The sequence below is a fragment of the Buteo buteo genome, chromosome 2, assembly GCF_964188355.1.
Source record: "Buteo buteo chromosome 2, bButBut1.hap1.1, whole genome shotgun sequence".
In the NCBI taxonomy this organism is placed as follows: domain Eukaryota; kingdom Metazoa; phylum Chordata; class Aves; order Accipitriformes; family Accipitridae; genus Buteo; species Buteo buteo.
Window position 1 is genome coordinate 26,522,430 of NC_134172.1, and position 511,015 is coordinate 27,033,444.

Consider the following 511,015-nt stretch of genomic DNA (forward strand, 5'->3'; position numbering starts at 1 on the left):
ACCACTCATACCAAAATCCTTGGAAGACAAAAAGAAGAGAGCGAGGTGCAATTTTACTTTATGTTTGTGCTTTGTCAAGCCACCGAGTCTAAAGTCATTGTGATGCGTAGGAAAAAACCCCACCTGGAGTAAATTCTCAACATTGCCAAATGGAGTCCCAAGCGTGATAAAAACCAGCCAGCAACTTCTAAACAACCTTGTGGCAGGGAGGTCAGTGGCTTTAACAGAGTTGCTTTACAGCCAACTGAAAACATGCTTGGCTTATACCCTTGGGCTCTCCCCATTATACCCTACTACTGTTTCCAAGCAGTAATCAGTTTACTGTTCCCTCCAAGAAAACAAAAGGCAAAATGCTACAGATCTGAAATGTGATTTCATGTTTCAATGCCTCTAACACATCTGCATTAACTGTTGCTGTCAAGTAGATGCCAAATTAAACTCTGAACTTTAACAAATTTTACACTATCAAAGAAGAAAGCAAATTAATAAACAAAGAGAAACTCAGTTTGGCACCTATAACACAAATTATGTCAGGATAGCCCAAGTAATTTTTGTGGAGACATATCTTAAATTAAAACACAAACATAGTATTTTGACCTACCTTGCTAAAACCCCACATAAAATGTGTCCGTTCTGGATCTGGTAAACTGAACGAGAAAAGAGGAAGACAAGAACTGTTGCTACAGAACAAGTTATGCAGGTTACAAAAATGGTTACATTTTTAAAATTGTAGTAATTTCTTAGTAAAATTGGTATTTAATTCTTTAAAGTGACATGACATTTTCTCAGAGATCTTTTAACAAAACATTACCCTATGACACTGATCTCCCAAGTGTGTGCTGAGGCACTGATTTAAAAAAAAAAAACAACAAACCAAACAGAAATGACGTGCACTAAGATGTAATGGTCCAGTTAAAATTCCCAGATCCCTGCTGCATAGCCAGTGATCGCACATGTATTAAAACAAAAGCAGTATTTCCACAAGTGATGCACAACTGCTCTTGTACTTGATGGACAAGAATTGTTTGCTCAACTATGCTGCATTTCAGGCTAGGGAAGGGAGAAGTGAATACTTAGGGCATGCACCTACATAGTGTGGTGCAACTAAACAAAATACGCCTCAGTGTACCGCTGAAGATGATGGCTTTTTTTCTCCTTTGGGTGACTCTGTCTCAGTAGGGCCAAAGCTGGAAATTTCCGTCTTCAGCCTAATGGAGCTGGGTGAACTTTCACAGTAACAAGAGTATCTTTTTTAGGCTTCATATATGGTTCATGACCTTGTTTGGGTGAGGGCTCACTGGGCTTGGTTGTACCTGGATGGACTTGGAAATTTCCCATCACTATGAAACTTATGCAGTTATACAAAGAAAATCACATACTTTTGGGGAAAGAAGTTTTGTTAGTCGGATACCAATAGGTTTAAATATTCTTGAAACATTTATTCTTTTCATCACCTGTTAGGAAACTAAGAGCCCAACAGCATACTAGTCAGGAAGGAGACTCATTATAGCAGGTAACTTGCACAAACTTAGGGAATTTCATTACCATTACAGTGAGAATCTTACACTCAGGCTGTGTGACAGGTAACAACAAAGAAAAGCAAAATGGTAAAATGACTAAGGGCTCTGTCAATTTTGATTGTTATTACTGTATCATAGACATTAGCTGGAAGCAAGAGATCTGCCATTTAAAGCTGTCTATGAAGAAGTTCTCTTGTATTAACTAGTCTCATGGTTGCAAAGACTTGGATATGAGTTAGTTCAAACTATACCAGTTATACTAGCTAACCAGAAGATTGAAAAAAATGGCATGGGTTCTATTTAGGATTAAATATCTTCTAATCCCTGCTAAGAAATCACACTTACCAATCTAAGCTAAGAACACTGGTGAAGGTGGTATCATCATAAACAGACAGCATGTATATTTCATCCATTATTACATGCAATTCATATCTATGTATAGAAAAATACAGGCATATTAACATATTTAAAAGAAATTTATTTGCATATCTATCTATCTATCTCTATAATCTTAACTACTGCCATGGCAAAGTATCCATAAGCACGCCTATTTGCTATTATATTCCCCCTACAAATTTTACACAAAGAGGTCCCAAGGTTTTAAGGTCACAAGGCGTACTGTGAGCACTTGTGCATCACCAACTTCTATTTATACACATTCTGTATTTCTCAGCAGCAATAACATTCCATATATGTGAAACAAAACCCAACTGCATGCTCAATCCAATGGTTCTCTGGAATGTGCATGGTCCTACCCAACTCTTCTTTAAAGTTTAAAATGAACACAGCAATTTATTATAAACCCCTTTACCCTGCAAGATTTGTTCAGTGAAACTTGAAGCCAAATGCAGATGTTAGATTTAAAAAAAGACTTGTCATGCACTTACAATAACTCCCTGATACACCCTTGCTGAGAAAACCACAGTAAACAGAAAGCCATGTTATCATACTTGATACCAGCAAGCCATGCACATACTTAGAAACACTGAAAAAATTGCAGAATGGTTTTCAACACCCAAGTACCACAGTTACCCTCTTCTAAGAAAACCTCATTTAATCTGATTGCTGACTTCTATATTTTGTTTTAAAAGGAAGTTTGGTTTCAGAACAGTTTTTACATTAAAAATAAAATTATTGTTTCTAATCCTTATCCTCTAACATTATTTCAGTAACAACTTAAGTTGGTTGCATCCTGAAATCCAAGGGGCATGCTGAGAAGAGATACATTTGCCTTTCTAAAAACTTGGTAACTGGAAGTAGCATGCTGAATTCCACCAACCTCCACTGTTGTTTCCATGAAAAGAAAATCATGCCAAAAATGCAGGAATGATGTGTTATTCCATTTGAAATTTAAATAAAGCAGAAGTATTCTTTGGTAATTAATGAACAATTAATACCAACCTATTTTATTTAAAATTGTCAGAAACTAAGCATTGTTAACATTCAAAGTATGTACAGGATTTTGCAGTCATGCTTTGGCAGCAGCTCACTGAAATAAAGGAATACATCTTTTCCTAAAAAAATATAGATGCTTTTCAAAAGGAAGTGTTTTTTCTCCATCAGTACCCACAGGATTCAGGAGACTGTTAGAACTTAGAACATGAACTCTGAGCTGGGTAAGGACAAAGGAAGGCGAATGGGGATGAGACATTTCAGAAGTATCTTCCTTTGATGGAAAGTGAATTGCTTGTACATCTTGAGCTAAATAGGTATAAAAGATGCTACAAAGCTTCAGACTGTTGATTTACTCCTTGCCAATTCAATTTCTTTCCCTCAATATCAAATGTTAAGATTTTCTTATTTTGATAATGTTTCAAATGACAGTGCTGGCCATGTTTACTACTACTGCAAAGGACTGATAATCACAGGTTGTCATTTTTATGAGCCATGCATCAAAGCAGGTGAATAAAGAAAGATTGCTAGACAAACAAAAAGCTTTTTAACCACACATAAAAGAAAAAAAATCCCAACAGTACTTCATTCAGAAAGACATTGTTGGATCCCAGGTTAAGCAATTTATTCTAGTGTTCCCAGAAAGGCCAAGTAACAAGGATAGTTACACAAGAAACATGATCAGGACCCTGTCCACCATCTCCTCCGAACATGTACAGGCAAAGAACAGGCGATCACCAAAGGTGATTTTTCATCACTGCTATATTGCATTAACAGAAAAATAAATACCAAACAAATAGCACTAGGGCTCAAACCTGTGCGCAAACTCTAGACATTCTTTCAGTAACTGTGCTGGGTAAATGTCCCCTAACGGATTGTGGGGGTTGATCAGGATTAATGCTCTGACTCGAATGCCCTGAAAAAGAAAAACTGATAGTTGGAGACACCAACAACGTCAAAGCAATGACTAGCGAAGACGCCATGAGGAAGTTTGTGAACCTTCAGTGAAAAGCAGCTTTTGAAAATTATTTAATTACATAGTGTAATTGCTATACAGACTAAGGTTCCAGCTACTGACCTTCCATAATTTATCCCCTACCACCCCAAAAAACATACTAAATAGTTTATTTGAAACACCCACTGATATCAACAGGCAAGATAATGGTGTTGTAGGGATTAATTACGGATTAACATTCTACAGGCATACTTCCAACATAATTTCCCAGGACTGAACAAAGTTACTGTTGATAAACATGGGAAAGCTGAACAGAAATTGGACTTTGACCTCTAATAACCCGCTGAGTAATGCTTTTTCAGTGTTGCTTGTTTCTTTAAACAAGTAATAGAATCTGCAGAAAACTGAAAAGTTAATTATTCGGTGTTCTATGAGATGTGCAGAGGTCTTGGGCAAATAATTACTTTTTAATTATATTTATCAACAGTGCAGAATTTCTGTTACAGAATTTATCTCTCTACAGAAGCTAAATATTCTACTGTGTAATAAGAATAGTCCTGCATAATCAAAAATTAGATTACAAGTACAAATATAACCAGTCTTTTTTAACTTTACAGTTATTTTTCAGAAAAATCATCTATTTTCTGTTTACTAAAAAAATCCTTAACGTACATTAACATAAGCTATATGCAGCAAATGTATTTTGATTGTACACAATCAAACAGTGCAATGACTACAGCAGGAACTTTCAAGACTTGAAACACATCAACATGAGGAGTTGACTTATTACTTTGTGTTTGGGATAAACTTGAAATGAGATTATTATTTTTTGTTTCCATGTCTTTAAGTTTTAGAAAACCTCACCCACTGCAAATTCTCACTCCACCCGAGCCTCCTCCAAAGGAGATTACTTGCAAAGACCAGCTCCCAGGGAACTCCAGGAAATCAAGTTCAGTGATGAGGAAGCCCTGGTATTTGCTTTCTCTGCCAAGTGCAATTTGTTTGAACATTAATGGGTACCATGAGCAAGAACTTCACAAGAAATGAACTTCCAGTGTATTGCCTTTCATTCCAGCTACAGGAAGCAATTACCTGAAAACACGGTAAGATGCAAATACTAAGCACAAACAGCTGTTCCACAAGTAATCCTTGCACAATAGCATATTTAGTGTAGACATCTGATGTGTATTAAGCAGAAGATGCTGAATGAGGCTTTATTGTTCATAGGAACGGCTGCTGTGGGACAGCAGTTTCTCAGTTGCTGTTCTAGTCTAGTTCCTCCAGCTATTTATGATACTACATGTATCCAAAGCAGATGTTCGTAATATTATTTGTGAGAACAGTTTCAGCTCTAGAAGGCTGACAAACACATGCAGATCTCTAAAGAGTTAATCTGGTCTGTGATCCAGCACCTTGCCCAGCCAGTTCATGTCCTGACAGCCACAGTAACACAGCAGGGATGCTAGCTGCCTCCCTCTGCTAGGATCCAGCGAGAAGTGTCTGAGCGCTTGGGCTCACATGGGCTGGCAGAGGCACAGGCAGATGACACAGACATACAGATGGCGTCTAAACATAGGCACCATGCTGATCAAGCAATTAGTGAACTAGGACAACTTCAACATAGCTATAAAAAAAAAAAAGTTATGCACACATTTGTGTGTATCCAAAATACCCCCTTTTTTATATGTGACCTTACTTGTAACTGACCTTTCTAAGTGACCTCCCTTGTAACTATATGGTTTACCTACTGTTAAACCTTGTTTTCTACCCTTGAAGAGGACATGAGAAGTCTATCGCACTTCATGTTTTGAAGTCACTACCATCGTCACCACATCTTTGGCAAAGTGTTTTACTATTCAGCCTGTGCCGCCTCCTCCACTGGATCTTTTCATGGAAGAGCACGAACAGTTAAGTTTAAGTGCATTTATAATCTTCCATTAAGTAAGTGGCTTATGAATATCAAGACAGTAAAAATAGGAAACATTTTAGCCTGAAATACTGGTGAACACTATTTTGCAGACACTCACAACCCCAAACATTTCCACAGGGAAGAAAAGCAGTTCCAAAGACAGAGAGGAATGTGCAAAAAAACCCTGTATGTGACAAGCAATAATATCCTCATTTATGCAATCCTGATCAGAATAAAATCATTGAACATAATAACATTCTGTTATCACAGAATAACATCATTGAAGTATTTTGAACTAATGAAGTTTCCTCAACTCTGGAAAAATTACATTTGTAGTTTTTTGTTTGCTAGCAATTCCTTGTTAGCTGGAACACAGAAGAACCCTCTTCAAAATCACATTAGACATATTTCTTTAATTAACCGAGTGGGTCCTTACAGTAGCATATTCTCTCTTCTGAGGGTCAGAACAATAGCTTGTTTACAACACTTTGAATTCCACTAAAATCTACAGGGAAGAAACTTGATCTTGAAACACAAGTTAAGATATGTTCATAAAACAGAGTCAGGGAGTTTCTCTGCATTTTGTTACAGTGCCCAGATTATAAAATCAATTCAACTCTTGTTGCCAGAGTTGGACCCACCTCAGTCACAAGACTGAAAATCTGCAGAGGTGAAACTATACAAATGCTTCGGTGCTGAGAACATATGCTGCTTACAAAATAACTAGGAAAACGTGAAAATCAGAAATCAATGATGTTATTGATACCTGCTTTTTAGCGCTCTGTAATGCAGCTTCTAATTTTTCAACTGTTAACTGGAAAGGGTGACTTTCTTCGTCAGTCACCTACAGAAGATAAAAAATCAGCAAGAATAAAAAGATATAAAGTACATTAAAAAAAAAAAGACAGTGAAAAAACACTCCCACCTAGTCAAAATACAATTGCTACTGGCTTTTATAAAATAAAAAAGTTAAACAAAAGAAGTTTCTCATGGCACTAGTTCAAGGAGGGAAAACAGCAGTCTGACAATATTGTTATCTCCTCAGAATCTGAAACTAAGATCAGACTTTTCTATATAATTCAATTATTTTGTTTTTAAATGTTGCCCTTACTCAAGACTATGCTATCAGTGACTTACAGAAGAACTTGTATTCCTGAAAGATCACATTTTCTTTTCCTCTGACGGTATGATTTGGTCTTCTAAAAGATGCTACCCCCCTTTGACTTGCCTCACAGAAAACTGAGCTTTCAAAGGGGGAACCAATGTTCCACAGCTTCTGTGGTAGATACATCTTTCAGTGCTTAAGGGGAAAAATCTGCAATCCAAATTTACTTGTAGTAGGAGTGACAGGCTTAGAGCTGACAAATTATAATTCAGCATGTCAGTGCAGAACAGTGTCTGCACAGAATGAACGTAATCCTGCACATCAGATGACACCAGCCTCCTACCATGCTGCAGTCTGAGAAAAAGACAGGCTGTCTCTAAAAGTGCTAGACTGGTCCTGTCTCTTTACTTGGACTTATGTTTTCAGGTTTTTTTGATTGTTCCCTGTGAAATGTCTGTTGAAGTGTGTGAATAACAAAAGCTTTACCTCACTGGACAAGGGCACATGAACAGGCTGTACTCCACCATATAGCCATGTTTTCGAATTTATACCACCATAGTATGGAGCTGGAATAAGATATCCATCTAAAAACATTAGAAAATGAAAGGAACACTTCTCATGAGCAATTTCATTACAGTCTAATAGACTAAACTGACAATCTCAGAATTTGACATCTGATTTAATCTCACATTTAGGCCTTTACTATAGCCTAAAACAATACTTAAACAAAACTGAAAATTTAGCATAGATCAGTCAACCTGAATTCTCTCCCAATTTTCTTCCTTAGCATTCGCAATAGCAGATTTGAAACTCATAAATTTTCAGTAAAAGGGAATGGACCTGATCAATTAGTTGTTTTATTTACTTAAATAATAATGACAAATGACGATCTTGCTCTCAATATTTTTGCTAATGCTCTGTTACCATTGCTTTTTCATCAGGAAGTGCTGCAAACCTCAACTACTTCTTTCTGGTTGCCAGAGTGCTGTCTTGCAGCCAAGGAGCCTACAGCACTGTGGAACTTGCTTCCCTTCTCATTTTTTTCTGCTGTGAAGTAGCCCCAGGTTAGTGTTCTCCTGGAGATGCTCCAAAAGCTCTGCGTGACAGGGTTTCAGAGGGGACAGAGTGGGCTTCCTATGTTAGCCAAGGGGTAAAAAGGAGCCTGTAAGTGTTCAAGCGGGAGAGTTCCTGTTAAAACTGTGCAAAAACAACGAAATCTGAACATATTAAAATAGCCACAGATACAAGTCACCTTCAGTAAACATCATCATTTAAAGCTAAACAAAACTCACTGGTTTCACAGCACTTTTGCCACCGATTCGCTGAAGTCATTGCACCACATTACTCCACATCCCTCCACCCACCTCCCCAGGGCTCTTGGTGCCAGTAACAGGGTGTTACGGGGGCGGCACAGCCTCCTGCACTGGAGGTCACCTAAGTCATCCTGCTCACCTTCCTTCCATGGCAGGTCTTCGTGGATTTCCCCATTCTCAGCTGACTGCACGACTATGCTGCTTTCCTCATCCCAAACCAGAGAAGAAAACATTTTCCCTTGCTGAGCTCTCTTTTTCCTCCTACTGTCTACCTCTGCTGTGAGCAGGTTGTTTCCAGGGACTCTGCTCCTTCTGCTTTGCATTTCCTCCTCTGCTTCTTCCTCATCACCACCCTTGTTTGGCTGGGAATCCCTCTTTGGCTGCAGCTCTGTTCCCCTGTCCCAGATTCCTTCTACATGTTTTCCTTACCCAGTTACCCAAATTTTCTCTGGGTCCCAGATTGCAACCCAGTCCACCTCCCTCCCTGTGTGCCTATGCCCTCCAGCTTCCTTCATAAGGTTTCAAAACACACTGCATTCTCTTGATACCCTTCTCCTCTTCCTGTAACTCTTAAAAAACTATAGATTGCATTCCAGAAAGCGAGTGCACCTGCTGATACCTCAAATATTTTCCACTGTTCTAGAAATAGAGGCATTATTTCAAAGATGCTCTGCCAGTGACAAAGAAATACCATGGTTTTGCTTCATGCAGGCAGTTAGAGTAACAGCAGGCTGTGAGAAGTCACAATATGATTATATTCACAGCTAACAAATGTTCTTAAGTAAAATAATTAGGTTTTTACTCACCACCAGGGTCACATAATACAGTTGACAGAGTAGCAAAAACAGAGCAACAGCCATTCATAACAGTTATCTGAAAGAAGTAGTACAAACTTTGATTTAGCAATGAAATATTTAGCAGAAATACCAGCACTAGTTTAAATTACAAAAAATGGTGAAAAAGTCACACTACTACACCTATAACCCTAGTCCTTGAGTGTTACACCTTGCCCACTTTTTCAAATGGAAAATTAACACTAGTAAGGCTTTTGCAAATCTTGCACATAACCCTCCTGTAGTATCTTGCTGACATTTGTGTTCAGATTTATTTATCAGTTTAAGAAAAAAAAGATGCAAAGATAGAGCACTTGTCTTACATGTTCCGGATTCAGTGCTTTTGCAGCTCTGGCATAGTCAGTTAGAAATCTGGCAATTTCTTCTCTGAAGCTAAAATACAGAATTGAAGTCAAATATGCAATCACATATTTCTCAGGAAAAAAAAAGCACAAAATACACACAGAAGAATGAAGCTTACCAAAACCAGAACAAATGCATTAATTCACTCTGTTATGAAAGCCCTCAAGATTTTGATTAAATAATATAATTTCCTCAGATATCCAGTGTACTATATTTTGTGAGACAGAAGCACAGAGAAGACGTTACCTTGAATAACAGTGACTGTGACTCAACTATTATTGCTGTACACTGGAAAAATGAGAAAATAAAGCATCTTTGAGCCCGAGTGGGATCTGTCTTTGGAGAAAGGACAAGAATTTGGGTACCAGAAACAGTGAAACCTGAGTGAGTGACAATTCTTTAGATCAAGACAGGCTTTCAGCCCGAGTGAAGGCGATGGTGGAGTTCCTATCAATCTTCAGGGAGCCAGTATCTCACCCCTACTCTTCACAGCCCCCAGAGTTTCAGTTTATCCCTCATCAAGACTAGAAGAAATCATTCCAGGAACGATTCACCACAGCTCCGGAGGAAACGTCAATACACGCTCTCCTGCTTGCCAGCAAGCCCCCAGATCTTTGACCTTTGGCATTTCAGGTCTTTGTAGCACATTGAGGGTGGGGAGAAAACCAGAACAAATATCCCCAAAAGTAACTCCTGCACAGGCACCCAAAAGCCTGCCAGCATGCAGGTAACAGTAACACACCTATCCTTTGGGCTTATCAAAAGAATGAAACCACACCCAGCGTTGCATGAGCCACAACTAGCACTGACAAAAAGCAACGTGATAAATAGGAAAATAAACTTCGCACCTTCTAGTACCTCGCGTATCAGAATACTGGAAAAGATGAGGCTCCAGATAATTCATGTCAGGTCTTGTGAGCTGGTGACATGAAAGAGAGATACTGTAGAACACAGCATTCGTGGGAGTTTCTGTTCTGCTGTAGCAGAGTAAAACTTTATAATTTTAAAAAACCCACCGTTATTGACTACCATTATGGAAATGGAGAATATAAAAATTCACCAGTTACAAACTTTGCCCTTCTCTTTTTTAGTTTTAAGATATTAGAAAACAACTTTAAAACATCATCCAAATGAAGGAAGGAAATAAATAATGAAAGGATTATTTATTGGATTATTCTGTCATATATTAAAACAATTCCTGAATAACACATTGAGGAAAAGCATCCCAGCTGTACCTAAGAGATTATGCAGCTACTTCTGAGATATATCAAAGCTCAAACAACGCTTGCAGTATTTATGATATCAGCTTTTAATTCACGTGTCAACTTTGATTAGCTTCTCAACCGACAGAAGAGAAGTGACGGCAACCCCATCCATTACAGAAGAAAACCAGCTGTATTACCAGCAGTGGCTTTCTTGCTCTCAAAGCAGGTGCCTCCCCTGGGAACTGGCTCAGTCCTATATTCATTGTGACATCAATTTTGGTTTATTCCCAAGAAAAAAAAATTCTCTCCAAGAGCCAACACATCAGCTAACCAATCTGTACATGGAGTTGATGCCTGACCCTCCAACACAAGCATTGCAAACACACTAGCAGTTGCACTAGTGCAAATTCATTACCTCATGGAAGTAGGAAGGAGAAGCAAGAGGTAACTGGCAAGCTGCAGAAGCTGGCCTGGCAACTTGATCTTTATTTTGTTAACACAGAAGGTGGAACACCATGCTTTCCAGCAGATGAACTAGAATTAACAACTCTGGGGAAAATACCGCCTTTAAAGAACGTGCAATTTCCCCATAGTTGCGTTTCAGAGACTGGCTCGTACTGCGGTGCACAGCAGCCTAACATTTAGGTTGTAGCTTTCACGTTGCTCAAAGCCTGAATTCCATGTATGGAGCATTTTCAGTCAGAGTTTTGGCTTTGCCACCAGACAAGTGAGCATCTTGCCCGGCGACAGTTTTCCCCTCTGAAAATACACTTCTTCCTGAAAGCTAACATTCCAAAGCAGTATTTTCTGCCGAAAGGGGAACAGACTCTTGGCTCAGTTCTGTTTGCAGTACATGCCCAATCAAACGTGAGTGAAGTTCAGGCAAAACCAAAACTATCCTGGTTTTCAACCAGAGGCAAGTTTTCAAGGTAAGTATTGCGTGGCAAATTACTTCCAGGTGTGCAAATGAAGCGGTACATGTGAACACTGCCAGCCTGCGTCCTTGCGAGAGCCGCCAGTCTCGGCGCGGTCGGTGCCCCACCGGCCCGACGCGTGTTACTCTGCCTAGGCCCAACTGTTAATCGGGAGCTTCCCAAGCGCGAAGGGCGAACTGGCGGTCAAACCCCAGCTAGTCAGCAGGCAGCAGCACTTACTCTCTCCTCTAGCAAGTCAAAGCAAAGCGTGTTCTCGCTCGTCCCCAAATTCAGGATGCCCTGGAAGAGACGGCAGGTGTTCGGTGGCGCCGGAGGCGGACGGCACCCGCCGGCTTCTCTCCCGTTCCGCCTCCGCCCCGAGCTCCGCTGTCCGAGCCCACCGGGGCAAACCCCGGTGGCCGGCAGCTTTCCGGCACGGACCCGCGGGCCCGGCCGCTCCCCGCACCTGCGGATTGAGCTCCCGATCGAAAGGGTCGGCGACGTAGAGGGCGAAGCCCGCGTCCAGCAGCCCCGGGCCGCCGCCGGCGATGCGGGCGCCGCGGGCCGAGAGGGCCGGCACCGGGGGCGCCGGGGGGGCCGGGGGCGCCGCGGCAGCCCCGGCAGGCAGGCTCCCGCCGCCGCTCATCCCCCGCCGGCCGCGGGCTCCGCAGGGGTCCGGACGGGGCCCCGCGTGTGGCGGGCGGCGGGCGGGCTCTGCCCGGGGAAGGAGCGGCGGCACCGGGCCGGGCGGGGGGTCTTCCCGCGGCGCTGTGGCGGCTCCCCGCCGCCGTCCGCTCGGCGGGGCGGGCGGACTCTCCCTTGTGCCCGGCTCTTGGGACGCTCTGCAGGGCTGCGAAGGCGGGCGGGCAGCGCCGCCGGCCTCCCGCGCCGGCTGCCGGCAGAGAGAAGGGAGCTCCTAATGCCAGCCGCAGCGGGGTGCCCCGCTCCCTCTTTTAGCAAGAGCTCTGCTCCGGCCCCACGGTCTTCACCAGGACGTGGCTCGGTGAGCGCGATCCGCAGCACCGGGGCAGCTGGTGGGGAAGGACGCGGAGATCCGCGCACCCGGCCGCGGGGGCAAGGAGAGCAGGGGCCGGGGCGGGGAGGGGGGGTGGTGCTGGGGCGTGGGAAGCCGAGAGCGTTCTCGCCCCAGGATCCGTAGAACAGGGAAGTTTCAACACACTGACTTCAAGCGTTTCTTTCTAGATCCGTGTTTTAAACCCTGCTTTGTGATTAAGGACATTTCGGTCTTTTAAAAACAAAACCCCCACGTCTTTAAACACTAAGAAAATTAGCCGGTTTTTCACTCCGGGAAAAATGGGCATTAGAAAACAGGCTAAGAGTTAACTCTTGGCAAACACGGAAAGAGTTATGCACCAAAAAGCTCCCGTTGTAGCTTTAAACAAGGTCGTGCATGATGCTCTAGTTATACAATCATTTAAACAGTGCTTTGGCAACGTAACAAGCATTGTATTAAAGTAATAGGTATTATTAAAAAATAATTTTATTACCGTTTCCTGAAACTTGGCCATTATCAGGGAAATGGAGATTAGCATTGCATCTTTAACGAGTTCATTTGAAGGATCCAAATACCTTCCTAACAGAAAAATGGCACAAACCCATGAGGATGGCTTTAATCCTAGCGGTGCTTATGTGGGCATTACGTAACATGGCATGGACAGGATTTTGTGGGTGCTTTCAAATATTTTGCTTGTTATTCTACAAAGCTGCTGATCTCTGGAAGTAAGGGAAGTCACCCAACAGCTGCATGACCTTAATAATTTCTGATGTACCAAAATCTAGTGCCAGTGTCCACTTATCCACTGGGTCTCCACACGATATGTACTGTGTTACAGCTGGGCCTAAACTGGGCAATAATCATTACTGCAGAATCTTAAGAGCTGTTTTTGTGTAAACAATGAAGAAAGCGGTCATCTTTTTGCACCTCAGAGTCCCAAACCGACTTTTTCCCTGGGATGTCAGTCTTCACTAAATCATTTCAACTAATTCAAGCTCTTAAAGGAGCTTGGAGACAGAGCGTGTGACAACACTGCTAAGAGATGCAAAATCTACCCTGGTTATCTAACAGCAGTTGATATGACACTGCTGCTGTACGACATGACAGGAAGGCCGCGTACTTGGGAGTCTTACAAAAGCCCCACCGGTTGCTAGAGGATACGGAGGGAGAATTTTTCATGCTTCATTTCTGTTAGTCCAACTTACACTTGTGACCTGAACACCAGTAAACTGATTGAGCATTTCTTTACCAACCACTATCTGAGCATCTCAAAGTATTTTTTATCCTAGATCTCTCTGCTGCATCACTGGAACAGCACACTAAACCTTAGTCAACAGATTTTCATTTCAGTGTACCTATGACAGATTATTACTGTTTGCCCTATTTTAGAAATGGGAAAACTAAAGCAATTGAGCCTTAACGCAAGATTTGTACCATTCCAATCCTATTGTGCATATGCTACTCAAAGAGAGAAATAATCTGGTATACGACTTGCTAAAAACCTAAACCAGATTATAGAACTAATGTCTCAAAATTTGTATCTGAGGCAAAACTGGGCATTAGTTAATAAATGCTAAACTTTTCATGTATTACAACAGCTTGCACTGAGGTCAAACAGATTATAGTCATGACCAAGTTGCCTTCTCCCTTGTGCTTCCGATGCAAAATATTTCACTTAACCCATACTTAGCATCTGACGCCAAGGTCATGCTAACAGATGGCCCACTTTTAAGAGAGGGCATTTTAAGTGCAACGGAGACGCTACAAACCCCTGTAATGAAATGTATTGAAGGAGTGCCGATTTGAAAGACCTCTGCCAAACCACCTTCGCTCCCCTGGCCGAGGTTCTCAAGTGGCAGCTCTAAATGGGTTATTCCCAAAAGATGCCTGTGAGAGATTGAAGGGAATTCCGACCGGTCAATTGACATTGACAAACTGTAGTCCGGTCTCCCAACTTCATTCCATAGGGCTAATGCTGCAAATATCAGCCTAACTCATGCAAGAAATTCTGTTCTGCTTCTGGTCTCTTCCAAGTTCCTGCATTGCTTACGATTTTATGATTGCTATCTTAACTCCCTGGAAAATAGGCTTCACTCCCACTCTCCTGTATGCGCTTAGGAGGTATTAAATAAAAACCAGTCAGATCCTCGTGCAATAATATAGCATGTATGTATTTTACCATTTTCATAATAACTAGGAGTTATGAAATAAATTAGGCAACAAGTAAAATGATAAATCAGATTCATAATATTAAACAAGCCAACTATATATTGTTTCATATATATATATATGTATACATCCCCCCACCCCCCAGTTAATTTGAGTAAAATATCCTGTGAAAAAATTAAATTCATACAATGCTTTTGTTTTGAAATTATAAAACATTTGTTTGCTTTTGGGCTGGAGAAATTTACTTTGCTTCCTTAACAACAGAAGAGAGGGAGGGAGAAACTCCCTGTATAACATTTAATACAGATTGGTCCACACAAAATTTAGACTTGTTTGGGTGAACTAAAAGCCAAACTACTTTTCAAAGCTAGTGTAAATCATGAAATTTGTGTGTTTTAATCAGGCTGCTAACTGTTGTGCTTAAAATATTGTCAAGCAGAGTTCTAGCTGGTGACATCTATCATGAAACATAAGGCTAATGTAATCTAAGCCTCGGCAGACGTCGCTTATCTTTAATTTCAAATGGGTTAGGAAACCTTTTCCCTTTTTTCTCTTTGGAAACGGAACAAAGTTTGATTCCTTAAGAAGCAGAAGTTATACAATAAGTACCTTGTGAACTTTTTACTGTACAACAGAAATTCTGTTTCCCAAACAAACAATAAATATGATTTATGGCAGAATAGTGTTAACAGTAAAAGGACCTAAAACATTGGGTGGTATTCAATGTCCCCAATTCTTGGAAAAGCAAATCTGGCAGATTTTGATTATTAGGAATTACCAATTTCCCTCAACATTCAGAGCCTTTCAGTAGAGTTAATTGCACTGATTAAATCAGCATTTAGCAGAATTGACCCACTATCTCTTTTTTTTTCCAGAAACTTTTTCCAGTCATCAACAGACTTAATCCAGAATTGTGGATTACTTCAAAACAGGTACATTTTTCCCAAGGCAGTATTTAAAAAAATTATCGGCTACACAGCTGCAAGAAGACAGCTTCAATGTAAATAATTTTTGGAGTAAAAGCTGCCTGAACACTTTTTAAGAAAAATTATGGGATAGGAGTGGAAACTGAGTTCCTGTTAACAAAGTGAAATAATCCCTTGCATGTTAGAAACAGGGTAAGTGTTTACATCTATATTTAACACTTGTTTCTTCAGAAGTCCCTCGACTACGGGGAAAGGCTGGTTGGCAATTGAGAAAAGGTCAGTGACAGCTGACAATGTTGGTGACAACAGGAGTGAAAGGAAAAAGCTACCCCGGGTTATCAACCTTTTATACGGGCTGTAATATATACCCAGAAAAACTGACATCAGTAGCACTTACAGGAGGTAGGAATGACAGATGAGCTAGTTGGGAGGCACAGAATTTGTCCATCTTTAGGTTGCTGCTTCACACAGAGTTTACTTGGTTCTTGACTTGATGGAGGAGACTGGAAAAGACAGGTCAAAAGGCTCAAACATGACATTAGCTGCCTGTGGTATCTTCATGAGCCATTGCGGCTAAATCCCGGCTGCCCTATAGAACGTGAAACAAACTTTGTTATTGGTTCCTTTTCACTCTTGGTGTACTCCTTAATACCGGGCCTTGTGAAAGAGCCTCCACAGGCCAGCTGACGTTTCTTGCACAATGCTTGAATAGAAGGGATTATCCTCCATTTAGCTATAGGCTTTATGCTCCCTTTACATTGGACTTGGTGCCTGTATAACAGATCTTAGCTAGGCTTCATTTAGATAGTCTACTGTCTTATAAGATGAGATGTTAATATAATTCAGAATATAACCAAAGATCACCTAACAGCAACTAGTTATTAATAGTGACCTCCTTTCTTGGATCAAATGATGTTACCCACAGCATCAGTCCAAGTTGTGTATGTAGGGGGATGTATGAACTAACACACCTGGGCTAGTTCACTGGTGAAATTCCTTGCATGTAGAAAGGAAGAGTGCAGATTTGGAACCTAGGCTTCCTGGGTTTTAACAACATTTTCCGTGATAGTATAGTATCTAATTTTGGTTGGGGACTGATAGGAGCTCAAGATACAGCAAGCATACTTTCCCTTTTAACTTTACAATATAATACTTGGCACTGAAGTATAGTATTCTAATTAAATGATTCCAAGTGTGAAGATAATTCCATAGATTATTGTACTGTCTTTGTTACAATAATGATTGGCCTCTGACTGGTCCTTTCAGATTTAAGTATCAGTGCATTACGAGATTATCATTACTTGGAAGGTTAAATCATTTCAATTTTTAACGAATATGTCTAGATAATGGATGTACCATAAGTTAAAGAACAGATGCTACTACTAATTTGGGCTAATCTAGATGCTTTTGTAATAGTTGATTTCTTTACCAAACATAAAAGATGTAATAAACTACAATGTACTGTAAACAATTTTGGCAAGGAAAGAGCTAGAAGACCACCTTCCCATAGAAGTGCTAGTTGTAGAAAAGAACCTTTGACTGAAAAATCATTAAAGTCAGTAGGTAGAAGAATAAGTGAAAAGCTCCCAGAACTATCTGAGAAACTACAGGAACTAATCAATGAAATTAACTGGGCTGAAGTTTCAAATGCAAGTATTTGAATAGAAGATAATATAACATTTCCTTAGGTTAGAGATGAAAACTATTTGGAATTTGAAGCTCAAGGAAGAGAAAAAAATATTTTGAATGAGCTCAAAATGTCACTGGATGAATAATCATAGGAAAAAAGATGACAAGAAACTGATAAACAAATAAACTACATCCTGAAGGCTAGAAATGCCCAAAATGAACTACTGGACCTGGAAAAGGAAATAAAAAAAACCCCTAACCCATGAAGTTTCTGAGTTTTGACACATAAACAAAGCAGAGTAACTAGTTACAGCTTGCCAGCTGCTGCATTTCATTAATATCCATGGTTTTTGGCCCTCTTCCGATAAAAGATAAATTACTCAAAGAACCTTACATATACCACAGTGTAAATGTGACTTACCATGGAGCATCTGACAGGGAATAACTTGCTCCTTTGCAGCAAATTGCTTATCTGTTCAACCCCTATTCATATTCACCTCTACAGCCATTTAAAACAAGGTGAACAAGGAAAGAAATGACACTATTATATAAGAAAGATGAACTCAAGGTTAGAGGTAATCTAGGATATGGCTCTAATGCTAAATAAACATATATCCACTTTTAAAAAATAAGCATGATGTTAATGACATAGTGATATTGACAATAGTAGAGCTTTGCAGTAATGCAATAACGATTTTCAGTTTCAAAACCTACTGAAGCAAGACTTAAGCATAAGTAAAAAGCAATAGCTCAGCATAAATGAGAAAATCAGGGATCTTAACTGCTACAAGCTAAGACTTGTAGTGTATCAAGGCTTGTAGTGTATACAGGCTTCACCTGTACCAGACTGCAAGAACAAACATACAAATTATACATTCTTTGGGTTATTTGCTGGCACTGGGAATAGGAACTACAAATAGACAGCAGTGAACAGAATGATCATATATGGTCAATATGACGTGTTCTTCTAATTACTGACATAGCATGATATATTTCAATGAATGAAATAACAAATTGGAACAGGTAGTGGGACCATATAATCAAACATTTAGGAGGAACTTGAGGAAGGCTGCTACTACTAATGTACCTGAAGAAGTGATCAGAGGAAGCCTGGACATACTATCTGATCACAGAAAGGGTAATAATGCCCAATGGCTCAAAGCAATACAGGTGTGAAAAGGCATGTATGAAAGACCACCAAAAAAAAAAAAAAAAAAAAAAAAAAAAAGGCGAAACGTTTTCTAATTACCTCAGGAAGGTAAATAGTAGGGAAGGAAGATCGGTGAAAAACCAACCAAGCAGAACCTCCCAGTATTGATATAATGTTGTGAAAGGGTGGTATAGACTTGTGGGAAACATCTCTAGTTTTCTTCCCTTCCTGTCCCTTCCTTCCTTCCTTCCCCTTCTGTTAAAACCTGCTTATCTATGTATCGGCCAAGGAAGACAACTCTTTAATAATCTTCATGTAAGACAGTAGTTGTGAATAGCTTCAGGATGTACATTAGAAAGCTTCCAAACATCAGAGACGTTTTTGAACAGTCTCCAAGAAGAAAAGATGGTGACAAGAAGATATAGTTATTGTGAAATGCAACTTGATACTCTTCTGAATAATAAACAGTGGCAGAAAACAAGATACAATTATCTTGGTTTGTCTTAATTTTTTTTTTTTTGCTACAGTTATTCTGGAAGTATTAGTCTAGTTGCCTACCAATAAACATATGAAGTACCACCCTTCCCTAAGCCCTCCAAAGGCCATTAGAGAATGGCTTTACAGAATTTTTTAAAAACATTTCCACCATTAGATATTACAGTTTATTTAAACAGAATCTATTTGTTGTGAGGAGATAAACAGGGATAGGAAATCACTGTTAGGCTTTGGCAACTATATTGCTAAAAAAAGCAAAATTTAAAATTTTATGTGATAAACAACTGGACAGAACGTAACCAATGTTCTCTCAAAAATTTAATATCAATCTGAAGGAAGATGATTTTCTTCAAAATAAAACGTGACATAATTTTACAGCATGTAAGTTTAAAAGAAACTTATCTTCAACTGCCGCATTAATAAATCCATATGAATATAAATAATCTGATTTAATCACATTTGTCATTTCCAGTTACAGTTTAGCAATTACAAGCAAAACCAAGTTACTATGCTAAAGTGATTTTTTGTCCTGGTCTGAATGTTGAGCCAACTTGTCCTCTTCTCTTCTTGGGATTCTGAAAATTATCATACCTGGAAACAGAAAAAGATATTAGCAAATTCTTATGAAATGCCTTTGTTTGCATATGCCTCTTCAAATGCATGTTAACGTTAACACAAAACTACAGATGTTTAAGTATATTTTTACGGAAATGAAGAGGGCATGTCTCCTGAGATCTGGGGACTTGGAGGAATTTTCATCCACAAACCTAACTCAGAGACCTCTCTGCTCTGCTTCCCTTTTTTTAAAAATTTTTGGGGGGCAGCGGGGAAAAGGTGGGACAAGGAACAGAAGTGAACAGGGTGGTATGGACTCCTGGGAAGCATCTCTTATTCTCCTCCTTTCCTGTCCCTTCCTTCTCTCTCTCCCCTGCTGTAAGACCTGCTTATCTATGTATCAGCTGAGGAAGACAACTCCTTAACAACCTTCATGTCAGAAGAACCCCTTGATGAGATCACAGAACATCCTGATGCCAGTTTCCAGCTTTTTCACTCCAGTCATCTCCCAAGTCTAAGGAAACACATTCTGCTTTTCAGTATGTTTATAATTCTGCAGATTATTGCCATTTCCCAAACATGGCAGCTACAAAGACCACTACAGAGAGTCAAAACGCAGCAATTTGAAAATATGAGGGGCTGCTACTCAGAGGGAGCAGGAAGGACCTAGCTCTAAGTCTTAAAGAATCGGTGCCTCTTTGTACTGGTATAGCTTTTAACATAATACAAGGGTTTTCTGGTCTGTGATTAGAATTTCTAGGTCTTACTTTAATAAAAACAACAAAAGACAATGCACTGTAAAAAATTTTCCCTTTCCCAGTATGTAATTTAATATTTTTGAAAAACATTGCTGTCAGAAGCTATTCAACTCCGCTGCCATTCCCCACATTAAATAACTATTGTGTTTCTGATGAATAAGGAATGTGAAAAGGCCAAATCTTCACTGAATTCACAATTACTAAAAAATTTAATACTTACAGTTCAGTAAAATTCTTCCAGTCATCTTGGCTAATGGATGGTCTTATACCCTCAAGCGCAGTCATCAGATGGGACTGGGTAATAATTAAAGTGTTCTTGGCAAGCACTGACTGATTAAGGGTGCTGTCCTCCTTGAAAACAGAGCCATAAACAGACAACAAAAAATTACCACAGAAACATAGTTCCATGAATATCAGTAACTCTGGAACCTCCTCATTATATGTACAAATATATTATAAATACAGTCACAACTTCCCCCTGCCTCCATATTAATAACACAGAACTAACTATTTATTTATATGAATGTTAACATCTGGCTTATTTTCCTCAAACTAGGTATTGTTTATCTTTGCTATTTTTGTTACATTGTATTTAATATTATTGCAGAAATTATATATCCAAATACCCAGAAGTGTAGGAAACAACAGAAAAGTGTTAAGACTAAATAATCAAAAAAACTGCCATACTCCATTCTTGCTTCTGTAATTAGCTTTAATAGCATTGATTTCTGTCCTCAGGTGCTCTATTTGCTGCTCCTGGTTATTTTCCAGGGAGTCTTCTTGAGAAGCTGTTCTAAGCATTGAAGGTTGTGATGACGCTGTGTCTCTCTGAGTCACACTGGTAAAATCGTGAGTTACGGAGTTTGGTCCAGACAAACACAAAGAGCTCTAAATTGACCACAAGGAGAAATACATTAACTCATTATGGATCCAAAAGAGCAACTCCACCATTAAGATTTAGCCTACAATTCAGTACAAACTTGCCCCCACTGGCAAAAAGAGTACTTTCTCTTAAAAATATATCACATACATAACTTTTTGAATGAAAGATTTAGGTTAATTTGCCAAGGTGTTTGGGGAAAAGTACAGATTTGAAAATTAAGCAGTTTATGTTTGGAAAAATTCTAAATATTTTTGCAATGGCCTATCTCAAAAAGAATAAAGGTCTACTAAGTCCACTGTTTTATTTACATATGAAAATCAGTGGTTTGGAAATCTGAGCAAGCTTATGTAGTTAGCTTTGGAATGACTCATCCTTTAAATATTCATCACCTCCAGATTCTCTGTGCACTTGATAACATATGCAACTTGCAAGTTCAACAACTTCAAGATATCAAAATCCTCATAGCCTTGCTGAAGAACTTTCAGTCAGAGGAAAACCAAAGTCCCTAAAGATACATTACTTGAACACTATCATCCATAATGCCAGATGAAACATACAAAAGCACCTTAGCAGTCAGTAATTAGTTCTCCAATGTCAAAATAAGTTATTTTTGGCTTTAAGAATCAATGCAAGACAGTTTTGAAAACAAGAGTCTAACAACTTTGATAACTACTTTGATAACAGTTCTACAACAGATCTTGAAAATGAATGTCCCATGGATCACACGCAAACTCTGAAGTCATCTGTTCACCATAAGGAGCTCAGAGGCAGCATATTCTATTTTGCTTACCTGTCAGCCAAGGGAGAGGATCTGGCCAGCTGATCACTATGCAGGTGCTGGGTAGCCAACCAGCCCATCCCTATCTGCAAGCTAGCCAGAGAACATGCTGCTTTCTGTGCAATGTGATACCACCACAACAGGAATTCTGCTTACTAAGAGCAACAATGGAAGCTAAGGTTTACTTCGGTTATTTACACAATTCCTTGGTCAGATTATTCCATTAATGCACACTCTACTGGCAACTGAAAAATGTTTCTTGATTCTTAAGATTATGACTTAATTCTTGAAAGCTGGATGGTCATTGTTTAGTAATAAAACTAAGTTAAATAAAAAAAACCCACCAAAAAGTCGAAAACTGTTTTAGTAATAAACTTTGGAAGGCAACAAGCCTAGAGCAGACAGTAAGATCTAGTGTGAATGCAGTTTGCCTGATTGTAAAGTATTAAGCAGTATTTGGGGATTTTGATTTTAAAGTCCTGCAAAGTTGCAGAGAACTCCATATTGTATTTTGTCAGATAACATCCTTCCATCTTCTTCGCCACTGTGGACCACAAGGTACAGGATGAAGACAGTTTGAAGGACAAAGCAGACATAAGTGTATTTATAAAACCATACCATTTGCCTAGATCAGTTTTTCTGCTTCACAACTGAAAATTCAAAATATTGAGTAATTTACCAGTTCTGAAGGAGTTCCATTTCCCAGCTCTGATTCATAAGAGCTTCCAAAATAAAGACGATACATGTTGGATCTTGGATCTTCAGGAAGCAAGTCAGACATGTCTAAAGAAATAAGAGATTGCTCTAGCCCTGCTTCTCCATCTGTTGCTGAATCATCTGAGCCACTGCTGTGGTTTAGAAAAACCATGGAAGAGAGACTGAAGTCACTATCAGAACTAGAACCAAAATCCTGTGACAAAGAACAGAACATTAGCAGTGTTACCTCATAACTAATTGCAATCTGAAATACATTTAAAAATTTCATACACAGTGTAAATGAAAGTATCAATTTACATTTGATTTTAGTAATCTGTCTTTCTCTGGAGGTACATTTCCAAATGTTTTGCTAAGAAAAATCCAATGCCTTTAAGTAGAACCTCTGTCTTCATGCTAGAAAAATAATTTGAGGAGATAATCTTAAGGTTTTATTTGTTTGGTTTGAACTGTCTCACTCACTCACTAACAGCAAGTGTTGGGAAATGTCACATACATTTTCTGTTGTAGCACTGTATCACTTCTGTCTCAACCATTCCCTCCAAGCAATTTAGTATCTTGTGTAAAGTGCTCTAGGAGATTGTGGTGAGTCTACTTTTACAGTGCCTGACTGCTGTACTCATCTTTAGTCATAGTCAACACATTTTCAGTGCTGATGTGGAAATCACAGTTGTTGCTTTAGACTGGTGTCTGCAAACCTGTTTTGGTTGTACACCCCTATCAGTAAAAAATTTCTGAGCACACTCCACCAAATATATGCATATTTACTTATTTGTAGTTTATATTAATGTACTATTTGACTTCTAATCTTTTCTTCCTGTACCTCAATGGATTGTCTTGTGCACCATGTGGGGTGGGTGCACACCACTCTGGAGACCACTACCTTAGACAATGGCCTCCTCTAATGACAGATAACCATCAGGTACCCTTACAACTACTTACTTATTGATGCTACAAGTGAAGGGATTGTTAAGGAAGATATGCTGGAGATCCCTCCCAATACTGAGTTGCATCCCTTGGTAACAACTGGGGCAAAAAGAACCCAAGAGGTCTCCTTGCTTTTGCACCCCTGACCCCACTCTTCCCTTTGACCTCTGAGTGGTGGAAGCCATGCCCACCCCTTTCCAGCTAGCACCAGAAGACAGGCATGAAAAATGTGAGGAAAGGTGGCTGAAAAGAGGCTAAAAGAGCAAAGGACCTGTCAGTCACATGGGTATAAACCAAGGGTGGGATCCTGTACCTTGGAAGTGCAAGTATTAGCTGGTGCCTGGAAGATGAGCCAGGCCAGGCCACTTCAGATATCACCATTCTCTTTCCACTTCTCTCCTGACCTCAGATCACACTGAATCTGTTGGAACAACTCCACAAAACCCACCAATTCCTTGCTTCCTCCATCATCCAAAATATGCCACCTCAAAATTGAATTTGCTAGCTGCTCCTAAGAAACTCTGAGTGGGATCCCCCTATTGATCTGTCGGTCATTCCTCATAACAATGATAAACAGACTTGGCTTACATAAATCTATTTAACATTAAACACCTATCATAAAATGAAAAAAACTTGCATTTAAGAAGTATTTAAACTATTTGTTACATTATTCTTGCAGTTTTCTGCAAACATATTAAGATTTTAATCCTCTGTATATAAATATAGGAAAACTAAATCTTATTAAACATAATTTTGCTAAAAAAAACATGGATAAAATTAGTACTTTCAAACATATCAAGGTCAAAATAAAAAGAGGAGAGACTTCTTTTGTATCAGTTTTATCTACCTGTGTTAAACCTGAACCTAAATTAGTATGGATTGCCTCTAATTGGGCATTGTACAATAAAGCTTTTAGGTCAGCCCCTGTGAACCGTTCTGTTTTTGCTGCCAAATCCTGAAAGTCCACATCGTCTGCCAAGGACAGGGAATGACTGAGAGCATTTAAGATTTCATAGCGTGAATTCTGTAAAAAGGGAGAGAAAAAAAAAAAAAGTCAGTAAAGCAACTTGTTATTTTCCTTGTCCTGATTGCTAGATAGTGCTTTGGCCCTGTAACAAGCAACTTCCTATCTGAGGGAGGAAGAATCTTTTTTAAAGAAGATACTACCCTAGTAACATATAGGACATACTGTACAGTAATCAATCTTTAAAATATAGGCATACATTTTGTTACACTTTCTTGAAGAGCCTAAAAGAAACTGCACCAAATGCAGTATACAGAGAAATATATTTCTCTAAATATCCAGTTAATATCTGGGATATTTATATAGGAAATATATAAAAATATGAAGGTGAACTCTGCTACTCATATGTCCTTTTAAAAAGAAAAGTGTAACAAAAGTGAAAAACTTCTGTTTACCTGAACGATCATCTTCTAAACAAGAAATTAAAAAAACAAAAGAAAAGGGGGAGGGGGCAGGGAAAAGAAGTATATCTGTGTTCTTAAGGCACAGGACCATCTTCTTCATGTGTGTTTCAGAATTAAATGATGTGGTATTTGTTGTATGCGCCAACTAATCTGAAAGTAAACAGCACTAATTTTTTCTCATAAAATAGGGAATCAGAGACACACATTGTACAGCCTCAAAGGCCTGATCCAAAACCCACTAAAATCAATGGGAAGCATCCCTTTCCTAACCAGTGACACATCTGACTTAAAAAGAGCCTGAATATTCCAAATTAAATGTGGGTAAAGAAGAGTGGGATCAATTGAATTCAGAATAAAACTGCTCTGAAAACTTCAGATAATTCAAGAGTTGGGTTGGGAGTGGCTATGGTTCATCACTTCAAGCAAATAGCAGATCCACTGGACTCATAATTCAGAGAAAGATGCAGAACATGATAAACACTACCCCTGCATCCAATTTCTTTCTGCAGACTAATTTCTTTTTTTAATTTTTCTTTTTGTTAAATCAGCTATATCCACAGGAATTTTCATCCTGAAGACTGTGGTAAACAGCCTTCTCTTTCCCCAGTTTTATGCAAACACATTGACACTGAAATCAGTGAATTTATACTGTTGTATAACTGGAGCTGGGCAATCAAGTCCACTTTGTCCAGGTTTGAAATGCCACTGAATATAAAGAAAATGAGAATAAAGCCCGTTAGTTTTTTTTTACCCTTGCCTCTCATGTAAGATGTTTTGTTTCCTCACCTGATCAGGAGGTGGACAGTACAGGCACTTATCCAGTCGACCTGGCCTTAACAAAGCAGGATCAATCAAATCTGGGCGACTAGTAGCAGCCAGCACATAAACCCCTTAGGAAAATGCAGAAAAATATCATTAACATCTGCTAAACTTTTGCATAAAAAGAAGCACACAGATGAATTACTACCTTGTAAGCCTTCCACACCATCTAACTGAGTCAACAGTTGGTTAACCACTCGGTCAGTAACTCCTGTGTTGTCATGACCTCGGCGAGGAGCAATAGAATCAAACTCATCGAAGAAAATGATACAAGGCTTAGCTGCCTGAGCTCTAAAAGGAAAAAAAAGAGGCAATATTTAAATTCTGTTTAAGTTTGGGTCACAGGTAAAACTTCTTAGAAATATTAAAGGTAACTGCTTTTTGCTTCAGAGAACAGTTATCTTTAATGAGAGAACAGAAAATCCGTTTTCTGTAGAAATGAAGAGGTTCTGAAGAATTGGATTACAATGGAATCACTGCTCATTTTTATGACATACCTTGCACTCACTTTATAATTTCTGAAGTACTCAACTGTGTTAATATACATGAAAACTCTAAAATCCAGTCACAGCAGATGAGGTCTTGGCTTATGTACATCTAACACAAAGACCGCCTATGCTGTAAACTACACGAGAAGCAAAGGCTATGTAGGATATGTTTATATTAGTTAGCATTGAGGGTCAGTAAGGGTAGATTTGTAAAAACAAAACAACTGGCACCAAGGACCTCAATACCAAGTCTAGTATAATCCTCTGTACTGAGCATTCATTACTAGCTGGAGCACACTCGACTGTCTCCTGGAACCATCTGAAAGGAATTCAGCATGTGTTTTCCAAGACAGTTCTGTGATGTGAACCAATGCACTGTAAATGGAGAGAACTGGGAGTTCAGCTTCAAAAGCGCTCTCCTGATCCGAGCCAAAATGCTCATTTTTTAAAGAACGACAGTCAAGTTGAACTTGCCAAGATCTGAACATCTGGTTCGGCACATCTGATCATTTCGGATGCTTTTGTGATCTGATGCCATGTCTCTCCTAGGACAACAAAATTATTTCTTGGAGCTTCAATCAAAAAAATTCATTGATAACATCACAAATCTTTACAAAGCCAACCTGTTAAAGATATCTCGAACTGCTTGCTCACTTGCTCCAATGTATTTGCTGAGCAGCTCTGGTCCCTAAAAAAAAAACCAGAAAAGAACATTCATGATATATTTCTTAGTTTTAATGTGTAATTCAACATCAGCATAGATTTTATATACTAGAGCATTTTCTTGTAACCAAGAGAGTGGCATTTCTGAACAGAAGAGCTGAGGGGTCTAGATAAGCCAAAAGAAACTTTTAAGCATTCCAACTTACTTTAAAGTAATAATTTCCATTTTACTACAACAGAACATGTGTTACAGTATCATAAGGCAATGGCTTACACTGTGTTTTGAAAATAGGTCTAAAATGCATTGCTCAACTTCATTGTCCAGTGGAATGAAAATTCAGGATCTTTTTATAAAAAATGGGAAACTAAGAACATCTAATTAAATTTTATAATTCTGCCTAATGAATAATTATACAAAAAATCCCCCTCAGTAATAAAACTGTGAAGTTTCAGAAGTCAGATGGTGGGATATCCAGAGACATACCAAATTTTAAATATGAGTTTCTTTCTGTGGTATTTTGCTCTCACAAGCACATACTCACAGGTATTATGTTAAGCTATTTCATTCAGTTAATAAAATGAATCAATGAATCTTCAAAATCTTGCTACCTTGATGCTAATGAAATTCATTCCACTCTCTCGAGCAACTACTCCTGCTAACAGTGTTTTTCCTGTTCCAGGTGCTCCATATAGCAAGACTCCTGATCTCTGTCGTACGGGCAGGTTTGCAAATAATTCTGGATACTGGAAAAGAATTTCAACAAGACATATTCTAAAATACATAATTATTCTGCAGTGTACTGTAATATCACTGACTAGTGTTGATTTTTGCCTAAACAGAATGAGTCTAATTTCTTTTATCCACATTATTATCACAAGAGCTTATTTGGATTGTTGTTAGTTTACTTGAGGCTGAAGTGGTTTCCTAGGCTTCATAGGTACTTAAAAGACAAACAAGTGGTATCTTCTGCCAAGAGGGAACAGGACAGAATAGGGATGCACTAGAGCTTTATAATGTCCATAATGGTACTTCTAAATTCCTATTTTAATCACCAATTGATAAGATCAAATTACATAAGTATACCATAAAAGATTCTGTCCATTATATAGAAAACTGTTCAGTCATTTTCTGAAGACTGAAATAGATGGCTCATCTCAATGCTGGAAGTTTTAAGCAAGGCAGAAAGGCCAAAGTAAAATAAAGGGGAATTGATGGACTGGCATTTATCCAAAAGAGAATACTCTTCTAGCAGAAGCACTGCAGAAAACAGCTGGAAATGTTATTTTTACAGAGCCTAATCACAAACCTTGCAACAGAGACTGTAGCAAAGATGATATCAGCAATACTGCGATATTCGAGAGCAATACTTGATCTGTACAAAAGCACAAGCTATTGCCTTTTGTATTTGGAAGAGAGAAGAAGAAGGAGAAAGAGTTTTCCAGTAGCTGAAGACAGCTGAAGACTGGGAAGCTACAAAAGTAGCTTAAAATCATACCTGTCATCTTTCTGTTAAATACCGTGTCACACCTTAAAAATAATTCTTCCCCTACTAACATTATGTACAAGATTCAAGTAACTCATTTAAAAGAACTGGGTACCTTTGCAGGTAACATGATGGTATCCATGAGTATTTGCTTCACATCTTTTAAGCCACCAATCCTGTCCCAGCCAATGTCTTTAGGTTTATGAAGGTTGACATTTCTCAGAGCTAATGGAGTAAAATCTTTTAGAGCTTTCTGAAAATCCATAGTTGACAGATTCAATTCTGCTTAAAAAAAAAGAAAAAAAAATCCTGAAAAAAAAAAAAGAACACACAGCCTACCAGTAACAGATTCCTCACAATATATAACAATTAAATACATTTTAAACATAAAACATAAAAACTGGCTTTTTAGTTCTGTATTACTCCACAGGTTCTGGATAACAGAAGTATGAATATGAAATAAGAGATTTTGTTGTCAACATACCACCATTTTGAAATGCATTCTGGTTGGAAACACAGGCATGAATGGCACGATCAACCAGCATAGTAAAATCTCTAGCAACAAAACCTTCTGTTTCCTTTGCAATACATTGGAGGTCAAGATCAGAGAACTTCTTTATATCAGAATTCAGTTTCTTTTTTATTATGGAATACAGCATTTCACACCTTTGCTTCTGAAAAATAGAATTGTGCAGCAAGTGTATACTGAGTTTACTATTTATATGGATTTTAGAAATTCAGAAATAAATACATGAGAGTTACTAAAATTTCCTTAAATATTTACATGTCACCAAACCTTCAAATAACAAAATCTGAGAAGGCATGAACATAAACAAAAGTTAGTTCTTTGGTGAATTTCAATAAATTCACCAGTTTTATAACTTTAAATGTTTACCTCGCCACAGCTATCTTAAATCCAACAGTAATAATGAAACAATCCTCCACCCCCTGATTCTACTGTTATACACCCATTTTTTCTCTTTCACAGGAAAAGGAACATCTTTCATTTTGCTGATATGAGTAGAATATATTTGAGATGAAATATATTGCATTAGATAAAAATACATCACATAATTTGGTATCTTTTGAGATTCTGACTTTTCCAGTGATGTCTCATCCTTATTCATGTATTAGTATTAAAAATGATAAAAGCAGACTTGCAGGAAGTGGGAGAAAGCTACACTCTATCTAATGCAGAATCTCCGCCTCAGTGGCCTTCAATTGCTAGCCTGTGACAGAAGACAAGCAGACAGGAACAACTCGTGTTAAATACGAATGAGTTGCCAAGTCTGTGTCATGTCATTAATGCATGCACAGGTACAAAGTGTCTGTTTTCTCCTGCAATGAAGTTATACTGTTTATTCTTCCCTCTATCCTTCTTACTTTTCAAAATGGACTATATTCAAAAGTAGAGGGATATAATTAGTATAGAAAACCAGCTCAAAACCTTCCCATAGAATTAACATTCAGTTTTAATAACATTTTTAAAATACATGTTCTAGGGACATACTTATTCCTCTGAGCAGTGAAAAAACACACTTAGGTTTAATCTCATTTATCTAACTGTAGTGACTTACATGTTTTTTCAAAGCTGCTCCTCTAGAATCCCCTTACAGGTAACAAGGAGACATGCATATCTCACCTATGTTAGACAACCTGACTTGTTTTACGTTGAACTGAAATGTCCTCTGAATACACCCTTCTCTTGCCACTGAAGATGAGAGTGGGGCCAACTGGGAGTTTTCACTGGATTACTTATATCTGTCATTATAAAATTTTAAAAGAATAAAAGTTCTGAGGTATTTAAGTATCATGAAAGAACTTCTAAGATTTCTAGATTTTTTCTCATCTTTGGGTGTAACCCAATATTTTTGCTGTTCCAGTACTGTATTTGAGGCTGCAGGGAAGGCAAACAACATTTTCACCATTTTACCTGAATTTACCTGATCTGGAGATCGGATACATTTGAAGCACTGAAATATGTGAGTTCCTTGAGCTGAAACCAGGGAAGGATGTAGGGAATGTTCAGACTGACTTGTGGCAATTAATGCAATCAAACTCCCCATGGAAATAATTTCTTTTATCAGATCTTTCAAAACTAAACACAGAAGACATTGCTCCATGAATTGTAAAATAACAAAAGATTCTGCATTTCATAATAGACATTTCTACTGTACTGGAGAGCAGCAATAGGGCACACAAAATGTAACATCTTAATATATACTTGGTTTATTCCCATGTTTACAGGTTTTTTCTTAAATTAAAAAACATGTATAATTATTTTTTCTAGGACAGTACATTCCATTAATAAAATGCCATCAGAAGTGCTCTTTAAAAGCTAAATTTGTAACATCACTGATGATATCTACCACAGGATATTAAATGTGGATTTTTTTTTGTCCACTATGATCACTGTTCTAGAAATATAATTTCCTCCATGCAAACAAAAAAGGGAAAGCTATAAGAATTAAAATAGATGCTAAGCCTAGACAATAAGTGATCTAGGAAAAAATAATATATGAAAGTCAAAGAAATTATGGATGCAAGGTAGATCTTCAAGGAATAATCTTTAAAACTCTAAACCTCTGTTGTATGCATTATACCTGTAAATAAAGTAATAAAACCCACAAACAATTCTACAAGTAACGTAAGTGCATATTTTTAAAAAAGTAATGATAGTAAGATTTTCTGAACTTCAAAAGTAATTTAATAAAAAATTATGCTAACTCCCTCAAACTCAGCTAAGAAATGGAAGATTTTTTTTGCTATGGCTTTAATTTTACATGAACAGAGTTGAATACAGCTAAAAAATAAAGATATTAATCTTGATCATTTAAATTTAATTTTATTTTGCAACTTATCCCTGTCTAGATTCTAGGGAATAAAAAGGAACCATATGTAGGATATCAAACTACAATTGATAATCTTATTTTTAAAATCTGTGGATTATTACATTGTAAAATAAAACAGAAGTTCTACAAAGTATACCAAGTAGGGTGATAAAGAAGTTAGTACTCAGCTAAAAGAAGGTGGTTCTAAACATCAGTAAGTATCAAATTTAAATATCTCTGTAATTATAAATAATAATTATGGAAAACAGGATCAATTTTAATTGTATATCAATTGTAATACTGATCTTATAAATAATTATCAGTTAAAGATTCCTCTGTGATTTGTAAGCAATTGCAACATATTTGAGTGCATGAACAATATGAAAAGGAACTGAGTAGCCTCTACCACTAGCAGTGATACTGACAACAGGCACTACCAGCAGCAGCAGTGGTGTACATCATTGGCAATGACTATGCCAAGCTCCAGAGTGGATGATTTTGATTCAGCTGGTGGTCTACAAATGGTCTACATACCATATTTTGTGATTCCCTGCCATGTAATACCACATGGTCCAGAGGCAATAATGATACAGACAGAATTGTCCAGGTAGGATAGTACAATTCAGGTGCAAGAAATTCTAAGTTGCACTGTATTTTTATCCAGACACAGGTAGCACAGCATTACCATAAGCAAGTCTATTGCTTTGAACGGTTTCAGGACTGTTCTCATGTTCTGGTGTAGAAGGGACTCCAACAATGTGATCAAGATCATCCATCAAAAGAATGGATGGTTGTCTCCATGCTGCCTCTAGAAAAGCTTCTTCCACAATTTTCCTTATGTTTACTAATCTTTTTCCTAAAACAGAAATACAATTTTAATGACAAAACATATAAGGAAAAAAATCATCAGACTGACTACATCTTGCTCATGTAATGTAACAATGTTTTGATTCGTGTAGCTTAATTTTACTCGCATAAATCCAGGTACCAAGATCAAACCAGAGTCAACAGTCAGTAAGAAAAGAGTCCACATCTTCCATCAAAAAAGTACTAGAAGGATCCACCCATCCTAAAATGAGATTAATCATCTTTCACTAACTACTATAGAAGCCTACAGGTCTAATTTCTGGACAGTTAAAGACAGAGCAGTATCAGCAACATCCTAAATTAGCTACTAAAGAGTCCTGCAGTTGGTAGAATTTCTGAAAGTGAAGGACCTAGCTCTTTATCAATCTTTCCCTTTTTCTCTGGAGTAAGGAGCTTTGTAGGGACTTAAGCCAAGAGTATAGCCATGCAATATATGGACTCTGTAACAAAACAGCTGAGTATTCTATGCCCCTGTAACAACAAGACTATTTAGGAAAGCCAGTAAATGAAAGAGTAAAAAAAAGCCTTTTTTGTCCACTTCCACCTTTGGTGCAAAATACTTATTTCAAACTCACAAAATCTAAGGATTCATCTCATCATCATCTATAATCATGAGTGTTAGATGACTATTGCCAACATACACTAGGTTAGTAAATATGCCATCATAAATCAGGTTTCAGCTGGTTGTTCGATCCTTCTTTGGTGCCTGTGTAATCCTTTCACTCAGTAATACAGGTATCTTTTAACACTTATGATTTGTTAATATAACATTTGTTCCAGCTAGCACAGCTGAAAAAACACACAGTTCAACTTGCAACTTCTTCCTATTTTGTAACAATTAGAAATAAGCATGGCAAGCATGGTTTGAATTTGGTGGTGGTAAGTGGGACAGAAACTGACAAAAGTGTGAAATAAGCTTACGGCAGACGTATTTTCATCAGACTGTTAAAGATGCTCATTGCGGGGCATCAAATATCCTTGCAAAAGCAGTAATAATACTAGAAAAATTATTCAGACTAAATATGAGAACTTCATAATTGTGCTGCTTCATCATACAGCAAACATTTGAGATTAGAAAAAAAATTATCATACCTCTTAAAGCTTTACAATCAATTACTTCTACATGAGCATCCAGTCTATCGAATGCTTCTTTGCAGATGGCCTTTGCTAATGTTGACTTTCCACTTCCCTACAAAAAGAAATGTGAACTAATGTAAATTGACAGAACTAGTTCCTTCTGTTTCTGTGGAGTTTTTGTCACAGTATACAACAGTTAACAAGCTGGTAAAGCTGTATGCACACTAGTTTTATTCCTCACCAAAAGTATATATGTATTCTGTCTTTATATCTTTTGGTAGACACCAAAGCCCTAGAGTGAAACAAGTAGAAACAAATTCAGAGTGGATACATCCACTACAGACAGTGTTCTGATTCCACTGAGTTCAGTGTTAAGACATCTGTTAGTTTTAGTGGAATATGGTACTAAATGGATCACTGTAAGAGGCAACAGGAAAACAAGAGTATCAACTTCACTCTCACTTCATGTTAGAACACAGGAGAAAATACTATATTCATATCTTCATTCAAATATTTCAGAGACAAGAAGGATTTATTATACTATAAACACAAAGTAAATTAATTCCCTAAGGCAATGAATTGAAATTGCATTGGTAACAATCTTTAACACTTAAATTATATGTGTATTATATATATATACACATACATGAAATATGAATATATTTTGATGAAGTATGCATATAATGCATACACATATACATAATATAATGTTTTACTGAATTAACTCTAATCAGTTAACTGCTCTTTTTTCAGCTTGTTCTTTAATTCTTTGGAATTCACATGGTATCAAAGAAAATTAAGGAAAACAGCTTTGTAACTATAGAAAACAATATGGGAGGGTTTGCAAGTAGAGAGTAGTGAAGTGTGTACCTTTCCTCCTGTGAGAAGCACCCCTCCACCTCGTAGTCCCACAGAAATAGCAGCAAGCTTTTGAGATAAAGGACGCCCCAGAAGACTGTGGCTTATGTGTTCAAAGGAAGATGTTCCTACTTTGTCCACTCCTCTGCAGAGCAAATAAAACATTAAATGGCCTAGGGTAGCATCAGGACACAATACATAAGTAGTAATAGCTTGCAGTATGGTGAAGTTTCAGTGCTGACACATTGTGACATACTTCACATTTTCAAGAAAAAGCTAAAGACAGTTCAGTCTGAAGAGACAGCATCTTTATTCTGCAGTGGTGACACAGAGGATGCAGACAGACATTGCAGAACACCCCCACAATGTAAGGGTTATCTAGTCATTGTATACCATCCTAGCATGAGGTAGCTTTCAGAAGATAAGAGCTAACCATCTTTTGTGGCTTCATCTATTTGAGTGTCTGAGTAACAACCTACTAAGGAAGGTAACAAATTGGTAAAACATGGAGTATGCCTGGGTCAGAAAACTTCTCAGCCTTTTCAGAAATAAAGCAACATATAGTTCCTTTAAAGACATCCTTATCCTTCACCGGTCCTAAATCTTTGTGACTTTCGACACAACAGTGCTCCTTTCAGGTCCACAAACAGCAAGGCTATCAGTTTAGTATTTCAACTTTAAACAAAAATGTTGTTCCATGAGAAACAGAATAAAGAAACAAATCCTGGTTTCTAACATCCCTACCACACTACCTCCATATCAGTTCCCATTCCCTCTTCAATAATAATATCCTCAGTTGTCTTTCACAATGCTGATAGCATATTATCACAATGCTCCAAGTCTCTCATGTCCCCTCTGCCCCATCCCTACTTCAAGTTTGCTACGCAATACCACTGTCTTCCCTTCTACTAACGACCACAGCTTTACATATTACTAATTTATTTGCTGGGAAAGAACCAGCATGTCCTATGGCTAGTTCCAGACTACACCTCTGCCAGTGGCAGAGTAGCCAGAATAACCCAGCAGGTTGACCAAGTAGCTGTTGGGCTTACATTGCATATTTTACCAGTGGACACACCACTCTGCTTTTCTCTCCTCAGCTGACAATTCTGATGAAACTTGTAGGAACTAAGTTTCTTTGAGACCCACACTATTAAATGTAGTTAAACAAGTAAACAGGTTTAAGTTACTGTCAGGACTGACAGAGAGACTGCAACATATCGTAAGTTTTGCTTCATTTGGAAACCCCAGCTAAAACAACCCCAGTGTCCCTTATTGCTACACACAGGTCTGTTTCATATTACTTAGAAGCACACCAGGAGCCACTGAGCTATCAGTATTTCTTCTGAAACTTACACAGTTCTGAGACCTCCCATCCTACTGTCAGACATGGTGAACTTTCAGTACATGAGTATCTTCAGTCACATGAAGTTTTCTATTCACTGCAGTAAGACTATTCAGAGGACAAAATTAACCACCTACATATACTAGGATACAGTCTGAACCTGACACAAGCCGAAAGATGCAGAGGGTTTTTTTGATCTGGCTTAGTATTCAAAAAATCTGCATTTCCACCAATACTCCTTTTTTTTTAATTCCCATTCCCATTCCCTCCCATGTTTTCTACTATGAAAATGTCTCACCCTAAATCATTTAGTTTGTCGTAAGGAAGGGTCCTGTCTGTATCACACATAGGTGGCTGGCTGTCACCATCAGTTTTTCTAGTTAGAGGATGTAAAAGAACCTACAACAAAGGAAAGAGTTAGTATTTTACATTAAATATAACTACAGAAGAAGTGTATAGAGGTCACTAGCCATTTTTTGAATTGTGTAGAGAAAATGTTGCATGTGTGCTTTGCTGAAGCTTATTGTGCTTGAAAGAAAGATGCACTGGTAAAATGGCATAGATACAACTATTCCCAAAATACAATCCGGTGTTTACAGTGATGTAACAACCTATGATTATATGTTAAGGCCAAGGGCTGTTTATACCAGACTACGCAGCCCATCATCTCTTTCCCTACCTGTAATTACTTGTTCCTTCTCCTGTGCCCTCCACTGTTGTGCTGGCATGAGCACTTGTGAGGCAGGATAGTGAATCAGATCAGGAGTCTGACCTGGGTGAAAAGTAACCCGACAAAACACCTGGCTTTTTTCAGCTGCATTAATTTTTCAGCCTAGTTCACCGGTGTGCTAGTATGGAAAGCTGGGCAAGCAAACAGGGCTAAACAGAGAGGTTCACAGATAAGAACAGGCTGGTAGGAGAAGCTGACACTGCTATTAAGAAATGCACTTCACCCCTTCACCTTAGTACCAGTCACTAGCACAATTTGTAGAAGACTTGTTGTACTTCTCTACTACCAGTAGAAATAAAGCTCTTGTTTTACTTTTTTTTTTTAACAGGAATCCTAAATTTTGCAGAAAAATTCTATTCTAAACAGCCAAAAGAGGGCACCTTAATTCTCTGCTGAAATTTAACTGTACCAGTTTAAAAATGAAAAAATCTTATCCCACTCCTATAACCATAACCCTGGAGTCATGGGCACTGGTTCAACTAGAATTATTAATGGGAACAGTAATCCTAATATTAAATAGAAATAATTATTCTGCTGAGAAAGGAAAGACTGAAGAAACAGAAGGCACAGAAACTACATAAAAAAGAAGGCAGTGTGAGCTTGGTAGATTTGAATGGGGAATATGTCTCATCTTTGTCAGAACAAGCTACTGTTCCTGCCAGATACACTGTGAAGTGTTTTTACAGTGGTTTAGGTAATAAGGGAAAGAACAGCTAAGTATAAGAATAGTATGTTAAACTTGGACAATAGTGACTTTCCTCTGCTCTAATTGGTTTTTCTGAGAGTTTGACATAGACTATGAAATTCAGTGACAAGTGTGGCAAGCCTGGAATCTCACCAATGCCTCCAGCTATAAAATAACATATAAAGAATGCAGATACAATTTAATGAACAGACTGGCATTATTTATTTAAAAAGGGAAACCAAAATATGTTATATATAAAATGCAATACATTTTTAACCAAATATAACAATTTAAATTACTTGATACCTGATACTATGTGATATTTACTTGTATGTTAGTCTTTTGCAGCAAACTGCGACTCAGTATAAAAATATTCTCAGACTTATTTTCTTCAATGTGCGCAGGATGCACTACACTAAGGACAAACTCCTCCATTCCTGTAAAAACCCAAGGAACAACTATTAAAATTCCAAATACATTCAGTTTTTATTCCTCACAAGATGAAACAGATCACTGTATTTTGAATTAATACGATATAATCCCAAATTAAAGAATAAAAAAGGTTAATCATAATTGAAGCATAATTCATGCTTACAGTTTCATTGTAAAGAGATATCTATTATGTTAAATTGTGTATAAAGAGATTAAATGGCATATTGCCTAAGTAAATTCCATAATGGACAGTTAAGACAGCTACAGCGCAGGACAGTATTATCCTTACCTTCTTTAACAGACAGATGTATACAGTCTCTGCTTGTCATTATCCATGGGTGATCATCAGTAGTGGAATCCTGCAACCAAGAACTGAAAGCAGATTTAACATCATCTTCATGTGTATCTTTATGCTAACAGGAAAAAGAAAGAGGGAAATAAAACAAAACAAAGTGTTAGTAAGACTGTTTTCCTCCTATGCATGAGGCATTTGTTTCTCTTACAGTAGCAGAGAGATGAAGAAGATATAAACATTTTATTTATTTAGAAAATAGCATTTTGCCAGCAAACACCATTTCTATCAACTGCTCTATGGAAAGCACCTGCCTAGCCATTGCTAGGGCAACAGTTGAATCTTTGACCACCTCTAAAGATTTTATCTTTGGAACACCGATGTGAGGGCAAGGAAAAGCTTTTATTCTTGTTTTACTTATCCGCATTGCCAGATCCAAGAGCACTACTCAGCTCCTGGGTTTGAAAGAGCCCCCAGGGTATGCACCAATATTGACCTGTGACTTACTTTGGGTGCTCACTACACCCCTCTCTTCCCTGCATACCCTGCTTCCTACACAGAGAATCCTGGGCTCATCCAGGTCGGGGGCACCACCAACAAACTTCAACAGGCAGGCAAAGAGACCAAATGACTTACCCCAGATCACCTAGTTAAATGGAATAGGAAAAGAAATCGAGTTGAGATCACCTATCTCTTGGCTGAGTTCCTAATCAAAGAAGTGTAATTCCTGTCTAAAAAAAAAGGGGAATCAACCGAGATCATGTAAGCAGTATTCAGAAAGGAAAATGAAAGTTACTGTCATATTTCTTTCTGCATTGGTCAGTTTTTTTTTTCCCAAGAACTACAAAAAATTCAACTGAATTAGAAAGGAAAGGCAGAAATCCATATTTAAAACATACAAAAGCACACATAACTACTTGTTACGATTTTCGCAGATTACTGCCAGAATACTTCTTTTAACTCCAATATGAAAAAATAATGGAGTTCAACCATTCCTCTGTAGGTAAGAAACCAAATTAGAATATTGGGGATAAAGAATAAACCTGCATAAGCCCTGCTAGGATGGGAAGTGCTGTATTTAAAGCTTTGAAGGGCAGCTAACATGGGAAATAATCAGGCCCGTATCACACACAAACAAGCATACAGTATATTATGAAGAAATACATCATTCCAGAGCTACATCTGACAGACTGTGAGAACTGGTACTAAGCATGTTCTTACTGTCACTCAGAAGACTGGATATGTCTAACTTAGAGGAAAACAGAGGGATTCAATGATATAACTCTAGAAAATTAAATCTTTAGCATGAGGAAAAGAAAAATTAAAAGGAAGCATTAAAAGGAAGTAAACTAAACAGCACATAAAAAAACTATAATAATTTTACTGCAATTGTCTTTCTTAGGAAATCTAATGGGCACTGCAATGTTTGAAGAGTATAAGCATGTCTTCTCCTAGAAGACTTAAAATGGGTATTTCCTTTTTAACTCTATGATTCTTCTTTTTTGTGTTTGTTTTTATAGGCTTAAATGTATACACTTAAATTTGCCAGGTTTGAACTAGTATTAATGTAATGCAGAGGAGGGTCTGATGCAAAATTCTTATCGATTATTGTTGCTATTTTGACAGCAACTGTTTATGTTTGAAACCTAATTAAACAGAAAGTGTATCTTTTCCGTACCAATGCCATTTCTCCTTCATGTTAACATCCCTTCTAATAAGAAACACATCAGAAATTTTCACAATTTGAGAATAACAGAAGACCTTATGATTTAAAAGGTACTATACAGCATTCCTCTAATAACTTCAGGAAGCTAGGAGTCAAAATTCAGAAGTTCTATTTCTTCCACGCTCTGTGACCTCTACCAGTTCCTTTAAATAGAAAATTGCTACACATAGCATGTTAAACTATTCAAAATATTTACCAAGTGCAACACAAAATTTAATGGCTTGATGTTTACAGTATCATTGATCAAAATACAAAATAGTATTACTAGATAAGCCTTGTTTAGGTAGATCATAGCATCTTCTTAATTTAAACTTACGTAGTAAAAAGAAAAAGCAAGGAATTATTCAAAAAGAGAAATTCCTTTGGAATTATGTCATACAGGATGGACAACTTCCAAACTCTCATCTAACAAATGAAAACAAATAAACATACCCCCCCCCCAACTTGACCAGAGCAACATTATCAGTTTTCCAATATAGAAACAAATATGTGACCAAGAATATCAACTCACTAAGTTCTGTTTGGGTTGGAGTATAAGAGATACAGGAATTTTAGGAATAGATTCAACTGACTTAATTCGGACTGTCGAGTGTATTTCGATACGCAGTTTTTTTCTCAGACCATCTGGAATCTGAAATATTTAAAATAAAAGCAAAGAAAAGAGAAATATCAGAAAGTAAACAGTTATAACATTGCATATAAAATACAACATCAGTTTCTTCATTACTAATAGAACCTCAACATTTGATCATTGATCTGTTTATTGGCTGTAATCTGCAAGAGAATTAAGAAGGAAACCATAAAATTGATGGTGGTATCCAGATCTTGTTCTCTCATGCACACTTCTAATTGCCTTTTATCCTATTTGTGAAAGTGCTCACTACAGCTGACCATCTACTAATTTCTTTAAATAAAACCCAAAACTTTGAAAAAGAAGAATTAGGAGGAATTCTCAGAACATTGTAAAAATACTTTTAGTATAGGAGAAAAACAGCAACTCTACTTTCATTTTCTCATTAAAATTAATTTTACATGGGCAGGTAAACAGACCATTATACAGATCAGAACTAAGCACATCTGCAGCACAGAGAGAGAAAATCCAGTCTAATTGTAGCAGTCAGTTTGGCTTTTTTAAAAAGGAAACTACTTTTCAACTATTCTGTGTTATTTTAAACAAACTGAAAACATCTCAAAAATGTTTATTAAGTCTGAAAGACTTTATGGTTGCTGACATTTGGAAAATTGTTACATCTCTCAAACTATTTAGTGGTAAAGACCACTGCAGGCTCTTCCTCTTACTCTCAACAAAAAAATAACTGAATAGTGAGAAGTATATTATGTCAAAATAGTCAAATGGTGATTTGGAGTGCATTTTATCTAGTTTTGTTGATCCCACATGTGCTTCCAGGAAAGAAAGAACATAAGCAGGCTGTAGTTCTATCAGAACAAACTGAAATGTCAGTGTCTGCACACCAGGACTTGTGCCACCTTGCAAAATAGTATATAAAAACTTAAATAGTTTAAATTATATAAAAGCTAGTTATTTTTTTTTAAGATGTGTTTTAAAGAGTATATAAAAGGACTCACAAACATCATATAGTGCTAGGATACGTGATCCCATTACTTTACAGTTTGATGACACCTAGAGTCCAAAGCACACTTCAAAGTGCTAACTAATGAAAAGAATCTCATTATGCATTCATGAATACAATGGCTACCAACAGATTTTGAAGAAAGCATGCATTCCCTCCAGAAACACTGAAGAATTTTCTCCCTTTGGTGAAAAAATGCTAACGGTGCAGAAACCCAGAGTACGCTGTACATCTTGGAGGATGATGGTAAGTAATGTAGTCCAGAATGAGACAGCTTAGCAAAGAACAGCTCTAGTAAATATTATTTGATTCTAGTATACTTGAGAGCTTAACACAAAGTCTATATCCCAAAACTTCATGTTAACTAGCCAGTTCCACAATTATCCAATAGAAAATATCCAATAAAAAGCCCAAAAGATAGTGTGCTCAAACTGACCCAAACTCTTCCAACATGTAGGGGTTCCCCACTGTGACCATACTCTATGACACTCTTTAGGTCTTCAAATCCATTCCAAACGATTTGAACAACAGATCCCTCACTGGATGCTTGACTGCTATCAGGATTAGAATTATTTTTGTCTTGCGTACTAGTCAAATGCTTTTGCTTTTCAAATGGCAGATTTTGCTTTGCTTCTTGATGACGCTGTCTTGGGGAAAGCAGCTCATTAATTTTCCCAAAAGTTACTACAGGATTTGGATCCAAATCAATAAATTCTAAATTCCACGGAAAAACATGAATAGCATTGCATTTCAGAAATGCATAAGTGGCAGATGCATTCTGTACGCTGGGAGGCTGGGACTGACATACTCTAAAAATGGAATCCACGTGAATTAAGTTCATCAGCTTGTCTTTGAAGGTGCTCATTTCATCTTTATCACACAAAGTCTTTTGTTTCTGTTCAGATGTATGAGAGAAAATGCTCCCTATGAAATTCCACATATTTGGGAGAACATTTGAGCCAAAAGTCATGTTTGCATCAGCCTTACTCTGTTCAAGGACTCCTGGCTTTAAGTAAGGTTGTTTGGCAAAAGGATCCTTTACTGTTTCTTCTTGCTCCATGTTATTTTTCACAAAACTTTTAAGCAAGATATCACTTTCTGTGGAAGGTGTGCTGGTGATATTTTCCTCAAGTTCACGTGTTTTGGGACGTATCAGAAGCTCCGTGCACGGTTCTAATCTCCCATAGGAGGCTGCTGGCATAAGTGTACCTGAGTATGAACAAAGCATGTCAATGAATGCATCCACCCTTGCAAATCAGCTTACTTAAGGTGCCACAAGAGCCTTCACCATTGCTTACCGATTTTGATGTAAACGTGAGTGTGCTGTTCAACCCATACAGGAAAGATGGCTTTTGGAAATACTATTCGAATCTGGTCAAGAAGACGTTTTTCAAGAGAGGAAGCATGCAGTTCCTGGGGAAATGTGATATCATAAATTAAATACTGCATACATTTTTAACATTTGTTTGTCTCCTTCTAATACACCATTTGAAATATAAAATACAATTAAACCCCACCACATTTACTATTTCCTTAAGGGCTGAAAAGAATGGGGTATTGTGCAAAAAACTGCTTGTGTCAGAATCTCTGTCATCTGTAAGAAAAGGATGTGAACAGTGGAAAGGGTTTTATTACCAGAATTTCCCAATCATCTGCTGAGAGTGGTTCCACTTCTACTTGCTGACAGGAGGAGACGTGGGAACAGGGTTCAAGAAATACCTGGCAAAAGTAACACCATTTCAAAATACTTAAGTAACACCATTTCAAAATACTTAACTTCTTATTTTTAAACACATAAAAGCTCCATCTTTAATTCAACTAGAAAACTGACATCTCCTTCATGATACGTTGTCACTACTTCGAACATACATCTTCTTAATAACACTAGGTAATTCATAAGCAGAAAATGGATGGTCAACAGATTGGAAATGGATTGCATTGAGCATGCTTGGGGACTTCAACAAATCATGAATGGAAGTGAACGTGAAAAGCATCAAGAGTTTTATCAGCTGGTAACAATCAATTTTTAATGCATATTGATCACACAGTCATCTCTGCATTTTAAAATTCTTATTTTTAAATGTTCTGGACTTTAGAATGCTGAAAAACTGCATTGTGCACAAATTTAGATAAGGCAGAAACAGCTGAAAAAATGAGGAAAAAGTACAATACAAAAGCAAAACCAGCTCCTTTACATGAATGGTTTCACAGGAAGCAGCCCCACTTCCACAGAGCAGTTTTAAGGTCCTGTGTATCAGGAGGAATGATATAAGCTATTGTGGCTTAGGCTTTTCAGAAAGCATTAAACATATATTTCAAAAGTCAATTTTTACCGAAGGTTCCATTTGACAGAAAGTAACAATTTTCAAACAATATCATGTCATACATTTTTAAATAAACTTCATTAAACTTTTCTTGAGATAAAACTAGTTACCTGTCCTCTGAGAGAGATTTATTTCAGGTCAGCTTTTATAAAAGTACCAATCAATTTTAAATTCCTCTAGGTCTTCAGTTGGAAGCAAAAGTTGAGAGGAATAATTTTTCCCCAACATGGTAAATAGAAGAGCATATTATTATGAAACACAGCAAATGTGCAATTCTCGAATCCAAAACAATGGCAAAACTACCTAATTATTCATATATTCATTTGATTGTACAGATTATTATTTCCAGGCAACAGTTGGGTGAGATTCTCTTAGCTTTCCTCTGTCAATTGTTTTTCTGTTGAAGGCTATTAATTGCTAGAACTAAAAAGGGTAGCTACCTTCCCACTGAACCAGTAAATTGTAAAGTTCTGCAAATAGATACATCATTTCTAGAGAGAATACGCTAAAAAAGTAAACAAGGTAAGATAATACACTGCTTTGAGCCACATTCTTTGATGTCTTCTATTATGCTGAATAAAATGTTCCATATGAGAGAATAGGCCTATATGAATATACTACATAATAACATTGTGTAGAATAATACTTTTCTATTCTTGTTCGTTTAAATCTCTACCTATTAATATGAAAATACCCTTGGATGCTGAGATTTTAATAGACCAGTGTCGAAAAGCTCTGCCTGCCTCTTGGGCATCTCTTCAACTTCTGTCCAATGAAAGCATCGTTTACAAGAAGTTTAACACAGTGTCCAAGAGTAAGAGGCCAATTTAAATACATGTTCAAAGAGAGAGGACACACTGGGACATATGGTGAAGGAGGAAGAAAAGGGATGAAAATTTAATAAGATCAAATAAACAAGTCAAACAAGAAGAAATATGCAGTAAGTCAAGAACTACTTTAAAAACCCAGGAACTCCAGGCAAAATATTCTCATGAGATAATTCCCAAATTGTTTAATTGCTTAAAAGTGTATTTTCCTAAAATTAATGGCACTGCAGTTAGCGGCTCCAACTCTGCAAAGACCTACCCACAAGCCTATCCTAACATTATTTAGGGAATTGTTAATGATTTAATGAGCAAATCCTTCCATGTTTGAGACATTTCATGACGGTTAACTGTTCCTATGAGGAGATACAAATGAAGTAACTGTCTGAATACATGAAACAAGAAGGTCATAGCTAACTTGTAAATTCTCACCTTTTTAGGTATCTTGCAATATACTCTTTATTTAAATAAGAAAAAAAGACTGCATTTCAAACCTGTTCTCCATCTGTAATGCCAAGTTTTTCTGCCAACTGTCTGTTAATCTCTGCAATATTTTCACCCTGGTGACCTCGATGCCTGATTTCCATCCAGCTCAAAAATATAAGCTGATGACCACAGGATACTTTCACAGCTTGGCCCTATGAGTTTCAAAGAAATAAAATAAATTAACATCAAACAAGCTAAATAAGATGACTATTAGTCAAGCTAAACTGTATTTGATTAGAAAGATCAAAGGAATTAAAAATATTTTCTGGATTTTACATGCCCTATTTTAATTAATATTCCCTAACAATAACTTGCAGCATTTACAACATATTAGCAATGGGTGTTTCTATTAGCAATGACAGAATTTTTTTTTTAATTCTGGCAGACTGGCCAACTTCTTATTAACCAAGACCTTCTTTGGAATTCTTCTCCACGTTACTTATTTGCACAACTCTCAACATGGAAGCGTGTGTTGGTTTCAATTGTTAAACAGCTTTTAATTTTTATGGATTATTTTTAAGTGAGGAAAATAATTCCTCTTCCCTTCTTCTGTAATACAGTCTATCAAACAAATATCTTACAGAAATGTATAACTACACATTTCTATTTCCCAAATGAGGAAAAACCACAAGTATATGCTTAAACTTCACATGCATTGTAACATTTGCACGGACTCCAAGCTTTCATGAGCTAGGGAATATTGAAAATAAGTCCCAAATCACAGAAACTCAGACCAAAATGATTTTATCAATCTGTTTCAGAACCGCTTAGCTATTTTGACTGCAGACTGAAGAATCTTAATATGTTCAGTTTCCACATAAAGAGACTATATCCTACATTGTATCACTCAACTGTCATTTTCTGTATTTTTTTTTCAAAAATTACTATTTTTATGAAAATCAACTGACCAAGACGATGTACAGTGTGGATATACCACAGACTTACTCATTAGCATAGTGATGTTTTCTGTTCTGTTCTCAACTCTATCCTAATGATTTCAAATATTATTTGACTTTTTGGTAAACTCTGAAAACATTCCAGAGAATATCTACAATGGTTCCAAGATCCTTTTACCAACTGTAACATTTAATTTGCAGCCCTTACCCATATTCGCACAGATAAAGCTTCTCCCTGAGTGCCTTAATCTTCACACAACTTTGAGTTTTGTAGACTGTTTTGTCACCTACTTATCTAATACCTTCTGCAATTAAATTTAGCTTTTGATTCGAGTTTTTTTATGATTTACTCAGTGTAATCTAGTAACATAATTATTTATCCCCTTTTTACCATTTTTATTGAAGAGATTGCATTTAATATGCTATTTCTATCAAGATTTCGGAGATCATATATTTTCATTTTGTGGATCGCGTTAAGTAAAAGCAGGCGCCCACCATAACCAACTATGCACAGAATGACGCTACAAGACTTCAAAGCAATTGCACTCCTTTTTCCTCTCTCTTGCCAGCAGATTTGCAAAACATCCAGAAACCATTGCAGAAATGAAGTGAACATTTATACCGGATTTCTTGCAACCCCACCAGCCTGCTTCTACTACCCCAAAGAAAAAAAGAGCAGGTTTTTACAAGCCTAGATGATTTTGTTTTTGTGAAATGTCCTTCCTGGTCTTGGGAAATGAGCGAGTTACGTGCACTGGGCGAGGCCACTCTGGCCAAGAGGGGCTTTGCTACGACTGTGGCCACCACCTCCGCTCCTGAGCTTCGCTCCCATCTCTTCGTCTTCACCCGCTCATTCTTGCCGTTTTTCATCCTGTTGTTCTGCTAGCAGATCCTTAATTCTTTCGTTCATCCCATAAGGGACGCACGTGGGCTTTGCCCTTGTTTTCATGTGTGACGTGTTGTTTAAAAACCTAAGGTGCCCTTCCTGCTACTGATCCACATACTTAATAGGACTTTGCACGACAAGAGTCCCTTTCTATACGACGGGAATATATAGCGAAAGACTTATGTACACCAAGAACGACGATTCTGCTTGGGTTTACCACCTCACCTCCTACGCGGAAGGCTAATTTACCTACGCAGTGAACGCTGGTGAAAACAGCTATAAAATACAGGGTGCTGAGAGAGAGGCAGAAGCCAGCAGTGCCGGACCGCGCTGGGAGATCAATCCCAACCTCTCCGGCACCCGAGGACGAAGAACGGATGACAAAGCAGGGCCGCTCCTCCGGGGCCCGGCCGCCAGAGCGCAGCGTGGGCGCACGACGTCGTCGTGTCACCATAGCAACGGGATGCCGGGGGGGGGCAGACGGTGCTCCCCCATAATCCTCTCTGACTGAGGCGTCCCTCCGCCCAGGCCCCGAACGGAGCCCACCCGGTACCTGCTGCAGGCGGAGGTGAGAGGCCAGCTCGGGAGGCAAGTGCAGGAAGCAGTCCCGGGTCCCGCTCAAGACGACCGTCACCGCGGCAGCTCCAGCTCCGCCTCCGCCGGGGTTGCCGCTGCCCCACATGCCGGCCGATGGCCGGCCGGGCCCCCGCAGCCCGCCGCCGTTGCGCGCCCGCTCCGCCCTAGCAGGGAGCTGCCCACTCGGAGGCGAGCGAGCGGGCCAGGCCTTCCCCAAATCCCCCCTGCCGCCCCCGAAACGATGGTATAACCCACTGCCGGCCAATGCGGGCGCGGCATATACTCATTCCCTGCCTCCGATTGGCTTCCCTATCGAAGGCCTCGGCTCCTTCTGTCTGGCTTATCGATGCCGTCCATTTCCGCCTCAGTGGGAGCCAATGACAGTTCCGCCCGTTGTCTGATTGGCTGCTCCCTCGGCGAGCAGCTAGGGCTGCCTACGCGGGGCGCGGTGGGTGATGGGAAGATGGCGGCCAGCAGCAGCAGCAGCAGCAGCGGCGGGCTGGGCGATGCCTGCAAGCACCACGCGCAGCTGGGGGTCTGCGAGTCGCGCGCCAAGTACCGGGAGGGGCGGAGGCCGCGCGCCGTGAAGGTGGGGCCGGCCTGGGCCTTCGGCGGGCCGGGGCCGGGGCCGCCTCTGCCGGGAGGGCGGCCGGGCGCTGCTGGCGGGGCCGCGGCGCGGGTCTGCCGTCGTGGAGCGGGACCCGAGCGGGCCGGTCCCGGCCCCGGCTCCGGAGCGCCGCGTCCTCCGCGCTGGTGGGCGGCGCTGGAGCGGCCGCGGGGTTGTTGGCTGCGGCTCCTCGGGGGCAGGGAGCAAGGCTGGCGAGCTGCCTCCGTTCCTCCGGCTGCAGCTGCGTCGCCGCCTGGACTGCCGTCCGTGTTAGCGCTGTGTCCCCGTTCTGGGCGTTTCTCCGTTCCTCTTCTCTCCGTGCCGCCCAGGTGCGGCGGGGCGCGGGCGGAGGCAGCCGGCGCCGGGAGGCACGGCTGGAGCTGGGTCTGGTAAATCTAGTAACTCTCACGTTGCGTTTTGTCAATTCATGGCTTAGAAACGCGTGTAGCACAAGTAGGCTAGTTCTGCGCAAAATGTAAAACCATGCGGTTGGGCGCGCGACACGGCTGAACTCGGCAGGACTCGCGTGCCGGGGCCCGCTCTGGTACTTCTGCTCTGGTGCCCAGCAGCTCCTGGGGAGGTGAAGGGAAGGGCGCAGGTGGAGGGCCGTGCCTCCTGCACAGCAGGAACCTCTCATTACAGCAGCAAAAACGCTGGATTTGCTTTTTGTGGGGGCAGTTAACGTATAGCATGCTGTAATGGCATCTGCTAGGGCTGACCTGAGAAAGAGAGCAGGCAGGAGTAAGCTGCTATCACAGAAACAATTTATGTGACCTAATTGCAGAGGCTGTTTGTTACGATAGCAGCTTGAAAGCTGGTTTCCTGAGCGGTTCCCTCTTTGTCCTGCACTTGTTGTTTTTTGAGAAATATGTGTAACCCATGCAGTCTAAATGTGTTTGGTGTTTTGTTGTCTTGCTTTTTTTTAACAAAGTCGGAATGAATTTCCTTTGATCTTACGCTTTAGCTACCTATTGCATGCAGTGAGCTGTCACAGAACTTTCCTTGGAGTCTGTGTTACGTGACAGTCATTACACAAAAAGAGTGGTTGGTTTGTTTTATAACCTGCTGGGAGAAGACCTTGTTTCTCTCAGCATCTTACTTGTATCTGTCCGTCTTAAAAACATACACTCTTTGATCACTGTAGTGAGGAGACAGCTTTGCACACACATCATCTGCCCCAAGGAATTGTGGTACCTTTATTTTCCTCCCTGTGTTTCACCTGTGTGACCTCTCTGCCTGTGAACAAGACGGGTTTTTCGGTGGTTTTGTCTTTAGTTTGACAGTGCCTTATATTAACTGGTTACTAGTCAGTCTTGCGAGGAAATTGGCCAGAGACTTAAGAGATTTTACTCAGAAAATGGCAGCACTCTGACCTGGTGCAGAAGAGCCAACTCTAATTTGTGTTCTACTTTGAGTAAGAAGCTTGAGTTCAGTTCCTGCTCGGTGATGAAGATGTCCCAGATAATTGTGCACTTACTGCTCCTGCAAGAATCCAAAGTCAAAATAGAGCACAGATGGATTTTCAGCATCCTGAGAAGATCTGAGGAACAACAGCAAACAGACAAAATTCCTTACTTTTGCAGTAAAGCAAGAATATGAACATTTTAGTGTACTCTTTTTTTTTTCTCCCCAGGTTTATACTATCAACTTGGAATCTTGTTATTTACTAATACAAGGAGTTCCTGCGTTAGGCGTTATGAAGGAATTAATTGAACAATTTGCATTATATGGTGCCATTGAAGAATATCATGCTCTAGATGAATATCCAGCAGAGCAATTTACTGAAGTTTATCTCATAAAATTCCAAAAACTGCAATGTGCAAGGTATTAGACAGGGCAATATCTGCCTCTTGCAGTCTTAATATTTTAAACCTTCTTTATTTACAATCTGTTAAGTAACATCCTCAGTTTTGCCAATACAATTTAATTCCCTTCAGGGTGGCCAAGAAAAAAATGGATGAACGAAGTTTCTTTGGTAGTTTGCTGCATGTGTGCTACGCTCCAGAATTTGAAACAGTCCAAGAAACTCGGGAGAAGTTGCAGGATAGAAGAAAGTATATAGCAAAAGCAACAAATCAAAGAGGTTTGTAATTAAATTTACTACAGAATCTTAATATCTCATTTCAGTGGTGGGTGGGTTTTTGGTTAAGGAGCCCATTAAAGAAAATGCTTTATCTGTCTGTTTTAAAGATGCATTTCAAGTATGTTTGCAGCAGAACGGAGACATCTTTAAATATTTAGAGGGCTGTATCTTTTTCAAAGCAACTTTTCAGTTTTGGTTAGCACTAAAATAAAAAAATGCATAAACTTTAATAATGAGGTACCTCCTCTTCTTTTCAAAATGTTATCAGAAACTTCAAGCACTGGCAGGAAATTTTGGATCATCTTTTCACCCTTGTTCCTGCTTATTCAGGCATGCCCAGAGGGACAGTTTTGTCAGGAAGGTGACTATACCAGAACCTTCAACAACTGAAGGATGGGCAAGCTGAGAAATAAGCAAATTGCTGAGCACAGGCTTCTCCTTTCTTGTGCTTGTGTACTCTGATATCATTATTCATTGTATGAGGGTATTTTAAAGGAGTAAACCCACTGATTTTTAACATGAAAAAACACCTGTTTTTTCAATGTTGCAAGACAGCTTATCCTTGAAATCATAACTGGAAGTAAAAATTACTGATTTGCAACATCAGAAATATTTTCCTCGTGTTCTCAAAACTGCTGAAATACTTCCGCTCGGGCATTCCTCACAAATCTGCAGAGGGACTAGGCTGAAAAGCTTCAGTTGAGAGATGCCACTTAGGAAAAGAGAATCACAGAAAAGTGGCTGGGAATGAAATAACACCGGTATTACTTCTGTAATTGTATTAAATGTTTTTTCTTATGTGTTAGAACTAATAATGACATAATAGTGAAGCTACTTTTCTGTTGTTTTAAAGAGTGCTTTCTGTTAAAGAAAATAGAGGGACCTAAGAAGACAGTCTCAAAGAACTCTGAGCATGACTGTCCATGGAGTACATCAGGATCATGTGCAGCCAGTAACTGGGATCCATCCTGCTTTACAAGTTCTCACAGGGTATCCCACAACACAGGCTATGCATCTGGGAATCATAATCAGAGCCTGTTGGCATTTCCCCAGTATGATAACAGTTGTGCTGAAACTTCTGGGTACTTTGGTCAAAACACATCCCTAACTCTAAGTGTACATCCGGGAGGACATACTCCACCAACTTCCTTAATGCAAAGAACGGTTCTGATTGATAATGGAGTTGATAGGTTTATGCCTCGTACAACTCACCTGCAGGAACGTAAGAGGAAGAGGGAAGAAGGTAACAAGTTTTCCCTCATTGGAACAAGTGTGGACAGTACTGAAGTTATTATTGGTCCACAGCTACCAGAAGTACCTAAAGTGGATATGGATGATGATTCACTGAATACTTCAGCTACATTAATTCGAAATAAACTGAAAGAGGTATGGATTCTGAAAGTTCTGATATTTTCATTTTCAAACATATATATTATGTGCTTGTTATCCATAAAAATAGAGACCCTAAAATAACTTAATTCATCATTTATTCAGTATTATCAGTTTATTTGCCACTTAAAGCTAGCATTCTTACTATTTTTTTATTAAATATTTTTATTAACACAGAATATTGCAGGCCATTCTACTCCATGCCTCTTACACTACACTTCAGAAAGTATAAATGTCAGTGCATGGTCCTAAATAATTTTTAGTAAACTACACTTGTTTTCCGCGTGGCACTGTAACTTTGCAGGTAGTCCTGCTGACTCCAGTGTGGTACTTGTATCTGGTTTCTGATTGAAAGGGAGTAAAAAATAATAAAGTCAGAGTTCAATGTAATTTTGCTCCAACACTTGTTATGGCATTAAAAGATGTACAGAACCACATATTCTATGCCGAGAAGCATGCCTTAAGCTTTATAACCTTTTATGGAAGATATTAATCAGCAGGTCAAACACTCCTGATACAACTTTCCATTTAAATTAAGATATGAAAAAGCTCCCTTGACTATGACTAATTAGACTGATTTGGAAGAGCTTATCTCCAGTCAAACTGATAAATAAGCACCTCTTATATTAAATATATTTGTAAAATAGGTGTCAAAGCACATGTTTTTCCTTCCCCTTCTCTCTTGCTGGAATATCTGAGTTTAAAAAGCATACTAAACCTTACTTTGAAAACACCTCTGGTAGGGAGAGGGTTGCTAAGATATGTAACACTCTATCACTGAGTATCTGAAATCAGTTTCTGTGGTTAAAATACAAAAATGATACTGCTAACACTTTTATTTTCTAAATAAATTTTCTCTTGTGCTTAATGCTGCATTTGGGGTTATGGTTTTTTTCCCTTCTGCAGGAAAATTCAATACAAGTGTGATTATAGTAATACATCCCTCCCAATACTCAAATGTTGGAGACATGGCCTTACTCTAAAACTAGCATAAAAAAGGAGTGGTTACAGTTTACTAAGATTTTTTTTTTTTTTCCCCTCCTCAATTTAGGTAGCAGATTCTGTTTCAAGAACTTCTGTGCAAAAGCCAGAGAGTAGCTCAGCCAAACCACTTGTAAAGCAGAGAAGAAGAATATAGATACTGCTGGCAGCATCTTCCAACAGTCATTTTTTTTAAAGGATGTAGTTTAAAATACTTATTTTTTTTATGTTAAAAATAAAACTATTTTATACTGTATTTCCAAGCACTTCCCTGTTAAAAATTGTATCTATTTGTTTCCTGGAATGAACAAACCAGTATAATATTATTGTTGCAATCTTGTTCTGTGTACCTTGTACTACAACATATTTAATAACTCATTGAAGAACTGTATTTAGGTAGAGCAACAGAAGTAAATTCTATTTATTCAGTACCTTTTACAGTAAAGGAATACTGAAACTTAGTAATAGTTTCAAGTTGCTCCTACTTTTACTATACCATGAAGAATGGTGAAGGAAAAAACCTCTTACACCAGTATTCCACTGGGAGTTACAGTTTACGAGCTTCCTGGAAAGTCTTCTGTTCAAATGCCATACTGCTCTGTTTTTTTTAAAAAAAAAAAAAAGCAGTTAATTTTCAATTAACTGAAGGAGTTAAATTTAATTGGAGAAGGTGCTAAACTGAAATGTGTAAGCAGTGACAGTCCTTACACTTAGGCTACCTCTTGCTTTTTAGCTTAGAAAAGGTAAATTCCATAGCGTTAATGATGTCATCACTGAGAGACCAGTGAGAACACTCAGAAGTTGTAAGTGAAGGGGAAATTCAAATTGTAACTGCTCAGCAGTGGTAATGTGTGACCAAGGAATGATCTGGCATGGAGGGTGAGAAGGCCTAGCTGCAGAATGAGTTAGACTGGCTGGAACCAGGAACGGCAGAGACTGAGATCACTTAATGTAAAGGAGTGAAATTTCCCTTGATGATGAGAGAAATATCTGCAGCACTGTGTTGTAACAGTCCTGGATTGAGCGCTTGGGGGCCACCTTTGGGCAGCAGAACTGGAGCTGGGAGGATGAACCCAACACTGGGCTAAGGTGCCCCACGCTGACGCTCACAGGATTGGTGCTGGTGCAAGCATATACAAGGAATTGGCTTGTGGTGCGTGTTTGCAGACTCCTTGTAGAACCGCTTATGGTGGTAGGATTCTATCCAATAAGTTCATTACATTTTTAAAAAATATATTGAAGTACAAATGAGTGTTTAATTTGTGTCAAGGGGTACAATTAAAAGTTCCCCAACATAACCCCACTAGGCAATCTAGTAATTTATAGGTTTTCTTCATGTTAAGCTCATAGCTGAAATTTATTTATTGCTTTTAGGACTTGAAAGTACATGTCAATAGAGTTCTCTTTTAACAGTGAAACTAGAGACCTAGTAAAAAGGCAACAGTTGGGTAGGGTACAGAACAGAGTGCACAAATACTGTAAGCAAGAAACAAGCTGAGTTTGCAACCTCTTGCCATGATTAGCCTGAATTGTATATCTGGTTTATCACCAACACTGACAGAAAGCAAGTCATTTTTCTATGCTGATGAGTGAACATAAATCTGTACAGAAACTTTTTAAAACCTTTCCACTGGTGTAAAAAACAGAGTACTTACTTACCTGGTTTTTCCCAAACCCTTGAAAGTCTTTTGAGAACCTGTCAGGAGAAGTCTGGCATTTTGGAAACAGCTGCTTTCCAGCTGATGTGATGTAATACAGCCTGCAATCATGGCTACAAGACCCTTTCTTGTCCCCCAGCCTACCAGGTAGGTGAGCTGGCAGGAAGTGCAGGTTTCCAGCAAATGAAAACTTGCTGTGTTCTCAGCAGTCTTACACAAGTTTTCTGTTTCTAGGAATTGCTGCATGTATTTCAGCTTTCAGTATTTAAAAATGACACGCAGTTCAAATAGAATAGTGATTACTAGATCAGGAAAAAAAAATATTCTTTATTATAGAGCAGAAATGCTCTCCACAGTTGAACTTAACACTGAGGAAATAAGCATGTTCTAAATTACCATCTTAAAAAAAAATAATCTGAATTGAATTAGATGTATTGCTAATAAATAAAGCCCAGTTAGATGTAATTAAAAAACACCAGTGCCACACTCTGAAATGAAGAACACTCTCAAGGTATTTTTTTCAGAAAACTAGCAGTCTCTCCCAAAAGGGGCTGTAAGTGAGGTGATGGCAGTGTTGCCAGTGGCACTGAAGAAAGAAAAATAAAAGTTGTATTCTTGCAGAGCTTTCGGATAAACAATTCAACAAAACGGCCTCATTTTCTTAGTCTGAGAGGGTGCTCATTGAGGATGATTCATTATATTGCTGACCCAGGACAGACAAACATTGAGCAACGGTGTGGTCTCGTTCTCTGGTACCAGCATTTAACTATATAAGGAAACATTGGTGCTGTGAAAGGTAGATAGGAACTCGGCATATGCATATCTCACAACTGAAGCATTTATCAGTTGACTTCAGCAGGCCCCATGTAATGACAGTTAATACCATAATATGTACATCTCCTCACCAACAGTATAGCAAGTACTGCACATTTTTTTTTAAACTCAAGGTTGATATACCTTTATGTCTGGCAAACACGGTCCAAAGGCTTCTAACAGAAGATTTTCATCTCTGACTGCTTTTTCAAAGTCCATAAAAGAAAGCTTGCCATCATGATCATAGTCCTACAAAAGGAAGGGAACTCTTCAGCAAAGGATGATGACTTGTAGTAATTGTATTTTTGTTTAACAGGTGTTCTATTGACATGGATCCTATTCTTAGTTTGATTGTATGCAAAAATCCTTTTATTTGGGCCATCAGTCCCTGCTCAGACAAGATCTGTATCATTTGCCTCTACCTAAGGCATAAAAGGTGGAGCAAGCTCAACTATCTATCTCATACGGCTTTGCTAACAGAATTCCAGAAAAGGCAAAACTAACATGGGAAGAGGCTGAGCTGAGAATTGCATGGACAAATGTCAAGCGCAGTTGCACTGCGATAAATTAAAAGCAGGAGACTTCAAAGTAGGAGAAAATGTTAGAATATATTCTGTATATGTATTTATATCATGAGAGTACCTACATCCTATTCATGAGACTGGAAATACTTCACCCTACTGGTTTCTATAGTAGGCATACTTCTGCCCTGTCTTTTTCACGTACAGCACTTGGAAGCATACGGTGGAGCATGCTGATGCCAGCCCACTTCTCTCATACTGCAGAATCTCAGCATAGCAGAATATTCCTCTGGGGGTGGAAGAAGCATCCTTGTGTTTTTAGTATTTCTGCAATTTGAAAACCTCCTGCTTCTACAGACATGGCAGCTTACAACGCCAACAAATGCTACTGTGAGCATACGAAGTACTTCTTTAAACCATATAAAATAAAGGCTTTAAGTGAAAATTGCTGGGTGTATGTGACTAGTGTTCAAGGCACAGGGCCAAAGCAAAATTTTTGAAGAACAAACCATGGAACCATTGTAGCTGGTGGACATGCAGGGAACACAGGTTCTAATGGCCAGAAAAGCAGAGGAAAGGAGCTATGTAGACAGAGGTTCCTGAACAAGAAAACCTGCCACTGGATGCTTAAGAGAAACAGAAGTAGCTGGGTAGCCTCTGCCTTTTACATTCCTGAGAACAACGGAGAGCAGGGCACGAGCGTGTTCATTATGAATACTTTTCAAGTATGAAAACTATATGGGACTGGATGTATGCTTGGTCACAATGCCATGGTACCTACAGGCAATTGCTCAAAGAGTAATATTTTCTTCTTTGAGTGACGGACTCCACAAATGCATTTTTGGATATCTAACAGTTGTTTAGTTATTTGAGATGGGCAGCAATATCCTACTCAGACAACTGCTCAGCAGCCAAATGAGATCTGGACATTCTTCAAACATGTACCAGAGCTTTAGTAAGTTCTCGTGGAAAAGCTGAAACAGGATTATGTACATGGTTAGTTTATAATATGTTCTTATATATATGAAGATTCGTTATGTCTAGAGCATAGTGCTTGTGCTTGGACTAGCATAGCCCACTTATCAACTGCCCAGAACATGAAGGTGTTCATTTTGGATGCAACCTGCAGGAAAGCTGTACAGGTTAGGTGCTCTGAAGATGAACAAATTAATAAGTCATAGCTTGCTTTCTGTGTGAGGCTAGATTCAGCATTGTCAAGAACTAAGGGTAAGATGGGCTTTTCAGCTGAAGGTGTGCAAAAGAGGTGGGTTTGAAAAATAGAAAAGTCGGGGTTAAATAAAAGGAGCCGAGATTCAAGACCTGGTTTTAAGTGAGATTTTTTTGACCACCACCAGAGGAGGGGAGGTTGTATTTCTTGATTTGATGAAAATGTTGAAACACAGTCCCTGGCTGATCTGGATACCCTAGATTAATCACAGTAAGACAAGTTTTACCTTAATAACCTTGAGGTTACTATTCTAATAGAATATATAAATTGGATAAAGACATTTCATGATCAACTGATAAAACACGAATGTACTTAATAACAAAGCTACTGCAGATGCCCAACACTGGAATAAATGCAGCTTACGCTCTTGAATTTTCCACTTCCGACTGGGCTTTTGTTTTGACTGGGCATGCACATGTGTGTATGCACACAAACACATGCTAGTTCATACATAAAGTTTATAACTCATAATAAACTAACAGTTTCATGTGAGGATACTGGACTGGGACTCATTAGATCTGGATTATATTTCTGGCTTTATTAGGAGACTTGTTTATCTCATGTATATAATTAACTCCCTGGCTCAGAATCCCACTGTAAATCAGACACAGTACTTTGTTACCTCATAGGAATGTTCTAAGGTTCAGTTAATGAATGTTTGAAAGACACTGAAGTATCACAATGAGTAAATACTTGCCATTTTCTTCAGTGCTATGTCTACCAAGTCCTTAATTCCCTCATCAGGATCTTCTTCTGATGGTTGTTTGAGAAGGCTGTTTTTCAGCATTTGGAACATTTCCTCTCTCGAAATGTATCCATCACCATTCAGGTCGTAAACCTCAAAACAGTCTTTTTGAAAGATAAATCAATTTAAAGTTCACACAAACTATATCACTCACCATTAAAGCTGTTACCTATAAACAGAAAATGTGAATTGTATGTTGTACAGCATATCAATTGAGCCACATTTATCATGTATATTTATACATGAAATATATGTATCATATTTTGATACACATACTAGTCAATTATTGCCTATTTACCCTTCATAGTTAAAATCTATTTCTGCTCAAATAAACAATCTTCAGTTCACAGAAACCATACTAACTCACAGATCTTAACTTCTCTAGAATTGTCCATTTAGAATATAAACAAGGTTCTGGTTTAGAAGCCCAATTTCCCGTGGTGGGGACCCGCTGTCTATATCAGAAGGACTTTGCACCTACAAAACACATCCTCGTTATTTTGGAAGCTGGGTTCAAAAAGTAAAGGAGAGGGAAGAATGAGCTGTACTAGCGTGGAAAAGACAACTGAAGTATCCCTTAATACAAAGACAATATCCCTGTAACAGAGTACATTACAAGTATCTGCCTAATTCCTCTTACAATTGTTTCTACCTTCCTGGAATCAGAAATCTATGACCATAATAAACTTTACTATCCTTCACAAAACCCATTTAAACAAACAAACAAAACTCTTCAGTTTTGGAACACAAGAGGTGGTTTTTTTTCTTGACAAAGACTATGTCTACAGTGAAAAACTGTACTGGCATACACTTAGGACAGACAACACTGTGTATCACTACGCACTAGTATATTCTATAGTGCGTACAGCAGGGCTGCGTATTTTACTGCTTGTAGTTGTACTGACATACTGAATTACATCCTGGGCACACATCCTAGTGCTGTGACACCCCAGGCTGCTTTCCAGATGGATTTATATAGTGCATTAGGGATGGCTGATGCTGCAACCTAGAAACTATGGAAACAACATGCTGTCATTCTCCTTTTTCTATTACACTTTTTTCCTCCACATGCCCTATTTTATTTTTCTTCTGCTTCTTAAAATTCTAGAGTTTTTGCTATTTTTTCTCCCCTATCTTTCTCCATCATTACTGTGAAGGTTGTCATGACCATCTTACAAGCAGACTCACTTTTTCAATCTATGCTTCCAAGCTGAAGAACTGCTGGAATTGATGCAACGGCTGCTGTGCCCCCCATTGTGCCAGTAAATGAATGTTGGCACAGGTCTTGGCTGGCTTGAGACCGTGTTATTTAGCCAAAATCACCCTTCAGCTACATCTGCTTCTTTCTAATTTTGTGTGTGAATACAAAAACATACATTCTGTCAAAACTATATACTGCAGAACAAGCTTCAGTTCAAATGCTAGTTCTTGTATGCAATAAAATAAGGTGGCAGCTATGATAACGGCAGTTTACACAGAAAAACCTCTGTCTCAGAGAAGCCATTTCAGAGCTCAGTTTCATTGCATTGAACTATACAGAAGAAAACTCTTCAATTACCAAATACTTTATAAAAGTAACTACTAAATTATAACAAAAGCAACAGGTAATTTAATAGTAATGAATTCAATGAGTACTACTAAATACTAGCATACAGATGAATCTTACATTTAATCCTTTCTTCCAATGTCCCCCGAAGAAATACTGATAAGCCTTCCACCCATTCCACCACACTGATGCAGCTATCGTTGTCTCTATCAAAAGTGCGGAACACTGGGAAGTGTATTAGATACATTTTAAATTTATTTAAGAGGGAAAAACAAACAAAGGAATATGTTCTTAAATTCAATGAAAATGTAAACCCGTATTTTTTCTAAAGATGCTTCTCTGCTTTCACCAAGGTATGATTACCCTTCTTGAATCTTTCTAAGATGTAACAACGAAGGGGATTTCAGCCCTAAGTTTACTGATCTTCCACTCCAGAATCCTGCTGGGATAAGACGTTTTGTTCAATCTGTTGCTTTCCTGACTTAAGCAAGTACAGGAAGTATGCTTCCATGCAGATGTAAACCAAATAAACCAATATCCCTTACACTAAGGCATATTTGCATACAGAAGAAGATTTTAATTACTAGGATTTATCTCAGAAAATCTTGGAGAAAGTAATCCTAGAAACAATACATAAATATTTCAAATATACAAAGAAGAAAACCTTCTCCTGTCTTTCAGGTACCAAAATCTTTTTTCTTCTCCCTTCCCTGAAATAAACTTTCAATCTTGCAGCTTCACTACTCATACAGCCTGTAATACAGTACTTCAAATCCAAGATACACTTCAAAGCATTAAATAACATCTTTAATAATTCATATTTTAGAATGTTAATTAGTAAGTTGGCTACAGGAACACCTCTACATGCAGAGCCAAGCATTTTGGAATTGGAAAACAACAGGTTTGCTTTTGCAAAGTGAAATCAGCCCCCTTGTATGTAAGCATTAAATAATTTTTAAGATTGTGTCCGTGTAAGGTATCTTCCAAGGCACACTTGACCTGTTGCATAAAATGGCAACAAGTTTTTATTTTATGGCATTGAAATACCCCTCCTGCTAGAGAACAGGAGAAAGTTGAACCAAGGGGTGGCTGTTGGCAGCAGCCCGAGGCTGAAAAGAACGGCAGACTCACGCCTCCTCCACATCATCCTCAACACCTGTACATCAGAGATCGTTCATGTGACTGTCACAGCAACTGCAAATGTGGCCCTCATGTTATGAATCCGTGAAATCCCTGTATATTCAAGGGGTTATTTGGCCCATTACTCTCATCTCCCTGTATTGTCTGCCTAGTCCCTTCGGTGCTGTTCACACCGCCTCTGTTCCCGAAGTTACCCGTTCAAACAGAATGCCTTTCTGGGACCTTCAAGCCAGAGGCAAAGCTGTCCACCAGCAGCAGGGACTGCAGCTCCCGGTGGAACTACCGGAGAAAAGAGAAAAGTGACGCCATGCTGCCCTCTTCTGTCACGACACTACAGTGACTGGGATAGACACAGCCACAGGACGGCAGTACAGCTGCCTCTCTGGCGGGTCAGCCTCGTACAAGGGCACGAGCTGTCACGAACTAGTGGGAACACTATTCCGCATAAAGGAAAAATAAAAAACCCCATACCCCGTACTCAGCAGCTCCTGAGCGTAACCCTCCCTTTGCTGTCCTGACCGGGACGAGACGGCCCTATTTTGCCTAGGCGTGCTCATCGGGTCAACAACGTAAAACTAAAACCTTAAATCTTTTCAGACCCATCAGTCTCACCTCTGTCCATGATCATGTCGTCCGTCATGCCGAACGCGCTGTGCAGGGTGTCTCTGAACATGTTGCGGTCAAAGCCAGCTGCAGCAAAGCGGCTGCTGGACTCGGCCACCAGCGTGTCGAAGAGCCCGATCAGACATTCCACTTCGCCTTTATTAACTGCCCAGTCGAAACACAAGGGAACATGTACCTTAGGCCGCCAAAAATACAGGGCCCGCACCCCTCGGGGTTCCCCCTTGACCCGCGTCCCACGCCCCTCCGCCCGTACCGCCGGCGCTAAGGGGGCGGCGGGCAGTGCCCGCCTCGGGGGGGGCTGGTGAAGGGGGCCACGCAGTGAGCGCAGCGATAACGGTAACGGGCGGCGGCCGGCACCGGCCGCACGGCTCCCGCAGCCCCCCGTGTGCCGGGCCGGGGGACAGTCACTCACAGTGCTTGGCGGACCGGCCCAGCGAGTCCGCCAGCTGCTGCCGCTGCCTCTTCCTGCTCATGGCGGCGGCATCGCCGCTCCCCTGGCAACGCGGGCGGGCGGGCGGCGGGCAGGCCGCGCCGCGTCGTGACGCCGGCGGGGCACACGTACGTACACACGCAGGAAAACAAAGAGCGATTTTTATCCTACGTTTAAAAAAAGGGCAGCGGTAGCAACCAAAACAACTGAATTTCAAGCTGCTAAAGGCGCTTCTGGAAAGAAGAGCTAAAAATTAAACAGTACAGACAATTGTGTTTGTTCAGCTGCTGTCAGGAGACAAAGATCTAAAATACTTTTGTTCCCGCATGGCTCCATTTCTGCTTTGTCCCACTGCTGAAACTTGGAACACGCCTGTGGGTTGCCTGGTGCCACCGGAAACCCACGTCGCCTTCTGACGCGCTCGGTGCGTACAAAGCCAGAACGCTGAAGGGTTGCGACCAGACTTTACTCTTCCCTCAGGAAGAAGAGGATGCAAGAGGAGTCGCAATGCGTTGGTTAGGGGATTGAAAATGGAAATATTTCACTGTCAGTATTAAAGCAGCTTTGCTGTGAACTGACAGCACCCATAAGCCCCTTACACAGCTACACCACTTCCAAAGCGTGACAGCAGCATCTGAAGCCCACAGCTGCCCAGAACAAATAGTTATATTCAGACAATTAAAATGACATACCGGCTTATGTACTTGGAAGACTGGGGCTCATTTCCATTTTTATTTCTTTCTATTGCAGGTAGTTACGTAAGAATCAAATAAGGTATCACACAGGACAGACCATTTATGCTATGGTTCATTACAACTTCTTTCACCAAAACTGCAACACCACAATTTATAAAAAAACCAACCCCAACAAAACCAAACGCAAACCCCAAACCAAACCCCTACTGTTCACTGCATCTTGCCTTTATTTTAACCTCACTGACAAAACAGTGTCGAGAATCTGTAACATCAAGCCCAACAGTATAAAATATTTAACCAAAATATTCTTACTATGGTTTAGAGGGACATTACAGCAACTCAATGGTTGTATTTTCCCAAGAACTTAACTTAAAAAGTCAATTTCTCTGTAGAATGGCAATACAAAATCATCTTTCTCCCCCAGTTTTTAGTTATGGTTTGCAGACGAATAATCAAGGTCTTAAAGGTCTTAAAATTCGTGGCAATACAATATTTGAAACAGCTGTATGCAGTAGAGGAAAGCTCTAAGTTAGCACCTGTGCAATGAAAAAAGGGGTCGATCGAGAGTACAACCTATAGTCGACCACTCGGGGTGGACGGACAGTTTTTAAAGGCTAACAGGAGGCCCAACAATGGGTACATCAATGGAAGATGCAATGACAATTTCATGTAAAAACTAAAATTGAATGGTTGCTTGTGTTTTCTTCCATGCACATTTAATTTATAAAAGCTTTTTTCAATTTCTAAAGCAACTAATTTAATGTAAAACAGCTTTATGATTTAGGTCAACATTCTGTAGCCCTCGAGTACAAAAATATAAATACAAACTGTTTAAACAGCATCTTTAATGAGATTCTGGCAGTAGTTTTTTTTATCTAACAAGACACATCACGTAACAGGTCTGCCACTGAACTTGCTTAAGAGTAAAATCAGCTTCAATATGAAGCTGTTAAGGTATCAAAACCCTGCTTTTTACATGCTAAGTATCTTCAGCAAGTGTGCACTTAAACACAGCAATGAAGTTGACTGTAAGAATAACTAAATACATACATGAAACTCTGCATGTGGAACGTAATTCATAGAACTGGTTACAACAAACGATTACTTGCATTTTGTTAATTTAAAAATGGTACAAATCATGCAAAACAATTCTAAAGATAATGCAAAGAAAGCTACCAGTGTTTGCAAAAAGTGTTCAACTAAACCAAAAGTACATTAAATGAAAGATGCATATTTACTAGCAAAGATCTATCGCTATTTCAAAGAAGCAGAGGTAAAATCTTCAGGTTTTGAATGTCAGTTATACTGCAAAATGTCATTGCTCTTGCTTAATGCAGAAGCACATGCTTAGAAGCCCAGAACTGCTTATTCAGAAAAAGCCTGCTGACAATAGTTCTGGCTTCCCTAGAATCAGAGATGCTGCATGGATTAAAAATAGCAAAGATTTGCAAGAATCAAAGGCAAAGGCACCCTATTCAGTTAGCCAAAATGGTAGCATTCCCCTTCTCGTAAGCATGAAGACGGCAATGGGGCAGATGATAAACATTTCTACAAAGGCAGCATTTTAAATGTTATCATTAATTTCCCATTTTGTAAATGCCATTAGCAGACACCAGCTTGTAATAGTTTATGTATAATATTAACCTGCAGGATGAACTTGGGATTTTATTTGTCCTGATTTACAAATAAAGACTATTACTAATGCTTTAAAAGACTACTTTTACTATCTAAAAAGTTTAACTCTCATTTTCCAATATTTTACACCTCAGCTGGACTACCATCTCATATTGTTTCAAACATCTGACACTGCTTACTGGAATTTTATAAAAGTTGTACCTCGTGTATTAAGCAGCAGGCAATAACAATGGTCTTTCCCAGCACAGCTGCATCTGGCTGGCTACTGAAAGATTAGGAATATTTCTAAAACACAGGAAAACTCATGCAGTTTGGTAAAGTTTGCTGTCATTTCACAGTTTAAGTTTCCTTTAGTCATTGCACTTCTGTTGATAGTCTTGTTTTTTTAAAATATTATTCCGAATCTGAATTTGAACCAGCAATCTTCTTTTTCTTCTTTTTACCATGTTTCTTGTGCTTCTTTCTCTTTTTTGTTTTATCCTGAAGAATAACAAAAATTAAATGGAAGTTATTGTATAATAAAAGTGCCATCTATTAAATTCTGCTAAAGCAAAATGAGAGCACAGAAAGGGTATCTTTGTAAAAACATTTAAAAATAGATTTCTACAAAAGCCTAGTGAGAAATCACAAAATGAAAATTCATATTTTACCCAGTAATTTGCACTAGTATGAGCAGTCTTCAATTTACCTCCATCATGGTCTGGCTATTTCACACCTCTCATCACTGTCACTATTACATTTCCTAATCTTTTAAATGATTTTCAGTGCTTTATATATTTCTGAGAAAGTAATAAGGAAGTGCTTTGAAAAGCAGTGACATCTTATATATGTGGGAATAACTAGGATGTTTACAGATTTTAAAGTAAGTGCTTATATTTACTGTGCAAAATTAAATAGTTCAACTACACTTGGCTAGAATGTCTAGCACTTGCACCTCATTTAAAATAAAACAATTATGATCTCAGTTGTAAATATCAATACACTCAATTAACCCTACTGAATTCAGTCCTGAAGTTATCCTGATCACTGTAATACAGAAACTGAGAGACAAAATCTTGTCTTTTTGCAAGCAGGATTTCAACTGGAATTCTTGAATAGGTGTGACATTATGTAAACAAAACACTCTTGGTATAAAAGCTTTGTTTTATACATATTACTTACACGCACAATTCTTCTAAGAAAAAAATCACTATCAGTCACTAGAAATTTTATGGCAAACCACTTCTATGATTATGAAAAAACAAACAAGGTCCATGGAAAATGTGTATTCAGTATCACTGATACTCCTACGCTTGTATTTTTAGGTGACTGATATAAACCTTCCCTTCACCCTAACTCATCTAGATAACTAAGATGCCTAATTAGGAACACTGCTGCTGACAGGGGAGATAAAAAGATATACAGACATCTCAAGTGGGCATTCAGTTCTCAAAATCACTATACTCCTAACAAGGAGCCTCAGGTACATGTGATGAATCTGGGTTCTATATAAATCACTGCGGAACCTTCCTCTCACTTTTACCAACAGACACAAGTCAACAAAATTGAGGAAAGTAACAGGTTGCTGACAGCATTTTATTTGGTTGGGGGAAGAATTATATTAGTGTAGATGTTGCAGCTATTATGTCCTAAGGCCCTTTCATCGTCTCATATAGGGGGCTTACCAAGGAAGAATTAAACACAACACTAACAAAGGAACAGCACTGATATGTGTGGCACACTTCTACCCTACTTGATACTACACAGATATTAGTTCTAGTAGGTTGATACAGAGTAAAATACATGCTACAGTAAGTGTTAAACTTGCATAAATCTCAAATCATATATATCTATATAGGTAAAATAGTGACAAATTCTTCCTTATTGTGACTACAGCAGGTAAATGGAGAAACTGTTAATTTAAATTCATGTGACAGTAGTCTTTTGCTGTAAAACATCTGTATTACTGAAAAATGTGAAATTGAAAGTTAACCAAGTACAGAGTATTTATATCCTAAAACTACAGTACGAGTAAGAAGGATACTTGCTGTTTTCTCTTTTTCCTCATTGGTTTTCTTCTTTTTCGCTTGCACCTAAAAAACAATAAAAATTAAATCAAATGTAATGGGAAAGCAGCTTTGGAAATGCTGTTTTAAATAAAAGTTTGAGCTTTTGTTGCATACAAATGAATGATGGCACAACAGTGGCAGAACATACTGAACAATAACCCATGAAGAAACACTGGCTATCTGTGTTATATTCTAGAATATGCGTTATCCTATAAACATCCAATTTGGAAACACACTCTGCTTTTAATACACAGCAGAACAAGAAGCAGCAGAGATAAAATGGTAATATTACTAAGCTAACAAAGTGGCAAAAATTCTTAATGAAAAAACGCAACATACTGGAACCTTCCCAAATGTTGTAATCCCACAAGAATACAAATCCTCAAAGTGGATATACAAGAATACAGATCCTCAAAGTAGATATACACAAGGGTGAGAGTTAAGATTATTATGTCCAAAATTTTTTATTTCACTGGAAAAGGAAGCCAAAAAATTTTAGCCATCTTGAAATCTGCCAATCTATTCACAAACACTGGAGACAAATCTTGTGAAGGACACAACACCAATCACTTAGCCTCATTTCATTGAGCTCTAAAGTATCCATAAAAAGTTGAAAATTTTCAAAAAGATTAATTCAAAATGATTGTAGGTGATAGGAGCTGTACTAAACAATTCTTACTAAAGGTTTTTATTAAAGAGAAAAATATGACCAACTTTGAATATGCTGCACTCTTAAATTCAGCTGTACAGAGCACAACAGTTTCAACAATGTATGAGATCATAGAATCATAGAATCATTTAGGTTGGAAAAGATCTTCAAGATCATCGAGTCCAACCATCATCCATGCCCACTAAACCATATACTGGAGTGCCTCGTCTATGTGCTTTTTGAATACCTCCAGGGATGGTGACTCAACCACTTCCCTGGGCAGCCCATTCCAATGTCTGACAACCTTCTAAGTAAAGAAATTTTTCCTAGTATCCAACCTAAACCTCCCCTGGGGCAACCTGAGGCCATTTCTTCTCGTCCTATCTCCAGCCACCTGACAGAAGAGACCAGCATCCACCCCACTACAACCCCCTTTCAGGTAGTTGTAGAGTGACAACGTCTCCCCTCAGCCTCCTTTTCTCCAGACTAAACAGCCCCAGTTCCCTCAGCTGCTCCTCAGAGGACTTGTGCTCCAGGCCCCTCACCAACCTGGTTGCCCTTCTCTGGACACGCTCCAGCACCTCAATGTCTTTCCTGTAGTGAGGGGCCCAAAACTGAACACAGCACTCGAGGTGCAGCCTCACCAGTGCCGAGTACAGGGGGACAATCACCTCCCTGCTCCTGCTGGCCACACTATTTCTGATACAGGCCAGGATGCCGTTGGCCTTCTTGGCCACCTGGGCACACTGCTGGCTCATATTCAGCCAGCTGTCAACCAGCACCCCCAGGTCCTTTTCCGCCAGGCAGCTTTCCAGCCACTCTTCCCCAAGCCTGTAGCGCTGCATGGGGTTGCTGTGACCCAAGTGCAGGACCCGGCACTTGGCCTTGTTGAACTTCATACCATTGGCCTTGGCCCATCGATCCAGCCTGTCCAGATCTCTCTGTAGAGCCTTCCTACCCTCAAGCAGATCGACCCTGCCTCCCAACTTGGCGTTGTCTGCAAACTTGCTGAGGGTGCACTTGATCCCCTTGTCCAGATCATTGATGAAGATATTAAACAGAACTGGGCCCAATACTGAGCCCTGGGGAACACCTGCTGCCAACTGGATTTAACTCCATTCACCACAACTCTCTGGGCTCATCCATCCAGCCAGTTTTTTTACCCAGTGAAGAATACACTTGTTTAAGCTAGTTCGTTCATTCACTCATGTGAATCAGTAAGTGAAAAGCATTATAACATCTGAAATTGAGGTTTCACACTGACCTCCTCTGTCTGATCCGATTCTGATAAGGATTCTGATGATAAAGGTCCATCACCACGATCGGCTTTCTTTCTTTTCCTGTGGTGATTTTTACCTTCCTACACAAAGTAATACATTTGTGAGTAAAGTCAGGCCTTTCAAATTTTATAAAACCTCTGCTTAGAACTCAGATTGAAATATTATTTCTAAGTTGTGTAATATTTTTAAATATTGCTGACATTAAACTAATCACTCATCATCAACAAACTACCCTACCAGCTGTTAACATGCTTTTAGTGGAAATAATATTTTTCTGTATATTCCTTTCTCTTGTTACTAAGACATAGCAGCCTTCTAAAAGTGAGAGGAATACTACTACAGTATAGTCTCTTACATTAAATAACACATGAAGGAGTAAGCATTTGAAAATAAAATGTTTCACCACTTTTAAATACTACTGAGTAAATTAAGATGTCTCAGTATGTGCATACAAGCGTTGCAGCTTCAGATTCTTGCTTTGTTGATGAAATTAAAAGAAACAGCTTCCTCTATATTTGTGTTCAAACAGGACCAGCTGTCCCTGCCAGCTGCACTTCAGCACTTCATGTATAACCTCAATATATTTAAAAGACAGTCTTTTTTAAAAATTATTTTTAAAATTTTGATGCTGCATGAGATTGCTCTGATGAGCTACTTCCCCCCGTGTCCCCCCGCTTTGCTCTGGACCAGGCAAGGTGTTCCTAAGACTGAAGCTACTTTCTTCCATTCAATTTCTAAGGCCAGAAACTGAAAAAATTGTTGCTAATCATCTTTTTGCAAGGTGGGATCACACATCTCAGCTGTGCTATTCTGTCTATTACAAGTACCTCAATCCTTTCGCAAAAGTACATGAAAAGTACACATGATGCAGCCCATTTGAGAGACGGGGGAAGCTTCAGGTAGGGGAAGACCTCTAGTCCCCAAATGCCCTTTGCTTTCAGAAGATGTGTGAAAGTAGCATTACAGTAAGGGGCTATGATAGACACTTGGTTTTCAAAGAGAAGCTTCCAAGTTAAAAGGACCTGATGGGAAATGGAAACTCTGTGAAATGGAAGCAGGAACAAGGGAAAAAAAATCAACACATTTGCCTCTATGCAATGGAGAATTTATGTATCAAAGTCAATACTGTCAACTGGAATAGTAGAGGCCGATGCGATAACAATGGCAACTAGAGAGAAGGACTAGGGTGGACTCTGAAAGCATTGTTAAGTTTACACGTAGGGTAGAAATAACCAAAATTTAAGTCAACAAGATTATTTGCATTAAACATAATGGAAGGAAGAAACTCCTTAGATGTGTGTACAAAAAGCTGAGGTGGTAGGAAGGAAAGAGGGCTTTCATGCTCAGAGAAAAGACAGTCTAAGGTAGTTTTTCTTAAGCTAATACATTTTTCTCTGCAATTTATCACAGCTGTCATAAGTACAGTATCTATAATTATGGCTACATTTAGATAAATATATCCTCTGCTTGATGTTCCTTAATTTACAGCAACAAGCCAGTATCCTACCAGGCATGCTACTGAAATATCATCACACATAATGTGACTGCTCAGGATAAAACCCAAAATACTAGAATGCAGCTGATCTACTACAGCAGATTACTTTTTTCATTTACCTTCATAACAAGAATAGATCCAGCAGTTTCCACTAACAACAACTACTAAAACAGGAGGTGAACCCAACGAAAAGACTACCTCAAACCTGGGGTACTGAGTACCTTCTGACTGTGTGGGTTTGGACACAAAGTTCCCATAGGTGTAAACGGAGGCATTCAATATTTAAAAAAAAAAAAAAAAAAGGAAAGAAAAAGAAAAAAAAAGAAAGAAAAGAAAAAAAAGAGTGCTATTATGTATGTAAAATGCAATTCTGATGTAAGTATTTCAAGAGTAAAAATACCTTCTCTTTTTCATAATCTTCCTTTGACCTTTTCTTTTTTGTGCTGTCCTAAATACAAAGGAAAACATAAACCATGACAAAATTATTTCAGGAAAAAGGCAGAAATCCCAAAAGCAGTCTGACCCATTGTCTTTTTCTGTCTATTGAAGGTTGTTCTTCAAAGTTGTTCCTCCTACCTTGCAGTTAACAGGAAAAATATGAAAAAGCCCTAGTTTTGATGCAGTTGCTAATTCCCTGAACAAGCAGTGCGAAAAGATCTGTCTGGAATCAGGTAACAAGATTAAGTGCAGTACATGTAGAAAGCCTCTGGAAAGGCTACCAGCTATCGCTACTGTAACCACATATAACATATGTCTAACACATAATAGTTTGGAGTCTTTATTCTCTATCCATGCCCATCTCCGCTGATCAGGCAAGGGTTGAGCAGATATTTCCATGGAGTTTTCTGCCTTCCAATTTCAGCAGTAATGGTATCTCTGTGTCCCTTTATGGAGCAAGTTTTCAAACTCCCATTGCACAAATTCATATGTGTATGCAAACAGTGATTAATCACAATTTATACCACACCGAACTAGGTATTCCAGTGAAAGCCTGTGATAAAGTCTACACACAAAATCTTAACAACTCACTGTATTATTAATATTTCAGCAAGAAATACAGTTACTATCCACTGTAACACAGAAAAATGCTAACATAACAGAACAAATTGCTTCATAGATCTTCTCCACTTTTTTGTTCATTCAGTAAGCCTGTATATCTACATTGCTCTACTTTCAGAAAAGGAAAAAGACACCCTTAATTTAATAGGCATTTCGGAAGGGCTTAGTTCTCCTACAGGAAACTACTCAGTCCACAATTATTTAGAGAGGCAATATTCTGGCCACTGATATCCTGCGATACCTGTATATTCACAAACGGTGTTCAGTTAAATACCACATTCACAAGAATTTCACAGAACATTTTATTTTTTTAAGTGTTAATGTGGTATTAGAACTAAATGTTTGAGCAGCACAAAAGCTGCCTATGTCTGAATTCAGAAAAATAGCTGGAATAAAGCGTGTTCATTTTCTAAAGATCAAATTATTTCTGCCAGGCATTGTGGCCAGTGAAGGTAGATTCCCGACTGCATCTGGAATTTACAAGCACAGCTCAGCTACAATAGGAATGCATAGCTTTATATTTGAAAGATTAAAAAAATATTGATACATTAAAGTCAGAAACATTTATGTCTTTGTAATACAGATCAAGAAAACTTGCCAAGGGTAACACCTCTACATATTTACCTTGCTGTCTGACTCAGATTCAGAAGTTGAGCTCGCTGAAGACTTCCGTGAGGAGCGATACTTTTTTTTCCTTCTTTTCTTCCCTTGCTTTTTATCCTATCCACAAATATTGTAGGAAAAAAGAAAAACACAACTCTGAATTTATTCTTACTAGAATTAAAGACTTACATTAAATGTAAAGAACAGGAAACACCAACTTCCTGCATGTTATGTTCTCTTGAGGAATAAAGTACACTACAATTGATTCTTTTAGCGGAAGACCTTCATAACTCTTCTGCATTGAAAAAATGTAAACTGGTGAAAAATCCATGTTCTCTAGATTCTGTTTATTATTTAGATATGTGCTGTAGAATCTGATTATCTGTAACAAAGATTTTTGCTAAAAAGTAAAAAAGGTATGTTTGCATTTTTATGATTAGATGGGGGATTCTATTGAAAAAGCATACAGTTCAATGTTAAAACAGAAATGGATCCAGTTTACAAGCCATCCACCCAAAATTTATAGTGTTCATAAAGAAATTCTTGAACAGATATGTATCTAAAATTCACAACTTTATTATATGTATCAAATGCATAAAAATTAAATAGTTTTATGCACACCAAGGCCTCAAACAATATTCTAAAATATATTACCAAAATCTGTGTTAAATAAGCCTCACGAACAAAACATGTTAGATTCTAATAAGTTAGTTCTTACCTCATCTTCCGAATCAGATGAACTGCTGGAAGAATCAGAGCTTGATGAAGAAGAGGAAGATGAAGACAACTTGACCAAACACAACAAAAAGTGAAGCTTGTGAGATGCAGCATTTTGTCTGGCAAATAGTCAAAAGTCCATCCAAACACTCCCTTTAAAATTTCTTCATTTGCGAAGTATTATCAATGGAATTTTACTTCCAAGAAGCTGGTCTTACACAGATTTTCTTAAATAAAACTGTAAAAAGTAACTTCTAACATTTTTCATTTAATAATATCTATTTGATGATCTTTTCCTCCCTTTAAGCAGAAGTAAAATTCTCCTTCTACAGAATGTACGCCACCCCTCTCAGATAAAAATCAGTTCATTTAACAGATAAATTTGAAATTACAGCTATACTCTCTCTTTCTAAGAGAACTTAAATGACAAATAGGAACAAGCCCAAAGCAAAAAAGCTCAGAAAACTGAAAATTTTGCTCACCCTATTAGATTTCTTCTTTTCCTTTTTCTTTTTCTTAAAAATAGAATAAAACAAGTGTTACTTTGGCATCATGTTCTGTTGTTGTGCATTTAGGTTTATGTACTTTGATGCTGGCTTTTAAAATGTATTTATGACATTCTGTACATGGCAGTATCGATGATAAATCCAGTTCCAAACACAGACTGTATGAAATTGAAAATAACTTGCCTCTTTCTTTTTGGAGGAACTCTCGTTTCCACCCATTAATTTCTCCCTGTGTTTTTCCAGTTCTTTCCTCCAATTCTGAAAACAAAACCAAACAGAAACAGTGGCATGACAGTCATTTCCAAAGAGCTTTTTTTAAGAGACCTTTATTGAAATCCTGTCCTCTACCTGACATTACAGTTTTCACAAAACCCACAGAAAATAAACAACATATAATGTTAACAAAGGCTAGAATGCATTTGATTTTACAGAAGATTAATATTCATCAAAGTATCATGTTAGTTCACACCTTAATGTTCCAAGTTACTTGGATTTAAGAGATTGTAATTTATCTTGGGGGTCATCAATTATGGAATTTTTGCTTTTGTATCTTGGTGTTTCTTCCTAGAGCACTTTAGAAAGCCAGGGCACCCTACCAGAAAAATTGCTATTTTGTCTTAGTTTTAAAATCACTTGAAACAAAATTTCAAGACAAATTCTCCTGGGCCCTTCTTCAATGTATGGATGTCTCTAGTGTCTGTTCCGGGCCTTGTTGGTATCAACAATTAGATTAAATTATTATACACACCTTCATAGAAACGCTCTTATTTTTGTTAGACCAAGCACACTGCACGGATAAAACTCTCTTCTCGTTCCTCCTTTCAATCCCTCACAAGGTCTCTAGGTCTACCTAAAATGCCCCCTTCAAGAGCTCTGGAACACCCAGCCTGCCCTCATCAGACTGAAAGGCTGCTATCTTCAGTCTGTGCTATTTCTGCTTCCTGTGTCAGACACATCATGTGCTCCCTTCTTTTTTATTATTATTCTTATTATTATTTTGATCCTCCCTTTCCTCACAATGAAGCTGTACTGGTATTGTATTGGCAAAGCAATGATAATCCACATAGTGGGCTGAAGGGACAGAAGTATTGGGAATTACATAAGATTATACCTGTGCAATGCAGTATGATACATAGATCCTCAAGTCAGCAATACTGTGAATTAGCTGAACAGTGCTGCTGAGAGACATGACAGATTAGCCAGGATATACTGCTGTGTGTAATGTGTTTCCATGGTCCAAGGTAGCATCTACGCAATATTGCAGTGGGTTGTATACTTTGATATACTGGCTACCCAGAACTACCTGAGGGGTCTCTAACAAAAGCCTCTGCTTTATTAGGCAGGTGTTCTCTTTAAATTATTTTAAGACTGTGCTAGTGTTATGTTTTAAACAAAAAAGCGCAACATCTGTCAGTGAAATAGGAGAGATAGCACCTCATTCAGACACTTGTAATCTTTTCTACTGTTCAGAGATTTGTTCCTAGGAGCTTTAGGAAGAACTCACAGCGATTTCACAATTCCCTGCATCTCTTCCTACCCTTCTGCCATACTGAAAGGCTGTTATCTTCTATCCATGCCAGTTTCACTTATTTCACAATAAAGAAAAGATAAAAGAAGGAAAGGAATATGATAAAATACTAAACCAAGCTAAAACTCTGAGCGCAAAACAACTGATCCTCTTAGAATAACACCTCATGACCCTCCAAATACTGGTATAACTTCTTAGGCAAAAAGGTATAGCAAGAATACTATGGGCCCTATGCCCTTCCAGTAACAGAGGAGGAACTTACTTCAACCAGAAACTCACACACAATGATGAAGACTACTTGAAGCTTATCTCAAGATACCAGAACCCAAGAAGGAACTGTAACAGTTAAATTCATTGTATCCTAATTTCTTCCACCCTGTCCAGCAACTAAGCACCACGCAGCTGCTCTGTCACTCCCCCCCTCAGAGAGACAGGGGAGAGAAAATATAACAAAAGACATGTGGGTTGAGGTAAGGATAGGGAGACATCACTCAAGCAGTTACCATCACGGGCAAAACAGACTTGACTTGGGGAAAATTAACTTAATTTATTGCCAATCAAACCAAAGTAGGGTAATGAGAAACAAACTCAAATCTTAAAACACCTTCCCCCCCACCCCTCCCTTTCTCCCAGGCACAGCTTCATTCCTGAATTCTCTACCTCCTCCCCGCCAATGGCACAGAGGGATGGGAAGTGGGGGTTACAGTCAGTTCATCACATGTTGTCTCTGCCACTTCGTCCTCCTCCAGGGGAGGACTCCTCACTCTTCCCCTGCTCCAGCGTGGGATCCCTCCCACAGGACACAGTCCTCCACGAACTTCTCCAGCGTGGGTCCTTCCCACGGGCTGCAGTTCTTCACAAACTGCTCCAGCGTGGGTCCCTTCCACAGGGTGCAGTCCTTCAGGCACAGACTGCCCCAGCGTGGGTCCCCCACGGGGTCACAGGTCCTGCCAGAAAACCTGCTCCAGCGTGGGCTCCTCTCTCCACAGGGCCCTGGGTCCTGCCAGGAGCCTGCTCCAGCGCGGGCTTCCCATGGGGTCACAGCCTCCTTCAGGCATCCACCTGCTCCGGCGTGGGGTCCTCCCCGGGCTGCAGGTGGAGATCTGCTCCACCGTGGACCTCCCTGGGCTGCAGGGGGACAGCCTGCCTCACCAGGGTCTTCACCACGGGCTGCAGGGGAATCTCCGCTCCGGCGCCTGCAGCATCTCCTTCCCCTCCTTCTTCACTGACCTTGGGGTCTGCAGGGTTGGTTCTCTTACATGTTCTCACTCCCCTCTCCGGCTGCTGTTTCTGTGCTGCAGCAACTTTTTTTCCCTTCTTAAATCTGTTATCACAGAGGCACTATCACTGTTGCCAATGGGCTCAGCCTTGGCCAGCAGCTGGTCCATCTTGGAGCTGGCTGGCATTGGCTCCATCAGACACAGGGGAAGCTTCTAGCAGCTTCTCACAGAAGCCACCCCTGTCGCCCCCCCTGCTAGCAAAATCTTGCCACCCAAGCCCAATACAGTATACAACAGCAGTTACAAGTGAAACCTTCTTGTACCCTGCTGATCTCCAGTAGGTACTAAACACAAACATCAGAACAGCTGTATTTATAGTAGGGACCCAGCATGGAACGTAATCAGCCTAGGATGAGAGAGAAAGAAGTGTTTTATAGTCCTATCTATATACTGAAGGCCATCCTTTGTGCCTTCTCCCTTATTAATATTATGTGTACATTCCTTGCCAAAGATGTCTGTTTCCAGTAATACACCTCTTTCCATTATATTTGGATTGTGTGACCTTAAACAAGTGAAGATTAGCACAACAGACTTTGATTTATCATACCGGAAAAATGCATGATTTTCATTTATTAATATAAACTTATGGACTTGTATAACTATATTTACATTTATGAAAAGTTCAAGCTTTATTCAGCAGCAATTTTCAAAACTTTTTATATAGCATTTCTCTGAACTGAGAGTAGCTCTTCATTGGTTAAGTGGTAACTTCACCTTCCAATACAAATTAAACAAAACATTTACTCATTAAAAGCTGGAGTGAAGTGAAGTATGGGTACTTGGTGCTGCTAATGATAATGGAGGAAAAGCAGCATGTAAGATAAGAAGAATCAAGTATTAACACACTGTTAACATTACTAACCTCGTTCATCTTTTCTTCAAACTCAGCCAAAGCCCTGGATCCTTTCTTTTTCTTTTCTAGTTGCTCTTTCACTTCTTCCCTACATAAAAAGGATGATAGATCACAATTTTCATGATTAAAAATACCTTATTCAGTGTCTAACTTTTTGTAGGTTTTTTTGAAGTTCAGCTTTGGCTTAACTTCCAACAGAAAGAAGAATGAAAGCATCTTAGATGTTATGCATATGGTAACCTAACCCTAATAACTTTAATAACTTAAGTACAGTAGCTAAATCCCTCTGAAAGATCTAAAGCTAACTTTGCAATTAGGTAAATTGCTCTCTAATGTCTTATGTCTCTAATGTCTTATAAGAGAAGGCAAAATGGACTGAACATAAAGTGAATTGTTGATAATATCTCCAAGTGATTATTTTGTTGGGTAGGGTAAACTGTGTTCTAAGAATATACCAGCAAAATGTTTTTCTAGAGATTACTTTGTTTAAAAATTAAATACATCTGCAGGCTTTAGGTATGAGGATTTGTGAAAGAGGTAAAATGACCAACGTTTTGCTCTTCTGAGAAACCACTGCCAAAATATTTAAAGACAAAGGAGAAATATGCCTTTCAAAATGAAATACTGTTGTTTTTACAAGAGGAGACTGAATACATATTTAGAAACAAACACCTTGGCCAGAGACAAGGAATCTTTCAAAACGTATTACTGGGTATTCTGGGGAGGAAGTAGGTACCAGTGTCATCTTAGTAAGAGGGAACAAATCTTTTACTCAAAAGGTCAGAAGGGCAAAAGAGTATTGCCACTTACCATGTTGGTCTTGGCCTGTTCAAGTAGTCTTGTATTGTTGGTCCCGAATTTTGGGCAGGACCTCGTGCTCTGGCCATAGCTATGGGATTCATATAAGCCTTGAATATGAAACAACAAAGAGAAATATAAAATCCATCAGCTGTGCTATGATACCAAAATCTGTTTGTTTTGTTCTTCACAGAACCTTTTTCTCACTCACTGAAAAATAATTCTGACTTGTTTATAAAAACATAAAATATTTAACTAAAAAAAGTTGATTCAGTCTGGCAGAAAGACTCAGTAAGTGCTTGCAACTTGAGTTATACTGTGGCAGAAAGAACTCATCCACAGCGAGACCATATTCCTTACAATAATTCCCCTCTCTGAGCAATGATTTTGCAAAGTGAGTACAGCATGACAATTGCTGAAATATTCCTCCTTGGGATATGGAAAATGTAATTAAATTTCAGCTCTTACTCTCTGGGACAACTGATCTTATGCCTTTTAAGTTCTGCTCAAAATTGATGACAGTAGATTCAACAAATTCTGCATAAAGTTTCTTGCCGCAACACCAAAACAAGCAAGCGGTGGTGCTCTGCTACAATTATGCATGTATGAAAATTCAGTGACTTAGGGCTATTTTAAGGAAAAAATACATTAAAAAAATCCCAGAACAACGTTACGAGGTATTCCATCTTTCAAACCCATGCATCCTCTTCATATTCACTCTAAAAAAATTTAACAGGTTATACAAGATTAATTGAAAACTTAGAATCTATAATCCACCTCAGCAATTAATGGAAAAACTCTAATCTAGCAAACAATTCTTCATTTGCTTTTTTTAATGCCAATAATATTTTGCTCATGTGAAAAGGAGGTACCTATACCCCCTTATCTCATGGGCTTTTATCACTATGTCATCCCAACACTTCACAATTTACTTTTGCAAAACATAACACCTACTGTTCTTACTGTTCAGTTTGGAGATGAGGAAAAAAAAAAAAATCAACCAGTCAAAACAACGACCAGTTTTGGTTGCTCAATCTGTACAGTACAGAGTACAACATTTTGTAGATTCAAAGTAAAGATCTGACCATATGTATAGCTCTCACAGGTCCAACACTGCTTTTTATCAGGCCATAAAGTAAGCATTCAGAAACCACCATGCGCAGTAAGTGACCATTTGTGAAAGCTGTCAAAAGCAGCAGCTTCTGCCTTCTTTCCTGTTCCCCACAGCAACGCTGAGTTTCTGGACTGGACTGTGAGAAGGCTGGCAGCCTTCAGCTCTTGGGCCTACGTTTAGTCCTGGAAGAGGGACTCCAGGCTCTGACTGGAATGCGGCGCTGGGCTGGAGGGAAGCACTCCCCACACTGAGTTTGGCTAACAGTCCATCAGCTGGACCACACAGCCGCAATCTGAGGACTCTTTCAAGTGGGCCATTTTTTGACTCAATTTGACTCTGCAACTCTAAGGGTGACATATGCTGCCACTTCTCGGGGCTTTGTTTTTTTGCTTTAATTCACACAAAAAGGCTAGCTAACATGGGCAAGTAAATGCTGAGCTATGCCAATTTAAACTAGTTTAATCTCAGTTTGGCACCTTCTTTTGTAGCCAGGTGGATGCGTGCACTCAAGTAGTTGTAGCACTTAAAGATACATATTCACATCATTAACTCTAGCATTTTATTACATTACAAATCTACAAACAAGTAAAAGTTTTGCATTTGAATTCAGCTTCGAGTGGAAAATGAGCTCCTTTAGCAATGCAGGAAAGCAGTATTTGAACACTGCTTTCATCAAACAAAGGTAATTTCAATGTAGCAGATCCACTAGAGAAGACAACAGAATGTAATCCATGACTCGGCTTACTCCAGTGAGCAAAGCGAGTCAACGCTTTTTGGTTACCATTCAAGAATTTACATCTGAAACCTCTAGCTTCTTACATAATTATTATTCCTAAAACCAAGGTTTCTTTCTGCTCTTAAATAAAAATTAGGTGCTTTCTTACCTGAGCTAACCTGAAACGAACACCCCACCGCCCCCCAACGAAACTCCCTCTACCTGCAGAAGAGGCTACAACTGTCAAATACCGTTTTTCTACTTCCTCAAAACTGACCCCAGATAACTAGCTTAGGAAGCTTCCTCTGTTCAGTGGCTTTCTTTAACTTTCTGGCAGCAAGCACGCAATGACTGAATACCACTCTGTATTTCACAGTTAGGAAATTTATGTCTTAAAACATGTTCTTATAATTTCAAACAGGTTTATTTATGAAGAATTACTTTGCCAATAAACATTTCTTAGAAGTATTTACACTACTTTGCCAAACTGCATGTCACTAGCTAGAGAGCACAGAAATGCACTCTCAATAAAGGAAGTGCTTGTCTGCACATTCATTTTCTTCTTTTGGCAGTTTGCTCAAGCAGTTATTAAAAGGTATTTGTTGTATAGCTTTCATCCCTATGAAAAGCACTGGCACCTTCAGTCAGCTAGGGTTCTCTGGGCAAGCGATACAAACCGTTACTGCCTTGCAAGTATCCTTCAGATGTGAAAAAACCCCCAAATTATTTTCCACCTCCAAATAGTCAAAATGGTGGTGTATTTAAGAGGGGACATGGGAAAACTGTAACAGGGAGAAAGCTCTACGATCACAGAAGAGAAGCAAAGGGTCCTATATTATAACTTGTCTGTATTAGCAGCCATAATGGCGTAATGAACCTTATAAAGGAATATAAAGTTCTGCTTGCATTGGTAGTTGCATTCCAACTGTCCTATTGAAAGAAAATTAAGAATAAATAAACAGACACACAAATACACCCCAAAACATTGTAAGAGGTCAATAAATTTTAAGCATAGGCCGGGTCTTGCAGTGAACACTTCAACTCTTTCCCAGGAGACCCCATTATTTTGATGCCTCAATAAGCAATCAAAGATACTTAGCTACCTGTTTGTATACATCCATCATGTCTATTACATACTATTCCAAGGTAAGCAAAGACTTTTGCCTGAATGGATCCGAGTACAAACTCACAGCATATACTAGAAAGGGACAAAGAAGGGGGGGGGGGGGGAATAAAAGTCTTATAACCTGGTTTTAGTCATAAAACTCATTAATTGTAAATTTACAATGCCTAAATGAAACATGAGCCTAAGATGAACAGCTAACCAGAATGAAAAAGTTTAGAGAAAAACACGAGGAGGGATGAAGGTGGTAACAGTATGAAATTAGGCTCTGCAGTCAAGCGTGCAGAAGCAGATTTTTGGCCTTCTGACCGCTGGGTCCCGAGGTTAGCAGAGCGCCGCGTAAGGCAGGCTTTCGGATCGCTCAGGTACAGCCGAACGCCAACTTTAAGGAAATACGGCTCAGTGAGGATCAGAGCCACTTCGGCGAATGCTGCAACTCCCACGGGGAGCGTTTCATTTCTGCAACGACCAGGCCAGCATCTTAATCATCTCCACGTCGCAGATCACGAGGCGGGCATCAGTCACGACAGCTGCCGGCGCTGACAAGGCAACCGGAGCTTCTGCCAGGGACCCGCGGGCGCGCGCCTGCCCACGCGGAAGGACGCCCCACGCGGGACCTGCGGCGGCCCAGGCCCCGCTCCCCCGGGGCGCCCTCCCCGGCCGGGCGGGCGGGTCCGCAGGGCACGGCCCGCCTTTGTTGCCCGGCGGCACGGGGCCCCACCGGGCCCCCGGTCCCGTCGCCGCCTAACCAAGCCAGCCCTCGAGTGTCTGCCTGCCTGCCTGCCAGCCGGCCGGCCGCCGCGGCGGAGGCCCGGCGGCCCCCTTCCCCTCGCCGTGGGGCGGCGGCCCCCTTCTGCCCCGCCCCCGGCGGCCGGAGCAGGGGAGCGGGCCGGACGGGGCCGCCTAGGCCGCCGCAGCGCTGCGGCTGCCCGGGCTGAGGCAGCGTCCACCTCCTCGCAGCTTCCCCGCCGGGGCCCGCCCGAAGGTGCCGCCCCGGCCCCCCGCCGCTGCCTCCCCGCCCGCGTTACTCACCACCCGGTTGTCCCGCTTCCCCATGGCGCCGCCGAGACCCCGCGCCGCCGCCCGCCGTCGCCTCGGCCCGGCCGCGGGCCCCTTCCCCCGCGCCCGGGAAGCCGCGCCGCAGGCGCCCCGGCCCTGCTCGGCCCCGAGCAGCCGCCGAGCTGCGGGCAGCGGCGATGGCGGCGGCCACGCAGCGCCGCCTGCCGGCGCCGCGGCGCCACCGCGGCCGGAGCGGGCCCTGGCCGCCGGCGGGTGGCGGCCGTTGGCGCCCCGCCCCGCCTCGGCTCGGCTCGGCTCGGCTCCCGCTCCGGCGGCGGCGGGCCGAGCGGTCGGAAGAGGAAGGGCGGGAAGGGACGCTGGGAGCGGGGGAGCTCTAATGCAGGGCGTCGCTTGGGGCCGGGAGCCGGGCGGGCGTCGTCGTGACGACGGCGGCGGCGCGGCGGGCGGGCGGGCAGGCGGCCCTCAGCGGCAGCGCCCCGGCCTGCCGGCGGGAGGGTGACGCCGGGCCGGCCTTCGGGAGGGGGAGCTGGGGCGGCGGAGGGTAACGCTGAGGGGGGAAATAAACCGTCAAGGGGCAGTTGCGTCCTGGGGCGCAGGGCCCGGGGCGCCCATCTGGAACAGACATCCCCGGAGAGGGCCGAATGCCTTTGCGGTCGTCCCCCCGCTCTTGATCTGTCTGGGAAACTGCAGTGCTTCCTTTTCCTTTTTCCTTCGGTAGATGCGCAGACTAAGGTTTTATGAAATAGCGGCCTGTCCTGGCATAGAGTTCAATGAATTGGGGCTCTGTTTGGTAAAAAGTAAAGTGCATATTCATCACTTGCTAGCTATCTGCACTGCAAAAATAAAGAACATTGCAGTATTGACAAGGTTAATGTTGCGTTAGGTTAGTGGAAATGCCAAGAGAAGCCGGGTTGTTACCAGGATCTACTAACTTAGCATTTCAAATGTCCTTTTCTTGAAGTGTTACTATTAAAAATCACTGCATATTAGTTATAGCTTTGTTAAAATGAAGAAAAGTTATCACATGTTAATACGTTAATCATATGAAAGCACAAATGAGTTTTGTTTCTGAAATAGCATTGCTGCGTTCAGCGTATTTGGGAATAGCTGGAAAAACTGATAAGCCCACGGGAATTTGCGATACCAAGTCTACTGGGTTTGCGTAGCAAGGTTTTGGTAGTCAGGAGGCTACAGGGGTGGCTTCTGTAAGAAGCTGCTGGAAGCTTCCCCTGTGTCCAACAGAGCCCATACCAGCCGGCTCTGAGACGGACCCGCCGCTGGCCAAGGCCGAGCCAATCAGTGACAGTGGTGGCACCTCTGGGATAACAGATTTAAGAAGGGGAAAGAACTCTTGCGCAACAGCAGCCGGAGAGGGGAGTGAGAACATGTAAGAGAACCAACCCTGCAGACCCCAAGGTCAGTGAAGAAGGAGGGGGAGGAGATGCTGCAGGCGCCGGAGCGGAGATTCCCCTGCAGCCCGTGGTGAAGACCCTGGTGAGGCAGGCTGTCCCCCTGCAGCCCAGGGAGGTCCACGGTGGAGCAGATCTCCACCTGCAGCCCAGGGAGGACCCCACGCCGGAGCAGGTGGATGCCTGAAGGAGGCTGTGACCCCATGGGAAGCCCGCGCTGGAGCAGGCTCCTGGCAGGACCCAGGGCCCTGTGGAGAGAGGAGCCCACGCTGGAGCAGGTTTTCTGGCAGGACCTGTGACCCCGTGGGGGACCCACGCTGGGGACCCACGCTGGGACAGTCTGTGCCTGAAGGACTGCACCCTGTGGAAGGGACCCACGCTGGAGCAGTTTGTGAAGAACTGCAGCCCGTGGGAAGGACTCACGTTGGAGAAGTTCGTGGAGGACTGTGTCCCGTGGGAGGGACCCCACGCTGGAGCAGGGGAAGAGTGTGAGGAGTCCTCGCCCGGAGGAGGACGAAGTGGCAGAGACAACGTGTGATGAACTGACCGAAAACCCCATTTCCTGTCCCCCTGTGCTGCTGGGGTGGAGGAGGTAAAGAATTCAGGAGTGAAGCTGTGCATGGGAAGAAGGGAGGGGTGGGGAGAAGGTGTTTTTAGGATTTGGTTTTATTTCTCATTATCCTACTGTGGTTCGATTGGTGATAAATTAATTTTTTTCCCCAAGTTGAGTCTGTTTTGCCCATGATGGTGATTGGTGAGTGATCTCTCCCTGTCCTTATCTCAACCCATGAGCCCTTTGTTATATTTTCTCTCCCCTGTCCAGTTGAGGAGGGGGAGTGATAGAGTGGCTTTGATGAGCACCTGGTGTCCCGCCAGGGTCAACCCACCACACCAAGTTATTTAGTAAAACCAAGAGCAGGCTGTGAGGAGCTGGAAGAAAACTAACAAGGTTACTACACCGGAATTGCAAGTAAAATTTGCTGAATTGCAAATAAAATTTACTGTTGAAAATTGCAAGATAGTGCATACGGGAAGGGGTAACTAATTCCTTAGAAAATTGTTGGTATGTTCTGAAACAAGGATGGCTACTTTGGAAACACATCGGGCTGAAGTTCTCACTGAGCTGCCTGTGATGCTGGAGGAGTAGATTGAAGACAGAAGAAACAAACTGCATCAAAATATATACAAAATAAGATCAGGAGTATTACTAAATATATTGTGATACCCCTTTTGTGCAGCATGGTGATGTCCTCACCCTGAACACATTTTCAAGTTTGGGCCATTTTGGAGTACACACACGCAACCCAGTTTTAGGTGACTGACAGCACTGCACTGCACCCGTGCAGGCAGTCCCCAGCGCTGCTGCAGCCCGGGGCGGTACAGGGTGGCCGGTGGGTGGGAGCACTGCTGTCCGTCCGTCTCTGCGCTGACACGGTGGTGGGACTGCAGGTCTCCGTGGGCTTCAGCTCAGCTGCAGCAGCATAGGTAATACCGAAGCTCCATCAAGTCTGCCAGGACAGAATTGCTCTTCAGAAATGTTTTGACTGAATTTGAACCAGGAGAGTTTATTCATCCAATGCTTTGTGCCATGAGGCTTTGAGCTCGGTGCCTGCAAATATGAAGACTTGCCACTGCAGGAGGCCAGGGGTGTGGGGTCCCTCCCTCCCTCCCTGTGCAGGCAGTGGGGAGGAGGGAGTCCTCCGCTAGGCATGCTGGAGTATTTTAGACTCCCATTAGCTTTTCTTCCCTGGCTGTGAAGGAGGTTTGGGAGTCCAGCCAGACAATTCAGCCAGCTAAATCAGATTTCTAAAAATGGATGAAAATACGTTGAGAAATGACTTCTGTGTGACAGGAGACTGAAAGATGACCTTGTTTATCGAAGAGGGAAAAAAAAAAGCTACACAACGGATGGGTTTAAAATGAGGAATGATACAGATACTGTAAATCTTGCTTTCCATGTATCAGTAAATGGCAAGCAAATGATAGGCAAAGACAACACATTTAAATCTTTTAAAATGAACATTTGTTTCTGTGGTGCTAATAAGCATGTGACCTCTAGTGTCATTAGATAATTTTGAGTTGAAGAAGGTGAGAACATTTTTGTGAATAATGAGAAGAGTAACATTTGTGCTTATTTCGTCAAGGTCCTTAGTATTTTACTTAGTGGATTTATTTCTTTTTTTTTTTTTTAAATATAATTTTCTCTTCCATAATTGGGTTTTATGAACTTCATGCAGGCGGTAAGTCACCTTCTCACAGATGAGGGCTAGGAAGAAAAGTCCGGTATATATAACTGCCCACAGACTGTTGGATTTTCTTCTGTGGTATCTTGCCCTGAGCACTATCAGAGATAAAACACCAGATAGTATCCAGACATGCATGGTAGCTCTTATTTAATCTGTTAAATTTTTCCATAATTTTTCCCCCTTTTCACGATGGATTAGCTACGGCTAATATGGGTATCTGTGATGCTGACTGTTCTGCTCAGCCACAGGCCTCACTGCAGTTCATTTTGTGTCTGTCCCTGGCTGGACTGCTGCTCGTAATCTTATAATGTGCTTAAAGACTAATTTGGAATGTCACATAATGTAAAGGTAGCTGTTGTTTTTATTTAATGCTGCGTTGCACCTGCAGTGTATATAACTATGTTTTGTAAAGGACTTTCATGGTTCCTTATAGTTTCTAGGGGCAGCTCAAAGTTTTGGTTCTGAGTTACAAAATCCTTTGTGGCTGTGGGATCTGGTTAGCTTTGCAGTCATTTCTGTCTAGAGCTTTCATCCAGAAGCTGAAATCTGTTTGGATGCTTGAGCTAATAGTTTTTAGATTCCTGTGTCTGGTGGCTCATTGGAGGCCTTGTTAGTAGAAACTACTTTTATCCTGCTCTAAAGAGCACTTAATGATCTTTACAATAAGCTGAAGCTTTATTTGAGTTGTTTTAATGAGGATTTTTTGCTTGGTTAGGAGTGAAGACAGAAAATATGCATCTGGTTTTAGAGACTGATGTTGTGTCATTTTGTGTTTGACTGAAAACACGCACTTTTAGCATTTCTATATACCCAGAAATGTTACTAGTCATATTTATAGCCCATCAGGAAAAAACAGTTAATCAATAAGGTGTGCTCAGCTTTTTAAAAGATGGAAGATGAAAGCAGCAGAATCTTTAGGAATACACAAATACCACACATGTTAGTGTAAAAGTTGAATCAAGTAACATTTGGGAAAAATACTGTGCTTCATGAATGACTGAGAGCCATTGTAGCTGAATTAAGGCACAATTTGCCTAAACCAAACCAAAGAAGATTTCAGTAAAGACAAACTAGTGCTGAACCATATAGCGTTCTTAGCAATTGCAACAATGTTATGCCTTTGAAACAAAAAGTGATGGCTCAAATTTTTATTTTTTTAAATGGAATTCATCCTAGGTGAGCAATAAAGTAGTTCAGAAGTGAGAAATCAGGAAAAATGAGGTTAGATTTTTATAAAATTAAAGGTATATGGTAAGGTGCTGGAGAGGGTGAGCATGTGCTTACGTTTCTGTCTGGTTGTGTGTATGTTTGTTGATTTTCTAGAATACTCAGGGTGTTGAGAAGAACACTTGCAAACATAAAAACTAGAAAACAATGTTGCTAATTTTCTGTATTTAATATACAATACTTACTGCATTTGTATTCATTTTACATTTTTAGATAAAAGAAACATACAGCTAGAAAGGTGAAGTAAACCTCAAGAGAGCAGTTTTAAATACAAAACTAATTTTTTTTGCCTTTTAACCTTCCAATAGTTTGGGAACAACTAAAAAGAACTTGACACTGAAAATTTTTATTATATTGGTTTTCATACTAAACCCTCAGCACCCAACAATAAATACACGACTTTGCTTTTCTTGCACTGCCAGCAGCAAAACGTTCAGTTCCAAAGGACTGTAATTCTGATATAATACAATATTGATAACCTTCTGTGTGCCTTAATTTAATTTTGTTGTATTGACACATAGTTATTTTTGCAGTCAACCATCTTTACAAACTTGTAAAAGCTAAAGAATATGTTATATGTTAAGGTGCATGCTCTGATGAACTTCAATGCAGTCAACGTAAAGTAACCCCAGCTGAGGGTGTTCTTAAAGCAGAAAGCCCCATAGGGTGATATTTGGGACACAGAGCAGGCATGCAGTTAGATCAAAGGGCTTTTTTTGAAAGCTTGCAAAGGGAGCTCTAGAGTTTCCCAAGTGTCTGCATTATTTCCCAGCTATTCTGTACAGCAGAAACATACTTTTTTCCAATGCGTATATGGTAATCAGCAGCTGTGCAAGAAGAGGAGAGAGGCTGCAAGATTTCATGTACAGCAATGGTGCAATACTTTTATATACCACAGTTTGCATGTTGTAGCCCCTTGATGTCATTGATGACTAGAAGGTAAACCAGTATATTTCAGTAACAATTCAAGAAATCACTGTTACATATTCCTGTACCTCTGTAGGTGATTCTGTGTTTCACACATAGTTGATTTTAATGCTGAATGCGAAGAATGTAAAGGAACACTGAATAGTAACCATGCACACAGAATAAAAAAAAATGATGCACCTTTAAAAGAAACAGTAACACACGCACCTTTTCATGTTTGTACCCTGATTAAAAGAACATAATGAATTTCAAGTATGAAGTGATACAGTGAAATCATGTCCTGTGAATAGGTATCAATGGTAGTCTAGGTAGTACAGTTTGCACCATAGGTAACTTTCCACCTTGCAAAACAAAATCCTACTGCATATGTAGGTAAAGTGACTTGAAATGCTGAAACTCAATGTGCCAGCTGTTTTGCTGGTACAAGCTGATATAATGCTGTAGAAGTCAACAGGACTGTGCTGATTTTCACCAGCTGAGTATATGCCCTAAGGTGAATGAAAAAAAAAATATTCAAAACGGCTTTGCATGTTTTTTTTGAATTATCAAATCTTAGACACCTCCAGAGTAAATGATATTTTATTACAAAAAAGGGGGAAAAAAGAGAAAAAAATAAGCCAAACAGCATTAAAGGCTGTTTTAACTTTCTGAATGTTTTTCATGTTATTTTTTGTAAAATCATACTGAGCAGTAAAAGTACCGAAACAGATTTTGATTTGCTAATGGATGTTGGTCTGATGTAATATCAATTAATAAGGTTACTCTGGATGTGTCTCAGAAGCTGTCCTCACTGTTCGTAGTATTCTGTAAACCTGAAAACACAAGTTTTAATAATGCCTTTGAGAACATAACTTATCTTGCAGATCCTGAAACCAGTATCCCGTGAGAGTTACAAACAGACTTAACTTTATATATGTCTTCTGTTAACTTCAGTGGGATTTGTAATGTTTAAGGGAGGCACACATGGAGTGTCTGGAGCAGTAAGAACTGAATCTTATTTGTGATACATTTCTGTACCAGCATCATCCTTTTCTCCACATATCCCAATGCCACTAAATGCACTTCTGAACTTTTGTATAAAAAAGCAATGAATAGAAATTTTGAGAGAATGTTACTAGAGTTAAGATTTTTATCACATATTACCATTTATATAGTATTCATGCTGTTTTACTAAGCTTAAGTATCACTATATAGACCAGAACTGCCTGACACTGAAATTTGTAGACTTACAAGGTCAAATTCTTCATTTAATGTAACTGTAGTCAGTGAAGCTACCACAAGAGTAAATTATGCTAAATGATTTTAAATACTTTGAAACCCCAATCCTATTTCATGCAATTGTCCATGCAGAAAAAAAAAAAAAACTAACAAAAAAAAACCCCCAAAACCAAACCCTAAATTTTCTGCCTTTATGCTTTTGTTTAGCCAACAATCTTACTTAAAGCCCAGATGGGCAAATTTATCACTGCAAAAAACTTTCTTCAATTACAAGATGCCACACGAACTTGGCTCCTGGCTTAAGCATCTGGAATCGACAGATACCTGCTGACCCTGCTACAAACAAAATAAAGCCAAAGGCAGCCTATGTAATGTTTTCTAATTTTAATTTTTTCAGACAACATTCTCCCACTATGTGTAAAATTAGCTCTACAATAGCATTTCAAAGTAATCTGCTTATTCCTTTACATATTAAACAAAAATACCCTAAAGCATAAAAATACTACATCTGAACACACATACTACTCTAGTTGCAAAACTCAATGTACAGTATGAAGCTTATTTATGATTTTTTTTGACTGATCTAGCTTTCTGCCTCTCTATGAAACTAGCTTCACTTCAACAACTGAAGTGTATACTAAACGCAAATAAACAATAAAGCGGCAAGACTTGACACATTTTTTGGCAACTACCCTTTCACAGGACTAGTGTGTTTTCATAAGAAATAATATACTGAATTATAATAGCAATAATTTAGGTTAATGTCAAATAGCTTGCAGATAAATGTGTCCACATCTTCAATAAACTCTGACCCCATTTACTGGTATTCATGTTTGTGTACTTGGGCCTTCAGACTGAAGAGTATCAAGCTAGTGAGGAAATACAAATACACACTGTTACACTGAAAGGAGAAGACAGACATACAGAGAAAAGCACCCTGTGATGCTTTCAGGAGTTATAATATAAACATAATTTCCAAAGTATACAGTTCAACTTCTAAGACATCATTCTGAGGGTGTAATTTTTCTTTAACTAGAGCATTCGAAGACTTTATACTTTTAAAGCTGTTCAAAGTAATGCAGCTAAATATTACATTAAAAATAAAACCTATATGAGATTCAATGGCAGATATAGACCACTTAAATGAATTAGAATGAAACAGACCATAAATACATTAATCTGAATGCCTGAAAAGAATTTATAAAGAAATTAAAGATTGAAAGGAAATAATAAATGGGTGCCTGTGGGCTTGGTTTCGGTGCCAAAATCATACAGCTTTGTGTAGAAAACAGATTCTATCAGGAAAATAAATGGCATCTTTATATTTTCTCTGTCTTAAGTATTTTAAAATGTGTTTTTCGCTTTAACAGAAGTGACTGCCTTGCCTGTGAAAGGTGCCTGGCTAAGAGTCCTCGAGACTCTTTCAGGCCTTCCTTCAATTGGAACCGGCTGTCATTCCTTACCAAAAAGCACTGCCATAACGTAAACTTCTTTTGCTCACGTTGCTGTGACTCTAAGTGGGTTGTAGGAGGGGAGTTCAGTCTCCGGGAAAAGAGATTTTGAACACTGCAGAGAATGACAGCAAGGTTATTTAACAGTGCTGAATGCAAGGAAGGTGTCATGGATATTGAATTCTATTTGTTGGAATCTAAACAGAGACAAATGATTCACTTAATATTGACCACCAGAGAGTGATCAGAATTTTTAGACAGTGTTGGTCTGCTCTGGTTTTAAGCTGGTAAACCAGAGTAATGCTCTTCTATTCAATTTATTATACACAAAAGGAAGGAGAATGGTGGTGATGGAGGTGAAATAAAACAAATCAATACGAAGTTGGAAAACCACTGGGTTGCTAGACATCAAGAGAGAAAAAAGGAAAGGATGGATCAATCTCTGCAGTCCCTTCAGCCTCTAATCTCATGACACTGCAGTCCTTCTATCATGTTATGATAGGTAACTTCAGTTCAAAATGTGCATGGCAATCAATACTCTCAGACGAGCACATCCCCACTGAACTTATATAAGCCACCTTGTACAGCCCCGCATCGGCATCCACACACTTCTTGTCAGCACCCAATTTCGGATGTAATTCTTGTTGTAGTTGCAACCCATGGTTACAGCCACCTTTGTTAAAGGGACTCCAAGATAAAGTCCCTGCAAAAAATCATGATGGATTTTGAGTCTTCCTAGAAAACGATTGAGAAGCACTTCTTATTTAACTAGCACTCTGCAGACCCAGGCTACATTTTGAAGCCAGTTTGTTGTTTTTTTTTTTCCTATCATCAGTGAGGGATGATTGTTCAAGATACACCATCATCCACCTGGACTAAAACACTTTGTCTTTTCCCACAGCATGTCCAGAATTCAGAGTCATCCTTTTTGTGTAGTGAGAGAGGTTTCTCAGGGGAGTTCTTATTACACTGCTGTTTAAACTGCAATAGAAACAGTAAGCATAGTGTCCCCTCTAGATCCTGGAAAGACTTTTTCTCAGGAGGATGTACTGGGCGTTAAGGTCTGTCTGTGCCTAGTACTTGGGGCAGGACTCTACTCAAAACTGCCATAGCAGAAAGCAGTGAGCTTGATTGCCTACATGCACCCAAGTTATCTTGAGAGTTGGGGACCTTCATATAAGGAAGAACTGTTTCATAGTTGCTCTGCCTCATGCTGGGAAGAAACCTCTCCCTGGGAACAGTGATCTCAGGGAAGGGAAGGGAGGTAAGCAGTAGGAGGCTGGCATTGCTAGTCTTGTTTGTATCCATTAAAAACTTCTGAATAACAGAAGCATCATTGGCTGCTCTTGTAAACATGTACATCACAGACAGCTGTCCAGGGATCTTCTATACTTAGTAAATAATCTTCTGAATCAAAAAGTGTTTCGGCTGATCAAACACATTATATTCAATCTAACCTATTCTAGCTCATCTCTTTGCTTGAACCAAAGAGTGTAAAACTAGCACACACTTTGCCATATTCTACTGTAGTATTTCCCAGTTCCTAACAAGAAGCAAGGAAAAACTATAGTACAAACCATTGGCTGCCTGCAGACTGGGGGGCCTGCAGAATCACAAGGCAGTAATTTAGCTCACATCTTAAGTGGCCGTGGAAGTATCAGCAGGGTGACAGACAAGTGATAGGTAATTAAGTGTCACTGCAGTGAGAGGAAGCAGGGTGTTGAAAGACTGTTGAGGAGTAGACTCCCCAGGGCTTCTTTCACAGTGTCGCAGTAGGATGATCTGGGATAAGGAAAGGACAGCTTGAGTGACCGGATGATCTATCACTATATGTATTTAACAAATGCTAGGGAACTACTGTGTAGAATTAGACGTTTCCTATCCCTGGAACTGTGAAATTTGTCTCTGTGCCAAGCCTACTTGCTCACACTTAATGGAAGGACCAAAATTAGCTGCTCTGTGCCAACACTTACCCAGCCACCCACACACATGGGCTAAACACAACAAAATGCTACACAGGCCTTATACTCTGTATTTTTGGAGGAGGCATAACAATAGTTAATGGTAGCTCTCAGGTTGGCACAGCACCTCAGAAAGCTCCATTCCTGCTGTACAACCTACAAAAAGACTTTTTTTTTCAATGGCAGATAGTTCTGCAGTATTACTTACACTGGGTGTCAGCCAGACTTGCTAGGCTCTCAGACTTGCTCCTGTAAGATGGTGAACCACCTGGACTGATCCAGCAAAACTTGCATGAGGATAATCTTTTCAAAGTCCAAGTGCTCAAAACCATGCCATTTTGGGTTGCCAAAGGACTTTCAATTTGTGGCAGGAGTCAGCTTGCAATATGCAGTGATATTGCACACTAATGGACACTGTTAGTGACTGTCCTGCCTTAGGGCTGTACATTCTCCATGTCTGCAGCTGAACTACAGGCAGTGTCTGTGTGGCCAGCTTAATCTGCTCTCAAGCTGACTCATAAGATTTTTTTTTGTATCTACACAGAAAAACATCTAGCTTCTGCAAAATCTGATTTAAAAAATAGGGCTGTTGCTATGTTGAAAAACTGCACTGGAACTCATGATTTGAGTTGGCATAATAAGTGCCTGGAACTAAAATCCTATGCAAGAGCCTTGCTTTATCATCTTATGCTTATGAAAGTGAACGATAGGAGAAAACAAAACACGTGGTAAAAAAGTCTTCCCCCTACACTTACACATAACTTTTCCACATATTCAAATTCACTTGCCAAAATTGCCCCGAGCTCTCCTAATCTCTGCCCTTTTTTCCTCTCTTTGCAGCACTTCACAATTTTCTTCCCTCATCGAGCTACTCAAAATTGATCCTAACATTCAAGAACTGGGTTTTTTTTAACAAAAAAGGCTGAGGATTTGCATAACATGGCATACGTATGAAACATGGAATAAGAGGAAAGTCTGCATATTGTTGAATGTTAATTACAAACTTTTTAGGAGTAATTGCATGAAGAAAGCTGGTAGTCTGTGAAAATTCATTTTCCATTCAGTGGCAGAGACAATGCTCTTTGGCTGGGTTTAACATGAGCGTGTCAGTGGGAGCAACTATCCATATAAACACTAGAAAATGTGGGTTTTTTTTCTGGCTTGTGGATGGGTTTAAGGTGCAGAAAGCTAAATAGTATGGATGTAAATCTAGCTTGCTTGAAAATGGACAGCGAGCTTGAGAGCTTTACAGCATATCCATGTAGTCATCACTAAAGTAAATCACAAGTTAAACATTACCTGTTTTCCCTTCTCCTTTCAGTCAAATGGTATAGGTTGCTTTAGTGCAAATGAACATTAAAATGGTAGTTAGAATAAATTCATACCTGGATGCTTTTCTTTCATAAAACCCTATCAACTTTGCAAGGTCAGTGAAAAAGTATCAGTTTCAATGCATATTTAATACACATTGTTTGAATTTACATTTTTCACATTATAAATATGCTCCTTTTCACTTATCCGAACAATATTTTCCCAATAATTCCTTAAAATCTCCTTTTTAATCTTTACTGTCAGTTGTTTGTTTTATATAAAAAGAAGGCAATATCTTTTGTCTGATCTTTTTTGCGAACAAAAAGTTTACCAGTCACCCAGTATCAAAATAACCATAGCAGAATCTCTTCTTACTTTCTCTAGCCATGCAAAAGTCTCATTGACATTAGGCTGGATGAAGCCCACCAATATATTCTAACACATATAAAACATTTAATCTGAAAGAAAAAAATGCCATATGGTTAGGGAGTTTTTGTTTATCTTAGCTGTTTTGCACAATTTTTCAATGAAGGCTGGAAATTTGAATATTGCAGAAGCTCTCAAAAGACTTTATTTAAGTCAAAGCAGATTTTCCACTGTCTTTACTCACAGCAACCTTGGGCTTTTCTGTCCAGAAAGCAAAAAGCTCATCTAAGCATGGGGCTGGCTAATTTCAGCTTCCGCTGAACATATAAAGAACTGATGGTATCTCGTTGGCCTTGCAGAATAATTTTTTGAGAACAAGTTCCTATTTGATTCAGTTCTGTTTGGGTGCCTATCACTGTCTAAATTAAAAACATATACATAAATTTTCAGGAATATTTCTTAATGCAAAAATATATCAGTTTCAAAGTATTCAGTGTTACAGCTAAAAGAATGATTTTTAGCTGGGTTCTGCAAAAATTTAATGAGGCATTTTTTATATTATCCATGCACACGACTCCTAAGTGTTTTTTATGGTTCCTATATTGTGTATATATTGCATATCAGTATGTAGTATTTACTAAGCTTCAAACTAAAAGGAAAAAATAACACTTGGCAAAAGTGTATTTGTCAGTTCACGTGTCCACATCTTTCTTCTTTTAATGGCCTAGTTCATTTAAGCCAATGAGAAAGCTTCTTATTGTTTTACATAAATTACTGCGATTTGATGGTTACAGAGTCTGGTCCAGAAACTAGAGTTATTACAGTCATTATCTAACAATTTGCAAAACAAAGAGATACAATAAAATAAATACTTCACAGATAAAACTCTTATTTGAGTTGCACAGCCTTTTAGACTGTTAAAATTGTAGTTGTGTTTTTGCTCACCTGAACTGGACTTGCACAAAAAAACTGGATATGAAAGTGAAACTTGGAAGCTTAAACATATAAAATCCCATTTACTGTTCTAGAGAGTGCTTCTGAATTTTTTCTTCATGGAAAGTAATCTGTATACTCCAATACTTAGTGATCAAAAAGAAGTAAAAGTGATAGCTTATTAACAGTCAGTTACTGAAGATTTCAATATATAACATGTTACTATTCTCTGTGAAAGTAAAAATATATTTCTTAAATTTTCCCACACAACTGCAGTTTGGAAAAATGTTTTTTCTAATATACTAATTTCAAGAAAATCATTTACACGTTAAGAGAAGTGTGAAATCCTGTTAATATCAAAACCAGATTGTGATATTTAGAAGCAGTTTCATAGTTATAAAATAAATATGCTAGGTTCCTAAGCTTGTGATCAATTCAAACTTCAAGCATAACGCAACAAAATCACTCTAATAGCCTAGTATCTTCTAATTCATATTGTATATAAAAATCAACCTATTCCTGAAACTACTGTAAATGAAAAATACTAGCAAAGTGGTTCTATAAAACAGAGTTCTTAGAATAAACTTCCTTATTATTCAGCTGTGTCTTATACATGGAACATAATTAATTTATGTGGCCTTTTAAACCAAACTGTGTGGTTTATGATTCATATACATATTTGACAACTGATGTGTTTTCAGTTGTGAGTCAGGTAAGTGCTCCAAGTTTGTTGGCTAAAAGACCGAAACAGCTCGTTTTCTCTTTATTTTCCATATTAAAGTTGGCCTAATACCCAACAGCAGAGAGGATTATATGTAAAATAAAACATGCTTCTCAAAGACAGTGAGTGAACCTGTGAAAAGTAGCATGGCACAGTATTTTCTTCTTATTCATCAAAACAACCATCAAGTGTAAAAACCACGTAAGAGTTACGATGCTTACAATGTTACCCCACGCAGAAGATGCTCAAATGCTACAACTTACTGATTCCTTTCTTGTAAAAGGCTCTGTACACATAGCATGAAATTTCAATATTTTGGAAACATGATGTCCTCATTTTTTGGTGTGTTTTAGGACAGAAACAACAGAGGAAGATACTCCAACATTTACCACTGTGGACTAATAGGCTGAAAAAAACCTGGAGTGCGGGCACAGCCTACACAGAAATATGCACAAACCCTATTTTTATAATTTTACTCGGCACACAGAAGGCAACATAGATGTATGCAAAACTAAGGGTATGCAAGGAGGTACACGAGATTCTTTTTTTAATCATCAGTTCTGGGCTGCTGGACTAAAAGAAGCAATACTTGGTAATAGGGACATAGGGGACACTGACACTGTGTAGCTATTGGAAATTTGGAAGAATCTTGTTGGAAATAGCACCTGTGAGCATCACTGAAACTTGTTTCCATAAGGCAGCTGAAGGAGAAGAACTGGACACTATAGTGAGCATGGAGACAGGGTGAAGAGAGAAGGCTGCTCCAGATATGTTGCTATGGTTCAGCAATTAGCACTTCACTAACTGGCTTTGGTGATTTTTTTCCTTGGTTATTGGGTCTGTTTTTCCTGCAGAATTATGTAGTAGTGATAAAAAAAAGTTTGGTGGGAGATAGAAATTGCTCCTTCCGTTACTTAGAATACCCTGTTCTCTGCTGAGAAGAGCACAGTGCCTGGTTGTGGGTGGTCTAGGAGCTAACATCTATACTTATTTTTGATATTTTTTTGTTATTCAGTGGTTTTTAGCTGCTGTCGAACTGCTCCTGTAGAACACATACAGGCATAGTTATTGCTAAGAATTGCACTTTGAAGTCTTATTTAAAGGGTATATGAAGAGTTTTCATCACAGTTTGGAACGTGTGTCAAGGAGCACTTTCTTTTTCACATATACAATTCCTACATCCTACACATATGGCAGTAATGAGTAAAAGTACTCAAATACTAGAGCTGTACCAGTAAAATAAAAAGAGCAAGGGCATGGGCTCAAGCACAGTCCCACAGTTGTCTGTACTGTCTAATTATGAGCATGATTCCTGGCATGATTTTAGCCAGTGCCAGCACTTCGCCCAGCCAGAGAACAGGCTTTCTCAGTTTACTAGTGTAAGTGAAACCCCATGGTTTGGCAGGGAAGACTGGAATAAGAGGAAGCCTATGGCATGTCAGATGAAATTTCTTCCTAAAGAGATTTTGAAAAGAAGGTCATTTGAAAAGTTATTGGTCCTTTGAATCTAGATCCTTGCTACCACAAGGACCCCATTAGATAAATCATTTCCCTAACCCTGCCAAGACAGATTTTTTTTAGTTCCTGCCATTCCCACTGGAAGGATGTTCCAGAACGTGACCATTAATGCAGCCTTTCTCAAGCTGTTCTCCTGAATACCCCCATTTATAACCTGATCCTCTATTAGACTACTTAGAGCACCACATTGCAGAAGCTCTGCTTCTGATTCCACAAGCCAGCCCTTGCTTTTCTCTGCTGCTCTCTGAGCTCTTCTACTGATTGGGAAATACTGCTCCAGTAGTTAACTTCCTCGAGATTTCCATATTCTCATTCATTTTTGAGCCAACACTAATCTTTAGCTTAAAGTGTTATCTTCCCTCATTTTTGTTTTACCCCAATAATGTACCTACATTCAGCAATCATATTCTCTTCTAGCCTTTGCTTCGCTAAGCTTAATACAACAAGCTCTTCTAACATGGAACAGATGCACATCTCTATCTGAGAGTTTTAAGCCTGATTTGAAAATACCCTCTTCTCCCCTACATTTTCACCCTATGTTTGTTGGAGAGCTCTGGGAGAGTTCCCTGACAGCTGCTGGAAAGCCACACCAGCTGAATGCCCTGATAAATTATGTATGATAGCTCAGCACTAGGTAAAATGTGGAATGTTTTTAAAAGTGCTAGACTGCATAGAAAACTTTTATATTTGTTACTGTCACAAGATTCTCCTGAAATTTGTCTCTGTTGTTCTAATTTTTGTTTAAAAATGGTTAGCAAATATTTCACTCCGGCCCATCCTTTTCTATGAATGTTAAAACCTATTCACACTCAGGTACAACATCAGTGCTGTGGGCTTGCAGTTCCCGTTGGATGTAGAAACAGCGACAGTGACAGAGGCAAGGCCAAGATTAGAGGGTTAGCTGCCATGACCGCTCCCTGGCCTTCAGCTTGCTGCTCGCAGAGCTTCCAAATTCTTGTGTTTTGCATCTGTAGTATCTCTGAGTGCAGATGCCTCATGCACGCTCTTGCCAAGCCTAATTTGCAGCTTGCCTGTTCATGCTGGTAGGTTTTGCATAGGCATCATTCTGGGCATGGAGGAAAGCACAGGTCACTGCATGCATGCACGCAAGTGGTCCTTTTAAAACCTGGCTTATTTAAAACAGACCTAATTTAACCATACGTCTCATACTTATGTGTCTAACAGTAGTGAAAAGCTTTATCCAAGAGACAGGTAAGATCCACTCACTATCCTAGCAATGGACCATGTCCCAGGCAGCACAGATACCTGAAACAGAGTTAACAATGAAGCCTGCCACAACAGCCAGTCTATCACAGGACTGAGAAACCTGCCAGGGAGATGGCTACAAGTTACCATGCCACAGGTGGGAAGATTATATTGCTCAACTCACTGCTAAGGACCAGCGCTTCTGCCAAGCATGCTGTGAATAAGGATATAATGTTGGCTCACTAGCTAAACAAGATGAAATAGAGCTGAGGAAGATAGAGCTTAAGGGACTATCACAGGAGTAAGCAAAGCTAGCTGCCTCACTTATCATCAGTTATACTGCAATAGTGTATATTTATGGTTTTATGGTAAGGGCTAACTTGTTGGACCAATATTTTCCCCCAAGTCATATCCAGGTAAGTGCACTAAAGTCATGCTTGGGAACAGCTTTTATGGATTTAAAATATTTCTTTTTTCCCCAGTACAGTATTAAAAAAATAAAAGATTCTTTTTAAAATACTGAAAATATATTTTAGTTAAGGTAAAAATACTAAGTATAAAAATTTAATGTAATATTTAAAATAACTGTGCTATAAAGGCATGTGAATTGCTTAGTTATTTTGACATTCAATAATGGCACATTAACCCTAGTGGAAAAGCATGTGCCAGTATACCCACATGGTGGTTTAGGAGAGAAGCTCATGCATTTCTGCATAGAAAACAAGTTTGCGTAATAAATGATATCTGAGGCATTTTGAGACAGTAATGTTCATGCACTTGCGATCCATAGGGGGGTATTGCAGATAAGGCAGTGCCGTATACAGCATACAATTCAGCACAAATACATATCTGTGCTTATTACAGGTATAGGATTCTCTGCTTCTGAACTGGAAAATTTTTTTCTATTTTCCTTTTTGGCTGATAAGCAGAACAGGTTGAAGGTGAAAATCTGTATTGATTTTCATTGGCTCTGCTCATGTCTTTGGGCTGCATATCAGAAAATATGGAATGAGAGAAAGAAAATGTGTTTGCAGCTGTTTCCAGAGGGGAATGCTGGGTTAGATGATGGGCTAGAACGTGCCTGAATTTCAATGCAAACTGACCATTTGGAAACTGAAAGAGTCTTTAAGAACAGGACTCTAGAAGTTTGTTAAACACTTGTTTTTTGCAACACACACACAAACGTAGCTAGATAATAACTCGTTTGTGTATGAAAAAACCTAAAAGTTGAGAATTTATTATGATCACCATCATCACTGTTATTTTCATAGAGTAATGAAATGCTAAAATAATCCATCCAAGTTTTCAAGTGGGGAAGCACCTGCATTTATGCTCTGAATGAACAGTAGCTGGATGTATTAATGCATGTATCAGTTAACTGCAGGTTGAGAGATCTGATATTTCAATGCCATTCTTTAAATATCACTGTAAGAGATCTCATAATAATAAAAAAAGTACCAAATCATGCTTCAGCAGCTAGAGAGAGAGATTGCATCATGTTTTGGCAGTAACTTGATCATCCTACTCCACACTGGCAGCATTCAATATTAAAAGGATAAAATGGCAGCAAAACTGGTCAGCAGCTTCTCTTCATCTGGAGTTTTCCCAGGTAGATAAACAAAACCAAACCAAACCAAACATAAAGCTGCAATGGGAGCAGATCAAAGCCCTGGCCCTTGTGTTGCTCTGATGAAAGTAAACTAGATTGATTTTCTTGGATAAGCACATCACAATCCCAAAATAAAAGATAAGTGCATAAAACCTCCAAATAATGATCTTCGCTAGAAGAGCTATGTGGTTTGTGTGGGACAGTGGCCTTGTCAGCTACACGTCTTGTTCATTTATGGTTCATCTTCAGTCAGCATTATGATGCATTCACCTCACTGGAGTTTTGGCTGGATGACATGTGAGAGTCCAGATTCTCCTTGCATTTCTCCAGATCATGGAAATATGGGTGAGAAAGGGCAACATAGGCAGATATTCTCTTGCCTGGATTGAATGCTAAGCATTTCTGTAAGTATGAAAAGAAGCTGGTTTTAACTAAAATGTACAGTTAACAGTGCTAACATTGCATATATACATTAACACATGCCACATTCAATTTATGATCAGTATGAGACACAACAGTGTCTCAGTAAGTGCTGCACGATAAGATGACCATCCATATTAAAACAAGCAGTGGGGTCATAGTACATGAATATGGCATCCCCAAAGCTAATAGAAAATAACAAGTTAGAAAATTCAAGTATTCATAGTTTAGGATATCCCAGAATTCAGGTTTTCTTGAATTCACATGCACAGAACATCTGTCTCAAAGACTGCAGGGAGCAATTATTCAAGAACAACTTTTGTTGTTTTCTTTTAGTGTCAATGCAGTATTCTTTTGTGGTTATACAAACATGGACAGCATCATAAGGTATATGTTCATTCTTAGGCTCAGCATTTCTACAGGTGTTGGGTCTTTGGCTTTATAGCCTTTGTATGCTAACGTTTTGTGTTCAGTTTCTCCCTCTTCTTCCTAGTTGTACTTCGCTTGCCTTCCTTCCAGATCCTTATCTCAGCCTTTGTCCAGCCAGCACTGAAATCTCTTCCATGGCCTTGTGTTTTATACCTTGTTCTTCTCTTTTCCTTCATTCACCTGCAAATAGTATCCTTCCTACTATCCTTGTCTAACCACTTCCTACTCCTACTTTCTTTTCTTGTATCAGAATTTCTATCATTTAACTTCTGAAATTTAATTCAGTGACTTCCAGTCCTACTCGCCCCTTTCATCTGTGGCTCCCAGTTCTCATCTCTTTGCCTAACAGAAACAGCTTCCCTTCCTACCTCACCTTCTAGGCATAGGTATTTGCCTTCTTCCCCCCTCCCATCATCCCTCGTGCTCACTGAGCTCTCTGCCATATATTATTCCTTGTTCTTTCCAGAATCTAATTCTTGTCTATGTCTAGCTTCCTTTTCCAAGCTGCCTGCAAGCACAACAGATGCATTTCTCCCCTGCCATTTCAAGTGTCCAGATGTAGTTCAGCTTACCGCAGCTGGAAGCTGCAGTCATAAGGACAATGGAGGATGATCTGCTGTTCTGTATAGATAATGCAGGCCAGAGATAGCAGCTTCTGAAGGGACACAGCAAGTCTTCCAAGAGTTATACTGAGCCCCCACTACCGAGCCCATGTGAACCAAGATCTTTTAAAGGCTTCCAGAGAACAAACTAAGCTAGATTTCAACAAGCGTGGCAAAAGGCAAACTGAGGTAAGGCCACTCCCTGTATTCCATTCCAAGACTGAACTTCAGGGCTGGGGTTTATGACATATCTATAAAAATGATGGAAATAATTTGGTTGAATTCAGTGTTACCAGTTGTACCAGCACAATTTGTTTGCTTCTGTTCAATCCTGACATTTGTTAGAGGGAACAATTGGTGAATTCCAAATCTCAAGTTTTCAGCATTCAGTAGAAGGCATGAAGATTTAATCTGCCTCTACAGCCTATTTTCTGCTTTATACTGGGTCCACTATACCATGAAAAATGGTAGATCAGTTTTTGTACTCATGTCAGGCTTATACTATAACAATGGCTGAATCAGTGGCACAACAGTGGTCAGTAATGAGGATCTAAGCATAAGGTCTAAATACAGGTCAAACAGGTACTTCCCTGACACAGTTTCCTAGTCTCTAACTATTCTCAGCTCTGACACCTCTTGAGCTGGTGGTGTCCTTGTGCTGATGTTTCACAGATTTACATGAATTTGCCTATCTACTTTCGAGCTTTTCTTTAATAACCCCATTGAATGGAAACATAAATGTTTCTTGGCATGTGGCATGCACAGTGGGAACTATCGGTCATGCGGTTTGGAGAACAACAAATAGAAACTTACAAGAAGCAAGTCTTTGCCCAGATCATCAATATCTGGTACAAATTTTTCAATAGGTTGTGCGGGTCTGGAAGTGAAAGCATTTCTTGGAAGGGCAACGTCATTAGGCCAGTCCTCTTCTTCTGGGAGTCCAATTACACTGTGAAAGGAAAAACATAACATTGGGTCTGAATATTTATGCAGTCTCCCCTTTATATTGATTATACTGAGTGGCAGTTTATAAGTCTTTTCGTTTAAGTGAGATTAATTGTACAGTAGTGTACTGATCTCTGTGAATAGAGGCTGATGAGCATAGGTCCTCAGTGTGCTTGGTAGGAATCACTCTGTGGCCAGCACAATTTTCTGGCCTAGGTCTCAATTTTCTTTTTTCTTTTTTTTGTTTGTTTTGTTTGTTTGTTTGTTTTGTTGTTGTTGAAAAAGGGCTGAGTGCTTTGGAAGAAAGTTGCTCAGCTCTTGACTGGATGGTGCAACATATGTCACTCCAGGCTGATTAAAAGCAGTAAATTTCAAAGGGGAATTGCATGCAAGGATCTTTATTCACAAGAATAGAGAGTGAGAGAAGAGTGTGGGTCAAGATGAGGGTAAGGCAATAAAAGGGATGTTTCATAATGCTTCAAAGCTGTGTGCAGGAATTGTTGCCCAAATTTACACAATTTATTTGCTTCACAATACAGGTTTTAAAGTGTCAATTCAGAGGTGGCATAGGACTCGAATGTCTTTATGTTTTCACTTTCAGTTATATTTTAGCTTTTCTTTACCCTTTAATAGAATATTTTAATTTCTTTTTATATTTCTTTATGCTTTAAATTCTAGAAGATATTTATACTTATTAAATAATCATGGTAAGGTTTAAAACCCAAATAAATGAAATAGTAGGTAAACCTCCAGTGATGGATCATATCTCATACATTTCATGTTTTAGTCTGATGCTAATATTTGCGGGGTTGAAACGCGAGTTTCTGATGGAAATTCTGGAAAAGACCATACATTACTTGTCAGGTTTCAGGGAAAATAAATTTTTACAGATTGTAAAATCGAGATTTTTAGTGGAAACGCTGACAGGGTAAGACAAGAAGGAACATGAGAAAACGGTCATTGAATACTTGGGTCTGCACTAAGCCCAAGACCACTAGGGAGCAGCATTGACCTTTGTTCTTTTTGAGGTTGGTAGTAAGACCAGGTGAGGCCACGGGCCAAACACTTTGATGTAAATCATAGGTTACCTCAGTGGAATTACTCCGCATCTACCTACATGGGTTTTAGATTGTAATTTGGCTCACCTAAAATACCTCTGAAAATTAATATGTCTTCAAAACAATGGCATGGCTAGAAGGATAAAGCAATTAAAATCTCGGGACAATTTAATTTTACTACCTCTGAAGACATCACAGCTCTTGGGAAGTGGTAAGTTAAATCTGTATGAAAAATTGAATTTGATTTTTATCACCACAGGTACGGTGGGGGTATGGGGCAACTCCCTTGGCCACAGTGGTTAAAGCCATGTGATTAGCTGTTTAAGGATCTGGACCCGTATTAAATTTAATACGAATAGCACCTCAGGAAGATGGTTGAGTTAAATATTATAAATAACAATGAAGTTTAACCTGCCATTCAAATGTGTTTCATTAGTCCCATTTTGTTAATGTCTGCATGAGAGAGCATGAACAGGGCAGAATAAGCACAGGCACAGGCAAAGGCAAAGCTAACAAAAAGAAACAAGGAGGCAGCCTGTCAGACAGGTAGGGTGGACAAGACCAAGAGTGGAAAGGGGAGACATTTTTAGTTACACACTCACGTAGTGCTCAGAACTGCTAATAATGAATGTCTGAGTAGGTGCCCTCCCTCTGGTCTGGTACCACTACCAGTGACTAAGTTTGGGAGTATCTTGGATGAGTTTCACCTCCTGCCAAAGGTTCAGGCCTGGTCTTGAGAAACGTCAAGTACTTTCCACTCCCATTGATCACAATGGGAGACAAGTCTGCTCAAACCATTGCAGCTTTTAGCCTGAAATCTATGAGGGTATTCCACACGCTGATGGTGTCCTTGAAAAGCAGGAAATCGTTTTGGGCCACCTCCGAGGGATTTACCCTCAAACGCAGTGGAATTTTACCTGACGCAAATCAGAATGCACATGTAAAGCAAAGGTAGACCACAGCCCCATTATCTGAAAGAATGCATCACTCCAGATTGCACGAAAATCCCAAAACTACTTTCTGTCCAAATTAGTCTGCAGAATGAGTCACTACTGTAGAAGGAAACAATCCTCCTACAAGAAGAGCTATGCCTAACTGTAGGGGGTTCTCCAGCTGTGAAAATACAAAATAAACACGATTTAGCATAACTTCCCCAGAACCCAAGCAACTTTTGAACTATTTAAGGAGAACTGCACAAAAGAAGCAAAACCAAACTTTCTCTTGAAGTAGATGTGTAATAAGGCATTTCTTCTAAAATTAGCATGGCATTTTCTCTTCTTGATGAATTCTTTTCTGCACAGGTAATCTCAGCCCCTAGGGATGGAAATATCCCTGTTGGAGGCTGCCACTAGCAGCTATGCATTTAATCCCATCCCAGTTCATTTTGATTTTTCCCCTTAAATGTCATAAATGAATCAAAATCCTTAAAAAAAAATCACAGCTATGTCTTTTTAAATTATAAAATATGTTGTATGTATCAAAACTGTCTTCATTTAATAAAGCAGAATATTGTAGGACTAAAGGAGTAGCTTTGGCAGAAGAAGAAAAAGTAGACTTTAAGGACTGATTTTTCTGGATTGGGCAGGAAGAGCTATTCAGCGCATGACAAATTAACCACGCAAGTGAGTCACATACACTGGTATGGTATGCAGGAAAGGGAAGTCAACTGTGTGAAAGCAAGACCTGCAATTTAGGAACCTCACATTAAATAATGAAAATGCTTAGAAACAGATCTGTTATGATTTGAGAACTGGAAAAATGATTAAACAGAGAAATTCATTATTTGTTCTGTTTAAGCTCTTCTCAGAAATTTTACTATCTTCTCTTTGGGATATCTTTAAGAGAATAATATTTCAGCCTTTCCGCCCCACCCCCCTCTCTCTCTGCTATCTATTTCTTATTTCATCCAGATCTCTGGATCCCTGCAGCCTCTCCATACGAAAAGGGAAGACAGAGGTGCAGAGGCAAATGGGCATTCATTCTCTGGAGTGGGACCAGCCCTCTATGGCTTTAATTTCCTAACTACACAGTAAGTACATCAGATCTTAAATTTACATGGTTCTTATAAATTCAGAAATATTCCTTGCTCTGAAGAGCTTTTACAAGAAAAAGTTATATAATCCTACTTAATTATCATATCAGTAATATCAATAACTTAATTTTCTGGTTTTTAACTAAGAACATATTTTGGAAGAGAATTTTTCAACTTCAGAGAGTTTGGAGGCCCCCCCCCCCTTGATAAATCTAAAGAAGAAAAACACAAACTAGAATTGTAAAATGGTTTTAAAATAAAGCCAATTAGTTCATCTCTGACAAAGCACATGTTAAAATGCTGATATTCCTTCTGTTCTCACAGTTACCTTCCTGACCAAAATATGGATGGTTAATCATTTTAACAGGCTACACAGTTTATTTTAAAAGCTAAAATATTTTCTTATGTACACAAGTCTTTTCCGCAAAGAAGCTGTTGGTAATCGTCTTAGAGATTTCAGTTTAATAACAATTTTAAAGTAGTCTAATTTTGTTTTCTGAAATACACAAAGAAATTATTGAAAAGTAAAACATTTGTGTTTATGTGAAGAGAATCTCTTGGATCTAACTATTTAGGAATATGCATGAATGGTACATGCACAATATGTTTTAAGAGATTTAAAAAGCCTGAAACAGAAGTCTTTCAACTTCCCGATGATGGCTATTAGTTCTGCAGAACTATATTCCATGTTGCTTCCTCCTCCCACTCTGACATGGAATACACAGAAATATCATGTTGCATATGGTAGCAAAAGGAAATATGTTCTAGGAATACTTTGTTCTAGTCACATTATTGCATAAAAACATGGCAAAGAAACCTCACAGTGTTTCAATGTTAAACAGGTATTGACATAGTGAAACTAGTTATCACTTACTCAAAGATTTTTCCTAGCTGATCAACATCTGAGTTTCCACGGAAGAGTGGTCTGAAAGAACAAAGAAATATTTTTAGGACATGACTTGCTTTAATGAATATGAATTTATATTTGTCATTGACAGCTGCCAACATAGGGTGAAAACGTTATTTTTTTTGCAACATCACTTCTTCTGCCTCCAAGTTTTATCCAGTCTGTGAGTGTACCTTTCAAGTTTCTACAAAAACTGATAAAGGAATGGACAGATGAGACATATTTTTGAGCATGCTACTTTTGAAAATGTAATTGCATCCTTTAACATGAATGAAATAACTTTCTCTCAATTAATACCTTCTTCTGAATGATATCATTAACAAATATTTTTCACTACAAAGAACACACTTAAATAGCTGTTTATAAAGAAAAAAACAGAGTGAATGTCATGCAATTCATTAAAACATAATAAAATTAGACATTAATTGTTATGGATCTAAATTCAAAATTAAATTTCTTGTATATTGTATTTTGGAAATGTTCTCCTAGGTTTAAAGGGTCAAATAAATGACAATGAATTTGTGAAGGTCTGCAAAGAATGGGGTGTGAAACGGTACAGAATTTACCTTGAAGGAGAGGAATACTTCTGCTGCATAAATAGAGATATGTTCAGGAAACAAATTAATAGGCAGAATGTCCAAAGGCTTTCAGAATAAACAGCGTCTCAAAATACTTTCAGAGAGTGGTACATACTTTTTCTTTTCAAAGTGCAATTTAAAATATTTTCACTCATGGTTTATAAAATACTATCACCCCATAGTGCCTAAGTAAAATACAAAATTCAGATTTGTATGGCTGTATGGCCGTATTACCATCTTTGTGTTGAATTCAGTAAGGTGTGATCAACAGTGCAATTTTATGTGTAAACTCCCAAGACATTCCAACAGATTACTGACAGATGATTAAGAATCCAGCCGAGAATGAGGGCATCTGTGAAGATCAGGCCCCAGATGTTGCGTACCATTTTGGTTCAACAAATGGTAGATTGCTCCAAGAAATGCAATTCAGACACACTGCAAACTGAGATACTAACTTGGGTTGATTGATAGCCAGGCTGCCCCTCTCTTCTGGAGCACAGCTCTTGGAGTACAGTGCGTGCTCTAAACTTAGAGTTACAGTTTCCAAAACTGTTCAACTGAGACCTGGTGACTTGACAAACAATACATATTCCCATGTTTTCACTGGCAGCCTTTGGTTACGGAGAAACGTCAGTTCTCCTGCCTCGCCGCATACTCCTTTTCTTCTGTCTGATACAGGACCTTAACAGCAGTGATAGTCAAAAACATAATTTCACTGTTGCTTTTCATAGGACAAGACATCTCCCATCTACACTGGAAGAGCAACAAGTACTCAGCTATAGTCTTTCCCCTCTCATTGCCCATATGCAGGAGCAGGTGTAGGATCTGGATCTCCTTTTGCTAACCATGAGTTAATTCTGAAAAATGGTGCTTTACATCTTGACACTCACATAGACAAGAGAGCTCCATGTCTCTGCCTATCTGGTGGGTCCACACCAAATACAGTAAGTAGACCCAGAACACTGTGACATTTCTCAGGTAAACATAGTAGTCTCTGCAGAAATCTGTGCCACCAAGAAAAAGAGCAGAGCAATAACTGGAATACATGCTGGCCATCTTTGATGAACTAAACATGCATTTTGTCTCCTTCGTGTTTGCTGCCATTCAGGTCATGTTGTATCAACTTACACCGCAAACTGCTTTGCGCAGGGACATTGAGAGAACAATTTCTTCAAGTCTGATTTGAAACCATATGACATCAGATTGAAACTCATGGGGTAAAATGCGGTAGCCTGTTGCTTGTCCATAAAGGGCTTTATTTATTTTGATTCTAAATAGATCATAAATAATCCTACGCGCTGCTTCCTGGATATACATGATATTTACTAACTGCAGCCTCTTTGACAAGACCATTTCAACTCATACTTAGAGGTTTCTGTATTTTTTTAAGCTTTGAGGTATCCAGCAATACTGGCTTCTACAAAACCCCAAAGTTTAACTTCATTCAGACAGGAATATCTACTTCTGCTGTAAGTTTTGAGCCTGATTTTCAAAATGTTCAGTAGCTACAATCCTAGTATTGTTTGTGGCAGCAGACACACTCCATATCTTCCAAAGTCAGAAAATATGATAACCTTAGACATTTTTTTGAATGACTGCTTAGAATTATTAACATACAGTTACTTTAAGTATTTAGTTTTGGCTCCAGCATTAGAATATTGGGGCCCTTTAAACTAACAAAATCTACACAATCAAATAATTCTATCCATGCAAATGGAAAGCTGATTTAATGTTTTAAAATGTATGTTGAACCTTGCATTAATGTGAAAGCTTGGCAAAGTCAGCCTTGTTCGCAAATCACCTTAGGCAGTGTCATGCCAAAACAAGTATGATTCTTGGGATTTTTAAGGGAGGTTTTTCCCATCGTTGCTGCTGTCTCAGATTCACTAAGGGCTGAAATTCTTTTGAATATATAATTATACAACACAAGGTGACCTTCCAACATACTTTGATATTTCATCATAATGAAGTGTTATTAATTCATCTTTCAGCCTCCTATCCATCCCACCATCATGACTACAATAGAATGCCAACTTCAGGTTAGGCACCACTAATGTAATGAAATTTGCCTCATGAATTTTGGCTGGAGGTTCAATTGGAATATTGGATGTATGATTGGGGAAGTATATCCACTTAATCAGCAGCTGTACGAAGATCTCATCTCACATTTTGGCACTAGATACTCTTTAGTAATGACTTGCCAGCACTGCAATTCCAGCACACATAAAAACTTTCACCTCAAGCCAATTGTTTTTTGAATTCTATTCTTAAAGGTGGACATCAGCTATCCCAGTACCACTGAACTGGGAGCATACTCAGCAGCCACAGAAATGTAAAATTTCACCTTTGTTCTTGGTATCTTTCACTTGACTCGCTCACCCACTCACTCCCTGAGGTTTATTTATGCAAGCTCAAACCAGAAGTCCTTACTTGGGCATATGTTCTCCTCCTTGTGATGATAATCTGTGTAAGACTGGTTAAACTCTGGGAGTCTGATTTTGTAGAATTCCTTCTTTTTTTCCTCGGGAAAGGCATGGAGAAGATGTGAGTCTGTCCTCTGACTCCAAAGAACTCCTAAAATCTGTGTGTACATGTGTCTCAGGAAGAGGGATATTCTAGTGGAGGAAAGGGCTATCCAGTGCCTTTTGGTTCCTTGATCTTCTCAACCTTCCCTGACTTTGCTTGCTACAAAATTCGTGCTCTGAGGGCTCTGACGCCATTGCTGTTACAAAACACACACTTGAGTAGGGAAGGAGATGGGACGAAATAACTCACACTGCACCTAAGACCCTATTTGCTCAAGAAGTCTCAGATGTTGTTGTGTCCCCATAACTTCCTATTTTTGTTGGTTGTTGCTTCTTTGATTTTTTAGGGAGAGGAGAGGAGGGAAATGTTACTGGGAATCTGCAGGTGTCCATCTTGTTTGACCACTCCTCCTCCAGGCCTTGGAGCTAGACCATTATCCACTGCCTCTGGAATGGTGCCCACTGAATGGAGGAAAACCTGTTTCATGTCTACTGTATACCCTACAGAATACCCTTAGCCTACAGATATGAAGATGAGTTGGAGGCACCCTATTACTACCCTGTCCTGGTAAAATAAACGCCAACTGACTCAATAAGCACATACCTTAGTTGTTGACGTACAAAATGTGCAGCTGCACAATTAAATGGATATTAGCTATGAGTCTGCATTGTGACTATTTTCACAGATAACTCTATCTACCTTTTTATATGGCAGCCCAACACAAAGATGCCTGTAACTCCTGGGCTGCATGAGGAACACTGTTGCCAGCAGGTCGAAGTAGGTGATCCTTCCCCTCTGCTCAGCACTGGTGAGCTGGTGAGGCCACATCTGGAGTGCTGGGTCCAGTTCTGAGTTCCCCAGTAAAAGAGAGACAAGGACATACTGGAGACACATCAGCAAAGGGCTACGAAGGTGATTATGGGACTTGAGCATCTGACGTATGAGGAAAGGCTGAGACAGCTGGGACTATTTAGCCTAGAGAAGAGAAGGCTCAGGGGGGATCTTCTTAACATATATGAATACCCGAAGGGAGGGTGCAAAGAAGATGAAGCCAGGCTCCTTTCAGTGGTTTCCAGTAACAGGACAAGAGGCAATGGGCACAAAATGAAGCACAGGATGTTCCCTCTGAACATAAGGAAACACTTCTTTACTGTGAGGGTGACTGAGCGCTGGCACAGGTTGCCCAAAGAGGTTGTGGAGCCTCCCACCTTGGAGATATTCAAAAGCTATCTGGACATCGCCCTGGGCAACCAGTTCTAGGTGGCCCAGCTTGAGCAGCAGGGCTGGACCAGATGATCTCCAGAGGTCCCGTCCAACCTCAACCATTCTGTGATTCTGTGATAATACAGAAATAAAAATACAAATCACGATATAAGGTTGCAATGTAAAACCTCACAAATTCTGAAAAAGTTACCATCTGCTTATAGTTTAGAAGGACTTGCACCACTAATCTTCTGGCTGAAAGGCTCTCATGCTTATATGTACCTGAACAAATTAGATTTCACCATTCACCAACTTTAGGCTCTCTTCTCTTGTCCAAAGGAATATACTCAGCTCATGTTGTTGTCTCATGCTGAGTTTCACCTTCACTGAGTATTCTATCTATCTGAACTGGATACTGGTGTCTGAAAGGTCGAGTACTTTATTTTATAGACACCATGTTTCATGTCTGTGCTACTCAGTAAAAACTGAGATATAAACATTTCCTAAGCAAGTCTCCATGAAAAAATTTTCCCTGGTGCAACTCCATGGACATGCCAAAGCAATTCTAAAAGTATTGTATACAATGACAATGCAATGACACCCAAGAGATGAATGAGGTTTAACTGTAAACTGGCTATATTACTTCTAGACTTTACTTTCAGACTTTGGTCTACAAAGCAAAGAGGGTTTGTAACTTTCCATAAGAAAAGTTAGAATTTTCATAAAGATTGGAATTAAAGGTATTGATAAGCATTGCTCTAGTCTATACTGCAGTGCAGACACAAGAAAAAAAAAAGTCTAATAAAACCACATGCACTGAGGCACAGGAAAAGATTTCTGCAGGTTTTTGATAGTGGCTGACATTTTGAACTGATTAGTGACATTCTGATTGGAAACTATCTTTCAATTTCTGACATTGAGTTATTAAACTACAGGTAATATGGTAAAATTAATCAGGTAAAATGGATCAGAAAGTCAAGAAATTCTCTTTCTAACCAAAACTTATTACAGAGCTATCATAACAATTCTAGAGTTCTAATACAAGTGCCTCCAAGGCTAGACAAGCCTTGTATCTTTCCAGATATGCAAGAAATAACTTCCAAAATAACTATCTGGATTCTTTCTGCTAGTCCTTTTGCTCAGTGTGGTGACAACAGCAGTTGGGAATCCCATCCCCTTCCTTGTTATCACCATAAGGATAATCTCTTGATTACTGACTTGAATATATACAATATTCTCAGTGAAAAGTCCGTGTATTGGCAATCCACATGTACTCAGTGATGTCATACAAGAACCCCCTAAAATGAAAAGAGCATCATGGGTGGAAAAGGTACAACTTGCTTGTTGGACAAGTAGGGCTTAGACAGTCTGGTTGAAGAGATAGCAAGGAGAAGTGTTGGGAAGAAGAGCAGCGATTTCAGAACAGGTAGCCGCTGCTTTGAAGGCATTAGACAAGATGGAGGAGGTGTTGAAAGTCCATGATAATTTGACAGAGTGGAGAGAAAAATGTAAAGGGAAAGAATATAGCAGCAGATCATGGAATTGGTACAAGGAATTTTAGAAGTTGGTAAGGTTATAGTAGTTAAGTCTAGGAGTTTGTATGTCTTTATGTATAAGAACAAGAAGGTGATGGTGAAGAAACTAAAAAAAGCTAAAGCCAAGAAGCATTTGCCAAGGAATCCTGTATCGTGCCATGGGAAACCTGCCAAGCTACATAGTGTGTGACTCAAAGATATATTTAAATTATGGGTTTTTTTCTTTTCATATTACAAAATATGAATAGCTGGCAAATAATTTTGCCAGATTCTTAGTCACTTGTTATGAAGAAAATATTTTCATTTTTAGAATTAAAAACAAATAAGACCTAAATCTAGATTTATGAGATGACTAGAAGTAACATGATCTAGACTGTCCTGTAGAAACCTTTATTCAGAGGGATTCTTTCTGAGCTGATTCCTCACTCTTGTTCCCACCACTGTTTCTCTTTGACAGATCCCCTGGACAAGTCCGTACTGCAGGCATGAAAAGAGAAACTAAGGCAAGATAAAAGGAAAAAATATGTATCACTGTTTAAAGATGAAGGCCATTTGCTCTTCTGATAGGTAAAATGAATACGGTACAATATAAAACTTTACTCTGAAAACAGGCCACAGCTGACAACATTGCACGCTCTGGACAGTTACCCACTTCCAGTCACAAGTGACTTGCCTCAGCTGTTGTGCAATTCAGAGTTCTCATTTTAAATGTAACATTTTTTGTACTTCTCCCTCTCCTTTCCCTTTAATAATATCTTTGTGGGGGTGGGTGCCAGACACAGCATAGGAAGAAGTTACTTCATGTAGAGCTTATTATACTTGATCACAAATTGCTCAAAAATTTTAAGAAACTTCTCTTCTCCTACATCTAAGAAGAAAGATGACATAGATAAACTTTACGACTGAGAAAATACTCTTCAGCTAAAATCTGACAGAAAACAGATCAGCCATCCTGAGTTTCTCAATTTAATCTTAACAGCCCAATTTTTTAACTGAAAATCTATCATTCTTCAAGTAGGATAGTACCACAATCATGAATAACATCTCTAAGATAATTTGGGCTATATCAGTATTAAACTATTATTAGAATCAGGTCTAGTACATCAAAAGAATTGCAATAATTATTATTTTCTCTGCAGTTTCTCATGTCATCCGTTAGAGCAGATAAAGGAAAACATGTAGTTTCTGGAAAACTACTGTAAACTTCCAGTGCTGTAGTGTGTTGAATTTGTTCCCCATTGCTATTTAAAATGCAGTAAATGAATTCTAAAACTAAAGATAATGTTCTGACCCCTAAATGCACATACAGTCTATTTCCTAAGAAACATATGGGACTTCTGCCTGAACTGAGAAAGCAAGGTGCTTTCTGAGCTGTGTGTAGATAAAAGCCAACGGCAGAAAGACCCAACTAGTACAGCGAGCTTCCAGGACAGTTCATGTACAGGTCCAGAGCAACTAGAAATGTGGCTGGAAGCTGCAAGCCACTGGTGTGCACAAGGAGGTAAAAGGTAAAATAGAAAACAATATTAACAGTGAGAGAGAACACACTAAAAAAGATTAGCAATCACTTTGGGGGTTAAGTTTGCTCATCAGATGAATGTTTCCTGGTGTGGGTTTTCATCATGAAAAGTTTGCACTGCTTTGCTACAAATGATTATATTACAATTGTATTATGTGCTGGACTTTCTGAGGGTTTTTAACATAAAGGTTGGCAGCCTGGGAAGAGCCAGAGTTGTAAAGTGGACCAATCACAAGGTATTTGCAGATGGATATGCATGTTCCCTTTGCATGCATAACTGAAAGGGAAATGTTAGTAAAACGGAAACCAAACAGAGGCACTGTGTGTACAGCTTTTACGACCAAAGCAGGGCCAGCCTACTGTGTCGATTCAGCTGTTGATTAAAAATACAGCAAAAAGCAAGAGAAAGAGCATAAATGAGAGAAAATATAAGTATCTTCAAAGCTCCCTTAGGAACTGGCCAAGGGAAGATCTTTTTCTGGGTCCTTAACATTTGCTCGGCACCTTTCATGTAAGCATCGTATTTCAAGGTCCCAGGTGGCCTTGGACCAGAATGATGGGCCTCATCCCCCACCACTGACATAAAAGGGAGCTTTATCACAGACATCAACGACCCCAAGATCAAACCAAGTGAGATCTAGTTTCACAACTTCTTATAAGAAAAAAAGGTGCTTCAACAGAAGGATACACGTATATATATATATAAAACCCCCAAAGTAAGGTAAGTGCAGATATTATCTTTGACCAGAGTATGCTCTAACATGGGCAGTTCTCATCTGTTCCCAGGCAGAAGTGCTTCAGCATTCGTCATTTAACACTACTTTTTGAAATGGAAGAGCCTTGATAGGTTGAATGTCCTTCACTTACTCCCTCAGCACACACGTCACAGTTCTCTTATCTGTGGACATTTGCTTTTCCAGAAGATTTGTAGGTTTATTTCACCAGGGCTTTAAGAGTCGTTATCTTAGCTCAGGGAGCATGATATAACACTGGCATTTTGAAAACTGTTCCAACATATGAAGCAAGTTCTGGAAATACATAGACAACTGACCTTGGAAAAAGGGAAAGGAAAAAAAATGTATGGTCTCTGCTTGGAGTAGAAAAAGAAGCATTCCTCTTGTTTGTACTGACAGTTCTACCAGCAATATGATTTAACTATTTGTGTGTTAAACACCCACCTCATCATTGCACACAGTTAAATTACATCTATCTTGTCAGTCAGCAGTTTGAAGCTTTATTATGTAACTGAACTGCAGGCTTCTGCATTTTTATAGCATCCCGAAAGAACTACTGGTATGACAAATACAATATGGTCATGCTCTTCCCATGATCACTTATTTAGTTTTCTGTATTCTCTTCTCTCTCATGAATCTATTTTATATCCCCTTTCTAAACTTGCACTCTCTAAAACTGCCATGCTTCTTTGCTCTTCTTGTGCAACTCCGTTTTAGGGTTTGAAGGCAGTAATTGAACTATGGATAAGATAAAGGCTGTCCTATGTGGATGGACAGGAGCCAAGAGGGCTCCTTCCTCTCCAGTTCACTCACATAAGCAATGGTGCAAATCAGTGTGCAGGTTGCTGTGTGCAGGCAGTGTGTGTGCCTGTGCAGAGCTCAGGAAAATCCTCACCTCCAGGTGTTTGTGCCTGTGAACAAATTTGCCCATATTTTCCTTGTAGAGATCGAAATCCTCCTTCCAGAGCATGCCAGAGCTGTTTTTCACCACTCCTTTCATTTAACTCATAATTTAGTCCTCACTTAAAAATCTAGCAGACAGCACTCCAAAATGACATGTTTTAGTCAGAGTGTGAATGTGCTCCTTAATGCTGTAAAGAAGTGGATTTAAAACATCTATACCACAGCCAAAGACCTACCTTCAAGGTAAGCAATAGGAGTTTGAGTCTGTTCCTAGTCTTTATCAATTATGCAAAAGAAAGGAAAGCAATCTTCTACATGAAGTATCTACTCCTTTATCCTGTGTGAATTTTCACTGTGAAAATCTATTCAAATCACAATTTTCAGAGATACAGAATTAATTTTTTATAGTTTCACAACTTTTCTTGCAATGTCAAGATGACTCTGAGAAAGCTTATCAGTTGACATTTACCATATTTACCGCTATAAAAAATCCTTTTAAAATGGACTTTGCTCTGAGGGTCCCTCTAATGCTGGAACTAGTTTTAATCAAGGGGATATGTAATAGATTTTCAAGTCTGAGGCCCTCTAATTGAAATCCAATTCATGTTCCACAAAGTGAATATTTTCAATTAGATTGTTTTCCCAATAAAGCTTTAAACTAAAAGATTTTCTGCCATTAGGTTGATTTCTCTTGGAATAAACTCTTTTTAACCAAACGTGTAACAGTGTTGTCATTCTTGTATCAGCTGAAAGTCTATGCACATGTAATTATTGCCTGAAGGAAACTCTTACCTATCCCTGATTCTTCTATATCAACGGAGAAGCAAGTTAATGTAAAAGGAACACATATACTACACATAATGGTTCATTCAATCTGGCCAAAGATACATAGCAAATTACAATCCAAGTATGTGTTCCCAGGTTTTCTAGGGTTTTATTTCTTTCTCAATAATGCTAAGCAAGGAGCTTCACAGACTAAAGTATACCCTATAGATAAAAGAGCTTATACTCTAAATATGTAATATAAAATCATGAGAAAGGACAGTGTTACAAATGATGCTTTAGTTCCATCATTATGAGTTACGCGGAAGATGGTACATGTATTTGACTAATTTACAAGTCTAAGTTTTTTTTTTTTTTTTTTTTTTTTTTTTTTAATTCTACAGCTGGGAAGAGTAAGGCAGAAAAGCAAATATCCAACTATAAAAAGCATTGGAAAAAATTTGAAAGAAAAAATCTTTTCTGTCATCTGTGGTAGTACAGTGACAGAGTGATAATGAGGTAACAGAGGCTGCACATGGGCACTCTCTGAGCCTTCAGACAAGAGAGCTCCAATAGATGTCAAATTTCCACATTTGAAGGGAAACAGAATTCAAAATGTTCTACACAATCTAGAACATAAGATGCTCATCATGGAATAAAATCCAAGAAAAAGGGATTATTTGGATTTTTTTTTTTTTCCTCTGGGAAAACATTACAAGCTAAGAGAGAGAATCCTTGGATTTTCTCTCTAACTGGGCTTAGGCTGCTCCTATGTGGTACTGAGTACATGTTTTGATCTATGATCACTTTTGTTGCCCCCATATTAGGTGTTAATGGCACCTGTTGCACTAAGCCTTTCTAAATTTTCAGATAAACCTGAAACATAAGAAGAACTGCTGCCCCCCTGCAACTAATATGTCTCATCACCTTCAGCTGTAATAAAACACTCTTGGTCAGAAAAAAAAATCTCTGAAAGGGGATTACAACCCTTCAGACAAGAAAGGCAAGGAAAACATTTCAGTACTAAACAGTAAACTGTTATGTGAGCAGAGGTGAAATTTCAACTTCAAACTTCTTCTCCAGCTGCTGAGTCTGAGTGTCAAAAGACATGAAAGTGTATTAGAAGGATGGTGTGAAGAAAATACTTTAATTTTTAGCAGCTGTGCTGGCTTACAGTGAATTAATAAACACCTGCAGAAAAACTTGAGATAAGCATTTAAGGTAGAAGGTATGTATAGCAACCATGCAAGGAAAACTGATACAGTTTTCAAAGGACAGTTAAACTAAATACAACTTTGCTCTAAGCAATACTTTGTCCCATGGAATACACTCTGTTACTCAGGCTGGAGAAGCTGTAAGATTTACATTCACTGGCCCATGACAGTGCATAGTGATCTGAGTTCACCTATTGAGAGCTCTCCGGTTACTTATCCTGTTCAGCTATTAGTGATTTCACATGAAATCTTTTTTTCCCACTTGAATCTTTTTTGGGGCAACTTTTAGAATTATAGAATCATTTAGGCTTGGAAAAGATCTTCAAGATCATTGAGTCCAACCATCATCCATGCCCACTAAACCATGTTCTGGAGTACCTTGTCTACGTGCTTTTTGAATACCTCCAGGGATGGTGACTCAACCACTTCGCTGGGCAGCCTATTCCAATGTCTGACAACCCTCTCAGTAAAGAAAATTTTTTTATGCTGTTATCTCTGCTTTACCATTACTGAGCCATAGCTCTGCTTCTGTGTTGTCCGTGGCACAACTCTATTGGCTTTTGACATTATTTTAATGGAAATAACATACAACTCTGTCTTTACAGAATGAATGTTTCCTCAGTCTCTGAAATACTGAGCACCCGAAGCTCCTTGAGCCACCCCACATCTTGAACTTTTCAGTGCCCACATCACCAGGTTGTTCATCACCTTCATGTCCCAAGTTCCCCAAGATCCAGATGGAGTTGGCTGTCATTTCTGAAAAAAAATCTGATTTGCTCAGAATTAAAAAATACAGAATCCTCTTCTGGAGTAAGTGAATAATCGACTAAAAGCTTCCTTCCATGGAAAACCATTTTATGCCTTGCTTTTCATACAGTTGTGGCTGGAGTGTCTGCCAAAAATAGAGTCTTCCAAAAAGTCTGGGCCCTCTTTAAATTCTGCTCTCACTTTCCAGCAAAGTGCCCTCACCATCAAACTCTTAAAAGATCTAGAAAAGCAACACCTACTTCTCCTATTGCAATTACTTTCCAGAAAAGGAAAACTGATTCCAAGGCAGGAGAGAAGCAAGCAAGCCTGTTTCTGTGCCTCACAGGGTAGGACACTCAGCTAGGATACAGTTCTGACTTTGTACATACACTCTTTCATTGCTAATGGTCTGACTAGATCTAGTTGTAACTGAGTATCTTCATTCTTACAGCAGCAGAGTATGATTCATCACTGCCAAACAGACTTAATTTAACGGCTATGGATATGAACATTACTGAAAAATCTCTTGCTACATATACTTCTTTAGATGTTGAAGGCTTGCACTCTAATTATTTGGATTTTAAGAGCACTTAAAAATTATTCTGTTGTATAGAACAGTGTGTATACTGTACTGGCATAATAAAAAAACCTGTTTCATGGACATAATCTAATTAAAAATATCTGATAATTCACTATAGTTGGTCAAATTCTGGATGATATAGCTGACTGAGTCATTTATCTTCAGGTAACTGATTCAGACATGGTCAAAATCAATAGAAACTGAATCTTCATGCCAATTTACTCCGGCTCAGTAGAATAAATGAGTGGAAATGAAGTAATCCCTTGGATGAAATTCTTAATTGACAAATGTCTATATACCAAAAGCACTTATTACTGACAAACCTGGATACATTAGGAGAGAAGCTATGAATATGGAGAACATTTAAGTAAAAGAAGAAATACTGCATCAGAGATTGTCTTAGAGTTGCTTCTGGACGGTATGCATTCAGTGCATCTATAAAAGGAAAGCAGAGCACATTATGCATGAGTTTCTGGAAGAAGTCATATGGTTTGACCATGCATAGCCAGACTGCTGTTTCCTCAAAGACTGCAAAATGAAGCACGCTGCCAGCATAAGAGGGCAGCCAGGCATGTCACATGCTGACATCAAGAGCTCTTGACTTGTCAAATCCTGGCTCTGTCTCTAGCAGAGTCAGTGTACCATGGTGGCTGTGTCTCACACGGACTCATTTGTATAGGGCCAGCGTGTCGGCAGGTCAAGCAGTGAATGTGATGGCAGTGCCACAGGCGTTGTGCAAACAAAAATTAGAAGCAAGGCAACACGTGTATTCATATCACAAGGTGAACCATGGCTTCAAAGGAAGAAGGGGACAGGAACTCGTGTGAGCTGTAACCTGCCATGCCCCTTCTCTATTTTTTAGTACACAGCCAACAGCAGGACCCTGAGGACTGATGGCAAAGGCGGCTCCAGCTACATGAGGGTACCACGTGTGCGGCTCTGTGGCAGTCAGCATGCACATGCAGGACAGGCTGGGGCCCCCTCCCTTCCTCCCCAAATTCGGACTCTATCTAGGTCTTTGACATCTGCAACTGCAGCCAAAGCACAGACTCCCAGACCAGCTGGCAAATTCTCTGCAGTGGTCTGAACCCTGCAGTGTAGGTAAGCTTTTCCACAAAGGCAGGGGGGAGCTGCCTCTGGGCACTGCATTTCCCTTGGAGAAATGGTTTTCCAGAAATCTAAATATCAAACTTCCTTTTGCTTTCTCTCTGACATTTTGAGCTCTCCTCTCACAGCCAATTATATACTTGGTACAAAATAGTACAATGTTTCAGAATGCTGTTGTTTTGCTCTGCTGTCCTTAGCCTTTTTTAAACTCCTGCGGTTGTCTGTTCCTTTAGGTGCACTTTCCACTTCTCTCATGCAGATTCATCATTTTCTTTAGGTGTAAAGAACATGTAATAGCTTTGGTGAGCACATACATATGGAGAAGTGCTAGCGCGAAGCTGTTGAAAAGAAAACACAAATGTGGGACAGATTTGTCCTATATACTTCTGAACTATTACATACTGTTTTTACGACTGACCAATGGTAGCTAATTATTAGATTTCTTTTCTGGACAATCAAATACAGAAAACAGTAAATCTGCCCAGATCAAAATTTCTGACTAGACAATTTGGACACCCCCCCCCCCCACTTGGGAGCTCAGCAACATGCGCCACAGTTAAAATCTAGTCTTTCTCCCACCTCTCCAAGTGCACCAGTGTCCAGGAAAGGATCCTGTACACCCACTTGGAGTTTAAATACCTTTTTGTAGCCATTTTCTTACGAAAGAGAAAAGTAAATAAAAACAATGTTTGGTTCTATTACGAGTCAAACAAAAGTACACAGAGCTTCCCGCAGCCAAACTCTAGGCAAAAAGCAAAGCCTTTCTCAGCCAAGTTCCTGAAGAGGGAAGCTGTGTGAAAGAGCCAGGAGACCCTTTCAAAAGGAAAGTCTTTGGGCAGTGTACAGCTGGCTGTCCGTCTCTGGGCTGGAGAGGAAGGGGCACGGGTAACATTGCTCTGCTTCTCTCCTCTTCTCTGGCTGGTGGAGTGACCGCTGGAAGCCATCTGCAGCTGGGGATACCATCAAAGCAGCCCTGAGGCTTCTCTGGCTTATCCCAGGAATGAACTTGCCTTTGAGACGCTCCAGAAGACACAAAGGTGGTGCACCTTCACAACGACTGGCTGGCAGCTGTGCTGAGCACAGCTCAGCACAAGGGACCCAGGCATTTCTGCTGCCAGCTGCATTTCCAAATGTCCATTACAAATGCTACAATGTTAATATCAAGGACTTACAAATATCTGCATCATGACTGACATGTTGTGGTCTTTCTCCTAGCCACAAGGTCTTTTTTCCTCTGACCTCTGGCTAGGCTAATCCAGATCGTCACAGACTGGAATATCACCCCTGTAAGGAATGTATATTTTTTTAAGGATGACATGTTCAGGGGGATTTCAGATGAGTGCTGTGCCACCTGCATGTGAAGAAGCTACGGGAAGCTTTCCAGGAGGGGAGCTCTCTCATGAGCTCCTGCTGGGCTTGAGCTATGTGCAGCTGCCAGCTGCCAGCCCAGAGCCACCCGGCCCCAGTCCCTTGGCCACTGCCTGGCCTGACGTGACCCCATACCTGAACTTAATAGTCAAATTAAACTTGGTCAGCTAACACCGTTTCTGTGGGTCTTACCCCTGCCTCAAGGTTCCCTTCTGTTTTTTTGTCATGGGTAGTGACAGTTTTTGGTTTCTACGGTTTATCAACGGTTTCCCTTACCAACAGATCTATTCCTCTGACTGAAAGCCTGGCACAGCTGGAAGCTAGAAGGAAAACCACAAGTGAATGGCCTGGCACTCACTCACCACTCATCTCCAACCACAGACCAATACAGTTACTGGATTTGACTAACGGCTATCAATCAGCCCAACTGTAGACACTTAAAAGATATCAGCTAGAAAAGGCTTGAGGGAAAATGTGAGCCAAAACCCAAGGTATTTTACTTTTAATGGGGTGATGCTGTCTTGGAAACTCACATCCATTTTGTACTCGGTAATTAGTGGTATAATTCTGACTGCTTGCCCTTCTCTCTATTAATCTGCATTTGTCCTCTGCGCAAAGCCAATGAGAGTTCTGCCTCGGAGGTCAGATTAAATGGAAAACAATCCTGCTTATCCGAAAACTGGAATAACATGAACAAGTGCAGTCTTCTGCCTGCCTTTGTTAGTTAAGTTTGAAGCAAAATGTCATTGTTGTTCCATCAGATCACTAAGGTCACTAAGCTAAATTGTGGCTTGGGTCCATTCAACTTAAAAAATACTTGAAAAAAATCTTTGTAATAGGCTGTCCACTTATCTGGGGAGGAAGAAAAAATCCTATTTTATTAGGTCTGGTTTGGAAAAACCATCAGCCTCCCACACACCCATATGCACATGAATGGCAAAAGAATAAAGGAGGAAAAGTGCAAAGCACAGAATTTTGAATGCTGACAAGATCTTTCCAAGCAACAAACCTTCTCCCAGTACAGTTGGTCTGGACTGTGGTGAACTTTTATGGCACTTACAACTTAAATCATTCTTGTAACAAAACAAGATAATTTCCAAAAATGGCAAAAACAAACTCAGGCCAGAACTGTACAGTACCTTGGTTCAAAGGTTGCAAATCAAGCTGTGTAGCTTTTACAGTTCTAAGCTGCAATATCCACCTTTGCTTGTTAAAACAAAGACAAAACAGAAAAGGAAAAAAAAGTTGTTGTTTTAATTTTCCTGTTACCACAATATAACTGTGAGCAGAGACAAATGAATGATTACACTTTCAAGCTCTTGGTCCACTACATATGTTGGTTTAAGGTTCACTGGAAAACACCAGATAATATGATTGCAAAGTCTGTGTTTAAAATTGCTGCATGATAAAGAGAACAGTTCTCTCTTTAACCACATTTAAGATGTCTGCCAGTTTATACAGAAAACCCAACTTATAAGCAGCATTCATGGCTGTTGCTTTTTGCTTAGATGTCTGTACTGTCTTGGTTTTATTACACCTTCCCTCCCAATATCCACTTATATATCCTTTTTTTTTTTTTTCCCTTTCACAGATTCCTCTCCTGCTCCCTCTATTCCTCTCTTCTTTCCAACATAAAGAAGATTTGAAAATATATTACAGCTCTCTTTTCTCTCTGCTTTTGAAAGGCATTTCAGAAATGTGTTGAAAATAAGAGAACAGAGCACGAAAAGGGAAGGTTAAGCTAACAGCTGAAAAAAGGTAGAAACTTTACTGTATGGAGAAATACAGGATCTAGTAGGCAAAGTAAAATATTCTTACTGCTGCATAGCTACAGTGCCCTCTTAAAACAGTGAGGACTGAATGATCAGGTATGCTGAAGCACAGGAAAATAACTGACAAAGAATTAAAATGCATCTGAAATGAGATAAAGCTGTGTCATAGAAGTATGCCTCACAATTCCTTACATGGCAGTATTCATATTTTAGAGTCTCTTTATTATCATTAGAGTCTCTTTTCAGACTCTGCTCACAGTACTATTGTATGTGCAGAACGGTAAAACCAAACTGAAGTCTTCACTACTATCAGTCAGAGTTGCCTTTCTTTCTCTTGTGTTCAGCATGACCAGGATACCATCTGCAATATCCATACAGGTAGCAAGAAGTTAAAAACCCAGGTTGGTCACAATTCACAACAGTGTCCAAAACAACTCTTAATAAAGACCATTTTAAAAAGGCAAGGAATATAATCCTTCCCTACAGAAACCCTGGTGATTTTTCCATGATTTCCTACCCTACATAAATCATGCTAAGTTTATCCACTGATTTCAGTTTGAGACAGAGTTTCTTTTATGGCATGTTGTATGAATATGTGGTCTCTCTCTTCTGGTCCTGTCCAAACAAAAGTATCTTCAGTCACATCTTTGCCTGCACTGATGCACTTGGGCTATGGCAAGAATATGTACTGTACTTAGAAAAACAAGCTCCATATTAAGTTGCATAGTATTTTGCTGCTAATGTTCCAGTATATGATACTTTACTGTTGATTACAGGCTTTCAACGAATGTTTCTGCTCCCTCAGTGCTTTGGATAATTTAATAATATTAATGGAAAACGTTTTTAAGTGATGACATACCGTTAACTTAATTTGAAGTGAGGGTCACTTAGTACATATAAATCCTCCTGCCAGGTATGCATTTGCAAAGTTACAGATTCATTTTCTGTTCCTCAGGACCATTCAACAGCAAAGTAACTCATCACAAGGAGTGACTGACCCAGGATATGTCTGGAGTAAAGGACACAGTACTTCAAATTTCCAAGCAATTCTCTGCAACAGCAGAATTTCTGTGAATCGCTTTCCCCAAAGCCCACTGTCCTCTCTACTTCATTCTCCAGATGAAGAACATGCTTAAGCAGTTGAGAACCTGTGGTTCTGCTGTTAAACATACATTGCCAGATGTATACCTAATTTTTTCAAAGTGCAACCTTAAAAGACTACACCTGTGAGAGAGTAGCACCTATAGGAACAGCTAATTCAGACCAAATGGGTGCATGATGAAACTGATGCTAGTTAGAAGAACAGACTCAGTGATGAACTGGACTGGAGGTCTCTTCCACCATAAAAGCTGCCTGTCTCATTCAAAGCACCACAGAACCTGTTATGTGTTATCCAGGGTTTGTTATGAGTTATCACTTTGCTGCCTACTGGTAATAAATGGGAGTGTGTAACTCCTTCTCTGCGTTAAGGACATGCTCACATAGCTCACATACTCATGGACTGTTTTCCTTTGAAGCTACCTTTTTATTTGTGTGTTTGTGATATTTTAGCAGACAGATAACAACAATCATACTAGCAGAGCGGCTTAAATTCTTACAAATTTAGCTTGAACACCCTCTTTTGCTTGGGCTACATAGTCTCATAAAGACCAGAAGAGAGACACTGTGAATTCCAGCCTCAGCTCTTCAAGTGACAGTTCTTCATATCTCCCATATACACTGCGACCCTTATTTTGAATGAAAGTCTCACAGTCCTGGGAGTTACCTGTCAAGGTTTATTTCACAGATAAGACAACTGAAAGCTTGTTCAGGATCACTGAAAGAAGTGCAAGGAATGGAAGCTGGGACAACGCTATGCAATATACTCTCCTCCTTGCCAGTTTGCAACACTGTCTTTTACAGAGATCACTCCAACTAAGTTCTGTACTATGCACATTAACAGAGATAGCTCTGCTACTCTTTGTGCCACTCTGTCACACTGAATTCCAGAGGTTACAATCCCCTCTGAAGTCAGGGTTAATTTCAGCAATGATTTCAGTGAAGCCAACACTTTACTACAGGATCCAGCTAAAAAGAGTTATTCTTTTCACTCAGTGATAGAAGTGCCATCTTCAGGTTTTGGAGACAGCTTAAAAACAGTTGTTCCTGTTATACTTGGCTATTTTCTTCTGCAACCACTTGACCATATTTATCCCACAAGGCATTAATTGAAATTTAAGCTGCAGAGCAGACTGCTCTTCCCTTGCTCACAAGTAGAAGTGGAATCCAGAGGCAGGTGGGTGCCTCGTCTCCTTCCACAGACTTATCCTACCACCTGGTTCTTTAGTCAACACAGAAAAAGTACATGCAATGGATCTGATGGTTGCATTTCAAACTCTACTAATAACCTATGGCTTGTTTGGAAAGGGGAATAAAGATTTACTATAATTTAGTGTGTAAGATGCTTTACAATTACTCTATACTGTAAGACATTGTATCTAAGAATGAATATGTGTATATTGCTAGTCTTTTTAAATCTGTTAAATGTTTTATGATTAAAGGCAGCCTGTAGGTCCCAAACCCAGTGCTCACATCAAAGCCTGATCACCAGACAAGGCTCTAAGCTTTGATTTTATCACATCTGTATACATTACCTAGAGCAAAAAAGTCTTGGGCTCATGGCTTTTCTACACACAATGATGTAACTCCCCTAATAGGACAAATTTATACCATTGGAAGATAACTTATATGCCTATAGCTTGCTTCCCTCTGCCCATTGTTTGTGCCCACCAGGGAACTCGTCCCATCATAGGTATTTTAGTAGAGTCCCATGTCTCTGCTGCTGCTACAATTTTCAAGCATGGTTGGTAATGCAATAACTGTATCACATCTATTAGGACCTGTCAGAGGAAGCTGAAAAATGAGACAACTGTTAAAACCATGATTTAATATTTAAAAATGAATAAATAATAACCTCATGCTATTTGTGCCAATCTTGTGGCTTATGCAATTCTGGGACTGATGATCTTGGCAACAGCAGGCTGATTAAAACACCACGGAGCTGGTGCATGAACAGTCTCAGTAAGAAGCCCATGTGCATGGAATTAATTTTCCTCTTGGCTGGATGAAGCTTGGGGCACTGAGATAATACTGTTCTACTTTTGGTTTGGGGAGGTGGAAATGGTTTTTGGGAGAGGACCATCTTTCAAGTTTTGGGGTTGAATTGGTACCTGTAATGTTTGTGAAGATTGCACATGCAGCCACAACACTGGCCACTCTCAAATGTATGACTTCCTCAGCTGTACTGGGCTGTAAAGATAAGGTAGGCTACAAAAACTGATGGTCTCTTCTGATGATTTTTAGCTCTATATTTACTACAAAGGAAGACAAGCTCAGTTGCTTCTGCAGTATTATAGTTAAACTTGCCTAGCTGGAATTATTATATAGATATCTGACTCAGTCTCACATACACACCTACTAACACCTTAGTCAATGAAGGATTGCAATCATACAGGATTGTGGTTTAGAAGACTGGGCATATATAGATGCACTAAGAACTACGCATTGAAACATTTTGACATTTTTTTCTCAAGACTGCCTACTCAGAAGAGAGTCCAAGACTGGTGACCCCTGCTTTCTTTTATAGATCATTTCACCCAGATTCAGATTCCAGTCTTCTGCCCCTCTCACAAACATTCACCTTGATTAAGTATTACAAGCAAGAAGAGAGACAGTCCCTTCTTCCCTAAAACACTGGTCATGGCTTCCTGCTTTGGAGCTGCCAGCAGTCCTTGGGCCAGCTGGAAGAGTTTCATGTATCCAGACAGAAGTGGATGCTACTCCCATGTTTGCCTTTCTCTATAATGAGTTGTTCACTACGTAGGAGGTACAAGGCCCCTTCCTTCTGGCCAGGAAAATGCTCAGCCTCAAGAGTGAAACCTTTTTGCAAGTAATCCTTATTTTTACCTAAATATATATAAAAAAAATTCTCATCTTCTTGCTGTATCAAAGGATGCCCCCATGCTATTGGACCCCCATCAATCCTGCCAGTTTTATCTCTGAAGGATTTTGTCATATGGTAACAAGCCATAGCATACTTTACAATTTTCCTTACTGGTTATTATTATCAATGCACCATAGCTTTTAAATCACAAAGAAAACAGTCACTGTGACAAATATGTTTACACTTAAGTTATATAAGGACAGTCCATCGAAACGTGTTTAGAAGTCACTGCAACCTACTTAATTAGACAGGAAATTTAAAAACTGAAACTACCACATAAGGAAATTTTCAAGTAATGCTTTATTTGGGGGTGCTCTCATCAGCAGTGCACATGGACAGAAAAAGATGCACAAAGCAGAATAGTTTCTGCATACATAACACATATACCTGACTACTGAGCAATTTATTGCTGATCTGTGAGTGGAGCAGCATCCTTGGGAATCTGTGTGAGGGTTTTCAGGATACAACCTTTGTGCATTCACGTACGCAGAAGCCTACAAATCTGCACCATAATTAAAATGTCCATGTTTTAAATATAGCTATGACTTTATACAAACCTCAGATTGCAGGAGGACCAGAGTCCTCAGCTGAGAAGTGTCATTTGTTTAGCTGAATCAGCCAAGATGAGAGAGATGTTCAAATTTACTCTAGGTGTATCTAGACAGAGATATATTTATTTTATTTTTTGTGCCTATGATTCCTTTATACACTTTTGTGTATTTCAAAACTATTTCTTAAACAAATACTTTGTTTGCATTTGTCTTAAACTGTTTTGGATTAAGGGTGATATAAATTAAATGAATTGCCTTCCATTTAGACATAGCAAGCTGTAACATAGGGACTGGACCATTCATACAGAGCTCACCTCTCTCCTATAGTTGTCCAAACCTACAGCAACCTGACTGTGTTTGTAACAGCCTACAAAGCTATATTCTAGCAAACTCAAAATGTCAAATGTCTTCTTGGCATAAACAGCATTCTGATATGTTTTGTGATTCTGTGTAGTGTTTTATCTTTAAGCCCGTTCCAGTGAAGTCTCCATGATGTAAAAAAGCTCAGAGGAGTCTCAATACATTTCTTAAAACTGATAGAGCTTTAAAATCTTTCAAAGAGAAAGCAAAAAAGAGTGGGGAAAGAAGGCAAAAAGTTTGTACCCAGTAAGACACTAAAAAGAAAAGGTTGTCTTAATGTCAAACCAACATCTACTTCTAAGCTTTAGCCGCATTCTTGTACTCTTATCCTATCAGCACCAGTGGAAATGCAGATTGGTGATTACCCAAGGGCACTACCATTTTCCAGCAGAAATAGCTGTTGCATTTATTCAATCTTTTGGAAATAATCCATGGAGTTTGCAAAATTTTACAGTTTATTGCTATCAAGGTCACAGTAACATGGATTTTCTTTTGCAATCCATCAGGAGAATCAGAAAGACAACATATATCATACAGAGAGTATTGCAACATTAACCCAACACAACAGTCCATGGAGATAGCATTCAGTACTGTTCATTGTAGCTTTATGGCAATGAGCCTTGAGATTAGTCTTCTGAATCATGCTTGTATACTGAAGTATGCGAAAGTCATATTGTTTCCAATGCAACAACATAGTACATACAGACTTGGCAGATTCCTGACCTCTACAGTTTTTGACAGTTTCCCAAATTTAGGACTGAGAATGTCAGACTGACCCTGCATTTGGCAAGAATAATAGGAGTCCTGGTTTTATCAAACTCTGCTTCAAGTCAGATCTCATTTTCATTAAAAAAAAAGTAAATATATCTCTGATTTTGTAATATTAACATAATATTTGTATTTGTAAACAAGTAGAAAATTAAACTGTCCCTAAATCAATGTACTGTGTTGGATTTGGAGAGTCAGTGAGGCTCATATATCATAAAAGGTAAAATAAAATTAAATTGGTGGTGCTTGCATATGGCAATATTTCTTATCTGTCAGAAGACTGCAAATTAAATGACAAAAAAATGAGAGTTTCAAGCATGTAACAAAGTTCTGTGTTCAGTTGTTTGTCCTCTATCACTCTTATTGCAGATGAAGTTGTTGACTCTGCTATTTAAATGAGAAAAAATATCAATGGCTTAATGCTATTGTGAACCTGGCAGTAAATGGGATAAGACAAAATCTTCAAAACTTTGCCATGGAGGGTTTAATTGATACTCCTAAAATCCACATTCTTTTTTTTTTCTCATTTTCTGACCTCATTTCTGAGTCAGAGACAGAGAGGGTGGAGTATAATAATTCTACCCAGGCCGTTTGACCAGGCAAGAAGCCCAAGAAAAATGATTTTTCCATATACTAACATTAATAAGTAGTAGAATCCCAAAGTTATTTTGCAAGACTTCAACTAGTATTTTGAACTTCACATTGCATAAATTAAATAGTTGTTTCTCAAGGCCCTTGCAGCATGGCTTCTTCTTGTAAATTATACTGATTTTGCTTTTTAGGCTGCCCAGTGTGTCATTTTCTTTCATGTTTTCTTTATGTATATTCTTTGATTTCACAGTGGATGTTACAAAATGCTATACAGTTTCTACATGGAGATCACCCAGGTGATGACAATATTCACTTTTTTGCAGTAAGCTCAACCAAAATGCATGTGATTGGGTTAATATTGAGACAGTTTTACCTTGTTAAGGTTCTTGGGGCTTTGTTCCTCTCCACACCCTATATGGTACAACCTCCATATTAGTGTCCTTCCATGGGGAAAGATCAGTACACAAGTGTTCCTCTCGCATTCACAACTCATCTGCATCCAGCTGTAATATTTTGTAACAAGATAGTTCTGATAGCCAATTTAAACGAACCAGCCAAAAAAAAGAGTCTTTTACCTTTTTTTTGGACTACATTTAACATCTCTGTTACCCTACACTCAGGCTAAATAGTTTATTCTTAAAAAAAATCCTACCTCTGTTTCCTACCTCTAGAAATCAACTTTACAGTGACTTCTGAGATCTCAAATGTGCCAAGAGGGGACTACAAGCTAACACCTGATGCTCCAATGCATGAACTCCAGAGCAAGAAGACTCTGCTGATCACCATGCCCTGCCTTCCTCAGGGTAAATCCTTTCCAGAATCCAGCTTTACTCAAATGGATCAACAGCCTCTCTAGCCCACTTCTATCTGCATTTGGATTCAGGTGTAACAGGAATACAACAATGCTCATACAGGCTTTACCAATGCTCATACAGGCTTTACCAAGAGCTGAGGCAGACTCCCATCAGAAAAAGAAAGACTCCAAGACGGCAACAAGTATGAATTCACAATGGGTATTTACATTTTGCACTGCAAATAGAACATCCTATCAGGCCTTTCCAATATAAACATGATCCGGTGTATTGTACCAGACATTACTGCACATTTTTTCAAATTTCGGATGAAAAACATGAAGAAAATAAAACTGTATTTCTTACTTTCGGCGGAACATTTCTGCAAATATGCAGCCAACACTCCAAAGATCAACTGGTGTTGCATAGCTGGACTGAAGCAAAACTTCAGGAGCTCTATACCACAAAGTAACAACCTGTAAAACAAAAAGGAACATAAGAGACAGCTCAGCTACAGAATGACAACTTTGTAAGTGTTGTTTATACAGCTCCCATTTAGTTTAATCCAAATTGTAAAATCTCACAGGTTAGGGCAAACTGATTTGGCCAGTGCGTAGAAAAGGGTCCTGTATGGGAAATCTCAGTATGGATAGCTGCAGTGATGATGAGTCGAGAAATGAGACCACTTCTTGTCAAGAACAGTGCAGTTCAGGGTACAACAAAAATACAGTATCGGAGTGCAGCATTGGTGTAAACCAACAGTATCACAGCACACTACCAGAACAACTCTTTGAAGCTTTTGCAATTTACAGACCCCAAACACTTTCCAGTGGAGATTTGGACTCTCCATAGGGCAAACGTTAGTCTATTGAACAAGGCCTCCTTTTCTTGAACAACTTTTGTAGACCCTTAGATGTAGTCACCAGAGCCAAACTGGAAGCAAATAAGCTAGGGAATACTGTGGGTTTACCCATAGAACAAATTAGAACCTGCAACCCATGTCTGTCCTAAGCCCTTCATAGTTTATGTATTATTTTTTGTAAAAGAAAAGGTGTATGGACCTTGTAAAAGCTCAAGTGTATGGACCAAGCTGGGTAAACATGTATGACCTGTCTCAAAAGGTCTCTCTGAAGAAATTGAAGAAAATACACAATTTTTTTTTTAATCAGTTGGATACAGATTAAGTCAAACCCTCCTCAAAGCTGTCCCTTACCAAAGGCATTCAGTGCTGTCCACTGTAGTTTCCTCACACACAGAGGTACGTTAAACTGTCAGTTTTCAACTGAGCAACACAGCACAGGGATCCTTGGCAGATTCCTGACCTTTATAGTTGTGTGACTGTCTCTGCCCACGTGCTGCTGGTAGACCAGCACTAACTTCTCTCACAATTTATTTTCAAATGATACACTCTTTCCCAGGGACATATGCCACATAAAGCATCTGCTTTTAGGTTGTTCTTGTCCTGGTGGTCGTGTCACAACATGTTGTAGAGACCCAGTGGGAATTTTACTGGCACTGCTCCATTGATGTACTTTGATGAGTCCTCCACATTGGACCCACAACAGAGATGGGACAGTTTATATTTATCCTTTTGTTTCCCACAAGTAGACCAAATACAGATGAGGCTGACTGTATCTTCAGTATATTTACAGAAGAACACAAGGAGCTTCTTCAGAGTCCTGCGTGAGCTATTATGTTGCTAGAATATAATCTCAGAGACACAGGAGTACCCTGCTCCTGAATACAGTTATAATCCAGCCATAACAACACATGATCATCAGCTAAATACCAGCATTTTCTTAGTGTGTGCTATAATTTAAACATCTGACTGTTAATCTGGGGGCAGGAAGGGTCTCAACAATTATTGGTTTGTTTCTCCAGCAAACACAAAGGTGGGAGATGCAGCATTCAGGAGGAGCATGAAACAAAGCAAAAACACTGAAAAGAAACAAGTGCAAGGATAAGAATAAAAATAACTTTAAAAATTATATTAACTAGGATAGTGAGTTCTGAATTTCAAGACCAGTACAAAGCAATGTGTAAGAAGAGTGGTTTTTTTTAATGATAACAATATAATTGTCTTCTAAGCAAAAATAACAATGGAAGTAATCAGCTGAATTTGCTGGTCAAAGCCAGCTGAAACAAAAGCAAATACAACATTAATTACAATCATTACATGCCCTGACAGCCTTTGGAACTACTGAATGGCTATTGAAGGGAGGTTCACGGATATTTGCACAAGTGGTCATATTTGCTAACAGTCCTCTTAAACACTTTGATCTTTATTCATAAAATTTGTCTTTGAAACAGTTCAATAACACAGTGCAAAGTACTGCACTGGCAAGCTAGAATTCCAGATACCTGTCCACAGAAACAGGTTCCTGTGTGGAAGTTGGGCATTATTTAATTCCATTTGTCTTGTTCCTGATTTAGTACCATACCAGTGATGCTTTTCCAAAATATTTCCCTCTATGAAAACCAGAGGAGTTTATTCAGAGATTCACTCTAGGGAAATAAGACAAATGTAACTGAAGGTCAGGGATTTTTACTGGAGCTGCCCTATTTGAGTCAGAGAGAATTCCTCCTAAAACACATACATATTTTTCCTGATGCAGATATACCTCTCAAACTGAACTGAACTTTTATTCTCCCAGTACATCTGTGGGAAAGCTTATTGAAGAAACTGTGCTTTGAGAAATTAGATATAACAATTTCAACCCATTATTGTTTGTCAGTGGCTGGGTGCAGTGTCAGGAGCAAGAGCTGTGTGATCTCTGATCTGCGGGAATACCACCAAACCTCACGATTCCTGGTTTGAGATCCACGCTGCTCTTCTCACACAGAGTGAAAGGGTACTTTATTTTTCCCAATCCCACCAGCCCTGCCACATTAGGGTTCTGCACTCTCATAGGCAAAGGATTGGGGGATGCATGGTTGCAAGACAGTTTGAATAATTCTGACAAAGTATGCCCCAAACTGAAGTCCCTTTTCCAGGGAAATGCGGCACAGGGCAGCTGCTCCTTTCCTGAGAGAAGTGTCACAGTTCATAGTTGGTCCCTGGGTGCTTGCTCAGGGGGAACAGTGCTGTTTTCAGAAGGCTGCGGAAGCGTACAGCATGTTAGCTGCTTCTCCCACGTGACCACTTACTGGCACAGTTCCCCAAGCATTTGCACCCTGCTACGCTCCATGCATGCATACACAGGGGACTGGGAGATTTTACTCTGAGTAACTTGGAAACTTAGCCCTTAAAAAAAAAAATTATTTCCAAAGTCTTAGAGTTAAATTCCAGCAAATGCCTGATTGCTTTATAGTCAGAGAGGAAGTAATCTGTGTTGAGCTGTTTTGATATACTCTGTCATTACTGTGTAATTGTAGAAGTGACCAAGTAACATTTATGGTTTATAATATGCAAGTCTGTGTTTCAAAATGTGAACCTGAAAGGGATCAAAATGTACTAAATGTCAGTTTGCACACAAGTAATGCCACAGATGACTCCTCTAGTGGTCAGGGTCTTCTCCTGAAAAGCACAGGATGATGCAGATGATGCAGTGGTTTTGACACAGAGTTTCACACTCTCTTTCTCTTACCATAGAAACCAAGAAAATATTTGTGGACATTCCATTAACATTTGCAGATAAGTAGAAATGAAAATTATTCTGAACACAGGATATGGTGAGGCTGAACAACTAGATCATCACTTCCTCTTTAGCACAGCTCTGACTTAGAATGAAAAAAATGCTTTGCTTAGGTAAGCCATCCCACCAGTGAAACAGGCTCTCCCTGAGAGATAGAGCAGTTGATAAAGAGTTGCTTGATAAAGTCCCATTTTTAGGATGAAAAAAGCAAGCACATCCATCGGTACACTTCACTTAAATTCTGCCTCTCCTGAAAATCTGATGCACACGTAATGTGGCACATGGCGATTGCTCTGTAGGAAAAGGGGTTCATGCTCACATGCTGACAGAGATCCTAAATCCAGCACAAGACTCCTAAATGCTTTGGAGATTGTAGGCTTTAGTGACCATGTTGCATTTTAGTCCTCTCATCTAAAAAACTTTCCTCCTTTGCCTCCTCCTCACTTCTCCTCACCCTGCCTGGTCTCTTTAGCGCCTCTCTTACACCAGCCAGGTTCCCCCGAGCTGTCCCCCGATATCCTGCCTCCTCTCCCCTGCCTCTGCCTTTCTGCCACTTGCCAGTGGCCCCTGTGAGAGCATCACTGAACATACCTTACCCACTGCTGCTCATGTGCAAACGCCCGGCTGGACACAGCCTGCTGCCCCACCATGTCCCATGTGCTCTGACTTCCCACATGTTCCCCATCTGCTCCCTTGCACCCTCAAACTCCCCCAAATTTCACACCCTGTCCCTTCTTCTTCCAACAGCCTCCAAATGCTCCTGGGCCACATTAGGTCCTTTTCCCCCTTTAGCTTCTCAGCCCACTCTGCCTGCACTGAGGATACCCTATGACATTTTTGTTTCATAGATTAAGCCGCATACAAAAAGATTGAGAATAAATCATACACTGGAAGGAGTATGTACTTAAAGGAGTAACTATGCTCCTCTTCCAGTGCACATTTTATGTTTCCACTACCCAGATAAGATGGGATGATATCAGATAAAAATGATACCAGTAGCTGCAGATCACTGTTTCTAACAATTTAAATGCCAATAGATTTAGGCAGCACTTTAGGATGAAATGTGTATCTGAGAGGCATTAGAAAGGAGAAGAACATCTGCAAAAGTCTACCAAGGCTGTGTCTGACCCCCTAAAGAAGGAAATGTGCTCAGTGAGAAACAAGGGGAGATCTGCATTTAGAGTCATAAGAAGAAAGAGAACTTTATTTTGAAATAAAGCTTTCTGCCTTATTATACCTCACAGATGTTGCTATCTGGGACCATCTAGCCCCAGGAGTTTCAATCCTGCACTTCATGGTACGTGTTTATGATGAAAAATCAAATTGGTGGTAAGTATCTGCTCACTAGCAATGCAAACAGAAGATCTAGGCATTCTGTCAGTCTCATTTAATTTCCATCTTTCCCTTTCCAAATATAGTTGCTGTCTGAATAGCATACCGTTCAAAAAAGACAAAGACAAACAGAGGTTTAAGGATGGGGTTGAGTAACATAGACACAAAAGACTACATTTCGGTTTGCCACAGACTTTAAGTACAGACCAATGCCCAGTTGCACAGCTACAGGAACAAAGCAGGGATCAGACTGTAACACAGCAGCTATGTCTGTGCTAGGAAATTAAATGGGACAGGAAATGTTCCTTTGGCACCAAGACCAACAGGCACAGAGTGGCCTATGTCCATATTACTAAATTCTCAGCCTCCCAAAAAAGGTGACCGCATGCAAACTGCTTATTGGGAATAGTCTTTGGTCCATGCTTAACTGTGCCTAGGAACCGGCTGGGGAAAGGCTGGTTGGCATAACTCAAAACCATGCCAGGAACTATTCTAATAATTTAACAGTATAGACAATTGAGCTCCAGTACCCACGAATGTTTCCTGGCACTCTTTAATCTACTAGTCAGTGAGTCATGCTGTGGCCCTTGGTCTTCCTTTCACTCCACAGACGAGGCATTTTGCTATGCTTCCCTCATCTCCACTGATTCAGAGGGGGCTCCAGGAGGGCAATGGGGTGGGGGAGGCATGGCCCACTCCTCATCTCACCCAGCAACTGATCTTATTTTATTGTGTGTTGTACAGCTCAGATGAACACATGCTGCAACTGCTTACTATCTATGAGGAGAATCTAACTGACTGGCCCACATGTAGACATCTTCCTTTTAGACATCTAAAGCCGGATGAAATTAATTTTACTCTAATTAGTTCTGAGGGGACTTTGAAGAGGCCTATAAAATCTTTTAAAATATTAGCTTTCATAGAAATCATTCCACAAAAGCAATTAGCAGGATGCTTAAATTCATACAAAGTATGCTTGAATCCAAATAAAATTCTTCTTCCAAATCTTTTGCTTTTGTAATTGTGGTTTCTACTGTAGTCTTTTTGGTGCTGATTTTGTTAATTATATTTGCTGTTAGACACTGGATCATTTCATTGCTTAAAGCATTTCAAACTCATGAAAGATTATTTGTGATTTTTTTTTTTTAAAGTTCCTTAACATGGTTCTTAAACTCAGCTATTTTGTCCAGTTGTCCCTAGCAGGGCTTTCATATTATCTTATATTATCTTTCAGGCATCTTTCTGACTCTTTTTCATTTATTGTTGTCCTTTCTTTTTGAGTAAAAATGAGGGAATATAGCTATAGAATATATGGTCCAGTATGTAGAATATTGCTCTTTAATGTCACTTCATGGTCTCCCAACTTCACAAAAAATCTATTGCTTCAAACTGTTCAGGAGGATTCAAAGTGTAATCTTTCCAACTTCACTATGCAGCTGCTACTGCATGGTTTCTTCTTCAGGTCTGGGACTCTAAAAGGACTTGCAGAATTTTCTTCAAGCTTTGTAGAAAATTTCTTCTCAGCTGTATGACTAAGCCTGACACATTCACCACAGACTAGTTGGAGAGGACAGAATTACAGACGGCTAAAAATCTGGGCTTGCATATTGATTAGAAGACTGGCTTCAATCTCCACTGCAGGGAGACTCTCCCTAATACACCTCCCTCTTGCTTGCTAGAAACACCACACTGAATCTCCACAGAGTCTGAAAAGAAGAAATGTAATTTCTTAAATGAATACGCTTAAAAATGGCTCACTGGTCTGACAGTGTAACATTACTTAAAATGAAGTCAAAGTAATATTAAAAATTGCTTAGGAAAAGAAAGAATTTGCCTAATAATGTTTCACTGCCTGCAGTTTGGAATAGTGACTGACAACCAGGATTGAGCAGGGTAGAAGTGGCAATTCAGAGGGTAGGTGACACTAAGTTATGAGGTGATGGCATTTCTGCAGGATCATGGGCTCTGACACTTGTCCTGCATGCTGCTCTGAGCATCCCTGAGCAGCCCAAGGTGGCCCTGCTCTGCACTGCGCGGGCAGACTTTCATCCATCTCCAGCCCCCTTGTGCACTGAATCACCCCTAGCTGCTCCATTCCAGCAGTGTGGACATTCCTGACCTCCCTTTCCACTTCCATGCCCTGCAGGGACACCCCAAAGACCTGCAGGAGCAGAGCACACCTATGCCATATAGGAAAACTTTGTGTGTGTGTGAGTCCCAGGAGACAAGGGAAGGGGTAGTCTGAGGTACGCTGGAGGGGGGAGCAAGGAGAGAAGAGATGAGGAAGGGGAGAGGGATGATACCTCATTGCGCCCTGCAGCACCTTGCACAGCAACATCCAGTACAGGCAGAGAGCCCTTCCAAAACCCGCTTGTCCAGAAAGTGTAATAAGGCCAAGATAGGTGATGGTAGCATAGGCTTTTTAGCCTTTGTACAATGACTTGAACATATTTTTCATGCCTGGTTTGGAGGAGGAGTGTGTCTGCTTCACTTGCTGGGGACTGTCTGACTGTATTTTCCCATCACTCTCCTTAAATCATTCGCTGAGCATTCTGCATTTATAAAGCAAGCCTAGCACACTCTTTAATCTATCTCCAAAGACCTATTATTATTTCTAACTGTGATGGAGAAGGTAATAATCACTACATTATACAATGTGCTTTAGTTTCCAGGGATAATATCAGGCTGAATAATTATATTTGTTTAATCTCTTTTTTGAGTAGTAGTTCTTCCACTATTATGTAACTGTTTTCATTTCCATTGCAGAGATAGGTATGGCTGAAGAGAACCTTTCTTTCTTAGAGAAAGATGATTATATTTTGTCTGTTTACAGAAACATTAAAATAGTTTCCCTTTTAAAGTAAAAGTGTACCAAACTAGCCTGGTGGCTTTTAGAAAGCACTGTATTTCTTGACAAAAGGTCTAGTACATATATAAAAATGACATCCTTTCAAGTGCTATGGGTCTCATGAAGTGCACATGGTAACATCAATTTTATCTCTTTATTCATATTTGTCTCCATTTTAGGCACAAGCTTGATTAACTGCTTTGTGAAAAATGGAAGGATTGTTGTTATTATTTCATTAGTTAAATCATCAAGCAAAAAATTTTCTATTTATAGAAGACACAAATCCTGATCACATGTACCACCCACTATCAAGTTGTTATTTTAGAATGTGATCTCCTCTTTTTGATGCTAAAATGTTTGTACTTTGAGGAAAGCAAGATTTAGCATCTACTGTAACATAACTTGACAAATAAAGAAGCCATTCATTTCTTTTGTGGTTTATACACACAAAACTAATCAGAATTTTTCTTTTTTTTATTTCTAGGAAGAACCACGTAACCCACTGTGATGGTGCGGCTGAAGAATATTTCTAGGTACATCCGTTGTCAGTAGGAGGGAATGCATGTGTGTGTGTGTGCGCGCATGTGTGCACACGTTTGCATATCATGGGTGTGTATATAAACACTAGCGGAAGATACTTTACCTACATTCAGTGTTTTTACCTCAAAAGTCTCTGTGCACTAAGCAGCTGTGTGCAACAGCTACCAGAAATGAAAACTGGCTCTTAAGATGAGGTAATACTTTCAACCATTAGTGATAATTCAGAACTTACCTCAAAACTAATACAAGGAAATATATTTCCATTAAGCAGAATATTTCATAGAATTCTTTACTGGCACCATACAGAGAACATTTCTGAGAGACTACCTGAAACTTCACTTGAAGAGTGTTTTATGTTTATATGAAAAGAAAGAAGCAAAAATATCAGCAACACTGTCGTACCTGATCCAGAGCTCACGAAAGTCAAAGACTTGCCAGGGCTTGTTGTGTATTAAAATCAAAATCATGATGCCCTAATCTCTGAGCTGCAGAGCAGCCTCCTGTGGAATATGGGATAGCTCAGTTCTTCACAGAAGTAGTCACCTTTGCATGCAATGAGGCTTGTGCTGATATTGCAATGTATTTACATATAGAGACACTTAACAACACTGAGAGTGACAGGCTTTAAAAGAAAGTAGCCATTCTTCAGTCATGCTCCAAGACTCCACAATCAAACAAAATTTGTAGGCTGAAACAGCAAATTCTAATAATCTATCTCAGAGCTGAAAAAATCACAAAGGCAGAAAGAAATAAGCACCATTGGCTTCTTATGCTGATCCAGTCAAACATCTACTATAAGAAAGAAGAGATTTCCTTCCACAATACCAAAAGAAACAAAGCATTAAAAAGGTGGCAGCCTGCGACTCTGCCTTGGAATACAGGTCTTGTTCTGAATCTGGCTGCAGCAATTTGGCACGTTTCCACTTGCTCAGTCACCTGCTGGCATTAGCTAGCTGAGGAACAGTCATAATTTCTAGTACCAGATCTTGGGCCTTGTTCCAGTTGCTTTGCTCTACTCTATATCTTTAGGTAGCCACAAAAGCAACTCATCTAGCACCCTACATATTCCCACTGGGTGGCACCCAGCTCTTCTAGTCTCTCACATCACTTATGCCCAGTTCCTGGGAGAAGGAAAACATGCAGCTCTAACTTGCACCAAGGACCAAACCATGGTCGGCTCCATGCTGAAAGCCCCAGAAACTGCCCTTGTGACTGCCTGGTCTCTTCCTGAGTTCATCAGACTAGAGAATCTGAGCCTTACCACTTACAGTTTGGCTTTATAATGAAGACCAGCTTTCCATTGCTACTAGAAAACCAGAGTCTGGTTAATAGAAAAAAGTTTCCCCACTTCCTGGGGTGCTGTGTTAGACTTCGGTTCTGAACAGAGAAAAACTAAATAAAGCAAAACTACGAAGGCCACCACAGACCTCTCTTCCATGGAACTTGGGCCCACTTCTGTTTCAAACCATGCTTAACAGAAGGAGAGGATGCCCAAAGAAAATACTGCCCCAAAGAATGGATTAAATACTGCCAGTTCTCTAGGTGAGAGGCCTTACCCTGGACTCTACAGCTGCTTCTAGATGAGAAAGAAGATGGAATTTAAAAGTTTTTAATGAAATATGACCATCAAAATTGATTTGAACAAATGAGTCACTCTCAAGAAGAAATACTCTATACCATTTTGAGGCAAATGTAACCACTGGGTCAGAGTTTAACACAGAATCTGTTAGGATGCTGAATTGTTGTAGACTATTATGAATAAAATGAAGTTTTTCAGCTTAGGACTCTAAAAAAGGGGAAACTTGGTGCAAACAACTTCTACAAGATACTGTTTTCATTCAGTTGAGAACGAAACTTATGAACTAATGCTGTCCTTTGAGTTAATGGACAGAGCTGAACAGAAAGTAAGGATACAAATAGCAATCAGGGCATATAAGTAAAACAGGTGTATCTTGTTTATGTACAGCAGGGTGAGCAGAGGACATGTGTGCATGAGTGGGTTAGCTGCTGAGTAAGAGCTTACCTGATCTTTACCCAGAATGTGTAATGAAGGTAGAATAAGCTCAGTCCCAATTCATAAAAAAAAATTTCTCCAAATGTCTTTTACACTGAAAGTCTGATTTGGACAAGAGAAGCTTCTGGCACATCTAAAATTAAGATATTTGTCTGGATAACTTATAAAGCTGATACATATGAGAAACTTCATATCTCTACTACATTTTAGCTACAGTTGTTAAAAATTCTTGTAACTTTGGGCTTTCTTCACTTCTATGTCCTATCAACTCCCAGCAGAAGCACTCATCTACCAGCAGCACTAAGAGCTGTAACCTTTCCCCAGCAGCATGGCATGGTATGGTGGGAGCTCCCATAGCACCTGAAATAGCGTTTTGCAGCCACACAGCTCTCCTTCCCCAAAGCAGACTGGGAATATGATGCCCCTGTTGGAAGTGGAAACTTGTGCTCCTAGTGATACAGACTCTACCAAGGCTTGAGTAGGGACCTGGAGGCAAAGTACCAATTTCATTTATTGTCTGGTAAAGTGTATAAAAGGGCTGGTGGAGCAACATCTGTCAGTGATGCTCATGTGAAGCAATAGCTCGCAGTTAAAACTCCTGAGTTACAACAAAACCCAGAGGGAACCCAGGGTTGCAAACAAGGCAGCTTCTCTGCAGTAGAAGCTCCTCTTGGGATGTACCTGCCCTCACTACTTCACAAGGTGCAGACTTCAATCCTATCATCACCATGATGGCTGACATGAAGCAGGACATTCGTACACCTATGGCATAAAGAATCTGGGCAACTCTAAACACTGTAAATCTGTTCTGCATTTGAAATTGAATGCAGTAGATTTTGCTATGGCTTTAAATAAATGTGTGACTTGAAACTGAAGTAAGTAAAAATGTAAATGATACCATAGAGATGAAACTCCTATGAAATGCCTTTCAAGGGCTCCTTGAAATTACATTTGAGAAAAAAAACCCTCATGAAACATCTTTCTTTCTAAAAACAAATGAGAAAAGACGTTTGGAAATAGACAGGTTTCCAGAAAAAAAAAAAAAAAGATGAACTTTCTATATACAGATGCAATGTATAGATAGGTGTATGTGTTTATACATACTTAAATGTTTAAACACACCACAGATCGTTAGAAATGAGTTGAGTTTTGAAGTAAATATCAGCAGGACAAGAACCTGCTGTGGACATGTAATTTCATGTCCAAACCAAAGACTGGACAGAAAGGACAAAAGACTAAGGTGAGTCTTCAGGCTGTCTGAACCTCATATTTAAGTAGCTTTGTGAGATTAAGACCAATAAAATGCCAGGCACAATCCACTGACTTTTCAAGGCTATGAGCTTTGTAGGCATCTTTACTCATCAATTTCCTCTTCTTAGTCTGAAAGTGTCTGTGGGTCTTAAGTGTAGAGGGTCACACACATTAGAAAGGCCTGTACTGGAGAAACAAGCATTTGTGTTTCTGCTGAAGCTCTACTGCATGTGATGCATGTTTAGGCAGACCGATACCCTAGATACCTGGATGTTCCCAGCATAAGTCCATATGGAGTCCTACGTGGTGAAGCCTGTAACTAAGAGTAGTGGTGGCAGCAATATGTGTTTGCATCCACATTAACATCTTGTACAGATGTTATTATGTTATTCTCAAAGTGGAAACTCAGCCTGAAGGGGACTTAACTGGCACCTCCTACATCCAAGCAAATACTTTGACCACTAGGCTAGGGGGTTTTTGGGTGACAGCTCTTTCCTTGCCTTTGCTGAAGCCAAGTCACTATTCTGCCAGGAGTATATGAGTCATGGGGCAAGACTGTGTCTGAAAGTAGCTGAGTGCTTAAGAACAATCAGCTGGAAGGGGCGAGGAGCCGAGTTTCTGGATACTGCTCTCTGGAATGTGTATGCATTTTACATTAGACCATCACTGGATAAAAATAAAAGCAGGCATTAATTACATTAACCAGGCTGGATTCTACTGTAGATCTAGGCAGGTTGTATTCCATCTCTCTGACTCTAATGGATGGGACTCATAAAAACTCTAGAAGACAGTACTCTGTTTTATTCTGTGGAGAAAGAAGCAACATCTCCTCCCTTGCTACTTGATACACTACTCACTAGCCAAAACTTAGGATTCACAGTACAAAGTGAAGCCCAAGGTTTTTAAAGAACCCAAAAGAAAATTTTCTCCACTTATAAATGCTACAGGATTTTCTAAACTGATATTAAGTATCTGAAGAGTTAGCAGAAAACCAGAATGTTACAGTTGGTCCAATACTAGACCTTGCTAGGCTTCATTTCCCAATTTTAACTTTAAAGCTTGTATGATTAATTTACGTTATTTTTGAGAAGCCAGATTCCAAGGGAAATTAATTACAGATAGCATTGTATTAGTTGGATGAAAAAGATCTGAATTAGTCTAGATCACCGAAGACTCTATTCCAGAGTGGTTATAGACTTATAAAAATATAAAATGTTCTATTTGTGAAAATGATGTTGTAGAACAGACTTCCACAGATGACTCATATCTCTCAAAATTGATAGAAAGTATCTTATTTAAGCTAAAGAGATAATAGCTTAAGACAATACAAACAGGAATGTTCAAGGTAATGAGTGCTTTCATGTTACCAGTTCTCATGTCTGAGGGCACTGCATCAGGCTAAAGGACAATGAGATAAGAACAATATTGCTAGTTACTAACAAATGGCAGATAAAAGAGCTCTTCTGGATTCTGATTAAGTGACAGCATTCTACACATTCCTGTGAGTTGAGAAAGTTTGCCTGAGAACAGCAGCTATGTTACATGTGAAGTACCACTAAACAAGCATATCTCTATGTTTTCAAATTCCAGCATGAGTAATAGCTCTTTCCCTCATCTCTTCAACTTGAACAGAAGCTCCCTCTCTCATTCTGGACATGCAGGAATAACTTGCCGTGCTTCAGTTTCCATTAAGATGTATAAATGTATATGCTGAAAGTAAAGAGAAGTTCTGTAGGACTTCATGGCTGCGAGCCAATGTTTACAAACCCCTGGGTGGGAAACGCTGGGTGAAAGGCTCTCCATGGCACACTGTAGGAGTCTTTGCTGTTGCCGCCAATGACCTTCTGCCTCTGTTTTCAAAGTAGCTCCCTTGTTAACCCCTTGCACGCTGTGTGCATAGAGGCCTTAGAGAGGAAACCCTTTCTCTGATAGTCCAAATCCACCTTCAGGCATCTGTTTGACAGACTCCGATTTCAGCAGTGGTTAAGGGAGCGTACTCTGCATCTGCTGTTGGAGCTGTGGCACTGAGATGTATTTTTAATAGTCCAGAACTGGGTTTAGCTGTGTTCTGCATGTTACAAAGTGAATATTCTCAGCTTCAGGCAATGAACATCAGTTTACAGGCACAGGGGTTGTGAAACACTGAGCATACTGTGTCTCTGGGAGACAAGGAAACATCCAATTTACAGAGATATGTTTTAGTTTTCCCTGGCCAATCAGTAGCAGTGTTGTTTGCTGGTAGTGGCAATACCTTCTCCTGGGGTTTCCTCGGGAGAGGAATGATACTTAAAATTGAAGACAGGCTGAACTGCTGTTGGCGCAGTGGGGATACACCACAAGGGAGCACCTGGTGTGGAATGGAGATCTACTACTGCAAAAGGTTTTGCCCCTCTCCTGCCTGAGAATGAAAAATACAACATTCAGGAGGTCTCCTCCTGTGTCACATCCCTTTTTCTGCTCCCTGAATCACTCATGGCTCCTAACTGTTCAGGAGGAGTCCTTATAAAAATGATAAAAATGGACATACAAAAAAGGCGTTTTAAAACGTTTATGGCAATATATGTAATCCATCCTTGAAAAGGGAGAACAAATCAAATGGGAACTAATATTCAAGAACTAGTGCAAATGTTCTAATGGCCTCAGAGAGGGAGCCAAGAGCTCTTGTGATAACATCAACCTTACTACCAGCTAACCTTGGAATAATCAGTTTCATAGTCTATATGTTTTCCCATCATCATCATAATGCTTGTCCATGCCTTTTCCCCACAAAGATCTGTTCTCAGAAGCAATCATTCCATGCAAAAATCTCCCTACATATTTTCTGCAGGGGAATAAGAGTGCCTGCCATCTCCAGAAAACTTTCACAGCATTACCAACCACATAGGGACAGCAACATCCTACCCCCCTCCTTGAACTTTCAGAGGAAGTCCTGTAAATAACATCCTCATGCAGTCAGGAAATCCTTCAATGCGTGGCTCCATGGATGCTGAGGAGGAGAGAAGAGAGAAGCAGTGCTAGGAGCTAGAGCTTCTGCAGAGAAACCAAGCCCAAGCGCCAACAGCTCTGGGATTGACACAGATCAACAGTCCCTAAAGTCACTGCATGGTCTAAGGGTCTAAACCTAGAGATAGAGAAGGTACAGAACAAGCTGATAGGACCTCATATATTCTTCTGAGGCAAAAAATGTCATGCATGAAAAGGCTAATGTTATTCGGCTGTGTTAAAAAAGCTAACTGGGCATCTCATAAAAAGCTCCAACCTAACTCCAAATATGCAGGTAATTCCCACTGATTTCAGTGGAAGGTCTGGGTGGTTAGAGGAAGACATCTTCAGAAAGTCAAATCATTTATATTTAGATCTATCCTTGTTTTTGATTGTTAGTATTTTAAAAAGTAGTTTTAGAAACAAGAAATTAGAAATAACCTGCTTTCTAGAGAGTATACAATTCCATCTAATAAATACTATCTATTTTTTCTAGGAAAGTGGCAGTCTGTAATGAAAAGGAGTTTTTTATGATAGCAAATGAAGAACTCATTTAGTTTACGATATTTTTTTTTTTTGTTAATATCATGAAGTTATGTTACCGCTGTTTAAAATCGTTAACGATTGTGGGTTCAGAAACTAAGTGTTTTCAAGAGCTAACAGTATGCTTGTTTTTAGAAGGATACTCTTAGGCTGAATTTAGACCAAATTAGTCTTTGTAATATAAAGCTTTTACAAAACATGGGTCTAAATGACCCCTTCTTAAGTGTTTTTATTTACAAAGCATCTTTAAACACCAGATAAACTTTGTTTTGTTTTGGGACACTGCAAGAAAATCTGAAAATGAAACTTGTTTGAAACAAAGTAGGAACAAGACTAAAATAACCATTAGCATAATCCAGTAGAAGGAAAACAGAAGTGAACAGCACAACTAATGAAAAAAACAGAATAGATTTTTAAATCTTTTCAGTTACAGGTGTTATCAGCAACAATAAAAGAGGCCACTAGTGCTTCTTCTGAATAATTGAAGTGTTAGTCTGGCAACATGCTTTGAAATCAATTATGTGGAGACTCACAGTATTTCTTAAAACAATTCTGGGATGTAATCTTCAGGCTGAAAAATAATGTAGAGTACTGCAGGTGACCTCTCTTAACTACCCTGCTGTTCCTGTCTCTAGGACCTGGGATGAACAACAGTTGACCAGGAAATGCTGTACACAAGAATGCCATGTGTTGTAGCTCACATGTGAGGCACAAATGTAATTTTAATCAATTACATCTCAGGCAAGTACAGAGTAGATTACTTACCACTCCCATAATAAGTGATCTATAAATCAGCTTCTTTTTCAAAGTTTAAAAGACTTGCCTTGTCCTTGGTTGGAGAAGGAACCAGTGTACTTATGGGAAATGAAGCCTATCCTAATTAATCCGACTTCCAGTGAAATTTTACGTATTTTATGATGAATAGTAGCTCACAAGGTTGCAAATAAATGATTTTTCATTTTCATGAGAGAAAAAGACGAATCTGTAATTTGGAAAGGAATTTTGGTATCAGTATGTTTATGTTGCCAAGCATAGACCTGCTCTTGAACTTCGCCGACTTCAGCAGGACTTAAGGAGTCTCATGCCTGTCAGTGATCAGTAGCTAGCCATACTCATCTCTACCATCGATCTAACCCTTTTCTTCACCTACTGTTTTTACACCACTTCTTTGACAGCTTGTTCCCAACTGACATCCCTAACAGTGAATAAATTACATTTATAGATGCCATTAGGGACTGGAAATGTGTAGAGGGTCTTTAAAGTGAATAAGAATCAGTTTCCACATGTGGTAGGATACATAATGGTTGTATGGGTATGAAGAAGGGATTCATGCATAGGACACAGCACATATATTAGTAAAAACTGAGTGATTTTGCACCTTGGCTTTTACTGAGGTAAACAGAGTCCTTTGAGACTCTATCAGAACTCTGCACATTCCTTCTGGTAGGTGACAACCATAATACACTGAAGTTTCTAGCGTGGCCTATTACTGAAATTATCTGTATAAGACCCTGTTTTCAGCAGTTTTTAAGTTCATCAAAATTTCACTGATTACAATAACATTTTCCTTGCTGGATCTCTCTGGAATATACTCAACTTTATTGGAATATTTCAGTTGAAGCTGTTCAGGGGTTTCCGTGAGCAAGGCTAGGGAAAAATACATGGTTTGCCTGTCTTAAATTCTGGTGACCTTCTCTTTGAGAAGCTCTGGTGCCCTCATGTTTTGGAACAAGGGCTGTGGAACTTGGCTTTTATGTCAAGGAGGTGCCTCTTGCCGTCCTTGTAAAACTTGGCTCCAAATTTGGCCATGTCATAAATCTGAAAAACAGCACATGCTCAGTAAGGATTTATACTAGTGCATAATTATTGCACTTTCAGAAGGTTTTGTTTTTCAACGAGCATGCTTCAGGCCAGCTCCAGGGGGCTCAGCGGGACATCATGGCATCTCAAGTTTTGACTGAGTGCAGAAAGCCTGTTACTCTATAAATGGTCTATCCCATGTTTGAAGAGGAACCTGACAGTCTCAGCCACAGAGATGAAAATAGCTGGACACACTGGGGGAAGAGAGTATGAAAGCTGGATTAAGGGAAGAGATTGAGACATTCCCTTCCTGGGTTGAAGAACAATGGGGAGTGGGAGTATGTGTGGAGACTTGGGGTAACTGACACTGACTGAGAAAGAAGACTGAGCTATGGAGGGAAGAAGAAGGAAAAACGACCGGTAAGGCGTGTGAGACTGGGATCAGACAAAAACTTCTAAAGGAGACGGGGACTGCTGAGGAAGGCCTGAAGCTGAAAGCAGTGGAGACTGTGAAGTTGGTGAGGGGCATGTCTGGAGCCCGGTGGAAGGTCAGACTTCACAGAGGATTTGGGGTGGGAGCTAGATTTAGTGGACAGAGGAGACTGGGCTGGAGGAGAGGTAGGAATACAGGTTTGAGAGGAAGGAATAGCAGTAGTTGTGTGTTGGAAGGTGAATAGGCATCTGGGAAATCCACTGGCAACGCATCCTGCCTTCTTCTAGTTTAATCAGCTACTTATGACAGCCATCCACTACAGCTAGATATTCTACTAGCTCAGGTTGAAGAAATCTATGTGACTGATCCATAGGTTCAGCCCTGCTGATAACCAGCGTGCATATGAATATAATGCCAAGTGAAGAAATTCCATTTTTTTATATACTTTTCCTTTTCTTACAGAAGAAAACTGCACACGTACAAAGAAATAATGGAATAGATGACTTCCATATTTTGCAGCTAAAACCAATCACAAAAAAATCTGCCCTAAAACCAAAAACACAAACAAAGGAAAAAACAAAGTACTTGGGGCCAGAAAGAGCATGTGAGTTAGGAAGTGAAAACAAGCCTGTGGCAACAAGGGCCACTGGTCACTGGAAGATGGTCCAAGTACATCCAAAAATGCCATACAAATATATGACAATTTAGGCTCACAACAATAATTTCTTCCCCATCAGTTGAACTACAGACCTGCTGTAGCTGTAAGCCCTGTCACTGCCTAGTGCAGCTGGTTCTCTTCTCTATACAAATTGATAGTCTTCACACCAACTTTCACCTTCTTTGGAGACGCTGCTTAATATCTGCAAGGCTATTTTACCTGTAGAAGAAAATAACAGCAACCTGTTCTTGTTTCTTCTCTTGCTTGCTGCGTATTAGTAGTAACAAAATCACTTACTACATTGCGTATAGTAAATCAGGAGTATAAAACTTCCTTAAAAAGATGCCAATACCTTAACTGTTTATAAAGACAAAGAAAAAAGAAAAACAGTATTAAACTAGCATGTTTATGCAGCCTCCTGTTTCTATCCAAGTGTTAGTGCTATATTGTGGGCTTTTCCCTTACAGATAACTGTAAGGACTGATTTCATTGATTAGTTTAAAAAGGCAGCATTCACAGCTACTGAGGATCTCCTCCTTGCAGCTGTTGCTGTGATGGGTTGTACTTAATGGAATTTTCTCCCTCCCTCCCTCTGAAAACTTAGCACCTATAATTTAACATTTAAAACACAGCCTCTGTTTAAACATCTCACAACAACAAAAATGCATATGCATTGACATCATTTTATTTCTTGTAACAAAATCATTAGATTCATGCAGCAACAACTGAACTGCTCCATACACAGTATATAGTTAAAACTGCACAACTGAAGCCAAAATATGCACAGCTAAAAGGAATGTTACAGGGGGGCCTCTCTTAGTGAACAAAGCAGGCTCAGTTTGGCTCTTTTTCCCTAGCGCTACCACATCCGCACATCGTTAGTTGGAAAATTCCAGATATATGCTGTAATTTTTTGTGCTTTTTTTTCCCAGTACACTTGAGGCTTTAGTGTCCAGATGCCATTTTCCCCCCCTTATCTGTCCCTGCTAGGTTGGGTCTTTGCCAGTTGTGGTCAACAATTAATACAGCAAAAGAAAAATACAGTACACTCCCTGGCAACTGGCAGAGGCTCACAGGAAATACCAAATAAAAACTTTATTATGTATTGTTTAACTATTTTGTTTGCCTGTGGGCCACCCTGTTGTTGGTGTAATTTAGAAAAGCATGCTCCATCTGGATGATCTGTGCGCAGGCTCATTGTTCCCAGAATCTGTCACGCACAATCACTGCTTCAGCCTGTGGCCCTCTGCAGAAAGAAGCAAAGGCATGGCAGCCCTCCAGCCTGCATTCCTTTTCATTAGACAACTTGTGACCAAATGTTAGAATAGAAGAGTAACCTTTTAATATTCATGTAATTAATTTACTTTCCCCTTTAATTATAAACCTTCACGTGAAAAGAAGAAAATAAAAAGACTTCCCTTCATGATTCTCCTCCCTCCCCCATCCTTTTTATTTGCTTTTTGGGACACGGAAGGTGCTGGGAGTTTCATTATACGTAGGTACCAGTAACTCTGTCTATCGGGAAATTCTCATGGTCCTAATATATTTGTGGGCTTTTACTTTATGTATTAATTGCTCTGGTACATGGAATAGACTCTGAATTATAATAAAATGGGAGAAATTAAATTCTTTCCTTCTATATGCCCTTGCAGCATCTGCTTCCTTGTCTTAATCCGTGGGGTAATCCATTGAACACAAAGACATTCTTCTATATTTGAAAACACAATAGACATGTAATTGAAGTTCCCTTTCATACTAAGGTCAGCATATGACTCAAAATACTGTGTCAGCTGGGATTTTGGTTGTGCAGGCTTAGGTGCATAGGCAGTGCTTGTCAGTTCTGCTTTCCTGGAAAATGGTGCTGTTTTTTTCAGCTGAGGTTAGATCAATGCTGAACTGGGTAACATGATGCAAAAGTTTGCTCCCCATGACTCAAAAAGTGCATTTGATTGCCAGGGAAAGCATCTGATGCTGTAAGATCCCACCATATGAGTTAATTTCAGCACACTGAACTGGGGCCCTGATTTCTGTGTGGGTAGTTTACCTCTTCATTGCTGCAGACTGTTCAAAGGAATCCAATTGTAGTAGGTTGTAATTCAAATAGATAAAGCTAAGATAGAGATTGCCTGTCTTCAAGTCGCAGCATTTAAGTTCTTGTTGCCTGATTTTGATTGCAGTTTCAATAGGTGACGAGGACATTAGGGACTCACAGAAAACCACTTGGTGTATCAAAGGATGGGGGCCCAAAAGCAGTCAAGTATCCTACATAAGATGCAATGCCTCCTATGGCAACTGTGGAAATGTTACTGAACTTCACTCATTTTCTTTTATTAAAAAGGTATACTGCCATGTTAAATCTGCAAGTGATCAACGTAGATGTTAGTGGTTTTGATTAGTTCATGCATCAGCCCATCATAGGAATGCAAAGTAGCACAAGAGATTTTCTGTTGTGGCCACATGGGCACAAAGATAATGTAGCAAGTCAGGATATTTTAGATGGGGGCAAGACTTAAAAAGTTTCTGGAATGTCTTTTACTTATTTTTAAAATAGCACTTAATTGAGTTGGAACAATTCTGTCTGTGAAACACCTTTAGCAGGGAATAGAACAAGAACGATGTCATTTGTCATATTAATTGCAAATTCAGGGTATAATATTTCACATATTCACTAGGAAAGAATTTTAACTATGTGGCAAATTAAACTGCTTGCATATAAAAAAGTAGCATCTTCTGTCCAGAAGGCAAAGCAGAAACTGGAAATAAAAGTGAATTCAAACACTCCTTGGCCTAAAGCAACAAGAAATTAAAAAAAACCCAACCAAGCAAAACCCAACAAAAAAATCCTTGTCATTGTATTTAGTATGGCCTCATTTTCCCTGTCAATGCAATGACTGTTCCCATCTTTTTATGCGTCCTCACTTTGTTTTTGCTCTCTTTTCTCCTAGCTCCCTCTATGTCCTCTACACAGACTGCTAGGGATGTACCATCAAATATGCAATATTTGTGGGAAACAAAGATGTTAGGAGCTGTGCTAAGCAGAATCCAAAGAAAGAGGTAGGGTGGGCTATATTCTAGCCATAACACTACAATTTTAAAAAATATTGCAGTATACTTATGACAAGTCATTAAAGATGTAACAGAGGTCAAGATCCTCCTACAATTCCAGACTTCCTCCCCATTTTCACTTCCTGACCAAATAAGTTTGAATACTAATGTAAAAACTCAGTAATTTAATTTACATGAATTTAAGTTACATTCCTGAGAGGACAAAACACTCAGAATGAAGAACAACATGCATAACTACACACGGATGCTTACAAATATCAAAAGAGAGTAATACACTTGCACAAAGAAATCTTCCTTCCTCTGAAGAGTAGGAGATACTGTTAAAATCCTTGATTAAAATAATTATGTTGACTAATAGGAAGAATTAATATATTAACTAGGAATTTATCATACTGCAAAAATTTAATGCTTGGCCATAAATATATACTATGATAAAATGTCTTCAAAAAAGGCTATGAAAGAAAACTAGATCTTGATTCAAATTTGTACAGCTCTTAACACAATGATGTTCTGTTCCATGATGAGTGAGTCTCAAAAGGAATAATTTCTGCTGAGGGAGTTATGACAGCAAAGGCTTAACTGTAGACAAGTTCTTTCCTGATGTCAGTACATAAATCCGTAGTTTCTCTGAATAAGCTTAGCCTGACAGAACAGTCCTATAACTTCCCTCATTTTACAGCCCATCATCTTCAGTTCCACTGACCAAACCTGGAATCCTTTACAGTGTAAATACTGTCCCAATGCCATATGTATACATATACATGCCACGCAACGGGAGATTTCCTGAAGATTGTGCTGGAAGCATGCAGGAAGAGTTCTGGTGAGCTCCTCACTTGGACAAGGTGTTTATACAAACACATTAATTCTTGGAAACACCCAAAGCAATGTTCAGAGCAGGACATTTCAGTCCTGAAATGAATGTTCAATCAGGATTAAAGGGCTTCACTTCATTTTAGCATGCGCCACACCAGGAGTTATTGAGAGGTTTGTGCTCACACCTCTGAATGGGTTCCACAGCCTAAAGGACATGTAGGGAATCCTCAGAAGAAAATGTTAGATCCAACAGATATGATTGTCTGTTCAATGCCCATGCTGTCTTTTCAGACGTTTGGGTTTAATTGCAGCTGCTGTCTATTGAGTTATTCATGTTATTAATCTAATGTAAATCTAATGTGAACATCTTCTCAAAGTACAAGATGAAAGCTTCTCTGCCATGATGATTTGACTAGCAACACTGAAAAGGAAAATTAAGAACAAGATATCAACTGTATTAAAATCTTAACTCAAATTTCATAGAAAGAGCAAGTGAACAGAGAGCTTATTTCAATGCATTTTAAATACAAAATACATGGTTCCCTTCACCTTCAGCTGTTCTTCAGGATAAAGTATAAAATGCCTTCCATTTTTTCATACTACTTATCTGTGTACTGTAGCCTACTACCACTGCTTGTGATGCTACTGGAGGTATAGAGGAAAAAAAAAATCTCTTTGATTTTTAATATGACTTAAAAAGCTCCAGGTATTTTGCATGTTTGTTTTAGTTGTATGTGCCTATGATAGGGGAACATGTTCATAGTTCTCTTATTTTAAAAAAACTTTTTTTCATCCTGTGGTGTGAAAAATAATATGAAAAACTTACCAGTCGAGTACCCAGGAGGAAGAGTGACACAATACACGTAGTGATAGTGAATACTCAATATAAATAAGAATTAACATCCACTTATGAACATTTTTATTTCTAGTCAAATAGCTTCCTCAGTTTGGAATGAATCTAAGAGTTTTTGAAAGATTTATACATTTTACTTGCTAATAGTGTGAGGGTCAGATTACACTTGCGGTGTATCAACTGCAGGAAAAGTAGGTTCTGCATAAGCATAGCAGTTCCCCCCTCAGACATCCTGGTATGTGCACACTGTCCTGCACACTAATGATGTAGAGAAGAGTAAGTAATATCTCCCTAATCCCTTCCTGGTGAATCCACTATTCATAATAAAATTTCTTTAAAAAGGTGAGGGCTGGAGCTATCAGGCAGGTCTGGATGACAAACATCACTCAGAATAGAAGGGAAATGAGAACTTGTACACATAAAGTAAAAAAAAAGAAATAAAGTCTGGGGAAAAAAGTATCATCACTCGTAAATTCTAAGAACAGCTGTAGTTTTTGTCCTTGCTTTTCTGTGAGTTAGTGGTAATGTCCAAGACTACAGAAGGGGATAAATCTGTGCATACATTCAGAGTTAGCCACATATGACTCCCATTTTCAGAACCTGACGGTTCGATAGCGGAGCAGTGCAGTAGTCAATCTGTCAAATGTATCTATACATAGAATATGCACAGAGCCTTCTCACAGCACGGTGGGAACTCCACCCGCTTTAGGGCCTCAAGAATTCTCTGCAGGGTAAATATATAAGCTGATGTTGTAAACACAAAGTAGAGAGAGACAGAATTCAGGAAACTCAGGCTAAATTCAGAAGATGTTTACATTCACTATAAAAATCTGCAGACAGTGTTTACATTGTGAGAGGCTTTCTTCTTTTCTGGCTTAATACAGACTCTTTATCCAAACTTGTCAAAACTTAATGTACATATTTTCTAATTTTTTTATCTGAACTTAACCTGACGCAAACATATTTTTTTTCTTTGATTCAATTTTTTAATCTAATGTTGCTTTTTAAACAGTTGCATCTATTAGTGCCTACCTTGAATTTAATTTTATAACATGGAAATGTCACTATTTCAGTAGTTTTGCTGATAACTGCAGTTATGGATACATTTTCATTTTTATGCAGCAATGATCGTTGCATTAGTGGATCTCAACTGGCTCCTATAGTTTTTAAATGATGTACTCAAAGTATTACTCAACAATGTCTTTCAATGTTACTTCATATTCTTGAACTGTGGTAAGATTTTTCATTCACTCTTGCATTAAAATATGGCCAAGGCCTTGAGAATTTTAACATGCTATTTTGACACTGTTGTGTTAACACTAGGGAAAAAAATAGAGGTTGTATTCTACAAAGCACCTGTGAAAATTCTGTGGCAAAATCCCGTGAACTGGATAGGCACTTATATCGATACCAATTCCAAAGGTCATTGCTGTTGTCTGTATACTCCACTCCTCCAAAGCAGCTCGAATATTTGTTCAGAGAAAGTGTCTGTATTTTTCTAATAGAATATGAAAACCTGGAATCAGATCCTGGCCACAGTGAAGTTAAAGGGATGTTTTCCATTGACTGCATTGAAGCTAGGATTTCATACCATGGAGATTCAATAATAGTGTGCCAGTTCACTATCAGCAAAATTTGAAGCTAAAACCAAAATGGAGTAATTTTCTTACTCCACACTTTTTCTTCTTCGTTTGTATCAAAGGATCCTTGCTAGTCAAGTGACTACATCCAGAGATACCAAGCTTCATGTTTAAAACTTAGCTCATAGTATAAATTCTGTTTTACTACAAGCTCATGGTTTTTATATTTTCAGATATTGATGGTAATACAAATGACCCTGATTTCTGTTGAAAATTATTCACTTATCCCATATCTGACTTGACTTCATCTGGCTACAGCGTATATCACTGTCTGCTTTTAATGAAATTATGGTTCAAACCATGTTTAAAGCTCATAGACAACTTCCCACAAACCAGAGAAGTCCATAGTTGAATAACAATTTTTTTTCACTCTGTTCCATCTACATAATATTTTCTCTGGAAAATCTAGTTGCATTTTTTATAAACTGATTTTTATTTTTTTTTTCACAGACTGGTGAAAACTAGATTTCTGGAACTAGGTTATGCACAGACTTTGGTCCATTTAACAAGGTCAGACAGTTTATTCTTGACCAAATTCTTTCCCACTGTAAAAAGGTACTTTTAAATGCCACATTCCAAAACCAGTGCCAGTAAGTCACTGAAGCATATTTTCCCACAAGAACTGATACCGTGCACAGGCTCCTCCCTATTTAATTCTTCTGGTGTTTAAATTACATAAGGTGCAGGATGTCTTCAGTGTCACAAATCACTTAAATGTATCCATAGCTTAGTAGCACTGAATCTACACAGTGCCAGCTGTGTCTTTATTAATTTAAATAGTCCCATTCATTTCAAAGCAGTATTGTCTAAGCAGCATCAGACAGCGAAAGAGAAACAAAAAGACAATTAAGTACAAAATTTAAATATAAAATAAAAATAACCCAAATGCAAAATATTCACTGTTGATTTAAAGACAGACCCTCTTATTCACTTTATAAATTGACTGAGTTCAATGAAGCCATGCTGATTTGTACCAGCTGAAGTATGTGGCTATTATGACCTACTGCAACAGCTATAAGAAAATGTAAACCAGTGAAGCACTTTCAATTTTTAAGCTATGTTTCCAAGCTGGTTTTCATTTTATGGAGCTAAAATATAAATATGTAAACAAAATTAAGGAAAATACCATTACATTAAGAAGATACATATCTACCTCTGATCCTCTCCGTTTAGATGTTATACTGAGCATGATTTGAGACATGTTTTTTCTTAATGTAACATGGCAACCAAACTAACCCTGCATATTAAACTGCACACCAAGATTTTAAAATTTTCCAGAAATCATCTTCTGCATTTTAAGAATGACTTGATTGGTTCTGTCATTGCAAATGCAATATGAAGCAGAATATGTAAGGATCACGTGAAAAAAAGTATATCCAAATAAAGCAGGGTTAAAAAGCATCAGCTAAATCTTTTTCTGAGATGTATTGTCATTGAAATCACAGTACCAGTGATGGAAGCATATTCTTTGAAGTAATCAATAATATATTTGCAAGGTAGCCAAAATTGCACTGCCTGTAATGAACATAAGAAATATATGAATATAGTGAATAGTGAATATATGAATATAGTGAATATTAGAAGAAATTTACTCAAGTATTCACATAGAAGCTGTTTAGAAATACAGAATAGTCAGGAAAAGTATGTTTGATTATACTTGACTCCAACAGAACACCTGAAAAAGTACCCCCAAATTAAAAAATATTCAAAGGTTCTTCCATCTCTTTTTTCACTGGAATTTCAAAACCTTCAATGTGACTCTATGTGCTCTAACATGAAATCCATGCCATGCTCCTCTCTTGCACTTGAAGAACTCAGGCACACTATTCAACAGAAAGCACTTCAAAAAACCCAGAAACAACTGGGTTTCCCTAAATGGTCTTAAAATTTTGTGAAAAAACTACTTGTTTTCCATACTTTGTAATGAACCCTGTAAAAGAGCTAAAAATTTTGTTCGCCATCACCTAAGAAGTGCCAGGCTTTATGCCAGAGTTAACTAAATAGCTAGTTTGCCTGTTCCATGGAGGCATTCAGTAGAAGTGGTACTTGTACAAACTAGCACTTAGTTTGCATCTATCTCAATGTTATTGATATTCCAAGTGGATTAAAAAATATTGCTTAATTATTCTCTGAAAACTATTGCCATAAGTGGTATTATGAGACGTTCATACTACTCTAGAAAGCCTCAAGTGATTTATGGTACTCCCCAAAATATTATACACTGGCAGTTCCTGCTAGCTTTTATTTTCAAGCTCATACCTTACTTATAGGGGTAGTAAGATTCTCACAGAATTAGGCCTTGCATTTTCTTACACCCAAAACCTTTCTGCTATGTACATAACAATGTATACATAGACGAAAAACATTCCGTGTTTTTCAAAGACACAACAACCTCAGGCTATATTAGTTTACAGTGTCTTCTGCCTGAAAATGTAATCAAAACAGGGGACTTATATACTTAATTTTTTATAGGCTAGGTGAAGAGGGGCAAGAGGACATGAAGTGATGATGGAAGTCATGTATTTCTTTGTTCTGCTTCATAAATAAGGTGTAGAAAATCCTGTTTTTCTGAACAAAACCAACAGGAGGATATAATTTTCCCCTAGGACTTATTCCAAATACTCCACCCAGAAGCTCTCAGCTTTCTCAATATTTTGCTATATATGTTCTTATTGATGTCTGTGTGTGACTTGTGTGTGTGTGTATGTATTTGCGCACTGCTTCCCATTGCTTCTTTCACAGATATCTTCTCAAACACCACTGGCTCTTCTGCGCTTCCATTTAGATATCAGTCAAACCTGCTCACCCACATAGCTTAGATTCCTAACTGGCCTTGCATATGTCATGTATTTTGGGTGGTGGTTGTTACTATTTCAGCTATATGTTCCAGAAAAGTACTTAATTGCTTTTACAGATTTATCCAAAACATACCACTGCTTTTATGCTTCAATTAGACTTCATTTCACCGGGAGCTGTCTCAGCTCTGCCTATATCTTGATGGACCCCTTGATAGTGATATTCTTTAAGACTCACCAAGAGCCCAAATGGCAATGGTATCAGGATTGACTTGGGCTGGATTCACCTCAGCTGACTTCAGATCTGAATATCATGTAGATGTTCACATCTGAACTTGTCACCCTTGACAGTCAGTGGAAAGTAGATACTTCTGATTATCTGACCTATGTTAACTGTCTTCTTTAAGCTGAGGTAACTCATTCTTCACTTTACTGATTACACTGATTAGGAGATCTCCTTTGATTACTCCTAGGCTACTTAGTGGACTAGCTTAGAGTTAGATGTCTACACTTGGTCAGGTAAGTCCCACTTACAGTATTTCTATGTCAGGAGATATTCATACAGCCTTCCAAGTCTCCTTAGAGTTTTTCCTCCTTGTTCAATTCCCCTTCAACTATTTCTCTGAGATCCCCAAGAAATGGTTTTTGCTTTTAACAATAATAGGTTGTCTGGGACACAGGGATACACCTTGACAGTTTTTATCCTAATTGGGAATGTATCACTACTACCGTTTTTTCAACTTTCTTTTGGCAGCATGTGTATATATTTGATAGGTGCTTAGTGGGGATTGGCTGGACAATGCTGAGTTTACTATGGGTTCTACCTATTGGCTTCCTATTCACCACTGCATTTATTCAGGTCAGCATTGAACAGTAGTACTCTCTGAATTTCTTCAGTATTGATTTTTATTCCCTAATTCCTCCAAGCCCTCTGGGACAGTATCAACCCCTCCCTTTTAAAAGCTTTTGCACATGTTATAAGCCATCGAGCCTTTTTAATTTAAGAGAGATTATCACCAATTTAAGTTGTGAGCTCTTCCAAATTAGGACAATTTCTGCATCAAGCAAGTGGTCCAAATCTCCCTGATTCCTGTCAGAAGAATCATGTTCCCTGCAGATCCATGCAGTGTGCATGACATAAATGTAGATCATTAGCTCATATCTAGACATAATGAATGCTGAGGCACACTATAGCTTTAATGACCAGGTCATTTAGCTTAAGTACGTTAAGTACAGCAGATGAATCTGCAGAACAGGAGAAAGAAATACTGTGGGCTGCCTTTTCCACTGGCTAGACAGTGATGTCTTTGTCCCAGCCAAAGACCTTTTGCTCTTAATTGCCTCCAAAGTTTTTTTGATAGTGTACTTTCTCCCGTCCTTTGGACCTGCTTGACATTATCTACTGCTAACAGTCAAGGTGAAAAACAAGTACTACAGCATTAAGGGTAATATTTATTCATTGTAATAAACAATAATTCTTTTACATTAAAGATATTAATTTTGGATGTTAGTAGCTATAAAAAATATGGTGCTGTCATTTTCTTCTGAATCATAGCTAAGGGTAAAGCCCAAGAACTAGCGAGGACACATCTCTGTCTCTACATATTTCTTCAAAACTTATTTCTTCTTTCCTGCTGGTCAACAATGAACTAGCTGTTTACATGGCAGGTTTCCATGGTTACAATCTTGCATGGGGCCCACACAGTACAACTTATATCTTTGTTAAATCAAAAAAATATCTCCTGCTTCCTAAGCAGAAAGTCCCTACTCTTGTTATTCCTCTTTTAAATCTAAAACATGACCTCAGAACACAATCAGCATGAAGTTGCAGGTGGTTGCTTTCCCTCCTTTTTTGCATCAGAGTTTTCTCCTGTATCTGTGCTTACTAGATTCATTGCTCATGTCTTGTAATGCTAGTTGGTTTTGTTTTTTTTCTTTTTATCATCTGTTCTTTGTCACTCAGGCTCAGCAAATGATCAAAGCTCTGATCCTGTTTCAAATCAATCTGAACTTTAAAACAAAAATGTACTGAATCTTCAAATAGTATGCAGTCATGCCTTTTTTCTTCTTCTTTACTGGAAAGCTACTACAAGATGTCTATGTCATTACAATAGTTGCCCTGGAGAGCAGAACAACTTGCTAACTGCAAACCAATTGCCCACAAATCAGTTCTTCCATGCTGATCACAAGTTTAAAAGGTATTTTCATAGACTGTATCTGTAGAACAACTTTGCTTTGCATTCACTACAGAGATAGCAAAATCCAAAGCAATCAGTAGTTTATCCACTACTTTAGCTGTTCTGATTTGCACTTGAATTCTACAGACTTCATTTTCAAATTCAGTTTTCCCAGTTTTGCAATGGACAACTTCTGTGTGTATTTCAGAACAATTAGAAATTTTATTGTCAAATGTCCTGCTTAAGTTTTTTAACATGTCTCATTCAGTAACTAATTTATGACACTTCTGCACATTTCACAGAGCCAGTAATACATTTTAATAGACCAATTTCAACTACTGCTACTCATGTGTCTGACCTAAACAAAAACTCAAGCCACTGCTTGTACCTCCAAGGTCTGACTTTCAGTCTGAAGGAACTTCCTGAACTGTATTGGGAGGTTTTGGTATATACTAATATGTCCTGGCTGGTTTTGTATTTTTGAAAGGCATTCTGCAGTCGTCTTCCATGACACTTATATTTAACTGAATTACTTCTTAATCTTGGCATTGATGTCAATTTTTCTTGTTTTATAAACCAAATACAGTATTTTTTCTGTGTACCTACAAATGCAATTTATCAGATCAGAATCTCCTTTTCCATTGTCTTTTAAACATTGACTGTTCTCCTAGAGTTTCAGACAAGCAGATTCTGTGGTAGCTGTATCACCTTCTGATTCCTTTTAGTAAGAAAATATTCAATATCTGTGGCAAATCTTACAGATTCCCAGCATGCCTTTGGCTTCTTTGCTTTACCTTGATTGCAAAGCACAATCACTGCTTATGTGTCTTGTCAGGCTCTGTGGTATCTGCGTGTTGTAAGAATACAAGTGTCCTCAGCTGTCCCTCTCTTCTTGCTCCCTCTAGCTCTTAGTAGTATCCAAGCACACTAAGATTGATGGCTGTCCTTGACATATATATCATGGCCTTATAGCAGATCTGAACAGATGAGGCCGAGTATAAATTCTGAAGCACCATCAGAGCTGGGCTACCTAGAAAGGCTACCAGAAGTGCTCCTTTCTGCTCCTTTTCCTCACCATTCATATAGAATACAATGCTGAAGTCAGCTTCCCTGGGATTTTCAGTAGGCATTTCTATTATTTGAGCTGAGAAAATGCAAGTCTATAGGATGTACACTAAGTAAAAAAATTATAAACAGACAGTCTCCTGACAGGTTTGTTTTTACATCCAGGTGTTCACTTTTACTTCCACAGTAGCCTAAGTTTCTGCTTACTTTCACATGCTGATTTTTCAGCTCAAGTCCTCGTTGCAGGTTATTTCTGTTAGCTGGTTCCAAGTTTATCCAAGCTTTTCTGGCATCCCTTGTTTCATGGAAAGCCTTCTGATCAAGTTTTCAGCAGTCAGGTTGGTTGTCTCATTCCCTGATGTGACTTGCCAGGTTCATCCCATTTCCAGATGGGTAACGTTGCAAACAGACTTCCCACTCCATCTGGACTTTTTCAATTTGCTGTCCCAACAAAGATTCCATTTTTGCCTTCAGATCATCTTTCATCCCTATTTGGGAAACATCCAGGTTGTCTGTTCACTTCTTTAGTGGAGAGTATCTCTGTTTTATATCTCATTTTAATTCTCTGTGCTCTCATGCTAGCCCTTATTTTAAATGTAGCCTCCTTTGGTTTATAAGGCCAGCTCCACTATTTGCTCCATCTCATTTTAATAAAGCTAAGTAGCTCACCATTCATTTCTTTCTTTGGAAAATGATTTTGCTCTGACATTTATGCCAACCCATCTGGCCTGCTAAAAGCTGTTTCCATTCAGGGTGGAGCTCATGAAGTGCATCTCTTTGATAAAGTTGACTGTATAATGCACATGAAATCTCGAAGGGGCAAATACAGAGATATGGAACTGGAATAGATTGCCTCAGTCATCAAGATTTACCAACTGCATCACAGACATTCATCAAGTTCTCTCTCAAAATCAGTTAAATTTCTTGCCTGCACTGGTCCTACTGTAGGCTGCTTCAGAATTTCACTACTTGTTTTCTAGCTTCCTAAAGTTATTTAAGCCCAGTTTAAACTAACTAGTTCTCAGGCCACAATTGTTTTCTTTAACTTGTGTCCTCCCTCTCTGGCTCCTTCCTGATGTTTTTAGGTATCAGTTGTATCTACCCTCATGATTCATTTTGTAAAATTAAGTCAGGTTCTTCTTGCCTCGCAGAAAATAGTGTTCGCCCTTCCCTGATCGTTAGACAGAAATCTATCCTTCCCCATGCCTGTTCCTGTCCAAAATAATCTCTCAGTCACAGAGAAACTGAACAGCTCACAGTATTCTAGATCAGGTCTGATCAATTAATTTGTGTTGTGGCATCAGTATTTTCTTATTTCTAATAAAATATCCTACAGATAACAGTCTAAATTTCCATTTGCTCTTTTCATGCATCTAAACAGTGACTCATAGCCTGCCTGTGATCTCTGCAGCTTTTTAACAAGCTATTTGTAAGATCCCCAAAACTGAGGAATTCACCTTGTAGCTCAATAGTTCTCTTAGCATAATATATTTTCCTCTGGATTTATCCACTTAATTCTAGAAGATGAGAAGTCTACTAGTTTAATTCATTGGTGCCCTATAATGTACTGAAATCTAGATAATCTAGGACTACTATACTTCCACTCTATCAAATGAATTATCTTTTCACGTTTTGCAGGGACAAAAGTGTACAGCAATATGTAACTGATTTCTCTAATGCAGGGAGCCAACTACAAGGCCTTGGCCATCTGCTACCATTCAGCATAAAATAACAAAGAATATAATGGAGTTAAATTAAGAATGGGAAATTGAAGGCTGGACATCAAGGAAACTTTCTGAGAGTGATTATATAGAGGTTTTGGAACAGGCTCCCATGGGAAGCGATGGAATCCCTATTTCTTGGCACATTTGAAGTTAACATGGGCAAAACATTAGAAATGACATAACAGAGAACAATTCTGCCTGATTCACAGAAGGACTGGATGATTTCACATCTCTTCTGCTTTTGAGCTCCAGAATTCCATGCCAGCAACACTGAACAAGTACTAAATATTGTTATGCTAAGAGAAACTTCCTCAGGTGTACCTGTACAAGGGAATTTTCAGTTAGAAATACCTTCTACAGCAGGACTTTGGCCAGTGTGCAGAGAAAATTTATGGATACTTCCCTGCCACTGCAAAAAACGTGTCAGCCACTCATTCTTATTATATATTAAGCCCTAAGAGCATTTCCGTCAGCAGTGTACAGACGCCTGCCTTCACTCTGGAATAGCATGAGCTCCAAGGAGAGTATGCTATTTATTTTCTCTGCTCCTCTTCCTTTGGCTGTCTCACATTCAAGTACCAAACAGGCCTATGCCTGCTTACCCTGTGTGCTCTGATAAGAGCATAACCTGAGGCCGTATTTTAGTGTTTCAGGATGGTTTGAAATTATGTGGGAACAGTTTTGTAAATACATAGGGAGAGACCTTGTCAAACAATCAAATTGTTTTTACAATTCAACGCACTCAATTATCTCTGGGAGTAGATGTAAAAACAAACCCGCTTAAATCAACAGAAAAATAGTACAAAGAAGATGTAAATCACTGGGTGGGGGAAATGTACCACATATTTTTATATCTGAAAACAGAGGATAGAACTAGGGTCACAGGATAGCAGGATGCTCTTTTATAGTATAGAGAAAATACACAGTAGTAATTTTCTGCCTTTCTTTCCTCCTTTTACAACCTTCCCCCCGCCATTTTTTTAGCAGATTAAGCACTGCCTGTTCCTTATAAATTCAGTTCTTCTACATCCTAAAGTCCATTCACCACATATTTGTATGAAAACTGTCAGTACCGTACCATTACTAAAAATATCTACTGTAGCTTCTTAAGTGAAAGAGAAGAAAAATAAAGATAAAAGAAAAAAAGCACATTTCATTTTATCTTCACATCAACATGTGAAGGCCTATTTGCACTGAGTACATTTTTCTTGCACCAATGGAACTGTACTGCTGCAAACTAATACCAAATTTCACCCAGATGTGAAAAGGGAATGTCTCACAAAAGCAGAATTAAGACAAGCCTAAGTAAAACTATCAGGTGTCAGATTTAAAACAAAATAGATTTTCTTACAGTACAGAAGTTAACTGCAGCCCAAAGTATAAATGGTTCAAGAAGTAAGTAGATTAATTTACGGAAGATGGGTACTTCAGTTATTATTATAACCAACGATCGATCCAGATACAATCTCCAGCACTGGAAATTGCTAAATTTCTGATTGCTGAAAGCTGGTTCTTCTCTCCTTCCTAAGCATCCTCTGTTGGACATTATCCTTTGATAGTGCACACAGTCAACCTTTGGTCCAGGCCAGCAGAAATTTCCTTTGTTCTGATATGAACTTTGCTCGACATTGTACCTTTTTTCCCTTTTGCTACCAGCACAAGGTAAATTTATTCTGCTAGGTTGCGCTGGTGCAGCTGCAGGGCTGCAAAACATGCTCAGCTTAGTGTGGACAAACTCTGTCATCACATGATATATATTTTAATGTCTGCAGCTCTGAAAAGGAGTTTTCTGGCACAGAAAATATTCTCATGTGGAGCCAATTTGCTTGTTTACTGTGAAATAATTTACTTTCTTTGAAAGATTAAAAGATAGGCTTTTTATGGTTCATGATAAACCTGGGCCTGAATCAGAGCAGAGGGCTGCATTCCCTGCATTCCTGACAGGTCTCGAGGGTGAGTTGTGGCATCAGCTGCAGAGGAACAGCACAGAGCCCTGAACCCAGGCCTTGGCACTGAGGGGCTAGAAAATACTTCAAACATCAGTATAGATTTCCTTAGAAGTTTTGTTAATGTCAGATACAGTAAGAGCCTTAAATGAACCAGTAACCGGTTCATCTAACATCTTCAAAACAGTGTAAGGCAGCGTGAGTTGCAAGGTTTTGAAAAACATTTCCGCCTTTGAGTTAGTTTAGTTATTTGAGTCCTCAGCTGAAGACTTCAGATGTGGTTTCATAACTGACTCCAACAAATCTAAGACTGTAGTGTCTACGGAGTGGATGACCCCATCTTTCTGCTCACCCTCCCCTGTGTGCCAGTGCTTTCACCCATGTGGCCGTGCAGTGATTTGCATCCTCTAATCCACCTGAAAATGAATAACTACTATTTACGGGGCTCATTTTCAGTTGGACTACAAGGGTGCAACCAGTAATGCCGATGCAAGGGAAGTGATAGGAGTGTGTGGTCAAAAGCAGGACCATCCTTTCAGCAGCAGTAGAAATGTTACATCTACTTACACTGACTGTGAAATGGCACTCTTAGAATATTATCTCTAGGATGTGTTTCTGAAAAATAACAACCTTGCCATAAATCCTCTGTTTCTCTATGAGAGCAGCTAGTACTACTCTTCCAGACTTTAAAGTTTCTTAAGATGGGCAACAAAAATTAACAGCCAGCTTTGAAAATTATCTTATATGATCATAATGATCACAATGTTCATATGCAGATGAATAAAAGAAACTTCTATTCTAATTTCCAAAGTTCGTCCACAGGTATTTCCATATTGCCCTTTGATAATACTGTGACATTGAGGAATCTGTTTTTTCATTGTTATTTTCATATAAATCTGAGCCCTCTTAGAGAACATCTGATCTGAGTGAAGTCAATGTAAATATATATTAAAATGTTTTTAGTCAGCTGCAGACTTTACTGTCAATGTGCTCATAATGATTTTTGTTCTTAAGATGGCTCTGGAGATAAATGACTCATTTTATGTGATGGAAGTAACTTTCCTATAGGGTGTTTGGGAGGATGCAATAAAGATTCCTTCATCTATCTGAATGTTAAAATACCAGAGAAAATCACTCGTTTCTTCACAAAGCCAGATACATGGACTTTTTATGCAGAACCCTGTGTTAGTACGGAAGACAGATTTTCCTTAAATCAGCCAACCAGTTTAATCATACCGCATTCCTAAATAGCCACAACCTTTCAGCAGCAGCACTGACAAGCTCAACAACACATATTTTGATCCTCTGCATGTCTGTCTGTGACTCATTTTCATTTTCAGGGACATTTGGGTGGACTGGAGAAATGTACCATGAAGAAAGAAGTGGAGATCGGGGCTCAGATCTAAGGTGATGTGCTTCCTCACAACAGTGAAGGCTCAATGCATACCAAAACAATGTCACTTCCACCTGTCAGAGGGAGGAAGATTTATGCTCTTATCAGATTATGTATGAGATAAAATCTAGTGTCACTGTACTGATTCCATTAGGATACTCTTTAACACAGCCCAGATTTTGACTTTGATTCATCAGAAGCAGGTGATTGATTAATTTCCATAGGTCTACTCCTATGTTTGATGTTAACTGCAAGCTTTAAATAGATTGCTCAACCAGGCCATTTAGGGATACCCAGAGCATCTCAGGTTAAAGCTGTACTGCAACAGACTCCAGGTCTGCTGGAACTTACCCAACACAGGAATGGACACTGCAAGGTGTGTTATGTACAAATAAATATGTGGACTTTGGGAAGCATAGTATCAGGAAGAGGTGGCCATAAAAAAAAGGAAAAAAGAACCCTAAACCAAGGCAAAGCAAAAGAAAGTTCTTTGACTGTGCTCTCAACTATCATATTAGCTCAGATCAGAGTTTATATTCACAGTATTTCCTAACAGGTGGCATTTATTAGAAAATTACAACGCAACAGTGGGCAGAAAACGGGAAAGCACTCATTCCTCTTTGGAAGAAGGTTTTTCTGTTTTTTTGTTGTTGTTGTTTTTATTGCTGTAACTAATTTATATATTTATTTTTACACAGTAAGCCCAGTTAGTGAAAATTATTTTATGCTCCCTTGCTATTATACCAACAAAATGAAATCCAAGTTCCTGCATGATGTGACATGTAAACCATTTGTGCTGAAGTGACTGCCAGAAATGGATGGAAAGTTTTTATCCTGAAGAAACGCTCAAATAAAATGCTAGCATAATCTAAAATTATTCACTGACAGTAACTGCAGGATATTTTGTGTCTTCTCTTTTTAATTGTCAATTTAGCTGAGTCTAGTATTCAACAACTTAGAGCATCAGCAGAGAAAGTGATGTGTTTTCCCTTCTGACGTTCAATAAATCTGCAAACAAGTGGGTTTTTTTTAAAAAGAAGACATAAAACAATTTTGTTTGCATTTCAGGGGAAAAAACCCTATCAGTAGTGCTGCCATCTAAGGGAAAGCACACATGTTTTCAAAGAAAGTATTATGAGTGTGTTACAAACACTAACATTTTTCCAGTTTCACTGAGATCCTGATGCAGGTCAGGTTTTAAAAGCTGGACAGCCTCAGCTCCACCTAGATGCTGTGATCACAACTGCGTGCACTTATCTCACAGCATTCTCGTGTGCCATGATTCAGCTTCATTTCCTTTCTTTAAGGCAGTTAGAAGTCAACAAAAATAGATAAATGGCTCATTTCTTTTTCATAATATAACTTCAGATTTTCCAGACAGCCACTTGCTCCTTTGCTCAGAGAAAGTTAGAACTGGGTGTCCATTTTTCTGCACCAGGAAAAAAGGTGACAGTTCATTAGCTTTTGCTGTCAAATTCTAAAATTACACATTCACCTCAATCCACCTCTTCTGTCCTATGGAGCTTCTCTGCTATCACAAAGCCTATTCAAAATTTCCCCAAGGGCCAAGACCAACACTTGAAAAAGAGTCTAACTTTGTACGAAACCAAAAGCATGCCCTATTACCCACCATCTGAGACACCCCCGCCTGACCTTGTTCTTTCTAGTGCTGTTATTTCAGACATGTATCAGTTCTCAGTCTGACCACAGCTGGGAGTAGTGATCTCCACCCTGCCCCCCCAAGCCTGCGTAACATTAGTTTGAATCTTTTATTCATTCACTGACAGAAATATCAAGAGGTTTCTTTAAATGACAGCAATATGCCTGGGCGACTGATCTGCCAGAAGGATTCTGTGGAAATAACTGGCTATCAGAGAGAGGCTGCTTTGATGTTACCATTTTCAGCACCCAGAGTACTTGGGTTGGATCAGTTTTTACTGGATTACTTTCATGGCAAGCTCTTTTTGTCCCATCTGCAGAGTTTCTTTGTGAGCAATGAATGAGGATGCATCTTGGGAATGATCTGACACTTCAAAAGATGATTCTTGTAGTTTATCTTGCAGTAAGTTTCTCTTCTGAAGGAAATGCTGCAGAGCCCTTGTATTGATCACAACGATAGTGCATGCAGTGTGCTTTTTATCACTGGGCTGTCTGCACTATCACTTTTCAGTATAAGTCTGAAGCAAATCCTTGCAAGCTAGGACTTTTATTAATTGATATATGTGTAGATACATGCTGTCTTTTATAACGCAACATTTTTTTCTGCAAACACTTCAAAACAAAGCTGGTCCTGCTGAAGTCAATGAAAGTTTACTCACTGCCTGGTGAAGAACTGCAATTTAGACTTCTGGGAATGGTAAAGTCAAGAATATCTTTATGTTTGAAAAACAGAAGGTTGATTTTTTTTTTGAGTTTTGTTTCCTGTACTGAGTTTTAATGGAGGAAAAACAAAAAGAAGAATTCGCACAACAAAGCAGCTAGACGAAGGTAGAAGTTACATTCAGAAAAGGAAAACTGGCGGCCTGTGTCAGCTAATGCATGTTTAGTAAAAGTTTCTAACCAGCACTCAGTCTGCAGGAGCAATGAAGACTGACATTTAAAACCATACCACATTATCACATTGTAAGCAACACTCCCCTATAGGTTTCTACATACGTAGACAAAAGTTGATTTCAAAGGTGTTAAACACTAAGCATTTTAAAACCAATAAATTTTTAACTTAAAAAAGCCATGGTCATAGCTAGGTTTTTTTTTAATAAGAAAATGATACACTAAGTTCTAAGCATGAAAGCCATTATTCATGCCTATGACCATATACTTTATTTGTCATTGGTCACTGAATAACTCAATTATTTTAATACTCTTTAGCATAGCTGCAATGGCAATTGAATGCTTGTGTGAACACAGCACAAACTTGCATGTGGATAATCCCTTAATCTGAATGACTCTTGTTCACAGCAGTGCTAAGGGTAGTAGCTAATGGGTTTTGAAACATGACTTCTAGCACACAAGTATTAGATACTTGAACATATGTACATCTTCCACATAGCAATTCTGGCAATGTTCTCTTACAAGCAGGTCTTGGTACGTTTTTGCCTCAGTAGATGCACTCTATTTTTGGGTCTTTTGACCTTCATTCCTATGCAGGCTACACGATTATGGACAAACTCCTGCTCAGTTCCGTAGACATTTTTTCCTCATTTTATGCAGAACTTTAAAAAATGACCTGCTGGAAGCCTTACAACACTGCAATTTTAGCTTAAAGAACTTTCTGGATCAATAGAAATACTCATTGAAGAGGTTACTGACTGATAACTGGGAAATGAAAAATTACAGCAGTTTACGAACAACATTTCTCTCCTTTTCCTCAAAGCTCTGGTTTGAGTTACAACATGATCAATCCTCACCAACCTCAGCAGAGAGATTCTTTCAGCTTTGGATTAGGCTACATCCTAGAGGCAATGAAAAAACCCAGCCCCAAAACACAAGTTTACTTATGCTTTCTGTGACAAGGATATTTTCCTATGTTTAGCAAGATGATGATATAATTTTCTGTTGCCTCCTGCCTTCACTCACACTGAAACTGGAACACAGGACGTCATAATTACATCATATTAAGATGGGAAGACTTACAGTAACTAATAATAACAACAGATTGCTTCTCATCAACGTGAGCCAGGCTAATTTCTACAATATAATGTAAAATGCGAACTGGACTCCTTTCAGTTTCTTTTCTCAGCAGTTCTCTCTTTCCCGTCTTTAGCGTAAGTGATACTGCCGTGGCAGTTGTGATACTCAGAATAGAAAATGGAAACAAAAAAATTAATGAGCAGGCAACAAAACCAAATGACACCCAACATGCATGCAGCATGGTTACTCTTCAATACACTTCAGAGATGTTGTGCCAAGCTAACAGCAGCTGATTCTGGGGGCAGGGCCAGCAAGCATGGAAACGGGGTCAAAAAGCGAGGAGCTGGTAGGTGTCTATCAGCATTAACGCAGGAGAGGGCCAGACCTTCTGGAAGTGAGCTTGTGTCTGGACATCCAGGACAGCTCAAGGACAACCAGGAGAGCTGCTGAGAGAGGGGTAACAGTGGCAGGGGCCCTAGAGATACTGGAGGCGCTCTTTAACAGCTGCCTTGGGAAATAGCTGTGATTTTGGCTGCCAGGTCCACTTGAGCTGCCTCCAGCACAGCCCTATTTGGATCATTCAGTAACATATGGGAGCAAGCATTGAATCCATATTCACAGAGACAGAAAATCAGAGGCATGACAGTGTGGCATTTTCACAAGTATCTGTGTATTTTTTCAGGCAAGATACCTGGGGATCAGCAAGAGTTTTATCTTAAAACAGGTACTTCAGAAACTTTCACCCTACCTGTCTGGCTCATTGTGCAAAAGAAGTTGGTATCACAACAGAAGCTAGACTGATAGAGTTTCAGAAAAGTAGCACATACCTATCCTTCAGTAATCAGTCATGATTTCATTTAGAACCAGTAATCGATTACTTATACAAAGTAACCACAACAACTTCAATCCTGGCTGGAAAGCCATTGTTTTTGGAGACACAAGTGACTTCAATTGCAGAGATGGTTCTAGAAGCAGCGTTATAATATGGGATAAAAAGCCAGGAACATAGAGAGTAAAGAACACTGCTGCATTAAAAGAAAAATAAAAGCCTCCAGAAACTTACCACTGAGGTAAGAGCCATCTGAAAACTGTAGATTCGTGCAAGGCCAAAGTCAGCTAACTTTATCTGCCCGTTGCTGGTTACAAGGATATTTTGGGGTTTCAGGTCCCGATGCACCACACGATGTGAATGCAGAAAATCCAGTCCCCGAAACAGCTGAAGCATCATATCCTAAATATAAATAAGAAATCAATATGCAATTATCAAGACAAGGTGGCAAACAAGTAAATGCCCTGTCATAATCTGCAAAACTAATTTAACAAATATTGACTTAAATATGTGCACAGAAGATAAAACCAACTATTAATATAAAATGGACAGGATGTTGCCAGAACCAGCTGACTTGAACAGGTGTCCTTATCAAGTTAATGTATTGTTTCTAGTTGAATTATTTGAGGTTGATTGATAGAAAGACTGGTCAACATACTTAAAAGATACAGCAAAAGCACATCTGTAAATCCCAGGACAACTTCAAAAGTAAGAAAGATAGATACATAGCAGCTTTTTGCTCTTAACTTTAAAACACACACCACTTTGCCTCTCACAAGTTTATGCTTTGTCCTGCCTGAGTGAAGTGAAATTTCATCATTCACTTCAACAGGCATAAGGATCTGTTTCAATCAGAAAAGCTGTTTAAATGACAAATTCACCAGAATTTAATGTTTTAGAGGGATAAAGTTTACTTGGCAAAACCTGTTGTATAGAATTTCCTGAACAGGACAGAAACTACCTTTAGATCAAAGTTTAGCACTAAATCAGTGTAATAATCGTAAGTAACTGTTCTCATTTTCCTTTCTGTTTTGTTATATTGATGCAATCTTCTATGACATTTCCACAGCTGAAGAAACTTTTTCATCTGTACTCATGTTTTCACATTAATCTTAGTAATGCGAAAGGAATGAACCAACAGACTCAAAACTAAATAGTAGAAATCCCCTGAATTCCAACTTAGAAGGATACCGTCAACTTGAATATTATCTTTGCATAAATAGGTATTTACAAGAAGGTGCTGCAATAAGTAAGAAATAAAAGGGATAAAGAAAAAGTTCATTTTCTGTATGCACTTGACTTGAGTTCATGAAATTCCAGCTCTGTGTTTGCTGGTGACATACACCCTTTCCATAAGCCATGCAGCAGGGTGTCCACCAATCCTGCTACTAGCAACCAAAATGATCTTGGAGAGGTGCATAGCATTAAACATGAGAAAACATGAGACGGATAAATTGAAGTTGGTGGCTTTTGTTGTTCTCTATGGACTTGGGCATGTTTCAAGTAAATATTCAAGGCACACTATTAAAAGGAATGATATCTGAAAATGGATTTAAAAATAGCTCAACACATTCAACTTGATAATATTGCTTTACCTGGATGCATTTTTAAGTTACACTTCATAGACATTGCTATATAATTTAATACAAAATTATTATTCGCATGTAATGTTCCCTGATCATCTCTACAGAAACTATTATAAAATGTATAGATATTAAGGCTGGAAGCTCTAATCTGACCTCTGATAAAACATGGCCATTTCTATACATAGCCTATAACTCTGTCTGCCAAACAGTAGTAACAGTGGGCTGCTCATAAAGTAACCAGTTTTTATTTGAAGACTCTGATGACGGAGATATTACCACAGAACTATGGATGCTGTGAGAGCATTTAGTTATTATCACTTCTGAAGGATGGTGGTAAACTGAGAACGCCATTCCCTGTTAGCTGGTGCCTTTTATTCCCTTTGCTTCCCTAGGAAAAACTGAGATCTGATAATTTTGATAGCTAGTATAATAGGGTTTGCACCTTTAAAACAAACATACAGAGGGTATTGAATCCTCTTGAATTTATATAATTTCCCTTTGCAGTTCAGAAATATGTGGAAGAGCTAGGACTACAGCTCTGCAAGTTTCAGTCATCAGTAGAGTTAATACATGTCATATCTGCTCACTCTGTGCTATTATAACTTAAATCAAATCCCAACAGTCTTTGGATCAGTCTTGCAGACGTAAAGAATATGCCAAGGTCATTTAAAGCATGTGGTTATCTTATCTTAAGTAGGTACTTAATGGCTTCACTGAATTTGGGCCTAATTTTTTTTATTCCAGGTAGGCATAATATCAGATGAAATAAGGAAATAATTTAAAGAACTTAAGGATTAGTCAGTAGACCCTGGCGAGTCCCTTTTTGGTGACATTTCTGCATCCTACTCATTTGTCAAGTATGTAAACTCATTCCTGCAGTTACCAAACATATCAAGAATATTTTTTTCCCTACAACTGATGCTGGTTTTGTTTCAACTTTCTTCCTCAAGTTCAGCAAGTGCAATTCTGCTCTGCTAGTTGCAAGTTGCAAGCAATGTCTTCAATTTCTAAATTCAGAGTCTTCTTCCAGGCACAGGTAAAACAAGAAAATATTTGAAAATGGAAACTGGTATATCTTTTCCTCCCCCCACAGGACTCAAAAGATGAATATAATTTACTGAAGTTCTCTTTACACACAAAAAATGAGATGTGCCGCAGAAAAGTGTACCAAGAAAGTGTAAATTTAAAAGGTATTAGAAAGAAGAAGAAAAACTGGGGAAAAAAGTGCTGTATTTCCTCTTCCAGGAAATTCAGAGTTAGTCCATACAGGCTATTATCCAGTATTCATTTTGCACTGTTGATTATGCTCTTTTGCTATCCCTTATAACTTACTATTACATGTATGAACAGATTTCAGTTCAAAATTATCTTGGAAGAACAGTTCAAAGATTCATGTGTGTAAAGACGGGCACTTTGATGTAAAAAGACCATTTGATGTTTGTGATTCATTATTGTCCTGTTTTCAACTTCTCAGCCAGTTAGAAAAAGAGCAGAAACCAAAATCACATGACATAGGCTTATTATTATGCACTTTAAATACAGAATACCAAATTGTGCAGCTCATATTCAAATTAATACCAAATATAATTTGATATTTGTTCGCACAAATAGATTTTTGATATCAAAGCAAACAAAAGAGAGAGCTTTGAAATTACTTCTTTATCCATAATGAACGATTTATTTTGTGCTGTACATAAGCCTAGTCAAAAACCATTAGGCCTCACATTTGGAAAATGACTTCATCCTCTTAGCCAGTCACTTGCAAGAAACATCAGACTCAGTCTGGGCTGTGTCTTTTCTTTGATACTGTAACTAGTATCAGAAGATACTAACTTTGCTAGCAAATCGGATAAAGGCCATAAACGTGCACAATCCAGATCACTACCTAATTAAATCAGGATAATTCCACTCATCTGACGGAAATGCATCCATTTTTATTAGTGATGATTACCCAGTATTATCTCAATTTCCAAGATCTAGAAATAACTGCAACAGAGTCTTCATGTGCCTCAGGGATTAGTTTGTTCCATGTCTGCTTTTCCCTGAGAAATTTTCTGTAGTAGCTAGGCATACCATACTTTGGAATTACAGTTAAAATCATATTTCAGAAGTTAATTGAAAAACCATCAATTCTATTTGACAAACAAGAAGATTCATCCCTTCGCAGATTTGAGGAACAAGTTCTAATGAGTCATGATCAAACCTCTCCTGACGTCTATCAGATGTTCTTTGGATATTGTATGTTTACAAACATAGACACAGAACAGCGCCTGTTGTTTCAGATTAGAGATTTCTGCCATGCTTCTAACATCACAAAACCTACTATGGTTGTTGCCCAAGTTGAAGATATATACATTATTCCACTGTGATTACTTTCAGATAATCGTGGCTTTACAATGTTTTCCCTTTTCAGGCTACATTTTCCATGTGGTCTATGCACAAATCTAAAATATTTATCCATAACTCAGTTGAAAACTGAGCTATTTGGGGATGCAACGAACAAATACACTTTCCTTAGAGGCAAATATCTTAGTAGCTTTAGTTTTGTAAAAGCCTCATAATGGAAACAGTTAGGAGCAAAATTTGCTATGGAAGTGCTGCATCTTTTGCATGTTCCACCATATATGATATCAGTGATGGCATTACTTAGTCTGATATTTACTGAATTTATCAGCGCTGAATGTCAGGACCAAATAACAACGAACTTTTCAAGCAATACCATATTATGTCCTGAGTCTCAATAATACACAGAAATGTGTCCTGCATATTCTGCTTCAGGCATCAGCAAGGATGGGGATGGGCTTTGAGTTAGGCTGAGCAGCTGCTGTTGCTGCCTCTGCCAGAGGCCGACTTCACAGCTCACGTTTCCAACTCAGGGCAGCAGGAGCAGAAAGCCTTGATTTCCTACAGACTTTTGTCTCCTCCTTGTCCTATCTCCTCTTGACTCTATGCTTCACTGACCCCTCTTAACCCTCCTCCAGCTTCTGACCCATAAATCCCTTCCAAGCCGTTGGTTTTCAAAACACCACTCTGATCCTTTAAGAGTCACCCACCATCTTGACTTCCAGCTAAAATATCTGTCAATTGCCTGCAGTAACTTACTTGTTGTTTAACACCAGCCAGATTCTCGGGAGTACTCTGCCTGCCTAATCCAAACAAGGATGTCATGGCTGTCAACCAAATAATTCAAGTAGCTACTCAAAGAAAACAGAAAGTATGGAGTTGTTTTGGGTGTTGGTGCCCAGGTGCTGGAAGCCGGGGCTGCAGGGACCTCTGTCAGGGGAGACCAGGGGCTGCCCTGTGCCAGACATGGCCAGTTCCAGCCGGTTCCAGCTGGTTCCAACGGTCCCACCACAGCGCACAGCTGGGCCTGTCAGCCAAGATGGTGGCTCCTCTGTGAAAACGTATGTAAGAAAGGGCAGAAAAGGCTGGAGGGAAAGAAGAGGAGGAAACAAAAGGAGTGAGAAACGGCACAGGGAACACCAAGATGAGAGGAGGAGGAGTAAGAAGAGAAAGAGGAGGTACTCCATGGTGGAGCAGATATCCACACTATGGCCTGTGGAGGATCCCCATTGGAGCAGGTGGGTATTCCTGAGGGAACTGCAGCCTGTGGAGAGGACCTATGCTGGAGCAGGCAGAAAGTGTGAGGAGGAAGGAGCGGCAGAGAGGAGCTGCTATGGACTGACCACAACCCCTCACACCCCATGTCCCTGTGCTGCTCAGGGTGGGGGGAGTAAAGGAGTGATGTGGAGCCTGGAAAAAGGCAGGGGAAGGTGTTCTTTGAAGGTTTGCCTTTTTTCCCCACTACCTGAATTAGCAATTAAATACCTATCTTAATTGGCATTAAACTAAGTTCATTTTCCCCAAGCTGAGTCTGTTTTGTTCATGATGGTAATCGGTAAGCAATCTCCCTGTCTTATCTCAGCCCATGAGCTTTCTTGTTCCTTGTTCTTTATTTTCTGTAGCCATCCTGCTGAGGTGAGGAGAGTGAGTGAGCAGCTGGGTGGGAGTTTGGCTGTTGGGCTAGGCTAACCCACCACTGAGGTAAAGGTATAGATGCTAGATTTTGTCTTTGTAAAGGGGGACACAGCATGATGCAACCTAAAGGAAAACACTGAGAATAATATGTCTTCAGAGAACGCATGCACCCAGAAGTAACATACATGTATGAAAGGCTGCTCATTATGTGAAGCTGACATTTTTCCACCATTGACTTGTATGTGAAGAAAGAAAAACCTTTAACCAGATTGCCCTTGGTCATGGTGATAAGAGTTCCTAATATCAGAGAAAGTAAGTCTGTGGAAGCCCACAAATATACTCGGTTGTATCACCAGATAAAAGCACTACAGTACAGATCCTTGTCAACTACAACAGACCCTAAATTTGTACTAATGCACAGGCTTTTTATGGCTTTTTTTTTTTTTCTTTACCTGCCTATTTTCCTCTTCCTGCTCAATTTCTGTGCTAACAATTGGTAAAACACAACAATGCTTTGGAATCTCCTAACATTTCTCCTACTCCTCTGTGGAGTATCTCATGCACCTGCAGAACAACCTGCATCCTTCATCCAGAGCTCTATTTGTAACTCATTTTTCTCTTTTTGCTGAGCAAAATGGAATGTCCCTATTTTGGATGGCAGGTGTTGGGATACTTGTCCTGAACATTTCCTGTAGGAGTGTTTGCATAAGAGACAACCGCAAGTGTAAACAAAGGGAAAGAGTTTTAGACAGCAATGTGTAATGAATCAGTCAAGCTAGTCTGATGAAAAGGCTCACTGCCTCTCAGCAAACAGCGGGACCTTCTCTGAGCAGAAGAGGAGCAGGATGAGACTTCCTTCGTATCCTACAGGATTATACAGAACCCCCAACCATCAGATCGCTTTCATTTTAAAGGCTCTTTTTTGAACATGCTGGAATGAAAGTTTAAAGAGTTTTCACATTCTCTGGGGCCTATTTTTGAAGCAGAATATTACAGCACTTCTATGGTTATACTTTGTAACAAACAGTCAACATTAATTAATGCCAAAAAAACAATGGCATTCCTGAAGAATTACACAGTACAGATACATGAATAGCAAAAGACATGATTAATGTTGTTACACTGAATCCCAAAGGCATTAGTAATAATGTAGTGACTCCCTGTTAAATACAGCAATTTTCTTTTTTAAATCTTGTCCTCACACTGGGCTGGGTACCTATCACACCAGACTATCTAGAATGCCATGACTGTGATGGTTGGGGCAGAGAAGCAATTTGCCACAGCCTATGGAGCTGCAAGATACTCTTGTCCCTGCAGCTGGGTGGCTGCAGTGGCTGGGACAGAGGCAGATAGATCCCTGCCCTTGTGCCCTTTTCCTTCTCTAAGGAGAAAACTATTCTGATCTGTCTCCCTGCAGGGCATTCCAAAAGGGGAGGAGGAGGCTGTGCTCTTTGCCTTCACCTAACCACACTACAGCCTCTCAGGAGTCATCCATGATCCAACCCAATATACACCCAGAATATGGAGCTCTTCCTTTTCCTTATATTGGGTAACAGTTTATCTCAGAGTAGTCCTATTGCTTTCCATTAAAGTATTCACAGGGTAAGGGTCACCCCCAGAGGAGAAGACTGCTGTGATATTCCTGTCAATTAACTAGAGTACCAAGAGAACGTGAACTTCACAGCATGTTCAATTTAAACATGGTATCTGTTTTGATAAGAGAACAATAAATCCGAATGACCCATTCACTTAGTTGTATTAATCAACCTTACTGTACAAGATAAAATGTTCATTTTCAGTTCATAGAATAAAATGTTGTGCAGAGAGAAAAAATACAGCAAATTCATTTAGTGTATTATTAGCAGAAGGGAACTAATATCTGCTAAGCTCATGCAAGGAATTAGTCTAGTAATTGTTGGTGTTTTATATGTTGCTACCCTAAAAGTAAACAATTTGTTGAAAATTAACATATATCTATATATATTTAAATATGAAGTAAAATATTTCCATAATTATTTTTGAATTGTAAAATTATTTTAATCATATCAAAGATACTTTAATACACTCAGAGTAGATTAACAGATATTTTAAAATCTATTCTGATTTTAAACTACTTTGATAAGAAAGAAAGCACAGCTCAGACAAGTGATTGTGGATTATTCAGTTGTTAGGACGAAGAACCCTGCAGACATGCACACTGACAAAAGTATGCAGGTATGTATACATGAATTTTAGTGTTTTGAATAATCCTATTGAAGGCAATGCTATCCATACTAGTCCACTGCAAAAGTATAAACACTGAAATGAATATAGTTGGGTTGTTTTGGTGTGGGTTTTTTTTTGGGGGGGGTGGTGTCTGTTTTTTTAATGACTAGAACTGTTTGTGTAACAATTTAAAAGATACAATACCTGGAGGACTGGAGTCTCTAGAAACACTGTTTTGAAGACTATTTTGGTTGCTATTAGAAGTAATAAGGTAACCAAGATTAGAAAGACCTAAATAAATTACCGTGGAATACAATAGTCAGTCAATCAGTTAATAGTCAGTCTAGTAAAACTTGCAAACGTCACTATTATGCATTGACCTGCCTGTATATCATGAACATTGTATGTCAGTCTCAAGCAAAAGTACTGCAACTGTGCACAAGATTCAGGAAAAAAGCAACATTTGAACTGAATTATAAAAGTCCATGGTATTCTTTGAAAAAGTTTGAGGTTAGCAATGCTATTGCATTGCCTTAAGTTTATGATTGAATTTTATGTATGTATATAATAGCTTTCAATGTACTAAGGCACTGTTTTCCTTTTATTGTCATGCTCCTGTTTGTAGACTGAATTCAATTTATAGCCACCACAGGACATTTAATGTGTTCTAGTCCCTTTGCTTAAACTCACCAACTGTCCCTTCAGAAGGGAACCACTGAATTTGTACTGCCGCAGGAGATCCTGACCAAGCACAGTTTGGAGTGCTCCAAACACTTCCCAAACACCAGTGCTCACCAGCAGCAAAGGACACATAATTAAGACTAGATTAAGACAAATGGATGCACCCGATTGTGCTCAAGGAACTGTTCTGAGTAACCTTCTGTCTGCCCTCCTTAAAATAGAGACCTGGATTTTAGAGGTCTTTAAAAGTTTCAATATTAGTACATGTCTGTTTTACCAGTATCTTAATACTGCCAGATTTCCGTACTGATCTCAGTAGTTGTGAACCAAAGACCAAATCCAGTATGTGAAATGTGTACTTAACATCTGTGGGATACATACGTACATACACATGTATAGGCACACGTGGATGCATTTCATTTTGGGCAGATCAGTATTAGTTTAAGTGTCTATAAGTCTTTCCACATTATTTTCTCATTTTATACCTCAACACCTGTCAAGTCAGTGTGCAATATAGATCTTTCAAGTTTTACTTTATCAGCTGCTATTTTTCACATTTGATGAAAAGAATTTGCATGACTGGAAGGAAACCTATATAATTATTGTCCTACTTACTTATTTTCAGTAATGCAGTGTACCAAAAATTCCTATAAAAGTGGAATTACCAGACATGCAAATGAAATACATAACATTTTCTATGTGGCTACTGGTATTTTAAAGAGAAAATACATGCAAATTAAATGAGAACAGAGGGGAATTTTGTTTTAACAATTTGACAGAAATTGGCAAATGTGGCACTGTTACGAAGACCTGTCCTGGCTGTGAAATTTTTACAGCAGGTAAATGTAACTTTTTGATTAACAATCTTTTTCACCACTCAATCCTTTCCAGTCTTTGTGCCCAGTAGAAAAACCAATAGAAGGCTCTTAACAGAATTTACAGATCTGAGCCTAGATAAGCAAACAAACAGAATTTTCTCCTGTATCTCTGGATGCTATCGTAACAGTTTTGTACATCCCCAAATACTTTCTGGGAAACTTCCTTTCTTTTATTACAAGCTTTTCATAAAACTGTGTTGGAGACAGTAGTCTCTCACAGAGCATCCTGGATCGACTGTTGTTACCCCCTCTGTTCTTTTATTCCTCATACCATCTGAAAAAGAGATGAGGACTAAAACGAACCAAGAAATCCCCCAAACTCTTTACTGGCTCACCCAGTTGGTAAGCCCCATACAAATGACTTGAAATAGCATCTGTGATTTGTATGCATTAGCTCTGAAGCCCCTTCTGGCACATGTCTGGGGACTAACACCAGTCAAAATTTGGTATCTAAGCGTCACATCAGGTCTAGCTGGATAGCTGGGGCAAAGCTGCAGTTTGAATTCTGGAGTACACTTTTCATATAATTTCAGCTTCTTTAATGGTCATGTTTCTCAACAAGGCAAGTCATCCTTCTTTCGACTGATGCTGTGAGCCTCTTCCCTCTGGGGTAAAACTCAGACTTTCATTTGACTAAGTCAATCTGTTCTGGAGCACTGTGTATACTCCCCTGTCTCTGTCACCTCTCATTAGAGCTTAGTGCTTTCATTTTTTATAAGACATTCTTGATTGCTTCTAATAGTATATATTTCCTTCTCTCACTGTGGGACATCATGGCCATTTCCTCTTCATAGACTTTGCTTCTGCATTCCCAGGCTGTATTTTGGGACATCCTAAGCGTATCATCACTTGTTTGCAATCCTTGTGGAAGCTCTCCTGATGTAATCAGAGAAATTAGTCCACCCAGAAAACCCACAAAGCTGGATGTGACTCCCTTTAGCTACTTCAGTATGCTTCTGAGAGGAGTTCACAGAAATCACTGTCTCAGTCCCTGGCAGAATCAACAAACTACAGTAAATTATCAATCACTGATGAGCCAATTCTCGTCCAGCACCGCTCACACCAGATCTTACAAGGAATGGTACCAACAAACAAAACCCCTTCCCTAGATGAGGACACTGCTCAGTCAGCACTACACCTATTTACCAGCACCTTCGTGACACTGTTGGTCATAATAGCTCTTTTTAATTTACTCAGACCCCATAAAGGGTTAAAAATATAGCATATGTTGACAGCCGACACTCCGTGCTAACAGGAAAGACACGTTGCTGTGGGGCCCAGGTCTCGGCTTCTCCTTCCCTGCAGCTGTCTGTGGATAGCAGCTAATTGTATCCACTTGTTTAACCTCGGGGATAACGTCTGGAGGGGACCAAGTGCCACAAGCGTACTTTTTTTTTTTAACGGTCATTTCCTCTCTGGTGTAACTTGCATGACAGCATGTGACAAGCAGAAATTAATGGGGACACTGCTGTGCCAATACCTCTTGAATTGCTTTGACACTGGCTGCAGGCTGCCTGCTTGGCCACCCAGCCAAGACCTCACATGAAACGTGGCAAGGGGCCCACAGCTCTATTCACTAACAAGCCAGCTGGTCAGTGATTAGAAAGCTGAAACAATGCTGTGCACATACATCAAGAAAAATGCTTTACAAAGAGCTTCGGACTTAGGAGGTAAAGTCTCCTGGAAGAGTAAATCTGTAAATATGTCTTCTGGGGACTGCTAACTTAAGCTAACATAGAGATAATGTGGAAGGCCCTGGAAGATGACTGCCCTACATTGTCACCTGAGCACAAGAAGGGCTAACCTCAGAACAAAGACTAACATCTTAACATTATCAAAATCATGTGCAAACAGCTTAGACCACATGGATTCTGGTCCAGAGGAGCATGCAAATTATGTAAATACATAGAGATTTATGACAGACTACTTCTCCTAATGGTCTATCAACACTTTGGCAACATTACTGACATTTCTGCAAAACTTCTCATTGGATTTGTCTGCAGTGTGCCATCAAGAAGGCTGAGATTTGTTTATATGCTGATACATAACAACAAAGGATGAGACTTTAGAAGTATCCCAGGGGATCTGGATGACCAGATCTCCTACATCCAAGGCAGCTTTGAACATTTCAGCCAAGACTTTTTTGAAAACTGTCAAACCCTTGGCTAGACACAAAAGGCTCAAGAAGACTATTCTTTTAATTTCTCTCTCAGTTGTTTTTTTAAACAATATCCACTAAAAATGCATGGGTTCTTTATGAAACACCTGCATGGCAACAAGAAAATAAATTGTGCTTCTTTAAAACTGAGAAAAAAGCAGTCAATAGGATCCTACAGATTAGAAACCCAAACATCATTTAAAATCACTAGGACTTGGACACCTAATTCCTATGGCTCCTTCAAAGTTATAACTCAGTCCAGCAATTCTTGTTTAATAGAAAACTTGTTTAAACTCATTATAACACAGGCCTGCTCCATTTCTTGATATACAAGGAAATATATTTTGTGATATATACCGATACATAAGAGCTCAAGGCACTGTAAAAGAGGCTGGCAGGACAGCAGAGTCACTTCTGTGAATTAGAAATTGGGGTTACTGTAAAATTTGGACTTTGGGTCCAATTAATTTTGATTGCTTTCATCATAAAAATGTCTAGGAATTCAGCATAGTCACGAACGGTACTTTCATGCTGAGGAAGAAGATGGCCTCGTATTAGGTACAACCAAAGCCCGACGAAGTCACTGGGACTCTACCCATCAATTTTCAAAGACCTGAGCTGGTCTCACTGCTTTTTAATATTTCCATCCTCCTCCCACATTCATGGGAACCAGCAGAACCTTCAGCAAGGTGTAGCCAACCTTGTCTGAGACAAAAATGTCAGCATGACACCAGACATCAAAATACAGCTATTCTCTAGAGTTAGACACTCTTTTAATAAATAGTTAACAGTTTTTATTAAAGATGTGAACACAGAGGAAAGTAAGAAGACAATCCCTTCCTAACCTCTCCTGGGAATACATAGTAAATAAAGCTCAGTTATGTACTTTTAAAAAGCCACTTTTCAATACTTTTTTTTGCTTGTAATGTACTTGCATGGCAGAAGTATCGTGATGCTCATCAGTGCTGTACAATGGCTCAACACTGTGGTCAATTACTGCCTGAGCTCTAGTCACAGGAGTTCATTTAACTTTGCTGCCTCTCTTGCTCCATATTATAAATTCAGGGATAACGGTTAACTACTTCATGAGTGTTGCAAAGATTAACTGGTTAATGTTTGTTAAGTACTCCAAAGATCTAGAATTTGGTTTCAGTTATAAAGGCATAACAACCTTCATGAAAACCAAGGATATACACAAGAGGAAAGATTTCTTGGATATAAGTTATGGGTAGAAATGGGCTTCAAGGAAGAGCCAAGAGGGGACAGTGGCCTACTGGGACCAGCTTGACCAGGAGCCTGAATCCAAGAATTGGACATGTAGCTTTGCAATGCTGTTATAGCATTGTATGAACTGTCAAAATAGTCTTCAGGATGCAAATCTTACTGATGCCTTCCTACACCTAAATCAAAAGTAGGGAAAAAAAGAATTGTTTCTTGGAAGCACTCAGCAAATTGAGTTGTTCTCCATATTTACAGCAGCAGTTCATTTGCAATTCTATTACTTTGAATTAAAAAATCAATAGCTCTTGAACCAACAGCTTAACAAGGTGAACAGGCAAGCACTTTATCCTACAGACAAGGCATAGAGAAGAGATTTTGCAAGAAGAGTCAAGCAAGTGCACAAAATCTTTTTTTTTTCACCAAAAGGATGAGAAGTTTGTCAATAGCACCAAACTAGGGGAATGGCTGCCCATTCCCTTCCACTTACGTGGTCTATCACTTTCTCCTTTCTTTACTGATTTCCTACCTTTTCCTTTACTTCTTTCTTTCCTCCCTTCATGTGCCTGCCTTGTTGCCCTTTCCTGCCCCATCCCCAGTTCTAACCCTTCTCTCCATGCCTTCACTGCCCCCCATCCCACTCAGCCATTTCCTCTCCCACCACACTCACTCTCAGGCCCTGTGGTCCTACTCCATCTCTTTGGGTGCTTTGGGTTGACCTCCCACAGAGCGGGTCATTACCGAGCAAGGTAGGCCAGCGGAAGATGCCAGCTATTAGCAAGCCTCAGCAGCTCATCTCTGGATTTCAGGTATAACAAACTGTAACAGGTAGTGATGTGCCTGATGTTTGCTGTGGCTGCAGTGCTGGGATATCGTCCCACACATCTGCTGAGTCTCTCCAAATTGCCATGGGCTGTAGCCCCTCCAGTTCTGAGCAAAATGACACTGATTTACATTAGTGTAAACCTTGCCTTGTTTTGTTTTGAACACTTGACTGGTTCTTAAAAAAGGAGGCATCTTCAACTCGTAGTGACACAATGAGCGATGAGCCTACTTATTCTTAATGTTAGCACAATAGTAAAGAATCAGCTCTGCTTTGGGACTGAGAGTGAGCCTTGGGCATGGGGAGAAAGATGCAACACAAGAGTTAGTAATCTTGGGAGGGGAGAAGATTGCCTCCAGTGTTTCATGGGCACGATATTCTCTCTCCCCACCTCCCTGAATGCTAAACGAAACAAACTCTAGGAGATTTTTAATAAAAATCCAAAGATATGTTAGAAGCTAGCTCATAAAAAGAGCCAGGCAATGGAACAAACTGCTTCCAAGGAGAAGTATCTTTTGAAAGTGAAGTGTCACAAATGATGCATGTGACAAATGTAGCTTGTGACAAATGCATCATTGCTTCTCAAAAGGGTAACTTGTGTCAAGCAAAAAAGTATGCTATTGGTTATGTAAGCCAATTTGGAAGACAAAACTACATGTCTTCTTGTGTATCTTCACTGTAACCATTCATGGAAAACCTATGAGAATAAAAGTAGCTACCATCCAGACAAACACCCTGGAGCATATATGCCTGGGCTTTGCTGAGTCAGGCCCTAGGAAGATAAGTCTTTTGTTTTCCCTATCAACAAAAACCCCATTACAAATCATACAATACAATATCAAACTCTATGTTATTCCAAAATGACAGTCAATTAAGTAGAAACAAACTGTATCTTCAGAAGGGTAAATGAGAGAGGCTAGGGATCACTATCAAAGGACTTTTGTTTTCTTTTGTTTATTAAATAGCAACTGCATTATTTACTGCAGCTTTGCAAGCTAGTGAGCAGCTGGGTGTAACACATTTCCATGCTGTGTAACCTCTCCTTATGCTTCGTTAGATTCCTTATCAGGACCAGAAGAAAAGAAATCTCTCTGTTATGCTTTTCCTGTGGCAAAGGAAAAGACAAGATGATGACTTTCCAGCTCATTTCACTTGTACAACGTTCTCATCAATCACCATGGGGTAGGTCTTTGTTATTTTCACTGAAGGACTGTTCTTAAGTTTTCTGTCACAATAAAGCGTGACTCCACTAACTAGCAAATCAAGGTTACCTCCACCACATTTGCAAAAGAACAAAATGCAAACGGAAGGCTAAAGCTACTTCTGAAATATTTTCTAAGGCCCTGGTTTCACAGACATAAACGTAAGTTGAATTAAGTCTAAATTCTTTTCATTGAAACAAAGGTTAAAGTATGAAACAATCAGAGCAGTTGAGGTAAGGAAGCTAAACTAACCATTTCACCAAGAACCAGAAGTTTTCTGCTTGTTTTGCGACTTTCTGCTCCAGAAACCAAGCAAAGAAACTGTGGTTTATTTTTATTTTAAACTCTCTGTCAAGTATGCATCTCTTTGCAGTTTTGGTTCACTATAGCCCACGCAGCTTGGCCTCTATTCTCCTTTTCCTATGTCTTCAGTAAGCCCTATAGACATCAGCAGGAATTATATGAGCAAACAAAAAGCAAGAAAGGGATATATTCTAATCAAGGCAAAAACAATAAAAAGGGCTTTGTAAGATGGTCTCTCCTCCTTTAACTTCATGTTTTTATATGTCTTTTCCTTTTTGGTCTGTGTTGTTTCTCACTGAATGACAGTTATACACAACATACTATTGTAATAACAAGCATATGGCTCAGAGATCGCTGTTGACTTTCTCAAGTCTCAAATTAGACATTTTTATTTAAAATACATAAAAGACATCTGTATGCTCTTTCATTAAATGCATTTTACATTTGTAACATCCTACATATTCTTTTGGAACCATTTCCATTAAAATGCCGACTCTGGGTTTGGATAGCAAGTATTTCCTTTGTAACACTACGGGAGGAGTATGTTACTGTCAAAATTTCTCTCTAAAAAGTCCTTGCTAAAATATTTACTCTGCTTGTCAGAACAGGAATATCTGAAGTTAATTCCAAATGAAAGAATATTTTAGAATGAATCATAAACTAGATGTTAAAAAAAGGCAACACACTGCCATTCCAGTGCCTCTTCCCTGCTGTAAAACTAAACGAAAAATGACTCTGCGTTTGCATCCACAGAATATTGTAACATTTCGGAGCCTTCTGAGATTCCTTAATTGTAGTTATGCAAGAGAACTGTCACATCCTAAAACAAAGGACAAAAATTCAGCAGCTGAATTTACTGGCTTGGAAATGAAATGCTCTTAAGAGATGGCTAACATGTCTTCTTGATTATTTTTGGCATTTTAAAGTTGTAGTGCAATGCTTCCTATTGCATAGACCAAAGAAGTGGGACATTTTAGAAATATTTAGAATTTTTATGGCACTGTTTGTAAAGTCACATATTTAGCAACAGTGCAAACTGTTGAGCAGCAACCTTTGCAATTAAGCCACTAATTTCAATGGACCCTTTACGGTATAAGACACTGTTCAACATTAATAAAGATATAATGCACTGGCTTCTAATGAGTTGGTCACGATAGTGAAAAACAGCTTCTTCTTCTAAATGCATATTCTCAAGGGTCACAATTTTCAAAGGCAAATGGGATAAATTCTGTGGCCAGAATAGTTATTATATTAATGAAAAAATAAATAAACAAAGCAGTCCATCAAACCTGTGATCCTACGGAGCCCTTTTCCATTACTAAGTCAGTTTACTATGATGACCAACCATGACACACTTTTGTGAATAGTCAGGAGCCTGGTTCCAAAGGCACAGACATTGCTTACACCTAAGTTTTGAGGGAAGACTACTTCCTCGCTCTGACAAAGCATTTAAACACAAGCAAAATGCTTGTTTATGACTAATCCTAGACTACAGAAACAACGGTTTCTATTCTTCTTTGCTTTAACCTTGGAGTTCATTGGGTCAGTAGTACAGGATAGCAACTGATTCTCCTCTGTTAGCTCCTCTAATTCACAGTCTTTCAACATCACTTCTAAAGCCGGAGCAATCTGTTTACATAAAATTAAGTGCTTTGCTGGAGAAGAGCCTCTGCTCCCTTTGGGGTTTCAGGTATATATTCCAGCACGAGTTTAAATGTTTTATGTATACTGACATAAGTGGTAGTATTGTATAGCTGTAACGATAACAGAGAAGTAAGAAGAACCTAAAATAGTGATGTTTATGAGTCTTTGGATAAGGCTTCCAACCCCAAAATTAAAGACGGATTTGGTCTAGGAGCTTGAGCCTTTGTAATTTGCTCTTTCTTAATTGCAAACTGTTCATGCTTTGCATGAAAACTAATGAAAGACTGCTTGCTAACTGATGCTAATAGCATTGCACCACACTCACCCCTGGAGGAACCCTAAGAAGCCAACAGTTACACCACAGAAGGATTTGACCCATAGTTGTGCTCTGGAGTAGCAGCATTAGCAAATATTACAAAACCACGTCTGCTTTATTAAAACTACAAATAAATTAATCATTTTAATTACTAAATATTTTCCTTTGCTGTTGCACCAAGAGCAAACAACAAACAGTATTTCTGTTATTTCACTCATGTTTCCATTCTAAATTTCCTGTCTTCTGGCAGCTGCTTGTGAACTTACTAATAATGTGTGTCTTTGTTTGGACTTCTTAAAAAGAAGGATATTCTCAGAATGGAAGAAAGCTCACTTTATTTCACTTTGAAACCTGAGAAACCTGTAACATGAACCATACGCTGATTACAGAGCACTGATATATAAAGGAAGCAGTTGTATAAATGTGTGAAGTGGCTGTGGTGGGGAAACAGCAGAGCAGAGGAGAAGCACTATTTTAGACAAATAATGCTGTTGTAGGATCTGATTATAATGACTCATGTTTAACAAGGTATTGTGTAAAGGCCAGCCAAAAAGGAGGACCTATTATGGTAGGCACTATGCAGTCAAGGGATTTCACATAGCCTCTTCCATTAAAAGCTCACAAATAAAATGGACAAGACAGACCCCAGGTGGGAAAACAGTGTGACAGTTCCATGATATTACTTTTTTATGGGAGTATAGTCAGTTAGGAGGGGATAAGCAAAATGGAAAGAAAAGTGATGGAGAGAAAAGTTCTGGACTGAGGGAAAGAACAGAATAGTGCTATACAGTGTAACCACAGAGTGAAAGTGAGATGAAAAAATGAAGGTGGAAGGGAAGGATGGAAGGAAGAAAGGGCTGGAAAAAATGGGATTAGCACTGACAGAGAACATTGAGTTGAAATCACTGGAAGCTCTCTGAGTGTCAGAGGTTTTGGCTTTGGTTTCTCCAACAGCTGAGTGTAGCTGGCTGATGCCACTGGCTGGTTCTTCTCTGCAGTTTTGTCCCTGATGGCCAGAGGATGGGAAGCAGGGAGGAACCGTGTCTGTTCTGGTATCTGCAGGGGCAGGTGGGACGGGGAGTTGCCATGTGTCTCTGATGTGACACGCTGAGTAGGGGGAAGAGGTACAGCGTTGGCTGGGTCCCATTTTGTTCCTTCCCTATGACTGTAACAGCCCTCATCCTAGATCAGCTGAATCTGATGATGAGCTGAAACATAAGCCTATGGCATGGACTCTGGGAATCAGCAGATATACATATGTGTATATATATGTGTACGTGTACGTGTAGTATGCCTTCACGTGTATACATATAAAGACAATATACACCAAACCACTCCTTAGGCACAGGAGGAGAACTGGTGCTACCCCTTCTGTATCTTTCTTGTACTTTTGACTCTTCTTTAAGCATCTGAGTTGCCAGTTCTGGCCTCTTCTGGCCCACAGTTGTTTTGAGATCATGAACTTCATAGGCAGTAGAGTGACAATCATCGAGTTTCCCTTTCCCTTTCTCCCACTTGCTCAAATAACAACATTTTTTCTGCAAATACATTAGAAGACTTCCACAATAATTATATGTATATATGTATGTGTGTTTATATGTCTCTTTAAATAAATAAATAAATAAAAAAAATCTTAAAGCTAATTTTAAGTTCTATATATGAAAACATGCAATACAAAAAACTCTGCCCCTATCCATTTGTATGTTTGTATTTCTGTGGCACAAGCTAAATACATGTGTTACAGAGGAAAAGAAACAAACACAACATATCTTGATTAAAGCACTGTACCACTAAAGTAATGCGCTTCAAATTAATTTTTACTGTGGGATACAATAATCTGCCTATTCACTGGCATAAAAGCACTGCATACAGCTAATGCAAGAGTATTAAATTTCTCTTGGGGTGGAATAGAGAAAACAGTTTTATAAAAAATTAACTTACTTGATTACTATATTATCTTCTATCAGCTATAAGTTGTCAGTGGCCAACTTTTGAATTATTCTATGCTACATCTGTGTATTTGTTATGAATAAATATGGACACTTTGTGAATATTCCAGTGGAGAGAATCTGAGCTGCAATAACTTGGGTTGACTGAGATGGGAAAGGTATCTTTCCGCAATGCTTCTTGTCCCAGATCAGCTGAGTTCATTCCTTAGAATCTGGAGTTCAACAAGAAAAAATATGTTGGCCAAGTTTCCCAAATATCTACCTTGTCGCAATTTGTGTCATTCTGTCTCCTCTTCCCCATCTCTCTGTGCTTGTTTTGGGGTGAAGTATAGCTTTGTGGGTATGCAGAGGCATAGGGGCCTGATTTTCTTCCAGTGCAGAAACTACTATTAAGAAAGTGATTCCTGTCTTCCCCCATAAAAATCAAGAATGGCTCTTTGAAGGTCTCCTCTTTATCTCACATCTGTTGCAGTCCGACCTTCAAATTACTTGTCAAAAGTAACATATGGCTTGTAAGCAAAATTTAGAACATGGGTAAATCCAAACATTTCAGTCTATTGTTCTGCCACTGCTTTACGTGCACCATGAACTGCAACAGCTTTCTCTTAATTGCTTTAACTGTGGCATCTCATCTTTGATGAAGAGAAAGACTCTGAAAACATGAGTGACACTTCTGCTGGTCACTGAGGCAGGATTTACTTGCAGAGCAAGTTGCGACTATACACCACCACCACGAGACAAAGGAAAGCATCTCGAAAATACTCCCCACTCTGAAGAACTGCCACTGGCTCACTGCGGAACAGTACAGCACTGTCTCTGACATGCTGCCTGGCAGTCTAGCCCCACCTTTACACCTGCTTGAGCATTATTCCTACCATGTGCTCCCTTTCTTTCTTTCAGTGTCATCAAAGCATTTCACATAGCAATCGCTACCACATAGATGTTCCAATAGCAAAAACCCAGAGTCACTAATAACCTGAGAGCGTCTCAAGAGAATCCAGAGGAGTAGGATCCTTAAGCTTTTTTTTTTGCATTACATCAATGCCCAGCTCTGCAGAATTAACAGAAATGAAATGAAATGAGCTGACAGCAATATTTCACTTTCAGTGTTTGCAATACTGCAATTTTGCAATGACTTGATCATAAATTCTGTTCTACCAGAGGCTCAATCTCCATCCCTGCCCACAATTCAAAATCTCTTCAGTTTCTTAATTCCCTTTGAATTTCTGAATAAAGATGATTTCTGGCCCTCCAACTATTGGAAACAATAGGTTCCTTCTGACTTCAAAAAGGATGTGTCCCTTAGGGCCCTACTGGACTGTACTGCTGCCTTGAGAGTTTGGGCCATAAAAGAAAAGTAGGTTGACATGTCAATTTAGAGAATCCTTGACAGACATCTTTTCACAGTGACATTTCTAATTCAGTGTCATTGTTTTGAAAGACTAAAATTATTATTTCAAGCAGGTTTCTTTAATGCATTATGCTACAGTGTTGCTTGACTGCTTTCCAAACTGGAACAACTGATAAAATATGAAGCTCTCCAATGATTTTAAATCACACTAGTTAGGACAGAGTGATTTAAAACTGGAGTGCCTCACATTTTTATGAGCTTTCAGTTTGCAACCAATGGAGGTCTGGGCAGTCCTGAGCTACAGCACTGTGAAAAACCAACTACACCAACCAATACATTATCATCAGTTTGAAAATATTTGGAAAATGTAGGGATTTAGAGATATTTAATGCCACCATAACTTAAATCAGTGGCTGTACACTGACTGTAAAAAGGTTCAAGTTAAAGAAGTAATTGTACAGATACAACATTAAATTTTGTAGCATCCTGTGCTCAGCAGCCCCTTCATTCAAATCAGGACTCCTCCTAGCCCCTTGGTCAGACCATACATTACTACCTGCACCACTGCACCAAAGGACATGTGGCTGTGTCTCTATGTGCAGCACAGTATAGGAAAGAAATGACACCACCTGCAACATAGGGAACCACCACCCTTTGGAGAATATCCTCTTTTTAAGGTTTAGTTCCTTCAGAGCTGCCACTTGTGCAGGGCACCTGCTCTCCTGCTATCCTTCCATGCAGCGGTCCAACCCCTGGTAGTAGGATAACAGAGAAAAAATAAAAAATGTATCCCACAATAGTATGTCAGTTCAGTCCTTTTGTTTTTCATTTATTTATAGTGGCAACTCTTCTTTAATTCATAATACGGATTCAGAACAAGATTTATTGCAAACTACTCCACAAAGAACGAGATCCTTAGCAGCTGTAAATGGGCATCATTCCACTGAAGCTAATGGATTTACACCTCTTTTAGTATCAGCTGAGGTTCTGATCCATTATCTGTGGACTCTACATTCCTCACCAAGTTTTACTTCTTTCTTTACCACAAAAGTACTGACAGGAAGATGTTAGTAACAGCTCTTCTCTTAGTATCTTTCTTATTAATTTGAGTAGGCTCTTTTTTTAGTGACTTTTAACTTTGATGTTGTTAAATACAGCCACACTCTGAAGACTCTCAGTACTGGCGAATCTATTTTCCTGGAATATCTTGTGTTGTTTTCAGAATTGCATGATTGTGTGACATCTGATCTACATCCCATACGTGATCGACTGAGTAGGTGCAACTGTGGCAGATGGCTGATGACTCACCTCTCAACACTGAACACTGGTTTGCTTTCTGAGAAGCAACATCTTCATATTAATTTTCAAAGTCTTGCAAAGATGTGACCAGTCTGCCTGGTTTGGTGGCAGATAATGTAAGTTACAGGAAATGCACAGGGATGCAACAACAACATTTATTCTAGGACTGGAGGTAATATTTAAAATTCAATGTATGGGCTACTATCAGATAGCTCCACAAAAGGAAAATAGGTTCACTGCTGTACTTTCTAAATTTTAGGCATCTAAATAGCAAAATCTGGATCCCTGAATCAGATGGAGATCTAGGCTTCTTATGCAAAGGAGAAACAGAATAATATCCACAGAAGCCATTCACTTGGGTGAGGAATCAGGGAACACCAGAGAAAAGGATACTCCTTAAGCCCTCCTCTCTGTGACTTGGCTGCCCTGTTCCAGGCTGGGGGGAATACCATGAAGATTCACAGATAACAGACCTGGGCAGAAGGACATTCCCAGCTCTTCTAACACCCCGTGATAGATAACATATGCGCCTGCTATGCTGGAGACCTTTGTTCTGTTCCCTCCGCTGTTGACTGTCAGATTGAAACAGGCATGGCCCAGTTAGCACGTGTAGCTTGGGTAGGCTAAGTTCTGGTCAGTTGTAAGAAAACTATTGCTAGAAGCTGCAAGTATAATGACTTGCAAAGTTAACTTTGTTCATTACTAAAATTAAAGAACCTCGATAACAGTTTGTTATCCCCTCTCATTCTCACAGACTCCTTGGCCCAGCACAACAAGATGACTGGGGGGAACTCCAAAGAGCCATTCCTAAACCACTTACTTAATTTACAGCTCTATATACCACGCCATCACATGCATATATTCACTTAAAGCTAAATATTGTTATATACATTGCAATAGCTTAAATCAATAAACATCAACTTGTTTGCATGCACATAATTTACGTATTAAAAATGTAATTAGTGTTTTAACAACCATATCCATACCCAAGTCCTTTAGGATCAAAAAACCCATGCCTGTCTCACAAGCATCACACCAAAATGTGACCACCCAGCTTAAACATGCTTCAGTGCCAAAGACTAACATATCTAAATGCTTTAGTAGCCTGTTAACTAATTTTTTTTTTAAATCTTTCTGTGGCAGAGGCATGTCATTCCCATTTCCACTACTCTTATGTCAACTAACAAAAGTTCCTAATAAGCCAAGTCTCTCGGAGGCTCAACTGGTAACACCATTAACATTACCAAAGACCTGTGCATGACTAACAGCTGTGTCCTAAGGAAACTGAACTCATACCTTCCATTTCCACATAAACTGCCCTAAAGTTAAAGAGTATCCGAGGAAGAAAAGAAGGGAGGAGACAATGGGTAGAGAGGAAAGAAGGAAGATGTTGTCATCGCTGATTCTGACTCATCCCGTAATATTAATCAGGTCTGACAGAGGAAGCCAGCAAGGGTGAGCAGGACTATAATCCTTTACTTACAAAGACATATTAATTTGATTAAGGGCTTGAACATAGTTCCCTTTCAAAGGTGAATGCCATGTCCATGAGTATTTGGAGTGATGTTCTCCATCCCTCTAGCCCAAAGTATACTCCATTAAAAAATAATGGAAGTGCTTCAGCAGAAAAGATTTAAAATACCTCTGTCCAGAATAACCTAGAACTCAGTAGCCAGAGCTACAGCCACAGAAACAGACTACAGCTTTCATGCTCCTGGTGACAGGGAGGAGAAGTGAGCATGTCTGCCCTACATCCTGGGTAAGTATTCCCACTACCAGGCAATGCCTCAAAGGGAAACTGCCTCTATTCTATCATTTTATGGGCACCTGTGGGTATGTTTCTAAAATACCCTTTGGGGTGACTCCTGCTGCAGGGCCTTAGACATTTGAAAGACATCTGCTTTTATTATCTGCTAAACATAAAGGAAATTCTTAAAATGGTACCAGTGTCACTGATACTCCTTGCCAGTTGGTAACTAAAAACCCCAGCATGCCCCAAACTAGCAAAAACTGAGTCTCCCACCCCAAAATGGTATGTAATGATGGTAGTCAATTCACACAGAAAAGACCTTTTGGGGCTGATACTTCTCTCATAGTAATTTTATGTCATTCAAGTTCCACTAACAACTGTTGAGTTTACACCATGGTGCCAAAGAGGTATATTAGATCCTTCAAGTTATCCAGAGCTTACTCGGCTCATTTGGCACCTCTGTGTTGCTGACACATGCAGAACTTTAACAGACGGTCTTACAATACTGGCAGTTGTTTTGTACTGTGCTAGTGGTGAGGGGAAATACTCCATGCAAATTGTCTGCAATTCTGGAAAATAAATGAAGTACAAATCCATATTAACCTCAAAAGCCAAACTATAAAAAGTCAGATTAGTCATTTGACGATGTATGTGCTCTGGGTTAAATGCTCAGTTGCTGCAAAATGGCAGTATTTCCCTACAGCCAGGAGGGTCTTTTGCTTCAGTTTCTACCAGGAATATCCATAAAGACTGTATCATTAGAAAGGTAATGAAACATATTAGGAATAAGTCTTGAGACTCTTCCTCATGTGATCAGCCCTGACTATCAGCCAAAGTACCTCCATAAACTGGGTGTTTTCACATAAATAGTGAAGCAACAGGTTGCAAGTTAAGTGAATCTCTCTTTTTTCCCATGCCAAACAGCATCAAGAAATAACACATCAGCTACTGTGCAAATGTTGAAATCAACAACAACCAAGTAAACAGCAATTTTACATTTTTCCTCACCCATTTAAAAAGAGCTGATTGTACCACAAGCTGAATTCTACACTCACTAATTTCACTGGCTGCAGTGGAACTTGCACTGTACATAAAAGACCAGAATTGCTCCTCCTTGTTTCTGTGTGGCTAAATTTTTCTCTTTTATTGTGCCAAATTATCAGATATATCGACTGGATTGGACTAGTAAACCATGTATATTTCAATATATTTACTTAGATAATGTCAGTCACCTTGTACGTTATTTTCACAATGCTATTTACATTGAAATACAGTTCCCTTAGGTAGCTTCAAAGCCCTAGAAGGAAGTAGAACCCTAAAAATGTTATCATAAAAGAGTCTTTCAAATGCAAGAGGTACGTTCCAGTCTTCTGTTGGTACTGAATCAAAGCTGTATCCATTTTTTTAAAATGTTATTTTATCCATTAAGGTTGCTTAAAAAACATGGTTGCTGGAACTGACTGATGTTATGTATTTGTGACTTTGATACAAGTGAAAAGATCTTTATCGCTTCTATGTCTAATTTTATACTGAAAGATCAAACAACTCCTAAGTTTGAAGCTGTTAACAAAAAAAATATTAAACCAACTAAATTTCAGATGGGTTTCATGTTTTCTTTTCCTCCCTCAGGAATTTTGCCAGACTAAAATGACACAACATACTTCCAGAAAGTAGTGATACAAATGCAAGATAATCCATCTCTGAAAGCATAAATTATTTCTCCTCATGAAAAAAAGAAAAATCAAAAGAAATGTTAAACAGACACAGTCAAAATGTAGGAACATCAATCCCTCTGCTTCTCTTCCCAGGCGTAAACATTTTGTCAAACATTTCAAGCTATGATCCTCAATGTAGCACTTTGCTATGAAATTCCCAGGAGAGGAGTTGGTATATATATATATATGCTAGTATCAATAATGCAAGCACATCCTGTCCTGGGAAGAAGTCCTCCCTTAGAGATGCAGAATATGAGATAACATGATGGGAAAACTTCATGATCACTCTTCCAGTTACTGAGAACCTTCCCAGCTTCTAGAACAACTGGTCATGGCTACCCCCTTCCTTGAGCCCATCCTCTGCAGAGTTCACCACAGGTCCACAGTGAACATTTCCTGGCAAGAGGGACAAGAAGTGAAAGGAATATCTTGGGGAAACAAAAGGCAAAGGGAAGGGAATAGGAGTACAGGATTTATTTTATCCATTCTAACAATATCCAGCACTTTACCAGACACCTTCTAGGGAAGGTTAAAGTAGTCTTGGACTAAACAAAAATGGAATCATCTGCCTACAGCTGCAAGAAAAGGTCATTATTAATGATTTGGAATGCTACATTTGGTAAAACAGTACAGATTCAGGGGATTTATAAATCTAAAAGAGGAAAAAAAACCCAAAACCAAGTGCAACACTTCCACAAAGAGATTACATCTGTTAGTGAATACAGATCTTTGTGCTGCAATTCATGTCCCAAGCTGGGCATTACTCAATTTTGATATAACAAAATCCTATGGAATCAAAATGCAATTTGTCTTTGTGATTTATCTCTTTGCCCTTCCTATCCCTTATTTTCTGAAATAATATCCAAAATCTTTCTTCTTAAATACCTTTATAGTTTCAGTAGGCACTCCAGGCTCTGGAACTTTATCCAAGTAAGTAGTCAAATCTTGATCCACGTGTTCAAACACCAGTGTTAACTTGGTCTCTCTGTCTGTTCGTGACACGGTGCACACATCGAACAATCTGAGAGGAGGAAAAGAAAAGAGGAGGTAAAGTATACAGGAACCAGTACAGACATACAATGCTTGCAGCTCATACATTTCTATTTAAATTTCTTACAGTGTACAGAATGGAAAAAAGAGCTTTCCAAAGGTAGAGCAATCTTTGAGGTCTTGATTCATCAGATAGCTACTGATACATCAACAATATCATATTTCTCTTTCATGTGCGGATTCTGAAATAGGATTAAGTATTAAGAATTCACCAGCTGTTCAAAGTAAAATAATTACATGAAAAGAATTTTTTTTTTTTGACTAACTAGAGTTAGTACAGAAAATTACTTGATATTTACCTACATTCTATGTTGCAGTACTTACAGTCATATAAAAAAAAAAATGTGAGAAACATTTTTGAGAAAAAATATACAGGGTGCTTGCATGCACCTTCAGTTTCTTCCCACATAACTCCCATACTCTTGCAAGTTCCTGGACTCAAGGAATACCTTCAGAGTCAGGAAACAGTCTGGAAGAAAGCTTTGTGCACAAGATGCCACTACTAAGAAAGCTTTCTTCTCTCATCACTTTCTGACATTCCTTTACTGAAATTTCTTTATCATTTCACCTTTTTGCACAACATCAAATTCAAACTAATTTGCAAAGCTCTTCATAATGTCACATTCCTATCTGATGACTCTATTTTCTATTGTTTTCTCTTTTTAATTAGGATTTCTCTCATCTTCTCCACTTCATCTACCATACCAGCTTTAATCACTGTTTTATCTTTTTCACTAACGTCTGCCCATCCTACTATGCTTCACACCTACACTCATACCAGTGACTTTCACTATACTTCCTCTAGTCCCGCTTGTACAAAATCACAGTAGGAAACCATCTTACAGATGGAAGGACACTTGTTGCCCACTCACATACTTTACCAATGTCTTTATTCATTTAGTTTTAAATTGTACAGATCAGATTGCCTTTCTCTCTGAAGCGAGGCAGAAAATCAATCGCTACTTTTATTAGGTGACAGTAGATTTGAAAAATGTATGAATACAGTTACTGAGAAAAAAGTCTATACAGTTAAACTGAGGAACCTATCATAGATAACAAACCATAGTGTTGATACTACTGCTTATTTTGGTCATCATAGCAGTCACATTGTTTTACTATGTGTATCTTTCATCCTCTTACTTAGAATAACTGCTTCCTTACTTTGTGCAAAGTGCAGGATTTCTGATAACGTTATCAAGCAGTATTTTTGTTCTTTGTCCTAGGAGTAAAGGCTTAATATGCAGGATCTGTAGACAACAGATCATGCACAAAGCCTTGGGGGTCACTGCTTTTTGAAGAGGACATCTGACAAACACACTAGGAGTACACTTCGTAATGAGCTCTTACTTCTTACCTTAAATCTCAAAATATTTCACAAGAGAAGGGAAGATAAGAATTGGCACAACTGTCTGTGAAGACTGTAAGCCAGGTTTAAGAGACCAGTATGTTTCACTTGAGATGATACAGATTTAACATATTAAGGCTGTGGTCCCACTTTAACAGCATTTCCTAAATAATCTTTGGTCAGACACTTAAAAGTTGTTTATTAGCCACAGTGTTTTGAAAATGGATGAGTGCACATTCCTTTTAGCTTAAAGAAGATTTTCAGTGAGTAATAATTTGGGAACCAGAATTACAGAATATGGAGAGACTGTCACCCTACCTCTACTAGAAGACTAATCTGTACTTAATCTGTAATCATCATATGAACAAATATGAATTAAATTATTATGGTAACATAGTGACTGTAACAGCAAATGTCTCGACACATTTCTCATAAAGACAAATGCTGTTCTCTTTATGATTCCCTTAATGGGGTATACACAGAAGTTAGATGTCCTGTACACAGTGAATCAATTTTGTGAAAAGTCACAAACCTTTCTGAAAAGTGAAATTTGCTGGTATTTGGCTGGAGGTTAATAATCTGCAATATATTTATATAAATCAATGTGGAATGTAGCCGGACTGCCTATAACCCCAACACATGCAAATAGAGAGGAGCCAGACAGGTCTGAACATCTGAACATAAACACTGGAAAATATTTCCAACTGTATGATTCCTTTGTGTTGACCTACATTTACCTAAAAATGTTCTAAAACACCTTTTTTTGCCAGGTATCTAATACACTGGCAAAATTATCTTTTCAACTATAGCAGAATTATAATTCAAGAAAAAAAAAAGGAAAAAAGATTCAACTGTATAGAATATAGAAGCAACACATAATTTCCAACTCAGTGTGGACGGAAATGCAGATTCTCTGTTTAATTCTTCTGTATGTGGCTTATTTTGATCCTGGCATTTTCTGGCAGAGCAAAATAAGGAACTGAGAGGAGCGCAGTTCTAGTCACCTATTATTGAGTAATAATATTATCACTGAGTAATAATATTATCTTTCCTTTTTATACACCCTTTATGTGTAACTCTAAATGCTTTACTGTTAATAATAAAATCTCCAGATCCTGCACTGGGCTGGGTGAAAGCACATTGTGTTTACTCACAGAAAATACAGCTGCTGCTTTAGAAAGATAATAATTTAAAGCACAGCTTATATGAAGCCATGATATTACAAAAAGACAACATACGGCATTGCCCATGCTAATCGTTCTGGAAATAGATTGAGAAAAACACAGCCTCTTTATTTAGTAGTTTCCATCGGGATAAAACTACTTGTTATAAATTATATTTTTTTACATCCACTGTGACAAAATCATCCATAAAGGTGTCTTCTTTAGCTAGGAACATCTCTGCTGGCTACAGTGCACATCTCAAGTAATTTCCTCATGATTTTCTGTACGTGATGGGTTAGTTTTGCATGTGATTGCCTCTCTAGAATAGGCAACAGCAAAACACCTTTTATTTAAAGAGTTACTGTGTGGACACTGTCCTAAGTGAAGTAAATGTACCTCAATTAATACAGGATTTCCATACTGAATACTTTGTAAACACAAGCCCTGCCCTTCTATTGTACTTACAAAAGAAACGTTTGAATTATTTGATTACAGTAAGATCCGCTATGGGAAATCCTGCAAGTATTTAACAAGATGTTTGGCTGAGAGTCATACACTGCCTGACGTGTCGATCTGAACTGGAGCATTGTTCAATAGACAGTTAGGGAGTACCTGTGTTCTAATGCAGACATTTTTTCATGTTAACTGCACTAAAGTAAAAAAACCTTATCAGCTACAAATCTATGTCTCTGTTTTATTTTATGTGTCTAGTGCATCTTACTATAACCTAGCAGAATACCTGCCTTCCTACAAAAATACTTTCATTTTTTTGAACACAGAAAACTAGATGATGCGTCTTGAAGTCTCCATAGCTTCTTAAAACATGTAATCTGACAAATGCAACTTCATTTCATCTTCATTTAACAATATACAGTCTGAATGCTTAATGCTTATATAAGAAAACCCACAGTTATGCCAATTCCTTTGAAAACTATTGCATCTACTGACTGGTACTAATTTCGTAACTGCTTCTAGAAAGTCCTTAAATGTTACTGGACTTGCTTTTGAGATGCTCTGAAAACTGCTATAAAGTTACCCACTTTCAAGTGGAATAAATATTTTTTTCCCAAGAAAACTGAGATAATAGTGGTGGAGATCAAACCCATCAGCCCAAGCCACCTGCAAGAAATACCAAACAACAGATCTGACTGTAAGAACTGAAAAACTGTAGGACATCAGTTGTCTTGGCTATTGTCAAACAGATGAGTAAGTACATCTGGAAAATTAGCCAGATCACAGTCAATGGGAAGACCAAAGAAGTAGATACTTGCTGCCAATGCATCCAAAGGCTTATTGTTATTTTTATTGCAGTAGGACTAATCCAACATGAACACATATCCCTTTACTTTGCTGGTCACTCACAGCACTGAACAAAACCACAGTTCTTGCCCTCTAAAGTTTTTCAGTAACATGAATTTACTTTAATTTTCTTGGGAACAGTGTCTTCCTAGGAAGAGTTACTTCCTAGCTTATGCATGACAGAAAGAGAACTGGAGATATTGATTTATGAGTAGGAGAGATGTTTAAGAAGACTGTGGTGTGGCAAGTAGTGGCATAGTAAGATGCTACAGTTTTAAGGTTTCGTAAGCCTGGACAAAGACTCAGATGGAAAGAGTTTGGTGGTCTCGACCTAACTCCGAAAGGTATTTATCCACATGACAAAAAAACAGCACAGAATTTATGTATGATTGACAGTGTTTACACAAGCTCCACAGGATTGGGATACCAAGACTATTACAGGTCATGATTGAGGTTTATTGACAAATATATGGAGGGGAGCCTTAATAGCTTCTGCTTTCACTGCCTTTGGCTCAGGTTAATTCTGTGAGTCCATAATTTTCAAGGGCACAGAAAATTTCAGCCTCTCACACCTAATAGCAGAGAATGAGAGTCAGGCATCCTTTGAATCCAAATTTCAGCAGCCTTTGACTATTCTGTTCCCTGGAAACCACTCAGCAGCAAGCCCTTCATTCACCCCAACTTCTTAAACTATGTCCTCCTTGAAAAAAACAGTTCTCCCCATACTTTTAATATTAGCTACCTTCTCCTTACTTGCTTTTGAAGAGGAAAAAGACTCTGCTAACAGAATCCAGCCTCTACTTGGAATCACATGTACCCAAAGTATTGTAACAATGGGGTCGTATTTCAGATGAAGAAGACAATAGCTGGGCAAGTGGGGTGGAACATGTGCCTTACGAGAACCATGTCCCACGTAGCAAAACAGGAAATAGAGCTTCACACTCTGAAATGTATGACAGAGCTCTTTCCCTTTGTTCAGGACATGCTGCTTTGTCTCATCTTAATCAGCAATCACCTACTCCTCCATGCCTCTGAAAGCTATCTATTTCAGACGGAGATTTTCCTTGCTTGAAGCAGCTTTAGTGAAGTACTTTTAGATGAAGAAAGAGCACATGCGGATGATCAGGCCACCAAATTCAAAGTATCTCGTATTTTAAGTGCATTTTTTCTGGGATAATATTTGTAACACCACGTAGTAATGCGAGACCTAAGTTCGATTTTCAAAAGCATATGGGGTCTTCAGGAGCTTCCCAATGAGCTTGTCATGACAGCCGCAGCTGCAGCCATGTGCATCAATACTTAGGGTATGCCACCACAGGAGACTGCAACATAATGCAGACACTTAGACCGTGCTCAACTGACCCACCTCTGTACTGAAAATGTACGGCGTGACAGCACAGCACTGCCTGCAGCACGGTAAACTAACCACCATGAGCTCCATCCAGCAGCAGTCGGATGCCTAGAGTCAAACTCAATCAATTAAAATAAGCTTGGGTGTCTCTACACTGCTCATGACAACTTTACATCTCAAATCCTTATTCTCTACATTCCTACTGGGTTCTTGGAGTTTGTGAACATTTTCCTGCTTCGCTACCCTTCCAGGAAAGAGTAGCAGGATCTCTTCTTGTCTTCAGAAGAAACCTCTTTCAGGCAAATAGCAGAAAAGGGCAGAACATAACATCAGATAAAATAAATTATCTAGGACATGCAGATGTTATGCAGGTAGATGTTTTCAACTCTGCAGCCACTCATTCATTATCTGCTATGCACAGAGCAGAAAGAGCTACCACAAAGAAGCAATTGCGTGATGAAAGCAAGGCAGCAGAAAGTCCTATCCTGGAGACCTACTCCAGCAGAGCCCAGCCAATATTCTTGCTTATAGCCCACTCACCAGTGAGGTTTAAGAGAAGGAAGGGGATATTAGGATGACAAGGCAATCGTTCATCTGCAAGCTGAGCTTTGTGCTTTAATTTTTTCCAGTCTCTCTCCCTTTCTGACTTGGAAAAATTATTTTAAATGCTTAGCTGTATAAAAGACGTTTTTGTTCTTTAAGTGTGTGTGAGAAAGAGAGACAGAGAAAGTGACAGAGAAATAGATGCTCTTGAAAGCGAAGTAAATAGCACTGGCTAAAGTCCGATAGTGTGGGCTGACTGGGCAAGCTTTCAACACTCAGTACTGACTGCAGCCCTGACCTGCAACACCCCTGCTCTCCTGTGCTGGGCCCCAACTCGAGCAACGACGAGCCCTGGTGCCAGACTGAATGGGTTTGTGATGCAGACAAATGTCTGCTCTGATGAAACCACCAAAACTAATTTTCATTTTCAACAGAAGCCAAGATTTGTGCCCAAAAGATGAAAAGGCCAAGTACATTTAGTCGCTGTGCCACCCAAGTCACTAAAAGATGCGTTTGTTAAAAAAGTTTTACTTCAAGGAAAAATATGCCTGACAACATTCTCTGCACCCCTCTTTGTTTATAGCAGCATGCTGTCTTTTTTATCTCTCACACTGCCATTTCTTGTTCACCTTCTTTGTGAAGGGAGATTATTTTTAATAGGCAAGGACCAGAAATGGATCTGGTAAGGCTCAGCAATTTAAACAATATCCTGCCTTGCAGAACTTCACTTTCAGGACTCATCCTACAGTTCACCAGTTTTTTAAATACTTAACTCCTCACCAGTCCATTAACAGCTTCATCTCATTGCAATTGATTTTAAATCCAAACTGGCCACACACTGAGCAATTGCCATTACTGAGGGAAAATACCAGCCTGCTGGTGCCTACACTTACTCCTGTGCACTGCCATACTAAGCAGACTGTCAGATTCTCTCTGTGAGGGACAGGCCAAGTCACCCTCAAATCAGAAAAATAATGTGGCCTGTTATGAAGATAGTCGCTGACAGATTGTTTAGGATCAGCAATAGCTGTCTGACCTATTCATAGTACTCTCATGTGATCCTGGAGCAAGCAAATGTACACTGCCTTTCAGAGTCATGTACACTGCCATTATACAGTACTCAGAGCTTACAATAAGCTTCCATAAGCTTCCAGTTCAGTGTACAAATTAAAGACGCTCCCATTCATTGGCAGTGCATGTGCATCTTTTATTAAGTGTTTTTGATTTTCTGTAGAATACCTTCCTCAGGGATAGCTGCATTCCTTTTTACATTCCTTAAGTTTCTCAGCATGTAAATAAAACTTATGTTTGAATATTTATTTTGTTTAATTTAAATGAAAGGAGCACAGAAGTTACTCTGGACTCCCAGCTATACCTGGTGCAAGATGGGATACAACAAAATCCAGTCTTTATTCATGTGTAGCTCAAAGTCAAACTGATTGCTACAGACGTCACCTTTCAGTTTACATTTTGAAATCATGCTTGTGCCAAAGCTACAGGATCTAAACCTGAGTTGATCATCTCTTTCCTAGATTTAAATAAAACCAACAAATCATCTTAGGAAGATTTTACAACAGTATAAATTATCATGCATTCTTTAGTAGCTTAATAATCTAATCTATTTACACTTGAGACTTAATGGTGATGCCAATACATAAAAAATAACAAAGTATTCACAGCAAAAAACCAAATATCCTGTTTGATACTCTTCACCATCTCATATAGTTTTTTAAATCCTTGCAATGCCACAGCAGTTCCTGAGGTGTTTAATTCAGCATTTTTTAAGTGGTAAGTAATTCCAATGCAAATTTGATTGCAAGCTCTTACTTTTTAGAGAGGTATGGGGAAAGCTAAAAAACAAGCAGGTACTGTAGAAGATGACAGAAGAGGTCTACTGTTTTGATGCTTACCCTCAATTCAGGGACTGCTGCTCCTGAATGACCTCCAGGTTATTCTATACCACAATTCTATGGGGTGATGGTGGCTGTATGCAAAACTCAGGTTCTGTTTGAGTCTGAATTAACCTTCCAGCATACACTAAGCCCTCAGGAATACAGGCAACCACAGCTTGACTGATAGTACTTCTGAAGGGCAAATCCAGTTGCCAGAGCCATTGAACAAGTAAGGTAAGGAGGCTTGCTAAATGGTGCAAATACACCTGAGCCCTGATGATGTTGCTACCACTCCCTAGGAAGAAGGGCCAGTACTGGCAGCAGCTGAAAGGAGCCCAAAGCTGGTAGGGTGATGGTGATGAGGAGGGGAGAGAGAGTACTAGATGCAAAATATCTTGCTGTGGTTCTTTGACTGGCATTAACAACAGCTTTGACTAAGACCCTCAGAAAAAGTATTGTTGTAGTGACTTGAGAGACACCAACACTGTGTTTCTCAAAGAAGGATCAGGAGCTGACTTTTAGAAAGGGAAAACTTCCACAGTTCAACACCACTGTGAACTCCACTGCAAAAGCAAAAAAGCAGGAAAACAGAAGAAAAAAAAGCCTAAAGAAAAAAAAGGCTAAATTGGCTAAAGTTGACAATACGGATATGCACAAAGTAAATAAATAGCGTATATGTTAGTAAAGACAGCTGTTAATTTGAAAACCAGATTCATTCTTTTTAGTCTTTTGAATTGTGTTGTTCTAATGCATTCAATGAATTATGAAGGAAATCTGTAGGCTTTTTAATGTAACATGCTGTATATCCCTGTATTAAACAGAAAGCAATTAGTATACATAGGAGTAAAACACAGTAAAACATTGCATCGCTCACTGTCATGCCCCTTTGTTTATATTTGGGTTTATTATTATGTATCATTTCTTAAATACAATGTTCTTGGCTCTCTAGATGACATTACAGCAAAGAAAATCCTTGGTAAGAAAATGAAACAAGCACCACTGGGAGATCAGGTGCAAACTTCTTACAGAGTCTGTTTGTTTATTGCTATACAGCATGGTCAGTTGACATAACACAAGCTTTGAGCAGTATTTTATGAAATGTTTTTAGATCTGTCAGTAAAAAACTGCAATTTTGGAGTTAGGGTAGTAGTGTGCAGAAAAAACCTGTCATAGATCTTGATCTTGCACAATCCACTAGGCCTGAACAACCAAAGAACTTACGCTGCACTTAACTTTCAGCATGCAAATAACCTAAGTGACTTCTAAGGAAGTATACATCATCTAAAGCTTCATCTCCCTTATATGCCTGGTATCTTTCAGAAATGAAACCAGAGAAGAAAAAAAAAAGAAAAAAAAAAGAAGAGAGAATTCATTGTGCACATGGAATGAAAGACAAAAGGCCAAAAAAGTCATTCTTCTCTTCCTTATTCTCAGCCAGTCATTACCCAGAAAGAGCAATGTAAATCCCTGTATGCCGTTTAAACCTGTATCTGCTATGATAGTTGGTGTTTGTGGTTCCTGGTCTGGCTTCTCTTACCCATGCAGTGAGAACTCTACAACTTGGGGCCCTGCGTGTAAGCTCCCCTTTTGCACCTCACTGTCCTTATCTGTACCACTCTCCCTCCTTCCTAACTTTTAAATTACCTTTAGGACTCAAGTTAATTCTTGAATATGGCCATACATCTCTGAAAACGATGTTCATGATTTGTTCCAAGGAGTTCATCATAATACTTGTTTTTCCTTAAATTCTGAAATGAACAAAACTGTGAACCACTGCTTTCCCAGTCTTCACCTAGGGGGCTAGAAAACAGCAACTGATAGGAACAGTTCTTGTTATCTTACAAATAGAAACAGCAATTTAACACCAGATATTTAAACCACATGAAAACAACTTTTAAAAAATGTCTAAATCTGTTAAAACAATCTGTTTATGGATTCACTAGAACTGCTCAAAATTTCCTGAAAACGGACCAGATATATCCACCCACTTCCAACGCAAGCACGGTGGTTAGGCGGCGAACGCCGTTGCCGCATTCAGCAATAGACCAAGTGAAAATCCAAAAGGTGTCTTACATTTTGTGTGTTGATTTCCACACATGATTGTCCTGCATGAAGTTAAAACACATAAAAATTGAGATGCCGTTCACAGTGCTTTTTGGCTACACTTCATATGGGGAATGACTTTGATCAGGCTTTGATGCCAGAGGTATTCCCAAGAAGCCCATGTGCCATGATGCCAGGGGCACCATTAACTTCAGACAAAGGGAATTCCTCCATTCACTTCAGCAAAACCTGAAGGGAGCAGAGTGAACTCAACTGACCTCCCAGCGGCACTGTACCGTGTCCTGTTGCCACCACTTAATGTGCTATGAATCACATCCCATCTACCCAAAAGTAAATAGCACTCAGGTGATTTCCAAAAATCAAAAGACAAAGGCAATTGCTCACATGGGTAAGAAAAACAAACAGGATTGGGCCAGCTTTTGGGAGGCAGCCAGATTTATGCACCTAAACATTGCACTCCTCTTTATAAGTTGTTTTCTAAAAGAAAAACTGAGTGACAGAGAGTAAAATATAACTTCATAAGTGAAAGAAAACAGTGAGGGGATATTTATTCTAAAACCAAAGCATCAAAACTAAGGGAATACAAAGTTAAGGTAACACTTAAATTCAGCACATACAGAAGGCAGATTTAAGGCTTGCAAGAAAACTAACAAACAACTCCACTGAACGCAGCTGTCTTTGGCTACCCATCATCAGACAGTTCAAATGCCATCCATCTACACAACAGCCTAGGAGAGCTCGTGGAGTGCTGAGTTCTCCTCTCAGCTACTGTGGAAGAGATACAGCTCATGTAATGGAGCTGCTCAGGGGTTTGGTGGTTAGTCTGGATGGATCATGTAGGCCTCTGTATATTCAAAGGAAAAAAGTAGGTTGGTTGAATCACTCAGGGAGGGGGTGGGTACTGTCTGTCCCAGCTTGCTATGGAAGACGCCTAGATGACTAATTTAGACAAGATGCTTGAATTTAACTGAATTTAGGAGACATGACTCTTTCCTGGGAAGACTATAACTGAGCAATTTTACTTGGTGGGATTCCAGATTATGTTCAATTGATTTCTGAAGATATTTAAAAATATTTCTTCTCATGAGGAACTTAAAACAAAATGAGGGAGAAGTCAAAAGAAAAAAAAAAAGACACTGAAAATGCCTCTGCCCTATTCACTCAAGCCCCACAGACCAGGATCAATCCTAAAAAACTCTGCACACAAGAGCCTTTACCTAAGCCTCATGAAGTAAGTACATGCATTTAACTGGCTTTGGCTCAGGTCCAGAATTTCCTTTAATTTGACAGGGAGTTTCACCTGTGACAAACTTGCAGGATTGAGTTTAATATTCATGTTGTACAGAACAGAAACAAATGGGACTAATAAATCTTCAATAGAAATTTAAAAGATTTTTCTGGCTTAATAAATTTAGCCAGGGGGCAATTACTCTTAAACAGTTGATACATAAAAAGGGATCCTCATTTCCATTAGCATGCAAATTCCTTACACGTTCCATCAGAATTTAAGACATTACATCTTACAAGTTTTTATAAATATGGACTTCATGGCTGCTCTTTTTCCCATTCACAGTCATTCACACATGGCCATAAAAGCTCCTTGGCTGTTATGTAATTTCTTCTACTAAGCTTTCTTTTTTTTTTTATTTTAAATTATTCATAGCACATGTAAAGAAAACTACAAGTGTCTATTTCTGTAAGATTCTCAGGTGCTTTCATCCTCCAGTTCTTCAGGTAGGAGTCTAATACACATTTCCTCCTTTTCCAGCCAGTTTACACGGCACTGTGAGCCAGCCGTTCGAAGATTAATGCACATGGAGTGAAGTATTCTACAGGCTGTACAGCTCTTTAAGTATTTCCTTTAAGCTCTTGCACACATATGTAAAAGAAAACAAATTAAAGATTATTTGCAGAGTTTGGCAATGAAAATGAGGTGTTAGTAGCATTTTGAGCTGGCAATAAATTTTATTCGACTGTTTTATTACTTCGGGGCAAAGGCAACTATTTCTTTTGGGGCGTCTTCTAGCAGCATGAGATGGGGGTTTACATTTTAATGCATGGATAGTTTTGAAATGAATTCAGCATTTGGTAAATGATACTGCATGTCAGATGTATAGACACAACAAGACCATACTTTGGTTGTTTTGCAACAACATCTTTCACATTTCTGAAAAAAATGAGCAAACTATAATACATCTTGCAAAACAAAGTACATCTACCCAAGCTCTGCGAGCAAAGGAGAGCGTGCTCTGCAACGTCCAGGCAGCCAGTGTCAGCTCAGGGGGAGCCAAGGAAGATCTGAGGACAGCAGAGCGTAATGGCTGAGGCTCCGCAGCACTAACATGGCTACGCGGCTTCCAGCTGGCTCAAAGCACCGGCAGAGCGAGTAGGCATCTGCCTGGGAACGAGGCAGGGCTGGCTCACATCTGCTTGCAAATGCTGCATGGACTTACAAAGCAGTGGACGCAGATTACTTAAGATCACAGAGCAAGTCGGTGTCAAAACTGTCGAGCCTTAATTTGCCAGGAATTATCACTCCAGGTCGTCGGGCTCTTACACCATTCCCTAAGCTATCTGCTCTTTCTCACTTCAGAAAAATACTGGGTGAGATGGAAATTGTTCTAACCCTTTCTAAGCCACGTATGAACTGTTTTATTAATGTAATTATTTTTATTTCAAGAATAAGTCAAGAGACATCGAGGGCTGAAGGAGTTGCTCCTCATTATTTTCTCTAATCCACCCCCAAACGCTGCAATCATCCTATTTACCTCTGTTCGGAGAAACAGCACAGAAACTTATAGCAGCTGATGGTCTTGAGCCTTTGTACAGTTGACTGAACAGGCAACACTACACACCATACAGGGCCCACAGAAACAGCACAGTCTACAAAAGCCTTTTCTGGCTGTGATCAGCTTGCCTATTCCAGTGACACGCTACTATTATTTTCGTTTTCAGTTTCCATCTGTTGTCCATCTAACAGAAACAATTATCTTTCTCACTTCTTCTTTAGAGCTTCCATTTATCTTCTATTCAAACATGTAGTCAAGGAAAAGCCAAATTTTCACACTGTGAAATATATGTAATCATACTGGACATCATTATTTATGTACAATTTTTATATGAATTTTCATGCTTATTGAACCACAGGCTTTTAATTAAGGTATCACTGGACTACAGTGTCACTGGACTACCAATTATATCAATTGCTATATCGTGTAACTTCTGTGTGTGTGCAAACACTTACCAGTGGCACAGGCCTACAAAGAGAAATAGAATTTTTTTCACCCACGTGGCCAATATAAAATGGAATAGCAGGAGTCAAGAGTAATTAAATTGAATAGATACAGGGAACATATGATCTTAGATAGTAAAGATATGGCAGCATTAATTGCAAGGGGAAAATTAGACATCATAAAACTGCCAAGATACGTTAAGTGATTTAGGAACCAAGGTCCCAAATTACAAAATAACCCAGGTATGTAGGGTCGTCAGTACATTTGAGAATCACTTACTGTCCGAAGTGTCACTTCTTGATGATTTTCAATTAGTATCCCAATGCCTAAATCATAAGAAAATAGGATTGGAAGAAAAAAAAGAGACTAGTTGCCTGCATTAATAAGCACCCACAAAACAGACATTTATGAGGATGCACAGATATCACAGGCCACAAGATGCTTCCTATCACCCCACACAAAATGCAGAGGTAGAACAAGCTACGGCCCTGGAGCTTTTCCTCATGGCGCATTTTAGTTCGGGAGCCTCACCGTCACACCAGGTCCCTGCAGCAGTAGGATATTCGTGAAATAAAACTCCTAAGTTATTCCAGGAAGCTGACCTCTACCATTTTACACAGGATATTAAATAGACCCCAGCTGTCTCCACTTAGAAGTGACTTAGTTCATATGTTTTATAAAGGTCCATTCAGCCGCTTTCCAAGTTATCACATAATTGAAGTGACTTTCTGTGAAGAAAAAAGTCAAACTTTCTGGTGATTTCCCTTACCTACTTTTCATGCAGGTATGTCTTGGTTTTCAAACACCACAACTGGCATCTATATGTTCTGAAATAAGAATCTGTGTCTGGATTATGAAAATATTTGACTGTGAAATAACTGTCTCAAGTCCATTTTTTTGCTAAATCCAGGAAGACACAGTAGTCTTCATTTCCATGAATGCCTCTGTACGCAAGCCCCTATGGTATATGACTATTGATCTAAGCACAGTACAGTCCGCATTATTTCACTCCAGAAGGCAGACAAGTGACATGGATTTAGGTTTTCCAAAGCACAAGAACACTTTTTCAGGCTTGTGAAAATGACAGTGATCAATATATTAGAAATGCCAAGATAATCATGTCCATTCAGAAAATTTTAGTTAAATTATTTCAGAACTCAAGAGTCTTTTTAAGAAGAGCCTCCATTTAAAAGCTGACAAGATGATATTGCAATATTTTTGTATAAAGGATGTGGTCTGAGATGAATGAGTTCTGGAACTGAGTAAATAATGCAATTTAAAGATGGCAATTTCAGGCTTGAAAGAAGTAAGATCAAAGTGACCTTAAATTTTACAAGATTTGAAAAATTTAAAAAAGGGTCAATATTAAAAGGAGACACATAATCCCATCATCTAAATATTCCCTAAAACCTTTAAAAATATATATTTGTACTGCACACAGGAGGAAAAAAAAGCCATCTGTTTCAAAAATTAGTTCTGCTGCTTTTAAATATTGATATCCCCTGTTCAATTGCCTGCTGCAGCAGACTCTGCCCCAGTTAGGCTAAGCCATTAGATGTTTACTCTTTTGGATATTGCCTGGGCTCTTTGCCACTCACATCAGGCTTTATAATTTTCATTTACTCTTTCCAGAATACATTTAATAAAAATTACTCTTTTATTATACTTAGGAGTGAGATGGCATTTCAGTTCCAAGTTCCAATTTTCAATCTCAGGTAACTTTTTAAAAACAATTAGCTTTTGGAATGTTTTTTTTCCTGGCTTGCCCTCATTCCCTTTTAATTTTTTCTTTTAACTTTAAAAAAGAAAACTGTTCAGACATTTTTAAGGCACAGAATTTAAAGTAATTGCAGTCCTACATGTCTAATAATCCTCATCCATGTTACAAAATAATAATTCTGAATTTCCTGGTATAAATGCAGTCAAACCTTGAAATTTTCATGGTTTTTCTTTTCCACATATAGACACACCCCCATATGTAATATGCATATCCAAACAGCTTATTAGAGCAACTTATTTGCTTTACTACAATTATATTATCTTAGTGGTTCCATAATAAAAAAAAGCTGGTTTTGAGCTTTGTAAATCAAGCTATAAAAGAACTAGCTCCAACAGACACTCAACATAAAAAATGGAGCAGAATCTGTTAGCATTATTGATTGATTTTAATTTTTCAGGTTATTACTGAGCAATCTGGGCTGACATGTTTTGACATTATGGAAAAATAAAACTTTCAGTTGCAAAACAATTATTCCAAGAGATAAAGGTATAGTACCACTGCTTTCCAAGCAGTCAGGTCTTGCATAATTCAGAGTGGAATATAAGTTAGACACCGGAATTTTCCAGCTACTTGCAATTGTACTATCACGTAATTTTCTCAAAAGGAATTTGAGGCAATGAAACTATGCGTAGCATCAGAATTTTATCAATAATGAGGTAAGTAGCCCACTTAGTGGCAAATCCAGTATGAGACCAGTATGGCAGAGTGAAGGGAAATGAGAAAAATACACAAGAGAAACTACATCTGAGAAAGCTTTGAAAGGTGCCTTAAACCACTTGTAGGCTGCATGACTGGCCATCTCCAACACCCATCTTCAGCTACTCTTCCTCTTGTAAAAGATTAACCAGATTCAACCAAAACAGCTTCTGCTTGAGCTTAAAATTGGGTACAGGATAACCAGGCAATGCCCACCCATTCCAGCTACATCCTGCTCCCTTTAGTACTTTAACGCCAAGCACAAACCAGAAGCAGATTGTCTAAAGTCAGTATGTTTTGCAGAAACCCACACTCCGCTATTAGGAAAAGTACATCATTTTTTGCCAGATGAAAACCAGTGTCTTGTACAAACCCTTACTAACAATCCATATACTACAGACTTTGGTTAAAAAAAAAAAAAAAAAAAAAAATCCCCTATAATGCTAATTTCTTATTCGATTACCTCCTCTAATTTCTCATAGTTTAAGTGCTCTCTGATTCCAATGCCATCTTTTTGTTCCCCCACACCCAAAATAATTTCCCATTTGCTTTTGTAACTTCTCTTATGTGCTGTACAAACTCCCTACTAGTCTTTCCACTTTCCACCTTAAAACTTGAACCTTACTGACATTAATCTCCTCTGGCTGTAGCAGGCTACAGTTGGGTGACCACTCTGCATTAGCCACCTGTGCTATCTCTGCAGTCAACAAGAGAGAGGCAGGCATTTCCAGAGGGCAATTCATTCTGCTCCAGGGCAGATACAGAGGGTGTGTGGGATGAATTATTCTCAGAAAGCCCATCCTCTCTCTGCACTCACTATGGGGAGACTCTAAATGACTAGGATGGAGTACACTTTTAACATTCAGTTGGTTAAAGTTAGATGTCTGCTGACAATTATCTTACATTCCTGTTTTATTTTTTTATGCATGGCTATGCGTACCTTCTGTGCATCCATCATGATATACTGGAGCAGAGCCATAAGAGGAGAGAAAAAGTTTGGTGTCTCCCTTTGACATCCCTCATCCCTCTGGAGAGTTTGAGGAAGCAATACGTTTAAACTGTCCTGTTATATCTAGCACCCAGGAAGAAGCTATAGCTCCAAAGCAGCAGCCTGGATTTCCAGTGACTGGATGAAGCAACACACCAGGGAAAGGTGTATGACTCAAGTGACAAAATGGGCTGCTACAAATCTCTATTTAAGTACCTACCATGTTAAATTTAAGCATTTTCATATGCTTCCTCTTGACTGTTGAATTTTTTAATTACCTCCTGTTTCTTAATCTCTCTTTTCTAAAGCATATTGTTACTACATCAAGTTTGGGAACCATCCCTTTCCCCCAAAATAAGATTTAATTATTGTGGCCACTATGACTGTGCGTCTTGACTATAAGAATTTCTTAAACCAGCTATTGCAAGTTACTTCAGGCTATGCAGAGTGGTTGCTCTTCCTTGCACTCCAGGAACAGCTGCTTCACTGATGGTGTCTGTAAATTTTGTCTTTAAACCTTGTCTGATTTGTTCACTTTATTATGAACAGTGGTTGAAATTGTCCTTTATTACTCTTTTAGTAAACTTAGTTGACTTTCCAGCTTCTCCCAGAATTATAGGCTCAATATCCTTTCACTGATCTAGAGGATGGCAGAAGATTTAAATTTGCTTTTTATGACTTAAGCTTTGTTTCTGGAGAATGGTCTTGCCCACTCTCAACTCTAGGTTACTGGAAACCAAGCGGTCTTTGAAATGTATTTCCTTACAAACATCACAATATCCTATTGATTTGGGACATTCTAATATACTTAAAATGTCTTCTAAAGAGACTCCCTCATCAGTGTAATTCACCTATCTGGGTTTTATCTATAGCCACAAGTACCTTTCATTTTTAGTCATCTGGGTTACCTGACTATTCAGTGCAATTCCTAACTATTCTTGCTGTTGTATTGACATGGTCTTCTGTTCCAGTCTCATTTGTGTTTGTATTTTTTCACTACTGCATAAAGATTTGCTTTTGAAATAACTGACATCTCTAAAAGATGTTTTAATCTGACCAAATAAAATGAAAAAGTAATAAAACCTTGATTTCTTAAGAAGAGAGACAACATGAATAATAAGCAGCATAGAATTAAGTAATGCCAGGCAACTCTGTTTTTTTTTAATGATGTTACAAATGAAAAGGCAATGTGATGAATGGAATCCCATGCAATGAAGAGATACAGGTGCTCAGTTCTGCAGAAGTACTAACTTGTCTGGGCCCTTCCAAGAATGCCACATCTTTTAAGTTTAATGAGACATTTAATTCTGATTTTCAGACTATAGTCACTGATTCAAACCTGTCTGGATATGGGTATTATTGCTTTGATCAAATCTTGTTGCTCAGCATTTTATAAAAAGCAGAGATGAACACTGAGGCAACAAATTGATTAGAGATGTCTGCAAGGAAACCACAAACATCAGTGGGTAGGCCTATCTTCATTAACAATCTAGAAGGTTATCTAAGGATACACAACACACTAATTAGAAGTGCAGATGCTGCTCAATCTCTATGTCATAAAGATCACAAATACAAAGAAAGTATGCTGTTAGATAAAATTAGCAAAATGAGATTCACCTCATTACCTACTTCCTAGTAGAGAAAAATAATACAGGTCATTAACTTTCACTGTCCCAAAGGAACCTGGAAATAAATAATAAAGGTACTAGTGCTGTGCTAGTGAATAACAAGTTAGACATAAACTTTCAATGCTGTACAGCAATCAGAAAGTCTCTGTAGCTACAGAAGCATTTTCTCTTGAAGAAGGGAGACATACGTACCACTGAAATGACCATGTCTGTGATGCAACCTGGAGTTCGGGAGTAAGCACAGCATTGTACAAATTGCTTAGGTGACAACATAGAGATAGACTTCAAAAATTTCAGAGGGTACATACTAAGGTAGAGAGAAATTATTTGCAGTGCTAAAAGGGAATGTACTTAGGAGGAGTGAAACAGGTCAACAGAAGCTCTGAGACCCTACCAGTGAAAAACCTCCTAATGAAAGAACTATTTTTATACCCCAGTTTGGTGAACTCAGTAGTTGCAGCATCTAAAATCTGAACGGTAAGGTCTCAAATGTGCATGTTTGATGGGACACCTCTCCACAGCCTGCCTGTCCTAATGCATCTTTGTTCATCTTAACATTAGGAATTTATGATTTGAAGAACCAGAGCTGTTTGACTCAGTGTAGCTCTATGGACTTTAACTTCACCAGTGGAAACTCAAGCCTTAAATTTACAACTGTATTCTTGAATTAGGTGGAAGGCATGGATGCAATTCCCCCGTCACATAGATGAACAGTTAACTGTGCATATTGGTTTTCAGAACATAATACAAGCATAACCAGAAGATGTTCCTTCAACTGTAATCTTCCGGTTAAAACATTGTATATATGGTGATCCACTACTGCAAAGTCAGAGCACTTAAAGATCAGAACTGTCTTTTCTGGAGAATACCATCTGACTATAATTTATGGAAGGGCTGTCATTTATTATGAGACACATTTATATTCTAGACAGCCACAAGAGTTTTTCTAGGAAAATTATTTGATTACCACTGAGGGCAACTGAAAAGCAAAAATTATATACAATACATAATACTTTAAATATAAAGAATCTAATTTCAACTTTAATATGCAACATAAAAAAGTCACAATGTATTTATACAAGGAGGAAGGCGGTAGAAAGTCAAAGCTAGGAGAATCACAGAATGTAGGAATCTTACTAAGAATTACTAAAAGGGATACAATTTTAACATTGATACAATGTATCTATGAGAAATCCACCATATTTCTATTTATATGTTGGATTTTATTATAACTCTATTCAAAATGCTGTTGCTAGGGATGTTTAAGTTTGTTGTAAATAAAAGACTTTCATGTCCTGGATCTGTTTTTAATATCATGGGGTTTTTTTAAAATGTATGATTATGTATTTCTTTGCATTAAAGGTTTCCAATTTTTTGTAGAAACACTCACAAGGAGTCCAATTCCTTGTCATAATAAGTGAAAGTTAAACGTGACATTCAATGGCTTCACAGCCCTCCCTTTTTAAGGGGAAGGAGCAGAGTGGGCAAAGTCCTCTAAGGTTGTTTCACTTCGGCAGTAGCTGTGTATCCAAACGAGTCCTCCCCCAAACATCTAAGCACAGTCAGTACATTCCCAACTCCTACTGCCAAGTTAAAATGAAAACGGTCTTAGTTCAGAAATGATTGAGGTGGTTTGGTCTAATCAAATTAAACCAGCCAAATGTTCTTTTCAAAGGTAACTGTCTACTCTGCAGCTGTATGCAAAATACCACATCAAATGTGAAAAAAAAAAAAAAAAAAAAAAAGTGATAGAATTCTATCCTTACAGTAGAGCCCTGGCTCCACAGACGAAGAGAAACAAAAGCACCAGTGCAGCTAGGAATTACATTCACAGAAAGCTCCTAGAAATATGCTAACTTAAGAAACAGTGAACAAAGTACTGAAATTTCCAGTTTATAATTAATTGATTTCAGGGAGAAGGGAATTTTCTGACATTGTTAAACAGCAACAGACACCTTCAGTTATTTATCATAGGGACCACACTTCAAATAGACATTAAAAGACTAGCCAAAGCTTCACATAAAAGAGAGAAAAAAAAATCACACAGGCTTTTCCATTCTATTTCTCACTTCCTTTCTCTGTTTTTATCAAAATATGTAACATTCTGCACTGACTAATGTTGCAAAAGTCCAAACTCAAGAGGTTTCATTTAAACTCAGTATGATTCATCTGCACTAGAATTGAGTTTTCAATCATTAAACATGGGAAATTCCTGCAAAGATGAATTCATAGGCAAGTTATTTTTTTATTTTCTTTTACTAAGAAAGGATCAGTCACCTGTTAATGATAATCCAGAGTGATAAACACTTAGTGTTAGTATGAACGCTTTTAAAACATTATGGAACTTTTTGCTAAATTTGTAAACTGTTTGCTAAGTATGTCATGGGATATCTACCCCAGGGCAACTCTACCAATATCAGCAAATTGGCACATTCCAGAACACCTTGTATTTAGGGATCTGAAATCATCACCTGGTCCTAAAATTCTGTGGGATGCTTCTTAGGCTACAGACCCTTCTTCTACTAAAACCCTAAAAAGACATCTAAAGCATCATATGGAAGAGTTTTTTATTGCTCATATAAAACATCCTTTGTTCCACGTAACAAAAACACAACTGTATTGTTAGAATTTTAAGGCCTGATTTTAAAAGGATTATTTAGCAGAATATTTCCTTGTGAACATTTTCTAAGGATGGGACAAATTTTCAAAGGCTAAGGGTAAACAAATAAATAGGAAAATCAATACAAGAATTTGGATGCAATGAGGTATTTTGAAACAGTTTAGAAATCAACAGTCACATTTCCACTCTTTGATGATCATCTCATCAAATGCTTCCCAAATGGAGGTTTCCCAAATGGAAAATTTCAAAGTACACAATGGAAAAAAACCCACTCCTTGGAATATTCTGAAGTGGTTTGTTTATTAAATACAAATACTTTATAGTTTAAAGGTATACCTGTTAAATAATCATGTATGTGTAATTTAAAATATTTTTCAGGATATAAGAAAAATATATGAAGAACTGATATAGGAGGAGAAATGTCCTCTATTTTGAATGAAAAAACACAGTTTAGTTATATATGTGTATGGGCACAGTTATATTCTGGTAATTTGTTAGATCATTAAGAATCAACTTGTTCAGCAAAACTGGAAAACAACTGGATTTCATACAAAGAGTAAAAACCAAATGCTCTATATACTGCTGCAAAGTTTTGGAACGAACAGCAACTTCTATTTTATTTAGGGTTATGAAACTTTATAAAATAGTTTTAAAACTTCAGAACTAAATTAAGTCAACTAAGAATTGCTACAAAGACAAATAACCACTCTCGATGCCAAATTTGCATTACTGCTATATCAGGTTAGTTATATTATTTATTCTGCATGATTTATTTTAACTTTTAATAGAAAAATTCTCTAGAAATAAGGCTTCAGTTAATGTAATACATGAATAAGAATCAATATCTGATTCATACTCTTATGCATATTGTCCCTGAACTCTATTCAGAAAAGCATTTTAAAATTCAGTGTATACTTAATATCATAGCTATTTCTATTTGATAACGCACTTACATCTGTGCTAAACTTCAAACAATGACTTAAACCTCACTGAGGGTACCCAAGTCACTCACTCAGTGCTTTGCTAAGTCACAGCCTCCAGCCTACTCTCTTTCGAACACCTGGAAAGTGAGCACTTTTCCTTCTCCCTGCTCTGTTCCGCACTTCAGTTGGCTGTAGGTACCATGAAGCAAACTGGAAAGTCCCAATTAATCTACTTTGGCCCCTGTTTTCTGGGCTGGACGATCCACTCTCCTGTCCTTTTCAAGGCTCAGTTTTGAATCCTAGACACCACTCCATTAGCCGAAGGGATGCTGACACTTAGCCTGGCAGTCACAGACTGTCGCCAGCAATGGTTGTGGAGTTGGTTTTCTGTTCTGGGCAGGACCCAGCAAGACTAGATCTCTCCAAGAACAGCATAGACACAACCATCCACAGATTTAAAAAAGGAAGGGAGCACTGGACATCATCTAAAATGACTAAGATTTACTCACACAAAGACTGGAAACATGTTTTTTGTAAAAAGCTTAGATTCAGAATAAGATAAAATACTTTTTGAAGAAAGCTTGTACTCGCTCCAGCAACTGAATTTCCTAAGGCTCAGAAGGCTATTCCATATTCAACTCTTCCTTCCTGACATGCCCTTATCTTGTCCTGTTTCTGGCAGATCACGTATTCAAACTAAATCATCACATCCATTGCTAATAAACAATTCATACGGACAGGAGGAATATCACTTATTTTCCCTGTATGTGCTTATTCTGTGTATTGGAGGGTTGCAAGCATGATGATGGGCCAGCAGCATTCCTGTGCAGTCCCTTCACAATGTCCCCTGCCAACTTAATAAACTCCTCCAAACCCTACCTACTGCCAAACCCTGTTCAGTGTCAACCACGTCATTCCCCTTTACCCTCTTGCCATCAGAGAAGCCATATTTCCAGGGGCAGTTCCTCCCTCCCCGAGACCTTTGCAGTGTCCCTCCTTGCAGCGGCCAGTCAGTGCAAGGACCACCTCCCTTCCCCTCGGACCACCACCACTCTCCAGCCTGGAAATGCCTCTCTCCTGCCAAGGCACTTCCCATCTTCACATCTGCCTTGAAGGCTGTCCTGTTTGTGTTAGACTAAAACTGACTCTGAAGCTCATTCAGTTTTTCCTTCCCATTACTCATCCACCTCTTCTACCTCAGCTGAGACTCATCTGCCACATTAATCCCTTTAACCTTGGCAAGTTTCAAGTTCAGTTTCTTCTGTTTCACTCCATCCCTGCATCTTATTTTACTCTTTTTGCGTGCAAGACAATGCCTGTACCTAGCAATGCAGAGGTAACCATTTCTTTCTCTACAGGCGCCTGCCAGATGCCATATGAGCAGTGCTACACAAAAATAAATTGTATCACACAATACAGCACACTGCTGATCTGTAAGAATGATGTCACATGCTAGAAGTTTAACATTAGCTTGGCAGAAAGGGGAAGTAAGGAAGGAAGCAGAATTCACTGGAGACAAACACCCCCTAAAATAGAAATGTTTCACTTGACGGAATGGAACATCTCAATGATTTCAAGAAGATCATCCTTTAAACTTATTAACAGCACAGTAACAAAGCCAGTAGCCAATATCAGCGTCACCACAAACTGGAAAGAGAAACAAAATTAGCTACCGCATTTTGAAATTCTTTTCCCTCTGTATGTGTCCATATCATTTCAGTTTAACACACAGAACAAAGCAGATAACTACATGTTCAAATTGCCTTGCAAAAGGTTAGCTAGGTATTGATGAGCTGCTACAGATATGTTCTGAATGCTCTCTCTATCAGATTAGACAGGGAATTTTAAGACACTTATAAAATGACACCTTCTAAGTGTAACACAGTTTTAAGTACCAAGCCATTATACACTTCTGGGACCTTTGAGCAGAGTCAAGTGCCAGTCTTCATGTCAGGGCACATGGGGATGAGGGAGTCATGTGTGCCCCAGCCTCTTCCCCCCACGCTCAGGTTACCTTGACAAGGGAATCAGTCGATGGGCTCCATCAAGCACTCAAGTGCAAATCAAGAGATAACAGCATGGACCACTGGACTGCAAAAGCAGTGAAAAAGCAACGTGACAGTATTGCTGTACCACAGAGGGCAGTTCACAGTATCGTTTATATTTCAATGGATATAAAATAACATAAATCCTTGAACACGGCATAATTGTGCAAATACTCGTAATTACTAGGTTTCCCCCACACTGATCTGTATATCAAAAAGACTGAGGTATAGAGTTAAACTTCCAGCTAAGTGGATCATTCTGCTGAACATAAGTCAATTACCTGTGTTCTACAAGTTAACAGGAAGGACAGAAGTAAAATTTTTTAATTCCTTATTATACAGTAATGATGACCTTGAATGGCAAGATTTCTGACACTTATCTTTGCAATAATAACTCAGATTAGATTATATTCTAATAGATTATATTCAATATAATTTTGGTTATTTTAAAACTGAGGACTTACTACCCATGAAAACACTAAAAAAGTTGCATTTATCAAAAAGACTATGAGCCAGAAAGCAAAAATATACAACTCTGCAGGTTTGCTCTATTTGCTTAAGGTTTAACACCATTAAAACTGTTAAATATATATATATGTTAGAAAACAGGCACAGCAAGAATTACAGTATTCTGTATTGTGTATCACCTTCCCAGAGTGCAAATTCACAGTGGATGGATGATTAACATTAAGGGAAAATTATTCCTCTGATTACCAGCAGGAGAGAGATAAAGTGAACGCAATATATTGCTGAATTTAGCACTATAATCACAAGAAGAATTTTTACAGATATATTGCAGCAGGGAATACTCCCAGTTTTACACACAGGAATTTCCTGAATCTAATATGTCATTTATTCCTGGCAAAGTCTGTCCTTTGTCTACGTATATTTCATTTTTCCTAAACAGAACAGCACTAAGCTACATAAGTGCTGGACCAACTTTTGCCAGATTTAACTACTGTATATAGTAAAGCTTTAGTAAAGCATTACATCTTATTATCTGAAAGGTGACCTAGAGGAGCACCTTAATCATCCTACCAGTTACAAAGGACATTTCAAAGCCTACAACGTACCTCATTTTAGAACAATTCACAGTAAGCTGTACTCTTGAAGATTCTTTTTTTTACTTTGTTTTGTGAAGATAAACAGCATAGAGTAAGGTGTCCTGACAGAGGGGAACTCTATACAAAGGCAAATGTGAACAGGAGAGGACTTTAAGCACATAGCAATCAACCTTTTAACTGTATTTTTCCTGTGACTCTCTGTATACTATTTTTGACAGCCCTGCAAATTTTTAGACCAGTTTTCCAGGCCTTATTTCCATTATAGTCAATAGTCCAGACACTTCCACTACCATCACAGTCCTGATGAAAATTAGACTTCCTTTCACTTCTTATCTTGCACCTTGTTTTGCTTTGTTCTGCAGTGAAGTCTTACCTTCATTAGATAACTTCATTATCTATCATTGTAAAAGCAACTGTGCTGCGAAAAATGCATCTCTTCATTGTCCGAATAAGGAAACGATAGACTCGGAGAGAAGGAACATGAAACGAAGCTCTTGTGATTAGCAAGCAGTAGCACGGAAAAATACGATTGTTTAAAATTATTCTATGCTATTTAGACATTTCTACTTTATGGAGAAAATTCTCTTCCATCCCCAATGCCAAGCACTGGAAACCAGCTTTGGCTCTAAGCATTTCTCAGGATTTTAGAGGAAGGGAATCTGCGACTACTATGACAAACCTGGGCTGCAGTAGCAATGCTGGTCCTGCATCCTGGCTCCATGAGCAACAAAACCATGGAGCTCTACCTCTGCCTAGCAAGTACTGGGTCTTTTCCTTACCAAACAGTTCTTCACATTCAGTACCACTGAGAAGCCCTGGACTGCCAAGCTCCTTACTGTACTCTTTGGAGAAGCCCAGACCTACCATTTGAGTTCAGCATGACATTCAGCATAAGTTCACATGGCCTGTGATTTCTGCTGTTGCTGTCAGCTGATGCCAGAGTACGACAGCCGAGCACAGGGCATATATGGCTCATCTGTTTGAAGTCTGTCTAAATTTTGACTCACAGAATGACTGTCGGTTTGCATTGAGCGACTCATGGATCACACATGCCATTACTCAGAGGTAACAGATTCAACATTATATTTGCAGCTCTCACTTATTTCACTCAAGCTAGTTCCCTGTAATATTCAGAAAAAAGCTAGACACCCCCTCAAAATAAAAAAAATTTGATTTCAAATGTTTGTGTTGTTATCTCAGTGCTCTGAAAATGATGTACATTTTAATCCAGACATCATTTTTATTTAATAGCCTGGCCATGATACCAGTTTCCAGAATACATGCCCAAACAATGAACATTTTTGTGAGCATAATATGTCCAATAACTAAGTACAGCTAGGTCAGCTGCTTAAAATTGCAGATCTTCTTTTACAGTATTTCCTTTTCTGAGTATATTTACATAATACAAAAATAGACCTTTAATTTCAATAAATTACAAACTCTTCTACCGTATTTTTTAACAGAACTGGGGCATTTAAATATTTTCAGATAATCTTTCTTTTTAAGGATATGATTTCAGTCACTTCAAAGTGCTACTTACAGCTTCATCTGCTCTACAGATTAAAAACATGCACAACAGAGGCAAGTTTTTAAATAGCATTCCTCACATTTTAGAAGAGATAATATTTGAAATTGCTTCTTATACTCCCCTGCCTGTTTGTGGAAAAAGGTGTTCAGCCGAGGTCCTGAGCATCCTGAGACAGCACAGACCAAATCCTTGTATCTGAAATGCTGCTTATGGCAAAAGGTACAGGCTTCACAGCACTGCTATGAGGACCTGGAACACACTTGCAGAGATTTTTATATTGAAACTACATTCCCATATTGCTGGTTGAAATACTTACTGCTTGCAGAGAATGAATTTTCATTCAGACCTGTAAAAATATTTTCAGCTTCAACGTATTTATGCAACGCTATGTCGAGATTTTGCTGCACTTAAACCCAAGCAAAACAAGCCTGCAGCTGCATAGTCAGTTCATCAACTAGCTTTTTGGAAAACAAGAATTTTATTTTCATGATTGTGCTGAATTCAGGATTAGAAAGCTCTTAAAAAAAATCTTTTACTTCATATGGAAAGATCTCAATGCCAGAAAAATTCAGGAGTATTGTATTGAATTATTCCCAAACAAAGTTTACAATTTTCAAATATGTAAATGCCTAAGCCTGGACAACTAAATCCTCATTTACTCTCATACATTACTGGGCTGGATTTCAGAGATTTTGAGAACTCTCAGTTATCTCTCTACTGCCAAGGAAGAACGTTGTGTGCACTTCTCTGTAAACCGAGGCACTTGCTGTGGTGATCAAATACAACATGTTGTCCACACATAGATGCCCCCACTTTTGAAATTTATTGATGAAGCCTCTGGCATTACCAGGTGCAAGTCAAAATAATGGTTATTAACCAAATTGTGGATTTGCTTGATTAGCAATGGAAAAGTGTCAGCGGCAGCCTATATCCCATTGCCCACTGCAGTGAGACCGATGATGCGCACTCCATTATCAGTATTTCAGAATACACATGCTTCACCTATTCAGTTCAGACAGAAATGAGACTGTTGTATTACACTGCCATGAGATGAACAAAAATTAATTTATCTCTAGCTATTCACTTTAGTATTTTAAATATTATTCTCTGTCTCACCTTTCCTCTTGCACCTACTGTAAACCCCCTCATCTCAGACCCTAAACCAGGAGGATCACAGCTACAAGCCATTTTGAAGGTCACCTCTAACTTCAGAGTATCTATTTCTCTAGGACTGAACGAGTCTTGGTGTTAGTTAAGTATAAAATATTTTCCTTTTGCTATGCTGTATGTGCATACAATAATGCAAATAACAGGAAATATTATTGCTAATACAGCACCATCAGCAAGATGCTGACCAGTTTCAAATCACTGCATACCTGGCTATCTGCAAAGTGAAGCTTACTTCTTAAAGTTCATAATATTAATAAAAGATGCTGACAGGCTGCTGGAGGTTTCCAGCTATAGAAAAATGCAAGAGGTTACAGTAGGGCCAGCCTTACCATTGAGAGAATCTGTTAAAAAACACAGGTCATTTATCCAGGGTTTATGCTACTGACACAACAGAATGGACATCCTGGGGACGTTGCCACCATTTTGCAAGCTGGGCCTGACGTCTGTACTGTTGCACTCTGGTAGCACAATCATCAGCACATGGTGAAATTAGTACCAGTCAAACAGTATTCAACTGTAAGGCCGCCTACAAAGCTTGAAGTCTTAAGCTGTTAGTACTCTTTAACACGATAATCTACAACTCTCTGTAAAAGCATCTAAAAGGTGGAACGCACATTCCACTACCGCTCTCAGAATCTTTGCCATTTCAATAATGAATAGAGCTGCTAAAAATCAGCTGCAGCTGGCAGAACTAATACTTGAGACAAAAGCAGGGAGACGTTGGGTTTTTTACATTCTCTCTTATGCCTGAGGAAATAGTGTATATATGGCTCCTTGCCCATCCACTCAAACACTTAAGTCACACACCTATGCCTCTGGAGATGGGTGTTTGTGTGTGTGGGAGGCAATGCACAGGGATGAGGCGAGGTCTGGCAGGCAGCACCACGGCCTGCTGAAACCTCAAACCACACTTCATGTACACAGTTTAGTGCTCACTTCATCCACAAACCCAAACTAGCATCCAGTCCATTTATGTATCCAAGCTCTTGCTTGCCCCATTCATGTACTAAAACCAGGACCCCGCTGATCGGGATGCCTGCCCCACTTCCTCACCTGACCACGTTGGGGTGCTCGAACGTCTCCAGGTGCCTCAAAACTGCCACCTCTCGGATGGTGGACAGCGGCATCCCCTCCTCGCTGGTCTGCACCCGCACCCTCTTCAGTGCAACAAAGCGACCTCCGTTCTTCAAGTCTCGGGCTTTGAACACCTTCCCGTAGGCTCCTTCTCCAATCTCAGCCACACATTCATACTGCTGGTCTGCCACGTTTGTGTTGTCTTTATCCATGCTGGCGCCGGTCCTCTTCCTCCCGTGATCCACGTGCCTTGGGATGGCTCTCAGTCTCACTTGCTTTCTGAAAACTAGTACTTTGCTCACGTTGCAGATAGGCCACGCACTCGGTACCTCTGCCAGAGGGACAGTAGGAAGTTCTCGCCCTCCTGTTCTTGTTCCTCTTCTGTACCGGACACAATGTCCCTCCTCTTTCAGCCACTAGGAATTATCATACAGTCTTTGGGAGCATTGTCTGTGTAAAGCCAATTAGATCTAGAGGACAAACCAAGCAAGAAAAGTGAGTTCAGTTTACTTCATTACTTTGCATTGTTCAAAAACTGAGACAATTAAGCTAATACAGTAGGCAGCTAGATGCAAAGCAAAAACGTGGTGCAAAGGAAGACACGAACCACCAGGGTGACACATGTCTCAACGTCCCTGCATGGCTGATACAACACTCCAAAGTTATCATGGTCTGCACAGAAGGCTACAATACACAGCTACAGAGCAACCGCGTGCTGTGGGATTTTACTGAGCAATGGCCTGAATAGGATGACCCTGAGACAGGGGTGATGGGGACGGCAGAGCTAACTATGCATGTGTGAGAGGAAGTTATGTCCAGGAACTTATGCCAGGATTGCAGGACTCAAATGTTTCTTCAGTGCATATGGTGGAGTCTTGCAAATATTACGGTTACTTATTTGTAAATAATAGCCTTTGGAGGTTTCAGCCTTGATCTGCTCTCCCCTGTGCTGAGCCCTGCATGAACATAGAGACAAGTTCCTGCCTCAAAGCGCCTGTGGGGAGGAGAAATATGTACGTATTTAAATGATGGTAATAGTATGCTACCGAGCATTGTGTGCTGAGATAGATTCAGAAATGCTCACTTTAGCAAACTTATTAACATGTAAGGGTTTTAGCTGTGGATATTGCTACTGCTGGGTGTGTGGCCAGCAGTTCCTTGCAGAGCAGCATGAAGAAAGATGGTCTTCAGGAGCAGCATGCTCTGCTGTCTAGTGCATGAGGCTGGAGAGCAGAAGCGCTTCCTTCTGCATCCAGTTTCATCCATACTTTCTGCAGGATGGTGGGCAAATCCTCTCCTCTCACAAAGCTCCACATCAACCCTCCCTCTTCCCCCTGCCCCTTTTTAATATAATGATATCGCGACCTCTGGGGCTGTAACCCTCTCCTACACTGCATTTTTACCGTGCTAGGATTAAAGAGCCCCAGACAGTTCAGTCGGGGATCCCCTAACTGGAACCCACGCATAAAGCCGGAGGTATTTTGGACATATACGCTGATCTTACACCTTAGTTGCAGATGAAAATAAAAGCAATCTAAAGAAAACCTGTCCCCGCTGCTCATCGCTTTTCCCCGGCTGCAGCCAGAGGCACCTCCCTGCCCCACCGACGCCAGCTGCCACCACCACAGCTGCCGCCGCACCGCCCGTCCACCGGGCAACCCCGCGGACCCCGCACCTCCGCGCCCGCAGCATCTCCGGGCGGCACCGAGCGCGGACCGCCGCGCCTTGCCCCCGCCGACGCGGGGGGACACCTGTCCCGTAGCTCCCCGGCCGGGGCCGCCCGCGCCGCATAGCCCGCACCGCGCCGCGCCCCGCAGCCGGCCCCGCAGCCTGCCCCGCGCCGCGCCGCGCCGCGCCCCGCAGCCCGCACCGCGCCGCGTCCTGCAGCCGGTCCCGCAGCCGGCCCCGCACCGCGCCGCGTCCTGCAGCCGACCCCGCACCGCGCCGCGCCGCGTCCTGCAGCGCGTCCTGCAGCCCGCCCCGCGCCGCGCCGCTGCGGAGCGCGCCCCCGGGCGGCGGGCAGCGGCGACGCCCGTGTGCGTGGCCGCGGGGGCGGCGGGCCTGCCTCGGCGCGGCCGCTGCGCCGGGTGGAAAGTTACCGCTCGCCCTCCCCGGGCACGGCGGGATACTGGGGTGCCCACCGGCCCACCCCTGTACCCCCCCGCCCCCCCCCCAGCCTCGGCACCGAGGTCCCCTCCGCGGGCGCCCCACACGCGGCGGGGGGACACGCGGGGAACGGCGTCCCCTCGCTCCTTCTCCGGGGGAGGGGGGGCGGGCGGCTCGGCTGCTCGGCAGGACTGCGAGGAGACCCCCCCCCCGGCGGGTCCCCGGGAGGGCACCCCCATCCCCCGCGGCCCCCTCGGCGGCCGCCGGCACGGGGAGCGCCCCCGCGCCGACCCCGAGGGGTTGCGGCGGCACGGTGGGGCGAGCTGCCCACGGCCCCGGCCGCCGAGGGGACGCGTCCGCGGTGGCGTCCGCGGCGGGGTGCGCGGCGTGGGCTCCCGGGCCGGGCGGGGGACGGCGTGTGGGCCACGCCGCCGGGCCGGGTGCGCGGAGCACATGGGCGCCCCGCGTTACCTGGTGTGCTCCGCGGCCGCCTCCACCGCCACCAGATCCCCAAATAATCCTCAGCCCCGGGGGGGTGGGGGTGGTTGGGGAGGGAGGGGGTGAGTCCTCCCTAAAACAAACCTCCCATTGAGCGAGGCGGGGTGGAGAGCCGGCCCGGGGTCTGCCCCTTCACATGGCGATGTCTCCGGCAGGTCCCGGCAGCGGCCGCCCGGGCCACACAGGTAGCTGCTCCGCGGCTCGGCCGCCCTCGGCTCGCATCCTCCCGCCGCCGCCGCCGCCGCCGCCGCCGGGCTGCACCTTGGCGCAGAAGGCAGCTCGCACTCGAACCCCAGCCCGCTCCTCCCGCCCTCGCCCTGCCCGGGGAGAATGAGAACGCGAAATTAAAAATCGCGGCCGGCGGCCCCCGGGGAGCTGCAGCGCCGCGACCGCAGCCCCGCCGGCCGCAGCCTGCCGGTGCGGGGCTCGGGCACCGGCCCTCGGCGCTGCCGCCGCTCCGCCGCTGCCCCCGGCGCTGCGCTGCGCTGCCCCTCCTCGCTCGCTCCCTCGGCCTCTGTTCAGCCTGGGAGCAGCAGCAGCTTGCTGCCTGTTTTCTTTTTTTTTCTTCCCCTCTCCTCAACTTTTTTTTTTTTTTTTTTTTTTCCCCTTGCTTTCCCACGCTGGCTGAATGTGACTTGACCCCGTTTCAAAAAAGTTTGACATAGTGCTTCAACATTTCCGCATTCCTCCCCAACTACAAAGGCTGCAGCCGCCTCCTTCTGCTTTCTGTCTCTGCTCTCTGTCTTCACACTCAATGAAATCCTTCATGTGCCTCTGCCAAAGGCGGCCGCATACCGCAAGGGTCGCCGCGAGCGCCGCGGCCAGGCATGGCCCGGGGCGAGGCGCCCCGGGGGGTCCCGGCAGGGCCCGGCCCCGGCAGGGCCCGGCCCCGGCCCCGGCCCCGCCGCCGTGCTCGGCGCTGCACGGACGCGGGCTCAGCCGGCTGCGGCAGCACTGAGAAGCCTGACTCATTCCTAGGGCTCAGTGTGCAAGGCGCTGGGAAATAACCCGTTTTTTGGTTTGGGGTTTTTTTTCCCCTTCCTGGGAAATAACCGTAATTCCCCCCCCCCCCCCCGAAAAACGCGGATTCTTCCGTGCTCTTTTGCTCCTTTCCATCCACAGAGAGCACAGAGCCCCGGCAGGAAGCGCCCATGAATGCTTTCGGGAAGCATCAAGAAACTTCGTTGCTGAAGAACCCCCACCCTCCAGCAAAGTCTTTGCCCCGACAGGATTGCGGCTGGAGATGCAGGGGGCAGGGGGGCGAGGAGGGCAGGGTGTGCGAAGGAGCTGGGCACGTAGTGAGCCCGTTCTCTGATGCAGAGAACATTTTGTACAGAGCCGATTCCTACAAATATTGAAACTCGCCGCAGAAAAAAAAATCACAGAAGAGATGCTAATCTACACTGTCTCCATGGGGGAAAACACACATCTGGACTGCCTAATTCCCAGTTCTCCCAGCTGGTACCCTCCAGCACGTCCTTTTCAGGACCTCAAGGATGATTATAGTCCAGCTCCAGAACCAGTTCTTATGGTGGTTTAACTGGGAGGGAGTGGACCCAGATCCCCTCTTACAATGGGAAGCATAATTTAAGTGGGTTTGTAACTGAAAAAGTGTATGTCAAGGACTTGCCATCATACACCGATTTAGAATAAGTAAAAAATAGGTCTAATACTGTACAAATGAAAAAAAAAAAAATCAGAAAGCAGCATATAATATAGTTACTCTATCTGGACTCACAGTGCTACCAAGCCTATATGAAATCCTATAGCTTAAATAAAATTTGTTTTCCTGGCTTCAAAACTGACCCCAGCTATTCCACATGCCCTTCCCATTTTTGAGAGGTTTAGAAGCAGCACCTGGAGGGCTGGTGAGGGGAAACTGGCTGAAAGCAGAGGGGAGACCTCTGATTTTCCCCTGGAGAAAAGAGGGAGCTGGTACCACTCACGCCTTCCAAGGGAAAGGCCAGCAGCATGTGAGTGTTTGCAGAAGACCATGCATATTTTGCAAGAGCTTAATTTATGTTCATAATATATTTTAGTTTAAATCACATAAATTCCTCAACAACTTCTGCAGTCCATGATTTATCAGAAAAAGATGCTGAAATTAATGGCAAACTCCATAACCTTTAAATATGAAAGTGTCAAAGATTCAAATACACAGATCAAATTTTATATTTTTTTTAAAGATGTGAAAAATCACATCACATTGAAAGGTTCATATGCAGATACGCTACCTCCCTCTGTTTCTGTTTTGTAACATTTATGGTTTTCTTAAATGTATCTTCTTTCTTTCTTTTTCTCTTTCTCTTTTCTTTTCCCTTTCCTTCCTTTCTTTCTTTTCTTTCTTTCTATTTCTTTCTTTCTCTCTTTCTATTTCTCTCTTTCTCTTTCTTTCTCTCTTTTTCTTAACCTAATATTTAGTCAGCTGTAACAAGCTTGGTACAGAAAACCCTCCTCAGGTTCCAGAGACATTAGCTGTCTCGCTTTACATGCAAAAGGCTTCACTTTTGGGGGAAGAAGAAGTGAAGTCTTGGTTTCTGTCTCCCCCTGAAGATCTCTGGATCTTTACACTCCAGTCGGACTTTGTTCCCAAGGAGGGACTGCGAGGGGCATCGGGTCCTTTGGCCAGGTGCATGTGCAGCTTCATGTTCAGGATGAATGTGGAAGGGAGATTTCTGCAGTCCCCTGACATTTACCTCTGTGCTGAAACATGCTGATTTATCATTCTCCTAATAAACAGTGTTCAAACACAAACTCACCCTTTCATCCCATATTGTCCCAATATTTTTAGGGAGTGTATGTAATGGTTCTGTCCTTTAGAAGTGTTTTATCTGCCTTTCTGTGTGGTGATGCCAGTAGAGATTGCCATGGGAGATTATAATGCTTGTGCTATCAAACTGAATTAATTTAAAACATGAAAGTGCCACATAGTTAATGTGGCTTTATATGATCCTCAAATTTTTTTCAGGGACTTTTTACAAAAATGCTGTCACTATTTTTTTTCTTTTTCTCCACCTGAAGATCAGGTAAACAAACCACTTCATCTCCCAAAGTATAGAATTCAAAGAAGCTATACAAACCTTCAAAATTACCTAAACCAATTTTCTCAATTTTCTTTATATACAAGTTAAGTGATTTCAGGAAGAAATTTCCAAACATGATTAGATATAAACATCAGCTAAAATGGATGATATTACCAATAATTTGTTGTAGAGGCTGAAATTACTTACCTGAATTGTTGGAATTCTTTGAAAATATAAAACCTACTACATTTGTTTTAAAGTTCAAAGTCAAGAAGATGTTTCAAATAATATACATTTTAGAATAGTTATAAGTAATCAAAACATACACTGTAAATAAAGGTGGGGTTTTTCTTTTCATAACAGCCTTTAAAATGTTTAATCTTTTGTTTTCATGAAAACAACATTGTACTTTTAACATTTCTGATTTAGAACAGGTAAGTATACATTTATTTTTTATCAACAACGGAGCTTTCCCCATAGAGAAATTAATAAACCCCTTATTTCTTTTATAATTTAAAAAACCTTAATTTTTTGAAATTTACAGCTATTTTGAGAAATTAATGTTTTAAGAAGTTTATTAAATATTATTATGAAATTAATTCTGAATACCGTTTGTTGCTAATTCTAAACTTCCTTAATTCTAAAGTATTTTTTGTGCTAGAAAAAACAAAAATATGGGAATGTGTATTGAAAGAGGAAGAAAAGAAATTTCTTTCTACGTCACTGTTTTCCGATTTTCCATCAACTTTTTCTTTGTGAAAACATGTTTTTCAATATTTTTCAATTCCAGTATTTTTAATTCTAGTATTTTTTTAAAATCACAGTGAAAAAGAGAAACAACTTATACTGAAATGCATTTAAAAAGGAAAATTCTAATGTATTATTTGAATTGGTATTAAATTGCAATCAAACTCCATTAAATCTAAAAAGAAATTATGTTATATGTTGTGTATAAATAATTTTCATAAAATGAGGTCTGTAATGTTTTGCTGGAAACAATGAATAAGCCGGTGGTGTGGAAATGGATAACAGGCAATTACCAGAATGAGTATAAAGCAGTTGATTAAAATAAGCTGGTAGTGGTGGGCAATACCAAGAAGTGTGATGAATAGACTAAGACTTTCAGAAAGGATGAGACACAGTGTATTGTTTTGCTTTGTGTATTTTATCTGTGTTTCGGGAACAGCTGAGGTTCTGCTGGGGATTCACAGTTTGATCTTACAAGAAGTGTTCTACAAAACAGCATGAAACTTCCTTTTCAAAGTACAGATTTTCATAAAGCTTTTGGAAAATAATTTGCTTTGATTATGGTGTTATTGCTGGTTTTTTTTTTTGTTGACTTGCATGTGCAGTCTCAGTTAAAATGATTTTTAACTAAATTTTTCTGGGCTTTTATCCTCAAGAAAACACCTGAACTGATGAGAGACCAACTATTGTTGTAGTAGAGAGACATCAGTCAACTGTTGTGAATATGAATATTTAGAACCTGCAGTAGCCAGAATCTGTTTTAAAATGGTAGCATAAATTATAGCTTTTTAGAAGTTCCCTTTAGCAAGTCAAAAGAGGTTTTAAAACCCAAACAATTAGTATTTATACTGCATAGAAAATTATTCCTGAAAAGATATTTCAGATACCACATCTCATACCAAACTTGGGAAATAATTATTTTCACCTATCATTAGCTGTGTTATACATGTGTGAAAATGGACTATAAATATGTACTAAATATTTTAAAGCTACTTTTAATGAAGCATAGGCATAATGAGAAATGTGATATAACTGAACACTAAGAATTAATTACAGTGTGAAATATTAAAATATTTTCCATATGTACCTTCTTAGGTAGTTGAACAAGAACACACACAAAAAAATTAATTCATATTTACAGAAAAAAATTGATTAACATTCACATAATGTTTTAACTAATTCAAGTGAGAGAAAATAGTCTAATCCATGTAAAATGTATACAGTCACTGCATAATTGGCAGTGATTAGGGCATCTAAGCCAGTTACAGTATGATTGTTCAGTTTATTTCTCTTTCAATCAGAGCCTTTGTTCATAGCAGATAATTTTATGTTTTACAAATTGTATCTTTCCGTCATTACAGTAATAAACTATACTGTGGGGCTATTGTTTCTCAGTACAAAGAACCATAACATGTTAGGCATTTAAGCATACACATATTTCCTCATATTTGTTTGTGTATGCTTTAGTAATTACCAGTCACAGGAGTGGCCAAGAAACATGCCATGTGAAAAGCATGCCTACAACTAACACAAGCCTGTTTGCTCCAATAGCCTCTCAATAGTCTCTGAATATTCCAAGGAATGCACCTGAGTGAATCCACCAGCCATATTTTTATCCAGCTCTTAAGGCAAGAGCCAGTGAACTTCATTGGCTTTCTTCAGAAAGCTGACTTTGGGGATTATTACACAATGGAAGATCAAGGGCAAAATGTATACCTATTGTCAAAAACCCAGCTCAATATTTTTATTTGCATCGTACCCTCAAAGCTTTCGCTAGGAGCTGGGTCTCCTTTTGCACTCCACGCTGTGCAGCATCATACTGAAAGGCAGTCTTTGCACCAAATTGCTTGCAGTCAGAGCCAGGGAAATGGAAGGATAGAGGTGGAAAAAGATTTGCTGAAAATCACACTGCAGATCAGTAGGGAAAAAATAAAGCAAGAAGATGGAGTTCTGTGGAGCCCTGATCCTATAATCTAGCACAGGGGTAGATAAACTGTGGCATGCATGCTGCAGACAGTGTCCAAGGTGGTGGGGTCCTGGTGGCATGTTTTACTCCATGGGACTGGCAGCCGGGCTGTGCCACTGTGGAAGTTGCTAGGTAATCCAAATCCCTGACAGGAGTGACAATGGGGAAGCAAGCCAGCGGGGTCTGCTGAGACGGGCACTGCCAGCTCATCCCGGGACCCCATGGCATGCAGCACGAGGTGGGACTCCCAAGGAGCTGGTGCCATCTCCCATCTGTGGTCTCTTGCTGGCACTCTTCCTTTCAGCTCAGAGTGCTGAGCCGAGGGGTTTCTGTCTTGGCCTCAGGATTAAGATTTTTTTGGAATAGGGCTAACAGGGGCAGAAATATCGGCCACCCTGAAGTTGGCAATAGCCAACAATTGAGGGACACAGTAGAGAAGGGACCTTCTTCCAAGTGTTTTTTGTGATTTGCAGCCATTGCTCATTGGCATTATATTCTACGCTTCTTTATAGCAATATTTGGCATGGGTAAGATTCTTCTCTCTTCCTTTCTGCTCTCTTTATTTGTTTTAGTGGCTTTTACATCTGCTTCAGATAAGTGTATTTACATCTGTGCATATATATTCAGTGCATGGCCAAATCTTTTTTTCTTCACGCCTTTTGTAGAACACTTATTCTTAATCTCTGTTTTCCATTCAGTGTAGGAGAGAAGCGGAGACAGATCTTTAACTGTGAAAACTGATGCCCGTGGAAGCTTTCAAAGAAAACCCTGTTTGATTTGTACACCATAATCCCAAACTTTCTGTGTCATTCAGGTCTTAAAAAATGACTCACAATATGACTTATTTTAACATGCAGCTGTGATCAGGAAAGTTGGCCACAGAAAATAGGACTTTAGTCAGCTGATCTGGTCCCAAGTAAACATAGTCTTATCTGTTGGTAACAGTGACTAATACAAGATTTTATAAATTTTTTTTCTGTTAGTGTTTCACAGAAAGGGAACAGACTTTGAATGTAGATAATTCATGAACCAGGGTCTTAAGCATGTTCCAGTTGTGGGTTTCCTTCTGTCATGCAGAAAGAACCTTCCTTATCCCAAAGCCCACACGGCGTTTATCCAGTGGGTGGCCAGTAAGCCTTTTTTGTGCTGCACTTGGGAATTAAGTAAATTTGATCTGGAAATGCCAGTTCACCCAGAACTCCAGCATGCCATCTGTACAGTCACATTTCAGAGAGAAATGGCATATTTGTTCCTGCTTAATGAAAAATGCAGTAACGTTTGTCACAGCATGCTAGAAAAACTGGTGTGTAAGATAGGAACATGCCCAAAGTATGATATCACTGTAAGTTAATGAACATTTAGCCAATAAATCAAATAGAAATAGGACCACATACAATCTCTGGTGTCAGTCAGTAAAAATAAATGTAATGAAAATTAAGTTGAAATTATGTAGCATTTGACTGCAGAAAAAATGGTGTAAAACCGGTGGGAGCTGGTAAGAAACTGCTGCCCTAAAGCACCAAAGAAGCATCATGTCTTATCAGTCAAGTGATGGAGGGGATAAGGAATGGCTGCAGTTCAGCAGCTGCAATAGGGAGCTGTGTTTTATTATATAGAAATAACTGAGAGTTATGTTGTATCATTGATTGATTTATATGAGTCTATCACATCTGTGCTGTTTATTGATCTATATCAAGAAACAACTAGCTTAATTTACAGCACAGATCTATGTTAGGCATAAAAAGACACTTTCTAAAGCCAAGCATATAGTTAAGTACAATTATTCTAACATAGGGTCAGGCAACCATAAGAGGCAAATATCTTTTGAGAATGATCTAATCCTGCTGCAGACAACTGGGATGGACTAGGTCATTCTGAGATCATCTCCCATCTAGCTGTATGCGTTTCTGATTACTTACTGTTCCTGAGTACAAAGACAGTAATAGTATATAAGCACCAACAACAGCTGTCACAGAATGCATAAAATTTTGGATATAAGAAAGTCATTTCACATATTCTGGAAAAGCACTGGGAACATGGAAACCCTGTAGCTAACTGCTCTCTAACATATAGTAGCAAGTGTCTAATACTGATCATGCTGCCTACAGTGTCACATCAGTGCACCCACCTCTGTTTCTTCCCAGTTAGCTGGTAAATACATAGCAATGATTTGAAAAGGGGAAAACTTAGTCTGCCTTACACAATTCCATGGATTAATAAACTGGAATAAGAAGGAAGGCAAAACTTTAAGAGCAACCAAAATTAGTAGGAATGACAACAAATTATACCAGCCAGTATAATGTACCTGTATTTGGCATCCAGTGATGCCACTTATGTGTAAACTGTCATAAATGACAAGCACAATGCTGCTAATGTTGGTAAGTGATGTCAATATACTTACCTATCATATCATCTAGAATGCCCATCCAGTTTAAATTAGAAACTTTATTAGATAAAGATACATATTTATAAATTATGTATATTACACTGCCTACAAAACTGACTGTATTGTTCTTATCTCTATGAAGTTATATCTGTGTAATGTTGAAGGAATAGTTGCCTTGTCAAGTGGTATGGAGGTTGTTGTGGATTCTTCATCTCACACTAGTGCCATAGGGTAGGGACTGATGGCTTCTGGTAAACAATACTTTAATGTTGCCCATGACACAGGCTTAGAAATACAGTGCTGTTGAATCCAAATTGTCTCTGTTATTGATTTTATTATACTGCACATTTGTGTAGACCTCAATATTTCTATAGCAGGCACAAAATGCAATGTATGCTGAAGTCATGTAGATAACAATGGCTATAAAATGTTGCTGTCCACCGTGTTAAAGGAAAATTAGACTTTGCAAATAATGCACAGGTGTGTTTTCAGGATAAAAGCACTTCTGCCAGTATTCTGTAGAGTATAGTATGATCTCATTGCACATAGATTTACATGCATAACTTGTATTAAAATCAATCAATGTTACTTGCATAAATGCCCTTGCTTGTCCACAGGAATAATGTATCCCTTAAGGCTGCAATACAGTTTAATTTGTTTAGTAAATGCAATGTAATACTACAGTATGAAAAAGACTTGGGAAACTAATGTTGAGCATGCACTAACTCATTTCAGGAACATTCCAGATTCATAAATACACGAGCTGTTTATTATCTACACATACCAGAAAGCTTCTATCAAATATCATTATGCAATAGATTATGTACAATGGATGCCTGACAATATTTCCTACTTGTATGACCACTATTATTGGATGGTCAGTTCTGAGTATGCAGTCTGGCCTTAATCAAGAGATACTTTCCTTAAGCTGCTTTAGAAAATGAATTTTTTGGTTTCATGCCTGGTGCAAGCAATGTGCAGTACTTATTAAAAGCCAACACTGATGTCAGAATGTGACGTTTCTAATTTCTATACCAAGCAGAGGAGGTAAACATGGGATTTCAGGTACCAGATAATAGCAACAGCCAATAAAAAAAAAAAATAAAATAGGAACAGCTACACTGGGTCAGAACAAAGATCTCTATAGTGCAGTCTGACAGTGGTAAATAATGTATGCCTAGGAGAAGAGTTTAGGCATAGTACTATTGGTTCCTTGGTCTATTAATACTTTTTCAAGATAAAGGAAATTGTCTGGTGCCTAGAACTAGGGATTAAAACCCCAAAGCTCAAGTTCCTAACCTTGCCTCTGCTATTAGTACATTAAAGTGAGCACATAAGAAACAGTGTGTGCACCAGTCCAGCCATTGCTAAAATGATTTCCTTACCCCTCTTTCACAGGGTGAAGACAGTGAAGGGTCGTACACAAGGGAGCACTGTCATTATTTATGACAGTGAAGTAAAATCATTTATCTCTTCCTAGCTAAGAATATCCTGAACTTTAATGAGAAATTGCATCACCTTTCAAGCGTGGGTGTACATAGGCGCACATGCGTGTACACACACAGCTCAAATATTTTGCTCTGAACAAGATCTAACATCACTGACAAAACCTCACCAGGTATTAAAAAGAGATGACATTAAAAGTCAAAATAATTATCTGAGGGTTAAAACTATATAATTATGTATTTTGTGATAATGTAAATATATTGAAATCAGATTTAATAAATTGCAAAGTTATGAACAAAATTGTACCAAATACTTGGGCTCCTTCTAAGGTGAGAGACCTGGGAGTGCTGCAGTACTCCGTGTCAGGGCAAGACCAGGGTGTGTACAACTCCCTCTTCCTCCTCCTTTCCCTATTCTCTATGCCCCACTTTCTGCAGAAAGTAAACCCAGGTTTCTGGGCTGGACAGGACCTGCAGCACCTTCCTGCCAGGACAGAGAGACAGAACCCGGTGACTTAGTGGGGTTCCTCACTGCAGATCGGCTTAGATGTTCTTCTGAGTTTTCTAACACCTGACTAACAAACATAGCTATTTTATTATTTTTTTTGTTTCCTAAAAGCTTTGCCATGTCAAAATTTACTGCACATATTTTCTAAGTACTTAGGGAAAAAACGAACCAGAAGCAAGAACAGAAACCAATAAAGGAGATAGGTGTATACAGCCTGCTTCATCCAGCCTGTCCACTATTGGTGTAAGAGCAGCTCTTATTTAAATCTTTTAAAGTCTCTCTGCTTCACTGATTAAACTTCCCTGACCTGTTTTTATGTCACAACTGAAAACATCAACCAGATCTACCCTTTGGCACAGTTCAGAAGTGAACCTCTCCATACTAGTTCTATGACTGAATGTTTCAGTTTATTCTTATATATGGCTCGATTCCAGGAAAGACTAATGCATCAAAAAACTTGCAAGGAATTTGGATGTCCAGATTTATAATCACAGTCCTGAAAACTCCCACTCTCCTACTGCCTAAACTGAAGTACACCGAATTCAGTAATTCAGGTTTCTGCATTTGGGGATACAGCTATTTCCAGAAATGTCCAAGAGTAAGGTAGTACAAAAGTCATTAAGACAGTAATTTTAAAAATCTACGAAGAACAAGAGGCTTCTCATAAGTCTATCTGAAGGCAGAAGACTGGTTCCTTTCTAAGTATATGTTTACATATTGTTTCCCCAGTCCTTGAAAGCTCTTAACGGTTACGAGTAACAGCTTTGCTGTAACACCTGCCATTCAGAGAAAAAGAGATTGTTGCAGTTAAAAACTAAAGGTGTTCTTATATTTATTGTATAGTTAGAGTACTTCCTATACTTAAACCACGGTTTATCAGAGACTAATTATCCAAAGGATTTTATTGAAAGATAAGAATCATATTGCAATTTTCACTTTTTTATTGCATGAGCATGCAGTGGCTAAGATACACATCCACTGCACAGGACTGCCTTTTCTCTTGAAACCATGCCTAAAGGAAAAAAAATAAGTCACGCGGCACCACAGAAAATATTGCTTCTGTCAAGATTCCTTCTATCAGCTTCAGTCACTTTAGGAAAATGTGAATCCTTTTCTTCGCTGTTCTAAAAACAGTGTAAAAGGTTGGGATCACATGACAAATGTTTTTCTTACCATGCTTTGCATCACCAAAGAATGCATCCCCTGACCTCTTCTCTTGGCCATACTTCAGCTGAGAAAGCAGTAGAAGGTCAATGTTCCCCTCCAGTGTTGTTAATAAAAAAATTGAGACAGACCCCTGCACTAGGGGAAACTGGGGAATGCCTGAAAACTATTAGATTTGGGGTTTTAGGTAGAGATGCAGTGAGTTTTGAGGGCCAGGTAATGATCGTTCATACCTAACCTAAGTGTAGTCTATAAAGACGATATGAAGCCCTGCAAAACTGCTAAACTCAGTAAAGACACTGCATTAAATTTATGGATAGGAAAATGGAGACAAAAAGACTAGTGCAAGGCAGAGACAATGGAGGAAAAACTGAATTTCGCCACCTTGATCTGTGAGCAGGCTGTTCCTGCCACAGGAAAGGGAGCAGCAGGGCTAAAGGACGAGCTAGGACAGGACTCTACAGAGCTGAGCTGGATCCAGCTGCCACCGCAAGAGGGAAGGGGAGGGAGAGACAGAGGCACCGGAGACCTGCGGCACTTGGGGCCCAGCTTGCCCAGCATGGCTACCAGCAGTGCCATCCTTCCTGCCAGCAGTTGTCCCCGTCTTCTGGCACAGGAAAAGCAGACAGTGAGGCCACAGACATTTTGCTGCACCCTTCCTCCCCTCGCCCCCCGCTATTTTGCCATTTTGCCATTTTGCCATTTTGCTGTATACTAACTAGGCTTGTTGAATACAAGTATTTATTGATAAAGCCATTCCCTCCTCTCTTATTGTCTTAGTGATCTCTTGCTGCTGTCTTAACATTTCTTTAGCATATTTACATGCCTCCTGGGACGTGGAGTATGTTCTCATCGCCCAAACACAAATTGTCCCTAACTATCAGTAACTACAGTAAAATGACAAAAAGTAAAGTAAAAGTAAAGCCACTTTCTGAATGATGTATAAGATTCTTTCACTTGATACAGGGCCCAGCAATGATGCACTAGAGTAAAAGGAATCATTCTAGCACAGTTTGGGTTCAGCCTGCCACAAAATTGTGCTCAGGGGAGTCTCAGACTGCAAGGAGGAGCTGAACTCCCATTCACTGAAGGCAAAGAAAGTTCAAGGCTGTCGCACCACCAAAAGAGGCTCAGTACCTTTTAGGACTGAACCAACAGTTAATTAATAGGGCTATTTGCATTTATAGTTATGAAGTTTAAAATGTTTATCTTTTTTTAAGCAGAAACTACCATAATAAAGAAAGAAGGCAGAGAGCTGGCTGGAAATCTACAGACACTGGGATGCATCAAAAGCGACAGCTTTTTTGTATGGGATGTGACAGCTCTTCTAAAAAACTATTTAAGGTTTGAGGGAGAAAAGCATGCAAATGGGATGCCTGGTTTTCAAACGTCCATCCAGCAGCTTGCATGAACTTCCAGGGGAGCTGCTGGGAACTCAGAGGCTTTCAAGGACTCTAAAGATTTTAAAAAACAGGTCTATTATTTAGATGTCTAACTTGAGGCTCCTGCTTCCAAAGTCACGTTTTATATCTCCATAATGGGTTGGGGACTTATTCATGCACCAAAAGAAAGAGATCTGAGGGTAAAGATTACGGACTAATTTCACTTATTATCCATCAACGAAATTTTTGGTGCGCATCATCCAAAAGAACAAATAAAAAAAAGATGGAAATTTAAGAGTGCTGCAACAGACTCACTGTTCAGTAATGTTATATCAACTCTTAATGATTCAGCACAGAAAAAACATAGGAATGAAACCAGTAACTGTGGCTATTGCTTATCAGCTACACAACAAGAAATTTGACTCAGCAAAGTAAGCTGTCAGTGTCGCACACATCAGATTAAGCACGCAACTGGCTTTTGCTGCAGGGTAATAACCAATGTACAAACTTAAAATGAAACTACAAAGTCGTTATTCTGAATGCCCATTATGGTACTAAAAGATCAACAAAAATTACTGATGTGAAGTGCCTTTGTCTTTGCATGCACTGGACTTTGGGTATTTGGAAACTTATTTTTAAGTAGTTCAATCCTTTAGCAGAAAGGAAAACACATATTGTTCTTGAAAAAGATGGATTTTATGTGAGTTGTTGCTAAGTTTACCCATTGCAATGACTCTGTTAAATTATACTTTTAAAGTAAATGAACAAGATTACTGTGAATTCAGCATTTTACCTGGCAGCAAAAGAAGCCTAAAAAAGACTCCTGCAGTGTGTCTTTACCAGTTCAGGCATTTGGAATATAGAAGTTGAGGAAATTGCTATCCATCTTCCAGTTGGAAACAATGTCACTGGAGATGTGTATCACCGTATTTAAAAGCCTGTAACTGCAAAAGCTGAATCCATGGCTAAACACATGAGAAAAAAGTGGTTCTGGATAGCCAGGCTCCCACGAGGTAAACAGGTCTGTTGAAGTCCACTGAAGTAAAAGGCTAGACCTTTCTTGTTGCTTCAGAAACATATGGCAGTCCTAATTAATTGGAATAGGCTTTTGAAGTGCGTAAAAATAACTGAAATGGAAGAAAAATGTGCTTATCTTCCTCAAACCTCAGTTTCCCCTTTTGTGTTTTAAGGACCCTGGATTGAAAAAGCAATATAAATAAATATTATTATGAAATAAAGAAGCATTTTGATACGTAAAGGAGTAAGAATAGATCTCTAAGATATATTCTAGCACAGCAGAAACACAAGTTAACAAGAAATTTGCCATGGTTCCACAAATGTGCCAGCTCCACGCTCAGGAGCTGGTCATTCCCTGCCATGCTAGCAAAAACTATTTTCCTCAGGCAGAGGCACCTTCAAAATATTATTGCTATAGTTGCAGGTTATTTTCTGATAGGAGTTGTCTGCTTAGGTAGATATTCTGAAAGACATGCAATAGTCAGATACTATGGAGATGTCCACCTTCCTGAATTCTAGCTATCTAAAATTTAGGCAGCTACTCTAAACAAACTAGCTAGTTTCCCTCCATAGTTACTAGAGGCTAGGCACTTCCAGAGAATTATTCATACTACTGCTCTTCCCTATCTGTTTTAAGGCAAGATGACTCATGCTGTGAACATCTATCTCTTTCTAAACACCTATCTTTTAGATCACCAGATGTAGGTGAGATGGATGCCCTCTTTGGTGCAGGGAAATGTGCCTTTCTTTAAGGGAGCTGCACCTAACCAAAAACCACCATGAATGCTTTGTGCCCTTCAAGTCGGAGGGGTGGTGATGAAAAGCAACTAGTCCTTTTTTAGGGGATAGGTAAACTGTACGATTTAAAACAGGAATCCAACCTGAGCAGTTTAGCTTTGGAACCTTATCATCAGATGCTGGTCCCTAAGACCCTGATACCTGAGGTATCAGTAATAAGACTGTGCTTAGGAGCTTTAAGAGTAAGTTGGACCATTGGAAATTGTTAAAGATCAAAAAATTAAGGAGGCTTATCGTTATCCCAAGGCAAACAAAATGTTACTAAAGGCTTCAGTCTGAAAACCTTTCAGAGCTGACAATACACAGCTTGAAGAAATGATGCATGATCATAACTCTAAAAACCAAATAGATTTTTTTAAATGCCTAAAATTGGGTTATTCAGAGTAATCTCTGGGATCCCGTGCCTGACGCCTTCCACAGTGTTCTGTTCACTTGCCCTTTCAGGCATCTCTCAATTCTGGACTGTTTCTGATTTTAATTAAAGGGAAATAATGATACAAGGTATCTTCTTTCATGAACCCCAGAAGGGAGAATGAGACTTATAAAAGGTAAAGGAATACTTTAGACTCAAGGAAGTAGGGATTATGAATTACAGGAAATATACTATTATATTAAAGATTCTTTTAGAGCAGCATGGTTTGTTTCTTATCAAAGGCTTGCTTTTAGCTCCTAGTTCCACTTACTACCTTTTGAAATGGATGCCAAGACTCTCCATTCTTTTTGAGTTTGTTCGTTTTATCCAGGGGTGGGAGGTTAATGTTAGAAAACAGGAAAAAATACTTTGCCTCAAAGTGTGCCAAAAAAGATAGCTGAACACTAGCACTCTGGGCAAAAATCTGTACTAACTACATTTTAGGCAGATCCACTGACTGCAGTAAGAGTTGGAATGAGTACAACTCAAAAGTTGGCTCCATTTAATATAAGAAGGGAACCTCTTTTGATTTGTACCTATTTCCATAAAATGTGTGAATTACAATAACCTATGTCAATTAGGTTTAGCATAATTTGCTTTTTTCTTGATATTTTTGATTGGAACAGGCTTTATCTATCTAAATAGAGCCTTTAAACAACAGGGCCTCACAGTTCAAGCCTTTTGTTGGTGGTGTAGAGACCAGACTTTCATAAAAGTGATTCCTTCAGTCAGGCTTTTTTCACTGAAATTTACAGGGTAACGGTTGGTGATGGGAGACAGTCTTGCAAAATTTGATGATATTGCAAAGTATTGTAGTAATTTAAAACACACAGCTTAGAAAACAGAAAATTTTTGTATTAAACTATGAGGTCAGTTTCTCTGAGCATCTGCATTACTGTTGAAGTTGGTATCACATTCTGTATCAGCTTGGGAAAGAAGCTATTTTCCAGGTGAGTCTTGCTATGTAGTTGGGCCAGACACCTTCTCAGCCCCTTTTATCTAGAAATCCCCCTGCAATGCAGAAAAAAAAGAGATTTCTAGATGTTCTACATTTTCAGTTGGGTCAGAAATACCATCAGAGAATTGTTCTTGTGGCATTTTGAGAGCTGGTATCTAAGGAAACTGAGAAGCAGAGAAGCCAAAACTAAACAAAAAGCAAGAGAAGGCTGAATATATTTTTCAAGACAGTAAAAACCATAAACCAACATAAGTTGAGAAAAGCAATAATTAGCTTCCAGTTTCAATTAAGTTTAAATTATGTCTACAAACTGAAGTTGGTTCTTATCATATGTACAGAATCACAGAATGGTTGAGGTTGGAAGGTACCTTTGGCGGTCATCTGTTCCAACCCCCTGCTCGAGCAGGGTCACCTAGAGCTAGTTGCCCAGGATCATGTCCAGCTGGCTTCTGAATATCTTCAAGCATGGAAACTCCACAACCTCTCCAGGCAACCTGTAGCATTTGTTCATGAAAAGAAATGAATGAAAAGAAAGACTTTGCTCTTGGTTCCTGCCAGGACTTACAAAAATACATCTCACTTCTGTGAATCAAGGATTCAGGATGGATTTCCTCAGCTGCTTCTTTCCTTCTCCTTCTTCACGCTTGATTGATATTGATGACCTAATGGTCTTGAGACACAGGGAAAACTGATTTTAGTGGACTTCACATCTAGTCTAAAGATACTTGTTTCTTAAGAGGGAACACTGGCTCCCACCACACAAAGTATTACTGAGTCTGTGGCTCTGGAGCCACAAATACAGCTTCAGGGCATCGTGTGTGGCTCTGATGGAATCCAGAGCAGCTGAGGGAATTCCTCTCTGTGGTTGGGGACTGCAGGGGAACCATCCTTGTTACAAAAGTGATCTCTGTGACCCATATAAAACAGGACAGGGACAGCTGAGCAAACATGGCACCAGGGAGGACTTTTCCCCATTTCTTTAAGTGGCCAAAGTAAGAAAAAAGATGAAGGAGACAAAAAAACCCACACCGTAATAAGGGTTTGGAGGTGAGACTGGGGAAAATGAAGATTATGAGGAGAAATGTGTTTTATTCCCTGCCAACATCTACAAAAGAAGGTGGGAGTATGGTGAGTGGAGTGGTTGAGATCCATAATAAAAGGCTGAGCTTTGCACTATGGCATCTGTGTGTCTTCTCCAAATCTGATGATCAAAGGTCAATGCATGCTAGTCTTTGATGGTATTATGCATAACAGTGAAACTTGAGAAGGACAATTCTTATTATCCCCATTTCTATGCCCCTATGCAGATCCATTATGGAACAGTTATTAAAAAACCCAAACCAATATAACAAAAAAACCAAACCAACCCAGCCTTGAAGTTGGTGGCAAACAAATAATAACAATGTTTTGCTCTCTAGGCTCCCTCTTCTGGCTCTGGACTAGTAGTTTTCTAATGCATACTGTTCCTGGAATCATATTAATTTCTGTTAACTGAATGATAACTTCAGTGCACAAAGAAATAAAGAGGAAATATTGGGGAAACAGGAGAAAGTCCATTCTTTCCCAAGGGAAGAACTGAATCGGTATCCCAAGAAAAGTTTAGCATTTTTAAGGTGTGATGGCAAAAGCAATCTAAAAAGCACGGAAGTACTCTGCTAGTTATTAGTAAATGTACAATATGCTGTATGTTAGATATGAAGAATGTTTTAGTTGTAACGCATTAGATCCAGTAAATGAATAAATCAAGATCCCTCTACAGCTTCTGTGACTCATTTTTCAATAACAGTTGTACCGGGACTGAAATATTTCTGTAGCTTAAATACTGCTTTTTCCACAGTGGCTTCAGTAGACCATAACAAACTATCTTGAAGCCTAGATGATGTAATTCTGGTCTCTGAATTCAGAAATAAATGTATTTTCATTGACAGACATAATCACAACTGAAGACCTAGTCATATCAACAAGGGAATGGCACAGAGATGCAGCAGAGCACAGGTGCCTATTTGGCTCAGGGCATGAAAATACATTTTTTTCTCTGTCCATAAGAACCAGAAAACAGGCAGTTGCTTGAGGAAAAATGAAGTTTGGGGTGTGGCACCTCCCCCCGCCCCAAGTACTTGATATGTGTATGGAAAGAGAGCTAGAGACTTCAGTAATAATATACCATTTTGGTTTTCTGTTCGTTTTTTCCACTTAACACAGCAGCTAAATGATCAAGCTTGCAGTTTTTTTTCCCCCAAAAAGTTCTTTCCAGATTTGATAAATCTTAGAGGATTCCAAAAAGTGCCTTAGAAAGCATTTTAAAAGGCATCTTATACTGTGGGAAAATTTACAGTTAATCACTGGCCAGGTTTTTGGGAGTGCTGGGTGATTACCTCTCCCACAGGAGTTGGCAGGAGCTGTGGGTATGTCTGAAAATCGGGTCAGAATTCTTTTGAGACAGAACTGCCAGATCTCAGGTACCAGATTCATTCCTGTTTTTATCATACTAAAGCACAATAAATAGTTTATACTGAGGGATTAATTTGGCCAATGTTTGTTGGTTTGTTTTGGCCCCGTAGTCGTTGAATCCGTCTTTCTAACCTGCTGGAGAACTTTTGTCCTGATTGGAATTGCCAAGCAGTTACAAAGATATCCCACCACTTGGCTTCCAGGCTGCTGGGCTCCCACTGGGATAAACTGAAACCCATCCTGTCGTTTCAGTGGGGGGGGACAGGGAGCACAATGACTGCTATAAAAGACATTGATTTAAAAATAAAAGAAAAGAGGGGACTCCTCCTTGAAGAGAACCATGAAATATAGACTGAAAGGGATCCTTTTCACTGCAAATTCCCTCTGCATTGCCTGATTTGCTTGCTATTAACTATCTGAGAGCAAAGTGTTCTTGACTTAAATGAGTTTCATCCCCGAGCTTTAAACAGTACAAGTATCTGTCCTTTTACCTACCCCTTCAACCTGTATTTTCCACTGCTGCACGCAGCTATACGTGAATATGTCTATCATAACATATAACAGGGCTGTAATAATAAATTGTTTAATTCTGGATTACAGCAGCTCTGAAAAAAAGATATAGAATGCCTATGAAGAGGAAGTCTAACTTTACTCTCTAAGAATCTCTGCTATGTTGTTTTATAAACAGTTGAACTACAACACAGGGGCAGTATGTGTTCCCCTTATCTCTGGGATGCCTAATGCTTTTGACCATGTTAAAATATCATTAATTTTGTTTGAAAAATTTCCATGTCTCCATGGTTTTCAAATAGGCTTTGAAATTTGGCAGCGGTATAGTCTTAGAGTCAAGAAAATGCTTTTTGTGGGAACTATGTAGATCTGTTCAAAACTAGCCAAATTATAAGATGTCAAAATCCTGACCTTTTCTGTCTTTCAGATGGCACAGCTTGGTTTTGGCTCTGTACCAGAGTTTCCTGAGATCTGCTAATGCTGAATGTGCACTTGGCCAACCTCTTAGCCTTGCTGTCAGTACCCGGAACAAATACTCAAGACGAGACATGCTAAACAGATCCTTCTCCTTATCCTTCTGCCATCATTTTCACAGGGATCCAAGAGGCCATTCATTCTGGATCTTTTCTCACTGTGGTGAATGAATTCTCACTGTACTGTCATGCTGATAGCTTGTTAACCTAGGACTGCAGAACCTGCAAAAAGATTCTCAGTTCTTTGGATGGTCAATACCATCTTGAGGCTTTGCTGCTGACTCTCAACAAATCTGAGAAACGTATTGGCATACCTAGTGAAAGGGGCTGCTCCTACAGATAAAGCCTGCTGTTGTTTGTGTAAGGGACAGACCTCTTCTCAGTTAACAATCACCTTGCTAAAATGTGTCAGCGCTATGTTTTACTGCACTTTGTTGTTTAAATTGAGAATATCGTGATTACTTTTTTTTCTCTTAAAGTTGTGGTGCAGCCCACAGCATGCTGCTGTTGTTGGAGACACCTCCAGGATGATTCAGTACAACTGTGTTCAACAGCAGGTTTTATTCTGTAAGGTTGTATCTGAGCTACTCACCCAAACTGCACAATGTGTCCCAGAGCAATGCACAGAAATTTCCGTGAATATAGCATTATAGTAAATTCATTCGACAAATAAAGGATATCCACTGAGCAGGAGTAAGAATTTTTTTTTTTACTTGGTTCTGCTATTATTTTTTGTATCTTCACTTGGATGCAGGCAGAATGAGTGTGCAATGTAGTGTTTTCACATTTTTTTGGTGCAACTGTGGTATTACAGACTTGCAGACTTGTGGAATCACATGGAACACAAACCATTAGCAATACTTGCTTTGTTTACATCCAACTCTGCCACAAATTCTCTTCCTCAAACTTGGAGTTTCATGAGAGCTCTAAAGCCTTTAATGAATACAGATTCTACAGACAACTTTTATCTGGGAATGAGCTACTCCAGTCTGCAGCTTGGTCCCTAGTAAATCTCTGTTCATTTACATCTCTGGATGTTATCAGGGACATAGTCATTTATGGAGTGCCGTAAGTTAACACAGATCCTGCTATGAAAAGCTTAAAATGTGCAAGGAACAAAGGAGTACATTATTGTGCAGAACAATTGCAAAGTGGTTTGGTTATTACGGAGAAGGCTCTAAACGGATATCAACACTTTGTGACTTGTCTAGCCTTGAACCCCTCAGAGATTTGGAAGTGGCTGGGGCTGCCAGTGTGATCCACTTTCACTTGGTTCTTCTCAGCTGCTTTTCTGCATGACAAACTGTTTTTTCTGTGCCACAAACCATTTTTTCTGCATGAAGGTGTTGGCTTTTTTAGTATGGGCATCTTTAAAGTGAGGGGTTACATACGGATGCTTTGGCCTGTGCTCAACACTCAGTACTGTTTATATGAAAAAAAAAAAAGTCTTTCATGTGTTTTAACATGATTTAAAGGCTGGAAATGAAGAGGAGCTAGAAGAATGTAACAGGTGAATACTGATCTTGAGCAACACTCCTTGAATTACTCCCAATAGGCACAGTATCAAAACAAATGCAATTAAATTCATGGTAGAAAGTGTAAGCCTACAGATGTAGAACTGATGAAAAGGCAAAAAGATACCTGGACATTTTCCTATCCAGGAAATAAACCAAGTGGCCTATCTTTTTCTGAGTCACTTCAAGATGATGGAGTGTAAGAAGTTCTCTAGATAACTAGGTCTTAGGTGTAATTTTGACACCAGGTATACACGTTTTTCTTGCCCAGGGATGAGGCATGCTGAACAGAGAAAGTGAGAAAAGTCCTTTGATGGTGATGTTTAAGATTACGAAGAAAATAGCCTAAAGGGAGCTTGCACAGGGAATGAAGAGGATGTGAAAGGAAAACAAAGCACAGGAAACAGGGAGATGATAACTGATAAAAAGGGGTACTGGATTTGTGCATCATAGGCACAGGTGGAAGGTTTAGAAGTTGGAAAGAGGAGATGTGTTTTGCCATGGGAATGAGGACAACAGTTAGCACCTGGAAGAACAGCTCAGACTGGACAACTGAAAGGGACAAAAGGGAGAAAAATATATTATGATGATTTTAGAGCCTTTGAACATTAAAGCAGATGATAGCAAATTAAGCAGACACCACACTTTGATGATTGTTAGATCTTCCTCTCCCACCTCCATACTCTGTAATATCCATTCACAGAGATATTCCCTTTTCTTTGGTGTTGCTCTGAGAACTGAACTTTAAGCTGACTGTGTCCATGGCTCAGGTCACACTCACAGTGACTCCAGCTTGGGGAACCCTGAGAACTGCTGCTGCAACAATTCACACAGGTGGTCTGGCCTCAAGAGCAGGTTTAAAGGCAGAAAAGTATCAGATTTGCAAGCTATTGCTAAATCTAGTAGTTTAAGAATCTTCCCAACTAGGCATTGCTTGCAACTGTTGAAAACTATGATTGCAGGGAGGTGTAGTTTTGATTTCCTACACCCTGAGGTAGGAACTTTATGCAGTCTTATCACAGAGTTGGCTTGTATAGCTGCAAGTGTTAAGGAACAAATAACTCATGAACAATCCTTTTGTAAAATCCATCTGTAGCAGTCTTGCAACTACCTCCTGCAGTATTGAATTCCAGTCTGACTTCACACTGCTGAAGGAAATATTTCCTTTGTCAGAAATGCACTGCCTTTGCATTTTTCATTTTTTTTAAATGCTGCACAGCTGGGGACAGTAGATGGGCTGTGAGTTTCTGTGGAATCCCTGAGAATTCTCAATATTTCAGTCAGGTGCCTTTCAACTTTTTGTTTTCTTTAGGATTAAAATCATATTCATCTTTATAAGCTCTGCGTGTACCTGAGACCATTTATCCTCTATGTTATCCATCTTTTCACTCTGTACTAGAGGACTGTAAATGTAAGTTGATAGACGAAGGACACCTTACCAGAACTGAGCATATCTTTGCTAGTTTTTTGCTCTGTGTTTTGGGCAATGGGCAAGTTCTGTTACGACTTGTAACAATGAGGTAAGACAGTATTGCATATAATCCGCCTATGCACCCAAATGACCATTGCTAACATTAGTTGCTGACAAGAAATAGAAATACATTTTATTGTAATTCTATGTCCTCCTTTGCAAAGAATCAGAGTTTATCAGCAGACAAAAGAGGTTTTTAAAGTATGACTTCTCATATGTTTATCCCAAAATAGTTTTCATCTCTGGTATTCAATCACCTTCAGCCATGGTACAAGAATTCAATGAGAAATTGCAGCTGGAACTTCCACTCCCCATAACACGTATCCAATTTTATCTTGTTCTAATGAAGAAAATGGCTTGGAAAACCAAGATTATTTTATTTCTTTTTTTCAAGTATTATCAAACCCTTCTGAAAGCCAATTACATCTCCTCTTCCTCCAGTTGGTGTTTAACTTTGAATAGAATACCTTTTCAAAACAAAAATTTACTTCCTCTTTCACGACATGAGTTCTAAGTGTATCAGATAACACTATTGCCCATAGCAGCAACTGGCATATGCTACTATTATTTTTTATCACTTTGAAGAGCACCTGTTCCTTGTTACTTTATCATTTAACAAATTTTTAATCCAGACAAGCCATTTGCCCAATGATCCATGATTATTTGACTTCCTTATCAATTTCTTATCAAAACTTATTGAAATCCATGTAAATGACATCTCCTTCGTTGTTTTTATCTACAGATCTATAACCTACCTAAATCCTGTCAGGTTGTATTTATGTTTACTTGCACTTTGCATTTTCCATAGGACTGTGAGGAGGCTGGGTAGTCATGTTGTTCCAGAACCCTTCTTAGGTCATTTTTTTTAACATGCATACTAATAAAATAACAGTAATGCAGCAGTTTTTAAGAGTCTAGATATGACTTCTACTCTGAAGAATATATTGTTTATGCTGTTAAAATCTCAGCTTTTTCACAACTTAATTTCTTAAGACTTCCCATTCTTACCCACCCCAGTGACTAATATCACCTAAATTGTTTAGATTGCTCCAGAACATCTTCTAGGATGAAATGTACTCAGATTATTAGTCCATGTGCTTTTGCAATAGTACTATTCTAGAATTTTCTGCTCTGATATTCATATAAAATACTTGACCTGACTTCTCATTTTGATTAATTTATACCAGCTGACACATTCTAGGTCTGAAGTTAAGCTAGGATAACCCTGGAATGTGAGACTGCAAACTATGGTGCTGAAGGACAGATATTTCAGTGGGGGCTTCTCTAGGACAATACTAAGGGACACATGCTGTAGCTTTTGAATAAGAGGTAAGTAGATACCTTGACCATTAATCCTATGACATCTTGTAAAAATAAGGTTACAACAACCTGTTATTTTTAGCCAAGCTCTGATTGGGACAGCTGTCCTATATTCTGATTGTTCTCTGTTTCCATTAGTGCAAAACTGGGCTTTAATACATCTTAATTACAGATTTTAAGGACGGAAGGGGGCACAGGGATTTTGTTTGATCTCTGACATAGCACAAGTCATATCTTTTTACTCTCACTACCCGCATCACAGTCTATTCAATGTCACTCAGCCTGTGCTGAACGTAATACCTTGTGTTTGACTATACTGTACTTTTCACTAAAATTTCTACTCTTTATTTAGATACATCAAGAGATGGAGAATCAATTATTTCTTTTGCACAAGATTAACCTATGCTCTCATGGACAGTGTCATGGGGTCTTTAAACTAACTATCCTAAAGGCTGTCCTAAAGCTTTCTACCTGCATTTGTGAACTGAAGATTTTGTTCATCTATGCTACCCATCACTTCTTGGTTTTGATTTTTTTTTCTCCATTTCCTTTCAAGACTGTCTGACCAAGACCAACCAGCTAGATAAATCCAAACACTGCACAACAGATGATCCATTTTCAAAAAATCAGTAAAATGCCACTTACAGGAAAAACAGCACATGGCAATTCTGAAATTTTCATTTATGATTCAGTTTGTTCACCAGCAGGCTACTGAGTACATTGTACAAATCTGCAATGTTAGGGTAGGAAAAACTATGAAGAACATATTTTAAAATTTTTTATAAATTAACTGATGCTTAAAAAATGAAAAATATTTGCCAAAGTTTTGTGAATTTTGCTATTATTAGAGGAAGGCCAAAATGAAGGAAAAAGAAAAAAAAGAAAGAAAGAACTATCTAATTTCTAGATTCAAGCATCTACCATTGACTCAGTTACACAGATGCCATCAGCTGCATCTGTAATTTATTGCAGATAAATGTGGGAACAAATGAGAAGCTAGCTGCCTTCTTCCAAGAACTATGAACATAAAGATAACATTCACTTTGCTGCATAAATAGCAAGGAAATATTATTAAACTAGTCTGTAAAAGAACTTTAGCAAGGTCATTTTTATGGCACTCAGCAGTAACTTATTCCTTTGTGAATTTCCTAGCTATTGTCAATTGAACTAGATAAAGGATGAATTGGACTCATTAAATAAAATTGTTGAAAAAGTGGGGCTCATCTTATCAGATAACTTAACAATTTCATATCACAGTACCTTCCTTTCCTTTTTTCTTTTTCTCTTTCTTTCCTTCCTTTGTTTTTCTCTTTTTCAAAGTCTCTCCTTCTCTCTCTTTCTTCACCTCCCCCTCCTAATTTTGTATTAAACTAGAGGCCTGAAAACCGTAAAAATGCATCCATAAGTAACCAAAGAAAAAAAAAGAAGAAAGAAAAAGAAAAAAAGAATACAGGACCTACAAACAGAAGTGGGATCTACAGAAGATTTTATGAATACTCTAGGGAAATTTATTATCATTTTTTTAATAGATTAAAAATTTACTTGGAAATTCTCCATTGAATCAATTAAGTAAGTGCATGATTCTTAAAAATTGGCTTCTAAATTTTGTCTGGAAAAGTTGATGCAATGTGTGGTATGGTTACAGTAAAGCACAGCTAACATCTGAATTCCACAGTTACTCTCCCAGCTTTTTGGTGGGGAAGTTAATGAACAAATATCCTGGCCTATTTGATTTACTTTCAAACATCTGAGCATTTCAAGCACTTCCTGCTATTCACCCAAAGCTCCTTCTAATAGAATACGTGGGTTTTTTTTTTTTAAAGTTAATCATTATACACTCACAAAATCAACATATGTTTCTAAAAGCAATCTTATTCATACATTTTATAGATTCCTATGAAAGTGTGCATTGTGACTTGGAGCATGAGAAATGTCAGGCTTTATAGCCTTAAAACAAATTTAATGGAAAACTGCCTGTAAGAGGCACCTATGTTCCAAAATGTAGGTTTAAATATGGATATAATTATTTGTGACCAATCACAGAGACTTTGTGAGAATGAATGCAATTGTTAAAATGTTGTTTTAGGTTATTAAACAAGTACATAGGCATAGATTTCAAACACAGTATATTATATTCCATTTTACCTTTGAGGGGGATGCCACACACTAATCTGAAATAATACAGGAGCTTGGTAAAGATGTAAGTGACCTTCTGATTTAATGATTGCAATCCAGATGTCCACAGAACATTGCTCCTACCAAGCTCTCAGAAGAAAGAGAACTTTCATAGGATTTCCCTGTTGAAAATTTTGGCTGAAGTCAAAAGAATAATGCCTGTCATGCCAACAGTTTGGGAGATTAGCTCAGTTATTAGCAATCAACAATCTCATTTTTTGGCTTTCTTCAAATGAGTGACTGAACTGTATAATTCGAATGATGAGTCTCCTCTTTAATCATGATGTGTCTCCTCTTTAATCATGATGTTCTTGTAAGAAATAAATAATAATAAATTACCTAACTGGGGATTAAATGAAGGTCTTTTGGCTGCTATTCTTCTGCTGTTCTCTCAACCAAACCATTAAAGCATCTGCCTGACCTAATGTTTGTTTTGTTGATATCATTCACCAAGCCTGTAACTTCAGATGCAGTCTGCAAGAGACAGCCTGATGCCTCAGCATAGCCTGTTTGGGTAAATAAAAACAACCCCAACAACATAAATAAACCATTTTAAGAGAGTTTAGGCCTCCCCTCCTACCTCATTTATTAAGTGCAATTATTCTGTAATATAGCAATATCAGGCAGAGGTTCTCAAGGGTGTCCACAGTTGAATACTAATTTGGATGCAAGTAGGATGTGAATTAAGGGCAAATTTATTTTTCCTCATATTCTTGCCATTAGGACAGGAATAAGTTTAACTAGAACAACTCTTTGTACGCCCAGAATTAAATTAATGATTGAACACAATTAAATTAAGAGAATATATTGTCATATTTACTTTATTTACAGAGTTGATAAAGGGTATTCATGTGGAATGTGTAGCAGGTTCACTGATTAGCAATGTCTTCCTATCCATGATGTCTTAGCTACATGCTTGTACTACACAAAGGTCATCACAGAGTCATTTAGGCATAGCAGAGCTCTGTGTAGACAAACCCTGAGCAAACAAACAGAGAAGCCTTCTTCAAAAACCTCTTTTGAATGGGCCCTATCTGAAGATCTGGGCTAGAAGAAGGAAGGAACCAAAACTGCCAGTCAGCTACTGACTTCCACCTCCTTAAATAATGGCCACCATGCCACGTGTTTGTGGTGCCTGTAAAATTGGGAATTCCCCTGCACACCATAAGGCTGGAGTTGGTTTTATCATTATACTATGCCTTGGTACAAGCAAATTCAGCCATGGCTATTTCATATGACACTAGAGGTACAATTACCTGCTGATCAATCATATGTGGCAGAAGTGAAAAGAGCTCAGACTTCTTTAGCTCTCTCTGGAAAAGCTGTGTCTAACACAACCACTTACAACCCAAGCAATTTGAGAGGCAAATATCAGCATCTCATTTGTGCTGAACTCTATTATACTGGTATCAGAAGATCTCAAATACAGATGGGAATCAGACTTGCTATTTCTTTTGGACCCTGCAGCACAACTGGCCCTAGTTCCTATTTAGATCTTTTTTGTCCTACTCCTTTTCTGCTACTTTTTTCCTGCTGTCTCACAGGAGTCTGGATTAGTCAGCCAGGACAAATCTAATCTTGCGACACTTTGCTGTGATTAGTTTGGCAGGCTACAAACCATTCCCGAGCAGTGCAATCTTGGTTAATAAAACCCTCTCTGTTTTCCACAGACTAGCCAAAGGAAAGTAAGACCGAGCCAGCCTGTAGAGCCAGCAGAGGAAAGCTGGTGTCCAAGAACAGCTAAGGGGGTTTGTGTGCCATGTGCTATACCTGCAGTCTTCCAGCAACTAACTGTGGCACCACGGTTAGAAACAATTTTTATTTACCTACGGCTGTTCTTTTTGCTTGACCCGCATGTATGCCTTCACCTTAAAAACAAAGATGGAAGAATCTCACCTATCGTTTTTGATAACATGCTAATATATTTTATTGGGGCAAAAAGAGAATCTACTTGTACTAGTAAGACGTGTTCAACTGAGGTTATCCCTCACAGAAGAATTTATACAAATGCTGGGAGGAGGAGGAGGACAGCAACATGTGGAATAAATCAATGTCAAGTCAAAAAACTGTTTTTTAAACATCTCTGTATGCATGAGAGTATTTACTGGGCTATATAAAGCAGCCCTTTTCCTATGCTCTCTTCCCCTTAAGGGTTAAGTCATTTCCTCAGGGATTGTCAGGAAGATGCTTCCTTCCCTTTACAGCTGAACCCTCTATCAAGGGTAGCCTTGTTCTGGGAGAGCGTTGCTAAAAATTTACCCAGTTAGTATCTTACACCCCTTCCTGACCTACCTAGTCCTAGTTGTCTTTCACAGACCTCATGAGAACAGTCCCATAAGAAAACAATCTCCCCTTGCAGAAGGGTCAGCACTGGGCTTCTGCACAGCAGTAAACAGAAGAATCAGTATGGGATACAGTGTTACCTTTTACAGTATTCAACAATTTTCTGCTGAACAGGAACATAGAGGAAAGCTTAAGACACACGTTGGCTAGGCAGCCCTAACAGCAAGGAAGAGCCATTGGCCAAACAGTCAAATTCACTCTACTCGCCAGATACTTGCAAGACCTTCTGAATTTCAGAGACCCCAGACCCAACCATTAGGAATCCACTTCCTTCCCTTCAAAACTGAACTAAGTTCACAAGAAGAATTTCCTTCCCTTCTAGTGTGACTCCCTATCCTCTAAGGCAAAGCCTTTTTATAGCAGCAGCTGCAATTGCATACAGCTGGTTGGCTTCCTGCCCCTCCTAGGGGCTGCAGTTAACCCCTCCTCTGCTTCTCGGTGTGCATGGGCTGTACACAGCTCTTCATTATCCTCAGCACTACCCCGCTCTCCATGGCTGCCTGAGCCTTCACAAACGCTCACTGCACCACCACTTCGTTATCTCCCAGCTAAAGACTACAAGCGTATCCCCTTGTAATTTAACTTGCTTGATTAAACAGGTAACTTTTCCCATTGAATTTACTCCTTGCTTTTTAAAGACTGAACTGGGGAAAAAAGGCATTAATGATGGAGTCTTTGACTATGTAATGATGCTTTCCAGAAAGGCGCTGGCACCTGGCTGCAATGTGTTGATACCTCCCAGACTGTTTCTGTGAGGCTGGGACTCCAGAGGCACCCGGCAGGGTCAGTTCAGTTCAGTCGAATCACTGACATGCATATGCATGCTCATGTATACATCTGGAACATTATTCTTCAATGTATCATTCAAGGAACAGAGTATCTTCAAATGTGTTATTAGGGGTCATTAAAACCCAAGTGTGGAAAGACTGACATTTTCAAGGGAAACTGTTTATAAATTGGCTAGAGTATATATCTGAGAAATGTCTTCACTTGTAAAAAAACACTGTACCTCCCTATTTTTTCATGCTGATTCTGCTTAAATTTCCAAAACCACCAGTTCACTTTTGGGCAGAAAATACAGGGCATTTCAATCTGGTGATCAATTTATCTTCAAAGGCATAACCAACTGAAAAAAGAAGAGGAGTAGGCAAGGACTTTTTTTTTTTTAAACTATAAAGCTAACAGCCAACAACTGTCATATCCTCATACTCATACCTCTGATCCCGATACTGCAAACAGTCGCACATCTGATAACTCCTATGAACGTGAATAGTGTGAACTCCCCCACACAGTGCCCTTTGTGCATGTGCAATTCCAGGAAGCCTGAGCTAATTTGTCACCCTAATATCTCCAAAAATCTGGCCCTGAGTGTCTGCAAAATGGGTGAATATATTAAAACATATCACTAATATTTATAAAAAGTTATTGTTTGAAGACACAAGCTCTTAAAAGGACCTATTAAATTTCACAATTTCATAATAAAGCCAAAATTGAATTTGTTATTAGACACTGAAATCTATACTTTATTGTGCCTAAATGGAAAAAAAAAAGGCTAAAAATAACGCTTAATTATCAGCTGGTTATTTCCAGACACACAAAGTGCTGAGGTTTTGTCCTTGTTAAGAAGATTATCTTCGCTTTTTCCTCTGGAATGCATGTAAAACAGCTCTTGCCTTGCTGCAAGCTTTAGGAAAAAAGTTCACCACTAAATTACCTGTTGTCTGGGAACTTAGATTTTGCAATAAGCTGCTGAAATTGCATTTTAATAAGGAGTCTTGACCTGTGCTGTGTATTTCCCTTCAAGGCTCTACAAACCATTTTTCTTATGGAGGTCCTGACCTGAGAAGCTCAACCTGGATAACCACAGCCAGAGGGGGATAAAATGCAACACCTAGGAGATGTCAGTAAACAGTAAAACCATTCCAACTTAATCTGTGCTAAAATGCTTGGAATGTGAGAGCCACTGATGATGCCCCTTGTCTGTGTGTCTGACTGAACCCTTTCTTTTCTCGGAGGAAAGCAGAGCCTGGGAACTAGGCCAAATGCCTGCCACTTACCTTAAATTGATCAGCCACTTTAAGATTAAAAACACTGAAAACTGCAACACCACGAAAACAAGGCTTCCTTCACATTAAATGCAAAATGCAACATTGGGCTTGCTGTGATCTTTTTTCCATTTTACTCAATGTACACTTTTTTTCCATTTCTGCTCAAAGGTAGAAGCCAATAGTTACAGCACGTTGGCCAAGTATTCATTAAGGTTTATAAAAAAGAAATTTATGGTTATTTAGGAGCTGGCACAAAAGCACGTTGTTGCTGGAGAAGAAATATAGTTTTGAAACAGTCTGAAACATTGGATGTCTTATTTCAAGAAAAAGCTATATTCTATCTTTGCTTGTTGTATTTAGAGAAGCATTGAAGTATATGCTTGGGATAATCAGTAGGTAAATTTCTCAGTTGTTTTATGCACTGTAAATACATAGTCAACTCAAGAATTTACTTTGTTCTGCAAGAATTATTTCATTGTTGCAATAAAGATAAGTGTAGAGATAAAATAATGGAACAAAGTCATCATTCATTGAAGCAGGTGCATATACATGAAATGAGGTTTTTTTCTGTGTCTGTCTTTTCTGGAAGAACTGATTAAAAGTACAGTACCAAAGGTCTATTTGACAGAAAAAATTCAGGCTGGATCCACACTCAAATAGGGATATACCCAGCCCATGGCACTGTCAAAATCTTCCAGTAAAATTGGTACTTTGGCTTGTAGATTTAATATCACTTCCTCAACTTAAACAAGTCAATCAAAGAAGACACATTTAAATCAAAATTACTGTGTCTATATTTGGACTTTTTCTTCGTAAGGAGGTAACTGGAAGTACTTTCTCTCTAATACATGTTGGCAGAAGTGCCAATACGAAACCTGGTGTCCTGTAATTTCAGCTGTTCTCAGTGCTGCGTGGCTTAATTAAATTATTTGAACAGTTTCTCTCCGGTATTTCTTGACACAGTCATAAAAATCACCATCATGTAACATAACAGTTATTCACGTAACATCACAACACCATTGCTGTGTGTCTGCAGTCAGTCCTGTGGAAGTGACAGTGAGCTCGTGCTGGTTGAACTGTGATGTCCATGCAAGCTCCCCGGGGACCACCCTGAGTGTTCACTCTGGGGCCCAGGATGAAGGCGAGGGGGAGTGTGCTCCTGCTCTCCTGCCGTAGTGTGCCTGCCAGCAGCTGGATTTTCTCCCTTCTCTCTTAGGAAAGTAATTTGCTTGTTTTTAATCCTTTTCTTCTCATTTTAAGGTCAGATCAAGCAGAAAAGACACATGACTTTCTGGCCGTGCATGTCTTAGAAGCCGTAAGATACTGGCCCTCCAATGAGTTGGCTTAATTAGGGGGAGGTCAGCCAGCAAAAGAAGGCCAAAAGTAAAACAGAATAATATACTCCCTTGGAGGCAGATTAGATTGGTTAAAAGAAGAAAAGCTCATGTTAGATTTATAAAACCTAATGCTTAACAGTGTCTGATTTTAGATCTCCGGCAACATCTGGAGGCACCGAGCAGTATGGCCACAGTACAGGAAGAGAGTTCTGATCTAAGGCCTGGAGATCTGTACTCCTAACTGCATAGCTATTTGGGAGCCAGGAACAGCAGAGACATCTCTTCTCTGAACCTTGAGGAATTATGTTGGTGCCTTCTTGTTTCCCAGGATTAGGCCCCCTACATGAAAGAAGCAGAAAGCAACAGAAAGCAACAGAAAGCAACCATTGCTTCAAAGAATTTATGACAAACCTATAACGGAAGCATCAATTTCCATTTTGAAAATGCAGCCAGGAACTTTGGAGACCTTTTTTTGTCTTGCACCAAGATAACATATAAGCCCACTTGTGGATTTATAGGCTGCATAGAAAATCACTAGTGAGAAAGTGTCACCTGAAAGACATAAGGCAGTGAAGAATATGTACCTCAGCTCTGGTGTGCGGAGATCCCTCAGAAAAAGCATAAGGACATTGGGTTAATCAACGGCCTCACTAACCCATGGGCAAAAGTAAATGACTGTGGAAAATAATAGAACAATGGGTGAATATGGGAAGATACTGTTCATGGGAGTATTGCTTTTGGAAGTCTGTGCTTTGGGGAATTCCTGAGCCACATGATGTCTTTTCATCATAGACCTTCTGTAAATGGTTTTTGAAGCCATTTAGACTTTTGGTACTTAAAGTGTCCTTGGACAATGAGCTGTGTGATGAAATTGCGTGATTTATATTCCTCTTGTTTGTTTTAAATCTGCTGTCTGGGAATTTTGTCTGGTGATTCCTTATTCTTGAGATGGGTGTACATGAGCGAGTTACTGTTTCTAGTCACCCCCTCCTTTCACCACCCTCTGAATTTCTACTCTGTCCTCCATAAATTGTTCTTTTCTAGGTCTAAAAGTCCTAACCTGTGCAATCTCTCCATGTATAGAAATCTTTCTGTGCCTCTGATTATTAATATTGTATCCCTGTGCCTCTTCCAGTTCTTTCATAAATGTTTAGAAAAGGCTTCCCAGAACAGTAAACAATACTCAATTTTTTTGGCACAAAATGGTAATATAGTAGCACAATGTTGTTTTCCCACTTTATTCTTGCTTTCTTTCCCAACATGTATTTTCTTTATTTGAGCAATGTTAGGCATGGAACCGACGTCTTCAGGGAATTAACCAAAATGGGCCCAAGATTTCTCTTTTCAGTGTCATTTTTAGCACACAGTTACTTTATTGAGTGGTATCATGAGAGCCTTCTTTTTTCCTCTTTGTAGCACAATGCCCTAGAGACTCTGCAGGTAGTGAAGACCAACTATTTAATCATACCTTTATCCCCTGATTGCTAACTACTTTTTTATTCATGGAATGACCTTCCTCCAATGGCATTTATAATAATTTCTGTTGAAGAGCATTGCCAAAGACTTTTTGGAAATCCATTGCAGCTGTATAAACCACGAGTGCTTTTCTAAAATGGAGTCCTGCAAAAATCTTCCATGGCCTAAAGAGGTGATTTTCCTGCAAAAGGTGTGTTAAAGCCTCTTCTAATCTCTTCTAATAGCTTTTAATTAAATATTTTTATATTTTAATACCATTTTTCTGGTACAGAAGGAACAGTTCAATTGTCTACTAAAACCCCTTGAAAAACTGAAGTATATTCACCATCTTTAGTTCCTTTAATTTAGTTTGGTATTGGTTGAACTTAAGTGATGACATATAGCTAAATAGCACATCTCATAGTTCAGCAGCTTCAAATCTGAGTTCCTTTAGAACATCTGGTTCTGGTGATTTGTTCCTGTTTATTGGATAGATTTGTTTGAAACCTCTTCTGCTGACATGTCAATTTGATACAGTGCCTCAAAATTTTCACTTCTGAAGAAAGGCTGAGTAGATTCTCCCTAAGGCTCTTTGTGATGAATATCAATAGAATAACTCATTTAGCAATCTTTTTTAAAAAAAAAAAGAAAAGAAAAAGGGGTCACGTTTTATAACTAAATTTAAAAGAAGAGAAACAAAAGGAGAGGAAAAGGAGAACAAACATTGTTTCTATAGCTCTTAATATAGAGTAAAATAGCAAATGACCTGCAATTTCTGGATCATTTTCCATGGGCCAAAGTGAATGTCTGTGGGTTCTGGACTGGACTTTTTGGACCTAACCTTAGTCTTAAGCCAAGAGATCAGACTCTTGATCCCTGTCCCAGAAAGACCTAGAAATCTCTAGAGGGCAATTTAGACCTTAGATGAATGGAACTGCATCTAGAGGTAAGAACCAAGATTAAACAAGAGTAATTAAGCTTGTAGTTCAGTTGTTTCAGTTATGTGTCAAAAGTTGGATAGTTTGAATGTGGGCCCAATATCTTACATAAACGTCCATCCACCTGGCTCGTTCTATGAAGAGAGAGCTCTTTATCAGTGTCCTTGTACCTCATTGTGCACAGCCTTTCACTTCTCGGCTAAATGCCCTTTGGAAGTGATACAGCTCAGCCCTGTATATCCTAACCTGCAAGTGCCATTGCATTTCTTGTGTAGGAAATGAAGGGCCTGGACCGAAGTCTTTTCTATCCATCTCATGACTGGAAGGTGCTGAAGTTCTTACTGCCTCTAGAAGTCGGAGAGCTTTTTTTTTCACAATTGTTCAAGCATCCTGGGCAGGCTGAATGCACTACATCGTTAGACCATGGGATTCTTTTACCTTGAAAGATTTGTTTGATAGCCTAGCCTGAGATCAACAAGTATTTTTCTTGGGTCCTTTGTGATAGGATTTCCCTCTTCCATTCTGTCTCCCCTTTCTTTGTTCCATTGCATACATTACCATGCACATTTTATAAAGAGACAACGGCAAGAGGTAATAGATATATCTGTTTCAGCCTAGGCCATGTGAGAGATTGGTCATAAGAAGTAGTGAAAGACTTTTGTTGCCATAATACTGAATAGGTATTTTAGTCTTCAAGCAGAATGGAAGGGTAATGACTTCTGAGCTCTGAGGTTCATGACTTTCAAAATATCATGGCAAGAAGCTTTAGCTGAGATTTTGAAAAGAATTCATACTCTAAATTCTCATTCTAATTTTATAGCCAATGGATACTTTTAACATTTATAATAATATTTTTTCTATATCCAAGATAGTTCTTTATTTTGAGTGTGATTCAATTAATGAAGATATGGAACAAAAAAAATCTACCCACTTTTCTCATTTATTCTATTGAGGACTGTCGTGGTTTAACCCCAGCCAGCAACTAAACACCACGCAGCCGCTTACTCACTCCCCCCCATCCAGTGGGATGGGGGAGAAAATCAGAAAAGGAAGTAAAACTCGTGGGTTGAGATAAGAACGGTTTAATAGAACAGAAAAGGAGAAACTAATAATGATAATGATAACACTAATAAAATGACAACAGTAGTAATAAAAGGATTGAAATGTACAAATGATGCACAGGGCAATTGCTCACCACCCGCCGACCGACACCCAGCCAGTCCCCGAGCGGCAATTCCCTGCCCCCACTTCCCAGTTCCTAAACTACATGGGACGTCACATGGTATGGAATACACCGTTGGCCGGTTTGGGTCAGGTGCCCTGGCTGGGCATGAGAAGCTGAAAAATCCTTGACTATAGTCTAAACACTACTGAGCAACAACTGAAAACATCAGTGTTATCAACATTCTTCACATACTGAACTCAAAACATAGCACCGTACCAGCTACTAGGAAGACAGTTAACTCTATCCCAGCTGAAAATGTATGAGGCTTCATGGTGTTATTTGACTAAGACCTAGTTTGGTACTCTGCCTTTTATGTTACTTCAAATTACGCCCCCCCACCCCCCCTGCTTTTTTTCTCATCTAGTCACAGATTTCTCCCTTGTCTCTCTTTTTCTAAATGCTTACCATTAGATAACATACTAACCTTTTTCTCTTTAAAAGGTCAACAAATACATCTAAGAGGCATAGAAGAAAGATTCATAGTAACTCCTGAAGACTTGATATTTTTCTTATCAGTAAAGCCTACACTTTACTCATCTTTTCTCTCAGCAAACAAATGCTCAACCCCTGTGTCTAGTTGTGATGGATGTCTACCATAGACAGAGGCCAACAGGACACAGGTCATAATAAAACCTATGTGTTAAAAAATAAATATTTTCCGTTGCACTGTAAAAAAATACCTCCAAAAAACCAAAAGATTATGCCACCATTACCTTTTGAATCCTGAAATCTGGAACAAAATGATAATTTTCTACCTTGGACATGAAAGAGATTCTCCTATGTTACAAACATTTAATTTCAAAATTCCAGTAGCTGTCACCTTTGACATCTTCCCTGTGTGAGCTGTGGACAGGAAGGAAAGATGAATGTGGAAAAAGAATCTAGCAGGCTGCTGAGGCCTCTCTGCTTTTATCCCTGTTCCAAGTTAGTTTTAAGAAAAGGAGTGCCCTGTACTTACCTTGAGAAGAAGGTATAGATAGCTAAAAGCAAATTTGCTATATGCAGGAAACCATTATTTTTCATTAAACTCATCACTCTGGAGAAAGTGATGAATCTAATTTTCTTCCCATTTTGGGGAAAGAGGACAAGGAAACTAATGAAGGTAGGAAAGCTGCCTCAGCCCCCTTCAAAAACAAATGCCCCAAAACAGGGTAAAGCTGGTGCTGTCCTGTGTTTTTCACAAACACCGTTTTGCTGACGTATGTCTAGCCTGGTGTGATTATGTCATGTTTCACTGAATTAATCAGTTAGAATGACATGAATCATAATAAGAATTGACAGCCTACTCTGTTGTCTTTGTACAGGCTTCAAAATTCAGCAATAAGCACCACTCAGAAACAGTGGGTTGAAATCACACACAGATTTTGGACAGTCACAAACATGCACAATTGAACATACAGAATGAACTTTCAGAATGAATCTGAACAGTGAACCAATTCTTGCCACATTCACAACACTGAACAGAGTTCTAGACACTCATGATGTGAATGTCATTCCCTAGGTAGGGCAAAAACAAAGCAATACCAGAGAGAAATCAGAAAAATACTCTGCACTACTTTCTAACCATGCCTCTTCCAATGTAATATGAAGGTAGGTCACGGCAGATTCAAAAGTGGATATGAGCAAACATTTGGACACGGTACAAATTTTTGCATAACAGTGGGCAGTCTTTTGGATTGTGTGTATTTGTGAATCTCCAAAATAATCTTATTTATTTATTTATATACAAACCCTTAAAATCAACCCTTGACAGGTCTAGAATAAGAAATATTTTTACATTAAATACAACAAAAACTTTCACTGACTTCTTCCATTACAAAGACAGGACTGAAATGGATCAAGACTAGAAACAGTCCCACATCCAGGCCTCTTCATCATTGTGAAGGTATTTATTAAAGGATCATAAAAAGAATCATTCCTCAAAGCACTATCAGATAGATTAGTCTCATCAATACCAGATGTTGTCTAACCTGTTTTTTCCTTCAACAACAGGGATTCCACACTTCCCAGGACAATCCATACTAGCACTTCCATAAATTCAGAATTTTTTAACTTCCCTTAAGTTAGGTTTCTTTTCACTTCCCTTAAGTCAGAATTTTTTCCAGATCTCTGTCTGAAAAGTATTCTTTAATCCCCCTTTGTCATTTTTGTCTTTAGACATCCTTCTATAAAGCCATGAGGTATCAGTAATTCTCCACACTTAAACCTTCCTCAAAATGTAGCCCTAGCAGAGGTCTTCCCCACGCCAGCCTGCATGTTCTCAAGACAGACTTGTTAACAACCAGTGAGACAAAACTAACAGTTAACTGGAACAAAGTAAAGCTAAAGACTGCAGAATTAATGAGCTATGCTATTTAATTCTCCCTATTTTGGTGATTTAATGTTCACTTGCCTGTAATCTTCAGCATATACAAACACCTACTCCACACTGCTGACTGCTCTGGATAAGGACCTGATTTTCTTCTCAGTAAATCTCTCAGTTATTGTTGGCACCTTCCAGTGACAGGAGTAATGAAAAATACATATTTCATTTATATTGGGATGGGCTCCTTCTCCCTTCTCTGAAGTGCTGGGGAATGTGACTTGAAAATGCAGAGAAGAAGCCTAGATAGCTGTGCTGGAGGTGAAGCTGCCTGAACTGTGCTTTGGTGGTTTCTGACTGCACTCAGAGTGGTTGGATATTTTCTTTCAATTCTCCAATAGTTCCAAATTTTAGAGAAACAAACACACTTTTACCCTTGTCATGTTTAAAATAGAAACCCTGCAGTACGACAGTCACAGGGGGAAGTAGAAGCACAATGTCCATTGCTGCCTGGAACCTTTTGCAAAAGCCCGTGACGACCTACCTGCAATATAATACGATGACTCTGAGAGACCTACACTGTCAACAAGAAATACATAAAAGCAAGAAAGATGTCTCTGTTGAGTAGATTTACTATGTTTAATAAACCAAATAGGCAACTTCTTATGTTTTTAAATGTATTGATCCATGCAAGTAAGATTTGCTTGTAAGGCTTATTGCTAATCTGACATAGAAAACAACCATCAATAAGGCAGGAAGAACTGCATAGCAACAAAATGTTTTGTTAATAATATAATACTGGCAATAAATTACATGCATTGTTTTAGTACTTGATTAAACAAGTGGACAATTATAACCATTTTGATCTGGCAAATTTTCTTGGTCACCAGCATCCCTTCAAAGGAACTCTGGCTGATAAAGTGGCAATAAAGTGCTGCTAAGTGTTCAGGCCTATCAGATTGCACTTGATTCTTAAAAATAAAAAATAAAAAAATTTGCAGTTGAGGTTTGACATACAATAAAATGAAGTTACAAAGGAGACCCATTTTCTCTTTGCTAGCAGCAGCTGCAGATATTAAATCAGCTGCTCCAATAAGAGCACAGCTTACAGAGCACTTCAGAATGGCTCATTTTTCTCCACCCAACTGTTTGAATATAGAGTATTTGAACCAACTCATTAAAACCTTTGAGGTTTTTCCATGGTTAGAGAGGACAAGGAATGAGGTGAAATGCAGAGTAGATCTGGGACCATCAAGGTCCAGAAAAACAAACTGTTTTAAGAAAGTGTCCAATTAATAAAAAAATCATGCTTTTTGGGCCTTGGTCATCTTCCTTCATTCTTTTGGAAAACAAGTTTCTCCATCAACCTAAATTGAACTACAAGGTATTTTGTAAGTGATAAAGCACATTTCTTCCGGTTAATCTGGAAATGCAGATTAAAGTTGTCAGTGTCTCATTTTTATGGGGTTTGCATTTTCCATCCATTTGTGACAAAAATACAGATGGCTGGCTGGACAAAGATTAGCAATTTGATTTAATGCCAAAGCAGTAGCAATGCAATTAAAATACAACACACACTTGCAAATAAGGACACACAGTTTTTCAGTTTCTTTTGCTTAAGATCCATTCTGTGACCAGATCAACTTTTTTCTATGATGAGTGACCATGGAGTGGAAGACAGCATCACTGTGGGGATCAGTGAAGGACTGTGAAGACTTCCTGGTCCAGGTCACAGATGTGTGCGTAGAACAGTGCAACACTGATGGAAAGTCATTGCTATCTAATGAGCATACAGCAGCAAAGTGAAATATGTGCATCAGTCCAAGCATCTATGTCACAAAACCCGCAACTACCACACATTTGCTGGCAATCCTCTCTGTTTCAAAACCCAAAAACCAGGCATGGAAATTTAGCTGGGTTTACTCCTCAGAGATAGCCCAACCTTTCAGGCTTGAGGGATGCTAACAACATATTACGGAAAAGTTTACTGACTCGTGTAGTCAGTTTATGTATACACAGACATCAGTAGAACTGAGTGAATACTGCAAGGAGTATTTCTGCAGAGCCCTTTACATTCTGAATAACTCTTTATTCATACTGCTGTGCAGGCACTTTTGAGGGTTTTGTCTGTTTCTCTTCTGGGTAGGACAACTGGGGTCCAAATGGCTAACTGTCATAAGATAAAACTGCAAAACATGAGATGAGCCTCCTCCCACTGAGCAGCAGTAATGGATTTGAATTCTCATGCAGAGATTGATTAAATTTATCAAGACTAACTTCAGCCATTTCAGAGCTGTGCCTAGCTCTAGCCAGGCATCTAGAGTCCTTCCTTAGTCAATGCAAAAACATGGTTAACTCCAGAAAGTGGTTCATCCAACCTACCTTACACAACTATCTTAGGAGGCTTCTTTCTCTCTGCTCACTGTAGAGGAAGTGTTAAGGATGTGCTTAGACTATACATTTAACTTTTAGGTGGCTAAATGTAGATGTGATGAATCCTATTCACCCAGACAAATATACTCAAACAAACAAGAGCATTCCACTTACTATCCTTCTGATTTAAAAAGTTTGATGCAACCTAGACCTAAACCAGTAATCTGGGATCAAGTTGGTCAGACTGGTAGTTTGACAAACACATGAAGCATTAGACAGTCTATAAAGGACAATATCTCCTGTTCTGTGAGGAGTGACAGCAAGTTTGTCATTTAGTAATTCATGACCACATGCACACATAAAACGATGCCTTCTTTATCTAAATCAATAATTATGACAGACAATCCTACTCTCTGAGGGCTTTAATACATAGGATCAACAGGATATGATCCATTGTTGTCTTCTTAAAAAAGAAAATTCTTTTTAGAGCTGAGATTTTTTCTCTATCAATTTCTGCTATATTACTGTAGGAACAGTTCATGTTCAAGACCATCTAAGGAATCTGAAGGTGCACAAGTCCATGGGACCCGATGAGATGCATCTGCAGGTCCTGAGGGAACTGGAGGATGAAGTGGCTAGGCCACTATCCATCATATTTGAGAAGTTGTGGCAGTCCGGGGAGGTTCCCACAGTTTGGAAAAGCAGAAACATAAGCCCCATTTTTAAAAAGCGAAACAAGGAAGACTTGGAGAACTATAGGCCAGACTCACCTCTGTGCCTGTCAAGATCATGGAGCAGATCCTCCTGGAAACTATGCTAGGGCACATGGAAAATAAGGAGGTGATTGGTGACAGCCAACATGGCTTCACTAAAGGCAAATCATGCCTGACAAATTTGGTGGCCTTCTATGAGGGGTTACAGTGTTGGTGGACAAGGGAAGAGCAACGGATGTCATCTACCTGGACTTGTGCAAAGCATTTGACACTGTCCCACACAACACCCTTGTCTCTAAATTGGAGAGACATGGAACTGATGGATGGACCACTCGGTGGATAAGGAATTGGCTGGATGGTCACACTCAAAGAGTTGCGGTCAACCCCTCAATGTCTGAGTGGAGACCAGTGAGGAGTGGCATTCCTCAGGGGACAGTATTGGGACTGGTGTTGTTTAATATCTTTGTTGGCGACATGGACAGTGGGATTGAGTGCACCCTCAGCAAGTTTGCTGACAGCACCAATCTGTGTGGTGTGGTCGACACACTGGAGGGAAGGGATGCCATCCAGAGGGACCTTGACAGGCTTGAGAGGTGGGCCTGTGTGAACCTCATGAAGTTCAACAAGGCCAAGTGCAAAGTCATGCACATGGGTCGGGGCAATCCCAAGCACAAATACAGGCTGGGCAATGAGTGGATTGAGAGCAGCCCTGCAGAGAAGGACTTGAGGGTGTTGGTTTACGAGAAGCTCAACATGACCCAGCAATGTGCATTTGCAGCCCAGAAAGCCAACTGTATCCTGGGCTGCATCAAAAGCATGACCAGCAGGTTGAGGGATGTGATTCTCCTCATCTACTCTGCTCTCATGAGACCCCACCTGGAGTACTGTGTTAAGCTCTGGGTTCCCCAACATAAGAAGGACATGGGCCTGTTGGAGCGAGTCCAGAGGAGGGCCAAGAAGATGATCAGAGGGCTGGAGCACCTCTCCTATGGAGACAGGCTGAGACAGTTAATGTTGTTCAGCCTGGAGAAGAGAAGGCTCCAGGGACACCTCATAACAGCCTTCCAGTACCTAAAGGGGGCCTACAAGAAAGCTGGAGAGGAACTTTTTACAAGGGCATGTAGTGATAGGACAAGGGGTAATGGTTTTAAACCGAGAGAGGGCAGATTAGATGTAAGGAAGATGTTCTTTACTGTGAGGGTGGTGAGGCACAGGAACAGGTTGCCTGGAGAGGTTGTGGATGCCCCATCCCTGGAAGTGTTCAAGGCCAGGTTGGATGGGGCTTTGAGCAACCTGGTCTAGTGGAAGGTGTCCCTGCCCATGGCAGGGGGGTTGGAACTAGATGGTCTTTAAGGTCCCTTCCAACACAAACCATTTCAGAATTCTATGATTCTATCATTACTGTGTAATCCTCAGGTCCTATAAGAGGGGGAGATTACTGGGAGGTGTACTCCAGGAATCAAAAGGTCCAGCTACAGCTGTGCTGATACTTATACAAAGTATTTTTACCAACCTTTCCTTCTCTTTTTTGCACCAATATCAGGGACAGGTTTTGTAGCTTCATCATGAAATAACAAAATTTTTATTCAGCTGTGGAGGATATAGTGTCCCTCCTACATGAGGCTAGAAGATTTTCAATCCACAGACTGACTTTTCAGTGCCTAGCTCTAAAAAGCTTCTTTTTAACATATCAGTGGGGTAAATGTAGAAGTCACTTGAAACAAGCTTGTGCACCTCCCTGTTCAAATTGCTGGAGAGCAGCTCCAAGGAAAGAATGGAGTATCTTCACTCCTATTTCTTTCTCTAGAATAAATGAGTAAAAGGACAGGAATCTTTTCAGTTGTACACAACATAAACTTGTATCCCATATCTCCTAAGGAGGACTGTAGAGTTGTACAGTTCCAAGAGTGAATGAACCCTATATAACCTTTTAACAGAATTCTTTTTCAGCATACTACCACACTTTAAAGCTCTGATCTGTACTTCCTCCAGCCTTTTATTCTAAACCAAATACTCTAGCATTCTAGTTTTCATTTGGCTTCTTATTCTTCATTGCTAGATGCTCTTCTACCATGAACTGTATGTTACTTAACATAGACGTTACTTTACATTTTGAGATTTTTCTTCCATTTTTTTTTCCTTATTTCTCAGTTCTTGGCATTCTCAGCATGTCTTTCAGAAGTCTTGAAGTGTCTCTTATAAGTGTTAGGGGCCCTAATGAGAAGGGGGAATCCAAGTTGAAGATATTCCTTGAAGAAGACAGAATAGTCTTTGCAGCCATTTCATGCATGGTCTAATGGAAGTCATTAAAAAAGAGGGTTGGAGCTAATGAAGGCTGTGGATCTAGATCAGAGGAAAGGACTTTTTTGTGTTTCTTGGAAGGTGCAACCAATCCAAGTGGCAGGCACAGAACTGGGATTTCTCAGCATCAATCCAATACAAATCATTAGGAAACAGAATTTATTTCAGTTTCTTTTAAAGAGCCAGGAGATGTTGGACAAGCCAGCAGGAGTCTTACAGGAGAGCTGAAACTGAGTCCTGAGCTCACTTCCTTACTACTGGGCAAAAGAATGAGAAAACATGGTACATGCTGCAAGTTCAGCTTTCTTCTGTGGCTCTGGCAGCTGTATTAATGATGTACTGAAGAGACATGCACCTTACTCTGACTGCACAAGGTGGAGATTACCAGGTGGAAAAGAAAAAAGCTCTGGAAGGTCCTGTCTCCAAACAATGTATATTTAAAGTAACAATAAATCAGCATATATTGGATTTTATTTGATTACTTTCCATGCTTTCCCATAATACTAATCATATAAGGCCAAACCACTCCATTTCGTAATAGGCATAACCCCCTGTCAGCACTGGAATGGTATATATTACATGAATTACTAACAACTGTACACATCCTAGATCAACTTTATGTTGCACTAATTTAGTACCTTCACATTTCTGCTTGAATGAATCTGAGACCCCATAAAGCAATAGTAAAATGTAACAGAATTCTAGACAACTGCTTAAAATCTGACATTCAGTATACAGACAATCGATTTCATAGCAGTTTATTTGTACGCAGAAGGCAAGTCCAATTTGGTCCCTGAAAATGTCACCTCACCAATAAATGCTGTCTTGGCATCTTCAAAAGACTCTTCTTTCCTTAGAATAAATACAGATTCTCCATTTGTATGATGTCAGCATAATCATCCCAAATGAAAAAAAAGCAGACCTAAGCAAGGTACATAGAGTTGGGGGGGGGGAGCATGGGGAAGGGAAGGAAGAAGCAAATGAAAGATCAGATTTTTCAGGAGGAAATCTGAATTCTTTGAAGTCTGCATTTGGGATGAGGGGGCCATTGACAGACATGTGTAATTACAGACAGAAAACTGATAGATGTGTGATTATAGACAGATGGTTAGCTCAGCAGGAGTTTGACAGCTGGGCTCCAGCACTTCTTCTCATAAGTCTTTATGACCTGATCTTTCTTCAGCACATAAATATTCATGTACTTACATTTTTATGTATGATTTAGGTGTAAAACAAGTAATGGTTCTGCAAGGTGCTGAATGGCCTTGCCTTTAAAATTAACCATGAAAACTTATGCCAGATGGTTAAATTTAAGCAGTCCTGCTGACTTTGTTGGTTTTCATGAATCTTTCTATTGGATTCACTGGTCTGTGTCTCAACTGTCATGGGTAGGTTTTATTTAACCTGATTTTGGCTATATCTAAAGTGAGATATCCATTTTAAGAGAGACTTCAAAGCACCCTTTGTCTCCCTGGAGAGGAGTGACAACCTTCAGAAGGAAATTCCTTCTACCTCAGTATGATGTCTCAAGCATGTGGGAACAATCATGCCTGATAACTAGTTTGGATGAATTTTTAGTTTGGTTAATATTAAATAGAATGAACATTTGCCTAAATTGCATGCTCTGGGGCATTAAAAAAAAAAAAAAAAGGAAACTTCTTGTTTCCAATGAACTTCTCCGAAGCAAAAATAGCATGATGGCTATGTCCAGTAGAGGCTCTTAGAGCACTTCTGTGTTCTTCAGTTTGGGTGCATGATGTAATTGTGCACAAAACCTGTATTAGGACAAGGCATAGACAGGCACCAGCCTTTCCTTTCTAGGCAAAGGACACCAACATGTGGGTAGGAGGGAAGTGACAGTTTGCTCTGATCAGGATCGTAAACCAAATAATCTGTGGTGACAGATTCAAGAGCAAGCTAAAAAGATACCATGAGACTGAAGTCAGCTCTTCCCTTTCCTTTCCCTCAGCCTTTATTTCTTCTAAACACTCTCTTCATTCTTTCACTCTTCAGAACAATTTCCTCAGCACAGGCAGGGGGATAGACTTCTTTGATTCATTCTATAAGAACTGCAAAAGCTGAGGTACCCTAGACAGAGATATACCAGATAGAGACTTCTCTCATCGTTATTTTAGCTTTTTACAATGAGAGCGAACACTGTCACATTTTTCATCTCAGTAGCCTGAGTGCCTTGATGGCTGTAAATGAGTTAGTCTGTAGATGTAGCTATGAGGTCTTTGGGTCTTGTTACTACATCAGCTGTCTGATGTTTTAGCTTAAAAAAACTGCTTCTGAATTTCCCTTCTGTTTTACCAGTTCTAGGTTATTCTTCCCAAAAATGTTTTTTCTTATGGTAACTTTGTATTTGTTAAAGAAACATAAAGCAAAAGCATCAAACATTTCATGTCAAACTTCTGTAGCTGGTCTCCTAGTTTTGGACCTCTTCTCACATGCATTTAGTAATTAGTCCATTGTGTTCAGCTCCCAGTCAAGTCATGCAGTGTTACATCATGCTGTGGTTTCTATATGGAGCTCAATAGCAAATTTACCAGTGTGAATTTTGAAGCGATAGCCACTTTTGCAGAGCTGTCAAAACCACACATAGCCAACAAATATTTCCATACCTTCAATTAAAATGCATCTCAGTCTTCTCTGCACTCATTAAATGCTAGATCACCTTCTGCACTTGTCTTGCAGGCTCTGCTGAATGTAGTTATTATGTTTTTAGGACAAGACACGTTTTCCACACAGAACTAAGCCAGGGATATCTTACACCACTGGATCTGTGCAGTTTGAACATGGTCTTACTTTTGAAATGAAGAGGTGGCTAGCCAGACATGACTGGTATTATTTGCTCTTTTTTAATTATGACAAGTTATCTTTGTTGCCACTGGTTTTGGAGATCTGACATTAAACTAAATGTATCATATATTAAGGCCCAGAAGGAGTAATACAACTTCAATCTTCCTAATTGCTAGTTGTATACAAACTTTTTTAGTTCTAGCACACAGGTCTAGAGCAAAACCCATGTAATAAAACAAAAGCACTAGCATTATTTCAACTTTCCTGAGCAACTCGGCAATCATTCCAACTCCTGAGATACAGTCACACACTGATATTTTACACCTGGGAATCTGTTACTCTAGTGGAGACCGTGAAGTTATATTTTGCAAGAACCTGTAGTTGTAATTCACATTGTCTCCTGAAAGCATCCAAAAAGACTCTTGGACTGTTGTACACTACTTTCTCTGTTTAGGCTCATTGATGATGACCCTCTGAAACTGTACTATATGTTACCTGCCACAGAGCAGGCTCCAATGCAGTCAGTGGAAATCTTAACTCACCAGCCAGGTAAATGTGTGTCTTTTGGATTAAAGCAGGGGTGAAGAATCTGTGATCTAGTCTCCAGTGTTGTTTTATATGGCTCTAAATCATGTGATCCTTTTATTCCTTATTCCTGGGTAACATTACACTGTGTAGTACAGATATACAATTTGCCAAGTGTGTCTGAAAGCCCTCAGAAAGGACAGAGTTCCTCATCCGTGCATTAACCAAAAGCAGCTATCATCCTATCAAGCTAGATGTATTTCAGCAGGAGTGAAGCTAAAACACTGTGCAAAAGAACAGTGGTATTTAAAACTAGCAAAGACTGCAATTAAAAAAGAGTTCATAACTGTATGCAAAGACCTTATGTGAGAAAGCCGGTTGGAAAGAGAAGGTTCCTTGTGTGCAATTCCTACCTTTATATATGGAACTGCTTTTGTTGATTGTGTTTAACTGCACTTATTGTGGCATTCTAGCAAAGCAAATTATGACTGAGCCTGGCTGGTAGTTTGTCTGATGCAATGTAGTTCTAGATGTCAGGACTGCTGCTTTCTGAGAATGTAATGATCTCAGACCTCTGTTATACTGCTTGTGTTTGCTGAAGAAAAGTGCACTTTTGTCAGTTATTTAATAGGTATTTCTTTCAAAATCATAACAAAAGGCTATCAGAAAATAACTGCACCACATTCATAAACCTCTCTGAAGTGTCAACTTTTTTTTTTGTAAAGACAAGGCGGGTTTTGTTTTTCTCTATCCATTGGCAGTTTCAGGCTTCTTATCTGGTGTATTACATCAAAGCTGCAAGTACAACTTCTATGTCCATTTTCTGCTGCTTAATTCGAAGGCTGGTTCTGCTCTGGTCCTGATGTTCCTCAAAGCAGAGTCCTCCCTGAGCCTGACTGCCAATTCGAGGATGGCTGGGAACTTGTAGTGCAGGAGATCCAACTGACATCTGGCTCATTTTTCCCAAATCATTAGAAATTTTAGTAGAAAAAAAAAATCTGCTCATCCAAGGATAATTTAAGGACTTCTGTGTTGCCAGAAGACTTTCTGAAGGTATTGCTAGCTTCTGTGAAGTTATTTCCTAGGAACCCTTCAGGTAAACATAAAGAAACACATATGAAAGGCACTGATTGTCCACTTTCATTTCCTAACCATTTGCAAGCACAAACTACTGTAAAATTAGCATGGGATCATTTTATAATCACCCTACATACAGTGGACCTGCCTTATCCAATGCTTCTTGTCAATTTTTCTCCAGTGTAACCTTCTCCATGTAATGGTGCAGAACTTGTAAAAAGGTATGAAAGGAGATTTGATTTCAGCCTACTTGGGATAATATAAATTAGCCAGGTGCAGATCCAGTGCAAAATGGAATCAGTCCCATAAAATGGAAAAAGGGAGTTCACCTCTGTAAGAAGTATTAACCTCATGATACCTTTTGCCTTAACAGATCCTGTTATTTTTATTACAATCACCTAAAACCAACTTATCATTTTTGAGAAACCAGATACCTTAAACTACTTCAAGCTGAGCTGAAATCCATACCTTTAAGTACAGGAGACTGCTAAAAGGTCTAATACAGCCCAATTAATTTGTAACCAGCCAGTGCTGTGGGAAACATTTGTTCTACTGTCTTAAGTGTTAGCCTATGTTCATCTTTACATTAACATTCACTTTTTTATATCAAAGCTGTAAGTGTATTGCTAATTTTCTGTAGTCAATAATTTGCATATGTAAAAGATGGCTATATAAAATAAGATAATGAGGAAGTGATATTTTTGGCATGTTCCTCTATAGGAACTAAAGGGTTCAGTGTTATCCCCTTTGCAGATACACATGAATACGCTTGTTATATAGAAGTCCAATCCTATGAAAGAAGCTGTTGTGAGAAACTAGTCACCATAAGATGCTGTATCCACTGTAAAATGTAGAAGACAAACTTTAAGCTGACTCATTCAAATGCCTCTTCCGGATCAAGAGACAATAGTAATGGGTTATGTCTTTTTGTTTTGTTTTGTTTTGTTTTGTTTTGTTTTGTTTTTTAACATCTGTTTCACAGTATTACAGAACAATCTACTATCAGTTAATTCTGTTTGGTTGAGATGAATAAAGCTCCTGGGGACCATTTCAAAACTGTGAGATTATCTGCCGATAGTTCAGAGTCTGCATATATTAATGACACTGGATATTTGCTTAAGCAAATACCTCTCATGTACCTCCAGTATTTAGAATTATTTTAAGAAGATTTTTCTTATTTTAGCTTGCAAAGATGCATCATCCAACACTGATTTGCTTATTTGTCTAAGAACAGCCATTAGCACCAATTTGTAAACCTAATAAAAAATTTTCTGGGATCCCATGTAGTCTGAAATTTTCCTGATTTTCTTGGATTTAATTTCATCCCTTATTTTTTCTTCTATGTTCTCATTCAAAGTGTAATTTTTATCTCCTTTTAGACATGGACATTCTACTAAATTAAAATAAATAAACTGTAATCTTCTGCACTTTAGCAATATTTGTCTGTAGACTCCACAGATAATGTCTTAATATTCATTCATTTTCTTATCTGTGATCAACTCAGTTTTATTACGGGTGCATCTATATTTCAATAACTCACACATTTTTTCTTCTTGACAAAATCTGAAGAGTCCAATTCTGCTAACACAATTTCAATATTTGGGCTTTGAATGTATTGTTTGTACAGACTGAGATGTATTTTATAGAAAGATTTAAATTTTTCAGTTTATTCTTTTTTTTTCTACTACTTTACACTGTTGGTAGAAAAATAAATTACTCTGAATTTAAACCAAAGTTTTGAGTATTTGAACCAATACCCTAATGGCTTTCTCTTATCCTATGTGAACAGTATAAACAATGTATTAGAATGCCCCCTTGAGGAACATTGCCAATGACTATCTATTTCAGCCATCATCTTTTCAAGGGACAGATCTGAAAAATCTCCAATTTTAGTTCATTCTACAACTGACTGCAGTATTAGTCAGTTAGAACAAGACACAGCCTGTTCAGAACAGGGAAAATACAAGGAGGTAAGATTCAGATACCTAGGTCCCTATTTTAAAAGGAAAGCATGCTGTTTTTCTGCTTGGGGCAGGTAAGAAAAAATATCCTGTATGTATTTACAAGCTGAGATCAAATGTGTTCATTGCTTGTGCAAATTCCCAGCTTTACACCCCAGACTTCAGGCGCTCACCTCTCACAGATATTATTAAGATCAGGATTTCAGTGTTAGTGTGCAACTTAGATAAGAAACTCCCTCCTCTCCACACATATTTTTTGTTGGCTACATGGCTGGTGCTGGAGTCAACATGTTTGTCACTGTAATGGAATGGAAGGGTTGGGGCAAGTACAATGAGGGTTGCTACTTACACAGAGTAAAATGGGGATTGGGAAGGTTTGGTCAGATGGAGAGGGGATGACCAGATAACATGTTATTCTATTAATGGCACAGTTTTAGGAAGATATACAGCCCATTTGGAGTCACTGGAAGATGAAAAAAAAAAAAAGAAGAGAACAAGGGTAAAAACTAACCAGACAATTCACTAATTTTTCAAAGCAAGGCTGCGGAAGACAACAACCAAAACCCCACCTTGCCTCAGCCCAGTATCTCTTAGTTGACCAGGACACTATGTCCTCCCCAGGTGCAGTGACATTTAATCAGCAAGACCTTCAGCAGTGACCTTCAGCAAGAAGGACAGGATTTTCTTTGGAGGAGCACTTATGGGTCATAGAACTTTTTTTCTGAGAGATCTTCACATGTTGTAAATAGGGAATAAAGGAAGGGTAAAAGAGTGCTGAAACTGGAGGTTTTGTCTTTCCTTTATTGTGTCTGTAGGTGTTAGAGTCTCTCATTCCCTGTGAGGCAGGAGAATGGCATCTCAGACTGTAGCCTACATCCTCAGCAGTCGCCATCTGCTAGTAGAGATAACATCCCCCCCCAGCCCCCGCCACCCCGTCTGTGTTCTGATATTTGTCATGATTGATAATGATAAGAAGGGAGATGGTACTACAGACCAGAGACATAGAATAGATTCTGATCTGTGCTGATTTACAACAGCAGAGGACTTGGCCAAGTGCTCCTTACCTAGGGAGATGCCAGGAGATACCTGCCTCCCTGTTGAAAACAAAACAGTTTAATTCCCTGAATATTCTACTACTTCAGGATGACATAGCTGGTTGAGATAACCAAATTCTTAAAATGAATCAACCTAACCCAGCCGTCTCATTTAAGGATGATTTAAAGCTAATGAAATATGAAAATGGCATTTTTTAAAACTTAAACCAGAAAATAACAAGAAATTCTGAAGATTTGAATTGACTTAATAAATATACATAACATTTATTAGGAAACTGGTTGAATTTGCTGATCTGAAATCAGCTGAATGAGCACTGAGTTCAGAGTTCATCTCTGGCTTAAGTCTTAACTTGAGCTCTCATTCTCTGGAATTACAGTGGCCTGAACATGGCTGAGGGTGCTTAGACAAACTAATGTCACCCATTCAAGGAGCTTGGAGGAAATACACCTCACATCTCCCACTAGAAAGAGCTGAATAGTTAAAAACTATTAAATAACACTGTACTCTCTTCTAAACAGTCAGACAGAAATTTACCCTGGCCATCATAGATATTATCATTTGTTTGAGCATTGTAGCTTTTCCTTTGATCTGTTTTTAGAAGAGAAAATAGCAGAAGATTGAATTCTTCAGATACTTCTCAACATATGGGACTTTTACTGTTTAAATTCTGAAGAGAGTGAGAAAGAGATGGTCAATGTAACCTTGAAACACAGCATTTGAAAAAAAACCAAAACCAAACCAAACTTAAAAACAAAGCACCTGTGTTTTCTGGCTGGACAACAGTGTATCTGCCAAAATAGCTGTTTTAACAATTCTGGCTGTGGTGAGCTAGCTCCCCATAATTCACTTCATAATTGGGAAAAAATGTAGCATTTTCTGACTTCATCTCAGTGCAGTTTTGGACACAGTGTACTGCAGAGAATCCAACAATAACCACTTATTTTTCCTCTCCATGATTTAAGAAGAATCCAGTGACCAGGACTGCATATAGTGGCAATACATGTTCATTTGGGTTTTTTGGTTCAAAATCTAGACACAAATAGTAAACGTGCATTTGTGTATAAATTAAATTGTATCTATGAACTTGTATTCTTTCTCTTTCCCTGCTATTAAAAACAAATCAAAGAATCAGACCCAGAAGTTTCAGAGGCCAGAATCTGAAAACTAGATGTCGGACTCTGTGGGAGAAGAGAAAGGTGTCATCTCTCTGTTTTGTGGTTTGGAGTTACATTTAAATGTTATCACTCAGTGTTTTTTTCTCTCCAGTCCCTGTCTCAATGGTAAGTGACTCGAGTCCTATTACTTGTTTGCTACTAATTTTAAACCACAGGCCCAATCACACAACCGGGCTCAGAATTCCTCTGCATCACATATGAGTAAAATCTGTGAACTTCAGCTGGCAGATCTCCCTCTGCAGCCAAGTGGGTCATTGCAGAAAGAACTGTTTTTGGAAAGGAAGTGATCTTCCCACCAGAAATTGACTGCAATTCTGGGACAATAATTACTCCAAAGATGGCAGCAAACCCCTGATTCTGACCTTGGCTGTCCTGATGCAAATCCTGAATACGACCCCCTCAAGTTATTCTGAATGTATAGATCAAAGAATATAATTTGACTTTTTCTTCTACAGGGAAGCAGGGACCTGTTCTGAGAATGCTCTGGTGTTTTTCACGATGTGAGAGCTTTCTGCTAAGAAACTAGCAGATGGCAGTCAACCTGCCATTTCTGGCTTATTTTGCTTTACCTGATCCGATTTAAGACAGATTAGAGAAAGTGATGCAGATGGACATAGGTCTATGAAAGAAACACAGAGGATGCAGCAAATCCAAAGGGGGCAGGGATGGTGACCGTTCAACTCTACCTGGCTGCCTGTCTTCCAGGGTGACTGTCATTATCAGGGAACACAACTAAATTCTATTTTTAACTTTAGTAAAAAACCCAATTATCCTCCAGTTTATATTGAAAACCAATTGAATAACAACTCCTATCTGGGAGAGAATGTCTAAGATTTTGCAAGATCAACTTGTAGAGAATGGCCTAAGAATTACAAATCTAAACAAAAACTCAGTTGTCTATTGACATAAATCTTTCCAGACTCTTTCACTGTCCCTCTGTCTAGAATCATTTAGAACTGAGTGGGAAGGGGATATGGAGACAGGAATGAAAAGGAAGGGAAGTGAAATGGAAACAGAAAGGAGAAGATAAAAGTAGAGAGCAGCAGAAAGAGGTGGAGAAAATGACCGCAAAATTCTCCTAAAAAGATTTTTAAAATTGCATGTCGCTTCCAATTCTTCAAACATAACCCATGACAGAACAGCAATGTAAACTTTCTCATGATCCAGCCTTCAGTTTGTTCACATATTGCATAAAAGGGAACATTCATAAAGGGATTATAAAGACTAACAAATGATTAATGACTATTATATGTATGCTACAGACCTGAATGGTATGTGCTACACCTGGCTTTAGGTATAGCAGTAAAAGTGTTATATATGGTTAGAAGCCATACTATAAACCTTCCTTGATTTTGCAATTTATCTTTAATGTAATAAGGATGAGTTAAAAATTGTCGAAGATGAAAAGTCTTATTATCTCTATAACCAACTAATGGCAGTTGAAAAGTCATATTTCTGAGGCACTATATCAGGAACATGTGATCTAGCTGGTATTTAATGGAAACAGAGCTACAGAAAGATTTCTCAGCACTGTGGGTAAAACCAATAACATCACCTACAGCTGAAGTATTCTGACACTTTTTAAGACTACTGCTAGTGGTCTATAATTTTATTAAAATATGACTTCTGGAATGAAATCCATATCGTCTGCCTCAGTCTGTTTAGTTTATGTTGCAGCAGAAACATTTCAGATGTTTCCAAGGAATAGATCATCAGCAATACATTATCTTTCCATTATAAATTCTTAAAAGTGCTTTTGTGAACAGGTCTAAGTGCCTTATTTTGCAGCGTGTGAGGGACATGACTTTTTAGAGTCTAGAAAAAACTTATCAAATTAGACCAATCTGTAAGAATTTGAACAATCTGGGCTTTGCCTGTTTAAGTCTTGAAATAATCTGTCTCATGTGATCCTGCTACAATGCTTATGATAATCATCATCTGAATCTTCTGCCTGGATGTTAATTAGACCATGGCTGAAGACATTATCCAAAGACAAGCTTTCACTGCTGTAGCTAGGCACCAAGACAAGCAACCTTCTACTGTTCTGCCCATACAGTTCAGGGAACACTGTGGTTGAAGTGACAACAGAGGAGAAACGAGGCACATGGGTTGTGATAGTAGTTTTTGAAGGAAATGATAAGACTGGGAGTCAGGAATGTTAGAAGCATAATGACAAACTGGGACCAGTTGAGCAAGTATGGTGCTGACAGCTGGGACTCATACTAGGAATGATGGGGAAGGAAGATGGGATGAGGAATAGAATGAGGAGAGACAAGGTAGTTACTGGAACAAGTAACACCAGGCAGAATCAGGCAGAGTTTAGGCAAACAGGGATGTTGGTGTGTCACCACTTCCCTCCAGCATCTGGAGCTGAGCTGAACATCTTTCTGCTGTCTGTAAACATCAGCAGAGCTCAGTGGAAAAAGGCATGTATCATACCTTCTTGTGTCTGCTCCACATCGTGGATGGCAGTTTGCTCCTTTTATGAATTATTCTGTAGTTTCCAGTACCAGAAGTCAGTTCTCTGGTTGAAAAAGGTTCACTCCTATCTAAGGTGATAGTGATTTGTAGAAGACCAGTGTGATTTTTTTAAATAATTTGTGTTTACATCCAATTGCACAGCACCAAAAAGCCAGACAAATAGTACTTCTGTAAAAATACAAGGTAGCGGCTATTGTCAATGGTGACTATGAACACAAATGACCCTGAAGATTATCCACAGAAGTAGGAGGGACATGCTTAACTTCTCAATAGTTGATCTGTTAATGGCTGTTTAAAATACTGATATGTATGATCAGTTTTTGGTCACACACTTCATCCTCTATAACAGTGCTGACATTTGAAGCCAAAAATATGACAATGGATTATATCACAGTTTCTGTGGTTCAGCTCACTGTTTGACTGTGTGCTTCAAATTCAGTTTACCATCATATAGAACAGTGCTGCTTCAAAATGGCCTGGAAAAGGTGCAAACTCCCATGCAGCATACGTAGACTAAGAAATCTGTATCAGACTACCAAGCTCAAAGTGCCACTAAATCGCATGGTCTCTAAACATAATGCTGTATATATGCTGAGTTTCTATGGCTAAATGTTGTTCTAGGAGATTCTTGTGTTAACAGACATGTTGGCTGAATTCTTGTTTAAAAACAAATTTAAATGCTATATTTTTAAGAAACTGGCTAATATAGAAGAAACTCATGTAGTTCACTCTGTATTTGAAACCATGTAACCCTATCTGGAAAAGTCAGCTGCAACTCTTGACAGTTTTAGCTGAAAATCTGCTTCTGACTACATATCGAAAAACAAAGTTCTTGTGAATGAATGTAAATAACTAAAAAATAATCCCCAAACAATTCTAATGTGTGCAACTTTGCAGCAACCGCAAAAGACACATACTCACTTTCAGATCAATATTCACATGAGAATAAAATGGGAGCATTTTTATTTATTTTGCTATGACTAGAAGCATGATATCCACAGAACTTCGGGGAAATGGGTTTCACTATAGTCGTATAAGGATGATTCCTTAAATTCAACTGCTAACTGTTATGGCATGGGATTTTTAGAGACAGTTTTGTCAACTTCCCTTTGCATTGTCAAATCAAACAACAATTAACACTGTTGGAGAAAGCTGGCTACAGCTGTATTTCTCAGCTTCTTTCCTAAAGTGCAATGTAAGATGAAGATCCTTATTTATTTATTTATTTATTATCAGTGTAATTAATTTTTATGTTAAAAAATCAAGTATTAAAAACTAGCATTACATCTCATAGACAAATTATTGATTCTATGGCAGCAAATGAAAACTCTTTGGGGGTATGGACAAAGACAGAAAATGTACACATTTTCAAATACAATCATATGCAAAAATAATCAAATTTGCTGCTATAAATGTCAACAGTTGGCAACAAATAACATAGGGAGTAAGTCAGCTAGTAATATATGTGTCTCAAAGAAATTTTAATATAATAGAGCATTTAGTATAACTTCACTGTGATAGTGTAATGATTTTTAAAGTCATGTCATTTATAGAAGTCACCAGAATTAACTGGCATAAAATCCACAATATCCTTACACTGTGCCTATATTTGGAAGGAAGAAATGTTAATGGTGACTTCAATTATTTGTTATTTCAGAGAAATAGCTGCCTCTTGCTGCTTTTGAACATGTCTAAGACAAATCCAAGACTTTTAACAGAAATTGTTATGTGCCTAACTTATTTTCCAGGCAGGCTAGGAATACAGACACAGAGCCAACTCTGTATCTGGCCTAACTCCACTCACAAAATTTGGCCAAAGATAAATTTGTCACATTGATTTCAAGTAAAGTTCGGATCCTGTGTGGTGCTCAGGGCTCTTCCAGCATAAATTGTAATACAGGAAGTCTGCAAAACCACATTTGGAACTGCAGGCCTTGAATTACTATTCTTTCTATGACTTCCATATAAATGACTGAGCTTGCATTTTTCTAGGGTTATTACAGTTGGGTATTTCTCTATTTATCATAGCTATTTACTAAAACAAATCATCATTTTTTTTCATGGATACAACACAAACACTGGAGAAGGTGCCCTATTGTAAAGACTGCCTGGGTAGATTGAAGGAGGAAAAAAAATGTACAAATAAAGTTGCCATATAGCAACCAAATGCACCTTGACAATGTCAATTTTGAGAATGTTTTTCTAAAACTAAAAGCAAAGAGACTTTTAAACTGTCCCTCAGGTTTGCTATTTTCAATCTTTTAATTTCTTGCAGATATAGAAGTTGTTCTGAAAACAGGTCTTGCAGAGTTACAGTGCAGAAAATAAAGGTCCTGTGACCCAGCTGAGGAACAAAGCTTATGAAGATTGTGCATAGGAAACACAAGGGAGGAAAGCATGGAAAACAGATTTGAGAGAGGCAGATAAATGGAAAAAAGGCTGGCATCTTTGATGCACCAGACAGAGTGACAGGGTGACATAAAAAGAGGCAAAATAGTCCAAATACTGCGGACTTCATAGGCAAGGCCAACAAGATTGCTTGCAGTAGTTATTTCAGAGATTCAGACTGGAAGGGTGTTAAATATTTACAAGGAAGCTTTTAAATTGCCATGGTGAAAGAACATGGTCAGTCTGTTAAAGGAATCACTGTTTGGTGTCAGCATTGAACATAAGATACTCTCATTAGTGTATATTTTATACCAGATGGTATAAACTGTTCTCTCATTAGAGTAAGGAGACTGTGATCTCTGTACAATTACAAGTTCTTCAGTTTTCATTACGTCTGTTGCAAATCTGGTATCTCCCACACATAACTAAGATCTCAGCAATGTACACAATTGTGCAAAAGCATGTGCAAAAGCCCTTTATTTCTTGTTGCTTAAATGCTTCTGCTATGACAAGATGAGTCTTTCAACCCAGTCCACAGAAGGTACAAGCTGTGGTAACCCACCTCTGCAGAACTTCAGTTTAAGCTGTTGCATTTTATGTCTGCAGCTCCAATAATGTCCTATGTGAGGATCTGAATGCCTAACTGGTTTCTGTAGGAGTAAGCTGGAAGGCACAGGTGAGTTGGGTGGAGGCTTTTGTTGTTTGGCACTGACTGTGAGGAATGCAAGCGTAGGTTTTGGCAAATTCCCTGGCTCTGGGTGATTTCTGAACACCCCATTTGAGACAGTGGCTGGTGAGTTACCCAAGCTGCACGAGAACAACTTAGGTATCTGTTTCTCTTTACAGGTACAAGAAAGACAAAAAAGTGTGTGAATCCATGCAGCATGCCTTAGTACGGAGCAGAAGGGAGGTAGTTTACGTAGTTTGTTCAAGAGTCTTTGTGCCACGCTGCAGCTGGGATAAGCACTTCTCAGTGCACACCTTTAGCTCTAGATAATCCATCTTCTTGCAGCAGGTCAATGCTGCAATCATGGGATCCTCACTCTTTAAGCACAAGGCTTGTTTCTCTACTCCCCAAATACTGGCACATATTTGGGGTTGTTCTGTGGTAAAGGGGAAAGAGCACCTACATTTTGAACCCCAAATCTTCCTCCAGCTGTGGGCTGTAGGCAGAATGACTACCAGTAGGCTAAAAAAACAGTTAACTTCCCAACTTGGTGAACAGATATCACTACTGATTACATCTGTGTGGAAGCTCACTGTACCGATATAGAGACATCTAGCAGGAAAACATTATAGTGCCTATAATCTTCTTCTTTGCACATTTTTCCCCTCTAATATACCTAAACCTGTCTCTTCTTAACAGATATTGGTCTCCTTCCTACAAATATTGAGTAGGGGCATTGTATTTATACCATTATAAATCATTCCCACTTAAGAGTGATTTTCCTTTTTTGTTTTACTGACTTTATATAGATTTATATGTATTTTTCTGATCTTCCAATTTCTCCTCTAATCTGGTGATTTGTCTTCTATTACCATCTCTTTAGTGTTTATTTTTTTTTCCTTCTTTACTTTTTTCCTTAAGTATTTTTCTGCAATGAGGAAAGTAATTCTCAAGATCTGTTCTTCCCAAATTATCTCATGATTTAAAAGTACCCTACCATTTCTCCTTATTTGCTCTAATGTAACATGGTGGTTCCTATTGTATGTGACTGGATTTGGAGTTTGCATAATCCCTGCCTGTGCTAAATCAGTCCCCAGCTATGGATCTTCTGTACATCACTGAATTCCAACAAATTTCCTTTACCTTCTCATACCATTAAAATCTGCTTACAAACATCAATATTTTTTACTAAATACAGTCTATATAAATCCCAAACAAGTTCTTCAAGCCTAAATGCTCTCCTCTTAGGTCTGATTCTGTTTTAACACATACAGGCTTTGCATTTGTCATTTCATTGATATTAGTGGATTTTCTTCTGACTCACAGTGGTATAAAGCAAGGCTCAGCTCCTCTGATTCACAGAATGCGACAAAGACTGCTACACAATGTAACAAACTGCTCACAGTTTGTTATGCTTGCCTCATTTCCAACTATTAGGAATAAAATATTTCAGCTCTACTTGGCTCTTGTGTGATACATTTAAACTTGTCTCAGTTTGTTGGACTTCCTCCAGCTAACAAACACATTGTATTCAAAAGCAAAAACTAGTATCAGAAGTGAAAAGAACAGTTAAAGACATTTCTTTGGCCTGACTCAGATGAGTAATGAGGATACAGATTTCCCCCTAGACAGATTTGTTAGCATAATGTTAACCTTGTGAATTGTACTTCAGAAATAAATGCATGAACTACTTATATCAGCTGAACAAAACAGTGGGACTATTTAAGCAAGAAGGAGCATGGGTTTTTTAAGCCATGCATCCCTATAATAGTATCAATTTTGGTTAACTTTGTTCTCAACAACCTTCTCAGTTTATCACTGTTCCCCCTAGCCCACAGTTCCCTGTGAGCTCTAGCCCTTCTCAAGGTGTTCTCAAGAGTCCAGTCTTAGAAACTGTAAATATATGAACACTATTGAGCACTGATATTCATGCTACATCAGTTCACTTTCAGCAGCAGCTGATGCTCTAATCTTGCTCTTTTACAAATGGCCTGCTCAATATTTCAACCTGTTATTAGAAAAGCTCACACACACACACACACACACACACAAAAAAGTGTTTATACTGTTGTGGTTGGTGCCCATGCAGAGAATGACAGATAGCAGGTAAAACATGTTTGGAGTATTAACCATACTTTAAACAAAAAAAGAAAAAATACTTCAGCTCACTATCAATCACCGTATTTTACACTTTTACAGTTTTTGTCCTGAGGATCTTGAAATTGTATCAACAAGAAAAGCTGGATTATGTCACCAGAACACATCTCAGCATGTGGGTTTACTGCTGTGTTTCAAATGTGATAGTAACAAGCAATATAGGTATTTGCAATGTCAGAAAAAAAGGCAAGTATCACATTCATTTTCAAGAAGGGAAGGAGGGATGATTTAAAGGCCAGCTTCACCTCTGATCCCAGAAAGACTATAAAATGAATCCTCCTGGATGCCATTCCTGGGCACATGCAAGACAAGGGGGTGAATGGAAACAGCCAGCGTTTCTGTACCAAGGGCAAAGTAAGTCTGACTATTGCTTTTTATGATGAAATGACTGGCTTTGTGGACAGAGGGACAGTAGTGGATGATGTTTACTTTGACTTCAGCAAGGCTTTTGGCATGGCCTCCCATAGTCAAATCAGTGAGATATTGTTTGGTTAGGTGGACAAAAGATATTTGGAAAACTGGTTAGATTGCTGGGCTCAAAGCATTGTGATCAAAGTTCAACCAGTGGATGGTTACTAGTGACATTCTTCAGGGATTAATCTGATACTGAGGCCAATATTGTTTAATGTCTAATAAAGAACTGTGTGTTGGGATGCAATACGCCTGTAGAAGCTTCACAGATGACATCATCTTGAGGGGAGTGCGGTGCGATACAGTGAAAGGCAGGTCTGCTATTTAGAGCATCTGGAGAAATGGACTGACAGGAATCTCATGCCTAAGAGCAGAGTCCTGCACCTTCGATGGAGTCTGTCATGCAGCAGTACAGGCTGAGTGACAACTGGCTGGAAAGCAACTCTGCAGAAAGTATTGGAGCCCTGGGAATCCTAGTGGACAAGATGAGCATGAACACTTGGGTTGCTCTTATGGTGAGGAAAGCCAACTGCACACTGGGCTATGCAGGAGTGTAGCTGGCAGGTTAAGGGAAGTCATTCTCTTCTGTTCAGCACTTGTGAGACCAGATTTGTAGTACTGTCCTCAGCGTGGGGGGTCCCTAGTACACGAAGTCGTTGATGTACTACCATTAATCTGGCAGCGGGCAATGAAGATCGTTGGAGGCCGAAACACATGATTTCAAGGAAAGGCTGAGAGAACTGTTTTAGTTTCACATTAAGAATAGAAATCTAAGGGAGATTTTATTGTCATGTTCATCTACCTAATGGAAGGGTTTAGAGAAGATGGAGGACTAGTGACAGGACTAACAGGCAACAGGAACAAGTTGGAACATGGAAATTCTGATCAGATGGGGGGCTGGGAGTGTGTGTGTGTAAATCTTATGAGAGTGGCCAAATACTGGAAGAGGTGCCCAGAGAGGCTGTGGAATCTCCATTCTTCAAGATATTCAAAACTCAACTGGACAAGGTCTGAGCAACCTCATCTAAGTGCTTGAGGGCATCTACACAAATCTACAAGGTGAGATCCAGATGTCCTTCCCAACCTAAATTCTTCTGTGGTTCTGTGATTCTGTCCTCACAAATCCTGGCTCTGGTTTAGAGCTTTAGAAATGGACAGGCAAAAAAAAAAGACTATTCCTGAGGCTTTTAAAAAATAAACAAACAAAACTCCAGAAAAACACTAGCCAAAAGTTAACAGACCTGAAAAAAAAGTCTATTGGGAGAGCCAGGTTACCAATATTTGTCCTATAAAGACAGTTTGAAAAGACTGTTCTGGCTTTAATGAAAGCCAAATGTTGGAAGAAGTAATTAGAACGTTTACAGTGAAATGCAGTTTTAGATCTGCACCATACCTATGCCTGACAGATTTTGATTAATAATGGCAAGCTACAAAACAGGCTGTTCTTTCAGTAACATGCTGCAATATCCAAGATATCCATCAGTCATAGTGTGTCTGCTTCCCCATTTCCCCTCCTGACTTTACAGGCTGGTGAATCCCTAGAAGTAAAAGACCTATCCAAAGAGAACACTTTATTGTCCTAAGCAGTCTCTGGTTGAGCAGGGTGAATTTCAAAGTTTGATCAGGTTGTGTGTGGGGCTTTTTAAGATAAGTTTTGTGTATCTCCAAGGATGAGGATTTCACAGCCTCTCTGGGCAACCTGCTTCAGTGTTTCATAGCCCTTAACAATTCTGTCTTCAGAAATATGCTGCTTGGTTCTATTTCCATACAGTCTGTTCCTGATAATTTTAGCTCTGTCTACACTAACAATCAAACTAGGGGCAGGATCCCAAATTTTCCATACTGTTTAATTGTTACATTGGCATTGCTTTGGTTTGTGCTAGTCAGCAGTCCCCCAGCCAGTGCTTGGGAAATGCATTTGATATGCACTGTGACTCATTGTAATAGTGACTGTCTGCAGCAGACAGTTCAGATGTGTCCAACCTGCGCTGGATGAAGGAGAAATAAGATGCATGAACACATAGATAACTCCTTTTGCTTAAATGATGCACATTTAACCTTGTGGCTTAAATGTGCATCAGAACAAGAGAACAATTCCAAACCTGTTCTGTTTAGTAGTGTAGCTATGACTCACAAGTCCCCAGTGCTTCTTTTCTCTTATCATGAAGCACTAACATAGGCAGTTGTTGTGGAATTGCAAGACAAGAAGTTATTAAGTAGAAATAGTAAATATCTTCTGACACAGAAGACAAAAAATGTATTCTGACGTCATTACAACATCTGAGTTGGTGAGCAGGGTACAAGGCTAGCTATCCTAGTAGGATACATGGGAGTCATAAAGAGATGTCTGCCAGCTCAGTTCTATATTACAGTCTAATAGACATTATTTTCTCTTTACCCTTGTGTAATCTGGTTACAGTCTGCCCCACATATACCTGTCTCTTTTTGTTGCTTCCATTCTACTGATTCCTTGTTTTAATCTTGGTTCATATACACTGCTCATGTACAAATAAAATGGTGCATTGCTACTCTTGTAGAAGTGCTGGTATTACACCTGTAATGGAAAGCCACACCAAAATATGACCTCTGTGCATGTTGTCTAATCATTATATTAGTAGTGAATCATATACAGATGTAAGATGTCATAAAACTAGAATTTTTCTGTCGATGTGCTGCAGCCTTGACTTTGACTGTCCAGATGGAACTGCTTGAAGATACATGGAAAGAGAAGACACACAGGCTTTAAAAACTTTAAAAGAGGTAGAAATGATGAAGTGTACTATATTTGATGGTGAATCTCAAACCTTAGAAGTACTGCGTGCTGCTGTGTCTTCTAATTATATGAAAAGAGGGAAGGTTTAAGGAACTGTCAAAGTTCCAGTAAGAAAAAGTTTGAAAACTCCTGAAATATACTATTAATATAGCTGAAGTCCCCATGCCACAGTGGACCAGAAAGACAGCTTTCTATTTCATTGCCTAGTTACACATTTCCCAAGCTCTGAAATCTCAGCTGGGGATGTACATGGAATAATGTATTTGTCCCTTGTGATTTCACTGTGGTGCAGTACTAGCTTGTTCAGTGCTCTGTTTCACGCTCTTAGTAATGCACAGTACTGCAGCAAGTCACAATTTGTATAACTGAATAGAATGAAACTCATCACAGCACATACAGTCTAAGAATGTAAGATACGTCTGTGTTATGAGTCCATCCACATGCCATGCAACATATACTTCATGAATAGTCACATGAATAGTGACAATGAGGTTTGTGTAGAAGTCAGGGCAGAGGCAAAAAAAGGAAATATGTTGCTGCAGCCACATGTGAGCTGAAATAGGTATATGGTTTTCACTTCACTTTGAGCAAGCGTTACTCAGGACTGCTGCAGAGAAAGGATTCCAAGAACTCAAGCATCTACTGACAGAAGTGGGAAGTTTAGCTTGTCAACAGAGGATCTAGCTTGCTACTTCTGTTCCTCTGGCATGCACTAGTGGAAGGACTTTGGCAACATTGTGTATCAGTGTAGAACAGCCCAGTAGCTAACACTACACATTTACATCAACCTTTTCATGATGCTATTTCCTTACCCCTCCTGGCTACACCACTTTGGACCTCTTAGACGTATCTATGGAGAAAAAGATCATAACTTTGTCCCTGAATATCCTCTCCAAAAGGAAGAAAATTGTGCCAGAAATACAGGGTGAGTGCAAGTTGGTAGTGGTCAGGTTTCTACACAACCTATAACTGAGCTGAAAATCAGACCTATTTATGATAGTGCTGCTTCACTGACCTGGACAAAGGTAAGTTTTTGTGGCAAAACTTTTTGTTCCTCTATTTGAAAAAAAACTAATAGCAGAGAAAGGGAAAGAAAAAGTGACAGGAAAAGGAGAAAAGAAAGAAAAATAATTAAGGGAAGAATAAAAGGAAATGAAGATACAGCAATAAAAGGAGAAAGAAAAATAGCTTCAGAAAAATTGAGTCAGAAAATAGGGAAGGGGATACTGAGAAAAGGGAACAGAGGAGAAAGGAACAGAATGGAATGCAATATAGCACTTGTATAATTTAAAATTGCCTTTAAATCCAAAATCTATTTAAAACTTAGTTGTGCTGTCACTGTGTACATGCAATACCCACAGTCCTTGCATCCCAAATGCAAATCCAGTGATATAAATTAATGTTATCCCATTCCAGTTCTACAGGAGCAGAAAGGGCTTCATGAAGGCAGTTTAGGTAGTGAGAGAAAGGCAGACATAGTATTTTCTTCCACTGAAAGCATTAAGTTCACTAGAAGAAAAAAATGCAGCATCTGTAACATATACTAAGTACATGTAACTTACTAAGTGTGTCTGAAAGTGAACTGATACCATATAAAAATTAGTTGCTTATCATCCTTCTTTGAGAATAAACCCATTCTATCATTGTATGGTCCCAAGGGAACTAAAATCTTGTAGAAATTGACATCTACGCAAAAATCTTAAATAAGGCATAATGATTAAATAATTGCCAGACCTAGAAACATAATGGAGAGAAGTGCGTCTTTATGAAAACAATCTGAAATCTGAAAAAATTTTTGAACAACCTGAAGTAGTTTGTGAACAAACAAGAGTACAGAGGTAAGTAATAGGCCTTCCAAAAGCATTTTTTCCCCGATTACAGTTGTCAAAAAAGCATCCAGGACTTTATAAGAAAAGATCTATTTTCTTTTCTCTTCATGTTTTTATACTGCAATTTTTTAAATCTGCAATTGGGGAAGTAAAAAGTTTTGATGGAAACAGTCCAGAAGTTACTAGTACTGGGAAAGGGACAAATTCAATTAAAATAAAATCAAAGTTCCAGTATGACTATTAAAATAAAATCAAAGTTCCAGTATGACTGGACAGTTTCAAGTGTTTTGAATATCAATGTTTTGTCTTAGTATTATGATCTCAAATAAGTCTCTTCTGACCTTCACTTGCTCACACATGACAAAACCTAGCTGAAGTACTTGTATATCTGAAAGACACCTAGAAATATAACTATGACGGGAACCTAAGAACCAGAATAAAGCAGAATTCACTTTAGGGTCAACTTCTTTGGTTATGACAAACATAGTCCTCAAGTGAGAGTTAAAAAAGTGTGGGCCTTTTACGGCTGATCAGTGAAGATAATCTCCTAAATATGGCCTGCTCTGAATTACTCTATAAGGCACTACTGACTATAAGACAGTTTAACCTACCAATTTATTAAAATAGGCAAATGCTCCAAACAGAAATCTCTGTGCAACAAACTGACGACAGATGTGGTCAGGCTGCCTCCTGGCATTGCCTGTGTCCACGGCCAGGTCAGCTTTTCCTAAAGTCAGCACTAGGTGTGACTGCACAGCATCGCGGAAAGTTAGATCTTAAAAGATCATACAGGCTACCTGAGCAAATATCACTGAAAATATCTGCTACACACTTAGGAAAGTAGATGGTGATGGTACTTTAACATTTAGACTATAGCTTACATGGATTTGTTTCCATATATCAAGGCAATACCTGGGAGCCCAAGGGTGGACAAGACCCCCATATGCAGTTATACAGACACAGCACAAAATGGTGGACCCTGGCTGAGGAAACTTAAAATCTGAGGATGGTGTTTCTGTGAGTTATGTGTAAACTTTTTTATCTACTAGTTGCATGGTGCAGTGAATTCATTAGGTATTCAGGTAGATAACTGGGCAGTTGCTCTAGGTCAACCAGATATGAAGCAGCTCCGATCCTGAAACAATTACTATGGTGCTGAGATGCCATTAAATGAGGTCTGATTCAAAGCTAGAGACATGTGATTACAAGGCTTCTGGATCAGAGTTGGCTTTCCCTCAGGCAGTTTGGAGCACAGGGGAAGTGGCCATGCAGTTGTCTGTATGTCTTTATGCAGATATGTTCTGCAGATGTTTGTTTCAAGTTTCAAATGCTTTTTAAAATTTTCTTTGGGGAGCAGGTTAGGGTAACCTAAAAACCCCCCAGAGCTTGGAAAAATACTGGGTGGTTGGGAATCTTGTTAAGCGTGATAAAATTGTATGTTATTTCAAGTTGACTAAAAATCTATTAAGTCAAAGAAAAAAAATCTATAAAGAAAACATAGCCTTGAGACTGATTTCATGCTATCCAGCACCTACTACCTATTTGAAAATGGGTGTAAAGTTCATGGTGCACAGTTAGCACTGATCACTTACTATGTACAATTGTAGGTAACTTCATGCATTGTAGGGCAATACCTCTATAGTGAGTCTGCAAGGTAATGGCTTGATCTTGTGCCTTGTACTATCAATGGTACAGTTTTCAGTGCCTTCAGTCGTTTAGGATCCAGACACTAGAATGACATCTGGTAAAAGCCAGTCTGACTGTATGAACCTAGATTCCCAAAGCGATTCTTCAGCAGCCCCTTAGAAATCCCACTGCCTTAACACTATGCTGCAGCGTATTTTATCCTAACACTGTTTGGATGTATGCTTCATGTCATCCAGAAGCACGCATTCTTTTAATGTATACTGTTTTCAGGGCAATCACACTGACACAAAAGGAAAAGGAACCACTTAAAACACGGTTTTGACATTGAGCTAATCAGCACTGTCTGGGATTGATTATTCTTCATACAAAAACAAACTGAAAGGCACGAATTTTGTGAACATGACTTCTTAAGCTTTTTGCATGTAGAATTCCCTTTGACAAACACCACTTTGGTGGCACAAAGAGCTCATCTTGCCCCTTTGCACATTAACTGGTGAAATACACCAAAGACTGTGGAGCTCAATTAGAAATGAGTTATAACACCACCTTAAAATTAAGCTAATTTAAATTTGCCTTTATGTGAAAAGAATGGCCTTGCTTTCCACAAACATCAATTGTAAATTGTATCGAACGATCCAATACTTCCTACAGCCATAAATTATGTGGATGCTGTGTGCAAGCTGTGTAAATGAGTCTGTAAGACTCCAGTGCAAATGCTGAAAAGAAAAGAACTCTCCGTGTTTGTGGAAGATCTCATGCAGCAACAGTCTAAATCTGCCTTTCTCTCAAATGGAGAGTATCCAAAAGTTAAACCATCTGCTGGGGGCTATATTCAAGATTAAGCACTCAGCCTGTCAGCCAATAGGCATGACTGATTCTTAATTTTAGGACACAAAAATGTTAATGTGATATATATTTTTTGTTATGTTGTTTGTGAACATTTCCCTTTTTAACCTGAGCCCTCTTAGGACTAATGAGATCAGCATGGTTTGTTTTACTGAAATACTTGTTCTACCTGCAGACACCTGAGACTATTTTCCCTCTATATTGCATGTCTAGAAAGAAACTTTAAAAAAAAATGGAAAAAATGGTGGGAAAAAATTTTTGCACAGGAGATGGAACTGTCAAAGAACATGCAAATCTGAGTTAGCTTCTTTTCATGTGTAAACAGGTTCTTCTAATGCAGCCTGACTTACATTTACATACCTGGGCTATTATGTACCTCTCGAAGATTGCCACAGTAAACTTTTCAGTTTTAGGAATGTTAAAAAATTTCTGCTTCTTAACCAGCCATAGTTTTAACTTTTATTTGCTTGGGGAAAAAAAAAAATAATCTTATCCTTTTGTTCTAGGAACAAGTGATTCTGAAATAATAAAGGCTTTCTGTCTCTCCAGAGGTTCTTAGGTCCTTATTGCTTTTGGATGATGGTCACCTTCTGTTTAGATTTGCTGGATGCATTTATCCTGGCTGACAGGCCTTCTGATACCTGTAGAGTTGACTGTAGGGTTGTGTGTGCAGGCAAGCTGTATGGATTTTAACAAAACATGTTTACATGGTCGGTCCCTAACCAGGGACAGTGCTGTTTTCTTTCTTTTGTTTAAGTAATCACCACAATGACTCATTAGACTAAATGACTTTATACTGCTGATAACAAACCGACTGAAGGAGTATTGACCACAAATACCAACCCCTATATTTGTCATTCTCTCTTTGTGGAGCTTTCCAGAGGACACTCCATTTCCAGCTACATAAGTATCAGATCTGCACTGACGTGACTGAGTGGAGCTGTGACTGACTGATGTACAGGCCAATGATGACCTTGTCAAAGCCAGTGCTCAGACTTCTGCTCACCACGTATCTGTGTTTTTCTTGTCATAAGCGAGAACTAGATGAGAGGAGACGATTTAGAAGCTGATCAAAGCAGGACCCTGACTGAAATATATGCTTTGATGTCTCCTCTCAGGGAGCCTATGTCTCTTCCTTAATCGCTAGGAAGCCCGGGGAGATCAGCCAGGTACCTAAGCAACTGAAACTGGAGAATTTAAAATCCAGCCTCTCCATCATGAGTCAGGTGAATTACTGGGGCCTCCATCCTGCTGGCTGATTTTTTGTGGGTGAACTCCTGAAAAATTACTATTATTTGCTACTGTGTATGGTGATGTTGTGTGATTAAGTTTTATTTAAAAACCATTTTAAAGGTGTTTTGCACAGTTAGAGCTACCACTGCTTACCTGTTACTAATATAGCATTATAGTAATGTAGGCCTCCCTGTAGTCACAGTGACTGAAGAAGAAACTACTTCAGGCTGACTGATATGAGTAAGCAGTGATGGAGCATTTTGCGTGGGAGCAAAATGCAGCATGTGTGTGGGTTTTTTTTTTTCCTCAAAGGAATATATAAAATCAGGTATCCAAGATATCTATACAAAGGCTTGTTTCATGTTCATTATTCAAAACACAGTATTTGCTACAGACTATTTTTAATATGGTGCAAATTAACTTTCACCATTTGCTTACACCTATAACCAAGACCAATCATAAAGATAGTTTCTAAAGATATTTGATGCGAAAACCACTACAGATAGCTACTAAAAGAGCACATGCCCTCTATAGTTCTCAGTTTAGAGAGCTCAGTTACACCACATGTATACATATACAAATACATACAAGGAAATGCTACATTAAATAAAAAGTAGCAAAAAGGAGTTATTGAAAAGTCAGAACTCTTTGAGCAGTTTAATCCTGATTCAGTTCTAAAAGGTAACTAAAATTGTTGATGTGCATTGTGCAAAATGCAGAAATACTCAACAAATGTTTCTGTCCCCTAGCTGGAAAGACACAAGGTTACACATTTCTCATGCATTAATGATGGAGTAGTTTGCAGCCCATTAGTAACTATGGAGGACGTTAAACAACATCTACTAGAAATAAATATTTTTAAGTCAGCAAGCTAGATAACTAGCACCCAAAAGTCCCCTAAAGATTTGGTTAAGGAAATGTCTGGTATGCCAGAGCTGGTTTTTAATAAATCCTGGACTAGTGAGGAAAGTCTAGAAGAGTAGAAAAGACCTAACATCGATTCAACATTAAAAAGAAGGACATAAAGGAAGGCCTGAGTAATTATGCTGTTTGACATCAGGCCCAGACAAAATAATAGGAAACAGGGCATGCAATTGAGTTAATAGAGTGAATGGATGGGAATGAAATTCATCTTTTTCAGTAAAGCTCTGGTTTCTTTAGATTGAGGATTTTAAACTAAACTGTTGCCATTTTTAAACAAAATTCCAAGTTTGCTTGGCACAGGTAACTGAACAGGTAAAACAGTGTAATTTATAGGATGTTTAAGTCTTACCTTGGCACTCTGCTAGGCATTGCCACTGTTCAGTGCATCACACATTAAAACTGTTCATGAGCAAGTTTCACAACAGTTTTAAAAAGTAGTTGACAAATCAGAACGATTTTTCCCTGGAGACTCATTCTGCCCATATCATGCCTCATGCTATTCAGCAGTTTTGCAAATGATCTGGGAGTAAATATGAAACTACTTGTGCTAAAGCTAGCAGGCAAATAAATGTTTGCTGGACTAATGCAGAGGAATCAGATTAAGTAATAAGTTGATCGTATTCCAGCAAGACACATTTTAAAACAGCTAAATAGAGGACATACAGGGAAGAAGGCGGCATGATGACAACACCTTCTGACTGGGGAACAGCAAAGAAAATTTTATATGGAAAAGGTTACTTTAGCTGTCCTAATAAAAAGACAATACTTCTCCCTGTATCTTATCTTGCTCATATCCTTAACTAATTCAGGACTGCAAAGCTGCAATGCCTATACAAGCAGAAACACATAGAAGGTACAGGTCATGCTGGAGATAAAGTTTCACATGAACACCTAGTGTGATACATATGTCCTTGGATACATTTATTTGGAGTATTGAGCAGGACAAGAGAATGATGGCACCTCTGTGAACTGTGTTGGTGTGGCCGATATTATGATACTACACACAGTCCTGCGATGGAATTTGTCTCACTTAATCACACACACTCACAGCACAGACTTCTGCATGTGTTAATCTCTAGATGTCTTTCATAGTTAAAGGAAATGAGTTCATTTAAGGTGATGCTCTTTTCATTATAAAAGGCATCCTAAAATAGCTCGAAGATGGCTGGCTGTGGCACACTGTAGGTGCTTCTCCTTAGGTTAAATGAATCCCATCTGTGGTGTCAGATACTTTAAAAAACACTGAGAAACTGCAGAGCATGCAAAGTTATTCCAAGCTGCCTGAGAATCATGTACAAGAAGAATCCACATTTGTTTATGTTATTAGAAAACTGAAAAATGACTTCTTAGAATAAAGAAGAAACAGAATAACAAAAGTATAAATTGGTGGTAGCTAAATGGGGAGCAAACTACTAAGGGGAAATGGAGAACTCTCCTGTCTGAAGAACAATTGGGTATCTTCTTAGAATACACAGTTTAGCTGAAGACAAGATAGAGTACAGCGATGTATGAGTGAAAAGCGATGGCCTGTGTTGTACTGATTAGACTGCATGATATAATGATCTCTTGTGATCTTAACCTTGACAAGACAATGAGCTGCTCAGTTTACCTGGAGGAAAGATAAGGTTCTGATGTAGAAATGCTCTCAGTATAAGAATGGAGGCATGCTTATTGGCAAATAAAGCTAGTTAAGACAAGCTGCGAACCTGTGATTTAAAGTTTATTACGTGTTAGTTAATAGCATTTGGTCCTTTCCACAGAGTTAAATTTCACAGCTTTCTGTGGGTCTGCTTAATACTAAAGCTATGGCACAAACAGGGTTTTATTATGGGGTGGGGACCATACAGAAATAAAAATAATTATTATACAAGTCTTTTAGAATGCAGGTGGAAGACAAGTAATAATAAAAGGCAGATAACTCCCGTGTTGGCCTGTCTTAACTAAATAGTTATGACTAGCAACTCCTTGCCTATATCCTGGAAATGTTTGGTTAAAGATAAATGGTCTTTTGTGTTGTTAATGCATCAAATAATGTATTACCAAGGCACAGCTTTGTCAAGTGCGCCTAGATAGCTACAGCTCTACCTCTCAGGCTTGCCTTATGCTGCAGGACAGTATGTGTATGTCCATGCAGACCTCCATACTGGGCTGAAGTTTGCTCCTGTTAGTTCTCCAACCTTAAAATGGGGCAGCTCAATTGAGTTGGTTGCTTTACTAGTAAACAAATCTCCTAAGGATCAGCTCTTTCTAAGAAACTGCAGCAAGCTGTGTTCATATCCACAAAGCTCAATAAGGTAGTAAGATAATGTATGTTGGGTAGAAAAAATGATCAGAAAAGATTTGCAGAAGTATGTTTGGCTTTGTTAACTTCACCACATACACATGCAGGGCCCTGTAAAATATGCAACAGATTAGGAACTGCACACAGAAAGTAACATCAACATAGAGTGAGCCACTTAATTGCTTCCTAGAAATATGAACAGAACTCTGGTAATAGGGAACGAACATTTCAGCAGTGAGTAAAAAGACCAGAAGAAAACTTATCTGAATGTGATGCATACACTGATTTACCCTTAACCCACTGCTGCTTCTGATGCGTGTCTAGTCCAGAATTCACAGCACAACTCACAATTTATTTTTACTTCTTCTAAATTAACCAATGCCACTCTAAAATATGCAGTTGAATGTTGATGAAAGAGCTAGCAAGAAAATAAAAATCTCCAAAAGCAAGTTGCATTGTCCTCCAGCTTCTACAATTTTTTCCCAGCCCTCGGTCTTGTACTCTTGATTTTCTTATATGGAGTAAGTATCAACCATTGTTTTGCTAGCCTGAGTAAGCCACCCTCTATGCTTCATTCTGTCCCCCTTCAGACCATGTTAGTCCTTTTCTACAGCTATGCTATATAGAGTTTTTCTTGCATGTGAACGCCCATGGCTCTACCCAGCACTCCTGATGCTAAGAGGTTGCCAGATGACAGAGACCTGATCATGGATATGATAGAGCTCACTAGCCAGGGTGGATGCTGTACACTGTGTAGACACACTAAGAGAGAGAAGCTCTTCTTTGAAGAGCTGACAATAGACATATAGCTGAGATGGACAAAGGGTGTGACGAGAGATGGAAGGTCTTGCTTCACTAGGGTGAGGTAAGAAGCTGAGAGCTGATATTAAAAAATACTTAAGGGTCTCAAGTAGATTTGTAGTAAGAGTTTAAAAAATGCTGTAGCTGATTAGGCACTTAAATCTTGGTGATTGCACTAGAAGCTGGGTTCCTTAACTGTCAACTGCAAATCCACAACTTCAGGTTAGCAGCAACCCAGGAAGTCTCTGAGGTAGCAGAATAAGGCAGTGGATTCCTCACAGTTTCTGCGATTTTCACCAGTTGCCTTGTCCTACTAGTTTGGAGATGACAGAGCATTAACAGCCACACATTATAAACCAGAGAGAAGTGTAAGACCAAGTGAATTAACTCCTTAAAACATAAGCTCCTCCCTGTCAGGGAAACCTCCTCCTGAAAGCTGCCGTGCTGTGATGGTGCAAATAGGTGGCAAATAGCCACGTTCTAGGCTAGGTAGTTTATTTCCCAGGCACAAACATGACCTATTTCTCTAGAAAGAGATATTAATACCCCCTCTTATGATGGGGCCAGCATCTATCAACTCCATCAATCTTAGTTTTAAAAACCTTTACAAACCATCACTAGCTCGCCAGGATCACTCCTGAATTTTCAGGAAAAATTGCTGTGTGATCTGGCATTTCCAAATTCATATTCAGTTGGACATATATTTGAAGTACCTAAAGTAGTTTGAAAGGGAGGAGGGGAAGGAAACTCCATCTTATTAATACAGTGCTAACATTGTTAAAAAAAGTGAGCATGCCAATTGTTAATGCAACATTTACAAAAGTTTTTGCAGCTTTTACCCAAACTGTATCCCTGTCCAGCTAGTGAGAATGCTGTAACCTCCCACCCAAACATGCCCCTCTAACCCTTACTAATTCCTACATTTTTCTCATTCCTCTGCTGTAATGTTAGTTTGCTTACTAAAGTGTTGGTACCTAACTTGAGGTCCAGCTGCTACTGTTTGTGAGCCAATCCATAGGACTGTGCATATTTTTGAAACACTGAGGCTGCTGTTTCCATGTAAAAAGTAAAAGTGTTTCCCTGATAATGTGCAACCAGCTGGCTGACCAGTTTTTGCATATGCACAGTCAAGGTCTATTGTTCTTCATTTTGCAGTGTTCTGAGAGATTCACCACTGATTAGTGTCCCGAAAGAAAACTTACCATCTCTTAATTGATTCACTCAGAATTCCCAGGAACCCTTAAATTCTTCATGCTTATCTCATCAGATCTTAAAAGAAAACAAGAGTAGAAGATGTATTACTCTCTGACCTAAAGAGATTTATTAAAGATATTTTATGCAGGATTTAAATAGATGTTTATAAAGCAAGATAAACTTTGAAAACAGTAACTTTGTATGTTACTACAGATAACTATGGATAAATACATAAGGAAAAATAAATGTGATGAACTGTGGTATGAAATAGTTTAGCTTTTGTTTAAGCTGAGTTTTAATGTCTTAAAAAGACATTTATGTTGTGGTATGTTTCCTGGACTGAATATCTATGTTATATAAAGGCCACTGAAGTGCTCCCTTCCCCCTTCTGTTTATAGCCTTTTTAGTTTAGATCAATTGTCATCCATCTGAACATGAAAAAACAAACACTTCTGATATTTTTCCCTCAGTGTTTTCTCTATCTGCAGTAATCAATAAAAGAAATAAAAAAATATAAAAAGAAGAAATCAATGAAATTTTATCAAGCATGAAATGGCGTTTTAACAAAACAAGGGGTTTTGCTGAAGTAATGTTTCAGTAAGGAAGGAAATACCATTGACTTTATTACAGCTGCCTAATGTTTTCCACGAACTGCAGAAAATAATTCATTGTATCTTAGTGACCTACAATAACAGCTGACTGCTTGCACTTGATGGAAATGTGATTTGTGCCTACTAAAAATTAACTATTTAACTTCTCCATATTCTTCTCTCTGGTAACTCATTAGTTTCCTTTGCATCCTGTTTTGAACTGCTTCCTGAGATGTGAACGCCAGTAAACACAAACACCAATTGCTATGCAATGTTCTTCCATGGAAGAAGAAAAATACAGGCAGACTGCACATTTCTGTGAGCTGTAAAACCCATGCTGGGCTTTAAAAGACTGCACTTAGATGAGGCCCCTTCTTTTTAACAGTCATTTTATCTCAAAGGTTCAAACCATAATAAATATAAAGGAACATTTCTGACAGTTGCACATGTGTAGACACATGCATACACATGCACAATGAGCAGAAAGTTTCAGGGTGAGAATGTTAGAGAAGATGCAAAACTAGTAAAGGTTCAGGGCAGGACTGGATGAAGTGACATTGTAAAGGGAAAAGTAATAATTTGTCTAAGTAGTGTGGAGAAAAATGAGTGGGGATAAGGCAGGAAGAATGGGAACAAAATCTTTGTCTATTGAGACTTGTTAGAAGATTTACTCCCACCGTTGTTGCTGCCTCTGAGAAACAGGAGATGGATGCAAGCTGTCCTCCTGCAACTGACTTTGCTGGAAGTCTGACAGATTTCATATTTGCCATGTAATACCACCCCTTCATTACACAACTTACAGAATATGTTTTGTCCTTACTCACTAATAGCACCAAGATATTGTACACACATCTGTGATGATAATACTGTACATATACACAGTATCTATCCACATAGTGTAAAACTGTATATGTAGGTACATCACATATACAATATCTATGAACATATACATCTACCTTGCATGTATATACAACTGCTAATGGATAGCTGTGCTGTTTACTAGGAAAGGAGAATTTGGCCAGGGATCATGAGCAAATTTTACTTTAATAGAAGGTGACCTGAGATCCTTCATGTCCATTCGGAATAAACAAGAATGAACATTTCACCTTCAAATTTGACCAGTAGTGTATGCCCCCATAATTTGTATGAAAAAATAGATATGAAAAAGAGATATATCTACTTTGATTTTTACTATATATGGCACATAAAGAGGACTTTCTTCACACTTGAAAAGCAGCTGTATGTCTTTGAAGTGCGCTGCCTTTTTTTTTTTCTAGTCTTACTAGTTCAAATTAAGATAACTAGCATGAATCCAGCATTACTTCCACTGAAGTAATGCAGCTACACAGAGATAAAACTAGTGCAAGGAGACCCTGGAGTCTCCATTCTACCACTCCACACTGGTGGGATTTTGTTTTATTCTTTCAAATTTGTGAATGGAGGGACCACTTCACATTACCGAGGTGAAACAAGACTGTAAGCAAGAAAGTGTTAAGATATTACTGGAAGATCAGCCCTTTTAAACTGGTTGAACCACTGTATTGTTAAGATTCTACAGAAGTCTAGACCTCCATTTTATATGCTAGTCAGAAAATGTCATACTGAACACTACAGTGGGTCTCATCAGCAAAGAAATTGTTTTGCAACTCACTCATGGCATGATGGCAGGGTACCACTCACTGAAACATGAATATCAGTTCCTTAGAGGTTTATGTTTAAAATATTAAGTAGGCCTGCTTATGAGATGAGCTCCCTTAATATCAGAAGCCAGGAGAACATGCCTGTTATTTAATCCTACCCTTTCTCTATAACATCTATAACATCTCTATAACTTCTTCACTTCATTTCCCACCTGCTGCTTAACATACTGGACCCATATGTCACTTGCCTCTATGCATGTCAAGATGCAACTGGGCTCAAAGAGTAGTTGAAATATCGAAGTGAGAAGGAACCTGTGGTTGTCAAACCACAACAAGCTTATATAATGAAAAGTTTGACTCTTCTGTCACTGGGACGTCATTCAACAAAGTTCCCTGAGATTGTTCAGTGTTTTGTTGGGCTTTTTATTTATTTTATCCTTCCTGTCAAAGGGAAATGATTGGGTAATCAATTGGCACAGCCAACAAGCAGACTTAATGCCCCCACAAGTACCTTTATATTGAGTTCACTTTTACCTGGTGAAAAGAAGCTTCCATTTGTATAGACCTATATTCTTTCTTACCAGGAATTTAAATGAATGAAGAGAAAACACATAATGTGAACCTTGATAAACAGGTTTCAGAATGACGGCCATATACTTAAATATAGTGAAAAGATTGCCATTTTACTAGACCTTTTCCCTCTTCTACCAATGCTTGTACTGATTCATATGACTCTATTTTTTTTCTCCAGGTTAAACATCAGGAGAGGAACTCTTAGAATAAGGTCTTAGAAAGTCCTAATCAAATATTATCATACTGCAGAATTTTATATTCTAATGTTGTTATTAAAAAAATGCCTTACTGGAAAAACTCCACTGAGAAATCTGCACAAAGATTACTTACAATACCAGTAGATAATGGTGCTCCCAGTGGCACCAATGCCATCAGGAATGACAGCACTGAAGTAAATATAGTTACAAGACATAGCTGTGTCAGTGCTAAGGCAGAAAAGAATAATTACCATAATCTTTGGTTATATGTTTGCACAGTAGTATTTAAAGAATACAACATTAAGTCATGAGTATTTTTTCCCCCGAAGGACATCTTCCAGATGAGCATGTAGTAATATCTATCTTGTACACTTTTTCATTCCTGTGTGTGCATGCATTGTCCAAAAATGTACTGGATGTGTTGTCTTCTACTGTCAGCATAATTGTTCTTAAATACAGTTCAGAAGATGAGATGGTTAACTAACTGTGCAATTTCTCAGGTTACAGGCATTCTTAAATACAACCTGGGAAGCTGAGAAATTACCCTTCACTGAATTTACCCTTGTGCACACCAAATCAAGAGGTGTAAAATTAATCCCTGTAGTGTTGTAGACATTTAAAAGTATTTCAGTCAATGGTTGCAATTCAGTCTCAGCTTGGTGTTTCAGTATCTGATACATCAACATTTTCTTACTGTAGCTTCTTAACAGAAGTTGGGTATGTTTCTCTAGTGGAGTTAGATGCATGTAACTGCAGCTATGTCAATTACTCTACTGTGGGCATGTAGCAAAACACACCTCCAGTGTTCTGCTTAGCATGTCTTTAGTGAGCTGCCAGCTTTCCAGACAAATGTAGAAGTCTAGAGGGTACTGTAAGGAGAGAAACCACAGTGGAATGCTACCATGAAAGAGTTAAGATTGTAAGCCCTACAAAATATAAAGCATTAATAATTATACTACAAAAAGCTACTCAGTAAATAACATATGGTAATAAACTGTATTTTTGCATGCTACACTAATTGACCTTCTGTGGAAATACAGTCTTCTCTCATACTTGTTAAATATATCCAGACAATGAGACTGCTTGCTTGCCAGGTGGATTTTCCTTTTTTTTTTTTTTTAAATCTTGTAGAATAGTAGAGATAAATCCATGCCGAGATCACCACCTAATTGCTGAAGAGAGTGATGCAAGTCATGCACTGTGATGCCTGTCAATCCATGCACTCGGTCCTCCACAATGAATAAAGGCAAATGGGACATCTCTTTTTTTCACATGCTAAAAGGACTCAGTGTATGTATCTTGCTAGGAGCTGGTGCAGGCAAGCAGTTCCTGGAACGGTGAGACAGCTCATCTGTAAATTGCTTTTGCTTTAGTTCCACAGCTGCAAGAGCAGCAAGCGCTGGAGCCAGATGAGTCCAGAGAAGAGACTTCACTAAAGGCTGGCCAGAAAGCCAAGCCACAGGCAGAGACACTGGTACATAAAATGCATTCCAGTGGTTGGCATCTGGGCCCTGCAGCTGCCAAGCACACCCAGTGTGTGGCCATGGGTGTTGGCTTCAATACTAGAACACTTTGAGGAGGAGGCCAACAACCAGTAACCAGAGAAGACAGCGCCAAGTTACTACAGAAATTACATTCATGTGCCAATTTGCTTGCTATTTCAAAAGACAAAATTTTATCTCATAAGTATTGTTTTGAACATACCCACATGACAGTTAACAGAAATATGCTGATATTTGCTAGTGGGGGGAGGGGTAAACTACTTACATAAGTGAAACGATGCTCCTTGGGGCACTGGTTAACAAAACAAAACCATACCCATTATACTATTCCTTAATTAGTGCACAAGTTTCCTTAGAGACCACAGCTTTGTTGGGGGACACAAGTCTGGTGTATTTCTTTCCAAGAGACAGTGTGGGGAGAGTTATATAAAACAAAGATAGAGGTGAAATGAAAGATATGCAACAAGGCTGAGCAAGCTTCAGCTCCAAAGACAGGCTTTGTGCACTATTAATATGTGAGCACATCAGAGCATCATGTAAAAACAGAAAGGTTGTATTAAACCTTTAGAACATGATAGAACTGAAGACATGGTTTAGAGTATAGTATGTCTAATGGGATGCATGCTACACAGTCGCAAACTGTATCAGGCCGTATATCCATCTCTCTTCACTGGAGATTATGTCACAACAGATGATTAGATTTAATAATGTAATTATTTAATGACATTTAATAATGTATACGGGGTCAATGTATAAGCAGAATCTTTGCCTCCCTCCTGGGACAGTTACCTTTAAAAAATAAAAGCCCTTAGGTACTGAAAATACTTGAGCTGTGGTAGCAAAAACTTCACACAGGCTGATTTACCAATCAGATCACATGTTAATTAGCCAAAGGGATTATTGTTTTAAACACAGCGTTCATTTATCTTTGAGTGAGGCTTGAGCATGTTGCTCCTGCACAATTCTGCAGTCCCTGTCTCCCCAAGCCCCAAAGCAATGCTGGAGTGCAGTGCTACTCTGAAGGAGAGCTCTCTCAAAATGTGAGGGTAAGATCCCATCTCAATGCCTCTCTCAGACCTCCCACCAAATCTTCTCACTTCGCAGCATCTGCAAATTGAGTTAAGAATCTGAATGTCAATCAATGGTTTTCTCTGGCTCAGTAATCATTCACAATAATGATTTTGTTATTGAAACTTCAGCACCAGTTCTGCTGAAGATTTACAGGCCAGAATGGAATCCAGCTCTCTGGCCTTTAATTATCCGAGCTGTATAGTGCCAAAAAAACCTAAAAAAAAATAAATATCAAAAGCCACTGAATTGGGCACTATAACTTTACAAGCTCTTGGGACATATTAATTGAGAAAGACAACATGGCCAACTGAAGTAAAAAATCCTAAGTTTCTATCATATATGGACTTGAATAAATAAAAAAAACCCAAGAAACCTCAAATTGCACCAGAAACCTGTCAACAATCTACTCTCATAATCTTCTTCTGAGATCTTGGCTTTTAAATGCCTATCTCATTCAGACTATAAATTAGTGGTGAACTCTTCAGCAGTTAAAATGGCAAGATGTAATAATCATCCTAGTTAATAGGAATGTTTTCTTAACTCAGTTAAAGACTGCAAAGTGAGAAACAACTACCTTAATCCTCGTTTAACTCAATAATTATTTTGCCTCTGAACATAGCTGTTGCATATTAAGTGTTTGGGTTTAATCCCTTTGTTATAACCAAGAATTTACTCACCAAATTACCATGTTCATGTCAATATAAAAAATATTGTATGTGTATCACAGCAGAGCCTGTGAATTCAAATGGTAATGAGATCTTTTCTTTTCTTTTCTGTTTCTGTGTTACTGGACTAGATTGTGCTGTACTGGGGCTTCTTAACAGTTTGATGTCTGTGGAACAGATGGCTGAACAGAATGAGTTACTGATGCAGATGCAAAGTTAACACAGAAACATCTCTAGGCAGTGATAATAGAGATGGATGTCTCTGGGAGGGTAAGTTCACACATCGATGTGTCTTATCAGCACACTGTAGATCCTAAGTCCTTGACATTTCAGCTTGTTCTCAAGAAAGATGACTTCTCTTTGCTATTATGCTCATTTTGTTTCTTTTGATACTTGCCTTTTCATGACAACTGCAAGCTGAAGAAATTTAATGATAAAGATTAGTTGTATTTTCTTGTTCTGTAGAAAGCCTACTTGCAATACTTGTTACAAACAGCTTGACTAGGCAGGACTTTGAAACGCCATTTTGTTTCTCCTTTTAACAAGACTCCCATTCCTGCTCTGTCTTTGCCTTCTACTTGGCCTTTTGGGACAGTACGTCCATATACCAACACATAACTCCCAAATGATCCCTGTGGCCACGCTGATCATCATTGTGAAAATCTCCTATACACTGATGCCAACAGGAGCTTTATCAAGGATCTCAGTTGTTGTTTCTTACATTCCTCTGCTGTGCAGTCCACTCGTCAGTCTATCATGAGGTGGTAAGTCATGCAACATGGCATTCATAGCATTGAGCATGTATAAGGTATTTTTTGTAACTCTTCCTATGTTTTGTTTCATTGGAGAATCCGCATCCCATCATATGCATAAACTGGATCCATCTTGACTGCTTGAACTAAACCAGTTAGTTTGTGCTCTTTTCTCATTTCCCTGAGTTACAAGACTCAAATACAGAAACTATCACTGAAGAAGGTGGGAAGCTAGCACAAGGACAGGTCTTCTTCATTCCCTTCTTTCTCACTCCTTCTCATTATCGCCATTATTAATTCATAACTGTTACTGTATTCTTTGCTATTGCAACTTTTTCCTTCAGTGTCCCATCTGCTGCAAAGCTAGACCTCTCCCAATGCAGCCATAGCTGCACTGAAGCTGGTGCTACAGTTTGGCTCAGGAAGAAGTGATGGAGACCTAAGCTCCTCTCAGGGAACACAGCTGCTGAGTAGGAAAGAACACATTTTTCATTCTGAGCTTTTAAGCAACAGCCAGGAACAAGCAAGTGACTATGAAGAGGAAGTCAGAAGTTGTCTTGTGACAGGTTACATAAACTGAAGGTTTGTGGTTCCAATAGGCAAAGGGAAACCAGAAAAAGCTTTCTGTAGCAAAGAGTGCTCAAATTAAAGCAATATGGATTTGTCACAGCCAACACTCCCCTCACTGGAGGGTGAGTTGTGCTTCTAGCTGGGATCAACCCAAAGTGAGAAACTCCCCATGGTGCTGGGTCTCCTTGGTCCCCTTGGGTAAGGGTAAATCCCTCCAGTCACTCTCCTCCCATCTTTTTCACTCAGGATGCATTAACTCTTGCCACACTGCCACCAGGATCGGGCCCTGTCCAAAGCATCCCAGCTTGGGTGTTTTGTGGTTAAACAAAATCCAGGTCACTCATTGCAGCCCCATCAGTCTCTGGTCCTTCTGCTCAGCATCTGCCAAAACAGTGGCAGCGATGGAGAGGGCCTGCCACTGCCCTGGCACAGGTGACATCCTCAGACAGGCCCACTCTCGGTCCCCTCATGACACCGCTGGGGGTTACCCTCACATGGGTTTGCGATGCAGGAGCGCGGCGGTCAGGAAGGGGAAGGCCCTGTCCCACTCGGGATGGATTTTGCTTGTAGTTGCTCTTGCGCAGCTTCTGGAGCAATTTCCCCACAGCTGTGGCTCTTCGCCTGAGGTGGCCCCCCCGCCGCACGTGGATGGCGTTTTCCCTATCCCTTTCACGCAGCACGAGTGGTCTCTTGCTAACGTGACCGCAGCGCTTCTCTCTCACCCCGCTGGCGTCAGTGGAGGCAGCGGCGCCTTCCCCTTGGCCTCTGGCGGTTCGACGGGACACGCGTGACGGTGGCGGAGGAGGGCGGCCCACGCACAGCCCCGGCGGGCCGCGGATGGCGGCGCAGCGCGACGGGCGCGGAGCAACAGCGCCGCCTGCTGGCCGCCGCCCGCCCCGCCGCCGAGAGCCTGAGGCGCGGGCGGGCCGCAGCTCCCCCGCGGCTCCCGCCCTCCTGCCATTTTGTGTCCGGAGCTGACACAGGCCGAGACCGCTCCTTTCTTTTCCCTTTTTCTCTCCTGTGGCTAAAAATTAAGTACCCGTTGCCTTTTTTTTTTTTTTTTGGTGGAAACACGTGTCATTGCACGTACCAAAAGCCCCCAGGTTCATCTCTTGCACAGCACCCGTATGGGTGAAATGTGTGGCAGCTGGTGGTGGGGAATGGCCTCTTCCTCAGGGCCTTCCTCCCACAGCCTTCCCTGCACTGGGGGCTGCTCCTGGCCTGCCCAGCACTGGGGTCTCATCAGGGTTTCACTGTTGCTGCATTATTATGTGAATGATCTTGGTTGCTCCTGCCACACAAGACTGCATCATTACCTGCCTCATCGGCGCTGTAGATAAGCCCAGCTGTCATTTGTGATGAAATTCCTTCTGCCTTGTTTTCCTATTCCATAGATATTTTAGTTTATTTCAGCCCTGAGTCTTTCAAGTCTTGTACATGTTTGTGTGAGAAAAATACCCAACAACCCAGCAATAAATATAAGTGTATATTTGCTCTGTAGAAAGCCTTGTGCCACACCATTTCGGTTTGAAATAAAAGTGTGAAGCATGAGTGACAGAGATACTGCTCCTTCCACCAGTCAGAGGCAGGAGGAGGACTGGACAGCAGGAGTGTGTTAAATTTTAACAGGCAAATATTAAGTTATTCTTACATCTTTACTATGAGTGCATATGAATATTTTCCATTTTACGGATGGAAATATTGGCATAAAATTGCTTACCTTATGTCACATGAAGACTAAATGACAGACTTGAGATTTCAGTTCAGGCATTACCAGATAACGCGTGTGGTGCATGCAGCTGCCCACCTCAGATTTATGAAAAGAGGTGTTTTCCTATTGAGTAGATATTCATTATAAAGAAATATCAATTAAAAGGATCATATTTTTTACTCATATCATATACTTTGACAGAGTAAAAGAGTGGTAGTTACTGCCACTGTTCCTATCCTAAATCTTAGCAGCCGTGCTCCAGAAGTTTGTTTCCCCTAAGATCTCCTTAGTGGAAATTTTCCTTTCTGTTACTAGTTGTGAAGCCCCCTCTATGTCCTGTGCTTCTAGCTCTGATTTTAGACAGAGAAGGATCTTCAGCACTCTTAACTTCCACCCCCTAAACTGATTTTTGCAGGCCTTGCACTCCTCCAGGAGAGGAATCCTCGGTTCCTGTTCCTACACAGGAGTTCACAGTCCACAAATGCTGCTTGGGCGCAGGACAGACCCTAGCTGCTCCATCAGCACAGTGGAGGGAGCTGCTGAGATAGCATCACAGTGGTTTGTAGAAGTCACACAGCTTCTTGGTTGGGTGTCCCTGCCTCTCCTCCTTCCTGCAGACCTGGTTTTGGCTCCTGCACAACCAGGTTGTATCAGGTTGTCTCCTCCAGGTTTCTAGACTCAGCACTGACAGTGCAGGGCTGAGCTTTTAGCTTTGACTTGGCCCATCACAGCCCAGACCTGCAGCTTCTGGGGCTGTCACCTCTGTATAGGCTCTGCTGTTAGAACCTAAATTTGCATATGCCCATATATGAAGGGCAGTTTTTTCAAGCCTTGCAGCTTGATAAAATTAGGCTTGTGCAGACAAATTTCCCCTCACGTACACCTTTTTTCTCCGGTCAGAGTAAACCCTTTTTTAAACACCACTCCAAAGAATTCCTGAGCGTGCTGGAAAAAGCTGGTAGGGTTGTTTAATACGGGCAACACAACATATTTTTTTCTTGACCTCACACTTGGAAGCTACTGAGCCCTTTGGCTTTAATTAACACAAAATACGTCTGAGGCAGATATTTGGCATGGGAGAGCTTAGTTTTCAAAATACAAAGAATAATGAAGTTATGAGCCATGAAAAAAATGGTCTTACAAAGTAATAGAAAATAGGCAATACTTGTAAAAAGCAATTCTGTCAGCCTTTGTGTGTGATACATATCATCAAATACAGTTCCACACTGCAGTTGAGGATGTTATCAAATATATGTATTTATTAATGAGCTACTGCTGATAAAAATACAATTTTATAACAGACAGCCTGATATATACAAATAATAAAAATCTGTGTTTCTGTAAACTCACACAGGGATACAGTGCGGTGTCTAGCATGTAATACAATGTGCCAGATCCCAAGGGTTATTAGTAAATGTACACGCCTTTTGGGCAAAACAGTCTCAACTTGGGGAGTTTCACTTAATTTATTGCCACTTAACCTAAACATTTAATTACTGATTGGGGTATTGAGAAACCAAGAAGACAAACAACTAAGCAAATACTTAGGGAAACGCCTTTCTTCCCCTTTCAGCTTCAGTCCAACACCTCTCCTTCCCCCTGCCGAGCCACAACTCCCCTTGTTTTCACCTCTGCTCAGTCCTTCCCACCCCCCCTGCCAAGGCGACAGACCTGCAGTGGAGGAGGTCAGTCTCAGTGTGTAGTGGTTTATTTTTGCCACTCCTTGCTTCTGACCCTTTTCTTCTGCTTCTCCTTCCTTCTTGTTCCTTCTGCCCCCGCGTGGGTTGCCCACGGGCTGCAGTCCCTCAAGGGTATCCCAGCCCTGATGTGGGTCACCCCTTTCCAGAAGTGTGTCTCCAGCCATGCCCCAACAACGTCCCCTTCCCCATGTCTCCGACAGCATCTCCTCCACCATTTCTCCTGCCTGTCACAGCTCCCACTCTTTCTTAAACTTGTCGGATCGCCATGGGCTCCCCTGAATGGTGGAGGTTTGGCGGGCGACAGGGTGCTCACACTGGTGCTGGAGCCAGCTGGAACTGGCTGCGACTGGCCCAGGGCAGATCATGGCCTCCCGCCATGGGGCACCTTGCACCCTGCCGGGTGTGCCCAATGCACCCTATACAGCTCAGCTGAGCTTGAGCACATAGAAATACTTGCCGTTCTTAGGAGGTGTGACTCATTGAGATGAGATTCTGTCCTCCCACAAGATGTACGGCTCAGCTATCAATACAGGCCCGTATACAAATGCGTTACATTATTAAAGGATGTACGATATCAACAGAGAAAAAATGCTGCTTTGCAAATGAATGGCTGTTTACATTACCCGTGTGCCAAGATGATGCCAGGTACAATGGAGCATCAGCAAATGTTACGTGATACATGTTTTCTAACATACATTCCTTGTTCTTACATTACTTACACAAGAGTGTGAAATTCATGGTGAGACATTCTTCATTACAAGCAATGGCAAAAAAGCTAGCAAGATAGTAGTGTTCTTGAAAGAGATGGTATTTAAAGGTAACATTTTCAAAATATTCTCTTTTAGATTTTTTTTTTTTGAATGATTTCTCATGTTGTTATCAACCAAAGAACTCTGAGTAGTAGTGACCAGTCTACAGAACTAACTCCACCAACATTTGTTTGACTGTCCAAACAGCAGTTATGACAGTTGAGACACAATTCTGCATGGGACTGAAAGACTAAAATAGTGAGGAAGGAAATATAATGGACAGCCTGAGGTTGTCATTTGCAATTGTTGACCAAAAAAAAAACCCCAAACCAAAAACCAGTTAAAGGATAATTTTGCCTGAAAAAGCCTTGTAGCTGAGAAACTGCAATACCTATTGTTTTAATTACAGACTTTGTGTGTTGTATGCCAGGAGATAAGCAGTGGAAAACCCAAGGTAAAAAGACACTCTTTTTATGTCTGGGCCATTTTTCAATAGGCATGAGGGAACAGGCTGCACTGGTACCCTAAAGTTTTCATCGCTGCCACAGTCTACATACATAACCTTACCCTTCACTTTTACATGCTAAGGAAGCAGAAGATCTTGGACAGCCTGTTGCTTCCAGATATTTCCACTCTGTCAAAGGGAATTCAGTTTCTGTTCTGAAAGTGAACTAAAAAGCTGATCTGTTTTTCCTTTGTGAACAAGTCTGTTCAGGCCACTGCCTTTTGCTGGATAGAAAAGAGCCAGAGGCTGCCTGGAACGATGCAGGGTTCCACAGAGCTCTTTGAAAACCTCACTTAAGTGTCTAAAAAAAGTTTCCCTTTTCCTGGAATCTTCATTTAGTTGTTTTCTATTTTGGGGCCAGAACAACAAGGAGGCTAGGAAGAAAGCCTCTACACATGGTAAAGTTGGTTCCACTTCTATAGAATGCTTGGAAGCAGACTTCTTAGCACCTTAGAAGGATGTAGCTTAGCGGATTTAGGTTTAATGCAGTTCAGAAAACATTTACCAAAATCAAATTCTATTTGTCTTTCAGAGTTGCTTGTGCACACTCCTCACACAAAAAGCATATGCTTCTACTACGTCTTCTATTTCTCTGTCAGCATTTCTGTGATTTCTGTGGAGGTACTCCAAAATGCCAGAAAATGAGCCTGCTTTGGAAGCCTCTGCAGTGTCCCTCTATGCTTCTATACATTGAGACATGGGCCACTTTGAGATTTGTTTACTTTTCAGCTGCTCAAAACTGAAATCACAAAATATTTGTGTATTTGGTAAAATGTTTTGAACCTTCTCATACAATTTTGCTTCTGCAATTTGTTTTTCATTGGTTTGTGTTTTGAAAAACACAAAGTAGTCTTCAAAAAAGACAAATGCCCTTTTCAACTGTGATCGCAAATTACATAAAAAGCTGGAATAATGTTCAAGAACCTTGAACATTTCAGTCTCTGTGTTAGGGTTATCTACATTCAAAACACTATTTCCTGATACATACTTTGTCATATTTTTTCTACACTGCAAGTCTTTTTTGCTGAAAAAATGAACATGCCAAAGGATGTCAATAACATAAAGACCAGTCTCTATCTCTCCCTGATAACCAGCTGTATTTTATGTTTGAAACTTCCTTTTAAGCTTTTGATGCTGCAAATATTGTTCATTGACTAAATTTTCAGCTTGCCACTGAGATTCTCTGAAAGCCTGTGAAGCATTATCAGCAAGCTTTAGCAAGTATTTCAGTTCCTCAGCTATCAGGACCGCACTCTTAGCTTTGCACTCTACACGGTATCTTAGCTTACTTCTAAAGACTTGACCTATAGTATCTGATATGTATGAATTGTGTTGTGCTCTTTGTTTGGCTGCTTTGGCCCAGTATAATGCAGAGTCAAATTTCCTCTCTTTAATGTAGAAGAATATTGCTAAGGCTTGGTAAATGTAACCATTTTGCTCAAATCTAGTGGATGCTTGTTTTAACACATATTCCACGTTACCACACTTCTCTGCTGTATGAATGGCTTCAGTTAAGGGGGAAACCATGTATCTGACTCATTGCCATGTTCCTTGTGCTGTCTAGTATTCAGCGGGGTTTGTATAGCGTGAATAAGTTTGTCTTGCTTTAACAAAGTCTCATAAAATGAATCTTCTTTCAATAACTGCAATGTAATTTCACTTTTAGGCAAGTCATAGGTTGGTTTCAATTCTGTTAGGCAGTGAGATGGTATCAATGGGTGAATGGTATGAAGACCTTTGTATCTCATGTATTCATGTACCTGATCATATATTAGAATATTGGAACAAATTCCCATCTTTTCTATTAATTTATCTTTACTGCAGCCAATCTCTTGAGAATTAATTCCTAAGAATTCTTCTCATAGATATATTGAAACTGTAGATGTTCTTACATGTGAGTTTAACAGTGTTAGATAGATAGCAAACAAGTTGTGCTAGTTTAGAGGCAGTAGCCAAGTTATGCAAGGTACTTTTTACCACTTTTTCTATGTACTGTGGATCAAAGTTTTTCTTCATAATCATAAATAAATAGAAATTGTCAGGATTTGGATGCACTTTTAGAATATATTTTCATTTCTAATCAAAGGCCCTTTGCTCTTTTTCAGAAAGCATATGTTTTAAAGAAATACTGTTCAATAAATTGATTGTTGAACTTTCATCAGGATTCTGAGATCTCATACAGTTTAGAATGATCACTAAAGGAGTTATATACTGAATGCATTTGTCTGTTTGTGGTGGGTTGACCCTGGCTGGATGCCAGGTGCCCACCAAAGCCGTTCTATCACTCCCCCTCCTCAGCTGGACAGGGGAGAGAAAATATAACAAAGAGCTTGTGGGTCGAGATAAGGACAGGAGAGATCACTCACCAATTACCGTCACGGGCAAAACAGACTCAGCTTGGGGAAAATTAACTCAATCTATTACAAATCAACCAGAGTAGGGTAATGAGAAATGAAACCAAATCTCAGAACACCTTCCCTCCACCCCTCACTTCTTCACGGGCACAACTTCACTCCTGGATTTTCTACCCACCCACCCCCAGCAGCACAGGGGGGATGGGGATGGGGTTTATGGTCATTTCATCACACGTTATTTTCTGCCAATTCATCCTCCTCAGGGGGAGGACTCATCACACTCTTCCCCTGCTCCAGCGTGGGGTGCCTCCCACGGGAGACAGTCCTTCATGAACTTCTCCAACGTGGGTCCTTCCCACGGGCTGCAGTTCTTCACAAACTGCTCCAGCATGGGTCCTTTCCACGGTGTGCAGTCCTTCAGGAGCACACTGCTCAAGTGTGGGTCCCCCAGGGGGTCACAAGTCCTGACAGAAAACCTGCTCCGTGGGCTCCTCTCTCCACAGATCCGCAGGTCCTGCCAGGAGCCTGCTCCAGCGTGGGGTTCCCACAGGGTCACAGCCTCCTTCGGGAACCCACCTGCTCCGGCGTGGGGTCCTCCACAGGCTGCAGGTGGAGATCTGCTCCACCGTGGACCTCCCTGGGCTGCAGGGGGACAGCCTGCCTCACCAGGGTCTTCCCCACGGGCTGCAGGGGAATCTCTGCTCCGGCACCTGGAGCATCTCCTCCCCCTCCTTCTTCACTGACCTGGGTGTCCACAGGGTTGTTTCTCTTACGTGTTCTCACTCCTCTCTCCAGCTGCCGTTTCCTGTCCATCCCAACTTTTTTTCCCTTCTTAAAAATGTTATCACAGAGGCGTTACCACTATCACTGATTGGCTCGGCCTTGGCCGGCGGCGGGTTCGTCTTAGAGCCGGCTGGTATGGGCTCTGTCGGACACAGGGGAAGCTTCCAGCAGCTTCTTACAGAAGCCACCCCTGTAACCCCCCCTCCGCTACCAAAACCTTGCCACACAAAGCCAATACACTGTTATAGCTGCCTGAATTACTTTCTGCAGAAAATAGACATTTTCTTGCTCTTCAAAATCATCCATGAGAAGTAACACTGGTAAATAGCCTGTGTTGTTGTTTTCTCCACAGGTGAGTAAAGTTGTCAGCTGTGTTCCAAAATCACTTGGTTTGTTTTTCAGAACAGCACATCTGAATTGCTTCCAGATGTCCCAAAGGATATGCATAGCTAATGTTGTCCTACCACAGCTTGGGTGGTGATAAAGGTTGATAATTTTTACAGGTGATTGATTAGCACTGTTAAATGAAGACACAATTAGGTGTTCAAGCTTTTCATAACTGTCCCTTCTGATAAAATCTCAAGTATAATTTTCAGAAGAAAAATAGAAATTCCACCATGATACTTTACCACCTCGATAAAAAACTTCTTCCCGCTCTTTCAGAAAATTTGTAAATTTATCTGCATCCTTCTCTATTCTTGTGTTTTTGCATTCATTTTCACAAAGTATTTCCAATGCTGCCATGGAGTCTTCTTTAGAAGAACGGTAGAATGACCAACAGAGGGCAGAAGTCTTTCAGAAAACTGTGTCGCTGATTTTAATTTTATGATGGTACCATTTACCATTTGCAGGGTTAAATTAGAAACACATTTGTTTGAAAGTGCTTCCTCACTAAGGCCTCTAGCATGCAAAACATCTTTTGATCGCTGGTATGGACCTGCACCAATGCAAATTAGACCATGTATTCTAGTCCTTTTAATTCTTGTTAAAATGTCATAAAAGCCTCAGTAAGGAGATCAGCTGAATCTTCCGCTGTGGAAAGCAAAAGAAACACCATTAAAAACTTTCCACTCTGCTTTACATCTTTGTGTGAAAGAAATGAAGTAATTTTTCTGACACAAGCAGTTCTGTCTTGTGATGAAGTGGGATCTAGTGGTAGTTTATCATTGCCTTTGAAGTCTAATCCACCATTGCAGAAAATCCAGTTGGTGTCCTGATGTAGTTTCAGCTTTTCAGCTTGTTCAGAAACTAACCCACCTTGTTTACATGGTCATCTGGGAAGTAAAGTTTGGCATTTTGATTTTTTTTTTTAAGTCTTGAACACACCATTCATTTCTGATTCAAAATCAAAGTCAAGCACAGCAAACCATTTTATTTCCTGTAAAAAGTCTAAATGTGAAGTTTGACTTGGGTGGCATCTGGTCATACCAAAATGTAGTAGTCATAATAAGAGCTATCTAGTGGGTCCGTTACCTGTGAGTAGACTAACTAGCTTTAGTCCTTCATTTATTGATTTCTTTTGCTTTAACTTATATTCTTCCTTTGCTCTTTTACGAGAATCTGCTAAAGCTGTCAAGATGCCTTTAAAAGTTTCAAATTCTTTTGTATTTTGAATATTTTTGGAACTAGCTCCATACTGGATGAAGGCAGGTTTTTTCCAACTCTTACTCTTATATTCGTATGTGTTGGTACAGAAATATTTTGTATCACAGATGCAGTGTTTGGGAACTACATCTATATGAATGGCAAACATATGTGGTGGAGTTCCATTTTGTAATAATAATTCCACAAATCTAAGTTCTTTAACGCAAGCATTTGCAATGATGGCGTATTGCTCATTAAAGTACTTTCCAGTTAATTTATTCAAATGGTCAACGTATGCTTCTTTCTTTGAGACTTTTATTCCTTTAATTTCCCCACGTAGGTTGTCACGTACTCCAAAATGAATAGTGCCATTTGTGTGGGAGTTCATACAGGCTGCAGCAAATCTAGAGACTTCATTGCTAAATTTCATCATGATATCCTCTTCTAGTGCCTTCTCTGTGTTGGTAAGTAATTTGAATTCATGTGCTGGATCAATGAGATTGAATGGCCCTGTTTCAAGGACATTAAGAATATTATACCGTGTGTATAGTGTACCATCACTGAAATTATCAAAAGGACATGGCATACACATCTTTCCAGTTGGGTGCTGGCTGTTTGACAGTGGCTTCCCTGATACATTCTCTTTGTCAGCTGACTTCATTGCTTTTTTGTGTTCTATGGGCTCTGTCTTAGAATCCTGCAGTATACTGAAATCAAATGACCCATATTTCTTCTTGCACTCTTTCTTTGCAATTTCTCCATCTTATCCTTCTCTATCAAGACTCTATTCACTGTCTTCTTGTTCCACAGCCTGGCATGAACCTTAAGCTAGAATGTCATGGTGTTTCAGGAAATATATTATTTGAAGAGCAGGCCCATGAGGTATGCCCCTTTCCACAAAATCTGCTTTAGGCATCAGTTTCAAAGTAAAACCAGTCACATCTTGGTTAAACAGGATTTCTGCATATTTCTGGTTAATCTTAACAGCTTCAGTTGCCCATTGTTTGACTTCCTCTTTTGTCCATTGTTCAATATGTTGATAGGAATGTGATTTCTCATTTTTTTTCAGTGTTTGAATTTTCCATTCTTTAAGGAAAAAATCACAGAATTACTAAACGAGTGATTTATAATAGCCTATTAACTAAATGACACATATTTCCTTACTATTATCAACCATTAATTTCTTCATTAGTGTAATCTGCCACATGGAATACAACAGTTCAATTAGGGGACATTGTGGGAATGTGAAGTAAGATCATATATAAGGCATTAGCTACTTCTAAGACAGATTTATTACAGAATGATTTTACTTGAATCCTGTTTTTAAACCACTTCTGTAGCTGACATTACACAAAGATTGTGACTGATACCTATTTGTGGTTATTTGGACACCTATTTGTGGTTGTATGAGCTATCCAATTAAAAAAAATAAATCATAAAATCACAGAATCATAGACTATCCTGGGTTGGAGGGGACCCACAAAGATCATTGAGTCCAACTCCTGACTCCACACAGGACAACCAAAAAGTTAAACCACATATCTAAGAGCATTGTCCAAACACTTCTTGAACACCAACAGGCTTGGGGCCATGATCACTTCCCTGGGGTGCTTGACCACCCTGTCAGTGAAGAACTTTTTCCTAATATCCAATCTGAACTTCTCCTGACGCAGCTTTAAGCCATTCCCTTGTGTCCTATCACTGGACACCAGACAGAAGAGATCAGCACCTCCCTCTCTGCACCTCCCATGAGGAATTTGTAGACAGCAATGAGTTCACCTCTCAGTCTTCTCTTTTCTAAGCCAAACAAACCTAGTATCCTCAGACACTCTTCGTAAGTCATGCCCTCTAGTCCTTTCACCATCTGTGTTTCCCTCCTTTGGATACATTCTAATATTTTTATATCCTTATGTTTTGGAGCACCAAACTGCACACAGTACTTGAGGTGAGGCCACACCAATACTGGGTAAAATGGGACAATCATTTATTTTGACCAGTTTGCTATACTGTGCCTAATGCACTCCAGGATATGGTGGGCCCTTTTGGCCACCAGGGGCACATTGTTGACTCTTATTGCACTTATCATCAACCAAAACCCCCAGATCCTGTTCTGCAGGGCTACATTCCAGTCTCTTGTACTCCAATCTATACACACATCCAGGATTACACTGTCCCAGGTGCAGAATCCAGCATTTGTCCTCATTAAATTTCATATGGTTGGTGACTGCCCCACACTTTAATCTATCAAGAACTCTCTGTAAGGCTTTGCAATCAATGGCTCCTCCTAATTTAGTATCATTGGCAAACTTGCTTAGTGTGCACTCAACTCCTCTGCCCAGGTCATTGATAAAAACATTGAAGAGAACTGGCCCTAAAATTAAGCCCTGGAGAACACCACTAGCAACTGGCCACCAGCCAGGTGTTACTCCATTTACTACAATGCTTTGAGTCCAACTCTTTAGTCAATTGTTCACCCATCATGTTGTGTACGTGTCGCAGATGGCTGTCATTAAATTCCCAGTTTGGTGAAGAAGAAAAATCAACTGCACACAGAAATCCAACCTTTTTTTCACCCTTAGATGTGGTTAGGTACAGAATTTGCTTGAATAACACTGCGAAAATACACTGGGGTAGAAAGATACTGCTGTGATTACTTAGCTGTTGCTATTGAAATGAAAGGAAAATATTTTCTGTATTACCTTTTCGGTACTGTTTGAGTTCACTAAGGTTTCTCAAATTAAACAAAAGCAAGTAGTTCAGCAGCATTTAAGTGTCAGGAAGAAATACATCTTACATTCCGCTTGGTCTTAGTAAATGTGGACTTTTTGCAAAAACTTTAAAGAAAGAACCAAAATAAAATAAAATAAAATAAAATAATTTCCCTTAATCTGTCTAGTTTTACTTTATCCTCTCACTTTCTTTAGGAGAATTATATTCATTCATCTGAAATATTTACTTTATGGAATTGCACCCACCTACGGTTGTTGCATTAGTGGTAATGGTCTCCTCCATCCATCTTTTCTTATTCATAGCTGAGTGTTCCTGAGACAAAATGACTTCTTAGATTTTTTTTCAGTGAAATTTTGTTTTCTGAAAGAACACTCGGTTATCTAAGCTACCCTAGCAACATGCTTTCCTCAATCTATTATTTGATTTCCTAAACTGTAAACTTTAATGGGAAGCAATAGTAAAGATTTTTTATAGCTGCCCTACCTTTGGCCAAGCTGCCTCCTGATTTAACTAATGATCGTGAGGGCAGAGAAAAAAGTGGGGCTGCAGGCTACGGAAGCCTGCAGTTACTTTTTCTCTTAACAGACCCTCCCTTTTGCTCACAGAAAAAGAAAAAACGGTTTCTAGTTCTTTAAAATGCCACTATGGTAAGCACATATTGTCAAAAATTGAGGGTGCAGGGGGAAAGAAGCTCAATGTTTTTATTCCATGACTGAAGTAGCTATGGTATTCACCAGTAACTCCACCCAGGGTCTCTAAAAGCTGAGAAAAGAAACTGAACTACAGCACTTCTGCTCAGAGACAGTGTTCAACCCAGCAATGTGAAAGTATGGCTTTAATTCCCACCAAACTTGTACTTTCTAATAGAGATACAATTTACTCATAAAAGCAAACATGTTTATGTCCTTAAAGCAGTTACTCCATCTTTCAGTGTTTGGAACCCCCCTAAAGAGATAAAGCTCCAGAATGAGATACCTTTCATTTCTTAGACTTGATGCAGTGTTTCTGTGTTCCATGTTGTTGGCTAGTTAATGATTCTGGCCTACTGAAGTACGTTCAAGATGTCCTTTTCCAACATGAAACAACTCTATCATAGTATTTCTGCAGAACGATTTCTTTGAGGTCATATTCCTTGGGGTATTTCACTGTAATCTTGTAACAACCACTTTTCATTTGCAGATGTTTAACAGATTTGGAAGAGTTTATTTTAGTAGATAATAGATAATTATATATATAAAATTAATGTCTAAAAAAAATTATCAGACTAAACCATCAGGTCTTCATAAAATATTCCAGCCTAGGAGTAAATATGCATGTACTTATTTTAACTGTTCTGTTCTGCAGGTTTTTTCCTGTAGTCATTCAATACAGGTGTTTTGTTCAAGCACAAAACCCAACAGCCAAAATTCAGCTGAACTGCTCTTCTAAAGTATAGGAAAAAGACCCCTAAAATTAGTTCATAAGCTTCTAACAGAAGCCTGGGGTCAGAAATAGTAGGAAGGAAAGAGCTTTGATAGACATATGATCAGTTTTTCCCAGTGGCAAACACCCATCTCTAGGGGAGAGAAATGATAGTGCCTGCTAGAGAATATTTATTATTCCTTACCTTTTCCTTGCATGCTTCTAATTTACCGTTCCAACACAGTGTCTAAATGCTGTAGACTGGGCAAGTCAGAAGCTGGATTTTGCAGAGAAATAGATGCAAGGTGTTTGGGAGGTTCTACTGCTCTCATTCCCTTTTGCTTTCTCTTTTATGAACCAAGGTTGCTTCTGGTCTGCCTCTCCTAACTTCCTGTTTGGGAAGTCTTTGTTCTCTTAGGAAATTAATGCCAGAATTCTGTTCCAGGATGCCTTTATTAAAACACTTACACAGCACTGTCTTGAGCTGCTATCCAGAAACTTCAGAAACTAGGAAACACAGTCTGAGCAATACTTAGTTAATAAAATGCAATTAATTAGACATGTGGTCTTAAACCAGCAGAACTTTCCTGGAATGAAGGGGGGAAAAGGGAAATAATACAAGAGATGCTTTTGAGAAATGTGAATATTCTTCAATATAGGCACTTTTGAATAATCAGGCTTACCAACTTGCTCCTCATCTTGGTTGTTTGACTTCCCACACTGCAAATATGTTAGTTTATTCCTGGTCTCCTTCTTTGGAGCAAACAACTAGTTTGATTTGAAGTGTAGCTTGGGTATAGTTCTGTGGATAGTTTACTCCAGAAATGTTTTCCCTTAGGCAGTGTGCTCATATTGCACTGTACCAGCCTCTGGCGCCCAGTGAAAAAGCTTTATCTTGTAATACCCTGCTACTGACTGCTTCTACTTCCAGTGTTTCACTGTACTGACACCAATCTTGCAATACCCTACTCCAGTGACCATTGCCACTACCCTGTTTTTTCATCCTTTGCCCTTGACTGTCTTGAATGACCATGATAAGCAGCAAGCGTCTGAAGAAGATAATGACGCCCGTTAAAACACATTTGGGACGGTGACAGCAAGAGTTCTTGCAGTAGCAGTTGTGTGTCCAATCCCACAGATTAAGAGGTTGAAAATCCTTGTATAGGGCATAAGGACTCACACTGGAGCAGTTCATGAAGGACTGCAGCCTATGGGAAGGACTCAACCTGGGACAGGGGAAAAGTGTGAGAAAGAAAGAGCAGCAGAGAAGAACAGCTATGGACTCACCAAACTGTTACAAACTGACCAGAGTCCCCCGTTCCCCATCCCCCTGCACCACTTGGGGTGGCGGAGGAAGGAGGTGGAAGAGTTGGGAAAGAAAGAGTGAAGTTTAGCCTGGGAAAATGGAGTAGGGTAGGGGAAGTTGTTTTAGTTTTTTTCAGTGTTTCTCACCATCCGACTCTATTTTAATTGGCAATAAATTAAATTAATTTTTCCCAAGTCAGGTCTGTTTTGCCCATAATGGTAACTGGTAAGTTATCTCCCTTTTTCTTGACCCAGGAGCTTTAGCACCTTATTTTCTCCCCTGTCCTGCTGAGAAGGGGGAGTGAGAGGGTGCTGGGTGGGCATCTGGCAGTCAGACAAGGCCAACCCACCACAATCCTTTAGAATGATACCTGTTCTGAGGACAACTGGGTGAGGTCACCAGGGTACTGCAAGTTTTAGAAAGCAAACACCATCTCCAGCCACCACAAAGCCAGCTGTGGAAAAGCCAGCCTCTCTTCCAGCTGTTGATGCTGATTATAATACTATTGTTTCTATCCTTATATGCTTCCCTATGTACTTTAGCTATGTGTATTTCTTATGTCCTGGCATGCACCTGTCTGCTATTGCACAAATTCTTGTAAGAAAAATTATATCACTATTTGTTGAATCCCTAATTGCTGCACTTTTCAGGAATGCATCCTCAGCAGATAGAATGGTATGGCTGTGCATTAAACACTCCTGTATATTCTCATGTCAAGGCTAAGGGATACAAAGTAATGCTTGATGTGATGCAATAAAAATGTCACCTTTCCAGGCTATGGTGCAGGTCTGACATTATTTTAAGCACTCTTGTATGAAAAATTATAAGAAATAATAATACTGTCTTTGACTCAGCATGTGAGAACATCAAGTGCCATGAAGTACAGCAACTTATTTAGATGCTGCTGGCCCTGAGCACTGTGGATGTGAACCACTGCTGCACCCTTTTGCTTGGGGAAGAGCGGCTGCTTTCTCTGGCAGGTGCCTTTGTTTATAGAGGCATAGCCTGCTTCCCTGGAGATCATCAGTTTTCTCCCTGTAGCTGTGTGTGCTTGCTGAGGCAGCTGGTTACTTCTCATTTGTAGGAATCCAAGCAATGCCCAAATTGAGCTGCTGCCCCAGGTTACCTACCCCATGCTCGAGGCTGCTGGCTGAGAGGCTGTGCCAACAATATATCCTCATATCAACCAGATCATTGTTGGTATACCTGGATAGCTGTGTTTTCTCATCTATCATTACCACTAGTCAGGTTCAATCCTATCAGTCTTGTGAGACAGACTCCTCTTTAGCTGCTCTGGTCTCTGTGCTTTGACCAAGTTGTTCATCCATTGTTTTTGCAAGGTTTAGGGTTTGGGTTTTTTTTGGTGTTAGCTATTTCCATTAACCATGTCTGCTGTTTTGGTATGGTACGTCTTGCCTATTTGGCCATCAGCAGCATCCCTTTCCCACAAGTTTTTTCCCTTCAGATGCCATTGGCAGACATTTAAGCATGAAGTTTGTTGATGTGGTTCTCCAGCACAAAATCAACTCTTCTAGAATCAATTCATTATTTATTAAAATAAAAATTCTTATTGCACATCAGGTCTCACCCTGTAGTCTCATTATTCAGCAAAACTGAGTCAAAGATACTATCTTGTTTCTCAGTGACTGGTATGGAAACTCAGCACTGAAATCCTGTCCCCTGCTGCAACTCATAGGATTTGTTCTCTAAGATATATTAGAAGTTCCCGTAATGACACCATTCCTTCTGCATTTTCTTTGCCTATTGAAATTAGAGATCACTGTTCACATCCAGGGGGATCTGTAGATCAGACTGCCAGCCGTTCTCAAGTTTCCAGTTATAAGAGCTTCCAGAGTTATTTTGATTCCTGCGATTTCCTCTAATTTCTTTATATTTGTCAAATCATTATATGTACAATATCATTCTGCCATTTCAACCTTTATCTTTTGACACATATATTCAATGATTATTACCTCACTGTATTTCTGTTACCTTAATAATTCCTCCTATCACATTGTGCACCAACACTTGCAATAATCCAGCCAGCTCCTTGAGTTCTTATTAGTGAAAAAAACATTTGCATGATCTTTTACAAAACTTGTTTCTTCTTCCTTTTTTTCCCTTTTTTTCTAATTCAGCTCTGTTACCTAAGTTGCTACTCACCCATTTCTCATGTTGTTTCTTCTTGCTGACCTACTGATACCTACTGATATTTATCTGTTCCAGCATCTGCTCTATTTTTCAGGTGTGGAGGTCACACAGAGACCTCCAGAGCTTTTTATTTTCAGAGGCAAATCACTTCTGTGTCTACTCTGGCAATAGCCTCTCAACTTTTCTTTAAGAAGACTTACTAGTCGCGTAGGCCTGTATTTTCCTGATGCTGATGTGACTGGCCATCTCTCTCATAATTTCCTCTGTTTGCCCATCATCCTCCCTTAAGTTCTTTCTTGAAACCTCCTGCATGTTACTTTCTTCCCTTCTAGGGTTGTGCTTCCTGAGGCTTCTCTTTAAAGAAAGGAAATGAAATGACAAATACCAATCAGAAACACCCACAAATACATATACAGTGATCACTGCATTGTATTCTTCATGTTTTTCTGCCTGCTGCCACTGGCCCACAGGAAGGCACGTTCCCTGGCATTTACTTAAATTCTCAATTGCTGAATAGGGAAAATTGAGTGAAAGGCATATGATCCTTTTCCCTGGGGACAAGCCTTGCAAGCACTGTAATGCATATAGCAACCAGTCCAGACAGAGTGAGACCTGCTAGTCTTTTAGGAGCAGCAGGCAGGTCAGCATACATCATTTCCATGTAGTTCTTGGTTTATCAGCCAGCAGAACTGATGTTCAGAGTGGGACTCATACCAGCCTTGCTCGGTTGTGTGTTCTGATGAGCTCACAGCCTGAGGGAATCTCTGCAGGCATAAGCCTGTATCTACATAATCTTAGTGCTCATGTAAAGAGCAGCTGCACTCCTTTGATTATTGCAGGCCAGGTATCTGTTGAGCCTCTCTGTGGGTGTTAGTTTCATTTTCTTAAATTGCTGGCTGTTTCCTGATTATATGGTGTGGTGCTGTGTTTCCCTGAGCTGTGTTGTATGGGCTGATGTGACAACCATTCATTCCCTGCACCAACATTTAACAGATGGCTCTTAACCTGACATTCCCCAGCAACTTGTGATCTCAGTGGGGTTTGAAGCAGTATCATCCTTCCTCGAGCTCTGGCCTCTTTTCTTGCACTGTATGATTGTGTGGTGAGCTGGCCCAAGGAACTGAAGCACACTGTTATGTTTCAGCTTACTCTATGGACAGATCGGATCTGGTCAGCTTTCTGTGAGGTTGCTTGAGCTTCTTACTACCGCAGGTCAGACCATTCCAGTGGAAGGTGATGTAAAACCACATATTGTATGGACATGTGTATTTGCAGGCTACCAAAATCTACACAAACAACAGCTGAAATTATTAGGCATATTCTTTTGTGTTCTGCAATGTCAGTCAAAGTATGGGAAGGCTCTAACAGGTAATTGCAAAATGGCTCCGATTGCTCCTAACTTGCCTTGTTCTTTGCTGTTATTTTTTGTAAGGTAACTGGCTGCTTAAAAGGCTTGGACATTGTAATCTGAAACATTGCTGTTACCTGGTGAGCTGCTTCTCTGGGAAATACACAGCTCCCTTCTCACCCTCACAATTTCCCTCTTTGTTTATGCATTTTGTTATAAAATTATACCTTGCACTTATATTATACAAGGCACTTGGGGAGTCAGAGAATTGGAGGAAGCCGGGCTACCAGGTGTCTCTCGGGAATGAACTTGCAGACCTCTGAAGCAACGCAACCTATTTGATCTAGACTAGACTAGACTAGACTATTTTTTTCAGTTGGAAGGGACCTACAATGATCATCTAGTCCAATTACCTGGCCAGTTCAGGGCTGACCAAGTATAACCACGTTGTTAAGGGCATTGTCCAAATGCCTTTTAAACACTGACAGGCTTGGGACTTCGACCACCTCTCCAGGAAGCCTGTTCCAGTGTTTGACCACCCCCTCTGTAAAGAAATGTTTCCTAATGTCCACTCTAAACCTCCCCTGACATAGCTCTGAACCATTCCCGTGCTTCCTGTCACTGGATCCCAGGGAGAACAGATCAGAACCTCCCTCTCCACTTCCCCTCCTCAGGAAGCTGTAGAGAGCAACGAGGTTGCCCCTCAACATCCTTTTCTCCAAACTAGACAAGCCCAAAGTCCTTAGCTGCTCCTCATAGGACATTCCTTCCAGCCCTTTCACCAGCTTTGTTGCCCTCCTATATATACTAAGTAGGTCTTTCCTTTTTCTTGTCTTATTAGATATGGAGGAGTGATCACAGCCCCTTTTGTTAGAATAACTTTTTCTACATACTAGAAGACTTACTTCATCTTTCGTGGTATCTTTTCCCACCAAGATAAAACATTATTTTAGGCCTTTTCTAAACCTTTTTTTCTCATTTATGTTGCTTCTCAAAGGCTTTCCTGATTTGGCTGTATCTTTCAGACACACTTGAAAGGAATTTCAAATGGAATCCAGTTTTCTAACTGCCCTAGCTTGCTCCTTAGAATAGTGATCTGGAATATTTGAACGTAATTGGAATGTTCTGTAATTTTAGACACAACTTGTGGATGGGACTAAGCATGACAGGCTTAAAGGACTTGGAAAGTGCTTGAAAGCCAGGTTTTAAATTGAATATTATTTGATAAATATAAAAAATCAGCAAGGTGAAGTTAAAGAGGAAAGTGTAGCTGTAAGGAAAACATATGAATGACGTCCAACACAATTTTGGTTTTCTCCCAGGTAAGCTTTTGTTTTCACTTAGCAAAACAACCTTATTCACTTACTATTAAGATGGAAAAAAGCTATATAGAAGCTACTTTTTAGAACTACAGGAAATACAAGAGATGTACCTTGGTGAAAATCTCAGTGTTGACATTAGACAGTACCTTTCTAAGAAGAACATGTGTTCATTTTTGGTTGGGGTATGCTGTTGTATCGAGGTGCTCTAGTTCGGAAGCCCTGCCCTAATATTTCTACATTAAATTGTATCTGAGTTATGAGATCCACTGTGACCAGCAGCTTTGTACTTTGCCCTGGAACGCAGCACATAGCCTGAAGAGATACATACATATTATCTTTTTAGGTGGAGCAGGATTTCCAACACGCTGGTATTTGCATTGCATGTTTAACTGAACTGTGATGCAAATTTATACTTGAACAGACTCCTTAGATGTCTAATCTTTTATTTGTCTTCTATGTGCCTTGTCTATTGTTTATTTACCACATATTCTAATCAAGAAATGATCCTTTGCTTTTTTCCTCATTATTTTAACCACACAGCACAGCTGTCACTTTCTATCCAGAGGCTGCATCAGTTTCGTTGCTTACAATGTGATCCCTTTATATCTGTCTGTGAAGTGTTTGGGAACTTTTGCTGCAGTTCTGTGCCTCTCTAGAAAAGCCTTACGGCCTCCACAGAAAAGCAGTGAGGGAGCAGGGCTTCTACTGTGTAGGACCTGGGCTCATTTCATGCCCTCAGTAATTTCCCTTTATGAGGAACTACCTGTTGAGCAAAAATTTCTGTATAGACTGACATGGACTGTTAAATTGTCAGCCAGTGATAAAGATTGGATCTTGCACTTTGATGTTTTTAAGAGATGCTTATGAACAACATTCTGCAGTTTTCATGTGTGAGTAAAGAATATACTAAAAAATACAGCATGACTTACTTACTGTTCAAGGGCATTCTAATACAATGGTATTAAAAAAAAATCTTTGTTTGGCTGCAAAAATATTCTTGTCACAGCCATTTAGCTACCTAGAAAGTAGATGTTATAAATCAGGAAGCCTCTTAAAGGAGGCAGGATTGAGGAATCAGTCCCCTTCAAATGTACAAGTCATCTGGGACACACTTACTTCACATGTCTGCCAGAAAAAGTTAGTGTTTGCTAGTATTAACTCCTTTCCCTTTCTCCTTCTCTCTGTCCCAAGCATAGTTACCCAGAATGTCCTGCCATCTCCTGTGGGAAGCCATTGCCCTCTAGCTTCCAGAAAGATGTATGATAGAGATGCATTGATAGCAGTGTGGTGACAGATTTTCAAAGGAATTACGTGAACACTGAAGAAAGTTCATAGGAAATATGTGATTGTATTTTATCTGAGTAAGGCGAAAAGAAATAAAAAAGAATTAAGCTACGTAAAACAAAAAAGTTTTTTAACTTGAGATTATAAAACAATGAGCTCTTTCCTTTTCAAGGTTCAGCTTTCTACAGATAAAGCTTGGAGGTACATGCACAGTGCTGTGCTTGTATTTTGCCTTTGTATCTAGCTTAGCTGGCCATACATGTTTTAAGGGGGTGGTTAATGGAAGCATACATTTTCTTTATATTAACATGAACTCACTGTGTTATAACTGCTAGTGTCATTTTTTCTGAGAACTATCTACTAATCATGTCCTTCCCTGGGCTCACAGAATCACAGCATGGCTGAGATTGGAAAGCACCTCTGGAGATCATCTAGTCCAGCTCATGCTCAAAGCAGAGTGTTAGGAAAATCTCATTCCCTAACTATTATACCAATTAATCTTTATAGTACAAAATTGTATTAACTTTCTTAAAAAAAATAAAAAATATATAGTTTACATTGTATACTGAATAGCCATGCTTAAGCAAGCAAGCTAAAGACACCAGCTCATCATAAGGACGAGGACGGCCTAGCCCCTGAGATAAGGACTTTGCTTCTCAGAATCTTAAAAGCTGTCCATGAAGGATAAAAGATACCACTGGACAACCAAGATAACACCAGCATCCTAGCCCCTCTAACACATCTTTGAAACTGTCCCATTGCCTGTCATCATAGATAAGTAACTGTAGCAAGACCTACTCCAGGGTTGTCTGATCAACAGAGAAGCAGGTGGATGATGACACCATAGAAACATAGTTGCTCTGCAAAGTTTTACTATGATTAGTAAACAGTAATGTGTGTTTGTTAAGTAGTAATTAGTCAAATTGTGTTGCACCTGAACACTTGAAACGCTTGTAAAACTACATTGAGGTGCCCCAATTTCAATGGGACACCTCATGCCCATGAATAAAAGAATTACTCTTGTAATTCTATGCTTTGCATCCTAGACTCATTCCTTAGTTGGCATGGGCCAGTTGCAAATTATCTTAGCAAGGGTCAGCTACAGCAGGTTGCCCGGGACTGCGTCCAGTTAGGTTTACAGTATCTCCAAGGATGGCGACTCCACAGCCTTTCTGGGCAGCCAGTTCCAGTGTGTGACCACCTTGACAGTAGAAAAGATTTTTCTTATATTCATACAGAATTTACTGTGTTTCATTTTGTGCCCGTTGCCTCTTGTCCTGTCACTGGGCACCACTGAAAAGAGCCTGGCTCTGTCTTCTTTGCACCGTGCTTTGAGGTATTTATAAACATTGATAAGATCCCGCTGAGTCTTCTCTTCTTCAGGCTGAACAGTCCCAACTCTCATCGTCATTGTAGGCCTTTGCCAGATTCAGTCCAGTGTGTCCATGCCTTGAACTGGGTAGCCCAGCACTGGACCCAGCACTCCAGATGTGTCTCACCAGTGCTGAGTAGAAGGGAAGGGTCACCTCCCTTGACCTGCTGGCAACGCTTCTCCTAATGCCAACCAGGATACTGTTGGCCTTCTTGATCTTGCTGTAGTCCTAATAGTATTGTGGAATATTTCTCTGTTGCCCTGTAAGAAGGGGTTAATGTTTCAAAGCCATAACGAAGTGTAAGATAGAGCGTTCTCATATAAGCAGTGGTGAAAGCCCAAAGTGACATTCTTCAGTATTCTTATGAATTGCCTTTAAGCTATGTAGTAAGAAAAGACCGAGTCCTACACACCACCTTGTGATTTGGTACAAGTGCCTGGAGTTGCTCTGACTGCTGTTGCTGTTCCTACACTCTGCTTCCAGTTATGGCTTCTCTTCCCTACCTTGATCTCAAGTCCACAGCCTCACTTCATCAAAGCAAGCCATTCTTCACCCTCATCAGTGGGTAAAAACCTCCACAAAAGGGAATGAGAAGAAAACGTGACAGGACTTTTTCTAATTTTTTCCCTCATGTTGCAAGTTTTGAACATACTACATTCTCATTACCCCCATCTCACGTTTGAACAGCCCGATGTATACATCATCTAGTTTCATGGACAAACTCTCCATTGGTTTTGGTAAGATTTGGAATAGATCTTACAGCAATAAATAAAAGATTAGCAATCTCTTTTGAATGTGGTGGTACCAGTGAGAAAAGGCCAAGAATCCAATAGGAAAAGGTTTTCTTTTTCAGCCATTAAAATTCTCTGACGTTTCAGAGCTGTTTTCTCCCCACAGTTTATTGTTTGTATGCCTCTACCAAAAGCATTTTTCCACCAGAAGTAGCTAAGTGGACTGTGCAAATTTTGGAAGAATAGTAAAGAATGAGCAGTTTGAATAGGAATTTAAACCACTAGTGTGTTTTTGTTTAACAGCCAGTAATACACAAGACACAGTGAAACAAAAATAGATGAGAACACTATAATATAAGCAGAAGGCAACTTGCCTGTGTTTGCTCTCTGTCTCTTGCAATAACATATTTCTATTTGCAGAGCTAGTTCTCCTGTCATAGCTAGAAGAATTATTTAAGCCAGTCAATGAGCTTTTCTTCTTTCTACAGCAAAATAATTTTCCCTAGCAGTTGAGTTTTTGTCAGTAAATTTTGATTGTAAGTGAGGAGTAGGAACATGGCTGCCATGACCTCCATACACCTTCATATTTTTCAGAGAGGTTGTAGCTAGATGCAGAGAGGAAGCCCCAGGGGGGCTGAGGGGCACGGGGGGGCTGGGGGTGCCCTTCCTGTGCTGCTGTGGGACAAGGGAAGGGAGAAGGCGTCCAGGGGACATTTTGCTTGACCTTCCCCAAAGCAACAGGCAGATTTTTTTTCCTTATTTATAAACCTAATGATATATGTCCTTTCCAGTGAAAATGCTAGTCATCTCATGTTATTGACAGATGGCTTAATTTGAAATGGCTTGCTGATCTATTACCAAGACATAAGGAGCCTTATAATGCACTTAGGCATGGGCCAAATATGCCTACAGTGAGCTTAAAAGAATGAAGAACGGAACTGATATTGAACTGATTTATTTTTGTTTGTCATGAAAATACTTAGAACAATGTACACTCCTGGCAGTTTTAAATACAGAAGCTCCAGAGGTGCATTTTTTGCCCTGTGGCCCTGCAGTGACATCAAATGTGGTAAGATGGAATGGTGTCGAGCACTTCAGAAATCTGTATGCTCATTTCAGAAAAAATATCCACTCCAGCAAGATGAGCATGAAAATCAGACTTTGCACATCCCAAAGGGTTGTCCCAATTTGAAACACACAGATGAAGTCAGCTTTGAATGAATGTCGTGGTTTAACCCCAGCCAGCAACTAAGCACCACGCAGCTGCTCACTCACTACCCCCCCATCCAGTGGGATGGGGGAGAAAATTGGGAAAAGAAGTAAAACTCCTGGGTTGAGATAAGAACGGTTTAATAGAACAGAAAAGAAGAAACTAATAATGATAATGATAACACTAATAAAATGACAACAGTAAGTAATAAAAGGATTGGAATGTACAAATGATGTGCAGGGCAATTGCTCACCACCCGCCGACTGACACCCAGCCAGTCCCCGAGCGGCGATTCCCCGCCCCCACTTCCCAGCTCCTAAACTAGATGGGATGTCCCATGGTATGGAATACACCGTTGGCCACTTTGGGTCAGCTGCCCTGGCTGTGTCCTGTGCCAACCTCTTGTGCCCCTCCAGCTTTCTCGCTGGGTGGGCATGAGAAGCTGAAAAATCCTTGACTTGAGACTAAACACTACTTATCAACAACTGAAAACATCAGTGTTATCAACATTCTTCGCATACTGAACTCAAAACATAGCACTGTACCAGCTACTAGGAAGACAATTAACTTTATCCCAGCTGAAACCAGGACAATGAACCATGGAGGAATTTGTGGGGATGGCCCCTGAGCTTCTCGATCCTTCAGGACAACCTCAGTACTTCAGAGTTCTGCCCAAATGTTTCTACGTACAGCCTCTGCCTGATGCCTTCATGTAGAGGGTTGTTTCTTAGGGAGAAAATCTGGTGACTACATTTATCTTTGAGACCACTTCAGTACTTCTCTTGAACCTGGGCAGTACCAGCTGCCTCTGTGAAGTGCCAAGTCCTCTTGTCCTCACACAAAACAGTGAAGTTGTCCTTTTCCCTTTTTTTCAGCATCATGAGATCAGAATAGTCATTGAAAACAGTGTTATTTTTCGTCTTTGAAAGAAGGAGGTGGGAAGAATGTTTAGTAAACATGGATTAGGGAGGTATTTTAAATAAGTGCAAATTATTTTTCATAATACAGGGAGCTTTAAATGATCCCATCCAGCCTGTCTGAAAGGGTGGACACACTGTATGCTTTCTCATTACTTACCCTAATGATTTTCCACACATTTAGCTGTTACTGAAGTATCCTTTTTTTCCTGTATATTATTCTAATTCAATTCATAACTCCTTTTTTTCCCTGGCTGCAGCTAACTGACACCATCTAATATCTGACCCTGTGGAAATAATAATGAATTTTCCTGCAGGATTCAGACACCTGCTAACAGAACTTCTGGAAGAGGATTCCTCTATTTGTGAAGGGACTTGTAGCGCACTGTCTGTTTAAACAGAGTAAGATTGGTTTCATTTGCACCAGAGAATTATAATTTTAATATATAAATAGCCTGAACATTCGGCAGCTTGCAGAAATTACTTGAATATTACTTGCTCTTCTAGTCAATGAGAAACAGGCTTTTCAGCAGCAAATAGAAAACCAGATCAAATGCAAAGGAAACAGAATTTAATGAGAACACATTATTTTGAATAATATACATATGTACATTTTAAAATTGTAACTGCCTGACAGATCAGTTTCTATGTTTGTAAATTGAAAGAAAATGTTACATTAAATGAGTTAAAAGAATGACTTCATTTTAAACCCCAAATGTATTTTGCAATTTGACATATTGCATTTATTACTTTCCAAGCCAATATGGAGACCTTCTCTTGTAAAAGTCAACCCCAATGAAAAACTCCCATACACATTCTTTTGCCATTTTTTTAATAAAACAAATGTGGGAGGCATCTTGAGCTTGACTCCTCCCTGTGCCTCCCGCCCACTATTGTAATAAAACATATAGGTTTTATACTGCAATTTTTAAGCTGTCCCTTTGTCTTTTGTAGTCACAATAAATGAAAAAAGGAATGAAAAAACCCACCATATTTTTCAAGAAAATATTAATTAAAAAGAAGCAAAAAAAAAAAAAAAATTAAAAATGGGCAATTTGGAGCACCCAAAGGAAAGGGATTGTCAATCTGAAGAGAAATTGGTACTTCAAGAAATGCTGGCATAAGCCTTTGCCATTCTTGGAGTTGTTGGCATTTCCTTTCAAAATATACTAAAGAAAAAGAAGTCAAAGAAGTTTTGTATTTTCAGGTGCTTTGATTTCCTGTTCCCATGTCTTCATATACATCTAGGAAAGAACATACATATAGAGAGAGACTGATAGACAGATAACAGTTGACCACAATGCTGTCTTTCTTTTCTTTAAAAAACACTGTTGCAAACATATAAACAAACCAGCAGTTCTAAACACAAAAGTAAAATAGTTCTTCAGCCTGAATGACAGCTCCAGGGGCTTATTTGTAATGCACTGATATTTGACTGAATTTTTAGTATGCATAAGATCTCTAGTTTTGAAAAGATAAGACAGGTCTCAGCCATAAATAATATAATGGCTAATATAGCACCTCACATTGCTACTTTTTCAGTACAGATATTTCAAGTTGCTCACACATTATCAACAATAATGTACAGGAGCACCTGCAATAAGGTAGCAGTAATGGTAGGCTGAGTCAGTGTAGTCCGCAGTACAAACCCCATGCTGAAATGCCTGTCAAGGGTTTGCATCCTTATTGCTCTTCAGCAGTTTGCAGAGCAAAATTTGTTAAATGGTTAATGCTTGATCTGAGAGAAACAGTGTGTATGAGGGGAGAGGGAGATGATAGAAATTTATTCTCATTTGAAGTGAAAATGAAACCTAAGTTACAAACAGTTTCTGCTTGCAGAAGAGCTGTGAGCTGTCAGTGCTTATGTACAAAAGTTGGCTAAACTTCTTGCTCATTAGCTTTTGCAGCCATTTTCAGATTTCCTTCATATGTGGAAGAGCCTATAGTCCAGTTTGTCACAGGATTTATATTTAGTTTAAAAAATGTGCAAGGGTCATACACCGCCCCCCCCCCCGAAATGGCTTAAAAGAGTGTGTTTAATGAAATAGGTGAGTATGTGGCAGTCACATAACACCCTGTGACTGTGGAGCCCAGAGATGGAGCAGAACAGTTTCCTCAAAAGCTTATTTCACGTTTTCCCTTTGATTCTTTGGAGGAGCAGGGGAGGTAAATCTGCAAAAGACTGTTGTGAACAGTGACTAATATCACCATGTGAATGTAAAAGTACAAAGCCAGCTATCATGTCAGCTCATTTTTTGACTGCAATTAGGTTATGAGTCCATCAGTCCAAACCCAAGAGAGTTGAAGAGTTTAATTAGTTTCCAGCAGTATTCTTACTTTTTAAGAACTGGGGCACATCTAAAATTTAGTAATTATATAGAGCATCAGATGCATATGTGCATGTGCGGATGAATGGATAAAAAGGCTGATAAAAGCATAAGGAAAAGTGGAAAGAAGCAGCTATTCCCAGTGTGTTAGGCATTGGCTAGTCTGTGAATTTGCTGGTCCTGTCACTGGGATTTCTAATGGGATTTCTAATAGCAAGAGACAGAACGTCAGCTATTACTGTAGATGTTAGATTCAAAGAGAGGATTTGAAAGATTCTCAGACTGTAAATCTGAGAATGAAACACTGTTCTTATTTTTCTTTGCACATTAATTCTAATAAATATATGAAATTACAGCAGTTCCAGTCAGACCCACTGGGAAGAAGAGTAAAATGATCACTTTACCAACAAACCTGTTTGGCTCCCATAGCATCCGTTCTTTTGTTTTGCACAAAGAGAAATTCCCACCGTAAGGAGAGTGCAGACAAGTTCTGTATCATTTTTCCCATGAACATTGCTGATTACTGTACAGATGGCTGCATACCAAGTCCATGGGATCCATCCATAAGCAATCATCACTTTGCACTACAGGAGTTTGGAATTACTTTCCCAGCTCCATTCCCTGTTCTGTGGTGTTTTGTTTTTTCCTTATACTGAATGCTGAAGCATCCTGCTGCAAGTGCCAGTATCAACTTAGTTGTCCTTATTTATCTCCCACTCAGAGTGCTCCTTCGCAGCAGGTCAGGAGTTGGAAAATTCATGAAAGTGATCTTTCTAATCTAAGTAGTTTACCCATTGTCATGTTTAGCGGATTTTATTAGTGAAAATTTTGTTCCTATGTTTCTTTTTTAAAATCTTGATATATGAAAAGATCAGCAAAATGGGCTTATGCAAATGAATCCTTTACAACTATAGAATATGTTTTGCAAAGTTTGAGCTGAAATCTGAACTGTTACAAAGTTCAAGTTACCTATACTTTGAATTTATTCCTTTTTTAGAGGGGTCATGTATCAGTGAGAAAGTTGAGAAGGAAGATATGTAGGAGGAAGAATAAGAAAAGATGTACTTTATGACTGCTATTTTTTACATCTGGTTTAAAAATTCATCTTAATGTTCAAAGTGAGTAACTCCAAGCAGAACAAAAATGTCATTAGTAATTCATTATTGCTTTCTCAGTAATCAGCTTGCTTTTACAAGCATGGCTTGTTACGTCTGCATACATAATTTGGACACACAGTTGAAGATGTAACCTGCACAAAATTTTTAATAGTGTAAGTACTGAATGCTAATGCAGTCACATAAACATTGTGATTACTCATCCAAATGATTAGTATGTTGGTAAGAGTGCATATTTTCCCTTCGAACCGTAAAAGAAAAAGAACACATCATAAAAACATGAAAAATGTGATATAGTAGGCTTGTTACCAAATAAAGTCTTGTGTGCTGTTCTTAATTTTTAAGAAATACTGTTGATATTCAGAACAGATTTATGGCAGCTATACCACAATTACAAAAACTTTACAGTGTATTCACTCTTCTTATGCCAAGAAGTGCTATGAAGTAGGTGATTTGAACAAAACCAGGACTGCCAGACACTAACTGCATAAGCACAATGTGCCGTGGTCTTTCTGGTATTTAACTCAGCAAAAGTGTTTTTGTGGAGTTCCCGGCCAGGGTACTGCAGAACCAGAATTCTTTTGCTTTAAACCATTAGTTAAGATACAAATTAAGGCCTTGCTTACTCAGGTAACTAAGCATCATCCGTTAATATTTCAGTGACTTTTTTAACAAACACTGGTTATTGATCAGCTGACCAGTTTCAACATTGCAACCTGCCCCCCCCCCCCCCCCCCCCAAATCTACTTGGCACATGGTGGGCAGGTCTGGAAGCCGTGCTACCGATTAAACTGCTTTGATTGAAGATTTAACCTCCTTAGCGGGAAGTTCTGATGTCTCAGTGCCATGAAACTATAGCCATCCTCTTAAAACATTTGGGAATTTTCATTTGAAATTGTGTTTGAAGATCTTAGCTTTTATTTTTCACACTTAGACAAAACTGGCATGATGAGACAACAGACTGGAGTCTTGAGGAAAAGTGAGGGATTGGATAGGAAACGGTAGAGGAACTAATGTAGCTTATACGTGTTTTCCTTCCTTGCCCTTTTCACTAGAATCAAACACCAGCTACCAAAATGTAAATTGTTCTGGGTACAAAAGTATTTGTCTTCGAGCTACCACATGAGCACACATGGGCTTTAACTTACTGTTGATGGTCTTGTTGCGGCTGCTCAGGAATATGCTGAATAACTTCATAAACGGTACTAAGCATATCCTGGCCTGGGACAAAGTCAGAGCCAGGAACGGATTGGCTTGAAACCTAAAAGTAGCAAGAAGTATTCCTACTGTAAGTACAAAAGGGAAAAGTTTCAACAGAAATTAAACTGATATGGTAACTTCTCATTTTTTTTAACTTTTCCCTACCAATGGTTTGCATGTGTATTTAACAGTTCATCTCTATTAGTTTACATTTAATTTTCAGTAAGTTTTCATACATTTATAGTAAGGCAAGCAATAGTTTCAAATTCAATTAGGATCTTAGAAGAATTAGGATGCAGCTCTTGCATTTAATATAGCACGTATTTTCTATTAGTGTACCACAAGTCAAGGAATGAACATTTAATAAAGAGAGGAGGAGAAGAATAGATAGTAAAAGAAGAGAAAATATTCAGGGAAAGAGTTCAGCATAAAACTCCCACCAGCATGTCAAAGGGAGGGAACTGCAAGGAATTTCCATAAATGAAGTAACAATGAAATTGTTCAGTATGTCAAGTATACAAATCTGCTGTTATGTCAATACAACACCTACAGTCCCCATCCATAAGGAATTCTCAGTCTTTCTGCTTATACCCAACCTTCATTATCTGCACTTTCTTATTTTTCCTTTTTTCTGCTAACTAACTAACAGTGGATCAAATGCTGACTTTTTCTGCAATGCCATAAATCTGAGTAACTGAACAAAAACCGGTGGAGTCTACCCTGTTTCTTGAAATTTTACTGAAAATTAGAATAGATTTCATTGCTTGTACATCCACTCTGTTGTTCTTGTCACCTCTGTCTCCCTCCTGACCTACTAAGGCCCCAATTCTGCAAGAATGTGACTTTGTGATATGATCAGCCTAAGGGATGTCACAATGTGCTTAAGGCTGTGATGATTTAGGGCCTGATCTCCATATTTAATAAGCTTCCTAAAGTCACAAACCTTCACAGATACAGTTTGGCTCCTCTGTTTTATAAAAGCCTTTTATCTCTGCTGCTGTAAGTCTGTCCTCTCCACTAACCTTTATGATAGCACTCTAGCCCTAGAAATGTCTATTTCAATCATCTAACCCCAGCAGAGAAAAGGGTTTATTAATGTATGACTGGGTTTTGCTAATACATCATGTATTATGAGAACTAATCATAACAACAAAATAGGTGTGACTGTTGATGTGACCCTGTGTGATCATGTTTTAAGAGTTCGCCCTTACCTGACCATACTGATGCTCTCCAAAGGTACAAGATTGTATTGCCAGAAATTTTCCCTAGCAAAAGGAAAGTGCTGCTTCTACTTCCTCCTAGTTTCAGTCTGTTGTCCTTAAATTTTGTGGCCCTATTTCTCTTTTTTTCTTTGTCCTTTTACGCCACATCAGAATGATCTCCAACTGCTATACAGTAATGTCAGCAAAGCCACAATGCAGAGAAGTAACATATGTAGTAGGAATTTTTCTGCTAGCAAAATTCCTGTGCTTAACTCCTCCCCCACAATACATGAGGCTAACAAAATAATTCTTGGGAAATATAGCTGAGACTTAGTTTGCATATTTTTACAATGAAAACTTTAAATACCCCCTTGAGGCTTTTCTGCACTGCCAAAGTTGTATATTGCATGAGCAGGTCCAAGGTAGAAAATGGTGTCGCAATAGTTAATTTGCTTGTGTGACACAAGTGGTTCAGTGCTGCCCATCTACCCAACACTACTAATATTCTTTTAATATGGGGTAGCTGAACTGAGAATGTTCTCTTTAGAGCTTGGTGAGTTCCTTACTGCACCATGTTGATACAAGTACTGAACTAGTAACACAGTAAAGAAAGTGTAATTACTGCGTAAATAGTAGACATGAATATGTCATATAGACATCTGTAAAAAGCAACAGAAGCAAACTGACAGAAAGATTCTAGTACAGATATATAGTACACCTTAACAAATAGAAAAGAAACCATCAGTTTATGATGTAAAGTCACATACCCTAGAACCACTGGCAAGATCAGGAATAGCAACAAATTCATATATCCCAAAGTCATCCAAAGCACTTTCATGTCCTAAAGTTAGAACAAACATGAAAAAAGGTATTGAGATGTAATATGAACCTGGAAAATAATGACTGGCAAAGTAATTTGGCCTAATTTTTAAAACATCTAAAAATTGGTTGTTTGATCTGCTTTAAGCCACTTCCCTGCCAAGCAAGATCAGGAATAGCGACAAATTCATACATCCCAAAGTCATCCAAAGCACTTTCATGTCCTAAAGTTGGAACAAACAAACATGAAAAAAAGTATTGAGATGTAGTGTGAACCTGGAAAATAATGACGGGCAAAGTAATTTGGCCTAATTTTTAAAACATTTAAAAATTGGTTGTTTGATCTTCTTTAAACCACTTCCCTGCCAAGCTCCTAAGCCAGTGTGGAGCGAGGCAGGGCAGCTGCACAGCCAGCATGCACAGTGCCGTGGCTATCTCCAACAGCTTGGACCAAGCGAGGAGCCTCTTGCTAACCTCAGTAACAGTTTTGGTAGAGCCATTGGGACTTTCTTTGCTGGAAGACTAAACAGACTGATTTACTTCCACTTCCCATAGAAAAGAGGCCCAATCCATAAGCTCAGCACATCTACACTGTAGTGAGATGGTACCATCTGAATCTTTCATAATGCTGAGAATCAAAAAGGGAACACAATACTAATAGGTGCCACATTATTAAACCAGTTGACAAATTATATCTGGGACTTGAGATAGAACTTGTAGTTAGGGTGGGAGTCTCTTTCTCTACCCTCCCACTGTCCAGGAGATCCGACACTCTTTGTTGTCTCTTGCACATCACTCCACAGCAAGGCTGCAGCACTAAAGACAGCGCTGAGATTCTCTCCTCCGATACCACTTGTTGGGGTGAAGTATCCTCTGTGCTCAAGTGAATTTCTTACCTTCCTAAGCTTCATGTACTTCCCTATTGTCTCATATGTAGCGGTTTATTGCTTACTTTGATGCTTTGGTAGAAAGGGATGGGAATAAAAGTGCTACCCTTCCAAAGGATGGCTGGTCTCCAGCCTCTCCTGCCCAGGATCATGTAGGAAGGATTGTGGAGGGAAAACAAGCAGTGAAAAAACCACACTGGGTCCTGATGACACAGAGAAAGATAGTATAGAATATGGTAGAGGCTAAAATATATATACTGTAATGTCATGTTATTATCTCACGATTTTGGTATCAATTGGTGCCATGAACATTTTAAATTGTGATCCTCCCATGGCGTATCACATCTTACTACTATCCCATAGTAACACTAGTTTATTTCATATTGGCAAGAACAGTGGAATACAGGTGATTCTAATCCCAGAATACTGGGATTAACAGCTAGAATTCAAACCAACAGGGTACATACTGCTGTGAACTCCAGGCATGAGCTAAACCCACGCTGACCTGTGTTCATTTTGGTTCTATCTTAAGTAAGCTAACATTGAGGTGTGCAACCCAAGTTAAAAGCACACTTCCCTTCCTTTCCTTCTTTCTTTTTGTATGTGCAGATGCTGATTTTTTTGTAGGAATGGATTTTGACCTTATGCTTACATTTCTTTTAATTAGCATTACCTGAAAATGTCTGCGCCTTTCTGTAATCAGCTTCTGGCCTACAAAACATAAACATGTTTTTCAGTTTGATATCATAAGCCAAGGAAAGAAAATTAATATGATAAAATGCAATCCTCTTGATGGAAAGGACTTCCAGACCTAGGAATGATTTATTTTTGTACCTGCTCTGCAGCTTCTGTCGTATCACTGAAAAGAAGAAAAAAAGAAAAATCATTCTTTTTGTTCTGATGGTCCAAAAGAAGAGCTGGAGCATGCTTAACTTTTACATACCTTTATGTGGCTGATATCTTTTCCATATGAATAAAAAGGCCATAGCTAGGATCAAAAATAATGAAATTCCCGTTATTACTGCAAGAGATGACAAAGATTTTCCTTTCTGGGCCAGCTTTTCCAGTCCTGTGACAAAGAAGGTGAGTACTGTATTTAGTCTCTTGTTCTGTACAATGTGCTACAATGACACTGAAAAATGCATCTTTTGAAGTCATCTGAAGCTAGTCATCCTGCACAGAGATACAAAATAGATACAAAATTTGGGTTCATGTGAATGGATAATATTTTTTTCCCCCCACAAACCTCCTGAACTGGGAAAGGAATGATATGCAGTCCAGAACAGATTGGTACCTAGAGCTAAATGAAGGTCAGTAAATGTAATCCACAAATTACAGCATCACAAAAAGTAGATGAATATTCTAATTTTAGGCAGAGAGACACCAAACTACCATGAAATTAGGTGACAATTAGGTGAGCAGTTTGTGCTAGAAGGGAGGAAAATCCTAGCTATAGGAGCTGTAGAGTAGGAGGGGATAACTGAACTATTGTTATTTTTTCTAAAGATTTTCAGGTCACTGACAGTCTGGTTGTCTATCAAACCCCATCAGAAGCCAATAAATTATGTTTGTTTGTATTCACGTCTAAATATATCCAAAGTATTTCTTTCCTTTGCTCAGATCTTTTGGTGAGATACGCATTAGCAGCAGTTCTCCAGCAGGATTTACTGACACAACACAAATACAATATGTATATAATAACATACACAAAAGCACATGGAAAACATTTGCATAGAATTTGCAAAGAGAGGAATATTAAAGTTAAGAAAAGCAAGACATAGTTGCTTGTGCACCCTTGATTTCCTCCTCCTGCTTTGAATCATGCAGAATTCATGTAATTAAGGGTCATGTCACAATCCATACAGTAAATTAATGCTGCATATTTGTCAGTTCCAGCTTTATTAATACAATTCAAATGTGTATTATTTAGCTGGATGTGTTTCCAGTACTTCAATGAACTCCTGTACAGACAGCTAGCATTGCTTACATCTACACCTCCATGTAATTCACTGGCATTTTGCTGGCTGCGTGTGCAGTGGTTATCACAAAGATTATATATGTACATTTCAAACCAGATGCATCCCAAAGATACGGGAAAATAAGTCACTGCAATTTCACCAAATTTCTTTCATACTCTTGCAATGTACTGCTTTCCTCAGAAAAAACCCCAAATGCTGGAGAATCAGCTGAGTCCTTAAAAATGTTCTTTAAAATGAATAATTTCAAATTTAGACTCAATAAATCTTTTCTCCACAGGCATACCAGTGTAGAAAACAAAGATGTGCTCTTTGTGTGCATTTAACACACTTAAGTTGACTCGAGAACCGAGCAATGACTTATGTACATAACAAGATACCACTTCCTCTATTTTAAAATCTAACTAATCTTGGCTAAAACTGGGTAACAGCTTAGTGCAATCATTGATATAATTGTAAGTTATTGATTTAATTGTTTTCTTGATGATTTTTAGCACTAATTAGGCAGCTGTTTATAGCACCATATAGGTGAGTTTCAGTCCCTTAGGTGAGGAAGTTGTGTAAGGTCTTTTGAAACAACAGAGTCCCTGTCGCTGCTGAAAATGGGGTTTCCAGTATTTTGAGAGGCACAGTCCAGGCCCTGTATCTAGGATTATGGGGGCTGGGGGAAGGGATATGGAATAATATTCATAGTCTTTCCTCAGTGTGTTTAATCAGTTGCAACCAGAATTTAGCCTGAGCAGGATTTCTGAGGTTTAGCCTCGTGTGTGAATTCATACCTCTTAGATTCAATCAGTGCTGCATTGTACAGTGTAGGCCTGACATCTAGATTTAGTGATATCTGAATAAATACTCATCAAGAAGAAAAGGGCTATAGAGGGGGAAACTGATATTTTAAAATTTTTGAATACACAGGATAAAATGTTTCAAAAATATTTATTTAGGCAAAATATTTGTAATTAGGAAATGTATGATTTTAAGTGCAACTAAACATGAAGCTGTGGAGTTTTCCCTTCTTTTCGGCCTTTGAAAGGAAATGTCAGCTGAATTTCTTAACACTTACTGATGAATATTCAGATATATAACATAGCTTACATGAACTTCCTGGAGAAATATCATATTTATTTCTACTGACACATAGCTCTGGTTGCATTTTCTTTCGCCACTAACCACAATGTTTAGTCTTAAAGTGCAGTATTCTCATGGTAAAATTTCAACACATCTTCTTTCCAGCATACTGAAAGCCATGGATTTGTGATGAATCTGTAAGTCAGCCTGAATGATGGACATCTGCTCTCCTTGCTTACCTGACTAACAAATGCCTGAGCTCTTTGTCTGTACAAGTGAAATTGCTTTGTTAAGTTTTCTAAAAGGCAATCTATTCTATCTTGTTGAACATTAATAGCATACATTCCTTATCTGAAAATACTTGTATAGATTTGTATTAATAAGACATATCAGACTTCCTCAATATCTTGTTCTTTGCTGTATGTTTCTGGAGATTTTCTGAAAAATAGCTTTGTTGCTGTTCAGTGCAATCTGATACAGGAACTGAGGTTATAATGTATGGGAAATAAAGGTGTGTGTTCAGCAGAACCTAGCAGTCAATCCATAGATTCATAAGTATGACAGTGAAATCATTTTTATGAACAGATTGTAATAAAACCATTCATCATCACAGCTTGCATTATTATCATACACTGAACTAAGGTTCTTATAACAGCTAACCACACTGGAAAAATATTAAAGACCTTCATTGCTGTGAGTCTGTGCCTGGTTATTTTAGTCAGTGATGTACGTTTGAAACTCTCCCATGCACTGGTCGGCTGGTGGCCCCAGGGCTCACAGCTCCTGAAAACTGTGGGACAGTGAGCCTTGGAAAAAATCTGCCCTTGGGAGGAAAGACCCACCTTGGCATTCAGCAGATTTCCACATCATTCTCTTCATTCATCTTTATCATTTTTAAATGCAAAAAGTAAGAAACAGAGTAAGAGACATATAATTTTGCCATGTTACTTGGTCATGATGAGGTTTGCCTACTGAGGAAGCTTTTCTACACAAGGGGATAAAGTTCCAAATGGCCAAACATATTTTAGAGTCAAACTCCCACAAAACTTCAGCATCTTAGTGGGTCTTCTGCCAAGCCACGTCACACTGCGAGTAAAACCCAGATCCCACTGAATGGCCAAAATCCCTTTACTACATTGTTAGCAAGACCTCATTTCTGATACATCCTCTCTCTAAGAATGATTTCCTTCTTCTGGGGTTGGCACTCTGCTGAGACGGTACAGTTACAGCAATGAATTAATGTTCTTACCTACAGAAGTAACGACGAGAGTGAAGTGAGTTTCATCTCGTTTTCCAGTCACATTGTTGAAAGCACAGCACATGTAATCTATTGTCTTCTGGGCCACTTTATCAGATACAACTTCCAGATGGGGTCCATATTTGATTACATGAGTGGTATTGTCAGCCCTTTGAATCCATAAATAAGTATTTGGTGGATTTGAATCTGCTGAGCAGTCAAACAGTATAACTTCCCCCATGTCCACTGTAAACACTGCCCCTATATTCAGACCTTTATCTGATTTAACTCTAAGTCCATAAGGTCCATCTGCAGTGAAAAAAAAAGAAAACACAGTGGAAAAATTAAAATTAAATTATATAATTAAACTTTAAATAGAAGCATATCTCTAAACTTAGAATTTTTAAGTTAGACTAGTCTTTAGAACAGCTGGCATTGCATCCAATCATTTTAATTAAAAGGCTTTCAGTTCAACAACTTGACCTGTATTAGGTTTATCTCAGACTACACCCACTTAATACTGATCTAATCGCTGTTTAGGGAAAAAGCACAGGTCTATGCATTGTTCAGTACGATAAAAAGAACGAAAACTGAAAACAGTTGGGAAAACTGTGAAGTAACGCAGCAGGTCTTCTTCAGGGCCATATTTGACCCTTTCTACTTAAATGCCAAACTTATTGTCGTAAGTAATTTCTCTGCACATTTAAAAGTGAACAAATTAGCCTTGAAATATATAAACATTCACTGTAATACTTTGCAGTATAATAATTATTTGGGGAACTATCCTAGAGGCATAATATAGAGTGGGGCGTGCCTTAGATAACTTCAGAAAACGTTTTCCATAAATAAATGCTAAAATAAACTTTAACTTTCCTCCCACTTTAGTAGGCTTCTATTATTTCAACATTTATGTTTCTTTCAGGAATAAGCCCTTCTGCTGAAAGCAAGCTGTGTTTCTGAATATAATTAGAAGAGGCATATATTGTCCAATAGTCATAGGTTTATTATTCAGAAAATTGAGCAGCTAAGTATTTTTAGGGTAATCTTCGTGGGACAATGGGAAGGGAAACTAGATATTTAAATACGATATTTCCCATGCTATTTTTAATTGATCATTTCATATCATGGGGTTTTTGTATCTTTGCATGTTAAAATCTACTTTTTACAGGGATCTAAGTATAGAAATTAATGTAGAGAATATAATAATCAAAACGTGCCTTATTAAATGACTTTTTCCAGTCAAAAGAACTAATCATTTTAATGTTGCTAATTTCCTAAGGGCTTACATACATAATCAAAAATGCATAGACCTAAAGAAGCCAAAAGAAGAAAATATGCAGAACATCTTTTTGGTGGGAGCCCTGAAGTTCAGTAAAGCTGCTGACAAGTGCCTGACACAGAATGGCACAGCAAAAAGACAGATAAGTAATATTATGCCCATTGTAGACAGTGGAATAAGTAATATTTCCACCTTCCTGTGGTTGTCTGGAAGCATTAAGATAATGTAGCTGGGTTTGAATGTGAAATTCCCTGCTACATGAAGTGGCACACTGGCACCAGATCTTCCTCTAACAGGCACACTTCTATTTATTGCCTGTCTTTTTTTATGAGACTGATTTATTCTTCAGGAACACATAGGCAAATAGCACGCAGCACAAAACAGGGTTTTCTTCCCTATTTGTGAAGGCTTAGACAAGAGAATGTACACCATCACGCCATGACCTCAGTTCAGTCCATTTTTAAACAAATGTCCATATTTCACAATGTAAACTTGCCAACCTTTTTATTTTCTCTACTTATTTCTTAGCGGTAAGCTTTTTGCAGCCTCATTTCCAGGAAGGCCCAACATCATGCATAATATTTACTTGGGAAATGCAATACTGATTCACTTCGGCATGAATTAGCGTTGCTCCCAGCTACATCACAGGGGCCACTGAAAAATCAAGGCATTTTTTAAACTCTAGATGCTGGACTGCTTCTTCACAGGCTCTGCAGTTCCCGAGTCATTTGCTTTACTGTATCCAAGAGCCAGCTGACCCTGTAATGAGCATTTCTGGGAACTGCAGATCTATCACCACTGCTTTGGCTTGGCTGTCCTCACTCGGGCTGCACTTTTCTGTGGACAGGGAGCGTTCCCAGAACACCAGCCTCTTACAGGGGCTCGCCTCTTATAGGTATTTACTTCCCTTTTTTCAGATGGGAAAGGACTGGGATGTACTGAACTTTGACTTTTTCATAAATGAAAGTAAAACCCCTCACACACTATTTATAGGCAGGAATGCACTTTTTTACTTTTCAGAGCAATTCAGTGGTTCCTCCTATCCAATTCTTCTATCTTAGAAGAATTAGCTTTTATTTTCATTGATAATATAACATTTGATGTATGTAAACAGAGATTAATGGTAAGAATAGCTGACTGGTCTCTGTGCCCCCCTCACTAGACTGGGAGATTTGCCACAGTCTGCAAAAGAATCAGAACTGAGTTCTGCTTTTTTATCAGTATCATAACAGTGCAGCGTAGACAGATAACACTAACAACATAACTACACTTTTGTGTGAAACCTGCAAATTGAAAGAAACCATTATAAAAACAGACACACACTGGCTGGGGAACTATGTTTGAAAAAAACAAAGAAAGGTTTTCTTAAGACATAGTCAAATCTTGGCAAGGTCCGAAAAGTGGCATTCCCTGATGAAGTCAACACGAGCAGTGGGTAACCCTTTTGCTTCGTGTGGATCGGTCTTTTGCCTCTCCTGTGTACCGTGTACATCATCAAGATCCCTAAACACTGGGTAGCTGAGGGATATACACCGCTTCAAGGATGATTCTGAAATGCAGGTAATTAACCATTTCCTCTCTAGGACTAAATATATTCTAGGAAGTCTCAAGGAAGGAATCCCACTTAGTCTGTTAAATTCAACTCCGCCAGCACAGTATGACAGTTTTCTGCTGCAGCCTCCATGACAGCAGCTTCTTCCAGTCTTGAAAGAATTTGTTTCTGGGTCATGCTACTGCAAGAGCCATGTTCCGGGGTACATTATCATCGCAGCTAATGGAGAAGCAGAATAATATTAATGAGAAATTAAGAACAAAACACTTTTGATTCTCAGTAAAAAACCACAGTGACAGCCTTCATGGATCCCTCAGCTCTATTTCTCCTTTCCGGTATTGTTCTCAACAGAAACCTGCCTCTTGTCTCAGTAAAGCCAGTTAACTAAATGACTTGTAAAATAATAAATCATCCGTTCTGAGTAACAATTTACTGCTCTGTGGGAATATTTCCAATTTCTCCTATCACCATGAGACTATTACAGTTTCCAAGCAGATGGCAGGTATTTACTGTGAGTGACCTTTTTTTTATCACCTCCAGTAACTCCCCCGCAGCAATGACATATGGCACATAGAGATCCCGGGACCTGTTCTGGATTGTTATTGACAACTGGGAGCTGGGAGACAAACTACCTCTGCAGGCAGAGGTTGGACCAAATTATGTGACCTCGTATGGCTCAGAAAGTAAGACCCGAGCTCTCATCACTAACTTGGATATGGATAGTAGCGCAAGTATGGCAGTCTTTCAGCATTGCATTGTTTTCTCTTAGTATTTTTTCAAATTTTAAATTATGCACAAAGCAAACCCTCAGTTCTGATGAAATAAAAAGTACATTCTGAACATGCAAATACTTATAATAATATTTCCACATGTGGAGAAAAACTGAATCTCAAATTTGATCTTTTGAGCTGTATATCTCAATCACTCAAACAGCAAAAGCTTCCAGAAATGTGGACACTGAAGTAACTTTGAGATTTTAAAGTTCTGCTAAACAATGGGTAAAAAATAGGTTTTCAGCTTAGAACTTGGAAAGATTTTTCAAATTTGCTGAACAAATTTGTTGAATGAGGGAGAAGAGAGGAAGCCGTACCATAACTGAGACTGAAGGGGCACACACCTTCATTCAGCACAAGTGACCCAGACACCCTCCAGCGTGATAAGTGCTCTGGAGCCAATCCTGTGTGCAACAGGTCAGAAATGAGAATGCCGAACCCGCTGTGCCACAAACAAAAAGAGCAGTCTGAAAGGTAGCAAGAGTGGCAGATATTTTTCTAGCCTGACCTGATTTTATTGCATTGTAAGAAGGCTGTCAGGTTGTGCTGGATACAGTGTCCCCAAGTTTTGTATAGGTATTGTTTGAAGAGAGAGGTGTATAAGGCCCATTCATAGCTTATTAAAGTGAGAAAAGCAGTAGAGGCAATGCAATCGTATACATGCAGCTCTCATTCTTAGCACCTTAAGCACTTAAGTGAGCTGAGGTTGTGATTGTACAAAAGCAGGCATTTAAAAATGTGCTACCTTGAGGAAAGAATATGATGATTATGTGTTTGTTACAGTAATGACAAGTTAAAACTCCATCGGTGCTGGCTATTTCCTTGTAGAGCATATTGTCATGATTCCTCTGTTTAATGTGATGGAAGCTCAAGTCACATCTGCCCTGTTTAGGACTGTTTGCAGACGATCCTTCATCTTCATATCTGCATTGCTGTCAATTTTATAAGCTGCACCTAAGGGGTCTGCTCTCGCCTAACAATGTCCTTGTTAGTCTTTGCTAATTTAGGCAGTCTTTTTCTCTTCTCCTGCTGCAGTGTAGAGACACACACACTTTAGATGCAAGACACCCCCTTATCCAATTCTTCCAAGTTAATAATTAAAAATAAGTAAGTAGCAGAATGGATAATCAGAGATGAAAGGAGGAGGAAAATATGACACAGTAAGAGTTACAGGTTCTGAATATACTGGTAGTGCAATCATACCAGGTCTGGGGCATGGGCTGTCTACTGGCTGCCAGATTACAGAGCCTGGCAAAAGCAAGAGGGAGCACCAGCCCTTGGCTGGACAGGAATTCTGTTCCAGCCCTTGCACTGCGCCATCCGCACTGTGCCATTGAGTAGACTGGTGTCCTGGTTTCGGCTTGGATAGAGTTAATTTTCTTTCTGGTAGCTGGTATAGTGTTATGTTTTGGATTTAGTATGAAAATAATGTTGATAACACACTGATGTTTTCAGTTGTTGCCACATAGTGTTTATATTAAGTCAAGGATTTTTCAGCTTCTCATGCCCAGCCAGCGAGAAGGCTGGAGGGGCACAAGAAGTTGGGAGGGGACACAGCCAGGACAGCTGACCCAAACTGGCCAAAGGGGTATTCCATACCATGGGACGTAATGTCTGGTATATAAACTGGGGGGAGTTGGCTGGGGCGGGGGCGTGGATCGCTGCTCGGGAACTAACTGGGCATCGGCTGGCAAGTGGTGAGCAATTGCATTGTGCATCACTTTTGTTTTGTACATTCCAATCCTTTATTATTATTGTAATTTTAAAAAATTATTATTATTATTATTATTGTCATTATTATTTTCCTCCTTTCTCTCCTATTAAACTGTCTTTATCTCAGCCCACGAGTTTTACTCCCCCCCCCCCCCCCCCCCCCCCGATTCTCTTCCCCATCCCACTGCATGGGGGGAAGTGAGCAAGCAGCTGCCTGGTGCTTAGTTGCTGGATGGGGTTAAACCACAACAACTGGTTATATCTGGACAGGACTGGCGGCAAGTATATCCTGACCTGTCTGATTTCAGCTCTCATCTGAAAAGGGCACTTTGACCCCTGAGGACATGAGGATCAGAGCCTGGCAAGGTCACATACGTAGAATGTGCTACTTCCAAAACTTGGGAGGCACTAGGGGTTGACATTACAGGAGGGATAAGGAACAAAATGGGAGTGCCCTTCCTAAGATTTAAAGTATTGTTGTTGAGTGTTGACTAAACCAATCTTTTGTTCTCTCCAACTCATTTTGTTCATGAATTCAATCTATGCTCACAATTAAGTTTCCCTCTGCTATTGTTTCCAGTCAAAATATATGGCTAGCTTATAGTCTATTCTTCTGTCAAAGTTGGTCTTTAAGCAACTCTTCTCGTTCCCTCATGTTTCCCACTTGATGTGGAAAGCAAAGACTCCTTTCAGCTCTGCTTCTGCTAAACCAGACTGAGGTGTCTTCTCCATTCCTTTCTGTTCTGTTTCTTTTGAGTTCAAGATCATTACTCTGGGATGTGCAGGAACTGCACACAGTATTCTACATGTGGTCTCATCTTCTGTGTGCCTTTAGTATTCCCCTTATTTCCTTGATGGAAATACTTTGCCAACACACCCTAGAATTACATATGTCTTTCTCATGCCTGAATCACACTTCCAGTTTACAGACATCTTGTGATAGCTCAATCACCCAGACTCGCTGCTTCAGTTATTTCCCAACCAATCTCCATCTTGTCAGCAGTTCATGGTTTTTATTCTCTAAAAGTGCATGCCCATTTATTGTTTACCAGCAAATTTCATACCAGTTCTATTACTCTGTCAGTCATTCAGTCCTCTCAGTTTAATGTCACAGGTGAACTTCAGTGACATACTCCCAATCTTTATGCTGAAGTCATTAATGGAAGTATTAAACAGGACTGGACTCAAAATGATCTTGAGGAAAACAACTAACACCAGTCCTTCAGCCTGGTACTTTCTGTACTTAGCTTTTTGACACTGTTTGCTGTCTCCATTTTCAACAATATTTTAATGTATACCCATCTGAATATTTTTTTCCTTTGAGTCACATCTTCTCCAGATCTAAATACGTCTGTACTTTGGAATTCTTGAAGTTCCTATTGGAGTTCTGCAGTTCAGACTCATCTTCACAACTATGTAACACTGAGTAACTTCTTATTACACTGTTCTATGTTAGAGCTGTATACAAACAAGCTCATTTTGAATGCCAGCTCACATATAATGTTGACTTAACTGTTTTCTGCCTGTTTCCATAGTTAGAGGCACTCTTTCCAGCCAGATCATTTATACAAAGGTAATTATGAATATTTCATATACTCACAATATATGGTTGGTGCAATTATCTCACTTTCCAGTGCACTGACAGGGTTAGATACCAGACAGCTGTAGTTCCCAATGTCTTCTTTTACAACAGGAACAATTAGAACTGTTGCATTGTTTGATGAAAAGGTGTAATTAGGGCTGGCATGGAGAGGCTTCCCATTTTTCATCCACTGGTAAATTACCCTTGTACCTTTTTCCACAGTACATTTTAATGTAATATTCCCTACGTACTCCACTACCCCTGAAGATGGTTCACTATGTACAATTGGCTTTGTGACAGGAACTGTAAAATAAAAAGATAAGAAGAGTTATAAAAGTGATGAGCCAGTATATTACAGTCTTCACTGCCAAGATGATACAAATAGCAGTCAACATCCTCTCTGGAAAGAACTCAGATTTCAAATTTATTTATTAAATGTGGTTAAATGTTGAAAAAAGAAGGCCATATTCTCAGCTGGTGACTGTAAGAATTGTTCTAGTACTTAAATAAAACTTGACTGTTGATATTACTGGTAATACAACAAAGGCTGCAGCCAGGTATACCATGGCCTCCAGCTCCTGCCTCATAAGCAGATCCCTGAGGCCACAGAAACGAAAAGAGTGCAAAGCATGACATTGCCCACAGTGTGCAACTTCCTCAGCATGGCTGCCTGCAGCTTTGCTGGCAGTGGGCACTGCTGAAATACGCTGTTGATCCGGTCCTGAGGATGGCTGCAAACTGGGACAAGTATGGGAGTTAAATGGCAGCCTCAACTTTGTCACGTCAATATGTCATTCATTTAATTATTTCAAGCCCAACAGTTACAGGGCTTGTTCTGTATAATCCATAAATTACGGTAGCCTCTTATAATTCTTTTAGATAATTTTTTCTATTCGCCCCCCCCCCCCTTTTTTTTTATATCCCCACAACAAGGAGCAGAGTACAAAGAGGGAACTTCAGTATTTTAGGAATTCAGATCTGGGCTTCTTTTACAGACACAAGGTCACTGGCAAAAGTCAATAACTGCTCTTCGATAGTTACAGAAAGTAAAATTGTTCAGGGAGAATGACTATTTGAAAGTTAATGCATCCTCATGATTGACAGCACAGCAGAGCCTTATGAAACAGTAATTCTTAGAAGTTTGTCTAATTTAGTATTAATTATTGGTTTCTATACTCCTTCATTTTTTACTTATGATCCAGAAACTTTAGTCAATATATTAATTTTGTTTCAAGATGACATATTGTAGGATTCCCTGCAGCAGCAGTGGAAAACAACATAACTTGTTAGTATTTATTCAGGTATGGTTGGATTACATTGTACACTATTGTAACTGGATACTAAGAACTAGTACTTCAAAACTATTGCAATTTTATTTTCAAAATGAAGATACTATATTTTACTAACTTACCATCAACAGCTACTTGAATCTTTTGACTGGCAGCTATTGTCCCGTTTCCACGGACATTAACTTTTACAATATAATTGCCCTCATCACTGATACGCAATGGATTGATCATCAAAGATGCATTAGGTGGCATGAGGGTAAACTTGTGTTGATATTCCAAGTCTGGAACTACTGTTTGATTTACAGAGCCAAGCAAGTATTTTGGATTACTTTGAGGCCTCTCAAAAAGCCAAATTATCTGGATTTCAGAAGCTGTAGCATTGAAATTGTAGTCAACAGTAAGATGGAGTGGTTGCCCTGCAATACCATGGATAGTATGAGATGGCACTGTCAACTTTAAGGCGGAACAAATACCTGCATAAAAATGAAAGAACAAAAAAATAAACAAACCCAAACCATAAATGGAAACACTAGAAAACTCAAATGAGAAATTGTCACAGAGAAAAAACTCTCAGAGTTAAAGCTTACACCTTTTTTGGTGTAAGATTTCAGAAAGGGGCAAACTCTCATTGACCTCAGTGATGTTGCATCTAGCTATAGAGCTCCAGCTCTAAAATATATGAAAAGCCAAAGGAAGGATATTTGTTATTTCTGTGCAGAGGATCTTTTATTGTTGAAAGTCTGACATAAGGTCAAAGGTTTGCATTTACCTCAATGTTTAAAGTATTTTCCCTTTAAAATAATTCCAATTTCTAGAGCTTATATTGTCTAACAGTCTTGGATTGGAAACTCAGTTTTTTAAGATTTTTTTTTTCTGAGTTTAGCTAGGGAGAAATTTCTTACTGTTACTTTGCCAGTTATACTGAGAAACTGACTGAAAATCTAACAAGCAGTACTTCCATGAATTTGTCTGATTAAAATGATGGATAGTTGTTATTACTGTCTGCACTGTACATATAAGACTAAATTCAAGAAACATTACTAAGCTTGCAAAAGTAAAGTATTACAATTTTAGGAAAGAGCAGAAGTAAGGTTTGCTGTTGATATGCACGAAAGAAAGATTTTCAGCCACATGATTAATCCTGTTCTCTGAGAATCCTGCCTCCCTCAGAGGTGCAATGAAGGCCACTCCCGAGTTAATCATCAGCGTTGCTGTCTTCATTCTAATGAGTAATTTTTAATTGTGTCAGCTTTAGACAGATTTATAGAACATTATTAAAACTTTATTCTTAGGACTGAGTGATCAATTTCCACAACACTCACAAGTACAGCAATGGTGTGAAGTGTTTGCATTAATGAATTGATTTCACACCACCATTATTGTTTTCACACCACCATTATAATTGACCAGACTTTACAGATGAGGAATTTATGCACATAGAAAATTAACAGCAAAAATAGCCACTCATTTTGGATGATCAATTTGAAATATTAAGGACTGGATTTTTCAAAATACACACAAACAGATTTTAGTATGTTCAAGATGCAACTCCTAATGACTTCAGTTGCAGGTTTCAGCGCTCAGCTTTGAGTGTTCAGTATTGCTGAAAAACACACTGCCAAGTGCTAAGTCAAAACCCTGGGAAAAAAGCAACCTCTTATTAGTAATAATGTAAAAAAAATTATTTAAATAATCCATCTACCACTGCATAGGAGTGCACTGGAAACTGAGAGAGAGAGAACGCACCCACCACCCAGGGCAATGTGCAATGCTTTCACCATGCACCACCTATTCCTTTCCTCCTGCCGAACGCCTTCTTCTTGACATGCTTTCCAATACCTGTAACAAAAAAGTAACTCTCCTGCTGAAGTACATATACCCTTTACCTGGAAAGGGAGTCAGAGGAAGATATGTGTGAAAAATATGACTGTGCTATTAAAGATTAATATAATGCAGAGACAACTTTGTTTTTTGCATTTTCTACCTTCATAGCATTTGTCTTTATAACAAAAAGAAATTGTTAAAGGTTCATTTGTGTCTGATTTCCTAGGTTATATAGCAGGAAAAGATAAAAATGTCAATTCAGTAGCATAATATGGTATCTATATATGTCCTTTGGGTTAGAATCTTCCCATTTCACTGCACAGCTGTTTGCCACTTGAGCTAAAAGCAAAGAAAACTGTTGCTGGGGATCAGGGTAGGGACACGAAAAGGGGGTGGGGGTCACTGACGTAGCATGACAATATGTAATGCCAGTAATTGATGTCAGAGGTACTCTGGAAGGGCAGGAAAAGTAGCAGAGCAGAGATGCCATGGAAGAGGACTGGCTTGTGGAGAGCCAGCAATTTTGTCCATGCTGCTGAAGGTGCTGCACAAAACCACATCAGAGATACTAACTTTATTTCAGGAAAAACCCCTATTGCTAAGAAATCTCCGGTCATATTCTGTCCATTCTAGTCAGTTTTACAGTCAATACAAATCCAGCTACAAAGTCTACCTCCAAAAAAGTAATTTTGTTGCTGGCTTCACTTTTCATAAAGCTGAGCAATACTATACTCAACTACAGAATTCAGTTCCTGGCGTCTCTGTGGGTATGACAGGAAAACCAGAGGAAAACGTGGCAGAACACTATAGGGGTGATGTGTATAAAGACAGTGAAATCCCTTGACAGAAAGACTGGTGAACCTACCTTCTCAGGGGCTAAAGAAGAAGCGAGCGGAGGATTTCAGGTTGCATGGGCACTGATGTGGAAAGGACGGTTGGGGGTCAGCTGAGATGGGAGAAGAATGGGACAAAAAGGGAGGAGAGTGTAGAAAAAATATGGAGAGACTTAAGTGGAGGATGCCCAGGAGAGAGATGTTTACATGCTTAACTTTTTCTAGATCAAAAACCTGAAACAGCTGAAGCACACCAAACTGAAGCCTCCTCCCCTACCCCTCTTTAATAATATTTTTGGCCTGGTGTTCTTCCACTGTTTTCTAATGCTGCACAACTCTTAGGGACTTGCTAGACTCTGGTTAACGGGAGATTAGTTTTTTGGGTTTTGTAACATTTCTCAGAGGCGAACTCCCCCCTGCAAACCTTAAAATGCAAATCAGATTTAAACTGCTGTCGTCCATTTGAAAAAAGAGCGCAATTCCTCAGTAAAATCCTTCACAAAATATTTAATGTTGGAAATATATTTCACATAACCCACCAAGTACATTTCAATTTTTAAATCTCCTTGAATTAAGTCAAAACCATCTCTCAGACACTGGGAGATCTGTAAATGATCAATTAAAAGATCTGTCCATATCCTTCCCGATTCTTTACGCATGACATTGCTTGATTTTTGGGTTTATCTAGCTGTCAATAAGCAATTGTGCTGTAGGACAAGAAGCTAGGAACAGCTGCAGAGTAATCATAAAATATGTATAACAAATAATATTTCTCACAGATCCATTTGTGCAGAAAATTAGCAAAAACCAAGCAGGTCTAGTGAGCACAAGGAAAACTAGGGTGACCAGTACAGAAGGTATCACCATAACAGAGTAAGATAATTGTGGCTGGACAACTTAATTTCTTCTCAGTTAAAAGAGATGGGAAAAGAAACCGTAAATTAACTTGGTTCCACTTGATTCATGGGGAAAAGTGGCTCTATGTAACCACTTGGAAAGACATTTTGATCTGCAGTTAAGCAAATTCTTTTAGCAAAGACCAGCGGTGGTCAGGGAAGAAACTCCGTTTTCCCCTGGAGTCTGTTCGGGAGCGGCTTTGGGTGAGTGCAGGCTTTGCTGCTCTGCCGAGGTGATTTCACGGAGTGCCATCCGCATGCGGGAGCTCCCCCGTAGCTGGCAGGGCCAGAGGCAAAGCAGGCCGAGGCTCGGGGAAGCTGTTACGAGACAATGGCGCTCTGTTGGAAGGCTAAGTTTTACAGGAGCAAGGCTGAGAGACTTCTAGCTTTAACAGAGATCTAATCTTTTGCAGTCTGGAATAGTAAACTAATTTCATAAGTTTTGATTTTTAGTTAAAACTGAAGACTGTTAATGACTAATCCTTGAATTAATGTAAATAGTGAAATTAAGCCAATGTGCCAAACTCTTACTTCATCCTCATGGGGCACAAATTCCATATAATTTAAGCCTATCTCTATAGCTTTCTACATATAATACCCATTTTTCCAAGACAATGGAATTCCAAAAACTAGTTTTTGTGTAATAACCATAAGGCAAGTGGGTTGTACCAAAATGACCTCCATTTGGGGCTCAGTGATCTGTGCTTTGCTTCCATCTCACTTTGCTATCACCAGTATTAGCAAGCACAACAGAATTGTTGTTGACATAAAACAAAAGCTGCAGCTTTAGTTTAAATAAAAAACTATGACATAACTTTTGAGTTTAAGGCACAAACTGAAACCCACTTAGCGAGGTTTTGTTGTTCTCTGAATTTAACATGCACATCTCCCTGTCAAAGTGAGTTTGGATTCTCAACTGCTTTTCACCAGAACGTTTATTTAGCTCTTCTGCTCTCCAAAAACCCCGAACTTGGAGTAAAATGTCATTAGATCAGTGGCAATAGTTTTCACACTTTTTGGAAATACGTTCATTTATGAAAAAAAAGAGATATAATGGACCAGGAAATACGCAATTCCTATACCCGCAGTTATAGCAGCAGGGACTCAGGCATACTCTTCCCCACTTTGGGATTTTTGCTGAAGAACAAGTTCCACTGAGCTTTGTTATTTGACCTAATTCTTGCCTCTGCGGTCAGTATCTTCTGTGGGCTTTGTGTCATGCCCCCAATGCACCCGATTCTTGTCATGATATAAAGTACAAGCTGCGCATTTCCCATACTAGGAAACATGTATCTCTGAGTAAGAGTATATGATGAGACTTCCTGGTGAACAACTGTGTACAATAAAGCACTCTGCTTGCATACCAGTATCTCTTGTAGAATTTTAATAAAAAATGTCAAACAAAGTTGTAATGTAGTTAAAGTGAATATTCACTGTATTTTGTTATCAAACACTGTTTTCATTTTTAAAGAAGAAATCTGATGAACTTCATATAAAACTGCAATTGTTACGAAGCCAAACTCTTGGCAAAGTATTTAGCTTGAAATCAAGGAAACTAGCTGATGGTAGATGAAGCTCACAAAGATGATGAAAGAAAAATTGTCCTTACACATGAATGAGTAGAGGATGCACTACATTTGTAATAGTATATATTCCCTCTGTTGATATTTACAAAAACAATTAAATACAGAAAAAGTGAACTATAAGAGTTTGTAGAAGTTTATCTAACATTTGATCACATGATATTCCTGTTAAAGTGCCTAGAAAATCTATTTTTTATCAACTGCATGGATAATAAATGTATACTTAGAAAAACTGCACCCAGATACCAAACAAATGTACTATTAATGGGAACACATTCTTCAGTTGATTGAAAGCTTAATTTAGTTTTAATACCAAGTGCATTTAAATATTACATATAAATTTTCCCTGTTAACTGTAAGGCATCATAATGAATTGAAAAATAATGTATCAGCACTGTCTCAACATAATGCATTTTTAAGGAGATGTGTAACAGCTTCTGTATAAACTTTGGTTCAGAATCTGTCCTGCCTTACTTGGTAAAAAGAACGCACAATGTATGTATTACTTAATAAAATGTGACAATATATATAATCAATGCCCACGTTTTATTTACAGATTATGTATAGTGCTAATTTTTGTCAGTTGCTAAAAAGTTTCTAGCTCCACTCATAAAACAGGGTGACGCTATCTGATTAAAAGCTTTTAGGCTACCTTCTTAAAATAAAACATCTGACAGTACAATAAAAATATCTTTAAATTTAGAAGTATAAAACCAATTCACATTTCCACAATGACAATCAAATATAATTCATAACTGTTTCTTACCCACAAGTAGAAAATATATTTTGCACTGTAAGTCCCAAAAGAAGTTGGCTAAAGGACTCCATGAAAGCATCCTGTCCCACACAAATCCCACCTTCTTCTCAGTGCTAAGCCAGGGCTTGGACCTGCAGCTGCTGGTTTATTTGCTAGGGAAATCAGCAATGAGTTAACAGGCCCTATCCTGTCCCCTGCCTTATGTGATTTGAATATGTGTATACAAAGAACAAAGGGAGTGGAGCACCTGTTAGATGAGCACCCATCTTCATTGCCTCTGACTTTATCGTAACCCTTCCCCGGCAGTCACAGCAAATATGACATAGAATGTAATAAATGAGGCATAGAATACAAAGTACGTTCAATTAATAAAAATAAGGGAATGCACCCAATGTATGGGTTATATAGTTATTAACATCCTTTAGTTACCGTTTCATAAAAAAATACCGTGCTGCTAGATGGTTCTGCTTATTTAAAGTAGCATTCAGAAGAATTTTTTTCAGATCTTGTCCAGTGACAGCCTCTCCTTTCCTGTTATAAAAAATATTAAAAGCCTTCCTTAAATTTTTTTCGAGCACTTTCAAGCCCATAACTTTTCTGTATTTTTCCTTGATGTAAGAATAACTTGGCGATGATTATGTTCCCTTTTTCTAAGCAACATGTAATGTGAAGTGTCTATCAGGCATCTTCTAACAAAAAATCCTGTGGCTAGAGTGGACAGCTTACTACAGTTGTTGAGTTAGCTGCTGATTACTGTTTATTCTGCATTAACTTACATTGGTTTAATTAATATTAATATTAACGTATGATTTGGATTTTGTCCAAGGCTGTCACTCACTGTACAAATCTAATCAGCAGCAAACCAGGCAACCTCCCACGGTTGCATGTGCAGTAACAGTTTACAACAGCAAATATTTGCATCGACAGGGATGGTTTATCCATAGAAAAACACACTAAATTTTTGCTAAACAGCACTTACACAGACTATTATGGGTCAACAAATATTAGGCTAGACTGCATCCTGCCTTGTGCAGGAGGGACTGGTAGCAAGGAATTGCCTCCCCCTCACTGCAAGGGTCTTGCAAGGTGCTAAGCCCCCACCAGAAGGGCTGAACACTCAATTTTTACTTAAGGGAGGTGAAAATACCCAGATCCTTCTAGAATTCTTAGCAGCTCTGTACAATCAAATGTAAGAAACATGAGGGTTGTTTCAGGTTAACAAAAATGTAAGTACAGCACTCCCACCAGAAATAATGTCACCACCTGACATGGGCCAGTAGACGAAGAGGGTATTTTGCATATTCCCAAAGGCTTCCCGGGTCCACTGTCCTGCCCCTCCTGAATGCTGCTGTTTATAACCTGATTAATCCATTTAACTGTAGGCTAGATGTATCAAATTGCAACCTTTTCTAAAGCCTGAGTTAGAAATTATTATCTAATTGGTTTCAACATGTAGTAAGTCACACATTGCAATTTCTAACTGAAATGAATGGGAGCTTTCACACTGGGATAAAGTGTGTTGGTTTTAAATGCCCTATCTTGGCAAATAAAATAAAATAAAAAAAAAGGTATTAGCAAAACTATAATTTTCAAGTGTGTCCCCTTATTTCCAGCATTTGGATATGCTCTTGATGTCATTAATATGCTGCAATTTTTTACATTAACTTATACAAATAAAGTGGCTGCTAAAAAAAGTACATTATTTTTTCTATAGGATTCTAGCTTGTGCTGGTTGTTAAATGGTGTTTAGACTTCATCAAACCCCACTCACTTCTTTTTAATAAAAGCAGCTACATTAAAGCAACTTTATTTGCAGTGGTAACATTCTGAATACTTTCAGTATTTCTGAAAATTTTAGTTATTACTAACAAGTAACTTTGCTAGGTGCTAAACTTGTTAGAGGTTTTCCACAGAAACAACTATGGATTATATTCTCAACGGTAGCCAGAAGTAATGAATTCTTGCTAAAGAATGCACAGAGAGGACCACTATTCCTGACTTTCCTTCGTCACTATGTCGGTTCAAATGGAGAGCAGCATGCTTGCTTTTACATCACACCTTGCAACAAGTTATGGGCCAGCTGGGGAAGCTAAATAACAATGGGATTAGAAAACACATGCTGAGCTGATGTACATGCAGACGCCAGTAATTCCAAAAGGAAAGAACCTTTTCTGCAGGCATTACTATGCTGCATGTCATGTCCAGTTAAGCAAAGATTATAGGATAAGTTCCTCCTTTTTTTGTATTGATGTAAAATATTTTGAAAGTTATCAGCTTTTATTTTTTTAGTTGAGATCTAGACAACCCCAGTATAGAGACACGTGCCTGTTTTGGTGACACAAAACCGCATCTTCCATGAAGAGGTCCAAGGCCCTCGTGCATAACACCTGAAACAACCCGAGGCAAACAGAAAACTGTCGTTGTCTAAGTGTATTTCCCAGCTAGTTTGTCTCTTTAGACAGTGCCTCATTTTGTCTTCTCAGATAATTGCTTTCAAAGTCTAAAGAAGCAAACCCCAATGTTCAAATACTCTATGAGCATCTGCTAAATCTCAGAGGCACCCTTGGCCTGCTGGGCCACCAGTGCCGGTCGAGGCCTTCGCGGATACAAACGTAACGAAGAGGCCAGGGCAGAGCGCGGGTTTTGGCGACAGGAGCAGCAGTGCTCTCAAACAGCAGGGTGCCAAACCGCGAGCTCCTTCCACCCCACCGGAGGGCTGCCACAGCCCCACCGGAGCCGCCGTGCACGCCGGCCGGAGCCCATCCTCCTCCGCGGCCCAGTTCCGCTTCCCCGGGCGGAGGCTGGCGGCTGGCTCCCCGCTTGCCGGGAACGGCCACGGGCCCGCCCCGCGTCTCCTCACGACGCTCCCGCCCCGCTCCCCCTCACGACGACGACGCCGCCGCCGCCCCCGGCCCGGCCGCCTCAGCGCCAGGCAGAGAGGAGCCGCCTCAAGGCTGCCGGCGCCAGCCAGGCGCGCCGCGGCGGAAGGAGCCGCCCCCCCCGCTCCCCTGCCGGGTGCCCGCCCTCCCGGCCGTGCTGACGGGGGTTGTAGTTGGGCGCCGCCGCCCGAGGACTACCGGTCCCAGGGAGCAGCGGGCGGGCTCTGTCAGGTGGCGTCCAACATGGCTTCCCCGTGCCCGCCGGGGCCGGAGCCCGCGGCCGCGCGGAGGTGCTGAGCCCTTTCGGGGCGGCGGTGGCGGTGGCGGTACCGGTACCGGTGCCATCATGCAGAAGATCAAGTCGCTGATGACCCGCCAGGTGAGCGGCTGGGGTCGGAGGGCGGCGGGGTCCCGCCGCGGGGGGGGTGTCCCGGGCTCTCCCCGGGGACGCCGTGGCCGGGCACATAGCGCGGGGAGTGCCGGTGGCCGGCGCAGGCGTGTGCGGCCGTGCCCGGGCACCCTGATGGGCCTCCGGGGCGCGGGCATCGCCCTCAGCCCGGCTTGTGGGGAGAGGGAAGTCTTAGTGTGTCTTAGCTCTCGGTACGCATGCATCTAGCTGTTGTTTTGTTTTCCTCTTTAAATCAAGAAATGGAAGCATGCGTAGGTGCCAGCATGTAGCTTGTGCGATAACAGACAAATTGGTGTTGAAGATGACACGACTGGTCTGTGTCAGTTTCCTTTTTTCACGTACAGTTTTGGAGTGCTGGGCCGTGGTTACTGGGACGTGGCTTTGTCTGATAGCAAATGCTTTTGATCAAGACTGAGGCAAGGCTGTGGAGGTACCGGGGAGGTATTTGGGTGGGCACGTATTGAATGTGTGCTACAGTGCTTAATGTGTTTGTGTTAGCCCACTTCTTTGTACCAGTTGTGTCTAGGATTATGTAGATCTAGTCTATGTTTGGACCAGTGTTTCTAAGGTTGAGAGCCTTTTTAAAGGAGTGTATTAGAAGAGGATTCAAGTCATTCGCATATATGAAATACCTCAAAAATGAACCCTCTTTGACTGTGTGTCTACATCTGGGAGATTTGAGTCTCCCACCACATTAGATATTGTAGACAGTTATAGAAAATAGTGGGAAAAGCAGAAACTGAACTTTGGTTTTTTTTCTAAACTATGCCCTCAGAGTTGTCATGCTTATGTGGGAGACAGGGCTTAAAAATGGGCACCGGTGTGGAAGCTGAATTTCCAAATAATGTTCTGCTCCCCCTCAGTATAGGAGTAAACAATCAGTTTTCAGCTTGACTAAGAGGAGTTGTGGGAAGCCTGCCCAGTGTGGAAAGGTTGTGGTCTGAAAATGAAGCGACTTACACAATTTTCAGCCTTTGGGAAGGGTTAAGTTCCATTTAGCATTTGGTAAGTGAAACTTTTACTGCTTCTGAAGATAAGCTGCTAGTAGGACTGCAGATTTTTGAGAGGATGTGTGGAAGATTTCATGTGAAGTATGAGAAGCTGCAGCAGTTGCTTTGGTTGTTTATTACCTTGAATTGCTGATGCATAGAGCTGAGTCACCTTTGGTGGTGGTAACTGGAAGGGGAGGATGTTTTGAAATGATGTGCAAGGAAATCTGAGAATCAAAACCAAAATCAAGTGGTTTTGCATCCTAGGAAGATGAAACAATTGTAAAATGTAGTAGTTACCACAAAAGTGATGAATTTGTAAAACACTTTATCAGTTTCAAAGGATAAATACAAGATTTTCTCATCATAAACTCACATAGTAATTGCATAGGTCCTTTTGTTTCAAAGAAAGTGTAGGTACCCAGGGCCTGAAAGGGACTTGGAAGCAGCACTGTTAGCATCAACTGCAAGAGTAGGAGGGAAGTCTGAAACTTGTGGCTCCTGTGAACACCCTGAAGACTCAAGAGAACCAAATCTGAAAATTGAATGTTTAGATTCACCTCTGCCTAGGGAGCTGGTAGAAAATGTGCTAAGCAGCATGTTCTGTGGTATTGCTTCATAAAATTGTGAATGTGTTGGATATTCAGCAAAAACATACTCAGCTGATTAATTGATGCTTCCTGTACAAAGCTTCAGTCTACTGGAGCATATTCTATTTATATGGCTTTATGGGTCTTAAAGAGTAATAATTATATAAAGCAGCTAATGTGGATTTTGCATCTTTTTCAGTTTAGTTATGCATAAGGAAAATCAATCCTGATAGTGTTATATAGTAAACAGACAAATGTACTATCAAGCAAAAATAATATAATTTTGCACAGAATAGGTGGCACTTGACTTGAATTCAATTATTTGATTCCATTAAACCATTAAGTAAGTGGAACAAAGTATGTTACATTTTTTGGACACATGCTTTTTTAAATTTTAAATAACATCTGGAAGTTGAGAGGAGGACCCCTTTGTGAAGGGAATGTTAGTGAACTGTACTGAAAAGGTACTTATTGCATCACAAAGCTGGAAATGCTTAGATGTTTGAGGAGCATAATTTATACACCAATGGTCTTGCTTAAATGTTTATAGAATAAGGTCTTACCCTTTCAGCCTCATGTCAGTGTGATTTATTAAGGACTTCTAGGTATACATTCAACAGCAGGTAAGACTTGTGCAGTTTGATTGCAAGATACATAAAGCAGTCAATCTTAACTGACTATTAAAATTCTTTTAAAGGGTCTAAGAAGTCCTCAGGAGAGTGTTCATGACCTCAGTCCTATTGAAAGCTTTCGGATTCCTAGTAAGGTATGATACACAGTCCCTCTACTCTCACTCCCTTCATTTTTACTTTATCGTTTTATAGTTAGATGACACTTAGTTGTTTCTTTTCTTTTTTTTTTAACACCAGGTTTGCTGTTGTTCTTTCTGACAATTTTATTTCTTGCTGAAAATCTTTTAAATTTTTTTTATGAAAGAATTAAGTGATATGAGGCAAAACAGTTCACTGACTCAGAATGAACTTGCATTAAAATTTCTTTCTTGGAACTTTTGAGTTGTCACTGGATGCTGATCTTAATATTATATAGGCTTGCTGCTGGAATGAAGGAAAAAAAAAGAATGAAAAAGAAAAGTGCCTTTTTTTTTTTTTTACCCCTTTGGAAGGTAGATGCTATATGGGTAACCTGGATAGTTCTAGTCTTGATGTTTAAACTCTTCATGGTTTTGGTGCGGTAAGTACGTTTCATAGTTATATGATTTTAATCTTCAGCCGTATACAATTAACTTCACATTCTACTTTAAATGCTATAGCTTTATAATAATAATAATAATAATAGTTTTTTGGCTTTTTTTGGGGGTCTCACTACTTAAATGATGTCAGCTCACTGTTGTCTCACAAATCATGCTGAATAGTCTGGGTGTGAGGGAAAAATTGTCACAATATTTGACTGCTCCTTATACCCTGTTGATCTGAGTGGATGATTCACAAGGCTTGCTGTGGATGTTTATTATTTTCTCCTAATTTGGATTTTGCTTTTAACCAATGAGATATTTAAGTTACTGACTTGAATTTGGATGCCTTATTTTACAATAGTTTTAAAAAAACCCAAAACAACCCCCTCCTTGTGTTTCTTTGTGTAAGTGCTGCGTAATATGTTGCTTGTGCTGAGGCAGAACAGAAAATCAGCGTTGCTGTATATTTAAAAAAACAAGTAACAATTTCTGAATTGGTACATAATACTCTGTTAAACACTGGCCAATATATTGATTTCAAGGAGTGAAAGTATTCAGTTGCAGCAATGTTGAAAGCACTGTCTCATCTCCATGGCTTAGATTTCAAGATTGCAGATTCCTGCCACCCAGTGAGTATCCAGTTTCAAACTGTCTTTTTTGCCAGGTTGACTCTCCAGGTAGAAGTAGATGTAGGATATCTTGCCTGAATTTCCATTCTTTAATAGTTAGATGTTATATGTCTAGTAAGCCTACACCTTGTATCAATAACAATGGGAAAACAAATACCTGTCAATAATTTGTAATTTTTTTCATACATTTATGTCAAACATTTGTAATATGAAAACATTATCTGCAAATGTTTGGGATACAGAATATCCTTGTAGTTATGAATTCTGTGCCTGAAAAGACAACATTAGAACTTGTCACCTGATTATTTTTTTTTTTAAAGCTGATAAAATTAGAGTATTATTTTCTTCGGTGCCACAGATTAAGACTTTTATATTTTTCATTCTTCTAATGTGTTTTTTTTCCTTCCAAAATGTTTTAGGTGACCAGTTCTCAAAATTCTGAGTTGCTTACATTAACTTTTTCTGTCTCAACAAGCTGTATTGAATGAAAGTATATAAAGTTGCATGACTATGTGATTAAATGAAAACATTAGATCACAAGAATCTTGAGTAAAATTACTGTGTTTTGAACAGTTTAACTCCTGGCTATGGTCCCAGGCCATTTGTCACGGTAACTTTACTTCCAGCCCTTTTCTCTTGGAGGAAGGATTTATATCGTCATGCCTCCTTAACTGTGCTAAAACCTTTATTGTAGGATTTTACTTTTCAAATGATGAGACATCAGATGAGGCACTGTAATGTGTCTCCTGTCACTGTGAGCATAGATTCAGATATCCTTTCTTGAAAACAGGTGTTTTTTGGGGTGAGGAGAGGGAGATATTGTCTGTGTTTGTGGTATGAGTAACCGTCAAGGAGATTAGGTTTCAGTACTGCACAGAGGTTGAAAGTCATTGAGCTTTTGGATATTGGTATTCGTTTTGAACTGAAGCTATATTCAATGCCATGGCAACATACTGATGTCACAAATCAGAATTACGTTGTAATTATAGGATCAAGCAGCTTTGCTGGATATAAGCTAAAGCCCCTCAATAATTATTTTATAATACTGGACAAGTTTGATAAAGGGAATTCCCTTTTGAATGCAAAAGTAAAGACTAAAGAAAAAGTGGAGATTTTTAAAAGCAACAAGTAAAAGCGTAACTTCATAGTGTTGCAGACTGCTGTTTGAAAGCATGTGTTGCTCTCTGCTGCCACATTTAAATAACTGTTTTTGTTTATATCTTGAATAACAAAAGTCTCAAGCTCACCAGCCAAATACTGTTTTGATGATAGAATGGTTATGATGCTGCAATTTTCATCATCACACTTCCACATTTGAAGTGGTATCACCAGACTGATTTAGGGCAAGTGTTTCTGGAAGTTTCAAAAGCTGAGTTAAAGCTCTAGAAAGGTATACAGAATGAAAGGCTGCAGAGCCAGCATGAATTACTGGAAAGAGCACAAGCCACTGATAGATAATGCTAACTCCAGGGACAAAACCATGTTTTTGAAATGGGGGACTGTCACACTAGTTTGGAGGTCAAATGGGAAATACGAAGCACAGGAAGAAGAATATGTTGACGTTGCAGCAAAAGTCATTTGGGTCTTGATATCTGAAAGTTGTTGGTTTGCGGACTGGTGGCTTGCTGCAAGCATGTTAGTGATGACTGTGCTCCTCAATTTTTTATTTTTAAACAATGAAATTATTTGCTACCTGAATATTTTACTGAATACCTCCACGTGTATGCACTCACATTAACCAGTATTCCAGTAAGTTCTGCAACTATCTCAAAAAATTTCAATTTGCTTCTGTCATATGAAGGCAAATCATAGCAGACTTGCTTTCTGTTCTGTTCTAATACAGACTCATACTTCCAACTCGGTCACACAGAGAAGTAAGTGTATAATAGTTTAATTCTGTGATACAGTCTGTAGATATGGCGAATCCTGCAAGGCTGGTTTTCTAGAAGAGAAAGTTGTCTGCAGAGGGATTTCAAATCTTTATTGATTGAGATACCTTACTTCATCTGTGTGGCCTGATCGCCCTAGGGAACTGTAATTCTTTTTGAACCATTCTGTTATTGTCAGCTTTGTTGTTTCCCAAGTTGGTAACAGTTTTGTTTAGTAGATTCTGTCACAAAAGGGTGAGACAGGTATTTTGTACACTTGAATTCAAGTGTGTGGGGTTAATAATGAGTTCATGTTGAATTAGATTATATTTATCTTGATGATAATCAGCTCATACGCAATATACAAATATTAGTTGACTTCGTGGCTTATGGTGGTAAACCACACTGAAAGTCTATTTTTTAATGCTTTAGTCTGTGTGGGTTTCTATTTCCCCAACAGTAGCTGAGTGCTTTTCAGGAGTGCATTAAGCAGTGGTGTGACTAATACCTGTTCTATGGATCAGGCTTTGTTGTTCTCTCCACCAGGAGAATTGTTTTCATAGTGTAATGTTTGTTTTGGTACAGTGAGGGCATTTTAATAAGTACACTGTATACGTACTGAAGAAAGAAAGATCAAAAGAAGGTTCTGGGCATTTCATGTGAAAGATAAGGGAATACCACGAACTTCCCCGTGGGACTACCTTCCCTAGCTGTGGATTAGCTGGGGGGGAAAAAAGGGAAAAAAAATTTTGAGGTGAGTTTATAGATATGGATGTCTCGTAATGTATGTATAACTGTAATATATAAATATATCTTTTTATATAGATAAAAGATTGTGGGTGTATATATATTAAAAAATACTTCTGGCATTATTTATTTATTGGTGGTAGGATGTTGCAATGTATCTGCTGATTGAATCTTGAGCAGGGCCCTCATCCTGGTATTTAGGATTAGCTTTTAACATAGGTGTGATCCAAGTTCAGAATGGAGGGATATAAATTGACAGCATGTTCACTGGTGTGTTTTTGCCTCATGACAAAGAGGGAAGCTGTATCCAAATGAGTACAGTGCAGACTTGGCCCCTGGCACTCTCTGTGTAGACGTGCATAGGCTATTGCTGACCTTCAGAAGATCAGAAACTTTTTAGATTTCTTTTTTTTCTCCGAGTAGTATCAGTTAACTTTTTTCAGTATCTTTGCTTCCCAAGTCTTTTGGTTGATGGTGACTGGAATGCAGAAGGTGTTTGCTTCAACGGTCTACCAGTAATGCTTCATTCGACAGAGCAATATTGGTTTTGGTGTTAGAGACAGCGTAGAATACAAAGAGAGTGGGAGTGTGACGCACTTGGGAAATAGCTGGGTAAGTCATCTAAAACTTGCTGAACTGCATTTCAGATGAGTCTGCAATGAAATGACTCTTTTGAAATATATTTCAAGGAATTGCCACAGGCTCCGAGACCTGTAAACTTTTATTTCCGTAGAACAGGAAGGCAAAATGATGTGAGAAGTGTGTAGTGTGTGGATGCAAACACTGTGTTTTATTTAGCAATCACTTATTCAAGTACGCAAAGCTGTCAGACAGATAGAGTTGGGTGGTGTTTTGGTTTTTTGTTCTCTCCCCAGAAACTGTCTTTCACTGATCTATTTAGGTGGCATTATGAAAGAGAGACCTGCTGCTTAGGTTTGCAGTAATTGTAACCTGAAAGGAAGTATGTTTGACAGGATAAATTGTCTTTCCATGAAAGTATGAGCCAAAGTACTGGCAAAAAAAATTTGCACATTTGGCATCACAAGTGAAGCAAGTTTTATGTAGAAGGCAAAGTCTCTTGCTGAAGAAAACTTCGGAAAAATGAGTAGCCCATGAAACAGCATTTTAGATGGCTGTGTTGGCCCATTACTGCTTGGAGTTTTCCTGCTGCTGAATGTGTGTATTAACCTGGGCAGGTGGATTGAAATGACTACTACGGGGCCCAGCTTGCCAATATGCTGTTCTTCCTGATCTCCTCTGTAGCTAATTCATTCAGTTTAGCAATAGTGAAGTTCTCTGTGTGATTATCATCGTATGATTCCCTCCATCCCAATTTTTTATAGATTTTTCTATTCAGAATAGCACTCGGAATTGCTGAATTTACATAAAATTTACATAAAATTTCCTGACAAGTGTGCTTTAATGTTGACTTTTTCTTTTTAAAGGCAGATATTTAAGTGGCAATAGTTAGAAAAGTTTTGAGGTGGAAAAGTGCCTTGAGGAATTTAATAGAACTTCTCTCTCTACCTCTGCAAAGTGTGTGAGTACTAGCTCCACAGTGCTCAATCTGGCCTTCCCTGAGGCCCCTGAAACTATGGGCTTCATACGTATATAGTACGTATGTATCTCTAATTGAAGGGATGAGGAAAATCGAATATCAGCAAATAAACTTTAGCCAAGGACATTTGCTTCCTTCAGTGGTGAGTGAATAGATTGGCCTTGAGCATGTTAGTTATTTGAAACTAGTGGAGCATGATGTACTGGAAGTTGCAGTTCGTCATGGCATAAAGTCTGGTGGCAGGTAGTATAATTTATATGGGAGCTGAAGTTTATCCTGAAGAGTTGTTCTCACTAGACTGTTTTTCTAGAAAGAATGAACAAGATAAAGAAAACCCCTGTCCATTTAATAAGTATTTCCCTAGGTAGTGTTTTGGCAAGAAACACCAAGATGAACGATCTTTCTAAGACAGGATAAAATTGTTTCCTAGTAATTTTCCTAGCCATATCAACATCAGTTTTATTTTTGTGGTGAAAACTGTGGTCTTCTACAAAGACAAAAAGGCCATTGATGAGGTTTCATTGAAATGCTAATATTAAAAACAACCCTCCCAATTTATTATCACATGGCACTAAATCTGGAATATGTATCCATGATGGCTTTCTTAATACGTCGTTGGAGGATGTCAGTCACCATTGACATACGACATTGACGTATCATTTCACCAACATGACAAGATTATCAGTAGTCTAAAAACTCTAACGATCCTAAAGATTTTTTCTTGGGTTTAGTTTTTCTTCTTTCTTCTTTTAACAAACCATGCAGGAACTTGTAGTATCAGATGATAAATTACATTATTCCATTTGCAATGGTTTGGTGGACAAATTAAGCTGACCCTGTTGCCTGCCGTGGATAATTTTTAATTTTAGTTTCATATAGCTAATACTCAATGTACTTACTGTAAGATGTTAAGCTAATTTATAGAGGGATGTACACCATAAAGCTGCCATTTGTTAGGGAGTCCAGAGGGAAATAATTTTCTGTTTGTTTTAAAGGGCAGGAACGCACATGGTTAGATAACAGATTCGTTGCTTTATAAATTAAATTACTGCAAGAGCAGTATGCCATTGAATCTATCTGTGTGTCTTCTGCCAATGCGTGCGCCCTCACGTGATGGCAACTTCAAAACCATAGATTAAAAAATTGAAACAGACTCTGAAGAGACTGTTTTTCAAGAACCTTTTCATTCTGATCCCTCGTAACCTGCCCCCTCTCCTCTGTTTGTCGTGCCCTTAGTGAAGCTGAACCGTGAGGTGGAAGGGTGTCGCTGCCGGGTGAAGGGATGGCTCTGCCTGCCTGGAGCCCTGCCCGTCTCTCCGGTGCCGGTGTGGTGCCGCAGGCCCTTCCCTGCCGGCTGCCTGCAAACTTGTCGCCTTGGTACCACCTGCTGTCACCGCCACGGAGCTAACCAACCCACCCTTTGCCTTCGCCCCAGCAAGGCGCTGCTGTGGCTTGTGGCGTCGCGGATGTGTGCCCACTAAGAGCGGGACCGTGCTCAAAGCCCGGTTTTAAGAGTTTGTCTGAAGAGGAGCATCGTTCTGCTTTGTTTTCGTTACGTATTCTTGCCGTACTGTTGCTTCTGCGTGTTGTTTCCTGATTTCTCTCACGTCTGTTGGTGCGCTCCCTCGGTCCGTGCCTTCCCTGGCACGGCCTCCTGCCGGGCCCGTCTGCGGCTGGGAGGCAGGTCGCCGCCTTCACCCGCGGGGCGAGGCAGGTTTCTGCGTCTCGCTGCGCGGCTGACGGCAGCGACTGAATCAGGCGTTTTCAGCCGGTCCCTCTGCGGAGATCTGAGGCGCCGGCGGTCTCACGGGAGGGGAAGACGGTGGCTCCTCCACGGCTTCTCTGCAGGTCGCCATCTGCCCCATCTCGGCTCGAAGCCGCCTTCCAGCTGCGTCTTCGCCCGCGCTCCAGCGGGTGGCGCCCGAGCACCGCCCGGCGCCAGTGGGCCGGGGCCGGGGCCGGGGCCGGGGCCGGGGCCGGCCGGGGGCGCGGCGGCGAGCCGCCCTCCCTCTCCTTTGGCTTCGGTTGTGCCCGCTCGTGTCGCCGAGGGTTCCCGCCGCTCGGGGACACGAAATCCGGTTGAAATCCGGTTTTCTCTGTATCGGAGCCATTGCTTTTCGCCACCCGCCCCCCCCCCTTTTTTTTTTCTTTTTTTTCTGCGAGAGGTATGTTAGAGGAGCAGCAGCTCCTTCTGATGCTTTTCCAAACTCTTCACTTGTCACCCCTTGGCTACCTCTAATTCCGTAGAGAAACAGAACCTTGCTTTGTATTGAAAATGTCGCTTTGCTGCATAATGTGCACGCGTTGACCTTATTTCAATTGATGTACAAAATAAGCAAGTTAGTGGTTGTTTAGTCAATAAATCTAAAATCTGATGCCTCTAGCTGGTGAAATAAGCCCTTGAGCTCTTGGTGATGAAAATACCAGCATCTTGTCCCACTGTAACAACTCGGCATTGCTGGAAAGCTTGGGGTCTTTACGGGACACTCAGTCTTCTGGATCGCTTTACCAGGATTAAATTCCAATATCGAGCAATTTGATCCATTTTATATTGATTTTTGGTGAAAGAATATCCTGGCATTTCTCCCTTTTCAGTCTCTGAACTCCTTTGGGGGGAACAGCCTCCAGGAGAGGGCTAGTGTTAGTTGAAATGTCCAGTATAAGAGGGGTAGATGAGGCTCAGGCTCAGTCCTTGATTTGTTGCAACCAGTGGAAGCAGCTGGGTTGTTGAGAAGACCTTCCAGGGGAGATCGTGACAGCAGGGAGAGGTGGATGCTCACCTCTTGAATACTAGCTTTCAGAAAGCTGACAGCACATCTCTGCTTAGACCACCCTGCTAGTCGGAGAAAAATCTGAAATCTGTTAATTTTGTGCAAAGAAGGCAGATCTGTTCTGGTTTTGCCTGTAAAAAATTCAAGTATTTAAAGGCATAGCTTTATTACAGTGAATTCTGAGGGCTGAACTGAAAAGTTACACATTTGTAGTGACACTATCTACCTTAGGTTTACAAAGATGGTTCTTCTGGTTTAAAAAATTGGGGTTTTATTTGTTATGTTTTTGTGGGGTTTTTTTGCTTCTGGAGAAATAACCTGTCAATTTAGTTTATTATGAGAATTTCTAAACTTTAGGAGGAAAAACTGTGGACTCAAAATGCATTTGTGCCATAAATGTATTGATGAAGAAGTGTTTAAGCGATCTGCAACGCTGGAGTCTGCACTATGTTCTTTGAGAATTTTTGAATATCTTACTGTTTGTAATGGGAAGAACAAGTTGCAGCATACTGATCTTTCTATTCTTTGCCATAGCTTCTTATATTAATGTTGTAAATGGCTTTTGAAAAGTGTTTGTTATGGTAAAACTTTGTTCTTGTTAGGATGTGATATTAGATCATGGAAATCCTTTTTTGTTTTGTGAAGGAGGAGCTCAGAGAACTACGTGAAGAACCAACTGATCCTCAAGCTCAGCAAGAAATAATTAACAGCATTGAAGAAGTTTATTTTTCCAATGATTCCTTTGATATTGTGAAATATGAGTTAGAGGTAAGCTGTCTTCTTAAAAGAAAAGACAGTAATGTAACAAAAAATGAGGGTCAAAAGTATGCTTTTTTTCAATGAGCTATTTTTCGTTTTGTTTCTTATATCTTGCATTAATACAGAACTGTACCCTCCCGCCTCATCTTGCGGTTGTGGAGCTTCTAGCATATAGTATTGGTACAGAGTCTTTCTTTTAACATGGTAGAATTAGTATCAGTTGTGCTAACAGGTACTTCATAATTTAAACTACAGTGAAAAAGCCAAAATAGTTGGAGGAAAAAAAGAAATCCATTCTGTATTTTGGGTATTTTTTTAGCAAACTGACTGAGACATCATAATTTCAATGATTAGGGGGGTTGGGGGTGTACATATATGGCTTAAAATAGGGTAACTTTGAGGTAATTATGATATTATATGATGTAATTATGATAACACATTGTTTATTTTAACACTGATTTATTTCAGTATCCATCATTTGAAATAGTGGATTAATTCTGCAAATTAGATTGCAGAAGCAATAACAATGTTTCTTTAATGGAATTGATTGGTTAGTTAATATTATGTATGTATTTAACATCCTTTAATTTCTCACTGAATTTAATTTGTTGTTTACATGCAGAGGCTTCCTCCAGTACTTAGTCTTCAAGAACTGGAAGAGTACAGAGACAAATTAAAACAACAGCAAGCTGCTGTAAGTAAAGTTGTTTCCTCTACCCTCAGGCAATTCGTTGTATTGTCTATAAGTCTAGCCAGAAGTGTAACTGAAAAAGTTTTGATTTCTTAAACATTAGATATTAAACGTTTTTGTTTTAATATTATTTTGTGTGCTTTTATAGTGGAAAATCATATCAGTAAATCATATAATCATGTGAAATCATGGAAGTAAATCTTGGCAATAAATATTGTAACAAGGAGAAAATGTGCTAACTGTTTCTTTAGAAATGTGATTTTCTGAATGTTCAGCTTCTCTTGTGTATTGCAAGAAAAGTAATGTTCAACACAGTGCTGAATAGTGCAGTAGTATCTCTTTTTTTGAGGTATTTCTGGCAACGTAAAACAAAATGTTTTAAAAACTCTTTCCTTAGAGTTGCTATTTTCTCTCCTCTTTTTCATTGCCAATTTGTTAATCGTCAACAAGGGTTTCTAGTGAATACTGGTACAGAGTTATTACATAATGAAACAAATGAAATGTAAACAAGAGTAATAACTATAATTTACGGGGGAAATCAGAATTGCAGCTTCTGAAAGGTACTTGTTACCTTTCAGGCTTTTTTATTTTCTATTCATACATTAACTATTGATTCATTGCTCTTTTAAATATGAATAATATGGTACAGGAAATGAATGTATTAACTGTGGCATTTGGAGAGTACCTGCAAGTAAAATAACAGTAATAATCCTAATTCATGTCTTTGAATGAATGAAATGTATAGAAGGAGAATATTGGGTCATTAACAATACATAGAGAAAAAGTTCCTTCTGCCTAAGACTGCTTTTGCCAGAATAAACCTATGAAATTTTGTAAAGTATTAGTGAGAAGTTGAGCAAATGAATATTCCATGTTTCTCACCAAGAGGTATAAGGGAAGAAGTTGAAAGTGGGTGGAGATTTTTGGTTTTGTGGGTTTTTTTTGTTGTTGGTTTGGTTTGGTTTGGGGTTTTTTGTTCTTGTTTTGTTTTGGTTTGTTTTTTAAAGTAAGAGGACATCTGATGGTGACCTAGTTTTGCAAGGACATACACTCAAGACTGAGAGACAACTTCACTGAGATTTGCTGGATAATTCTAATACCTGTTGTCAGTGTCTTGGCCATTCTGCCTGCATGATGGGAACTGGCTGCAGCTAGGGGAGTAGTCTCAGTGCATGGCTGCTGCTGAAACATGAGAACTGGAAAGTGCAGGAAGCTAATGAATAATAGGGTTGAGAACTGAGCACAAGGTTTCCAGTGAATGTGGCCCAGATGTGTCTTTCTTTTAGAAAACAAACAAAAACTCTCAAAGCCAAAACTTTGGACAACAAACGTGTCCAATTCTTCCCCCAACACCCCTCCCCAGTCGGGATTGGGCCTTTCTTGTGTCTTCCTTAATCTAGTCCAACTGATTCTGCTATAGGAAGGAATTGTTGCTTGGATTTATTTTCTTCCTTGGGCATGTGCCAAGTTGCTAAAATTTCTTGTGTGCTGTATATCATGTCCTTGTGTCATATTTCCAGGTGATTGTGAGAGACTGTTGCATGTTTTCTTCTCCTGTCTCAATTATTGTCCATTTATCTTGTGATGTAACATTTAGATTGCTGTCTCTCTTAAAGGACGTTAGTGTCCTTCATGCAAGACTGTACTGCAGAATGTTGTACGTTGTTAGTTCAGTCCCGAAAATATTTTAATGCTGATTGTGAATAGATTATTAGATAGAGGACTCATGAAGTCTGTTGACAGATCACACAATACCTCTGCTTTTGAAAAAGAATAGGTGCTGCCTTTTTCACTTCAGTGCCTGTATCTATAGTTGGCATAGGAATTTACAATAGTGGTTCAGAGATAATTCCAGCTTCTAAATTTTGGTAACACAAAGCACTCAAATGACTGAATTACAGGTGGTAGAGCTCTGATCTTCCACTTTTCACTGACTGTTACTATCTGCTTTTGCACAGCTGATCTTGGTCATGCCTTTGGTTTTGGGGTCACTATAGACTCCGTATTTTCTGTAGGATTCCCATTACAGTTTTCCATTCCATTGGATGGATTTCAACTCACTCAAGACTTCTTTAATATGTGTATCATAGCTTTAATTCGTCTAATCATCTTGGTACAGACAATTTGAATTAGGAGGCTTTTTTGTTCTATGTCTGTTTGACTTAATTAGTTTACTGATATCCTCAGCTGTATCTTTTTTTTCTTGAGGAGATGAAATATTTTTTTCCTGATATGATTAGGAAAGAGAAAATTGTTTGGTTCTCTAAAAGAACATTGTTGTTTGTATGCATTGATAACTGCAGTCACATTCATTGCTAGCAATTGCAATTCTGGATACCAAAAGTTAAGAATCACACAATTGTATGGAAGATGCCAAAAGGGATGGGACAATTTGGAAATGAGTGGAAGTAACCTGGGATAGTATTGCTCATCCAAATGAAAGGAAAGCTTGGAAGCTCAGAATAGTAGTATCACTATGTTCAGGGAAAGAAGAAAAACCCATATGGCTGTGGCAGATGCTTGACAGTGTTGAGGTTGTTATTAGTCAAGGGTAACTGAGAACTTGCAAAACAAACAAAAGCAGTGCTGCCTTGGTTTAACCTCAGCCAACGACTAAGCACCACACAGCTGCTTGCTCACTCTGCACCCCTGCCCTGGCCCCCTCCCTGGTGGGATGGGGGAGAGAATTGGAAAAGTAAAAGTGAGAAAACTCATGGGTTGAGATAAAGACAGTTTGATAGGTAAAGCACAAGCCGCACACGCAATCAAAGCAAAACAAGGAATTCATTCACTACTTCCCATCGGCAGGCAGGTGTTCAGCCATCTCCAGGAAAGCAGGGCTCCATCACACGTAACGGAGACTTGGGAAGACAAATGCCATCACTCTGAATGTCCTCCCCTTCTTTCTTCTTCCTCCAGCTTTATATGCTGAGCATGACATCATATGGTCTGGAATACCCCTTGGGTCAGTTGGGGTCAGCTGTCCCGGCTGTGTCCCCTCCCAACTTCTTGTGCCCCCCCAGCCCACTCGCTGGTGGGGTGGGTGAGGAGCAGAAAAGGCCTTGGCTCTGTGTAAGCACTGCTCAGCAACAGCTAAAACATCTCTGTATTATCAACACTGTTTTCAGCACAAATCCAAAACATAGCCCCATGCTAGCTACTATGAAGAAAATTAACTCTATCCCAGCCAAAACCAGCACAAGTGTAAAAACTGAAAGTGAAATGCATCTTTTATTCCTGTGTACTGCTTGATGAATCCCCTTAACAGTGAAGAATCAAACTTTTAGACTTGTACTAGTAAAATGTGTAACTAGCAGTTATATCCCTGTCCTAAATCTTTTACAGGTACAGCGCTAGTGGGAAGAACAGGTTGGAAAAGGGAGGTAAAAATTTCACAGCATACAGACTGTGCAGTGAACAAAGCTTCTTTAGAGCCCCAAGGTCATGTAGGCTTGTGTAGCGTTTGGTGTGATAACATCCTTTCCTGCCCCCACTCTGCTCTGGAGTGGTTCTTTTGCTGTCCTGCAGAAGAAAGCTTTATTATTTATAGAACAACTAAGAGGTTTTAAAATTGTTTCGTGATTTTTGGCTATTTTTTAATATGGAAGGAGGAAAGCATAGCTAGTTGTATGCCCCTTGTCCAGATTGCCAGCTGATGATATCAGGGTACTTTGAAGACCATTTGTGTGCAGGTGCTTTTCCAGAGGATGGGAACTGACCTGGTGGAGCCACTGTAAGCTTGTTACAGGAATGCTGGTTGAAGATCCCAGCTTCGTGCTATGTTTGACTAAGCAGTCACATACATAAAAATCTCCTCATCTCTCTTCCCCAGTAGCGCATTGTGGGCTGGCTGACTGTCACAGCCAGTTTTATTTTATTCTCATTTCTGGGAGTATTGTTCCCCAAGAATATAGAGCAATAAAAATAATTTTGTTGTAATGTTTGAAACTATGTTTGTAGTCCCTGCTGAAAAATGAAACAAAACACACTAGTGTCAAGCTTACATTTATTAGACTGTTAGTGTTGGATTTTTTTTTAAAGCTTGTGTGTGCACAAGAGACTGATCAAGGAAGAAATCCCATTTTTAAATTCAGTAGAGACAGCAGTTCTCAGTAGCATTCCACCACTTTTCATTCAGAACAATGGAGAAAATTTTAAAATATGCATGTTCTGTGTGCTAAAGAAAGGGTATAATGCGCACAGGGTGAATATACATTTTGACATGGATTTTATTTAACACAATATCAGTCTGAAAGGTAGGTGTGCTTATGGCTTGCTTAGATCTCCACAGTAGATGGTTAACTTAAATTTGTACTCTAGCAGTAGCATAAGCAGAATGTAAACACTTGCAGTGTCCCATATTATTTCTGTTTTCTATTCTAGCGTGTTCCTTAACAAGCAGAGAGGTAAGGGATTAATTTAAAAATGCCCACTAATTCCTAGATGGAACTGTAAACATTTTTCTTTTCTTGCTCCTAAGGAAAGCTGATTGTCATTTTTAGGATTTTTTTACCTTGTTGTGGCATATTTATTAATAAATTGGAAAACTACAGAACTAAATGATACGGAATCACAAACTTCTTATAGAACTTCAGCATAGGGATGGCCTACTTAATTGAGATTGCTATGTATCCCATGTAATATTCTTCTTTTTAAGGTATCTAAGAAAGTTGCAGACTTGATTCTTGAAAAACAGCCTGCATATGTTCAGGTAAGACAACTAACAGTTACTTTTTAAGAGTAAATTACTCCATTTTGTGCTGTTATAATGCTGCACTTGTTTCATTGGGGATTAAACGTAGTAATTTGTTAGTAGAGATGCTAGTGCCTGGTTGGAACTAGCTGTCTATGTATGCTAAACCTATTATCTGTAAAGAATGAAAGGTGTATTGAGCTGTAGGCCCTTAGGATGATAAAGGCTTTGGCATATGACCATTTTAAGAAGGCTTTCTGAAAATATAAATTCATAGGTTTGACTAATACGTGTAATGGACTTGAACAGGAGTTTCTTTAGTGCCTGTGTTAGGAATAGTTTCAGATCTTTTTCCGTAAGAGAAAACAGCAATGACCTTTTGAAAGAGCACTTAACCAGAGACCTGCCACTAATCTCAGGCAGTTGTGACAAGAAAGCGTCTAAGAGACTGAGCTGGAAGTAGAACCTCAACATGTCAAAGATCTCTGAGAACAAAACAAAGCAAAACTACTTTAGCTGCTTGCAGTAGAATATTGGCACAGCTTTTCCTCATTGCTTCCAAAACATAATTGGAACAGCTGTCATAATGATTCTCTAAAGAGAAGGTGGTTTTTTTCTACCCATTTATTTTTAATAATGCCCCGATACATTTGGTCAGCTCTGCCTGATTTTATCTGACCTTTCCAGGAAATGACAGTGAGAATTCTGCAAAGTGAAAACTTGGGATTGTTATCAACGTAATCTGAGAGTTATCCCATGCTGGATAATTCTGTGTGTGTACAGCACCTTGCAAAAGCATTGTCATACCAGTGGTTAACATTCTTCCTCTTGGGTCCCTCTCTTCCTTGCCTCCTGCTTCTCAGCTGGTATACACTGTTGCTGCAGGCTAGGGCTTGAACCTCCTGGGTGTTAACCCACAGTAGGTATCATGGAGCTGGAATTACCTTCCCCTTTCATCCAGAGGGCACAACTTCCTCTTCTGCTCGCTTGTGCTCATGGCCTGCACATCTCGCCTTAGTGACCTTGTGAGTGTCCCATCTGTGCTCTGGCATTTTGCTGGGTAGAAGGAGGAGTGCTGCTGTTGGAAGAAGAATGGGCGGGGGGGTTGTGTGTGAGCATTGGTTGCATCATCTCCTGCAATAGCTGTAAGGGTAATATTATTTCAGTTTTAGTTAGAGGCGTCAGGTGGGAGGCTATTGCAGAAGGAGGCTGGGTAAGTGCTACAGTGGTTGAGTCCTCATAAGATAGTGTAGATGGGGGCAGAAAGGGTAATTGTACAGTATCAAATCCTTCTGGTATAGTTTTGCTGTTGTGCATGTTTGGAATTGATGTTGTTCATCGAGTGCTGCTTTTTCTGAATCCAGCAGCTTCACTTTGGAAACCACCTCTCAATGCATAATAGTACTGTGGAGAATGTGCTGCTTGCGTATTACTGTGTAATGTTAATATTCTTATCCCAGCAACATCTTAGTGAGGTGCACATGTTTTGTCCCTTTGGAACATCTGAAATAATGTCTTGGTATAAGTTAAAAATTCATCATGCCAGTAAGAATCTTTTAAAAATGTTTCTCAAATGTATATTTGCCTGATTAAGTCAATAATCCTTCAGTGTTACTTAAGGGCACAGGCTTGCACAGAGTTATTCTTGTCAGTAGACATACTTACCAGAGATTTCTGGTGGGCATCATAGGACTCACTTTCCCACTGACTCATGAAATGAATCTCCTGATGTGCTGTGGGTACTTTGGTAATGGCAGCTCCAGTTCAGTGTCCAGTGACGGTAACAGGTCATTAGAAGAAGCAAAAATGGAGTTGACTCTTTGTCTCCTGGACACTGTGCAAAGCAAAGTGTGGGGAAATCATGGTTTGCACCCCATTCCTAGTATGAAGTACTGGTCTAACAGGCACTACTATGGGCTGAGAGAGGCATGGCACAGACACAAGGCAAGGGATTTATAGTTTTCCCTTTTCCTTAGAAGGAAAGGCATGCTTTAGGAACAACCAATGGGTGGAAGATTGTCTTTGAGAAGAGAAAAAATGTGTTCAGCCCTAAATGCTAGACGGAAGACTCCCTCTCTGAGGACTGTTAGGCTGCGCTCTCTCCCCATGCCTCTCCATCCAACGTTCAAAGGAGAGATTTTACAGATTCTTTGCAAGAGGCAAGACTGGAATGGAGTTGCTCCTTATTTTATGTGTTTCCTCATGAAAAAGAGAACAATGGCCTTTTGAATAGCTCTGACATTTGCAAGATATGGTTTTAGTGAGAAGTAGGTACTGAGGAAAGTAATCTTTGAATTTGGTTTCTTAAGATATTACGCATATCAGCAACTAAGCTGTTATTTTTCCAAAAGCAACGTTGGTAATGTAAAGGAGGAACTGTTTTTGGTGAAAGGTGCAGCTCAGTGATTTGTTAGAATTACTTGTATCTTTGGAGACTGACCGGGAGCCAATCTTAAACTGAACTAAACTTTAAACTTTTTTTTGCTTGTCATATCTCTAGGATTACCTTAGTTTTCAAAGTGAAGATCTCCCTTTTCCCCATGGAAAGCACTTGATACATTTTGCAATTATGAGTACTATTTAAAAAAAAAAAATTGTGTTGTTTTTTTTTCCTGTAGTGTGGGGACAGCATTCACTTTTCTGCAGTGCTGTTCTTAACAGAAGAAATCCTAATAGGTATATTAAAAATTTTATTTTTTTAGAGGAGTTTTCAGATTGTGCTACATACTTCACAAAGTCAAAATCAAGCTAAATTCAGGTCACCTGTGCTGAAGAGTTTTCAGCTGAAATTCAACAGGATACAATTAACATTCATTATGAAGTGACATCTATTAAATTGTAGAACACAAGTGCTTCTAAATGAGAAAATGCTGTGTGAAACTTTTTTTTGTTTGTTTCTTTGTTTTGCTGCTCTCTGTCATATTAATGCAAATTAAACCCTGTGCTTCTGTCCCTGAAGGATTGATCATTCTGCTGTGGTGCATTAATGGTATAGAGATTCCTAGGCTAAATGTACAGTATATAAATATAGAGGGTCCCACTGCAATGAAAATGGATTTCAAGTATCTTTCTTCAAAATAAATGTGTATTTTAAAGGATAGTTCTATATTAATGTTACATTCAAGCGCTTAGCATATATAAAATGATGAAACAAATAATATATGAAGTAACTCTACAAAGTCATAATAACATCTCAGGAGAACGCTACTAATCACTAGTCTTCACCGGTGTGTAGCATGACTTGAACTTGTATATTTATTTAACCTGTTGTCTCTCTGTAGGAACTTGAACGTGTTACATCATTGCAGACTGGCCTTCAGTTAGCAGCTGTTATTTGCACAAATGGAAGAAGGTATCTTGCTTAAATAACGGCAGAGATTGAAAGGGGGGAAAGATATTTAGGAAGAAATCTGTAAACCCAGGAAGTTTGCTTGCTGATGATGTTTCCTATTTATGTGCTGAATGGAATTAGCAATAGTAGTTAAAGATACTGAAACAAATACCAGCAGCTTTCTCTCTTGCAGCTCTCACTTCAATTGGGAGTTCTCTTTAAAACAGGAACCTTTTGAGGTACACTATTGATCCACAGACAAGTTCTGGAGAAGGGAAAACCTACCTTCTTAGTAGTCTGTTGGTATCATCTTAATTTCTGGATTTCCCTAACAGTGCTGACAGTCTTATTTTCTAGCATGTATTTTGAGGGACATGTTAGAATTAGAAATAAGCTTTATTTTACGTATTATCAAAGATTATGTTCATTTTTAACTTTTGCAGACACCTGAATATAGCAAAGGAAGGCTTTACACAAACTAGTTTGGGGCTTCTTGCAAATCAAAGGAAACGACAGTTGCTTATTGGACTGCTAAAGTCTCTGAGAACAATAAAAACACTGGTATGTACAGTTGTTTTTGTTCAGTGGCAAAATATTTTTCTTCATTTCTGTGTAGTTATCACTGTTGGTTTTTTTTATTTTTTTTTAGCAAAGAACTGACGTGCGTTTGAGTGAGATGTTGGAGGTAAGTCCCAGCCAGACTATTATAATTTGAAGCTATTCTAAGTCTACTTTTGTCAGTCATCTTAGTTTTGTTCCTTCTTTCCTTCCTCTTGCAAACGGGCTATGGGTATGTGCATGTGATGAAATTATATTTTTATTCTTTTTTCAAATGTTGTGAGAAATACTTCATATCAAATTAGATAGCCCCTGTGCTGGGGAGGGAGTATTTTCTGTCAAAGACTTACTCCTGCCTTTAGAACTGGGCACCACGTTCTTGAGTTAGTTCAGTAAGAGTGCTGTGGAGTCTTCACTGCCCTCCCTACCCTCAACTTATACTTCTTCTCTGGCCTTAGCTTGATATTCGGAAGAAAAAAGAAGGTGAGATTTAGCTGACTGTTGATATGCTGGGTCTGGATAAAGTACTTCTACTGGTATATTACTGTACAGATTTATATATGGGGTCCCCACTTAGTAGTTTATTTGTAAGTGCAGTAGCTTCAGTCCTTATTCAGTGCATTGGTTTTTTAATAGTCCGTTGTAGAAAACATTGCAGCATGCAGGCCATGACTGATACGATATATATACTGCCTAATAATGCAGTAGATACTGCACAGAGCAAAAATAAGATCTTGTCTTAAGGTGATTAATTGTATGAAAGACAGCTTCAGGATTTTATTGACAACTATGTTTTAATCATGTAACAATTTTGACTTGCTAGTTTGCCAAATATTTACAGCTAATACTGGATGGAATGTCTTTATGATAATCCCTAGTTACTAAATTTGGAAAATGAGTTTTAATAATTGTAACTCTTAAGATTCTCTGAGTTTAATTCCATCTTGGGTAATACACCTTGTCTCAGCACACATTCTTTACCAAGCAAGAATGTATTAATTTACAGGCTGCATACACATTGCCTTCAGCTCAGTAAGCCCTATACAATGATGTTGTGGTTTAACCCCAGCCAGCAACTAGGCACGACACAGCTGCTCGCTCACTTCCCTCCGCGCCCCCCCCCGCCCCCCCCCGCAGCGGGATGGGGGAGAGAATTGGGGAAAAAAAAGTAGAACTTGTGGGTTGAAATAAAGACAGTTTAATGGGACAGAAAGAAGAAAATAATAAGAACAACAACAACAGAATTGGAATATACAAAACAATGCAATTGCTCACCACTTGCCGACTGATGCCCAGTTAGTTCCCGAGCAGCGGTCTGCCCCACCACCCCAGGCAACTCCCCCCGGTTTATATACTAGGCATGACATCCCATGGTATGGAATATCCCTTTGGCCAGTTTGGGTCAGCTGTCCCGGCTGTGTCCCCTCCCAACTTCTTGTGTCCCTCCAGCCTTCTTGCTGGCAGGACATGAGAAGCTGAAAAATCCTTCACTTGATATAAACACTACTTAGCAACAACTGAAACCATCAGTGTGTTATCAACATTCTTCTCATACTAAATCTAAACCATAGCACTATACCAATTCCTAGAAAGAAAATTAATTCTGTCCCAGCTGAAACCAGGACAAATGATTAGCTTTTAATTTCTGTGCTGTATTTTTTTTGCACAGGAAATCAGCTCTTCACTGTCTAGTGGTAGGAGTTGTCTTGAGACAGAGGTGTGGGTGTTGCGTTCACACACAGACCCTAATGTCTGATTATCATAATTTGCCAGTGATTTTTAAATGTTAAGGGCCAGAACTGCCCTTCCTGGCTAAGTACAGTTTTAGAGCTGCAGTCAATGTCTGCTCCCAATAAGGTATCCCAGTTTTTGGCCAATTTATTGTCTTTACTCCAAGAAGAAGTTAGTAGCTTGGAATATGTGTGAGAGCTATTAGTGGCCATTCACAGAGGAATATTTAGATAGGGTTCCCAATTAAAAAAGATCAGACATGAAGCTATAATAACTTACAGGGGTGAGCTGCATGTGGAATATATTAGTAATGTATGTTATGCAAGCAGGCTTTCTGATTTGAGCTCTGTTAAACTTAATGGAGCAAGTACCAGGTTTCCAATGGAGAAAGGTGCAAAGAGCTGTAAATGCAGCAATCATTATAGACCAATGTACTGTTCTGTTTTCATCTAACGGATAATGTATGTGTTTTTTTTGTTTTCTTAGTTAAACTTGATCTGCATTAGAATGCTGCTGTTAAAACCAACTTCATTTCAGAAACTCCTTTATGATAATAGCCGAATATAAATTGCCCTTGTGTTTTTACTCTTCAATCAATGACTTTGAAATTCCACTAATAGGTTTGCATTTGAGCTCTCTGAAGCACATAATGTAACGGATGTAATTAGGACAGAAAAGGGAAGCTCTTAGCTATTAAAGAGGGTTTTCCTTCCTCCAAGAGCCTTTCTGGCCACATATCTAATAGAATAAAAAAATAGTAGTTATACCCAAGGCACTGCCCATATTCTGTTGGCAAGATCCTGGGGTTTTACATTTTTGTGTGTATGTTTTTGTTTTTGTTTTGTCCTGGCATCTTCATATACTTCCTGATGGATCTGTCTACCTATTTGATATTCTTCCTATAAATTAGGACAATATTTCCATATTTTTTTCCTAGAGTATGTTCTTATTGTCCTGGGGCTTTGTATGAGCCAGTTTTCTTTAATTTAAATTTCTAATTAGCTATAGAATGTATCACATTAAATAGTGTTTATTTGGGCATAATGTTGGAGTGTCTCCCTTGTCTCTTTTTAGGTTTTGTAAACTATGGTAACAGCCTGCCAGTACCTGAACTTACCTCTTTCCTTGCTCATGAATAGATCATACTGTATTAACAGAGGTTTGAAAGTTAACTGGGAAGATATTAGTTGTTTTGTAATAAAAACTTTCTGACATGTTTTATATGAATTCATAAGGAAAAAAACCCAAGTCATTTGCATAAGGTAATGTAATACATAGTGTTTTCAGATGTTGCTAACGTTGTCTGTTTCTAATTCTAAACTGCTTGCACGTTAAGTTCTGCAATAGACCCTCACTCATTTCCTTTAACTTTACTGTACAGATGTAAGAGGCAAAATATTTTGTTCTTAATGTTTATATGTAAGCATGCAAGCAAAAACTGGGTGTTGCAGTGATTGCTTCAAAAGCCAACTTAGCTTTCCATTGTATTTTATCCTAAGGAAGAGGACTATCCAGGAGCTATTCAGCTGTGCTTGGAATGCCAGAAAGCTGCCAGCACTTTCAAACACTACAGTTGTATAAGGTAGGGTGACACTGTGCAGATTTCAGCTTCTGTATGATTTTACTTGTAAATGGTATAAACCAGTGATCATTAATTCTCATTCTCTAAAGCAGCTTTGATTGAAATTTAATTTTCTGCTTAGAAATTGAGGCATTTATAAAAGCATAAGCATGCTCAGTAGTTTCCCCTTCCCTATATAATCTATGTTTGAACTATGTCATTGTTTTGCAACTGTTGTAATATGTTGGCAGGTAAAGTTTCAACTAAGGTTGCATTATAACTGTGCTACAACCTGCAGCCTAGAGATACCTGAGCTAATTTTTTTAACAAGCAAGTTTATATTCTGGAATTAATTTACCTACAGCAAGACGGCTTGTGGAGGATAACCTACCCTGATTTCTTGGTAATGAAATTGGCAAGTGCAGAGCTGTCATGGAGAAATTGCTTTCAGAAGTGGAACTAATTCAAATACCTGCATTTCCTAGCTTAGAAACACTTGATGTTTCCATTGCTTTTTAGAAAGGGAAAAAAAAAAGAATTGGGTAAACATTAAGTTCAAAGTCATAATAGATATGACAATAAAGGAGTAAAATGAAGTGAATTTTGGTGTTTCATCCACTAAGATCATTAGATTTTCTGTTATTTTTAATTAGACTTTTAAATTTGTGGGTAAAATTCTGACATTGTTTGATCTCCTGTCAGAATGGTCTCTGACTTAGAAGGGTCAAAATCTATGAAAACACATGCTTTGCCTCCTGCTGTGCTCCAAATGTATGCTTTGTTGCAACTTCAGAGTAATTACCTATAATCCTCAATTTCAGTTTAGGATCTGCTTTTGAGGTATAGTTGTTTCAGGATCTGAAGATGCAGCAAAAAATGTGTGAAGTTAGAAGTTGTACCTGGAAATAAGCCCCTCTCTATTTTGAAGTCACATTTCAGGCCTGCTTTTTTGCTTTCTTTTTAGTTCCGTAAAACTTGTGTGTGTATATAAATTGACTGTACAGCCAACGTTTGCCTACATATATTAAAATTTTGAATCTCTTCCTTATGTAGTAGTAAATGAAAACTATATTTATTTGAATGAGGAAAAATGACTCTGACTTCCCTCAGTCCTGGACAATTCAGTTGTTTAGAAGCAAGATGACTCTGGAACAACTTTTGCTGTGTTTGACTCTACCTTTGCAGTCTTCCATACCTGTGTCCCATCTATACTGTTCCGTATGCTCTCCTTAGTATTTATTGCTCTTTCAGATGCTCTGTGGCTCCAAACATTAATCTTATCTCCTGCATTTTTTTTCGTCTGGAGAAATCGGCAACATTTATTCAGCTTGAAAAGGCAGCTTGATTTCTTAGAGTCTTACAGTGTTCATCTGGAAAACCTTGCTCTTTCAAGGTTTAGGTTAAATTACACAGTTTCTTTGACGTAAATTCTCTTTTGTGTAAATGATATGAAAGTTTCTGTTTAATGTTGAATCACTTCAAGCTTTTATTGCAGCTTCAAAGTTTATCTCCACTACACTATGTCCAGTATAGCAAAATTTGGAACTTAAACTAACAGTTCATGTTTTTGCCATTTGGAATATTTAACTGCAAAAGTCATACTGTTTTAAATCTGATAGCATACTGACAAGGTATGTGACAAATAGCTGTGAGGATTTACTTTGTTGTTGCACTCAAAAGGATATCCTTCCATCCAAGAAGACAGATTCTTGGAAGAAAGGATAATGACAGAAAAAATCAGCACAGCTTCTTTATTCCAAGAGAGTTTTTTGAGCTTGTTTGTTTGCATTGTGAGTGCAGAAGGACATTTTAGCTGCAAATCCCAGCTCTAGTGCGAACATTTCAGTCTCTGTGCACAGTTTTACTTGCTGAAGTCTGAGAGAATATGTATTGTATGGAATAATGTCTCACTAGCAGGGGATTGGGCTGAATGAATAAATAGATCTTTTGTATTTCTGTTAAGGACTGCAGAAAAAACAGCTAGTCAAGAAAACAGACACATGCTAGCACTTACAGCGTTCTTATATGAGTCATCACCTCTCTATCTTACCATGAAATTTTCACAGTATCCCTTTGATTGTCCACTGTCCACATGACAAAATCAGTGCCTTCCTTTTGTACAATCATTCTTCACATTTTTCTTGCTAGATGGTGGTAGGAATTAGGTGTAGCTCTTAAACAGCAGAGGATTTAAACCTTTCTATGAAGCATATAATTTTTTTTTTTTTGGCATATACATAATCTGAAGAGGCAAGCATATCAGCTTCTCTGCTAAGACTTCTTTGGTTTTAAGAGTGGCTGCTCATCCTTTGAAATAATAGGATGGATGTCTATTACTTTTGTTCACCATTGTCTTCTTCCTAGGGAATGCTTGCATTATGTGATTCATTTTTGTTTAAAAATAGAAATCAAAGTCTTTTGCCTTCTGCTTGTTGATCAGTTCTGATGTGAGTACACTCTCTTGAAAAACCTGAGGGAAAATGTAGTGTCAGATAATGGGATGACTGTCTATTGCATTTGGGTCAAAATGTTACTTCTGTTATATTGCAGTAATGTGCCTTCTAAAAATGCTCTAATTTAGATTTGTATGGATGGGGATGCAAAAAAAAAGACTCCTAATACATTTTTTATTAATGAAATGAATGCCTTGAATTAAATTCTCAATTATGGTAAATGGGCTTTCATAATAGTCATGTAGCCATTATGTCCAAGCACTACCTTAATAATTCTGGCTTAGAAAATATATACAGATTTAGCTGGACACTGCGTTTCTACATTTTCACCTCAATACTTGATCAAAGTTACTTTTCTTATGAAATTTTGTGATTGCACCTTCTTTTCCTGAATTAGTCAGCATAAATGTAGGCTGTATTCTTGCAAACACATCCATATATCATAGCTTGGTTGAATAAATAAACTGTGAATGTGTGTATTTAAAATTGGTGCTTGAGCCCTCACATGAAGGGGAAGACAGTGCTGTCACAGGAGTTGCACTAAATGGTAGGGGTAAGAAATGTGGCAGTTATACCTTGATTGCGTTTCCTGTGGAACAAGGTCTTTTTAATTTGTCCTCATCCTGCTCTTCCAGAAGAAAAGAAACGTACACTGTTCTGGAATGGCCCAGATCCTGGGGCATTTGCTGGGAATTGTGACATGAGGGCTCAGGTCCAGAGCTGCCCAAGCCTCCTGTGTCACCCGGTGATTGCAAGCTGAGGCTTGCCTGGCATTAAGAATAGTGGAAACAAGGAACTAGTTTTCATGTAGATCTATGCTGGTGTACAGATGAAATTAGTCGAATGTGATCGCCTGCAATAATCAAGAAATGGTTTCTGCAACCCAGGAAGTTTTTCAACCCTACGTTGCAAATTCTTCATGTGTGTGAGCAAGCTGCCTGGCTGAGGTGAAAAATCCATGTATATTTTTAATTTAATAAGAAAAGGTAAAGAAATGCTAGATTAGCAGCAGCACGTTCATGACATTGGTTTGAAAGGAATCATAGTCTTGTGTTTATATGTTACCTGCTACCATTAGGGGCTTTGTGAATTTTCATAGAACTTAAAGCAATACAGTTGCTTAATTTGTTCAGTCTGTGCAGGGACTACCTGTGCGTTGCATCATTTTTTGCTAATGTCAGCAGCTTCTATATTTTACACCAGTTAATTTCAACATGTAAGCCAACTATGTGTTTATACACAGGGGATGATGGTCTATGCTGTACCTAGTTCTAAAGATGGAAGGGAGTGATTCTGTGCACAGAGCAAGGTTTTTAGTCTTGTTCTAATGTCTTCTTGCTAGCTAAAAGAACTGGAGTAACAGGAAGTGCTCATAAACTCCAGCAGGAGATGTAGTAACATGAAATTGTTATGGAGGCTTTTCTGTTTGAAGGCTTGTTGCATGTGGAGGAACAACAAAGAAATACTGGCTGCTCTATTTAGTGTTTAATGCCAGCTCTTTCTGATGCAGTTTTTTGATTTAAACCTTTGTTTGGAGGGTGTTGTATACAGGTTAACTAACAGAACCAAAAAAAGAGGGGTGATGGGCATATCATTTAAGTGGAGAGAACTGGGTAGGGAAGCTAGAATCTATCTTTTGATAGTTAACATGATCTTTTCCCTTAGGAAAAGCTTCAGAGCATGGAAGGAAGTTGTCTAAAATCAGTTATGGTGATTATCCCATGAAAACTGCTTTCCATGCTTGAAGAGAATATCCTGCCTATTTCTTGGTTGCTTCAACCCTTCCAAACAAAAAGATAGTGGTCATATTTTGTGTCTTATTTTTCTGGCTGGTGTTCTGAAATTTTTAAAGCTGATTGTTGGAAAGGAGCAGTTGTGCCTTTCTTTGTCCTAAATAGTTTCTCTTATGGTAGCTATTTTTGTTAATCTTTCTATACCAAATATAGCTCAGCGAAGTGAAATGATGGTCTTAAAAAGATTTTCTGAGAGTTGTGTAAGCTTAAGTTCTTTTTTTCCTATAGTTTATGTAAGGGGTTCCTGAGCAACAAATAGAAGTTACTATACCATAGTTTGCAAAGACTTGACAGCCCTGACCTTTCTGGGTATGTTCTGCTGTAGACCACGGTGCCAAATCAAAACATTTGGAGCATGAGTTCCTTGGAGGTCGGGAATGTCCTTGAATGCTTGGCTAAATCCTAGCAGGATGGAGTCTTGTCTGGGCCCTCTTAACACTGTTGCATTATAAACCTAGGATAATGTGCTGCTGCAACAGATATTTTAATTTGAAGTGTTAGGAATACTGCAAATGCCTGCAGTAAGTGTCTTTCAGTAATAACAGTAGTGTGGTGATGCTAGTCTGACACAGTAACAGCAGGTTAATGATTTATGATAAATTACTACATTGTGGCTCAGTAGCAGGCAAATCTGTTTTTTGGAAATGAGAAACTTGGTGTGAAATGTTAATATGAACAGTAGTTTTATTTTAAATGTTTTTCTTTATTAATAGTGAGTTGAATTCAAAACTGCAAGACACCTTGGAACAAATAGAGGTAAGAATTAATACATTGATGTTTAGTAAATGTTAGTATTTAACCTCTAGGTACTAGAGCTTTCTAATACAATGTTATTAGCAATTACAGAACATCCACATTTCTTTCACATACTGTCTTTGGAATGCTATAGTCATTGCTATTCATGTAGACTTTTGTGCTGCAATCAACCTAAATGCTCTATAGTATGTTATCGAACTTACGAGCCCAGCTCACTAGTTGTGCCCACTTTAAGTGGTAAAGCAGTCAAATAAAATAGGCACGTAAGATTTGAAGTACTGGAGCAAAGGTATGCTCCCTGTATGAAGATGATGTATGGTGGTTTTCAGTCCTTGAACTGCTGTGAATTCTTAAGATGATTCCTAAATAGTTGTGAAAAGTAAATTAGCAGCATGCCAATAGGTTTGGATAAGCTACACAAAAGATCACAGTTTCAGTGGAAATTTTAAGAGGTCAGCAAACTGGAAACTGCTGGATAGGGCCAGTGCTAAGCCATAGGAAGTAAGACTTGAATAGCTGGGAAAGATGTGACTAAGGTCACTTTAAATTGATGGATAGTATTGCAAAAGCAAATGAATATAAAATGGTAAGTGTCTTGCTGGAAATTGGTGGCAAAAAAAAGTTCATGAACAATAGGAGTTCTTTTAACTCCTTTACTAGGTAATTTTGAGCTGGAATTTGGCAAGTTTTTGTAACAAGTCAAGTAATGTAGATATGTATAATGTATGTGTAGTGCATGTAATGCCTGTACATGTAATGCATAGCAGTAAGCTGAATTAGCTAGCCCAGCAGCTCTCTACGCATCTGTTTGTGTGCTCTTTAGTGCATGTATCATCGTACCTCGTTATGCAATTCCCTGTACAATTAGAACTTTGTTAAATTTCCTTCATTTATGCCTTTGTACTTTCACTTTCTTGCAAAGCTTTTTTTTTGTTCTTTTTCACTGATATGTGCTCTATTCAGTGCATGGCTGGTTCACTCTCGCAGAGGCTAGTCATTAAACTCCTCTCTGTTTGTTTGTTTTTTTAAGATCACTCAGTTTGCATTCCTATTGCTTTCATTTACTTTCCACTTATTACTTGTGAGGAAACATTGATGTTGCTTAAAATGAGACATGCATCTTTACTTCCTTCCAGTAACAGCTTTGCAGAGCTAATTCTGCTTATACTAAAATCTGGTAAAATGTGCCATGTTCGTTGGTGAAAGCAATTCACAGCTAGCTAAATTATCATATTCAAGATTTTTATTTATTACTTGTGAATTTATAGAAATATCTTACCTTACTCCTGTGAAAGTTATCTTATTTTCTACTGGAATTATATCTATGCATATGGGAGAAATGTAAGTCATCCTGCAGTTCACAGAGTGTTCCTGTGAAATACATGCTCTAATTAATATAGAATCATATTCTGCTAATTAGTATTTCAGTAATGAGTCTTCTCAGTAGTTGAGTGCCTCTGCTTATGTCCATTCCTTTTTTTTTTCTTTTTTTTTTTTTCTTGTAATTTAGGTTTTAACATTGATCTTACTTTTATACTGTGTTACACATAAAATGCAAGGTGGCTATAGTGGAAGGAACCATTGAAAAACGTGGCTGAAAAGATTAATGTACTTTGTGTTTAAGAGCTCTGTTCACGAGCAGCTTGATATCCCTGTTTCTCTCTTTGTACGGCTGTTCTGTGTGAAATAAGAGAAGAAAATAATTTTTTTTAAAATCAGTATATGGCTGAAATTCAAAATGCTGAGTAAACTTTTAAAGAAGTTCTGAATCTTTAGGTTACTTCTCCTTTTACCACTTTGCTTAGGAAAAAAAAAATGCAGTTTTTGATTGTATCCTAGTCTCCTTTCTTTGTGCTTAAAGAAAATATTAATCTGCTTAAAAATATCAACAAAATACATTCCCCCCCCCCCCCGCAACAGCAACAAAACCCACCCACCAAATCTCTGGGATTAAAATCTATAAATATTTTGTGGCTAATGAAGTATTTAATGAAAATTTTCCAGTGGAGTAAGTAAAAGTACATAGGGACTAAACAAACATCTCCTGTGGATTCTCTTTGCAAGAGCAAGACTACATTGCAAGATCCTTAAATAATAAAAAATGAAATGGCTTTAGTGACTAGCAAGGAGAGAAAATATCTGCTAGCTGTCTATATTATCATATGTTATTGATTCGTGTTTTCTTTTCTTGCATTGTTGATTGAAAATAACTACAGTTAAGCTGTGTATCTCTGAATATATTACAGTGTCTAAGTGACAATTGTGTTATTAAGCTACATAGTCAAATTCTTGGAAGCTTTATTAGTTAGTCATTAAGTATATGATCCTATTTTAGTTTTTTTTTCATTCAGTGCACGTAATAGATGAACTTCATTTACTGCAAAGCTGTTCAGTATGCTCAGACACAGCTCTGATGGCAGAACCAATAATTGTGTGTGTATGTGTGGGGGGTTTTTTTTTTTCCTCTCCTATGGTAATGATCGTTGTGCTCGTATAGTATTTCATAAATGACTTCACAATGAACTTTTCAGTCAGATAGTGTTAGTTCCATTTAATAGATGGGAGTCAGAGGGTTAAGAAGTATATAATTGAATTGGTTGAGCTGAAACACCTGTGGAGCATTTTCTTTTTTTTCCCCCAGATCTGGGTTTTTCTTAGGAGTCAGAGTAAAGTTAGAAATCCCAGCTCTCCCATATTGGGGTACTAGACCTTCTCAAAGTAAATATCACTTTGAATTTGATTTCAGCAAAGTAGTGTACTTTTTACTGTGCTTGTTCTTGGAAATGGTGGAACTGTTTGGCTGACAGAAACTTCAGACTGAAGTACTTTAGACTGCAAGAAGTAACATTTGAGCATCTCAGAATAGTCTGCTAATGTATAGTCTTGGCTATTTTACAAGCATAATTATCAGATAAATAAACATCTTTTCTTCACTTGCTGTTGTTTAATTAATGTATTACTTTGCCTGTTTTTATTTAGCGTTTAACATTTTTTTCCTTCATTTATATAGGAACAATTGGATGTAGCGCTCTCCAAAATATGTAAGAACTTTGATATCAGTCATTATACAAAAGTTCAGCAGGCTTACAGGCTGCTTGGAAAAACACAGGTTCGTACTCATCTTCTGAGTAAGTCACAAAGAACAGTAGTGTAACAGTGTGAAGCTTTGAGTACTGTGATGGAAGTTTATTTTCCTAATTGTCATGGTTTAACTCTAGCCAGCAACTAAGCAGTAAGCAGCTGCTTACTCGCTCCCCCTGGTTGGGATGGGGAAGACAATCGGCAGAGTAAAAGTGAGAAAACTCGTGGGTTGAGATAAAGGCAGTTTAATAGGTAAAGCAAAAGCTGCGCACACAAGCAAACCAAGTAATTCATTCATTACTTCCCATTGGCAGGCAGGTGTTCAGCCATCTCCAGGAAAGCAGGGCTCCATCATGTGTAACAGTTGCTTGGGAAGACAAACACCATCACTCTGAATGTTCTCCCCTTCCTTCTTCTTCACCCAGCTTTATATGCTGAACTTTGCCTCAGGCAGGAATAACTCAGTTTTCCCTAGCATGTTTTTTTATGTGCACTACAGGGACTTTATCCCCTTCTACAGTACATAAAAGTTTTGATTAGTCATAATAATAACAACAACAACAGTACTGCCTCTGATGATGTGATCCGTTTTCATACCATAGTGAGGCTAAACATGGTGGTGCCAGTGTAGCAATGTTTTGCTTAGAGAAGAGATTCCTCCAGAAAGCTTTAAGTGCTAAAGATCGTATCAAAGTGCCTGTCCCCTGATGAAGACAGGACAAGAACTCTATTCATTCTTTATTATGCTTGGTTTTTTTAATGTTGTTTCCCAGTATTCAGAAGTGTGGCAGCCATTAGAATGTGTTTTTTGAGTTTGTTTTTAAATTTTTGCTTGGTTTTTGTTTCTTTCTAATTAGAACCTTTCTAGCAAAGTGTGTGGGGTTTTTTTTCCATGTCTTGACTGAGGTAAGAGTGTAGCTCTGCAATAAGATAGAAACGGATTTCTCTTCCCATACTTTGACAATGTGCAGAATTGTTGGACTGCCTGAAGACTGCAACTTAAAATCAGGGGAGAAGCTCGATTAAACTTTTCCTTTGTTAGTGCATTGTGTGCAATTGTATGCAATTTATTTATTTAAGGGACGAAAGTAGATCTAATGCATTAACTGCTCTGAAGTCTAGTGCATGGTACGTTGAGAAAGGCAGACTTTTTGTTTGAAATATCTCCCATTTTGACCTCTTCTCATTAAACAAAATGGCAGGAACCTTCAGTGTCTTCAATACTTTTCATGTTTTCATTTGTCATTCTGTTTTCTTTGACTAATTCAAGTTAGGACTAGCTGCAGAAGATAGGTTATTTGTGATAGGATTGAAGCAGAATTGCTTGTTCATTTCTTATGGGGACGATTGAGTTCTCAGCTCTTGTCAGTAGCAAAGAATGTCAAATAGCAAGTAGCGAAACAACACTTTCAAATCTGCAAGATCTGATAACTTCATTCTGGCAAATCAAATAATTTTTTTATCAATTCTTATGTACCATATATACTGATCATTAGCATATCTTGAAACAATGAGAAAATTCAGTATCTGAAATGGACTAATGTACCAGTCTATTAACAAAGGATCAATAGGATAAGTAGGGAAACAGCCTGACCTCAAACTCAGGCGTGATTATCGTAAAACATATGTTATATAGTCATTAGTGTTTACTACATGTACTGAAGTTTGTTTTTCTGGAAAAAGTAAGCTTTGTTAAATGTAATTTTTTTTTTTACTGCAAAGAGGGTTTTTGTAAGAAATTTATCGATATGATGTGCATGCCTTTCTGTAACACTTAATCCTACTTTATATTCTTCAAGGAAGAACTGAGTTTGGCAAGCGGATGAATTGAGGACTTTGTAGTTGTTTTAGTTTCATTAATTGCAAAGGAAATATTTTTATCTTAGTTGGAGGTGTTTTCAGTGGGAAAAACAGCACTGATCTCAACTTGTTTCTCTTTGACACATTCATTCCTTTTCTTTTAGACAGCAATGGACCAGTTACATATGCACTTCACTCAAGCCATTCACAACACTGTGTTTCAAGTAGTCCTTGGATATGTGGAGCTGTGTGCAGGAAACACAGACACCAAGTTTCAGAAGTTACAGTATAAAGACCTCTGTACAGTATGTAATTCTTGCATATACTTACATTTTTTAATCTGAAGTTTTCCACTGTTGTAAGTGTACCTTATGTAAGTAGGGACTCGGTAATTAAAGTAAACCTGCAGCTACTATAGTTTCTTAATACAACTCATAGGCTAATTGAGAGATCAGTTATTTACAACTTAATGCTGATTTTGATTGCACTAAATCTTAGCACTTTGGAGTTAGTATACACACCATCTAAATAAATGTAAGGAAGTAGATCATAGGATACAAACAGGAGACAAACATTTCGAAATTCCCATGTCTTCAGTATAATATGCTAGTTACTGGAATCACAGCTTTGAACTTTATTTCGGTGCATTTAGGCAGTATTCACAATTTTTATAGTACTGCATTTCACTAAGGATTCTTGTAAAGATACTAACAATTGGAGTCTTCCCATTACTCCTAACTTTGTATCAGATGGATTGCACTTTTGGTATCAAGGCAAGGGACAGCTGTAATACTGAGATGCAAAAGCCTGATGATAGGCAGATCATGGATTGGTAATAACCATGGATTTTCCTCTAGTATAGATTTTAGGTGCAGTTTCTTGCATGTGTATATTTTGTTTTATCTTTTTTAAAATGTTGTTAGAATGAATTACTGTATTTTGAGTAGTATTTTTGGTTCAGTCTTTAATTCTTTCTCATGTGATTTTACTGTTACACCCTGAGAAATTTTCTTAAACTTCAGTGGTGGGAAGGGAGAGTGTGAGATATTTTAGGTGGTTCTAACATTGATTTGAAATTTGAAATTATGTTTCTATCTTGAACATTCTTCAGGACATTTGTTTCAGTCACAGGCTAAGCCCTCATCATCCTTCATCAACTCAAGGACCCACCCGATCAGTTGCAATTTAATAAATCAAAGTACAGTCACAAAGAGATTGAAATTCATGTTCTGATCCATTTTCTGCTCTTTCACTTCTCAGATCTCCTGGGATTGTGCAGCTTCAACTAGTAAACAACACATCTGCATTGAAAACCATTTCATTTTGAAGAGGTGCCCTTTTGACTTAAGAGGCTTATGTAATCTAAAAGGCTTCATATGAGTGAAAGTGGATTATAAAAAATTAATTTATTGGGAGTAATTGACATAAGTATTAATGAACAGAATGAGCAAGGTTCCAGATAGGTGGTATTTGCACTTCACTGAGATGAGTTTCAGTGGAAGAAAGCCAGCAAACCCTGATCTCTGTTCTCTGGACTGCAGCCCTTTCATATTTCTGCTTTAAGTCTTCAGAAGGTGGTTTTGTTTTCATTTCTTAGTTTCTAAAGCACTTTTCTTCTGAGTTTTTTTGCTTTATACTTCTGTATGCCCTTCAGTTTTTCTCATTCTTTGCTGATGTTTATAATACTAAGCCCATTTATTTACACTTAGAAACAGTACTACTGAGTGCCTCCTGACATCTTCTAAAATACAGATTGTGTGCTGCTGTTGATCCTTACCCTTTTGTCACAACCCAGGCTGGACAGACCAGGGAGTCCTGTTAAATTCTGAATTCCCTCAGTCTAAATCAAGGTGAAATGACACCAAACGATCAGTTAAAGATTTTATTCATGACAGAAGCAAACTAAACTGGGGAGGCATGATTGTAGGTGGCAGGGTTTCTCACAACAGGAACTGGCATAAGACAACTACTGTAAACTGTGTAACCCAGGGTAACCATATACATCAATTCAGGGAATAAATTAAAATAAAATTAAAATAAATAAATCCCTTCTGTTGAGTCACAAGGTTCAGAGCAGACCCCCTTGCTTTCTAGACTCCTCCTCAGAGAAGGGCCCAGGGGTGTCTGGATCCACTCTTAGTCCCAGACTTGGTCAATGGTTTTATGTCTTAAAAGGATAAGGTGTAGGGATTGTGGAAAAGGAAAAGGAAAGAGAGAAGAAGACAGAGAGAGAAAAAGGAAGAGAGAAAGATTTCACTGGTCCTGGGTCCAGCGTTGGTCCAGTCAGCCGAGGGGTCCAGTCCCGGTGGGCTTGCACACCCAGGGCTTTAGTTGGTGTCCTTTTATCATTCTTGCCCCTCCTTTGGGCGGGCACCCGAACTCGTCAGGTTAATGAACAGTTTGTGAGCTTTTGGGCTTGGGGTTTTTTGTGGAGTAACTTCTCCTTCCCTGCAGACTGTGGCCACTGTTTGATCTTTGTATCAGAACAGCTTATCAGAACAGGGAGCTGCGCACCCTCCAGCACGCCCTCCCCCTCCTGTTGCTGATGTCTGAGCTGATGGGCTTTTCACCTTGGCTCCTTGCTGTGCAGGGTTTGTCTTTAAGCAGAACTTGCCCCACCACAATGTTTGAGACATTAACTCTTTCAGTCTCTCACACCTTTACAGTGCAGGAGGATCTTTCAGATCACTGGAAATACTGCATTTCATAATACACAGAAAGAGAGTGGCTTTAACTGCATGGTTACAAAACTATTACCTCATTATTTCTATTTGGTTTTCCTTCTGCAAAACCCTCATGAGATGCTTCTGTAGTTATATGAGCCTGCAATATATGGAATATGGCAGACTGTATAAAGGATGCTACTCAAACTTTGGGGCTATAATGTACTATGAATACTGCTGTAATTTCTTTGAAATTTACTGATTTTTTTTTTTATTATTTTTTCATTACTGTCTTGGTAACAATTAGAGACAGACTGCAGATGGGAAATTTTGGTCTCTGTTACAAACCATGCTGTTCAGTGTCGGTTATTACCTGTTGCAGTGCATTTGTGAAATCAGAGCACTGAATAAGCTGGACTATCATAGCAATTCCATTTCTAACTTCCCATAGAAAAAATACCAACAGATTTTAATCTCTTGCATTCAGTTGTCAGGGAATAAATTGTTTAAGACTAAAATATGGGCCTTCTTTCTCTGTGTCTAGTTCCAGTGAGAACCCTCTTCCATCTGTCTACACCGTTAAGCCAGGATGCTCTTCACGTATAAGTGGTTATGGAGTAGTTAATCTAATTAAACAATGGAAATAATATAAAATTAAAGTTTTCCTTTTTGGGCAGACGTCCTGTTGTGTTTCTAAAAATCTTTCTAAATGAACTCATTTAGCTCATTTCCATTTTACATGGGTAGTGGGGAACTACATTGAGGTTTTTTTCTTTGTTTTAATTTTTGTTTGTTTGTTTCTTTCTGGAAGTCAGATACTGGATTTTATAATAATGTCAGGTTTTTTTAAACAATAATGTTTTCAGTAATTCTTAGGCATTTATGTAAGTTATGTGCCTGTGCACTTTGAGTCCCTGTTTCCTTGTTGAGCATTTCTTTTCCTAGTGATATGCCTAACTCTTACATCCTTTCTCCTTTTGAATACTATGGGAGCAGGGGAGAGTTTGGCTGCTTCATCTTCAAGTTTTGATTTTCTTTATTCTAGCATAAGTTCAAAGAAATTCAGTTGTCTATTTCCTTAGTCTAAATGGAATTATCTTGGTATTTAGTAAGTGAACCTTTCTTCCTGGCCACCTGGAAGCAAATATGTCTTCAAGTATAGTGATCTGCACAATCAAAGTTTAGCTTTTATAGCTACTAAAAGCCCTGAAATACAGTAAGAGTAACATTGCCTGATAAGTTGGCAGAGAAAGTTGCTGAAACAGCTGTTGAAATGGCAGGACAACTTACTGTTTAAATGATAAACATATTACCCTATTTTGTTCCATTGTTAGCAAAGGTCTATAGTATCTGAGATTAAAGTGTCTCAATAATGCAGTCACTAATGTATATCAACTCTCCAATTAAAGGGTGTTTTAGGAAAAAAAAGTGTTCTCAATTGTTCCTTTTTTTAATGTACCAAGAACTTGACTTTCTCTTTTTTTATTGGTGTGTCCAGGATGCCTAATTTGTATCCTTGAGGCAGCTCTGGTTTGATAGGGAGCAGAACCAGAGTAATAATTTGTTTAAAAAAACTCAAGCAAACTGAAAAGACATAATGATTAATATGAGGCCTCCAGATACTTTTGCTAGTGGCATCTATTAATGCTGAGGAACAGTTTTTGAGTCCTTAACCATTAGCAGAGTGTTAGAGAATATGGCTTGGGCAGTATGTGCTACTGCCAGGAACATTATTTAAGCTTAGGAAGCAAGAGAACATGATTAAATAGAAAATAAAGATGTGCAGGTTTGTTTGTTTTTGTGGTTTTTTTTTTTTTTTTACCTGAAAGCTGAAAAATAGGAGGGGTGTAAGTGATGCATCTGCATTTGTGAAGAAATCTGTCCAGTCTAATGTTTATTCACCATCAAACCTAATATTGAAGGTTATCGACATTTTGTTGCAGTTTGTTGCTCAGGAAGGTCACTTAGTGTTTAGAAAGCCACAGTTATATCAGTGGATGAGGGTGCAGTTCAGAGGGAATTGATTGCTTTGATTAAGGGTTTGCTTTCTATAGAATCCATGGTGGATTATTTTGGTGGTTATGTTGACATCACTGTTGCAGAAGCTGTTACTATTTTTGAAGAGTTTTGTTGTAACTGTAATGCCAGAGCTTCTATATCATCTTGGATATACATTTTTGGGTTAGCATTCAGTACCCAGATGGTAAAACTAACTAGCCTTGCAGAAGGCTTGTGGACACTGAAGTAGCAATGGGAAAGTATGAACTGTTTTCTGCAACAGTGTTAGTTTGAAGTGCTGATTTCCAGACTTCTCTGAGAACCTTTAAATAATAATGTAATTGAAATCCCATTTGTGCAGCTGGACTTTGCCCTTTTTTATAAGCTGTGAGACTGTGCTTCTTCACAGCAAGTGAGACGAGGGTGACTTACCATTGCCACTCAGATAAGCAATATATTATTTTAGTCTTTTCTTTACCCAGCAAGACCCCTTCTCAAATTTATTCCTTTACCTGACAATCTCATCTTAGATATTTCTACTGTGTATCTATCTCTCTGATAAAATTGATACTTTTCACCTAATGAATATCTTAAATCATAAGTGGCTCTTGGGAGCAGGATGGATTGGGGAGATAGGACAGGTGCCATCTAAGTTTGTTTATTTGTTTTTATACTGCTTCTTTATACAGCATTCAATCCAATGGGACATCAGCCAGGATGGCTTCTATGTACTACTGAAGTACAAGTGTCTGTAACATTGAATTGACACAGTGTCTGCATGTCACAGGGGTGGCTGCGTCCCTCTTTGGTGGTGTGATGTGCTGACCGTTAGACTGTATGGCTTTACTTCTGTATCTACCTTGCTGTTCCATAAATATAAGAGGTGGTTAATATATGGGCTAAGTGAAAAAAAAAACCAAAACAAAACAGGTGCTAACAAACAAACTTTACACTTTTAGACAGCATTTGATTCGTTGACTAAAATCAGGCATTCATCAGCTCTCAAATACTTTTAAAAAGGAAACTGATATACATCAAGCACCTCAGCTATATGTATGAATACGAAAGTTTTTGTATGGTTCGTTTTGCTTCTTCAAAAAATGAACATAATTGTTAAGTTTCACAATATTATTTTGGTTTTCTGTAGCATATTACATCAGACAGCTACATTCCGTGCCTTGCTGATCTCTGCAAAGCCCTCTGGGAAGTCATGCTCAGTTACTACCGAACGATGCAGTGGCATGAGAATCATGACCAAGATGAGGCGGTAGCTGTGTCTTCTGGTAAGAAACTGTTCTGGAAACAAAACTGCTGAAGTTAATTTGTGTGTTGGTACCTTTGTGGTCTTGACTCAGTGCCTTCAGCATTATTGCTTACAGTGTGCAGTAAGGCCTTAAATACTAACTGGATTTTTGTAGTCTTCAGTGTAAGGTTCATTTTTAATGAATATGTGTATGTGCCATTATTACAGATCTAAGCAATTTTATTTTAAACAGTGCTTATTGTTGAGTGGGAAGTCAGCTGTGGTAGATGACTTCAAAATCCTCCAACATAGCACCAATGTGGAATTTCAGATTTTTTTGATCAATGTTGAAATTTTCACTGCATTTTAAGCTTAGTAGATTGGGATACTGGATTATGTACTAGGAAAGGTGACTGAAACAATAGGGAATGAATCTGTTGTAAATCTGTTGTGATTTTCAGGAAATCCAATTTCCTGATATGTCATATCTACTAGTGAATCCATAATAAGATACAGTCACAATTTCCTTGATACCCTTACAGGAAAAGGCAAACATTTCATCTTGAAGTATAATTTTGATTTTCTTTTATTGTACCAGTTTGTGTTTTTAGGACAGAAGCACAAAACCTTTGTCCATTGTCCAAGTCCTCTTAAGTACATTTTGCTGGATGTATTCTAAATTAATATAAAATGTCTGAAGACAGACTTTATTTCCCCACTAACCCAAGATGCTTGTGTTTGGCAGAGGGCAGAGTGTGAAATTTACAGTACTAAGATTTATGCAAAACTCCTATTTATTTGAATCAGATAGGTTTGCTGTTTTCTTACTGAAAAGGAGGCTTCTGTAAAAGAACAAGGAGTGTAGGCTTGCTGCTAAAGTTATTCTTTCTTGCCTGATTTGCATAAAACTTGTATCCTTTATGTTAGATGATAATAAGAAGGGGAAAACTAATTGGAAATAGAAGTAAGGAACAGATCTTGGAGCACTGTGCTTCCTACAATGTATTTGAAATCCAACATTTCTTTCAGAAGTCAGATTTATTACAGATTTTAAGTCTTAAAAAAATGAAATTTATGCTAATTAACTTTGTCTTCCTACTTTAAATTTGAAAAATTAATGAAAATATTTTCTTTGGAGTGTCCTTCTTGTATTGTGTGAAATCTTAAAAAAAAATATTTAAAAAAAGTGGATTCATGTTATTTTAGGTGAGAGTTTTTATAAGTATACCAGAGTTAAAATTCAGAGTTGAAATATTTAATTTTGAGATGCACTATGAGAAGAAAGATTCTGAAGTTTTGAGTGAATTGCCCATTCTCAATAATATTTAGTTTTAAATTTAACATAACTTCAGATAATTACATTTACTTCTCATGTTTTCATTTTGTTCTGATCTTTGCGTGTGTAAAATAAAGCAGGTATCATAAAGAGTTGATTGCATAGAAACATTATTATGGTAGGCTTGCTCAGCTCCAGATGTAATTTTTAAAATAGTTCCCCTTAGTGTGGTTACTTGTGATATCCTGCAGAAAGAAAATCATTTGCACTGCAAAACCTTTTAAAGGAACCATTAAGCCTAATAAAGTCATATATTCAGTCACATGCATAATTTTAAATGCATTGTTTTTTAAATGCATGCCAGAGTGTTTTGGTATGTTTACTACTAATCCACTAACTCTTCTGTCACTCAGTTTTTAAGTTTCTGGAGACATTGTGGCTTAGCTGTAACGTACAACTAGAATATATTTGAGCTACTGAGTCACTTTTTCAAATACCTCAGCAATGATAAAGCACACAAAAGGGAATTTCACAAGTATAATTTAATTTCAGAGGGACTATAAATATCTACCAAGTGAAGTCATTGTGCATGCTGTAGTAATTATTAAACCTGTACATGGAAGTCTCATTCCATATTTATTGATTTAATAGCTGTGATATGTGCTAAAGCCAAAGAGTAAAATCCTGTAGAAAGGGTATGTAGAAGGCTATTTCAGAAGGAACCATAGAAGCAGTTCAGGAGATTAAGCTGAAATTATTCTCTCAATTAAACCCCATAGACTGGAGCAATAGAAGGAGCAGTCTTAACTGTTGTATGTGTATCTGGCTTTTATAATTTTGAGAACCGAAGGCTGTCCCACTATTTTTCTCTCGTTGTGCCAGTTAATGTCAGCAGTCTTACAAAGTACCATAAATGGGTCAAGGGACTGTTGATCTTAGGGCACAGACCCAGCAGTAGAAGTGAGAAGCTGGATTTAGAAGACATGAATTACATAGCTCTTTCTATTTTAATTGTGATGCTTATCCAAAAGAAGTCCTGCATGGATTATGGAAAGGAGGTTGCAGTTCATCTAGATGGTGTGTTGTGTATTTGTGATTATTAATGCCTGTTACAGATATTAAAATGTCCTTCGCATAACTTGGAAATAATTGCTGTTCTGTATTTCTGAGGAAAGAGGTATGTCTCCTTTATATCGTTAAATATTCTGCTTATTTGTGTTCTGGAAATTAGTCTAGTTTGAGACTGATGAGCAAAATGGAATAGAAAATACTTTCACAACAGGATTTTTTTTGGGGGGGAACGTTTTTAGGAGAGACTCTGAGATTGAGGCTTTTTTCTTTTTTTTTTTTTTTTCCATAGAATTGAGTTCAGAATTTTTAGTTGTTCTTTCAGTTATAGTGTGGACTAGTCTTTGGGGATTACTATTTTTAAGATCAATTAAAAAAATACCTAACTTGGAATAAACTAAATGGAAACAGATAATTATCTCTAGATATAAATGCAATCCTAAAAATTTTTAAAGCATAAAACATATTTTAGTACCTTTCATGAAATAGGAAATACTAATGAGATTTAGTTTGCTGAAGTGTTATGACAGAGTGGCAGTAAATCACAGTGAAATGTATGGTATTGATAGTTCTATGAATCATCAATAATAACACTTAACTAATTGCTCTAATATACTGTTGGAAAGATAGAATTAAGTGTTCATATGTAGGACTTGTTTAATCATACTGAAGATAAAATTAGTGAGCTAAAAGTATCAACTCCATAGCATAAAATGAGTTCTAAGTCACATTTAATGAACTGCTACTTATTCTGTGATTTTGGTGTTCGTATTGTAAACAGCAAATTGCCATGATACAGGTTTTCATCCCTGAAAATAAACTGCTTACTGGAATTTTTTGCATTGCACTGTTGGTCATGGTCAAAGCATTGTTTGTGTTTGTAGTATAGAATCAAAGAAAAAATGAGTTTTAAAGGGACCTCTGCAGGTCTTGTTGTCTTCCCTGCTCAAAGCAAAGTGGACTTCAAAGTTGCATTGGTTTGTGCGAGGTCCTGTCTGGTTCAGCTGGATTTTTCCATACCATAAAATTTACTGTGATGTTGATGTAATTCACATGTATTTTAATTTAACACTAATTTAACAGAAGAACTGAAACTAGGCAGTAAAATGATAATTATGGCATTTAAACTCCTGATTTCAGAAGTGTAATCCTAGTGGTAAAAGTTGGTAGCAACTGTAATAGCTGTAATAGATTCAATGAAAAGCAAGAAGAAAATGATGTAAGATGTAAATTTATCTTCAATCATTTTAATTTTCAAAACACTCCATTAATAATATTGCATAAATTCTGTGCAAGACCTGCTTGGTATTCAAAAAATGAAGCTAGAGGACAGTGATTTGATTGATTTCTTTTTTTTTTTTTTTTTTCCCCTCTGCCTAGTGAGGATTAAACAAAAACCTTTTGTTATGACTGAAGGCTGCCTTAGTGAATTTTGCAGAACTACTGAGAAATCTGAAAAATTACTGTATTTAAATCAGGCATCTAGAATAATAACTTCTGGATGCTTCTGATTCTTATTTTTATGTGAATTATGAATATTTATGTATTCTGCTACGTGTTCCAAATTTTTTAAAGCAGAAAGTGTAACTGCTTTTGGACCTTTCTCCAATCCTTGATGTTCAAGGAAATTATCCTAAATTCATATGTTTGAATGTATGAAATTAGCTGCAGTACAGTTCATTAAAAGACTGGAAGCAAGACCTCTTAGCATCACTGGCCGTAAACCAGGAGCACGAGGTGATTGCCGTAAAGAATATTGCATGGATTTTTATTGACAGTCATGTATATGACTGTCCAACCGTTCCTTCATAAATGGCAGTTCGTGAGGACAAGGACTGTGGTCTTAATCTTGAGAAAGGATCAAAGATACTGACTTGTTTAGACTTGGCTTCACTCTGCAGAAGTATAGAAGAGAGGAGGTTGCAGAAGCTTCTAAAGAGGGTAGTGTGACTGAGATAGCTGGTTTTATTTACACAGTCAGAGAAAGGATAAGTCCGCTTAGTGTTTCTCTAGTTGGGTTATTCTTTCTGTTTATATTTTGTTTACCCTTCCGTGATAAGTTACTTTTGAAAATGCCTTTGTCAGAATTGCTGCTTTCAGGAGAAAAGGAGCATGTTTAGGTACAGTTACTAAATTATAATTTACGTGTATACTGGCTAATATTTGTTTTATGATTTTTCTTTCATAAGGAAAATTTTCTTTGAGTGCCCTGCAACAGTAGATGTAGTATGGAATTACGTTTGAGTCTTGTTTTCACATCAGGCGACCTTTTATCTTCTCATTTTGAGTAATTGGGTAAATTCTCAGCCTGCAAAAGCAGTCTCAATGACCTTAAACAGGAAAGAGTTGAACACAGCTTTGCAGCCTTGGAAGAAATTAATATCTATCCCTACTATAAGGCCAAATTCCAGAATGTATTTCATTATGTTTTTAATTGTGAGGAGGATTTAATCAATTGAAAGTACCAGAGCTTTTACATTCTGGCTGCATATAGTATTGTACTCATTCTATATTCTTGAGGTTTAGCCTCATGGGCAGACTGATTTTAACTTAACTGGCTTGAAGATTCTTCTTGGTAGTATTCATATGTTCACTATCGTAATACCTAGCTTGCAGATGAAGCTCCCTCAGTGTTTGGTAAAGATCATAATTTAATAACATGTCCAGAGACACCAAACAGCTCCACTTCAAAGAAATTAAGCAAGGCCAGCATCCTTCTCAGTAATGGTATTCCCCACATTTGCTTAATTTAAATGGAGCTACAGGTGTTGAAGGTTTCATATCTTTGTTGTTTCTCTTGCTTTGTTGTCATATAATAGATAATATGTTTTATATATGCAATATTTAGAATTTGTTTTTATTTACATGGGAAATCCAAATAGTTCTTGTTCTGAGAAACATACTCTGAAAAAGTTCAAAGCAGAAAACACATGGTTGATGGGGAGAAGGAATATGCATATCATGCTCTTCTACTTACAGAGAGTCTGGCCTAGGACTCAGAGTATGAGACACTGGTAAGTGCTATTTAGGATTAGTGATTGTTACAGAAGGAAACTCTGCTCACTTGGCAGTGAGCACTGGATGATGTAAAGAAAATACGGTCAGAACATGGTCGGACTCTGCTGTGTTCTTTTGTATTTTGGTTTAATTGAATTGTCAGTATCTGATACCTGTCATAACCATTCTTGTTCAGTCATAGCCATTCTTCCTTCTCTTAAATATGCAATAGTCCAGACAATGCTGCAGAGATCTGTTCTGCACACATGTGTAAAGGTTGATTAAAATCTTGTATTGGCCTCCCATTCCTTACTGGGCTTATTAGTAAGGTGCCCACAGTATTTACGTGATATTCATCTAGACTGCATGGTCTGGATTCAGGGCAAGGCTTGACATGGAAAGAGCATTTTGTCGTTGACAAAAAATATCTTAGCATTGGCAAATGGAGGTTCTTTATGGTTCTGTACTCTTCTTCAGTAGATAGCAAATTAGACACAAAAAATTGCTACTGTCTCTGAGGAAAGTGAAATTAAGCCAGGAGGCTTTCTGGAAAAAAACTATGAAGCCTAGTAATGAAGAACTGCAAAGGTCAGTCAGGATTAGCTCTCGCTGTGGTCCTGGTAGCACATTACTACCTAAGGAACACTATTGTGACATGGATTCAGGATGCAGGTGGTGTTTTTGTCCTTGCTAGTTTTGAATGACCATATAAAATCCTGTCCCTGCAGTGAGATCTGCTCATGAATGAAAAGCTGCTGGAGCTGCACCTGAGCTGTCTGGCAGCATCACACAGTTTAACAGCTGAACATGCTTCACAGCCTCAGTGCTGTCTCCCTGGGTGGAAGCTGCATGTAATCCCACTGAGGCAGTTCAGTCCATGGCCTTGGATCACTTCCAAATTCCTTGCTGAGGCTAGAAATAATTCCACCGCTCCCCCCCCTCCCCATCAAATAATGTGTTCCACAAGTTAGGGTTGGCCAAGACAATACTGCCAGTTGTTGAGGAGCTGCTAAATGTTCTACTCTTTCCTTTACCTTCCTGTTTGCGTTATAGCAGTGATGTGTCTACCTGGTCATGAAGTCCAACAGGTTAAAAAGAAGGGGGTCCATCTTTCAAGAACGCAATCTAAGTCAAGGATGTTAGACAAATGCTAGTCTGTTAGACATGTCCTGTTGCTCTCCACGTAGGCCCAAATTATAGGTAGGAACTGTCTTTCCCATGATATCATAAGGAACTTTCATTTATTTATTTATGTATTTTTTCCAGTTCCCTCTCTTGGTTCCTGCACGATCTGGACTTTGTGCTGCCTGTTCCCGTGAAGCCTAGGCAGCAGGGATGGATGAGACTGCCTGATGTGTGTGCAAAATAATAGCTTGGAGCTGGGTGGAGGTTTTTGAGAGGAAGTGCTGGAATCAGGGAAAGAAATGTCTTTGAGTTGGGAGCCTGTGTGTAGAGGTAGAGAGACGAGACCAGCTGGGCCAGGAGCAAGGCAGTAAATAGTCTTCTCAAGTACTGAAAATTAGGTGGAAGTTGCAGAGAAGATGGAAAGGCAGGTCTGAGCTGCATGACAATGCTGGGGTACTGCAGGCAATCTTAATTCTTCTGTGTTTGCAGCCTCTTGAATGATGGGGTAGAAGGAGGGCTGTATGTTTTGTAATATTCCAGTGTAATATTTTATGTGAGTTTTTATCTTTCTTGTCGAATCACTAAATGGTTTGGGCTTTAAAGGACATGCATAGTTGCTTGTCAGGAACAGCAGATTTTTCTTACCATGGGGAAACTTTGTATGTATAGTCTGGCTAAGACAGAGCTTTCCTGTCATCAGTCACAGGCTGTGAAGCAAACTGCATGACACTGTGCCATCACAGTCTGCAAGCATAACCACAACTGTATATTTACAAACCAGATATAAAATAGTACCTTCTCTTTTTTAGAATGAAAATAAAACTTATTTCCTCCATGGGCAGAGGGAGGACCACATACAGGAGAAGTTTACCATGCATTATAGTGCTTTTTTGGAAAGTGATCCAGTGCTGCAGGAATGAAGGTTTTAGAATTAAATAATTTGGAAGAACGAAAGACACCTGCTTGTATGATTGACATTATTTTATGCTTAAGTGTAGATTAGAATGAGGGGGGGGGGAGGGGGAAGAAAAGAAAAGAGCATGCTATATTGTTTGCATAGTTCATGGAAAAAGTTTCAGTATTTTTCCTCAGAGTTGCAGACAGAATTTACCAGGGCAGAAATTTAAAAATATTACTTCTGAAATTTTTAAGTTCATAATTCTTGTCTACAAAGGTAGAATATCTTAGAGGATCTTGTTGTAGAGAGCATTGCTCACTTCAGCATTCAACTTTATCTTGTGTATTTGAAATATCAGTATCTGTTACTCTCATCTTTTTTTGATTTTTATTGAATGGGGTATCCTGCTTACATAAAAGCAATCAGAAGTTCTCCTGGTCTGCATTAGCATATAATATTTATATGTGCTTTATTAATTTCCTTTCAAAAGTTTAGAGCAGTGGAGCTCTCCTGGAGTTTGCATAATGGGTAATATGATAGTGGCTAAGGCAGAAGTTTCTTTATGGGTAGAAAACTAGGATGCATTTCAAGGCTTTTGGAAATACGTACAATACCTTTCACCTTGAATTTCAGATGGCAGCAATGTGATTGGAACTGAAGAGAACAGTTTTGACCGCAGCTATGTAAAAAAGAAATTGGAACATGGGCTTTCACGAATATGGCAGGTATGTTTTTTGATTTTTTTTTTTTTTTTCTTCCTAAATATTTATCTCCTTGCTGCTGCCCCCCCTCCGCTGGTATTAATTACAGTTATATTTATACTGATCTTCTTAAAGAAATCTCCACAGGGATTTTTTTTTTAAAGTGATTTGTTTTGAGCTAAAAATATTAAAAGCATGGAAATACAATTTCCCTGACTCAGTTACTGCTTGGTTGCTATGCTTACAAACTCAGTCAAGATACCAGAACATAGTAACCTGACTTGCAGCCTGATTGCACTTCTCCCAACCTGTTTGCTGCCCCACAATCTATTTTCTTCTCATGTGCTTCTCTCTGTTAGCACAGTCATACTGCTTTATGTTTCTGGTATAACCATAGCTATGGAGAACCTGAAGTCACTTGCCTGGTTTTAACAGTATTCCTGGTCTGACTGCTGGATCAGTTTGATGTGCAGTGAGACCCCAAATGTATGATGAAAAAGCTGTAAACCTTTTCCATGGCTGAACTGTAATCCAGAGCTCTCTTTTTGCAGTGGCAATAAAGCATCTAGGATTGACCTTGTGTTATAGAGTGTTAAAGAAACTGATTCTAATATTATTTTAGAAAGGCAATAAGAAAGCACTCATGTTACAGAAAATGGAGTTCTACTCTAAATATCAAAAAGAAGTTGTAAGTGCAAACAAACCAAAAAGATAATGAACCAGGCATCTGAGCCTTCACCTTTTTGTCTTCAGTGTATTAAGTATACAAAAACTTGTTTGTGTTTTGTAGGATGTTCAACTGAAAGTGAAAACATATCTTCTGGGAACAGATCTGTCTAACTTCAAATATGACGACTTCATATTTGTACTTGATGTTACCAGCAGGTACTCTGATGTGGTCATAAGACCATTTAATACATGTGCACAAACTTGAACTCTGATAAGACAGCACAGTTAATTAGGGCTGATATTTACATTCTGATGCCAACTTTGTTCATATCTACTGACAGTTTGAAGACCGCTTCTTCTTTATGTGGGCATTTATGAGGATGTATTTGGGAGAGGTAGCATAAATTGCTTTGCTGCTCAAGTGGCGCTTAAGTGCAATATGATTTCAGTATTGTCCACCTTTAAGATTTCAGATGTGCAGATCTGACAATTTTGATGTTTCTAAAAGCTTTTAAAGGGACTCTCAGTCAAGAGCAGTAAAATACTGTGATACTGCTAACCTGTACAGTATTATAGCCTTCTGTTTTGGTAATAAAATGACAAATTCAGGCTGTGAGCTGTACAGCTTGCCCTGCATAGCGGGTTCTCAAAAAGACATTTATTTTGCTTATGGCTCTTTGTCTCTATGTGTATGGGACATTATGATAGGATTTGGAGGGAAATGAGACATGGACTTTTGTAGAATGAGTGAAGTGTTTGCAACTTAAAATTGGTGCTCTGCTTTTATGGAGATAGATGTATCCTCATGGTAAAAATTGAGGCTTGTAATTCAGGTTGGAACAACAGTATTAATAAACCAATAAATATTTCTAAACCTAGTTTTATTGTTACAGACTGATGCAAGTTGGAGAAGAATTTTGTGGCAGTAAGTCTGAAGTTTTGCAAGAATCTATACGAAAACAAAGTGTTAACTATTTCAAAACATACCACAGGTGAGACTACTTTATGTGTAGTGGATGAATCTAATGGCATTTATTTTGTTGATTTTAACTTTAAATGCTTTCCAAAGGAATTCTACTGCATAATGTTCCTGCACTGAGGTTGACAGATAGTGGAATATATTTCATGATGAGAATAGGGCTCTGAATCCTGGAGAAGGGGAAAGGGTGGAGAAGACTTTGCTTCTGCTGTGGTTGTGGAAAACTCTAGTTCTGCAGCAAGCAAGCCAGATAAAGATGAAAAACTTTTTACATAGAATTTCAGCAGTTTTTCAGGCTGCCTCTTAAGCTGTCTCTAGAGATCCTGAGGATGAATGCCTCTGAAGTCCATACTTCCTAGCCAAATTGTTACTTCTTTTTCTGTGCCATTACATAAAAACAGCTGATCATGTGTGGCTATGAAATGTTTTATTTCAATATGCAATTTTTTCTTATATCAAATGAGATGTTTAGAACTGAGTCCATCCTTTTTAGTCACATTTTCATAGTTTTTTCATTGGCAGTATCTAATTATGTTTTGGTCAGCTCTACTATCATACCTGAGGCCAGTGCAGTCATATGCAGGCAGTCTCTGGCCTCAAATATGATATATGGCTATGACAGCTTCAAGACTTGTCTGTCTGTTTGTTTTAATTGTCTTGATTTCCCAAATGTTTTGGTTTGGATGATTGACAACTCTTTCATTCTAGTTATGTAGCATTTATCTTCTTTCTGGGTGTAAAAAGCTAGGAAGATATGAGAAGAAATACAGTGTTCCTTACTCTGAGAAACTCTTACTTTCCCAGTCTTGATCTGTTGTCCTGTTGTATGGGAGCTGTCACACAACTAATACTTCCAAACCCATTTGGTCTGAGACTTTCTGCCTAAAATGCATAAAGCATAAAAATTATTACAGGAGAACATGAAACAGTGTCTAAATTCAGAAGCTGAGAATGTGGTCTGGAATTTTTTCTAGCTTTGGTAGTTTGTAGCTAGGATTTCTTTCTGGACATTTGATTAAGACTTCAGTTCCAGTTGTCTGAAAAGCTTGAGCCTTAATCAGATGCACATTATGTCTTGTCAGGAGATGAGTTGATTAAGATGCCGCGCCCCCTATCTTTATTTCTTGAAAGCATTTTTGAACCCTGAACTGAATTTCGTGAACTGATTTGGAAACTGAGCTTGCAGCTCTAGGCTCAGAAGAGGTGCTTTGGTCTACGTAACCATCTTTTACTACACTGACTTACCACATAATAACTTACTTGTTTAAGTAAATATCGTATTGACCATTATGGTTTTGCTTGTGCTTAAAGGACCTATTTAACAGCTTAAGGAATCAGACACTAATTTTCTGAATTATCTTTGAGTACAATAAAGGTTAAGGAACACTGATGGAATATGTATAGAACTAATCATTTTTTGAAATAACTTCTGTTTTTTATTAAGGTAATGTTTCTTGTAATTCTCGTGAAAATAAAAGGAAATACTTATTGATATGACTCAAATTTTGTGAATCTTTTAATACTTTTTACATGTTTTATGCTGTGTGGGTATTGTAAAGATTAATCAGCTGATGTTTTCATCCTCAGAAAGAAAACTATAAAAAAACCTCTCTCTCAGTTATATCCCTCAGGTTGATTTATATAAAAGCTTTAAGCGTCTTGCCTTTTCAGATCAAGCTAATGTGGCTTTCACTCCCTTTGTGTACTTAATTGGGGGGGGGGGAAGCTAGTGCTTTTAAGGATTCATTAGTACATAAAAGCTACATAGAGCTGAAATGCTCAGACTCCAGGAGTTATCAGTTCTTTGATTGTGTAATTTGACATACATGCCCTCCTGGGTGGTGTGGTGTTTTGGAGAACTGCCAACATAGAGAAAGTATTCAAAGGAAATGGTCATGTCATTCAAAAAGAGTAGAAGAGCAATGTAATACTAGAGCATACATGAAGCCTTTTTTGGGTAAAAGTTGGTTATTTTGAAAAATTAGAGTGGACTTTTGGCAGAGAACATCGTTAAGGTGATTGGAATGCAATTTACTTTTTGTTCCAATACGTTTGTAAAAAGGTGTGTCTGATCGCTATAAAGCTTTTGAAGAGGAGGAATGCATCAGACCTTCCATGAGTGCCGCTTTCTAGACTTGTATGCTGGTGAAAATGAAGAGCATTTGTTCAACTACTTTGTCAGTGCCTTAATTTCAGCTTTGAAATGATACAAAAACTGGTGCTGTGTGGCTTTTAAATGTTTGCTTTTCTAGGACTCTTTCTCCTTAGTTCCTCTCAAAGAATTTTAATCCATAATGCTAACTTTCACAGCATCTCTATCTGTTATTTCTGTTGGCTTTACTGCGAGAAGATCTGCAAGCTATGGGTACTCAATGCCTTGAAAATACCATTTGAAGGCTATTTGCATTTAACTGGTGAATATAAACAGACACAGAAAACTGTAGTCATAATTCAAGACATTGCTCATCTTATTGAGGCAAGAAAATTTTAATTGTGGTGATTATAGTTTGTTATTGAAATAGTGGTGTTTCTAGAATATTTTACTGCCTAATTAGAAATGCAGTGCATAATTTACCAACTGCTACTTGTTAAATAAAACAATATAGCGTATATTAAGAAGAAAAGATACAGCAATGTGACCTCAATGAGCACTCATTGCTGTCTTTTCCTATATGTGTTCCTGCTTATGTGGCAGAAAGATTTTCTTTAATAAAGATATTTCTGCTTATGGCTGAACAGAGGCTTTTCTAATGATTTAAAACATAACAAAACAATGCAGAGATGTAATGCCTTGATTACGTTTCCCTAATACATTTTCTATATTAGTTCCAAGGTAAAGTTAAGCTATGAAGAAAAATATAGCTTAGGAGATTAATAGCCATTTAACTTTTTCTTTTTTGAAAAGTTGAGATGTCTGTAGAACGTTAGTTCTTTCCACTTCCCTTTGCTAACTGTTGGCTTCAGTGTGTTTGAAAGAAGCATCTATCTTGTGTGGGCTCACAGAAGCTGTTGTACTGCTAATAGAGTGTTTGTATATATTATATTGCTTTCTGCAGGTTACACAGAAAAAAAAAGGTCCAGTACTACTGCATAATCACGGATGTTCCTCTATACTTTCTAATGGTTTTGACAAAAAAATATGTTTGCAAATTTTGGAGATTTACATTCATTGAGAATTTCTCCAGAGGTATAAAACATACACTGTGTTAGTAGCCACAGCTTTTAGGTGGTCTGTCAGTTGAAAGGATGGGTTAAATATCTGTTTTCAAGTGTGACTTTTTATACAGTTTTTGAAGGTGTTTTTCACTGCATAAGTTGAATAATTGTCTACTTCCTGATTTACTCTTGCTGCCAATTAAGAGTATTCATTTGTTGTATTTCAGAACCCGTCTTGAAGAATTAAGAATGTTTTTGGAGAATGAGACCTGGGAACTGTGTCCTGTTAAATCAAGCTTTAACATTCTGCAGCTTCATGTATGTTCTGTGAATAACACATACAAATGTAGTAATGGTTTAATGGCTAAGAGTCCAGGTGTTCTGAGAAGTAGTAAGATCCATGAACTACTGTGCAAAGGTTTTTAATGGCTGCTAAAAACCCCTAAATTTCACTTCATGATATTGGAAACTTAAGATTCAAATGCTTTCAAAACAGTAGTATTCCTGTTTCAGGCAAGTAGAGATTTACAGAAGATGCTAAATTTGTAAGCATAATGTTAGCCTTTAATTTCATGTTTTAATGTGCTGTTAATGTATCAGTTTTCCATTTCTAAATTATTTATCTGAGAGTAAGATCCTAAAAGTTGAGTGCCTAAAAGTAGTCACGTGAGCGCTCACTAGCTTGTACCAATTCTGGCACTGTTTCTGGAGACATAGGTCACAGTGGGTCATTTGGAAAGGAAAAAAAAAAAAAAAAAGTGAATTCTTCTGTGGTGAAGTCCAACTGAAAGCAAGTACTTGGTGTGCTCACCTGCTGTCCTAAAGTGATTTTTGTGAAGTTTAGCATGTGGTGGGTGAATTTCACCTGTTTTGCCAAATGAAATGTGGATGCTTACGTTTAAAGCTATCACAAGTGCAAAAATGGAGGTAGCTGAGCAATCTCAAGCAAAAGACAATTTTGCAGCTTCTGTAGAGCTAACTGTAAAAGTAAGCAAGAGGCTACTGTGACAGTAAGAGCACAGAGGGAAGAGGAAGGAGGACCCTCAGTAGCATCCAGCAGGAAAAGAAATAGTATTTTTAGTAGAGAAATGGGATTATAAATCCATACATATTGCTCAAGGTACTGGAGCAGCAGAAAATGGCAGAAAGTAACTGATTCATGTAAACAAACAGAAATCTAACATTGCAATCCTTCTAGCTGCATACGCTTTGATCTTTAAACCTTTAGATAAATGATAATGTACATTTTGCCATTTATGAAGATCAATAGCTAGAGTTTAATAGATAAAATTGATAGGTCAACTGAGATAAGTCAAGGTTTTGTAGAAAAAAATGTCTAAAATCATACCTTATGTGCCCTACTTAGTCCATATAATTGCAGAAGTCTGTGCACTCAGCCGGTCATCAGAAACTTCATGTGCAATGGGTTTGAAAAGTAATAAATTTTGAAAAGAACATTTTAAAAATAAAATATTAAGAAAAAAATTTCATCTTTAGTGAATTACTAGGTAACTTGTGTAAAGAAAACTACATTTTTTTATAGAATTTAGGTCTTGTTTTATCTCATAATTTCTGTGAAATAAAAAAAACCACTTAGCTTTCACGTAGTTTTAGACAGTGAATACTTTCAGAATGCAGGAGATGTATTGCATGTCATAGCCAAAACCTGGTAAAATTAGAAAGGCAAGCAGTATAAGATTGCCAATTTCAAGGTTAACTTGAGCCAGCATGAAAAGCATGTTTAAATAGGCCGCAAGCTTTGGCTGAAAGTTTTTTGTATCAGGTTAATTGTCCACAAGTTTGTTGTTATGCTCTGTTTTTATGGAACTGGAGTCGTAATAATACTGAAACTGTCTTGTTGGTGATTAAAACTGTACTTTATTTCTATTAATAGGAATTTAAGTTCATGGAGCAGTCACGTTCCCCATCTGTGTCACCTAGTAAACAGCCTGCTTCAGCAATTTCAACAACAGTAACGTTATTTGAGCAGTACTGTAATGGAGGAAACCCATTTGAAATTCAGGCCGACAGCAAAGATGATGAGACAGAAGATGTGCTAGCTTCCAATGGGGTATGGAGTATTTCAGGAAAAAAAAAGGAAAAGCAAATCTTGCTCTCAGTAAATGATGATTTATTTTGTATATCAGTGGTGGCAAAATGTTTTAGTACAAGGATCAGTTAACCGCAGTACTGTGTAAAATCACAAGCCACTTCTTTAATTAGGTAGGTTGCTTTGGTTGCTTTGCTTTTAACCATGCCAGAGAGCCAGGCATCCTGTTTAAAGTTCAATTTGTTTTGCAGTGGATCAATATTTTTTTTTTTTTCTGCTGCATTCAAGTGTTTCTGAAGGCTAGCAATACATGTTTGACCTAAATTAGTATTTTTCCAGGGGTTTAAGTTAGCTTTCTTTGTGGAAGCAATTTTGTCATTTTAGGACTGGCTTTCTGGCTTCTCAGGAAAGAATCACTGTGGGTTGCTCCTTCCATTGTATTTGTTCACACCTACGTGATTTGTGATGGATTATCTGATGTTTGTTAGGCAGTTTTTAATTGTAATTCAAGTGCTCAGGACATCTGCTTTACGGTGGGATCTACTATAAAACTGAAAAATAACTTTGTGTATTTTTTTTTTCAGAATGCTGTCAAAATCTAGCAGTGTCAAATATGTTTTAATGTAAAAATTTGTACCATTCTCTTAAATACTACATTAGCATATTTTTGTTACAGCCTTTGCTCTTGTTTATCCCTTTGATGAATAATGTTTTCTTGGGCTTTTTTTTATGCTAAGGTTGGGTTTAGTTTTTTGTTTAAGGTTAGTTAATCCAGCCATCACACTAATGGCTTTCTCATTTTCAGCTTCCTCTTGTATTCCCTGTGGAACTTGAGTTGCAGAGCAGCTTGAGCAGCTTGATCTGTATCTGACGCACCTGAGTGTGATGCTGCAGTGCCTTGCCTTCTGTGGGCAATGCTGCAATCTCTTTCCAACTGTGTCAGTTGAAGAGAAAGTACAGTTGATTGGCATAAAATATTGTTGCATTGTGCTTAAAGGAAGCTGCTCAAAAGCCAGTTTCCTGGTGGTAGTTCTTCCTCCTGTCAAGTAATAGAGCAGAACATATGTCCTGCCTTTTTCGTATCAGCAAGCTGAGAAGAGTTGCATGGTTATCACTGTTAGACTTACACGTAGACTCCAAATGAGTGTGTTAAGCAAAGATGAATGCACTGCAGGGCATGCTGAAAACTGCAGAATTCCATGGTACTTTGTAGAAACCCATTCTGAAACAAAGCTTTTGGGGAATCTGGGCAACCATTTGGTAGATATTTGCTAAAATGATCCTTAGGGAAATAAGGATTAATGATGATACCAAGAGTACTCTTGAAGTTTTCAAAATGAAAGCTCCCTCTACTGAAAAGTTCATTTCAGACTTTTGTATATGTTTGTGAGTAGTTTTGCTTTTTAGAAGATTATTTTGAAGGACTAGAAAATTAACTTAACTTTGGGGGTTTGGTTCTTTGGTTGTTCTTTTTTTACCCCAAGACAGCTTTCTTCTGAAGGTTTGACTCTGTAACAAATGTATAGAGCCATCATGACATGCACTGTGAGTGCAGAAATACATCTCAAATATTGCAGGATATTTTTTGCAACCATTTGCATGTAGAATAATTAGGAAGGTGTGAAATTATTTTACAAAGATGATGTTAACTGGAGCTACTGAGACTGGATAACATCTTAATAACAAAAAAGAGTAATTGTTGGAACGTGATTTCCATCTCCTCTGATTCCTTGCAGGTTGCTGCTGGCAAATGAATGCAGACACTGTCCCCGTATTTTTGTGCAGTGACTTGTAAGCAGAATACTTAGACTTGTAGAAGGCTAGAATTGTCTTCATTTCTTGACTATGGATATGTTGAGGAATTTTTCTTTCTATCTTCACACTTCTGTGAGATATGAAAACTTTGCACACAAGTTAGAACAGAGCTGCTTCATTCTTTCCAGTTTTATCATTTTACCCTTCAGAATCTGTTTCTCCTAGCTCAAGTAAAATTTAAATGACATCACCTTCCTCTGGACTAAGCTTTTGTTTCTATAATCATGAAATCATTTGATGAAAAATTTAGGTAGCAAATGCTGATGAACCTGTTAGAGATACTGTTTTGTTGGCTCTTGCCAGCCTGAAGCATCACACTGCTGCCAAACAGACTGCTATCAGTAATACTCTCTTCCGTCTTCAGTTGTATTTTTTTTTCCCCCTGTTCTCCAATGAAGAACCTATTTGGAGGACTAATAGAGCTTAAAAGAAGAAAAAAAAAAAAGCTTTCGCTTTCTGTACAAATACAGTGTTTCAAGTACAAAGTCTGCATGCAGTGACAGTTACACAGGAATTGTCATATTATGCAAGACCGGTGGTGGTTCTCTTACAGCATCCTGCTTCTGGTAGTGGTTAGCACAGACACTGCAGACCTGTGAGAGGTTAATTGGTCCTGCAAGTCTTACTGGGACACTTTGTAACCTGCATAAGTTACAAAACATGAATGTGTGGGATGGTTTTCCTTTATTCCTTCCAGTAATCTCTTGAGAAAAAGGCAAGGAAGCCACCTTCACCCCAGAATGATGTTCTTTATCGTGATGGAGTAATATCCTTATCCAGGTAGTTATCTGTTATCTTTGTTGCCTTATTACCACAGGGAGTCAATGAATTTGACCATCTAATCATCCTGGCTAAAAACATCTCTTTATTCTGAATTTGTCTGTAGCCATTGGAAAAAGTCTTTCTGTATGTAAAGGTTACTGCTCATATATTGGTTGTTCACTGCTGTCTCTTTTTTGAAGGTGTGTGAGGATTAATCCCAGCCAGAGCTGAAGCTAGTTAAACCAGTAAGGATTAGTTCGTTGCTAAGGGATTGCCCCATTCTTTGCATGTAGGTGCTGCTATCACTGCAAGCACCGTGGTGGAGGTGGCGTTCTAGTAAATCACTGCCAGGATGCCCTATGCCTTCTCTGGTGGGGCTGAGAGCGGCTGCCTCAGCGGTTCAGCAGTGGCAGGCTGTGGTTCTGGTAAAATAAGCTAGAGGGAGTCATGATCCCGTCAATTACCAACAGGCTGATGTGTCACACGTGTAGCAAAGTCCATGTTGTGGTTTCTCCGTCTTTAATTTTGAACAGTGTCCCATTTGGTAGGCTTGCACATTGTCAGTGACTTTCAAGGCTGCCTGCACTGTCCTCTTTTTTTAAAGCTGTGTGCCAATTTAGTGTTCTTTATTAGTGAAAGCTTAATATATTTTAAATTTGTAAAATCTGATTTTGTGCCTGGTGAGGAGCTATAATGAACTTTGGCTTTCCTTTAACACCAGAGGGACAGAATGTTCTGTGTGGAAAAAGTGAAATATCAATGATGTGATTTATTATGCATTTTTCTTGTGAAATATAGGTTAGATTTACAGTCATTCATATTATAAAATAGTGGCTTTTTAACCTTAAATGTAGTAGTATGGAGAGAATTTAGGAACAGTGTATAGAACTATTTTTTTTTTCTTTCTTTTTTTAAACTAAAATACAAAGTTAAGTTTCCGTTTGCCTAATGTAACTTAAAATTGATTATGGAGGATGATACTTCTGATTCTTCTTCCCTCCTTGTGGAAATCAGTTGTTGTGAATATTTCCTTTGTTTGACATGTTTCTACCAATGCTGTATATAAACAGGTTTATTTCATATGATAACTTCAGTTTTAATGCATTGGAAAATGGGAACTAACTGCTTTTAATACTGAAAGATGTTGAAGAAGATGAAGAATCATACTGAGACTGTGGATGAGGGTGTTCAACAATGCTAAGGCGGCACTTACTTGATTTTCATCAGTGTATTTGGCTGTTAACTCAGTCACTGTAAGGATAAAATCCTTTCCAAAATATTTGTGAGCCAGGGAAGCATTATGCACATTTACACAGAGAATTGAGGCACAGGGTAAGTTAACTAACTTGTTGGTAGTTGTACAGGACATCTAACCTGGCTGGTATTACAACCAAGGTTTCTTGTGACCCAAGTAAGTATGCTTTCCAGGTAACCATCCTACCTTCCCTTTTCATATTTTTCATCTCCTCTCTCCTTTACTAGCTGTTCCAAAGCGCTGATGCATAGAAAGAACTCTTGGTTTAAAAAAAAAAAAAAAAAAAAAGTTACACCTATTTGGTTATCCTGTACATAGAAACAGAAATAACTTGCTTAGGTAATGTGCGATAACATTTCTACAAAGGTTTTAGGTTTCGGTTTCTTGACTGACCAGTTAAGGTGGAGGCACATTTTAGCACTTAAAATTGAAATTATTTCAGATGGAGGTTGCAAAATTTTGTTTCCAGAGAATGCAGACATGTTTCCAGATATTTCAAGAAATGGCATGACAAGGACATAAACAATTGATTTACTGGTCAAATGATCTGTAGGATGGTAAGAACTGTCAGAGCTTATTTTGAGAATTTTAAAGTCTTTTTAACTCCTTAGTTGGTGCAGTTCTGGGCAACTGAAAACAGGCCTCTGGATCCAGTTACCTCAGCTCTATATCTTGAGCTTCAATGAGATGCTTTTTTCTGTAGCTCCGTAAAATATCTTTGTTGCGATACAGTTAACTTACAGTTTTGTAACACTCTTCAATTTTGATGAATCTTATCATCATCCTGTGGGTTTGTTTGGGCCGATTGCCTAAACACTTGTGAACTGATTATTGCTATGAGATACCTGAATTCCTTTTAGCACTTTAAAATTTTACTGCAGACTGTGCATATTCAAAATGGATTTATAAGGTCTCTTCAGGTTGAGGTCACTATTTAATAGTTGTGAGTTACTTACTGTGTACTTTAAAATGCAGATATTTTTATGTCTTTAAATAACTTTTCCAGCTTATTAATAGTATTAGATTGAGGAGACTTAATAAAGTATTTTTCCATGATAAAAAAAAATTCTCAAAATTCTCTTAAACTGTAATGTTAAGACAGTTAAAATGTCAACCATCAGATTCCTATATCAATATGCATTGTACTTAACAATTTGTAGTCAATTTATCATTTTACTTTCACCGGATTTTAATTGAATTGGCATGTCATTTTTTATATATTAATACATAATAAGTGGTGGTAATTCTCCATGCTAATATTCCAGCCAAGTTAGTTAAACTATGACTCTTTGTCCTTAATCAAACCTGAACTCAGCTAATTTTTTAAATAAACTGCTGCTTTCGTTATATGTTTCCTTTGTCTGAAATGTTCATGAAGCAGAAATTTTGCTTGTGAGTGCTAATGATCAGAACATTTCTTTTTAGTCTGTGTCTCATACTATGTTTTTTTTTCCATCTGAGCTGTTTTTGCTTTGAATTTGTTTGTACTGTGGGCTTCTTGCTTTTATAATATACTGCTTTCATAGTACTAGGCTTTAAAAGCCTCCATAGCTTGGGGCTGGGGCTGGCAATTGCCACACATGACTGAAAAAATATATTTCCTAGTGAATTTTGGATGATTGAGAGACTGGCATTACTTTCGTGTGTCTTCCTTGGTTTCACCTCTGGAGAACGGTTGTATCCTTTAAAACTCTGCCATTTCTTAAGGATCCTGGAACCAGACCTTGTTTGTCATATGTCATTATTGACTCCTTTGATAAAATGGCTTTGGAGCAGTGTACATGTTAAGGAAAAGCTAAAAGGAAAAGTATTGTGTACTCTCTTCAAGTGCAAGTGCATTCTGCAGCCTGATGGATATGCTTAATGTTGTGATAGCTGCGTAGGTGTTCAGGAAAAAGGGTTATATCCCAAAGCATCAAGTATTTGTTTTCCTTTTAATCTTTTCTGGGTTAAGAAATTCACTTTGTGAAAAAATTTATTTCACTATTTATGAAGTGTTTAAAGCACCTATACTACAGAGCAACCTAGAACACTTGAAAAAGAGATTGACATTAAAGATTGCTTTTAATTGGAGTGAAAAAAGATTGCAAATTTGAGGTGTTTAAAAAAAAAAAATCCCAGTTGTACACTTCTAATATGTATGTGTAGCTTCATAATTACAAAAAGCATTTATTATCTGTATTTGTGAATAGTATTTCTCCACATAACTCATACTCTAGAAATAATACTTCTTGTCTACCATGTAAATCCTATATTGTATTATATGTGCTGTAGCCTCTGTTGCTCATTTTTTTCCAGACATCACTTGTTAGGCTCAAACCTTCCATCCTTGAATTGAAAATAATTCTCTTGTGATCTTTGAAATGCAATTCAGCAATTGAACAGTGAAACAGTTTCAAAAAATTAAAAATGCAGCTGAGTGTTTGGAGGCACTAGTTGTCTGTAACTACTTGAGCTTCTTATTTTTCAAAAGGTGCAATTAACATCAAATGTTCCTCAGTATAAGAAGTCTCAAGGCAGGTATACATGGTTAATTTATCTACACATGCACATTTTTCATAGAGTTATTCTGGAATAATTTGTGGCATTTGTGACAAATGAAGCAAATGGTGCATGAGGCTTTCTTCCATCAAAGAAGAATTGTTTCTCTCATAATGAGATAAATATTTCAAATATCTGGATCTTGGCCTTTAACTAGATAAAGGATGGCATATGTTTCAAAACAAAACAAACGCAAGAACCAGCACATGCAAATAAATAGAAGCATTTCCCAAACACCTAATCAAGTTTTCTGAGAAAGCAAGGGGAAAAAAACCAACCTTTAAATCTAGTCCCCATTGATTTATTCCACCAATACCATTGAGTTATTTCATTAGAGTGTTTCTTAGAATAATATAGTGTGCTGTGGTTTTGGGTTTTGTTGTAGTTTTTGTCTTCCTCTGTGAGGAAAGGTGTATCAATTTGGGTTGCAGAATCCTGTTCTTTACTTGCTCTGCAGTTTTTGTTTGTTCCATGTACAGTGCAAAGTTTATAGGTATAGAACATACAGATATATATGAAGTTACTGTTCTTGCTGTTGATGTAGATAGAACAGCATACAGTTGAAGAAAATAAGTGTAGAAAAATTAGTGAGAAAAAAAAATACATGGTAATAGTAGCCATGAGAAATACTTATATTTTTGTAGTAGCATTTGACTGCTTATTATTCTTGAAGTGCTTATGCTTAGTCAAAATCACATTGGTCTCTTAACAGGTTAAGTGGTTGACTCCGTAGTAGAAATTTCTTTTGTAGTGTACTAAAATCAATTTTACAAACAACTGCAAGTTGGTTTTTTGGTGGTGTTTTTTTAAATAATGTGTATGGTATAAATAAGTATTTTTTTGAAGCAGTAGTTTAGTCCTTCTTGCATTAATAATTAAAGATTGTGTGGTGCCAGGTTTCTTTGGTTTATTGCCACCATATGGATGAATTTTGAGGTTTTATTACTGTTTTTCCATATTGTAAAGCACATAATAAAAGCTGAGATACGTAGGTACTCAATACAGCAACAACAAAGCAAAAAAAATTATCAGTAGCTGGGAGGAATAGGATGATGCAAATATTTACTCTTAATCAACATCTGAGAATAGAAGTTTGTTTAGAAATTCACTTATAAATAGCTTTGTATAATTTGCCTGCTGCATTTTTAATGAACATTGTCAGCAGCCTTTCAACCAGCAAAGTTATTTGTATCCTGATCAAGGTAAAAGCCAAGAAGTGACCAAAATGCTATGTTAAATGAGTGACAATATTATAAGGAAAATAATGGCAGTAATTTTTTTTTTTCTTAACAGTATGAATCGGATGAACAAGAAAAAAGTGCATATCAAGAGTATGATAGCGACAGTGATGTTCCTGAAGAGTTGAAAAGAGATTATGTGGATGAGCAGACAGGAGATGCCCCTGTGAAAAGGTAGGTAAACTGTATGAGTCCTTGGTCTCATTTACCTGCTTTTCATCTCAGTACTCTAATTAGTTCATTTTCTGTTTAATTTATACTCTACAACAACGGAATAATAATCAAATAATCTTTATGCTACCTGCACAGTTAGAAAGGCTCACCAGTTAGATCTCTGGAATGGGGGGGAATGTTAAACTGCTCATCATTATTGCAGAAAGAAACTTTGGAAAGCAAGATTTTGAAGGAGGATGAAGGCTCTCTGAAGCAGGTAGTGGAGAACTGATTAGCAAGCATTAGATGTTAACTGAAGACTCTTCTACAATTGCTCTTGTGCATATGTATAGTTTCTGTTGTGTCAAAAGCAGTTGTTTGTAGACAAACGGCTTGAGGCTTCAGCTTCTGCTTTTGCAGAACTACAGTAAACTTTTACAGATTAAAAAAAAAAATGACATTCTACCATAGCTTGAAGGCAGTCACTTGGGATTTTAAATTCTCTTTTGCTTTAAGAATACACACACACACACACATGAATATGCATATTCTCTTTTGAAAAAAAAAATATATTATTTATATATATTCATATAAACAAAAGTGAACTCTGTAGCATTTAAAAGGATCTGAAACACAAATTTCTGTCTAGGACACTGTACTACTTAGATGTCCATTCAGACTTTGTGAAGCAGGCTAACATTTTTATGTAGAGGATTGCAGGAGAACTAGAAAGCCATCACTTGGGTCAAAGCAGAGGAATGTTTTTTTACAAAATAACTTTTCAGGATAAAATACTGTTGGCGTGATTTCATAAGATAAATCACATGGACTACTTCATTTCAAAGAAGTGATGGAGATATTGATAAAAATTACTTTTGGATTGGTGGAGATATTGATAAAAATTACTTGGAACAAACCACAGTCACTGTCCATAGCTTTGTGCTGTGAAATTGAAGCATTCTGAATTTTTGGAAGAATATCATTTTGAGGTATAGCAGCTGGCAGAAGGTTTCATTTATAGAATCATAGAATATCTTGAGTTGGAAGGGATCCATAAAGATCGTTGAGTGCAAATCCCTGCTTCTCGCAGGACTATGGTTTATGAAAAAATTAATGTCTTTTTAGTTTCATCTTCCTCAAAATTGTTTCCATTTCCAGACAGTCATTTTCAGCTGTAGCTTACTAGTTTGCCCCTGTTTTGTTGTGACTTGTGTTGTTTTCATTTTCTTTACTTCATGAACTATGAACTTGAGTCAGAGTGATTAAAATGATTGCTGAGGCCAGACAGAGGCCTGCAGAACTCAAGACTTGGACTACAATTCAGAAACTCCTTTCTCTAGCACAATTTTATGTAAATTAAGCCAGATGTCTCTAAACGTTAGAATCCTAACCCAGTTATGCTTTGGCATAAATAAAATACTGCGCTGGGAGATATACTGTCATGTGAAAGAAGTGGGGAGGAAGGAGTTCTTTTCTACTAAATTTTATTTGTATGTCCTTGAATATAATAGGCAGTCACATTTGGTGTATTTTGTTTTGTATTCTTTAAAGTGTTTCTCGAGAAACTCTGAGGAGCAGAAAGAGATCAGATTATAACCTCAACAAAGTGAATGCACCTATCCTAACAAACACTACGCTGAATGTAATAAGGCTTGTTGGTACGTAGAACAATTGTAGTTTTTTATATGTGTTTTTTATTTTAATGCAAATCTTTGGATTACAGCAAATATGGATTTTAAGGCTTTTAAAAACATACCTAGTTGGGGTCTATTGCCACTTTTTGAAAATGTTAATAGAATAGAAATAAAGCACTAAACCAAAATATTTTTTAATTAGATAGACGAATTTGGTTATATCTTGTAAGTTATTTTTACTTTGAAAATTAATCTGCGTGCATATAGTGATTTTAACCAATAATGGTGGATTATTTGTCTAAAATATTGAATGCATAAGAACAGTGAAGATAGAAAGGAAATAGATTAATGTTTTATGTTGCTAATGTGTCTTAGTGGATTAAATGCTTCATTTTCAAGTAGTATAGTTACAAAAGTAAGAACTTAAAGATTGGGGGGGGGTTGCCCTTTCATTACTCAAATTCTTACACCCAGAATAACTATTTTTACTACATAGTAGACAACTAGAAGAAAAGTACCTTCCCGTACTGCTAATTTCAGTAATTGGAATGCATCCTAGTAATCCCCAGGGAGTTTAGGGAATCTCTGTCCTTGGAGGTGATCAAGACATTACTGGACAAGCCCCTGAGCAGCCTCATCTCCTTAGACCTGCTCTGAGCAGGAGGTTGCACTAGATGACCCCTGGAGGTCCTTTCTAGCCAAAAGTTTTCTGTGAAAACAGCCCCCTTCAATTCTAGGTGTAATGTGATTGATTTTTTGTGATCATGACTTCCATTTGATTATCTAGATAATTGTATGATAGCACTTTTCTGCTACTGACTTTCATTTTGTTTACAGAGAAGGGGGAAGTAACTACCTAAAGTTATCAGGGTAGGCAGAAGAGAGGAATTTTGTGTGTATTATACTAATGAAGTTTGTCTTCAATGTTTATGTACTTCAACATGATTGTGGTACTTCAGAGTAAGCTGTTTTTAAAAGACTACTCTGACACCTGGTTAGTACCTTTTTGCTGTCTTAGAGGGTAGCATATAAATCAGAAATTAGTTTTCTAAACCTTTTTTTCAGGTTTTTTTTCCTCTTGGAGTATCTACAATATAGACCTGAAATAAGAACTGAGATTGTTCTGTCATAACTTTTCTGGTATTGATCTGTGAGTTAGGTTGGAGAGATTTATTTGCTACCTTCCAGTATAAAGTTTTGCCCTAAGAAATTTTAGGATTGAATCTAGAAATCACACATGGCACTTTATGCAAACCACCCGGTCTTCCCCCACCTCTGCCCCTGACCCCTTGTCCTAACACAGTGTGCGAGTAGGTGGAGCTGTAGTTCTAGTTTTCCAATTTCATATAAGGAGTCTTTAGATTTGTGCATTCTGGCCATAATCCTGAACTTAAACATTACTTTCAAAGCTCATATATATCCTTTTTTCCCCTTCTGGAATTATGCTTAATTTTCAATCTTTCTGCTATTGGGGCTGTTTTATATTGTTTCTGTAATGACTGATAATAGTGTTATTTGGAACATGGAATTGGAAAGGGACCTCCTGCAGCCCCTGCTACAGGAAGACATGTTATTTAGTACTGCCTATAAATATGCTTATTTCGAGCTCCATCTTAAAAATACTACTGTTTTTGTTCCCACCACTCTATCTAATAGGAATTCTATTCCAGATGTCTTATCAACCTAACGGTTAAAAAAATAAAATAAGAAATTGTCCACCTATTTTCTGCCCACTTGATCTTACGCCAAAATAAACTTTTAGGTTTAACAGATTGTCTTGTTCTTTGATGCATACTGCTCTGCTGTTTTAAAGAAAGCAATCCTATTTCTTCTCAGTCTTTGATTTGCTAAATGAAATGTGCCAAGCTTTTTAATATCCTCTGTATTTATCTGCCAGAAGCTTAAGTCCCCTACTTTCTTACCAGTTCTTTTTCTGCTCTTGTTACAAACTTATCAAAATCATGTGCGATACTTTGCATGAAATTTCACTCCGTTGTGTCACTGTTGTATCGCAGCATCCTGGTCACAAGTTGTCTCCCTTTTGCACCTCTTTGCATTTTTCACAGCTTCGTTGTACTGGCAGTTCATTCCATCTGTAATGAGCTTGTACAGCCAGCAGGTCCTTTGCTTTCCCGTTTTTTTCCCAAGGGATGAGCTGCTAGTTTATAGTAGAAAGATGCATGTTTTTAATTAATTGGTCCCCAAATGCACAGCTTTACTTTTTGTACTACTGAATTTCATCCAGTTTTTATTACAGCAGTCATCAAGGTCCTCCAGTTCCTCCTGTACATTATGTCAATCCTTTTCTGTTTTGATGGTGCCTCCTTATTTTTTTCCATTATCACACTCTTATTTTTGTGCCAGTGTCATTCATGAAAATACTAGAGACAATGTCAGTTGCTGGGAACTCCACTAGTAGCTTTTCCAGATACCTCCCTTTTCAACACACTCCATTCTGTCTTCTCTTTTATTAAACCCTTACTCATTTAAAAAACTCGAGCTTCACTTGTTTACTGTGCAATATTGTTAAATTAATACTTTTACTAAATCCCAGATAGATGAAATGTACTGTGTCCTTTGTCTAGAAAATCATGTAGGTTCACTAACAAGAATATGTATCTTAGTCTGGTGCAGTTCACTTCTGGTAGATCCATGATTTGTTTTATCTTAATTTTGCCTCTGTATTTCAGCTTCTGTCACTTCCGTACTTTCTTCAAAACTAGATCAATAGCTGCCTGGATGACTGTTTTCCCTCTTCTTGAATATGTTTTTATTTGCTGTTTTTCAGTCATAGCGGTACAACCCATGTCTCAACTGCTTATTGCACATACAGGTTATTACACTGATTACCTGAGTGGTGATTTCATGTCCATTTTTTATTATGCCCTGATTCCTTCGCTCCTGTAGCTTAACTGTTTTAAGGTCTTTTCCAGCTCATTCTCAGTGTGGCTGAAGGTGGCCAGTTCAGTGCTATTAGTCACCCTGTTCCTGTTCTCACTTTTCTCACCGTCAGTATCATTTTCCCCAATGAAAATCAAGGCAAACTATTCATTCTTGCTTTTGGGCTGTCTTGTTTGTCTACAATCTCTGTCCTGTCACGTCCCCATCCCTGTTGTCCGTCCCCCCCCGCCCCCCGTTTGGTTTGCTTTTGTTAGTCTTCTGTAATTGGAAAACTCCTGATTTTTACCATCTTTGAAAAATTTAGTTTTGGCAAGACTTTTGGTACTTCTAGCTTGTAACGCAACTTCCTGAGTATATAGGTCTGGTTTTGCCCTTTGTCCTTGTCCTAGTCATTCATTGCTTCTAGTTTCTTTGCAGTTTCTCATGTTTCTAATACGCAATGACCCCGCCTCACTTCTACCTTAATTTGTATCTTTTTTTGAGGAATACGTACCACTTGATATCATAAATGAAACAGATTTTTTTTTGCATCATGTTTCTCTTAGACATAAACTGCATATTACACCTCTGCCACAGAAGTTGAAAATGCCTTCATCTTTTGTCATGACTTTTGGCCTTAGCATACAAATATTTCATTCACTACTTCTAGGCAGCATCCCCAGGGGCATTAGACACAGTTCTTTAACTAGTGGTTAATGACTATAGAAACAAGAAACAAATAAGATAGCACTCTTTAGCCACACTATTGGATTTATTAGTTTTTCCTCCCTTCTTGTCTCCCCTCTTGTCTCTTGAATCCCGATTAAACATGAAGATGAGCATGTTGTTGCTTGGCAGATTTGACTGCAGGATGCTAGGTTGTAGGAGATCCAGGTATGATCCACTGCCCTGGATTTTCCCCCTGCAGACAGGAATGCTGTGGAACATGCCCATCTTTTAACAGAAGTCTCTGCTGATGCCATGGAAGGCTTGGTTTGTCTCGCACTGTTTCAGATTTTTGGCTAGGAAAATGCCACAGTACTTAACACTAATTTCAAGTAGTATAACTGAGATGATTATCTAGAATCCCTTCATTATCAATAGAAAACTGTAGGTAACTCCAGAAGATGGTAGAGTTTGTTGGCTGTCCTGGATGTCTTTGCCTGCATGTCATCTCGTAGATATCTTAGCACTTGTCTTGTGGAGCTGCTTGCCCTCTGCACAGGAGATCTAGGCAACCAGTATGGGCTAAGGGTCTAGTTTTTAGATGAAGTTGGACAAAGTGAATTGCATATGCAAGACCAGTGGTGTGGCACCTCAAAAAATGAGCAGGGGCCTAATGTAATACAGGGGACGCTATAGATGTGTCCTATCTACAGAAAGCCTGTAGTCTATTTTAAAGTTCTGCTCCTTGAAAATAAGGCTGTATTTTAAGAGACATTTGTTTTGGTGGCAGTAATGGGAGTACTTCAGTGCTTTTTGACCCTGCTATAATTTGTCACTGATATTCCTGCCTACTGTATGTTGCATCAGCATGACTTCTAGTAGATCTAGATCAGCTCCCTGATCTTAGTTAAAAACAAATAATAAAGGAATCTAGGTTTAATAAGGGAGTGAGATGAAGATGTAGATTTAAGTTGCCCAATCAAGTAACAGAAATTGTTGCCTCACTTTTTAGGAATGTTATGCAAGTACTAGTACTCACTGAATGAGTATAACGGTGCTCATAACCCATTTTGAACTATTTCTGTGTGCTGTATGCTTTCTATGGAGGATAGATGAATAAAACAAAGTGTAGCTTAATATTTATAAACTACATAAATGAGTTGCCTTGTATAACTGAAGTGGGACCTGCTATAACTTTGTTTAATTTGAATTTCAAGTGAACAGCTCAATTTATCTGGTTTTACTAAAGTTAATAAACTGGGTAATTATTTCCCTGTCTCCAGTATAAAGTAACCATTAGATTAATTTATAAGGTTAATTTTTTCCTGTCAAGCCATTGTGTGTTGGCTTAAAATGTATAGGAAAAATGAACATGTGTTAAATTTGTATGGAATATTTTGACCTAGGTCCTATACCTCAACAAGAATAATTGATGACTATGCCATTGTATACATTGATTGGGTGATTTCTTATTTTAATTAATATTGCTGGGGTTTTTTAATGCCTTTTTTTGGCCTTGTCATGGTTTAACCCCAGCAACTAAGCACCACGTAGCCGCTCACTCACTTCCCCCCCTGACCCAGTGGGATGGGGGAGAGGATCGGAGGAAAAGAAAAAGTAAAACTTGTGGGTTGAGATAAGAACAGTTTAATAGAACAAAAAAGAAGAAACTAATAATGATTATAATAACAGTAATAAAACAACAATAATATTAATAAAAGGATTGGAATATACAAGTGATGCACAATGCAATTGCTCACCACCCACTGACCGATGCCCGGTTAGTCCCTGAGTGGCGATTCCTCCCAGCCCCACTCTCTTCCAGTTTATATACTAGACATGACGTCACATGTTATGCAATATCCCTTTGGCCAGTTTGGGTCAGCTGTCCTGGCTGTCCCCCCTCCCAACTTCTTGTGCCCCTCCAGCCTTCTTGCTGGCTGGGCATGAGAAGCTGAAAAATCCTTGACTTAGTCTAAACACTACTTAGCAACAACTGAAAACATCAGTGTGTTATCAACATTCTTCTCATACTGAACCCAAAACATAGCACTATACCAACTCCTAGAAAGACAATTAACTCTATCCCAGCCGAAGCCAGGATGGGCCTCATTTTTGCTTTTGTTGTAAATGGTTTTGGGGAAGAAACTCTGAGATTTTGCTTGCTTTAAAACTCATTAACTTTTAAGAAAATAATAATGGTGATGACAGATCTCACAGCAGAAATCTTGTAGCTGAAGTAAGTGATCGGTCACACAGCATGGAACCTCATGGGACTTAAAAAAGCCTAAATCATACAATCTTTCAAAATTATATATTTACAATGGGCTTTCCACTTTTTCCTTCAAAGTGGTGATTTAGCTCCTAATGTATGACGTAGGAAGCTACATGTCTGGTATTGTGAGACTCCCTAGGAAATTATTTAACTAATGACCACAGATAAACTAAAACTCAAATATGTATTATTCAAGAGGTTGTGTATTTATTTACCTTTTTGGTTTTAGTGATCAGTTTTATATAGATTAGTCTGATAGAGAGTACTCTCTACTTACTGTCTTTAAGAACGAAAGAAGAGCTGGAAATAATACTTCAAAAGAAACCTAGCAAATGTTCAGCAGTTTTAGGTATTAATGGAAAGTCTCTAAAAAGTTAAGCTACTTTGAGTTGCTGAAACTCTAAGTGGTGTTTTCAAGTATTTCTGGAAGTTTCTAGCATGGTGTGGATTTGGGCTGTTAGTGCTGTTTGGAAATGTTCTCATATACCCCTTTTTCACCCAAAATAGGAACTTTAGTGCAACTAAGTAACAATGTATAGAAGTTAAAAGTTGGCATCCTCTTAGCGAGAGGAACTAGGAGGAAATGTTCTTGGAACACTTGTTGTGTCAAGATGCTGAGTGATGTAGTAATAGAGAAATGTTCTTGGCATCAGAAGATTTTTATAGGGACAGTACTTGGGCAGTGTAGGGTGTGTAGCCCTTTGGAAAAGTGTAAGATACTGCCCAAGAGATTACCTTGAATATTCATGCCAACTGCAGAGATACTTGGAAATCTAACTGTACAGAATGTGACACATCACCCTTATATCGTGTATGGATTGCAGGCGAGTTTAAAAATGTGTTTATCACAGAGTAAGTGGAAAAAATCAGCCTGTGGCAATACAGAATGTTCAGATAGCCCATACGAAGGTGATAGCTGCTTTGATTAGGGTACCATCCTTTCCCAAACATCTGAAAATTTCCATATTGGGCTGTGCTGGAATTGACTGCATTTGGTTTTCCCTTTTGGAATACAAATAGAATTTTTTATGTCTGCTTTTCAGTTTGTTCATAATGCTGTGGGTTGAAACATTAATAATTAAGCATAGAATTAACAATTGGGTTAAACTGCCAAATGTTAAGTATTGTAACCTGTGTCAAATCTCCAAAAATAACAAAATATATGCTTGCATGTGTTAGCAAACTGGGACACAGATGCATAGTATTCAAGCAGGGAGTCTATGTTAGATAGAAACCTGGAAAGTAGTGATGTCAGGTTATTGCTTGATTCTTACCATAGTGCTATATCATCTTACCATGTATGTAGTTGTATCATGTAATTGTCAGATTAATGTTGTCTTTACTGACCTACACAAGTAATTGCTTTAAAAAATTCAAATAACTCCCCCTGATACTGAAAGCTAATTTTGTTTCTTTGTTATTCAATTTCTCTGCTTAAAACCACATTTTCTGTATAGATTAGTAAATTACTTTGATGGACCAGCATTAACTTGAAAAACAGTGTTGACTACAGGAAAAAAAAATTCTTTTAGCACACTCATGTAATTTTTTCCAACCTGTCACATCAAAACTTGTCCGGAATATGGCAATTTGTTAAATGATCTGCTATATCCTACATGTTGGGTGGACTGTATTTACATTTTGGTTCAAAAATTGCTGTCTGTTACTATAATAACCCAAAGCTTATTATATATTCTTCATGTTTTTAAGACACTAATAGGGCAAGCAGTATGTCATTTTTGAGCTAGCCAGCAGGAAATGTAGGGTCTCTGCAAGAGGAGGGTTTTCATTTAAGTACGCTTGCTTGTGTGACCCTATGAAAAGAGCCATGCCCTATGCGAAAAATGAAATAACTAAAAACTATAGGCCCTGTGAACTAGACCTGTAGGGAAAAATTTCTTTCCAAGTCCAAATCCTGTGATCAGCTTGACTCAGCTGACATATAGATGAAGGTCCCCAGTTGTGGTATGTGGGTTTTTTTAATTCTTTAAATTTTTATTTTCCTAAGTCAAATGCACAACAACAGAGAATATGAAGGAAGAGAAGGAATTATTCTTCTCCCTGGATGTACCAGGGTCCTGGCATCCTCCTTTTCTGTCAATCTGTCCCTCTAGAAACTTTTCAGACAAACATCTTAAAACTATTTGCATTTCTTACCTCAGGATAAAAAGGAAGGAGAGCAGGAAATGCTATGTCAATGATGCAAAACACATTATTCCTAGAGTTGTTGTGTGAAATCCAATTTTGGGCCTATCATTTTTATACTGTGCTTTTCTATTGCTTGAAAAATATCCGTATGTGCATATATAAACGCACACTAATGCGTAAAATCTTCAGTGGCTCTATATGTCATTTGCCAGACACTACTTTAGGGGATTATTATTTTTTGGCTAAATGAAGCTGAAACTTGCAGAGGATCCAGAAGGTTGTATATTTTGAATTTGGTACCGGAAGGCCAAGAATGGTTCCAGGCATTTTGATATGTATTAGTATCCACATTTGGAGAAGTCTTGAGGCATTTGTGGTGTCTTAGTCATCTTATTTAACTTTGTTTTTAAATCTCCCAATCTCTAAAATATTACTAAGTTGTTCTTAATCAATATGCAAGGCTAAATAATCAACTTTGTAAAGCTGGTTTTGAGTTTGTCAAACTCAGCACTGTTTTTGTAGCACTTGTGCTGAGGAAACTGATCTTCTGTATTTAATTTTTAAGGGAAATACATGCAGATGATGAATATTCTGAAACCAATTGCGTTTGATGTGATCCACTTTATGTCCCAGCTCTTCGATTACTATCTGTATGCAGTCTATACATTTTTTGGCCGAAATGACACGGTAGGTGGAAACATTATTCATTTCCAGGTATCACTGTACACACACAACGAGAATACAGAGATTTCTTTAATTAAAATACTACCTAACATGTAATCACCAGAAAAATTAGTGGCAACAGAATGGATCCGAATGTAGGAATAAGAAAAGGCTGATTAGATCAGCAATAAAGGGAATAAGTGCTGGGAGCATCATTGTCACTGGAACATGAATCCTATTATGTTTTAAATAGATTCTGTACTCTCTTTTCCAGCAGTATTTTGAAAAGGAGGAAACACAACATGAAATACCTAAAAGTAGTGGCAGGAAGTGGGGAGCAAAGGAGCAGTCTGCAGAAGGAGGGTGGTGGTTTGGAGACTAGAGAGTATGAGGTGATTTAATTTTCCTATATGCTCCCCTAACTTAGATAAGAATAGCAAAAGGAAGAGGAAGAGGGGGCCATGAAAGTTAAGTAGTAACTCAGGCTCAAGAGGCTTGAAATAGGCTTTTTCATATCTACTATTCTTCTGTCAAACTAACTGCATTAATGAAAACAAGGCGGTTTTTGAGTGATCTTGTAGCTGAAATAAATGCTTGTTGGCAATGTCTGTACATAACATAGATCAACTTTAAACAGAATTGTCTTAAAGCATTTATGAATAGCTGTGCATAAAAACAATTTTCTCCTCTCGTGGCCCCTAAATTACTCCACAAGTAATAATATCGTGGGGTTCCAAATGCATCATCATCTGCTGGCAAATTGTAATGGATTTTCAGACTCAACATATGGTTCTAAATGGTTTTGAGCTGTTCTCTTTGGCAGGACAAATGTACTTGCAGTTTGTTTGTGTTTAGAAGATGGGTGGTTTTTTCATGGTGTTTTTTTTGTTTGTTTGTTTTTTGTTAAGATAATTATTTCCATTGGCTTAGTCAGCTGCTCTGGTATTCAAATTGTGTTGCATTTATTTTTATTTTTTTGCACCTCCCATTTTGTGTTTTTAAAGCCCATACAGAGTTCCTCACTCTCTACTTCTAACAGAGAACAGCACAGTGCTAGGCAGGTAAACATTATAGCAGATGGCTGGTAAAATTATGATGTTTCTGTAGTGTGCCTGATTTTTGTTTTGATAGATGATTTTTCCATGGGAAACATAATGCTTACAAAGGGTCTATGAATGTAATAAACCCTCTTGTAATGCTGCTTAAATGTCCTCACTCCCCATAGTGTTTATAAACCTTTAGAAAGTAGAGATGGGTGATGGTATGTGATTTAGACCAAGAGCATTCCTGTTTTATTTTTATTTACAAAATAGCATCAAATGGGATTCTTAAAAGTATGCTGGTAATATAACTTCCTTAAATGGTTGAAATTCTTTGTGAATATTGTGCTTCTGTTGTATGTGTGAGTTAGTACACATGTAAGGAGTGTGATTAATTGTACAGAGTTCATTGCCAGTTCAGTGAAAACCAAGGATTTAAGATATACATGTTGAATTCTATGTCTGATCATGATGCTAAGTCATTGCTCTTTCCAGACCTCTTTAGAATGGTGTAGTCAGTATTTGGCTTTCTTCACTGCCAAAAGTTGCACACCGTTGTAACCAGAATTGCTCTTTCAAAACCTTTTTAATTTGTGGGATGCAAGTTAAGGAGGCCTTTCCTCCTTATCTCAAGTTATGGAGCAACCTAACACGAAATTAAAAGGAATTGCCTATATTTAATATCTACTCGCTAAAGTTTAAGACATTCATGAACATGTCACAGAATAGTCTTCCTTAGCAGAATAAATTTAAGGTGAGTTTAAATTTTTTTTGACAAGACATTATAATAATTTGTAAACCAATGGCCATTGTTATGGAAAACAATTTTTTTAAATTTATTTTTTTTTTAACTTTAAGGGGTTATGTAGAATTGGTGATGAGTAAAATTATTCTGTAAATTGTCTAATGATCTGCTTACTAGCCTTAATAGGTCATCAATTTGTGGAATTTAAATATATACCATTTTGCATATAGAAATAGCAAAAACTTCCATGAAGCAAAGCAGTTGTACTGATGAGTCACATGTTCTGTTTGAAGTTGTGAGCTTCTGTCCTTGTGGAAAAATGCTGAGCAACAGTCTTTTGGGGGGTTGTTTGTTTGTTTGCCATGTCGTCCCCCGTTCCCCCCCCTTACATACACAGTTCTGATTTCAGGCTGTAACTGGTTGCCTGATAAATCTGAAGTTCTCAATATGTAATGTTTTATGGAAATTTAAGTTTGTTTTTACATTCCTTTTCATTCAGATATGTTTTAAATGTGAAATTGCCTGGTTTTAGAAAGAAATATATCATTATAGAATAAGTAAGTGAAAGTTACTGATAGCTATTGAAAGTTAGTAATTGAAGGGCAGGAAGAGAAAGAATTAGTGGTAGATTTTGTGATGTGTAGTTTTGATGGTGCAGATGCGAATTTATTAAAATGAAATTTAATGGCTGAAACTTGCAAATACATTTCTTAATATTTTTTTTTCCTTTAAGAAGGGTATTTTTTCTGTTTGTTCTTAACTTAACAGGGAGAATAGCCAGTCTTGAATTTGCAGTCCTTATGGCCATATCTTGAAAAACTACTATGTGATGTTAACAAGGAAAAAAAGATAATTTGGAGAATTAAGTGGGTGTTTCTTAAAGGAAAACAAGTTATTTTCTTTTTCACCCATATACCTGCAAAATCAAAGGCAGTTCAGAACTGATGTTTCTACAGTAAAAATGTGAAGAAAAATACAAATTATTTTTGTGAAAAAGCTTACTTCACCTGTGGAAAAACAAAGGCATGAACACTTCTTTTTATCAAATATGGACACTGGATTATGATTTATGGCTCCTAGATCAGGTTCTAGATTTCAGCAGAGTGTACTTCCTGTGATAATTCAGCTCACATGTAAATTTTCATTGAATATGTAGGAGAATTGGGGCAGATGGACATCTTCAGTTAGAAATGTTAGATTTAGTAAACGGAGACCCAAATTATACCGTTTTGTAAGTAAAAGGAGCGGAGGAGATGACATGAACTTGAACACTTCCTTCCCTGATTTAGTGCACTGAAAGGAAGACTAATAATACAGCATGCAACACTGCTCTAAATATTGTTCAGTAAATTGCCTTTTGGTGTGAATCACATACCAGAACTGTATTCAAATACTTACAGATTCTTGACATAAATGTGTGTTTCTTAGCTGTCCCATTTCCACCTCCTTTTTTGTGTTAGTTTGTTCTTTGTTTTTTGAATTGGAAGTAGAGGATAAGTAGCTACAATAATTATGCACGTCGAATCAGACCCTCAGCTGGTATAATTCATTGTATTTACCAGGAAATAAGTGTAGCTATATTGATTTATCCCAGCTGAACATCTGCCCCATAATACCTCTGAGCCGTGAGCATGAAGATGGCACATTTCTCAGGTAGATCTTTATAAGCGTTAAGTAATAATGACTGTTTTATAAAGATCAGTGGATATAATTTTACATATGCAGATTAGGTATTTAATAAGGAATTACAAGAAATTTTATAGCTTGAGAGAGAAGTCAAGACCATTTGGCTTGGGTGTGGTGTGCATGCATGTCACGGTGGGCGCATCATGGTGCACCATTCTGCGCTCATGGCCCAAATGAGAAAATCCAGGGTCCTGCACCCAAATACAGTATTATAACAATAAAGGATACTGGTTGCTTATTGGTATGAATGTTAAGCTGTCATCTTCATGAAAGGTACTCAGGTCATTCTTCACACTAGTGCAGTATTGAGTGCCGTGACCTCTGTTGATTTTCTCTTCATTTTGTATGGTTGTGATCATGTGCTAAAACTTTAATGTAAGTAAATTGTAGCTAGTGTTTACGAACTGAAATATTGCTGTATCACTGTAAAGTTTAAACCAATGAATTTTTCCTCCCCAACTTAAATAGAATGTATTTCTTCCAGTTTGAATCAACAGGACTGGGCCTCAGCAGCAGCAGATTACGTACCACACTGAACAGAATCCAGGAGAGTCTGATTGATCTGGTAAGTACCTCAATTTTGTTAATGCTCAGTGGAATAGAGGTCTGTGTAGGAAATTTAGGAATTGCATTTCATTGTGGCTTTCTCATTTTTAACTCTCTTCATATTCGGTGTCTGTAACGACAAAGGCTTAGTTTCATGGCGTATCATGATATAAATAAATATCATTATTGTATGAAATCACTTGTTTCTAATATGCACAAAACTAGTTCAATAGGTTTTTCTAGATTTAACAACAAAATTGTGTATTTAAATCTTATAATGTATTATGGTTCATGTAATAAAGAGAGACATTCCAGTATTATCCTTATTTAATGAGATGTTTTATAAAAAAGAAAACAAACCAACACAATAGATGACTCATTTTTCTTCAGTAAAAGAAAAGCAAAACACTAAACCATCCTGAAGATCATTCACCCTGCAAGATAATAGAAGTGGTATACTAAGTCCTTTGTTAAGTCATTTCTGAATTGTGGGGAATTTTCCCCGATGTATTTTATAGACTATATCCCATTGGTCACTTCATGAGTTATTTTCAAAATGTGAAAAGTAAATATGCTGCTTGTGTCACACTGGTAGTAGATTACTGTCCTTTACATCACATTACAAAGGGTAAACAGGAGACTTCAGATAGATTTTGTGGATTCAACTGAGCAGCAGAGTTTATAAAGAAATATTGTTAAGAACTATGCAAAAATGGAGATTTGAAGTTCTTTTTTTCCACCTAAATATAACCCCCTTGAAACATTATGAAGATGTTTCCTAAGAGTATCATAAATGGCTTGTGTAGTAGTTAATACCCCAGATGCTGCAGGGAGGATTTATTTTCTAAGTCTTGTACCTTAGAAAGAAGTAGAAGACAGATGCTCTACTCTGACTTTCACAAGCATTTGACACTCCATAGAATTGTATTTTTGCCTTTTTAATTCCTTGAAGTATTATATTGAATCCTAAACTGTTCTTTCAGTCGAGCTTCATAAAGGGGTTTGGGGCCATTTCTTATAGAGTCAGTAGAGGGAGCATAAGATAACTAATAACCCCAGGCCTCTATAAAATAGAAAAAGGCTGGCCATATTGATATTCATCTCAAAGGCAGTGTATTCAAAAAGAAAAAATAATGCTAGGAAGATCTTGCAAATGAATCAGTTAAAGATTATGGAAAAATGGCAAGTTATGGAATGAATTTTTTAAACTTACTCTGTAGTCACAGTTCCTGACAGTGCTTTACAGCCTTGAATTTTTTTCATGAGTCAAAATAATGTTTGAAAAATCATTTCTAGGAGTAAATTGGAAGAATAATAGCCCTTCTTTTTCTTCCTTGGTCATTTAATGGTGCTGTTACAGATAATGTTAGTGTCAATTGAAATTAATAGCTATGTTCTAGGTAAGATTTGAAAGGAGGAAGAAATCTTAGCTAACTGCTATTAACTTTAAGGCATTCCATGAGGTTTATTAATATCTTGTGAACTCAGGCTGGTCTTAAACTATAAATGGAAATTTTCTTACTTTTTGATTCATGAGGAAGAAAATGTCTTCTGGGTATTTTTATTGTTTGCTTATTTTTAAGAGTTTGTGAAAGTAGAGATTAATCTTTACTGTGTCATAAAATGGGTATTTCTCATGATTGTATGGACTGTTCTGGACTGCTGTCAAAATTCTCCTCTCTTATCTTCGATTATTGTAAATTGCTTTCTGAAAATATTCATGTTTGTGTTGTGGGGTTCAGTCTCATGGCCTGTTGGGAATTTTGTTTTTTTGCATTGTCTTCTATTCATGGTAACTTTATTAAGGGCTATAATTTCTGTTGCATTTCAGTTCCTTATGGCAGCATCTTTCAATATTTTATTTTCATAAAGATAGTCAGAATCTGATAGTTCTAAATCTGTGACTAAGGCTCTGCCAGAATTTCATGTAGATCAGAATAGTTCCTCTAAGCTGTCAGTGTCTGCGAAGGTTGAGCTCTATGATCTATGTCAAGATTCTTTAGTAGTTTAGACTGGATCATTCCTAGCTTTCTTCTTGGACTTTGTCCGTTCCTTTTTTGAGATACCAAGTGGATGAAGGCCTATTTACTCTATATTTCTTGTTAGAAGTTAGAGGAATAATTTGAGGATTTAAAGGCCATCTTCTCCTGCTTTTTGTAGACTTTTTGTAGTTTCTGTTTGTGATTGAATTAATGCTATCTAGTTTATACCAGATACCTTTTTAGGATACTACTTTTATTATTATTCAGCTGAATTTTAAGCTTCCTTTGTGAAGAAAAAAGCAAAGTGGAAGGGGGGATGTTCTACTTCTGGCAAGGTAAAGCTGAGCTGCACTTGAAGTTCTTTCTTGCATCTTTGTAGCATCTTCAGTGTGAAGAGCATGGAGGTCGATTGGAGGCATTCTCTGTAGCTCCTTATGGAGCTGCTCTATTAAGTTTATATTTCCCTATTATTACAGTGCAAGAAGTGTCTGCCCTTTGAATATGTACTGTACTTACAGTATACCAATCATAATTGAGAAAGAAGTACTGTCCTGGTTTTCATTTGGACCACTTAGAGACAAAGAGTTGGGTTTCTGACTCACGGCCACTGAGGAAAAAGGCTGCAGCAACTTGAAGTGTTTCCTCTCCTTTTCCCTGCATCCCTCCTCATGCATCGCATACCCCCTACTTCTGCTGGAGGGTCCTTGTCCCCTCTAGGCAGTGTTCAACTGTAGCTGAATCACATCTCCACTTTTTCACAATCTAATACTTCATAGCAAAGCCAGCTGTACTTTATAAACTGCAGCAAGTCCCCCTACAGTTTAGATTAATGTTTTAGACTGTGTACAGGAAATAGCTGAGATATGAACATGTGTTCAGTCATGTTAACTCCACCCCAGGGCAATAATGTGACACCTTATCTGTGATACGTATTATTCAATGTCCGTATGCTGCTCCTACACTGACACAATAGTAAAATTATAGTAAACAAAAGAACCTTACCACTTCAGTTGGAAGTAAAAGTGCCCCTCCTCCTCATATTTATGATACAAACCCATATTTGTAATTTGGATGGGTTTTTTTTGATTTGGATGTTCTGTATGATGACAATAATGAAGCGACATCTATGATGACAACGATGAAGGGACTTAACTCTTTACAAGATTGAGCAAGTATGTTCTTTAGGTGCTACTGCTTTAAATATGCTCCCTATTTAAAACTGTTATAAATACGCCAGTAATGAGGTTTTGTCCAGCTATGGCTCTTGTTAATCTCTGCACTGCTAATACTGATACTGGTTTAAGTATGGCCTGAAATTTCTTTTGATATATAAATGAAGTAGGTGTAGTTAAAAATAAATAAAAGGGGCCTACCAATTAGTGAAACTGTCTTTATTTGCTTTCTTATAGTAAGTTATGTGGAAGTGTGTTGGGAGCATACAGTGATTGAGTAACCAGTTTTCTGTGTCTAAGCTACTTGTCTTTGCCTTAAGGAAATACTTGTAGGCTAACTCGAAAGTATAAAAAAATACAAGCACTTTGTGTATTTGTTTTAAAGTTGATTAGGGTGCACTTTCATTTCTGAGAGGTAAGAGAACAATATGACTTTCAAAAATTTGTTTGGCTACTTTGTACTGAACTTCATATGTGTATGTGAACTTCATGTTCAGGACTCTCCACAGCTAGTATAAAGTAAATTCAGTAATAGATTTCAGCTGTGCAGGAGCTTCAGAGCTAATAATTTGGATCCTCCAGAAATAGCGCCCTACAAGCTGTGTTTGATTCATACCAGCAGGATGTAATAAAAGGAAAACACAGAGAGAGAAGAGTGAAAAGGGGCGGAAGAAGTGCTTTTGTTTCAGCCTCACTTAAAATGCTAAGGTGCAGTTTTGATTAGGCCAAAGACATTGAAACAAGTGCCTGTTTCTGAGCTGCCTATGACTCCTCACTGGCAGTTCCCCTGAGTGGGATATGTAGAGATACCTACACTCATTCGGTCCCTGTGTTTGTCATTTCTAACAGGAATGTGTTTTTGCAACAGTAACGATGTTCGTATTAGTCCACTGAGACCAGTAAGCCCCCAAATAGGTACAAAGCATTAATCAGATTGATGTGATCTATGATAATTGGTGATTCGGAAGGGAAATTTCTACTTCTGAATCCTTGCTTTATCTGTCTCTAAGCAGCTTCCTTATCTTCACAAAACGTAACTCATTCATGGTACTGCCATTACCTAGATGTTGTTTTCGAATGTCCTGTGTGTGTGCACATAGCTGCCTTGAGTGATACTGCTGCTTCCAAAAGTGAGATTTTGCGGGCAAATAACCATGGAATACTCATAAATATTTAATTGCAAACTGGCTTGCTCAAGTAAAACTGAGATTTAGAATGAAGTTTGTTAGAGTTATTGTGCCTTACAGCAGTACAAAATAGATCACTGCGATAAAGTATATAAGCATTGCAATGCAATGTGTAGAAGAGTAGATGGAAGGAATCACTGGTATAAAGAAGTATTGGTTAATGTATTTTTGATTCTGTCTTTACTTTAGCTTTTGGGCTCTTCCCCCATAAAGTATATATCTTTTGGCAGAGTAGGTTAGAGATTGATGGTGCAGAGATGTAAAATGTAGATTTTTCAGCTGTACAAATAAGAAGGAATAATGGGAGGAACAGTTTTTTTCTTTATGCCTGACTTTCCAACCCATTTTGGCTTTGACCCTTTGATGCTGTGGAATGGTACAGTTCAGTTATACTAGTCCCAGTTCTAGAAACAAGCGATTCAGTTTTACTTAAAATGTCACAGCACAGTCCTGCATTACTTAATGTGGATATGTACCCTGTTATGTCATGGTCTGGCATACCAGTGGCAAGCTCTGGCGAGTCTAGGCTGTGGAATTTGTTACTTGACATGGCAGTGCCTAGCACAGGATGCTGCTCCTAGACAACATAGCTAAGCTCCTCGCTGAAGTAGTAGCTGTGAGCAGTGATTCTTGGTGAGGTTTTGTTTGGCCAAAGATAAATTCTGCAACTTTTACAATCCTGTCTTGGTATCCTGTTCTTTCAAAGAAAAAAAAAGGCCTGAAAACAAAAAAAAGAAAATATGACAATTTGTGAGGTTTTTTCTTCCTTTCTTTGAAAAGATTTGTACAACATACGTAATGACAACGTTTAAGGTGTTGTTTGTCAAGGGAAGAGAACTCTGTGTATATCAAAGAAAGTTCTGACATGACAAGCACTTTGAAAATATGCTAGGACTTCTGCAGCTGTTTTGCTTCCTCACATTATTCATTTAGAGCTCTTCATACAACTTTTGTTTGTTTGTTTGACTATTACCCAAGTAGACCGGAATGATTTACTGAGTTTTCTAGCTTATTTCTTTGAACAAATTTTCTGGGTTTTGGCAATTGCTTTGTCTTTCTTTGGGCAGTCACTGAGCTATCTCATTTTAGTCACTTCAGATTCTTCTTGCTGGGCACCCAAAACTTGGGCTGATTCCTAGTCCCAGAGGAGTTCAGGTGACCACAGAGTTGCAGCTGAGCACCTGGGAACCAGCAGTAGCTCCTCCTGAAAATTTTTCTTTGGATAAGAAACATGCTGCAGTAAAAATGTGTGTGACTGGACCAGATTGGCTTCGTAAGGTAGTGGTTCAGGTTCCCAAGGGTGTGGCAGTGGGCGTGCTTTTTTGAGGAGGCTTGTTTGATATTTATTTTTTAAAGCATAGTTAATGACTCATTTTCTCAGTTGTCTGTCAGCACACAGTGATTCCTGATAGAGGCCTTGTTGCGTTAGGCTATACGAGATGGTAAATAAACTTGCTAACTTTGGATCATTTTTTATGCAAAAAGTCTGCTGTTTAACTTTGAACACTAAGAAATAAATGAAATACAAAGATCCCAGAAGTTTCTATGCAAATTTTATTGAAGTCTGTTACTGAATTCAGTGGGACTGACCCTACTGAGGTTTGGGACATGCTTGTTTTGTGACAAGGAGCATGGAGGATCCACACTCTGAAATTGGAAACTTCATGCCTACCACAAGGCAATGCTGATCAGCTCAGCCCTGGGGCTGGTGCGTAGTGTGTGCATCGTAAGCGTTGGCAAGCTTGGGGATCCCTTGCATGGCACTTCATAATGCTGTAAAGGTATCACTTGCCTGAAAAGGATTGTAAATAAATAGAAAATTAATAGCATGGTTTCTCAAGATGGTTTGCTGTTTGGTTTTTAATGATCTGCTGTCTTAAAGTGTGTTGAGTGGTGATCATTGTAGTAGCTTACATTGTTTACGTTTGATTTCGTTTCCTAAGGGCTGAGTCAAGATTACCTGCTTTGTAAGCTTTGTGCCCCTCAGTAAGAAAATACTAAGAAAATACTACTTTCAACTTAAAACATCACAGGAGCATTGAAAAGTACCATTTTTAAACCTTAACACATTTCCATCATAGTCAAAAAGCACTGTTACCCTCAAATGCAGTGTGCTTTTACAATTGGCTTTACCTGTCATTTTCAACATCAAGTTTCTTTCTTCTAATAAAAAAATCTTGTATATTGGAGTTAGTTGAGCTGTTTTCAGACAGCCTTTGAATACAATAAGGGGTTATGCTTTCTTTGATCAGTGTTTATTTTCTTGTACTCTATGCTCAGGATATTACAGAAACTATCAGTTACAGTTTTATAAAGAGAGATGATAGAGCTATCCTGTCTTAGGTAAACATCTATGGCCAGTCTGCTTTTCCTTCTCCCATCAGTGCACATCAAGTTCTTGGTAATAGTGTTGGTATGTCAGAGCTTCTGTAGGCTGTTTGACTGCCAGAACCTTTTCAGATAGTCTGATTTTTTCCATGCCTTTCAAACACCACTTACTCCTTCAAGATCAGGATTTTTTCAGTAGCATTTAGAGGTATTGCCATTTTCTCATAGCAGAATCAAACCTAAAATTGTTCCTATTGTGTATGTATATTAAATCAGAGCAATTCTACAGCTAAAGTCTTACGCAAAAAGTATTAGGACAGGAGAAGCTCAGTTTTGAAAGATTATTGGTTATTAGTGTAACCTGCAGAACTTTGTGTACTGGGAACAAGTTGTGGGGTTTACTGTTTTTTGTTTAAAGTTACTGTAAGTGGATGATTATAATTAACTGTGAACTATCTCCACCATAAATAGCAGATAAGTTATTTTAGTCATAAGTTCTGTTGGATAACTGAAATAAATACATGTTTCTGAGCTTATGATGAGATCAGGCCCCTTAAAAATGTCTGTCTTGCAAATTGCATGTCAAACCTTTGACTTAGATAATTAGCTTAGGTAGTTTATACTTCTGATTTAGGTAATTAGTTTATCATCTCTTCTTCCTACTAAGACGGAAGGCTTAACAGAGGTTTGCCGCTGGGTTCAGCCAAACTATTGAAATGAAAATGTTCTCTTGTTACAGAAGACATTTTTTGGAAGAAGAGATTGAAGGAGAGGCTTGTTCCTTACAAAGATAGATTTATTTATTTTATTCTTCCTATTCATTAAAGAATTTCTTCTTGGGAGTAAATAGGTAAATGCTAAAGTAAAATACCCAGCAATTAATCAAACAGTATCATGCTCACACTTATTTGATACCTGTTATTTGCTAATATATGCCTTTCTGTTGTGAAAATGCATTCCAGATGAAATTTAATTCAAAGATAAATATCGCATAAAGATACTTCCCAAAGCACACACTATAGCTCATACTACTGTTACTAGCAACCCTTAAACAGGTAAAGAAGTCATAAGCCTGCTTTACCTCTTCTGTATCCTGATATTTTCAGGCCTTTATAGCAAAGCAGCTTTTATAAATAATTGCTAGTTGTTGTATGTCAATCATATGTAGCCCAGAAAACTTTGTTCTTTTCCTGTGACAGTATGAGGGGGTTAGATTAAGACTAGAGAAAACTGAATAGATAAGACCCGCTGTAAGGTGTCTGCACAGAACGCTGGTTAACCTCTACTGTTGTACTTGCTACAGTTGATTTGGTTATTGTTCAGGTAAGTTTGGTGCTTTTTTAAAAATCACTGTTTGGCAAGGAAGGGGAAAAGTATCTTGTAGTTTGCATCAGTTCCACGTGTACCTTGAAATTATTTTATTGAATCTGTATTTTGCCCAGTTTGCTTACAAGGATGTTATATGGGCTGTAATATACCTTGGATATATCACAATTCTGCTCTATCAGCAAGGCCTGCTACTCTGACACAGAGAAAAGCTAAGCAAGTTTGTTCTGCTTTGGTATTGCTCTCTGCACACTTGATGCTAGGTGCTACAATCTGTTCTCAGTGTAACTTGACATTTCTTGAAATTAAAGTTGGGCTAGCTGCTATTCAATTTCCTGGCTTCTACTCTCCTCCTCTTCTTCTTCCTTCTCCTCCTCCTCTTGAGACTGGCGTCATTCACCCACTTTCATTTTTACAGGACTTTACCTGTTCTCCATTCTGCTCAAATGGACTCTCTGACAACAGAGATTGTCTTGCAGATTTTGTTAAATTACTGGAAGGGTTAGCTTTAACAAGTCCAGTCCATTGTGAAACATCTGATTTCTTTAAATAGTCTGTAGCCTTTTTTCCTGTTCCAGCCTGTATGTTTTGCCCCTTTGTTGCTGCTTTCAGTAATTTGATTGTTTCTGTTAATGAAGGCTGGAAGAAAAAACACATGCATCACTGAAGCCCTTTCAGAATGATCTTGTGCTTTTCTTGGGGATTGGCATACTGTCTGTTTCCTTGGGCTTCCTTTTGCTATCAACATGCTTTTGCAGTGCCTGCTTTTTAGAACAAGTTAGGAGAACAAAATGCTCATACTGTGTTTGCCCTGTATATTTGAACCAGAGTTTGACTCCCTGGTTGAACCCTAGCATATCTTTGACTTAGCCAGTTGTTACATGTACATTTTGTGTCTTCAAGTGCAACACAATTTTGGCATTTGAAAGGTTCACAAGATATTTACCTTCATGGGAAACAGTTGGGTAGAAATGTATCTCAATACTGAAGTGACAGGTGACTTTGAAGTGCGATAAATGTGAAATTAAGTCTTTATAATATTTGGGTTTTTACATAATTTGTAACTAGTCTTTGAAAGAAACAAAGATGCTTAAATCGTTACCACTGATAGTCTTCCCCCAACTCTGTGGCTCACTGTCTCTCCTAAGAATAAAGAATTGGTTCGTGGGCTGTGGGTTTGTTTTTTTATCATGTTTAAACATTTCAAAGTTTCTCATTTCTTTGGTTTGGTTTATTTGAGAATGACATGAAGTGAAAAAGAAAAAGATAAGGCAGATAAGGAGTGGATTTTGATAGTTAATGGTGTCTTTGGCTCAGTTAATATTTTTAGAAAATTGACCATTATATGCCTAGATGATTAGATGTTATTGCCTGTGTGCATTCTACTTGTAGATGTACTGGGTATGTATCTTCAGAACTGCGTGAAAGAGGTTACATGAGTTTTTTAGCAAATATCCAGGCCTTTTGGCTTTCTTATCCATTCTGATAGACTCAGCAGAATGCAAACTTCATGGTATTGTGAAATACCTGGCCAGTTTAATTGCATATTTATCTGGCTGAACATGAACATAGATCAGAGCAAAGAAAAAATTAATTTTTCAAATAACATAGTGGTGTGGCTAGCCTTTATAATTGTTCCCATGCTCAGTGCAACTGTATCTGATAGCATTTACCATAAGCTTCTTTTAGTAGTTTTATCTTCTGCTCATTGATCTATTTCTGTGAGATCTTTTAGCGCTACAAATGATGTGTTGATGGTATTGCTCAGTCAGCAGTCTTTGCTTTTAATGTCAGAATTTCTGTGGGGATCCTTCAAGGTTCCCTGCTTTATCCGCTTTCTGCTTCTGTAACCTATTACAAAATTTTTTTTAGAAGTCTGAAGATACTTTCCTCACCTTTGATAGTGAGAACTCCGCTTTCCCAGCCTGTGCTTTGTTCCATCTGCTGTAGACCATTTTTATGTTTGTGTTTGACATCTTTGGGAGACACAGAACTGAAAGAGCCTTTCTGATTTAGCAAATCCACCTCCCTGTTGCCTTGGGCTGTCACATCACAGGAGGCATCTGTCAACTAAAATCCAAGATAGTTAAAGTGGAACTTGTGATGTTCTTGTTCCTCCACACTTCAAACCATTTTAAACAGCTTGGACACTATTATCTTCCCAGTTGGCTTATATTCTTAATGTCACTTTTGGCTTTCATCCAAGCAGTAAACACATTCTGGTGCTGCATTGTCTATAGCAGCAAAGTTTTGATCTTTCTGCTCATTCTGTATCACTCAAATTCTTACACAAGTCCTTACACATTTTGACATAGTCAATTTTCACCTGTGCTGTCCTTTATTGCTGTAGTATAACCATAATGGGTCTGTCAGGTATTTTGCTACCAGAATAACTTCCCTCTTGTTTTTTCCCTTTTCACCCGATCATCTGTGCAGTACCTTTTCTCTTGGCTTTTCTAGATCTACAATACATATTCTTCCTTGTCTCAATCCTGATATTTAGAATGAGCGAGACCACCACTTGGTTCCATCAATGTTTCTAGTGCTCACTGCTCTCCTTTTCTTCGTAGGCAAAACTGTCTGAAGAACATGTGAATAGCAATTATTCTATTTCATGTCACTCCTCACAGTTGTTCTCTGCTGTGAAGCCTAGAAGAAACTCCTGGTGACTGTTGTGCTCAACTTGAGTCTATTTTTCTTCATCCTGCTTCTGATTCTTTAGTTACTTCACTGTAATTACCTCTCAATTTATTTCTATTTCCAATTGGAAAAAACCCCCACAAACTGCAAAGCTGCTTTATTTATTATCATGTTTTTGGCTTCATCTTTGGCCAGTTTTACAGCAATCTGAGAGTTACGCTAATCTGTTTTTGAGTCTAACCATAAATGTCATGTTTAAGCATTATTGTTGTCATATTGGTTGTGTGTTCATATGTTGCTCGTTGCTTTACAGCAGACATGTTGTGCAGCTGATTTTGCTTTTGAAGAAATTAACTTTTACAACTACTTTGTCACTGTGTTATTGACCAAATTTATTTCCATTCCATACAAACAGGCTGATTTGTTGTAGCACCTGTCTGGCCACAGAGTTTCTATCCCCAGGGTCATGGAAGGCTCTTACTTAAAAAATCAGTGCCATATCATGCCTATCTTCTTTATCTGTTCTGGGTTCTATATCACCTTTGCTTTGTAGCATTTCTCATATTTTTATAGCCTATGTAAAGCAGTAAGCATGGTATGAGTAATTAATCTAAAGCCAGAACTACATTTATGTTTTCATGTCCTGATATGGTTTTGGCAAATAGCTAATCTTCAGGGGTTGTCCATTTATATACCTACTTAGACCAATATGATAGCTCTGGGAATTTCTTCCTTCTGTGATTCCTCTTCTAGCTGTAACTGGTACAAATGTAGAGGTGGGGGTTTTCCTCTCTTTTTTTTTTTTCCCCTCTTCCTTTCCCCCCTCTTCCTTTCCCCTCTCTTTCTGTCTTTTTTTAAATTTTGCAACAGGGCACTGGTCTAACCTGTTTCTTATTACAGATTCTTTTCCTGTGCTGTGAACATTTCCTTGCTTTCTACGATCAAGATGTCTGCAGGATAGATATTTTCATGGAATGATGACTTGTTTAAAAACATCATTTGTATTTTCCTTAAGTTAGCTGCAGTTCACATAAGCAGTAAAGCCCATGCATAAGTAATATTCCTTTGGTTTGTCTCCTTATTTGGTTGCTGTCAGATTGAAGATACTATCTGCAAGAGTGAGAAGTCAGTCTCCCAGTAGGGAGTTGGCTAAAGCCTGCATGGGTGTTAAGGTGTAGTAAGAAGTTTTTTTCTGGCCCCCTTTTTTTTTTTCCTGAGATAGATATTGATCTATGTGATATGATTTTTTTCACCTGTTTGAACACCACACTGTTGAAGTAGAAAACTCTACAGTTGTCTTTTGATTCAGGCTTGATTTGAATTACACTTCAGAATGAAAAACATTCCTTCCTCTTACCTGTCATCTGAAACTGCTCAGCTGGAGCCATTCGTGCTGTTTTTGTGGTTTTTCAGTTGTTTAATTCTTTGTTTTAGGAGGTCTCTGCTGATCCCACAGGAACCCTCACAGCTGCTGAAGAGAGAAAGGAGAAGGTGCCAAGCCCACATCTCAGTCATCTCGTAGTTCTGACATCTGGCAATTCGCTGTACGGTTTGGCAGAGAGAGTGGTGGCCACAGAATCCTTGTAGGTTATTTACTGTACGCTGCATTTTGTAGTCACTGGAAGCTATGGATTGTTTAAGAGATTGTGTTTACAATCCAAAACCTTCTTGAGAGGTCAAAAATTCCTACCTAGCAATGTGATTTTAAATATAGAGGTAATTTATTAATTAAAGTTAGTAAGGCCTAACCATCTGGTCTAACCACCCGCAAGCACAAGCAATGAAATTTTACTGCAGCTGGTCCAGTAATTTGTGACAGTACAAGGAAAATCTAACAGGAAAAAAGTTTAAAATTAAAGAGGCTAATGGGAGTATTTAATCTGTATGGTTCATTTAAACCTTATATTAAGTACTCAGATGGTGATGGCTGAGACTCAAAACCACTTAGTTCATATTGGTTTGGCTTGGATTGCAATGTTCTTTGCAATGGGTGGAAGTATACCTGTGAAGAAGAGATTATTATGAGCAAGTAACACAAAACTTAGGAAGTGTTTTTTATTTGGTCAGAACAATAGTAAGAGTTAGGTAGAAATTACTCTTTTCCCCACACAAAATGACACTTAAAGATTAGAAGTTCATTTTTAAAATATATTTTCAAATGAGCCTTTTTTTTTTTGCATTCATTTATGCTTAGTTAGAAATGTATTTCTTCATTATGTTGTTATTAACAAATCCTACCCCTGAGAAAGAATTTGATCTCATATTCTGTCTTTGAAAGATTCACTAGTATATAAGTAATTAGGAATATTATTTTGGAATTTTGATATGGATTTATTAATATTAATGTTGGCTGCCCTGCAGTATGGAAATTATGGGACACATCCACTGACTTTACTAGACTTTGGATCAGACTTTTGCAGTGTATCCTGAGTAAAATAGAAATATGAATTGTTGATATTCAAGCCTTATTCTCTATTCAAGCATTTTCTTGTTTGCAATCATATTTTAAAATTGTCAGAATTGAGAATACTTGTTGATATGCTGGCATGAAACTGATATGGTTCTTCTCAGGACTAAATTTTCAAAGGTTACATATCGTTATTGCCAAATATGTCAACTGTAGAGTAAAAGTTGTACAGAGACATGCCAAATGTTGCGTTTAGTTCATAGTAAATTTTCTTTGCTTTCAAAGGGTATTTCTGGCTGAGCAGTTTGAGTTTCTTCAGCCTCATCTTGATGCAGTGATGCCAGCTGCCAAGAAACCTTTTCTTCAGCAGTTCTATTCTCAGGTCAGAATTGTAATTCACAGCTGATTTTTAAACAGAAGATTCGAAACTTGTACAATATGGTGCAAATGCTTGTACATCATAGTTATATATTGCTCTTATTAGCCAGAAGTTTAGTGAATTGATTTTTATTTATATTCTGTTTCAGACAGTGTCAACTGCCAGTGAACTACGTAAACCAGTTTATTGGATTGTTGCTGCTAAAGCCATTGATTATGAACAAATGCTGCTTCTCATGGCTAATGTGAAATGGGATGTGAAGGAAATCATGTCACAACACAATATATATGTAGATGCTCTTTTAAAGGTGAATACTTTCTGGGAAATGGTGTGCTACAGTTTATAAAAATGTTAAATTACAGTAATACTTCACTAAAACTGTTAAAGTAGCATGGTTAGAGCAGTACAGCATCCTGACAAATGGTAAGTTCTTATAAGGAGATCTGTCCAGAATTTTCATTATTCTTGCTGCTAGCAGGTTGTTTTCAGTGATGTTTTTTTTCACTACATGGTGGGTGAAAGTGACCACAGAAGTTTAATGAGTTTCATGTCTAAGTCTTGAATGGTGGATACATGTGTAGTAAACAGAGTACTACTGAGGAAAATCCAGTGGCCTGAGATAGTGGATTTTTTTTAACACAAGCTATTTGCTGTTCTGCATAATTTTAGCGGTTGTCTTTGAGATGTATGGTAGGGTCTATGGGTCAAACCAGAACTGATAATGATTGTGCACTTTCTAATTGAAGTTGCTATATTTAGAAGTTAACATTTGAAAAGGAAGGTAAAAGGGAAGTTATTCATACAACTTCTCAATTGCATTCAGTTGAAGTAGTTCTACAATTGCGGTGTGTTATGGCATATAGAACCAGTTCTTGGGAGAATCCTTCTCTCATCCTTTTATATATGCCTAAATGGTGTTTCTGAAATCTTTAGAAGGAAGTTCTGGCAGTGGTAGAATTACACTAGTTCTCACAAAGAAACTGAAATTTTTATTTTAAAGATATGTGCAGTATGTATCACAAAAAAAGTTATGCATCTGTCCTGAATAACAGTTTTGATTACACCTTTGTACTTTGTAGCTGTTCTCTGCTAAAAAGAAAATCAGCGCAAAGAAGGGAGAATCTGATAAAGGATATATCATTGCACTGAATTTGACTGAATCTTTGTGACTACCCTTCTTTATGCTGCCATGGCTTTTTGAAATCAGTTTGTACTTACAACATTTGGTCTCTGCAGTAGAACTTTTTTATTTTCTGAGTGTGCAACTGCTGATGAATTTACTTCAGGACAATCAGGGCTAATACCATTTAAAACCACTTCTGGCCTCTACATTATATAGGTAATAAGAGTTGCTACAGCAGCTTTTAGATTACTGCTAAGCAGTTAGTGTTTTGCTGTATACCCTGGGACTCCCAGAGTGTCAGATGCAAGGACAATATTTAATGTAATAACCAAGTACTTTAAGCCACGTGCACACATATGCAAAATTCTATATTCAGCCATAGTATGTATGGAAGCAGAAAAAATGGGGAAAGAAGATTGTTCAAGAAATTCATTAACACGGAGCATTAGGCATCTTCATCTTCAGAAGAGTGAGTTGTATGCATGACTCCTTCCTCTTGCCAAATTCCTCTTTCAGAAAATTTGTGTTAAACACCAATTATTTGGTCAGATACTAGGTTAAATTGGTTACTGAGATTCCCTTTTGATTTTCTTCACTTACTGAATTTTTGATGGGGGGAGGGAGGGGAAGAGAGGGGAAAAAAAAGGAGGAAAAAACCACCTAGATTAACAGCCTTGGAATGAAAGCACTTTGTTAGACAAGTAGGGTCTTAATAGGCTGCAGTACAAACTGCTTTTGCTGTTACACGGAGCAGTTCATTATCTATCTGCTTTATGTTTAAGTCACTTCATACTTTTTTTAAATGATAGAGGTGTTAGTCACTCCCAGCAGACTTCACAAAATCTTTGTAACAGTAATTACTTTCAGTTATGACTGGCTTGTCACTCATAGTAACAGCTCAAATCCATCCAGGCCATTGATGTTTTAGGTGGAAATAGGTGCCTTCCCTCAACCTGAATTGTTAGCTACTTTTGCAGTATGCTCCTAAACTGTTAATTTGAAGTCTTTTCAGTGGGTGCTCTCAGCTCTTTTTAAAGCACCAGGGAACTATCTAATGTGAAAGTTTGAAGAATGAAAAGTGGTTACAAGATTTCTGAGCTTCTCTCTGAATGCTGGTGGGGCAGGTATTCAGAGGGATAAAGAGATCATCACTGGATTTTCTTAAGTGGCTGTATATTGTCTTAAAAAAAGTTATGATGAGTTTAGGGAGTGAGGCAATGAAAATGCTATTTTAAGGATTAGCTACTTGGTTAATTTTCAAAGGTGTCAGTTTTGCAGAGAACTAGACCTCTGGGGAACAGAGCAGTATTTCCTTCTAAAAAAAAAAAATTACTAAGGTAAATGTAAATGATATACTAGAAAGTGGTATGGTTTCTACGTTATGCATTAAGCTTCTCTCTGCAGTCTGTGCCTATTAAAATTCTCTGCTTTGCTCTTATTTTTCAGTATTCCCTTTCACATGGATTTCTAATTCTTTGTTGTTGTTGCTGGGGATGTATAGAGTATGATCCCTTTATGCTAAAGGAATAATGATTTTTCATGTTTCATCAGGAATTTGAAGAATTTAACAGAAGGTTGAACGAGGTGTCTAAGAGAGTCCGTATTCCACTGCCTGTCTCCAACATCCTTTGGGAGCACTGCATACGCTTGGCCAATAGAACTCTTGTGGAAGGGTAAGTAGTTCATGAAAGTCTTGCTTTTGGGTAAATATGTCTGTAATAACAACTTCTTATGGAATTAAAAGTTCTAATTTTGTAGTGCTGTGGTAAGCTCTTGGGCTTTTGGGGAGTCTAAAAAATACCAAGGCTTAACATAGTCTTTAGCAGTTGTTTCATGGAGTCTGGTACAGCATTAAGCCTAAAGGGGATGGTCTTGTACCTAGATCCTGCTGAAGAATGAAATTGAGTGTTTTACTGAAGCATTCAAAACAACATAGCTCTCTTTCAAAGAAACTTTGTCTGAAAATTATCATTTCCTGACAAAGCAAAGAAGAAAGTTAATTGTCAACATCTCTGTGGTGATTCCATTTTTCTTTGCCAGGAAGATGGATTTGTCAACCCCAGCAGTTATCAGAGAGTAGCCATGGAGCAGGATTTTTCCAAATTCATGAGGAACAGAGAGGTGTCTTTGTTGTCTTGGTCAATAGAGGCTCAAGCACCTTAGTCAGGAGCTGCTACACCTTGCTCATCTCTCCCTCTTAATCAGTGTTCCAGTCTTTTCAGAGCCAATATTGTAGCCTGAGTATTGTAGTGCTTTCATCCACTGCATTTATTTTTGTGTTCTTGTCCCCTAGCTACATAAGTCTGGGCTCTCATCACAACTTCTTCTGCATCATAGAATATGTGCTGTCTTCCACTTCTTCTTCATATGTTTCCTTATTTCTTTCCTGGTTATCTTTACCCTATGCACTCCCTACTACCTGTTTTACTTCTTTTGATCCCACTCTCCTGCTGTCTGCTCTAATTTAGGACCTCAACAACATGCTTCTTCTCCAAGTGTTAGCTGTCTGTTGAGGATCATCAGCTTCCACTGCTTCCATCAAGCCATCATTTTTGAACTCATGCCTGTTTCTTTTCATGCAGTCATCCTTTTGCAGGCTCTTGAGAGATCACTTTCATCTTCAGGGAGACTAAATCCAGCCATGACCTCCCTCTGGCTTCTCGGTTCTTTCATATGACATATGACCTATACAACTATCTTTTCTTTTTGAATTTTTATTTTCCACTTATCATGCCTCAAATCAAATGAAGTGGAACAAAAGCATCTTTCTTCTCCTCCCCTTGTCCCCCTTTCCTTTCAAGTGGGTAACACCATCAGTCACCATCAACTTCCTCTGCCTCAACCCTTGTGCCTGTTTTGGACTTGTTTCTTTTTCTTACTTCACACTCTTACTCATCTTTTGTGACTTCAGTGTTCGCAAACCACTTAATTCTTAGCTCTGAAGATCACCACTCATATGTCTTGCTCCACGCTGCAGTTTTGGTTCACACTTGTGACTTACCATGAGACTTTCACCTAAGCATTTCACTGACTGGTCAGAGTGGACTGGGAATACCTTGCTGATATGATTTGTCCTGTGCCTTTTCTTAGAGTGTAAAGAATGCTTGTTATCATCTCCCAAATACCTGCCAGTAATTTCTCATTCTTGCTCAGTTCTTTTTTTCTCACATATCGTGTAGTTTCTTTTGACACTGGAGAAAGGGAAGGAAGGTATTCTGAACAGCTGACTCTCTGAATACCTTCATAACTTTTTTCATCTCTGAATTCCATGAAGGTATGGAATGAAAAGCCATGAAGGAGGTTTCTCCTCCAGTCAGCCAGTCAACTGAAATTGCTCTCATCAAGCTCTTCGCTGAGTGAAGAATCATCTCCAGTACAGTCAACCATATCCTTCTTTAAATTTTACCCTGCCCTATCTCCTAGCTCTATGTTGTCTCCTGTTTCCCATCTGGCTTCTTGAAGTGCTTCAGTATGTCCTATTGAGAATCACTGTCCAATCTTCTATGGAGCTGCAGAGGGCTTGTGCCTTGGTCCCCTCTCTTTTTGCCTCTGTTATTTCTGCATTCTGCAAATTCTTTCTGTGTATTAACTGTAAGGGTGCAATTTCTTCTCATTCTTAACCTTGCTGTGTATCCAGTTTCCAGCTGCATGTTTCTGCTGCCTCCTTTGCATCAGAGCTAATAATCTACAGACTGTATAATAATAAGGATCAATTTCATGTACCAATGGAAGACTGACCTTGCTCTAAATTTGATACAAGGGAAGAGTGGAAACAGTGGAATGGGATTGTCACTTGTGGCAGCAGCCTGTGGGTAGGCTGGGTTATTGTATTAAGACACTGTGCCCCAGACCAAAGCTTTTTTATTCCCTGTACACAGCTGAAATTGGTACTGTTAGGGGCATTGCAGTGTCATTGCCTTTGATTTTGACAAATGCAATTTCTTATCCTGCAAAGATCATTTTCCTCATTGGTTGCCTATCACCCCACTGTAATCCTTCCTGCTATTACCCTGCCCCAATGGAGAGAAAGGAAGAAAATTATAATGATAATAATAATAAAAGAATTGGAATATACAAAACAAGTGATGCATAAAGCAATTGCCCACCACTTGCCGGCTGACGCCCAGTTAGTGCCTGAGCAGCGCTCTTCTTCCCCCCCCCCCCAGGCTCAACTCCCCCCAGTTCCTACAGTAGATGTGACATCCCATGGTATGGAATATCCCTTTGGCCAGTTTGGGTCAGCTGTCCTGGCTGTGTCCCGTGCCAACTTCTTGTGCCCCTCCAACCTTCTTGCTGGCTGGGCACGAGAAGCTGAAAAATCCTTGGCTTAGTCTAAACACTACTTAGCAACAACTGAAAACATCAGTGTGTTATCAACATTCTTCTCATACTGACCCCAAAACACAGCACTATACCAGCTACTAGAAAGAAAATTAACTCTATCCCAGCCGAAACCAGGACATACTCTCACTAAAACATTAACCTCTCACAGAGATTAGTGAGTGCTGCCACTCTTTATTCTCTGGTTGTTGTGGGTGTTTTTGAACAAACAGCTTTGTGCCTTTCTCTGATGCTGCCGCTATTGGTTCAGCAAGCTCCTGGTGACCATTCCTAAAGCTGCCACATTACCTTTCAGACTTCAGTGGTCATGATCACTTGACTAAAGCCGCTGTCTAGTGTGCTGATTGGCATTGATTTAATTTCCTTTAACCTATTTCTAGTAAGTTGTTCAATGTAGGATTTTTAGTGGCTTTTGATGGGGGGGTGGGGGAGTGGTAGTGGGTTTTTTAAGTATCACTGGGTACTATGGGGTTCTGTTCTGAGTGGGGCTAAAGCATATTATACTAATGCAAATAAAACTCTGCATCAGACATCCTAAGAGGAGTTCTTGTCTGCTTTTAACTTAAACCCATAATTATTTTCCTCCCCAATGTTTGAAGGACTAAGTTAAACAACTTTGAGAAGTACAATTCATTTTTATTTCCTTCTCGGTTTCACTTTCCACTGTGTTCCTCTTTTCAGTTATGCCAATGTAAAGAAGTGCAGCAATGAAGGACGTGCCTTGATGCAACTGGACTTTCAACAATTCTTAATGAAACTAGAAAAGTTAACAGACATTAGGCCTATTCCAGATAAAGAATTTGTGGAGACCTACATTAAAGCATACTACCTAACAGAAAATGACATGGAACGCTGGATAAAAGAACATAGGGTAAGCGTTAAATTTGCATTCTTTTAGTATCTATCAGGAAAATTCACCATGATTATAGAATCATGCTAGCAACTATAAATGATCAATGCTTCTATGTGTTAAAAATGAATATATGCATATATGCATATATATGTATATATTCATTTATTATGGTCAAATCTGTATGGGAAGCAGTATAAATATAAATGTGTGTGTGCACATATATGTTCATTATATTAATTATCATATGAAGTTAATATGTGTTTGTACTGATTCAACATCTGATGACTGGGAAGGATTAATAAGCCAATCACATCTACCTACTGTATCAAAAACTGTAGGGAACTAGAGCAAAGTGAAGTTGAAAATGTATGTGTGCTGTTCAGAATAAGCCAAAGTGCACAAGTCGATCATCAAGAAGTATGGTTTGAAATCGCACCATGAAGTTTTACTTTGCCTTTAGCAGTAGATTGCTTAAACTAAGTTGTAAGGCATGATGGATAAGCGTAATTGCTTTTTCTTCTGTCATTTAATAGCACGAATCAGGATCAACATTGCTCTCTGAGATAAGTCTTCATTTGTGTTTTGAAAGCATTTAGCATGCTTTCATGATAGCATAACCTAACAGTTATAACAAGACTGTGTAAATAATAGTCACATGCGATTGGAGCTGCCCATTGTTGAAGTGAAAAGTCTTTTAAAATGGAGCTCTTTGAAATCTGTATTTTGGGATTACTTTAAATCCCACTAGAAATGGATGAAAGAAATATGTCTTTAATAATCATTTTCCTTGTTTTACCTGGAGCCACAAGAGAGATTGTGAGCTGTTGTTTGGTGACCTACATGGAAAAACTCTTGTTTAAACCTACGGGTGGAAGCTATATTTTGGATACTGTTAGGTACAAAGGTAGTACTGGCAAATGTGGTGTTTTCACAGGTGTTAAGAATTCTCGACTTAACATTTTTGTCATTTTTTCCTCCTTTATCATGTACTGAAATTAACATTGTTTGGAGACCTTGTAGACAGAAGTATTTAGAATCTTATTGGAAATGAGAAGTCAAAATAAAAAAGATCATCAGCTTTTGTCACAGTTTGTTTAGAAAAATGTTTTTGTGTTAAAAGCTTATCCCATTTGCATGTATATTTCCCACCATACCTCCCAAAGAATGGAAAATACATTAAATATTGATTTATATACATATGTATTCACAGAATGTCTGTCGGCTCAGTCCAACATTATTACAGTTGTAAGCATTTTCCATTATAATCTGCCATGTAGCAAGATACAGTTTTGTCCTCTGCCTTAGCTATGAAAACTATCCAGACCTGACTTAACTACCACTTTAAATCTCCCTTGTGTGCTGACTGCTTCTATCAGTTGAAAAGTCCACAGTGTGTATGTCCGCACTTTTAAATTTTCTGTCTTTGTCTGGTGTTTTATTCTGCCATAACATGATCTGCTTTTATTTGCCAGGAATATTCCACTAAGCAGTTGACCAATCTGGTGAATGTTTGTCTGGGCTCCCATATCAACAAAAAGGCAAGACAAAAGCTGCTAGCTGCTATTGATGACATAGACAGGCCTAAAAGATAACTGGAGAAAGCTACTTTCCTTGTGACTTGTACCTTTTTCGGTTCACATGAAGCATGCAGACAAATCTCTCATGGACTGACAACATTCTCTTAAAAAACGTCGTGCATGACCTTTCTTACCAGCATTGGAGACACTCTGAATGGCATAATGTTCTAAAATATGACTTTTCTAATCTGCAGAATTCTTTTCTGTTATATTTCTTTTTTTTTTTTTTTTTTTTTTGTTACTTGCCCTTGGTAAAGGGCCACTGTTTGTGTATCATTGGTGAGCTGTATATTTTGCAACTGTATACTGTAAGTAAAATCAAAATCTGAGAGAAACACATTGGCTTAATATATAGTTGATGCTCTTTTTTAATAAAAGGGCTACTTGAAAATATGACTTCTTTCCTCCCTGCTTTCACCCTCAGAAATTATGCTTTATTATGGACTAGTGTAAAATGAAAGGAAATGTACAGTATTTGATTGATGTATCTTGCATGTGGATTAAGAGTGCAGATCAACTAAATACTCTCATGTTAAAGCCTCTCATCTTCATATGTATTTTAAAATGTCTGTTTATTTCAGAATTAATCTAGTCATATCAAAATGATTGACTTCAGATTAATAGAAGGTAATAAATACTGTACACTAATATGATTTCTTTGTGAGACTTTATTTTCCTAATATGATTTCTTTGTGAGACTTTATTTTCCTAATTCAACAACACAAAATGTCATTTACAATAGAAATTAGTACTGTTCCTTTCATATTACCTCCCTTTTGTCCCTCTGCCAGTCTTCCTGGTTCCGAAGCCATAGTGCCAGGGAATAGGAATAATGTTTTTTGGCCGAAGTTTTGGATTGATAATAAGATAAACTGAATATTTCCCGCTCTGCTGTAGACACCCCGAGTGATCCTGAGCAAAGTGAAATTGCTTGGCTGCGTATTTGTCCTAGAAATCGATTTGTCAGAGCATCACTGATTCCACTGAAGTTTTCAGATTTGTCTTTTTTTTCAGTATGTAAAGTTTTAGATTTTTTTTTTAATTACATAATAAACTTTTTGCAGTGCTCTCAGACCTTTTAAAAGGGAATATGGTAGCTAACAGGTAAAATAATTTACATAAGGCACAGTCCACTAATGTATACAACATGGTAAATTCTCAGTTTCAGGTTCATACTTGCCATTGTACTTTTAATTCAAACTTGGGAGAGTCAGGACTTACTGAACAACAGCAGTACTTAGTGACAGAAAATTGCCCTGTAAAATCATTATAATTGCTCTTTTCTGTAGCTTAATTTCCTCTTCAGAAGTGGACTGAGCATCATTGTGTGAGTTCAGTTAAAGCCTGTATACAGTTTTAGAGGAATGATAGAATTTACATTTTAAATATTGACTGTGTAGTATTCAGCTCCCTTGTTTATCTGTATTTTAAACAAAATAAGATTTAAATTTAACACCGTTCTTTATTGACCATGCTGTCACGCTGAGTTCCATTTAAAACTTGTTTAGCCGCATGTCAATGTATATGTTGAAGCTGAATCACTTTTACCCTCATTAAAAAGATGGTTCAAAAAAAGAAAAGTGTAGTTCATGTGGAAAGTGTGGACTTTCACGTCAGTGTTATCTGCCCTGAAGTCAGATCCTCTCAGAAGACATAGAAACGTGTCAGAGACAATTAGTGTAAAATCTGTTTCAATTTTCTTCTCGTGGATGAAAAAAGAAATTTAAATACCTTTACCAGAGGTTTGGTGAGCTGAACACATGGTTAATTTCTCCTGCACTATTTAGGTTGCTGTAATTTGATTGCTTACCAAAAGGTAGGAGTGTAAGCACTGACTGGAGTGTAGGGGTCAAGGAAAGAGGTGAGCAATTGCATGAATCATAGTCAGGAGTAATTTTTGTAGTATATCTATAGTTTGACTTGTTATTTTTAAGTAAGCTCCCAAATAAAAGAATGTGTAAGATGTAGTGTTAAACCTGTGCAAAAACTGTTTGATCGTCATTCCTATATGCCTCAGAAACCTATATGCTCCTATATGCTTATATTTTCCAGAGGAACCTCCCCTCGCTGCCCAGGATTGATGCTACAGGGGAAGCTACATAGCTTAATGGCCTACATATGCTCTTAGATATATGATTTAACTTTCAGATTGCCCTGTGTGGAGCCAGGAGTTGGACTCGATGATCCTTGTGGGTCTCTTCCAACTCAGGATATTCTATATTACTTGGTCCTCAGTGACTAACAAAGCCAAGTTTTGGCTGAATGTTGAATTATTAACTTACTAAGGGTCTGTTTGGTAGTTTCCATGCTCTCATATGAGAATTCTTTACAAACTATTGATTTTTGAGCATCTCTCTACATCTTCATTCTCCTATGGAATAAGAAGCCTCTTACACTGCTTTTTCTGCAATAGAGAGTATGGCTTAAATATCCGTTATGTTTTAGAGGAGTGTTTTGGAATACTCTAATAATAGAAGATTATTTCCTTCAGTCTCCAAGGAGAATGACCAGCACTGCAGAGGTGGGGGATGTATCTGTCAGTCCTTCTTTAGCCTAATCAAGAATTTAAATTCTGTTCCCCAGACACTGAATACTTTCATATTTGCCAAACTCAGCTGGAGCATAAATGACCAATTTTCAAGTCTCTTGTTAGGCAAAGCCTATCCCTGCCCTGATCAGCATACAACTGGCTTTTCTACGGTCACCTTCTCTCACTTGTATCTAATGGTGATGCTGTTCTCCAAAGAAGCAGCTACTGGGACAAAAATAGGGGAAAGCCAACTGATCGGTTGCTGTCACACTGGTGTAAGATTCAAGTCCTTGCTTTGGTGTAGGTTTAATTATTCAAAGCAGAATGGCATTGATAGGAAAGACCATCTTGGATCAGCAGTGCTTCAGCTGATGGGATAGTGCACAGAGCAGTCCTGGGAGGTGTAAATGCAAGTGCCTGATCTGGGTAGGGACTTGAATGCTCCATGATTTCAGATGAGTAGCTAGGTTTCCAGAACTGACTGTTCTGGATTCCGGTGTTCCCACAGGGGAGAGTCTTCCCACGTGTAAATAAAACCTTGGCTTGCTTCTGATCTGCAATGGGAAAAACTAGGCCCTGGCCAGATCTGCTTAGCAAACACTAGGTGTGGGGTGTAGATTATAGCTTGTTGTCCTGGTTTCGGCTGGGATAGAGTTAATTTTCTTTCTAGGAGCTGGTATAGTGCTGTGTTTTGGGGTCAATATGAGAAGAATGTTGATAACACACTGATGTTTTCAGTTGTTGCTAAGTAGTGTTTAGACTAAGTCAAGGATTTTTCAGCTTCTCGTGCCCAGCCAGCAAGAAGGCTGGAGGGGCACAAGAAGTTGGGAGGGGACACAGCCAGAGCAGCTGACCCAAACTGGCCAAAGCGGTATTCCAGACCATGTGATGTCATGTCCAGTATATAAACTGGGGGGAGTTGAGCTGGGGGGAGGAGCAGATCGCTGCTCAGGAACTAACTGGGTGTAGGCTGGCAAGTGGTGAGCAATTGCATTGTGCATCACTTGTTTTGTATATTCCAATTCTTTTACTATTATTATTGTCATTTTAGTATTGTTATTACTATCATTGTTAGTTTCTTCCTTTCTATTCTATTAAACTGTCTTTATCTCAACCCACGAGCTTTACTTTTTTTCTTCCCTAAGGGGGGGAAGGAGCGACTGAGTGGCTGCGTGGTGCTTTTAGGGGATAAAAAGGGATGAGTGATCAATGGCTGCCTTAAAGCTGTCTGTGAAAGGTTTGCAGCCCCTTTTAATTTTCATAGATGTGAATGGCAAAGGCATGTGTCGTGATACCGAATGCAAAGCTGTGGATGTGGGTTTTCCTCTTGACTTGTCCTGGTGCCACAGAACACACAAAATTATAACGATCCCCTTCTCTTACTGTGAAAGTGATATATTTGGGGTCTTTCTCCTTTAAGACTTTGTTCATGGTTAGTGTTTATGAAATTTCTGTATTGCAATTGTATTGTTACTTGGGTAACTCAAACTTTGAATAAAGCCCATGTCTAAGAAAAACACAAACAAAATCCTCAGAAACACACACACAAGAAAACTCTCCACTCTGATTAAACTGATATATAGTGTTGTCTCTTACCAAAATCCTCAAAAGGCTAAATGTCAGCAGGCACCTGCTGTATTATAAATGATGCAAACAGAGGTGGACAAAAAAATGCTGATTTATTGTGTGTGGTTGATGGTATCTACACTGCTTGAAACAGCATAGCATAAAGACTAAACATTGCACCAGACACTAGGATTATGGTGCAAGTATGGAAATAACGCAATTTGCAAACAACAAAGTTTGGGTGCTTGCTGGCTATTTAAGGATGTTTTTGAGTATGTTGTTTTTGCAGAGCCAGAGCTGGTTTTCATCACAGTGGGGACTTGATTTTTAAGGATCTCCTGCTCTTCCATGAGATCCTGAAGTGTGATGTGGAGCAGCATCTTTAAATGGTACTAAAAACGTAACAAGTCTGTGTTGTTTGTTTTTTAAATAGGCATTAAAGCAATAACATGCCATATGATAAAGTATATGCCTGAGAAAGTAACGAGGAGATGAGTAACCTCTTTTTTTGTGTGGTGAATCCATTGCTCATTTTTAATTCGGTGGAGTATTCTGTCCAGTCCCAGAGAGTTTACATATAGCTTATAAGCTAAGCTAAAAATAGCTTAAATGGGTGTGATCTAAACTCGAATCTACTCGGCTGTCCTGTTAAAGAAAGTCCCCCCAGTACCCCTCAGCTCTGCTGGATCCATCTGAAACTTTGGATCTGGATACATATGTGAAAGAAAAACAACTTTCAGAGCAGAGATGTATAGATCAATGTGTTACATTTGTAGATTATCTTGCACAGTTTTCAATATTGTCAGATTTAAAACTGGCAAACAACTGTCTAAATGTATGTTGATCTTTGAAAAACAAAATGTAAGAGCAAGCTGAAGATCTAGGCAAAGAGATACTGAAGTGCCTCTTTTCACTAAGCACAAAATTAATGGATGATCAGATGTGCAAAATGACTGCAGGCATTTCTGAAGATGTTTTTTATAAGTAAAGCCAAGGTTCATACTTCTATGTATTTCCTGTCCTGTATCTCTAGTAATTTTTATTCATAAGAACAACTATTCCTAAATAAAAAGTCAACCCATTCGTTGTACTTCGGTAAAGACTAAAATAGAAGTGTCTCTTCAGCCTTAAAATAAAAAGGATCCTTGTACAGGGAAGAAATTATCCTGTGGCAGCTGTCTGAGAGCTGCAGGGATGTCACACAGAATATGCACCGTAAAACTGTTGCTTTTGAAATTAATCCATATATTATAGTGTAAATATATACATGCACACAGAGCTTTGTGTGCAATATAATTCAACCCTGGGGACCACAAAAAAGAATGGCAAAATTCAACAACAAGCAACACCTTGCTGGTGTCTCTGCCATCACTTACATTGACAGCTGACACAAGCCTGGGTAGGTAGTGCAGAGGTGTTTCCCTGTGTGAGCAACTGGTGTCCACTGAGGGCAGGGTCATAGCCTAGGTCTGAATTCAGAGCTTTGAGTACATCTGAGTTACAGTACTGCTCCCGCTGCTGCTGACTTTGTCGGCCACTGACGTGTGCTGTGCAGGAAGCGTCGGAGCCTGCTGACGAGGAGCTCCAACCCAGCCCAAAACACTGTGAGCATCAGGTTGGACACTGTTGGTGGAGCATGATGCTCCTGCCCTTAAGCAGAGATTGTGGATAGCGAAACTTGCTGTCCTGGCTGCCCCGGGGGACACCTGCTCCAAATGCACGAAACTTGTGGGTTGGAGGATGGGAAGAATCGGGCTGAAAGGTGGTGGTATGTCAGCGTGGTGAGCATGCAGCTCCGGGACAGCTTGCTGTTCTCTTGAAACCTGAAGCCTCAATAAACATGGGTGTTGTTATTGCCTGATGCAGTTATTAGCACAGTACTAAGCACCTGTGAGTTTTCAGGATCGTTTATTTCTTGAAGTGTAGAAAATGTCATTGATGTAAATGGGTTTGACCAGGGGCTGCTTCCTGGCCCTGAGCTGCCAACATCTGCCTCCTCCAGAGCAGTTAGCATATTAAAGCAGCCAAACGCTCCAACCAGCTGAACCTTCATGGGTGGTTTATAATGTGCTACATTTCAACTAGACAAAATTGTTGCCATGAATAGTAATGCCTCATAGCTGTAATGTCATTAGCCCTTCCTTCCCCCCTTGCACACACAGCCCAGTGTTGTGCTGGTGTCTTTGCTGTTTGACAGAGCACCTCTTTCTCAGAGTTTACTGAGCCTTTATGTTGAGGTCTGTTTATTTTTAGTGATATGTTTACTGCTGCTTTCTATTGCTCAAAATCTCTGCGGTAGGATGCAGGACTCTGGGTGATGCACATGTGGTTTTGCCTGTGTGCACTAAGAAAGTTCGTGCTGTTTGTGTCTGCCCTGGCCGGGGGGAAGGAGCTCCCCATGGGTGGCACATTCCGTAACGCTTTAGAGATGCTACGTACCACAACAACAAGGTCACGGACCTGTTCTGAGCTTTGATTTAGGTTCTGCCCTGTGTTGGTGCCTGCTGTAGGGAAGTTTGTTTTGTTTTCCTGTACTTAGTCCCCTAGCTATAAAAGGAATGATATTATCTGATGTTATCTACCATGTTTTATAAAGTGCTAGCAGGCTGTGGTTGTGTAGGCATGAGCTTTACTTTCTAGCGGGATTCAGTGACTTAACCCCAGGGAAGTTGAAACATCAAATCTTCATGGAGAAGAAAACATGCAAGGAAGTTGCCTTCCCTGTTTCTCAGGCATTTTAGGTGCTGTTTCCTTTCCATTAGGACAGAAGCCAGTAATCTCATGCATGTTATTTCTTCTGACGCTATGCTTCAAACTGCACTGGGCAGTGCCATTGCCTGTGCAGCAGGCGACCCTGCTATGGACGGGACTCTTCTAAGATGTACCTATGCATGACAATAATCTGCTACTGCCAGAAATAATAAGCAGACAGATTAGATAGGCAAGACTGTGAATAAAATTAGTGAGATTTATCTTTTTTAAAAATGGAAGTATGAAAGGATATTAAAAATACATACATACATGCATCCTGATGTCTGTCCTTCTATACACCATCAATAAAAGTCCATGCCCTCCATGTGAATCACGGAAACAGTTAGATACTAAGAAGATAAGTACCCTAGAAACACCATACAGATGCAGACTGAGACATGGTTTATTGGGAGAGATAAATTTCCAAAGACGCAAGCTGTAAGGAGGCTTGCAAATAAGACACTTGCAAAGGAGATCTCATCTTTATTGTGATGTTCAACATGATTTCTAGGTAAAGGAAAATGTATTTTGGGGAGCTAATCAAGGCATTTTTCATTTAGGGTTCAAGCCTTTATCCTCCCCTTCTGTACAGGAGGGCTTCATTGCATCAGTTCCTCTCCCTTCCCATTCATGTGTACCTGTAACCCATATTTTCCTCCCTACACATCCAGACACCCGGATTCACACAGGGACCCTTCTAGAGGAGGCTGACCTGGGGAAAGTCTACCCAGAGGAGTCCATGGTAGGGCTGCTGGCAAAACCGTTCTCGGGAGAGGAGCCAAGGCTGCCACAAAGGCACCAGGCTCCATGTGGGACATGTCAGGCTAGTCATAGGTATCTGCTGGCTTTATGAACCAAACGTTTGCTCTTCTGTCAGCAGAACCTCTTACCTCTTGGAAGAAAGCACAGGAAACTCCAGGGACCACCTTGATTTTATTTTCCTTGAAGGATAAGTTCTTTTTCTTAAGGTGCTGAGTTATGATCTAAATGCCAGACTCAACACACAAAGGAGGTAGACCAGGAGGGGTAGACCAGGAACAGTATTGACAAGATCTTGTTTGCTCAGAGAACCTAGAAAAAACCCCTCCTGAGCATTTGTTTTCTTTATGAATAACGTTGTAAAGCCCAAATCTGAGACCAATGGCTATCCATGTTTTTTAAAATCTGTCTATTCAATAATGGGAAGTGATGGGATAATATCTCTAGAGCTTTTTTACTTTGTAGGCACTAAATTGTTTGATTAGCCTCAGTTGCCTGGGTGAGTGTTCAGACTCTAAGCTGGTAGGATCTGTTTAAGATTCTGGGTGATTAATTCCCATGAACTTGTGTGCTCTTATGTCTTTAGGTTGAGACTCATTTCTGTATTAAATTTCAGTTTTCTGCATTTGAAAGGAGTGAATTGTATGAATAATTAAAACACATTTATTAACCTCTAATGAATGGTCAGTAAGGCTGGGAATTGGACTGACAGACATGCGTGCAGGAAGTTTTGAAGCCTGCTCTTTGTAAGAATGAGAAAAAAAATCTTGAAGTTAAGTAAAATTTTCTGGTGGTCAGTATGCGCCTGGATCACAACCTGAAAATTACAAGTACAATATTCTCTGGAGTTATCTGGTATTTTGTGATGAATCTTTCTTCTCTCACTATTTCATGAGGTCAGTGCAGGCTTTTAGGCTGAATTTTTCTACACTGTACCCTCGCATGCTTTCCTGAAAATGGGCTAGTGTTCATAGTTGCTCTGTTTACAAACATTAATTTTTTTAGGAAAAGTAAATTAAAAAAAATGCAGAAGACTGGCTTCTTTAAATATTTTATTAATATGTTTACCTTGCTTTACTTTTACAGTATGGAGTAGAATAGAGAATAAAGCATTAGCTGCTTTTACGTAAAGCTGACAGGTTAATTTTTGGCATTTTCTTTCTTTTGTATTCTACAGCGCACTGCATAAACAAAAAGACTATATTAATGGTCAGTGGCAGCTTGTAGGGGGGAGCCCTCTTCATTGACGTTACTTCCAACTTATAAGACAATTGCAACAGCACTTGGGTGCTCCCAGTCATGGACCACATCATCGCCCTGCTGGGCTTTCACTAAAAAGTAGGGAGTAAATGGTTTCTGTTGCCCCGGTAGGGCTTGAATCTAAGAATAACATAGGGGCGACTGACGTGGGAGTGCCAAGTTGCCCGGTGGAGCAGGCTCTCTCCCCATTTACCGCCCGAGTCCGAAGAGCCTAACCTCCAAGCCTGTGCTGCCTGGTGCGAGCACCTTCTGCCGAGACAGTCAGATCTAGCACCAGTATCGGTGAGGGTGGAGACGTCAGCCCCCAGAGTGGAAAGCAGAATCCAGCTCCGCGACTGCCAAGGTGATGAACCGTGCCACCGTGAGATCTTTTTGACCTTCTGCATCGGGCCACCCATTGTGGCTGTGGTAGGCTTCCAAGGAGAGGGCTGGACACGGCAGGGGCGGCTGGCCAGGGGGGATTGTAGGGCAAAAAACCAGGCTGGGTGACAAGGACCCAGGGGCTGGTGATGAGAGGAGACCTGGCTGCCAAGAGAAAGGCATTTTCTGGTTCGTTTTTCTTCCTTTCCCACACTGTTGAAGCAGCGAAGCAGACTGAGGGGACGGCACAGAGGGCTGCCGCTCTCTCCTGGAGTCACAGGCTCTCTGCCACAGTGCCCTGGGGGGACATCCTTCCTAATGAAATCACCAGCCAGTCTCTGCTGCCTGGCTTTTGTATTAGCAGAGTTTAAATTAGGCCAGCACCAGCCTCTCTTTGCTAGTGACAGATGAGGAGATGCAAGTATAATCAAAGGAGCAAATTAATCCAATCTGATTTATCTAAACTTGGTTCAAATGAGAAGCTCCAAGGAGGCAACAGGGACTCACTCTCCAGCATATGCTGGAACTTGGTCTCTGGCTACAGAAGTGTTTCTACACCAGCCTTGGAGCGAGGCTGACTGAGGGTATCAGCAGGGTCTAGGATGCAGACTGGCAGAGTAGCCAGGCCATGGGGCAAACAGGGCCACCATCTTGCAAGGACAGTATTTCCAATATGTTCCTGGGCTGGAGAGGGGCAAAGGATTGGGAAACAAGTGGCAAAAATCCCACTACAAAATAGAAAACTTTTTATATTGACTTAGTGATTTTGTGGTGATGAGGCTCAGGACTAGTGCAGGGAGGGACCAGAGAAAGGGAAAATGGTTTTCAGGTTTGATAGGATCTCCCACGATCTACCCCAATATATGGAGAGGAGGAGGCCAACTGAACAAAGCGGCCTCTCTCTCACCTGCCATGGAGAGGGAACAATAGCCCTTCTGGTTCCTCTCCTCCACTCTGTTAAATCAGCCTAATACCTAGTTTTTCATATTCATCTCGAATCAATATTTCGTATTCAAACCTATATAAATGGAAATTAAAAATATGTTGAGCAATTTCTTCTGGAGGGTACAGAAAACATTGTGTTTAGATAAGCAGCCATTCTTCACTGTGCACTATATACCTGCCTGGGTATCAGTGAAAAATCATTTGCAGAATGGGTGTATGTGTATTGTCTGTTGTTCAGAATGCCTATTTTTGTGAAAATTATGCTAGTCCAAATAATTAGGCCTAATGGAAAGGAAGTATATAGGTGCTACGAAGTGCTACAAAAAGGCTGAATTTGCTCTGGAAGAAGCCTTAAGATTTCATTACTCCCATTGCAGTCTCTAAGAGCAAGGTAACCTGGAAAGGAAAGAGACTACTTTGACAAATCACTTTTATTTTGCTTCCTACAATAACTCTTGGACAAAAGCAGATTGGTTTTTCGATGCGTTGTGTCAGATAATCTCTCTTCTGACTCAGCCACCCTGCCCCAACCTTAACTTGGCTGAATAGCAATTTGATTGTACGTATATACATCCCACTATCTTTGTAAATGTGTGCCTCAAGGTTTAATACAGCACCATAGTCTCTATTTTCCCTATGGAATGTAAAGGTCCCAAACGGTTCTGTGTGTACAGGGGGAGAGGTGGGATTGGGCAGGTGCCATTGCCCTTGCAACCAGCAGCAATCAGGCCACTGCCAGTGTTCCCTTATGATTTGATCTCATGCCCATAACTGGAGGAAGCGAGGAAGAAACCTGAGCAAGGTCTAACAGGTTTGGAAATGGGAAGTTTTTCTGAACGTTGGGGCATTCAGTCCAATACAGAAATGCACAATGCTGGCCGGGAGCTGAAGCCAGTCAGACAGCTTGGAAGATAAATTCCCATTGTAAGGGATAGGATGACCCACAAATGGGGAGGAGACCAGAGGAAACAGTGAGGGTCCCTGTTTCCTACAATCTTGCAAACAAGGTCATCGGGTTTTCTTAAAGAGCTTTCTTGTAATGTTAATCATCTGCTGTGATATGATATAGCTTCAGTGTCAGTCTGCTGTTTTGGGTCAGAAAGGAATATGACTGAAACTTTCACAGTTTCTCAAAGTTAACTTTGAAGGTATGAAGAAATAAATCCCACAATACAGAAGAGACCATGTTGACTGAGATAAGGAGAAGAGGACTGAAGTAGTGAAAGTCCAGAACTGTTTCTCCAAAACACCAACAAAGTACAGAAGGAGTGGAAAGGTGGCAGAGCTCATATTCAGCCAACGCAAAGGCAGTGATGAAAAAACTAACTTTGCAGGGAAGGATTTGGAGAAAAAAACCCTGGGTAAAACATTAACTTCCAATCTTCTGTCAAAATATGTCTCGAAATAGTAAATCTAGCAACTGAATTCCCATTACATACAAAAGACTCTGAAATGAGCCTTTGAGATAAAAACCACTAGTAAGGTAAGAAGGAAATGTTTTCCTCCATGGAAAGTCAAATGTACTTTTTATTCCACAGAGACATGCATGTATTCAGCGCCAGTGCTATATGTGAACTCTGTCAGAAGGATATTGTTTCTCCATCCTAATCCATTTGCAAATTGAATCAGTGAAGTACCAATTAACCTCAGGTCATTAATTTTAAATACACTATCAATTTTCTTTTTTCCTTGCTTTTTCTTTTCTTTGACTTGTGTAATGGCCTGTGGGGAGGAAAAAAAAAAAAAAAGTTGCTTGGGTCCTTAGCCTTCAATAAATCTTTTCTAAATGCACCAATACTAGGGCTCAGATTACCATTATCCTTGGCCTTTGAGCTGCTGAAGACATTTCTATGCCTTTAGTTCTAGTCTCCATCCTCCACTTTTTCTAGCTGGGATGTTTTACTGGGTGGGGGGAGTGGGTTGAATCAGTCTCAGCTCTTATCTTGGTTGAGAATGTGGGTCTATTTTGGTTTTTTGGGAGAGAGAGAAGGAGCAAGAGTTCAGGATCTAGAAAAACAAATTCCTGCTTTTGTTTCTTTAGTGTCATGATTTTATTTTAATTTAATTTTAAAGATGTTTTCCATATTTTTAGGTCTTACATTTCATTTTTTACTTTCAGAGGGTTCTTTTTATATTAATTGAAGGCTTAAAAGAATAGGATATTTGTTGGGTTTTATAATGTGCCGAGAGATCCTCTGTTGTGAGCTTCTCGGGTGCTTGGTAGTGTCTCTTGATCTACATTTATTATTTTATGTATTTATTATACAATATTTAGCTCCTCTTAAGGTTTTAATTTAATGGGGGTTACATGGAGAACGATCAGCTCAGTGACCATCTCTGAGTTAAATCTTTCAGGAATTAATAGTGCTGAGTGGAATAGGGATCCCTCATCAGCACCTCCTTGTTCTGCATATAATCAGATTTTCTGACCTAGTGGGGAATGCCTGGAAGATTTGGCCATGGCTAAGTTTGCCCTAGGGGGTCTTCATGAGGTTGACCTAACCATTCTGCCTAATTTAAGCAATACTTAACAGTACTTAATAGTGCTATAGCGATTGCTGAGTATTATGGGAAACTACACAATTCTTTGATTAGGAATGAACTCTATTTATTACCTTTAGGAGACTCATCCAGTGGCTTGCTAGCTGCTCAGCTCAGTTGCGTACATGACTTATACCATGGGGAGCTTCACTATGCAGCTCCTGAGGACAGGCAAAAGTAGACTCTAATGACCTAAGACCTGCCCTGTAATGGATTCTTCTGCTTGTGAAAGAATAATAGTGTCATGCCAGCTGATTTTACTCATTTTCTTATCAGCTATTTAAAAAGCCCAAGTGTTTAAATCTTAAAAATTAACCACACCAAAAATAAGAAGAAAACTAAAAAACCAAAGCCCCCTCAGAAGAGATAAAATCCACAGTTTACTTCTGAAATTTTTCCTGCATACAATTTAGTAGAATAAATTGTCATGCAAATTACATCTCATGTCACCGAACAATGTTATGGGAATCAAAACATATTATATGTAGATAGGTGGGGGTTAAAGTGGTTAAATGTTTGAACACAGAAAAAAAAAATGAACCAATGGTGCTTTCTCTTGAACCAGACAGGGCCAGTGACTTGTTGAAATATGTCAGGGAAACTGCAGAAGAGGTATCTGGACGTAAATTGACCAGATGTATCTCATCTGCCCCTCAGGTTACATTCAAAACGAACAGACCAGACACAGTATTTTCTAGCGAGAATTTGCAGCTCAATGAATTGCAATACCTGCTTCGTTTTGGTTCCTGGCTCCTAACAGTCCCCAGCTTCGGGCTGCCAGTTCAGACCACAAGCTGCAGGGAGGCCCCTGGCCGCAGCGTGCACGCTGAGCTCTCCTGTGCTGCCAGAGGACGGAGGGAGGCAGGTGTTAAGCAGAAGTCAGTCACCATGCCAGCCATCTAGCGAGCTGCCAGCCTTGTTTCTACTTATAAAGTGACTACACAAAGTGTGAGTTGGAGGTCCCGAGCTTCTTGAAGGTGCTAGACTTAGCATGCACAAGATTTCTAATATATACGTGTCTGCATGGGATCGCTGGCTAATCCTGTGTAAATCAAAATGACTCCCTGTGAGTTAAACTACATGTTGACCTTCAGTGACTCTTCCATGACTGTGAAAGAGGGCTGGCTCGGACCTGTCATCCTTACACACGCATTTGCTGAAACCATCAGTGAAAATTCTGCATGACCAAGAATGTGGAGTTGTTCCTAAATTGATTTATATTAGCTCAAAGAACATCTGGAATGGATCTGTCATTTGACTTAGGAGCTTGCAACGTTGTTTCTCAGAAACATATCTTCCTTAGAACCTGTAATGTGTTCCTACCTGGCACAAGAAGGATTTCTACTTGCAATATGTCATGGAATTACAGCTCGTATAATTCCAAACTTACATTAGGAGCTGTAGCATGTTGTCTCTGTCAAAAAATGTTAAAACAGTTCTGAATAAAATTAGTCTACCAATGCTTTGAAATAAACTGTATTTGAAAAAATAATAATTTGTGCATATCTCTGTACTTCCTGTTTCCAATGCAAACCCCTAACTTTTATGGTAGACATTTTGCATTTTTGTTAATATTAATTAATATTATTTAGTTTCCTATTGCTTGGTAACTGTTGACAGGCTTATGCTTGTCATATCTATAAAGAATGTAGGAGAATATATAACACAAGCATGAGTCAGTTGTACTGCTGTCTACTCAGTGCCATCCAGAGCATTTCTTCAAGCTGCTCTAGAGTTTACTTCTCTATTTTGCTTTATCCTATGCCCTTTTCTGGAATCTACTTGGATGCTCCTGCTCCTCTCCTCTTTCTCCTGTGCTCTCCACTGCTTTCTTCACCAGGAGAGAAAAACCTCCTGAAATTGCCCATTGCACTCAGGTCCTATGTGTGTAATGACTAATTCTTAACCCTGACTTTTATTCCAGTGTGTCAAAAGCTTCACTCGCCCTGTGACTGCTAATGAGCACCTTTGGCTTTTCCTGAGACATTTGCTACGCAATGCAATGAATCATTCTCTGCAATACAGTGGCATTTGAGAGCCTGAGAGAACACAAAATTGATCCGATCTAATAACAGAGTAACTATTCTCAAGAAATACCCTATAATTGATCTGGGTGGGAGATCAGCTGGGTAACCAGTTGGGTGGCCAGGAAGGAAGCACTTAGGACTTTATTCTGTCACTCCAATCCTTTTTATGGGCAAAAAGGAGAACACAACTTTTTATATGTGAAAACAAGAATTTGTTGTTTGTTTAATGAAAAGTTTTAGGTAATAATAATAAGACAGATTATTAGTCTAGTTACAATTCTTTATAGTCATATTCCATATATTTAATTCAAATTAATACTGGAAATCCTTGATAATAGATTTAAAAATGTTAGGAAAGAAAATCTCCTTCTTAGTATATTTGTTATGCTCACCCTTGCAATGCTTTTCCAGGTGAGAGGCCAACAGTTTCAGTGTATGCACCTGGGGAGGGGTTATGAGGAGTTGCCAGTGCCCTGCAGCATTCACTGGGGAAGAGATGGGTGTTTGGTCTCCCTCCTCTTTGCCAAGAGAAATGTAGTAGTAAGTTTTCTTACTCCACTGTCTTGGGATCCACCTGGGTTTATTTTGTTTGGGTTTTGTAGCACAATTTGTTTCTGTGCTCTATTCACTGGTTCCCAGTTACTCAGTTTTTCTATTCTCTTTGTTACTGCTAGAAATGTTTTTACCAGAGCAATGCAAGCTTGTGCTCCTGTAGGGACTGCTGACTTGATCAGCATGATTTGTTTAAAAATCTGTGACCTCCAGTATCATCCTGCATCTGCCATCTTCCACACCAATTTCATTCCAGGCAGTTCATAGGCACTTCGATCCGCACAGCATAGCTACTCATGAAACTATAAACTACAACCTACAACTCAACCAAAACAAGCTTAGGCAACAGGTACCAGATGTTAGACACTTGCTGTCACAGTTCAACAGATAAAACCAGCTCCATCCAAGGCTGTGCCTCAGCTTATGCAATTTCAGGCCAATACAAAGCCTATAAGTGATAATGGCAAAAATCACGTTTACTGGCCTATATTATCTGGACTCTGTTGTTCAGTCTTAGTGTAATACCTTGGCTTTCTTGGAAGCTATGTTGAAAGACTTAGACAGATCCAACTATGACCTTCAGGCAGACCACAATAAATAGGCTGACTAGTTTTTATAGATGTCAAGGTGTTTTTTAATTGTGCATGATATATTGAAGGATAATTAGTTGTCTGATGGGTAAGAATGGCATGCTCTGGAGTCTCTGTGCAACCGTCTCCATACTCACACATCAGACATGGCAAGCAGTCCCTTTTAGCAGAGAAAATCTATCAGTTCCAGTCACATGAATTCCAGATACTTGTGATTTTGCCGTTTACCTTCAAAATCTACCCTAAAAGTGGTGTTGCATTTTTGCTAGCTTTTAGATGAATGATGTGCTCCATACGTGTCACTATCCCCAATGCTTTCTGAGACAAATAATAATGCTTTTTTATTTAGGCCATTCTTCTCACAGCAACATCAAGTTTTAATAAAGAATGTTCAAGTGACTAGGGCTGGGTGAAGCAAGGAGTCTTGAAATAGCCCAGTTTTCACATCTTGGTTGATTCCTCAGCATTGTTGGGAATTCAGACAAGGAGAAAATCTGTTCATGTGAAAATTTGTTGCCAGTGCCACTGGAAATTGGGACATTGCCATGGCAAATACATTAGGTTTCCATTTTGCTCCTGGCAGCAGGGGCCATTCAGGTTTGGAGTAGGTTGGTATGAAGCAATTTTCTAGGAGTCATCTTCAGTATAGTGTGACCTCTGCACCTAGGTGGTATTTGCCTATTTTGTATGCAGATATTTTTCCTCTTTCAGGCATAGTTTGACAGTATCCATCCTCTTGTAATTTAATTCCAAGTCAGTCTGAAATTTGAGGGTCAATTTGTATGTGTATAGTAGATTGCATAATTCTGTGGGCTACTCTTGCATTTCTTTCAAAGATAATTATGTGTGTAAGCTGAGTGCTAGCTACCTAAACAGGTCCAATCCCATGAGTACACAATATGATTAATTCTTTGTGTCTGTTGTAGTTTGGATAATCCTTGCTGAGTGGTTGATCCAAAATACACTGAGTCAATGGAGAGATCCACATCAAATCTTAAATCCTTAAATCCTCAAAGTCTTTGCCTTTGACTGTAGGAGCCGGGTTCTGCTCGCTATTTCACTAAGGGGAGTAACATGGAGGGTTCATACAAAGGAAGAGCAGTAGGCCCAGATCAAGCTCTTGTGAACACTGCTGTCTTACAACTTATTCCTATTTCCCTCTCTGCCATCCCAACTGCTCCTGTGAAGCAGAAAGATTCATTTTCTGCATGTAAAGGGATGCTTAAACTTTTGGTTCCATTTCCCTGATAAGTTGTTTGGTTATTTTGTGTATGTTCACCAAGAATAAGTAAGTTGGGAGCAGACAGACCAAAGGATGTTTTATGGTTCTGCTAGCAATGAAACTCTTGTTGGGTTTCAGATTGGAACCTCCCATCAAGCCCCAGAAAGAGAAACCAACCCTGGGAACTCAGATATGGCAAAGGCATCAAACAAAAAACCCACAAGCAGCAGATCTGTGAGAATATAAAGACCTCAGAAACCTTCCTTATATTAAAGTCAACATAGCTTCATACTGCTTATTCCTCAATTAAAAATATGGTTCTTTGTAAGACAAAAATTCAAAAGTGTAAAGTAGTTCCAAACTGGTTTTTGTTGCTTTGTGCAAAAGTGCTCTGAGTACATACATTTGCATAAAATTTGAATGTTTCATATCATACTGCTTTCCTCATTATATTATTATAGGAGTATATAGGACTATATTTTCCCTCTCTTTCCATTTTATGAAAAAAATGGTCAATGTAAAAAGGAGTAGCTCTGATGTCCACCAGCAGAGAAGCAGCACTTGTGAAATTCATTTGCACTTAACCACAAAGCACTGAAGTGTATGCTTCAAATCTTTTGACTTTGTGCTGAAAGAAATGGGACCATTCAAGCAATTAACTTCAGGTGTTTGTTTAGGTACTTTGCTGAATCAGGGTATAGTTTAAGTGAGAAAATGTTACCTAATGGTCGATCTTCAGAACTCTTCACTGCAAAATATGTTGGCAATATAAAGCATTACTATATTAAACACAGGTAAATCAGTGAACTAGTGTGAGTCAAGAGGCAAAACTGAACAAGGGCTGAGGCAGCGGCCCAGATTTTAGGCACTGCCGGCCAGAGCGGCTTCCCTAATCCTGTATTGTGGTTTTTATCTGTATAATGCCACCTAGTGCACAGAGGACACCTCAGAGCCCCACAGGGCTAAACCAGGCAGGAGTGAAATGTCCTGGAAAAGGGCTGGACTCAGGTGGTAAACCCTGGGGCCAGGCTGTGCTCTCGGCTTCTTATTGCTGTGAACCTCTCCTGGTGTTACGCACCTAATCCCAGTTTTCCCATTCATGAAGGACAAGTGCAAGACTGTATTGCATGTTTAAAGGACTTAAATATAAATATGCATTATATACAAAAGCATACAGTCATCTATTAGATAGATGCAGAACAGATAGCATCTTCCCGGTCAGGTGAGAGCAAGTCCCCTTTCAATCTGCTTCAAACCAAGGACTCAAACATCCATGTGCTGCTTTGGTGCCTGGTTGTCAGACAGGATTCCTAATGCGGTAGTAGGAGGTGGTATACAGGGAAAGACCTGACTGAAGGCATCGTGGGTAAAGATTGGGTGTAGATGGATCCTATGAAGCCACAAATGAGAGCAAGTAGTGTCAGAGTCCTCTAACAGTAGCTTCCATTAAAGTGCTTACCGTGGGGAATGGGCTCACACGCTGTATTTTGATAACAATTTTCTAAGGTAATTTCCCTGTTTCAATTTAGCTAGGAGTTGGAGAGATAATTTCTGCAAAACATGGCCATTTTTCATCTCATCCTGCATATCCAGTGCATCCTTCCCCTTAGGTTGCTCATTGTCATTCACAGTCTGCCATTCACAGACACTGGAAGTTGAAGGTGTCTTAAAACTTTCCTCATGTATTTTATAAGTCAACAAGAAGAATGAGGCCCTGGGGCCTCGGCGTGTAATTATGGGTGAGATTAGCCATCCAAATGAAACACCTGCGTGTCCCTTCTGTAAACATGTGCTGCTTTTCTGTGACAACTTGGATCATAATTTCAGTAATGAACCTCCTGTCATCTAATTGGAGTTTGGTTTTCTATGTGGTGCATTCCATCTCTTTATTTTCAAGGAGATTTTGGAATGCTGATTTGTAGGTGTCTCTAATACCAGATTGAACTTTTTCACTCAGTTTTGCTCAAATAGCAGCTGTCAAATTACAGACCAAATAAAGAAACTAAAACTACATTTAACATAAAACCGAAGGTAAATGCCATCACTCTGAACAATCTAAATAATAGTAAAAAAATCTAGTTCTGAAGTACTAACTATAGACTCAGCACAAAAGTAAAATGAACTTGTCCAAAACAGTCAGACACAGTTAGCCCACAACTCATGTTCAGGAATTAGTGAAGGTAAGTCAATAAGAACCAGGTCCAAAGCTTGAAAAAGTCAACAGGACTTTTCCCTTTGGTTTGAAGGGCTTTGAGTCCGGAGTTCTTGTTTTTTTTCTGTCGCTTTTAAAATCAGCATCAGAAACCCTACTGACGTCAGTGACAGAAACTGGTGGCAGAGGTCCTATTTCAACATTAAACACAAAAATCTTGTCATTTCAATTGGAATAAAATATCTAGAGCTAGATGTAAGACCACGACCACAGCCTTTAACTTTTAGAGGTCCTTCTGCCCTGTGTAATTTGCAGCCCTGAAGTGTGGGGGAAGTTTGCTGTTCTAGCTACTGGGTTACTGTGGACGTAACTATTTGAAGAAATTTAAGCTCTTAAAGTCATTTACTGCCAAAAATGTATCAGGTAGTCATGATGTATTGTGGTGGGTCGACCCTGGCTGGACACCAGGTGCCCACCAAAGCTGCTTTATCACTTTGTTCCTCAGCTGGACAGGGGAGAGAAAATACAATGAAAGGCTCATGGGTCAAGATAAGGACAGGGAGAGATCACTTGCCAATTACTGTCATGGGCAAAAGAGACTCCACTTGGGGAAAATTAATTTAATTTATTACCAATCAAATCAGAGTAGGGTAATGAGAAATAAAACCAAATCTTAAAAACACCTTCTTCCCACCCCCAGCTTCACTCCTGAATTCTCTACCTTCTCCACACCAGCAGCGCAGGTAGACAGGGAATGGGGGTTTATGGTCAGTTCATCACACGTTGTCTCTGCTGCTCCTTCCTCCTCAGGGGCAGGAGTCCTCGCACTCTTCCCCTGCTCCAGCGTCAGGTCCCTCCCATGGGAGACAGTTCTCCATGAACTTCTCCAGCATGAGTCCTTCCCATGGGCTACAGTTCTCCATGAACTGCTCCAGCGTGGGTCCACCACAGGGTAACAAGTCCTGCCAGAAAACCTGCTCCAGCGTGGGCTCCTCTTTCCATGGGTCCACAGGTCCTGCCAGGAGCCTGCTCCAGCGTGGGCTTCCCATGGGGTCACAGCCTCCTTTGGGAACCCACCTGCTCCGGCGTGGGGTCCTCCCCGGGCTGCAGGTGGAGATCTGCTCCACCGTGGACCTCCCTGGGCTGCAGGGGGACAGCCTGCCTCACCAGGGTCTTCACCACGGGCTGCAGGGGAATCTCCGCTCCGGCACCTGGAGCATCTCCTCCCCCTCCTTCTTCACTGACCTGGGTGTCCACAGGGTTGTTTCTCTTACATGTTCTCACTCCCTTCTCTGGCTGCAGTTTCTGTGCCTGCCACAGCTTTTTCCCCCTTAAATCTGTTATCCCAGAGGTGCTACCACCGTTGCTGATGGGCTCAGCCTTGGCCAGCGGCGGGTTCATCTTGCAGACAGCTGGCATTGGCTCTGTCAGACACAAGGGAAGCTTCCAGCAGCTTCTCACAGAAGCCACCCTGTAGCCCCCCTGCTACCAAAACCTTGCCACACAAACTCAATACAATCTTCAGGACCAGATGGGTTTTCAGGTTCTGTACTTTGAACTTAGGTGCTTAAAGTGGAGCTTGAAGAACAATAGCATGTTTTATAATTGATGCTTTCTTTTCTTACTTGTAGTAAAAATGTTAATATATTCCTTACTTATTTCATATTTTATTATGCCTGAGGAAATGCTAATGTATTGTCACTTAAAGAATTACAAGATGTGTTTGCTTAGAACACTACATTGCTCAGAGTTTTGCAGATACTGAGATTCATATTGTAAATAGAAATGCTTCTGTCATTGTATCAAAACTATTAAATTTTAAACATACTGCAATAAAAATAATTGACAATTTTTATGAGTCATAACATTCATAGTTACTATAAATGTTAATGAAAAAATGAAATGAAGAAACTGCATAAGTGATAAGAGTCATAACTTATATCAGACTTAATTTGCGTATTCCCTATAAACTCAGTCTTTTATGGATCCACAGGTTTCGTCTGCTCTGTTCTGGCATGCTTTTTCAAGTGTTAGCAATATTGCAGCATTGCTGTTCCAAACACTACTGCTGTCATTGTGGGGCCATTCTCTGTGGACATAAATTATTTTGGCTCAGACCTGAAGCCATTAGCAACTGTTTAACAAAATTAGAAATCTAAGGGCTCATGCTATTGGAGCTGAAGCTTTCCTTGGGATGAAAGCTGCACGGAGATTTGGTTTCTGTTTGCAGACTTCTGTGTCTTTGAAGACTGTCTCATACTATGATAATGAAACATGAACCAGTGTGGGCTGGAAGAAACATCTTGACAATGCAGCCAAATTTTGAATCAAATGACTGTCAAAAGCTCTGTAAAAGCACTGGCAGACTCAGATCTTTCTCATCATGGAGCCGAGAAGGAGAAAGAAAACAAGTGAGGCTTCTGAGTGAACTAACCAAAGGTGTGTCTGCTGTTTTCTGTGACACTTCCAGAGAAACTTTGCAGTTGTTTTCCATGTCCAGGAGCTGCTAAAAGAAAAAATGTTCCCAGATCAAGAAAAAATGTCATGGCACCTGAAGTGAAATGGAAATAGAGGCATTGTTTTCCTGATGCAGAATGAAGGGTATTCATACAGACTCACATGGTACAATTCACACACACCCTATTTCTGAGAGGAGCGAGTACCGCATCCTCACATGGAGGAAGTTTCCCTATGTGAATGTGAAGTAACATTCACAGATTTAGTTTTTCTTTGAAAATTACTTAACATTAACTACCAAAACTCTGATATTGTATTACCTCTGTAAATACACAATTTTTTTTTTCATTTTGCTAATTTTTTTTCCTCAGTATTGCAAGGAGTCCCAAAATTTTGGTTAAATAAATGTGAAAAAGTATTCTTTTAAATGAGTTTGAATATGCTGCCTTTTGATTCTCCTGCATCTTCTAGAATGGAAGTCCTGATTAAGTTTTTCTGGGGCTCAACATCTCAAATATTTTCATCAGACATCTTTTCAGTGATCCCCTTTCCAACATAAGCATTTCCAGACTATCTGTCTTTCTCAGAAGGGAGAATTAATACTTGTTCTCTCGATTCCAGTGAGAAAGCTCAGGTATTTAGGGTATTTCTTGCAAAAAGCAAAGCCAGGCTCAACTTCAGGACAGCCAGGCTGCTCAGGTCAGGTCTACCTTCAGAAGAGGTCCCAAATGGGCAGCACCACATGGTGAAAGGGCTCAAGCGCCAGCAAAAGATGGTCACTCAGACAGGACTGTGCCAACCGCTGCCTAGTACCCAACCTTACTTTCCTGTAAGCCCTTTCAGAGGCTTTGTCTTTCTCTGCTGGTGTTATTTATGCTTTGAATCACTTTGTAAGCACCACTTTAACCACTTCCTTTAACACTGATGATACCTACATTTAGTGGCTAATGTGGGCATTTTAAGTCTCTCTCGAATACTTTGGCTCCTTCAGAGTTCTTGGTGATGTACTAATCCCTCTGAGGAATATACAGAAGAGTAGACCCAGTGGGAATACGTTTCTGATAGAAAATCATCTGCCCCTCAAAAGTATTCCTGGGAAACCCACAGACCAACAGATTTTTCCATCATTCCACATCCAACAGATTTGCATCATTTCTTTGATGTTCATACTTGCTGTTGCTTTCTCTGCAAAATCTATTTTAGCTAGTCCAATTTCCCTTTAAAATACCGCTTGTTAAAATTTATGTCTCTTTTCAGTAGGATTTGTATGCCTACTTGTTGATAGAGAAGTACAAGACTTCTGAGCATATGAGCTGTCAGAACATTAATCAACGTGCCACATTTTCCCACTGGAAGGCTCTACAGCAAGATTGGTTGCCTTTCCCAAAACATGTTTATAGCTTTGTCTCAGAATTTGTTGTCCTGATGCAGCAAAAAATGAATGTAATTGTCTTGTCTGTGTTGTGAAGAAAGTCTTACTTAAAAAAATCATAGTTATGCCCTTGACTCTAAAATGGAATTTCTGGTTGTATTAGGTTGTATTTAGTTGTATTTTGTGAACATACTTCAAACATTTATATTTAATCCACAAACCTTATCTCTTATACCCCTGAAAACCAGCTACTAGCTTTTTTTGTAATGATACTTCGGGGTATTCTCCTAACTGGTTTCAGTGTGGTTTGCATGGTTACTTACAGAGTCTATTACCCACCTAATAACTCTTTTCTTCCAAGAAAAGCCCAACCAAACTCTTCTGCTTCTTTTTCTCTCTCCAACCAATACCAAAGCCATTTTACAAGGGCAATCTTTTTTGGCATTGTTGTGGTTTAAGCCCAGCTGGTAACAAAGAACCATGAAGCCACTCGTTCATGTGGCCCCAGTGGGATGAGGAGGAGAAAATATAAAGAAAAGCTCATGGGTCGAGACAAGGACAGGGAGGGATCACTCACCACTTACAGTCACGGGCAAAAGATAGAGTCAACTTGGGGAAAAAACAAAATCAATTTAATTTACTACAAATCAAATCAAAACAAGGATAACGAGAAGTAAACCCCAGACCTTAGAACACCTTCCCCCCACGCCTCCCTCCTTCCCGGCTCAACTCCACTCACGGTTCTCTCTGCCTCCTCCCCCCAGTGGCACAGGGGGACAGGGATGGGGGTTGCGGTCAGTTCATCACACATTGCCTCTGACGCTCCTTCCTCCTCAGGGGGAGGACTCCTCACACTCTTCCCCTGCTCCAGTGTGGGGTCCCTCCCACAGGAGACAGTCCTCCACGAACTTCTCCGTCATGGGTCCTTTCCACAGGCCGATCTTCAGTCACAGACTGCTTCAGCGCGGGCTTTCCCACGGAGTCACGGCCATCTTGGGGGGCATCCCCCTGCTCCGGCGTGGGCTCCTCCCCGGGCTGCAGGTGGGCATCTGCTCCCCCGCTCCCCTCCATGGGCTGGGGGACACAGCCTGCCGTCTCACCAGGGGCTGCAGGGGCATCCCCTCCTCTGGTGCACCTCCTCCCCTCCTTCCTCACTGACCTTGGTGTCTGCAGAGGGGTTCCTCTCACATACTAATTCCCTCCCCCGCTGCAGGTTTCCCTTCTTAAATACGTTATCCCAGAGGCGCTACCACCGTCGCTTACGGGCGCGGCCTGGGCCAGAGGCGGGTCCGACTTGGAGCTTGGGGAAGCTTCTAGCAGCTTCTCACAGAAGCCACCCCTGCAGCCCCTCCCCCACTACCAAAAACCTGCCACACAACCCCAAAACAGGCATCCACCAGGGAGTCCACCAGTGGATTGGAAGCACCAGCTCAAGGAAAGTGTGGAGCACTTCTCTTTGCTACCTTGCCAGTCAAATGAAACTTTCATGCCAGACTTGTAACTTCAGAGGAAGGTCTAATATTTGCAATTTTGATATTTTAAGATGTTGTTCTCTCAACTTATGGGACTGTGTGCTGAAAAGTAAGGCCGGTAAGGGACAGTCTGGATTGAAAGTGAATTGCTCCCAGCTCAAAAATGGAATAATTTCTAGTTCAAATTCATATGTATGTTTTATTGTTATAAACTGATGAGAGCAGAATTGACTAGATATTATGGTCAACTGTTAAGTTATATCATGAGCTAAAGAATATTCAGGGTGTTCATGTTAAAGTAAGCTTATTAGTAGCATTAAGAGCTACCAATTATATGCAACTCTTACAAAACTGCCCTTGAGGTATTAGATTAAAAAGCCTGATACATAAGTATTTAGCTACTCTAAGTGAAAACATCCAAAGAGGGGAAGTGCCTTTTCCAAGAGGTTTGAATGCTTTTGAAACCTCAGGGCTACCTTATGATTAAATATTGGGGAAAAATACTTTTAGAAAACTTCTACGTAAATCACTGTGGTATGAAAGCTGGCAGGGATTGCTGGCTCTCAGGCGCTGTGTTAGCTCATGGCTCCCCACCTTACCCACCGCAGCGCTGGATTCACTTTGGTTTCGCACAGTGTTTCTAAGGGTTACTGCTATGTTTCTCTGACAGTAAAGCATCTCAGCAGTGAGCACCAACCTCATGTGAAAACTAGTGCATGTAGATATGTCCAAGAGAATACTTATCACAACATGCAGCCTACAATTGGGCTGCCGATGCAGTTTGTAACCATGCTAACCTGTATCGAAACACGTCAGCCCTGGTTTTTCTCGATGAAATCTGTTTATCTTTTCAGCAGAGTTCCCCAGGAAACTGCCTGCCTTGCCTCTTCTGTAAGCTGTGTCCTCACTGCAGACTTCAGTCAGTGTAGCTAAGTGAGTTGGGAGAGGATATGTGCAAAATGAGACCCACATAACTCTCCTGGACAATATCTTTGGTACCAACAGTTATATATACCATGGGCTGCATGGAGGGTCTGCAGTGAGCAGGCAACTTCTCTCTCTCTGTCCTTTGCTGCTCCCCGGTCCTCTGTAACATCAGATCTGGATCGCCTCTCTTCAATTTGAGCCCAAGAAGTTCACCATGGCCTATATCCTGCTCACAATGCCGGCTGTCCTCCCTATATTGACCAATTTCCAAATGACCATCTTTGTGCTTTGTCCTATTCTGTGCCTCATGTCTGGGGAAAAATGACTTGCCAGTAACACCCTCCTACTGACCATGCTGCTCTTCTGCAAATCACTCCTTACAATTCTTTCCTTTGCTTTGACATTTTTAAAACATAAGGAACTATGAAGTTCCTCATGTGCCAGGACTAGCATCTGTCATGGTGACCAGCACTGTCTCCCTGCTTTCCTGAACTCCCCGGCTGTCTGTACTTGTCTTTCTACAGTGCTGAGAACGATGACTTCTCATGACACCTACACAGCAGCATAACACAGAAACAATAACAGCATCTCTTATAAAATAATGGACCAGCCGTTAAAATAAAAGCATCTATTAAGGAAGCTGAGGGGGAAAAATGGAAGACCTTAGCTGTTTGGCTTGATTCAGTAGCAAGTGGACAGCACAGAGCAGAGGACAAATGTAACAGGAATATTTATGGAAGGATGACTGTATGATGCACAGATTAGAGGTATGTGCTTTGATGGGAGAACTGGCATACCCCAGATTTTTCTGGGGGAAGGCAGGTTCCTAGGAACATTGGGAGCCTTGTTGACTAAGTTCACTCTTCGTATACAGTCCTCTTGCTACTGCCTAGTCACCATTTCTGACTATATATCTCACAATTGAGCACCTTGTGCAAGCATTTTTGTAAATATACACTGCTACAAGCCCACCTCTGCACCACGAGCAGACTTGTGCCCTGTGGTCCCTTCACCACAGGGCAATCTGCAATCTGTATCATAAAATTGGAAATTGCACATAGAAAAGAAAAGAAGATGTATGAATGAAAAGGCACAAATCAGATGTCTCATCAGAGGAATTTGTGTTACCCAGAGGCCCAACGTGTCTGAGATGTCTGACTGGGACTGGCGGAGGGGACACGGGAATCTAAAGAAAATCCCTGCCTTTCTGGAGGGGCAGCAGGTGGACAGGGTATACCAGGGTGTCTAACAGCGCTAGATAGGACTTGTGCAATGAACAACAGACTTACTTTCTTTTTATAGACCTCAGTTTTGGGCTTTAAGCAAACAGGAGGTTTTACAGAAAATACAGGTCTTTCTGAGAAATTGCTTTAGCAATGGGGTTTTTAATCCACCAGTATCTGTAAATTATTGTTATTGATGACTGCTGTTTTCATGTGCCAATCATTAAAATGCAATTTCAGGGTGTTGTGATTTTTAGCTGAACAAAATGCATATGATACCAAACATAGCATCCTATGTTTGTACGCCCAGTTAAAAAGTAACATATGCTCACCATCACTTTTTGAATCCCTCTATATATTTTATTTTGTTCAGAAACTTTTTTTAAAAAGTACTATTTTTCTGTAGGATAATAATTTAAAACACTTCACTGAAGCTGCTGGATGTGACACATGACTTCCAGGACAAATAATGGGACCATTAAATGCCTCCTTGTTTAGCTATAGCTGTAAAAATGGGAAGCTTAACTTCATGCAGGTTTAAGCAGGGGCTCAGGCAGCTGACTGAACAGATTCCTCTAGGGACCTGACACTGAATATAAAGGTAATTTATATTTTGGTTTATTTTACTCTGTGTGTATTGGTGGGTGTACAGAAGTGGCAGAAGAAGCAGAGAAAGGGCAAGAAACTCAAGAAGACATCCAGAGCAGGTGCAATGATGGCAACCTGGAAGCAGATGAAAGACTGAGAGGGTGAGTGACTGTAACTTTTTGGGATAAGATGTGGCTGAAGGAGACAGAATTAGGAGGAAAGGATCTGCCTTGCTGTGTCTATTGAAAGAAGCATAGGCGCATAGCCAGTAATCTTGCTTTACTAAAATAAAGTTGTTTGAGAAACTAAAGATCTATGGACTATAATGAGATAGAGTAGAAATTCTTCTTAAACCACAGGACATAAACTGAGGCTGGTGCTTTCTAAAGGGAGTGAGGGAATGAATGCTCATCTCCACATAATTTAGGGGGGGGGGGGTGGAGAGCAAAGTTGATGTCCTCTAACTTTAGCCATATGAAGTCAGTGGCCATGAGTAACCTCTAGAAATATCTCTTCACTCTCTCTCTTCACTTGCTGTAAATGAAATTTAGGTGGTTAACTTAGACTACCTACAAAATAAAGTGAACAGGGAGCTAAAGTGAGGTGAAGATAAATTTCACATATGCTTCTTGCATATCTAGAAGGATGATGTAAATCAGTAAGATCCTCTGAGTGGAGGAGTTTTATTCACTCCAACAAGGACTGATGGATTACTGTTCTGTGTAAAGGACTATCATTTAGAATATTTTTTTTTCAAGTTTCACTGTTGTGTTTGAGATGTAAATATACATAAAGAAATCTATCAGACTAGACACTGCCTGCTCTGCATTGCCACACTTCATTTGGTTTATGAGGGGCAAACATTAGGAAAAAAAGAGTAATGATGGTAAATCTGAAGGCTCTCTTCAACATTTGTGGAAACATGCTTAGGAAAATGAATTTTAAAGAGCTGGTGGCCATCAGACTATATACACCACAAAATGACAGGGACAAAATTAGGCAATGACTTGCTGCTGTCTATATGCTGTGATGCTCTGACAGCTATGGTGAATTCAGCTACAAAAAAGTGAGTGTTGTGCTCACGTGGGAGCTGTGGGGTACTGACTGAGTGCGACGAAGGATAAGCCCAGACTGTCACTTTTTCTGCCATGAAAGACTTTCCTGGATCACGTATTGGTGAAAGCAGGGACTGGCTTTGGGGAATTTTCAAGCCAGCATTTTAATTTGAATATGCATTAAAATACTGATAAAATGCCCAGTCACATGGCAGCATGCAAGGCCATAATTACAGTGAGATGGTAACAGCCACTTTTGCACACAGAAGAGTGACCCACAACTGGTACATTTTATTTCCGACAAGCCACTACATTGCATTTCCCAGGTCTTAGAGTTACATGCTCAGCAACCTGTCGACCTGTGCCCTGGGACGTGCTGCTTAATGCAAACAGGTAGGTGGCCAGATAAATGTCAGAGCAGGGGGAGCTGCTGGCATGGAGGATGCAGCACCTGAGTGACCGGGTTGAGTCACACCTCGGTCCCAAACTCTTGCTGCCTTCGCAAATGGGACTGCTGCTGAGTCAGGCACAGCTCCTTGTGAATAAGGGCACAAAATTTAATTTCATAGCTGAGGTAGGCATGCGGGAAGGGCATCTTCTGTCAGCCTTGATAGGTAGGGAGTAGCATAGACAGCTTCTTAATTTCCTCTGTCCACATGTGTGCACAGGAATGAGCTCGCTGCATTGGAAAAGTCCAACCTAGAGTGGGTCTCCTGTTGAATGGTGGCCTTCAGGAGGAAAGAGTTATAAGCAAATAATTATCATCTTTAGGATGCTCCCAGTTTAAGTGATGGAACTCATGAGAGGAAGGCAGATCTAATGGAAAATTAGAAAATGCATTAGATGGCCCTGAGATAGAGGGAACAGTGAAAGATTTCTTCTAACAAATTAGAACCACCTAAGATTTCTTTTCCCCTACATTTTAAAATAAATTATTCCTTCCAAGCCTTTCAAAATGTGGTGAGAAAATGAAATTAGTAAATATTGCTTTTTACATCAAATTTCAACCTTTCAACCTATTTGTATAAGAAAAATATTTACTAGAGTAAGCAGTTCAGGAAGAAAGTTGCATGATTTATTTCTCCTTATTGTTACATAGTGTTTCTGCTCTGCAGATATCAGATAGATGAAGTAAAATTGTCACTCATTTCACTGAATAACTTGTGACAATAGGATGATGAAAAGAAATATTTCAGAGGATTAAGATCACTATAAAAAAGCTCCATATTTTTATCAGAGTTCCTCAAGATTTCCTAGAGGAGTCTTTGGACAGTTCCAGAGGCCTTTCCTCTGCCTGTTTATTAAATCTTTTTTTCTGTTAACTTTAGGGAACCTTTTGCGTGAACCATGAGGACTGCAGCCCACACCCAAGGGTCACACAAGCCTGCAACAGGTCAAATCCTAAAAGTCCTGCTACATATGTCCTCAATTTAATGTCACTGCTGAAGTCAGGGAGAACTTAGTCGCTCCTTGGGCTAAGTGAAGACTTCAGGACATGAAATATATCAGTTTCTTTCATTTGCCTCTAGGCAGGGAAAATTAATACATTTTACAGTACAACCACTGGATTTCGAAAAATAATAGTTAGGGTCTTGCTTCATTGAAACACTTTGGAAAGTGCTTAGCTAAACTTTAAACAGGAAAAAAATTTTCAGTGTTTAATGGCCACTACATTGTTTATCTGAACAAAACTATTTTATTTTAATTCCTTTTAAATGACCACCTTCTTTCAATGGCCAAATCAGTTTTCAAACCTGTGACTTCAGCTGTATTGAATGAAGAACTGAACAGGGTGGGTGTTCAAAGGAGGAATTCAGGTTATTGGAGTCTTTTTCATCAGCTACCTTTTCTTTAGGTAAATAAAATAAGTGTTATTTAGCTTAAAGATTGTAGCTCTATCATTTTTCTTTACAGTCTTGCTGCACCAAGGGAACAGCCTTCACAGGGTTTAACAGCTCGGGAAGCTGGAAGGTATCCACTTGTGCTGTTTGTGGCTAGAGCCATCAATCTTGATGAGAGCTGGCAAACATACCAGGCCTTTGTACCACTGTCTGAAATAATATTCTTCACTGATGAGTAACAGAGCCATTTGGGAAAATTTCTCAGAGACAAAATCGACAGCTTTTTCTCCTCGCCCCATTAATTAAAATGACCACATTCTGCCTGTTGATACGTTCTTTGGAGGCAGTGGAAAAATGAAGAGCTGATTTTTGCCTAAGGATGTATTAGATCCAAAAGCAATGTAGTTCTGCACTTGCAGAGTGTTTCAGTCCTAAGGGTCTGTCCACTTGGCTCACTGCAGAGTCAGAAAACCGAAACATTTTTCCTACACCTTGTCATCGAGTTTATCTATAAATGATCCAAAGACAGTAAACTTTCCCTGTTATCGGTAACTTTTGTGGAGCGTATCAAATTTACAAAGCTTCAGGGAAAACCATAACTTGTCCTTAAAATGCCCTTCTGTTTTCATTTTTCCTGTTGGTTACGGAATAGTTATTAAGGCTGTTTGTCCCGCTGTGGTGTGCTTCTCACATAGGCACCAGAAGGTATGCAGTCCTCCGGTGTAAGCTATAAAATAATAGGAACGAAACAGGCAATTGAATATGAAGCTGAAGTAAAAAGGAATTTTATCCCCTTTCACCGGAGTCCTCCCCACTTCGTCCCTTCATCCCACCCCTCTCTGGTGCTCCTGTACCCCTTTGCTTATAGGGAAATCTGTAGTCCAGACTACAACTGAGGGTGAAAATGGTCCTCTTATCTGAAAGCAGATCACAAGTCAGAAGAAAAGAGCAGGGGATGCTGCCACAGAAGCAGCCGGACCAGGGACCACACTGTTCATCTGAGCCCCATGGTGTCTGGTGTTTTAGTTAGAGTCACCACCTTGGGAATGAAATGGCAAAGCAAGAGTTTCAGTGAACCAGTTAGAGAACTCTCATTATCGTTATTTTTCCTAACACTAACTAACACTAATATTTGGTGCTGAACCTAGTGGATTTTTGAAGGCAAGGGTATTGCAAGGAGAGGGGGTAATTCTACTTCGCAGTGTCTGGCCAAATGAAACCTCCAGAAGTGTAAGCTTCTCTTTGCCTAGCCATCTGCTTTTATTCTGTCATTCTTGAGGGATTACTTGTTCATTCGTCTTAAAGGCAGGGGGAAAATTGTCAAGATTTTCTTAAGAATAACTGAGCTTTTGAAGTAATGTTAAATAGCCTCAGAAGATTTTTTACTGGTGCAGAGGTGCTGCTTCTCTTTGATAAAAAGAAAATCAGATGATTACAAAAGCAGATTTAAACCTGTTCTGCTGAAGACAGGCTAGTGTATGCATTGCGGCAGCATCCACACGTGGGTGTTCTTGCCATGTCTGCAACAGAAACTGCGCTGACAATTTGATCATCTCATCCATCTGGATTTCTACTCGCACTGCTGCATCAAATGCCCTCTGTGTCACTGGCTCCAAAAACCCTGTCAGGTTTATGAGGAGATACTTGTCCAAGGTGTATCCAAGAGATCTCTGGAGATTTCAGGAAAAACCTCTGGGATCCTGTGGGGAAGTTACACCTCACAGATGACCCTTATCTGCTGTCAGACGACAGATGGTATGTGTATCTTGTCTTAAATAAAGCTGCAAAGAGCTGCAACAGCAGGACAAGATTTGAAGTATTGAGTATTGTTTAGTGAATCCAGAGAGCCCATTACATTTATTACTTGAAACCTTAGATTTAAGCACCTTTGCTGAGGTGGCACAACAGGCTTCTAGACCTCACTAACTCCCTGGCAGGGACCTCCTTGCTCTGGACAGCTTCACAGCCCATAGGGTAAAAGATCAAATGGTTTCCTCCTCTTCTGTCAGCCCCAAATGGTTTCCTCCTCTTCTGTCAGCCCCATCTCCGAAGCGGGAGATACCAGGACCAAGGGAGAGGATGCCAGGCTCTGCCTCCCTGCTTGTCTCAGCAGCAGCTGCCAGACTGCCATAGACTGCGGGTGAGCTGGAGCCAAGGGCTGGAGGTTAACCACTTTTATGTGCTCATGTGGCAGAGTGCAGCTCCACCTCAGGAGTCACGGCCCTGAGTCTGAGCAAAGAGACCTTGCTTTTCCTGCCCCTTCCTATCCATCCCACCAAATTTTAGAGGTCCCATTTTTGCAATGAGGACTAGCTAGCCCTATACCCCCACGTATGGGTCAGCAAGGATGGGAACAACTGCTGTCATTCAAAGATGAACTGCCTTGTTCATAAATCACAACGAGCTGATCTGAGTTACCTTTGTGACCAGAAAGCAGTTTTGATGGGTTGTGCAGCATTGCACTCAAGCTGCTTTGCCATGTCCCCTGACGGGATGTGTTTCCAGCTCAGCAGCCAGCTCTGAACTATCTCCTGCCAGCTGTTTGCACTATATTGTTAGGTGGTGTACATCCCTCCAGCCATCCTCCAGCTAATGGTGCTCCCTGCTCTAACATAGGTTCGAATGAGTCGGGAAACTGCTCACTCTGCTTCATTTTAAGGAAGCTTTGCGTTCCTGTGAGATGTGACTTTCATCTCAGGTGCAGTGCTGCTATCCAAACCTCTTCCCCCCCCCCCCCCAACTGTACTCAACACATTGAGGTACGTCCGTAGAGCTTGGATCCTAATCTAACCATCTCCAGCATGTAGAATATGCACTTAGCATGTCCTTGGTTGGCTTGTTGGGAATAGGAGTCCAGGCGACGAAATTCATCTCCAAAGGCCCAGATGGGTACGGGCAAAGGGAAGGTGGCTTGGACACAACACTCCTTTTCATGTGTTTGAAGTGGATTTCTTTTCTATGAGCAATTTATCCCAGATTGTTTTACAATATGTCTGCTTCCTGGTCTGCTGACTCGCTGCTTTGAGGCTGTGCCAATGAAATAAAAGACTAATTTTTAAGTGAGTTTTTATTTCCTCACAAAAACTGCAATACAGGTTTTTTTCTCCCCTAATATAATTTGTATCACCGGTGCTTTCCCCTGATGGCAACCAGAAGCCTTACACAAGACGGCAAAGCAACCAAAGAGTTCAGCAACCAAACAGAAGTGCCGGTGCCTATTCCCACCTGCCCGGGAACAGCACAGAAATTGCTCAGGGGTACATTTGCCCCACATGGAGCAGAGAGCTGCTGCGAACATTGCCTGCTTGTTGAGCTGGGTGCTTAGGCAGCAGGACTTGGGGAACTGTGGATCTGCCTCATTTTCCCTAGTTTAAGACCTCATGGGCTTCTGGTGGAAATCCTGATTCTCACTCTAATTGCCCACGCAGTTCCTCTCCCTTGATAGCGTGGCTGGTGAATTACTCCACAGTTGTCTTCTTTACCTTACCCTAGCTGTCTCTATGGGTATCCTTCTCCAAAGTGAAATTCTTGCTGGTATTTGATGGGGGTTGTTTCCACTCCATTTGCAAAGCATTTGTCAACAATTACATTATATTATATATTATTTTATTATAATTTATAATAGCAATATATTAATAAACACTATATTGACTTAATATAGATATTATATTATATTGTATTATATTTATTATGGCTTCCTTGAGACACCCTTCAGAGCAGATGTACCCAACCCAGACTCTGTTGAGGATTTGACCTATGAAAACCATAACTCCTTTAAGGTAAATCCAAGCCTGGGAATTCTAATTGCAGTAATCCAAAGTCACTAATAACTTATGGAAAAAAACCCCTTCTGTTCTTTCCTTTGTAAGATCCACACAAATATTTTTTCTTTATTTACACAGGGAAATAATACAAGAGTTTTCCTTTGTTGTTTATTTTCATGGTAAGCACATTTTTGTGGTTGATATTGTATGTTTTGTAACCAGAGATAAACTACTGTTTATTGGCTTCCTTTACAAGGTTTCTGGATAAAAGTAGTTGCTACTGTTTATTTTCATTCAATGATAAGATTTTTCTTTTCCCATTGCAATCGTAGAGATTTGGAGCATATAACCAAAATAATTGTTATATTAGCCTTCTGGCATTGGAATAAGAGTTGTTAAATTGATTGAAAATATGTTGATAGAATATGATTTTTCTCTTGCCATATACTGAGCAAGGTATTGTGACTTCTGCTTCTAAAATTACTTATTGTGTTCTGTGTTATTTGTACATCTGGCAAAATGACTCAAGGAAAGGCACAGTTATACATAGCTTCAGTGTCCTTGAACCTCATTTGACAGAAAATTCATAGAATACTCTTTTATCCTCAGTATCACTTAAAACATTGACAATCATTCTGGGGCCTGAAGGGTACTGACCCTAAATCAGAGATGGCAAAAGTGCTTGCAGCTTAGCCTGAGACCTGAAATTGATAGTGGTTTGATTTAATTTGGGCCAGAAAAAAGATATATTGCTGTATCAGCTGTGGGGGCAGTAGCATCTGGCAGAAGGAGGGGTAGGCAACATGGAAATAATAATAATTGTTAAAGCCCTTCCAGCAATCTCCTCAGTTTCAGTGCTTGGAGGCTGAATTAATTTTGGTCCTATCAGCCTTCTGAATCTTCAGTGAATTTATAATATGGCTGTCACAGGAAGACATGTTTTAGTTGAATTTAATACTGAAACTCCTGAAAATGGAGACAGTAGCAAACCGCAGACAGCCAATTAATTAAGTGGATAATTAAGAAGGTCAATCTATCAGACAGAGTCTCAGCCTTTCAGTCCTGATAGATCCTGACTCTCTCAATCATCAGCTGCAGTGATGTAAAATTCCTGTGCATCAGTATTATAGAAACCAATAGTTTTTCATTTGTGAGTCCTATTTTGCAGTGATTGGCAGTCGTAATTGTTTGGAACCATAGATCTGAAGACATAGCCAAAGATTTGTAATTAGAACAATTGCTGAAGTTTCCATGTCATAATGAAATTCTGGAATCTGAGGCCTTTTGCAATAAACTGCAGAACATTTATGTTACAAATCAACCTAGGCAGTGTCCAGACTTCATGTTAGTGGAAAATGGAAAACGAGTTGTTTGTTGGGGTCTTCAGCTGGATGAAAAAGAAGAGGCTTTGAGAAATGGCAGGAAGCTCACATTTTATTTTCAGGGAGAAAAATGTGTTTCCCAGTCCTTACTGCTATATTTCTAACCGTAACTTCCAGATGATCATGTAACAGGTGTTCCCTTCCTCTTTGCTACATGGCTTTTCAGTGCTGAGAGCCTATGCAACCATATGACTAGGGTATAAAATATCTTCAAAAGCTGAGCTTAGTATTAAGCACCAAACAAAACACCTCAACAGAAGTAGACGTTTCAATTTACCCTGCATTTTTCTCCATGCTCATCTTCTGCCAGCCCATCTTCACTTTCATGGGTGGTATCAGCCCTTCTCTTGCAGCCATTCCCCTTGGTCCTACTGGTGTGAAGCATGTTCTTCTCTTCCCAACCATAACTGAAGAGAGATGTTGACCAGTTCATCCTTCAGGATGAATGAATTAAACGCAAGAAGTGGATCCATATTGCATTTTCTTTGGAACCAAAGCCAATGCCAGGGTCTTCCTTTTTCGCCTCCTTTCCCACATTGCAGTTTACCATCTCCACACTGGGCTGTCCTCAACCAAACCTATCAAACAGCTGAGACAGATGAAGGAAAAACCAGAATGTGTTTGGAGTGTGCAATTTATCTATTTATTTATTTTTAGAGAAAAGAATTAAAATGCTACAATTTAACCTGGGCATGTAGAAATGGCTATTGAGCAGGTAGAGAGAAGAGAGGAAACACTTAAGGTACTTTCATAAATTACCATTAGTCTGATTAGTAACAAATGCTGTTCTTCCTAGATAAGAAGTCTGGCCTAAGAGAAGGGTGGAATAGATTAACACACATCAGAATTAAATAGCCAATATACCTGGAACCCTAAGACAAAAATATGACATTGTTTAATTCATTAAAGACTATACTCCCCTGTCTGAGGCACTGTGAAAAAAAAATGACAGAGGAATTAATTAGGAAGTGAGAAATCTTAGAAAACAACAAAAACATACTTCCTTAAAGAAGAAGTGAAATTTGTTAATGAAGTGTTAACCTCTGCTGGCACTTTCATAAAACAAATCACGTCTGGTGGAAAAACACTGAGCTGCAGGGTGGGGTGGAGAGCAGCTGCGAGCAAGGCTCTCCTCCTTTCCGCTGCAGGGGCTAAGAGCTCCTTGAAGCCAAGGTGCAAGACTATTAAGAACAGCCCAAACCAAACCAAACCAAACCAAAACATAACAAAACAAACCCCACCTGAGATAGTTATTTTCAGTTGAAAAGAGCTTCATTACATCAAAATATAATTTTAGTCAACCCAAACCACTTTGCTCATTCAGAGGGTATTTGGCTGTGTAACAGCCTAACTTGCCTCCTGGTTATTTTGCCTGCTCCAGACAAGGCAGGTCCCTGACATCCATTACTACTTGGGTGTATGTAGAGAATTGCATACATGGGGCCTCAATGAATTTTATCCAAATATTAAGAGACACACACACATCTACATGTAAATATACACGTATTTGTAAGAAAACATACCTGATTTTTTGACTTGCATTGCTCCTGCACTTTGCAGACTGAATTACCAGTGCTCCTTCCTCAAAGTATGAAGTGCTGTACGCCCACGCATTAGCCCTCTGCTCACCTGCCCTGTGTAATTTCAGCATTGCTGTGTTGTGTGGTGAGTGAAAACAATCTCTGTTGGCAGACTCCTGAACTTGTCATGGAGCAGGGTCTCCTGTTGGCTTTGCCTTGCTGCACCCAGGTAACAGCACTCCTAGCCATTGTGTAGAATCTTTTGGCAATGAAAACACTTAAATAAGAAATAATCATAATAGACACTATGGTTGTGTCAATCATAGCTTAGACAGAACCTGAAGGATAGCTATGAGCAGTGAAGGGTGCTGTGATCCTCATGTTTGGGAGGAGTACAGCAAATTTCTTAATTTTCTCTTCTTACTGGCTGTCAGTAGCAAGACCAGAAACCAAGCAGTTAAGTCGAGAGGCAACATGAATAATGCTGCGAAAGAAGTTTTGATGCACAGAAGTGTTTTCTGGATTCTTTAGAAATATTTCTAACTCAAAATAAAAACAGATCAACACAAGCTTTGTCAACACCATTTTCATGCAGCCAAATTGTCTCTGGACAGCAGTGATGCTAGTGGGATTTGAAAGCTCTCCAGCCTAGCTTTTTGAATAAGAAACAGGCTCCATTTGGAGTCCACATATTTTTAAAGGTAAATAAATTCAAATGTGTTAACTCTTGTGTGGCTAGTTATAGTCAGATTGTGAGAAAAATTATGACCTTCCAAATCCCTCTATACCTGACTAGCTCAGTGAGATTTTCTTAGCTTCAGGCAGATTGCTTATGACTTCTGCATGGGCTATGCATCACGTAGTAAAGTGGTGTTAGTGCTCCTTTTATGAGTCCCTGCCAAGCCTAAGAAAGAAAGTAACCTCATAACATGCAGTACGCTGCCCCACGGCATACATTTTAGAGCTAGAAAAGTTGTTTGTAATAGAGTTTCTTTCTTGTTTTGTGGTGCTGTAATGAAAGGATGAACACCATCTCCAGAGAGAAGAAGGAAGGTGTGCTCTTGTCACTCTGAGATCTGCAGCACTAACCAGTGGCAGAGAAAACTCCTCATAGCTCGCAGGAATTTAACATCCATCCCCAGTTTTTTGTTGTTTTGGTTTTTTGTTTTGTTTTGTTTTGTTTTTTCATAGTCACTCTAATCTGTGTTGTTCGGGCTGTGAGGGAACTGTTTTGCCTTTCTCATTTTGCCCCACAGCTGTGTAAGACCAGAACCATCACCAGGGAAGAAGTAACAACAAAAAAACCCCTACCCAAACCTCCTCTGAAGGCTGTGAGGGCCTGAAACCAGAACCAAGTCAACAGGAAGGCACAGTTTGTCTACTATCAATGCCTTCTTTCAATGTCAGAAAAAACCTGAAGCTAACAAGAATATGCTATTGGCAAGGAGCCCAAGAAGTGAGGTGACCCTACTTATGTTCATGTCTCAGGAAATCCTGACACTTTCAAACCACATTTTGACAGTCAGTTGTAGCAGAGAATTAGGAAGACAATGACAGTTTTCTGAAAGATAGAGATGAAGAGAGGAAAAATTATGCTGTAAGAAGAGATATCCAAAGTGTGATTCTGGTATTTGCATTTTATGTTCTGTGCAAAAATGCAACTAGAACACCTATATTCTACCACCATAGTACACCATGACTTCTCTTTAATGCCAGTTTCTTCTTAGTACCAATTGTAACATTGTATTTTGCTCATTGTAGTTTCCATCTTGGAAGTTAGGGTTTAATATTTCAGCTGCTTCTGATTTGACCACACTGAAACTTGGCTTTACTATTTACTCAGATATGTTTCCCAAGGAAACCAATGAGCTCTGTTTTTTGAAGTGCAATAAAAATAGCAAACCTCTGTTGGTTTCAAATATGTTTTCCAAGGTGCTACATCCAACACAGCCTGGTTTTGAGAAAATAGAAATGTGCTGGAGGATTGCTCTTGGTCCTTGCCTATTCTGGATTGCTTACAGCTAACACACCAATGGTGGAGATGGATTCCAAACCCAAAGAAAGCTGATGGAGTTTAACCAGGACTTTTACTGCTGTAGCTCTTGCCAGCAAAGGACAAACCAGCACTTTTAATCAGAAATAGAATGTCCCCAGTTAAATCAGCCTAAGAAAGGCAAAAGGACGGAGGCTTTCCACCATGAAGCAGTGGGAAGTTTTCAAGGCTTTCATGACAGGGAAGAGTTTGGGCTTTGAGGAGAAATAAAGTGGCTGTTTAGGGGCAGTGGGCAAAGGCTGTAGTCACAATAGAGGTATGAATATACTGTGAATCCATCCTGCTATGGCAGATTATTTGGGGGGTTATTTTAAGCTTAGACTTGTAGAAGTACTCACTGCCTTGCTCCTACACCATTAAGGATCAGAGTCTTGCTTTGGAGATTATTACTCTGGCATAATGTTGATAACGTCTTTCATGCTGTGCCACGTGGCACTGTGAAAATGTGAAATACCTTTCAGGATGAATAAGAGTACAGGTATTTAACCTACCAGAGCCAGTGGAACAATTTTCTAAGCTTGACCCCATCCTCAAATGAATTTGGGAAATTCAAAATACCTGCAAAGAGCTAGGCTTTCTCTGTTGCTGTAACATGTAAAAGACTTCATGCCCATTCTATATGCCTCTGCCACACAGTCTGAACACAAACCACCCCTTACCTATGATCTTGAAATCCATATGAGCAAAAATATTTGGTGGGTTTTTTATTTTGGCAGTACAGGATTCATTCATGTTCAAGAGCCATTTGTAAATGGCTCACTGATGTCTCACAGTAGAGAAGAACCTCAGGGCAATATCTGAGAACAGTACAGAAAAGTACAAAATTCTGTGTGAAGCGGAGTGGTTTTCAATTTGGAAATGGAGCAATCATCTTTGGCTGTTGCATTTAAACTGCATCCACACATGCAACTATTTGGCATTTCAAATCAGAACTACTAGCAACATTATGGAAAAATATTGGTTGGGATGAAGTCTATTTTGATGGGCAATATTATGAATGGTTTGCTACCAGGAGAAATGAAAAGCAACCCTCCAAAAGTCAAGGAAGTGTTTGAGGCTTGGAGGGCAGTTTCCCCACTGAAAATGGGATATTGTTAACAAGCAATTATTTGTTATCCCAATATTATCAAAGACAACAGTCCATCTCTATCAGTTCTGAGTTTGTCTAACGTCCTTAAAATACCTCCCAAGACGGACACTCAGGACCCTCTGGGGCCATCTGTTCCCCAGATGAGGAAAAACTTTCTAAGATAGATAATGTGTAACTGCTATTTGAAGCCCATTAGTCTTGTCGTTTGTCCAAAGAATATGAAAAACAGTTTTTTCCCCTTTGGAGATACTGTTTGTGTGCAGAAGGCTTCATTAAATGACAGCAAGACATAATTGATGCCAAAAAAGCATTTATCTGTGAGGTGCATTTGCCAGCCCAAGGAACCTGACGGGTAGCAGCACTCCAGCCTCTCCTGAGCAGCTTTATAATTCACTGAGCAGAATAACAAATGCAACTGTATTCGGGAGGTGCCACTGAAAGGTTTTGTCCCTTGGCTGAATGAAAATATTCTTAGGATACATTTGGCCACCACTGTGTCCCACGCATGTCTAATTGCCTAATGTTATTTGTGTATACTGCTCACTGGTGATGCTTCATCTAATGTGAAACATTTCTTAATAATATTAATTGTTCTGGGCCAGGATGTATTTTTCTCTTCCAATGTCTTCCTATGCTAACTGACTTAATGCAGCTCAGCTGCATTGCTTCAGAAGCAGCTCTCTCTTGGCAGATTGACAAACACCTCTGCCAGAATGAATTCTGCTGAAGAGCTGGTATTTTTGAATGTTAGAGAACCAATCTGGGAAAGGGCTTTCGAGCTTTGTCTTTCTGAGGACTGCTGACATTCACACCCAGTGTAGGATGCCTTGCCTATGTCTACTTTGCCCTTGTGCCAACAGAGGTGTGCTCATCAGGTCATAGTGACATGAAGGAGATTTTTAACTTTCTTGCTGATTTTGTTACTGGTAGTATGCACAGCGATTTTCAGTGTTGTCTTGCTGCCCAGAAAGAGGCAGTTTTATAGCAGAAGCTGAGAAAATTAACATCAAAAGGTTGCTAGCAAAGCATGTAGCTAATACTATATGTATCAGTTACATTTGATATGCTTATGGGTGGGTTTTTTTTAACTTACATATAGATGGGCCTAATTAATGGAGAAGAGTTCGGCCCTCTCAACTACATGAGGCATCTAAAAAATATGTGCAGTTTAACCAGGCCTTTCTGCACACCAGCCCCACCTCAGCCTGGTAGCTGCCTTTTAGCAAACTAGTTGCTGGAGCGCCATATAAATTACAGGAGCTGAATCCCCTCCCTGCCCAGCACTGCTTGAAGTTTCATCACTTGCACCCCAGTTAGATGACTGGGACTATAGGTGTAGAGTTTATGTACATATTTTGTATTATACATGTATGTTTCAACATATGTGTGTGTGTAAGTCTCTACATCACAGCACACTAGAGGGTTCCCTAAGACAGGGCTTTCACAGAAACAACTGTTGAATATTTTTCCTTCTAATACTTCAGAATGTTTTAAATATTTTGAAAAATTCACTAACGAGAGGGAAGAAATTCATTAGCTCGTGGCTTAGCACCATTGCAAAGAAGGAGATTTTGGTACAAAATTCCCCTCAGAGAGCAGAAAGCCAGGTAGTTATTCAGGAGTAGGTGGTTTGGGGAGAGGAAGGGACAGCTTTTCCCCACTGACTTTCGTGGGAACCTTGGTCAGGACTTAGAGAAGGTTTTAGATGTGTCTAGAATAAAATTATCTGACAGGTTGGGAATTTTTACCAATGAAAACATGCCTGGAGGAAAAGTCTAAATTTTGAGTATAGGAGTTTAAATTTGTCAGTGGTAGTTTCAGTGGATTCAGTGAGGCTAGCACTTTGTTTGCAATTATTTTCTCAGGACCACACAGTAGGTCTGTGGCAGGGACATGGCACAAATGTAGGTCTGCTGAGTCCATGAAGTCCAGTGTCTTAACCACAGTTTTTTCCTTGATTTTAATAGACATTTCTGTGACATTTAATGGTATTGTGCTACTAGCTCATACCTGGGCTTGTCAAAAACTTGGAGAAATATTTGGTGGGGTAAGGGTTATCTCACTGTTTCACAACAGCACCAGTTGTTTGGTATGCATTTATATCTGATTACCTTAAGAGAAGAAGGCATTCCAATGGTTTTAAAATGACTCTGACTTTTCTTTAATTGCAAAAATAGAAGCCCCCCACAGAGTCAAAATTTCCTGAATGCTCAGTTCTACACCAAAGAAATTCCACATAAAACACTCATGCAACACGTAAAATAAACCAAGAAAGGGCAACTGACTGGCACCCAGCTCAGCGTGGGCCCTGCCAGGCACCACCTGATCCGAGGGCTAGAGCAGACCAGGCTGTCCAGGGTATGTGAAACCCCCTCTGGGGCTTCATCTTGCTGTATCTGCTGCAATAGGAAATGTCAGAGAAAGGCTTACCTTTTGCGTTTTTTCCTCCAACATTGCTCTCTGAGCAATTTCCCCAGTTCTTTGGGGAAATGACCTGAAAAGACAACAGCAGCCCCCACACATTTGCAGCCCCTGTGGGGGACGTGGGTGTTGCAGGGACAGTACCAAGCATCCCCTCTTTGATCCAACCGTAGCCCTTGAAGTTGATAAAATGGGAGCTGTAAAGGATGAAATCCTGGTTTCCATAGAACTCAAGCCGCTGGTGCTTTTGATTTCAGTAAGGTTGAGATTTCACTCACATCAGTCACTATTTCTTTGTGAGAACATTTTCCACAGGTGGTGAATTATTTACAGCAAGGTTCAGCTTATGTGCAGCACACAATGCAACAGAACAATTGGTTTACAATCAGAAATATACATCTCTTGGTGTAGAAAATCCTCAGGGTATTCTTATGGCATGGGCAATAAACAAGAGGAGTTAGAGACGTGTGCATGCCTGCAGGGCTATGATCTTATTGGCATCACAGAGATGTGGTGGGATGGCTCCTATGACTGGAGTGTTGGTATGGAAGGATACAGGCTCTTTAGGAAGGACAGGTAGGGGAGATGAGGAGGGAGTGTTGTCCTCTATGTCAATGGCCAGCTGGAGTGCATGGAGCTCCGCCTGGGGATGGATGAGGAGCTGACTGAGAGCCTATGGGTCAGGATTAAAGGGAGGGCAGGGCCAGGTGACATTATAGTGGGGGTCTGCTACAGGCCACCTGACCAGGAAGACTAACCGGATGAGGCCCTCTATAGACAGATAGGAGCAGCCTCACATTCACAAGCCCTGGTCCTCATGGGGGATGTCAACCACCCTGATATTTGTGGAGGGACAACACAGCAGGACATAAGCAATCCAGGCAATTCCTGGAATGCATTGATGACAACTTCCTTCTCCAAGTGATAGAGCAGTCAATGAGGAGAGGTGCTATGCTGGACATTGTTCTCCCCAACAAGAAGGGGCTGGTGGGGAATGTGAAGCTCAAGGGTAGCCTTAGCTGGAGTGACCATGAAATGGTGGAGTTTGAGATCCTTAGGGCAGTGTGGAGGGCGCACAGCAAGCTCGCTACCCTGGACTTCAGGAGAGCAGACTTTGGACTCTTCAGGGATCTGCCTGGTAGAGTACCATGGGACAAAGCCCTCAAGGGAAGAGGGACCCAAGAAAGCTGTTTAATATTCAAGGATCACCTCCTCCAAGCTCAGGAGCAACGAATGCATCCCAACAAAGAGGAAGTCAGGCAAAAATGCCAGGATGCCTGCGTGGATGAACAAGGTGCTCCTGGACAAATACTAATGCAAAAATGAAGCCTACAGAGGGTGGAAGCAAGGACTGGTAGCCTGGGAGGAATACAGAGATATTGTCCAAGCAGCCAGGGATCAGGTTAGGAAAGCTAAAGCCCTGATAGAATTAAATCTGGCCAGGGATGTCAAGGGCAACAAGAAAAGCTTCTACAGCTAGGTCAGTGATAAAATGAAGCCTAGGAAAAATGTGGGCCCTCTCCAGAAGGAAATGGGACACCTGGTTACCTGGGACATGGAGAAGGCTGAGGTATTCAATGACATTTTTGCCTCGGTCTTCACCAGCAAGTGCTCCAGCCACACTGCCCAAGATGCAAAAGGCAAAGGCAGGGACTGAGAGAGCCAAAAACCGCGCACTGTAGGAGAAGAGCAGGTTTGAGACCATCTAAGGAACCTGAAGGTGCACAAGTCCCTGGCACCTGATGAGATGCATCTGAGGGCCCTGAGGGAACTGGTGGATGAAGTGGCTAAGCCACTATTGATCTTGTCTGAGAAGTTGTGGCAGTCCCACTGACTGGAAAAGGGGAAACAGAACCCCCATTTTTAAGAAGAGAAACAAGGAAGATGCAAGGAACTACAGGCCAGTCAATCTCACCTCTTTGCCTGGCAAGATCATGGAGTGGATCCTCCTGGAAACTATGCTAAGGCACATAGAAAATAAGGAGGTGATTGGTGGCAGCCAACATGGTTTCACTGCCTGACAAATTTGGTGGCCTTCTACGACAGGGTTACGGTGTTGGTGGATAAGGCAAGAGCAACGGATGTCATCTACCTGGACTTGTGCAAGGTATTTGACACTGTCCTACACAACATCCTTGTCTCTAAATTGGAGAGACATGGATTTGATGGCTGGACCACTTGGTGGATAAAGAATTGATCAGATGGTCGTACTCAAAGAGTTGTGGTCAATTGCTCGGTGTCTGAGTGGAGACCAGTGACTAGTGGCATTTCTCAGGAGTTGGTACTGGGACTGGCACTGTTTAACATCTTTGTTGATGACATGGACAGTGGGATTGAGTGCACACTCAGTAAGTTTACTGATGACACCAAGCTGTGTTGTGCTGTCAAACCTCATGAAGTTCAACAAGGCCAAGTGCAAGGTCCTGCACATGGGTCGGGGGAATCCCAAATGCAAATACAGGCTGGGCAATGAGTGGATTGAGAGCAGCCCTGCAGAGAAGGACTTGAGGGTTTTGGTTCATGAGAAGCTCAACATGACCCGGTAATGTGCATTTGCAGCCCAGAAAGCCAACTGTATCCTGGGCTACATCAAAAGAAGCGTGACCAGCAGGTTGAGGGAGGTGATTCTCCCCCTGTGCTCCACCCTTGTGAGATCCCCTCGGGAGTACTGCATTCAGCTCTGGGTCCCCCAACATAAGAAAGACATGGACCTGCTTGAGTAGGTCCAGAGGAGGGCCATGAAGACGACCAGGGGGCTGGAACGCCTCCCCTATGAGGATAAGCTGAGAGAGTTGAGAGAGTTGAGGTTGTTTAGCCTGGAGAAGAGAAGGCTCTGGGGAGACCTTACAGTGGCCTTCCAGTACTTAAAGGGGGCCTACAGGAAAGTTGGGAAGGGACTCTTTAACAGTGAGTGTAGTGATAGGATGAGGGTTAACAGTTTTAAACTGAAAGAGGGTAGATTTAGATTAGATATTAGGAAAAATTCTTTACTGTGAAGGTAGTAAGACACAGGAAAGAGTTGCCCTGAGAAGCTGTGGATGCCTCATCCCTGGAAGTGTTCAAGGTCAGGCTGGATGGGGCTTTGAGCAACCTGGTCTAGTGGAAGTGGTCTCTGCCCATGGTAGGGGGGTTGGAACCAGATGATCTTTAAGGTCCCTTCCAACCCAAACCATTCCATGATTCTGTGAAAAACACATTACGCAGTAAATGCTAAAGTAGACAATTAATTTCCTGGCTTATATAAAAACAAAGGGATAATTCAATTAGAACTGTGTTTTCATTCATATCATATCAGCCATAAAGAATGAATTTGTGGCTTATAGACTGTCCCTCAGATTTGCCAACATGGGAAATCTTGCTACATTTTCAAGCCTTTTCAATTTTGTGAACCATGCATTTCAAGCACAATCAAATATAACTTGATTGCATAAAACTTTTCTGTCATGAACATACAGCAATATTTTATCTAGATGTAAATGTAAAAAAAAAAAAAAAAAAAAGGAAAGGTTTTTATATACACAGAGAATAATTTAAAATATATCCAGTGTTTATTATATATGTTTTGATTCCTCAAGTTCTATTGCTAATTTACAAAGATTGTATACACTAAGCATAAAATACATTTATTATGTTTCTATGTCCTGATTGCATTCATTCCTTTTGCTGAGGTGCATTATTGGTAACTGATACAATATTCTGCACTCAAGAGTGTTAGTACTTCTGTAATGTAATACAAATGGCTGAAAAGCAGAGACCTTTGTTCACAATATCCTGATATATAAGAAAAATTGATACCAAGTTACTTCTACATGGTCTGTAGCTAGAAAGGAGAAACATACTCTGGATCTTTTTTAGCATTTTCCTAAACATGAGAAGTCACGACAAACTGTTCGTTGTGTGTGGCAGTACCTGTGTAGGTGAGAGCACATCTGGAGTCACCTTCCACACCCTTACTAACTTTGACTTCCAAGGAGTCTCTCATCAAGAAGAAATTTTACAGCAAGGGAATAAAATGAAAAATCCTTGCACTCCCTCGTTTTAAAAATGAAGGCTGCAGTATGGATTGCATCTACTTTGTGTTGGCCATACTCATACTATAATTCTTGTGGAGGCTCTGAATCACTGCCAGTTCAAATCTACAGCATTTGCCAGAGAGGCACCTCCCTTTGGTTGCTGGAGAGCCAATTGTGAGCATGAAGCCTAAGTCCTTGGGAGTTAAATATTTGCTATATACCAAAGATAATAAAAAGGCTTGTAAAATAAAAAAGCCTGTAGTACAATACAATTCAGCTATTTCCTGTTCATTTGTTGTGGGCCTGAACTTGATAAATCTGCCCACACAATCTGCAGCAAGCAGAATATGAGCTCTGACCATTTGTAGAGCAACACTCATTATAGGTAGCTATTCTACGTAACTTTAATCTCTGTGGAAGCTAATACTGGTGATGGTGTCTCTGAACTACATATGGCCTCTTTCTTCATGTATTTCGCAGATGATTGTTTGAATTGCACAGAACTCCCTCCCAGGCCCTTCTCAGAAGGGATGTTAATTGTGATGGTATTTATCCATAAACGGTTTATTCATTAAAAATATGTACGTGTGCACACACACTCACAGTGGGAGAGGTTCATCCCCTGCAGCAGTTATTGGGAAGAGCCATACAACTTGCATACCAGTTGCCTCCCAGAAGCACGTATCCGTGCAAGATACTGGTGATCAGCATTGTGCCACCATCTGCACTGAGGTATGTTGGCCTTGCTTGTTCAAAACTAAAGAAATATCAGTCTATATGTAGCATAACACTGACGAATTGGGATCTTTCGTGTTAAATATGAAGGTGAGACTGTATTTCACCAATTGTTTTCAGTGTTTGCTAGGTATTTAGATAAACTCTAAAATCAGTGAGGGAAAAATCCTGCCCTTGGCTACATGGCTGAAGTCAGCGAGAATTGCGGCTATGTTACACAGGGTACACTGAAATAAGACGTTTTCCATGCTAAGGAGCTGTCTGGTCTTAGGTCAGTCTTCTCCACAACAGTGAGTCTTATGCTGGTGATATAAATGAGATTATCTGTTGGAGAGCAGATATACAGCTGGGAAAGAGATTATTTCTGCTTGCCTCCTGATCAGCCCCTTTCATCAGCTCAGCGTTGTTTTAGCAAGCTGAGAAATGCAGTGTAGCCAACATCCCTTGTCCCAGTCATTCCCATCATGAACCCATCTGCTGCTGGAGTGGGCAGATGGGTGACCCCAGTTGCCTGTGCTCCATATGGGGTCCCCAGAAAGCATCAAGATAGTTAAGAGAGGCTACATACCTTCTCTGCCACACAGTCTCTCCCACTCATGACTTACGCTTTGTGCATTTTGGGGGAACTATGGGTCACTCTCTACCTGAACACAGTTCTTACAATAGTTCATTGTATATATATTCATATATATAATTTTTCTAATATATATATTCATTCATGCTGCCTAGAACTTCCAGATGTTTGCTATTTTTGTGCTTTTTATCTAACATTTAACTTCTCAAAAGCTTTTTAGATGTTGGGGTTTTTTTAGATGACAGGATTATATTCTGTCAAAAAGAGAAAGATAATGTTATTCTGCTTCTAAAGATACTTAACCTGTATACTCAGACTTTTATCCCTAATTTAGTTTGAAATCTGCACCTGCCATTTCCATAATTCCAGTGGTGGGTTTTTTTTAAAAAACAATGTGGGCCAAGCACCTGAATTCTGTGAACTGATTTGGATTAAAATGCACACTTTCCAGTATGACTTGTGGTGAGTACCTCCTGGATCAACAGCAAGTCAATGTAAGGTGCAAACTGTAAAGGAGAAATGTTCCTCCTGAAAATGCATAAAATGCACAGATTGGAGAGTAAACACTTTTTGTGGTGGCAATAGCGTGGTGGAGAGAAATGCAGGGCAGGTGAGCGAAGGAGCTGTATGCAGTTGACCATATTTATGCAAACTAATATCACCAGCACTTGGGAATGGAGGGGTTGCATCTAGTCACACCGCTGCACATCAGACATTACACAAAGTAACCTCTTGTGGTCGTTTCTCAAAGTTGCACTTGCTTTCAGTGAGAGAAAAGGAACCAGATTCTTAAAATCAGTGCAGACATCTGATGTCCTTCAAAAATTAATTGAAGATAGTTGTTTTTTTTCCTTTTAAAGATAGGCTTGTGAGATCATGAAATTGGATTATGAAGAAAATCTCAAATAGCATATCATGAGAGTTAAGTGCCTTCCTGCCCCAGCAAAGCACAGTGCCCATCTCTGTTGCTATAAAGTCATAGAAAATAATTCTTGACAGGAGTTTGACAGGTCATCTAAATGGTCCCTCTGCCAAGGCAGATGTGTGAGGCCTAAATCATTCCTAACACCGTCTGTGCCGATTTGTGTTTCATGAGACTCACATACAACACCGTGGCTAGTCATCTTACCGCAATGCTTTCTTTTTCTGCAGCAGTATGACATGCTCAGTACTGATAACCTTCTCACTGCTTAATTTTACTGGTTAAAACAGCTGTCCTTTATTAGGCTGAAAGGAACATATTGATCTACACTTGAGCACCTGAGAAATACTTTCTTTTATTTTCTCGATGATGCTCTGAGTACTCAAAGAGGTGCTTAAATACAGATTTGCAATTCATCTGGAAGTACCTGCAAAATTCTGTGCTGCACAGAAACATCTGCAGGTCATGAAAAGGATACTTTGAACTTAAACCTTATAGGTTCCTTAATTACTACAGCTGCCACGGAACTACAGGTGTCAAAGCAGCATAAGTCTGGCACCATCCTAAATGTCAGGGCTGGCCAGGTACTTAAATTTCATTAGACAGTTGACTAAGGAGCTGATCATGTTCTTCCTCCCAAGATGGTATTTCCAGCTGGAGGTCTGACTTTCCCTCACTGCTGGCCAATGACATTTTCTGTGTAGGACTCATGCTTTCATCTTGCTAAGTCCCTCTGAAGCAGGTGTTCATGGAGCAAGTACAGTAGTACATTGCAATGACCCAGCTGACCCAGGAACTCAAAATTCCCAGTTTGCCACTACCATTAGCTGCAAAGTCTCTTTTTTTTGTTGTTGGTCATTTTTCCTATGAGGCTAGCACTGGGTCCACAATGCACGTGGTTGGGCTCAGGTCTTCTATGCTGCCAGAGGGCAGAGAGGACATGCTCACACACTGCAGAGTCTCATTGGCTTGGGGTCAGCTACCGTTTCAATGCAAATGACTTTTAGGTTACAAATGCTCCTATTTTTGAGCAGTAATCAAATAACTATGCATATTTAGCTTCATGAAGACACATCTGACTTTTAAAATTCCAAGCACTGGAAATGCAGATACTTTCCCATTGTTAGTGTTTAGGATTTGCAGCTTTGAAAAATGGCTCAGATTTTGTCTATTAAGGTTGGCAAAGGATGGAGGAGGATTTGGGAAAAGAGGACAGAAATTCACCACATTTGCATGGTTGGTTTTATCCCAAACCAAAGTTATTTTGCTACATTATAAACACATGAGCACTTTGTAACAGCTATACTGGCAGACATTTAATTAAGGTAGCGTTATTGCTAAGGATTTTAATACAGAGAAAATTGTCTGTTCTACCTTTGTTGCTGTTTTATTTCAGCTAAAACATATTTATTAAGTAAATAAAAAAAACTCCAAGTCTTACTTTTGGCATCCTATGCCACAACAAGTCTTTTAATTTGTGCTGCATTTCTGTACCTAGTAAAGAATAATAACCAGCATCTTCCTGGTTGATTTTGTTGCTCACAACCACACAAACACTTCTGCCAGAGCAAATGTTTCACTAAACTGGGTTTTCGTGTGTTGGGTGTGGTGTTTGAGAGGAAACAGATACTGCAGAGGTGATTAATGTAATGTTGGTTTCCTCTTAAAGTACATCTTGAACCCACTGATTCAAGTGTCAGCTCCTTTGCTACTTTTTGATACACTGATACATTAATTATGCATTTCTGCTGTTCCTGTGAAATGTATTAGAGACAAAACACCCTACTGCCAAGACATTGTAATTATTGAGGTTGTATCATCATTCCCAATATTACTGTCACTAGTTTATGGTACCGTTTATAAAGCAGAGAAGTGAAATTTACCTTATGTATGCAATGACAACATTTCAAGCTACCTTGAGATGAGGGAAAATAGCATTACCTCTAAAACACAGTCTTTCCTGGAAAGCCCAAGGGTTATGCCAATCCTAAACTCAGTATGTATGTTAGACCAAATTTTTAGTGGCTGCAAATCACATCCCTCCACTGAAACCAAAGCTGCCATAAAGACTGACATCACCACACAATGTTTCCACCACCTGAAGCTCAAACTGAGATCCTAAGCCCCAGATCCTGAATTTGACTTTTGAGAGCATTCTACTGAACAGAGCAAGAAAATCACTAGTGAAGAAAGAAAACAACCACTATAATGGCAAAGCATTTCCATTTTGTACATCCACATAAACATAATAGACTGTGAAACAACTTTGCACTTACATGTTGTAAATATGGACATTATTAAAACCAACAGGTTCATTATTAAACTATATTATGTACACTTCTTTTACAATCAGCTCATTTGCATCTTTAGAAACTAGGAATGCCTTCTGCAGCACTCCTGGGAAGTGCAGTGTGCCCCAAAGCTATTCAGAAATACAGCATTCATAGCAGAGCCACTTTATTGTCTTTAATGACTAAATCCTGCACTTCCCATTGTTCACTGGTAAAAGTAGAAATAGCAATATGCGAAATACTGTTGTCTGAAAAAATAACCGCCTTCGTATTCCTTAAAGTCTGAAAAATAGGTATGTGGCTTGAACAAATACACGCGATCATATTTTCTTGTAAATGTTCCACTGGATTAACCATGCGATGATCCGTCAGTGGACAGTTAGTTCTAGTTTCCCAGCTCCTCTCTCCTGTATGGTGGCAGTGCCAGCAGCTCACTCCCCAGTGGGGAGGAAGCTTCGGTGATGCACCGTGGCTGTGTGCATGTGCTGGTAGCACAAATGCAGCAAACCCCTTCCCTGCAAGGCATTGCCTCACGTATGGATAGTGGGAATTCAGTCCCCTCTCATAGCGCTGGCTTTATGTCTATCCCTCATGAACTCATTCCTGGAATGGACTTTTCCAGTGAGATGGTAATTCATGTAGGTAGACATGTGCAGCAGCCCTCCATTTAAAATTTACAAATGGGTAAAGTTTAGGATCTAGCTGTGTCAGTGAAGAAAAACTTAGCCTGGCTGAACACAATATTTACAAATGGTTTCAAATTGTTAAGGATGAAATTGACTCCTGTTTTTGAGGTCTACATTGAACAGTATTGCCTAAGTCATTCCTGAACACCGCTAATCTAAGTCAACAGGGATTTGTCTCCTAATTTCAATAGAATCTGAAAGATATTATCAAGGTTTATGGTAGAAGTAGCTTATCGTCTCTTCCTGTGGGACTCTCTAAAGTGCGTTTTACCTTGTGGGATACAGACTGTCCTGCAGTCCTTCCTCAACACAGCCGCAGGGTTAAGGCCTCTGTCTGTAACCTCCAAAGTTACCTCAAAAGAATTGATATTTAGCTGAAGCACCTTATTTCAGTTTTTCTCTTCTCTTTTACTATCTGACAAGATCTGGATTTACAACTGTTCTAACCCATGATATTTTAAGTATCTTATGAAGTCCTAAGGAGAAAAGTCATTATGGATGGAAGCTCAGCAAGCAAATGAAGGAAAGGAAGAAATTTTACACCAACAGCAGAGGTTCCACATGAATGCAGCTGCAGTATATAGGATAGCATTTAGTCTCTCCCTATTCACCTGCCACGTAGGGCAGTTTTTACAACTCCCAGGTCAGGGCTGATATTTAGACATTTGAGATGAGCAAGTGTCACCACTGGCACCTGTCTCCTCCTCTGATCATGTCTTCTTGCTTGGGTTGGGGTTGAAGCATCAGATGCAAGTGCATTAGCAGGCAAAACAGAGGGGGACTGATAACTTTCCAACTTCAGAGACTGTGATGAATATTTTGAAGTTGTTAGCATTTGAAATATCCCATGCACTTCTCAGCCAAAGGCATTGGAGTGGGAATCTGTAGGACAGTTTTTCAGAGAGATGCAGGAAGGAATGACACTACATTCATTAGACATTTTATGCATAAAACTCCATAGGAGTCACAGCCCTGCAAAACTTCCTTGGCACTGCCCTTGCTCTTGCAGATTCTTTATAATTAGCTTCATGTGGGAAATTAATCTATTTCTTTTGTGATTTGCAGAAATTTTTCAGTGACAGTACTGTAACTTCTAACTGCAAATCAGCTTCTCCCTGACCTGATTTCTGCCTCAGTAATCACATAGAGACTCTAATGATGCTTTGAATGTGTGATAAAAGGTGCTTATTACTTACAAAACTGTACATTCATCATGTTTTCCTGATGACAGGCTCACACATGAAATCGTCACCTTCAACAATTAGAGACTTAGAACAGCAACTAGATTCTAAAAACAGCTGCTTGCTGTGCTAGGACATTAGTTTCTCATTTCTTACCTGGGATCCTTCACTGGCGTGATCGTAATTTTATAACAGAGACAAGCATTCATCTAGCATTCATCTCAGAATGGCTATTAAAGAGAATCATAATTTCCAAGCAAATTTCACAACTTATTCAGAGTGAAAGAATTGTGCCTTAATGATGAGTTTCTGGGCAGAGTAATAGGGTGACAATTTTTCCTATAAATGAATATTCTCAACCTACAAGTAATGTTAAAAAAAACCCTGGTTTGAGATGCCTTCAGGACTTGTGTGATGCAGCCTGAAGAACTGATCTGTTTCTCTGAGGGTGTTTGAGATCTTGGTATGCAATGACTATTACACCTTCATTTGCTTTATGCACCTGTTAATGGGATGATAATATTTTGGGGTATCCTTTGGGGATGGTAATATTTTGGGGCATCCTTTGGAGATCATCAAGATTTGAATATTTTGGAATGACTCTTCTGTTCATTTGTTTGATTTGTCTTGCAATGTGCAAAATCTTTTAAGCAGTCATCGAGCTCATTAAAAGGGGAGGAATAAA

The 511,015-nt window shown here is 39.2% G+C and overlaps 9 protein-coding genes across 19 annotated transcripts in view; 2 read left to right on the forward strand and 7 right to left on the reverse strand.

Annotated features, from left to right (window-relative positions):
• Nucleotides 1-12,523, reverse strand: part of LOC142040889 (1-aminocyclopropane-1-carboxylate synthase-like protein 1) — a 14,858-nt gene extending 2,335 nt beyond the window's left edge. Inside the window, 11 exon segments of the mRNA XM_075049247.1 lie at nucleotides 1-18; nucleotides 602-647; nucleotides 1,866-1,952; nucleotides 3,728-3,828; nucleotides 6,543-6,620; nucleotides 7,368-7,465; nucleotides 9,001-9,067; nucleotides 9,351-9,420; nucleotides 10,239-10,309; nucleotides 11,750-11,914; nucleotides 11,916-12,523. The exon segment at nucleotides 1-18 is cut by the window's left edge and continues 124 nt beyond it. Of these exon segments, the coding sequence (XP_074905348.1) occupies nucleotides 1-18; nucleotides 602-647; nucleotides 1,866-1,952; nucleotides 3,728-3,828; nucleotides 6,543-6,620; nucleotides 7,368-7,465; nucleotides 9,001-9,067; nucleotides 9,351-9,420; nucleotides 10,239-10,309; nucleotides 11,750-11,914; nucleotides 11,916-12,155 (1,041 nt within the window). The 5' untranslated portion in view covers nucleotides 12,156-12,523.
• A 5,483-nt stretch (nucleotides 12,524-18,006) lies between these two features.
• On the reverse strand, nucleotides 18,007-47,064 carry PEX1 (peroxisomal biogenesis factor 1). Of its 4 annotated transcripts, none has more exons than XM_075049216.1 (24): nucleotides 46,795-47,061; nucleotides 44,468-44,611; nucleotides 42,461-42,544; nucleotides 42,124-42,238; nucleotides 41,262-42,034; nucleotides 39,745-39,864; nucleotides 37,505-37,628; nucleotides 37,111-37,220; nucleotides 35,667-35,767; nucleotides 34,036-34,168; nucleotides 33,181-33,277; nucleotides 31,907-32,077; nucleotides 30,334-30,386; nucleotides 28,875-29,064; nucleotides 28,506-28,672; nucleotides 27,516-27,650; nucleotides 26,867-26,931; nucleotides 25,904-26,046; nucleotides 25,723-25,826; nucleotides 24,356-24,532; nucleotides 22,547-22,777; nucleotides 20,894-21,094; nucleotides 20,427-20,557; nucleotides 18,007-19,484 (listed from the first exon to the last, which is right to left on the reverse strand). In XM_075049216.1, the coding sequence occupies exons 1-24, from the start codon at nucleotides 46,921-46,923 to the stop codon at nucleotides 19,400-19,402; spliced, it is 3,783 nt and encodes a 1,260-aa protein (XP_074905317.1). In that variant the 5' UTR covers nucleotides 46,924-47,061; the 3' UTR covers nucleotides 18,007-19,399. The 4 variants fall into 4 exon arrangements, with proteins under 4 accessions (XP_074905317.1, XP_074905326.1, XP_074905308.1 ...); XM_075049207.1 differs by having other exon boundaries at nucleotides 18,008-19,484; nucleotides 30,334-30,488; XM_075049225.1 differs by lacking the exon at nucleotides 27,516-27,650 and having other exon boundaries at nucleotides 30,334-30,488; nucleotides 46,795-47,062.
• Nucleotides 47,065-47,148: 84 nt separating this feature from the next.
• On the forward strand, nucleotides 47,149-52,294 carry RBM48 (RNA binding motif protein 48). The gene is made up of 5 exons (XM_075049261.1): nucleotides 47,149-47,406; nucleotides 49,058-49,248; nucleotides 49,362-49,507; nucleotides 50,361-50,893; nucleotides 51,948-52,294. The coding sequence occupies exons 1-5, from the start codon at nucleotides 47,164-47,166 to the stop codon at nucleotides 52,032-52,034; spliced, it is 1,200 nt and encodes a 399-aa protein (XP_074905362.1). The 5' UTR covers nucleotides 47,149-47,163; the 3' UTR covers nucleotides 52,035-52,294.
• CLXN (calaxin) lies at nucleotides 48,605-60,718 on the reverse strand. 2 transcript variants are annotated; one of them, XM_075049275.1, is made up of 7 exons: nucleotides 60,565-60,718; nucleotides 60,141-60,296; nucleotides 58,509-58,613; nucleotides 56,795-56,946; nucleotides 54,493-54,597; nucleotides 52,406-52,475; nucleotides 51,003-51,240 (listed from the first exon to the last, which is right to left on the reverse strand). In XM_075049275.1, exons 1-6 carry the CDS (start codon nucleotides 60,623-60,625, stop codon nucleotides 52,425-52,427), a joined length of 630 nt encoding a protein of 209 aa, XP_074905376.1. In that variant the 5' UTR covers nucleotides 60,626-60,718; the 3' UTR covers nucleotides 51,003-51,240; nucleotides 52,406-52,424. The 2 variants fall into 2 exon arrangements, with proteins under 2 accessions (XP_074905385.1, XP_074905376.1); XM_075049284.1 differs by lacking the exons at nucleotides 51,003-51,240; nucleotides 52,406-52,475 and adding an exon at nucleotides 48,605-48,964.
• A 572-nt stretch (nucleotides 60,719-61,290) lies between these two features.
• FAM133B (family with sequence similarity 133 member B) lies at nucleotides 61,291-79,904 on the reverse strand. Of its 3 annotated transcripts, none has more exons than XM_075049318.1 (11): nucleotides 79,713-79,903; nucleotides 75,741-75,838; nucleotides 74,940-75,018; nucleotides 71,453-71,527; nucleotides 71,246-71,278; nucleotides 70,765-70,833; nucleotides 70,068-70,163; nucleotides 68,785-68,832; nucleotides 66,874-66,969; nucleotides 64,936-64,984; nucleotides 61,291-63,392 (listed from the first exon to the last, which is right to left on the reverse strand). In XM_075049318.1, exons 1-11 carry the CDS (start codon nucleotides 79,734-79,736, stop codon nucleotides 63,388-63,390), a joined length of 672 nt encoding a protein of 223 aa, XP_074905419.1. In that variant the 5' UTR covers nucleotides 79,737-79,903; the 3' UTR covers nucleotides 61,291-63,387. The 3 variants fall into 3 exon arrangements, with proteins under 3 accessions (XP_074905419.1, XP_074905399.1, XP_074905409.1); XM_075049298.1 differs by having other exon boundaries at nucleotides 64,940-64,984; nucleotides 79,713-79,902; XM_075049308.1 differs by lacking the exon at nucleotides 61,291-63,392 and adding an exon at nucleotides 63,402-63,691 and having other exon boundaries at nucleotides 79,713-79,904.
• A 4,823-nt stretch (nucleotides 79,905-84,727) lies between these two features.
• CDK6 (cyclin dependent kinase 6) lies at nucleotides 84,728-304,455 on the reverse strand. Of its 4 annotated transcripts, XM_075049354.1 has the most exons (9): nucleotides 304,104-304,455; nucleotides 297,862-297,928; nucleotides 222,246-222,736; nucleotides 193,696-193,831; nucleotides 167,989-168,156; nucleotides 128,154-128,263; nucleotides 104,164-104,214; nucleotides 100,068-100,203; nucleotides 84,728-98,205 (listed from the first exon to the last, which is right to left on the reverse strand). In XM_075049354.1, the coding sequence occupies exons 3-9, from the start codon at nucleotides 222,476-222,478 to the stop codon at nucleotides 98,059-98,061; spliced, it is 981 nt and encodes a 326-aa protein (XP_074905455.1). In that variant the 5' UTR covers nucleotides 222,479-222,736; nucleotides 297,862-297,928; nucleotides 304,104-304,455; the 3' UTR covers nucleotides 84,728-98,058. The 4 variants fall into 4 exon arrangements, with proteins under 4 accessions (XP_074905455.1, XP_074905440.1, XP_074905428.1 ...); XM_075049339.1 differs by lacking the exons at nucleotides 297,862-297,928; nucleotides 304,104-304,455 and adding an exon at nucleotides 224,955-225,680; XM_075049327.1 differs by lacking the exons at nucleotides 297,862-297,928; nucleotides 304,104-304,455 and adding an exon at nucleotides 224,844-225,680.
• Nucleotides 304,456-313,422: 8,967 nt separating this feature from the next.
• Nucleotides 313,423-315,460, reverse strand: SAMD9L (sterile alpha motif domain containing 9 like). The gene is given in 5 exon segments (XM_075041938.1): nucleotides 313,423-313,973; nucleotides 313,976-314,170; nucleotides 314,173-314,640; nucleotides 314,643-314,683; nucleotides 314,685-315,460. Coding segments are annotated over 5 exon segments (2,031 nt in total).
• Nucleotides 315,461-335,158: 19,698 nt separating this feature from the next.
• Nucleotides 335,159-356,650, reverse strand: HEPACAM2 (HEPACAM family member 2). Of its 2 annotated transcripts, none has more exons than XM_075022472.1 (9): nucleotides 356,494-356,650; nucleotides 350,714-351,064; nucleotides 349,321-349,605; nucleotides 342,416-342,712; nucleotides 339,066-339,191; nucleotides 338,957-338,981; nucleotides 338,796-338,833; nucleotides 337,184-337,257; nucleotides 335,159-335,275 (listed from the first exon to the last, which is right to left on the reverse strand). In XM_075022472.1, exons 1-9 carry the CDS (start codon nucleotides 356,561-356,563, stop codon nucleotides 335,159-335,161), a joined length of 1,383 nt encoding a protein of 460 aa, XP_074878573.1. In that variant the 5' UTR covers nucleotides 356,564-356,650. The 2 variants fall into 2 exon arrangements, with proteins under 2 accessions (XP_074878573.1, XP_074878574.1); XM_075022473.1 differs by lacking the exon at nucleotides 356,494-356,650 and adding an exon at nucleotides 351,685-351,724 and having other exon boundaries at nucleotides 350,714-351,067.
• Nucleotides 356,651-359,584: 2,934 nt separating this feature from the next.
• Nucleotides 359,585-461,132, forward strand: VPS50 (VPS50 subunit of EARP/GARPII complex). The gene is made up of 28 exons (XM_075049364.1): nucleotides 359,585-359,742; nucleotides 362,049-362,117; nucleotides 370,762-370,884; nucleotides 371,498-371,569; nucleotides 376,224-376,277; nucleotides 379,541-379,611; nucleotides 380,034-380,151; nucleotides 380,240-380,275; nucleotides 383,379-383,461; nucleotides 388,400-388,442; nucleotides 391,453-391,551; nucleotides 393,488-393,628; nucleotides 399,132-399,267; nucleotides 407,225-407,316; nucleotides 408,083-408,177; nucleotides 408,855-408,953; nucleotides 412,324-412,414; nucleotides 413,991-414,167; nucleotides 421,813-421,931; nucleotides 423,462-423,568; nucleotides 432,079-432,200; nucleotides 436,132-436,212; nucleotides 448,263-448,411; nucleotides 449,521-449,617; nucleotides 449,763-449,921; nucleotides 452,289-452,410; nucleotides 455,760-455,949; nucleotides 457,404-461,132. Exons 1-28 carry the CDS (start codon nucleotides 359,710-359,712, stop codon nucleotides 457,521-457,523), a joined length of 2,898 nt encoding a protein of 965 aa, XP_074905465.1. The 5' UTR covers nucleotides 359,585-359,709; the 3' UTR covers nucleotides 457,524-461,132.
• Nucleotides 461,133-511,015: the final 49,883 nt, after the last annotated feature.

Coding starts and splice junctions, on each gene's coding strand:
- CLXN (XM_075049275.1), bottom strand. CDS start 60,625: ATGAGCAGGAAGAGGCAGCGGCAGCAGCTGGCGGACTCGCTGGGCCGG. Junction 60,297..60,564: donor GGGCCGGTCCGCCAAGCACT/GTGAGTGACTGT, acceptor TCGACTGGGCAG/TTAATAAAGGCGAAGTGGAA. Junction 54,598..56,794: donor ACATAGCACTGAAGAAAATG/GCAAGTATTTAC, acceptor TTCCTTTTGTAG/GACTATGATCATGATGGCAA.
- PEX1 (XM_075049207.1), bottom strand. CDS start 46,923: ATGTGGGGCAGCGGCAACCCCGGCGGAGGCGGAGCTGGAGCTGCCGCG. Junction 30,489..31,906: donor AAGCAATAGACTTGCTTATG/GTAATGCTGTGC, acceptor TTCTGTGTTTAG/TTTTGAAAGATCTGATAAAA. Junction 26,932..27,515: donor TGAATTTCATTAGCATCAAG/GTAGCAAGATTT, acceptor TTTTTTTTTTAG/GGACCAGAGCTGCTCAGCAA.
- VPS50 (XM_075049364.1), top strand. CDS start 359,710: ATGCAGAAGATCAAGTCGCTGATGACCCGCCAG. Junction 376,278..379,540: donor AACAGCCTGCATATGTTCAG/GTAAGACAACTA, acceptor GTCTCTCTGTAG/GAACTTGAACGTGTTACATC. Junction 379,612..380,033: donor ATTTGCACAAATGGAAGAAG/GTATCTTGCTTA, acceptor TAACTTTTGCAG/ACACCTGAATATAGCAAAGG.
- RBM48 (XM_075049261.1), top strand. CDS start 47,164: ATGCCGTCCATTTCCGCCTCAGTGGGAGCCAATGACAGTTCCGCCCGT. Junction 47,407..49,057: donor GGAGGCCGCGCGCCGTGAAG/GTGGGGCCGGCC, acceptor TTTTCTCCCCAG/GTTTATACTATCAACTTGGA. Junction 50,894..51,947: donor TTCGAAATAAACTGAAAGAG/GTATGGATTCTG, acceptor TCCTCAATTTAG/GTAGCAGATTCTGTTTCAAG.
- FAM133B (XM_075049298.1), bottom strand. CDS start 79,736: ATGGGGAAGCGGGACAACCGGGTG. Junction 75,019..75,740: donor AACAGGCCAAGACCAACATG/GTAAGTGGCAAT, acceptor CTTTTTATGTAG/GGAAGAAGTGAAAGAGCAAC. Junction 66,970..68,784: donor AAGATTATGAAAAAGAGAAG/GTATTTTTACTC, acceptor TACTTTGTGTAG/GAAGGTAAAAATCACCACAG.
- CDK6 (XM_075049354.1), bottom strand. CDS start 222,478: ATGGATAAAGACAACACAAACGTGGCAGACCAGCAGTATGAATGTGTG. Junction 104,215..128,153: donor GCAGAAATGTTCCGCCGAAA/GTAAGAAATACA, acceptor TTGTTCTTTCAG/ACCACTCTTCCGTGGAAACT. Junction 100,204..104,163: donor CAGCTAGGAAAAATCTTTGA/GTAAGTGATAAC, acceptor TTCCTTTCACAG/TGTAATTGGACTCCCAGAAG.
- HEPACAM2 (XM_075022472.1), bottom strand. CDS start 356,563: ATGCTTTCATGGAGTCCTTTAGCCAACTTCTTTTGGGACTTACAGTGC. Junction 339,192..342,415: donor TCTCGTCGTTACTTCTGTAG/GTAAGAACATTA, acceptor TCTTTGTCACAG/GACTGGAAAAGCTGGCCCAG. Junction 337,258..338,795: donor AAAGGCGCAGACATTTTCAG/GTAATGCTAATT, acceptor TTCTAACTTTAG/GACATGAAAGTGCTTTGGAT.